The sequence below is a fragment of the Homo sapiens genome, chromosome 8, assembly GCF_000001405.40.
Source record: "Homo sapiens chromosome 8, GRCh38.p14 Primary Assembly".
Lineage (NCBI taxonomy): Eukaryota > Metazoa > Chordata > Mammalia > Primates > Hominidae > Homo > Homo sapiens.
This window is the reverse complement of record NC_000008.11, coordinates 25,602,151-26,129,523: the sequence shown is the minus strand read 5'-3', so window position 1 is coordinate 26,129,523 and position 527,373 is coordinate 25,602,151. Positions and strand designations below refer to the sequence as shown.

Below are 527,373 nucleotides of genomic sequence, written 5' to 3'. Positions count from 1 at the left end.
CTTGTTCTTTAGATGCACATTTAAAATCACTGAAGATGTTAAGACAGAGGCCTGTTACCCTTTGGAACTCACCTGTCAATTGGATCTGTTGAAAAAAAAAGTCATGCCTGTGTGATGTTGGTGAATGTAGGCTTTGAGCAGGTTTACGGGGATGAACATATAGAAAGATTGTTTGGGCTGGGCGCAGTGGCTCTCACCTGTAATCCCAGCACTTTAGGAGGCTGAGGTGGGCAGATCACTTGAGATCAGAAGTTCAAGACCAGCCTGGCCGACACGGTGAAACCTCGTCTCTACTAAAAATATAAAAAATTAGTTGGGTGTGGTGGCATGTGCCTGCAATTCCAGCTACTCGAAAGGCTGAGACAGGAGAATCGCTTGAACCTGGGAGGCAGTGGTTGCAGCAATGAGCTGTGATCATGCCACCGCACTCCAGCCTGGGTAACACAGCGAGACTCCATCTCAGACAAGAAAAAAAAAGAAAGATTGGTTTGCCCATTTCGAGTACCACCTTGTTATAAAAAAAAAATCAGTGAATGTAACACAAGTGTGAGGCATATCTCGGTTATTTCTTGGTCACAGGAAATGTTGCAAAAATGATCACTTGTGAGAGAGTTGTACTGAAAACATATTTAAAACTTGCAAAATTTTAGATTATGAGAAACAGTTCAATTAGAAAAAAACTGGTGTAGATTTCAAAAAGTGTGTAGAGGCGACACCCCCTTCTCCCAAACAGTTCATTCATAATGTTGGAGAGATGGCTGCAATTTTGCCATTTTGAAAATGGGGTCAACTATATTGTTAGTGTATTCTGGGAGGTTCCCTATCTTGGGAGCTAACATGGGGAAAGAATTTAAATGAGATTAGGGCTGAACAATTACAGAGGAAGCAGATATGACCTGTGCCTTTTTCCACTTTAGGTGATGGAGTGGTCCTAAAATGCAGCATCAGCATCTCCTTGGAGGTTAGAAACTCTTGGATTCCTGAGACATTTTGATTCTGCAGGTCTAATGGGGTCGGACTCTCTTTCTGTCTAAGCTCTGATGATAATCTCCCTTCTTTTTTGTTTTTTTGTTTTTTGAAACAGTCTCTCTCTGTCACCCAGGCTGATAATCTCCTTTCTTTTTCTTTCTCTTTCCTTCTTTCTTTCTTTCTTTCTTTCTTTCTTTCTTTCTTTCTTTCTTTCTTTCTTTCTTTCTTTCTTTCTTTCCTTCTTCCTTCCTTCCTTCCTTCCCTCCCTCCTTCCTCCTCCACCTCCTCCTCCCCCTTCCTTCCTTCCTTCCTTCTTCCCTCCCTCCCTCCCTGCCTCTCTCTCTCTCTTTCTTTCTTTCTCTCTCTCTCTTTCTTTCTTCCTTTCTTTTGAAACAGTCTCTCTCTGTCACCCAAGCTGGAGTGCAGTGGCACCATCTCAGTATTTCCTGGGTTCAAGCAATTCTTGTGCCTTAGCCTCCCGAGTGGCTGGGATTACAAGTGTGCGCCACTGGGCCTGGCCTGATGATAATCTCCCTCCTTTCTGAGATTATCTGGCCTCCTGGGTTCCTGGCCACAGCTGTGTCTTCATGGCTCTTGGCCACTTTGTGGGAGCTTTGCTTTGTTTCTATTCACTGTCTCTCACCTTCAGGCAGTGGAGTGTGGACATGGGCAGGACCCTTTTGGCTGCTGGGCCTCTAAACTCCCTTCCCTGCAACATATAAAAGCCTGGGTATGTTGAAAAATGTTTTTGGCTTATTTGTTTTTGCTTTTATTCTGAGGAAATAGAAGTTTATGCCCAGAACCCAAACAACTTTGTCTGGAATATTAGACACTGTGTACTCTTTGGCTCACTGTTGGGCCAAATTGCGTCCCTTCCTCCACCAAAGGAAAAAAAAGGTATGTGGAGTCCCAACCTCCTCAGAATGTGACCTTATAGGGTCTTTACAGTGGTAATCAAGTTAAAATGAGGTCATTTGGTGGGCTGTGGTCTGATATGACTGATGTCTTTATAAGAAGAGGAAGTTTGGACACAGGCAAGCACACGGGGAGAGTGCCATTTAAACGTGAAGACGGGCAACAACCCAAATGAGAGGTAACCTGTGTTTTGGGCTGAATTGTGCCCCCCTCCAGCTCCCCTCAACCTAAATTCATGTACTAAAGTCTAACTCCCATTACTTCAGAATGTGATTGTATTTGGAGATGGAGCCTTTGAAGATGTGATGGAGGTAAATTGAGCCACCAGGATGTGCCCTAATCCAATCTGACTGTGCTTACAAGAAGAGGAAATTTAGAAACATAGAGAAACACCAGGGATACAGGCACAGAGAAAGGACCGTGGGAGGACACAGCAAGAGGGCGGCCATCTGCAAACCAGGGAGCAAGGCCTTAGAGGAAACCAGCCCTGCAGGCACCTTGATCTTGGACTTCCAGCCTCCAGAACTGTGAGAAAACACATTTCTGTTGTTTAAGCTGCCCTGTCTGTAGTATTTTGCTATGAAAGCCCTAGACAACTAAGATAACAGCTGAGACCAAAGAGTTATGCTGAGGCAAAATGTAATTTTTTTAAAAGAATGAAAATGTTACAAAGGATTTTCACTTAGCAAGGGTAACAGGAATAATATTTTGAATTATTGAATGGATGCGTTTTTCATACCCCCGTAAATCCTGTTCTTCCACAGCCTTCCGCCATTAGGGCTAAGCCATAAACTGCAGGGTGGGTGAGGATGGGCAGTGCCTGGAATAAAAAGGTCATTGATGGCTTTGGTTTGCAAAGCTGACTTCATTGACTCCATATTGAAATAACAGTTTTGAAATGCAGACTTTATGGGGAGAGATAATGTTTATTTTCTGAATTTTAAAAGCTCCCTTTATAGGTGGAAAGTTAGGGCTGGAGTTTAGACATATAAGCCTTTGGTAGAGACAATGCAGATTATTTCATAAGGGAGGTGCTGACAGAATGGGAAGAGGAGACAAGAGGTAAAATAACCAGGTACCTGGTTTGTAGTGTACCTATTGTGCTGTTTGTAGCACAAAGACAAGAGTGCATGTGTGCACATGTGTGTGTGAGAGAGAGAGGAGAAGCTGACTTTGGGAGAGCGGAGGGGCTGTCTTTCCTTTCCTACAGGCACTCATCTAGTCTCTGTTTTGTTTCAGTTTGGAGGAATCCCAGAGCAGCGGCTTTGTTCCTTACTTTTTCAGGATAGACCGGGGAAATATCAAGTCCCAGAGAACTGCTGCATCCAGCACATGCCACCCAGGTGGTGGGTTAGAAAGGGCGGAATGAAGGGGGAAGACAGAGAGAATGGAGATGCCACTATCCTGCAGGTATTGCTGGGCTCCTAGTGGAGAATGCAGAAAGGAGCTGAGTGAGAGCCAGAACACTTGCTGTGGGGCTACCCGGGGCATCACCCAGGGCACCTGTGACCCTGTGGCAGAGGCTGTGGTTAGACACCAGGTCAGGGGAGGAGGGAGGACATTGCCAAGATTCAGAGCATTTGCAACACCAGTGGGAGTCAGACAGAGCCAAGATGGTGGAGTTGGGAGCAGGGCACGACCAGGTGGGACAAGAAACTTTGACTCCTGTGTAAGAGACCTGTCCTTGCATCTGAGAACTCCTGTCCTGTGGCTAAGCTCATGGAAGCTTTTCCCTACATGAATGGAAGGGCAGGTGAGGATGGGAGGGACACAGAAATCTTGAAAGATGATTTTACCAAAAAAAGACCACTAACTCAACTAAGACAGTGGTAAACTGGAAAAGACTGAATTATATTCACCTGGCAAGCTCGTAACCTCTTCCTCTCCGACCTCTTCCCTTTTCTCCTTCAAGCAACAGTGAGGTAAAAGTTATAGGAAACAAAGAAGTAACCTTTTCTGGTACCTCAATGCATTGGACATAGTTTTCAAATCACTACGACATGTGTGTGAATTCTTCTGAGTTCTGTAAGGCTTTGTCCCCAGCTTTTGCCACAGGAAAGCTTCTTTGCAGGTAAACAAAATCGAGAGAGGGTAATTATTTCTCAGATTATTTGTTTTCTTCTGTTTTGAGTCTGACTCTGTTGCCCAGGCTGGAGGGCAGTGGCCCGAACATGGCTTACTGCAGCCTTGACCTCTGGGCTCAAGGGATCTTCCCACCCCAGTCTCCTGAGTAGCTGGGACCACAGGCATGTGCCACCACATTCAGCTAATTTAAAAATATGTATTTTTTGTAGAGACAGGGTCTCACTATGTTGCCCAGGCTGGTCTTGAACTCATGGGTTTAAGCAATCCACCCACCTCAGCCTCCCAAAGTGCTGGGATTACGGGTGTGAGCCATTGTGCCCAGCCACTCAGATTCTTGATTTAAGATTGTTTATGCTCTGGGGCATGGTTACCTTGGTCACATGTATTCTACTAATATTATGCAAATAACATTTTGATTTTTGTTGTTGCTTATTTCAAAGGACTAACATAGGAGTTAGCAAACTTTTCCTGGAAAGAACTGGATGGTAAATATATTTGAGGTTTGTGGGCCACATAGTCTTTGTTGCAGCTATTCCATTGTGGCATTGTAGGGCAAAAGCAGCCATAGACAATATGTAAATGTATGGGCATAGCTGTGTTCCAACCAAACTTTATTTATGGACATTGAAATTTGAATTTTATATAATTTTGCATATGTCACAAAATCCTGTTTTGATTTTTTCCCCCAGCCATTTAAACATGTAAAAACTATTTTTAACTTAAAGGCTGTACCAAAACAGTCAGTGGAATGAATTTGGCCCACAGGCTATAGTTTGCCACTGCCTGGAGTAACATATAACATGCAAACATTTTATGTAGAAATGAATGCATTTATTACACACATAATATTTCAAAAATAAGATGAAAGGTGGGATTTTTCAGGGGAAAGGGGATACAAAAATCATGTTATTAGTTTTGGTCTAAACATGAATATTTGACTAAAAAGTAAATCAGATGTTGTTGGATTAGTGTGATTTTTTTTTAAGGCTATTTCTGCCCATGTTGTTGTTAGAACATTCTATTTTGATGAGAAAATAGTGAGATCATTGCAGTTATCACTGACACATCATGCCTATGATAACAACCTTTACCAGTGGCCAGGAGGATTGACTGGTTTCTTTTCTTTTCTTTTCTTTTCTTTTCTTTCTTGAGACGGAGTTTCGCTCTTGCTGCCCAGGCTGGAGTGCAATGAATGGCACAATCTCGGCTCACTGCAACCTCTGCCTCCCAGGTTCAATCGATTCTCCTGCCTCAGCTTCCCAAGTAGCTGGGATTACAGGTGTGTGCCACCACACCTGGCTAATTTTTTGTATTTAGTAGAAATGGGGTTTCACCATATTGGTCAGGCTGGTTTTGAACTCCTGACCTCAGGTGATCCACTCACCTCGGCCTCCCAAAGTGCTGGGATTACAGGCATGAGCCACTGCGCCTGGCCAACTGGTTTCTTTAATGCTATTTAACTCCGTATGCTGCTGTTTGTAGCACAAAGACAAGAGTGCATGTATGCACATGTTTGTGTGTGTGAGAGAGGAGAAGGTAGCTGTGGGAGAGTGGAGGGGCTGCCTTTCCTTTCCCACAGGCACTCACTCAGTTCTTCGTTATGCAACGTGCAAATCACCACCATTTATTACTCATGTCTAGCCTGTAGACTCCTCCATTAGAAGTCAAATGGACTTTCAGGGATCAGCCATTAAGGACCAAGGTAGACAGTAATATAGCCCCAGAGTCCCAAGAAATTACAGAGATAAAAACTGGGAGGACCCTCCTGCAATAGCCAGGAAGTAAGAAGAGAGAAAAACAGCTCAAGAAGGGTTGGGAAAATGCCATTTGACCAGGAAGCCTTAATACAGTTTCCAATTTCTCACTAAAATGCAGCCATCCATTGATATCTCAATCTAATTCTTTCCTGGGATTGTGCGAATAACAATCTTTTGGAGCCTGGGACCCTTATCTTTTTAAGTGGGAAAAATAATAGTGCTTTCTTGGCTGCCTAAAACCTCAACTATTTTTATTCTGAAAATTTAAAAAAAAACACTAAAACACTTTAAAACACCCATATAAAAGCCCACTAAGAATTTGTAAATAAAATAAAGCAATGTAAAGCATCAGTTACATAACAGTTAATGAACTCATCAGTGGGTCTCTTTGTAGGAAGTACACAACATTATTGAGAGATATCAGTTACAAATTACATTTTCTCTTGATACCAGGCAGTGAACATGTACAGCAATGAGTCAATAATAAAATAATAGGTTACAAGTATTCAAGATTCTATCTGTCCTGGGACCCAGATTGTTGGTGTCCCCAGGTGCCCAGGGGAGTGTAACATGGAAACTCTGAGGGGCTTAATCTCTAGGAGCGAGTAGAATCAGTGTAGCACACTCCATCCTGCAACCTGGGCTCAGGGCTACTTAATATGCTCAGTGTTCAGGCATGCATATGGCTAATCACAGATTTCAGATGTGAACAGTGAATTCTGCGTGAATATTTTTGCAAAAAGCAGCACATTCTCTGAGTAGCACAAGTATAGATAATGATACCTGTATGTATCTACATACACAGAATGAGACAAAAACTTACCAATCAGCGTAAACTGGTGTTGACAATCAGCCTAATGCCTGAAATTGGAAAGATTTTCTAAGAACAAGGCCAAGAGAATGACATGGAAAGTAAATGAATAAATCATTGACAAATATATCATCATGTCCCTCTTTTTCTTAATATTGTTAATACATTTAGTGACTATGCTATTATTTTATTTTTATTTTTTTGAGATGGAGTCTCACTCTGTCGCTCAGGCTGGGGTGCAGTGGCATGATTTTGACTCACTGCAACCTCCACCTCCCAGGTTCAAGTGATTCTCTAGCCTTAGCCTCCTGAGTAGCTGGGACTACAGGTGTATGCAACCACACCCGGATAATTTTTGTATTTTTAGTAGAGATGGGGTTTCGCCATGTTAGCCAGGCTGCTCTCGAACTCCTGACCTCAGGTGATCTGCCTGCCTTGGCCTCCCAAAGTGCTGGGATTACAGGTGTGAGACACTGCACCCAGCCACCATGCTATTGTTTTATACAAATAGCTGGTGTGCAGAGATATAAGATATGAATTTACTTTCCTCATCTACTCAGCCATAGGTCCCTACAGAGTTCATTCCTCCTATGCATCGAAATGCTTATTCTCCCTATGTGCCCTTCCCTCCATTGTCTCTGCAGTGACTCCATCCCCTATGCCCGTCCTTCTGGCATCCTCGCTCCATCCTATGGTTGCTGTGGAGACGGCTCCAGCCCCTCAGGTCCTGTGTGTGCTGGAGGGACATGGAGCCCTTCAGATTTTGTAGGGTGAAGTGCCCTGAAGCCAAGGGATTTTGCCCTGCCTGTCCTGCCCTCCTCTCTCTGCCAGCATCAGCCTTGCCAAACTCTTCACCTAAGGCTGGCTTCCAGACATGAGTAAGAAGAGATGAGATTTTGGGGCAAGGAAGACCCAGCTCGGAAACACACTTGTGAATCTGGATATCTGTGTCTTAAATAATTTTGTGGTTTTTTTTCTTACTACTAAATTCATATTCATTGTGGAAGATTTGGAAACTTTTGACAAGCCAAAAGAAGAAAGTAAAAATCACTAGATAATCCTACCACCAAGAGACAGCCGCTGTTCATATTTTAGTTTACCAACTCACATACGCATTTTCCTACACAACTAACTCCCTATTTATGTGATTGTCCACTTAGGACTTGTGAATCTTTCCATGTCATTCACTTAAAAACAAGTAAACGTTGTATTATTAAAATAGAGTTTAAGGCAATAAACCAAAATGTTAACAGTGATTAACTCTGGAGGGGGGCAGAACTCTTATGGTTTTTCTTTGCATTTTAAAGCTTTTCAAGCTTTTAAAATAGTAAATGTATATTACTTTTTTTTTTTTTTTTTGTGACGGAGTCTCTCTCTGTCCCCCAGGCTGGAGTGCAGTGGCACGATCTTGGCTCACTGCAAACTCCGCCTCCCAGGTTCACGCCATTCTCCTGCCTCAGCTTCCCGAGTAGCTGGGACTACAGGTGCCTGCCACCACGCCTGGCTAATTTTTTTGTATTTTTTAGTAGAGACAGGGTTTCACCGTGTTAGCCAGGACGGTCTCGATCTCCTGACCTCGTGATCCGCCTGTCTCTACCTCCCAAAGTGCTGGGATTACAGGCGTGAGCCACCGCGCCCGGCCTATTACTTTCACATTTAGAAAAATGGTGTTTAAAATGTAGGATGTATAATTTTATATACTGAATAATCTTTTTTAAATTTTAAGTTTTGTTTTTTTTTGACAAGGTCTCATTCTGTCTCCAACACTGGAGGGCAGTGGCACAATCATAGCTTACTGTAGCCTTGAACTCCTGGGCTCAAGTGATCCTTCTGCCTCAGCCTCCTGAGTAGCTGGGACTACAGGTGTGCACCACCACACCCAGGTAATTTTTTATTTTTGATTTTTGTAGAAACGGGTCTCACTATGTTGCCCTGGCCTCAAACTCCTGGGCTCAAGCAATCATCCCACCTCAGCCTCCTGAGTGGCTGGGACTACAGAGACATGTGCCACCATGTCCAGCTTCTGCACAATCTTAATGGCATTGAAATGCACCCACCAGAAAGAAGAGAAAGACAGAAATCTACTAGGAGGCTGTTTCCGGGTGATGAGATTCTGTATACATTTTTTTTCTTCTGCCTTTTTGTATTTTTTCAACGTTTATAATGAAACAAAAGTTATTTAAACATTTTAGATAGGAGCTTACTTTTGAGGGATGTTAGTTACCCGTAGAAGCAGCAGTTTTTACAGAGATGGGTCGACAGTTCTAGCATCATGCAAACTGACTTCAGCAGACACAGCCCGAGGGAAGCCTGTTAAGTCTCCTGTGGGACCCCAGGGAAGATAAGCTGCCACATCTGTGTTCATTTGAATGGAGGCTGCAGAGTTTTCACTGGTGGGCTTGGTTTGTGTCCTTGACCAGTGGGAGAAAAGCTGACACTCTCATTGCAGCCACAACTTCCTGCGCGTCTATCAGCAACTCCAGGGCAAGCAGAGCCCCAGATTCTGTGCATGGCCAGCACCTGACACCGCACCCCAATTCCCACATGCGACCTGCTATGGGTGACTCTGCACTCACTCCCCTGGCTGACAGCATTGGAAGGGGAAGTTCCTGCACTGCCCCAGCTTTGGGCAGGAGCTGTTTTCCTGCCTCTGTCACTGCCAGGTGACAAGGACTGGTGGAACTTCCTGAGGCGAGAGTAAGAGGCATGGAGGTAGTGGGTGGTTGAGAAGAATAAACAAGAAACATACTCAGACCAAGAACTGGAGAATACATTGGTGAACAGCTTGGAGACTGTGAAGCTGGTCTGAAATTGTGGGTGCAAGGTTCTTGGAGGAGAACAATCTTATCATCTTAATGAGCCACAAATGTGTAATTAGCACATGTTGTGTGTGGGACATTCTACCAGGACTTCGAGATGTAAGGAGGTGAAGGAAGAGTGTTAGAGCATGCAGCAGGTAATCGCCCGGAGGAGGAGACATGCAGATCCAGGGCTTAAAAACAGTATTAATAACAGGCCGGGTGCAGTGGCTCACACCTGTAATCCCAGCACTTTGGGAGGCCGAGGTGGGTGGATCATGTGAGGTCAGGAGTTTGAGGCCAGGCTGGCCAACATGGCGAAACCCCATCTCTACTTAAAAAAAAAAAAAAAAAAAAAAAATTAGCCAGGCGTGGTGGCATATGCCTGTATTCCCAGCTACTCGGGAGGCTGAGGCAGGAGAATTGCTTGAACCGGGGAGGTAGAAGTTGCAGTGAGCCGAGATCACATCACTGCACTCCAGCCTGGGCAACAAGAGTGAAACTCTGTCTCAAAAAAAAAAAAATAGCATTAATATTAACTGATCCTTGCCACACCCCGTGACAGAACCCTCCTTGCCTCTACCTGCCTCAGAGACCACTCACAAGGTCACCAGGAGGGAAACTGAGGCAGAGGCAGGGAGAATGGCTTGGTCAGAACCCAGAGAGTAGTGGCTGGCAGTAGAGCCAAGAACACACAGCCCGAGACTCTGTCCTCAGTGTTCTCCATTCATACATGCAGGCTTTTGTTGATTTGTTGATAGCAAGTGGTGGGCATTGTTGGATGGAAGGAAAGTTCAAGTAAAACAGGAACCAGCAAGAAAGGAAGAACTTAATTGTTCACCCATTCTGAGTTCATGATAATTGTTGCCACCTGGTATTACAAAGCACCCTGCAGAAAACCCCTCTAGTTGCTTGTGGAGTGAAGCACAATAGCAATTCACATTTCTGCCTTATCTCCCACTGCCACACTGCTCATTGGAAATGGCACCAGCTCCCCAAACAAGAAGGCCTGGCATACCTTTATTTATTTATTTTTTTTGCAGGTTTCTATTTCTCATTACAATGCCCATCCCAGCCCTCCAGGAAAACAGCACTGCCTACTGCCTTCGAGGGTGCACAGCCTGGGGCTGACATCCTGGAGAGCTTGGTGAGGCTCCAGCCACCTGTGGAAATACAGGGCCCCACTGACCTGGAGGGTCTGCCCTAGCTGCCCTTAGAAGGGAAAAGGGAAGAGACCGGGGATTAAAGCCCTCATCTCTGGTCGGTGTCCCATTCCTGGCATTTTTGTGAGGTGCCTCTCCCCAGTCATGCCCAATTGTCTGATGATTCAGCAACCATTTATTGAGCACCTACTATGTGCTAGGCATCAAGCTATGTGTTGGAGATAGAATAAATGAAAGGTCACAGCCTCTGCTCTCCATGAAGTTTTCTCTGGTCCTAATGTGAAATCTGTGTTCTTTGTGCGTAGCTGTTGCCCTCCTTGTTCTATCACCTCCTTCCACCCATATTCCAAGCCAATCCTGAAAAGTACAGGCAGAGAGGGCTTGCCTAGTATCAGCTGATGTCTACGGAGTACCTAGTATGTGCCAGGCATGATGCCGAGTGTTTTACAGGTCTTATTTCAATTCTCACAGAAACATGAGGTAGATGCTATGATCACTATCCCCATTTTACGGACAAGGAAATGAGGCACAGACAGATTAAGAGACCAGTCAAAGAACACAGAGTTGGGACCTGGTAGAACTTGAGAACTCTGTGCTGCTGTCTCCTGCCTGTGTTGTGGGGTTGGGAGCTCATAGGTCAACAGGCTGTGGGTTTGGCCAATGGGAGGGGCTCAGGCATGTGAATGACACAACCACTGCAGTCCACCTGGAGACAGAGCTAAAGGAGCTGGCCCAGTCGGTGTTAATCAAAGGAAGTCTAGTACCCACTTTTAGACTTAAGTGATGTCTGCTGGGCTGTGAAGCCAGCAACACTGTTAGGAAATCCAACCAGAGGTGACAGGGCAGGCATCAGGACAAGTGGATGTCACATGACAAAGGAACAGTCTAGACACAGGAAAGATGTGACAATCCAGTTGGGATACTGTTGGTGACCAGGTGGTCACCATCAGAGAGGCATGGGGCAGGTAATAACCCGTGAGTTAAGCAATTCCAGGAACACTGTGGCTACCAGGCTGATTATTACTGCAGGATCTCAGGTGTTAGGGATTCCGGGTCCTAATAAACAGTGCCTTCTCCACCTAAGTTTGAATTCAATTGACAGACAGGAATCAGGCAGCAGAGGCAAAACATCATCTTTCTTATTGATAATGCTCCTATTGAAGGATTTGGCTGGTGTCTGGAGGTGAGGGAGCTTCCTAATACTGAACCCCAAAATCAGGAGGACCTATCCCCATTCACAGCAACAGTGGGCCACGCTGGGCCTCCTGCATGGGCACCAGGTCTATTTCATCACAGGGAAGAAAGGGAAGCAGGGCTTGTGCTGTCTGCAGACAGGCTGGCCCCAAAGAAGAAGGCTGGGAAACTGAGTCAGACAGAGGCACCATTGGCAGAACTGAGATGCAAAGCAAAGGATAAGTTACAGAGACAAGGCAGAGGACCAGCTGCTTGAGCTGCAACAAAGGTCAGGAAGTCAATGAGTGTTGTAAGGTAAGTTTCCCAACACTGGGCCAAATTCCCAACCCGGAAAATTCGCCAGTTGCAACAACCTCATTGGTTGCTCCTGTTCACTTTTGCACCCCCGCAGACGACAGCATGCATTTCCTAAAATCCCTCCAATGGCTGCCCACTGCATGGCTACCAGGCTGCGGACCTCCATCCCGCTCAGCCTGCCCAGTTCACCTCCTACTCCTCTCCATCCTTTTATTAGCCTCAGCCACACTGGTCTTACTTTGATCCCTTGAATAATCTGAGACTCATTTCTGCTTTGGGACTTTTGCACAGTGGTTCCCCTGGACTGTGTCACAGTGTTCTGTTGATGCAGAACAGATCACCCCACAATATAGTGGCTTAAAATGACAACTATTTTATTATTTATCATGATGATTTTGAGGATCAGGAATTTGGGCAAGGATCAGCTGGGCAATACTTCTATTCCATGTGGCACGGACGTGAGTCGTGACTGGTACTGAGCAGGGGGTGGGGGTCTGGTCTGGAGGTTCTAAGACAGTTCCACTCACATCCCAGTCTCTCGATAGGGATGTCCGGAAGGTTCTGGAAGGTTGGACCCCTTTCCCTCTCCAGGCAGTCTTGGGTACTCTGTGTGTGTTCTCTCCAGCAGGAGAGTCAGACTTCTCATCTGGTGGCTCAGGGTTCCCAGATGTAGGGTCCCCAGAGACAGGAAGTTGAAGCTGCTGGTCTCTTATGGCCTAGAAACTGTCCCAGAGTCAATCCTGCCATATTCTATTGGTCAAGGCAGTTGAGCCCAGCTAGATTCAAGAGGCTGACCATAGGCCTACCTCTCCATGGGAAGAGACAAAGCATGTGTGGCAGTCCAGGCATGGGGGCTTATGGCTGTAATCCTGACATTTTGGGAGGCCAGACAGGAGGATTGCTTCAGTCCAGGAGTTTGAGACTGGCCTGGGCAGCATAGTGAGACCCTGCGTCTACAAGAAAAAAACAATTAGCTGGGTGTGACAGTGTGTGCCTGTGGTCTCAGCTACTCAGGGGGCTGAGGTGGGAGGATTGCTTGAGCCCAGGAGTCCAAGGCTGCAGTGAGCTGAGATCGCACTACTGCACTGAAGCCTAGCCCTTCAGTGACAGAGCGAGACCCTGAATCAAAAAATAAAAATAAAAAATAAAGACCGTGTGGCCCCCTTCAGTTAGCTGTCGTCTGAAATGCTCTTCTCCCAGGTCTCCACTTGCCTAGCTTCTTCATGCTGCAGGCCTCAGCTCACATGGCGCCCCTGCCCATTGTATGTAGGCAGGGTGCTGCTTGCCCCCTCTGCCCACTCATATGTGCCACCGTTTCTCCTCTTCGTCTTCAGTGCTGTCATCAACATTCAGAATTAATTTGGCTATTTGTCTTTCCTGCCTAAAATCTAACTGGTACATGAGCAGGGACCTCGTCTTGTTCACTGTTTCACCCAAGGGCTTAGAACAGTCTGTGACATGCAGTAGGGCCTCAACAACGTCTACTGAATGAATGAAGGGTTACAGAAGTGAGCAGAGGGCTGAGTGGATTAGGATGTTTGACCAGCAGCACTGTTTTCACGAAGATCTCCAAGGCTCTGGCATTCAGGCTAGTATTCTTGTTCCCCACGTGTCCCCTAGTGAGGAACAGGTGGCCTGCTGAGAGCAAGGGGGAAGCCACACCTGATGAGACTCAGAGCTGGCAGAAACTGAGACACAAGAGAGCATGAGGGCATTTCTCTGTGCCCTGTACCACCAAGGCCAAGCCCAAAGAGTCTAGGCCGAAGTTAGGTGGGAAAGTGGGGGGACGTCAGGGAGACGAACAGAGAAAGGTCTAAATACAAACAGCACTTACTGTATTAGTCCGTTCCCACATTGCTAGAGGGAACTACCTGAGATTGGGTAATTTAAGAAGAAAAGAGGTTTAATCAACTCACAGTTCCATAGGCTGTACAGGAAGCATGGCTGGGGAGGCCTCAGGAAACTTACAATCATGGGGAAGGCAACGGGGAAGCAGGCACATCCTACATGCCAGAGCAGGAGGAAGAGCGAGAAGGCGGAGGTGCTAAACATTTTTATTTATTAATTTATTCATTCATTCATTCATTCATTTGAGATGGAGTCTTGCTCTGTCACCCACGCTGGAGCGCAGTGGTACAATCTTGGCTCACTGCAACCTCCACCTCCTAGGTTCAAGTGATTCTCCTGTATCAGCCTTTTGAGTAGCTGGGATTACAGGTGTGTGCCACCACACCTGGCTAATTTTTGTATTTTTAGTACAGACGGGGTTTTGCCATGTTGGCCAGGCTGGTCTCGAACTCCTGACCTCAGGTGATCCACCCACCTCAGCCTCTGAAAGTGCTAGGATTACAGGTGTGAGCCACTGTGCCTGGCTGCTACACACTTTTAAACAACCAGATCTCGTGAGACCTCTCTATCATGAGAACAGCAAGGGGGACGTCTGGCCCCATGATTCAGTCATCTCCCACCAGGCCCCTCCTCCAACACTGGGGATTACAATTCCACATAAGATTTGGGTGGGAACACAGAAACAAACCATATCACTGACTAATTTCAGAATCAAATGAACATATTAAAATACCAGAGGCCACGTGGTCAGATCTCAGCCCACAATCACGCACTGAACTGGTGGACATTGATGCCATCTTGCTGAGCACAGGATCACAGAGCTTGGATCATTGATCTTGCTGGCACTGAACACCAACCAATGAGACCCCAGCAACTTCCCCCAGGGAGGCCTCCAGCTCTTCTTGCACCTCTGCATCACTAGCTCTTTTCAAAGTCTGGGGTGGTCTCCTATTACTGGCCAAGTCAAATGACGCACCCTTACCCTAGCAGCAAGGGAGTACCTGGCATTTTCAGCTACCAGCATTTCAGTCCTGACATTTTCAGGATTCACAAGTGTGGAGTTCCTGAAAGGAAAAGGCTTAGATTCTGTGCAGCCACATAAATGCCAAATGGCAGAGACCATGTGAGAAGTGACTGCAGAGCCTGGTCACTAGAAGAATTCCTTCAGAGCAGAATGCAGAGAAGCCTATCAGGACCATAGTCACTCAACTGTGTGCTGGCTTCAGGACTGGTGGAAGAGGTGATGTGATAGGACAAAGCAGGCTGCAGCTGACGGGGGAGATTAGGCAAATTTCTGCAATGACATCAACTCCTTGAGGGAGGATTGGCAAGGCCTGGAGAAGCCAGGAAGCCAGACAAAACGCCTGTTGTATACACACGAAAAGAATGTTGCCTGGACACTTCTATGCACCAGACAAATGCTACCAATTTCAAATCCCACTGGACTCTCGGAAGGGCAGGATGTATACTAGCCAGCGACTGTATCTGTGGCTCATAACCTAGCCTGCATATTGAAACCACCCAGACAGCTTTAAGATGTACTCATGCCTGGGCTCCACTCCAGAAATTCAGATTTAATGGGTCTGGGGTTCCACACTGGGATTTTTTTTTTTTTTTGAGACAGGGTCTCACTCTGTCACCCACACTGGAGTGTAGTAGCACAATCACTGCTCATGCAACCTCCGCCTCGCCGACTCAAGCGATCCTCCCATCTCAGCCTTCTGAGTAGCTAAGACTACAGGCATACACCAACATACCAGGCTAATTTTTGCATTTTTTGTAGGGACAGGGTCTCTCTATGTTGCTCAGGCTGGTCTTAAACTCCTGGGCTCAAGCAATCCTTCCTCCTCAGCCTCCCAAAGTCCTGGGATTCCAGGCGTGAGCTGCCATGTCAGGCCTGGGATTTTTTTTTTTTAATTGTAAAATTCACATAACAAAATGAACCATTTTAAAGTGAACGATTCAGTGGCATTTAATACATTCACAGTGTTGAGCAACCATCACCTCTCTCTAGTTCCATCGTTATGGGATGGGTAGTCTGTACCCCTTAAGAAGCCACTCTCCATCTCCACCCACAGCTTCTAGCAACAACAATTCTGCTTTCTGTTTCTATGAATTCACCTCTTCTGGATATTTCATATAAATGGAATAATACACAAAATGTGACTTTTTGTCTGCTGTCTCTCATAGCACGTTTTCAAGGTTTATCCATGTTGTAGCATCTATCAGCACTTCATTCCTTTCCATGGCTGAATAATACTCCACTGTATGGATATGCCACATTTTGCTTATCCCTTCATTTGCTGATGGACATTTGGATTGTATCCACTTTTTGGCTACTATGCAGAATGCTGCTATGAACATTCATGTACTTTTTTTTTTTTTTTTTTTTTTCCTGAGGCAGAGTCTCACTCTGTGACCCAGGTTGGAGTGCAGTGGCGTGATCTTGGCTCACTGCAGCCGCGACCTTCCTGGGCTTAGGTGATCCCTTGACCTCAACCTCCCAAGTAGCTGGGATTACAGGTGTGTGCCACTTGGCCTGGCTAATTTTTGTATTGGTATTTTTATTTTATTTTATTGAGACAGAGTCTCGCTCTGTTGCCCAGGCTGGAGTGCAGTGGTGCGATTTTGGCTCACTGCAACCTTCGCCTCCCAGATTCAAGCAATTCTCCTGCCTCAGCCTCCTGAGTAGCTGGGATTACAGGTACCCACCACCACGTCTGGCTTATTTTTTTGTATTTTTAGTAGAGACAGGGTTTCACCATGTTGGCCAGGCTGGTCTCAAACTCCTGACCTCAAGTGATTTGCCCGCCCCGCCCTCCCAAAGTGCTGGGATTACAGGTGTGAGCCACTGCTCCCAGCCTAGTTTTTGTATTTTGTAGTATAGACGGGGTTTCATCATGTTGGCCAGGCTGGTCTTGAACTCCTGACCTCAGGTGATCTGTCTGCTTCCGCTTGCCATGGTGCTAGAATTACAGATGTGAGCGACTGTGCCCAGCCTCATGTACAAATTTTTGTTTTAATGCCTGGTTTCAATTACTTTGGTTGTATACATAGGAGTAGAGTTGCTGGGTCATATGGTAACTCTATCTTTAACTTTTTGTGGCACTGCCAAGCTATTTTCTACAGTGGCTGCACCATTTTACAATCCTACCAGCAATGTTCCTGTTTCTCCACCTCCTTGCCAACAGTTGTGATTTTCCTTTTTTTTTTTTTTAAATATGGCATTCTAGTGGATGTAAGTTGGTATTTCATTGTGATTTTAATTTGCATATATATATATATATATATATATATACATATATATATATATATATTTTTTTTTTTTGAAACAGTGTCTTTCTCTGTCGCCCAGGCTGGAGTGCAGTGGCAGGATCTTGGCTCACTGCAACCTCTGCCTCCCAGGTTCAAGTGATTCTCATGCCTGTAGCTGGGACTATGGGTGTGAGCCACCATGCCCGGCTAATTTTTGTGTTTTTAGTAGAGATGGGGTTTCACCATGTTGGCCAGGCTGGTCTCGAACTCCTGACCTCAGGTGATCCACCCACCTTGGCCTCCCAAAGTACTGGGATTACATATGTGAGCCACTGTGCATGGCGATTTGCATTTTCTTAATGACTAATGTTGAACATCTTTTCATCTGCTTCTTGGCTATTTCTGTATCTTTGGGGAACTGTCTATTCAAGTCCTTTGCCCATTTTTAAATTGAGTTGCTTGTCATTTTTAATGAGTTGTAAGAGTTATATATTCTGGATACTAGACCTTTATACACTCAGATGTATAAGTTGCAAATATTTTCTCCCATTCTGTAGGTTGTCTTTTTGCTTTCTTGCTAGTATTCTTTGATACACAAAAGTTCTTAATTTTGATGAAGTCTGATTTATGTATTTTTAATTTTGTTGACTGTGCTTTTGGTCTCATATCTAAGAATCCATTGCTAAGTTCAACATACACCCTTGTTTTCTTCTAAGAGTTTTGTAATTTTCACTCTTACATTTAGGTCTTTGATATTTTGAGTTAATTTTTGTTTGTGTTGAGAGTTAGGCATTGATATTTTTAAAAGCTTCTGTAATGATTCTTTTTGTTGTTATTGTTGTTGGTAGACGGAGATTTGTTGGAGAATTTGTGGAAGCACAGTCTTTGGTGGCAGCAAGCCAGGTAGGTCTTCTTCTATAATGACTCTAATGGAAGCCAAGGTTGAGAATCACTGCTGTAAATGGCTGAGAAGGAGGGGCTGGAGTCTAGCTATAGATACCTATCTGAAGAAGGCGTGATGGAATTGAGCTAAAAGGCAAGAGTTGGTGCTTTCTGAGTTACCAGTTTGCTTTGGAGAGAATCAAGTTTGCTCCTGAAAGCCTTAGGAAGACATTTAAAGATATCAGGAGGGCTCATTCCTCTGACGGCTAGAGCTAGGGTACTCCTTTGAGGGTGTCTGGAGTCTGGTTGGGGAGGACACAGAACTGAACCAGCAGATGAGGTTAGTGGTTTCCGTGTGAGAGGAGAAACCAGAACCCACATGTTCTGAAACTTGCTCTGGATAGTCGGCAGGTAGACATTAGGCAATAGCAAGTCTCCCTACACCTGTTCCTAGTAACAGGTGCCTGTGGTAGGGCAGCAGAATCACCCTACATGCTTGGGGATTGAATTGTTTTCTTATAAAGTACACTGATTGCTAAGAGCTCTTATATGTGACTCATATAGGGATTACTAGCTTTGCAAACTTTAAAAGTCATCTGAAGATAAACAATTCCATTCTTCCTTAATGATTCAGAAGGAACTGTGGCACCTTGCAGAGACTTAAAGCATCTCTCTCAGCCTGTAAAGAAACCACACTCAATAGAATCACTTACTGTGCTTGTTAAAAGTGTATATTTTGGGGCCCTAATCCAGATGATTGAATTCAAATTCCTGCATTAGAAACAAGGAATTTGGATTTTAAAACAAACTCCCTTATTTAAAAATGTGGCCTTAAGTGCACTAGTTGAGAACCACTATGATTCATCCCTGTGAACAATTATAGAAGAACTATTATGAGGTTTTAACTTATAATTAGCACATTTGCCTTTAAAATAGGTGGTATAAAGTTCAATTATATACTGTCCTAACAAGTGCATTGGTGTCCGCCTGAAAATGTATTCATATATTTGTTCCAAAAAGGTACCAACATCATTTTTCCCAAATGATTTTGTATCTTCACCTTGTTTCCTGTTTTTTTTTTTTTTATGAGAGTAATTTGTTCTTGTGAAATCTCAAACATCTCTAATAACAGTAATGGATGTCATTCCATCCTCTCTGCATTTTATTTTTCTGCACCTCCATGGTAGGCAACTCATTTTCTGCCAGCTGGTGCTCTCTTGCCAATGCACTTGGCAAAATTGAAATTAAGTGTCACCCATCAGAAAAAAATACAGCACTATCAGTTGCATTTGTTTATTTTTCTGAAGATTTTTTTAATCCTCAGAAATGACTACTAAATTAGAAATAAACTGGACTTTTCAGATTGCTTTTTAAAAGTCATTTATTTTTAAAATTTATTTTTATTTATTTATTTTTTGAGATGGAGTCTTACTCTGTCACCCAGGCTGGAGTGCAGTGGCACAATCTCGGCTCACTGCAACCTCCACCTCCCGGGTTCAAGCAATTCTCATGCTTCAGCCTCCTCAGTAGCTGGGATTACAGGTGCCTACCACCGTGCTTGGCTAACTTTTGTATTTTTAGTAGAGACAGGGTTTTGTCATGTTGGCCAGGCTGGTCTCAAACTCCTGGCTTTGGGTGATTCACCCACCTCAGCCTCCCAAAGTGCTGGGATTATAGATGTGGGCCACTGCAACTGGCTAAAACCATTTGATTTCGATGTAACCTTGTTATCATAATTTGAGGGAGATCTAGAACAAAACTGGAACAGTATGGCAAGACCACAGAGGTGAGGGCGAGCTAGAGTAGAAGGTGCCCCATTTCCTCAGGTATAGCTTATAGGTCAGCAGGAGCACCTGCCCAGTTGTAGAGGCCATTCCACCAAACATAGACGCGGAGGTTAAGACGCCGGGTTTCAGATGCTTGGCATGCTCTGGCTTGATTCTGCTAAGAACCAAAAACTCAGATGTCTAATCCAGAGGGTGGTGTACAGCAGCAGCTGGAGGTTCCAGACAGCAGGCAACACCATGCCATTGGCTAGAACTGTGCCATGATTCTGGAATACACATACATTTATGACTGTATCCCATCCAAGGCTGGTGATGGCAGGAAATAGGCAGTGAGCTTTGGCACCCAGGGGAATGATGGGGGCTGACAAAGGCATTCGGAACGTGGCCAAGCTGGTGACATTCAGCACAGGACACAGACCTTGAGGGTGAGTGGGGTGAAAGTCACAGGAAATGAGAATTAAGTCCAAAGCCCAAACAAGTGGGCCAAGCAAACATCATGTTCCGGGACTCTGGTGGGTCACAGCATCTACTGTCACACTTTGCTGGACTGGAACTCCTACCAAAAACCCTAGAGATTCATTGCATTCAATGGCTGGGTAGACCTCTTGTAAGTAGTATTAATCCATGCTTCAGAGATTTGAAAAGAAAAGAGTATCAACCAATCAAGGCTTCACAATATTTCTCTTTTTTTCTTCTTTTTTAATTCAAAAAAAAATGGGATACACAATATTTCAAAGCACCACACTGAATCGTGCCCAAACCAACTGTGGCTTCAGGAGAGGGAGATTTTTAGTGTGTAAGAGAGCACCTTGGTCTCTTTTGATGTGTATTCTCCATTTCTTTCTCTTCTCCCATCACTTCTCTCTTCCTTTTCCTCTTCCTCCTTCTTTTCTTCTTCTCCATCATCTCCTCCTCTTTTCTTTCCTTTTCCCTCTCACTTTTCTCTTTCACTTCTCCTCTGTTTCCTCTCCTCTTTTTCAGTTAAAATTGCTGGGATAACTCTCTAGTCAGATTCCTCTTTTAGGATGCTGTGATTCCCCTCATTACTCACCCCTCCAGGACAATGAACACTCACAGGGAACATTTTCTTCTCATGGATATTCCCACTTCTCTTTTTGTTCATTTGTTTCTTTGTTTTTGAGACAGGGTGTATTAGTCCGTTTTCATGCTGCTGATAAAGACATACCTAAGACTGGGTAATTTATAAAGAAAAAGAGGTTTAATGGACTCACAGTTCCACGTGGCTGGGGAGGCCTCACAATCATGGTGAAAGGCACGTCTTACATGGCACCAGACAAGAGAGAATGAGAGCCTAGTGAAAGGGTTTCCCCTTTAAAACCATCAGACCGGCAGGGCACAGTGGCTCATGCCTGTAATCCCAGCAGTTTGGGAGGGTGAGGTGGGCAGATCACAAGCTCAAGAGATCGAGACCATCCTGGCCAACATGATGAAACCCCATCTCTACTAAAATACAAAAATTAGCTGAGTGTGGTGGCGCGCACCTGTAGTCCCAGCTACTTGGGAAGCTGAGGCAGGAGAATTGCTTGAACCAGGAGGTAGAGGTTGCAGTGAGCTGAGATCGCACCACTGCACTCCAGCCTGGTGACAGAGTGAGACTCCATCTCAAAAAACCATCAGATCTCATGAGACTGATTCACCACCATGAGAATAATATGGGGGAAACAGCCCCCATGATTCAATTATCTCCCACTGGGTCCCTCCCCTCCCACAAGATGTGGGAATTGAGGGAGCTACAATTCAAGATGAGATTTGGTGGGGACACAGCCAAACTATATCACAGGGTCTCACTCTGTCCCCTGAGGCTGGAGTGCAGTGGTATGATCATAGTTCACTGCAGCCTCAAACCCCTGGACTCAAGCAATCCTCCCACCTAAAACTTCTGAGTAGCTGGAACTACAGCCCCACACCCCACACCCAGCTAATTTTTTTAAATTTTTATTTTTAGTAGAGACAGGGTCTTGCTATGTTGCCCAGGCTTGTCTTGAACCCCTCCTCAAGCAATCCTCCCACCTTGGCCTCTCAAAGTGCTGGGATTACAGGTGTGAGCCACCTCGCCTGGCCTGCTTCCCTTTTACTCTTGTACCTCCTTCTGGAATGACATTTTCCTTCTCTTGAGGATTATCCTTGAGTCCATTATTTGTGTGTTTATCCAAGTGATGAGTGGTGTCATCACCTCAAAAAGTCCCCTTATGCTCTTTCCAGTCGATCCCCCAGTCCTGGTTCCAGGAAAAGGCTGATCTGATTTCTATCACTACATTGTAGATTTGCCTTTTCTAGAGTTTCTTATTAATAGCATCATATAGCATGTATTGTCTTGTGTCTGGCTTCTTTAACTCATAAATATTGTTGTGTGTATCATTCATTCCTTTTCATTGGTAAATAGTACTACATTGTAGAGATATATTACTTTTTTTATTCATTCACCAGTTGATGCAAATTTGGATCGTTTCCCTTTTTTTTTTTTTTGCCTGTTATAAACGAATCCACTGTGAACATTTATGTACAACTCTGTGTGTGCATATATGTTTTCATTTCTCTTGGGAAAATACTTAAGAGTAGAATTGCTGGCTTGTGTGTAAATTGTGCACTTACCTTTATAAGAAACTACCAGGCTGGGCATGGTGGCTCACGCCTGTAATCCTAGCATTTTGGGAGGTGGAGATGGGTGGATCATCTGAGGTCAGGCGTTCGAGACCAGCCTGGTCAACATGGCAAAACCCCATCTCTACTAAAAATACAAAAATTAGTCGGGTGTGGTGGTGGGCATCTGTAATCCCAGCTACTCGGGAGGCTGAGGCATGAGAATCGTTTGAACCCAGGAGGCAGAGGTTGCAGTGAGCCGAGATGGTGCCATTGCACTCCAGCTTGGGCCACAAGAGTGAAGCTGTGTCTCAAAACAAACAAACCAAAAACAAACACACAAAACAAAAAAGAAACAAAACAAAGCAAACAAACAAAAAAACCCCAAAACAACAAAAAAAGAAACTACCAAGCTGTTTTCCACAGTAGTTGACCCTTTTACATTTCCACCACTGATACATAGCAAATCCAGTTGTATCACCTCCTTGCCAACACTTGGCAGTTGTCAGACTTTTAGGTTTTAATCATTCTAATTTTATGTAACGCGAGCTCCCTGTGATTTAATAATGTTGAGCATCTTTCATGTGCATATTGATCTTTTATACTTTGTCTTTTGTTAAGTGCCTGTTAAAATCTTTTGTCCTTTAAAAAATGAGTTTTTTATTGAGCTGTTTGAGTATATTCTGGAAATAAAATTTAAAAAAAAATATAAATATCTCCCAGTTTGTGGCTTGTCTTTACCCTTTCTTAATAGTTTCCTTCAAAGAATAAGACATTCAATTTGAAAAAATCTGATTCAATCAGTTTTTTTCTTTCAAAGTATGTGAGTTCTTACTGTTGTTGGTAGGTTCTTCTACTTTAAGCAAAGTGATATAAAATGAAATCAGTTTTACCATAGGCTAATTGATATAAACAAGAGTTAAGCTCTCACAGCATATATCCAGCCAGGAAAACATCACTAAACTTCTAAATAAAGACACCAAACACTTCTAGTATTAAACATTGAAATAAATGTGAGCTATATATACATTTAAGAAAGATTAATAAAAACAAGGAAGATCATTATTTACCCAATTTCTCGTGAATCAGTGAGTGATAGCTGTCTTAGGTGGAGGGTTAAATTTAGAAATAAATGTTTCCAGAGTGAACATTGGAAGGAGCACCTCCTACTGCCACACAGTGCAGAAACAAACCAGAGCAAATCTCGAGGGTTTGCTGAGTGCTTTCAGACCTTGAAACCAGGAGGCAGAGGTTGCAGTGAGCTGAGATTGCACCACTTCCAGCCTGGGCAGCAGAGCGAGACCCTGACTCAAAACAAAACAAAACAAACAAAAAAACCAGAATAGACATAAAGACCAATGGACAGAATAAGAGAACAGAAATAGACCTATACACGTAGAGTCAATTGATTTTCTACAATTGTTTGTCATGCATTTGTATAACGATCACAGACTTCATGAATTTTTTTTTTTTTTTTTGAGATGGAGTCTTGTTCTGTTGCCCAGGCTGGAGTGCAGTGGTGCAATCTCGGTTCACTGAAACCTCTGCCTCAGCCTCCCTAGTAGCTGGGATTACAGGCACGTGCCACCGTGCCTGGCTAATTTTTGTATTTTTAGTAGAGAAGGGGTTTCCCCATGTTGGTCAGGCTGGTCAAACTCCTGACCTCAAGTGATCCGCCTGCATCGGTCTCCCAAAGTGCTGGGATTACAGGCGTGAACCACTGTGTGCGGCCTGAATTTTTGTTTTACAATAATTTGTATTCATTCCTTTATTTATTTTCCAACCCACTTATTCTAGCTCAGGGTCGTAGGTGGCTGGAGCCTATCCAGGCAGCTCAGGGTGGACAGACAGGATAGCATTCCATTGCAGGGTGCACTCACACACTCCCACCCACCCTCCTACGCTCACTCTCACTCACTCAGACTGGGACAATCTAGGCACAGCAGTGAACCCGAGTGCACTTCTCTGGGATGTGGGAGAAAACCGGCGTTTCCAGAGAAAATCCACACAGACAGGGGAAGAATGTGCAAACTTCACATAGGCAGTGGCCTTGGCCGGGAATCAGTTTTTTTTTTTTTTTCTCATCAATGTTATAACAAAGTGATGTTGAATGAAACAACATTATCTGAGGACTTGCTGTATGGATTTCTTGTGTCCTGTGTAAAATCTTTGCCAACTACCAGATCACGTTTTCTTCTAAAAGATTTATAGTTTTAGTTTTTATGTGTAGCGCTATGTTCCAGCTCAGGTTTTGTGCATGATGTAAAGTATGGGTCAAGATTATTTTATTTTTCTCGTACAGCTGTTTAGATGTTCCAGCACAATTTGTTGCAAAGACTATTTCTCCTGCATTGAATTATCTTGAGACGTCTGTAGAAAATCAATTGACTATACGTGTGTAGGTCTATTTCTGTTCTCTTGTTCTGTCCACTGGTCTTTATTCTTTTTTGTTTGTTTGTTTGTTTGTTTTGTTTTGTTTTGAGTCAGGGTCTTGCTCTGTTGCTCAGGCTGGAGTGCAGTGGTGCGATCTCAGCTCACTGCAACCTCTGCCTCCTGGGTTCAAGCGATTCTTGTGCCTCGGCTATCTGAGTAGCTGGGACAACAGGCATGTGCCACCATGCCTGGCTAATTTTTGTATTTTTAATAGAGACAGGGTTTTGCCATGTTGGCCAGGTTGGTCTCGAACTCCTGACCTCAAGTGATCCACCCTCCTTGGCCTCCCAAAGTGCTGGGATTATAGGCGTGAGCCACCGCGCCCAGCCTCTGTGTCTATCCTTATGCTCATAACACATTGTCTTGATTACTGAAGCTTATGGCAAGATTTAAAGTCAGTTATTGTAAACCTTCAAATTTTGTTCTTGTTTTTCAAAATAGTTTTGGCTATTCTAGTCTTTTCCATTTCCACATAAACTTTGGAATTAACTTATCAATTTTTACAAAAAAGTCTGCTGACATTTTTATTGGATTTGCATTATATCATGTAGATCATCTTGGGGATAATTTACATCATAGCAATATTTAGTTTTAAAATTTATGATATGGCATAACCCTCCAATTATTAGGTCCTTAATTTATCTCAGCAGTGTTTTAAGGTTTTCATTGTGTAGGTTTTATCCATATTTTGTGCATACTTATCTTCAAGTATTTCATGTTTTTTGAAGTGTACAATTTAGTGGCATTAAGTATATTCACAATGTTGTGTAACCATCACTACTATCTATACCTCACATTTTTATCTATAGCTATGAATTTGCCATTCTAGATACCTATTCTAAGTGGAGTAATACAGTATTTGTCTTTTTATATTTGGCTTAATTCAGTAAGCATAACGTTTTCGAGGTCCAATCCATCCATGTTATAGCATATATAAAAGTTTTGTCTTTTTATAGTTAAATATATGCCACTATACAAACATACTGTAATTAATACTGTATTTTGTTTATCCATTCATCTGTTGATGGATACTTAACACTGTTTCCACATTTTGTCTATTGTGATTAATGCTGCTGTGAACATTGCTGTGTAAATATCTGTTCAGGCCAGATGCAGTGGCTCATGCCTGTAATCCCAGCACTTTGGGAGGCTAAGGCAGGAGGATCACTTGAGGTTAGGAGTTCGAGACCAGCCTGGCCTACACAGTGAAACCCCATCTCTACTAAAAATACAAAAAGTAGCTGAACATGATTGCGGGCACCTGTAATCCCAGCTACTGGGGAAGCCGATGTGGGAGAATCACTTGAAGCAGGGAGATGGAGGTTGCAGTGAGCTGAGATTGCACCACTGCACTCCAGCCTGGGCAACAGAACAAGACTTCGTCTCAAAAAAAGAATCCTATATCATCTCTATCTCTATCTCTATCTCTATCTCTATCTCTATCTCTATCTCTATCTCTATCTCTATCTCACCTCTATCTATCTGTATATCTATATCTATAAATCTGTTCAGGTCTCTGCTTTCAATTCTTTGGATATATACCTAGGAGTAGAATTGCTGAGTCATATGATGATTCCATGTTTAACCTTTTGAGAAACCGCCCAGCTGTTTCCCACAGTGGCTGCACCATTTTTCTTTCCTACCAGAAATACAAGGTTTCCAATGTTATCTACATCTTCGCCAACACTTATTATTTTCTGTTTTTTTTCTTAAAATTTAAAAATTACAGCCACTCTAGTAGGTGTGAAATGTTATCTCATTGAGGTTTTGATTTGCATTTCTCTAACGACCAATGATGTTGAGTATCAGTTCATGTGTTTATTGGTCATTTGCACATCTTCTTTGGAGAAACGTCTATATGAATCCTTTGCCCATTTTTGAATTGGGTTATTTTTGTGGTTTTTGTTGAGTTGTTTATATAATTTGGAAATTAATACTTTATCTGATAAAACATTTTCCCCCATTCAGTAGATTGTCTTTTTTGCTTTCTTGATAGTATCTTTTGATGCACTAAACTTCTTAACTTAATTGAAGTACAGTTTATCTATTTTTTCTTTTATTGCCTGTGCTTTTGGTGTCATATCTAAGAATCCACTGCCAAATTCAAGGTCATGATGATTTACTCTGTGTTTTCTTCTAAGAGTCTTACAGTTTTAACTCTTAATTTTAGGTCTGTGATTCATTCTGGATCATTTTTTATATATGGTGTCTAGTAAGAATCCAATTTCATTCTTTTGCATACGGATATCTAGTTTTCCCAACACCCTTTGTTCAAAAGACTGTCTTACCCCATTAAATGTTTGGACACCCTTGTTGAACATCAATAAACATATATGTGAGGGTTTATTTCTGGGCTGTTTTATTCTGTTGGTCCCTATGTCTGTCCTTGTGCCACTGTTATATAGTTTTAATTATTGTAGCTTTGTAATAATTTTTGAACAGAAAGTGTGAGCTTTCCAACTTTATCTTCTTTTTTAGGATTGTTTCGGCTATTTGAGACTCCTTGCAACTTGACTCTTTTAAATCATTAAACCAACTTTGCATTCCTGAAATAAATGTCATTTACTCATAACATATTATTCTTGTAATATATTGCTGGCCTTGTTTTTTGGATTTTTTTGCATATTTTGTTGATGATTTTGCATCTAAGTTAATGAGGGATAGGTTGTAGTTTCCTGTTGTTATGAAATCTTTGTCAGATTTTGGTATATGGGTGATACTATCCTCATTGAATGATTAGGATATATCTGCTTCTCTTCTATTTCCCAGAAAAGCCTATGAAAGATTGGCATTATTTCTTCTGTAAATGTTTAACATAATTCACCTAGGAAGCCATGCAGGCCTGGAGTTTTCTTTGTAATTTTAAAATTTTGAATTCAATTTCTTTTATATATAGGGCTATACAGATACTCTATTTCCATTTGAAACTGTTTTGGTAATTTTTATCTTTTAAGAAATTTGTTCCATTTATCTAAGTTGTCGAATTTATTAAGTTATTATCCTTTCTATATTTTTAATTTTTGTACGTGATTTATCAACTTTATTAAGCTTATAAAAGAGAATCAGTTTTGCTGTTATTGATTTTTTTCTGTACTATTCTTCTGTTTCTATTTCATTGATTTCTGCTTTTTTATATTCTATTCCTTATACTTACTTTGGGTTGAATTTGTTCTTCTTTTTTCTAGCTTCTTAAGATGGAAGCTTAGACCGTTGATCATATACCCTTTTTTTTGTCTTCCAAAATAGCATTTAAAGTTTCAAAACTCCCTTGGAGCACTGCTTTAGATGCATCCCACAAGTTTTGTGCCTTGTGATTTCATTTTCATTTAGTTTATTAACTATGCATTTGAGATTTAAAAGATATCTTCCTGTTACTGATTTTCATTTTCTTTTCTGTTGTGGTTAGAGAATATATTCAGTATGGTTTTAATCTTTAAAATTTGTTGAAACTTGTATTATAGCCCAGCATATGTTCTATCTTTGTGAATGTTTCAGGTGCACTTAAACAAAAACGTATATTCTTTTGTGGTTGGGTGAAATGTTGTATAAATGTAAATTGATTAAATTGCTACATAGTGTTTTTCAAGTCTTTTATCTCTTCAATAATTTTTCCATGAAGTTGCTCTAGTAATGACTGAAGAAAAAATAATCAACTCTTTTTCTCTAATTGTGGATTTCTTCTTTCAATCTTTTGAGGGTTTTTATGTTGTTGTTGTTTTGTTTTTTGCTTCGTTTATTTTGAAATATCTCTTTGGTGCAAACACATTTAAGATTTTTTTACAACTGAATGATAAGTAGTTCTCTTTATTAATATGAATTTTTTTCCCTCTAGTAATAGTCCTTGTTCTGAAATCTACCATGTCTCATTTTAGTGTAGCCATTCCAAGTTTCTTTTGTTTCATGTTTGTATGATATCTCCTTTATCCTTATGTGAAGGAGTATATTAATTTTTGAATGTTAAACTTCTTTATATTCCTGGGATAAACCCCACTTGGTCATGAGGTATTATCCTTTTCTTATATTTCTGTCTTCTACTTGCTAATGTCTAAAAAATCCTGGTCTGTAATTTTATTTTCGTGGAATGTATGTTGGATATTAGCCTATGATTTTCTTTGCTTTCAATGACTTTTTTTTAGGTTTTAGTATCAGTGCTATGCTGGCCTCACCAAATGTGCGGTGAAGTGTTCCCTCTGGCTGAAAAAGCTGTTAAGACTAGCATTAATTGCTTAAGTTTACCAAATTATCTGGGCCTAGAGTTTTCTTTGTAGAAAGAATTTTCATCACAAATTCAATTTCAGTGATATCAAGCCATTCTTTCTATATCTTCTTGTGTCTGTTTTGGTGAGTCATATTTTTCAAGGAATTTGTCCACTTCCTATAAGTTGTCAAATTTGTTGTCATTTAGCCATTAATAACATTTTCTTATCACTTTATTATCTCTGAAATCTTATAGTGTCCTCTCTTTTTTCATTGCTGGTAGTAACTTGTGTCTTTTTTCTAATTTTCTTACTCAATCTCGATAGAGATTTATTAATCTTATTGATATTTCAAATAACCAAATTTTGGCTTCCTTTTTTTCCTACTTTTCATTTCATTAATTTCTGCTCTTTATTATTTCCCTATTTATACTTGTTGTATTCATCTGTTCTCATGCTGCTAATAAAGACATACCCAAGACCGATTAATTTATAAAGAAAAAGAGGTTTAATGGACTCACAGTTCCAGATGTTTAGGGAGGCCTCACAATCATGGTGGAAGACAAAGGAGGAGCAAAGTCATGTCTTACATGGTGGCAGGCAAATGAGCGTGTGCAGGGGAACTGAACTTTAAAAATCCATTAAATCTCATGAGACTTATTCACTTTAAGAACAGCACAGGAAAGACCCACCCTGATGATTCAATTACCTCCCACCAGGTCCCTACCACACGTGGGGATTATGTGAGCTACAATTCAAGATGAGATTTGGGTGGGAACACAGCCAAACCATATCACTTGTTTTGCATTTAATTTGCTCTTCTAGCTTCTGAGGATGGAAACATAGCTCATTAATTTTAAACTTTTCTTGTTTTCTAATATAAGTCTTCAAATTTCCCGGGAATCAGTGCTTTAGCTATATCTCACAAGTTTTTATATGTTGTGTTTTCATTATCATTTAGTTAAAAAATTTTAAAACTTATTTCATTATCTTATTTGGTCATTGAGAATATGCTGTTTAATTTCCAATACTTAGGAGTTTTCTAGATATCTCATTGTTATTTATTCTTAATTTTAATTTCATTGTGGTCATAGAACATGTTCTGTATTTCAATCTTTTGAAACTGTTGACACTTATTTTATGGCCCAGTAAGTGTTCTATCTGAACATTCCATATGCACTTGACAAATACACATATACGTTAAGTGGTTATAAGGTATACGCTTCTATAAAAGTCAATTAAGTCAAATTGGTTGATAGTGCTGTTCAAATCTAAATCCTTACTAAACTTTTGTCTGTTGCTTCTATTACTAGGAGATTGGTATTAAAATCTCCAACTATGATTATGGATTTGTCTGTTTCTTCCTTTGGTTCTGTAAGATGTATCTTATTTTAATATTTAAGATCCGATATAGATGCATACATATTTAGGATTGTTTGTAGTCTTGATGAATAGAATCTTTCATCATTACCAAATCACCTCCCTATCCCTGACAATATTCCTTATCTTAAAGCCTACTTTGTCTTGTAACAATATAGCCTCATCATCTTTTGCTTTCTGGGTACATGTTCCTTTTTCTCTATCTTTTTACTTTTAATTTGCTGTGTGGTGGCCTCATGGAGGGCAGGATTAACTTCGCTGCTCAAAATAGGTTTGGATGTCAAGACTGATGATGCCATTCTTATCAAGAGGGTATGAAAAAATTTATTACTCACATAATGGGACTTTTTCAGGAGAGCAGGGTAGGTACAAGGGAGTCAAGAATGGCTTCAGCCAAGAGGGTGACTGGGACAAGTGAATTTGGTTTATGTTGTGGCTGGGGGTGGGCCAGTGTAGGAGACTTGTGTGGTTTGAACTTTCAGTATCAAGGGGACAGAGGAGAGCCTGTGGGCTTTCTTACTGGTTTGCCTGTATGTGGGACAAAAGGGGCAAGGGTGGGGCTTGTAAGCTGTCGGCAGCCAAACATCAAGAATGGAGTCAAGGCTGAATGTGGTGGCTCACACCTGTAATCCCAGTACTTTGAGAGGCTGAGATGGGCGGATAAGTTGAGCCCAGGATTTTGAGACCAGCCTGGGCAACATGGAGAAACCCCACCTCTACAACAAAATACAAAAATTAGCCAGGCATGGTGGTGTGCACCTGTAGTCCCAGCTACTCAGAAGGCAGAGGTGGGAGGATTGATTGAGCCCAGGAGGTCGAGGTTGCAGTGAGACGTATGTGACCATGCCACTGCACTCCAGCCTGGGTGAGACAGTGAGACCATGTCTCAAAACACACACACACACACACACACACACACACACACACACACACACGGAGTAAAGACAGTTTATTGCAGGATCTAAGCATTCATATTTAAAAGCTTGTCTCTTGTAAAGAGTTTATAGTTGAGTTTTGATTTAAAAAAATTTTGTCTGGCAATCTCTGCCTTTTAATTATGTTGGTTATTTACAGTTAATAGAATTATTGATATGGTTGGATTGAAGTTTACCACATTGCTATTTCTTTTTTATTTTTTCAATCTATTATTGCTTCTTCTATTCTTCCCTTTCTGTCTGCTTTAGGTAAATAAAATTTTGTTTAGCATTCCATTTTACTTACTTGAATAGGTTTTGTTATATTTCTTTGTATTTTTTTAGTATTTACTCTAGGGATTAAATCATGCATCATTACTTATTGCAGTCTACTTAGAGCTACTATAATTCTCTTTAAAACTCTGTGGGCTTGCTATGAATTTTTTAGGGATCACATTGTTATATGAAAGTGATAATCCCAACTTTCCTCAAGATAAGACTCCACCTCTCTCTTTTGTATACAGGGATGTTGCTGTATTGCCCAGGCTAGTCTCAAACTCCTGGCTTCAAGTGATCTTCTTACCATGGCCCCGCATGGTGCTGGGATTATAGTTGTGAGCCACTGTGCTGGGCCAAGATAAGCCCTTCTCTATCATGAGATTTTTGGAAAGCTGTTGAGGGTCAAAACCCTTGCAATTCTTAGAACCTCTGTTGTCAGAGAAGAGGCTCTCTGTGACATGCTAAAATCCTCAAAGAGCTTTTGGTCTGACTGAACAGTTCTTGGAGGTGCCTGTTAAAATATTTCTGAGGTCTAAACAGATGACCATATAATCCCACAGTGGATTTGATCTTTGCTCTGAGGGTCTTTTTAGATTTGAGAGTTTTGGAAAGATTGGGAATAAGAAACAGATATTTTTAACCCAAGAATTTCTGGCTACTTGATATTTTCTATAAACTTTAAAATGGAATAATTTATTTTTTGGCTCATGTTTCTTCTTTTCCACTTTACTATCTGGAGCTAGAGAATCCAGGCAGTGACTTCAAAACTCTTACTTGGAATTCTCCTTAGATAAATCAGCCAGATTATTAGGTACAATTTATAATTCTACACATTATCAGAGATAACATTTTGCAAAATATTCTACCAATATGTAACAAAGCTTCTTTTCTTCAATTTCCAATAATATTTCCTTCACTTTTCCTTAAGCCCATACTGACAATTCCTCAAGTAACTTGGCTTGTGCTAACAGCTGTTTTAAAGCCTTTCACACTTTCATTATTAACACTTTTTTTTTTGAGACAGGGTCTTGCTGTGTTGCCCAGTCTAGAAGGCAGTGGCATGTCCATAGCTCACTGCAGCCTCCAATTCCTGGGCTCAAGCAATCTTCCGACCTTAATCTCCCAAGTACCTAGGACTACAAGCATGCACCACCACACCCAGCTAATTTTTTTGTTTTAATTTTTCATAGACATGGTGTCTCACTGTTTTGCCTGGGCTGGTCTCAAACTCTTGGCCTCAAGCGATCCTCCCAACTTGGCCTCCCAAAGTAGTGGGATTAACACTCTTTAAAAGGTTATTCCAACTTGTCTACGCACTTCCTGGTTCCAGAGTCATTCCCACATGTTTTAAGCTTTTTGTTGTTGTTGCTTTTGTTGTCACAAAAAACCCCACTCTCTGTTCCAGTCTGTATGGTTGCATAACAAGTTAGCCCAACATTTAGTAGCCTAAGCAACCATTTATTACGCTCATAAATTCTGTGGGTCAGGAACTTGGACAGAACACGGTAGAGACAGCTTGTTCTTGCTTTTGGTATTAGGGACTCAGCTGAAAGACTTCAAAGCAGGAGCTGGAAACATCCAAAAGATTGTTCATTCAAATGTCTTGCAGTAAATACTGGCTTTGGCTAAAATATTAACTGAGGCTGTTAGCTGGAATCTTTACATGTGTGCTCTCCAAGTTGCCTGGGTTTCTCTACAGCATGGTTTCAAGGGCTTAAGAATAAGCATCCTGAGGAGAGAGAGAGAGAGAGAGAACCAGGTGTAATTTCTACTGCACTTTATGATCTGGCATTGATTGGTTTGCAGCAAGTCTTTTGCCACATTCTACTCATTGAGGAAATCATAAAGGGCAAATCACAAGGGTTTCATCATAATTAGACTCCAACTTTTGAAGAAAGTACAATCTGTTATACCTATCCTTTTTGCTATTGTTGTTGAGTATTTTACATCTACATATATTATAAACTCCACACAATACTATGCTATTATTTTTGCTTTAAAGAGTCAGTTATCAGAAGTCTAGCTAGAGCAATCAGACAAGAGGAGAAATAAAGAGTATCCATATTGGAAAGGAAGAAGTCAAATTATCCTTGTTTGCAGATGATATAACCTTATAGTTGGAAAAACCTAAAGACTCCACCAAAACACTATTGGAACTGATAAACAAATGCAGTAAAGGATACAACACCAACAAATAAAAATCAGTAGCATTTCTGTGTGCCAACAGCAAAAAATCTGAAAAAAAATCAGACTCTTACTAGGTGTTTGGAGATCTAAATTAGGATCTTCTTTTCTGGACAAGACGATTTAAGAAATCCTTTTGATGGCAATAAAACAGAAGTTAATAAACACTGGAGATGTGCCTTTTACTCCTGTTGTATACCATGCCAGATACGAGCTACATTTCTTCTGGTTGCTTGTTTGTGAATGTCTACCCTCATTCAAATAGTTTCTGAGCCCTAGAACAGGTAGGAAACATTGATTTTGTGATTTGGAAAGCGGGTGAAGGGTTTTATCCCAAATCTTGACCTTTATATGTATGACAGGTGACTGTTCTGAGATCAGGAGAGATCTTGAAATATTTTTTAATTTCACTTATGGCAAAAATTAAAGACCTATTTATTAACCTAATTATGATCTCCTTTAATCTTATTTGAAATGCTGATAAAAACTTTTCTTCTAATCTCTCATATATAACTATATGTATATACCCAGTAATGTTTGATTTGTTCTATCACCCTTCCTTCCCTCCCTCCCTTCCTTCTTTCCTTCCTTCCTTTTCTCTTTCTTTCTTTCTTTCTCTTTCTTTCTTTCTTTTTCTTTCTTTCTTCCCTCCCTCCCTCCCTCCCTTCTTTCCTTCCTTCCTTCCTTCCATCTATCTATCTATCTATCTATCTATCTATCTATCTATCTATCTATCTACCTATCTATCTATCTATATATCCATCTAGAAAGGGCCCAAGGCCATCTTGGCTTTCTGGTTTAAGAACGAGGGCAATAACTTAGGTTACTGATTGCCTTACCTTGTTTCCTTCTCCCCTAAGAATTTGGGTTTCAAGATCTTAGTCCAAAAGCCCCGGAGAGCATGGACCTGGCTTTCTTATTATTTCCCATTTCACATCACATCATCATAAATGTATTTCTGCATCACTGTTAACAAAGTGAGTTGGTTTCTTGAAAATAATTATGCTCCTTTAAATAAAGAATGTGAGACAATAAATAGAGATATGGTGAACAAAAAAGACAATATTCAAAGTCTTATATCAATTTTGTTTGATTCTCATGAGAAGAAAAGATGCTTCTGTTTTGGAGTTGAGGTTGGGGGAAGATCATACTCTATGTGGAGGTAATTTTCCTGAGGGCTTCGCCAATTTCAGGTTATCAAAATCCTTTCTTAAACGTTATTTGAAGTGACCATATAGAATATCTATAGATGCACTAGAATTCATTTAATTCATCCATTAATAATGAACATTTAAGTAACTTGCTTTTTTTTGTTTATTTTGGATTTATATATATTGCTTAGATGAGCACCTTCTGGCAAGGGAGTCGGGAAAATATAGTTTCCAACATTCTAATCTCTGTCTACAGGGGGCACCGTGGGAGGTGGGAGACCATGCTGGGCTGTTAAACCTCGGTGTCTCCACCCTTGTGCATCTCCTTTGCCTGATTATCTGTTCTAGGCATGGAAGGCTTTGATCCTTTGATTACAGTCATTCTACCTTTGTCGTAATTGTTGTAAATCTATTTCCCAGTTTGCAACTTGCCTTTTAGATTTTTGAAAAGTCAAATGGTGAAGTTTTTTTTCACCATTTGACAAAATGAAATTGTGATTTCTTCTTACTTGCTTTTATGCTTAGAAAGTTCTTCCTCATTCAGAAAGAAGATATTCACTCACACACACACACACACACACACACACACACACACACACACACTCTGTCTCTCTGATTCTCTTTGTCTCTCTTTAGTTTTTAGAGGAGTTTTAGGTTCACAGCAAAATTAAGTGGAGGGTACAGACATTTTCCATATACTCTCCTACCCCCACATGGGTACGGCCTCCCCTACTATCAATATCTCCCACCAGAGTAATACATTCGTTATAATAAATGAACAATTAATTGACACATCATCGTTACCCAAAGCCCATAGTATACATTAGGGTTCACTCTTGGTGTTGTACGTTCTATAGATTGAGGAAAATGTATAATGACTTACATTCACCATTATAGTATCATACAGAGTAATTTCAATGTCCTTAAATTCCTCTGTGCTCTACCTGTTCATCCCTCCCTGCCCCGTAACCCCTGGCAACTGCTAATCTTTTTACTGTCTCCTTAATTCTGCATATAATTTTTTTCAGAATGTCATATAGTTGGGATCATACAGCTTTTCACATTGGCTTCTGCTGCTTAGTGATATGCATTTAAGTTTCCTCCATGTTTTTCCATTTACCTACTGAAGGACATCTTGGTTGCTTATAAGATTTGCAATTACAAATAAACATACATGTGCAGGTTTTTGTGTGAACATATGTTTTCAAGTAATTTTGGTAAAAGTCAAGGTGGATATAATTGCTGGATCATATGGTAAGAGTATGTTTAGTTTTTTAAGAAACTACCAAACTGTTTTCCAAAGTGGCTGTACCATTTTGCATTCCCACCAGCAATGGATGAGAGTTCCTGTTGCTCCACATCCTTGTCAGCATTTGGTGGGTCAGTGTTTGGGATTTTGGCCATTGTAGTGGTGCAGGTATAGTTGTGTAGTTGTGACTCACTATTGTTTTAATTTGCATTTTTCTAATGACACATGTAAAAGGAAAATAAATCTTGGGCCCCCCAAATCACTTAGCTCAAGGGAAAAGTCAAGCTGGGAACTGCTTAGAGCAAACCTGCCTCCCATTCTATTCAGTCACCCCTCTCCTCACTGAGGTAAATGCATTTCTGATTGCCTCCTCTGGAGAGGCGAATCAGAAACTCAAAAGAATGCAACCATTTGTCTTATTTCCCTATGACCTGGAAGCCCTCTCCCTGCTTCAAGTTGTCCCATTTTGCTTTGAGTTGTCCTGCCTTTCTGGACCAAACCAGTGTTCATCTTACATGTGTTGACTGATGTCTCATGTCTCCCTAAAATGTATAAAATCAAACTGTGCTCTGACTACCTCGGGCACAAGTTGTCAGGACCTCCTGAGGCTGTGTCACGGGCATGCATCCTCAACGTTGGCAAAATAGACCTTCTAAGTTAACTGAGACCTGTCTCAGATATTTGGGGTTTACATACATAATGTTGCACATCTTTTTATATGCTTATTTGCCTCTGTATATCTTCTTTGATGAGGTGTCTGTTCAAGTTGTTTGCTCATTTTAAAATCAGGTTATTTATTTTCTTATTTTTGGGTCTTAAGAGTTCTTTGTACATTTTGGATAAGTCCTTGATCAGATGTGTCTTTTGTAAATATTTCTGTCAGTCTGTGGCTTGTCTTCTCATTCTCTACACATTGTCTTTCATAGAGCAGAAGTTTTTAATTTTAATGAAATCCAGTGTCTCAATTTTTTTCTTTCATAAATAATGTCTTTAGTATTGTATCTAAAAAGTCATTGCCACACTTTTTGGAGTTGAGGATGGGGGAAGGTCATCTAGTTTTTCTTCTATGTTATCTTCTAGGAGTCTTATAGTTTTGCATTTTACATTTAGGTCTACGATCCACTTTGAGTTAATTTTTGTGAAGGGTGTAAGGTCTGTGTCTAGATTAACTGTTTGTGTGTGTGTGTGTGTGTGTGTGTGTGTCTGTCTGTCTGTTGATGTCTAGTCATTCCAGCCCCATTTGTTGAAGACACTATCTTTGCTGCATTACGTTGCCTTCGCTGCTTTGTCAAAAATTAGTTGACTGTTATTTATGTGGGTCTATTTCTGAACTTTCTATTCTATTCCATTGACCTATTTGTCTGTTTTCTCACCAATACCACACTATCTTGGTTACCATAGCTTTATACTAAGTCTTGAAGTTGGATAGTGTTTGTCAGTCATCCAACTTTGTTTTCTCCTTCAGTATTTTGTTGGCTGTTCTGGGATTTTTGCCTCTCCATATAAACCTTACAATCAGTTTGTTAATAGCCACAAAATAACTGACTTGGTTTTGGATTGGGAATATATTGAATCTACAGATCAAGTTGGGAAGAACTGATACCTTGACAATACTGAGACTTCCTATTCATATACATGGAATATCTGGATTTATTTATGTATTTATTGAGACAGAGTCTTTGGCTCACTTTCTTTCTCTCTTTCTCTCTTCCTTTCTCTTTCTTTCCTCTTTCATTCTAAAATATTTAACTCTTTAATCTTTCCAGAATTGATTCTGGTTTATGATATAAGAGAAAGGTTTATGTGAGTTTTTATTTTTGTTAACCAAACAATATCTTAGCAACTTTTATTGAATAATTAAAATCCTTAAAATATGAACTTTTTTCAAAGAGCAGATTCTGAGTTTCTGGTTCATGGCTCTTGACAACTGGTATTCTCAGGTTAAACCGAGTATTCAAAGATTAGTTTCAATTTTTCAAAAGACCTATCAGAAAACAGCGTATCCATTAAAAAAGTTTATTTATGATAAAACTCAAAGGAGTAACTACTTTTTTTGCTTTTAATTAGAATTTGATCAACTCAACTCCATGTAATAATCAAACATTTATTGAACACCTGCTATGTACCTGTTCTATGCAAAGTCCTGGATTCTTCATGGCAGTAACATTGGTTAGCTCTTGGAAAAATAAATAGAGATTAAGCAACAATTGAAGTTTCATGAGTAACTTCTTTCAAGACACAAGGTATATGGAGGAAAAGTAATAAAATGAGAGAACATTATGAGGTTTCTTGAAATCATGGACTATTGAAGCAGTATAGGGTCAATGAAGCAGTCTCCTCTTCTGAGGTGTTAACTGAGCTCTTTGTCTCATGACCAAGAAAATTAAGGAGCATGGACACCAAGGGTGAGGTTGGAGCGAAATTTTAATAAACAAAAAAGGAAAGCTCTCTGCAGCGGACAGGGGGCCTGAGAGGGTTGTCAGCTATGAGGCTGAGTTTGGGGTTTTTATGGACTCGAAGGGGAGGAGTGTGCTGACTGGTCTGCAGTCCATCTTGGAGAAAGCACCACTCAGAAAGAGGTATGATAGTGTAAAGAACCAATTGGAGGCAGAGGTGAAGTCTTGGCCCAGGACCTTGGCCCAGGACCAATCAGGGGCTAAAGTGATGATTCACCCTATGTAAATGAAGACTTAGCCCCAGACAATTACAGAAAGGTAGGCATATGTAAAATAGGTGAAAAGTAAGAGACCAAGATATGCCAAGGAGAGAGAAATGTGTCCAAAAAGGGATGGAATTTGTTCATCTGGGTTCACAGAGTAAGCATTTCCATTTAAGGATGGATGTGGGCTCTTGCTTTCTTTTTCTTTTTCTTTTTCTTTTCTTTTTTTTTTGAGATGGAGTTTTGCTCTTGTTGCCCAGGCTAGAGTGCAATGGCACAATGTTGGCTCACTGCAACTTCCACCTCCGAGGTTCAAGTGATTCTCCTGCCTCAGCCCCCCTGAGTAGCTGGGATTATGGGCGCCTACCATCATGCCTAGCTAATTTTTGTATTTTTAGTAAAGACGGGGTTCCACCATGTTGGTCAGGCTGGTCTTGAACTCCTGACCTCAGGTGATCCACCCGCCTCAGCCTCCCAAAGTGCTGGGATTGCAGGCATGAGCCACTGCACCTGGCCAGCAGGCTCTTTCTTATCTGGGGCCTGCAGTTTGATTGTCAGGCTCTTCTTTGTTGAAGGAATTTTGCCAAGGACCCACCCTAGTTGCCTGCCTGACTAGTTTCTTACTTTCTCCTCTCTCATTATGTCTATTTATTTTTGTGTACTCAGCACCTAACTCAGTGCCTGGCACCTGGCAAGCACTCCAGTGATTTAAGGAATAAAATTGAATTGAAAAGAAATTCTGTGTGATGAAAAGGCTATGAACCTCAGCATTACCTACATCCTTTTTCCAGTGATAGAGTTTTTAAGCTTTTTGGGGGAGAGAGTGAACCAAAATGTTGTATATTTGAGCATATTTTTCTAGAGGGAGGATCCATATTTTGTATCAGACTCACAGAAGATTCTAAAACCTGCACTCTTTCTAATGAAGAAACACTGCCTTTACTCAAATATACTCCTGTGAGTAGGATTTTGTAAAAAAAAAAAAAAAAAAAAAACGCACTTTATTGACTGAATTACTCCTGAAGACGTAGATTCAGGAAGGCAAGAGGGTATATTTTTCAGAGAAATATCACTTGGTTCTTTTCAGAAGTTCACAAAAGTGCTTCCTCCCTTCCCAAGTGCTTCAGAGGTTAGTGGTATGAAAAGTACCCCAGATGGAGAATCTGTGCTAATAAAATTCACCAGATTGATTAACCAGCCAGAGGTATCGCCTATTCCCCAGTGTTCTGAATGTTCACACTGTAATTCACAGTACTCTGTATTTGCTGCCGTTGTAGTCTAGAAATGTCCGGAGACTTCCCTCTGAGGTGACACATGTCTGTGAAAACAGTCTCTGGCAGTGCCACAACCACTGCAGGGGAGGCATGAGCCTATGAAAAGATCCAACTAGGTCCATGTCAGCACTGGCTTGAGAAAATGGAACACATCCCAGCATCCCAGCCCACACGCTCGGGTGGGACAGCCGCCATCCTGGGTGGGCTGTCTTAGGGTGGTCTGGTTTGCACGAGCTGCTCTGGGCGCCGTAGCCTCCTGGTCACGCTGCCATCTGTGCATATGCACACCGGGAGCTGCTTGGCAACTGCTGTACTAGGAACAATGGGCACTTCCTTTTTTTTTTGGGCACTTCTTGTAAAAAACACATAAAAACAAAACTCGGGAGTTGGAGCTCATAACTAAAGTTTTAAGGAAAGCAAATCCAAATGGTCTAGGTTATGCAGCTGCATCTTCAAAGTTATGAAAAGAAATACTGGAATGGGCTTTCCTATTAAAATCACTTTTTACCGCAAAAGCACCTCCTGGAAAAATAGAGACTGAGCAGGCCATCTTGCGTTCAGGGTCGGGCTGGGCTCTGTGGCGCGCGCACCGAGGATGTGGAAATGGCCACTAGATGGCGCCCCAATCCAGGCAAATTATCTCCAATCTTGGCAAAGAGACAGATTTTGGTATTAATGCCAATATCCTGGAGGCAAATTAACACAAGGCTTATTGATTCTTCACCTAGATATTTCCGTTTCTACTAGAATAATTCCCGTCTCTCTGAAACCCTCTACTAAGCTTTTTTTTTCCCCTCAAACAGGCAGCGGAAAATACCGACATTCCCTCATTTATTTCACGTTTAACTGTGTTCCTAAAAAGATGTGTATAAAGTCATTTAAATTAATTACAGCACATTTAGGGAAATTATTTTTACATTATTGGCAGTGATTCTTATCATGTTAGCTGTGGAGTAGAAACAGTCCTGAGTTAGGGTTGGGAAAAGCAGTTTGGGAACTTGGTTCTTCATGTACTCTAACATTAGCCAGGTCTTGGGAAGACTAAGCGAAGGTGGTCTCAGTTTCTTCACTGAAGTTAATAGTAACAGTATCTCATTAGCTGTAAAAAAAAAAAAAGAAAGAAAGAAAGAAACCATGCCAACAAAGAACTCTCATTAGCCAGTGACATATCCTGAAATATTGACTAGTGAAATAAGATGTGGAATTTATGTTTTAAAATTCCAGGAAAAAAAGGAGATAGAAGAAAAATTAGCAAAGTTTTGAAGATGAGTAAAGGTTGTTTATCTTATGGAGACTGCTTTTGTGTATGTTTAAAAGAGTCTATAATAAAAAGTTAAAACAAATACTTCTACTATAAGCTTGTTGTTTTAAGTATTAAACAATTATAAGTTACTGTTCATCTTCTCTGACTTCAGTAGTCTGCAAAATGAGGGGTTTGGACTAACTGAACTGTACGACCCTTTGGCCATGTAATTTTTGTGAATTTCTACTCTCAGCCTGTCTTGTAAGGGATGCACCAGCCAACACAGATCCTCCGGGTCAGGCCTGGGCTGTCCTTGGAGAGGGCTCATTTGACCACCCTATCTAAACACTAGTCCCATGACCTCACTCTTGATCTTGTATTTCTTTTATAATGTTTATCACTACTAGCCTTATGGACTGAGCTGTGTCATGCACCTTCCCCCCTCCAACCCCAGGTCATACATATGTTGAAGCCCTAACCTTCAATACCTTCAATGTGACTTGCATTTGGTAGTAGGGTTTTTTTTTTTTGTTTTTTTTTTTTGAGGTGGAGTCTTGCTCTACTGCCTAGGCTGGTGGAGTATAGTGGCACCATCTCAGCTCACTGCAACCCCCGCCTTCCAGGTTCAAGTGATTCTGCTGCCTCAGCCTCCAGAGTAGCTGTGATTACAGGCGTACGCCACAATGCCTGGCTACTTTTTGTATTGTTAGTAGAGATGTATTTTTAGTAGAGATGGGGTTCACCAGGCTGGTCTCAAACTCCTGACCTCAAGTGATCTGCCTGCTTCGGCCTCCCAAAGTGCTGGGATTACAGGCGTGAGCCACCGCACCTGGCCAGAAATAGTCTTTAAGGAAGTAATTAAGGGTACATGAGATTGTAATGGTATGGCCTAATCTTATAAGACCGGCACCGTTCTAAAAAGAGGGAGAAACTCCAGGGATACACACACAGAGGGAGGACCATGGGAGGACACAGCAAGAAGGTGACCATCTGCTAGCCAAAGAAAGACACCTTGAAAGAAGCCAACTCTGCTGGCATCTTGGTCTTGGACTTTCAGCCTCCAGACTATGAGAAAATAAGTTTATGTTGTTGAAGCTGCCTAGCCTGTGGTATGTTGTTCTGGGGGCCCTAGCAGACTAATATAACCAGAAATTATCTTCCTTGTTTATTTCTTTTAAATCCAACTCCCCCAACCAGAATGTAGAGGCTGTGTGTCAACGCCTGGCACATGGTAGAGTGCCAATGCACATATGCTAAATGCATACATGAATGAACTTTCGAATGCATCACAAGCACTCATTCTACACTTACTGATTTTGCAAAGAAAAGTCCTTCTGCCAATTAGAATGATCCCCCTTGAACTGTGATTTTATAAATGCTAAGTAGAGAGTCTTAAGTCAGAAGGCATATATATGGTAGGGGACAGTGCCACTACAGACATCCCCAGCCATCCCACTTATCAGCCTCTCCTCACGAGAGGCACCTGGAGTCCCTTAAACAGCTCAGCTCTGCTTTAGAAACCAGGATATTCTTCTCCGGCGATGATGCCAGGCTGCAAATATACGCTCTAGCAAGGCTGAGCTCCCGTCCTGTTTGTTATAACCTACTAGATACTGTCATCAAGAATTTACATTATCTGAAGTTAAAAATGAAACAACACAAAACCAGGACAATCCTGTTCACACTACTGCCAGGATGTTAGAGGAGAGAGTTCCCTAGGACCCCAGAATGGTCTCCTCTGAAAAAACAAAACAAAACAAAACAACCATTAATTACAAACAGTTGCCATTTTCAGAATTAAAAAAAAAAACAAAAAACACTTACCATCGCATTTTATTTATGTTTTCTTGTACATCTTGGTTTTTATTTCTATTTTTTATTACATATATATATATATATATCTTGTTTTTGTTTTTGTTTTTGTTTTTGTTTTTTTTGAGACAGAGTTTTGCTCTTGTCGCCCAGGCTGGAGTGCAGTGGCATAATCTTGGCTCACTGCAACCTCTGCCTCCTGGGTTCAAGTGATTCTCCTGCCTCAGCCTCCCGAGTAGCTGGGATTACAGGCACCAGCCACCACACCTGGCTAAGTTTTGTATTTTTAGTAGAGACGGGGTTTTACCATGTTGGCCAGGCTGGTCTCGAACTCCTGACCTCAGGTGATCCACCCACCTCGGCTTCCCAAAGTGCTGGGATTACAGTCGTGAGTCACTGTGCCTGGCCTATTTTATATATTTTTTGAGACAAGGTCTCTCTCTGTCGCCCAGGCTGGAGTGCAGTGACATGATCTCGGCTCACTGCAACCTCTGCCTCCCAGGCTCAAGCAATTCTTCTGCCTCAGCCTCCTGAGTAGCTGGGACTACAGGTGCACAGCACCATGCCCAGCTAATTTTTGTGGGTGTTTTTTTTGTAGAGATGGGGTTTCAACATGTTGGCCAGGCTGAGCTCAGGTGATCTGCCCGCCTTTGTCTCCCAAAGTGCTGGGATTACAGATGAATCATCATGCCTGGCTTATTTTTTTTTTTTTTTTTTTTTTTTGAAAATAGGGTCTCACTGTGTTTCCCAGGCTAGTCTTGAACTCCTGATCTCAAGCCATCCCTCCACCTCAGCCTCCTGAATAGCTGGGATTACAAGAATGAACCACCATGTCCAGTTATCTTGTTTTTTTAAATAAAGTTTTTATGTTGGATTAACCCGAGATTTACAGAAAAGCTACAATGATAGCAGAGAGTTCCCACATACCCTTTATCCATTTTCACTAATGTTGTCATCTTACGTGGCCACGATACCTTTGCCAAGATTAAGAAACCAACATTGGCATATTGCCATTAACTGAACTTCAGACTTTGGATTTCACTGGTTTTTCCATTTGTGTCCTCTTTCTGTTCCACGATTCAATCCAGGGTACCACCTTGCATTTACTCATCACGTCTCCTTGGTCTCCTTTGGGATGTGACAGCTTCTCAATCTTCCCTTGTTTTTCTTGACCTTGATGTTCTTGAGGACTAGTGGTCAGGCATTTTGTAGAATGTTCCCCTATCTGCATTGTTGGAGGCTTTTGTCATCATTCACCTGGGGTTATGGGATTTTGGAAAGGATACCGCTGAGGCGAAGCCCCATTCTCATCAGAGTACATTGGGGGTGTGTGATGGCCACACAACATCACAGATGATGCTAATAGGATCATTTGGTTAAGGTCACATTTGCAAGTTTCTCTCCTGTCAAGTTACTCTTTCCTCCTTTTCTTCAGAATTAAGTCACTAATTCCAGCCCATCCTCAAAATCATGAAGGGTTAAGCTCTACTTCCTAGAGGTGATGTCGTCCACATGTGTTATTTGGAATTCTTCTGTAAGGGAGACGTGCCCCTTCTTTCCCATGTACTTATGTATTGAATCATTTATTTATATCAGTACAGGCTTATGTAGAAAAGAACTATTTTAAACCATTGGCACGATCCTATCCACATGTAAACAGATGCTGATTTACTAAGTGGTTAAGAACTAAGCATTAACTGAAATGCTTCTTAAGGTGACAGCAGGACCAGTCTGGCTGTCCCAGCAGGTTCCAGGCCTCAGCAGGGCCACCCTCTGCACTCTGCTCCTGGGGTCTTGGGGCTGAGTTCTCAGTGGCTGCCTTCACTGCACATCCTGGCCCAGCTGATCTCACATCCTGTGATGTGATTTAACGCTGCCCTGCCCTCACTGGGGGTCCCCAATCTGCCCTCCTTTCTGTTTCTCTTAAGTTAAACTTTTTGGGGGGTCAATTTTAGATTTACAGAAAAGTTGCAAAGATAGTAGCGAGTTCCACTGTATTCCTCCCGCAATGCCAGTTTCTCCCATTGCTGTCATCTTACATTATTCTGCATATTTGTGAAAACTAAGAAATAAGAGATACAGACGCCCAAAGGATGGGCCCTACGTGAGTACCCCAACAAGTTTCATGTTCAGACAGGAGCTGGTCCCAAGAGACACCCATCACAAGAGGCTAACGATTGTGCCCCAGATGCTCTTTAGGTTTAAGGAAGCGCTTCCTAGTTTAATACTTTTTTCAATGAGGAAAAATTGATTTTAATAATTTAGATGCTTCAAAATATCAACCCTCTTAAATAGATATCTGCATTCTTGGATGACATTTACCTTTAATCCAGGACAAATTTCCATTCTCTAAGATCCCGACACTGCTTCCTTTTCTAGTTTTTAATACTTTAATGAACAAATATGTTCCTTTAAGTTATTGTTGCCCTTTTTGGTTTTATAGTCTATAATCATACAGTTATTAGCTTTCATTTTTCAGAATACAGTGATTAAAGATATTTTATTTCCCAAATTCAGTACTACAAACATTTATTAATTACTGCACCTGCTCTACCCTCCACATTAGGTCAAATATTATAGGGGCTAAAAAAGGGTGTAGACCCATGTACAAGAAAGTTAAAACCAAATAGGGGGATGTTTCAAGAGTGATAAACTGACCCTGCCACTTTTCGGTAAAGCCCTTTAGTGACTTCCGATTACTATCGAGATTAAAATAACTCCTTAGCATGCTTTCCAAAGTCCTTCGAACTCTGAGTTTTCTCATTATGGTCCCTCTCTTCTACTTCTTCTTCTTCTTCTTTTGTTTTTTGGAGGCAGAGTCTTGCTCTGTCACCCAGGCTGTAGTGCAGTGGCATGATCTCAGCTCACTGCAAGCTCCTCCCCCTGAGTTCAAGCGATTCTCCTGCCTCAGCCTCCCGAGTAGCTGGGATTACAGGCGCGCCACCACGACTGGCTAATTTTTTGTATTTTTAGTAGAGACGGGGTTTCACCATGTTAGCCAGGCTGGTCTCGAACTCTTGACCTCAGGTGATCCACCCACCTCGGCCTTCCGAAGTGCTAAGATTATAGGCATTAGCCACTGAGTCCTGCCTGGTCCCTTTCATCTTCTGTGTACCAGCCATGGAGAACTTCCTTCAGACCCTTGAACAATGACCCGCCTTATAACGTGTCATCTGGGTCTCAGGGTAGCCGCACTTCTTCAGGGAGCTGCTCCTAGACCTGGGCCAGGTTAGACTCCTCCTGCATGTCCTCTCGGATCTTCCTGGAATTCTCCTTTGCTAACTCAACCCATTTTTATGGTTCCCAGCATTGAGTGCCTACACTCTGGGTGTCTACAAGCTCCCTCCCCCTGGCAGGGGCTCCATGCCTTGTTCTCTGTGGTGTCTCTGGTGCCCAGCAGGGATCCTGGGCCAGTGTGTGGCTTCAAGAAATGTTGTGGGCTGACTGAATGAATGAATGAGTGAATGAATGGATAAATAGACTAAGGGATACGTGGATAAGGAGTATAAACAAAGTGGTTCTTGGAGGTTTCAAAAGAGAAGGAAGGGCATTTAGTTGGAGAGAATGGGCAAGTCCTCAGCGGAGCTCTGGCATCTGCACTGTCTGGCGGGAAGTAAAGGGCTGAGTTGAGAATCCAAGACACTGCTGATGAGAATCAGCACAAGTGTGAGTGTGGAAGCAGGAGGGGAGGGACGGTTTCAGGCAACAGTGTGGAACTATTGAGGCTGAAGTCCAGGAAAGATGTGAAGGAGAAGAGGAAAACCAGACCACATTACGCCAAGGGAGCCTGGTTTACAGGACCAGTGGGAGATGAACATAATAACCAGTTAATAACTATGTTAATTTAAAAAATAATTTAAATTTTTTAAATAGAGATGAGGTCTCACTATGTTGCCCAGGGTGGTCTCAAGCTCCTGAGCTCAAGTGATCCTCCCACCTCAGCCTTTCAGGCTGCTGGAATTACAGGTATGAGGCACCAGAACGGGCCCATTTAGTAGCTATTTTAAAATGGAACACGGCACCTCATGAAATAGTGAGCTTCCCATAACAGCAGACATGTAAGCAAAGACTTGATGACAGTCTGTCCAAAAATATTGTGATGGGCATTCCTACATTGGATCAGAGTTTCAACAAGATAAGAATCCTAAAGTCCTTCCAACTTCAGGTTCCCAGACTCTGCAATCCCATTCTGTTCTGTGGGTCGACAGGAAGAGCTGTAGGTCACTGAGCATGAGGGGAACGTGATGAAACTCAGCTGCAGGAAGGAGGCAGGGGTGTGGTGGCTTCGGGAAGGAAGGGGCTAGGCTACAGCTTGGGGCCGGGGACGGAAATCAGACAGGAGGTATGAGCAGGGCATCATCTTCCTAGGGAGAAGAGAGTGGAACCTATGGATTCCATGGAGAGGGGAAGAGGGTTGAGGGTGGGACGAGGAGGTGCTTCCCTGAAGGCACCTGTGGAGGAAGGAGAGGAGCAGGCTGGGAGAACGGAGGCATGTTAGAGGGGCACAGGGTGCCACGGCCACACGGGCAGCAGGGAGAGCTGCTAACCAAGGGATGTCATTCCCTGGGGTCAGGTCCTGGGGAGCAGGCAGGTGGGTTGCAATGAGATCACGTGCCTTTCTGAAAGCAGTTTCAGGAGAGCTATAGGGGAGAGGTCAGATTAAAGGCAATAAAAAGGAGGGGGCAGGGAGGGTGACTCATTTCTGGAAGCTGAATGGAAAAGAGCAGGAGCTGGAAGAAGCGCAGGAGAGGAAAGGGGAAGGCTACTCCTGTGTAGATGCACAGAGAAGCAGGTGGAATCCGGCGAGGGGAGGCACAGGAGGCAGCGCAGAAGAGTTAACAGCTCGCGAGGTCCCAGAGGAGGGGAAAGTGCTGGGTAAGGGTTGGCTTTGGCAAAGGAGATGCTGGCATCTTCGCTAAGTCTGCAAGGCTAGAAGAGGATGTGGGAATTGGAGGGTAAGGATTTGGGGACTGGAGGGAGGAGGGAGGAAAGCAAGACTCATCTATCTCAATGAAATAGAAGAGGAAGTTATTCTTAAGGGTGAGGCCAGGTGCCTCTGGAGGAGGGGACAGGGTCTGGAAGAGCTTAATAGTGAGCAAGAAATGAATGAAAGAACTACCGAGCATCACTGAGAGCTCGGCTGAAGTGAGCATGGCCTGGGAGTGGACGCAGCAGCAGGGTTTTGTGGCTTTTCCTTGACAGTGCAAGGCAACCAGGGAAGGAGGAGATGAAATAAGTCTCTGGAGGCTTTCCCTGGGTTGGGAGTCATCAGAAAGGAAGGGTGGGGTACAGACATGAATGAGTTCAGGAGACAAGTGATGGGATTGGAAGCTGCAAGAAGGAAGACAGTGCACTCACAGGGTGGAAAGCAGGAAAGGGCATGGCCATGGAGTGGCACCTGCAGCACTGAGTCTGCGGCGACGACAGCCACACAGGTGAGCACTCTCCATCCCAGCGCGGGGACTCCCCAACAGGCTCAGCAGTGGACAGGCACTAGGACTTGGGTGGTGGCAGGGAAGATGGTAAATGCCAAGAGGATGGTCTGCAGGGTGCAGGTAAGCCACATTTTGGGGGATCTCCGAACTATTTGGGGAAGGCGGAATCTGACATGGTCTGGGATTCGCAGTGAGGTTGAAGTCAGGGATGACAATCTTCTAAGAGTTTCATTGTGACTATTTTTATTGCCACGCTGGTGTGGCCTGAGGGATATAGAAAACAATGACCTTGTCGAGGAACTGCTGTGACAGTTAATGTGAGGACATGGGTAAAGCATTCGCCTGGTGTCGGATTCATGGTGGATGCTCTGTAAATATCAGTTTTCTTTCTGCCACGTGTTCAGCATCACACTAGATCTCACAGAGAAACAAAAGAAAGAATACAGCTGGTGCAGTGGCTCACACCTGTAGTCCCATCACTTTGGGAGGCCAAGGAAGGAGGATTGCTTGAGGCGGGGTTGTAGACCAGCCTGGGCAAGATAGCAAGACTCTGTCTCTACAAAACATTTTTAAAACAGCTGGGCCTAATGGTGCACATCTGTGGTCTTAGCTACTTGGGAGGCTAAGGTGGGAGGATCACTTGAGACCAGGTGTTTGAGGCTGCAGTGAGCTATGATGGCACCACTGCAGCCGGCCAACAGAGTGAGACCCTGTCTCTAAAAAAAAGTAATCAATTGTTTTTAAAAAAGAAAAGAACAAGTGGGCTCTGCTTCCATGGGATGCTCACATTCTAGGTGGGAAGAGAAAGCCCAGGTGGAACACCCAGGATGATCCCACAAAGCAGAGAAGGCTTTGCTGTGTCCAACTCGACAGCTGTGGGCAGCAGCCCCAGTCGGCGTGATTATATCACAGTTATATGCCACACCAGGTAAAACTAGGAAGCAGGGAAGGACGAGAGTTCGGCAGAGAGAGGTTGGCAAGGGCACAGTAATTCTCAAGGGCTGCTGGGGCGGATTGATCTGAGGTGGGCCCTGTGAGAGGAAGGTGGAACTTAGCTAAAGCAAATGATGATGTGTGTGCACAGCCAGAGGATTAGAACTGGTCAACATGCAGTTTGTTTTGATACATCGGCATGTATTTAACAGCAATAATCCTAATAATACTGAAGACAATGATGATGGGCAGGTACCGAGTGCTTCCCATGTATCAGATACTGTGCTAAGAGCTCTGTGTGTGCAATTGCACCTCCCAGCAATCCTGGGACATGAATCACTAGGGTTCTTTGGTTGCAAGTAACAGAAACCTTATTCAAGTCAGCTGGAAAATAAAGCTTTATTCTGGCTTGTAGGATAAAGACTTGCTGAAGAGTGGGATCCTCAGGCAGAAAGACCAGGAGGATGAGGAGGGGCAGTGTTTTAAGTAGGAAGACACCAAGGTCCCCCCATAGATGGCTCTCCCATTGACTCCTTTATGTGCTCATCCATAAGCCTGTGAATCTGGGGCCTGTCTATTCCTGGGAACCTCCAGAACTGGCAGGGGCCAGCTGCATTTGGCAAAGGCGCGTGCCTCTGGCAGCAGAAATTCACAAGCTCAGCGGCGCTCACCCAGGGCCGGGCTCCCTCCCAGGATGCCCCGTTACCGGCACACGCTTGCAGCCTTGCCAGTTGTCAGTCTCCCCGGGAGGGCCAGGCATAAACACAGGCTTTGGCTGAGGGGACCTGCTTTCTGAGCTGAGGTTTGTGGCCTTTGGTTTTTGTGTTTTCCCAGTTTGCGTGTCTGTAGTCTTAGCTTGGCCTTCTTCTTTCATTTCCTTTCCACAAGTAAGTACAAGCCTCTCCTGTGTGTCCAGCCACATACAAAGTGCTGGGAACTGGCAGAGAGGAGCCTAGAGTGGGCAGTGCAGCATCCCTCACCCCTCCCTCTCGGGGCAAGCGATTCAGCTGGGGAGACCTGTGTGTTCTGGTATCAGTTGGAAGAAAATCAAGATATGGATAATCCAGTTTCTTACTTGTTCTGCCTTTGGACTCTGGCTTATGGTTCCAGAAGCTCCCTGAAGCTGTTTTTTTTTTTAAATTTTATTTTTAGAGAGATGTTCTTGCTGTGTTGCCCAGGCTGGAGTGTAGTGGCACAATCATGATTCACTGCAGCCTCAAACTTGAGCTCCAGCCATCCTCCTGTTTCGCCTCCTGAGTAGCTGGGATTACAGGTGTAGGCCATTACACCTGGCTAATTTTTAAAATTTTTTGTAGAGAAAGGCTCTCACTATGTTGCCTAGGCTGGTCTTAAACTCCTGGCCTCAAGTGATCCTCCTACCCAGGCCTCCCAAAGTGCTGAAATTACACACATGAGCCACCAGCCCTGGCCAAACTACTGAAGTTTTTGATAAGCCACAACCTAGCTACATTTGAGCAGTTGATCTACTACCCTCACTCCAAAGTAGCTCTATTTGTCTTTTGTAGTTTTGCATTGTTGCATTGAGACATTCTCCAGAGCAAAAGGAAAGTAGGGGCTGGTGGCAGGAGGCGGGACAGAGCAGGGGGCAGGGTGTCACACAGCAGTGAAGACAGTGGGGGCTGTGACAGGAGGTGGGACAGGGCAGGGGGCAGGGTGTCACACAGCAGTGAAGACAGTGGGGGCTGTGACAGGAGGTGGGACAGGGCAGGGGGCAGGGTGTCACACAGCAGCAAAGGTGCTGGATGCTGCCCCCATGCCCATCTCTGGTTTCCTGAAGTCCAAGTTCCAGGATCATTAAGAGTGGCCTCCCCAGACCCCTGCATCGCACACCCTCCTTGTCCCTTGGCCCAACAGACAGGCTGGGGCTAATTACCTCTGCCCCACACATGCTGCATGACCTTGAGGGAAGCATTTGACCTCTCTGGGGCTCTTCCCCTCTCTGTAAAACAGGGTTAATAGCATTGACCCATCTCAGAGAGTTAGCACAGGAGGCATCACTAATAAAACTTGTCATAAAAGCCTTTGTTCCCTCAAGTCTCAGCAGTTCGGCAAAGAGCCTGGAGGCTTGAACAACAGCCCAGAGGAGAGGGGGCTGCTTGGAGAGCAGAGGTTCACTCGGAGCCACAGAGCAGGGAACGAAGTCCTCCACAGCCACACAGCCTGCACCGAGCGCTCCTCCCTTAGGGCTGCACAGAGAGGGACAGGGTGGCTCGGGCCTCTGACGGTGGCCATGCCAATGACCCACACTCAGTACATCTGCAGCATTCACAGGGGAGGTGATATGAGCTTCTCACACTTGCTGTCTGTCAAGTCCAAGAGTCTGTCCAACAACATTCAGTTGGAAGTTAAATGCATGAAAGAAAGGCCAAACTTGGCCGGGAGTTTGTTTTTGTAGGGAGCAATGGTCAGAGAGTACTGAGCTCTGCAGTGAGCGACTGAGCTGACCACAGCTCCCTATGGAAGGCTGGCCTGCACCAGAATTGTGTGTGTGTGCGTGCGTGCAAGTGTGTACATACGTATGCATGTTCATGTATGTGTGTAGGTGTTTTGTGTACTTGTCTGCATGTGGTTTGTATGTATGTGTGTGTGTAAGCATGTGTGTATGCATGTGTATGCATGTATGTATAAGTGTGTGTGTGCAAGGGGATGGCTAGAGGGTACATACATATCCGCATGCCTTATCTCAGGCCTTCGCAGGGTTGTGTCCAGGTCAGTAAAAGCTCCCACAACTCTCGCCCAGCAAACGTTGCTGACTCTGAGATGTGGGCAGTGGATATAGGGGTGTGTGTGCTGGGGTGGTGTGGAGAGAGGCTGCCACTGGTGGGTCAGAGCCCTGCGGTCCCTTCCCCGGAAAGCTGCTGGACAAGCCATTCCATGCTCATAAGCCAAAAATTGTCTATGCTGGTCATCTTTTGATGCTTAAGATTTTAGACATGCCACAAATGTGCCAGAACATGTCTTAGTTTGTGTTTTATATTAATGAAAGCTAGGAAAATCTTTCAAGTTGCATCTTATCAAGAAAGTTTTTCAAAATATGTATTTCAAAGTAGCCCTTTGAATCTTTTCTCACATTTCCAGCTAACACACATGTCGTCTTCCTTGCTACTTTTTCTAGTATTATTAATTGAAATTCACTGGATGAAGCCCAGGACTAAAAGTTGGCAGGCTTCGGAATGCGGTCCCTGAGCCAGACAGTTGTGTTTGAATCTAACAGAGTGCGTACATATCTGCATGCCTTATCTCAGGCTTTCACAGGGTTGTGTCCAAGTCAGTAAAAGCTCCCATGACGCGTGCCCAGCAAACGTTGCTGACTCTGTTTGGCCATGGGGAGGTTACTTGGCCATTCTAAGTCTTCATTTTCTCATCTGTAGAATGGGGGTGCCTCATAGGATTGTCATGAGGATTAAATGACATGTTGCAGAGCTTCCCAGCCTATGTGCTGATGTGCAGTTTACTGTGAAATATGCACCCCTCCAAGGGGACAGGGTCTGCTACAAGGCCCCAGCTACCAGTTTTAGGTGATGAGCAGTGCTGGGAGGGCCAGCTACATAACTTATGGGGCCAAGTGTGAAAAGTAAATGCAGGGTCTCTTGTTAAAAAGTCATTAGGAATTTCAAGTCGGTGACAACAGAGCATTAAACAACTGCAAGGCCCTTCTGAGCACATGGCTCTCTGCGGTCACATCGGTTGCATGCCCACAAAGCCAGCCCTACCTGCAGGTACTGAGCATGACAAGTGACGTAGGCACTGGCTTCGCTGCAGTGTGCTGAGGGGAGTCCTGCAGGCTGAGGTCCTGAAATCTATGACAGCAGCCAGGTGCTGAATGCTCCTCTGTCCCTCCTAGCCAAAGGGCCCAGGGACCACATGGCATTTATGCTCTAGGTGCCCAAGGTACAGGCAGGGGACACAGGTGTCCTGCAGGTAGCCTGGCAGGGGACACAGGTATCCCTGGTATGCCCAGTTCCAGGTGAGAGTCAAAAATTTCTGCCTTGGCTGGGCAATGATGACATACACTTGTAGTCCCAGCTTCTCAGAAGGCTGAGGCAGGCAGATTGCTTGAGCCCAGGAGTTGGAGGCTGTAGTGAGCTATGATTGCTCCACTGCACTCCAGCCTGGGTGACAGAGCGAGACCTTGACTCCAAAAACAAAACAAAACAAACAAACAAAACCTCTGGCTTTGTAAATCAGATGCTTGTCAGTCTGTGGTCCATGTGCCCTTTTAAAGTGTCATCTAAGCGAGCTGCAGGGTGACCACCCCCCCAAAATGCACATACACTCTACAAATTAGAGTTTCATCATGATTTTGAAGATTTTCTTTGAGAAAAGTTTGATGAGGTTCTGCTGCTCATAAGCCAAAAATCACCAACTCTGGTCGCCTTTTCATGCTTAATATTTTATAGATGCCATGAATGTGCCAGAACATGTTTTAGTTTGTACCTTATATTTATGAAAACTAGGAAAGTCTTTTGAGTTTCATCTTATCAAGATAGGTTTTCAAAATATATATTTCAGAGTAGCTCTTTGAATCTTTTCTTACCTTTCCAGCTGATAAATATGTTGCATGTGTAGACATGTCATTTGTATATGGTTTGTTTGGCCTCACCAAGTCTCATGTGGAAATTTGATCCCCAGTGTTGGAAGTGGAGTCAACAGGGAAGTGTTTGGGTCATAAGGGCAGATCTCTCATGAACTGCTCAATGCCATTCTCATGAGTTCTCATCATTTAGCTCCCACTTATAAGTGAGAACATGTGGTATTTGGTTTTCTGTTCCTGCATTAGTTTGCTTAGGATAATGGCCTCCAGCTCCATCCATATTTCTGCAAGGACATGATCTCATTCTTTTTTTTATGACTGTTTAGTATTCCATGGTATATATGTACCATATTTCGTTTATCCAGTCTACTGTTGATAGGCATTTAGGTTGATTCCATGTATTTGCTATTGTGAATAGTGCTGTGGCATAGGTCAGGGAATGAGTGAGTTCTCACCCTTTGTTGTTGAAAGGAGCCTGGCATCTCCCCCTCTCTCTTTTGCCTCCTGTCTTGCCACGTGGTCTGCACACACCTCCTCCCTTCACCTTCCGCCATGAGTGGAAGCAGCCTGAGGTCCTCACCAGGAGCAGAGGCAGGTGCTGTGCTTCTTGTACAGCTTGCAGAACTGTGAGCCAAATAAACCTCTTTTCTGTATAAATCACCCAGCCTTGGGTATTCCTTTATAGCAATGCAAACAGACAAACACAGCCAACATTATTACAAAAATTCCAAAGTTATATTTGCCAGTTAAAGACTTTATGGTTCTTTAGCTATAATTTATTTAGATTATTATTTCAAAGTGTACATTTCTGAATGGTTGTAAAAATGGTATAAAGATTGTGTTACCTATTTGAGTGAACAAAATTTCTCTCCAAGGGTGAACACCAAGAATTCAAGTGATTAACCTTAAGAACATTTGGGTCAGGGATTGTGCATAGCCATTTCTTTTTTCTTTTCTTTTCTTTTTTCTCTTTCTTTCTTTCTTTTTTTTCTTTTTTTTTTTTTTTCTGAGACAGAGACTCTCTCTGTCACCTAGGCTGGAGTGCAGTGGCACCATCTCAGCTTACTGCAACCTCCACCTCCCGGGTTCAAGTGATTCTTGTGTCTCACCCTCCTGAGTAGCTGGGATTACAGGCACCTGCCACAATGCCTGGCCAATTTTTGTACTTTTAGTAGAGATGAACTTTCACCATGTTGGCCAGGCTGGTCTCGAACTCCTGACATCAAGTGATCCACCTACCTTGGCCTCCCAAAGTGCTGGGGTTATAGGCATGAGCCACCGTGCCCGGCCATGCATAGCCATTTCCAGCGTAAAATGTAACATTAAAAAGATATGGTCAAAGAAGCAAGCTCTAGTTTGAAACATTTGGAAGTTTTATACAAGATCAACATTGAATATCTACCCTGTTACTCTGCATTTTATTTTTGTCTTAATTATAAAATGTAAATTGAGTGTAATGGATTGTTTCAGATGGCACACTGGAGGGGCATAGTTTACCCCAGCTTACCCTGGTGTGCCGTATCTCTGGTTTCATTTTCTTTGAGTGCCACAATGTGGAAACGGCTGGGAAGCACAGAACCACAGATGTAACGAGCTTCCTCATGTATAGCAAGCAGTCCATAATATTAATTATGCCATTAATGCATTATTGTCATCATTATTATACAGATAGCATGGATAAAGCTTGGAGCGGATTGTCAGAAATTGTGAGTTGGAGGCATGCTTTTCTCATAAACTACCTAATGACTATAAATGAATCCGTTTATCTTTTTTATGTCTGCTTAAAATGCAGATAATAGGCCGGGCGCGGTGGCTCACGCCTGTAATCCCAGCACTTTGGGAGGCCGAGGCGGGCGGATCACGAGGTCAGGAGATCGAGACCATCCTGGCTAACACGGTGAAACCCCGTCTCCACTAAAAATACAAAAAATTAGCCGGGCGTGGTAGCGGGCGCCTGTAGTCCCAGCTACTCGGGAGGCTGAGGCAGGAGAATGGCGTGAACCTGGGAGGCGGAGCTTGCAGTGAGCCGAGTTCGCGCCACTGCACTCCAGCCTGGGCGACAGAGCAAGACTCCGTCTCAAAAAAAAAAAAAAAAAAAAAAAAAAAAAAAAAAAAAAATGCAGATAATATTGCCCGCTCTTCCTGCCCAACATGTGATGTTATGAGACTCAAATGAGAAACTCTACATCAAAGATCTCTGAGAAATATGAACTATTTTGCTGGTTCTGTTATTTCTCTTTTTCAAACTCAATGCTATCCCATCACAGGTGTCTATTTAAATTTAAATTGATGAGAATGAAATAAGACTGAAATTCAGTTTCTCAGTTGTGTGAGCCACATGCCAAATGCTCAAAGCCGCATGTAGCTGATGGCTACCATGTTGGAAAGTGTGGCTTAACTACTCATTGCCCCTTAATGCACAGTGGTCACCCCCATGTTTCTACTTCCTGCCCCTCTTGTGGATCAGATAGGGAAGATTTAAGTTCTTATATAGTCTTAACCTACAATAGGTATAAAGCATTAAAGATCCTGACCTCTGTCACAGCACTATTCACAATTGCATAGACATGGAATCAACCTAAATGCTTATCAACAGTAGACTGGATAAAGGAAATGTGGTACATATACATCATGGAATACTAAACAGCCATAAAAAAGAATGAGATCCTGTCTTTTGCAGGAACATGGATGGAGCTGGAGGCCATTATCCTAAGCAAATTAATGCAGGAACAGAAAACCACCGCATGTTCTCACTTATAAGTGGGAGCTAAATGATGAGAACTCATGAACACGAAGAAGGGAACAACAGCCACTGGGTTCTACTTGAGGGTGGAGGGTGGGAGGTGGGGAGGATTGAAAAACTAACTATAAGTGGGACGTGGTGGCTTACACTTGTAATCCCAGCACTTTGGGAGGCCGAGGTGGGTGGATCGCTTGAGCTCAGGAGTTCAAGACCAGCCTGGCCAACATGGTGAAAACCCGTCTCTACAAAAACATACAAAAATTAGCCAGGTGTGATGGCATGCACCTGTGGTCCCACCTCCTTGGGAGGCTGAGGTGGGAGGATCACTTGAGCCTAGGAGGTGGAGGTTGCAGTGAGCCTAGATCGTGCCACTGCACTCCAGCCTGGGTGACAGAGTCAGACCTTTGTCTCAAAAAAAAAAAAAAAAAAACCCAAAAACAAAAATAACTAACTATTGAGTACTATGCTTATTACCTGGGTGATGAAGTAATCTGTACAGCAAACTCTCATGACACACAATTTACCTGTATAACAAATCAGCACATGCACCCCTGAACCAAAATAAAAGTTAAAAAATTCTGATCTCTGCTTCCTGTGGTATGGGAAGATGCCACTGCTAGCAGGGTGTGCACCTTGATGGGTTTGCTTTGACTTCCCTGGCCCCTCTTGCCCAGATACTTGGCATTTTCAGGTGGCAGAAGGGCTGGAGAGTTATCAGCAATATTGGTGGAAAAGAAAACTACCAGGTACAGCGAGGGTCAAATCCAGGACTGTGGGCTCCTTGCGTATGCTGTTTTAACCATCCTGACTGCCATCTGATCTTTACTATGACTAAATGTCATTGTCAAACTTTTTATTTAAATAACTCTAATTGACTCTGATTTTTTCACACTGGTTAAATAAATACCAAATGATGGTAGTTCAAAATGATTACCATCCATCCCCCTACCCACACCTAGAATTGGGCATCTGTTACCTAAACTATATGTGAGAACTACTTTGCTGAAGTTTCGGAACGTAATGTGGCTAGCCAATGGATTTTTGGAGTCTGCAAGAGTCATGACTGTTGCTACAAGGACACAGTGGAGAAGAAATATGGGACAAATACTGTGTAGTGCCTTCAACGGTGGTTAAAATATATTTGCGCCACTTCCCTATTTCCTCTAGGACATGTGATTGTGGGCCAGGGTGTATTTGCATGACTGCCTTGAGGGGAATCTTTTCCCTGATCCATTCTGGAACAAAATTGTGTTTCTTTTGGCTGTCAGTTATTAGTCAGTCAAATCTGCTGGGGCAGTTTGAAGAAATGCTGACTTTCTTCATTACCTTTGGAAAAGGCTCAAAATAGAATCATAGACTCCATGAACTCCCAATGACCACATTTTTCTGTTACATACACACAGCAGTTGCAAAGACAGAAGTGACACAGGGCAGGTTACTACATAACTGAAAGTTCTCTTGCTGCTTTTTAAAAATCATGGGTTAGCAATATTTGCTACAGACAAAAATTTGACACATAAGCTTTTTAAAACCTTACTAATGTTTAGAAATCGAAACTGACTTGGATATTATCTTTTAAACATCAAATATTCTTTTTGGTATACCTTTTGCTACAGACAAAATTTGACACATAAGCCTTTTAAAAGCTCAGTAATGTGGTTGGCGCAGTGGCTCACACCTGTAATCCCAACACTTTGGGAGGCCGAGGTGGGCAGATCACCTGAGGTCAGGAGTTTGAGACCAGCCTGACCAACATGGTGAAACCCCGTCTTTACTAAAAATACAAAATTAGCCAGGCATGGTGGCGGGTGCCTGTAATCCCAGTTACTTGGGAGGCTGAACCAGGAGAATCTCTTGAACCCGGGAGGCGGAGGTTGCAGTGAGCAGAGATCTTGCCACTGCACTCCAGCCTAGGTGACAAGAATAAAACTCTGTCTAAAAAAAAAAAAAAAAGCTCAGTAATGTTTAGAAATAAAAACTGCCTTGGATATATATGTTTTAAATGCCAAATATACCTTTAAGGAATCATAGATTTAGAAAAATTACCGATTCTCCTCTTATCTTTCTAACTGACATCAATTAGGTTGACAGAAAGCACAAACATTTTAACATGAATCCCGGAAGCCATTATTTCATAATACAATGTATCGTGACCCATTGTTGGGGTGTAGAATTGCTGATCTAAAAAACAGTTCAACTCTTTCAGCCTAGTTCTGCTAGTTGTTTAGGTCTGACATACCCTTTTAATTTCTTTATGATCCGGTTTTTCATTTGCTAAATGGGAATCATTCTTCCTTCTGTAACTTATGTGGCTATTGTGAAGTCAAGATGGGATAATAGATGAAAAAGTGAAGTGCTCTGCCAACATTAGAACCCACAACCCACACACAACTTAAGTTTATTCTCAATTTTCTGTGCTTTGCAATGTCACCCATTCTTCTTGGTTACTGAACAAATAAGGATCTAAGAAGTGGTTCTTTCTGTCACCGGTATGTGGCTGTGTCTGTGTTTTATCTGGAGAAGCTGGAGAGTGTGGAAAGAACAGTAGCTGAGGCGATGCCAGTACCTTCTCATTCCCATGATGAAAAGCTTGTACTGGCTCTTGACTTCATAGAGCCTCTACCCGCAACGTCACCCACTGAATGGTGGAGAGAGTTGAGGAACTTGGTGGGCAGGCAAACTCCACACTTAGTGCTGTCTGAGGACTCGGCTCTCCAAGGTAGTAACATGCTGGCAACAGATGTCTTGATAAGAAGGAGTTGGGTGCAATGGCCCATGGCTGTAATCCCAGCACTTTGGGAGGTTGAGGCAGGAGGATCACTTAAGCCCAGGAGTTCAAGACCAGTCTGGGCCACATAGTGAGATCCTGTCTTTACTTAAAAAAAAAAAAAAAAAAGTCTGGGTGTCGTGGCTTATGCCTGCAATTCCAGCACTTTGGGAGGCTAAGGCAGGTGGATCACTTGAGGTCAGGAGTTCGAGACCAGCCTGGCCAATGTTGTGAAACCCCATCTCTACTAAAATTATAAAAATTAGCTGGGTATGGTGATGTGACCCTGTAATCCCAGCTACTCGGGAGGCTGAGGCAGGAGACTTGCTTGAACCCGGGAAGTGGAGGTTGTAGTAAGCCGAGATCGCACTACTGCACTCTAGCCTAGGCAACAGTGCAAGACTCCTTTACAAAAAAAAAAAAAAAAAAGAGAGAGAGAGAGTTTTGGATGAGTGTGAAGGCCCTGCCCTGCCCTTCCTTTTCTGTCTTTTGCATAAATCTTTCCATTCTTGAGGGTCCCACAGCTCACACGGCACTCAGGAGCATGAGAATATCGCAGAGTGATGCCCCACAGACTCACTGGGGAGCCCACTCTATCAAACACACCCTGGGCACAGTTACCTATTACTCTGCATTTCAAACCAGATAAATAAAATTGAGGAAGTTGTGCTCCTCCCTCTGGTTTTGATAGAGCCACTCACTGGGGGAACATGCCAATCTGCTCCCCTCCTCACTCTCTACATTGACTTTATTTCCTTGCTACAATCTTGCTGTACTCATTTCCTGTGGGTGCCATAAAAAAAGTACCACACTGGTGGCTTATGCAGCAGAAATGTACTGTCTGGAACATATTGGCTGGAAGTCCAAGATCGAGAAATTGGCAGGGCTGGTTCCTTCTGAGGTCTGGGGGAGAATCTGTTCAGTGCCTCCTGCCTGGCTTCTGGCAGTTGCTGGCAGTCCTTGGTGTTTCTTGGCTTGCAGAAGCACCACTCTGCTCTTGCCCTCATCTTTGCATGGCATTCTCCCTGTGTTTGTGTGCTTCTCAGTGTCTACATTTCTTTCCTTTATTTGTAAGGACATCAGCCATATTGGATTGGGGCCCACCCCAATGATCTTACTTTCATTACATCTGCAAAGGCCATATTTTGAAATAAGGCCACATTCTGAGATACTAGGGATTTAGACATTCGCCACGTCAGGAAGTGGGGCAGGGGAGTCAAAATTCAACCCATAACACTTGTCTTTAACCAAATAATGTTTATTAGGAACAAGGGTATGAGAGGGTTAAAAAAAAAAAAGAAAAGGGAAGAGATGAGGAATAAGGCTGAGGCCGAGGAATATGTGGAAGAGAAGTGGTTATCTCCAAAGGAAGTTTGAAGAAAGAGATACAAACAGGATAACTGCCCAAGGGCAGGGTTAGGGCATTTTTTTTTTTTTTCCAGATAGGGCCTTGCCCTGTCACCCAGGCTAAAGTTCAGTGGCACAATCATAGCTCACTGCAGTCTAGAAACCCTGGGTTCAAGAGATCCTCTAGCCCAGGGGTGTGCAATCTTTTGGCTTCCCTGGGCCACACATAACATGCACTAATGGCAATGATAGCTAATAAGCTAAAAAAAATTGCAAAAAAAAAAAAAATCTCAAAAAGTTTTAAGAAAGCTTATGAATTTGTGTTGGGCTGCTTTCAAAGCTGTCCTGGGCTGCATGTGGCCTATGGGCCACTGGTTAGACAAGCTTGCTCTAGCCTTTACCTCTCTAGTAGCTGGGACTACGGGTATGCGCCACCATACCTTGGCTAATTTTAAAATATATTTGTAGAGATGAGGTCCAGCTATGTTGCCCAGGCTGGTCTTGAACACCTGGCCTCAAGCAATCTTCCTGCCTGGGCCTCCCAAAGTGCTGCTATTATAGGATTATAGGTGTGACAGGTGATTATATGTGTCCCTGCCATCCCCCTACTCCTGGCCTCTGGCGTGTTTTCTCTTAGAGGATATGCTAATAAACTTCCCCTGGCAATTCCCAGTAGAACAGGAGGAGGAAGAATTTGTGCTTTCTTGGCAGGGAAGCTGTGACCCAGGCTGCAGTTGATACTGTGGTGTGCCATCCTTCAAGCTCCCAAATGCTTGGAGTGTTGGCTGCTGGTAGCTCACAGCTATCCCCTTCTTAGTGAATTATGCTTGGTCAAAGGAAGCCACCTTACCCAAGTGTGTGCCTCCTCCCCTGCACCCCATGACTGGTTTATGTGAAACTACAAAGGCCAGGCCCCTTGTTTTAGTTCAGGACCTCTATGAAGGGTCATCCCAGCTCCAGCACTCCTTGAAGCAGTTCAACTTCTCTTGTCACCCAAGTCTACTTCTCTTGCTTCTTCACCAGCTTTGGTTTTGAGAGCACTTCCCAACGGAGTGCTTGTTCTCACCATTCTTAGAGTCCCAGGGTCTGTTTCTCTGGGAACCCAATGTGTAACATTTGGTACTGGGAGAGGTCCTAGGAAAAAACCCCTAAAAACAGGGCTTGAGAGGTAGGTAGATCACCTGCTGGAAGGCTGGCAGTGAGGACCATAATGTTTGTGGCAGGTGGAGTATGGAGAGTCCCCGTCCTATTGCAGTTATACAATTGCTAATTTTTCTGGTAGGAAAAATGGTGAGAGCAATGTTACTGGTGGGTGAACCAATGTCTTAGCAGGCTTCAGCTGCAATAACAAAATACCATAGACTGGGTGGTTTAAGCAACAAACAATTATTTCTCATGGTTCTGGAGGGTGGAAGTCTGAGATCAGGGTGCCAGCATGGTCCGTGTCTAGTGAGGGCTCCTTTTTTGGTTTACAGATGGCTGCCTTCTTGCTGTGTCCTCACATAGTGGTGGTGAGAGAAGCACTCTCTGGCTTCTTTTTATAAGAAAACTAATCCTACCACGAGGACTCCACTCACATGATTCCCTGTAAACCTCATTATCTCCCCAAAGCCCCATCTCCAAATACCATCGCATTGGGAATTAGGGCTTCAACATACGAATTTAGGAGTGGGTAGTGGGACACAAATATTCAGTCCATAACAGTGAGTCCATTACAAGGTCTGCAGAAGTGGATCACTGTTGCTGAGGGCAAAAGAGGCCTTAGAGAAGACCATGAAAGCCTGAGGGAAATTCATCACCAGCTAAAGGCTAAGTGCAGAAGCCAGAGGGCCTCTGGCAGCAAATCAAGAGACACTCATATCCTGCAGATGCCCAGGACAGATCCAGATGTCCAGGGCCCTGATTGGCTGAAATGACACCTTGAGAGATGGAATGACAATGTCTTCACTTGAATGTCTTGAATATCCAGAGCCCCTTGAACATTCTGGGCCTGAAGAAGTGGCCCACTCCTCCCTGTTAGAAGACAGCACTTTCCAATGGCTTGAAGATAATGCACAGGCCTCTAGACCCTTCAAGACAACCCATGCCCGTATTGGTCCACTTTCACACTGCTATAAAGAATACCTGAGACTGGGTAATTTATAAAGATGTTTAATTGACTTACAGATCCACATGACTGGGGAGGCCTCAGGAAACTTACAATCATGGCAGAAGTTGAAGAAGAAGCAGGCACCTTCTTCACAAGGCATCAGGAGAGAGAGGAAGGAGGAACTACCAAACACTTATAAAACCATCATATCTCATGAGAACTATCATGAGAACAGCATGAGAGAAACGGCCCCCATGATCCAATCACCTCCCACAAGGTTCCTCCCTTGACACATGGGATTACAATTCAAGATGAGATTTGGGTGGGGACACAGAGACGAACCATACCATGTCCCTTTCAGGCTCTGAGGCCACCTCCAGTTATGACCACCAGACTAATAACAAAGGTCAGGTCCCAACATTACCTGGCCAGGGAAGTGCTGGACCCACTAAGAGAGGAAGAGGACTGTGCCCCAAAGGACCCACTAAGATAGGAAGAGGACTGTTCCCCAAAGGGATTGATGGAACTTGCAAAAATGTTCTAGCAAGAGCCAGGAGAGACTGTAGGGGGATGGGTCCTGAGGATGCCAGATGTAGAGGGGGCAGAACATCAAGTTGGGTAAAGGGAGCCTGTGGATATGGGACATGCTGCATTACTAAACCTTAGCAAGGACCCTGGCACCTCAGGACTCTGGGATCCTAGGAGATGTTGCTAACACACTAAGGATGATTTGGAGAAACTTGTATACAAGCTTAGTGTCAGCCATTAGTGTCGCTTAGTGGCTGACACTAAATGAATTAGAAATATCAGAATTTTCATGAAAGACAGAAAAGAAGGGCTCAAAGATTTCAGTTAAGTGAGAATGCTACCTACAGCTGGGAAACACCAGCCAACTGTTTTCCTCAGGAGAACCCAGAGGACACTCTGTTCATGAGAGCAACAAGAAATGAGCTGGGCAGAGGGGCACCAACATCATTGAGAAATTCAGGAGTGGCTGTCCTGTGCAGGCCAGGGCAGATGGCAGGAGATGCTGTTGGGCGACTGGGCTTCCATAGCAATGGGGGTGATAGGATCCCTAAACAACAGATACCAAGTGGAAGCAGTTAGCCATTAGAGGCAATGTTGTGGCAATTACTATACCAAGGAGCTAAATCAGAGTGGCAGCCAGTGGCTTGATGAGGGAGAGCTACAGAGACAGCTAATAGAACATGATGTTATACAGAGGAGCCAAAGATGGCCCCTGTAGGTTGGCCCTACGTTGTTTGCTTCTTTGCACCAGGCTGGGACCATTAGCTCAAAAGCCTGCCAAACTCAAATTTTTTTAAATTCAAAGCATCCTGTTGCTTTAAATAGAGAACCAGTAAGTAGATTTTTAGCTATTTACAGGCTGTCTGCTTTGCCTACCTTGCAAAATATCTGTATCCAATGTTTGCTAGCCATAGATAAGACAAGCCCTGGGGTTATAAAAGACCCTAAGCCACTGCTGCCACTGGGAGCTCTCCAATCAGGACTCCCTGAGTGACATTGCCTAGACACATGAGGCTTCTCTGCCACTCCCCTTTCCCTCCTGAATTCTTTTGCCTTCTTCTCCTTCTGCATGGCCCCTTGTTTCTGGAAGGTTTCATTCTGGGAAGGGCTTCCCTTTGCACACAATCCTATCAAAGTGTTGCTGAAATCAAGTTCATTGTGTGCTACTATCACCTAGTGGTCATATCTCTGTCTCTTATCAGCCTCCAAATCCCTGAATTCACAGTGGGGATCCCTAGGGCCAAGATAGATGAGTAGCCAACAAGGGTACTGTTCAACCTGCAGAATAAACAGAAACCAAGGAGAGGAGATTGGAGGCTGAGAGCAGCCATCCAGATGGAAGTCATGCTCCTTGTCCAGTTTCTAGACCTGAGCCAATTTTCAGACCTACTGACTGAACCTGTTGAGGAAGGGAACCTACTGACTGAAACAGAGGAAGGGTCCTCAGAGGAAGAGACCCTGCAACTCTCTGACAAGTGTATAATTACGGCCAAAGTCCTCTAAGATCTATGGCCATTTACATGAGTGTTCCCTGGGGAAGGGTGACAATTCAGATATTTGGAGGATTGTTGGACACAGGTTCCAAGTTGGCATTGACTGGGTGCCCCAGGTGTCAGTATGGACCCCCTGTTAGCAAGAGGGGCCTGGTAATGTGTGGAGCCTGGTAATGTGTGGAGTTCTGTCCTAGGTGTGGCTCACAGTGGCTCACCATCATCCATCTGGTGTCACCTCCCTTGCCTCTGGATGTTTGATGAGAATGGACATATTTAGGAGCTGGAAGAACTCCCACACTGGTTCCCTGGCCTGTGGGGGAGAGGTATGGCAGTATGTATGCTTGGGAAAAAGCCAAACAGCAGCCTCTGAAGTCCCACATTTCCTCTGGCCAAGAGAGCAAATCTAAACAAAGATCACATCCTGGGTTGGGAGGAGAGAGTAATGCCATCCTTAAAGAGCTAAAGGATAAAAGGATGGTGGTCCCCATTGCATCCCTAGATAATTGCATCAGCCCAGCTCCTACAGAAACCAGACACCCTTTGGGATGAATATGGGCAATCACACACTAAAAGAGTAGCCCCAGTTCCAGCTGCTGCACTGGACAGAGTATAATGTCTTTGCTAGAGCACTTTAAGATAGCCTCAGCCCTAGTATGTAGCTATTAATCTGGCAAATACTCTTTTCTCCATTGCCATTAGAAAGGAGGATCAGGAACAATTCACATTCATATGGGACAAGCAGTATATCCATTAACAGTAGTGCTCCAGGGTTATGTTTCTCACTCTCTGTCATATGTAGGCTGAAGAGACCTGGACAATCTAGACATCCCTGCAAATATCACATTGGCCAACTATATTAATGACTTCACATTCATCAGACAGATGAACAAGATGTGGCAAGTGAGTTGAAGGCCTTCATGAGACACATGTTCTAGAGGGTGGGAGATAAACCCAACAAAGATTCAGAGACCTGCCACAATAGGTAAGTTTTTAAGGGTCCAGTGATCTGGAGCACAATGGAACATCTTCAAAGTAAAGCACAGATTGTTGCATCTTGCACCTCCTACCACTAAGAAGGAAGCACAATGCCTGGTGGGCCTCAAGGTCTGAAAGCAGCATATTCCACACTGGGGAATACCACTCTCCCACCAGCTGTAACTCTGGAGTACCCAGAACTGGAAAGAGCTCTATAGCAGGTCCAGGCTGAGGTTCAAGCTATGCTGATAATTGGGCTTTATAATCCAACAGACCCTATGGAATTAGAGGTGTCTGTGGAGTCAAAAGTTGCCACATGATGTTTATGGAATCTCAAATAAAAGAATCACAATACAGACCCTTAGAGTTTAGGAGTGAGGTCAATGCCATCTATAGCAGGGAATTATGTGTTTGAGAAACAATTTATAGAAAGTTTCTAGACCCTAGAGAGATGAAGCAACTGTCCATGACACATGAAGTGATCCTTCAGGCAGACTGCCTGTTATGAGCTTGGTTCTGTTAGACCAAATCATATATCTGGAGAGACCCGCAGCACCATATTTTGAGATGGAAGTAGTACATCCAGGGAGGCCCAAACAAAGTCAGAGCATCAGAAAGCTGCATGGGCCAATGGCCCAAATCTCCAAACCTCCACTGAACTCACCACTGTTTTTGTATCATTGCCTCTCCTGAACTCATGCCTCTGGCTGCATGAGGTTGGGTGATTCCTTATGACCAGTTGATTGGGGAGGAAAAAGGCCAGGTGTGGCTCACAGATGGATCAGCATGGCATGTGGTACAAGCCAAAAATGGACTGCAGCTTCCTTACAGCCCCACTCAGGATTGGCCCTAAATGACTGGCAGGAGAAATCCTCTCAACAGAAAATGCTGTGAGCAGTGCACCTGGGCATCCATTTCGTGTGTAGAAAAAAGGAGGTCCTTAAAAGAAGAATAGGCCAGGCATGGTGGCTCACGCCTGTAATCCCAGCACTTTGGGAGGCCAAGGCAGGTGGATCAAGAGGTCAGGAGATCGAGACCATCCTGGCTAACATGGTGAAACCCTGTCTCTACTAAAAATACAAAAAAATTAGCTGGGCATGGTGGCGGGTGCCTGTAGTCCCAGCTACTTGGGAGGCTGAGGTAGGAGAATGGTGTGAACCCGGGAGGCAGAGCTTTCAGTGAGCCAAGATCGCGCCACTGCACTCCAGCCTGGGCGACCAAGCAAGACTCCGTCTCAAAAAAAAAAAAAAGAATATATATGGACTTGTAGGCAGAAGGAACTGGCTGGTTTCTCAGAAGCTTGGGAGGAGAAAGATTGAGAACAAAGAGTGCTGGGAAAGAGGCCTGTGGTTGGACCTAATGGAGTGGGTATGAAAGGTGAAGATCCCTGGATCACACGTGAATGCACACCTGAGAAAATCTTCCTGGAAAGAGGGACTGAACAACCAAGCAGATGTGACGACTCAGCCAGTTGTCATCAACCAGCCTCTGTATTCAGCCCCCACAGGGCTTACACAATGGGTACATGAACTGTGTGGCCATTGTGGAAGAGATGCATGGGCCCAATAGCATAAGTGTCCACTCATGAAGGTTGACCTAGCCACTGCCACTGCCGGATGTCCCACCTGCCAGCAACAGACACCCACACTGAGCCTCCAGTACAGCAGCAGCCCTCAAGCAGACCAAACTGCCACTTGGTAGAAAATGGCCAGTGATTCATCTTGACTAGAAGGAACACATAATTGGGGTATGGATTTGCCTTTCCTGCCTGTACTGCTAAAACCAGCACAGCTCTCTGATTGTTTACAGAGTATTGATCCACCAACACAGGATCCTGCAAAACATCACATCTGACCAGGGACTTACTTTCCAATAAAGTAGGCATGGCAGTGGGTGCCTGAGCATGGAACCCACTGGCCCTGTTGCATATTCCACCATCCAGAGCTGCTGGCCTTATAGAGTGATTAAGGTGCCATCCTCCAGGACTCAGTATGCCCTCTAATCAATGACCATTATGTGGTGCTACGTTCCCAATAGATAGAACACATGGGGCTGGAAAACATGGCATGGAAGCAGGAGTGGCCCCATGGTCTTCATTCCCAGTGACCCCTGTGAGGAACTTAAGCTTCTTTTCTCTGAAACTCTAGGTGGGCCTAGAGGTCCTGGTTTCTAGAGAAGGAAATACTTCCACCAAGAGACATAGCAAGAATCCCTTTAAACTTTAAGCTATTGCTACTGTGAGACTATTCTAGGCTTCTTGTGCTAAGAGACCACCAGCCAAATAAAGGTGTCATCATCCTGACCTGCATGGTTGCCCCTGATCACTGGGAGCACGTGGGTTTGCTGTTATGTAACGGAGAAGGAGGAATGTATTGGCTCCCAGGTGATAAATGGGGGTGATTTCTTGGTACCTCCCTGCCCAATTCTGATGGCAACTGGAAAAGTGCAGCAGCCACAGTCTGAGAGCATGGTCTCCAGAGGCTCAAACTTCTCATGGATGACATTCTGAGTCACTCACTAGGTAAGTGGGCAACTCTGACCTGCAGAAATTTTTTTTCTTTTTTTTTTTTTGAGACGGAGTTTTGCTCTTGTTGCCCAGACTAGAGTGCAATGGTGCAATCTCGGCTCATTGCAATCTCTGCCTCCCAGGTTCAAGTGATTCTCCTGCCTCAGCCTCCCAAGAAGCTGGGATTACAAGCATGTGCCACCATGTCTGGCTAATTTTATATTTTTAGTAGAAATGGGGTTTCACCATGGTCAGGCTGGTCTCAAACTCCTGACCTCAAGTGATCCACCTGCCTTGGCCTCCCAAAGTGATGGGATTAGAAATGTTATTTGAGGGTGGAGGGAGCCTAGAATGGAGGGAGATGATGTGTGTCAGTTGTAGCCTTGAGACCAGCCATAGCAGCAGGCCTATCGTTTGACTCATTCCTCTTCTTTCTATGTTTCCCTTGAAAAGGAGACCATTCTGAATCCCAGAATTGGGGGGAACTTGCTCCATGAGAGAGGTAATTGAGCAGCACAAGGGGTGGACTGTAGTGGATACTTTAGTAGGCCCTCCCAATGCTCCTTTGGGACCCTAGCACTCATTGCTCCAGGTGCTGGGTGTGTTGGCTGTTGAAGGTCTGCAGCTGCCTCCCTAGGAGGGAACTGACCTCCATGAAAGGAGGCTGCCTCACCCAGGGTTAAGCTGCCTTCTCCTGGTCAGCTCACATCCTGTGACCAGTTGATGCAAGAGTACAAAGGCCTAGGCTTCTTGCCTTGATTTGGAATTTCACTGCAGGTCCATCCCCATTTCAGTTTTCTCTGGCCCATCACAGTTAACTTCTTCCTCTGCCCAACCTGACTTCTCTCATTCCCTCTTATTTACTGTTGACAAGAGCAGTCCACAGTAAACTTCCTGCATGCCAGTCTGTGGCTCTGAGTTGGTTTCCCAGGGAATCCAGGCATATTGTTATTATTCTTTTATTTTTATTTTTGAGACAGAGTCTCGCTCTGTTGTCCAGGCTGGAGTGCAGTAGTGTGATCTCGGATCACTGCAACCTCCACCTCCTAGGGTCAAGCAATTCTCCTGCCTCAGTCTCCCGAGTAGCTGGGATTACAGGTGTGCACCACCATGCCCAGCTAATTTTCGTATTTTTAGTAGAGACAGGGTTTCACCATGTGGGCCAGATTGGTCTTGAATTCCTGACCTCAAGTGATCCACCCACCTCGGCCTCCTGAATGCTGTGGTTACAGGCGTGAGCCACTGTGCCCAGCTGAGGCATATTTTTTCTCTATCATTCTTTCACCCCATCACTTCTCTTTCTTCTCTGTTTCCCTATGCATAGGGTGATCACATATCCTGGTTTTCTGGATATGTTTTCACATGTCCTGTTTTACTTCTGTTACTCTGTTGACCCACCTGGCCAATATCTCCTTTCATTCTCAAAAGGATCCTGATTTAGACTATAAATTATGTGACTATCCTACTAATTCATCTTTTCATCACAGATGTATTCTTTATACTTACTACATTTTACTAGGTGCTGGGAATACAGAGTTGAATATGAGATTCCAATCCTCTGAGACCATGCTGGAAATTCCTGTTGAAATTTCTAAAAGAATATAATTTCTAAAAGCCCATTATTGCTGGAAACTAGAGAAAGGTGCCATTCTCAAATCATAAACTTCAAGCAATTTCTCCAAGACATATTACAGGCACAAATCAATGAAGGGGAGGGTCTGCCTAGACAGGTGTTTCCTTTGCTTCATTTCATGCATTTTCTACAGATGAGGAGCTACCCAGGGACCAGTGGGAGTCACTCCACCAGCATGCCCTAACTCAGAGCAGACGGACCTGGAGATGGCATGGGGAGCTGAGTTCTACCTGTGCCTCCCAGCTGTGCACTGGGCACAGGGAGAGGCTCAGGGTGAGGGCCTACTCTGACACACATAATATTATCTGTTTGGGATGTATCCTAAACACGGTATGGGTGCTACAGAGATTGACCCTAAGGAGGGCAGAGGAACCCTAAATAAAATATCACTGTTGCAGTTAACATTAGGTTGTCCTAAGAAATATAAAGATAAAACTCTCAGACATGGGCTGGGCATGGTGGCTCATGCCCGTAATCCCAGCACTTTGGGAGGCTGAGGCGGGTGGATCACCTGAGGTCAGGAGTCCTAGACCAGCCTGGCTAACATGGTGACACCCTGTCTCTACTAAAAATACAAAAATTAGCTGGGCATGGTGGTGCACACCTGTAGTCCCAGCTACTCGGGAGGCTAAGGTATGAGAATCACTTGAACCTGAGAGGCAGAGGTTGCAGTGAGTAGAGATTGAGCCACTGCACTCCACTTTGGGCAACAGAGACTCCATCTCAAAAAAAAAAAACAAAACCCTCCGACATGAAGATGAAGCTCCCTGGTACGGCTGCTTGTAGTTGTAGCTGCCTTCCTGTTCTCCATAGCCCATTGGAGCTTAAATCTAGAGAAGTAAAATGCACAATAACCTAAAGCTTCTGATTCTTTTTTCATTAAGGCCTGGAGGATCTGAATAAAAATCCATCTGGGACTCAGTCTCAACTCCCATTACCTGAAAAACAATAAAAAATTTCTAAACTATATCATCATTATGTTTTATACATGAAAACAGTGAAGCATGCTGATGTTAAGTAGCTCACCCCAAATATTCAAATTCACTCCCCTCTGTAGGAAGAGCACTGAATATGTAAAGTCCTTAGACATAGAAAGAGAATTGGCAGTTTAAAGAAAGAGATCATTTATGAACCATTGTAGAACTACTGGGAAAATAACACTTTAAACAACTTAAATTGTCATTTCAATGAGAGTAAAAATACTGGGAATTAACACTTAAAGATTCTAAACAATTCTTGGGAAGTTTTACCAAACAGAACTGTAATGGAGGCAGTGATATTGTTGTAAAAAATGATAATATCCACATGTCATGTCCAAGAAACTTCTCAAATACTGAGAAATATAATTTTTAAAAGCCCATTATTGCTGGAAACTAGACAGAGGTGCTATTCTCATATAATAAACTTTAAGGAATTTCTCTAAGACATATTACAGGCGTGAGTGGATGGAGGGGAAGGTTCATCCATACAGTCTTCAGTTCTATCTAGAAGAGCTGAAGACTATGTAGGCTGTTGTTAAAGTACCCTTTCTGAAAAAATTCTTACAGGCTCATGTCAAAGCTTTATTTCAGATTTGCCCTGGGGAAAGAAGGTCCTGAGCCAGCCATTGCAGATTTTTTTCTTTGAAGAAGAGGTTGTAGAAAAATACAATAAGGCAGTGCCAGTTAATGTTATCAGACTCTTCTCAAGACTGATAGCTTCTCAGAAGATGCTCTTGAGCTCAATAAAGTCTACCAAAAAATCACACAAGGATGCTAATTATTTCCCAGAAGGAATTATAAATTATATCACATACATAAAGAAAATTGTGTCCCAGACCATATTTGGGACAATTTTCTTTCTTGCCATGCTACAAGGCATTTGGTGGTATAATAGTTCAGTTATAGCTCATTTAATGGAGAAAACAGAATCTGGACCACTATTTTAGACAATGTCACAAGTTAATCTCATATGCATGGGATTAAACATGTGGATGTAAAAGACGAAATTAGAAGTGTTGGATTTTTTTGTGTAATTTTGAGGTGTAGAAAGACTTCTTAAGTAGGACTCCAAAGCACAAAAGTGGACGGAATTGACCAGATAAAAATAAAGCATTGCTAATCAGCAGAGGACAACACTGACCAAGTTATAGACAAATGACAGATTAAGAGATAATATCTGTAACATCTAAAACTGACAATTAACATCTAAACATATAAAATCCTTCCGCCAATCATCAACATCAACAGCAGCAGAAGCAGCAGCAACAACCATCTCCAAGGCTGAAAATCCAGTGGAAAAATGCTATCAATAAGTGGTTAATTGGTGGGGGATCCAAATGGTTAAAAAACGTTTGAAGAGATGCTCAACTTCACCAGCAAGCAAAGAAATGCACATTAAAACAACAGCAAGATATATCTTTATACCCATCAGATTTGCCAAAATTACAAAGTCAGATAATACCAAGTTTCTGGTGCCCTGTTGATGGGAGTATAAATTAGAAAAGTCTGGAGGAATAAAAATAAAACAGGACATTTAGGTTGGTTCCAAGTCCATCGGGGGGTGGGTGGCTAGGGGAGGGATAACGTTAGGAGAAACACCTAATGTAGGTGGTGGGTTGATGGGTGCAGCAAACCACCATGGCACATGTATACCTATGTAACAAAACTGCACGTTTTGCACATATAACCCACAACTTAAAGTATTAAAAATAAATAAATAAAACAGGATGCAAAATGAAAATATTCAACTCTGGCAATGGGAAAAAATTGTTTCAGATACAGAAAATTAAAGTTATAGCAGAATACAAGGTACAGCTCTATGGTAATGTATTTAAAAATATTAATGATATAGATTATTTTATATGAGAATAAAAATTATCCAAATATACTCAGTAAGTGATAGAAAACCTGAATAAATCATTAACCATCAAATAAATTAGATAATTTATCAAAGCCTTTATGGGAAAGTTTTGTTAATTTTTTTTTAATAGAGAATGGGGCGGGGGGGGGCGGGGGGTTCTTGCTATGTTGACCAGGCTGGTCTCGAACTCTTGGTCTCAAGTGATCCTCCCATCTCGGCTTCCCAAAGTGCTAGGATTACAGGTGTGAGCCACTGTGCCTGGCCAAGTTCTGTTAATTTAAAGAAAATATAGATCCTATGCTATTTAAACTAAACTTGTATATTTAAAAAATCATAGAAATTATTTTTACAGAGCTTATATAACCCTGATACCAAAATCTGATGTGCTAGTTGGAGATTGGCATAAGAAATAGAAAATCTTCCAAACATCATAGAAAAAGAGATTTAAAAAAGGGGGTGTGGAGTTTGTAAAATTGTTGGAAGAGTTGGAGAGGCAAACTTCAAGCAGGGCCTTCTAAAATGATCCACAGAACACCAAAGAAGTAAATCTCCAGGACAGAAAGGCACAGAAGAGGAGGTGAGAATAAATGATGGATGTCAGGTGAGTAAATACACAACACACCTGCAAAGACAGAATTAACATGAGAAAATTGCAAATCAATCATCATCTTTTCCCTGGAGTATAAATTTCTCAGGGGTGTGGACTTGGTGTCATTTACCATGGTGTCCCTGGTAAGGTGAGTGTCTGATAAATTTGTAATGGATGCATAAATGATTAAATGACCATGTTGGGTTTACTATAGAAATTCAAAAATATGTCATTATTAGTAAATATATTAATTAATAACAATAATAGAAAGATGAGGAAAAGTCTATAATCACCCTAATAAGTGCTAACAATATATTTGATACAATTCAACATCTATTTATAATCAAAGTTCTCAGTAACCTGAGATAAATCTGTACTTTATAATATCAGACACCAATCATCAACTTAATAACACATTATAAAAATATCCATAATATTCAGACACAATATAAAGTGTATCTCTGATACTTCTACTCTTTGCCATTGTATTCTAATACAATGAAACTAAACAGGTAAACTAAACAGGTAAAATAAATCAGGTTTACTTTACTAGAAAGAAAAAGACCAAATTATCATTAAGTAGGTGATATAATTGTCTACTTGGAAAGTCTAACTGAATCAATTAAGAAACTAGGACAACTAATAAGAGCTAAGAAAGATATCTCTGTGTGTAATAAATGAACAAGTTCCCCATATTTCAGCAATAATCAGGAACTACAGTAGAAAAAAAATACAAACTACCTAGGAATAATTCAAACAAAATTTGTGGTGGACCTATATGAATAAACTACAGGCTTTTTTTTTAAATTTATTTTTATTTTTTTACTTGAGACATGCTTTCACGATGTTGTCCTGGCTGTTCTTGAACTCCTGGGCTCAAGCAATCCTCCTGCATTTGACCTCCCAAAGTGCTAGGATTACAGACATCAGCCACCAAGACCAGCCAATACTACAAGGTTTACTGCAGGACATAAAATAAACTGCATAAACTAAAAAGCATGTGGTTTTTCTAGTTTCTAAATGTCATAAATTTCCAGTTCTAATTTTAAAATCTCTCTCTCTCTCCATATATATATACACATGTATATATACGTACGTACGTATATATACGTGTATATATACGTACGTACGTATATATACGTGTATATATACGTACATGTGTATATGTATACATATATATATATACACATACCAATGTTTCACATTTTGGGAGAAATTAAGGATTATTTAATAAATGCTGTTGGTACAATTAAGAGTTTAGTGACAGAAGTTTGATTTCCACCTCTTAATATAAATGGAAATAAATTCCAGATGGACTATAGTTGATAAATAAACATCAAAATATTTTGAATAAAATGGGCGGGGTGTGGTGGCTCATGCCTGTAATCCCAGCACTTTGGGAGGCGAGCGCATCACTTGAGGCCAGGAGTTCAAGACCAGCCTGGCCAAAATGATGAAACCCAGTGTTTCTACTAAAAATAAAAAAAAATCAGCTGGGTGGTGGCACATGTCTGTAATCCCAGTCGTTCAGGAGGCTGAAGCACGAGAATTGCTTGAACCTGGGAGTTGGAGGCAGCAGTGAGCCAAGATTGGCAACAGAACAAGAACCTGTCTCAAAAAAAAAAAAAAAAAATTTTTGATATTTCAGTATCTATAGCTAATCTTCTGTTTAAATTGGCCTTCTAAAACTTAGTCTTTATTGTTGAAAAGGGAACCAAGACCATAATGAACAAATCTATTTACTTAGGGCAAAATTTTTAATGAAAATAGAGAAATAAGAAAATATACATCAATATTTATCTTGGAATGGGGAAGGATTACCTGCAAACAACACAAAATGAACATATTATGCTTTAAAAAGTTTTATTTTTAATTATGAGTACATAACAGGTGCTAAATTTTATTTTTAATTATACACAAAAGATATTATAAAGAAAAACATGGGTGAAGTTAACTACACACAAGTTAAAGACCTATTGCAGGACATAAAATAAAATGGGCTTGTCTAAGGCCAGGCGCAGTGGCTCATGCCTGTAATTCCAGCACTTTGGGAGTCTGAGGCGAGCGGATCACTTGAGGTCAGGAGTTCAAGACCAGCCTGGCCAACACGGTGAAACCTCATCTCTACTGAAAAAATGCAAAAATTAGCCAGGCATGGTGGCACACGCCTATAATCCCAGCTACTCAGGAGGCTGAGGCAGGAGAATCGCTTGAACCCGGAGGTGGAGGTTGCAGTGAGTCGAGATGGCGACATTGCACTCCAGCCTGGGTGACAGAGCAAGACTCTGTCAAAAAAAAAAAAAGGGGGGGGTTTGTGGGGAGGGGGGCTTGTCTAGCTGCCTAATCCAACTGCCATTCTCAACCCGCCCTGAAGTGCTTCACAATGGAGGCACTTGCTTTCCCAGATAAACGTCTAACTATGGATGGCCACGTGACTCAGTTATGGCAAAGGAGGCATAAGGGCTGTTTCTGGAAAAGCTTCTACTTTGCAATCCACTGGGCCAAACCTGCTGGTGGCTCTGTTCCTCTTGCTTCCTGCCTTGAATGTGCGCCACTATTGCCGCCGTATCCGCCACTAGGAGGCAGTAACGGTGAGATTGAAACTCAACATGCAAAGCAAATGAACCAGGGTTGTTTGTGGCAACCTAACTTGGGGCCATCTACCTCCCGGCTTCTTGGTATGTGAGATAATTAAATGATTTTATTGCTTAAATTAAATTGCTGTTAGTCGCTTATTTGGGTACTTGCAGACGAAAACATTGTAACTAAAATACATCTGTATTTCTGCCACCAAAAAATTATAAATAAAATTACCAGCAAGCAAAGATGGAAAAAATATTTTCAACATATATGATAAATTAAAATTCAACGTCCTTAATAAAATAATATTTAACTCCCCAAAGATGTACACTGGCCAAAAAGTGTATGAAAAACAATTTCCCCTTACTGGAAATTCACTAAATATAAATAAAGTACAAATACTAAAGGACATTTCCAATCTATCAAACTGGGAAATTTTAAAAATAAGACTATAACTTCAAAGATTCAGAAGGTTGAGGGGTGAGGGCCAGAAGGGGTAATATCAGGTATTGCTGGCAAAAGTGTACATTTAGTCTTTCGAGAGGCCAAATTGTCAATCTGTATTAAGGTGTAAAAACATGCAAAGCCTTTGATTTTGCAATTTTACTTCTAGGACTTTATCTTAAGGAAAGAATCATAGTTATTGAAAAACTAAGCTACAAAGATGTTCATCATAGTATTGTTTATAATAGTGAAGAATTAAGAGCAACTTAAATGTCCAATCCAATAGACTGGTCAAACAATTTATGGTATGGATAGGGAAATACTATGCAAATATTAAATGTTACTGTAGAAAAATATTTAATGGCATAGGAAAATATGCTATATTAAGTGAGCCAACAGGTTACAAATCAGCATATAGTCTATGCTCCCATTTAGAGTACTGTATATAGAAATATGCATAAAATAAAGGGAGAAAACCCATCCAAATGGTAGCAACAGTTATTTATGTTGATGCCATTGGAGGCGGTTACAAATTTCTTTTGTTTTTATTTGTATATATTTTTCTGCAATAAACATGCATTGCCTTTGCATAAAAGATGCTGCAAGTTTTAAAAGAGCTTCTAGTTCTGTGGAATGGAAAAGTCTGGAACCTCACCCCTTAACACCGCCTCCCCCCTCCCCCCGCCACCACTGCCGCACCCCGCAGCCTCCAGTCAGCCACCTCCTGGCTGACAGTGTCTCAGTTCTCCCTCCCAGCTTCGTTTAATGCGGGCTCTGGAAAGCACCACTCGGGGAGCTCGGCTCTGGCTCTCGGGAGACAGAGACCAGTAGTGTCAGGCGAGCCGCGTCTCTTCCTGAGGGCGCAGGGCGGGGAGGGGCTCCCCAAGCTCTCTGTGAACCACTCATCGACGGGGGTTTGTCGTAGAAACCGAAGATCCATTTCAGAGCTCCTCGAGATCTTCAATTATCTAGCGAGTTCCGCGATCCATCCCAGCACGCGGCCACGCAGCGAACCGCACTTGCATTCGGGGTGCGCCCTACTCACTGCCGCGCGCAGCGCGGAGCCCCCAGCACAGCCTCCTAGGAATGAAGTCGCATTCTCTCCCTGGGTGAGACCCCGCTCAGTGACCTACGGTGCCCTCTGACGCCCGCGTGCACCAAACAGCTTCCAAAGCGCTTTTCTCACATGCAATTCCATGCGGAACAAACAAAAAGCTTATCACCCACTGAGCGATCCAGTCCCTGTGCCAGGCAAAGGAGCTGCAAGGACAAGCGAGTCAGAATCCCTGCCTCAGGAGCGCATAGGTCGGGGGAAAGGAAACCCATCCCCATAGGAGACTCAGGACCCAGTGAATTCCATAAGCAGATGTGATCATCCTCATCTTACACCTGCAGATGCTGAAGGAAAGCAAGCGTTTATTGAACACCTACTGCGTGCCAGATACTTTCACCTAAGCTGTCTTATCCGTAAGGCAAGCAAAGCTCTGAGGAATAAATATCCCCATTTTACCAGTAAGGGAGCTGAAATTCAGAGGAATAACATTCCCATTTAACTGGCTAGGAAACCGAGGTTCAGAGGAGTAACAACAAATGCCAGAGACCTTATTAGTAAATGCCAGCCTCTAACCTGGGTCTGCGGACACCAAAGTTTCTCCTTCGAGTGAGGACAACAGAAACGACCGAACTTGCCCGGGTTCAGATCCACGGAAAGTGGACATCACGGGTTGTGAGGGTTTCTGGGCATTTAGTCCAGCGACCCCTACGCGGCGAGGCCAGCATTGCCCTATAAACGTTGCTCTAAGCACTTACCGCGCGGGGTGACTGTCTGAACGCAGTGACCCCCAAGCCCTGTGACCCCCATCTGCTCTCCTTTGGGAGAAAAGAGTAAGTGGAAGTTGTGTCCCCCTTCGAGGGTGGTATGGAGCTGCCCGGCCAGGAGAGCGATCTCTGTTTTCCCAGCTGGCTCTGAGGTTTTCCGTGGGTGCCATGTCCCGTGCGCCCTGGACCCACTGGCGCCCCGAAATGATTGCCCGGCTCGCGGCAGGTGAGGGGGTGGGGGTGGAAGGTTCCGTGAGCCAGAAATGGAATTTCTAGGCCTTGGGCTGTGTTTGGAGAGATCCCATGATTAGAAGTCCAGTTTGCACCGTCAAAGACTTCTTGAAATCCGTGCACTCTATGCAAGTGACTTTCCTGGATTTTCTCTCTTGCCACCTGAGTGAGGTGTGCCAGTGTAGGTGGAGGTGATCGTGATGGTGTGCGAGTGCGTGTGTGTGTTGGAGGAGGAGGTTGCCTAGTGCTAAATGGAATGAAATTCTAGATGGTGCCATATTTGCAGCTGACCCCCGCCGCCAAAGTCTCCCCCATCCTCAAATCCGGGAGGCGGGAGTCGCGGTGACTAGTATATTATGAGGAAGAAAGTTGGATCTGAAAGCCAAGGGTGTTTGTGGGGGCCTGGAGGAAAAGGCAGCCGGGTTGGGGGTGGGTAGGCAGCAGTGAGCGGGAGACTTTTGTCACCCCTCCCTTATCCGAGGAGGGCCCCGGGCGCGCGGGGCGCTGCTTGCGTGCGGGGCCGAGTGAGCGCTTGTGCATGTGGGTACGTCAGTGTACGTGTGAAATGTGGCGGCGCCGGCCGCAGCAGAGTATGCGCTCGGTAAAAATATGAATAATCAACACATCGCTCACACCTCCGCCGCGATCCGGGAAGGAGCTGGGAGGTCCCTCGGGCTTTCCCCTGCCGGCTGGCGGGCACCACCAGGAAAAGGGGGGCATTTCAGAGTAGCTCTTCGGTTATCACTGAGCTAAGAAGCCGGAAAAAAAGAAAAAAGAAAAATGTCATATTTAACTTTTTCTTTCTGAAGGCCTTCTGTTGCACCCTATTGTTGAGTATTAGAAGTGGAAGATCGGGGAGGATCCTTATTCCCCATTTAGCAGCTGGGATGCCACTTGTCATCTCCCACCCTCATTTTGTTCATCTGTAAAATGGGGGCAAACAAATCAATAAATTCCACTGGAAGTGTTGCTGTGAAGTTTAAGGGCGAGAAAGGGCCTGGGCAAGTCCTGCCTCTGATCGTTAGTACCTTCCTCTTGGTCTTCCGTTTCACGGAGACCAGCATGATTAGGCCTTTTAATGCGGGTCAACTTGCCCTGATCGCTGCACCGTAAATAGTGATGACAGATGCCACCGCCTTCGTGCACAGTTCCCTGAAAGGGGCTGTAATCGGCCAGCCGATTTACCCCAGCAAGGCCCCCAGCAGGGGCTTCACGTGAAAGTCACCCCTCCCACCTGGGAAATCGGGTCCCCAGGTTCGCGTGGAAGCTATCAATCACTTCCCTATACAGACAGCCTGTTCCGCAGCACACACACCTCCCGGGCCTCTATTTCCGCGTGGTCACCCGCGCTCCCCAAGCTGCTGCTGCGAGAATTTGTTCTCTTGACCTTTCCGCTTTGCTTCCTCGCTCGTTCTGCACCCGGAATAAGGAGATGGGAAAGAGGGATATTTCTGAAGGAGAATACCAGGGGGAGGAGGAGCAGAGGAGAGGAAGACGAGGAGGAAGACTTTCTGGAGTTGCCAAGTGTTAGGGTAGCGGTGAATCTGGCTCCTCCAGTCTATTTTGGGTAAACTTACTGCAGTGCCCCGACTGGCCTGGATACAACCGACATCAAGTGTCTCTAAAACGTTCCTCCACGACTCAGTATTTCTGCAGCTGTTGCCGCTGAATCTCCTTCACTATGCGAAAACAAAAGAAGCGAATCCACTTCTTACCCAAATTGTCCTATAAGGGAGCTGTTTGGTATTGACGGCGGAGTCCCCCTGAGATATTTGTCGTGCATTTATGATTAGTTTCTTTTCTCCCACCCTCTCTAGGGAATTTGCATTTATAGAACATACAAATCTAGTTTCCGGAAGAAAATGCCAAAGTTGCAATTTGGTGTGAGAGTTAATGGAGTTCGATATTTAAAAAAAGCATTTCATAAAGAATTGTGAGTTAAATATTCGGCAGGTCTCTGATATGCCAAGTAAAGCTATTTCTTTGTAGTCGGACAAAGAGTAAAAGTTCCAGCTTAAAAAATAAAAAACCCAAAATTGTAAAATTCACGTTCGAAGACAGGCCAGGGGGACAGCCACTTTTTCCATTTATAAAACCCAGACTGGCTCTCCCTGTGAATCGAATTCCCCGGCTACTGTCTGGCTCTGTGCTTCGGCGCAGGGGGTGTGTGTCTGGAAGAGGGGGTGAAGGTCGTATTTAGGGGTGTGTTCTGACATCTCTGAATTCACCCCAGTGTCCTGCCGGACAGGAACACAGCCAGGAGAGCAGTTTCTAAGTAAAATTTCCGAACCTCTGATCGGGAGGAGAGACTTGGCGCCCAGATGACTGGACCGGACGAGATTGAGCAAAGGGGCTTAAAACCAATTAAAAGGAAATCGAACATACCGCACTGGGTTGCAGACGTGAAACAGAAACATGAAAAAAACGGGGGTGAGGGTCATTTGGGAAGGGTAAATGAAGAAGGGGACAGGGTAAAAGACAGACACCCCCAGTTTTGTATAAATAGATTGTGAATAATTTTAATCATAGTGTTCATTTTGGATTTTTCTTGACCCGGGCTAGAGGCAGAACCGAGCTAGTTGGCCGGAGCCTGAGGAGCGCGTGGGCTCCGCAGTCCCGCGGGATTGGGCTTCCCGGGGCCGCAGCTGCGCTTGCCAGGCCCCCGCACAGCTCGGGGCAGGTTTTGTGTTGCACGAGATCGAAAAGGAGGTTTGTTTGGGGGTAGCTGGAGGCGACAGAGGTGGGAGCAACCCTCCAGGCGCAGCCGCCGCTGCTCATTCCCCCAACCAACGCATGTTTCGCGCGGGTGGCGGACTCCGCGAGCATTCCTACCCAAAACCTATACAGACGCAATTAACCCCAACTGGGTTGGCCGAAACGCCGCCACGCTGGGCCCAAGGCAGTCCTTGTCCCCTCACGCTCGCGCAGGCACTTCAGCCTGGCCAACAGGGAACTTCAACGCCCGCAGCGAGCCACACAGCCATCCCTGGAGCTCCCAGCAGCACTGCCGCGGGGGGCGCCCTTAGCGCAGCCGGCAAGTAGTGGGGAAGCCCCACTCTGTCAAAGTTCGGGACCACGGCTCCCCCAAATTGCCTCCCAGCGGGGCACCGAGGCCCCTGAGCGCGTCTCGGGGGGTTGGCTGGGAGGAGGGGCGCCCGCCGAGCGCGGCCCCGTCTGTTTTGGGGCGGGCAGCAGGGAGCTGGGAGAAAGGAACAATTCATTCGCTTCCTGAGGGGGCATAATTTGGGTGGCAGCTGTTACCGCCGAGAAAAGCTGGTGCCCTCGACCCTGACTTTGCCCTTTAACCCCAGCCAACCTGAGCCTGAGGGGTAAACTGTTGGGGCTTGGCCCAGGCCCACTGCTGACCAGAGGCCTCTCCGGGTGCCCTGCGCACCTTTCCGGGGCAACGTGGAGGTACAGCTGATCAAAGCCCCCTTGAAAAAAAAATCACCGGGCTCATAGGCATGTCTTGAAGGGCTCACGGCTGTTCCACACTCTCTGCCAAGGAACTCAAGGCTTTGGCCCCGCTGGGCGCAGACCCCAGACGAAGGGGGTGGGGGGGAGTTGCTTGAGGTTCGGAGAGATTTATAAAGAGAGACCGTAGAAGACTCCAGGTGATCAGTTTTTGCTGGGACCGAAATTCTCCGTAAAACCTGCATGTAACAGAGAATTGCCGAGTTGAAACAGGGCAGTGAATCTCATCCCTACAAATTTCCCTCCCTACCCCCTTCTTCCTTTGGACACTCCTGTCTTACTTGGCTTTTACTAGCCACCCGATCCATTTCCCAATCGCCCTGTATGGCTCTCCCGCCCCTTCCAGTCCAACAGGGAGGACCAAGCCAGAGCTCTGGGGTCGGGGTACCACAGTCAACACAACCCAGAGGCGGGGGGTTTACCTTCTCTACCTTCCCCCAAATCAATGACCCCAGTCCCTGGATCCCGGGGCCTGTGCAGAGACGGTCCGTGCACCCGCCCCGCAAACTCCCTAACCCCCTATCCGTTTTCAAGCGAATCTCCGCAGTTCGGACCAGCACTTCCTAGTCGCAATCCCGCGCACGCAGCGTGGTGCCGCGGTTTGTCCCTTGGGGAGGTGGAGGCGCGCACCGGTCCCTTTCTCGAGAGAGCCGAGTTTTCTTGAAGTGCAAGCTTCCTGTCAGCCTAGGCAAACCAGTTGCAAGGCGCTGTGTCCTCTAGCGGCAAACTCTAGCAGTTCATTTGCGAGCGCTCACCTACACCTAAGGGATCTGGTCTCTCAAATCTGAGACCCAAGAGGGGAGAAAGTGCCCTGAACGCAGTCCAGGCGCTCGCAAATGCCCTCCCCGTAATGAGACCGGGAGACTGGGGCGCAATCGCTCGAACTACGAACAGCTGATTGTCTCCTCCACGGCAGATGGTCTTTGAGCACAGATTTGCATTCATTGTCTTCAAATCTGTTTTCGCGCTGGTGTTCTAGATTTCAGCAGCAGCAGATCTATGCGCAGATCAGAATACAAAAGGAGAAGCAAGAAAATGACACCCAGCCAGGAGGATGTTTAATAGGCACCGCGAGCAGCCCCGCGCAGTTAAAAAACCGTCTAGGGTTTCAGCTGTTCGGTGAGGCTGCTGCCACCGCCTGCCGGCCACCAGCCCGCGGCCAGCACCGCGGCGACCGCGCGCGGTGGGCGAAGTTTCCACGACTCCCCCGTCCCTCCCCGCCCACTACCGGGGGCTTCGGGAACGGAGAGGTGGGGAGGGAACCGGAGGACCCGCGGGAATACTCCCCGGCCGCTCGCGCACTCAGCCCGCCTCGATCTGTCAGCAACCTCTCCTCCACACGGGTGCGACTGCCGCTCGCGCCCGCCCGCCCGCGGGTGTTTTCCTTAGGTCCTGGACCGTTTTCCCCAGCACTGTATTTGAGCAGCACTTGCCCCTCGCTTGTCCGCCCCACCCCATCCCCCGCCTTCTTTCATATGTTCTCCACTCTCAGCAACGTGCAAGCCGCACACAACATCTGATATCACCATGGAACTCCAGGAGACCTGGGGAGCCATTCAGGGAGCTGGGTGCTCTGGGGGACGTTTGCGCAAAACATAAGCACATGTGGCCACGCTCACAAGCATGCACACAGATCCGAACCCCGGGAACGAACGTGCCTCCCGGCAGGCTACAAAAGCCTACATCTAGAGGCAGGATCCAGGGAGGCTTCCCGCAGCCAGGCCGAACCCCTGCGTCCCCAGCCCGCAGAGACCTGCTACCCTAAGTCAGTGCAGGGTGTGGGGGCCCCCCAATCCTGCGCAAGCACACGGGGTTCGTGCTAGGACTCGACGCCCGCAGCTTTCTGTCCCCTTTCACCTCCCGGAGTCCCGGCAACGCAGAGCGTGGCGCGCGCCGCCGGAGGACGTCGGCCCGGCTTGCCAGGCGCCGGCCAATCCCGCGCGTCCATGCAAATGAGGCTCCTTATCGGGCCGCAGCTCCGCCTCCCGCAGCCAGGGCCGTAGTAACCCATTCATGGGGCCCGCGCGCGGCTGCAGCCGGGCTCCGTGGCGCTCGCAGCCACCGCCTCCTCTCGGCTCCAGGTCTTCCCCTTCTTTTTACAACTGATCCTGTTGGGGATTTTTTTTTTTTCTAAATTGGAACGGTGGGGAGGAGCAGGGAGGGGGGACCTGGAGGAAGGGGAGAGATTAGGCAGCCATCAATTTCCTCCAGTTTCTCCCAGAACAGGTGATGCTTCTAAATTGTGATCACTTTCAGGAGGCAGCACTGCAGCTGGAAGGATGCGAGCGACCTAGGGTGGAGTGGCTGAGGCGGCAGATCTGAACTTGCGGAGGATAAGAACCCAAACTTTGACTACATCAGTCCGCACCTCGCCAGTGAAGCAAAGGACGGGTTATCTTTTTTTTTTTTCTAAGACTCAAACTTGGGCACTTGATCCCTTTTCTTGGATTGCTTTGGAGGAGACGATTTGCTGGCAACGTTGGGAACAGTCAGGACTGTGTTGTAACTCTTACTTTTAAAGCGACAGTAGAGGATCAGACTTTTTAAATGTTTGGAATTCAAGATACTTTAGGAAGAGGACCAACTCTGAAAGAGAAATCGCTGGGCGCGGAGATGGATTCGGTCAGGTCCTGGGTCCGGAATGTCGGAGTGGTGGACGCTAATGTCGCCGCGCAGAGGTAACGACACGGCCGCGCAATTATTATGCTGTCTCTCGCTCTTACGGTCTGTCTCTCCGTGTGCACCCCCCCCGCGCACCCCGTGCCTTTCTCTCTCCCTGTCCCCCCATCTGTCGCCCAGGCCCTGCGCGCTGGGGCTCGCCCTCGGGCAAGCAGATCGCTGCAGTCAGGCGAACGCTCACCCGGCAGCCGGCACTCGAGTTCCTGAACTGCCTGGGTCGTAGGCGTTTCTCTCCCTCTCCTTTACCACAGTCCACTCTTTGCAAGGAAAAATAAAGTAGCCCCCAACATCTCCCAGCTCAGCCCCTAGTCCTGCAAGCCGAGCCGGCCTGGCCCCGAACGGAGCGTGAACACCGGCGCTGGCAGTGGCGGCGCGGGAGGAAAGCCGGCTTCCTGGCCACTCTTGGCTTCGCCACGCCGCCTGCGAGCGCCTACCTCCCGCATCTTGCTGGGCGATTCCTGGAGCCTGGGAGGCCGGCGGCCAGAGGGTGGCGGCGGCGAGGGGAGCGGGAAAAGCCGGAGCGGCTGCCCGGGAAGACGAGGCGGCCGGGAGCTCTGGGAGGGGGGACAGGCTGGAGGGTCCCGGCTCAAAGATAAAACAGTGAGCCAGACGAACGGAGCTAGGGAACTGGAGAAAAGAAGAGATTTAAAAGAAGAGAAAATACTGAGTCACAGTAGAAAGAGTTGCGGAAGAAGAAAGAGGCGAGAAAAGGCCACCAGCAGCTAGACTGGCTCAGGGATCGCCAGCCTCTGGTTTTGCGGATCCCTGAAGTTGACTTTGTGTTTAGGCGTCTGCGTGCTGGGATAGTAAATACCATGTCCGGGGTGCCACCCTACGAAGACATTACGGTCCCACTCTCTCATCACCACTACTGAGTTGGGATTTGTGGCCTCCAGGTCCTTGTCTGCGAGAGAGGCAGCCCTTCTACCCCCAAAGAGCCGATGAACTTCTTCCACTACCCTCGCTTCCCCTGCTGCCCTCCTGGCCACCCACATTTAAGTGCCAACATCACACGGAGAAATGATCCCTTTCCCAAACTGGCCAGGTGTCCCGGGTAGAGCGAACCGGCCTCTACCCTTGGAGCGGAGAAAGCAGAAGTTTTATCGCTCCGGGACTTGGGCCGGCGGCGGTTCCCTCCCTCCTGTGGCCCGGGGAGCGCGGATTTCCCTCCGGCAGACCGCACAGCGCGGCGGCCGCGGCTTTCCGCAGCGCTTCGGGACTGGCCCGCCTGCGAGCTAAGGGAAATAAGGCAGCACCGCAGAGCCAACTGTGCCGCGCATTTCCTTAGCTGGGCTCCTTAAAGACGCCTCCCTCGCTTTCCTTCCTTCCCGGGATCAAAAAGTTTGTTGAAGCTGGAAGGAGCAGACTTAGTGGGGGAGAGCTTAGCCAAAATGTTACCCCTTTCAAAAGAGTGAATGAAGGTGCTTGCGCACCGGGGTTCAACCTGGGAGACCCCAGCGCCGCAGGGCAGCTCCCGCAATCTGTGCGTTCACCTCAGCCCCAAGTCTTCGGTGAAATGGGATCTGATGGCCAGGTGGGCTGTGACTGCGACCGGTTGGCTGGGAAGCGTGTGCACACACTCAGCACGCTCGAGGGCGCCTTCCGGGTCCCCCAACTTGGGTTTCACAGTCACTGGGTTCGGCTGGCGCCGCCAGAAAACGCAGCATGAGTGGGGATCGCGTTGGCCCCAGGAAAGGAGGTTCTCGCCTTTTAACAGTTTGGCTTTTCCCCACCTAGCACCTCTGGGAGGGAGGGCCCCCTATGTCGGTCATCTCATTTGTGGTGGCCAGCGATCCCCGGGGCTGGTCGCGAGGATTCCGCCCTGTCTCTGTCCCAGGCACAACTTTTCGGAAGAGCGAGGCAAGCAGCCCAAGGACCCAGACCTGGACTCTGTGTTACTCTCCCGCCTGCCCCTTGGGGTTCTTACCCACTACCTTTCCCAGTCAGCATTTGGGCGTTGTGAGCAGTGGGTCCAGGACTGATAACTCGAATTAATACTAAATAAAAGGGTCGCTTCTTCCAAAGCAAAGGAGGCACTTATTCCCCTAACCCTGGGCCCCAGCTCTGCATCCTGATACACCCAGCAGTACCACCTGAGGGAGTGGATGGAGACAGCCCCACGGTATAGGACGCGGGCCACCTCCTTAGGGGACCACTCTGGGCCTCTGTCTGCAGCCGGGGTCTTTCGGTTTCGACTAAAGACGGGATGGTGAGTGGCCCAGCGGTGGGATGCCGGACCACTTGGTGGTGTCAGAGACCCCAGGTATCAACCCTGCCACCCAACCCCCGTGGCCACGGTGACTCCTTTAAGGAGTCTCCTCTTCCTTATCCGAATTGGAAAAAAGGCCCGAAGGGTTCAGAACTCTGGACCTGGGAAGTGGACCCCTTACCCCTCTGCAGTGTTGTGGGCGGTTAGTAACATCGCCTTTTTGTGCTTCCCCGTGTCTTGTGTTCCCCCGTTTTTCTCCCTGTGCAGCGGGGTCGCCCTGTCCCGGGCCCACTTTGAGAAACAGCCTCCTTCCAACTTGAGGAAATCCAACTTCTTTCACTTCGTCCTGGCGCTCTATGACAGGCAGGGCCAGCCGGTGGAGATCGAGCGGACGGCCTTCGTGGACTTTGTGGAGAATGACAAAGTAAGCGGAAAGTACCCCCCAAACCCCGCGGCCTAATAACTCCCTCTTGCGAAGCACTAAAGATTCCATCTGTCACTCTCGCGACACTTTTCCACTCTCACCATCAGGGATGATAAATCGAGGCTACTCACCCCCAGCCTCTAAATCAGTCGATTTCCCGAACCTCCTCCCACCCCGACTCCCCCAACCTGGAGCTGGAGGAGCGCTCCCGGCTCTGCGCACCGAGCCTGGAGGCCTTAGTAGCGCCTGGTTATGGACTGACGGCGGAGCAAACGCCCCTTGGACTAGTTAAAAAGTACACCCAAGGCCGCCGCTCCCCTTCTCTGGGTTAATTTTAATTATTTTGCACCTGCGAGAGCCAGGTGGCCTGAGTTGCGGCACTAAGTGGAAACCGGCAGCCCAGCCTTGGCCTGCCTTCTGGCCGTGTCTTCTCTCCTGTTCTGTTCTCCAAGGCAGCGCCTCCTCCAAACTCAAGCCTGGAATTGGGGGCTGGGTTCGGTCTCAAATGAAGGACAGTCCGCCGAAACCTATGTGTGACCAAAGGAAAATCCCTTGCCCTTTCCGGGTCTCCGTGTCCCCAGCTGTACAATGTGAGCTTTAGAGTAGGCACTTCCCAAAGTCCCTCCTGAACCTGGAACTCAGTCCCTGAGCTCGTGGCCCTGCGTGCGCAGTCCTCGCGGGATAGGCCCGAATGCTGCCTTTCCAAATGACAAGTCCCTTCACTTTTCTGCCAAGGGAAGCCTTGGGGCTTCCTAAGGACAGACAGAGCCCGATGGGTTGGGTGGTGCCTGTTTAAAGGCAGCTTTGGCAAGTGGTCCTGTTGTCGGAAGCTCAAGGGTCACACTTCTGAGGACATTTTTAAGGGAGACAGAGGGCTGGAAAGGGTCAAGTGGCTACGAGTCTTGGCAAGTTTCCGGGGGCGGCCAAGGACAGGCAGATGCTCATGCCCTTTGACCTAGGGCTGAACAGGGGGTTACTCAAAGCTGCCTTTTGATGGGGAGAAGGGATGTGAGGTGGGGATTCACTGTCTCCTCTTTCCCTCATTTTGGGGGGCTGAAAGGCAAGGGAATCGAACGCTGCCTGTCTTTTCAGGAACAAGGCAACGAGAAGACCAACAACGGCACTCACTACAAGTTACAGCTCCTCTACAGCAACGGTGAGCTCTTCTACAGCAACGGTGAGCCGGCGCCTAGCAGCCGGCTTCCGGGCCGCACGCGCTGACCTTGCCATGATCACTCTCAGGGATCGCATGGAGCCCAGGGCGGCGGGAGGCTTGCCTGGGACAGGGGATTGGGAGGTCACCGTCTCCAGGGCGGCTCAGCATGGAGAGGCTGCTTGGGCCTCAGACCCATGGCAGAGAAGGGTTTGGGGTGCCCGGAAGGGGCTCTACGGCCCTTGACTCGTGCCCCTCCGGTCCCCGCAGGTGTCCGCACGGAACAGGACCTCTATGTCAGGCTCATCGACTCGGTCACCAAGCAGGTGAGCCGGAGGCCACTTGGCTTCTCTTCGCCTGTCTCTGACCCCGACCCCCAAACCCCCCAGTTTGTTTCTGACCTGCCCCTCCTCCACGATTTCCTGGGTCAGACTCCACAGCCCCCTCCACGTCCCCCTCCCAGCACCTTGTCTGCTAGGGAAGATTTTTTTTTTTTTTTCTTCCCTGTCTCACCAAGTGACCTGTTTTGTCTGGCTCAGGGAAACCCTGGGGGCAGTAAGAGGCGAACAAAAAGGATGGAGAGGAAACAATTATTGGGAGATTCAGTTCCCGCAAACATTCCATTTTGCTAAGAATGATGTTCTCACTGGGGCAAACTTCTCTATGATTTCAGTCGAGTCCAAACTCGGCAACCGCGCAGAATGTGCTGCGGGCGGGAATTCCTAATGCGGTGGCAGGTAGTGGGAGGGAAAGCGATGTTGTGCTTGTTCTGAAGTCCCTTCTTTCCTTGCCCCCCACCCCTCTCCACATCTTCCTTTCCTGCCACTACCTCCTTCACAGCCCATCGCTTACGAGGGACAGAATAAGAATCCGGAAATGTGCCGAGTTCTCCTGACGCACGAAGTGATGTGTAGGTAAGAGCCGCCTTTTCCCAGGCCTTCCTGGAGAGCCCGCAGGTGCTCCAGCCCCGCCTTGGCGCGCCGCGTTCCCGGGACTAACTTTCAGGACTGAGCGCTCGCAGCTGGGAGGCCTCGCGGGCAGACGGGCGCAGAGTGTAGATCCACGGAAACCCCTTCATGCAAGTGTCTTAAAGCATAACCATTGGGACTCAGAACGACTCGGGATTCCACCTCTCTGATGTCGCAGGAGTTTCCTCCGGCTACGTGGAAAGTCTCCACTGTGCCCTTGTCAGTGGTAGTGGTGGAAGCGGGCTGGGCAACCCCGGGCCGGGTTTGGGATCGGCTGGAGTTCCCGCCGGGCCTCTTGTGGTAGATTTCCAGTAACTCCACTTGGAGTTACTGAGTGAAAGCCCTGGAACGACTCCTAGTCTGGGCGAGGGACCACCAGAGGGTCCAGCGGCTCATTTCCGGGGTGCTTCCTGGCACCCAGGCACCTGCTGTGATGCGTGGGCGTTTCTTCCTCCCGGGAGGTTGCTCTCTTAGGAGTTCTCGTGTCGGGGGAGTTTCTCAGGTCAGAAGGAACTACCTGGAAGAAAGATCAGTCCAGTTCCCACCAGCGTTAGGAGGGGCAGGGAGAGGACCCGCTGGGAGATCTGGAGTGTGGAGCAACAGCTGGATTCTGATATTCACGTCGTGAAAGGTTCAGTCTACTGGCGTTCCTGCACCTTTCCCATCTTCCTTTCAGAGATCAATCCATTCCACCTTGAGTCCTGTGCATTCCCCCCCCACCCTTTTTTTCTGCCTGACTAGAAGAAAGTTTAAAAAATCAGAAGAATTGCATCTACCCTTATTCTTTCAACAAATGTTTATTGAGTGCCTAACGTGTGCCCGGTATCGGTTGGGTGCTGGGGATCCCACCGCAGACAAGAAAGGATATAAATAGGAAACTCTGGGAAGAGTGTGGCTATTTTATTATGAAAATTTAAATGTCTGCTCCATACATGCTTTTCTTCCTCCAAAAATCTTTGATTGGAGGGAAAGTCTCAATTCTTCCTTACTTGGCTATTGCTTTAGTCAATGTCTCCTAACTCCAGACTTACTAGCTTTGGGTAATTGCAGATTATCTGATTTAGTGTGTACTGTTTTACGGGCAGCTCCCTGAAGCCCTGTCTCCCTCCCCAACCCAGTCAGGAAGAAACCATAACAATCAGACATGTTTGTTTTGGTTTTGACCAAGTACCAAAACAAACTTTCCAAATGCCAGTGGCTTCAGCTGAAAGCAATGGAGGCTTCCTTGCTGGAGTAGCTGGGGGGAAGGCATTGGGAGGAGTAAGAAGATAGATACTCCAATATCTCAGGGACGTTTGATAGATTTGTTCAGAAAGAAAATACAGTTCTGAGATGTAGTTCATATAATACCTAGATTTAAATAGAACGCTTTGATTAGGTTGGTTAGTTGAAGGGAGGTTTTTCTTTTTATGCCTTTGTTTGGAGAGATTACCTCCTGAAAAGGAAAGAAAACAAAAAATTGATCCATTGTCTAATGAATTATACCTATCATTTAAAATAATACTTGCATGCCCCATCCAGCTGTAGTTAAGACTGACATTTTTATTTTTAAGCCCAATCAAATCCTCCTCATTTTATGCTGTTTAAGTAGCAGCATCAATTTTTAAAGCCTCTAGTTTAGTCTGCATTAGTAACACAATATAAAAATTTAATGTACTGTAACTTCTCTGCATTGGAGACCTGGGAAGATGCTCTGCTGTTTTCTTCCCAAACTACAATTTAAAATAAATATTAATTATGTGTAAATAAATGATCCATTGGATGGATACTGTCTGCAGCATACATGTGTGTGTGTACATGTGTGCAGATGAGATGGGTAATGGCAAATATTAGATGCATCCAAAAGGGAAGTTCTCATTCAATCTGTCAGTTAGAGCTGGTTGATACTCCAGGAAGGGGGAAAAGTTCCTTCTCTTACATTTTAAGAGCCAGTTGTAGCAGTCAATGATTGAGAGATGAATCAGGTGCCCTGTTTCTCAAGGGTTATTGCATATACTTAGTTTCATTTGCATAGTGTTATTTGGCATACCTGGGCACTTCCCCGGATGGTTTTATGTTCCGTAATCTTTAGTAAAAGCCTCATAAATCTGTGTTTAGCTTTGAATGGGGGAACAAAGCAGAGACAAAATAAATCTCTTTAGGAATAACTTTTTTTTTCTCCCTTCCCCAATGGTCTCTGTTCCTCTCTTCCCTGCTTTGGTTCATTTTGCCAATTATTAGCAAGGAGAAATCTAGTTGTTATGTCGCTGCCAGCCACCCCTGAGCCCTCAATGCTCAGAGGGTTAAAAGATATTATAATTTGAACAGAAGTCGTCTCAAGGCCTACAGCTGGCTAATAACAGAGTTGTATTGAGCTTGAGCAAACCCCACAGCTGTGACTTTTCGCCACAAGGCGCAGGCTAGACAGGGCCCTAATCAGATGGGCCAGCCGGGCAGTGGGGCCAGTGTCTTTATCGGCCAGATGGTGTGAATTTAGACACTTTTGTTATGCAATCGCAGGGAGGAGTTGGGGAGAAGAAAACAAAACAAAAGCCACCATGCTGTGCGCTTATTTGAGTTTGAAATTAGAGACAGATTTTTGAAAGTTGAAGGTTGAATTTTAAAAACTATTTTGGAGGGGAAAGGGACACACTCGCTTGTCGTGAGCTGGAGTTTGGCTGACGGGACACTCTCTGTCCAAGGCTGGGGCTTTTTCCCCTTCCCCAGCCATCTTTTATTCCTCTTTTTCCCTTTCTAAAAAATGCAGGTATGATTCAGGATTGTGATAAGAGTTCTCATATTTCCCCACCTCCCACTTCCAACTTGTTTTATTTTTTCTCTCTCCTTCAAAGACTCCGGGTGGAGATGGGGAGAATAAATTGAGAGTGTTTCAAGTAAAAGATTCTCCAAATAAGTACTAGAATAAAATAAACCAAACCAAGCCAGAGAGAAACAGTGGAACAGCTTTCATTTTCATTCATTAGGAAAAAAGAGCACCTCTGAGTCTCTCTGGGGTTGTTACGAACACAGTCTTAACCTATTGCCAAGCTCAGTTTCCTCTTCTCTTTGTTTTATTTATTTTTTTATTACTTTTTTTTTTAATCTTAGAGTCATTTTTAGTTTTAGAAAACACTTATCAGGAACTTCAGACTTGCTTGTTGGAGAATAATCCTAAAAGCCTTTTAACTAAAGTAGCTGAACCTGAAGTTGGTCACTCAGGCTTTGTTTACACAGCAAAGGGAAGGCAGAATTGAGTTTATCATCTGAGTAATTCAGGGACCTGGTTTCTTAGCTGTTCCACACTGTTTGGGGAGTGTAGGTTCACAAACATCTCAGGTTCTCCACTTCCCATTGCTTGTGCTAATATTGCTGGCAGGAGGACTGAATGCCGTTAAAAACAAAGAACGACTAGAACATATTAGTGAGAACTTTTCTAAAAAAAAAAATAATAATTTGCTTTGGCCAACTTAACAGACCCAGAAAAAAATTTAAGATGGGCTCAAATGGGGCTAATTCAACCAAGTTCTATTATTTTTATACCTTTACTATTATAGTTCAATGGCCAAGTGAGTGTGTTCTATGTATGTTTTGTGCTGAATATCAGCATTAGAGATGATATTTAAATATGTTACTGTTGGAAAATGGAGGATTGGATCCTAAAGTTTATCTGCATTTTTCTTTGAATATCATTTCCTCCCAAGTTCTTTCCCTACATTATACTACACTGGCACCAGGCTTACATTTTTATCTGTTTTCTTTTCCTCCAGAGGAAATCCCCACGGAAGGCAGCTGAATTCAGCTGAACAATTTTGAAAACTTACTCAGCCCCCTCAGAATCATTCCTACCCAAACTAAACAGATTGGCACGTTCTGACAGTGTGTGCTCTTGTAATTAAATTGTACCCGGCATTGCACACATATTTGGGGTTAGGTTGACATGCTGGTGATGTCAAAAGGGAGAGTCTTGCTTGAAGGTCTGTAGGTAGCTGGCATGTATGGGTCTTTTGAAACTGTGTTGCTAAGAAAAATGGTTTGCCTGAGCTGCAAAGGTATTACGTTGACATAAGCAATATTCTAGAAACAGGAAAGGTGGGAGAAATGGGTGGGGGGTAGGGATTTGGGAAGAGAGACAAGGGCTTTAGGAGGTGGGAGAGCAGCTGGCCTGCATTTTTATTGGTGTTAATCTTGGGATGGATTGAAATTTTAAAAGTTAAGACCTAATATAATTTCAAAGGCCAAATATTATTTCAGAAAGTCCCAGTGGCAAACTCTGGTATTTAAGAAAGTTGAGACCATTTTTCTTTTCCTTCCTACTAATTTGATTAAATTTCTTAAAACCTCATTGTGCCCATTTGCTGCAAATGTTTAAGCATCTCTCAAGTATATTTTACTTTCTGAGGATGGTAGACTTACTCACTTGCGAATCCACACACCCATGAAAGAGGTGGGTTTAAAAAGTTTTAAGATATTTATTTGTTTGTGTTTAATTCTGTGGAGAACCAGAGAGGGCAAATGAGCTGCAGAGAGCCACAGAGCTAGGACTGGGGCTTGGCATGGTGGCATACACCTGTAATCCTAGCACTTTGGGAGGCCGATGTGGGCAGATGGCTTGAGCCTAGGAGTTCGAGATCAGCCTGGGCAACACAGCAAGACCCTATCTCTACCAAAATGAAAAATAAAAAATTAGCCAAGTGTGGTGGTGTGCACCTGTTGTCTCAGCTACATATGGGAGTCTGAGAAAGGAGGATCATTTAAACCTGGAAGGTTGAGACTGCAGTGAGTCATGATCATGTCACTGCATTCCAGCCTGAGCAACAAAGGGAGACCCTGTCTCAAAAAAAAAAAAAAAAATTCTAAGACTGGGTTGGTGCTAGGCCATTGGGTTCCTGCTGTCACATGACTTCCCTTTTTCCTTATGTTATCACCACTTTCAAAGGGTGCTCATGGAATCCCCTAGCCTCATGGACTTAGACCTAGAAGACACTCTAGAGAGAATCAAATCCAACACTTTCACTTTATTCATAAGAAAGAAAAAGCCCAGAGGGGTTAAAGACATTTGACTAAATTTGTGAAGCTGGTTGGTGACAGCTTGGACACCAGAACGCTGATTCCCAGTTCAGCAATCTTCCTAAGGTATCATGTCAAACTTATGCTACAGAAAAACTACCATGGGCAGGGCAGTGTTCACATAGAGTTTGGTTATTGTTAGTGTGCTTACTCCTTAGGCATATTCTCCAACCAGTATGGATGATAAAGATTTTTTAAAAAGCCATGTCAAGGCTACATCCTTAGCCAACTATAGTTGATAGTGGACCATGTACCTGAGATGAGCTGAGAGGTATTCAGAAGTCTGTAGCCCTGATAGGCAGCAGATGGGCTCCCTGGTGGTAAGGGAGTGAATTCCCAGTGCTTCTTACCAGCAAGCTTCCTTTGCCCTTCTCACATTTGTCTAGGTATTTTCGAACAGATACCTTTGGACTGGAGTGTTTTGCACCCCTCTCAGGTCCTAGGGAGTACTTTCTGTTTGTTGTAATTGCCCCAGGGGATCTTCTTTATCTCCCTCTCAGCTAATCCTATCAGCATTTATTGAGGTCTTTCTATCAGGTACCCAGCACAAGAGGGACGTCTTGGAAAGTGGAGTTTTCAGAGCTGGGACTTACAAACAGTGGGATACCATTTCTGTTTCAGACTTGGTAAAAATTATTGGAGCTACCATCCAACAGCTCCTTGCTTCATTTTCCTCGTATTTTAAAATGTATACCATAGTTCTGGTCTTCCTACATCATCTGAAAAATGATGGAAATAAGTGAATGAATAAATGTTTATAAAGTATAGCAAGATCTCTGGAGAAAGATGTTATGTAAATAAGGTTTATAGTAATCCTGGCAGCCACTTGCAGTCTATTTTACATATTTTCCTTCCTCTCGTTTCTTTAATTATTTACTGAGCCACAAATATCTAAAATATCATAAAATCATTGAATATCAATCTGGAAGTGACCTTATCCATCTTAATATCCAACCTTCCGTGGTTCCGATTACAAATATGACTCATGGGAAAGTTGTGATTTGCTGAGAATTAGCCAGCTTCTAAGTCACAGAGTGAGAATTTGAGTATATTTTGGCTTCAGGTTCAGTGTTTTTTATTTTTTATTTTATAAAACATGGTCATAAATCCTGCCCTCAAGTAGCTTATAGTTGGGAAGCTACCTTAGACAGATTCATTTTTTTTTCTTCAACTTTTATTTTAAGTTCAGGGGACCATGTGCAGGACGTATAGGTTTGTTACACAGGTAAACATGTGCCACGGTGGTTTGCTGCACAGATCAACCCATCATCTAGGTATTAAGCCCAGCATCCATTAGCTATTCTTCCTGAGGCTCTCCCTCCCTGCACCACCCCTCGGACAGGCCCCAGTGTGTGTTGTTTCCCTCCAAGACAGATTCACGAAGGTGAATGTTCTTGTGGCCAGGCACTACAGCTCATGCCAGTAATCCCAGCACTTTGGGAGGCCGAGGTGGGCAGATCACCTGAGGTCAGGAGTTCAAGACCAGCCTGGCCAACATGGTAACAACCCATCTTTAGTAAAAATACAGAAATTAGCTGGGCGCGGTGGCACACACCTGTAGTCCCAGTTAGTCAGGAGGCTGAGGCAGGAGAATTGCTTGAACCCAGGAGGCAGAGGTTGTGGTGAGCCAAGAAGGAGGCATCAAGCCATTGTACTACAGCCTGGTGACAGAGCCAGACTCTGTCTGGGGGGAAAAAATGTTCTTGTCATGTGCTCATTGCATTTTCTTGATTTAATAAATTTCTTTCACTCTTGGTTCCTTCCCAATCTACAGTCGATGCTGCGAAAAGAAAAGCTGTGGAAACCGAAATGAGACTCCATCGGACCCAGTCATAATTGACAGGTAGGGGGAAAAAGTGATTTTTCAATCATTTTTGGTTCCTTTTCTTCATGAACCTCAACTCTGAGTACTGATCCATGGAGCTTTGCTGTCAAGTTGGTTTCATGTTATTTCAAGTCACTAAGCTCATCCAACAAAGGCCTCCTCATGCTGGCCTTTCTTGGAAGAAGCCAGAATCTTCCTTTGGAACACGTGTCTCTAAATCTGTGGTGGAGTCTTTTCCAGGTGCACCAGCTTCAGCCTAATAAGTAGTATGTGTGGTGCAGGATATAAGCGATGGCACCTCTCCTTTCGGGCAGGGTATGGTCTCAATCAGTTTTCTAGAAGAAGCAATGTGCCCCAAGTTAAGTGGCACCCACTTTATTATTCTCGGTGATTGCTGCTTGGCTGGAAGATTATCAATTCAGATTACGGTTTAGGGGATTATGGCAAGCTCTCTGCTGTGTTCAGGGAGATTCCTTTCTACCATGGAGGATTGCATTCTGTGTTCTATGTTATATTCAGAATGGGAAAGATTCTTTGGGACAAGACACTAATTCACTGAAATGTGATTTAGGCATCCTCAGCTGTCTGTTTTTTGTGATTGGAAACAGAACTTACAAACCAATGAAGAAATACCAAATTAACTTCCAGAAATCATGTAATTTTTAAGAAACCCCATATTCCCATCCCTAATTTTTTTCTCTTTCGTTAAAAAACGGAATAATTCCCTATTGCTTCTTTCTTTGGGTTTTCACATTTCTAGCCAGGTCCTGAAATGGATTGGAGAGACCACAGTCTCCAAAGTTGTTATTCCAATATTCCAACGAATTCTCAGTTGGGAGAATGGAACCTCTGGCATTCTTCCCAGAAAGCCAGCTTGGTTTCTTCGTGGAAAGTATAGCATAGCCTAGGAACTGAGGAGGCTGGAATTCTGATCTTGTCCTAGCTTCTGACCTTGGACAAAGCACTCAGCATCTTTGTTCTTCAATAATATAATGATGGGTTAGGAGGTGCAGTCACTTCTGTAGGCTTCAAGAGGCTACTGAAATATCAATGGCAGCTTTGCAGTGTTCTCTGAGATGCTTGAAGAGGATGATGGGCAAATATAAAATGTTTGTTGGATGTGTATAGTGTCTTTGCCATTTTAGAAGGTTCCAGTGAGCTGCGTTTTAGGGAGCTATTGGGGTTGCTCTGGTCTTTTTTGAAAGTACAGAGAAGCTTAAATATATAGAGTTGCAAGGACTCTTTGGAGTCAGTCATTTTCCTCATCTAGCTGAAAAATCTGAACGCTGAGCGGTGGCATGACTTGCCCGTGGTTGTGCAGCTGGTTGGGCAGAGCTGGCATTAGAACACAGCTGTCCTTACTTCCAGGCTGGGTGCCGTAACTCACGCCTGTAATCCCAGCACTTAGGAAGACCGAGGTGGGCAGATCACTTGAGGTCGGGGGTTTGCGACCAGCCTGGTCAACATAGTGGACCCCAGACTTTACTAAAAATACAAAAATTAGTCAGGCATGGTGGCACATGCCTGTAATCCCAGCTACTTGGGAGGCTGAGGCAGGAAAATCGCTTGAACCCAGGAGGCACAGATTGCAGTGAGCCAAGATCACGCCACTGCACTCCAGCCTGGGTGACAGAGACAGTGAGACTCTGTCTCAAAAAAAAAAAAAAAAAAAAAAAGAAAAAGAAAAAAAGGAATACAGCAGAACTGTCCTTACTTCCAGACTGTGCTTCTCTCCATGGCCACAACCTCATTCTCCCAGCACTTTTTCTGTCCTAACTGATGAGTTGGATCTGTTCATTTCTGTGTTTCCCAGGGATTCTCTGGGAGACTGGATGCATATGAGAGCAGCCTAGACCCTGTCCTTTCCGGCCTGTGGATTGAGCTCACTAATCTTGATCTAGTCTTTTCCACTATCTTTAGCTTCTCTTTTAAGAAGGTACTCTAACCTCATGACTGTTACATCCTTTTTCGTAATAAACACCCTGTAAACCGGCTTTAGAAATGTTTGCAAATCTGTAAATACTCACCTGCACCTTGCTTCTCATAAGTACACACCTTAATGGCTCTGCACTAAGCAGGAGCTCTTACTTTAAAGAACTACATCTCACTGCATTCACCGATAAAGTTGAATATGCTCATGTTTTCTTCCTATGTAACACACATATTACATGTACAAAAGAAAGTATCTTTGTGTCTATAGAAAGAAAAGATTTTCATATTAGGCGCCTTCATAGTTTGTGCTAGCATGCTTTAAATTCTTCTGAGAAAGTGGAAATCGTATCTTGGCTGCAGATTATGAGTTTTATGTGACTGTGGCATTTATTTTTACTATCCTATGTGCAATAAAATAGCCCAGTGATGTCTCTGCCTCACTTGAAATGTGCGTTACTTCCGAAATGTTGCATGTCTACACATGGAAACATACATACCAAAGGGTACTGTAAATAGTCCAGTATCAGGTTTTAAGTGAGCCCACCTTACTATAAACAGATCCATTTGTTTGGCTTGCTTATTGTAGGGCTTTTTTTTTTTAATTGAAATTTTAGGGTACATGTGCACAACGTGCAGGTTTGTTACATATGTATACATGTGCCATGTTGGTGTGCTGCACCCATTAATTCATCATTTAACATTAGGTATATCTCCTAATGCTCTCCCTCCCCCCTTCCCCCACCCCACAACAGTCCCCGGTGTGTGATGTTCTCCTTCCTGTATGATGAGTTCATGTCCTTTGTAGGGACATGGATGAAGCTGGAAACCATCATTCTCAGCAAACTTTCGCAAGGACAAAAAACGAAACACTGCATGTTCTCCCTCATAGGTGGGAATTGAACAATGAGAACACATGGACACAAGAAGGGCTTTTGTTTTAAGATAAGAGTTCTCTCACTGAAACCTTGTCTCATCGCTCCTGAATGTCTTTCGGGTTTACCTTAGCCTTCTTGCCTTCATTTTCAGAAGTAAAATGGCATGAAGCAACCTGAGCACCATAGTGGGATCCCATCTCTACAAAAACTAAAAAAGCTAGCCAGGTGTGGTGGTGCACACCTGTGGCCCTAGATACTCAGGAGGCTGAGGTAGGAGGATCACTTGGGCCCAGGAGGTGGAGGCTGCAGAGAACTGTGATCGTGCCACCATATTCCAGCCTGGATGACAGAGGGAGACCTGTCTCAGAAAAGAAAAGAAAAAAAAGGGCATAAAGTCAGGTTTCCATTTGTTGAAGGTGGGAATGGTGCTTACGGTATCCAGGGGTTTGGATCAGCCTTGCGTCTGGTCTCTGCGTCCATCTGCCAACTCCGTGAGTTCCCTTACAAGCCCCAAATGGGTGCAATGTAGTCTATTTTGGATTTCCTCTGTGTAAATATAGAACTCTGTTCCTTGTCCTTGTTCCTATAATGCCAACTAATTATCTCCTCCCCCTTCTCACCTAACCTTACCAGATGCAGTTAATTTACACTGTCTGTCTTTGCGTTTTCTCACACAACAGGCACACTCCACTCTGGCTCAGAAGAAGTCTGTTTATTCCCTTGAAATGTGCATGTTCCAGGGAGAGGGAGAGGATGGTTCCCCAACTTTTCACCACCAAGGACCCCTTAAGCTTCTTCCTTGGTGAACACAGGGTTTTGCAGGACTTTGCCTTCCAAACTGCTATGGACAAATAATAATGCAGCTATAATTCCATTTTTATTAATCAAAAACGTATAACAAAATGGGAAGGTAAAACATCTCCTCTCAGAAATGCCCTTGATACCATCAATGGCCAATTAAGAGTTTTTGATTGGGATGAGATAATCAGTGTTACCACACTGACTTGGGAGACTTCCAGCTCAAACACAAAACAACTTGGCTTTCTGGTGAGTCCATGTGACCATATCCCAGCAGATCTTCTGTTTCTAATAGGCTGCTTGAAATACGAAAAATCGCTTTCACTACTTTGTGGCCCTTTAATTGAAAACCATTGGAGTTTACAATAGGGGATCCTCCATTAAGGACTTAGTTCTCCACTTCTCAAGACTTAGCCCCAGAGTTGGAGTTTTTTCCCCCAATACTAAATTACTCCCTGCCTTAATCTCTCTAGAAACATAAATTTATTTTCTATTTTCATTTTTCTGTTCAGTATGCTTTTGTGAATTCTTGGGCAACTATGCCCCTCTCCAAAAGCCTAGACCAAAACACAGCCTAGCAGGACTTGCTGCTGAATCAAGGGTCTCCTGATTAATTTTTAGTGTAGAAATCCAAAGTCCCCATCAGGGGAAAAAACCACAAAACAGAACAGAACAAAACAGAAACACTAATGAAACATCATTCTTACTGTGGCCTTCAGCTGAGCTCTTGTCTATAAAGGCCTGTGTGGTAAATAAAAATAAAAGGCTCAAATGGATTTGCATTTGTGTTTTAGAGGGAAGCTCTAATTCAAACTTGGTTGTTATGGGCTGTGTTCTTTTCAAACTCTCTTCTCTATCTGGCAGGTTCTCTGACGATCCAGTGAGCCTCTGGGGGGCTCAGGATAATCTGGTGATCTGTGAGAAGAGGACTTTAGGGACAGTCTGACTAATGTGGGAGAAGGAAGATGAGTCCCTATTGTTCCTGTCCTTGTCAGCCCCATAAAAAGTCAGATGGATAGAGAGGGCAATAATTTATTTTGAATCTTCGTAGGCTACCCATGTGCGTACTGGTAGGGTATTTTCTAGTAAATAAATAAAGAGGAGGTCCAACCTATTTCTCACACGCTAAATATCCCAGTCTTTTGTCCCTGGACATTGGTCTCATATATTTCTGAGCTCTGTTCCCAGGAGGACCATTTTAAGTGTTGATGTGTTTTTGTTTATTTTCTTTCTTGAGAAACCAAACAAACAACACAATGACCTTCATTCAAAAGGTTTATTCAAAAAGATCTGAATAAACTGAAGTTTATTTGCCCATGAAGGGTTCTCCTGACACCATTTTCTTTTTTAAAAAATTAATTGTGGTAAAATACATATAAAATTTACCATCTTAGCCATTTTAAGTGTGTAGTTTGGTGGCATGAAATACATCCACATTGTTGTGCAACTATCACCACCATTCATTTATATAACTCTTTTCATCTTGCAAAACTAAAACTCTGTACCCACTGAACAATTCCCCACTACCCGTCTCCTACCCCCGCAAGCACATGGAAACCACCATTGTATTTAATGTCTCTATGAAGTTGACTACTCTAGACACCTCACGTAAATGGAACCAGGTAGTGCTTATCTTTTTGTTTCTGGCTTATTTCACTTAGCATCACCTCAAGGACTCTCCATGTTGTAGCATGTGTCAGAATATCCTTTCTTTTAAAGGCCAAATGATATTCCGTTGTATGGATGAACCACATTTTGTTTGTATATTCGTCTGGCAATGGGTTGCTTTGACCTTTTGGCTACTGGAAATAATGTTGCTGTGGACATGAGTATATGAGTACCTGTTTGAGTCTCTGCTTTCAATTCTTTGGGGAACATACCCAGAAGTGGAATTGCTGGACTAGATGGTAATTACATTTTCATTTTTAAAAGGAACTTCCATATTGTGCATAAGCACAAGCAAGGCTTCCAACTTCTCCACATCCTTACCAATCCTTGTTTATATTTTATTTTATTTTATTTTTTTGATAGTAGTCATCCTGATGGGTGTGACTCTTGTTTTCTTCTTCCACCATCTTGGTGTGGGTATTGTCATCTGCTGGTTTCACCTTTGGTCCAGGCTTGTCATTGGCCCTTCTCCTGCTGTCTAACACAGTCTCTTCCTGCCTTTCTCTGCCTCATGAAGTAACTTGTTCTACTGAAGCATATGTTTGGATCTACTTTCCCCTGGGCCGTACTTGTTCTTCCTGTCTCTCAAGTGTGTTTCTTAACTCCAGTGAAGTGCGATTTGTGGGACGGAAACTTTTAGAGAATCATGGTAGAGATAGAATTTGGGTAGTAGTTGGAGTTGAGCTGCAGGTGAGATTTATATCTACAAGGTGACGTATGTCTGCAAGGTGACCATTACCTCCCATTCCTCGGAAATGGGTAAACCAGATATATCAGTAGTGTTATCTCCTGAGTGAAGATTTCTGGCTCTGAGAAGGATAGATAAAACCAATAATAACATTTATCTAACAATTAATTGGCACTTATTGTATGTTGGGCATTGTGCTATGACATTTGTGCTAGTAAAATCATCTTAATTCTCAATGGTTGATAAAAGTCTCAAGTTTGAAGGAGTTATGTAACTCAGCCAAGGTCACATAGCCAGTTTGCTTGTGAAACTGGAATTTAGTCAATAGGTAGAAATTACAGAGAGAAAGATTTTGGTGTAATAGGAAGAAAAACTGCAGAGTTAAGAGCTGTGAAGATGGAAGGGCCTGGTGGGTGTGATCTGGAAGAACTGATAGGAACACTGGAGGGGGAATCTGTTATTGTGGAAGGAGTGGGTGCTGTTGGCCCCTGAAGTAGCATTTAACTTGAGATTGTGTGAGTCACATTCAACTGTGTGACAGATTTGACAGAATGTCCATCCTCGGCGTGACTGAGGAGTGGATAGTGCAGTGCAGCAAAAGGGCCTCGGATTAGGACCAGAAGACCTGTGTTGGGCCCAAGAACATTTCACTAGTTAGCTATCTAATGTTACAGAGGTCAAGAGCCTCCTCTCTGTGACTCAGTTCCCCTATTTGTCAAATGAAGTGCTTTGGGTTCATGGGTGACTAATACACTACCTTCCAATTCTACTTTCTCTGATTCTTGCTGAGGCCTCAAGTTTGGGGGTCAGGTATGCTAATTCATCCCTGCTCCTCAATAATTTACCGGAGTTATTAATATATATGTCTTCTCTGTCCAGACTCTTCATCTCCAGTATGGGAGAACCCAGTACTGTGAAGAGCCCACAGAAACCTGGCCCCAGGCTATTAAAAAAAATTTCTTTTTGAGACAGGCTCTTGCTCTGTTGCCCAGGTTGGAATGCAGTGGTGCAATCATAGCCCACTGCAATCTCAAACTCCTGGGCTTAAGTGATCCTCCCTCCTCATCCTCCCAAGTATCTAGGACTACAGTTGTGCCACTATGCCGGGCTATCTTTTAAATTTTATTTTTTTGTAGAGACAGGGTCTCACTCTGGGCCCAGTTTGGTCTCAGGAATTCCTGGCCTCAAACTATCCTACTACCTCAGGCTTCCACAGTGTTGTGATTACTGGTGTGGGCTGCTGCACTCAATGTATTTTTTTTTTTAAGTGAAAATTTCATTCTCTCAGGGAGGGTTTAGATTTTCTCAATAAAAACCACAGATTATCTATCCAATGTGAATGCATCATTCTTTCATGATCTCATTCCGTTGTTTCCTAGCAAAACCTTTGTTAGTTTCTTGGCCATTTCAGGGAATTACAGGTAAGATAAAGGACTCTGTAGCTGGGAAAAAGTGTCCCTATGGATTGAAGCTCTTCATTGGAGGACACTGGAGCCAAGTGGTAAAAAAGAAACAAAATTTTGTTCGAGAAAATGACTCTCCTCCTCATGATTGCAGAGGTGGTGCTGGAAAGTTCACTCATGTAATTGGGTTAGTATTTAAGAATTACACTTATTCTGCTTGCCTGGCCAGCTTCCTGACACTGGAGTTTTAGGATTTGATGCAAATCAAATCCTTAGTCGTGTATAAATGGGCTCGTTCCATCATTCATTCACTTGCTAAGTCCTTATGTTATTCAGTCATCAAGCAAAAAATATTTGTGAATGGCAGTGAGAGATCAGCAGCGAATACAATAGGCATGGTTCCCGCTCTCATGGAGCATACAGCGTAAATAAGCACACAAAAAATACGTATTCACAAAATACAAAAAGCTCTCCGAAGACTAGGTCAATGGATGGTACCTAGGTCCCAACATTCGAATCCCATCCTTTCTTTCTCTGTGAATCCCCCTGTCCGGAACACAGATCTTGAATTTTTCCTCTTTTCTCCCTTTGTATACACTATTTCCACCTGGAATACCCACCACAAGCACTCTGCCAATATAAATCCTATCCCTTTTTCAAGACCTAGTTCAGATTCTACTTCCTCAAAGATATTAGTTCTTGTAGTGAAAATCTTTTCCCTTGACATTTATCACAAATTCTTACTCTTGTTCAGGGGTATGGGCATTATTTATTTATTTTACCTATTTCGTGCTTGCTTTACATTTCCAATTATATTATAATTCTTAGATATCAGACATCACATGGCATTTAAATCTTGATGCCAATATTTATTAGCTGTGTGATGGTGTTAATAATACCTCTCCCCTTAAGTTGTTGTGCTAAATACATTCATGTAAGGTGCCCACATAGTGCATGATACAACAGATGCTTTAAAAAAAGTCAGGGCAATTATCCTGTATCTCACATTGCATCTTTGTAGTGGCTTGGATGCTACAGACACTCCATAGATATTAATTCACAGATTAATCTCTGACTGCCAAGCATTGAAGAGTTTGGGTGATTGAGTCTACTGCCAGTTCATATAGGACAATTCCTGTGACTTCCTGCATTCTACAACCTCTTAGCGATCTTATGTCCAGTGGCAGATAGGTACAGAACAGGCCCAAGAACAGATATCTAGGGTTGTAAAGCAGAATAAAATTCTTACTTATATTTAGTAAGTATTTATCAAGGGCCTATTATGCCATGGACCTTGCAGTGGGGTCTTAGGGATAATAAGATTGAGTAAACAGAAAGCTTTCCCATTAAGAGCTTGGAGTTTATATGGAAAAACAAAGGATGTGTAGATATCCTTTGCATAGACTAGGATGCTATGCAAAATGCAAAAAGTACCATAAAAGAGATAAAAGGATAAGCACTCTGGAAGATCTGAAGTGCGGAGATAATTTCCATCATGGCAGAGATAGGTGGGGTGATGGCTATACCTCGAATATTTACAAATTGGGGCAGAATGGCCTTCTAGGAAGAAAGTGTGTTGGAAAAGGCACCTGGAAAGGAAAGAATTTCCTAAACCTGCACATAGTTTTAGAGGTACTTGGGTACATGTGACGAGAGACAGTAAGAGAAGTTGGAGAGATTATTTGGGCCCAGATTTTGGAGGACTTTATATGCCCATACAAAAGTATTTTGACATTACTTTGTTAGCGATGGAAGATGTAGAAGGATTTTGAGTTGTGCCATTTCATGATCAGGCTGGTATTTTGGAGACAGAACTTTGAGGATGGATTGGAACATGGAGAATGGAAGTAGGGGAACCTGCTAGAAAGTTTTTTCCCTGCCAGATACTCTGGTATCAGCCACTGGAGGGAAAGGTCTTTTTTCTCACCTCTTCACACCCTGCTTCCCCTCCCCCAGCACACTCACCACTCCAAAGCTTTTGTTGATGTTGCCGCTTGTCCCCATGAGTACGTGTCTTCTTTGTTCACTGGGAAGCTCAGATTCATTGCGGGGAACTGCTGTTATACCATCTGGCAATCTGTGAATTTTTTAGTAGCCTGGATGTTTGTGAGAAAGCAGAAACTCAGGCCAGAATCCAAACCATTTATAAGTAATTCTTTAGAAAAGAGGGAGAAAGACGAAAACCAACTCACCATGACTAGCATTCTCTCATTCAAAGTGCTTGCCCAAGACCTCTGGATCAATTCCCAGTGAAAATCAGAGGACCAACTGGATGGACGTGGTTATTAGAACAGATGATGCCATGCTTCAACTTCCAGCTTCTTCCTTATGAAATTGTGTGATGTGATTAAATAGCAGATTTGCTAGGAAGTGGATGGGTCAAGGAGCAGAAGAACAGTACTCTAAAATTGTGCTGTGCTGGAAATAAGAAGTAGGTATTTGTTTTTAGAAAAGACATCTCTTTGCAAACTTATCCAGCTGGCTTTAGGAGGAACAAAGGTCGTGGAGCCTGGGAAAGATTAGGATAAGACTATATATTTATCCAAAGAGGACCTCCCAAAACTGCCAGTTATTATCTTCTTCTATTGGAGTGAACAGGGCTGGATAAGTTCTTTGGGCCCATTTTTGACCCAGCTAAGAGAGTGGCATGCCAAATGGTTGGGAAATGAGACCTATATACCAAGGAGAGAAGGAAGTTATCCACAGATGATTCGCAGATTTAGGATTCTACCCACTAGGGATTGACTAGATGATTTGTTTGCGAATTAGAATCTTGTAAGAATTGTTCTTTGTTGCTGTCTTCTACACATTGACCTAGAGTTGCAGCTGGAGGGGACATTTGATCAGAAAGAGAAGTAGCTGAGTGATGAGAGGCTCCAAGCTTGTCAGCCAGCCTAGACCAAAGCCTATAAGGAGTCAGCATTTCATCAGTCTAGACTGGCTCATTGATGAAATGGTTGTCCTCCAAGAAGTTTTGTTGTAACCTCAAAATTTCCAGTGAAGGCAAACTTTCCTGGTCCCCTCGAGACCACCAAGGAGCTGGAGCTGGTGAGAAATGCAGCAGCTGCCCCCATTTAACAAGAGCTTTTGAGAGGGAAATAAGGGGAGAAATTCCTAACTCCACGGATGTGATGACAGAAATGGAGGAATTTGCAGAGATGGAACAAACACTTTGGGACTAGTACCTTAAAAAGCCCCTAAGTAGCCAGGACTTTTAAAACAGAGGACTCACAAGATGGCAGTGAGATGAGGGCTGGGGCTATTGTGTCTCTGAATGCTTCTATTTCCATGTAGCCCCTCCAAAAAAGCCCCAAGGTGTGGGTCTCTCTGGAGATAAATGGTGAGCTGTTTTGGTGCTTTATGCACAATTGTACAGGACATTTTTCTAATTAATTGAAAACGACGTGCACAACTCATTTTAGCTACAGACTGGAAATGTTATCCCACATTACAGAGCAGAAACCCAATTGAAGATCAACAATTTTGGGAGCTGTGTAGCTGGCCAAAGACTCAGTTGGGATAAGAGACAAGGTATCCAGCTCCCAGAACAAAATCGAGGTGGTCTCTGCAAGGAAAGGGACAAGAGAAACAGTGGGATTCACATAGAATAGATTGTGGCTGAATTACAAGGCTTCTAACTGTACTGAAGGCTTGGAGGATTTCCTGAAGGTCTGAGGATTCATTACCTTTCAAGCACATGGCTTGGGGCAAACTGATGGCATTTCACTTTACTATAATCAGTGATTTTGTGTGGAGCCTGTTTCTTACATGCAAAAAGTATTCTCTCACTTCAGAAGATACACATAGGAAATAGATTTCTGACACATGAGCTGAGGACTCAAAGTGGCTGCTGTTCTTGTAGTATGATAATAACCACAGTAAAATTTGGCATCAGCACGGGTTTGCTTACTCCTCTGTCATTCATTCATTCATCCATTCATTCAATTCTTCCCTCTCATTGAATCTAGAGTTGCCATATTTAGCAAGTAAAAACTAGGATGCTACTTAAATATAAATACCAGATAAACATGAATGATTTTTTTAGTATGTATATCCAAGTTAAATTTGCATTTCAGATAAACAATCATTTTTCAGCATAAGTTTGTCCCATGCAATATTTGGGATATACCTCCACAGAAAAATAATTCATTGTTATTTGAAATTTAAAATTAACTGAGCATCTTGTATTTTATCTGGCAAACCTATCTGAATCCTGGTTTCTTATGTGAGGAGTTGGAAAGCAGTGGCCCTTTCTCAGCCTGTGGAGGGGGAAGAGAGATGTTGTGTGGCCATAACTGACTTCAGACCCAATCAGCATATGCTATGGCTCCTTTATTTTAGTGATTTTTAAATCTTTACCTGGGGCTCATAACCTTTGCCTTCTGATCTATACAGAAGCTGATTCACACGTAGGAGATTCACTTAAAAGGCAGACAGGTGAGCAGAAAGCATTATTGGGATCCATCAGCATTTTCCCCTCTTCTTTGTCAGTTTCTCCTCACAGACTCCCTCCTCATGTTCAGTCTCTTCCCTCCTTTTTTGTCACCTCTCAATGCCTTGGTCTCATGGTCTGTCTAGACCCTGCTTTATGGACTTGTCACCTCCCCTGGATTGTTTTTGCTTAGTGTCCACTGTCCAGCCCCTGTGCACTTTAATTCTGACTTCCCTAAAACCCTTTGTTTAGCATTCTCCAAGTCTCCTTCTCCAGCACTTTAAACATGTGGGATTGTTTAGGCTCGAGTGATAAATTGCACAGAGTTAAAGGTGAAGGAGAAGCTCCACTCTCTCTTCTTGGTTGTGGCTGACGCTTGAACAAGAGCCAGACTTTACTTCGATTTAACGCTAACAGTCCGCTCGATACTTACCCAAGCAAATGTAGAGTGGCTAATGCATTTTATCCTCCAGCTGGCAAGGCACAGGATGAAGAGTAACCACCCTTTAGACCTGTATCTGGATAATGTAGAGAACTGGAGAAAAAAAAATCTGACTTTGAAAATGTGATGTCGTGTAGATTCAACCTACATAGCAAAAGGGACAGCAAAGTTAACCCCACCCCTGCTTCCTCTACTTGTCTTTAATCCACCACCATTGTCTCCATCCCCTTCTTTTTCCTTTGTTTACCTTTCCTCTTCCTGCCTTCAGTTTTTGGGCCTCCCTTGCTTTCTATCCATTGCCCTGCATTTCTAGTGGGTGTCTAACCTTGATTCCTACTCAGGCAATGAGAAACATTTCCCTTAGCGACTTGCACCCTGGTGCCTTTCTCCTAAAGACCTCCCTTTCTTCTTTTCATTCCCCGATGAAGAATAAAATGCTGGTTTCACTGTAGGTGTCCCATTTATAACTCTGGGCTGGCGGTTTTCACTTCAAGTGGCGTCCATTGAGCTTGTAAATTGTATTGGATCAGTGAGCCCATAATGAGACCTCCAAACCCAAACACTGGAAGTCTGCTGGGATTTTATTGTTCATAAAGCTCCTTCCCCGGGGAGGGATAGAGTCATTAGGTGTGCACTGTGTTTAATATTTGGTCATGACAGGAAGCAGTAATTTTCTATTTTTATGGTGGCTTCTGAGTTTTTAAAGCATTTGTCTAATTCCCATCACTGAGACTGGAAGCAAATTAACTAGACAGTGAGGAAAGCCTGAGTAAGGGTGGTTTGGGTTGGGGCACATCTTTCTTATCTTTCTCCATCCTGTGCCTGACCTGCTCCACCTTTGATGGTTGGCACCTGCCTACACATGGGCACACCTTATCCTTTGAGCCCCCTGAACTCTTCCTGTCAGGTAGAAACATTCCTTCTCTGCAGAGAAGGTGGAGCTGTGCCTCCCCACTTCTCAACCCCTGGGAAAGCAGGCAGTTTTGAGCATGATGTCCATTCTGAAGATTTTCAACTTAATCCAGCTTAAAGGTAGCTCCAAGTTGCAGTGTAAGTTCTCCCTGCCTCTTGGGGTGGGAGATGGCTTTGGCTTAGAAACTTCTGAAACAGAGACAGACAAGTTGCTCTCAGAAACCAAGCACCCAGAGACCAGGAGAGAAAGAGCTGTTGGTGAGTTTGCATGGTCACCATCAGTTGACCAGGCTGACCTGTGATGTCAGAACAAGAGGTGGGAATTTCTGAGTACATGGGCTCAGCTGCTGTCTAGTCACATCTGTACAGGGCCATAACCAGCAGATGATCCTATAGGTCCTGGGGCCAATGATCTGTTGGATTCTGGCTGCTGGCCTACCCTGACTGTGGGATTTGCAGTGCCATGGAACCAATATTCTATTATGTAATTCCAAGGACAAGGAGGAAGAAGCAGAAGTCCAATTGCTTGGATTGAGATCTATTCTGTCTGTGGAATATCTTGGTCTCTTCAGAGCGTTTTCCCTGGTAGAAAACTAACATTGAGGCTTCAGAGACCTGCTTCTTGGGGATGCCAAAGCCAACCTTTTTTTTTTTTTGAGTTTTACAGGCCCAGTGGGAACCAGCTGAGCAAAATTATCATGCTGGATCTGGCCCTTAAAGCTGTGGAACTAACTCTTAGCTGTTAATCAAATGGGATGACCTTGAGAAATACTTCCTAAAAGCTTCTTGGCATTTGATGCCTGAACTTGTTGCACATTGGATAATTCCAGGGAAAGTTAAGAAACCTTGGCCTGAAGGCAGAAAGCCTGACCCAGGGAGTAAATAAAAGCCTCTCCTTTCCAAAGTGAAAATCATGCATACCTATCCTCTGAAATAGTATGTTGCCTGCAAAGTGAGAGGATGCCTAATACCTTCCCAGTGTTTGGGGGTTCTTTGCCTTTTTTTTTTTTTTTTTTTTTTTATTGCCATGGATCCCACTGATGGTCCAGTGAATACAATGGACCCATAATACTAATGTGGCTTGTTTACATTTAAAATGGAAGGAAATGGTAAATGTTGGTTGGGGGTCAGTGAAAATAAGATGTAATGTTTATCCAAGCTCAGGGACCTCTTCACACTCCAAATGCATGAGAAGTGCTACCAACTACACATCAGCACACGGTGCTCTTTTTCTTCCTATTCCATCAGCAGCCCTTTGTTTCTCTCTCACTTCTTTTTTTTTGAGATGGAGTCTTGCTCAGTCACCCAGGCTGGAGTGCAGTGGCACAATCTCGGCTCACTGCAACCTCCGCCTCCCGGGTTCATGCCATTCTTCTGCCTCAGCCTCCTGAGTAGCTGGGACTATAGACGCCTGACACCACGCCCGGCTAATTTTTTTTTTTTTTTTTTTTTTTTTGTATTTTTAGTAGAGATGGGGTTTCACCATGTTAGCCAGGATGGTCTCGATCTCCTGACCTCGTGATCCACCTGCCTCGGCCTCCCAAAGTGCTGGGATTACAGACATGAGCCACCGCGTCCGGCCGTTTCTCTCTTACTTCTTTACAGTCTCTCTGCTCCCTTCTACTTGCAGCCTTTTCTCTTCTTCCTTTCCTCTCATTTTATGTCTGTCTTTTTTTTCTGTCTCTCCTCCCTCTGGCTCCCATCTTCCACTCCCTAAGTTATCCAGAGCTTCTAGGGAAGCCAACTGACAGCGTGCTTGTCAGTAACTTAGCCTTGGCTGTTCTGTGGCTCTCAATGGGCCATTTGTTTGCTCCTGCGAAGGGAGAGAAAAAAAAAAAAACTTTTCCAACCTATGAGGTCCGTTGTCTCCCTAGGGATCCTTGTTTGAATCTTTGCTGTAAGATTTTTTTTTTCCTTCTATGAAGTACCAAAGAAATAATTGCCTTATCGTTAACAAACAGAACCTGGCTCTTATCACCCCATACCCCAGAGCCTTGGTGCGAAAGTTGGGCTGCGCCAAGTGCATGCATTAACCTGATACGCGAAACCCCCTTTCAAAGCCAGTCCTTGGAGGATGCTCATTGAGGGCGTTTTTGTCGAGAGGTGGCACAGTGAAACCCCTTCTTATAGCTCTAGGTGCCAAAAGAGATTGGCTGGCGTTTACACCCCTGTTACAACAAAAAAGAGTGTATTTTTCTGGGAGGAACATTTTCAGATTGTTCTAATTGTCACTGGCAATGAGCAATACTTGGAACTTGAGTCTTGCAGTGGCCTTGCTGGAGTTTCCAAGCATCCTTTGGCACAGGAGATTTTTTGGTTGTATGGGTATGCTGTGGCCGGTAAAAGCAAGCGGACTATAAAAAGGATGAGGGCTGGCTGCCCACATGGCCCTGTGAGAGGACAGAACATGCCCTAGAACTCAGACCCAACTGTCAGCATGGTTCTGCGTTTGTTTTGGGACCCCAGAGACCTCCTGTGAGGGCTCATTTGCATCTAGGAACAGCCCCTTTGCTCTGACTTGTTCATGGTCTATTTTATCAAAAACAGAGATCTTCCTCTGGAAACTGGGTAGATTGTGGCATCTCACTTAAATCAATGGTATCATTTTCAGGCAAACCGACTGTAAGGCTGCTCTCTTTCTCTTACCATCTAGTCACAGAGCAACACAACTTCTGGGGTCTTTTGGGTATTTAGACAGGGTGGGCACATGAGGGACCTGGAAAATCTTCACTTTGAGGTCAACATGAATTGTGATCCTTTAAAAAATGTTTTCCCTTTGAGTCTTTTTTTTTTTTTTTAAATAAGGGGACTGCATGGCAAAACACACACGTAAAAGATATACAGTGTACAGGCATTAGATACTGACAATGAGTCTGGAAAGGTCCTTGGGGAAGGTTGTGTTTGGGGTGGGGGGAGAAATCCTTCTCTTCAGCGTTTCCCAGCATTCCTTCTAGACATCTGGTTCTCTCATTTTCTCTCTGACTTCTGCCTTTTAAAAAATATAACTCCACTATTGTCATTATTTTTTATTATTTTTAACCATTTAACTAAATGTGCTGAATGGTGATCCCACATGACATCTTGTCTAAAACTCATTTGACCTTCAAAAGTGATGACCTTAACCAATTTTTACTGGCAAGTGTCTTGACTTTATTACTCAGGAGACAGTTTATTTTTATTCCTTAAAGAGAGAGTGAGCAAGAGAAAGCGAGGTTTTCTTGAGATCAAAAGAAGGGAGGGAAAGAGTGAGGAGGTTCTACCCACCCATCTCTCTACTGGAGCAACATTTTTCTCTTTCCCATCCTGTTTTATTATTATTCTCAGTGTCCTTATAAAAGCATAAATAAATAAGGTGAAATCTCACCCATGCCTCCTGTAGCCACATTTCCCTCTTAAAGCATTCAGGCCCTCCTCTGCACTTTGAAATTGGATTGCTGAGTTGGAGTATTGTCTAATGTAACCATTGTATTATTTTCTTTGGCCCACTAAGTAGAGGCCAAGTTGGTTAAATTTTAAAAGACGAATGAATGTGTGAATAAATGAATGAATGAATGCAACTGGGTTGAGTAGTTCTGCAATCCAATTTTAGTAGACATAGGTCTGAGTTAGAAGAATTAACTTTGCTGATATCTGCCTCCTGCTGGTCTGTATCACTAAAATCAAATATGATGAGGCACAGTGGTGTGCAGTTGGTAGACTCTGGGTAGAGGCCCCAAGTGGAATGAGCACAATGAATGAATCGCTGCTCTATGCTCAGATGAAGTGGAGTGAGAAAAATCAGTAGAATAGAGTAAGACTGTGTTACCTCCTTCTCCCTGCACTAAAGAGCTGGTTTAGGTTTCTGGCATCATAAATCTCAAAGACCTCTGAACTACTGGTAGACAAGAACACTTAAACTTTAGCATCCTACCTGGGAATGAAATAATTTTAACCTTTCTAGGTTATTTGAGGTGATGTGTTGGGAAAAACATTAGGGCCTTGATCTAGAGCATTTTTCTTTTTTGGAGTGGAGCTTCTTTAGATGGCAGCAGGGGTGAGGGCATTGTGGTGCTGGGGAGGCACCACATCAGGTCAGGGCTAAGGAGCTGCTATCTGCTTAAAGCTGCTGCCCTCAGGGTCTCTTCTGTCTTGAGAATGTAGGCTTCATTGGCCTAGGCTTTGCCACATGTCAGGAAATGCAGTGATGGTTGGACAAAGGCTTGACCAAGTCACCAGGAGTTTGTGAAGAAGCAACCTTCATTATAGACCAGGCTAAAAAGAAAATCTCCTTTGTGTATGTAGATTAAAGTCTGGATTGCTGGAGCATTAATAAATATCATTTATACCATTTGCAACAAGAGTGACTGGCTTATAGCAGTTGGAGTCTCAGAGTTAATCTCCATGTCGCCCTATCCGAATGTTCTTACTCTCATACCATCCCAAGTTATTGAAGGCAAACAAGGCTGTTGATTCAGTTAATCAACTACTTGGTCAACCCACAAATGCATAGCGAGCACCTAGTTGCACTCAGCACTGTGGTAGTAATGTGGGGGTGGTGAGAGGATGTGAAAACTGCTGGTTAAAGATGAAAGGGCATGCCCTTGTGGCAGGGAAGAGGAGGATTTATGCATTCTTGATTCTATCCAGGCTTATTTGTGTGTCTATGAACTCGTAAGACACACTGCATGTCTCTGGGGCTCAAACTTAGCAGTGACTTCTGGAAGTCATGTTGATATTGTTGCTGGATTGTTTTTTCTTCTGTGGTCACTATTATTTTCTTGGCCTACCCATCACAAAACAGAGGTCACAGCACCATGACCTTTTCCTGGTGGAATGGACTGCTTAAGAAGTCACATGGCCAAGTTTCTATCGGGGGTCCACATTTGTTTCCTCCACTCTTTTAATCAGAATGCTCATTTAATTCTATTCCAGCACCTGTTCAGCAATTAACACCCTACGATTTGCATCTTACCCTGACATTTGCTATCTTTCCAATTAGTTTTTATATCAGTATAATTAGGTAGGGTTATTACAGTGCATCAAGCAGGGTCATGGTTATTCCCAAGCCTTTAAGCGCTTTCCCAGATTTGTTTAGGGAAGCCACTAAGGGCAAATGGTTGATTAGGATCACTGTTTTTCTTCTTCATTCAGATCAGGAGAAAACTGTTTCCCCATGTGGCTCATGAAAGATCAGGGAAATATGTCAACCTATAAGAATTAGTATTATGTAGTTCACGACTTTTGGGCAAATTTACAGAGGATTATAAATAAGGTGTACAAGGTGAATGTACTGCAGGCATTTTCTATGCTGGGATCATGACAAGGTCCTCTCCTTGCTTGCTTTGGGTGATCAGTGGCAAGGACAAAGAGAAAATGTTAAGCAAAATCGAAACCCTCAAAGTCAACTTTTCAGTATTCTTGTGTTTCTGAAAGAGAAATAAATGCTTTCTTCCTAATAGTGCAAAGGAGGAAAGAAAAGGCAAATTCACATTCAGCCAGTATTTGTATTTAAACTTAACTTTGATTTTGTAATTTTTACCCACCTTGGGAGTACCTGAAGAAACAAAACCAAAAAGTCTCCACCAAAATAATACTAATACTAATACTACTACTAATAATAAAAGTCAGAGGGCAGAAGCTTTGTGAGATCCATTGGCGTATCTCTTTATCATATCCTGGATACTTGGAACAATGCCTATATTTATAATATAAGCAGGAGGGAATTGTTGCCTGTTATTAAGTGGAGTGTCCAGAGTGAATCTTTGATAAGTTAAGATTTAAAATATATGCCATTCATTAATATTATATATTATAATGTGTATATATTATTTCTCCATATATGCCTTATCAAATTCATAGAGTTTTCTCATGTAGGTATAGGTTATTCATAAATGTAGAAGTCAAATTTCATTTCACCTAATACAAAAGTCCTGGAATTTTGAGAGTTGATAATTGTTGGAAACAGACGAGGGCTTTGGACTCTTTTGGAAGAGCTTGGGTTTTGGTGGGCCCAGTATTGTCTGTAGTGGTGTCTGACTTCCATGGTTTGAAGGAAAGAGCCTGATGGTTTGGGAAGGTGTTATAGCAATATCCGGATGCTGCCTCTGATACAGTTGTTGGAGAAACAATGCCATGATTGGTGGGGGATGTAATAATGCCAGATTCCTCAGGGAGAGAATTTTACACTGTCTGATTTCATATCGACAAGGTTTTCTTTTACCTGTGATACAAGATAGCATGGAGTCATCTTGTTGTGTCTTGCCTTGATTTTTTTTTTTTAATAGTGGGTGGAAATGTGATTTGAGAGTAGTGTGGATCAGAAAGCCAGGAAATCCACATTGTTATAACTGGAGCACCTCAATTTGCTATTTGGGGGTACCTGAAATGAAAAATTCCAAGTACTGAGTTGGGATGCTCTGAATGTTTCTGCCTTAATTAAGGAGAGAAGAGAGTTTTGCAGGATGGAGGGAAAAGACAGATGATTAGAACCGCCTGATATAGCAGAAGTGCTTCCACACTGCCTTGATATTCCTTCTTCAATGCACTCCACTTAGAGCAGGCACCCAGCAAGTATTAGTTAAAGGGATGATGGAGCCACTGGGAAGACCACAGGAACTCACGAGGGCAGTGTCAGTGGGAGAAGCAGGAGGAAAGAGTGTGGCAAGGTGTGATCTAGTCTCTTAAAGGAATATGGGAAGAAATAGAGCTGTTTTGCCCCTGGCTGTGATGGAAGTGATAAAAACTAATGGGGACGTCATCGTCATCAGTTAATTCACATCTATTAACTGGAACTGTATATTTCAGTGTGAAGTTTGGGGTCAGACGTCCTTTGGATTTTAATGTCCCTTTAGTGAGATACTCCTCCCAAAACCAGCACTTCTTAACCCCCTTCCAGACTTAATTTTCTTCCTAACACTCTTCATCAACTAGGATGCCATATATTTGACTCATTTACTTGTTGATTGTCTATATTTCCAATCCCCCACCAACTCCCACTACTCTGCTACAGGTGGGCAGGGATTTTTATCTTTGTTTATCCTTGGCATCTAGAATAATGCCTAACACCTAGTAGGTATCGATGAGTATTTGTTTAATGAATGGATAACAGAAGGCCTGCACCATGGAAGACTTTGTTTGATGCTTCACAGAAAAGGTCAACGGTATGGGGCTGCTGAGTGTACATGGCACATGCTGTGAGCAAGGAGACAGGGACAGCATTTTCTTCGTCTGTGTGCCTTGCTAGGATCACCTGTTTGAAATCTGGCAAACACCGCAAATATGGAAAATGTCTTAGAGGCAGAGAATGCATACATGCATAAAATGGTAACTCTGTCCATTAGTGGAAAAGCTAAGAACCTTATCTGCCCATCTCTGCACACACTTCATCTTTGTCTTAATAGATTTCATTTTCGAATGCAAATGCTCTTGGTATAAATGAAAGGGCCTGTTTTATATAGGAGATACCCACTCTAAGAAGAAGGCAAGAATGAGAATAGAGAAATAAATTTAGTATGTATCAGGAATTACTGAAATGATTTTCAATTTAGGGTTAAGGCATATTTCTCCAGCTATTTCAAGTTAGTTATTTTTGATTGCATTTTTCCTTGTGTAATATTCCTAAAAATCCCTATTTTCATATAAAGGACATTTATTTCGATGTTCCCTATGCTAGTATGATATGAACCTTAATATGTATATTTATATATACTAAGCAAAGGCAACCTTCCACAGAAAATCTCTCTCGTATGTTCTACCTGTGGCTTTTTCTCCCCCAACCCACCTTTGGACTTTAAGGACAAAAACAAAATCTCATTCCTTTAACAAAAATCTGTGACACAGGAACTCTAGGGAAATGATACACTTGCAAAGAAGTGAAAAAATAAACAGGGCATGATTCTTTCTTTCTGTCTTAGAATAGGAACAAATGGATTGGCTTCCTAAGGTGAAGAAGTTTCTCTCCCTGCTTCAGTTTTCTCAGACTTCGGGTCTTTCAAGGCTCCCTTTGTTAAGTTACCACAGTGAGGTGGGAAAAGGTTAACCCACTCAGGAGGAGGCATTCCAGGAGGGGACGCTTGCCCGGGCATCCATTTATGATTGATGTCACCATGCTCCTGGCTGTGCATGTGTCCTGGAAATATGATAACACATTGCTTTTTTTTTTTAAAAAAAAGTTCAAGTAAATTCTATTCTCCGTTAAGACTGCTGACAGTTGGAGAATCATAGCAGGGAGGGGCACCACAGAGCGGTAGCAGTGAATGAGGACTTGATTTTGCAAAGACACATTTCCAGGTCTTGCTCAGGGTCCTTTTAGTCAATGGTACCATCCCATGTTTACTTATGTGTCAGTTTACTAAAGACCTTCTGGGAAGCAGATCCGCATTTTAGCTGATGTCTCTCTGGCTTTGACATTGTGGCATGGTCCTGGTTGCAGCATCAGACCGAAGGAATACCTGGTCATTAGTATTTATTATTGGCAAACTTGAAAGTTGAGGCAGGGAGAAAAAAAAAAAAGCCACCTGAAGAGAAATGTTTATTGGGAATCCAATAGGTGAGGACAGCATTTAAAGCTATTTAAAATGAAATTTAAAGCCAGGCAACTAGAGGCATATTCCCCACACAGAAAATATGAAAGGAAAATGATTGGTCGCTGCTATCGCTTTCTTTTACTAGAACAGGTTAGTTGTTTCACAAACGCAACCTAAAAATAAGAAATCGTATCATGTATGAGTGAGAGCAAGATTAGCAACGTAATCAATATAAACAATATTTCCAACTCTATGCAATTTCCTTGGGAACAACCCCAAGTTACTGGGATGCAATTTCAATTGCTTTGATAAATGTGGTTTGCCTTTATCCATAAAGTGCTAAGCTGATCAACTGCTGAGCTATTGCTTAGAGTCCGAAGCAGTGGAGTTATTAACTTTTGCTGCAAAGATGTAGGTAAGACTACCTTAGAGATGTGTGTGTGTGTGTGTGTGTGTGTGTATGCACACATATGCAAGCATATAAAACAAAAGTTTATGCACTTTAAATAATAATGTTTATGGACTTTTTCTAGTGCAGGCAGGTAAATAGCTACACATCGGTGCCCATATTTGTCAATATCTTTCAAGTATCCATTCATGGAACGCTCGGTGATGAAGGACAGAAAGAGCCGCTCTTTGGGTCTGATGTATCTGCAGGCATCAGGGAATGTTCCCCTCAGCGCGGTGCCCTCGTATCGAGGGAAGAAGGCATTCCAAGATGTCATAAATAAATAAATAACATTTGCCGTTGTTTATAAATCAATTAATTTGTAAGTTGAAAGGTCATGCAAAATATTTAGAGCTTTCCGAGGCAGCTCTCAAGCTGCAGCACGGCGGCCCAGAAGCAGCTGTCACGATTGTGCTCCTCTCGGTGCTCAGCTGCGCGTCGCTGGGTATTTTCTGCCGGGAACGGGTGACCGCTTGATTAGCCGCTACTGGGTTTTGTTCAACGGAGAGCTCTGCATGGTTGCATTTTAACACCTTCTCCACTAAGCAGGAGGCCAGCACAGGGTGCTAAATTCCTGTCTGTGGCTGTCTGTGAAATAAATCTGTGTGTTGTGCCGTTCCAAGCTGTCAGCAGTGGTTCGCCCTGATGGGCCCCTGAAAGGAGTTTCCTTTCGGTCTGTGGAGCAGTGAGCAGCCACTAGGGAGCTGTCTTTAGCTCAGATTTCAGAGTTAGTTCATTAGACCAATAACAGCAGACACTCTCTTAAACATATTCACAAAGTTATATTATGAGAAGGGGGAAAAAATGCCACGGCCAGACAATGCTAATATTGGGTTTCCCCTTCCCTTTTGTACCAGCCCAGATAGGAGACAGGAGGACTCCATGACCTCAGGCTCCTTTTCTTTCTGTTCCCCCCGACTTTCCGTTCTGATGTGTGGCCTATCTCCATGACAGGTTTATTTATAAAAGCAAAGTTTCTTCCCTTCCTGGGTAGGCAGTATCTCTCATCCATTTTCTCTGTTCCTTCTTAATAGGAGTTCGAGCCAATGGTATCTGAAGTGGAGGGCGTCCAGTGAAATGATTATTCCATGTCCTGGCTTCTCTCCTTGTTCTTTAAATGCATGTTTTTCTTCTTGGCTTAGGATGTCAGCAGTCTCCTCAGATATTTATGTGAGATTCATGAAATGAAGCCAGTCACTGAATTTCTAACTGGGGTGTTTCCCTGCAAAACAGTTTTTTCTTCTACCCTCTATTTAACTTGTTCAGCTCTTCTGCTTTAAACATTCCAGAACTTCTCTGCCCAGCTGTTATTGGCATGCGATCGCTATAATGTAGTAGATACCACACGGATGCCGTTTGCCAAGAATCTCGGATACTTTTAATTTGCGGGCGGTATTTCTTAGAGAATCGTGGCTGGAAGAAGCAAAATAGAGTCAATACCCAAGTTGCCCACGTTTTGCAGCGTTTGCATTTCAGTAAAGGCTATCTACCTTTTGCATAATTATTCAAAATAATTTTATACATCAAATTCTTTTTGGCTGATGAGTACTAAGCACATGCTTGCTTTCTGATTCTTGCAGTTATTTGTCATTATGATGTGTGATCTGACTTGTGTCTGGTAATGCTAGTTTTACGGTTACACATAGATCTGCTTTAAGAATTCCCTGGTGCTCACTTGTATAGAACATGCTGAATACGTTTATACTTGGCTTTAGCACAAAGGTGATTCTCTTCTTTCTGGGGGAAAAAAAGAGAAAACTCAGGCAAAGTATGTTCAGCCATTGTGAAGTAATTCAAGGAAAAGGAAAGAAAGAGCAAAATAACTTTTTTCCTCTTTTATGACAAACTCAAACACCCACTCCCATGGTGGTTTTTTTTTTTTTTTTTTTTTTTCGCTTTTACTCATGGATAACTTAAAAATGGCTCAACTTGAAATTTTCCATGTGTCCACAAAAGCTCCTGGGACTTCTGAGGATATGTAGGCAGGAAACACTTCAGAATATATAAGCAATCAAAATTTTGTTTTCAGTTTGTGAGCATGCTGTATAAAATATCACAAACTTTTTGGCTTAACGACTTTTCCTACAATTTTACACACACATAGCATGTGTTGTTGTTTTTATTTCTGCTTTACTTTCGTGTTTTTTTTTTTTTTTTTTTGAGAGGTTGATAAATAGGGGTAAGAGTAGTTTGGTTATTCTAGGCATGGACAGTTAACTATGTATTTCTATGCAGAGTAACTTTTTTCCTCTTTTCTGTTTGGTTTCTAAGGAAACAAAGGCCTGGGATATAAAAAGCAAAGATGATAAAACGCTGCTAATTTAATATTGGCAGTAAAATTTCAGGCAAAAGGAAAAAATCAAATGGGAAGCCTTAATTCTTCTAACTGCACTTAGCACTTTGCAATCGAGAATTTTTCCCTATTAATTACAGTGATCTCAGTGAGTACTTTAGTGGTTAACGTAGTAGGTTGATGGGCTGAATACATCTTGGAGTCCTTGGGTTCCAACCACTGTGTGTCTCTGTGGCACCACTACACTAGGCTGACTTTTTGCTCTTAAACAGCCACTTAAACATTTATTTAATGGGCACGGAACATGACCTTACCAGGTCCTTCCCAGCTGAGGCTTCTCACAGTGATCAAGGCAGGACGTGTTTTGCAGTATTATTGGTCAAATGCAGAATAGAATAAATGTGAAGGGAACTGCAGGAAAAGGAGAAAATATGGGAATGCAGACATAATGCATATTATGATTTTTCCATAGACTTCCTGAGGACTAGCCTTGTACTTATAGCCGAGGAGAGGTTGTGTGCTGTAAATACTGCTTGGGAAACATAGACCCATACCCGTGTATCACTGAAGTCCATCTTGTATGCAGTTGGTGAAAACTATTATTGACCTGGAAGATCTCCCAGGCCCTGCTGGTCATGATGATTGCATTGGAACTGGGGACAGAGTCTCCCAAGTGGATTCAAATATTAGCCTCTGTGAACGGCCCAAATGTAGGACATTTAAAACTATTTCACTTGGAAACTATGCAGTGATGTCTTCTTTTTTCCGGGAAAAATGCTGAGATAAAATTATTATTTTTTTTTTTTTAGGGAAACCTGCTATACTTTTCAAGTTATATCAGGCTAGTTTATATCTGTAATTGGGAGCTGCTTTCTCTGTAGTGTGTGTGTGTGTATGTGTGTGTGTGTGTGCACATGTGCAAAAGTTGCAAGTGTACGGGAAAGTGATGGTTCTTTAGGGGTGAAAATCTGTGTCTGATCCGGGAATCCAGGGTGATCCCACTATTGCAGCCTGGCTCCAGCTCTGTGGTTTGAAGGCTTGGCGTGAGCCTAGGAGCTTCATGCAGGGGTGATGAGTGTTATTGTCTTTTAGACTTCTCCATATTCTCAGTGAAACCCTTCCCCAGCAACCTTGACTCGTGCTTTTGTTTTCTAAATGAGACTGTTTTAGTTTCCATCCATTTCTTTATCTAGCTGTTTGTTTGTTTTACATATGGACCCTGGATTAGATGATTAAAAAAAAACTCAAATGAAATAGAGGAGAACAAGCAGTAAATGACAATATTGGCAGGAGAACATGATGAAACAAATTGCATCTCTAGTTTCCCAGTGGGACCCGATACCAAAGTGATTCACGTTTCATGAATGGAGAATGTCAGAGGCCACAGGGGGTGTTCAGGGGCCCCCTCAAGGCTGTGGAGTGAGTCAGTGCCCAAGGCAGGACACACAGCCTGGCGTCCTGTCCACTCACCAAGAGGCCAGGCTCTCTCCCTGTTGATCCAATAATTTAAAACATCAGGGATGGAAATGATCAGATCGCAGAAGAAAACTTCACTGAAGCAACATGGCTCCAAAGAGCCAGGAGAAGCAACAGTTCTCTTTAAGTCATACTTCATCTCTCAGTGAGAATATTTCTTAAGGATTATGTGCATTACCTCCATCAATTCCTTTGCTTCTGTGGCTGTCTAGAAGGGCCTGCTCCTTCAGTAACCGAATAACTTATTTATCCCTTCTGTTGAGGTAGACTATGCTGTCATCTGACAAAAAGGTGAAAATGTAAATATGGTCAGAGGAGTGTTTTTGATAGTAGCTATATTGGATTATTGACCAAAAAGTATGAATCAAGTGGGTCCTGCTGTGTTCAAATTACTCAGTCCCACGGCCTTTAAAGGGAAAAGAAATTGCAGTGGTTCTGAAGAGGAATAACACAGAAGTTAAAATCCTATTTCCAGTCTCTTAAAAAGGAGGGATGGGGACTTGGCCGTGTGCCCTGTCTCACTATAGCCAACATCAGCCTAGCTAGTGGGCTTCTGATTTTTGCTTTGAAAAAATCCCTGCTGGGCACTGGCAAGGAGACAGTGTCATGGAAATGTAATTAATTGGACGACATAGTTTTCTCATCAGGAAGAATATAGAAGGTTGTTTATTTAAATATAGAGTCATAAGGAATAATGCCACAGAAAATTACAACCCTACATCCATGAAGATGTTCATTCCATTGCTTATTATCTAGAATAGCAAAGACCTGAGCAATCTATTTCGTAAGAGAAGAATGACTAAGCAAATGATGGCACAGAGATTTGATGCACTATTGCACAGTCATTGAAAAGAATTATAGAGGTTGTCTAGCAATGTGGAAAAATAAATGTTTGGTGAAAAAATAGAACACATGTTGATCTCTGTTGTAGATACTACTCTGTAAAATGTGCCTACATATGTGCATGCAGGAAGCAGAGAAAATGAAAGAGTCAATGGTGAGGGTGGTGTGATGATGTCCCTGGATCTGTTTGTTACTTTCTGTTTTTATTTTCTATCCCTAATGTAATTATAGGCAGTGTTTCAAAGGAAGATCACCTGGATCAGCTTTCTGAGGACCTGCCTTAGAGTATGTTTTAACTTTTTATTCCCACTCTGCATTTGTCTCTGTCCAAGGATGTTTGGCTCCTTGTGAAAATGGATGTTTGTTCTGCAGAAAGGGCATTTTTTTCTTGCGCTGGGGAGGGAGCAGAGTTCCAATGGAGACATGCTGCATGGAGGCCCTGACCATTTTAAAACCACAAATTAAACTGCGGCTACTTTGGGAAGGATTTGTGCTTTGAAGTCAGTGCTTCAAAGCATGAGTCTTTCTATCATTTTAAAATCTTTTTTTTTTTTTTTTGAGACTTGGTCTTGCTCTGTTGCTCATGCTGGAGTGCAGTGGTGCGATCTTGGCTCACTGCAGCCGCCACCTCCCAGGCTCAAGTGATCTTCCTACCTCAGCCTCCCAAACAGCTGGGACTGCATGCACACACCACCATGCCCAGCTTATTTTTAATTTTTTTTGTAGAGACAGAGTCTCACTATGTTGCCCAGGCTGGTCTTGAACTTCAGGGGGCTCAACCGAGCCTCCTGCCTTAGTTCCCAAAATACCTCTCTCTCTCTCTCTCTATATATATATATATATATAAAATATATATAATATATAATATATTTTATAATATATATTATATTTTATAATATATATTTTATAAATAATATTATATTTTATAATATATAATATATTTTATAATATAATATATATAATATATATTATAATATATATTATATTTTATAAAATATATTTATAATATATAATATATAATTATATATAATATATAATATATATTATATATAATATATAATTATATATAATATATAATATATAATTATATATAATTATATAATTATATAATTATATATATTATATATTATATATAATAAAATGTATATATATCACATATAGATATATTCTATATATATATATCTCCATCTCCCAGCTCTTCTTTTATATCTAACTAACTTCTTAGCAGTGTTCCATAGGTTTTCCCATGACCGGTAGGAAGCACAATAGACAAGAGAAAATTCTGCACTTTAATTTGATTTTTTTGCCATTGTACTTGTGTTTCTGGGCAAGTGGTTCTTCCCTTTGTACCTCAATGATCTTCTTTCTATTTCTTGTCTACCTCAAAAGAAGACTAGCCACTATGCGACTGTTGTATATGGATCCCACTGTTCTAGATAAATGAAGAAATTAAAGATAATTCTGTTCTATTCTTTAGGAATAGACTCTATTTTATGGAATGAGGTGGGGCTCAGTTTGAGCTATGGCACCCATCTCTCAGCCCTGGTTACGAAGTCACCATTTGGAAGTTGAAGGGTTTAGGTGCCTTTTAGTGGACTGTTATTTTTTTTAAATGATATGATTAATTTTGGTCACGGAATTGTTTTTATAGACAGCATTATGAAAGGGACCACTTTGTTTTAAACCTACTTTTTTTTTTTTTTTTTTTTTTTTTTGGAGACAGTCTTGCTATGTCACCCAGGCTGGAGTGCAGTGGGGTGATCTTGGCTCACTGCAACCTCTGCCTCCCTGGTTCCAACAATTCGTGTGCCTCAGCCTCTCAAGAAACTGGGACTACAGGCGTATGCCACCACGCCCAGCTAGTTTTTGTATTTTTAGTAGAGACGGGGTTTCACCATATTGGCCAGGCTGGTCTCGAACTCCTGACCTCATGTAATCCACCTGCCTTGGCCTCCCAAAATGTTGGAATTACAGGTGTGAGCCACTGTGCCAGACTTATTTAGTCCTATCTTAATAGTCAAAGTAAATTACACTTTGAGTACAATTTGGAAGTTGGGCATCAATGTAAATCATGATACATTCTACTCTGCTCATCTTTCTTGCAACTATTTTACCAAAATTTAGCCAGTTTAGAGACAGATCATTCACTGGGCTTGAAATTATGGTCCAAGAAAAGCCATTGTTTAAAAGATTTATAATATTGGAACCAATGGTGACAACAAACTCCACATGTAGATTTTATTTTGAGTAGTTTTAATCCTTTTTTTTTTTCTTTTTTTAACATGTCAGTCTTGTCCTAAGGTCTTTGGACATGGGGAAAATACCAATTCAATAATTAAACGACACCTAGAAGTGAAAGTCCTCCACAGAGTGGAAGGACAACGCCTCTCCTAATGAGACAGAAAACAAAGATGAGAGAGTTCCAGAGACAAAGAGCTTTGCTACAAACTACCCCTGGTCCCCCAGGAGCGCAAACTCTTGCTGGCAGGAGCGAGCACTTTGGTTAATCCCTAATTGTCCTCCTGGTGCTTCGCCAGAGAGGTGATTTTTCAGGAGAAGGATATAATGGTCCGGCTCAGAGGATGTGTGAATTTGGTGGGGTGGGTCAGTAACGATTGCCCCTTCTCAGTTCTCAATAATCCTGGCTGTCACCTCTTCCCCAGGGATCATGGCCAGGGTGGAGGATTGATGGCCCAATGTTCTAAGCATAATGACCTTGCAGCTCCTCAGTCAGTTTACCTGAACACCTTCCAGGTGGAGGTTGCCTCTTAGGGCATCAGATTTCAATCTGAGCTTGTCTCAAGTCAGGGAGAGGAGCCCCCACCCCACCAGTGCTCCCATAGGAACCATGGTACAAGCTCCATTGTCCTGAAGCCGGATCTGATTCCAGAAGTTCCAATACAGGAGACTACTTACCTGCTGCCTTACCTACATAAAAGTCATCGTAAACAACTTTCATCTCCTTCTTTTGGGGAGAGGGTTGGGAGTAACAAGAAAAGTTGAAGCTGTAAGAAACATTTCGAAAACTCTGGCTCACAGAAAATAATCTAGTAGCAATGATGGAATAGGGATGGGGAAGAAGCAGCAGCTCTCAGGGGGCATTCAGCTCCTTTCTAAAAGGGCCTAGAAGTTTTGGGCACTTTTTGCAAGTTTTTCCAGAGGCTCAGTTCCCAATACATAATTAGTTATCCATGGAACCCTCCCAGTCCAATGTTACCCAAAGCTCCCAGAGACTCCCAGAGTGGAAGCGGAGGAGCAACTCTGGATAGCCTCTTGGAGGACAAGTGACCCATTCTGGTTTCCACATGACCAGTCAGGAACTTCCTGTGTTCCTTGGGATCCTTGTCTGCAAAATGAGGCTGAGAACAGGGATGAGACCTTCCCCAGATGAGAGCTGTCTGGGAGCTGTCCAGGGCCACCTGCCTGCCTGCCTGCCTGCCCGCCCGCCTGCCTGCCTGCCTGCCCGCCTGCCCGCCTGCCCGCCTGCCCGCCTGCCTGCCCGCCTGCCCGCCTGCCCGCCTGCCCGCCTGCCCGCCTGCCTGCCTGCCTGCCTGCCTGCCTGTCCCGTTGGCTTTAACATCAAATCTGCAACCACAAGCAGCCACATTCTGACTTTAGAAGAGGCTTCACACCCAGGGGGAGAGACGCAGCCGGGAAGAATCGGGCCATTACTACCCTCATTATTTATTTCTCACCCAGCACTCCAAAGCCTGCAAGGAAAAGAAGTCTAATTCCCTCCGCATTTCCATCCTGCAGTATTTACTCCAAGCCCGAGCCTCTGCCTGTTAATGTTCTCTCTGAGGAACTCTACTTGCTTTGAGGAAGGGCCGTAGGGAGATAGAACACAAAGGGAAAAGGAGGCAGAGAAGTGCTCAGCCCCGGGCCCTTGCCGAAGAACTGGCGCTGTCATAATTTACACACCTTGTCTAATGCACAGCACATGTCTGGGCTACAAAAGGCGTTGGGTAGGCTCGGCGCTGGCTGCCTCGCAGTGAGCCTGCTGGGAATGTGTCAGCAATACTCTTAACGATGACAAAGTAGTTCATCAATAATTTTTTCCCTTACACCCTTATCCAAGAACGGAGCAACAAAATAAAATTCGTCTCCCATCTAGCCCTCCCCTCTGCATGGTCCTCACAGTCATCCCTCACCCCACCAGCAGACTTCATGTTGCCTTAGGCAAGATGACCACAAGCTCAGCCCCAGAAGTGGGATCCTGGCCCTGGGCTGGCACCTTTGATTCCACTTTCAGGCAAGCAAGTGGCCTGGGATCCTTATGTTCCTTTGCCTGAACTCCCGGTTCCCTTTGTCTGTGCTAAAGTCGGGTGATACTGAGGCCTTTCTGGCTATTGTGCCTCAGAAAAGGAAGCTCTCTTAGTTTTCATCACAATCCTAGTGAGTTTAATGCATTTCAGTTCCTTTTTATCTGTCATCCCCATTCTGGAGTTCCTATGTGAGCAGCATCATTAGGATCCAGAGGCTGTGTAGGAGTGGGCATGGGGGAGGAAACTTAGGTAGAGCAGTTCTTTTAAAAATGCAGGGCTGGGTGTGGTGGCTCACACCTGTAATCCTAGCACTTTGGGAGGCCGAGGCGGGCAGATCACTTGAGGTCAGGAGTTCGAGACCAGCCTGGCCAAAATGGTGAAACCCTGTCTCTACTAAAAATACCAAAATTAGCTGGGCATGGTGGCGCGTCCCTGTAATCCCAGCTACTCAGGAGGCTGAGGCAGGAGAATCGCTTGAACTCGGAGGTGGAGGTTGCAGTGAGCCAAGATCGCACAATTGCACTCCAGCCTGGGGACAAGAGCAGAACTCCATCTCAAAAACAAAAAAAAAAGCAAATAAACTTATTTTCCTTTATATGTATGCCATGTTTAATGGAGAGATTATTTAGAATTATAGATACTGTAAGAGAAAAGAAAGCACATCTGCTAAGACTAACTGCAAATAATATTTGGCAAATATGTAGATATCTGTTCAGCTAGATGTTGATAGATGTCTTCATAGATCTCTTCCAAGTATCCATTTAGTTAAATCTCTTTCCATCAACCTCTCTTTCTTCCTCTGTCTCATCCTTCCTCCTTTCTTCACTTTTTCACTTCCTCCTCTCTTAACTTTTTTTTGAAGGCAGGAGCTGGTCTTATAAGACACAGACTGTATGTCCCTTCCCTTCCCCTTCCAGTGCTGGATGAATGTCTTGTCAGAATGGTGCTCTTTGAGGGCCCAGTGAGCCATTGCCAAGCACAGTGCCTGCCACTTAGCATGCACTTGGTGCTCATTGGGTTACATTTTAGCACATCTTTTTAGGTACCCCAAAGACCATAAGATTGCTTCCCATGCTAGGAGTCATTTGCTAAAGACTGCATTGTATCTCAAGCTTATGTTAACATTTATGGCCCCTCGTTGAGGTAGGTTTGATTTTTGCGCCAACCTCCACTCTCTAATTTCAATTCCTTGCTCACTTCCTGCAGCATGACCATTGGCAGTCTATCCATAATACAACGATTTTCCTTTATTTATTGGGTTAGCTCTTCGGCTGGCATTTTTACGGTTATGTTGTGCCTGTTGATTGTTGTTGGCTAAAGAACAAACGCCTGGCTAATGTCCACAGGGAAGAACAATTTGCAAATTTATTTTATCCTTTTGTTGATATTTCAGTTCCAAAGGCTCAAGATTAGTTTGCTTAACTAATGCGTTATCCCTTGATCCCAGGTGTTTCCATATGACAGTGTCATCTGGGCTTGGCTCCCTCGTGTGACATTCAGGACTTGCGAGGATGCACACATCCTTATGAAATACTAACAATTCCATTTATTAGGGGTTACAGAACCAAGATATAGCCAGTTGATTAAAGGAACAAATGAATAGTGAGTTTATTTATGTGTCAACAGGGGCCAGTTATTGAATTTGTCTTATTTTTCTCATACAATATGGCCTCAGTACTGGTGATCATGGTTGCTGCTAGTTTCCAGGCTGTAAGTGCAGAGACAACAGGGACCATGTCTTCTCCATCTTCCCCAAGACTTACCACTGGACCCAAAATATGTTTGAGCTTCATAAAGGCCACTTAGCGATATTGATGATGATGGTGTAGCTAGCATTTGCACTGCTTTGTAATGGAGCAAGCCAAACTGTGGTGCCCAGTGACAAATATATACATCACCCTTTGTACCTGGACAACATAAAGCCAAACAGAAGGCTGGGTCTCTCCCAATTCCCCTGTGTGAGGAGGATTTGGGAGTAAGGACTCAAATGCCAGATTCTCATTCGACTGTAACTTAGGAAGTTCTAGGACTCCAGAAATATCCTGGGACAATAAAATTGTGATGTCTACAATTTTCATGGCCCGCTGTTATGAGTTTCTGGCTGCTCAGGAGTTTTCTGCCAGGGTAGTCAGGTCCCTTGTTTTTGAGTTGCTAGTGCTACTGCCTTGAGTTCTGAGGTCCCATGGACTGGGGCTAGATACATTTCAGAGACTTTTGATGTCTTGGTCCAAGTGGAGATGGGTTTTGAGCCACACGGCTGGTACTAGAGAAATTTAGTGGGAGGCAGGCAGCAAAGAAAACGATGAGGAAATAGAGAACTGCAGAAATGTGATGGTAGAAAGACTAAACAGAGAAGAGCTGAGTGGACAGACTGAACACGACGATAGAAAGAGAAAATGGAAGGGAGGAACTTTCACAGGAGAGGGCGTGTGTGGATATGGGGGACGGTTTGGGAAGATGGGAGGCAAAGACAAAAAAAAAAAAAGAGGAAAGACAAGATCCAGAGTAAAAACATGAAAGAAAGCAGAAGACATGTAGGGAAATGCAGAAGGAAATTAAAAACCCAGATGTAGAGAGACCAAGATTGCGGAGGGAAGAAAAGAAAAGGAATGGAAAATGAGTATAGGAAAAAAAATTGCAAGTTCTCTTTGAGGGAGGTAAACAGGGCATTCGTCAGATGAGAGTTTTCATGAGACATGCTACATTAGCAAATAACTCCAGAAAGAGAGGGCTGGAAAATTCAAATACATCTTCATCTGATGAGTTTTTAAAAATAATATTTATTTATATCTTCATTGGCCCCCAAATCCACAGAATGCGAACCAAATCATCATGAATGTGTGTCTTGAGGAGAAGAAAATAGACAAAAATGATGGTGGCAATAGATTGTTTTTCATTTTCCATTTCAGAGACAATTTAATAACAGTTTGGCTCTGATGGTTTTATTTATTTTGCTTTCTCTTCTCAAGGGCCTATTGGGTACATGTCTGTTTTTCTCTAAGCTTGTTTATAACTAAGAGGGAACCTAATCTTTCACTTCAGTAACATCAACCTGATTTTCTCTAGGATCCTGAGTTTCTCTCTTTCTTCTCCAGCTCTTCTACAAGAAATTGGCCACATGTCAATCTTTTCCTTTTCTTGAAAAGTTTTTTCTTTCCCTATACTAGTTACTCAGTGGCGCTGGCAAGTGGGACCCGAAATTTGTTTATTCAAAGAGAGACGGTGGTGACGAGTGTATTTCCTGTATTGTGAAATCTGAACTCATCTGTGCTCTTGTAACGAGATATCAATCTTTTGTGTAATGCCAGGTAGTGTGCTTAATTGCCCTCTTGTAATGTGTTATCCCTGAGATGATAATTTGAGTTATTTCTTTGTTAACCTTTACACAGCCAATAACAAATTAAACATCATTATCTGAGTTTAAAATAGGCTGTAAATCTCTAAGCCCTGGTAATACTCAGACACTTACAACCAGGGAGTCATAAAATGACATTAAATGACACTCTGAAACACAACCCAGAAAGTACTACAAATAAATGGGAAGAAAGCAGAACGTCACCACTGGAGTTTACATGGAAGGATCCATCTGAATCACCATGTGGAGATTATTCAAATTACAGCAGTTTTGCCCTAACAAAACCACCGAAAATGCACTTGCTTCATCTTTCTTCCTACGGCTGGTGTCCCTTTCAGAGTTGGACATTCCTTCTTCTTCTATGGCTTGAAATAGTGCGAGAAAGATTGAGTTTGCTTCTTTTGTGCCACCAGTTTCTCTCTTCTCCTGACACTGATATCCTTGTCTGTTTCCTTCACACCTATTGCTTGAACCACCCATCTGGTGACTTCTCTTGTTTTCCCTCCCACTGCCTGACATTGTAAGTCATCTCTCCTTCATGACACTGTGAGCTTGCTTGTAGAATTATGTCTTGCCCTTATTTTGTAGAGTAAGTGTGCCACGACCCAGGGATGGTGATGGCAGCTAGGAGGGATGGGGAAGAAGGCCTAAGAAGACCTAAAAAACAATTTCATTAATGTTATTCACATCTTCTCCAACTTTATTTTTTAGTCTATTTTGTTTGCCAAAGAGCAAGAGGGATAAGTTAAAAGTCTCTAGTTATAATTTTTTTTCTGCCAATTTATCCTTGGAATTCTAATACTTTTAAGATGTATATATTTTGATGTATATTTTTATTTATGATTACTGTGTATTATTATTAATGTTAGCTCTTTTTATTATTATAAAATTAGCTTTTTTACCCAGTTTCATGCAGAGGAAACTGCTATTTGAACCAACATTGCTGTTCTTTTTCTCAGATTTGTTTGAAAACTGGTTCTATGGGATTGCCCCATAGTCTAACTGAGCCTTGTATATCCACTAAGGGCCAGAGAGAGAAACTGCCTTCTCAAGATAGCACTGAAACTATAGTTAATGATAGAACAGGTCTAGAACTCTAGCTTCCAGCTCCCAATTTGAATGTTCTTTCTGTTATACTCCATGTCAGATGGAGATGGTTAGAATGGGTCTGTTTGATTACTTTTTTTTTTTTTTTTTGAGATAGGATCTGGTTCTGTTGCCCAGAGCCAGAGTGCAGTGGTACAATCTTGGCTCACTGCAGTCTCAACCTCCTGGGCTCAAGTGATCCTCCCACCTCAGCCTCCTGAATATCTGGGACTACAGGTGCACACCATCATGCTTGGTTAATTTTTGTATTGTTTATAGAGATGGGGTCTCGCTATGTTGCCCAGGCTTGTCTCAAATTCCCGAGCTCAAACCGTCTGCCTGCCTTGGCCTCCCAAAGTGCTAGGATTACAAGTGTGAGCCACAATGCCTGGCCTAATTTTTTCTTTTTCTTAACTATTGCATGAACAATGGTGATAATCTGAGAGAATGTGTCTTTGGGGCTTACCAACCTCAGTGGAATGAAACCATAGCATGAAATAGAGTGGATTTTAGCACAGAGTGGGCGGTAGGGAGTGGGTCACACCACACCACACCACCTGCAAGTTCTGCTCCAGCTGTGCTGTCTCCAGGATTGCATGGTGACCCATCTCCATGACCTCCTGTGCTTTTTGTTTTTTTGCTCATAGGCTGCTTAATAAAACTCTTTTAGTTTTATGAAAATTGTTGCAAGATCTTGAAAAAGTTTTATTCTGAAATTTAGTATTTCCCTAAAAATAGTGGATTTAGTCAACATTTTTATACTTATTAGCACATGATTATACGTAGTATTCTTCACAATTTAAAAAAATCTCCACTTTAACTGTAAATTCTGAATGTTTTTCATTACTAATGAGGTACTTGCCTTTGTGTTCTCTTTTTCTCTCATTCTCTTACCATCTTTCCTCTTATCCTTGGCAGAAGTTTTTCCAGTTTATATTTAAATTATTTAATTTTATTGTCAATTCTGCTTAATTATGGTCTACTTTAATCTTTGTTAATTCCATTATTCTGCTTTCTGTGGGTTTATTTCACTTTTAAGTTTCTTTGATTTAATTCTTAGTTTATTTTTTAGTTTTTCTTTTCTTATTTTTTTAAAACAAAGCACTTTGGGCTATGCATTTTCCTCTGTGTGCAGTTTTGGCCATGATTTTTCATGAGTTTCAGTAATTTTTTTTCTGATAATCATTTTTTGTAAGTACTCAATTTGCAGTTCTGATTTTTAAGTGACTGATTTGTTAATTTGTTAAAATTTAAGAGATTACCTTAAATTATTCAGTTTGGTTAGAAAAAGTGATTTGAACAATTTTTGCCTTTTGGGATGCTGGAAAAAATTTCATTAATGTTTTTCACATCTTCTTCAACCTTCTTCATTTTTTTTTTTTTTTTTGAGACAGGGTCTCACTCTGTTGCCCAGGCTTAGAGTACAGTGGCATGATCTTGGCTCACTGCAACCTTCACCTCCTGGGCTCAAGCCATCCTCCCACTGCAGCCTTCCCAGTAGATGACAGGCGTGGGACCATGCCTGGCCAATTGTTTTACTTTTTGGTAGAGATGGGGTTTTGCCATGTTGCCCAAACTGGTCTCGAACTCCTCAGCTCAAGTGATCTGCCAGTCTCAGGCTTTGGCTTCCCAAAGTGTTGGGATCACAGGCATGATCCATTGTACCTGGCCCTACCTTGTTTATTTTTTAGTCTATTTTATTTGCCAAACAGCAAGGAGGATACGTTAAAATCTCTAGCTATAATTATTTTTCTGCCAATTTTTCTTTGGAATTCTAATACTTTAAAATTTATATATTTTGATGTAATTTATTTATATTTATGATTACTATGTATTATTAATATAAATGTTAGCTCTTTTTATTATTATAAAATTAGCTTTTTTACACAGTTAATGCATTTTTTTACTTTTAACTTTATATCGCCTACTATTAGTTTTGTGACCTCTGCTTAATTTTGGTTTATGTTTTTCTCATAATCCCTTATACATCTTTTTACATATAATTTTTTATTTGGGTGTTTTTTAAAAACAGTTTATTGAGGTGTAGTTTACATACCATAAAATTCATTCATTTTCAGTGTGCACTTCAGTGATTTTTCATAAATTCATGGAGTTATGGAACATCTGAGTGTTCTTTTAAATAGCATACATATTTTCGATCTAACATGAATATTTTATTCAATTCCTTTTTAATGCGAGAGCTTAACTTATTTACGTTTATTATTATAGCAGATATTTTTGCTCATGGATCTGTCTTCCATTTTTTATTGTTTTTATTTCTTTCATCTGTTGTATTTTTGTATAAATATGTTTGCTTTAAATCTTTTAACATATGTTGGAATGTATATATCATTTTTATTTTTATTTCTATTTTTTGAGGCAGAGTTTCACTCTTGTTGCCCAGGCTCAAGTGCTGTGGTGCGATCTCAGCTCACTGCAACCTCCGTCTTCCAAATTCAAGCGATTCTCCTGCCTCAGCCTCCCAAGTAGCTGGGATTACAGGCATGCACCACCACGCCTGGCTAATGTTTGTATTTTTAGTAGAGATGGGGTTTCTCCATGTTGGTCAGGCTGGTCTCGAACTCCTGACCTCACGTGATCTGCCCACCTCAACCTCCCAAAGTGCTGGGATTACAGGTGTGAGCCACCACGCCTACTGTATATATCTTCTTTAAAAAAAATTTTTTTTTCATTACAAGGAATTGAAATTTTATTCCAGGTATTTATTTATTTAATTTTTTTCCTTCTAACTTTTATTTTAAGTTCAGAGGGTGCATGTGCACATTTGTTACATGGGTAAATTGCATATTGCTGGGGTTTGGTGTATAAATTATTCTGTCATCCAGGTAGTGAACATAGCACACATAGGTAGTTTTTTTTGCCTACCCTCCACCCTCAAGTAGTCCCAATGTCTGTTGTTCCCTTATTTGTGTCCATGTGTACTCAGTGTTTAGCTCCCACTTATAAGTGAGAACATGCAGCATTTGGTTTTCTGCTCCTGTGTTAATTCACTTAGAATAATGGCCTCCAGCTGTATCCACATTGTTGCAAAAGACATGATTTTGTTCTTTTTTCATGGCTGCATAGTATTCCATAGTGTATATGTACCACCTTTTCCTTATCCAGTTCACCATTTTGGGGCATCTAAGTTGATCTGATGTCTTTGCTATTGTGAATAGTGTTGCGGTGAACATACATGTCCAAGTGTCTTTACAGTAGAATAGAATGTATATCTTCTTTAATATTACTATTAAATTGTTTTCAAGAAGTTTTTTTAGCCTATATTTCTATTAGTGTCAGTCATAAGTGGAAGTCCTATTTCTGTTTGGCACAATAGTTTTATAAAATTTTGCCTTACATCATTCCTATTCTTTTCTTCTGTTGCCATTTCTTGGTCTTTTTAAATAATAAATTTGGCTACTATATCCAGACTAATATAATTGTATCAAGTTTTCGTGTATCTTCTATTTTGATCATTATTTTTAATATGTAAGTTTTATAGTCATATTTATGTTGATTATTAGGCTTACCTCTATTTTGATTGGTTTTAGTGTTCCTCACTAGTCCCCTTCATATTATGATATCTGCATTTTAAGCTTTTAATTTTTCTTTATTTTTCTAATGTTGGATTGCATCTTTAATAATCTTGTCAAGCAGGGTATATAGGTCCTATGTTTTCTGACACTTTGAATACCTTAGAGTCTTTCTCTGAGGTCTTCCTTTTCAAAATAGTGGCTGTAAAACTCTTAGGCCATATCCTTTTCTAACTATTTAGACATTGCCCAGTATATTCTAGCATTTAATGTTGAGATAGGAAAGTTTGGGTACACCTAGATTTTCATCGATTATTCCTGGAACATAATAAGCTTCCCCCACCCCCCCAAAAGACATAATGGACATTTAAAATTTGCATACATTTCTTCAGCTCAGAAAAATATTACTGTATTACATTTTTTAATGCTTCTTCTATTACATTCCTTTGTCTCACCCCTCTGTGTTCTAGGGAGCATCTCAAGCTTGCATTCCACACAGTGGTTGCAGTTTCCCCCGGTTGCTGCGTGAAGAATGAACTGGAAAGTAGCTTGAGACAGAGTGTAGCAGAAATGCAACTGGGAGAGCAGTCAAGGTGGCTCTTACAAAGACATAAAAAGGAAATGGGCATGGCTCAGACCAGGAGGGTGGCAGTATAGATGGAAAGCAGTGAATGAAATTGAGATGCATTTCAGAAGTAATTTTCAGTGTTGCTATGAACATCTTTCCTTTATGTTGCCTCTCTAGGTCTTGTAGTAAGAGGCAGGGGAAACTGCATAGGGGCTGTTAGCAGAAGGTCATTTTGAACTGGAAGTCTGCTAACAGATGTGGCCAATTTATAGGGAAGAGGAGTCCTAATAGCTGGGCATTTGCAAAGTGCTTAAAAATTTATTCAGTGATGTCTCATTTGCACCTCTTATCCAAAGGTGGTTGACAGTGCAGACAGAGCTAAGAAAACTAAGGTTCTGGGCACTTCATTGACTTGCTTGAGGCCACCACTTAGTGGAAGAATAATGACCTCATCTTCTGTTTTTCAGGGGAGTGGATTTTCCACTTTCCCAGTGTATTGAGAGCCTTTGGTGTCCGTAGGGACTTTGGAATTATTATGTCACTGAAGGAGGTGGGGGCAGGGAAAGGTGGTGGATCAACTCAGCACACAAAGCTGGGTCCCTTTCCACACATTGACCAGCACAGCTCCCCTTTTGCCTGTGATATTCTTTTAATTTCCAAATATGATTTTTTTTTTTTTTGAGACAAGGCCTCATTCTTGTCGCCTAGGCTGGAGTGCAGTGGGGTGATAGCTCACTGCAACCTCTGCTCCGTGGGCTCAAGCTATCCTCCCACCTCAGCCTCCTAAGTAGCTGGGACCACAGGCATGTGCCACCAAGCCCTGCTAATTTTTGTATTTTTTTGTAGCGATGAAGTCTCACCATGTTGCCCAGGCTGGTCTCGAACTCCTGAGCTCAAGCAATTTGCCTGCCTTGGCCTCCGAAAGTGCTGGGATTACAGGAGTGAGCCACCCACCATGCCTGGCCTTAAATATGAAATTTTTGATTTAAAGAAGTTCTGTTGCCTTTGGGCCTGATGGGTCTGTGGCTTTAATACAAACGACACTTGAATCCTCTCCACTCTCTTAATCTAGGTTCTGACCAAGCGCACCACCAAATGGAGGTGGCATGACAACCATGAGACACGTTGTGCAGTTCCTAGTTCAGCTCCACTGAGCTGGTGTTTGGAAAAGACTTTCTCCACTCCTGGCTTGCATCTGGTCTTGGCCTATACACTGCCTTTTGCTTTTTTTTTTTTTTTTTTTTTTTTGAGACAGAGTCTCACGCTGTTGCCCAGGCTGGAGTGCAATGGCGCGATCGTGGCTCATTGTAACCTCTGCCTCCCAGATTCAAGCAATTCTTCTGCCTCAGCTTCAGCTGGCATTACAGGCGCCTGCCACCATGCCCAGCTAATTTTCTGTATTTTTAGCAGAGACAGGGTTTCACCTGTCAGGCCAAGGTAGGAGAATCACTTGAACTCGGGAGGTGGAGGTTGCAGTGAGCCTAAATTGCACCACTGCACTCTAGCCTGAGTGACAGAGTGAGACTCTGTCTAAAAACAAAAAACAAACAAAAAAAGATTCATCATATTGATACCTGTATCCACAGTTGTTCCTTTTTCATTGCCAAGTGGTATTCTGTTGAATGACTCTGCCACAATTTGCTTAGCTAGTCTATTGCTGCTCAGTGTTTGTCATCATGAATGAAGTGGTTGTGAACTCTCCCTTTTGTTTTTGCTGTCCCTTACTTATTTTTTTGAGACAGAGTCTCACTCTTGTTGCTCAGGCTGGAGTGCAGTTGTGCGATCTCGGCTCACTACAACCTCTGCCTCCTGGGTACAAGCGATTCTCCTTCCTCAGCCTCCCAAGTAGCTGAGATTACAGGTGCCCGCCACCATGCGTGGCTAATTTTTCTATTTTTAGTAGAGATGGAGTTTCACCATGTTGGCCAGGCTGGTCTCAAACTCCTGACCTCAAGTGATCTGCCCGCCTCGACCTCCCAAAGTGCTGAGGTTACAGGCATGAGCCACTGCACCCGGCAGTCCTCTATTTTCTGCCCCCATTTCCAGACCCCTCCAGTCTTTGTTCCCAGAACACCTTCAGAATGCATGAGTAAAATGGAGGTGATAATTTCCAACTCACAGGATTGTGGTGGGAAGAAAGTGAGACCATCTATAAAAGTCTTCCAGTTCAGTTCCTGGCATACAATGGGCCTCAATAGGTGGTGGTTCTGATTAGACAGAATAGGCACAAAGGCTTCTCTCTGTGAGGCTTATTGTGATTGGATTTCTGTGATATATTCTTGCTCCTTGGCTTTTGCCAAATGAACCCCCACCTACGTGCCTTCATTTATTCCCCTAAAATCTCTCCCTCTCCCCATGAATTAAATAAGGATAAAAATACAAACTTTCCCAGTATTATTGGAAGAGAATGCTGAGGAAAAATGATGGCAGAAGAGTTTGCAAAAGAAACAGCATCTCCTTTTTTTTTATTTTTTTCACACTACTCGAGTTTTGCAAGAAATTGCTTCGAGATCCTTGGATGAGAAAACTGTATTCAAAAGCCAAGAGCTACAGTTTGAGGGATATCCTTTTCCCAGACCCATTAGCTGCCATTCAGCTAGGACTTAGCAGTTTCCACTGGAGCATAAAGAAGTTTATTTTACCATTTTAATTTGGTGCTGCTTTATTTACCCTGTTTGTGCTAACCCAAATTTGGCATCCACTCTGTACTCCAAGTGCTAATTTAAGTGACATATTTCCGTTCTGCCTGGGAAGAATACACAGAAGAGCTGAAAGACGTGTGTTTATAATTATAAGGTACTGAGTTGGCTCAAACAACATCGCGTAGCATATGGGAACTATGTGGGCTAGTTAGCAAAAGTTTATGCTGAAGCCTGATGCCATTTGGCTGAGTTTTGTAAACTCAGAGTTGTTAAGTTGTATCTAAGAAGACATGGGCTGAGTCAATTTAATATTTCCAGGCTGGTCCATTGTGGTGGTAAGGACTGCCCCTTTTCTTGGCTTGAAAGGACAGAGGACTTGGATTCTGTGCTGGAGCTAGTAGATTTTGTTGGGATAAGAGAGACAGGCTGTTTTCTTACAGCACAGTTGTAGAATCTGAACATGAGTGCTTGGCCCCAAGCTGGCTAAATCTGGCTTTTAATTTTTCATCCCAGATTGACATTGAGGAGGGTTCTTGGATTATACTGAACATTGCTCATTTTAAGCTTTCTGTTTAAAACAACGTTACATATGATCTTGTAAAGTTTTGACTTAACAGACCTTTCTTATTATTATGTAATATAACAATCCACATATAAATAGGGTATTTTAAACTCAGAGGAAGGATGTGCTGGTGTAGAAATGTGTCTATTGATTTTATGTGTGTGTGTGTGTGTGTGTGTGTGTGTGTGTATAACCCATAGCTCTGTATTATATACATGCAGATGTATAAGGACATTTTTTTATGTAACATGACTGGCTGTGTAAAACTGGAGTTTCAGTAAGATGTCTTTGTATACCTACTGCGTGCAGGCAAATTAGATCTTGCTTCCTGATCTCAGGTTTCCTTTTCTACTGCAACCTTCAAGGCTGGGAAGAGGAGATGACAGGAGAGAGCCACTAGGGACTGAATCCCCAAGCCAATCCTAATGCAGCTTTAGGCTCTAGAAGTTGACCCCTAGGCCAAGTGAACTGGTAGAGAGGAAAGCCATTAGCTCTCAGTGTAAGGCTTCCTGGTGAGGCTGCCTTGCTGCTGCTGTTGCTTCTGATGTTTACTCACTGGTGAGTATAGGAGCAAGGCCACCCATGGCTCTCTTATCCAGAAAGCCAAATCCACTTAGCTTACGGAACGGGAGACTCATGTGCCCATCTTCCTGTTATTTACATGGAATACACAATGTCTTTCAATTGCAGGCATACTGGAAAGAGACAGGGTCAGAAATTTAAACTACTTGTAAATGTGGGAGAGTTGTCTGCAAGCCATTTGCGTTGTCATGTATCTGAATCATGTTGATTCCCAAGCGCCTCCGGCATATGAGGACAAATGTAAAATGTCTATAGTCTCTGAAACCCCTTGTTTACATGGATATTTATTTAAAGAATCAGAGCTTCCTATGCCAAATAACATACTTTATAAATCATGTCTTTTTTCATCTTTAGAGGGGATTAGATGAGGTCTTGCCCTTTTACAAGTTTACTACGACACAGATCTTTATAATCCAGATTTGAATGTATTGCAAGCCAAAACCTTGCCTTAATGTCACATGGGAGATGGTGAAAGCTGCTGTGATGTGGCATTGGCCCATCCTATGAGTTTGTTATCTGTCAACACCCAGCAGAGAAGGGCCTCTTCCTACTATTTCACCACTCATTCCTGAAGAGTCACATTTAATTCATCCTTTTCTGTTTCTAAAGCATTCTCACATGCATTTATGCCTGTAATAACCTTCTAGGGAAGCTATCAGACTCATTTTATGGAACACTGAGGCCCAAAGAGGCTAAGGCATTTGTGCAAAGCCAAATATTTTGTCAGTAAGTGACAGAGCCTAGGTTGCCTGACTCTAAGACCAGTGTTCTTTCCTCTACACCGCAACTGTCCCTTGTGTTTGGATATCACATAATTAATTAAATATGATAGGATGATACAATGTTGCTAGTTTAGTTTTTGTGTATTAGTCTTGTTTTGCAGAACGAACATAGTTTTTTGGAAAGAGCTGTGGATTTGGAGTCTAAAGAACTGAGTAGAAGTTCTTGCTTTTCCACTATTTAGTTATGCGACTTGGGGCAAATCAATTCTGAGCCTTGGTTTTCCTTATCTGCAAAATGGTCCTAGTAGCAAATGTCTTGTGAATGCTGGAGGATGGTATCTGATAAAGCATTTCGTAAAATAGAAAATATTATGCAAAATGTAAAATGTTACCCTTATAATTCTCTCTTCAACTAGATTGTAGATTCCTGGCTGGATTAGATCACATTACTTTTCTATTTCTATAACTTAGCATAATGCCAGCTACATGGAAGTTATTCAATAAATATGAGCAGATGATTTATTCATTGACTGAAGCTGAGATCATATGAGCCTCCTAGTTCCCTTGTTTCTCATCCCCAGTGCATAATGTGGTAACACCCCAGAGATAAGTTTTGGCAGATTAAAATATGCTCCTTAATGCATGTATCAACATTCATATTTGCGTATATGGACTTATAAAACTCATTTAAATGTGTGCATGTGTGATCACCTAGAATATTTCTGCATGTGCATGGGGAATTCTCCATTAGTAGGGGCTCACTAATGGCTGGGACATAGGGACTAATGGAGCCTTGGGAAGATCAAAGCTTGTCTGCTTGTCTCTGGCTCAGTGTGGCTCTGTGGGCAGCTCTTTGATGAGCCCAGGGCTCTCAGAACTGTGTGAAGAGCCCCAGGGTGGGAGTATGTGCTCTACCCTCTTTATTTCTCTTCTATCTACACTCCCCAACCTGCTATCCAGTGAGTGGCCAAATGGATCCATGGACAAGAAGTGCTAGGCTGGGAGGAACCAGCAATCCTGAGGAATTAGGTCTTTTGAAAAACCCCTGGACACCACTAAGCTGTCCTTGGAATGCACCTATGTTATGAAAAAATTCAGTGAATTATGAGAGTCTCTATAAAAAACCTAGCAAATTGGTAGATCTCCTCAAGACATGACAATGAAGATGATTATGAGTTTTGTATATTACTGTAGTATATACCTGTGTGGTTGTGTGTCTGCAGACACACAGCTACTACCTGGAGCCCACATGAATGCTTGAAGCCCCTGAGGGCAGGGGCTTCTAGGGAGCACAATGAACACCTTTTGGAGGGCATTGGAATGGGGGTGGGTTCTTATGCAGTTTGTGTTCAAGAAGAGTAGCACGATACAGAAGCATTCAACCTGGAAGTTAGGAGACCTGGGTTCTGGTTTGATTGTATTATTCTTGATAAAACTTAATCTTTGTGTGCTTCAGTTTCCTCAGCTGAAAAGCCAAGGCAGTAATCCTCACTCATGATTGTTGAAGGGCATGGATATGATGCCACTCATAGAAGTTCTTAGAAATCTGTAAAGTGTCGAGCACATAAAAGGTGATACGATGGTTGTGTTTTGAAGGTGTAAATGACTTGGAGAGCCAGCCATAGAGTGATGAAGAGAAGGACTCTGGAGACTGCCTGGGGTCAGCTCCCATACTGCTTACCAACTGTGTGAACTTGAGCAAGCTACTGAGCCTCTCTGTGCCTCAGTTTCCTTATCTGCAAAATGGCGGGAAATAATAGTACCAACCAGTGTTTGAGCACACAGTTAAGGTCTCAATACATGTTTTATTTTATTTAATATAAAAACATTCCTATATCTGTGATGTTCATATATGTATCATATTATCCAAGTCATATAAAACTAATATCCAATAAATATGACTCTTTGCTAAGTCAGATTCCAATATTCTTGCTCTTTCTGTCCTTACCCTCACCTCTGCTTCTTTAGCCTTATCTTCCTCTTCTGCTTTTATGAGAAAGATGCAAATTATCAGTTTTTTTTTTTAATTCCAGGGTAAAATCTAGACCAGTGGCTTTGGGGTTGTGCTCAGCAGAGCCTCATGGGTTACAGAAAAGTGTCACAGAGCTGATGGGGGTGAGGGTGTCATGGCCAGGTGGAGGCCTGGGCTCCCCATGTTGCCTTTGGCAGAGCCTTTGTCCACACTGGGCTTCTTTATATGATTTTATTTAACAAGAGAGTTCAGTTGCTTACAAATCTTGGAACATGCTGGCTTACAATCAACTCTATTCTTATCCATTCAGCTTTTATCTTAGGAACCGTCTCCACCTATGTCTGTTACAACTGACAGAGTATTGTTAGTGACATTGATGAATCACAGAGTATTGTGCCATCCCCCTAAAAAGTCAGTTTTTTTTTAAAGTTGTTGTTATTGGTGTATCATATGAGGAAAGTAGAATAATCCAATTGAAAAAGATTTACAAAATAAAGGTTGACATAAAAATGAACTCTCAAATGACCAGTAAACAAGCCCACTGAGTTTAACCAAGATTTTCACACAGTCAAGCATCGAACAAGGTGTATATATTGAGAAACTGGTGAGTTTGGTGCCGTGGTGGACATGACAGAACTGCCCCTGTCTTTGGGAGTTTATAATCTAGGGAGGGTGACAGTTTGGGGGCACTTAACAGCAATTCGAAAGTCATGTGATTCCACATTCAACAATGCTTCTGTAAATACTACAGCCCAGTGAGAGAGAAGTTAGAGTAGACTGCATTAATAGTACAGGAAAGCTTCATGAAGGAGCTGGGAGTTGAATATGGTAGAATTTAAGCAGGTGGAGGGCATTCTAGGTGGGGGCTATTGCGTGAACAAAGGCAAGGAAAGTGGACCCAGCAGTCAGAGACAACTGTTATCTGAACCATAAGCTTCAAGAAGGCAAGAACCATGGTGTATACCCAGCATATAATAGTTGCTCAACAAATATGTGTTGTACAAATAAATGCATATCTTAAGTCTATGTCACATGTAATCATTAAGCTCATGAAACCTTCCCAACCCCTCATGTACTTTTTTTTTTTTTTTTTTTTTTTTGAGACAGAGTTTCACTCTGTCACCCGGGCTGGTGTGCAGTGGTGTGATCACAACTTACTGCGGCCTCAACTTTCTAGGATCAGGTGATCCTCCCACATCAGCCTCCCCAGTAGCTGGGACTACAGACGCATGCTACCATGCCCAGCTAATTTTTGTATTTTTTGTAGAGATGGGGGGTCTCTCTGTGTTGTCAAGGCTGGTCTTAAACTCCTGGGCTCAAGCGGTCGGCCTGCCTCAGCCTCCCAAAGTGTTGGGATTACAGGCATAAGCGACCGTGTCTGGCCTCACTTCCTTGCTTAAATAGCAAGATTCCCGTAATTCCTGTCCACCTCAATTTCTCCTCTCCTGGCTGGACCATGAATAATCTTTCAGTGAATGTCAGGGATTTGAGAATGACCTTTGTTATATATCTGGTCCAACACTTTGTTTTACAGAGGAGGAAACTGAAACCCAGAGAGGTTAAGTGACTTACCGAAGGCCACACAGCCATTTAGTGGCAGCACTATAGGGTTTTTTTCTGTTCAGAAAGTATGTTCTCAAGTATGTGCCTGGCATCGTCATTAGAGCGAGGCTGACTCTGGAAACCTCTCTACTTCCCCAGACCGTTGGTTCTGCCTTGCTGTCTGGAGGCCTCCCACCTGGGTTTACTGATGGGGAAATTTTATGTGGATATCATGTACAAGGAAATCTGCTGTGGCACTGTATATTTTATATGTAGCCACTGGGTATTTCAGAGAAGGCAGCAGCTAAATTCCCAGCCAATTCTAAAGGGCACTCTTACACTTGGTGTTGGCAGAGAAGTGAGGGGAGGTCTAGCTGCATGGAGCCCTGGAGGGCTTTGAGACGTTGGAGGCTTGAGTTATCCTGGTTAATTTCCAGTTTGGTAGGGTTCTTCCTGGTTGCAGCCCATGCCTTGCTCAGTTCTGTTTTATCACTTTTCAAATATAAAACAATCCCCCTGTCTCCCTTAAGAGCAGAGTTTACGGTCCCTAAGATCTTCTGGAGACAGAAGAAAGATACCTTTTCCTTTGCTTATTGTAGAGCCATAATTTTTTTTTTTTTTTTCAGAAGCTGAGTTTTTAAAGAAGTTTCTCAGTTTCAGGAGGTGGGTGGATAAAAATCTTTGAGAACACCCAGGAAGGGTGGCTGTGGATCTGAGCTGTGCAGATCTCACTCTGTAAAAATCTCAAGGCCTCCACTGGAAGCAAAAACCTTGGGCTGTTCCCAAAATGTAGATATCAAAGAATACTGGGCAAATTTCATTACCTAGAAGCAGGGGTTTCTGAGGTGCAATCAGGCAAATGGGTCTTTTTTTTTTTTGAGATGGAGTCTTGCTCTGTCGCCCAGGCTGGAGTGCAGTGGCACCCTGTCGGCTCATTGCAACCTCCGCCTCCCGGTTTCAAGCAATTCTCCTGTCTCAGCCTCCCGAGTCGCTGGAACTGCAGGCGTGCGCCACCAGGCCTGGCTAATTTTTAAATTTTTGGTAGAGACGGGGTTTCTCCACATTGACCAGCTGTTCTCGAACTCCTGACCTCAGGTCATCCACCCACCTCGGCTTCCCAAAGTGCTGGGGATTACAGGCGTGAGCCACCGCGCCCAGCCGCGAATGGGTCTTATGGATTTTTTTTCAGGCTCTGTGCCTTGTAAATGTTGGAAAACCTGGGTTTTGGGGGTATATTTACATATGCTCTTAATTATATAGTTGATGCAACTGTGTGCTAATCTGACACTCACATTAAGTCAGCCAATATTGTTTCAGTAAAACAGTGGTTCACAGTGCTCTGTGAAATGCCTGAGTTGTTACAATCTTCCCAAATTTGGGAGACCCAGCTCCTTCTCGGTTTCGCATTCCGGAAATAATTTATTTGGATTCTAGTTTACACACAAGTACACATGGAATCACACAAAGGTACACACCTTTTGGTTTACTCTTTCCTGTCTTTGACGTTGGTACCCGCAGCTATGTGCTGTTAAAGGAGAAAGCCCCGCACATGGCAGGGTGGCCAATGTTGAGGGAATGCTGCTATCCACTGCTAAAGAAATGCTTAGTTGTAATTTTTTGGGAAGCAGTCATTGAACAGTTATTTTGGGGTATCTTTTAAATAGCGCCCCACTGACGTGGAAGGATAAAGTTCGCAAAGCAAAGCTTTTGATTTTTAAATCGACATTGATACCAAGCGGTGAAGTCCTTTGTTATGTCTTCAGCACTCGGGTGTCAGCTGATCCATATGCACCGGTGGGCACACCCAGCGAGTTTTCATAATTCATAAGCAGCGAGGCCCCTGATGAGCAGAGGCTATACACAGCTAGAGCCCGGGGTTGTGCTGAGGAAGCTGGGGCCGGCTGGGGTGAATGCTGGGGATTGGAACTAGGGAGTCCTGGCTTTTCCTGTCATTCCAGCTTCCTGGGTAGTGTTAGGAACCCACAACCCAGTCCCAAATTAGTTCCCAGTAGACAGCTGGGGATGAGGGCAGGAGAGTGAATGACACTTTCTCATTGGAGGCAGCGCTGAGCCTGGAGTCAGAGAACTTCTGTTTAAGGTTTTCTTTTAAATTATAAAACGAAATAACAAAACAAAAAAGTCTGGAACATAGAAGAAGAAAAAAGTCGCTGTAACTTTCAGCCCTTTTGCATCATTACTTTCGCTTTTGTGTGTCCCCTTCCGTCTTTTTCACAGGCGCATTTTTACACGTTTGAGTCCACATGATTTTGTGGTGTTATTTTAACTTTCACACTCAATGATGCACATTTTCCATGCTTTCATAGATTCTTCATCTTTCTTAAATGGGAAATACTATTCCATTGGGTGGGTAGATATGACATAATGTATGCGACCATTTCTACACTATTTTTGATATATGGGAGTTCCGTCTTTAACTTGTAAAAATGCTGTGATTTGAACGTGCTCGTGCATGCGGAGGGGATGCGTTTGTGATTCCTGGTTCCACTGGAGGTTAGCTAAGTGATTTGTAGAAAGTCATTGGACCGCTTTGAATCTTATTTTTTACCAGAGAATTGAGATTATTGTACCTATTTTACTGACAAATATAAGCCTTATACATAGAAATTTATAAATTTAACATAATATATAAAGATATATTGATATGTAATTACACATTTGTATATACTATGTTTACATATGTTACAAAATAATAGAGCACAGATTTTTGCATAGGTCACTCTTTTGTGTTTCTGTTTAATTACATGGTGGGTTCTATAGTGTGAAAACCAAAATAATTTAAATCACCCTGAACTTTCCCCCAGCACCTCTCAGAGGTGGAGGGGAGACAAGGTGCTGGGAAAATCAGGCAGCACTGGTGTGTTACTATTCTTAAAAGGTTAGGGGCCACAGAGTAGCTTCAATGGCCTTGGAAGGTGGTATAAATGCAGATCAATGAAATCTGCATACAGTTCTCCAACCTCCTTTTAGATAGAAGTTTCTTTCAGTGTCCTGCCCATGGAGTCTTACATTAAAACTCTTCCCCTGGGAATGATCTGAGTTTCACCTTTCACTCCCCATGACCACTTACTTTTTGGTGGAGGTTCAAGGGGCAAGGAGTGAGGAGGAGGGTGAAGGGATGAGGGAGCGGGGCCACAGCTCCCTGGCTGGGGCCTGTGCTGTGGACTCCAGCTGACATAGTGTTCAGGCTCAGTCCCACCCAGCCAGCATTCTGGGAACTGGGAGAATCAGCAGTTCAGTGTGGGTGTTCTAGGCAGTTTTCTCACCACTTCCCATTTAGCAAATGTCTGAAGGAATAGCTCACAGAATTGGCAGTGGAGTTCAGAACATTGGTGTATGGGAAAAGAAGAACTTCAACTGTTTTTGAAGCATAAATGGGAACTGAAGCCCAGGTGTCTGAGAGCAGAGAACTAAAAATGCCCATCCCAATCCAAACTCTAATTGGGTCAACTTTATATATAATACGAGGGGCTGAAATCACAGGAAACCTCCCTCCGTGACAAATGCAGCTAGGTACCTTTTGTAAAACTTAGTCCACGAGCTATGTTAGACTCTACCAGATAGCCTTTGGTTTGCAAAAAATTTTATTCTATTATCCAATTGTGAAACCCTTAATTTGCATTTAACTGTCAGATTATTTTGAAAATTTACATCTAGATCTTTCCATTTAAGGAAAGGAGAACTGGGCATCTATTCCATATACTGTTTTGCTGGATGAATAACTACACAGATTTTTTTTTTTTTTTTTAAGATGGAGTCTCAATCTCACCCAGGCTGGAGTGCAGTGGTGCCATCTTAGCTCACTGCAACCTCTGCCTCCCAGGTTCAAGTGATTCTCCTGCCTCAGCCTCCCTAGTAGCTGGGATTACAGGTGCCTGCTACCACTCCTGGCTAATTTTTGAATTTTTAGTAGAGACGGGATTTTGCCACGTTGGCCAGGCTGGTCTCAAACTCCTGACCTCAGGTGATCCACCTCGGTTTCCCAAAGTACTGATAGGCGTGAGCCACCACATCGGGCCTTCCACAGGTTTTTACACTGGGAAATGCAGGTGCATGTTGTCTGACTGCATTGGTTCATGCTTTTCCTTCCCACTTCCATTGCCCTATCCATTTCATTTTGGAACCCAGATACTCCAGTTCCAAAATGAAATGGATAGGGCAATGGAAGTTTGCCTTGCAACAATTGACAGGAATCACAGAGCATCGACTTCGTACTCTTGATACAGTGCTAGGTGAGGGAAGATGGGATGGGGGCAGGAATCTGGCCAAGGTCTAGGCCACTCCTGTTGCTTAGAAGTTAGAAGCAAGGAGATGAAAAAAATGCATGTGTAAAGGGAGTGATGCAAGGCAGCAGAGCATTGAGACCTCACTGCGTGGTTGGCACAGGTGGTGGCAGCCAAATCAGGGGTCATCAGGGAGGGTGAAGAAGGAGGCTTCGGGGGCAGAGCAGGGAGGAGCAAGGCTTAGAGAGGAACAAACGAGATGTTCTTCAAGTTTCAGGCAGAAGCAAAGCCATTCCTGGAGCTGGGAACCAAAACTGTGTGGTAGTTGAAGTTCTCTGTTCATGGACTTTCTACCACTGAGCTGGTTACACCTTCCCCAGGACAGGTCACAGTTACTCCAGGGGTGAAGGGGGTCACCCCCCACCACAGTGCTGGGGTTGCAGTTTTCTCATGGGTTCCCAATGACACCCCTCCCCCACTGCTTTCCTCCAAGGCATTTGGCATCTTTTTTTTTTTTTTTTTTTTTTTTTTGTGGTGGCCTCCCAGTGTCATTAGGCAAGTCAAAGGTCATCGGTCTAGAAATTGACACACTTGACCCATTTCCTTTCTGCACTGGACCTGGAGTCTGGAGCAGCTCCCCCTGGGACCATGTGAAGGGCTTGAAGCTGAGTCTTCAGTGCTTTCTTCCCATGAGGTGTATAATTCGATATTTATTGCCTCTCTCCCCAGCAAGGTCTATGGTGCCACTGGGATCCATTCGGTAAAGAATGCTGATCCCCCTTATGAATTTTTGATGGTGGAGGAGGAGCATTGGAGGCCACTGGGGGACCTTGTGAAATGGAAATGTTTTTTCTTTTTGATCTTTCTTTTTTCTTTTCTTTCCTTCCTTCCTTTACAGCACGCTTACCATTGTTGCAATGTCTGGACTTCTCTGAATGTCAGTGTGTACTCTCTTTAAAAGAAGGAAGAATCATAGTTCTTTAAAGCAGCAGCCTCAACAGCTCCTTACACGTTTAACTGTGTTTACAACAGTGGAAACGTGTTGTATCTCTTCAGGAAGAGAGATATTCAGGTCAAGAAACAAAAATTCAAAATAAAACAGAGCAACAAATAAGGTTCACTCTGGAATGGGAGAGGGTAAAGGATGCCCCTCCCACCCCCGCTTTTCCGTTTTTTGGTGGTCTGAGGGGGTAGCACCCAAGGGAATGAGAGAGTCAGGATCTGTATTTCATTGCTGAGAATTTGACAGCTACAGTGCAAAGCAATACAGTCCTGCTTTTTATTAGCCTGTGTGAGTCCAGCACAGAATGAAGCTTTTTTTTTCCTTTTCATTTTTCAGAGGTAGAAGTTTTTGCCAAACTATGAGATGATTTAACCACAATTTCCTTCCTGAATTTTTTTTGCTAAAAGGGGGAGGGGATGGTTGGGTGGGTGTTATTGTTTAATAAGATTTAAACAGGGTCTCTATTTTGTGGCCGGAACAGCCTTTCATGCCCTTTATCTGTACTGGGATTTCAGCTGGGTTTTTATTTTGGTGACATATGGCCCATCGTATAATAAAAAGAGACGAACCATTCAGATTTAATTTGAGTGGCTAAGGACGTCAGAAGGGCTGCAAGGGGAGGCTGTACCTGAGCTTTCATTTGTTTAAAAAAAAAATTGTACAGAGAAGTTGAGAAGGTGACTTTTGGAATTAGTTTGGTTTGGAGGCATTAAGTCCCAGATCAAGAGAGAAGGTCAATTTGTAAGTTTGGGAGATATGCCAGCCCTGCTCTCTCTTTTATTGGAGAATTGCCTGTGGGGCCTTTCAGAGTATCTGCCCTTCAGGGGTCCTGTGTTCCACCTGCTTCCCCCTTAAACAGGGAAATGGGCTTTTAAAAATATTACGCAGCACGCCACAGCCATCTCCTGATCCGAATGCCGTGTGGCATGACACAATGTGACTCGAGGGCCGGGGGCAGGGCGAGGGTTTGCAGCTGCCACATGGTGCTCGTCCCGTGCAGGGACCGTTTCTTAGCCCAGCGTGCAGTTCCCTTGGAGGACACGGCCCACCTGGCCTCCACATACCCCTGGCAGCCTGCCCAAATCATTTTCTCTCCTTTCACCCTCAAACACTGTCGTGGAAGAAATGCTTTTTGCATCTGCGGGACACACAGCAACTTGGGATGGTTTTGTGGGCTTTGGGTGTGACAGTGACAGAGCCAGCAGAGAGATTCGTGCAGCCACACAGGAATCTCACCATCATTTTCTATGTGGATCCTTCACAAGGGTGTGTGTTCAGATGAGCTACGGTATTCGGAGAACCCTCCGTGTCACAAGATTAAGGGTGCTGCGTGGTTTGAGCAGCCCGTTTTCCAGCCTGAAGCCACTGCAAGCTGCAGAGTGAACCAACCCGCACCACTCCGCCCCCCGCCCAGCGTCAGACCCTTTATTTACCTTCCATGTCATAATGCACGTCTTTGGCATCGTCTTTTACAAGCTTTCATTACCGCATGGATTGTGTCCACTGTGCACCGAAGGGCCCCTTTGTGTTGCTTCTGATTAACTGCAATGACAGCATTTGATACTACTCCATGTGCCGGAGGAAGGCGCCTTGGTTATGTTTCCTTGGGCAAAGCACATGCCATGGCGGGGTTGAGTGTTGTGGGGGTCCCATTTCCTAGGTGTGCTCAGGTTCTGAACCTGCAGCCAGAGGGCGAAGCGCACCTTTCCGCTTTCATTCATGTGGGGCTCAGGAGGGCTGCACCTTGTTTTCTTTAGCTCCCAGAAACAGCTTGGTTTGGACCATTGCTGCGATGCCCCTCATCGCCATCATGGGATAACCAGGATGACCATCTCGGTCGCTCTCCCAGCCAGCTGCCAATAGCATTCCTGATTTATTTGCAGCAACTTGGAGATCCGCAGCTAACAGCCATCTTGATGGGAAACAGCACTATAATTGCTTGGGGAGAAAGGCAGGCATTTAGCAGTCGTAAAAGAAAATCTGCCCACCACCAAACCAAATGCCGCTGCTCTCCTTCCATGTGGCGCGGCCACGTTACCCCCAACCCGAGGCCCCTCAAGGTGGGCCTGGGGCTTCCCTGGCTTTTTAATCCTCTCCATTTTGAATCTGGGGTTTGCGTGATTCTTTCTTCTTCCTTTTGGGGTAGACGGAGCACATGGGGAGGGGGCTGCAGTATTCAATGCATAGTTTCTGGGGCTTCCAGTGTGACGAGGGTTCGGTGACAGGAGCTACTGATGGCCTCTGGGGCTGTCCAGCAGCCTGTGACCACAGTTGATCAGCTGGGGGTTTGTGGTGCTATCTCCCTCTTCAAAGTGACAACGGGATAGGGTCAAGAAAAAAAAATTGCAGTAAAGCTCAAGTCAAACCAAAAGTCAGGCTAGAGGGGAAAATAATGAAATAATAATGATCCCTAACTTATCCCCCTTCTGTGGGCATCACAGACGTTGCTTTCTTCCCTCAGGTACTCATGTTATCTTAGTCTCTGTCTGCAGTCCCCAACTCACCTTATATTTCTGTAGCCAGGAAAATGTGTCTTTGACACGTGTCATAGAAGAAACTGTCAGCCAATAGCATTTGTACATGTGCACTTCGGGCAAGGAAGTCAAAGCTGACTTGGAATGAACCCTGTTCATGCTAGGGGTGAGATCAGAGAGGACCACCACTTCCTTGTCCGGGAACAAAGGCATAACTAGCTTGTTTGAAGAAGGTGCTTTCTTCATGCTCCTGACTTCCTTTCTTTCTCTTCTTCTTCCTCTTCTTGCTCTTCTACTTACCTTCTTCTATCGTGGTCAGAACATAGCTGGGGGCGAGAGAGAAGATTGAGGGTTTTGTGGCTTGGAAAATCAATTATCACTCCTCATGCCTTTATCAAGCACCCCTCTGCATGTGGGGTGCTGTGTAGAAAATGTGCAAAATCACAGGCCCTACCCCCTTTAACTGGGGGAAGGAAGCTCGTGTTTGATAGAGGAATTGGGTTCAGCTGGGCTCAAGTGTCTACTGCTCTGTCCAGGATTAAATGAGATAAACTGTGGGGAAGTACCTGACCCGCTGGGAGCATGCGATGTGCACGTATTAAGGGGACAGCTCTGAAACCCCGCCCTGCCCTTCACTGTACCCCGAGCCACTTCTCCCTTGCACAGAGCTGCCTGATAGTCAGAGATCCGTGCCAGGGAATGAGGGCAGGCTCTGGGTTTGGAAATGCCTCTGCTGTATTCCCTAATCAGATCTCAGTCAGATAACAGCTCAGACCTGGGAACATGAGATTTTAATGTGAAATGAATAAGTACCCTGAGACTGAAGCTTGTCACTGCTGCACATCTGGAATCACTTACAGCTGGGTAAATTCACTGGGAGCTGCAACTCAAGAGAACATGGAGTTTAAAAGGAGGTGCACAGAGCGTTCCTTTTAATGTCTAAACAGTCTGATGTTGACAAGCCTTTCACATTAACCCCAAAGTGGCAAAGTTTAAACCCTTTATTATCCGATTCTGTTTGGCAAATCATTTAGAGGCTTAAGAGTCCATGTTTACCGGGAAAAGGCCAATCTTTATTTTTGTCTTCTTCCAACACAAGCAACCCTAATGTATACACATTTATGTTTACTTAGAAGGTTTAAAAGACCTTCAGCATTAAGTGAGAATCAGGCTAGAGAAAGAAGATTTTTGTTTTGTTTTGTTTTTAAGAAAGCCCCTCATCTCTTTAGAATACAAAAGGCATGAGCATTGCAAACTCTGGAAACTATATCAGATTAACAAATAAGTAAAGAAGAAATACAGGAAATCATTTCCAAATATTATTAGTCCTCAGTCGAAATATACTGTGTCTTGGCAGCTCAGCCCAACTCTGTGTCATTTTCCTAAGGATTTGCCCAGAATGTTATGAGTGACTCTAAAGACGGTGAATGGTAGTTTGGGTTCTATAGGGGACTACAAAATATTATGGAAGTTAGAAAGCTTAATAGTCGAGCAGTGCTTAATAACCATCTATTGGACCTGTTTCCAAATTGGCAAAATTTTACGGATCTCCATTACAGCATGTGAAAGAACATGGAAAAAGACTGCAAGTGGTTTCAAGACCTTGATTCAATAATAATTTAATAATTTCAACCACATCTATGAAAAGCGATGAAGACATTTTAATTCATCTTCATAAAAAGCATGATGCAAGAGAGTTGAATTTTTAATTTTCATTGGAGGAGGGTTTTCATAGTAATTGAATTTATTATTATTTTATTTTAAAGAAGACCCCAAACTAAGAACATGAGTAAATCTGACTCTACAGAAGGGATCTCTGTGGACGTTTCTGGCTTTGGTTTGAATCCTATCGAAGAAGTTCATAAAGATTAAGATTGCAGCATAGTTTGGACCACAGCTGTTCATCCTTTAGATGTAATTTTTAACTTTTCTTTGGCAGCTGCTCAAATTCAAATCTGAAATCACCAGTTATCAGCTTTGCTGAAACAGAATTTTCAGATTCTGGGATAATTTTCTGCCTATTAACCCTCCCCAGTAATCGTGTGCACTGTGTCAATTTTTACCTCTCAGGATACTGTAGAGTTACTGTAGAAATGAAAATAAAACTTTTTAAAATGTTGCTTGGGAACATAAATACTCATTTAACATAATCCTGCAGGTTTGGGTTAGGCAAGCAAAAGATGAAAGACTCTTAGAATCTTGTTTATACAAAAATATTTCCTATAGCACAGTTTTTAAAACTGAAAATGAAATCAGGCTCTGTACATTTCAAATATTTCATTTAATAAAGCCAGCGTATATGATCAGCATATTAATAACCTGCAAAGCATATTATTCAACTTATAAAGGCTTAGCTGTCTACTTAATCCTGTCGCACTATTTAACCGGGAAAAATGTACATCTGAATTTTATCCTGAAGAAGTGATAAGAAAGGAATCTGATATTGCTTTCAGTGTCTGTCTACATTACATTATGTGCCTGTGGTGTGTTTTACTGAGACAGTTGATTCTGTACCAACTAAACTTCATCGAGAATGAAACCTCCAAGGCCTTTTCAGTTTTGCATGATGTTAAACTGCTGTAAAATTTGAAACATGTATCGTTTCTTTCATTTTCCCCTGTAGTCCCTGCTCACCCGGGCTGAGCAGAGGATGTGATTTTCAGCGCAGTAGTTCCTGGGTTAACAGGCGCTTCTGAGGCCAGGATGTGAAGTTTCATTTTATTTTTTCTGACTTGGGTGTATGGTGTTTTAGGAGTGGGATTTCGAGCCGAGGTTGCAACTGCTTTAACTTTGTGGTCTCTGATTAATCTCTTTGCTTTGTTTCTCTGGTAGAAACACCACCACCACTGAAGGTAATGCTTATTTGAGAAATTGATGTCAGCTTAGTAACAAGAGGGGCGGGGCAGCCGGTAGCTTGATTGTTCTGGATGAGCTATCAGGGATCTGCTGGGAATACTGGTGCTTCGACCCTGATGGCCCTCAAAGTGCTGAGTGTGGAAAATGGGAAGTCTCCCCGGATCTCAAAATGCACAGGATGTCAGAAAAATGCAGTTCTTGGAAAACTGTATTTTTTTGGCTACAGTAGGATGGGGGGGCAGGGGGAGTTTGGCAGGAAGGAAAGCAGGGACTCATAATTATTTTGCCGTCCAAGTTCCAGTGTCTTTATTGTTACTATATTTGTATATTGTCAGAAATAGTTTTTAAAATACTAACTAAAATATATTTTAAATCACTTAATTGAAGAGCAAAATTCTAACTCAGTTTTTTGTTTAGTCCACACCACATTAAAAGTTCAAACTAAGATTTTATCAAGTTTTCTGGCTCTAGGCACTAATTGATAGCTAAATCAGCTTTTCCCAATCAGGTAAAAGGATAGAAGTTTTCACTTTGATAACTGGGATACTTCTCCAGCAATTGTTTCAGCTATAGTCAGCACAAGGAGATACAGTGTACTTGGATCAAATCTTTCATTTACTCTTACTTTCTGGAGATGGTCAGGCCAGCAGGATGAACTCACTCGTTGCTCAAATCAGCAGTGGGATGACAGGAAGTCAGTGGGAGATGCTGGCAAGAGCACCAGGTGAGGAGTCTTGGGTCCTGGAGCCTGGTCTGGTTTTGCCCACTCCATCTGTGACCTGTGCCACTTCCCCTTGGTGCTTAGTGAGCTCATCCGTAAAATCAGAGTCAGACAACATGATCTCACCTGCCTCTTCCTACTCTAAAATTTGCGTGTTTGGTAAGAACTGTAAAATCTTTTGCATTGTTTCCATTTGGAATTCTCATAGAGATGTGGTGCTCAGACCTCACATTTTCTGGAAATGAGCAGAAAGCCCTATAGGTTTTCTAATAGAAATGAAAAGCTTAGGCTGGGTGTGGTGGCTCACACCTGTAATCCCAGCACTTCGGGAGGCTGAGGTGGGTGAATTGCTTGCTCCCAGGAGTTTGTGAGATCAGCCTGGGCAACATAGTGAGACCCTGTCTTTATAAATAATACAAAAATTAGCCCTTTGTGGTGGTGCATACCTGTTGTCCCAGCTACTAGGGAGGCTGAGGTGGGAAGATCGTTTGAGCCCAGGAGGTGGAGGCTGCAGTGGGCCATGATCCTGTCACTGCATTCCACTTGGGCAACAGAGTGTGACCCTGTCTCAAAAAACTAAAAAGAAAAACAAAAGAAAAACAGACTAGCTTCAAGGGGGAAAAACAATCTAACAAAGCAGACAGATTTGAGGATGGAAATGTGATTTGAGAGTTGTTTGTTTTCTTTTAAGTTAACTTTTATTAAAATGTAGTTTGCATTTTTAAAAAGTTAAGTTTGCTTCATCGCTGGTTTTGCACACCTTTGGAAATATCACCTCCTCCTAAATTTTCAAAGGGAAGTCAAAAATATTGCTTAACTGTGCATTCAAGCCAGTCCAGTGTGGTAGGAAACAGAAGATCTGCCCTGTAAATATGATCCAGATTAGAACAGGATCAAAGGCACTGAAATGGCTTCAGTAATATTCTGTTTAGGGGAATGAGGCTGGGCAGGGGAAAGAAAGGTATCTAGCTAAAAGGATGGAATCAGAGTTTAAAAATCCCTCAATACATATCTTAATGTTAGCTTTTTATTTTTATTTTTTTAAGTCTGCCCAAGTTCATATTTACCTGAGAGACCAGTTGGCACCTAAGGACAGCCTGGTTCTCTCAGGTAAATAAAAAACACTTTGCAGGTCACCTAATTGTGTTCCATACCCTGGAAACTGCAGGCCTCCTGGGTAAATACTGTGCTTTGGAAACTCAATGAAAAAGGAATACAAAAATGTGCAGTCCAGCTAGAGCCCAGGGTAGAACCTGCAGAGGAAACCAAAGCTCCCGCTCTTGGAGTGGGACAAGGGTGGGTGGGAGTTGGGGAGAGAGGGACTTATTTTGAAATGTAAGGCAAGTTCAAATGTGCTTTATGAAAAAGGTGATTTTCAAAAAAAAAAAAAAAAAGCCAAACTGCATTGTATTGCATATTGTACCTGCTAGTTTTCATATGAAATATCGTCTCCCCTAGTCTTTGAAATACGGCTTATATTGCCTGTGATTTTACACATCGTGGCCCACTCGGCCACCATCGCCCTCATGTATACTTTGAGCTTGGGGCACAGTGCCCGGGAACATTGGGCGTGGGTCCCGGCTTCCTCATCTTCCTGTGTGACCCTCAGCAAATCACTTTTCCTCTCTGGACTCCCTTTTGTTGGTCTGTAAAATGAGGCAGGGGTTTCCATAGTCTCTTAAATCCTTTTTTTGCTCTGACAGTCTATGAAATAATCCAAGGATTTTGTGTCAGGCTTAAAAGCTGTTATGTGCCCATTAGAAGTAATCCTACGCTGCCCATCCAGATTCTAAACTTTGCTTCCACTGATGACAGGGGAGGGTCATTTGATCCTCCCAAGCCACACCCCATCCCCCTCCAAAATATACCACCCCAAAGCCACCCCCAAAGGAAGGTGCTGTTTGCTGAAGGAAGTCTGAGGCAGCTCTTCCCATCTCAGACCCAAGGTGAGGGATGGTGCCTCCCTCAATCCCTAGTCATGGGTGGACCAAGATTGTAATTGTTGGCTCCCTCGGGGTCTACGAAGGAGGGGACCTTGTGATCCGTGATTGCTGTTGTCAGGGAGAGCCTGTCTGACGTGAGGCCTGGAAAGCCCCGCTCCAGGTCAGCATGCTCCTCTCTGTTGATTTCTGCACCCTAGCTCTCTTCCCTTTGCATTCCGGGGAACAGCCACGTAGTCCCCACTCTCTGTCCAGGATGCTTGTCTCTTGTCAGCTGGAGCCAGCTCTGCCACCCCCTTGCAGAGCACTAACCTTTTGATTTAACTTTATTTGCCGCAGCAGGACTACCACCGAAAGGGGAACAATGCGCCCTGGCCATCTGGCCCTGGCCGCCTGAGGCGCCCAGCCTTGCAGCCCAGGGTTCTTGGAGGGGCCGCTCGAGCTGTAGAGCAGACTCCCACCAGCCTCCCTAGACGGGTGCCCTATTTTTGTTTTTTTGCAAATCAACCTTTTAAAATCCAGATGCAGGCTATAGCCAGTGACTCAGAAAACCATAAATAATACAGCAGGCTTAGCTCGAGGAAAAAAAAACACAAAAAGGTGTATCTATCATTATACTTAGCCAGTAACAAGCCAAAGATAAAGTTTTGTGTTTTTTTTTCTTCCCTGTGACCCTTAAGCAAGTGTGACAAGCATTAACCTATCAATATTAGTGAGTGATTTAAAATACCAACCAACATTTGCCTGCAATAATTTCTGTTGTAAACGACTCCTTCTGGGCCCTCCTACCAATAATTTAGCGCTCATAAATCAGAACCCAGAGCGCGGTGCTTGGCTCTTGCCCTGGGCAATTCTTGAGGTCTTTTTTTCGGGGGCGGGGTCTGGAATCCAGTCACACTGTAGTGTTTCCCTCTTGTTCCCGCTGCCACCTTCATACGGGGCATTAAAGAGAACACGGATCTGCAAAATGAGACTGAACTCTGTTGCCCACGATGTCTCTGAACTTTATTTTGGTGACAGGAGGTATTGGCTTATTTTTTCATCACTCTTTCTGGACACGCTGCCAAGGAGTTAAGCTGGCTTTTGGTGGGAGGAATTCCATCTAGATTTTTCCACATTAGCCAGGTGTGTTGGAAGGTCCACTCCAAGAAGGGAATTTTTGTTGAGGTGAAACTGCTAAGAGTGGTGGTTGCTGGGTGCAGTGGCTCATGCCTGTAATCCCAGCACTTTGGGAGGCTGAGGCAGGAGGATCTCTTGAGCCCAGGAGTTCAAGGCTAGCCTGGGCAACATAGTTAGACCCTTCTCTACAGAAAACATAAAAAATATTAGCCAGGCATGGTGGCATGTGCCTGTAGTCTCAGTTACTCAGGAGGCTGAAGTGGGAGGGTTGCTTGAGCCCAGGAGTTTAAAGCTGCAGTGAGCTGTGATCGCGCCACTGCACTCCAGCCTGGGTGACAGAGCAAAATCCTGTCTCTAAATAAATAAATGAAATAAATAAATAAAGTGGAGGTTGCAGATACCAGAACATAAAGGGAGAAGAACAGCAGCAGTGAGTGACCCAGCATGAGGGGAGCAGGCACAGGGAAGTAAGGGGTGATAGAAAGTTATGGACAAGCAATAATGCAAGCACCAACCTGGCCAGAACCAGCAGGCCTCATTTCTGCAGGCTGCATCCTTCTGACCCACATTCTGGCCCGCAGAGGCAGCTTGGGTACAGTCATGCAACCGAATAACATACCCACTTCAAGGAAGGTAATTTCTTTAGAGTTAAGAGATTTATTAGGGGAGCCTGAAGAGTGGGGAGGGGGTGTTGGGGAGGGACTGAGACCCATCTGGTTTGTTGTGGGTCTTTTTTTATTAGAAGAGGAAAAAAAATTGCTCTGTGGGTTCATATGTCTAAGGAGAGCTCAATTAAAGTTATTTGCTGGAGCTTAAAATATGCCCGCACCTGCTTCAGCGCCAGGCTCCGAGACCGACACATGCTCCCAGAAGGTGGAGCAGATGAAGGCTCCTGTCGAAGCGAATGGAAGAGCAGGGGACAGACTTTCACTTACGCTTTGGTACCAGCCTAGGATGGGGATGTCAGCAAGCAATCTGGAGCAGCATCCTGGTTCATCTGGAAACCAGAGCCTGTGGTCAGCCCTGCCTGGCTGCAGCCCTCTGCAACTGCCTCTCTGGGTCAGAAGGATGCTTCTCTTTCTAAGCAGACTAGAAAGAATAGATCCAGCAGAGGGAACGACATAGAGAGACTGCATTACCCTAACCAAGTCACTTGCTTCTCTGGGTGGCCCTTTCCTCTTGATAATATGAAGGTCATAAAATCTGTTCCAAAACTCTGTGGTGAGGATAGTAAATAATATTGGCTAACATTTGCCATGCATCAGGCACTGTGCTAAGCCTGCCTTACACATCGCCCCTTTGACTTTTCACCACAACCCCAAGAAACAGATATTGCTGTCAGGCACGGTGGCATGTGCCTGTAGTCTCAGTTACTCAGGAGGCTGAAGTGGGAGGGTTGCTTGAGCCCAGGAGTTCAAAGCTGCAGTGAGCTGTGATCGCGCCACTGCCCTCCAGCCTGGGTGATAAGGAAACTGGTGCCTGGATCCATCTGTCCCCAAACCTGAGCCTTGAACAACCCTGCCTCAAAGGAGACTCATGAGTGAGAAGGAAATTCCAAATAATACAACGATAAATTTACTATGCCCTAAGATGGGCTCTAGTGAAGTAAACACGCTCTCATTGAACACACTCTTTGCCCTGTTACCATCTCAGTTTAGAAAGTGTCCTCCCGGGATAGGTGCTCCATGGATGTGGGTACTGCACTTCCTGTCTCCCAGGAGGGAGTCCAGACCTGGAGGAACTCAGAAGCGTCAGCAGGCCTTTACTCCTGTTCTCAAAAGCACAGGAGAAACCTGGAGACAAGAGTCTCGATTATCTTCTATTTTCTGAAACAGGTGATTGATCTCAGCTTCCCTTTCTAGCTCTCAGGGCTTGATGAATTCTTTATTCCTGATTCCTAGGCTTTGCGCAAGAAATGGAGCCAGTTTTAGACACCAAGGAAGGAATTCATGAATGGGACAGAGAGGAATTTGTTAACTCTCATTGATGGAGTTTGTCATTACACAGAACTGAACCTAAATCTTCTTAGACAATTCCTCCTTCGGGGTTTCACTTTGAGATGTCTTAAGAAAAGGTGTCTCCAATATGGGGGAGAGAATCCAGAGATCAATTACCATTAATCTCCATTTGAAGGGGACTTTCTGATTGTGTGATTCACTGAGATTCTTTTTTTTTTCAATCAAAATTTTTTTTTACCATTTTAAGTTTTTTAAAAAAATTATTTGTGGTAAAATACACTTACCACCTTAACCATCTTTAAGTGTGCAGTTCAGTAGTGCTAAGTACATTATTGTGCAGCCATCACCATCATCCAGCCTCAGAACTTTCATCTTAGAAAACTGACACTCTGCGGGGCACGGTGGCTCGTGCCTGTCATCCCAACACTTGGGGAGGCCTAGGCGGGCATATCACTTGAGGTCAGGACTTCAAGACCAGCCTGGCCAACACAGTGAAACCCCGTCTCTACTAAAAATACAAAAATTAGGTGTGGTGGTGTATGCCTGTAATCCCAGCTGCTGGGAGGCTGAGGCAAGAAAATCACTTGAACCCAGGGGGGTGGAGGTTGCAGTGAGCTGAGATCATGCCACAGCACTCCATCCTGGGCAACAAAGTGAGAATCCATCTGAAGCAAACAAACAATCTGTACCCATTAAACAACAACTCCCATTTTCCCCTCCCCCCAGCTACTGGCAACCACCATTCTGCTTTCTGTGTCTATGAATTTGACTGCTCTATGAACCTCATGTGAGTGGGATTATACAATATTCGTTCATAACTGGTTTATTTCACTCAGCATAATGTCCTCAAGGCTTATCCATGTTGTAGCGTATGTCAGAATTTCCTTCATTTTTAAGGCTGAATACTATTCCAGTATATGGTTATACCATATTTTTCTATCCTTTCATCTGTTGATGGACACTTCAGGTTGCTTCTACCATTTGGCAATGGTGAATCGCACTGCTTTGAACATTGTACAAATTACTCTTCAAACCCTGCTTCCAGTTCTTCTGGGGAGATAGATATCCACAAATGGAATTGCTCGATCATGATTCACCGAGATTAAGTAGCTGTGAAGTGTCCTGTCCTTCATTAAATAGCCCACCTATGTGCAGAAAAAAATACTGACTACAGCCTATACTTTGGGGACATTTAAAAAGTTTTTCTGCTGATTCTTTCAGGTAAGCTGCATACTGTAAGTGCATATTGTATGCATCTACAAACTCTTGAGTACATATTGTGTGTATATATTCTGTAAGTATACATACTATAGTAAGTGCTTTACCTGGCTACTGGAAACCTCATTTAATCTTCTCAATGACACTCCTATTTGGCAGGTTCTATTCTTACCCTTGTTTTACGTGTGAGTGTCCTGAGGCTGAGAGATTAAGAAATTTGCCCCAGTTTTAAGTGGAGGAACATAAACTCAAACCTAGGCATCACAACTCCAGAGCTGCAGTCTGAATTGCTACTCTTTGCTGCATTCATGGAGACAGAGTAAGGAAACTAGTCCTTCAATGCATCCTCACCCTTGCCCCCAACACACATAGATTTATGATCTTTTGATTTGACAATGGTGTGAAAGTGATATGCATTCAATAGAAACTATACAAGTTCCCATACAACTTTGCTGTTTTTCACTTTCAGTACAGTATTCAATAAATGACATGAGCTTTTCAACACTTTATTATAACATAGGCTTTGTGTTAGATGATTTAGCCCAACTATAGGCTAATGTAAGTGTTCTGTACACATTCAAGGTAGTTTAGAGTAATAAGCTATGATGCTCACTAGGTTGGATGTATTAAATGCATTTTTGATTTGTGATATTTTCAATTTATATTGAATTTATTGGGATATAACCCCATTGTATGTTGAGGAGCATCTGTACATGGATCCAATTCTCTACCCAAAAAAGAGCTCCGTTTTTCTTTGTATCTTCTAAAACTTAGCTACAGATTTTCAAGCTCTTGCCTTAGCCTCTGTTCTTAGCAATGGTTTAATAAACACATTTCATCTTTTCCTTTCCTGCCTCTCCCGATGTTAGTTCCCCTGTAGCAACATGCTGTGTGCACCATTAGTTGGAGTTTTGATTTCCCAAATACATAGACCCATCTGCATTTCATTCCATCATCTCTGATGATGAATTTATTCATTAGCTTCCTTCTCTCCGTTTATTGTAGCAGCATCCATGGCAGCTTTTCCAGGGTTACTTCTATGCATTGTTGACATTGGCTCTAGGATTTATATATGTTCAGGGATGGTGTCTGGGCAGGCCCTCTAGTGACAGTCTATAGAAAAGAATCTCTGGCCAACCATGTGGCAGGAAGGGCACCACAGCTTGTTGTGGCTGTAGCTTTGTTACCTTAGTCTGGAGAATTTCTCCTTGCCTTCTCATACACCCCAGCATGCTGGCTATCTGGATTTGGAGAGAAAGGTATGCAGGCTGCCTGGCTTTACTGGCTCTCTTATCACCCAGATGGCAAGAAGGTTTGCAACAGAAGGCAGGAAGATCAGGCTCAGTCTTTTCTGAGGAACTCAAAGAGGAGATGGGCCAAGGCATTGTCTCATTAGGATTTTGAGAAAGAACTCGGGCTTGTTCATAAAGACAGTTCAGAAACCTCTGTCCTATACTTTATGTAATAGAATAAAGCCCCTTTGGAGTTAACAGCAAATCTCTCAGATTGCATTTACCTTCTTGCATCTACAGTTCCGTTTCTTTCTGCCTAAGTAGATATGCTATTGCTGTTTGCAAGGGTGTGGATGAGGGTAGAGTCCGGAAAGTGATTTCCTCTGAGTCCCAGGAGCTTCTAGGAACAGGCTTGGGATGGTGTGGGAAAAGAAGGGAAGAAAAGCAGTGCCCTGCAATACATTGCAACTGCACCCCTCCTTCCTTCAGGAGCAGGGTTGAGCGACTTATGCCAAATACACCTGTTCTTAAATTGCCAGGTGAATGAATCAAAATCTCCAAAAGCCTAGGCAGCCTCATCCCTGACTTGGAAAACCATGGATCATCTCTAAGCCTTTAGATGCTTTGTCTCTAAAGCCTCAGGCCTTGAGCAAAAGCCCTCTTGCCCTTTGAGAAGGAGCCAGCCTGGCCTGCAGTTGGGTCAAATGCATACCTCTGGCTGGATGGCTGAACGTTACCTGTCCTTTTTTTTCTTCAACTTCTCCCACCTTGCACTGTTGCAACCTATGCCCCAAATGATCAGTTGGGTGAGAGATTCCTTGTTCATAGAGTGCAGGGGCCAACTGCAGTCAGGATAACCGAGGGCAGGACGCACTTTGCTGATGCCCTGGCAGAGGAAATTGCAGCTTTGCTGCCCTCGGCCAGGTACACATTGTTGGGGTTCACTCTGCTCTACTTAATCTGCTGTTTACTGTTCTAGTAAATGCCCTCCCCATCTTTCACTGTGGGAGAGCTGTGGTGACTGCCTCAAGAGGTGACTCTAGGGCCCTACAGTGAGTTCATGGGTGAGGCATGTCTCCTTCAGCAAGGGACCCTAATGTCTTCTGGTGGCCTTCATAGCAGTTGTCCACCCTTTTGTCTTTAGTTGGAATGGCAGGGATCAGACTACCCACAGTCAGTCTGAGTTGGTACCATCTCTGCTGTCTGTCATCTCCTGCTGAAAGTTGACAGATAGGATTTCTCCCTGAGTGCATGCTTACGTTTGCTACATTCACTTTTCACTTCATATATTATTTTTGGCAACTGAGAAAATATAGAGGACTCTCAATCTCCAAAGTCGTTAGCATTTCCATGCACAGTGGATTTAGACTCAGCCTTGCCCTTGTTGGTGAGCTAGATGAGATCAAAAGCACCCCAAATCTGCATATAAGCAAAGCAGTCTAACCAAGATCTGTGAGTGAGCGCTTTTAATGTTGCTTAACAAAATATGTTACACAAAATCGTTATAGACTGAATAGGTACTTTGAGTTCCAACAAAGTAAAGCAAAGTAAACATTGCTCTTTTGGGAAATAAAGTTCTATGTGGTTAGGGGCAGGGCTGTGATTAATTCAGTGGCAATGAAAAGTCCATGAAAATATAGTAAGGTTACTGACTCTGCTTGAGAAACAATTTAATATCTGCTATGTATTAAATATATATGTGTATATATATGTTTTAATACCAAATAATGGGTGGTGGGAGAAGAACTGATATTTCTCATCTTTAATTATAAATTAATGTGCTGATGCTCTAGATATCATAGCTCCATCAATTATTGATATTGACCTCACTACAGAAATCAGTAAGGAAAACAGAGTGATGAAAGGCAGCATTGAAGAGATGAGGACTAAGCTTCTATGACAGTCCCTCTGTGTGTGCATGCATGCGCCTGTGTGCAAACATCCGCATGTGTAGGTACATATAGATAACTCAGTTTACCTTTACAACAATTATCTACTGAACTGGAGATTTCTCAGAGCTCTTGGACTGTAGCCTTGTCCAAAGTGCATGCCTTCATAATGTGCATTTTAATGTTAAATGATTTTTAATATTCTACATATGGTTTCATGGTTTTAACTCTCCTCTCTGGGAATGAACAGGGCTGTGGTATTATGATGAATAGTGGACCGTGTCCAGGACACCCACTTACTTCCCTACATATCAAACATGTGGCGCTCCCATTAAACATGGAACTGTCTCTAGAGATTACAGTTGTCCTATCTAATCCAGTCCTGTTTTGTTCCCTCGACCCAGATTGAGAAGGATACATTGTTCTCATACATTCTTTTTTTAATTAAATGTGGTGGATATGTCACGTCCATGAAATATTCCAGGTCTGTTTTCACATCTGTGGTCATTTTCTCCTCCTCTCCTTCCATTTGGCTTTTTGGAAAGAAAACCAATCCTAAACGTATACTTGGATTAATTGATTGGTTGTGTGCAATTTGCCAGGACAGTTTAGATATGATCTTAATTTTTTGTTTCTAATCCCAACAGAATGTTCTCTGTTGCTGCTCTTTGCAGACACTCACCGAAGCTCTCGTCATTCCTATCCAATGATTGTTTGAGTATGATATTCTTATTCAAATTGGTTCATCCAAATTCACTTCTCCCTCCCCTTGTACTGGGGTGTGCAAGAGAACCTTTAGGTGCGGGGTATGCCTGTGTGTGTTTTAAGTTTTAATTGCTAGGATCATTTGCTAATTGATCCTATTGATACAAAGTACTGTTAGGAGCCTTCTATATAGACAGTGCTTCATCAGCAGCAAGGAAACCTGATATCCCATAAAATTCTCCATTCAATTATAATTTTAAAATACTGGAGTAAACTCCTAGCAATTCACAAGAGGCTAAACTAGAGCCCCATTAGAAGGGTACTACAAGTAAACATTATTAATTATAAAAAATTGCCTAAATTAGATTTTTTTCACACCTGCTTCTTGCTTAATTAGCTAGCAATCCACATATTCCATTCAATTGAACTCTTACTATTTATTCAAGCATACTTGACATTAACATACTGTTTGATGTTTGATATCCTCAGTTTTAATTTAACCACATGACAACAAATGGTGTTTATGAAGTACCAGTGAGCTGGAAAAATATCCTGCATTGTAGTCGCACATGGGAGTGAATAGAGAATTTTTCTTTTGGAAGGGCTTGATGGCAGTAGGAAAATGAGACCCTCATTTTGTTTAATTTTTGAATGTTTTCATTCCTGTTCTCTATCACACCCCGTAAGAGGGCTTTGGAAGGTCCTACAAGGACAGCACCGGGGCTTTGTTGCAAAAATATCCTTGAGAGCATTAATGATGGAAAGAAGTATTGTGCACCTGCTGGCACTCGGGAAGAATTTTACAGAACTGCCTTTATGTTAAAAATGCCATGGCCATTCTTTAGGGATTAAAGAAGAGGGCAGGTACATGAAGATCTTGCAGCTAAATGGGGCTGTCTGGTATCAGGGAGGAGAAAAATGAGATGCAGAGGCCAAAGGCTAGAAGTTGGCCATTATCAATGAGTCATTTTCCCTGTGCCTTGGCTAAGCCAAGGTGACCAGGTAATTCCTGGGGTGGACCTGGCACTAAGGACCTCTTCACTGTGTTGCTTCCATATCTGAGAGTCCAAACTGATGCCCTTGAAAGGGATATCAACAACAGGAACGGGATACACAAGTTCAACATAAACCTGACAACAAAGGCCTTGGACTTGTTATTTGGAGACTCCCATGTCTAATTGGATTTATTCCTTAAACTTTTCCCCTGCCCCTCCAGAAGAGCACATGAGGGAGTTAGTGGTTGTGATTCCTGTCAGCCACTTTGTAATGCGAGGACCTTGCAATCTGGTGATGAAACTCAACTTGGAAAATTCCCTGGGCCAAGAGACAAAAGAGAAAATTGTCTCCATAATGTATTGATTCTGACTAATGACATAACTTGTTGTAGGGGATTTGGATTGATAGCCACTGGCTTGTCTCCAGTAAGACACCATGTCACATCTGACTCTGATCAAACTGTCTGTAAATCATTTTTAACTTGGGTCCTGTAGATTTTGTGTTCACACCACAACTATGGCTTGGGTTTGACATCATTATTCTTCGCTTGGACTGTCTTTGTTTAAGAGCCACTTAAAATTTTTGGCTGCTGGTGAATAGAGAAGCCTGTTAGCTGAGGAAAACATGTTGATGTCACACACTTGCAGGATTTTTTTTTTTTTTAATTTTGGTCAGGCTGTGTGGATCCAAGAAAGTGTGTGGTGTTACCCGTAATAGGGGGATGGCTTTAGGTTCAGAGGCTAGATTCAGATATGTCTGGATAATAGTTGGAAGTTGGAAGCCATCTCTTGGGACCCCGCATATTTACATCAGGGCTGATACTTCTTGCTTCTGGAGGGGCTTGTTATTCTGGGATGAACTTGTTTTCCAAGACAGCCCTCTTTGCAACTGGGGTCCACACAAAACCAGGTGTGTCAGAGAACCACAACTACCAACACCCTGCACTCATATTGCTTACAATCCTCAAGGAAATGGGTCTTGGACAGGATATGGAATCAAGATTTAGACCCCCTTTTTGCTTTTTTGTTTTACTCTTCATGCACAGGAACACATGAACTCAAAATACATGTTTGAATGGAGAAGAAAACAAGTAAGACGTGTACGTGGCATTCAGAATGCACGTTCCTCCCTGGCCCCCTCCTTGTTATTTGTGTTTAAATTAGGCTACTCTAATAAATATGTATTCCTTATGCCCAGGTCAGTTGGGCAAAGGGTAGAAGGACATGCTACAACTGTGGAAAATATGGTTTGGCTTACACATTTTTTAAGGACAGTTTGGAGAAGCTGTAATCTCCAGAAAGATAATTTTATTAACAATGAGCTTTTAACTTGATAAGAATAATGGGCAAATGAATTTTCCACCTGAAGGGGAATAGATACCTCTATTTGGTTCATTTTCTACTGTAGGTGCCCCTGGCGCTTGAGCCCCTTCCAAAACATATTTCATTTCTGTTAAAGAAAAATTCACAGTTTAGGAAAACCAGCATTATGAGGAGTCATCTCCAAGTTGGTGATTATTTGATTTTTTTCTTAACACCTCACATTAGGGCTGGGCGCGGTAGTTCATACCTGTAATCCCAGCACTTTGGGAGGCCGAGGTGGGTGGATCATAAGGTCAAGAGTTCAAGACCAGCCTGGCCAAGATGGTGAAACGCTATCCCTACTAAAAATACAAAAATTAGCAGGGCGTGGTGGCGGGTGCCTGTAGTCCCACCTACTCAGGAGAGTGAGGCAGGTAATTGCTTGAACTTGGGAGGCAGAGGTTGCAGTGAGCCAAGATCGCGCCACTGCACTCCAGTCTGGGCGACAGAGTGAGACTCCGTCTCAAAACAAAAAACAAAAAACCTCATATTTGAAGTGAGTGAGATTGGTTGAAATATCCCATAAATAGCAAATTGTAAAATTTATTTTAATTATACCAGGGAAATGGAATTCCTATCTTTTACATTTAAATTTTAAGCCTTCTGTTATAGAAAATTTTAAGACACATAAAAGTAGAAAGAATAATATAAATGATATGTACTATATCATTCTAGCTTGTTTCACACACTGTCTTTTTGGTTTTTACTTGTTACTTTCTGCGATTTTTCTTTTTCACGCATATGTGCAATGCAATATAGGGTACAATACACAGCTCTTCCCCACCATGTGCCATACATATAATGAAAGCAGAGCCTTGGGGTGTGTTTTTATATTGATCAATATAGGTACTTATGAATACACACATACTTAACACTTTTATGCACATATGGATAAACACATTTTTATATTTACGTGTGTGCATTTATATCAGTAGCATTATTCTCACCCACAGGTTTAACAGTCTAACACAGGGGAATTGAAAGAGATAAGGAAGATACCTTTAAGTGGACTTCATTAATTACATATTATAATCTGGTTTTCTAAAGAATTTAGCAGTGATTTGTCGCTGTGAGAAATAATTCTGACCACCCCAACAGCTCCATCTCTTGAGGCTTTTTGATGATGCTCTAGAGACGAAACAGCATCAAAGACCAAAGGCTCTTGAATATGCACAACAGTTTTGGTGGGCCATTTCATCTTTCATTAATTCATCTAGTGTGAGACGCATCTACATGTGCCCCCAGCAAAGCAGGAAATGTATAGTAACTGGAACATTTTCACTGGGGCCCATATTGATTGTTGATGTAACCAATGGCGCCTCTACAATTTTAATCCCTCATTCAATATCCCGAGGAGATCTGATAGATATTTATTCTGGCTATTTGTTCATGTGTACATAAAGGTTGTTTTCCAAGGCAGTGGTTTTGCTCTGCCTCCCATGGTTGGGATGATGGGCAGTACTACGTGTTTTACAAGCTTGCTTTTAGGGGCTCTGTGCTGAGCTCTGTGAAGAGAGCCACCGCTGGCCCTGAGGGCATAATTGGTTCTTCGATAGGAATCCCATTTCTTTAGAAATAGACTGCCCATCTGACAATAGACTTTCCTTCACTCAGGAACTCAAGTAAGGCCATGATGTTGAGGACTCTTTCATCTTTGAGCAAGGGTGGAGTCTGCCTATCCTGACTCAGAGATCCCTAAAACTGGAGTAACAAAGAGTGGGTGTTCATTTTCTCTGGGTGGCCAGTGAAGTTCTCCCTGCTCCTCCCTTCCTTAGATACATGAAGATCACTGCTTTAGGGAAATAGACACACTCAAAGTTCACCCGACCAGAACCCAGGAAAGGTGAATAGGCTGGGAATTGGGTTATTTGTGTTTATTCTGGTCTAGGTTTACCCTTGGATATGCCCCTGAGCTGTTGGTGTCTCATCCATAGAATGGGACCATACTACCTAGTCCTTTAAGTATTTGGGATGATTTTCTTTTCTTGCTGTTGGGTGCCATTTGCTTCTCAGACCTCCACATTCCTGACTGTAAGCCCTTCCATTTTGGATGCCATGTTTTGCATGAGACTCTGGAGTTGTAATTCTAGGCAATGAAACCCAGAGGGAAAGGGTAAGGAACAGAACTTGGGGGTAGACACATCAGGACCTGGGGCAAAGATGTTTGCGGCAAAATGGCTACAGTGCTGACACAGCTGGCTGCTGAGCTATGGATTTAGGAAAAAGAAAACCCAAATCAAAACCTCCCCCAAACAACAAATGAGAATCAGTCCCACTATGGGAAGAAAAATGGCCGTTACATTTTTACACCACAATTCATTTGCTTATAAAAAGATATCTTAGGCCAGGCCTTGTGGCTCATGCCTGTAATCCCAGCACTTTGGGAGGCTGAGGCAGGTGGATCACCTGAGGTCAGGAGTTCAAGACCAGCCTGACGAACTTGGTGAAATCCTATCTCTACAAAAAATACAAAAATTAGCCAGGCATGGTGGTGGGCGCCTGTAATCCCAGCTACTCAGGAGGCTGAGGCAGGAGAATCACTTGAAACTGGGAGGCAGAAGTTGCAGTGAGCTGAGATCACGCCACTGCACTCCAGCCTGGGTGACAGAGAGACAGTCTATCTCAAAAAAACTTTAAGCAAGCATTGTCTCTCCTTAGAAGCCAGAAAAACAACCTTATGTTTGCTCCTGGCTTTGTAGAACAACCCAACATATTGAAGAAATTCCTGAGCACCAGAAAAATGGAATGGCCATTCCTCCACTTTACGAAAAGTCCAGCCTCAGCTCATCCTCCCCTCGGGGTCTGCATCATTGTCCTTTGGCTCAGCCTAACCTTATGAGGTTCCCAAAGCCCTCGTCCTGACAGCAGCCGTTCAGCTTTGTCTGAGGCTGATGGTGGCACTTAGAGCTGGGTAAACAAAGCTTCCAGACTTGATTTTATTTTTCCTGTCAAAAAGAAATGGAAAGAGGCTACTTCAGATTCTACCAAAGTCATAATAAAACTAGACCTACTGGGTCACCATATGTGGGGAAAAGTTCTCCTGGGCCTTAGTGTAAACACTCAGGGAGGGAAATAAAGAAAGGGAAAGCCGCCGTTCTACTGGCAACTGTCGTTAGGTAGTATAAACAATGGCCCGTCACTGGCATGGAGTGGAGGCTCAGATTCCAATAGCACTCAACAGGGAACCTTCCTTAAAAAATTAGAAGAAGCTGGGCTGGAGTTGGTCCATGCTGGGAATGGCAGAAGAAGCAAAAACAAGAGTAAATGAATGGAAATTAAGCAGCAGGAAATGGGGATTTGGCACAAAGCTGGAATTTGAAACTGCAGAGAGGTGTCAGTGATAAGGTTGTATAAAGTTTCTGGCCAAAAAAAGAGAGAGAAGGAATGCAGATGTGTTCATTGAATAAAGTGCAGATGGAGAAAGGGGCAGGAAGAAAAAAAAAAATGCCGGGGAAATCATAATGAGTGGAGGTGCATTTATGTTTAGCAAAACTTTAAAAATTATTCTCCCTGCATGTCTGGATGAAATTACAGGTTGGTTCAGATTGTTCCAATCTATTGGAGAGATTAAGACCACGTTTATTTACTTTTACCTTTTCCTGCTCTGAGCAGACTGGGCTGTTTGTGTTGGGAGGCTCTGGGCAGGCAGAATCCAGGTATGAGTCTCTGTTTGGAATCTGCTCAGGAACTGCAGCCATCAGTTCCTCTTTAGATAGAAATAACCGGGATGCCTCTGGAGAGTTTAAATCTTTGTGCGGGTTTGTTATCTGTCTGGGAGGCTCATGAGAAGACATGCAGCAAAGAGATCTGACCCCTTGCACACATGAGCCCTCTCCCTTGGCTGTGCAAGGAAGCTTGCCTTTTGCGTTCTGCCTGCCTTCCTCACTCCCATCTGGCAGGGCTCAGTTACACTGCTCACTGGCTAAAGATGGTCTGTGCATCACAGGGCAATCCTATGTTTAAACACCATCTTATTTGGTAACTAACAGGCTGAAATTGGCCTCTCCAGTTGTACCTTGGTCATGCAATCATGGTTCACCACGATCTTGAACTCCTGGGCTCAAGTGATCCTTTCATCTCAACCTCCCAAGTAGCTGGGACTACAGGTGCGTGCCACCACACCCGGCTAATTTTTATTTTTATTTTTGTAGAGATAGGGTCTTGCTATGTTGCCTAGGCTGGTCTTGAACTCCTGGGTTCAAGCAATCCTCTCACCTTGGGCTCCCAGCTTGCTGGGATTACAGGCATGAGCCACTGCACCTGGCTGGTCCCCTCTATTTCTTGTCCAGCCTTGGATGTAGTTAAATAACTCAAGGGACCCATTCCAAACACTGTTGCTCCACAGGCAGTGGGGATGGGAGGCAGTGGGAAGTGGTGAAGAGGTGGCCTGCGGGGGAGGGGAAAAGGTCTGTAACCCTGAACTAGCAGATGGGATGCTGGCCCAAGTCACTTTACCATCCTTAGATGTCAATTTGTCATTTTCCCAATAAGACTAACACCTACCCAGTGTATTTTAGAGCCTTTGTTTGTTTGCTGAAACTCTTGTGAAGACATGTGTATGAAAGTACTTTGCAGAATACCCTGTATTATCATATGCAAAGCATCATGATCTTCATTATCTGTGGGAAAGAAAGATTTGCTCTTGGGGGGGAAATGGCAGTTTTAGCAAAGAGCTGAGGTGTCTCGAGGCTGGAAGGCAGTCTGGACATAAAATTTCCACAGCCATCCTTCTTTCAAACAGTAAAAGTGGGTGCTTTTGGATGTACACTTCTGACATTCTGGGGTTTTAAAAGCAATGTAAGGCACAGCAATAAATGTGGCCCTTGCCAGATATTCTCGATCTGTCAGTATGGATATTGGTAGATGCACAATGGTGGGTAATGCGTCAATCTGGCTTCCTTCCCTAGATGAGCGGTGTTTCCTTGGGGACAAGCACAAATGTCATGTTTTCTATATCAATGCTGTTGATATAATAGTCTGGATTACCTTCAGTTCTGATTGTGTGTCATCTTGGGAGAGAATACTGTTTAAATGTTAGCGCTGAATAATGAAAATTAGGTGAGGAGTGGATGGTGGGTGAATATTAAAATGTCGCCATCACAACGGCCCCACCTGCCCTGTAGGGCCCTGTCCCTGTCCATCTACTTTCTCTGCTGATTCTGGGTCAGAAATACAACATGTTCTCACTTATAAATGGGAGTTAAATAACTTGTACACATGGACATAGAGTATGTAATAATAGTCATTGGAGATTTGGGAGGGTGGGAGAGGGCGAGGGATGAGAAATTACTTAATGCATACAATGATACAAGGTACACTATTGAGATGATGGCTACACTAAAAGCCCAGACTTCCCACTCTGCAATATATCCATGTAACAAGAGTACTTGTGCACCTTAAATTTATACTTCATTATAATAATAATAATTTTTTTTTTTTTTGAGAAGGAGTTTCGCTCTTGTTGCCCAGGCTGGAGTACAATGATGCGATCTCGGCTCACTGCAACCTCCACCTCCCAGGTTCAAGGGATTCTCCAGAGTAGCTGGGATTACAGGCATGTGCCACCACACCCAGCTAATTTTGTATTTTTAGTAGAGACGGGGTTTCTCCATGTTGGTCAGGCTGGTCTCGAACTCCCGACCTCAGGTGATCTGCCCGCCTCAGCCTCCCAAAGTGCTGGGATTACAGGCATAAGCCACTGAACCCGGCCAGCAATTTTTTTAAAAAAGGAATAATGCTCTCCCTCCCCATCCCTGTGCAGACCTACACACCTGCCCATTTGGTACCACACATATTTGGGGGGACAAAAGGTACATTCATACTCCAATTCCTTTTTTTAAAAAATAAAGATGGGGTCTTGCTCCATTGCCCAGGCTGGTTTTGAACTCTTATCCTTAAGCTGGGCTTACAGGTGTGAGCCCCTGTACCTGACTAACACCTCAGTTCTTGGGAGAGCAGTGTTTCCTTGGGGACAAGCTATATTCCCAAACACAGAAGGTAGTCTCATCCAAAATATTAACTTATATTCACCAAACACAGAAGGTAGCACTTAAATGTAAGCCAGAATGAGACTTTCAAGGGGCAAACCTAGACACAACTGCAGTTAGGGACAAGTGCCCCTAAACATGGCTTGTGGCTCAAGCTATTGGGAGCATAAACATATGACTCCCCAAGCTCTCTCCTTTTTCCTTCCTTCAAATCCTTTATTTCTTCTCCTTTTAAAGACATCAATAAGCTATATAAAAGTATAGAAAATGTGTTAAAATAACAGTCTTTTAAGACTATCTTTAGAAAAATCCGTTTTCATTTTTTTTATGTGCCTGGACACAGGAGTATATACATTTTTTATAGTGGTAAAATCTCTATTAGGTTATTAATTTTTAGGCCCCTCTAAAATGCTTAGAGTCTCACAAAATACATAATGCTACCCACAAAATACCTCTGGAGCTTCTCCCTCTCCTCTAATTCTCAAGGCCCCCACCTGAATTTAGGGCCTTCCTCTCACCTTGGTGAATAGAATGGCTTCCAAGCTGGTTTCTTGCCTCTAGGCCCTTCTTATACCCCCAGAATTAACTTCCTAGAGCACAAACTTGACCCTCTGTTTAATGCCTGGCAGCAACTCCCAGCACCTTTGGAGGGAAGCCCCGTCCCCAAGGGTCCTTGTCTGTGGGCCCAGCCAGGCTCCGGGGAGTGTGGCGCTAGAGTGGTATGCTCTTGTCGCTGTGATCAGCCCTGGTTTCTTGTGTCTGCCGCAGCCCACACTGTTCTGGGGATGCGCTCCGTGCCCTCCTCGAACCCTCTGATCCTCCCAGAGCGTGCAGCCCCTGGGCGCCTTGTTTACAGCGGCTGCACAACCTGGCGCGCTGCGTCTGAGTCCTCGCAGCACAGACCCCAGGTCCCTAGCCAGCCGCAGTCACTGTGGTGAACAAATTAGGCACAGCTCCTACCTTCGCAGAGGCAGCAATCCATTCGGGGAAGCCAGCCATGGTATAATTAAAAGTGCACTGAGTATCCATGTCCTCCAGCACTGCGGGGTGCCATAGCAGCAAATAACCAGGGGACCCAAACAGGCTTGGGGAGCCGCGAGGGCTTTCTGTGCCAAGGGAGGGATGTCGATGAGAGTTCTGAAGGCTCCCTGGGGGAAGGGGCGGGGGCGGTGCTGGAAGTGAGTGGGGGCACTTTCCCTGAGAAGAGCCTTGAACGGTGAGTACAATCCAAATAAGCATGTGGGAAACGGTGGTGCAACACGACGTTTCCTCCGCATTGATTCCCTTCACTGAAGGCCCTCAAAATATGTGAATTTTGTTTTTCTTAGTGCCTCAGAGCTTGAGGCATTTGTGAAAGCCAAGACCCATTGCCCTTGACCTCTGGGGGTCTTTCTCTTTGGACCTGTGCTCTCTGCACCTGGCAGAGATGCACCCAACGAAGTAGGAATGGGCTCATCTCCCTGCGCGCGAAGGTGGGGCCGCTGAGCAGAGCGGCAAGGTGCCCTGTGGCTCTCCAGACTCAGGTGGTGCATTTAGCAGCAGGAAGCCACCAACGGGCAGCCCTCTGGGATGCTGTGGATGCCAGAATGGAGGCTCCAGGAAAGCAGTTTGGGTTTCCAGGTGGCCCGATATCACTCTTACTCCGCCTGAACTATTTTGAGACACTCCTGCCATCCTTCTCTCTCCCACACATACCCTTAATATGACTAGAATATAGCTAGTTCGAGCTAACATATGTTCTTATAATTATGTTGCTAGCATGATAGATTATTTATTCTACTCACTTTTTTTCCCGAGTCTCTGCACTGTGTAACCAAGACTAAGGAGCTTGTTTAAATAAAGAGATACTAACACACCTTGACAGCAGCCTATAAAAAAAAGGAAAGCCCAACCTTTAACAGGTCTCAAATCTGCATCCCATCTGTTTAATATGCAACCTAATGTGCTGCTGGGAGGCTCAGTTTCCTAGCAGCCGAAGGGAGAACCAGAGGCTCTGTCTACTAAGCCGCTGATCTCTGACGATGGAGGATTTGAGTGTCCAGCTCTGTGTGATGTTGCCCTAACTAGGGACTGTCATTCACCTGGAGGGGTGCTCAGTGAGTGGGCTTTGGAGCCAATAGGCACTGGAGCCAGAAGGAGTCTCCACAGCCTTTGGGGCCAGCCTTCTCTTATTGCTGATGGGGAATCTGAAGCCCTAAGCACAGTGTCTTAGGTGACACTGTCTCTGATGGTGACACAGAGACTCAGTGAAGGGTCAGATCCCGAATCAGCTGCCCTGACTGCATTCAGTGTCTTTTTTCCTCTGCGGTATGGGACTGGAAGATCAATGGAAATGGGTTCCACCACCCATTCTGGGAGGCAAAGCAGAAGCCAGGAATCAACCACTCCATCCATTTCCTATGACTTCTCTGAGGAGGAGCTTATTCTCTCTCTTCTTTAATTTAAATGCTTGGAAATGCAATTAAATGCAATAAAAGCCTATATGACCACCTTAAGGAAAATCATGTTTCCATTCATTCCTTTAATCGTTCATTCAACCAACATTTACTGAGTGTCTGTTGTGTGCCAGCCATTGAAGACATGGTGATCAATCCAGCAGAGCTCCTGTCCTCCAGGGCTTTCCAATATGGTGAATGAACAGCTAAGTAAACGAGGCATTACAGTCCACTCGCCATGGTCAAGAAATGCCACAGTGGTGTATGCAGAGCTGTGAAGCACACATGGTCTCATGGAGGCACAGAACAGGGGCCCCTACTCCAGGCTGTGTTAGAGCTATTGGTCTTAGGGAAGGCCCCTTTCTTTTGGAGATGAGCTTCTTGATCTGTAACTGGACCAAATGGTCTCTGTGAAGTTTGTTTGTTTTTCTGTTCTAACATCCTGAATAAGGTGTGATGGGAAAGAAGAGGATGGGAAAGAAGTACAAGAAATATCTCAGACTTTCATAAGTTTCAAGCCTAATTGGGAAAAGAACCCCCAATACTTATAGAATAAGTAGAGGAAAAAAAAACCCCAAAGCCTCATTCTATAGTTCAAAGCTATGTTATTTGATATGTACAATAGATACTAAGAAAATTCAGAAAGTGGGAAAAGTAGAATGATTTGGAGTTGGCAGAAAGAGCCCTGTGGGAGAGATGCACATTCACTTGGGTTTGAAATAGAGCATAAAACTTGCATAGATGAAGGGCTGATTGGGGAGGATATCTAGACATGAAGTGTAGGGGGGAGATTAGCAAAGTCTGTGAAAAGGAGTGAGCAGGGCAGGTTGGGCATGAGCCAGAAGGTGAAGTGATTTGTAATAGCTCCTTACCTAATGACTGCCTGGCCACTTCGCAAAATCCCCATGTAGACAGGGTGAGTACATGTTCCTGTTCACCCTGGACAGTTCTGGATCACATTTCTGTTGGCCTACTGTAATTATTTTATTTATACATTATTTTTATTTAAAATGCATACTATATAAATGAATAAATAATTTATAAATAGATAAAATAATAAAATAATTACAATAGGCCAACAAAAAATAAAAATGTGTAAATAATTACAGTAGGCCAACAGGCATGTGAACATACTAGAGTCTTGCTCTGTTACCCAGAGTGGAGCACAGTGGCCAATCATGGATCACTCTAGCCTCCAACTCGTGAGCTTAAGCGATCCTCTTGCCTCAGTCTCCTGAGTAGTTGGGACTGCAGTCACAAGCCACCATGCATGGCTAATTAAATAATTTTTTTTTGTAGATACACGGTCTCACTCTGTTGCCCAGGCTGGCCTGGAACTCCTGGCCTCAAGCAATCCTCCTGCCTTGGCCTTCCACAGGGTTGGAATTACAGGTGTGAGCCAGTGTACCTGGTCTTTTGTGTAATTTTTAACAGAGTCCCCTTTGAACACTTTTCAACATGTTCAAATTTAAAAATGATTAATATGATTGAAAATGATTAATAAAATATTAATCTTTAATAAATGATTAATGAAAAATGATTTCCGACGAATTCTGAATGTTCATCTTGACCTTGCTTGTTTCTCTTAGCATACAGTCTTGAAGTCACTGCTTTTCCTTTCTGTGCTTTTCCATACCTGTCTATAAAATAGGGGGAATGCTTGGTGCCTTCCCTTCTTCCTGGGAACATATGGAGCCAAAAGACATCTTCAACCTCATTCTTTCCTTGGTAGAATTTAACAATATACCCTTAGCTACAGAGAACTAAAAACTCTCTCATCTTTGCCCTAGCTAAGTGTGTGTATTCTCTCCCTTCCCAAGTGAATTTCCAGGTTCTCAGAGAGTCCTCTTTGTCTAAAAGGGTTGGAGCACTGAGTTGGATGACTTGGAAAGTATTTAAAAATTATTTGGACAGAGCCATCATGAAAATACCAGGTGGCCATTGGGAAGTGAGGGGGTGGATTCCATCCAGTGGTGCCACCATTTATCATGTTCAATTGGGTGGGCCAACTAGCATTCTGGAGCAGAGAAAAAAGGACTGTACGTTGTGGGACTTGGTTTTGCTCTCCCAGCTGGTAATCTCAGCTGGGACAGGCCTGGGCTCCAGCTCACATAACCACTCCTCAGGCTCCCGTCTAGCCAGCAGGGAAGATTCTAGTTGCTGGCACTGTCGATCCAACACCTATTTATGAGTACTAAATTTGCAAAAATAATACATGAAAATGAGGTTGTGTGTCATTTCAGCATGTGTTCTCTATAATGAAATAAGATGGTGATATCAAATTACTGGCTAATTTAATTGCCTGGAAAAATTAATTTCTAAAAATGCCAAATAATTTTCAAATCAGAAGGATTAGGGAAGCAGCATCTATTTTTGAGTTTCATTTGGGGAGAAAGCTATACAGAGATTTTATTTTTTATCCTTTAAAATCTATAAACATTACTTTGTCCTTGGCTGGGGTATCAGCTCATGAAAAAGGAGGAGGAGAAGCCCTTTTATCTTCATTTCATTTTGAATTGTACTTATTTTTAAAACTCTGCTTCCTTTTTTTTTAATATCAATTTGTGTTAAAACTGTAGAGGATTTAACTCATTAGTTAACAGCTTTACTGGCCTGTGAATTATGCATTTATGGTACAATTTGAAGCACCAAGGGATGAAAAGATGGTCTAAAGTTTGCCCAAACCCAAAGATCATGGTTCCATGCCTGAGACAGAACAACTAGGGGAAACCTTTGACCCTGGGTCAGTAGTTTAACAGACTTTAACCCATTCCTCCTTGAAGGAGACCCAATCTTTTTGTTTTTAGTCAGGCTCCAGTAAATCTTAGTCCTGTGCAACCACACTTAGGTGCAGCAATGGTTCCCTTTGTCCCCTCTTTGATGCGACTGGATGAGATTCTCAAGGCAGTGGCCAGTGGCGGCCTGGGTATCTGCCTCAGCAGCCAGGAACTTTCAGGAGCATGGAAGCATTTAGATTCTGAGGGCCCCTGCATTGCAGATGCGTTCTTTAAGCAAATACTTCACTTGTGCTTTCTAGCCTTTTACCGGAATTGAGAGACAAGTCCAATTTCATTGTACATTTCCATTACTTTTAATAAAAGTGTGTAAATCTAATATGAGGTAGGCATCAGTAATGGTAGCCATCTTGTTTTAGGAAAATATGGAATTTGAGAGCCTGCTGAAAGAGCTTAAAAGAAGAGAGGTCTTTGCAAAAGTAATGTAATCTAGCGAACATTCTGTTATTCATCAGTGAGTGATTAAAGGAGGAAACAGCTCAGTGGGGCACCTCGTTTCAGATGCTCTGATTAAGGTGGCCATGGTTTATAGAAGCTGGTCTTCGGATGATGTTCATTAATACGGTTCTAGACTGAGACTGACAAGCGCTGCCAGTGTTGTCTTCCTCAAGTAGAATCCCAGATCTCCTTGGCCTCGTGCTTGTTGGTACAGTTTTCATTTCTAAAGGTGATGAGGTTAATATTGCTAGAAATAACAATTTAGCCCTTACCTGATTTAAAACATTTCACCAAAACTGTCATCCTGTGTGGTACTGATGAATGCCTGCAGGCCAGCTCGAGGCAAAACTGTGAAGTAGGCCAAGTTTATTTTTGACTTTCCTGACTGCCTCCCCAAGTGGTCACCTTCCATTCTTTTCAGGGCACCTGTCTCTCCTTCTTTTCCTTCACTCCCATGACCACCCTCCCTCAACTTTCAATACTATTTTTTTCTCATGTCCTTACTTTGTTTTTTTCCTGATAATGAAGGAATGATTTGGAAACCTCATTCATACTAAGGTACTAATGTCTTCTTTTATTGCCCTTCTTAGGGACACTTGCATTTTAAAAGGACCTCATGGAGAGGACCAACTTCAAACTCATGGAAGGGATTTTTGGTGGGCGACTTTTGAGCATTGGTAGAAAGGATGTTTTATCAGGGCGCACCTCTTGTAAACTTTTTATCTAGCCCAATTAGTAGTTAATGAATGGTTAATCCTTGAGTGGTTTGGTTTTTTCCAAACCAAAAGAGGACCTATGTTAAATATAACAAAATTTTTAAAAAATGATCAAACTTCCAATGTGATTATGGGGGTACTTTTAGTAACCATTCGCTGAAAAGGGGAAGACAGCATGACGTAGCAGTTACAGAACGTGCTGAAGGCAGATTGCCTGGCTCGAATTGTAGCTCCACTTCTTTCTAGCTGTGTAACCTTGGGCAAGTTTACCTGACCTCTCTGCACCCCAATTTTCTCATCCATAAAATAGAAACAATAATGATTATGAACCTCATGGGGTAGTTACAAGGATTAAACAAGTTAATGTGTAGATAGTATTTGAGAAGTGCTTGGCATATGGTAGGCATTCAATAAATGGTATTGATGATGATGGTGGTGATGATGATGACTGCAAACATTTGAATAGTAGAAGAGTATATCTGTGCAAGACCTATTATTTTTTCAGCCCATGATTTTTGGCGTGTATTTGGATTCCTGGATGACTCACACGCAGTAACGCACAGCCGCCCAGGGGTCTGCAACCATAGTTAGAGTTTGGATTAAAGCCACACCCTTGCTGGCCTCATTTTGCAGAGATAAGGAAAAGCTGAGGCAGCCAGAGTCAACGTAGGATTAGACTGTGGAGCTCCCAGAGTTCCCAAACCCGGGAGTTCTGTGAGATATATTCATCTTTCAGTTAAGGCTCCATTTATTTCCCTTGTGTTCAGGGGCTCAAGGAGGGAACCACTGTTTCCTTTACTTTATGAGTCATGGTTCTGTTCTGTCATTTCGGGAAGGGCCTCAGGCCCCTCAACAGTGTCACCACTGTGCAATTATCTTGAGTGAAGGCACACAGCAAAGCGCATTTCCTTTTTAATGTAGTTATAAATGTCGCATCACTTGGAGATTTAGGAATCCGATCAGGAATTCCATTTCCTAGTCAAATAGGGTATAATTAGAGTGGGACTCTGGGCCCATCCCTCACCAGGCACTGTAACTGGGGAAGAGGAAGCAAGGAGCTATTCTGCTTCCTTTGGATCTGAGGGGCATCTGGAAAAGGAGAGGCATCACCTAAGCTCAAAGCCATAGAACTGGTTTGCTTCCCCAGAGAAATGAGGCCTGCTCTCCAGAGAAATAACAAGTTAGAGTTTTCATTCATCCACAGAGCCCTTGCGCTGGGGTGGAGGTATGCGGCAGGAAAGACGGTGCACCTTGTCATTTTTGGTTTCTTCAAGACAGGCCAAGGAACAACCAAGTCATTTTAGAAACTTGTTCCTTAGGGATTAGCCCCTGATGAGATCCTATGTCCAATGTACAGGAGGCCTATAGAATGACTCTATGAATGAATGAATGAATGAATGAATGCTTGGCCACCTAAGCCTTTTGGAGGAAACTTCTGGCATCGTGCGTGGCCTTAGGACACGTTTATTATGCATCTTCCATGTATCAAACCCTGCTCCAGGGATAAAGTTGTGTGTCATTGTCTTCTGCTCTGCAGCTAGGGAAACAGACAAGGAACCAAAAATGACAAAACAGAAGGTCATTGTTTATCAAGGTCTGCCCCGAATTTATAAGAAGGGCTTCTATTTCTGCCTGGGCAAAAAGTAGAATCCTGGGTAATTTTCCAGAGTGGTTGATGCCCAGACTGGGTGAAGATGAAGAAGGGTTACCTGGGCAGGGAAGAAAGGAACAGCAGCCCAGGGGGAAGGAACATATTCTCCTTGTGCATGTGCAAGAAAGAAGGGGAGTGTGTCGTGTTGCAACACTTCCAATAGGGTGCACTTAAGGGTATGCAGAACACTGAGGCTGCAGAGGCTGGCAGGGGCCAGACCATCAAGGGACTCCTAGGCCAAGCAAAGGTGTATGGATGCTGGTCTAAATGCAGTTGTGTTGGATGTGAGTGGTCAAGAACTGAAAGTCTGTACATGGAAGTGTGACCTGATTGAACTTCCCTTTGACTAGGGCTACAGCATGCGTGTATTAGTCTGTTCTCACACTGCTAATAAAGACATGCCTGAGACTGCGTAATTTGTAAAGGAAAGAGGTTTAATTGACTCACCGTTACACACGGCTAGGGAGGCCTCACAATCATGGCAGAAGACAAAGGAGGAGCAAAGTCACATCTTACATGTCAGCAGGGAAGAAAGCATGTGCAGGGGAACTCTCCTTTACAAAACCATCATGAGATTTACTCACTATCATGCGAACATCATGGGAAAAACCCACCCCCATAATTGAATTACCTCCCACCTGGTCCCTTCCATGACACATGAGGATTATGGAAGCTACAATTCAAGATGAGATTTGGGTGGAGACACAGCTAAACCATATCAGTGGGTCATGGGTTGAGCATCGGGGAGACAGCCTGGAGGCAGGACAAAAAAACTAGGGGACCATTATCAGTAATTCAGGCAAGAAGAGCTGTGTGAGGACTAAAGTGAATCAAATTGTATTATTGTATTAGGGATATTTGTTAAATAAGTAGAATTTAGCTGTGCTAGTCACAAAAAAACGTAACTCTGTGAGATGATAGACTAACCCTCTCCACTACAGTAACCATTTTACCATCTTAGTGTGTCCTATAATATCATGTTGTAAGCCTCAGATAGATGGAATACATTTATTGAAAAACAAAAAGAAATGATGGAGGCCTGAACAAAGACAGTAGCAGCAGGGGTTGAGACTAGGGGAGGATTTTGAAAGAGATTTTGAAGTTGAATCAGCAGGATTTGACTGGATATGAAAGGGAGGCAGAGGGAGTTGTCTGGGCTGCCGTCTAGGTTTCTCCCGTGATGCACAGGTGGTCAAAGAGGGTGTTGTCATTCAATGAGGATAGTTTAGGAGTAGGAGCTGGTTTGGGTAATGGAGATAAGGTGCAAGGAGGGAAGAGAAGGATAAACATGATGACATCTCTGCAGAGTCCAGAAGAATACATATTTTCCATTAGTGACAATTGCCCCTCACCTGCCACCCCAGATGACTGCTGGGAAAACTTGGAGGTCTTTGGTACTTTTCCATTTTCTTCTCAGTCACTTCACTCTCAGCAAGCATATTTAGGTCTGGGGTAAGATACCATGCTAGGCATTAGAGATACCGTTATGAAGAAGGTATAGGTCTTGCTCCCATGGTGTTTGCATGCTGGTCTCTTTCCCATGCACACTCCTTGGCCTGCTTATCTGTGTGCACAGTCCCATGCCCCACTCCCAAAGTGATTTTCTTCTTAGTTATTGCCTCATTCCACATACAGTGATTGATGAGAAAGGCATAGGAGATTTGGCTGTTCTAAGTGAGTTTAGAGCTTTAACGGGAGATTCTAGAAGTTGAAGAACTCATTATCAGAAATGATTACTTCTGACAGTGGCATTTCCCCATCACGCCAGGCAGTGAGAGAAGTGGCTGTAGTCTGGGATAACTTCCTGTTGCTCCGACAGGCAGACTGCCTAGGTGGTAGCTGTTCTGCCACCCTGGAGAGTCCTTCCAGTTCCAACTCCTTGCTCATTCTGAAACCAGACTTCAGCATTCTTTATTAATAGTAAAAAGTTCTCCCACCTTTAGAATGAAAGACCGTTTCAATAGGTTTAGGAGTCCTGAGTGCTTCTAAAGCTCCAAAAATATAAATTCTGTCTCTGCTGATCAATTTAGCCACCCTCCAGCAGCAGTAAAAATTTAACAGAGCTGGAATCAGAACCACCTTCCCTCCAACTCTGCATTTTCTTTTCATAATTTCAGTGACAGACCTATTATTCAGGGACATTCAAAGGATTGCATTATCAGAAACAAATTCCACAGGCTCTCATTGTACCCCCGAAACCAAACAGACCAAGCAGAAGAGGTCTACAGAAAGAGGAAGAAAGAAATAGTTGGTTCTGTGTGAATGATGCCATTCCTCCCATGTATCGGTACTTGGGACAAGAGACACCCTCAGTATTGAGCAAACCTAGGGAGGCTCTTTTTACTTCTCTAACCAGGTGATGCAAGATGCTTCATTCAGGCCAAGAGCCAGAGAAAAAAATATAGAAAAAATGCAGACAAGGGAGGCATCTTTGCCTGGGTTCCCTTAGCCCAGCTACCCACGGAGTTGCAGAGGGGAAGAAATGCTAGAAATTTTCTGGTCTGAACTATAGTACTATATAAATATAGAATGGGGGAGATATAGCTTAATAGAAACTCATGTGAAATAAAATACAGGTATTGAGTTCAACTTGGGGGATATAGCAGAAGAATACTGAAAAATTGGGGGAGCAGTTGGAATCATGCAGGCTATGAAGTCAGGTGACAGGAACTGTAGCTCAGGTCACAAGGCCTGAAGAAGCTTGGAACATAGGAGTCTGGGGTGGGGCGGGGGGGGCAACAGAACAATCTTTTCACGCTTGAATAATTGTCCCATGGAATAAGAGCAGGCATCAAACCCTTTGGCCTTAAAATCTAGTCCATTGCTTTGTTTTACTTTTGAAAAATCTAAAGCCCAGAGGGTTAAACAACTTTGTCAAGAGCAGTCCTGAACACTGGTATCCTGTCTTATCAGAGGCCACTTATCAGATACCACTGACTCCATAACTGTGTATACAACTGCATGTAATAATTAAATCACCATATGTGTATATATGTGTATGTCTATATAAGTGTGTATATAAATACATATACATGTATAATTATATACACAATATAATATATAATTATATATACAATATAATTGTTATTGTGTACATATAATCATATGTATATATAATTATACATAATATAATTTATATATTATATAATATACAATATGTAATTATATGTTAATATCATATATAATTATATAATGTATATTGTAGATTATATGCAATATAATTTATAGACTGTATTAATATTGTAATATATTCAATATATAAATAATTGTGTATATATTCTATAATATTATAGACTATACAATTTTCAAATATATATTTATTTGAATGCCTACCATGTAGAAAGTCCTGTGCTAGATGCCAAAGGGATTTCAAACCGTATACATTGACCTCTGCCTGCAAAAACTTCTAGTCTTATCAGGGGAGTGAAGACTGAGGCCCCCAAGGGATGAGCTGGCTCACCAGGCAAGACAATGGCCGTCTGAAGGGAGATGTAAGTAAGAGATGCTCTTACAAGTCTAGAGATGAGGGAGATCACTTTGGTGGAATGCTAGGTTATAAAGAGATGTTTATAAACTTTAGGATATGAGTTCATTTCTAGCTTGCTATCATCTATGTCTTTTCCTTCCATTAGCTCGTAGCTCCTTCCAGAGCTGGAACCCTGCCCTATGCTTTTTCTCTTATCTCCGTAGAGTACCAAATATCAGCCATACACAAGTGCTTAGCATAACTTAAATAGAAAACTATAAGGAGTTGACTTTTTGAAATGGAGATTTCCTCTTTCATAAAGCTCATCTGTTCAGATAAGAGCCCATTTCCGGGGATGGTTGGAGACCACGAGTCTGGGACACAACTGGGACCCTGTTCTCACCTAGGTTTTCTCCCTCTGGCTGAAAGCTGACAGACATTTGTGAGGCCTCAAGCTATCAGGGCAGTCTTGGGGATTATCTGGTATCTTATTCGGCTCTATGTATTTCCAACAAAAAAAATGGGAGGGAGGAAAATGACGTTCCAAATCAAAGTAAGCCCCTTTGATAGTGTTTTGATGTTTCAGCTGAGAATTATACTGGGGAGAACTGTATTTTTCTGGGGTTGTCAAGGCTCCCCAGCTAACCTCCACAGTTGCCGTTTTAAGGGACGAGGAGTTTTACCTAACCCATGGGGAAGGTCCCTGGAACTAAAGCAGTCACCATGTTTTCTGAGGGTGAACCAGGTACAAGATTCTGTGCTAGCAGGGTGGTATAGAGAAAAGGACATAGAACTAGGAGTCAGGAACCCTCAGGTTTTAAACATTTATTTAAAAAAATTTTTTTTTGAGAGACAGGGTCTAGCTCTGTTGTCCAGACTGGAGTGCAGTGGCATGATCATAACTTACTGTAGCCTCAAACTCCTGGGTTCAAGAGATTCTCCTGTCTCAGCCTCCCAAGTAGCTGGAACTACAGGTATGCATCAGCATGCCCGACTAAATTTTTTTCTTTCTCTTTCTTTCTTTCTTTTTTTTTTTTTTTTTTTTTTGTGTAGAGACAGGGGTTATGTCTTGCTATGTTGCCCAGGCTGGTCTCCAACTCTTGGCCTCAAGCAATCCTTCCACCTTGGCCTCCCAAAACCCTGAGATTACAGGCATGAGCCATCCCGCCTGGCCTTGTTTTAAATGAGATGTTTCAACTAGGTGGCCTCTGAAGTTTCTTCTAGTTTAACAATTTTGTTCCATAGGAGAAACAAGTATTTAACTATTCACTCAATTCAGACCCTGCAGAGTTGAGACAATGTGCTCAGGCTTGAAGGGAGAAGAGCCCTGGGAACTTTCGCATTAGAATAAGCTCTAGTTTTCACATAGGTTTCACGGAGGGAAATCCTGAGCTCCAGGAGGTTACCACTGCACTGAGGTAGACCATGCACCACGCACTCATCAGTGACATGTCCTGTAGTTCATTCCATGCAAAAATCTGCAAAGAGGCCTGTGAACAGCAGAAGAGCGTGGAAAATTCTCATTAAGCTCTATGGTGCCAAGGAAGGAGGAGGCCCTAGCTGGGGAGGTAGGCGAGCCCGCAGGAACGAAGGCTGTTCCGGTTTTCACAGCTGCTCTGCACCTTGGCCACTCCAAACTCCTCACTTTACTGTCAAGGAAACGAGATATGTGCAGAATCTCCAATTTAGGCTGAAGTCGAGTTAGACAAGCCTTTCAGTTTTTGTTGCCAGAATGACTTTGCCATATATGTCACTCTAAAGCCGCCTGAGGAGGGGGCTGGGGTTAGACTCTGCCCCAGTGACCTAAGACAGCAGTTAATCTCCATGGAGCCTCTCCATAAGGGGGATAGGCCCCAAGGGGACATTGTGTCCATTTACTAATGACTGTAAAAGGCTGTGAAAATCCCAAGTACTGGTGGAATGCTGCTCACAGCAAAGGGAGAAGGAAAACAATGTAGTTCCAGGACTCTGCAGCCTGAAGACTTTCTCTTTGCTGGGAGGAGCAGTGTGGACACTCTAAGTGCCCTAAATACACTGACTTGATCACTATGCATTATGTACATCTGATAGAATTGCACATGTACTCCATACATTTGTACCAATAAAAAACCTTAAAGAATACAGGTTGCTGGAGGTAGATTTTAAATGTCTAGTTTTCCAATGGGAAGGCATGTGAGAACCATTGCATGTTCCCAGATGGGGCTTGTGCTTCCCCCTGCGTGTTTCCGGTGCTCTCTGTGCTCACCTCTGTCTAGGGACTCAGTACATCATCCTCTTACAATTTTCCCCCAGTGTTCATGCTCACTGGACAGGGAGTTCCCTGAGGACGGGAACATGGTTTTCTATTTCCAGCCTCTAGCACAGTGCTTCAGGTAATAGATACTCAAGTAATTGTTTGTTGACTGAAGAAGTGATCCATTATTAAGCCACAGCATGGACTAAAATGGACGAGAACCCTGGGCCATCTTAGGAATGGGAATGGTTCCCTTTGAACATCCACATTGCATTTCCACGTGTTTATCAGGGTGTCATAAATAATGAATTAGCGAGAGCAGGAGGTTTTATATAGCAGGGGAGGAGGAGGAGCAGCACCTGTAGGGGCAGGTATGGGTGTGGGTCGGGCTCTCTGACAGCAGCCAGTGGTCCAGGACTGCTGAGGAACCCTTCTGGTCAGTCTGCGTGTCTTTCACACTCCTCCGTAGCTTAGGGCACAGACTAGGGGCTCAGATGGAGGAGGAGTCATGGTTCCCATTGCACCTTCTTTTCTGGACTCCTTTGCTAATCTGTGGTACTATCATCCCATTCCCCAAAAAGAGTCAGACGGGAAAGATGAGCAGAAAGGAGGGAGAGCACAGCTGGGCATAGTGGCTCACGCCTGTAATCGCAGCGCTTTGGGAGGCCGAGGTGGGCAGATCACTTGAGGCCAGGAGTTCGAGACCAGCCTGACGAACGTGGCAAAACCCTGTCTCTACTAAAAATACAAAAATTAGCCAGGCATGGTGGCAGGCACCTGTAATCCCAGCTACTCAGGAGGCTGAGGCAGGAGAATCACTTGAACCCGGGAGGCGGAGGTTGCAGTGAACCAAGATTGCTCCACTGCACTCCAGCCTGGGCAGCAGAGCAAGACCCTGTCTCGAAAAAAAAAAAAGATGGGGGAGCAGCAATCACTTTGGGGCTTGGGGGTGGGGAGGCCCCAGGGACTGCAGAGGAGTAGCCACTACTGCTGCCATTAGTTGCCTTCCACTCTCCATACTCATGAGATTTGATGTCATACTCCCAATGCATGAAAATATGTTTTAGACATAGAGTGCCCTATCAATAAAAAGGATCCTTATAATTGTTATTAAATCTTGCCAGAGTGAAATATTTCCTCTAGGATGAAGTTGTTTGGCACATGGGAAAAATAATCCCTGCTGTCAGCCTTGCAAATAGCTAGCAAACATTTACTAGTCTACCGTGTTTTGGGGGAAGGGGGAGGCACTGGTGGCTGGGGGTCTGTCTCTGTATATACATATTCCACATGCCTTCCCTCAAGAGGCACATGGAAAATGCAATGAATGAAATCATTCTTGCATTCACCTGGTTTAAATCATTATTTGCCAGATCAAGTGGGTGGGTTGCCTATTTAAGATCTTTGAGGAATCAAGCAGAAATCAAAGTTTTCATTTTGGATGGCCCACTAAGAAGATGACTGCTCCAAGCCTTGGTTTTGTGGTTTTTTTTTTATTTTTTTTTTTAATTTTTTCATTTTTATTTTTTGGTAAAATGAAGATGGAAGGAAATGATCACAGAGGTTGCTTTCTATCTCTGGTAACTGATGAACCTCTATGGCTAATAATGTTACATATCTCTGGGATGTGGCAGGAAATAACTAAGACTAAGTGAGAACTATTCAGAGATCCTGGAAAGAAAAGTGTCAAAGGAACAAGTCTCCTGCATGGGGTCTGCCCTGAGTTCCAGCCTTGACTCTTCCACTTGCTATCTATGGGGATATAGGCAAGTCACGTCAACTCCCTGTCCTTGGTTTCTGCATCAGTAAAATGCGCAGCTAGTAATTCCTACCTCAGAAGACTACTGTGAGGCTCAGAAGAGGTATATGAAAAACTGTTGTGTAAAATACTCTTCAAACATAAGTCATAGCAACCCTGGTTCTGCCACTAGCTTTAGTAGAATGTAGGGGCTGCCCGTATCTCTTTTTCCTTAAGGTCTCTTCCAGTTCTAATAGTCTATTCTTTCATCATGATATTGCCAAGTGTTTTTGTGAAATACCCTATTGGCTAGCTATGTGTTTATAATCAACAGGTGTATAATATATTGGAAGGGGCTTAGATATCATTTGCTCCAGCCTACTAAGTCATGCAAAAATTCTCTTTATGGCACCCTTGACAATGGGTTCTTTATCATGATGGGGAAATCATGCCTAACAAGGCAGTCTGTTTTGATTTTGAGCAGTATCATACTTTCACAGGTTTTTCTCATATTGAATCAGATCTGCTCCCTGGTAAATCCTACCTACTGGCCCTCATTTCTGTTCTCTGGAACTGTGAACACTCCAAAGCAATCAGTAATCAGCTTTATCTCAAACTCCTCTCTTTGTTAATTATTCTTTCCCTGATTCACAGATAAGGAGAAAGAACAAAAGTTAAGTGATTTGTCCCTGGTCACATAGAGGGACACATTAGAGTATGATGGGAACTTGGAGCTGTAGGGGTTTGAGGTTGTTTCTTAACCCTCCTGAGCCACACAGAAATAGTCTCTGAACTTATGCAGAGAAGCCCCTGTTCCATTTTACCAATAAGCACAATTCATTGCTTTGTTTTAGAGTCTTCTGTTTAGCCAAATGTTTTCATTACATTAATTGTAAAAGGTTTTTTGGGCTGACCCAGACTGACTCACAATCACACTAGTGCACACACAAACACACACGGACGCAAACACAAATGCAAAACACACACACATACACACGCACACGGAGACCCAATATGTAACCAGAGTGATGTGTCAGGAAACTCTAGGAAAAGCTGTCACATGTTAAGTTTTTTCCATTAAGCTTGAAACAATGTCAGGAAAATAGATTATATGTAAACATAGAAGAAATATCTCTAAGTTTTAAAGCAATGTTCTCAACTCAAGTAAATCTAGTGATGTAAAAGAAAGGAACTAAGAAAAGAAGATCACAGAATGGAAAAGTTTGCAGAATTTGAGCTTTGTTTGGATAGGATATGGAATATCATCCTTGGTTGCTGATTTTTTAGTTTTTGATTTTTGTCTTGAGCATGAAGTTACCACATAGAAAAATGCACAGTAGTGAAGTTTGTGTAGAACAACAGGGAAAAGGGAGAGACTGTCCCATTTCCTAACTGTCCATGGAGGGGTTCCCAGGTCTCTGGGAAGCTCAGCTGTAAGAGGAAGAAGAGCAACAGTCCTTGACTCCTTGACGTGAATGGTGAGCTTTGTGCTTTGGAAGATTTTGTAGCATCCTAGAGAGAGAGGTGTGCAGGTGACTTAGGAACCCCTGTCCTTCTCCCAATACCAGCCATATTTTCCAAGTAATGAAATTGAGGCCCCCCACATCACAGGGACTTGTGACCCACCATTCAGCAGAGCCAAGACTAGAATCCAGCCCTGGAGTCTTAGTCCAGGGTTCTTTTTACTGCATCCCTGAGCAGAGTATTTGACTTCCTTCTTACTGCCCGGAAGACGGACACCCTAAAAACAGTGGTCCCTTCCATCCTTATGAAAGCATGAAGAATTATGCCTTTCATTAAGGCACAAAGAAAATCTTATCATGATTTCTGTCAATGATCATAGCTCAAAGTCACGATTGTTTCAGATGTATTTCTCATATTTAGACTTAGTATCTTACACGGTTAAGGTATTTGTCTTCTATATTGGCTGTAAATGAAGGAAGAATTTTAACAGCTGTCCAACTAGAGCAAGAAAAAAACTGAAAGACAAAAAAAAAACTAGGCTTTTTTTTTTTCAAAGTAAGAGAGGAAAAATAACATTAACACAAAGGAACATTCTTACTAAGAATAGGTGGAGAAAGGCATCTGAAAAATAATACCTCAAGATGCATTGAAACATTTTAGGGAATTAGGGAATTCTGATCTCTTGAAAAAAAAGAAAATTAATATTAAAGACAAGCTGTGAGTTTCCATCTGGCCTTGCTGCTTTCCACTAACGCTTCCATGACGGAATTCATCTGTCCATCAACTGTCAAAAATTCTCCTGTCAGTAAATCCCACGACACCCCAGCGAGCCCACCCTGCTCAAAATATTCCATGCCACAAACTATTCCGAATTCTGAATCCTTTTTTTCAGATCTCTGTACTATAAGACATAAAAGTTACTGCTTTTTTTCTTCCTTTTTTTCTCTTTCTTTTCCCATCATCTTTTTCACCCCCACACTCTGTAGTATGGAGGTAAAGCGAACTTGGGTGGAAAATTTGGGGAGCCCTCAGCTATTTGAAGATTATGTTCCCACCAAGTCTCTTCTAAGCTTTTTCACTGGAGTCTGACAACAGACAGCCCACATCTGTTTTAAAACACCAAGTGCTTGTGAAGTGTGAACTCCCCACTGTTTAATGTAACTACATGACTATTTAATGTACACAGTGGTAGAGCCACTCAGAATGCCAAACTGTTGTGACATGCTTGAAGGACATATATAAACATAATATACTGTGGTTTATTGTGACAAAGAACATCTATGCCACAAATAGGAAGATCTGTTTGCTTACCAGTGTAGTCAAATGAGGAAGGAAAAACGTGTACAGTACCCTCTCCCCCGCCCCATCGCCCATGTCAATAGTGAAATTGATACCAGATTGATGAAACAATAAATCCAGAATAGGCATTTTATAATGTTCTATGGTAATAATTTTAAGCCTAGGATTTTGAAATGAGTCATTCATTAAATTAATCTGAATATATAATGCAGAGAGAATAGAGGGGAGATAGAAAGTCACTACAGGGAGGGCTGCTGAGAGTTTGGCCTCTTCTAGAAACTTTGTTCCCTTGTATGGGTGTCGGGGACATTTTTGGATGGTAGAGACTTGGGTAACATGTTGGTGCTGCTTTTGGCCAACTTGGAGATCGTAATTTTCTGTACATTGTTACCCATGGAAAAACATCCACGGTTGCTTCTTGTGTTAATAAATGAAGAGAAAAGACATCATGGCTTTGCAAACACATTTCATTTTTAATATTTCTCCCAAAGGTGGATTCTTATACCTTCTGACATCTCATTAATCAATCGATCAGAATGTGTTCTCTTACATCTCATTGTTACAATTCTAATTAACCTTTGCTAGTTAAATACTTACCAAAAATCAGCTCCAATTGTAATCCCGTTTCCTCTAACCCAAGCATTTCAATAAAAGCTTTTCTTTTTATCGGTCTTTAATAGGAATTAAGTGGAGAAGAACTATACTGTGTGTGGTATCTGTTGCTTTTTAAGGGATTTTGAAATTCTAGAATAAAATCTTTAGGCATGAAACACAGATGAAGATGATACTTTTAGTAAGCCTCCAGAGTGTAGACAAGGCTATTCTTATATATACTTTTAGGAAAGTATTAACCTTTTTTAAATTCACAGTTATCATTTCTCAGAAAATAACTACTTCCATGGAAGACATAACATCCCAAAACAAAACAACAACAACAACGAAACCCTCTTGTAAATGATACTAAGAAAGAGAACAGAGATCTAGTTCTATAATAAAATTTAAACTGCTATTGTTGTTGGCATTTAAGTTATACTGTTATGGTACAGACTAATACTCAACTTCATCCAATATTTCTAGATTGAAAATACCAGTGCAAAGTCCTGGTCATTAGAAAAACTTACTCCTGCCTCTGATTATTACAATTTGGGGTTCCCATGGTTTGGATATTGCTATATCCTGTGGCTCACATAATTTCCCATAATAATTTAGCAGTCACTAAGGGAACAAATCTGAGAAGGCCTTTATAAAAAGTGGTGCCTGCTTTCCTGTTTGCCTTAGAACTGCAGCCCACGTCCTGGAGCATCGGGGGTGCTAAGGACTTTTCTTATAATGGAAATTTTAAAAGGACAGTTTAAGGAAAGCTCAATAGAGGAGCCAAAGATAAATTCAGCAATACAGCAGTGAGGAGCAAAACCACTTTTGCAGAGCAGGGAGAGTTTTAGTATAATGTCTTTTGGGATCAGATTGTTGCTTTAAAAATGTGGTGAATTAGCCTGTTTTGCTTCCACATGATTTCATAGCATACTCTTCTCTACTCCTCTGCTGCCTCTAACCACACTGAACACTGCCATTCCTGAGCAACACTTCACATCGGCTCCTAATGCGCAGAAGTTTCTGGTTACACGGCTGCAATTTCTGTCTAACGTTACCACCCTTCCACAGCCGAGCGGACTTGAACGGGCTTTTATTTTAATTTCCTTTCTCCCACCGGTCGCAACTTTGGAAAGCCACGCAAGCCTTGCCACACAAACAGGGTTAGTGCCTCTTTAAGGAATATTTAAATTGCATTTCCTACTGTCAGTTAAATCTCATCAATCATGTTTTTAATTAAAAAGAAGGACATCTACATCCCACTTTCGACTCAAAGTGCATAATGAAATCATAGATTGGGGCAGGGCTGGAGAGTTTCAGCTTTGCTGGGTGCATTCAGCAGAGATGCGGGGAAGGTCAGGAACACTGGTGCATATGCAAGTGGCAAACAAATAACACTCCTGATAGGGCCGGGTGACATGTGTCAACCCTTGTCATTGAGAAACAAGAAAGGCAATGTGCCCAGACAAAGGGTAGGGTGGAATCCCTACACACTGGCAGAACCTGACCCACGCGCAAGGGCTTTGTGTAGCAGATGCCGTTTCTCATTGTTCTGTGCCTCCCTCCCCAGTACCCCTGACAACAGCCACTGCCGCTGGCATTCCACCCTGACATCTGTTCAGCTTTATTGATGCGGCCCTGGAGGAATTCCCAGTGTAAACAGGGAATTCTCTAAGGGAACCCCATGTTGTAAAGGGATGAGCTGCATAATGCAAAGATTTAACCACTATTTAAAGGTGTGACACTTGATTGAAAGTGACTTGCTTTTCCCCCCCTTTCCAATCCCACCTCCCTCTCCATCCTTAACTGTATTTGGCACCAACTGGCTGCAGCAACACCCCCACTTCCCCCTCCATCGCTTTGTTTTCCTGATGCATAACTGTTAGGAAGAATGAAGGATGGGGGGCCTTGGGTACCACCATCCAAAAAAGCCACTTAAAAAAAATTTCTGGGTTACAGTCAATTGAGTCTAGTTGTCGCGTTGGGATCCTGCCCGCTGCCCACCCACACTCCTGGCGAGAAACAGCTTGCAAGTCGCTTGGTCCTGTGGCTGAAGCTAATGGGGTGGGCTTGGTGCTCCTTGCTAGAAGCAACTGCGGCAGTTCGCAGTCCCTGAGCAAAGCCTGGTGGTACTAGTTCTGGCAGTGCTAGAACGTAGGGGATTTGCCTTTGGGATTTTGTGTTTTTGGCAATGGCGCCGTAGGATATTAATAAGGATTTTTTCAAAAAGCAGACCTGATGGGATACGGGATGCATACGTCATTGCCCCGGCAAACGTACGTGTGCTCTAAGGCACCTCTGAAGTGTCACACTCTCACTCAACTTCCTGGCCGATGTTCAAGTACAGGGAGTGTCGTGCGAGCTCCAGCCATGCACATTGTGTCACTTTGGTTGAGCATGCAGAGACCGGTGAATAGGGCCCTATGCAGCAGGACCGCCTCTATTAGCAGTAAACTCGACTTGTGATACGACATGGACAGAGTCTATTTTGTGAGTCCATGGGCTGAATTTGGATTCGTGTGCTTCCAACTCTCTTCCCTTCCAAATGACTGGTGGAGAGACAAAATTTGAAAACGGCAATGATGTCTTCCTGCAGTGTTTCAGAATAAATGAGGTTGTGGGTACCACAATAAGGGCAAAATAAAATAGCAGAATTATCAGAGGATGAAGTCAAAAGTCATAAAGGGAAATCCGTCTTTCTAAAGGCCTGAAGTATTGCTGACCTATGTTTTCAGAGAACAGATATCAAAAACAAGATTGGTGTGTGTGTGTGTGTGTGTGTGTGTGTGTGTGTGTGTGTGTGTGTGTGTGTATGCACATGAAGTCAACAATAAGCAGCAGCCTGGTCCTTCACCTGGAGTCCTAAGATTTGCTCTTAGCTGACCATTCTTTTTCCCTCAAAGGGAGGTGCACTTCCATCATGTAAGGCAGTGAAGCTTTAAGTCAAGAAGCCAGCACACCATTCAGGAATGCAGACTTTCCTTCCCATTGCCACAGATTGAATTTTTACTTAAAACAACCAAAACCCTCTAGAGAGATTTTATCTTTAAAATTAATTTATGTATTTTCTTCTGACCCAAACAATGTATGGTCATTTTAGAAAATTTAGAAAATATGGACAAATAAAATGAAAATGGCCCAGTAACTTACCGCTCAGAAATAATTGGTAATTATTCCAGTTTTGTCTCTTATCTCTCTCTGTATTTAAACAAAAATGTGATAATCTTATGTTTACTGTTTCGTATTTTTTTATACTAGACTATCTCTTGGTATTATTAGATGTTATTCTATAACATAATTTAAATAATTATGTAGTATTTCTTTGTATATCATAGTCAATTATCCATTTGGGGACAAATTTGTTTTCCACCATCGTATTTATTATAAACAATGCTGCAAGGAACATCTTTTGTAGATAAAGCTTTGGGTATATCCATGACTCTTTTTTTGGACAAATCCTTAAAATAGAATTGCGGGGTCAAAGGCTGTATGCATTTTTAAGACTTTTGATCTATATCGCCATACAGCCAGAAAGATTGAACTAATTTATACTCCCACCAGCTGTGGATCAGAGTTCCCAAAATGGAAGTCTTTAGGGCATATTCCTGTGTGTCCCCATAAGGTGGAAGTCTGTGTGGTGAAGCTACGGTCCCTTTTCCGTAGATTCGTGGCAGCATGTCTAATTAATATGTCCATTCTTAATGCTTTCCCATCTGTATTTCTCTGCATGCAGTGACTGAAAAATACCATCAACAGCTCAGCGCTGATAGATGGTTCAGAGTCCAGCAATGTCCTACTTTCCTTCCTGTCCACTTTAAAATGAAAAATAAGTTAACTTTGACATTTTTAGCAGTCACAGATTTAAAGCAAACTGGAAATAGAATCCAGGCCCAGTTCTAAAAAGGACACGCGAACGCTCCAGCATGCCTACGAGACCTGTTGGAAGGGGGAGAAAACAAAACAACTCACAACGTTTCCAGTGAATGCACTTCCATCAGAACGTGCTACTGATGGGCTGCCCCTTTAAGCACAGTTTGCCTTCACTGAGTTTGAATATACCTTTTGGTATTCAAATAATTTTGCAACAGTGGATACAGACCTTCTTTATGTGTTATTGGTCTGGGAACAGCAACAGATTAAAAAAAATATTACCAGGTCAAATAACAGCTGTTATTATTAAGTTCAGCTTTTATTATCAATTTTGCCAGTAGATTCTGGCAGTAAAAAAAAAAAGTCTGCTTCTGAGCTTTTTACTAATCAGTACTCTCATTTTGCTAATATTCTAACGACTGTCAATTTACTTCAGTGCTGCCATTTGCAGAATTTTCCAATTAGCGGCAAACCTGTTCCACCTTCTCCTGTAATTACGGGGGACTCAGTTCAGATCAGCTGCGGCCAGACAGCATATGATGTAGTTGCCAAAATCTGTGCAATGTTGTTTTTAACCTTTGCATGTGCTGGCACAGTTTTAACATCTCTGTTTGTAGGCAGGAGGCTTCTGCCGTAGTGGTAAGTGTCAAAATATCAAAATTATTTTTAATAAACACACAACGAGGATGAAAACACAAATAGGAGCATATTTGGGTTTTGGATCAATTTAATGTCTGCTCCAGATTCAGTAGCATCCCGTACGCTGCCCGTTCTTTTTTTTTTTTTTAATCAAGAGACTTTTGATGAGGAACAATTGAGAGTTGCTGAATTGCATCAATTTCAACCTGTTTCCTTTCCTAGTTAAAAAAATGGTTGAAGAGTCTGAAAATTTAGAATGGAGGGGTCCTAATGATCACTTATCATAAACCTCTCATTTTTATAAATGAGGAAACTAAGGCTTAGAATGGAGGAAGGACTTACCTAAGGTCGCACAGCTAGTTATGTGCAGTTCTGGGACTAGAACCCAGGTCTTCTGCCTCCAGTCCAAGGTTTGTTCCACTACATCATACATTTTCCCCCTTCTCCTGGTGGCTTCTCAATATGGCAGAAGACAGAGCAGGGAAGCCTCACCCAGATCCCTTGTTTCATAGAATGCCTTGCTAGCAAGATCAAAGCCAATCAAACTCTCTGAAAGCTGCCTAAACAGCTGACATTGCAGTAATAACAATAGTGCAGCAATAACTATTATTGCTACATGAAAAAAATATATTTAATAATAAGCTCATTGATTTTTAACAACATCTCTGTGTTGCCTAATTGATGGGAAGTTGTATGTTTGTGTAGCCGATGGGCGTTATGAATTAAATATGGCCGTCTTTCCTTGAGGCGTGCATGTCAATGGACGAAAGATGGAAGATCTACATTTCCCCCAAGCAAAATAGTCCCCTTGTACCAAAGCAGGGAAGACTGAAATGCGAACAAAAATAAAAACCATCCATCACTGTTTATTAAGTGCTGCTACTTGAAGGTAAAAGGGATATTGAACTGTTTTTAAATTGGAAGGAATGTAGCTGGACAAAATATTGATGGTAATATTAGCTAGGTGACAAATTTTATTCTTTTTGTCCACATTCATCAAAGGAGCAATTTGGAGTGAATTATTCTCTCTATGCCCATAAACCAATTTTTCTTCCCTTTTTATTTTTTAAGCACACATGTTTATTAAGGAACATGGCATAGGAAGGATGCTATCTTCTGGTTCAAGTCGTCCAAACCTTGCTGCTTGAGTCAAAGGCTCCACAATTGCTTTAGACCAGGCCATGCATTGATCTCCAAGGTGCTTATATTAATATTAAATTTTATATGTGCTTAAAGATTGAGGCAGACTGAGTCTGTTCCCACAATTTAAAAGAAAAGGGGTGGGTCAGATTTGATTTCATTTTTAGCTGTGGTTTTCAAGTGGAAGTTCTGAAGCATTTATTTATTTTTCCAAATTTATAGTGTGCCCCTTCAGTCCAGTGTTCACTGGCTGCTGTTCAATGAAAACATCCAAGTTTCTATGGCAAAATGGGCTGAGGCAGGGAAATGAACATTGAAAATATCGTCTGACAATGGGGAGAATTTCAATAAAAATTTAGTTTGAAGTTTCATTCGCTTCAACTCTGTTCAACTTCAAGTCATTTTTGTTTTTATGAGGCCATATAATCTCTGAGATGTTTCATGAAAATCTTACCAGGCAGTCCATCATACTCAGTGATAGAGGGGGATTGCTGGATTTAAGACTCAATCCAATCCTCAGTGTTGTTCTATATGCCTACTGTGTGTCCAGAGATGGCCTGGAGGTTGGCATCCCTAACTTCTTCATTTGGATTTCTGGAATCAAGCCTCTTTCATCCTCAAATGTACAGGTAGCCAAAATGACAGTCTCATTACTTCTGGCAGATCTCATCATCCCAACCAAAGCTAGTCATTGAGCAACAGAAAGAGGTTTGTTTGCAAGTACATTTATAAACCTAAAAGTCCCTTGAATGAGGCTGCTGTCAAGCCGAGTGGATTTTCTTGGATGTCATTGACTTCCATAGCTATCTCTTTCTCAACTAAATGAGGACACTTTTAAGGAAGCTGGCTGGAGTTAATTAATCAGTCGATCAATCAACAAGATTTTAATGAGTCCCTGCAAGGCACTAAGCGGTGGTAACATTTATGTAGCACTTAATGGTTGCCAATGCACTTTCCCATGTATTGTCTTATAGGTAGATATTCTTATAGATAGATATGAGTGAGGCTCAGAGAGGTTCAGTGACTTCCCTAAAGTCACACAGCTATGAAGTAACGAACTCTACTTCAGATCTTCCAGAACTGTTTTTCCTACACTACTTGAGACAGTGCAGGTGACCATAAGATTACCAGCCAGCTTCCTCAAGTGTCCTCATTTAGTTGCGAAGGAGATAGCTAAGTCCCAAATGAGTAGTATGGTCAAGAAGTATACCTGATTCTGGATGAGCCCTGGAGATGTAACCTGAATAAAGCCAGAAGTCCATGTGTCCCTGCCACAACGTGATGTCACACCCAAACATTTCAGCAGCTGAAAGTAATTGAAAGCGGTTCTAGTTTTTCTCTGCATTTTTCAAAGAACATTGAAGTAATTATAGAAAATTCACTTCATAAGATACTGCCTCATTATTTTGTTCTCCATTCGGCTCCCGCATCAGCCACCCTAAAGTCTATAACCCTCATTCTCCATTGTCCTTCCCCAGGTCTCCCCCTTACTTTTTCCCTTCTGTTTTTCCCCCTCTCTTGTGTGTAAACCTTAGCCCTTTCTACCCCATTTCCACCATTTTCCCACTGATACCCGGATCTGTGCCAGGCCGGCGAGCTCAGTGATGGGGAAGTAGGTGTGTGAAGAACAAGACTGTGAAGACTCAACCAGGATCAACATGACCTTACTCATGTGTGTTTAGACGTCCCAAGGAGGGAGTCATTGTGGACCAAAGGATCCTGACTTACAAGGGAGATAGCATTTGTGTGTGCTCTGAAAGAGGAATAGAACTTAGAAGATTTTTTTTAAGCACACATGTTTATTAAGGAAGATTTCAAAAGTGGAAAAAAAAAGTACCCGATAGGAAGAAATGAAGGCACATAGTGAAAAAATCTTGAAATAGAGAAGCTCCTTGCCTTAAAAACAGAGTAAGCCCACAATAAAAAGCCTCGTCGAGTGTCTGCTCTCAATAAGCATCGTACTAAGTGCTCTAAGTCACCATAGACCCTGACAAAATGTTTTCAGAAGGAAAAAATTTGCACTGATTACTTCTCTCTCTAACAGGAGTTGGATTAGGACAGTGTGTTTTAAACAAGCAAACTGTGGAGCCAGGATGCCCTGTTCACATCCCGTCTCCACCATCTGGTAGCTGTGTGACCTTGTGAAAGTTCCTTAACCTCAGTTTCCTTGTCTGTGTAAGACAGGGATATTGATGCGATAATATCTCACAGGACTGTCGTGAGTATTTAAATGAATCAACATGAGCAGATCACTGCTCAACACTGAGGAAGCATTAATTGTATTCTTCACTCTTATTAGTTGTAATATTACTTTCCATTGAAATCTGTCTGCATAGTTCTTTTTGAACTGATTATAATAATATAATACAACTCCTGGTTATTGAGTGTGGAGATAGAGGCATCTCACTGCGTCAGCACTTAATACATGAGATTTTGTTTAATCCTCGAAAGCATTCTGCATGTTAGAGCCCTCCTGTGTAGCAAGTAGGAACTCCTTGCTGGTCTGTTTGTAGTTTGGCCAAGCCTGGTCCACTTCCTGGTGGAAAGAGGTGTCCTCTAGTTCCTTTCTCCTCTCCATTTCCCTGGTTTTTTTTTTTTTTTTTTTCATTTAAAAATCATTTTATTATTAATCATTATCCCATGTAGCCTAGTGCCTGACATGTATAAGGAATGTTGGTAAATACTTCATTTAAAGCTTCTTTGTACATATTTCCATTGTTAAACTCTGAATTCACATAAAAAGTTAAACTTAATAACTCATATTTCCTTCTCTTGTAACAGGCACGTATTGGTAGAATATAAATATTCTTGGGCTCTGGCTTCGTTCTAAGTGAAGACAGTAATTGATCACATGGTACAGCTATTGACAATAAAACCAAGAAATTGTCAGCTGGTGTCCTGGCATGGACTAGTGCTGAGGTGGGAAATAGAAAATTCACATTTGGTTTCTGGGCCAAGTTGGGGCAGGAATGGTCGTGGGGAGAAGAGGACAGGGAATGAGTCAGATGGGAGCATATGAAAGATCTGCATGGGTTCTCTTGCTGTCTCTTGCAGCTAACCCAGATAAGCCTTAAGTTTATGAAGACCAGGTTTCTAAGAGGTTCTTCAATTCCTGCAGCATGTGGAAATCCAGCGTGTGCACCTTAGATGGCAACAGTCTAAAGAGAGTGGGTACATGTCTCAGGAATCCACACTAGCTGTACTTCTAATTTTTTTCAGTATGAATTCAACCTAAAAAAAACCTTTTACTCTTACCAGATTCTAATTTATTCCTTTTCCCTTTTAATTAGGGGAAACCCATTTCTGACAGATTCGCAAAGTTTTGGCTACCTTTGTGTGGAGGATAGGAGAGGAGACAAGCCGTGTTCCTTATCTGATGGACTTTTTTATAATATATATATTTCTATTTTAATCAAGTGGAGTAAATACATTCTGGGCTTTTCCTGAGGCAATGTGGGCCAGGTTTTATTCATGACAGGGCTTTCTTATTAGAGTTATGAAATCCTTGTAGAAAAGTCGGGGATTTCTCAGAGAAGATTTTTAAAAAATGCAAAACTTGACACACTTTAATTATTTCTGCACTATAATAACAATATTATATAAACCCCACACTGTTTAGGACTTAAGTTCCAACTGAGTACATTTTAGCATGATATATACAAATAAGAGTGTTCTAAGGCCATAGCCAAGCCAATCACAGGACTCCTCTGCCATCCTCTCCCCTGTCCCCTCTTCTAACACTCAGAGGGAAGCTCCTGTGAGGTTTAATGTGCACCAGGAACTCCAGCAGGAGTTGCCCACCCTAGCAGAAAGGACCACATTATTTGGTGGTTTTACGTTCTTTTGTGTTTTCAAGTTTCTATAGTGATAGAAGTTCTCTCTAGAGTGGAAATTTCCTGTTGGTCCTTGAATCAGCCAGGGTTCTCCAGAGAAAAGGACCAATAGGAAATGTATATATATCATGTATATTATATATGATATATAATATACATGATGTGTATATAATATATATAACATACACGATAGTATTATATATAAATATATATGATATCTAGATATATAAATACATGATATCTAGATATATACAAGATAAGGAATTGGCTTATTGTAGGGTGGGGTGGGGTGGGAGATGGCAAGTCTGAAATTCATAAGACAGGCCAGCAGGCTGGAAACCCTGGCAGAAGTCAATGCTCCAGTTTTGAGGCAGAATTTTTTTTTTCTCCAGGAAACTTCAGTTTTTGCCATTGAGGCCTTCAACTGATTGGATGAGACCCATCCACATTATCAAGGGTAATCCCTCTACTTAGAGTCAACCAGTTTGTAGATGTACCTTCAGTGTAACACCTAGATTAGTGTTGGATTAAGTAACTGGGTGCTAGAACCCAGCCATGTTGACAAGAACTAACCATCACAATCCTGAAACTCTCTTTCATCTACGGAATCCTTGGACTTCTGAATCCTCTTGCTGGCCCGGAAAAGATCATGTGGACCTCCTCCTTCATTCCAGGGGGATAATCTGATCTGTTGGAGATCCTTTGCTCAGATCTTCAGGGCAGTTTGGTGAATTTACGTTGCCTCAAAGGTGATGAATAGAACTCTCGAATGTACTTTCAAAGTCTTGCTGAGAAATCAACTCCTGTCTGTGTTGAATGGTAGTAAAATCTCTTAGGAAAGAGCCTGGGAATGTGGAGAGGACTCATGCTTCTGGGAGTTTTTATGCCTGGACTTTGACAAAGTGGAACATATGGAGGAATCAATGAGTGTCATAGAGATGGGATCAATATGCAGACTTTCTGGACTAAATGGACACCCTCAGTACTGCACACTGTGAGTCAGAGAAGGTGATGCATACAGACAAAGATACATCCACATTGTCGAAGTATAAAACCGATGTCCAGCTCACAGAGGCAAGAGTCTTCACCTTTCTGAGCTATTTCCTTAGAGACTTGATCATCATCTCATCTAAGCAATAGTTTATTATTTCTTAGCCAACTTGGGAAGATTATTAGAAAGGTGGGGGTGAGAGGAGACACATCCCAGGCCCGACACAATGTTTCCAAAATACTCTCTTTTCCCAATGGCACCAGTGAAAGTGGGGGAGCCAGCCTGCCTTGGATTCAGGGCCAGAGAATACACAGAAACCCTCGACTTCTCAACCAGGCCACCATACGGCGAGAGCAACGAGATCTCCCTCCCATGTTGTATTGTGGCCCACTGGTACCTGGGGACACAGAGCCCTCACCTGGTGGTCTTGCTTCCCGGTAGAAGGACTCATAGTTCTCTAGTTCCCTTAAGCCCTTCGAGCTGACCACGTGTTTGAGGCAAGACTCTTTAGAACACCTATTGGGACTTGGGGGCTGAGGGATAGCAAAGAAATAGACAAAAGAGGGCATATCAAGGAATTGGCTGGTACCTGCACATATCAGTCGCACTTCAGCAATATTTATAATCAGAGTCTGTGAATTTCCAAACCCAAATATAGGGACAGTCACATTTGACCTTTAAAAAGCATTCCCCCACACGGGCTATAAGGGCTCTGCAAAAAATCTTCCTATTATGAAAATGAAAAAGCTGAATGCTTTTTCCTTTGCCCCAGATCGGCTGTGAAGGGATTTGAGGCCCCACAGCCCATCGTGACTCACAGGCAGCTGCTCTGACCCGAAGTTTGCACAGACCTCCGAAGAAGACTGTCCAGAGGCTCGGCTGCCCAGTGATGAGGCCCCAAAGAGTGATTCTGTGTTCCTGGCTTTGACACACACACATGCGTAGACACACATGCACGCACACACTGCACAAAGGCAGCCGAAGTGCATTCATGACGATTGGCTGAAGTAATGTGATGGTGGGTTGGGGGGTGAGAGCATACACTCAGGAATTAGAGAAACAAAGGCTGACAAATGATAATTTCCTCGGAGCCCCCTCTGCAAGGTTTCAGGTGCTCTGTTCACACCTTGCTGTATGTCTGCATGATACACTTACTGTAAGGCACCTCAGGTTCTTGGTGGAGCCCAAGACTCTTGACCCATTGCCCTGTTTTTGTCCTCACAAGTCACTCTGATGACCCCTCTCAGCTCCTTCTGTGCACCCCGGGTTTTCTGAAGTTCTCAGGACTATTTAGGGATAAAATATGTCATGAGTATAACTCTTCAAAATTGCAAGAGTTACAAGGGAAAAGATGTCAGAATTTCCAAAAAAAGGAGAAAAATATTCTCGGGACTGAGGTGAAAATACCACCAGGCTCCTGAGTGTAGTGCCCCGCTTGGTTCTGTAATCCCAACAATAGGAAAATGACCAGGGTCACAGAGCTGCTGGGGAGCTGTGAGAACAGCACTGGCTTTTGAAACTCCTGTTAAGACTGTCTCCCCAGGACCAAAGCAGGTGATTCCAAAGCCCCCAAAAACAGGTCTGGGAAAAGGCTCAGTCCTGTGTTAGAGTGATTTCCTTATTTTCTGTGCATCTGGTGTGTTTCTGGGCACCAGTGGGTACAGTTGTAGCTATATAGGCACTTTAAGTGTCACCTGGCTTCTCTGATATTCAGCATGTATGTTAAAGGTACAGAAATAGCTGGACTTGCAATGTCTTGTGCCAAATCATATATTTGCAAGAATCAAAATTCAGGTTTAGACGTCTGATCATCAAACCACAGAACTTCGGGATTAGTCATGCTAATGAAAGCCATTTGGCCCTGTTTTCTCTGCGAACAAAGCTATCTGTGTTGGTTCATTTAATCTAGCATATATCTGGCAATTATTGATATTAAATTGATTTAGTGTTTCCAAAGATGTTTCAGACACCAAACACAAAACTCCCAGTTTATTTTACAGCTGAATACAGAACATGGATTCCTTCCTGATGTAATCAGCTTTTCGTTTAACCTCTAAAGTGTAAGCATTGATCCCTCCCTAACTTGGTGACTTAATTACCATCCATCGCGCCCTCCTTCCGTGTAATTTATTTTCTGGAAATAAACAGAACCCTGTGGGTGGAGGGTCACTTGCCTGAGCTCTGGGGAGGATCACTTTTACTGAGTAGGAAGACAATTGCTAAGTGTGTCATGGTTACTTACCAGAGGCTGATTTTACGGTAGGAACATTAACAATATCTGCTATTTCACAAGAAAGTTCTAAAAGGTGTTTTAAGCTGTTTCCCAAAGCACCTAAGTAATTCTCCCAGCATCTCTCAGAGGCATTACCCAATTTTACAGGGAAGATATGTGAGGGGACTTGTATGAGGGACGAGAGTAGGCAAGTGAGACACAGAGAGATGAAAATATTGTCAGTAATATAAACTGTAATTGAACATGAGTGCCTTCCTCTTAAGTTTTATCCTCTAGGTCACACTGCCTCCTACATTACATTATCGGTATTAACATAAGCATGGGAGATTAATTTTATAGATCACATGAAAAGTAGATGACATTTATCTTCACTTTTCAATGCATCATCTCATTAGGAGAAGCATAAACATTCAGCCCAGGTTAAAAGAGCTAAGAACAAAATTAATCTGCTAACTGCTTTATCATTAAAAAAATGATCAAAGTCAATTGGCCTAGCTTTGCCTACTAAAAAAGGCTTTGTTATTGTTGTCTTGGGTTAGAAAATATTCCTAACAGAATAATAAACTTCCAGATGAGGACAAATTGTGAAAAACCATGACCTGGCCCTCACTAGGCCCTTTGGTTGAATTCTATCAAACTTGAATAAAAAATGCTCCTGTACCCACAACCCTGGCTAACAAAGCAGGGAGATAGGAACACCTTTTGATCAGTTTAGAACTTGTATTGCAAAACAAACAACAACAAAAAAAACAAAACTTGAAGCAGGCTTATCACTAGGAGTGACGAAATCTGCTTTTTTATAGACATATATGTGTATACATTTACAATAGAATCATTGCCTGGTTGTGTGTTCTGCATGATTTTGATGTGATCACCCTGGCAAGCTGAGAGATGGTAAAGAAAACAAAAATACCGGGCCTGATTTTTCAGGTTCTGTCTTAATTCAAGGCAGAGTTCTACCAGGAGGAATGGTGGAATTGTAGCTTCAATTTGGGTTGAATGAGGAGCTCATAAATTCTGACTCATGTATGAAACTAGATGATTTCCTTATCATGGTGTTGGGCCACAGGACTCTCTGGGCCATTTCTGGGAGTGGTTATCCTGCCTATGGGCTTGCCAGGGAGAGCCTGATGTCAGATCCCTGCACAGAGTGGCCTTTCTCCCAGCGTGGCTGGGGCGACTCCACGGTGCGCCTTCCCGAGGGACCTGTGGCTGTCTCTTTCCCATGCTTCCGGACCCTGTCCTGCTGCTCACTTGAGTCCTGGCAACTCCCTGAGAAAGCAGAACAGGCTCTGTGGCCTCTGAGTGAAGGGCTGAGATGTTTTACTTCCAGGTCAGCTGCTGATTCTCCAACGGATGAATTTTTTTTTTTTTTTCCTTTAGTAGTTGTATTCCATTATTCACTGTGTAGGGAGAAACCACAAACCCAACTCTAAACTCCAGGGTCAGAAAGAATCATGTCAGTAAAATGGTCTCTGGCTTTTGCAGATTATTGGATACTGAGCGTGTCAATTAGGCCTTTCCCCCACCACTGATGTTAAAACATTTTGTCATTTATTTAATTCTCTGCCTCATTCCAAAAAGAGCTTGAGAGGGCTCATTTGGTTTATCAGCACTCCTTTCAAAGGCAGTAGAAGGTGACAGAGCCAGTGACACTGAAAGTTTCAACTTTTGGGGACTAGATGCAACTTTTACATTTTTTGTTACCCTGCCTTTTATGAAATATATGGATGTGAGTGTGTTGACTTAATAATGATATCTGTTCTGGCAGAGGAAATGGGTGGCTGAACTATTTTAAAGTTTAGGATCTATGTAGATATCTAAAAGCCCCACATTCTTTTTCTCAAGAAAGCTTTTCTTATTTGACTCATCCTTATTATATGATCTTAAGTAAACGTACTGTGTAGAAACACATTTCTACCACACCAGGCTTTGAGAATCAATGTCATTTGATGAAAGGTAGGAATAAGTACCTAAAATAAATGCTAATTTTTAGAAATTATGCAGATTTATAAATGCAGATTTATAAAACATTGTGAAACATAAAACCAGGTGTTTTTTTTGTTTGTTTTTTTTTTTTAAGCAAAAACAGCCTCATCAGTTTGGAAGTTATTTGGAAAGTTGAAGTTTGGGCTGGGCTCAGCCAAGCACTTTTGAAACTTCAACATAAACTCAGGTTCTGGTTTTCAGCAAAGTGGGGCTGATTTATGGGAGTCCCATGAATCTGCCCCATTTACATTGAGCCTTTCTTTGAACCTGGAGTGAGAAATCCTAGTGACTCCAAATGAGATGGGAGATTTCATGCCTAGCCTCCATTTTTGAAACAAGGTGGCTCAGTTTCACCTTGTTCCAAGAATCCAGCATATTTCTGAGCAATAATGTGATATGGCATGGGAAGAAAGATTAGAAATTCCAGGTGCACAGAAGCAGTGCCCAGGGGCTGCGCCTGTTCTCAATGGGAGCGTGCTCAGGTCTGGTGTAAGCTCTGGTTCTCCCATGAGACGTTTCGTTTGAGGAGCAATTTTTTAAAGAGAAAATGAAAGAAGAGATTCTGGACATCTACTTAGGAGCAAAGTAAAAATTAATTAGGTAGTGTCCTCTGCAAGATGACCAGAGTTAGCACAAAATGCAATGGGGTTACAGAGAATAAAGAAACGTGAAACAGATAACATTCTCTTGTGGTATATTTAAAAGAAAGATTTCATTTTTGGTACTAAGATGTGGAAACCTCCAAAAAGTTGATAATTCCCATAGAGTTAATAGAGGCTTTAGGCTCAATAAAGTTTGAATGACAAAAAGAACAAATAACTGATTCCTGATTCCTGGAATCTTGTACAGATATAGGGGTTGGGTAGAGCTTAGACCGATGTGATCATTGTCTGCTCTGTTGACTACACTCGGGAATATTATTAGCCTTATCTGAATGCCTTTTGTATCAAATTCTTGACCTGATTTTTGTCCCAGTTTCTCTTTTATATCATCTAGGTTTAGTTCTTCTTTAAGGAAAAAAAAAGAAAGTTAAAAAAATTCTAATGAAAGTCGGCTGACTCTACTATGAGTAATATAAGAAAATCTGTTTTGCTTAGGGAATGACAGAATATTGAAATACCTGGTTTTATATTTTTACATGGGTTTGGCAAATGCATCTGAAAGTGGCTAATATGATACCTGACCCAGTGTTAATAGCCAATGATAATTCCATAGGTACCAACTGCTACCTGTTAGCCTACAGGTGCTTTCTTTTTTCCTTTTTTTGGCACAAAGGTTATATGTACTGTAAATGTGGATCTTCATGGCTGAAATGGAGGCAAGCCACCATAGTTTTCAGATAAAATTGAGCCTAGCTGTAATTACCATCTCGGTTTCTCTATTTCAGTCATCCCTTCTTCCCAATTTACTGCTCCCCACCCCCACCAACTTTTAGGTAGCACATAAAAAAAGCACACTACATCATTCAGAATTTGGAAACTTGGGAGAGAGCAAAGATAGGTGAGAAAGGAGGAGGCAGAGAGACTGAATCACAAGAATAAACTAGAAGTGAGGTGAATGGAGGAAAATCCTCCTGCCAAAATATAAAATTAGAGAAATTTCCTGGAATGTGTATATTAGGTGAAAAAAAAAAATCCATTAGCCAAAGTGCAGCTTTGTTAACTAACTGCTTTACACCTTATTGCTTAAATGCCACCAAATTTCTTTCTCCCTCATAGCTGATTAGGAATTACTCAAAAGCTAACTAACTCTGCGTGGGTCACAATCGCTTTCTCTCCACCTGCTCTCACTAGTACATAGTTTGAAATTGGGTAGGCAAAGCTGAAGAAAATAGCCAAACAAAACACAACCCCAAACCCAACTTCAGCAAAACCTCTTGCCTGTCAATAGGTGGGACTTGCTTGAAGGACCTGCCTAGCTTTTTCTGACTCTCAATTCTGCTCTAGTCTCAGGCCAGTGCTTTATGGAGGAAGTGGCGAAAGCCTCCATTTCACCCTGTGAGTTTAGCCATTAAGCACTTTCTTGCTTTATAAAAACAGACGTGCACATGTTCCTGACTACAGAGAAACCAGGCCTCCTATTATAACCACTCAAAACGGGATATGAGGAATCTGAAAGAAAAGCATAATACTTTCAAATGATTTTTCCTGAAAGGTGAGGACATTATTAAAGATTTCCATGACCCTTTGTGTATTCTTTTGAGAGAAAATAATTTTGGCCTCTTATTAGTCTTATTATTCCAGCTGCTGTCATGTTCCTTCAAGAAACTACTAGAAACACAGAAAGCTCTTTTTCCTTGAGGCTTAAAAAAAAAAATTCCTGAACCATTTAATCTCTTTAGATGGGTACTGATGCAAAAGCTATGGTTTGGCATATAAAAACTCTCCAAAAGTGTTATGTTTCCAAACTACCCAAGTAATAGCATTGCTTAACTCTGAAAACCTGTGACAGCCTTTTCCAGGTGCTTTCAAAATATTTTTTGCACTTGAGTTAGTTGTTGCAATAGATAGCCCCAGGAGGTTGCTGGGTTCTCCTTCCAGATAAGGAGAAGAGAAGGCAGCTCACATGAACATCTTTCAGGGAAGAAGCAGAAACAGTACCCCTGGCATCTGCTCCCGGCTTTGGCCAACAGCCTCCGAGGTGCTGGTGTACTTTTCAACTTTCTCAACTCCCAAGCTAGCTTATCTTGTAGCTTTGTTTAAAAAAAAATTTTTTTTTGGCTGCCTGGTATTGAGAAGGTGTATTTAAGACAGTAATGAGCCTGGGAAAATGGTTTCCATTCTTCAGAAATTTCTTTTTATAGACTCACTATAAAAAACTGAATTAATAGAAAGCTAAACACATTTCAAATGGCTTCATCTTTTTGACTTAATCTTTTGGCCACTGATAGTATAGTGACTTTGCTGAGTGGAAGGGCCAGGGAGCTCTCTATTTGCTCTAAAATTATATTTCTCCTCTCTTTGAAGGTTGACTGACTTCTCCTTGCCAGAACATGCATTTCCTACTTTCTTTCTGGAGTCTTCCTCAACTTGCATGACCACTAAGCTTCCCTTGCCCTTCCAGATTCCCACCCTGCTCTGAATTTTCTAACAAGTGACCTACCCAAACCTTGAGCTCTGCTGATCCTGGTTTATTTTTGGGAGTCAAAATGAAGCTTGATGCTTGGTTGGAAAACTCTATAGTTTTCACATTTTTCAGTGCACAGATGCATACTTTTCTTTGAGACTCCACTCTCCAGCATGAAAGAGGGACCCTTCATTGTAATAATTACCGAATGGATACAGTCCTAATGGAACTTAATTGTTTCCACTAGATGGATCTCGGGTGTTTTTGGCAGCCAAAATGAAAATGATTCCAAATACCATCAAAGGAGCTTATAAGCACCCAGCATGCACAGAGTGTTTTGATATACAGTGGAGTGTTAATATCATTATCTCTCCTAATACAACATACGGTTACTTTAATCCTTTCCCGCCTCTGTGATCTTGGAAGATCCGACGGATAGAAGGCAAAGAATAAAACGTTATATACAAGGAGACAAAGGGAGAATTAGACCCCATCCTCTGGATATGATTTTTTTTTGATTGTTTGAATGTTGGCTTCAAATATGTACCTTTATCAATACTGACTTCTGTATCTTCCACGCTAGTTTGAGTTTGTATGCGACATCAAACATACCTTTTCACACATGTTCTTTCCAGATTTTTTTTAACACTTACTTAGCAGTTTATAGAAGGAAGTGAATGATCTCCTCAAGCTGCTTACAAATTAAAAAAAAATCTGTGCTTATTAATTATGCAGGATTAGTCTAATTATAATTCAGCAAATTAATTAGCGACAGAAGGTGTTCTGAAACATTGGAGTACATTTGCATGTTAAATGGAGAGGCTAGTCTGTAATATATGTAAATTTATGCATGGCTTCATAGTTTAATTTAGAAATTTGCAGCTGCATATGGTATGGGAGCAGGTGAAAAGTCAGTTTTAGTTTAATGATGCTAACAAACATTGGATGGTGTCCTGTCTTAGCAAGAGAATGCACTCATATCTGCTAATCTATGAATCTGTCATAAGAATATAACATTACATAGATGCACAATCTCAAGGTCATTGGAGAGTGAACCCATAGTTGCGATAGGTAGAAAGCTGAAAACTGCAGAGAGAAAATGATGCCAGGAGAAGCCCACACTCTGAACTTTGTCCGCCACTTTCTCCAACATTGCATGATGCGTCATTCTGCCTTAGTTCAGGGAAAGTAATGCTCCAGCCTGGGTAAATAAGGGTTTCTTTTTGTCTCACTGGTATCTGTTCTGGCAGGTGTGAAATAGTTGTCCAACCTTGATTCCCTTTCCAAATCTCCACATTTGCACTCCATTTCAATTTCCTGGAGTCGTGGGAAAGTTATTACCGAGTTATGAATTAATGGTAGGGTAGAGAGTTTTACACATTGGCCTCAACCATCTGGCAAAACAGTAAAACCAGCGGACCAGGCAGCAGCAAAGGGCTCTGGGTGTAATTGGTGTTCACTGCTCAGCCTAGCATAGATGAGCTCTGCCGGGAGGGCAGAGAATGGGAGGGGGAGGGGAAGGATGGGGAAGGGGTGCTGAGGAAATGGGACGGTGAGGACCCATTAAGCTGATGGCTGACTAATAACTTCATTTCTCTCCTTCACCCGAGAGTCATGGTACTGGCAAGGGAAATAGATTTGTATTCTGATTCTGAAGTCTCACGGAAAGATTTTTTTCTCAAGGAAGTCCATAATATGATTCAGTTTTGCTGAGTTCTTTTTTCTTTTCTGGATGAGAAGACAGAGGAAAGGATAAGGGCAAAGAAGAGGACATGGGTTGTTTCTTTTACCAAAAAGGAAAGGATGGAAACTTGTGCTTTGCAAAGAGCCCTCCAAAGACATTTTGTGAGAACAATTAGAATTACAAACATGCTCTTAGTGTGTGTCTCATTCCAATTCAAGCCCAAAGAGTTCAATTATTATTTTCATTAATGGTGTCAGATTTTTATCTGAGTACAAAAACAAGGACTTTTCCTCAGAGATTTTTTTCCCTGTGAGCCTCATGGTGTCGAGGAATAGAATTCAGCAGAATGAAGATGCGTCTGAATATAGAAGGGGGGATAAAAAAAAAAAAAACCCCAAACCACAAACACACAAAAACCTCACAACATCTAACCCCAGGTCCTCAGAAACTGTAGTTACCAATCAGAAATAAGTGGAGAATCAAATTGGCCCCTTGTTTTTGCACTTCAGCAGCCGTTTACAGTCAACTGCTTGCCACTTGGGCTATGGGAGACATTCCCTTCAGAGGAAATAATGAAATTCCTTTGAAATGAAGTCTATCGGTATGGAGTCAGGGAGTCAGATTTACATAGTGGGGGAAGTAGCTCCTTCCTGATGTCTAAATGAATGCAGCAGATTCTACTCAGAAGGCAGTGTGTTGAGTGATGAAGGAGCTCTTGCCAAACTGAAATGCCACTTCCAGGGACTTGAGCATGGAATAGAAAGTGACTCGATGGGGCCTGTTGCCAGTCAGAAGCCAGCATATTGTGTGGGTAGCTCTGAATTTTTTGCTGGCCAGAGTTTACTGAAAACAGGAATGAGGACTCCCATCGACCATTTTTTGTGTTTTTGATGTTGTTTTCTCCCCTACTATCTGTGAGAGTGGATTAATGACATGTGTGGTTTTTTTTTCTTTTACTATCTCTCTCTTAAAAATTAAGGGAAGTTCTTCCAGTGTAGTATATATTAATATTGGAGAGATAAGCAGGGCAGAGAGGACCAGATTTAAATTCGTGACAGCTCCTTCTGGAATAATTTTGTCTGGAAAATGGGCTGTTTTAAAATGTGGTGGGGGAGAAAGGGGCAATACATGGGAAGGGATCATACGTATGTGTAGCAAAAGGTGAAGAAGCAGACTTACTTTGTACCAGGCATTTACCCAAACACTTTGCATGAATAACTAGTCCTCACTATTGGCCTTGAAAAGTGTTTTTTTGTTGTTGTTGTTTTTTGTTTTTTTTGGGTTTTTTGCTTTTTTTTTTTTTTTTGAGATAGAGTCTCACTCTGTAGCCCAGGCTGGAGTGCAGTGGCACAATCTTGGCTCACTACAAACTCCGCCTCCCAGATTCAAGTGATTCTCGTGTCTCAGCCTCCCAAGTCGCTAGGATTACAGGTGTGCACCACCACACCTGGCTAATTTTTGTATATGTAGTAGAGACTGGGTTTTACCATGTTGACTAGGCTGGTCTCAAGCTCCTGATCTCAAGTGATCAGACTGCCTCGGCCCCCAAAGTGCTAGGATTACAGATGTGAGCCACTGCGTCTGGCCATAAGGTCTTTAATTGTTACTGAAAGTCCCTAATTTTTACAGTAAAAATTGAATCATCATCATCATTGCCACTGTAGAAGCTATGAAATCACGTGGGCTTGGTATGGACACCCCAGTTAGCTGCCGCATATTGGACTGAAATTATCTGCTACCAAAGGCATTAGCTTGCTGGTCTATTTAAAAATCTCCATTATGGAGATCCTGCTCTGTCCCTTGGGTAAATGCTTCCAAAATTTAGCCTTGGTGACTTGATTCCCAAAAAATGTTTTCCAAGATTTAATTCAACTTCTTTCATTCCACGTTTGATTTTCAGCTTTTTCCCTCCCATCGTCTTCATAGACAAATGGTCCTGAATCTTCCTCATGCACTTGAGTAACCTTTTTTTTTTTTTTTTTTCCAAAAGGCTGAAGCTATTTGGGCTATGCCATCTCTTTGGACAATTTGGGTTCTTGAGAAGTTTTGTTTTCTGAATATCTGATAGATTTATTTATCTTTTCCTTTGCGTCCTCTAAAATAGTCACAGAACTTCTAGAGAGTGCACTCCCTGATAGGAATGGTAGACATTTTTATTTGTTTGCTTGTTTTATTTTGCAACATGAAGGACTCCACTCTTATTCCAGCAGAAGAGGAAGACAATGACAGGATCCCCCATGTGGATCAGTAAGGCAGTTGTCCTGTGAAACAGTGCCGCGTGGCAACATGTTCAGCCTTTTTTTTTTTTTCCAAAGCTTGGCCAAGCTCCCAACAGACCAGCATTTTGCTAAGAGTCAGACAGACTACTTCCACTCTTATTTTTTCTGCTTACTAGCTGTTTTGACTTGGGCAAGTCATTTAACCTTTCTGAATCTTGTTTATCTCCTCTGTAAGGTGGAGATGTTAATTTTCCTCCTCCCAAAGTTGAGAAGATTACATGAAATCATACCTGGCAAATAATATAAGCTCAATGAATATAGGCTATTATTAATTATAATTACTGTTTCATCATAGTCTTTTAGGCAAGAGGAATTTGAGAAGTTGAGTGTAGTTGGAAATAAGAAAATTTATTGCTTAAAACATTTCTGTAAAGTTAAATTTTTCAGATCTTAAATGGGCTTTTATTGAAATAATCTGGGTGAACAAGCCTTAATGGTAATAAGTCCCTGCCTTAGGAATGTCTGTGGAGATTAAAGATTCTATACCTCTTCTGTTCATGTGTTTATTTTTACAGTTTGAGGGATTGTTTAACTAAATGGATTCGGTAGAACATCAGCTTACAAAAATGAGTTTAAACTTCATTTCGTTTAAGCCTAAAGAAGCCAGTAAGTCAAAACTATTAAGTCATCTTTCCTTTCCTTGAATCTTCTTGGGCTTTTGTGCTAGCCACCATCTTGCCAAGCAGATCTCAAATACTAAGCCAAGTGTTCTCAGATGCGTCATCACCAAGTTACTGTAGGGTGTAACAAGAGCCCATTGGGAGCTTGACCTCCTGGAGTCTTTTCATTCTTGTGGACTTTAGTCAGAGTCTTCACAAGATCTTAAAAGCTTCAGGGCCCTTTGTAGCCTGGGCTAACACCTCAACAACCAATAGATGTATCCAGGGCACTTCATCTCCAGGCCAAGGCTGGGTCCCACTGCTAACCTTCACCTTCCCTAGGGCTGCCTGGGTGTAGACTCTGCTGGGGGATCTTGAAGGAGGAAAGAATATTCTCTGTTGTTGGAAGGGTCAAAGAAGATATTCCAGTTAAGATCTAGATTACAACTGGAACACCACCGTTAAGATTTTCTCTGGTCTCAAGTGGAAAGCAATCACTTGCGAGTTTTCTTACCATACGAAGCAGAGTGAGTTGCTATGAGGGCCATTCTCAGAGTGAGAAAATGAACTCATGGGTGTGGCCACCCAGTAGGCTTCTCAGTCTGGTGTGAGAGCTTGGATTGCCTAATCGCCCAAAGGATGTAAACTTGTGGAGAGGATCCTGGAAGAAGAGAGGCAACTGCCCATTCCTTTCAAATGTGATTCTATGACCCAGCCTGTCCCTGTATTGCATAGTTCTCAGAAATGGTATGAGAGTGTTTTAAGGGAAATGGGCCATCTCCTTTTCAGAGGCATGCACAAACAATGAAACTCAATTGTATTTTAATTTATTGGGCTAAAAACAAGGAGGTTTAACAGCTAATCCAGACAGAAAGTGTCTTCTGCAAAATCAATGAACACACGTGTTTAAGTCCCTATGTGGTCTGTGAGGCCATATCAACTGTACGTTTGACTCAGCCTTTAGTGACCTAGCCTGCTTATGTGACCATCATGGCAGAGAAAGAGAACCAGATACAGCATCCCCTCTCTTGGTCTTTGGAGAGCCTGGGGTGTTCTCATCCCTGTGATGTATAAAATGTGGCCATTATCATAGCAGAAGTTGTTTCCAGGGTAGGCAGAATTAGATTCTTTTTTAAGGGAGTAAGGAACTAAGTTTTCAGAGTGAAAGGCATTTTGCATATTATTTTGTATACAGACAGGTTCTGTATAATGGTAGCTGTTAACTACTACTAAGTTCACATTCCTTCTATGTGAATTCCCATTTATTTTTTTTTCTGACGGGGTCTCACTTTGTCACCAGGTTGGAGTGCAGTGGCGTGATCTCGGCTCACTGCAACCTCCACCTCCCAGGTTCAAGCGATTCTCCTGCCTCAGCTTCCTGAGTAGCTGGGACTACAGGTGCATGCCACCACGCCCAGCTGATTTTTGTATTTTTAGTAGAGATGGGGCTTCACCACGTTGGTCAGGATGGTCTCGATCTCTTGATCTCGTGATACTCCTACCTCAGCCTCCCAAAGTGCTGGGATTACAGGAGTGAGCCACCGCACCTGGCCTTATGGACTTCTTTTGTATTAAAAATTTTAAGGAGGAACTAGATCTTGTATTCCAATTTGGAGGTAAATTGAATGGCCTCTTCCATAAATCCTGGAGAAATATTGTGCTGGGTTTTGTGCTAGACCATTGATGAGAATTCCAGAGTCTGGCAAGAATATTAAGTAGTTACCTTTCCTGTGATTTCAAGCCTCCTGTCCCCACCACGGAACCTTAACTCTGCACTGTATTTGTGCATCTCGTTTGAGATGGGTGGGATGGCGGAAGACATGTGGAAGCCACCTACACACTTTTACTGTATTCCTGAATAGTACAGGATATTCCAGTATGTTAGAGATTGGAAAGGAGGGTATTCAGTAATAGATTCAGGGGTCTCCAGACTCATTTCAGAATCTGGAGAAACGTATTTGAATAGTTTGGTCGGGGGATCCTTGGGGCCAAGGACTTTGCTTGCCACTGTGCCTGAACTTTCTGGCACACAGAGCACAATACATATTGATCAAATGAGTAAATAAATGAATTCAGCAGTTTTCAATATTAAGCATTTAGTTCCATGTTTCCATATGTCTATCTTTGACTACTGATTTCAACTTGGGACACTGCAGTCTCTTCAAGAAGCAAGAATCTTTCACTTTTTTTTTTTCTCCTGATTTATTCTTCCTGTTGTGTGTGTGTGTGTGTGTGTGTGTGTGTGTGCCATTTTTAGACCATTTTGAAGTGTTTTTTTAATAACAGGTGTATTGAGATATAACTTACATATTACAAAGGAAACCCATTCAAAGTGTATAATGCGATGGTTTCTAGTATATTCACCCAGCTGTGCAGCAATCTTCACAGTGTCATTGGTGCAGGAAACATGCAACACCACATGGAGCTTGTTGCCACAAAGATCCAGGCTCCAATCCTTGTGTTCACCACTTACAAGCTTATGATCTTTGGCAAGTTTCTTAAATTCTTGAGGCCTTCGTTTTTCCCAGCCGTAGGATGATTCGTCACCCATGGGGTTGTTGTGAGAATGAAATACAGTGTTGTGTATTGGGCAGAGTGGCTACTCAGCAAACTGTGTTTCCCTCCACTCCGTGACCCCTGTACCCTTCAGCTGCTGGACCGTGCAGGATTGTTAGAGGTTATGTAGGTGGCTCTGATCTGTGATATTCCTGAAGCACCCTCCCTGCCTCAGAAGCAGAGAGAAAGGGTCCTAAAGGGACAGTGCAACTCACCCAACAATCTGCCCATCAGCCTCAGGGCACCGCCCACTCTGGGCACGGCGTCACCCTGGATGTCCTATTTCCCACCAGTCAGCTGTCCCCACTTATTTATTTTTCACAGTTTTATCTCAGTGGGTTTCACCTACGTCTCAGAAACCCTCACTCCCACCTCTGCCACACCCACTCAGGTTTCAATAAGTCATGGTCTCTTGTTTTCAGTGGTTTCTTTCCCCACTGTAACCCTTTTTGGAAGGAAGGTTCTCAACTCTGTACATTTTTCTTTGCAGTCATAAAATATTAATGTTAGAAAGAACCCTACAGATCCCATTCAACTCCTTCGTTAAGAGAGAATGAATGTGAGGTAACTTGGTCCTGTGGTCAGTTGGTAGCCACAGGTCAAGGCTAACCCTTGGGGCATTTCCAATGGATCTGTAGAGTAAAGGAATGCTCTGGTACATTCTCCTGCCCCACTGACCTAGGGACCGGATTGCCATCTGAAGGTTTGAGTTGCCATGTTGACTCCTCTTTCCGATCCTCTTCATCCTGTAACATGAGGATAAACCTGTGATTGTTAGTGTTCGCTCTTAAGGAATGGGATCAGAAGCTTTGTCGTGTGTAGCATGCACCGTGGTTATGATATTCACGTTGTCAACATTGTTTGGAGAAAGTGGAAATAGATTTCATCCTGATAATCTGCACATTTGGTCTGAATCTCATAATTTATCTGGGTTTCCCGTTTCTTAGTGGAGAGTGCCGACATTTTCCAGGCAGCTCTGGCTTCAGGAGGGATCTAGACCCAGGGGATTTGGAGAGAATTTGTTCCCTGTAAGTTACCCCGTGGCTAAATGGATGGTATGATTAGTGAAGGTTTTGTATCAAGACCCTGAGCATGGTGGATGGAGAGGGTGGAGGGCGGAGAACCAGAAGACACCAGTTAAAGTAAGAGGAAAAAAAAATGGAGATGTCAGTAAGCCCCAGAATTTCTTTTAATTAATTTTTAGATCCATATATTAAAAAATCCAGGCCATAATTTCTGGTGCAAGCCATTTAGAAGTAGCAATACCTTCTTTTAGAAGATACTATGTAATGCAAGAGAACTTTCTGTCTCTGTCTTCTCTCACTCACCTCCCTCTTCCTCCTCCCACTTAACCTCCCCTTCTCCTTCGTGAACCCAGTGCTAAGTCCTCAGAGTGCACGGGGCTGTGTAGGTTACAAATTCAGCCCCCCAGACAAGCAAAGAGTCAAACTAGGTGTTTTCCATCCAAATCACTGTTAAGGGTCCTAATTTAAAATGAATAAAGCCTTTCAGCAGGCTCCATGTTTCCCTAAATCAATTTGATTTTATGTAAACATTTATCTCTTTTGCACTTTTCCACCTACCACACCATTCATATAATAATGCCTTCATGAACATTAATGTTTTCACCAGATACATTTTGGAGCGGGGAGTGGGGGTAGTCTAACACACACAGAACACATTACAAGGAGCACAGTTGTGGCAAAACTTTCCAGAAATCAAGGACTAAATGAGAAAAAGCCCTCCATTTGGGTTTAGCAGGGGAAAAATGTAAGTCGTAAATTGCCGCTGGGAGTGGTTGAGGGCCAGTGTGGGGTGCAGCGGGGGCTATTGTTCAGAAACACACACAAGTGGGAAAAGGCAATATTTGCAAGCATTGTGAGTGTCCGTGGCTGACTCTGCTACGAGTGTACAAACGGAGGGGATGTTTACCCTTCAAGAAATAAAATGTTTGAATTCTGATCAGTCTTTACTTACATAAAAGCAATTCTCCTTTCTAACGCACTCTGACGACCCGGGCAGAGATGCTACTGCCGTTCAGAAAGCAGCGGCAGGTTGTGAATTTGAACACTGAGGTCGGACAGCCACGCACAACATTTTCTCTGCCTTATCCTTCCGCAGGTCTCTTCCATAAAGACCCCAACACCTCCGGGGCACAGGAAGCAAAGCCCAACCTCCCACCCACCCTATAAAAGATTGAAAGAGAGAAGTGAAAAGCAGATGTTATAAAATCATGAAAAAAATATTTAGCTGTTGCTTTCAAATTCACACTCAACCTTATTCATGGGAGCATGTGGCCAAATATTTCCAGCAAACAGAGTAAAAGAGCCTCAAACACAGAAAATACTCTGAAAAGCCAATTCCCCTTCTCTCCTCCTTTATCATTTACTGTTTATCTACTCATCAGTTTTTTAAAGTGATAAATACATTTAATTGGAGAGCTATCTAATTCTTTTGTGTGATTGTTAAACAAAAAATAAAAATCAGAACGTCGCAATGAGAACATTTCACCAACCATTGCTTTAGAATAGAATTTTTGGAAGCATTGTTGATTTCTACTTATTTTTGTTTGTAAATCCTGAGGAAAATGTATATCTTTTCCTTTAAAGTTCTAATTCAAGACATGGATGTGAGAGTTCTGAAGGGACTTTGGGACTGCGGTAAAATTTCGTTGTCATAGTAACAGAAAGGGAAATAGGCCTAGCTCACCTGGGACTTTAACACTGCAAAAGCTGGATTTTTTTTTTTTTTAAGGGAAAGGACTCTGCAAGTGAAATAAATGAAAAACTTACTGTATTTTGAAACAAATTTTCAAACATTAACTAGGTGAGTTGCTGAAAAGGCCACTTCTGCCATTTTTCTTGGTTAACGTAGTTGCCTGATGAAAGATGCCCAATTTTAAAATTGCACAGATAGGCCATTTAAGAGAGAATATTGGCTTCAAGAAATATATATGACAAATGCTAACCTCAGACCATGATTCTGTGCTTTCATGTTTCTCTGAATAATCTATACATGAACTGAGAGGATATTCACACTTCTTATTAATCATAAAAACTCTGGCATATACCTGCACAGATGGACTTTGTCTTTGGAAGATAACATATCATTTTCTGATTTTGTAAACATTAGTTGAATATATCAGGCCACCTTCACGTATGAGCATGAAGGTGTCTGGGGCCAGTGGAGAGCCACACAGACGAGACGCCCTGGGATTCTGGGGCCGGGTCCTGCCATTTTTAACCCTGGAGCAAGACTTTCTGTACAGCAGGGGTCACTGCTGCATTTGAAGCCTTTTTAAAAAAATTTTCCAGAACGAGTGCTCTACAAACTCCGGGGGCCAGTGTACAAACCAAAGCCCACCTTGTGAACCACTTAACAATCCCCCACAGTGATGGGGAAGCGGGTGCTGGGCTTGAGATTGAAAACATCCAAATTTGCAAATTGCAGAGGGTCAGCAGTGTTCCTTCACAGGCAGGGCAGGTTGAAATTCCCCAGATCTGAAATAGAATCGCTGTCAAATCAAATCTAATGGAATGCAGCTATATTCTCCCTTTAAAAATGTTTACTGAAAAATGTAACACATCGCTTTCTCTTCACAGATTCTTTTTAAAATTTTTCCTCAAGTGCAATCAGAATTGTTTGAAAACAGCAGGAAACCCAAGGGACATGAGACGGTTTCAGGTAAGGGGCCCTGCAGATCTTTCCTGTTAAATAAGTCATCCTGTTTTCTCTCTCCTTCTCACTCTTTTTATTTTCTTTTTCTTTAAAAATTACTATTCACTGCTACTCCTAACAATAAAAAAGACAATGGTAAACGATGACCCTCAGCCACTAGCATTGAGAGTTTCTTCATCTTGTAGTGTTTAAGCTTTCTGCCCCCATTGCCAAAGCCCTATGGGGAGAGGCACCAACCGGTGCTGGAGATTTGATTTTCAGCCCTCGGGCTGCCCACTGCACACACAGCTGCCCACAGCAGGAACCATGTTCTTGATATTCAGCCACCTTGGGATTTTTCAGAGCAGCTTCTCTGTATTTTCTGCAAGCAACAGCTCCTGTCTTCCCTTTTCCACCGATTAACTATTCAGTGGTCGCTCTCTGAGCCTTCTGGAAGGCAGCAGCCCAAGCAGCGTGGTCACTTTAAGATCGCAGCGTGACAACAAGACCCACGGGACGGTGACCCAGCTGCCTGGCAGTTAAATCTGCCACCGGTTTCATCACCCTTGCCACTGATGTACTGAGGAGACGAGCTAATAAAAACAGAGCGAGGCAAAGTGTATCAGGCTGGAGACGAAAGCAAGAGCAGCTCCTCTCGGCCCCCTTCCTTGAGCTTTGAAGGACCCATATTTAATTCACCAAATGGCTTTCCTGCCACTCACACCCCGTTCTAGATGTGGCACCTCCTTTTCCATAGAAAAATTAAAAACATGTTAAACGATAGTATGCAAGCTTGAGACTTCAAAAAGTAAATCCTTGCAGCCATGAGAGAGATGGGGAACCTTAGCCTCATGTTTCGCCTGAGACAAGCGAGGTTCTGGAAGGTTAAATAACTTGCCCCTAATCACAGTAAGTAGGTGGTAAAGCCCGGAGCCAGGAGCCGGGAGGAGTTGTTTGATCAAACTCTTTCCAGCACACTGTGGGCATGCGACACGTTGCAGCTGCTAGGTTTATCTTTTGCTGTTGTCTTCTTGAAATTCTGAATAATTTTTTTTTTTTTTTTTTTTTTTTTTTTTTTTTTGAGGCAGGGTCTCACTCTGTCACCTAGGCTGGAGAGCAGTGGTGTGATCTTGGCTCACTGCAAACTCCGCCTCCTGGGCTCAAGGGATTCTCATGCCTCACCCTCCTGAGTAGCTAGGACTACAGGTGTGCACCATCATGCCCTGCTAATTTTTGTATTTTTTGGTAGAGATGGGGTTTTGCCATGTTGCCCAGGTTGGTCTCAAACCCCTGACCTCAGGTGATTCACCCACCTAGGCCTCTCAAAGTGCTGGGGTTACAGGTGTGAGCTACCACATCGGACCCTGAATAATTTTTGAACAAGGAATGTGACATTCATTTTTTATTGAACCCTACAAATTATGTAGCTGGTCCTGCTGGAGAGCTTCTGTGGTTAGGCCACAATCAGACAGATGTTTAGGAGCAGAGCCATTCAAGAGTTAACAGGAAGATGGCCATACACAAGGGCTACTGAGAGTTACTTTGAAAAAAAAACTAGTAGTAGTATTTTTTAACCCCATCATGGCTATCAATCTTGCTGTGACAGGAACATTTTTCATTACAATACTTAACACTATTACCAGCCTCCCTTTAAAAAGTTGGAGACTTTTTCTCTCTTGGGCAGGCTGTTTCCCTGCCTTTTTTTGTTTGTTTGTTTGTTTGTTTGTTTGTTTTGAGATGGAGTCTCGCTCTGTCACCCAGGCTGGAGTGCAATGGTATGATCTTGGCTCACTGCAACCTCCTCCTCCTGGGTTCAAGCAATTCTCCTGCCTCACCCTCCTGAGTAGCTGGGACTACAGGCACATGCCACCACGCCTGGCTAATTTTTGTATTTTTAGTAGAGATGAGGTTTTGACATGTTGGCCAGGCTGGTCTGAAACTCCAGACCTCAAGTGATCCACCCGACTCAGCCTTCTAAATTGCTGGGATTACAGGTGTGAGCCACCGCTTCTGGGCCTACTTTCTTGTATGAAGAAAAACAGAAATAAAACCAGCCTTCTTGGGGGATCAAACAGGAACTTCGTGCATGGTGGAAATTCACTGTGCTCAATATTCCAAATAAAAATGTAAATAATTTCAGTCCAAAGAAGAGTAAAATTCAAAAGAATTCCAAAGTGCCTCCATGACCAAAGCTTAGCTTTATTTCTAGAAGATACAGAGGCAGAGAAAAGAGAGTTGGCAGTTTGGATTTTTATTCCATCCTACTTTCTACCAGCACTTTCAAAGAGTTTTAAATTTGAGAATTTGAGGATACTCTTGTAAATGTGAAGAGGCTTCCATTGTAGGAGAATGCCTTGTCATTTTCTTTCTCCCAAAGTTTAGGAATATATTCACAAAGCAAATGCATGCTAATATTTCCTCTACTTCTTTAGTTATTTACTTAAATGGGGTTTTCATGGTGCCTGAGTTTTTCATTGGCATAGAATAAATATTGTTGATCTCAAAATGATATAGAATTCTCATCCTATGTGAAAGTATTTGACTTTTGCAAAGACAAGGGCAAAAAGAATTGTTTAGACTTTGTGGATTCTCTGATTGTCTTATTTCAAGGGTAGAGCTAAAGTCAACTGGCAATTTGTTTGCATTTTTTACTGAGATAAAATTCATATAACATACAATTCACCATTTTAACCATTTAAAAGTGCAGGGTCCAGTGGTTTTTAGTACATTCAAAGTGTTGTACAACCAGCACCACTATCTAATTCCAGAACTTTTCTATTATCCCAAGAAGAAATCTCATGTCTCCCAGTTCCTGTTTCTCCCCATTCACTGGCAACCACTAATCTACTTTCTGTCTCTATAGGTTTGTCTATTCTGGGAATTTAACATAAATAGAATCATACAATATGTGGCTTTTGTGTCTGTTTTTGTCTGTTAGCATAATGTTTTTAAAGTTCCTCTATGTGATAGCATGTATCAATACTTCATTCCTTTTTACAGCTTGACTATTCCATTGTATGGATATATCACATTTTAAAATTCATTAGTCAGTTAGTGGACGTTTGGATTGTCTCACTTTTTGGCTATTACAAACAATGACACTGTTAGTATTTGTGCACAGTTTCACTGTGTGACATATGTTTTTAATTCTCTTGGGTATACAACTAAGAACAGAATTTCTGGGTCATATGGTAATTGTTTCTTTAAGTTTTTGAGGAACTGCCAAACTGTTTTCCATAGTGGTTGCACCATTTTACATTTCCACTGGTAATCTGTGAAGGTGTCAATTCCTCGCCAACACTTGGGATTTTCTGTTTTAAAAAAATTCTAGTCATCCTATGGGTGTGAAGAGGTATCTCATTGTGGTTTTGATTTGCATTTCCTTAATGATTAGTGATTTTGAGCATCTTTTCATGTGCTTATTGCTCATTTGTATATCTTCTTTGAGGAAGTGTCTATTTAAATCCTTTGCCCATTTTTTAGTTGCATTATTTGTCATTTTATTGTTGAGCTGTAAGAGTTCTTTATATATTCAGGATACTGGCTCCTTCTCAAACATGTGATTTGAAAATATTTTCTCCTATTCCATGAGTTGTCATTCACTTTCTTGATAGTGTCCTTTGGTGCACAAAAGAATTGGCAATTTTTATACTGTACTTAGATTCTACTAAGAATATAACCTTCAATGAAAGCTCTCTCATAGAGAAGGTTATTATGAAGACAGGCTTAGCAATATGCTATCATAGTCAAGTAAGAAACTTAGTTCAGGTTCCAAATATGAAACAAAACCAGAGAGAGTGCATACTCATGGTGGTAGGACAGTCATCTGAATGGATGGTGACTTTCAGAAATTCCTAGAGTATGTATCTCACTCAGAAGGACAAAGACAATCATTTAGAGCCATATACACAATTCCTTCAATTCTCTACTTTTGTGATATGATCAAACATAAATTTAATATGAAGGATTCTTTCGTGAGGATTTGATCTGAATGGAATAGAAATATGAAAAATTTCTACCCAAATCCTGAACTCTATAAAACTCTCCCCCCTCCTTCCCTTACCCCCAAACACTGGTGGAACCTGGATTCTTTTTACAAAAATCATCCAATCAGACCAAAATTGTTACATCAAGGTTATTTTCAAGCTTGAACCAATCCTCTCTTTAATTTCATTCAAGTCCTAAGTATTATAGGACATAAAAAATACTGAAACACAAAGGGTTTTAACCCTTTTAACCCTTTTTAACCTTTTTTTTTTTTTTTTGGCCCAGACCCCTTTAAGAATCTGGTAAAAGCTATAGTCTGTATCCCATTGAAATACTACGTTTAAAGTTTTAATTAAAATTTCAGGGGTCTCCAGACCACTTGAAATATCTCAAGCTTCCATGGACCTCTAGTCTAAAGAAATGGAATTCATTTAAAGCCCAATAGGCATCCTTCATGTAAGGTAACCTTTAACAGTGGGGATCTGTCCACTTAGGACTTTTCCTGGTGATCTCTCATCCACTCTCTTGGCTTCAAATGCTCTCTGTTCCTGGATGATTTCTGTATCCATATTCTCAGACTTCTTTAGAGCTGCAGGCATATAATGCTAGCTTCCTTCTGGGCATCTTCCCTGGATGACTAATGAGCACGTGTTCAAAACAGAACTCACTGCTTGTTCCCTGATTCATTCCCTCCTCTTTCATTGTCAAAGTGTCGCTGCCTCCTCCTAAGTATCTATTAAATCCACCTCTCTCCTCAAAAGCTGCCACAGCCCCTGTCTTTTTTTTTCTGTTTTTGTTTGTTTGTTTGTTTGTTTTTGAGACGGAGTCTCGCTCTGTCGCCCAGGCTGGAGTGCAGTGGCGCGATCTCGGCTCACTGCAAACTCCGCCTCCCGGATTCACGCCATTCTCCTGCCTCAGCCTCCAGAGTAGCTGGGATTACAGGCACTTGCCACCACGCCTGGCTATTTTTTTTTGTATTTTTAGTAGAAACGGGGTTTCACCGTGTTAGCCAGGATGGTCTCGATTTCCTGACCTCGTGATCCACCCGCCTGGGCCTCCCAAAGTGCTGGGATTACAGGCGTGAGCCACCGCGCCCGGCTGTAGCCCCTGTCTTTATTCCTCCCCTGTCTAACCCGTCCTCAGCATGAATGCCAGAGTTACCTCTTAAAATATGTCAGGGTGCTAGGCACAGTGGCTCATGCCTGTAATCCCAGCTCTTAGGAAGGCAGAGGCAGGAGGACAACTTGAGCCCAGGAGTTTGAGACCTGCTTGGGGAATGTAGTGAGACCTTGTTCTCCACAAAAAGGAAAAAAAAAAAAAAAAAAACCCAGACAAAATGTCATGAGGATGCCGCATTTACCCTGATGTGATTACTGTGCATTGTATGCCTGTGTCAGAATATCTCATGAACCCTATAAATATATATGTCTGCTACGTATCCATAAAAATTAAATACATACACCTACTAAAATGGGTATCAACTGTCCATGGACACAAAGCCTGGATTTAAAAAGGCATGGCTGAGAAGGCCACTCAGCCTCTGCCTACCAGGAAAACCTGCCATGCCTGTCCCAGAAGTTCTCATCTGCCTGCTGCTCACCACACACCCATCTCTGATTTCTGTTCCATCTAGGAAGCTTTCCATATGTTCACCCCTCTGCCTGGGAACCCTTCACCCCTCTCCAACTTGTGACTCCTTTTCATGCTTTAAGGCTACAGCTGAATGTCACCACCTTAGTGATGCATTTTCTGACTCTTCCAAATGGAGCTGTTGGTTCCTGGGTCTGTGCTGACACACCCTTCTCTGCAGGCCCCTACCCTGCCAGTTATCACATCATCTTGCAGTTCTTGTTTGTCTGTCCAATAGACTGTGTGCTGCTTGAAGGCAATCGATATGTTTTATTTATTTTTGTATGTATTGCCAATGTCTAGCATAATGGCAGGCATTCTGTAGATTATTATTAAATAAATAGATTAATTATTAAAATAATTGATTAAAATAATGGATTATTATTAAATAAATTTTTAAGAGAGCAAAAGAAAAAAGGAAAAAAGAGAAAACAAACTTAAGATTTCCAGGGCTCCTCAAAGTATCTAAATCCATGGGTCATGCATGCGGAAAATCACTTCTGCCCTCCTTGAAATGGAACAATTAGGTGAAACACCCAGATTAACAGCTCAATGAAGGAAAAGAAAAGAAATGTATGTCTAGTTTAAGCTGACAGGCCTGTTAAGACATAATGAATCCCATTCTTTATTTCTTTCTGCTTGTGTGGGTGGAGTGAAGGCAGTTGTAAAATCCAAAAGAAAATCAAGCTAGGAAGAGGAAGTCAGGCACACGGTCATTTCCCACATTCACATTCTAAAAATCACTAGGAATTGACAATAATTTAGAGCTTATTGTTGCTAATTCACTGTCATAGATAGGATGGCTGGGTCTATTCCAAGTCATAGTGAAAACATAGAGGTACTCATTCATTTATTCATGCACCCAGCCAATATTACTGATGAAATTCTGTGTGCCAGGCACTATCCTAGGTGCTGGAGATACAGCAGAGAGCAAATCATAAAATTCCTGCCCTTGAGGGGCTTGCATCCTAGTGGAAGGATATAAAAAATAAATGAGTGGTTTGCATAGCTCAAGTCTGCTTCTCTGTGACATTCAGGTGACTTTCCTGGAAGCAGTGGGCTTCCGTACAGTGCCAGCTGTGTTTGTGGTGCTTGCTGGAACTCAGCAGCTTGGTCAAGTATAGATGTTTGTGGAGCTAAATGATACTCACCATTATAGTAACAGTAAGTGTGGATGCTCTTATGAATAGTTTTCTGAGCTTTCCACAGCATCACCTATTATAGGACACAAATGTCAGCAGATCTACTTGAGACTGGGAAGCTTAGAGGCCTGAATGCTGAGTTTTTACCCTCTGCCTCAAAAGGACTTCATTTTAAAAATACATGATCATTGGGGTGTTCTCTATCCTGTGGGCAGCACAAGCGTGTATATTAGGTCGTTTCAGATGTAGTAGCATTCTGGAATTGAGATCCTTGACACAGTCCAACCTCAAAAATCATTAACTTTTTTTTTTTTTTTTTTTGAGACAAGATGTCACTCTTTTGCTCAAGCTGGAGTGCAGTGGTACAATCTTGGCTCACTGCAACCTCTGCCTCTCCAGCTCAAGCCATCTCCCCACCTCAGCCCCTTAAGTAGCTAGGACTACGGGTGTGTGCCATCAGGCCTGGCTAATTTTTGTATTTTTTATCGAGACGGGGTTTTGCCACATTGCCCAGGCTGGTCTTGAACTCCTGAGATCAAGTGATTCACCCACCCGTCTCAACCTCTCAAAATGCTGAGATTGCAAATGTGAACCACCACACCCAGCCTAAATTTTTTTTATTGATATATAATGTTTGCAATCTTTATGGGGTACATGCAATATTTTGTTGCATGCATTGAATGTGTAATAATCAAGTCAGAGTAGTTAGGGTATCCATAGTCATCCATCATCATGAGAATTGATCATTTCTCTACGTTGGGAATATTGCAAGTTCTCTCTTTTAGCTGGTTTGAAATGTACAATACATGGTTGTTAACTGTAGTCACCCCACTCTATCAAATATTAGACGTTACACCTTCTAACTGTATGTTTGTACCCATTAACCAACCTCTCTTCATCCTGCCTAATCATTTTTTTTTTAGTTTTCTCACTTTTTTTATTTTTTATTTTATTATTATTATACTTTAAGTTTTAGGGTACATGTGCACAATGTGCAGGTTAGTTTTTAATGAACTTCACTCTAATCGACAGCTTACTTGTAATTAAGATAAAGATGCTTACCTCAATTTGCTGAACTTTCATGAGAGACCCTTGGGTGTCTCAAATTTACCCCCTAAATTACTCCCTTTTTAGATTAGGTCCACCAGAATAATCATTTTTAATTTACAGAGTCATGCTAGGGAGAAGACTGAGATATATGTGCAGGTCGTGTCATCCTTGGCCTCAAGAGATATGTCAGTAGATATGGAAAGACAGATATATTTCTTTTTCTTTCTTTTTTTACAGACAGGGTCTTACTCTGTCACTGAGGCTGGAGTGCAGTGGTGCAATATTGGTTCACTACAGCCTTGGTCTTTTGGGCATAAGTGATCCTCCTGCTTCAATCTCCCAAGTAGCTGGGACTACAGGTGCATGCAACACAAAAAACCAGCTAATTTTTGTGTTTTTTGTAGAGACAGGGTTTTGCTATGTTGCCCAGGCTGGTCTCGAACCCCTGGGCTCAAGTGATTCACTCGCCTTGGCTTCGCAAATTGTTGGGATTACAGGTGTGAGCCACCACACCTGGCCAGACAGACACATTTCTAATGAAAGAAAAATCATTCCAGGAGTCAGGCTGGGGAAGCCTTCAGTGCTGAGTTGGTTCCAGGTTGCATGCAAGCCCAGGATGGGCCTGCTGGAAGGGCATCTTGATGGGGATTTGAAGGGTTCGAGGGAAGGGGTTGGAGCTTTTTGAAAACACACCTGGCGCATCTGCCAGGCCTGTGAGAAAGCAAGAAGAAGCGCCCGGTGTGGGAGAGAAGGGAACCAAGGGCAGAAAGATCTGCCGGATGGGAATGGAGAAAGGAAGTGAGGCCCCGTTGGGACTGACTGGCGTCCACAGGGTGGTTGGATCATGTGAGAGGCCTCGTGCCTGTTGCTGCAACATGCTGGATGCGACAACTGCAGAAGAACGATGGGGCAAATGAATGGCTCTGACAAAGACACCTCGTACACACAGCTGGGCACGAGCCATTAGTCGGGTTTACTAAACGACGTGAGAGCAAAGGGCACGGCTACTCATGTCTTGGAAAAGAGCCAAGCTCCATCCAGCAACCCCTTATGATTTTTAAACCCCCAGCTCTTATATAAAACTTTTTAATGGCACCACCATCTATTTTCCTTAAATAAAAAATGTTGAATGTTTCTCTCACACCCGTTGGAGAGGGAAACGAGAGTTTAAATTAACTCCAAATGGTAAAAATTTAATACAGCTCCAGCTGCCTGCAGGTTTCTTCAGTTCACATCTTTCAGTGTGAGAGCTGCTCCAGCTGCTCTGTGATCTCATCTACCATTTGAAATCCGGAGTGCTACTGAGCAGCAGTTTTAAAGCACATAATGGAAATCACTTGACTTATGGCCTCTCTGATCAGCAGGTGAGTCCATTATCTGATGATAAAACAAACCAGATAGTCCTAGTTAAGAAATCATAATTATCTATTTGGAGTCAGAAAAAAAAAAAAAAACTGTGGAGGGTCGGAGGATCTTTCTCTTAGTCCAATGATGTAAGCTTGGGGAAGGCTCTCTGGAGTGACTTCAGGCTTTTCTCTGCTGTTAGAACCTTCTGCTGCCTCCACCCCTAAATTTTGGTGTCTTGAATGGGGACAAGAATCAGGATGACAGAAATCTTGACTGACTCACCCAGGAAATGAGTTTTGAGCTCTTTGTAAAAGTATAAGGTGAGAAATGAAAACCAGTAGTTGCCTGGGAAACTTTTGGGAGAGGATATGTCAGACTGCAGTTAGCTGGAAACACAATCTAAATGCTCAAATATTTTAAGGGACTCTAATTTGGACACAAACCTGCCGCTGAACCCATTCCAGGACTATCGAATGCAGAACTTCCTGGAAAGCAAAGTGTTCTTAGTCCTGCAATAAGAGTGCATAGTTCCTCAGCTGCTTCCAGGGCCTGTGTGCTCCTGATTTTTGATAGGCCACAGGTGATTCAGGTTGTCCCTGGGGCTAGAGCTTCCTAGACAAGAATGCCCAAGCCAAACAAAGAACTGCATCAAATATGTTATGGCTCCCCTGTGGCTCTCAAAACTTTTGCTAGTAAAATATTGCCCTTGACCGTAACCATCCCACTTGGCACAAATTTTAGTTGGGAAAAGTAATGGGTTCAATGGAATAAAATGAGCTAGGGTGGGAGTAGCAAGTATCTGTGGCCTTTAAGATGAAGAGACATTCAGTATTGCAAAGCAGATGAATGATCTTCACACTCCTCAATGACATGAAAAGCTGGTTTTTTTTTTTTTAATTGCCACTGGATTTCTCAATTGGGTTTTTAAAAGTAAGCTCTAGAAGGTGTTTACTCTAAAGCCAAATTAGCCAAAATACACCAACGGAGAGCTCTTGGGCATACTACTTCCTTTATGCCAATTAGAATTCTTCTTAGGTGCCAGAATAATCATCTCAGTAATCTCAAGTTGTGTAACTCCCCCAGTTCTTCAAGGTCTGTTCTTAAATCTCACTTTCTTGATGAAAATGGCTGTGATAGCCTTCAATTTATGCTGATTCTTCCCAGCGTTGGGCCCCTAGAGTACACAGTGGCCACAGTTTAATCCTCAATGACAGATTACCGTGCAATAATATTTTCTGATTATGTCTAGTGTTTGCTATGCTTTGTCCACCGTAGGGTGAGCTCCTTAAGGCTGCGACAATGTTTCCTATAAACTTCCATTGCATGTAGCAGAGCGCCTAGGGGTCTCAATAAATACCCAGTGACTGATGGAAACACAGTGCTGTCTGGTTCCTTAAGAAAGTATCTTCTCTAGTTAAAATGAAAAAAATAAAATCAAACTATCATTTGACCCAGCAATCCCATTGCTGGGTATATACTCAAAGGAAAGGAAATTGTTCTACCCGAAAGACATGCACATTTGTATGTTCATTGCTGCATTATTCACAATAACAAAGACATGGAATCAACCTAGATGCTCATCAATGGTGGATCAGATAAAATGTGGTACATAGACACCATGGAATACTTCACAACCACAAAAAAGAATGAAATCATGTCCTTTGCAGCACCATGGACACAGCTGGAGGCCATGATCCTAAACAAATAAATGTAGGAACAGAAAACCAAATACTGCATGTTCTCACTTGTAAGTGGATGCTAAGCATTGGGTACCAATGGACATAAAGATGGGGGTAATAGACACTAGGGATTACTAGCAGGGAAAGAAAGGGAAGGAGGAGAGGGCTGAAAAACTACCTATTAGGAATTATGCTCACTACCTGGGTGACAGGATCATTCATATCTCAAACTGCAGTGTCACACAACATACTCGTGTAATAAACCTGCATGTATACTCCTTGAATCTAAAATAAAAGTTGAAATTACACAAGAAAAAAAAAAGTAAAATAGTTAAAAGAAATTTTTTAAACTGAGTAAATTGACCAGTGTTGGTTTAGTTTATATTCTTGTCATCAAGTATATCAGTTTAAACTTGACAGAATTAAAAATATGTATTTTTTTTTAAAAAAAAAGAAAAGAGCACGTCTTCTCAGGAGTAATGCCATTGATGCCCAGTCCCTTCTCTCTGCTGGAGCAACCCAGAACCTCCCACATCTGTCTCTATGGCAGTCAACTCTGTGTTCTCCTGTCTGGGACTTGATTCTTCACTGAACAGAAAATTTAGCCTTCGGGAATATGAAACAGCCATTGCTGAGAATTCTGGGAATTCCTTTTAAAGAAAATGACAAAATCCATGCTTGTGGGGTAGGTGTTTAAAGGTAATTTTGGAGACTCTGGAGTCCCATAACAAAGAAGAATCTGGGCCTTAAATCTGGCTTGAAAATATGTGTGCCAAGAATAAAGTGGTAGGGCAGAACAAACTGCAGTAGCCCATTTGTTAGTTGTTAGCCTGGATTGAATTAATGGAGGCTTAGACAAAACTGTGTCATTAGATTCACCTTGTCCATGATGAGAATTCGGGATTGTGTAAAAACCCGACGTGTATTTCTCCTTGCAATATGGAACTGCAGCTTGGTCGCTCGCCATAGCCAGAAGTCTGTCTTGATTTTCTCTGTCCCTTTAATGGTTTCTCTGTCCCTTTCCTCCTTCCACAGGTGGAAAATAAAATCCCACATAACAGTTATGCTTTGGGAAAGCTGAAATAACATATATGGCAACCGAACAGTTATAAGGGAAAAGCACTTCATGAATTTAATTCCATTTCCAGATGTAAAATGTCATAAAGAATTTTTTTTCCCACTCTTGGCAAAATAACAGGAATTTTCGAGACCATTTTATTTAGCTGAGTGTATGCACATTCATAAGTAGGGTATCAGAGTCTTCAATGTGGAGTGTGCTATAAATGCGATGTGTTATAGCTTTACTGAGATTAAACTACCAAAGGCCCCACATTCAGCTAGGAGGTGCATGACCCTCATTGAAAGGGTGGGGAACTGTGTCTGACTAATGGTAGAACTTGGTGTGTTTTCAAAGCAAAGACTCTGGCCCATACGGGGAGGTTTCTGACCAGTGTAATTATTCTCTAGTGACTGCAGACATTGGAATTGTCGTCTGTTTCAAAGAGCAGATCATTTGGTGATTCCACACATTTTTCATTTTGACTTCTCTTTTTCTTTCAGCCTCTTTGTATGAGACTTAGGGTCTTTGTAGAAACACCTGGGTAGGAGCTGAAAAAGCCTAGCTGGGAGTAGGGCCCAACTGGCCATTCCTTTGGCTTATGTAATTCAACTAAATCATACAGTTAGAGTTTTGAGAAGGATAAGTACTTAAAACACACACACACACACACACACACACACACATACACACACGGTGTTCCAAAAAGCCAAGGACATTTTAGAGAAGGGCTATAAAAATAACCAAAGGGTAGGAATAAGTCAGTTTGGTAAAAGTCTCCATGGCACATGCTATCATTCTGATAACTAAAGAAATAACTCCTCTATTGGAAAATTAGCTGTTCAGGCAGATTAACGGATGTGTCCACCTGAAGGGTGACCCCCACTGTGGCCTTTTACTAGCAGGAAAGGGCTCCTTTACAACTCAGCTCCTGCTTTGTATAAATTATTGGAGTGAGGGACATGGGAGAACTTTTGGGGAATGAAAAGAAAAATAGAATTTGAGAAAGCCGATCGGTTTTCTTGAGAACTGGTAGAAGACTGCTAACGTACTTGTAGATTCCGTTCTTAAAACTTTCTTGTATTTTTCATGGGAAGATACAGACTTTTTATTCATGTTTCTATTTCTGTATAACCAACTAACATTGCCATATAATTAAATGATTTAAAATGGAACCTACCACCGTCACTCTCCAATTGGTCTGTTTGTTGAGTTGGTGTTACTAAAAATGAGAGATCACATCAAAGCAAAATAGGGAATGGCAGAAGGCGAAAACCACTTTTATTTAGAAAAAAATGCAAGCAATTTCAATTGATCCTGATTTCTCTCTCAGAAACTTGGGTTAAAGGTACTTTGTCCTAAATAAATTGGTTGTTGCTTTTGCATTGCAATATATCAGTTGAGGAGAGCTGTCATTTACCATGACTTAGTTTTCAGATCTGCAGGCTTTGAGCTGTAATACAGATGTATCAACTCTAAGAAATAAATGAAAACTGTCACCAGTGTCAGCAGCAGAAACTGGGGGTCCATCCCACACAAATTATGGACATCTGTATTCCTAATTGGCATTCTTTAGGGCCATGCCAGCAGAATGGCAGTGCCAATAGAGTGACAGCCTTAGAAAAGACACGTTATCAGGTCTAGGTGACAGGAGACGATGAGGCATAGAAGTTCCTTTGTATGGATTACTATCCGTATGTTTGCTAATATAATGCTGGCGATTTTCAGTTTCAGGCACCTCCGAATGGCACCTTTTATCCATACTACATTTGCTTCTTTTAAAGCAGATCAGTTGATCTTAGGTGAATAAGTGGTATTGATGGTTATATGATCAGAAGACCCTTGGCAGAGATGCATACAAATAGTTAACAAGGTAATGGTAAGAAATGTTGACCTTGATTTGTTTAGCTAAGATGTAAAGATTTTTGAAGGTCAAAGGTGTCCTTGTGTAGTGTTTTGGAGTCTAACTGTGCCTGACCCTCTAACATTAAGCTGCTGTGGCCTGCAGTTTTGAAGAGTGAAGCAAACCAGGGGGAAAACGAGAAGGGGGAGAGAACAGGAAATGGAGTGAGGTGTTTCAGGAAGTTGTCAGGGGTTGACTGATTGATTCCAGATGGGAAGGGTCAGCCTTCGTGACCCAGGAAATACTCACTAGGGGAAAGAAGTTGGCTTGTGGAAGGGGAAGGCCTGGGAGTAAGATGATGTTGGAATGCGCATTCCACTTCCTTTGGTCCTAAAACGTTCAGAAATCTTAACTTCTCCAAATAGACGAATATCAGTGTTGTCACTGTTCATCAGTAAACAGTGAAGGAACTTAAATTTGAAGTTTTGACTGTACCAAATATATCTTCACCTGTATAATGTAGTTCATTCTTCCAGAAGTAAAGCAAATGTATGTAAAAGTCAGTATTTAAGTGTGTGTCTCTATGTATAGAAATAACCACCAAACAGGTCTGGTTTCCTGTTGTGGAGTTTATGAATTAAATCCATCACATTTTGAAAATTCAGTTGAATTGGCAGGCTCTTCCAGCTACCTCACCATCTGAGATATTTGGAATATTAAAACCTGGAACTTGCCTCATATCTATACGTACACATGCACACACACATACATTTGGACATAATTTAAAATCTTGTAATAAATTTTATGGACACTGACATAATTCAGGTTAATTCCCTAGCTGTCATGAGAGGCCAGCGTGAGCCAGCAAGAGATTAAAATTTATTTCTATTGTTAATAGAAAATAATGAAGTGCATCTGAACCATCAGGGTATGTCATTCGGGAAATGTTCACTTTGGAACTAAGTCTCACTCCACCCAAATGGACAATGATGAAATCAGCTGGCTTGTGAAAGCCCCATATTTTGTGGCAGGAATGTGTGGGGAGTATTAATGGACAGTATGACAAGGAGCTTGTGGAGTGAATTAAAGCAGCCTCAGAGAGAAGGCTCTTTACCTCCACGTAATCCTCAGACAGGGCCCAGGTTCCCCTTAGTGTGCCTAGGACAGCTCATTAAGAATTAATGCCCATGGCTGGGTGCGGTGGCTCATGCCTGTAATCCCAGCACTTTGGGAGGCTGAGGCGGGAGGATCACTTAAGGTAAGAAGCTCTAGACCAGCCTGGCCAACATGGTAAAACCCCAAAAATACAAAAATTAGCTGGGTGTGGTGGCAGGTACCTGTAATCTCAGCCACTCGGGAGGCTGAGGCAGGAGAATCGCTTGAACCTGGGAGGCAGAGGTTGTGGTAAGCTGAGATCAGGCCACTGCACTGCACTTCAGCCTGGGTGATAGAGCAAGACGCTGTCTCAAAAAAAAAAAAAAAAAAAAAAAAAAAATGGAAGAATTAAAGCCCAAAGCACCCTCTCCTTGTTTTCTGTTTTGTTTTTTCCAGAGATGACAGTTATGTCTTTGAAAATGCATTCACACACACAATTTATAAGAGTGGTTTGATTCTTTCTTCTCTCTCTTCTCCTATTATTTTCGGGGGGTAGGCAATACAATCTTCATGTTCATCTTAACCTTGCGACCATGAGGCTCTGCCTCTCCCTTCGACTGTAACATGACCTTGTGTTTTGCTGAGATCACTTTGATAAGAACGTGAGCACTTACGGGGAGTGATAGATGCCGCCATCTTAATGTTTGCCACTATGATAGGAACTTTCTGGAAGGAATTTCCCCAGATTCTAACATGTTAACATGGACACAATTGAAAACAGACACAGCGCTAGACAGGCTGTACCCCTGAATTGTGAGCAATTATATTGATAATTTTCTGAATGACAACTGAGGTTCCTTTAAGTTTATTCTTTGAATCTCTGGGCCCTGTCACATATTAGAAACACAGTGAATTATCTGTTGGGTTGGATGACTGACACTTATTCATGTAAAATTTTGCATATGTTACCACCATGTTCAAGATGTGACACTATATGAGATGATTTGTGGACTCATGGGTTTTAGGGATTTTCCCAAACCTATTATGCTAAAAATATAACTTAAAAAGATGTCATCAAAAAACTCTTCAGGGCAAAGAAAAAAATCAGAAGAGTATTGCTTTGCTGGTGGTGGGGGTAGGATGGACTGGGAGGGAACACAAGATGACTTTTTGGGAAGATGGAAATAGTCTACTTCTTGATCACAGTGTAAATTGGACAGCTAAGATTTGTGCATTTCAATGTATGTAAATTTTACCTACAAAAAAACCCAAACCTGTGATTATTATCATTGTTGAGTAGGGGGTTGGGAGTGGGTGGTGGTAAACAGTAGTTCCCCCGTCCACTTTGGAGGCTTCACTTTCTGTGGTTTCAGTTACCCAAGGTACAGTACAATAAGACATTTTGAGAGAAAAAAAGAGAAGCCACATTTATATACTTTTATTTCAATATCTTTTTATAATTGTTCTATTTCAAATATTATTGTCATTAATGTCTTACTGTGCCTAACTTATAAATTACACTTTATCATAGGTATGTATAGGAAAAAGCATAATATAGGGTTTGATATTCTCTGAGGTTTCAGACATCCACTGGGGTCTTAGAGCATAGACCTCTTGGATAAGGGGTCTACTGTAGCTGAGATGAGAATGGCGATATTTTGACAATTCTTGAAGCTGAATGGTAAGTACTGGGGATTCATTATGCTATCCTGTTTCTTTTGTTTGCTTGAAATTATTCATAATAAAAGGTTTTTAAAATGCTGCCTCATTCCTTCATATTCAGAGGTAAGGTAGGGCTGGGAGCTGTGGCTCACTTCGGTAATCCCAGCACTTTGGGCGGCCGAGGCAGGTGGATCACTTGAGGTCAGGAGTTCAAGACCAGCCTGGCCAACATGGTGAAACCCTGTCTCTACTGAAAATACAAAAATTAGCTGAGCATGGTGGCAGGCATCTGTAATCCCAGCTACTTGGGAAGCTGAGGCAGGAGAATTGTTTTAACCCTGGAGGTGGGGGTTGCAGTAAGCTAAGATGGTGCCACTGCACTCTAGCCTATGCAACAAAGTGAGACTCTATCTCAAAAAAAAAAAAAAATACGACAGGATCAAGCCCCCTGCCCTCCATTTAATAAGTAAGGAAGGACAATTACAAGTAGAATATCAACTGTTTTAATTTGGGAGTAGACAGGAAGAGTCATTTTTAAACACGACTCTTCATTTTGTACCTATTTAGTGCCCTTCCTCAAAAGGTCTACACATGTTTGTGAGTATGTATATAATAAGTTCTTTTTTTTTCTCAATAATAATGGCCATGCGTAACTGATGTGAACTGAGAAATAGACCCATGTCTAGGGTGGTTCGTCTTCTGGGTCAAGTGATTCGGTGGGAGCTCCACCCAGGTCCACTCCCTTCTGCTATGCTTGGCCAGCCTTTGCTGATATCCACCTCTTTGAGCTTCTCCCCCACCCCTGATCTGCAGTACATATGCTGGAGCTCGATTTGATACCAGTCTTTGTGCTACTTGTTTCCTGTGTTAACTATGATTCTCCAGCCAGAAAATAAACTCTTTTAGGTTAGGGACCATGCCTTATAACTGTTGGTACCTATTTCCTATCTGCCTCCTCCTAGGACCTCCCCCCGAGCTTAGACCATGGGAGAACCTCTGTGTGTGAGTAATGTCATCTGTCTTATGGTCTGGTCAAGCCCAGCATGGGCAAAGCAGTTAGGACGCAAACTCATCCCAGTTTGGCACACACCAAGCACTGTGCTGAATCCTTTATATGTATTACAGGTTGAGTATTCCTTATCCAAAATGCTTGCATCTAGAAGTGCTTCTGATTTCGGGTTTTGGAATATTTGCATTCTGTACTTACTTACTGGTTGAGCATCCCTAATCTGAAAAATCCAAAATCCAAAATGATCCAATGAACATTTCCTTTAAGCATCATGTCAGTGCTCAGAAAGGTTTAGATTTTGGAGAATTTTGGATTTCAGATTCTTGGACTAGGGATGTGTGCCTATATCTCATTATACCTCATTTCAGCACTGTGAGATACACATTGTTATTTATATCTTACAGATAAGAAAAACTGAGATTAGAAAAGGTGAAGTAATTTGATCATGGTTGCAAGTTAGGGGACAGAAGCCTGGGATTTGAATTCAGCTCTCCCTGACTCCAAACCCATGTTCTGCCACTGTTCCACACCACCTCTCCCCTCACCCTCATTAGATGCTACACATCCTCTATTTTCAACACTGAATTATGGCAACCTTATCTTCTCAGCAAAAGTCGAGGCATCGCTGCCACCACTCTCTACTGGGCAGCAACACCACAGACAATTCACCAGCCAGCATCCCAATGCTGGGCATGATGTCAGGACCTGTCTGAAGTGCAAGAACCCATTCCTGAGCTTGAAGAAGTGACTTTCCAGCTGGCGTATAGATCTCAGCTTCCACATGGCACACCAGCTTTCTGTGGTGGAGGCTCCACTGGCGGTGGCGGTCCAGGTCTTTTGATAGAGAACCAGGTTTCTGGAACCAGCAGGCAGATGGTCATTTTCTCCACTTCATTACATGGGTGTGCTTTGAGCAAAGGTTCTTGACAATGCATGGATGAAGGGCAGCCACTTTTTCTGTAAAGTTTTGACATAATTACAGAAGGAGAAAACTCTGTTGAGTCCCAAGTTCTGTCCCATCTCCCCTTTGCCAAATGGAAGTGTGGCAAAACAGAATTTTGGTGCATTTGCTACTTCATGTGAAACTAATTCCACTGCACCCCCTTTCTCCTTTTTACTTTAAATATGCAGGTTGTGTTGTCAACAACGGTGAATGTGGATGGACACGTCCTGGCTGTTTCTGACAACATGTTTGTTCATAACAACTCCAAGCATGGACGGAGAGCAAGAAGACTCGATCCATCGGAAGGTAGGGCTGCCTGCGCTCAGCATAGCAGACACATGAAATTCTCCACGAATTTCCTTGTTCGAACTTCAAATTTATGTCTTGGAGTCAGAGCAGAGAAAGTACACAGAACAATGTGGGTTTTTTTTTTTTTAAACGAAGTTGTAAACACAGACTCCAGCCTGCTCCACTGTAAGGCCCACACGTCTACCAGCCCGTGCCAAGTCCTCATGCCTCCCACTCTCTTCCATCCTGTTCTGTGTTTTCCTTTTTGTGAGACGGGCATTTCAGGCAAACATAGGCCTATGACATCTTAGTTAAACAGGAACATTGCAGTGCCAGACATGTATGAATAAGTGTCACATGTGCCCTTAAACAGATTGTAGGCAAAACAAAACAATGCTCAGAATGAAACTGACACTAATTGATTTTTGTTTGCTTGGACAAGAAGAAATCATGGTCTGTTCTGGGTAGTTTTCCAAGTGCATTAAAGTAATTAGAAATACCGGTAACTGTTAAATTTCAAGTTGTCCAAAAAATTAAAGTATATCGATGAAGATAACTGACAAATCTAAGTAAATTCCATTTTAATTATTCCCCTTCTGTCTGCACTCCCCAACTCACTGGTATAGAAAGACCTTATAATACAGAATGTTGGTCAAACTAGGCTACTATTTTAGTGTGATGTTTTGTTATATACTACCACCCAACCCCCACCTCCCACCCTAACTCAGCCCTGAAAATGTATCTTGTATCATTGTAAACAGGAATTAATGAACTGAAAGAAAATGATTGAATCAGTAAAGAATTTGGAGTGGTGTTAATTCTCCCACAGTGGGCACTGAAAGGGGAGAAGAAAATCCCAGAGTTCAGGACTAGGAACCCATCCAGTTTCTTTTGACTGATTGGATGTGATTGACTGGCTGTTCAAAGGGGGCTCATGTTTTTGGAGTCCTGCCAAAGTTCTCCTCTACCTTTGACCCTGTCAACTTTGGAAATGGAGTGATGGATTGACTTTAGTTATGGCCTGAAAACCATATTGGGTTCCTGTTGGGATATAAAGTCCAGAGGCCTGGAGCATATGGAAGAAGTGGGGAAAATCCTTCCTACAAAGTTAGTAGAGTGATTAGAAATTGTCTCTTGATAGAGCTGAAAAAAGCCTTCAACTATGATAGATTTTGCTTTCTCCCCCTCTCTCTCTCTGGCCCATTAACAGGCCTTGTAAATCTTAACATCTTAGGGCAGAGGAGGTGGGGAGAGAAAGGGGATTTACACATTTCCAGTGTGATCAACTTATAAAAATATGGGCAAAAACAACAGAGTTTTTCAAACACCCTTTGCACAATTACCTAAGTGTTTTACTTTTTCATACATAATGGTCAACTCATTAGGCTTTAATGACTCGGTGAAAACCAACAGCCAGTTAGGGAATGATGGCAAGTCAACAAATCTCAGCTTGAACTTCTTGGAATGACCAGCAGCTTTCAAAAGCAGCCCATCCGCAGAATTCTAGGCTTCAACCAAATACGGGTGTCCAGCCCTTTGAATGCAAGGACTTTTTATTTGTGGTGTGTCCAATCCTTTGAAGGCAAGGATTTGTTTTCTTATCTGTGGTGGGGGATATCACAAAAATTATACATGGACCTTTTTTGTTTGTTGTTTGTTAGCTCATCAGTTATCGTTAGCATTAGTGTATTTTATACGTGGCCCAAGACAATTCTTCTTCCAATGTGGGCCTGGGAAGCCAAAAAGTTGGACACCCATGAAAGAACAAACCTGACTTTTTCTTTCCTGTCTTCTTAGCTACCCCCTGCATCAAAGCCATTAGCCCGAGTGAAGGCTGGACCACAGGAGGAGCCATGGTCATCATCATCGGGGACAACTTCTTTGATGGTCTCCAAGTGGTGTTTGGGACTATGCTTGTATGGAGCGAGGTAAGCAGAGGCAACAGGCTTACTCTGATTTCCTTTTGCCCAAAGATTGTTTTGATCTGGGAAACTAGCACAAACACCAAGGGTAAAAAAGCATAAAAGTCATAGTAAATCAGGCATGGGTTTCTTAAGAAGATAAGTATCCACTGCAGTATTATTTAAAATGGTGAAAACTTAGAAATCTAGAATTGTAAAGTGATGGAATGTCACTCCACCGTTAAAAAATGTTTTGAAAAAATTCGAATGATACAGGAAAAAGGATATGCTCACACTGTAATACTAAGCAGAAAAAAAACAAGGACAACACTGCCTATGGATGTAAAATCTAGTTATATAACACACATTTATACAAAGGTACTGGAAACATACCAGATGTTAATATTGATTGTCTTTATGATGTTAATTTTTAAAAAATATTTTTCTGTAATTTCAAAATGTTCTAAATTGGATGTGTTTGACTTTCATCATCATATAAAACATGACAAAAAGATAAGTGACAGTGTTAAGTTGGGGTTGGCACTTGCCAGATCAATATTTGAAATCACAAGCAGGATAGGAGTTCAGCAGAGGAAAGGATTCCAGGGGTGAGGGTGGGGTTGGCAGCAGGAGGTGGGAGGGACTTGGCCTGGGCTTGTAGGAAATAAAGGACCTACATTGGTTGAGTTGAGAGGAAATTCCAAGGTGGGGGTCAGAGAGAGAGAGACAGACAGAGAGAGAGAGAGAGAGACAGAGACATACACACAGAGAGAGGGACAGACAGACAGAGACAGACAGATACACAGAGACAGACAGAGACAGGACAGGGATGTTCAGAGTGCATTTGGAGCTAGGAGTACTCCAGTTAGAGTAGAGCAGAGAGAAAGAAGCCCCTGGGGAGCAATAGTGGGAGATGTTGTACACCTTATGTCCTTGGTGATGGCTTGTCTAATGGGTATTTTATTTCCCTGCCTGTTCATTCCTCAGCTAATAACCCCTCATGCCATCAGAGTACAGACTCCTCCCCGGCACATCCCAGGCGTGGTAGAGGTGACATTATCTTATAAATCTAAACAGTTCTGCAAAGGAGCCCCAGGAAGGTTCATTTACACAGGTAGGTGAGAAAACGATTCCAAGAGAGGCTGGCTTCTGGTTTGCCTTTGCGCTAGTTCCCAGTATCTGCACTTTGTAATCGTCCTGATTTTTCTAGGTCTTTTTACTAGTGTGGAAAGAGTGAGCTGAGTGATAGATGTTGAATGGTGATGTGAAGGTTCACTTCTCAATTAGTGTTTTACTTAAGCAACTTCTGCATGATCTGGGAGATCACAGCAGCTCATTTCAGGAACACATCTCTGAAAATTTAACTCTGTTGGAACCATGCTGTAACCATCTTTTATCCACATGGTCAGATTAAAAAATAGACAGTTATTGGCTGTAACTACATTTTCTTGAAAAGATTCAAGAGAGTTGCCTAGTGATGTTGGAGAGCAATTCAAAGTATTTTAAAACTTCAAGAAGGTAAACATCATATATTAGTCAATATTTGTTAAATTTCTACTTTGTATCAACTGCTTTTTCTAAGAGAAGGGTATGGATGACACGTAAGACATGATCCCTTCCCCACTTGGAAGTTTAGAAACTTTTGAAGGAGACAACGGTATATTGCAAAGAACAACTGGTGAATTCATAAATTTGAAATGTTTGGTAATTCCGATGAATGGAATATGAGTTTCAGGAAGAGAGGGCTTAGTGTGGACAAGAGTAATGGGGTGAGGTGCCAAGGAAGAGATGGAAATTGAAGACCATATTTACGGACAGGGAAAATTTGGATGGGCAAAGAGAGAAAGGGAGAATGTTCTCACTATGGGAATCCCATAGGCAAAGGCCACAGGGTGAGGTGAGCACATTCCTGCAGGACCAAAAGCTTGTCTGACAGCTGTGGCAATGCATTTTGTATTTAAACTAGAACTTACCCTACATGTGCTAGGCATGTGTATTAGTCCGTTTTCATGCTGCTGATAAAGACATACCCGAGACTGGGTAATTTTTAAAGAAAAAGAGTTTCAATGGACTCATAGTTCCAAGTGGCTGGGGAGGCCTCATATTCATGGCAGAAGGCGAAAGGCACATCTTACATGGTGACAGACGAGAGAATGAGAACCAAGTGAAGGGGAACCCACTATAAAATCATCAGATCTCGTGAGACTTACTCACTACCATGAGAACAGTATAGGAGAAACTGCCCTCATGATTCAACTATCTCCCACCAGGTCCCTCCCACAACACATGGGAATTATGGGAGCTACAATTCAAGATGAGATTTGGGTGGGGACACAGCCAAACCATATCAGCATGGGAGGGAAAGAAAGCATAAAACAGCTTAAAAACCTTATGTAGTACATACAGTAGTCAAATTCATAGAGATGGAAAGTCTAATGGTGGGTACCAAGGGTTAAGGGAGGAGAAATTGGGGATTCATTTAATGGGTCCAGAGATTCAGTTTTGCAAGACAAAAAGAGTTCTGGATATGGATGGTGATGATGGTTGTACAACAATGTGAACTACTTAGCCCAAATGAGCTGCACACTTAAAAATGATTAAGATGGTAAATTGTATGTTATGAGTATTTTACCACATTTTTTTAAAGTTAAAAAAAAAAGGAGCCTGGTAAGGGAGTTTAGACTTGACTTGTCAGAAAATAAGAAGGCATTGAGGGTTTCTGTGCAACGAAGAGTAACTCAAAGGTATTGTCTTCAAAAAAAGAAATGGTGTTAATATAAAGACTGAGTTAACTGAGGAACAACCAGAAGCAGGAAGATCAATGAGGTATTATACTTTGACAGAGAAAATAAAGAGTATAGAGAAAGAAATATATAAACCAAGAAAATATAGCAGGCATATTATAAATTTTTAATAATATTATTTTATAGATAGTGTAGTCTCTCATTTGCGCTCTGATTCCTACTCTTGTTAAAGTGTCAATGTCTGGCTAGCTATCAATTAGCAGTAGATGGAAAGAGGTAATTTTTGGGTCTATTTATTCAAAATTTAGCCTTTGAATTTTCTGTCCTGAGATAAGCACATCTCAGGTGTTATTTTCTGTGGTTCTATGGGAGATTCTATTGCAGTCACAATAAAAAAGTTACTGTTCCAGCTCCAAAGGGATATAGTTCATTCATTCATTCAAACTAGTATTTATGACCTGCCTGCCATGGGCTGGCACAGCTCTAAGCTCACGGGTATAGAAGGGAGGAAGGTAAAGTCCCCCAACTTCATAAAGCTTGTATTATAGAGGGGAAGACAGACAAGAGAGAAAATAAGTGATATAATTTCAGATAGTGAGAAGTAAGGGAAGGAGAGTGAGGGAGGGTTGGGCAGGCTGGTTAGGGAGGCCTCTCTGAAGAGGGGACATGGAGCGAAGACCTGAATCCCAGGATGGCGCCAGCTGTGGAGATCCATCCCCTCTTCTCTCCTTCTTTCTCCATCCTCCTCTCCTCTCCATCCACATTCCCTCCTCCATCGCAGGAGCTCCCTTGGGCTGGGTTTTCTGTTTGGTTCACTGGTGTTCACTGGAGCAGTGCCTGGCAGTCCATGAATCTGGGGGTGGGGGAGGTGGTTGTCCCAGGTAGAGGGTACAGCAAGATTACAAGTGGGAGGGAGCCTGGTGCTGTTGGGGAAGAGCAAGAATGCCAGTATGGCTGGAGTGGAGTCAGTGGGGAAGAGAGTGATGGGAGATGAGGTTGGAAAGTCAGGCAGGGCAAGGACTTTGGATGGGAAGACGTGGAAGATGTTGAGCAGAGGAGCAACCAGCATCTAGACAGGATTTAAAGCCACAGGACCAGAGGAGATCACCATGATATGGTGGAGAAGTCCAAATATGGTGCCTTGGGAACACCAGCATGCAGGATTAAAGATGACAGGAGGAACCTGGGAAGGATCCTGAGAAGGAGTGGTCAGGGTAAGAAGAAGCCAGAAGCGTGTGCTGTCCCTGAGGTCAGTTGGATAGCGGGTCTTGTTCCAGGACACTGTTTACATGTAGAGCTTCTGGTATCTCTGTTGTTTCAAAGACACCCCTGGATGTGGGTGATGGAGCTGGCCTATAAGGAGATGAGTAGGTATCATAACAAACACATTGCAGCCAATCCTGAACTCTCTATTGAAGTAAAGAACAATCTCAATCAGTAGCGCAATTGATGTAGACATTTGGAACCAGGTGTTGTGTACGTGTGTGTGCATGTGTAAAAGAGGTCCTCACCCTTGGCCACACTTTAAATTATCAGTGCCTAGGTCAAACCCCAGACCAATTAGATATGGATTTCTGAAGGTAGAAGTGTCACCCATTTATTTACTCAACAAACACGTGCTCTAAACACACAAAATCAATAATATCAGTACACCTCTATCAGCTTACAGTTCTAGAATGGGAGATGACAGAAGTTAAAAAAAAAAAAAAGGGAGATGGCTACAGTTACATTACAATAACTAGATTCAGCCCCTAAAATAAAAAAGGGTTATAGGGGCACTATGCAGGGAGTGACTAGCTTTGGGGAATCAGGGAAGGCTTCCCAGAGGAGGTAGCAATAGCTGACATTTTTGAAGCGAAATAGGAATTTGCCAGACAGAATGAGGAGGCTGTGGTTGACAGATCTTGGAAACACAGTACCTAGCAAAAGGGGAGCCTATACACCTGTGAAAATAACAGATGTTATGTTACATGTAAATTCAAATAATTTTAGAGATTAAGGGAATATGAAGATTAACTAGTCAAAGTCCTCCTTTTCCAGAAGAGAAAACTGAAACCTAAGCAGAAGTGATTTGCTAGTAATTGCCTGTTGAATTAAAGATGGCATTAGAACAAAGATGCAGGCCTCTGGCCATCCTGCCTGGTGTCTTTCTGATGCTCCTTTAGCAAGTCGTAAAATATCTCTGTTTTCTTCATGTGCTGAGACATTAACGACTTTTGCATGACGTGTGTATTTATTGAGCAGTGCACTCTGTGCTCAACATTGAGCTCTATGCTCAGGCTATTGGAGACAAGTCAAACCAGTGTCTCCCACCTTCCTGACATTACAATGCACTGACATAAACACTAACTGCTCATGCTCTGGAATTAGATACCTGGACTCATAGTGTGGCTTGCCTTCTGAATTGTTCTTGAATCTTGGGGAAGTGACTTAACCTCCTTTTCCCCCATCTATAAAATGGGCTACCTACAGAGCTGAGGACTAAATGATACAGTGCCTGGCAACTGTGGTGGGCTGGCAAAGGTTTAACAACTGGCTCTTCAGGAAGAAGCAGATTTTCTTTTTTAAATCATGGGTTTATACCATTTACTGATTTCCACGGTCAAATACTCTCACCATGGCAGATTTCAAGCTACCACTCAAGTAGCTCACAACGTTCCTGAAAACTTCACCACCTGCCTTCACAAGCTGGTACAGCCAGGTCTCTTCATGGAAAGCACCTGGGATAGAGAGTGGATAGAATGGCCCATATCTTATTAGTCAAAAAGTGGTTTATTATTTATATTATTCTTATTATTACTGAAATGGGAAAAGTCCCCTTGTTCCCCTCGCAGGGCATGCGACGGGGCTGTGGCTCGCTTCTTCAGTGCCTCACTGTTCAGACCTCTAGGGGAGCATGCAGACGGGCAGGCTGTGGGGCTCTGACCCCATAGCAGTGTCTAGGGGTAAATTTTACAGCTGAAGCCCCAGTGGGTGTGTGTTACAGGTGCTCTTTTAGTTTAGCCTTCCGTAGGCGGCTTGTGTTACTCAGCTCAATTAGACCCCTGCCTTATCACAAGGACAGAGGGCTTTCATATTCCAGGGTTCTTGCTTTGGTGTACCAGAAGAATTGGATCACACCTGGGCTTGGAGAATGAGTGCAAGGTTTTATCGAGAGGAGGTAGTTCTCAGCAGATAAGGGAGCCAGAAGGGAGATGGTTTTCCCCGGGCCTCTCGGCAGCCCAGGTTCTCCTCCAACTGCCCCAGCCACATTCTGTGTCGTTCTGCCGGTCAGTGGCCCGCCGGTGCCTGTCGGTGCGTTCCTCTGGATGTCCAGCCACCCAGGTGTTCCTCCGCTGATGTGTGTCTGCCTTCCAGGGTCTCGGGGTTTTTATAGGCACAGGATGGGGGCATGACAGGCCAGGGTGGTCTTGGGAAATGCAACATTTGGGCAGGTAAACAAAAATGCCTGTCCTAACTTAGGTCCATGGGCACAGGCCAAGGGGTGGAGCCCTAGCCAGGGACCAGGCCTTCCTCTACCCAGCACTTCCCTTCCCCACTTCCATATCATTTAAAGGTACCACGCCCTTCCCTTCCCAGCACTTCTGTGTCATTACCATTAGCCTTATCAGTATGGAGACTGACTTAAACAAGGAATTGCAAACCTGATGAGGACTAAAAGGAGTTGTTTAGGATGCTGGGAACATATGCCAGGGGAATTGAACCTCCTTAAACTGAGTTGATGGGGAGGATTTAGAATAGACAAAACAGTATGTGCAAAGACCCTGGGGTAGACAAGAACATGGGATATATTTTATGAACAGAGCAGAAGGAATGAGTTTAAGAGAGGCTGTGTTCAAGCTGCAAAGGTGGGCAGGGGCCAGGTCACATTAAGGCTTGTTTTTTTTCAGCTCTTCCTCAAGCGCCATGGGAAGCTTTGGGAATATTGCCACCATCAGATTTGCCTTTTAAAAGATCATTCTGGCTACAATGCAGAGGATGGCTTGGAAGCCAGGTTGGATGCAGGGAGGTCACTTGGAGGCCAGTGGGGTGGCCCAGGCCAGAAATGATGGTAGCTTGGAGCAGAGTGCTGGTGGTGGGGACAGGCAGAAGTGGATAAAATTTAGGAGGTAACATTGACACAACTTGATGATTGATTGGATGGGGTGAAGGTTGGGGAGGGGAAGGAGGGGACGACACTCATGTTTCAGAGTTGAAAAATTGGGTGGGTATAGTTTAGAAAGTGATTTTTTTTTAAGATATAACGTGCTAAGGGAGTTCAGAGGAAGGACAAAATACTTCCAGCTGGTGGAGAGGTGGGAAGATTTAATATTGTAAAGATGTCGATTAATGAATACATTTAACACAGTGCCAATCAAAATAGCAACAAAATGTTTGGGAAAACTTTACAAAAGTTCACCTGGGAAGGAAAGGTGCTAAAAGAGGATTTTGAAAAATGAGAGGCCCTTGCCCTGCCAGACATTAAAACCTATTTTAAGTTTCAATAATTAAAAGAATATGGGGCTTTGTAGGAACATATAGAAATGTCATGCAACAGAAGAGAACATTTAAAAAACAAACACTTTGCACACATTAAGGGTATAAATACTTAGGTATTAGTAGGTGAGGGAAGCCAGGTCAGGTCAACGCAGAAAAGATGGAATGCTTAACAAATGTGTTGGGCCAACTAGTTAGGCATTAAAAGAAAAAGTTAGATTTTAAATTTCATAGCATATAAACTAAACTGTATTCAAATTAAATATTTTTATTAAAAATGTAGACATTTCAGAAGATTACAGGTTTAAAGAATAATTATCATTTTGAGACTTGTGAACATTGAGGCCAAAGACAGGCACCATCAAGCAAAAGATGTGATTACGTAAAAGGAAAATGTTTGTGTGTCAATATGCCAGGCATTAAAGGGAAAAGGACAAACTGAGACCACATATTTGCTCTACGTGGCCTATTATCTTAAGTATAAAAAGACTTATTCCTTTATTCAGCAAAAATTTATTTTGTGCCTACTGTTTGTTAACTGCTATGTTATACATTGTGGAAAAAGAGGAGAACGTTAGGTATCTTAGAAATTGAAGAGGAAAAGACAAATATCCAAATAGAAAGCTAGCAATGAACATCAAGAGTTAAATTCAGGAAGGAAGACTAGTAAACAAAGAAACCTATTATAATAAAAAGTCCCAACTGCACTAATAAATAAATGCAAATTAAGGCAACAAGATCACCTTTTTTTCCCTATCAAGTTGACAGAGATTTTCTTTTAAACAAATGAAAATACTCAGGTTGGCAAGATTCAAAGACAATGGAGACTTTCTAAGATACTACTGCAGGATACTCTAGACAGGATTTAAAGCCATAGGACCAGATGAGATCGCCATGAAAGAGTGGAGATATGGCACCTTGGGAACACCAGCATGCAGGATTAAAGTTGACAGAAGGAACCTGGGAAGGAGTCTGAGAAGGAGTGGTCAGGGTAGGAGGAAACCAGGAGAGTGGGCTGTCCCTGAAGTCAGTTGGAGAGTGGGTCTTTTTCCAGGACACTTTCTGCATGTAGAGCTTCTGGTATCTCTAGTGTTTCAAAGACACCCCTGGACATGGGTGATGGAGCTATAAGGAGATGGGTAGGTGTCATAACTATCTAAGATACTACTGCAGGAATGTAAATTTGATAAGAGAACACCTGAAGATGTATGTGCCCTTTGACCCAGCAATTCTACTTCTAGAAATGTCTGCCTAGGAAATAATTGAGTTTGCTGGAAGACCGTTCATGGGAGTTTATTATAGTGAAAAATTGAAAATATCCTCATTGTACATTAGGGGATTCATTAAACAAATAATGGAACATCTTCTACACTTTTTTAGAGACATTAAAAATAATGCCATGGATGGATATTTATTTACATGAAAGGCATCTGTGATATGGGTTTTAAAGGAGCTTTAAAATAGTCTGCATGATATGACCCAATGTTTAGATATATGAAAAATGAGTAGTTTTACAAACAACCCTAGTAGGGTACAGAATCCTGCATGCCAAGGTATTAACAATGGTGGTTTCTCAGTGTTGTTGTTATTTAAATTTTTTTCATGTTGCTTACTTGTATCTAATAAAATTAAATAATTTAAAATTTAAAATTTAAAGAATAAAGTATGGCACAATATAGCATCACACGTTTAAATACTGAAACAGTGCACATTAGTAAACTTGATTTTTCAGGTACAAAGTATTTCCAGCCTGATAGTTGGTGGTGCTTCTTCCAGAAACTGCCTTTGAGAAGGAAGGGCCTTCGGGGGCAGTCGGAGTGAGGAGGGGAGGGACTCAGGAGTTTGTTCATTCACAAATAAAGAAGAAATGCTATCAAGGATGGCTGGATCATCCTTGTTCATTCACAAATAAAGAAGAAATGCTATCAAGGATAGCATCATCCAAAATTACAAATGCTATCAAGGATGGCTCAGGAGTCTGGCCACTTTCTAGAAAAACTTCCACCCCGAGGTTACTGAGCGAAGTACCACTTGGGTTGGTGGAGACAGGAAGCTGATGTCATCCATGGAGGGTTCTAGAGCCCACAGGAAATAGGTTGGTGGCCTCCTGTCTTTCCCATTGAATTGGCAGCTACTGACATGAAAAGCCAATTTCGTCTTCATCCACTATCAGTGGCTTCCACAGGCACCTGCTGATGGGCTGTTCCACCTCAGAGCTGAGTCCTCACTCTGGTCACCTGGAGAGCCATGGCCTCTTCCCTAGGAGGAGAAAGACAAAGCCCTCCTGTCTTTCCAGCCACCCTGAAGCACTGACCCACGCACTCTGGACGCCTGGAGTGCTTCACTGCAGGACAGTGCTCCTAGGCTGCTATAGGCCTAGACAAACCACTCACCTCCAATGGCAAGGTGGACAAAAAGTCATTCTGGTTCTGGAGGAAAAGGCAAAACTTGAAACCTAGAGGGTTTTAAAAGGTGCAGAGTGAGTGCTGTGAGCAGGACGGGTCCCGAGAGGAGGACCAGCCGGAAGCACTGCCTTTGGGGGCTGGCCGTGTGGTCCACTGCTTGTGTGTACTTTCATCCGGTCACTGACCTCTCTGAGCCTCATTTCCATCATCTGTAAAGCTCTGGTGCCAATTATGCTGTTACCCAAAGGTGTTTCCCTAATTTGGCTGATCATAAGAATTATGCTTGGCACCATTCCAGACAATGCCAAATCATGCTCTTCGGACAGGGTCTGGGAATCTGTATTTTAAACAAAGAAATGAGTTTGAGAAACCTGAGTTCTGCTCCTGAGGCTGTTGGAGAGGCTTTCTGGCCTATAAAGCACTCCACCCGTGGGAGGGTTCTTACGAGACTGGGTCCGTTCACCAGGAACACAATAGTAGTGTTTACTCTTATGTAGAACTTTCTAGAAGGAGAGTCCTGCGGGAGACTCCAGAGAACCTTTCCTCCTTCCACCCCTGTCCCACTGCACACACTCTGTGGTCCATAGTCCAACTGTTGACATTTTCTGTATCCAAGGATGCACCACCATGACAGAGCCAAGCCCATTATTAGGTGTACCTGGTTAATTAGCCAGACCCCCATGGTTGCCACTGCCAACCACAGCACAAACAACATCGGGGCTCTGAAAAATAACACATTTTCTTTGCACATGTGACTTTGCAGGTCAATTTTCCACCAACCGTGGTTTGCTAACGTGCAACTTGCTTCTGCGCAATTGAGAGAGCCACGTGAGAACAGGGCTCATTAGGGAAAGTCCAGTTGCCTCTTACTGGTTTGAGACCTGGAGGAGGTATGCTAGCCTAGGCGGAGAGGAGAGGAGAAGAGATCCTCTGTCTTCCGCGCAGACTTCCAGAGAGAACTGGCAATGCAGAAAAATAATCCTAGTAGGGGCACCCAACAGAACCACAGTGACTGGTTGTTCAGGGACTTCTTGGCTGTCTTGACTTCAGGTGGCAGTGAGTATGCAGGGAGAGGATATCAGAGCATGGTATTTAGGGGTGGAATTGTCATTGTCTCTAATTGTAAAATCTGCACCAACCACAGAATCCAGGGCAAAACACAGTGTGTGAGGACATGGGGGTAAATGAGCACAGCTTTTCACTATTGTTCCTGTGGTTCTTTGCAGAACCTGGACTACACATTAGACAGCTGGTTAAGAAGTCTTTTATAAGTTCTATCATAAGACAGAATAACAAGCAAAAATGACAGCAGTTCAGTAATCACATCTGTCATCTATTAAGCACGTAAGGCAAGGCTCTGTCCTACAGGCTCCGAGTATCACCACCTTTATCTGTGATGACAGTTCTATGAGGATCTCAACTTCATAGCTGAGATCCTGCTACTTAGAGAAATTAAGTCACTTGCCTAAGGTCACCAAGGTATGATGAATCCTAGATGTCTTATTCCAAAGTTCTGCTCTTAACACCTAACCTGTACTACTTCCCAGTACTGTACAGTTTATTACAAAACACGATACCAAGGCCATCTGTTTGGTCTTGTCTTGTTTTACTTGGCAGATGATGCCTTGGCTCTTGGGCTGTTACTCTGGAGAGGTGCACAGGAAATAGGCCGTGGCTGGTGAGCATGAAGGGGGTCTCAGAAGACGCCTTACCTGGGCCCTGGTTTTCAGATTGCAATATGGGAATATTTCTTGCTACTCTCCTGAGAGGGTCTGAGAATGTGTATTTTATTTTATTTTTTATTTTTATATTTTAAGTTTTATTTTACTTTAAGTTCTGGGATACACGTGCAGGACGTGCAGATTTGTTACATAGGTATACATGTGCCATGATGGTTTGCAGCACAGATCGACCCATCACCTAGCTATTAAGCCCTGCATGCATTAGCTATTTGTCCTGATGCTCTTCCTCTCCCTGCCCCCAACCCACCGACAGTGTGTGTTGTTCCCCTCCCTGTGTCCATGTGTTCTCATTGTTCAGCTCCCACTTATGAGTGAGAACATGCGGTGTTTGGTTTTGTGTTCCCATGTTAGTTCGCTGAGCATAATGGCTTCCAGCTTCATCCATGTCCCTGCAAATATGACATGCTCTCATTCCTTTTTATGGCTGCATAGTATTCCACAGTGTATATATACCACATTTTTATTATCCAGTCTATCATTGATGGGTATTTGGGTTGGTTCCAAGTCTTTGCTTTTGTGAACATGCTTCAACAAACATACGCGTGCATGTATCTTTATAATAGAATGATTTATATTCCTTTGGGTATATACCTAGTCATGGAATTCCTAAGTCAAATGGCAGTTCTGGTTCTAGATCCTTGAAGAATCACCACACTGTCTTCCACAGTGGTTGAACTAATTTAGGGAATGTATATTTTAAACAAAGAAATGAGTTTGTGAGGCCTAAGTTCTGCTTATGAGGCTGTTGCAGAGACTTTTTGGCTTATAAAGCACTCTACCCTTGGGAAGGTTCTTATGAGACTGGGTCCTTTCACTGTGAACACAATAGTAATGCTTGCTCTTAGGTGGAACTTTCTAGAAGACTCAAAAAGCAGGAGTTATGAAGGGGAGGCTCCAGTCAGTATGATGTGCTACACTCAGAGCCTGTGAAGTTCCTTGAATTCTTTAGAAATCATAGAAATTATCCTCTCTACAAATAACTGAAGTTGCAGGAGGCAAAGAAATATGAACTCCACATTTTTATTAAGCTTGAGAGAACCTGGCGCTGGGGCAGTCTGTTGTATAGAAGAGAGCTGATGACAGAGTGAAGAGGCAGGGATTTGCATTCCAACTTTCAGGAAAAGCAACTTTTCTTTGTGCCATTTTTCTAACCTAAAAATGAGGATATACTTACCCCATTAGAAAGATAAAATTACATACATATGCAAAGGTATTTATGTATATAAATATAAAAGCACAAGCACAATTCACTGTTGTAAGCATCTGGTGGGAGGATACATGCAGCTCTGGGGAGCGTCCTCCCTCTTTGCTGTTGGACCAGCACAGGGCTTCTTTGTCTGTCTTCTGGAAAATGTGGATTCATCTTGAAAGACCTACCACATCATGCCCTGAATATCTCGATCTAGATTAGAAATCAGGTTTTTGCAGGAGACAGAGAAGGCCAAGGGAGCCCAAGAACATGGCCTTTGCAGGAGAGGGACAGGGGGTCACAAGGAAGCAGGTATTAAAAGGTAGAAGCCAGGCACCATGGTTCCCCCCTGAAATTCCAGTACTTTGGGAGGCTGAGGCCAGAGGATCACTTGAGGCCAGGAGTTTGAGACCAACCCAGGCAAGATCCCATCTCCAAAAAAAAAAAAAAAAAAAAAAAGTTAGCCAGGCTGGTGGGGCATGGGCTTGTAGTCCCAGCTCTTGGGAGCCCAAGGTGGGAGAAACGCTTGAGCCCAGGAGATCGAGGCTGCAGTGAGCTATGATTGCACTACTGTACTCCAGCCTGGGCGACAGAGGGAAACCTTGTTTCTTAAATAAATAAATAAATAATTTTTTAAAAGAACCCAGAAGTTCTTGTAAGAAAAAAATAAATAAATAAAAAATAAAAGGTGGACCAAAGGAGCAGAAGAGATTGACTGTGTCCCAGCTGGCCCAGGTACATGCAGAGTAGGTGCTTGACAAGGTGTGCAAGAGAACTTAGAGGTCTACATAGACAACCTGCTAGTTGAGATGCACCAAGAAACCAGATAATTCATGCTAACTAACCCCCTCTCCCAGAATACTTCTTATCTTCTACTTTGGCAAAAAAACAATTTTTTTTTTCTGTTCATTATTTGGGAGAAAGTATTCATCGACAGGATTAAGGCAAGAACAGGCAGCAGCTGGGAGGAAAAATCAGAGGCCGAGGTTTTTCCACACACCCCCAAATCATACCCTGAACAGCCTCCTCCCCAAGGCTGTGTGTGAATTGTGGGGCCTGCCTTCATAAAGCTGTGCTGCACAGATGTGCAAACTGGATTTCAAATGTTAATAGCTCATCCACTTCGCATTTTTTTTCCCCATATAGCGTTATCCTGGAAAAAAAAATTCCCATTGAAGAAATGAATCTGATTTTTAGTTAAAAATACCCAATTCAGACATCAGAAACTGGCCCAAGTACAACTATTCCTTGTTCAAACTGGAGACAGGTTGAGTCAATAGCCCCCCTGGTAGCCTGCACTTTTACTGAAGTTGTCTCCACTCCCACCTCTTGTGAAATTCAGATACATCATTCAGCTGAGTCTGAGAAATGATGTCTCCGTTGTTAGCCCCAGAATAGGGGGCTGCTGTTTCACTAGAGACATCCCAGCCCCTTAATGGATTGGCACACTCGGCTATAATATTCTAAATACACATTACAGAGAGCAAGAGTGTATTTATAACTGCTCCATTGTGGCATTTAGATTTACCCTTGAAATTTATCTTTAATTTTTACAGTTGTCTCCTTAACCATGTATATTATTCCCTTCTTCAAACAATCTGTCTTGCTGCTGCAGTTTTTCTGGAAACCAAAGTGTAATTAAATATTAAATTAATATTTCATTTAAAATTAAATATCAGAGGCTTCAGTCTAATCTTTCACTTGTGCACTGTTGGTTCTCTCCTCGTATTCTTGTTCCTGTGTCCACAAAGGCAGGTACCGCCTCTTAATAATGTGTTCCTATATTATCTTTGTTCCTTTTTGTTTTTAAATTGGTGACACTGAACTTTTGCTACATTAAAACAAATGGATGTGGGGAGAGATTTCAATGTAGCCAAGGTTAAAGACAACTTAATTCAACAGCCTTGACTTCAGCTCCACCCTCTACTCCTCAGAGAAGAAAGCCACTGCTCCAAATCAGTGATAGCCTTAGAATCATAAAATGTAAGAGCTTGAAAGGGGTCTTAGAAGCCATTTACCCCAATCCTTTGTCTTCACAGAGAAATAAACCAAAGCCTCACCTGGCCAAGTGACCTGATGAAGGTTGTGTCATTTGTTAGTGTTGGGAACTAAGGCAGCTCCCAAGCTAGGACCAGCTTTATCCCATCACACCATCATATGCAATGAAAAACTTAGCATTTAAGTGTGAATTTAACGTAGCCTTTGCATGTTGGACACATGAGGAATAGGGCAGAAGGGAGACAAATAGACAAGGAAATTGGAAGGGGAAGGACGAGGGAGAGAGAAGGGAACCCAAATCCTAGCACATGGAAGACAGACTTTGTGGGAATGAACATGTGGGAAGAAAGTACTATGTAAGGAAAGAGGACAGAGACGTCCTAAAGTGGCACGAGGGCAGGAGCTCGTCTGTGTTATCTAAATTCCTCCCAAAGCCAGATTGTGTTTCATGCCTTCCTACGCTGTCAACAGAGAGTAATTCTCCTTGGCCAAAGCCACGTGGCAGGTATTGTTAAAGCATGTTTTCTCTTCCATTGCCAGTCAGTGTCTGTCTTCTGGTCTTGTGTTTATATGGCAGTCACATTATATAGATTTAAGGGTTTGTTGTTGTTGTTGTTGTTGTTGTTGTTGTTGTTTGCTTTCTTACAATGCAAAGAAAACCTTTCAGTGGTTTTCCTTATTCTTGAAGAAAGTTGGAATTTAGAGTTAGGACTGTAGTGATCCTCTAGTTCTGTGGGCTGTCACCCTTAGGAGACCATGGGCTGTGTGCACATCTGATGAAGTGAAGCTCCCTTTCTGCAGATAATGCACAGATGCACAAACACATGGCTAGGCTTAGAATTTCTACTTTTATTGGCCTCCTGATGACCATTTACAGATTCCATGGTAATCCTAGGATCCAAGGGAAGACTCACTGGTGAGTAAAGCTGCAACCGAGGCCAGCAGTGTGATCCGCCAACATCCCCAGAGTGGCAGCCAATTGAGAACTCAGATCTTGCCTCACTCATCATCATCTTCTCTCACATTTTTTTTAAAAAAAGCAACCAGGCCTTGATGTTGCCATCTTTGCAATCAGTGCTCCTGCTGGTCAAGAGCATAAATGACCTCCAGCCTGCAGTGTCAAGGCTGTAATTGTTAAGGGCTGAACAGGGTTCTAACAAAGAGCCCCCTTTCCATGTTAGCCAGTGTCCCCTTCATTTTTGTGAAACAGAAGTAGAAGTATAAGATGGGGTAAGCATTATCTGCTCCCTGTGCCTCCTCTTAAGGAAAGAAAATTAAAACCATATAGAATTTTATATCGCACTAATCCTTTGGGAAAATTAATATTGAGCACCAGCCAGCTTTTTTTTTTTTAAAGAGTGGTTCCCAGTAGATATTTTTAGTTAAATACTATTTACTTTAAAAAAGAAACCATTCACATATTGCTTATAGTTTATATTTATTTATTGGGTCCAAGATATATGTAAGTAATCTCATATATTATACCCGCAATCAAAATGAGAAATGGCACATGAGATCCAGGCTCTCAAGAGAAATATTATGAAATCTCAAGGTATTGATGAAAGTTTTTCAAGGCTGATCCAAATGGGATTTAGATTCTGTGGCAGTTGAAATGTGTATTATTAAACTCCTTAAGCAAACCCGAATGACTCCCAGTGGAGGATTAAGACATTCTATGTATAGCAAAGACGAAATTCTCATGTCTGAGTTTTCTCTCTTGAATTCCCTCTTGATTAGCTTCTGTAATATTTAACTTCATGCCATGCCATAATTATTTAATAAAAGGTAAATATAAATTATATTTCAGTGGGGCTATGACCTTTTACCTTAATGTTATATTACTAAAGAAAGACATAGATAAATAGAGCCTATAGATTGAAGCATATTTTTAATTTACTCTGTTTTTGCCTTGCCAGCACTTCTCTGTATCCCTGTCAGCCAAAAGGTTGGCAGAACTTCACAGCATCCCCGCACTCCATGTGGTAGGCAAGGTTGTAAATTAACACTGATGATGGCAGTTAATGGCCTGGTTGGCCCTTGGAGACAGTCTTGGTGCTGGTCTTGGGCACCTCATTAGCTAATTGAGCTTTGCTTGGCTCATACCAGGACTGAAAAGCCAGAGAACGCCCAGGGAAGTAGGGAGGGGGAGGGAGGAAGTTGGGATTCAAGGTGAAGCTGAATCTAAGAGACGCAAAAGCAACTGGTCAGTTGGGAAGTCAGTCTGGAACCAAAGAGTTGTCAAACCCGGCCATGTGTTAAAGGCTGAGGTCCCTCTTATGGTTTAGTGTTGGCTAAACAGAGCTGGAGTACTTTCAGCTTCATGCTTTCTACTTCCAATGTGCACTTGATTAAATGAAATTCTGTCGGTGTGTATGTGTGAGTGTGATTTTCCCTGTCTGTGTAGGTAACTGTGTTTTACTGTCCTCTCTCTCACTTGGATGCACACGAGATGTATCCCATAGTTTATGCCTATGAAGTCTGGCAGGGACCTGCCAAAAAACAACATAAAAATAGACAATTCTGCCTTATCTACTTATTCAGTGTAAAACATGAATTGCCAGCCCAGTGTAGTAAAGATACTCTGCCATGTCTAATTTGGGAGCTGGGGAGGGGAGGGCAGGCAAGAGAAACTAGACATGACCCTGTATCCTAGTGGTTTGCAATCTGGTTGGGAGAACAATGGGTGCAAATGCGTGATAAATTATATTTTAAAAAAACTCATCTCCATCCCACCTCTGTGCACTGATTAGAGCCCAGCTCCAGAAAATTCCTCTCTGAGCAGCAGGAAGGACTAAGGGATAAGGAAGGTGGTGCTACCTGGCTGGACCCCCAAAAATGCTCTTGGGAGAGGCAGAGCACTTGCCAGGGTGGGGGACAGCCATGCAGATGGAAAGGGACAAAGGCAGAAATGGAGTCGGGGAGGGGTTATATTTTCTGCCTTATGGGTTATCTGTTTAGTTTGTATTTAGCACGTTGTGAGTGTACCCATATCAATAATTTTCCTGTTTTCTCTACGAAAATCTGCACTTTGGCTAACAAAATGGTGCATATTTCTAAAAAAAAAAAAAATTAGGCAATGATGAATTTTGAGAATTTCATCATCAAGTCTGTTTGCCCTGCAGCACCAGGCAGCTGTTTGTGTTTGCTAGTTGATTCCGCATGGGGTCTCCTTCTGGTCTCAGTGACAAAGTCAGGCAACACAGGCAGGACTTCATTCATGCTTTTGCATCTGTAGCTCTTGAAGCTGAGGAGGATGCCCATCATGCTCTTGCATCTGTAGCTCTTGAAGCTGAGGAGGATGCCCAGAGGGGGATGGAAGGATCATCATCTCTGGTTCTGCAGCAGGAAAGGTTAAGAGCACAGGCTTTGGAGTTAGAGAAGCAGGACACAGATCCCACCTTTACCACTTGGGACTGCATTGAAAATGGGGATAAAACCCACATTGTAGGGTTACAATCAGAATCGAACGAGCTAATGTGCCTAAAAGGCTTAGCAGAGTGCCCTTAACATAGTAAGGCTTCAGTACGTCCTAATGGTGGTAATAATGATTTTCACTATTGCATATTACCACCACTAAAAATCACATTATTTAAGAAAAAGTCTTCCCAAATTGCTGACATTATAAAGCTAAGTGGAAGAAAAAAGTTTACAGAATAATTCTACTTAAACATACGGCTATTCTTACATGTGTTTCTAGGTAAGATGGCCTTGTGAGTGCAAGTGTTTAATCGGCCCCCACCCCCAAAATATATTAGAGGATACTTTCAGGAAAACATAAAAATAAAGGAAATCTGGTAATAATGCTTGAAGCTAGGCTAAAGTCATTAGTATCCCAGAAATTTTGCATCATTGTGCTGGCATGTGCACACAGGGTCGTACTGGTGGACATGCGAATTCCAGCTGGCCTCCTCATTCCCCCTTAGGAAAGAGCAGCAGGGCAAGGAAGTGATGGGGGAGACACCAACAACCACCCTGAGGCTCCCCTGTCTCCAACTTGAGGAGTGAGAACCAGTGGCACAAGCAGAAAGTTGATCTTGAATGGGAGAGTGTACTTAACTATTCTATATCCAGAGCAGTTGTCATTTATGTGTGAGAAAGACAAAAAGATACTCTCTTATTTCAGTGGCCCAGACAGAATTTAACTCTTATTCTTATTGATAGCACCTGACTGCAGGAGAATTGAATCAATGAAGAATGCAAGATGGGAAAAGTTGTGCTATTGCAGGATTGGTGGTTGGCCGAGAAAGCAGTTAAATATAGAGTGTCTAAAAAATTCTTGTTAATATGGTGATGAGACTTAGTGGAAACATGAAAATTAGTTTCTAAAAATATAGAACATAGAAAATCTAAGAATAGTAAATCAGCTTGAAATGATAAACTGCCAACAAAAATGTATAAGTGGAGAGAAAGAGGTGGGAAGATAGAAGGCAAGCAAAATTCCTTATATATGGAGCGACTCAACACCTCAAATAATTAGGAAAAATAAAATATTTTCAGAGAAGTCTAAAGACACTTCTGTAAATTAAAATAGTATGTACAGACCAGGAGCTGTGACTCATGCCTATAGTCCCAGCAATTTGGGAGGCTAAGGCGGGCGGATTGCTTGAGCTCAGGAGTTCAAGATCAGCCTGGGCAAGATGGTGAAAACCCATCTCTACCAAAAATACAAAAATTAGGCATGTGGTGCATGTCTGTAGCCCAAGTTAGTCAGGAGGCTGAGGCAGGAGGATTGCTTGAGCCCAGGAGGTGGAGGTTGCAGTGAGCTGTGATCGTGCACTGCACTCCAGCCTGGGTGGCAGAACCAGACTTTGTGTCCCTGTCTCAACAACAACAACAAAAAGTGTGTATATCTCTCAAATCACTAGAAAAGTATATATATTTAAAACTATTAGAAATGAGAATGTGGGAAGACAAATTTATAGAAGCAAAAATGGATGTGTTAAAGTGATCAAAAAGATAGATGAAATAAGACATTAAAGCATTGCCCATAAAATGCAGACAAAACTAATATGTATTAATTCACAAAAATGCAATAAATTCCAAAAGGCACATACTGTGCAGGACACCTTTTAAAATCCAGGGCAGTTGGCTACAATAAGCAATTAACAGTTTAGTACTCAATTACCTAGAAATTTTAAGATACTCTTCCTGGAGCTAAAGGAAGTCAAAATTATAAATAGGACTAATCAGAAAATTACAACAAAATTGTGAAATACAGTAAGTTGTGGCAAAGATAAGTACTTAATGTTACACAACGAAATAAAATCCAGATAGGTTAAATAATTTAAATGTCTACATATATTTGTGTACATTTCAGTGGGCAGAGGGGGAGGGGAACTCTAGATCGGTTAGAAATTTTAAACAAATACAATATAGATTCTATGCTAAAACATTAACAATCTTGATGAAATGGATGATTTTTTCTAGAAAAAATACAATGATATTGAGAAACAATGAATTCAAGGTTTCTGATTGGCAGTCAATCATTTGGATGATGGTACAATTCACAGAAAATCTCATGAGCTTGGGTATCTTGGGTAGGGGGAATCTATGGACCATCTAAGTGGAATTTTCTAGCCAACAGTTGGATATTTAAAGCTGAATCTCAGGCCAGGTATCTAGTCTAGAGATCAAGATTTATGACGATTAGCATGTAGCTGCATGTGGAAATCATGGAGAATTGATGAAGTTGCCCAGGGGAACGTACAGCAAAGCTGAGGACTGCCTGGCAACCATCTTGAGGAGCATCATTTACAAGACAGGCAGAGAAAGAACAGTCCGCAAAGTAGTCTGACATGGCCAAAGAGGTAGGAAGGAAGCCGGGCAGTGTAAGTTCAGGAAGCCAGTGGGTGGGAGGGTTTCTAGAAGTGGAGAATATGAGCGGTCTCAAATGTTAACTCGGGGTTAAGAATGGAAAAGTTCCTGTTGGCTTGGCTAAAATGCTATTGGTGACCTTAGTGTGAGCAATGTTAACTAGGGTTCTTTCAAGTGTTTAGCAAGAGCTACTGTCCATGCTATGTAAGATTTATAGAGCATAGGATAAAATAAAGAAAACTTCTCAATATAGTTTTCAAAGCTCATATGAAATAAAAATCATTAGTTGGACAGAGCCATGCACACAATCCTAGTTATTAATATGGACACATAAATTCCTGACAGCAATAACAATAACTGATACCTGCGTGCTCACCAAGTGCCAGGCACTGTTCTTAGTAACTTGATTTAATCCTTGTGCCAGTTGTGTTAAGGAAATGTTAATCTGGTATTAATGGTTGAATCTGGTATTAATGGTTATATCTGAATTTAGATATATACCAAGAAAATGATACATTACTTCCATGAATTAATGTTTAATTTTGAAATATTAGAAAATATAAAATATAGGCCAGGCGCGGTAGCTCATGTCTGTAATCCCAGCGCTTTGGGAGGCCGAGATGGGTGGATCACTTGAGGTCAGGAGTTCGTGACCAGCGTGGCCAATATGGTGAAACCCCATCTCTACTAAAAATACAAAAATTAGCCAGGCATGGTGGTGCATGCCTGTAATTCCAGCTACTAGGGAGGCTGAGACAGGAGAATCGCTTGAACCTGGGAGGCAGAGGTTGCAGTGAGCCAAGATCATGCCATTGCACTCCAGCCGGGGTGACACAGCAAGACTTTGTCTCAAAAAAAAAAAAAATATATATATATATATAATATAATATAAACATTATATTATATTATATAAAAATTATTATATATATAAATTATATAATACATAAAAATTACATATAATATATATTATATATTTTTATATTATATATGTCCTATATATTATATATATTATATATTTTTATATTATATATCCTATATATTATATATATATATATATTATATATATAAATAAAAAATCTGGCCAAAAGAGAAAATTCATGTGACTGTGATTTTCTAAAACTCCAAGAAGTCCTGATAACCCTTATTGAACCCTTATTGAACCATGATAAATAATATCTATCTCAAATAGCCAACACCATATTTGGTGGTATAATATGTCATTCCCATTCAGAGAAAAACAAGAATATCCAACTTTATTGTCATTTTGGGGCATTGTTTGGGAAGTTTTAGCCAATACAAGAATAGGATTAAGAGAACTAAATGGGATTAATGCATCTATCAAAAGGAGACAAAATGATCACTGTAAGTAGATGATATGAATGTACAGGCCTAAGTAATAGAAAAAAAATAATGATATCTGTCAGGGGTTTTGGCTACAAAATAACAGTTACTTTCAGTTAAGATTTTTTTTTTTTTGAGACGGAGTCTTGCTCTGTCACCCAGGCTGGGGTGCAGCGGCGTGATCTTGGCTCACTGCAAGCTCCACCTCCTGGGTTCACGCCATTCTCCTGCCTCAGCCTCCCGAGTAGCTGGGACTACAGGCACCCGCCACCACGCCCGGCTAATTTTTTGTATTTTCAGTAGAGATGGGGTTTCACCGTGTTAGCCAGGATAGTCTCGATCTCCTGACCTCATGATCTGCCCGCCTCAGCCTCCCAAAGTGCTGGGATTACAGGCATGAGTCACTGCGCCTGGCCTGGTTAAGATCTTTTATAGGCCAGGTGCAGTGGCTCAGGTCTGTAATCCCAGCACTCTGGGAGGCCAAGGCGGACGATTGCTTGAGCCTAGGAGTTTGAGACCAGCCTGGGCAACAGGGTGAAACCCTGTCTCAAAAGAAAAAAGAAAAAGATATTTTATATGCCAAGCACCGTGCTGAGGACATTATAGAAATAGTTTTGATTTTGACAGCCAACCTATAAAATGGATTTTAAACAGCTCACGTTCACATACATTGTGGAGCTGGAATTCAGACCCTAGATCTACTCAACTCTAAAGCTGATTGTCTTCATCTGTATGCCATAGACTTCCTGCACAGATGTGTAAAACACAGAAGTGTTTCTAGACTCTAATAAAACTCTTGGACAATATGATTAATGAATAGCCATATTCACAGTAAAAACAAAAAGTGAAATACCAAAAAATTAAAATGGTAAACAAAAAATTTAGCACCTATATGATGAGCAGCACAGTTTACTGAGGGATCTAAAGAAGAAGGTGGAGTGTTGCTATTGCAAAGCCATCCATTTTCTCTCTAGCTGTAGGTTTAATGCAACTGAAATTTTTTTTGAAATTTCCCTAAGGTTAAACTGGAAAGAATAAATGGATAAGAATAATTGAGAAGGCCGGGTGCGGTGGCTCACACCTGTAATCCCAGCACTTTGTGAGGCCGAGGCAGGCGGATCACGAGGTCAGGAGTTCGGGACCAACCTGATCAACATGGTGAAACCCTGCCTCTACTAAAAATGCAAAAAAAAATTTAGCCAGGCATGGTGGCGCGCGCCTGTAAGCCCAGCTACTCAAGAGGCTGAAGCAGGAGAATCGCTTGAACCCGGGCAGTGGAGGTTGCTGTGAGCTGAGATTGCACCACTGCACTCCAGCCTGGGTGACAGAGTGAGACTCTGTCTCAAAAAAAAAAAAAAAATAGTTGAGAAAATGTAGTTTTAAAAGATTGTGTGTTTCTGGAAGGACACTTACCCTATCAAATATTAAATATGTATTACAACCTCAATAGGGTGACTTTTACCCAGAATAGATCAATAAAACAGAATATATGTATAGAAACCATTCAATAAATTGTGAAATACAGTTAAGTTGTGGCAAAGGTAAATTCTTAATGTTACATTACAAAGTAAAATCCAGATAAGTTAAATAATAAACATTCATATATGTATACATAGGTGTGTACATATACATTTGTGTGTGTGTGTGTGTGTGTGTGTTTGTGTGTATCTACCAGTTCTTGGAATAGAGGTGGTTTTTCTATACATAAAATACTTAAGGTCAAATTGGGATGTGATATTGCAACATGATACCACAGTATTAAAAATCTCAACATATAAAGTATTTTTACAAGTGAAAGAAGAGTGCAGAAAGTATTAACACGCAGTTTATAAAAGAAGAAATTAACATCAGCAAATATAAGAAAAAATTCTTCAACCTCACTGGTGAGTAAAAAAATGTAAGTTAAAATGAGCACACGCATTGCTGGAGGGAGAATAAACTCATACATTCTCCTGAGGAGTGATTTGACCGTATGTCTGAAAGGCCTGAAATATAAATCATAATTTTTGGTCCAGTAATTCCAATTCTTAGAATTTTCCAATTGAAATAATTAAAGTTATGCACAAAGGATAATTATTGCTCGATATTTATAATAGTGAGAAATTAGGATCACATTAATTGCCTGATATTAGGAAGCCATTTAAATAAATTATAGAACATGTCATAGAAAAATATGCAGGAATTTAAAATAATGTTATAAAAGAATAGTTAATGATCTTGGGGAAGTTTATGATATATTGTTAAGTGGATGAAAAGTAGGTTATGTAACAGTGTGAACGGTATGTCTCTGAATAATTTTAAGTATGTGTATAGGTTTCAATCTGGAAAGACATATGCAAAAAATGTTAATCCAGCTCATGTCTTAAGTGGGTTTATGGTAATTTTTTACTTCTATATTTAATGTTTGTAATAGTTTTTTACAAGAGGCATTGTTATGATAGAATAATAGCAACATATATATAAAAAATAAGATTAAAGAGGAAATAGACATTACTGTGTTTATTGCTGCATAACAGCAGTGCAGGTGATTATTTCATTCTTTGTATCTTTTTCTTTAATCATGTATTAATTTTAAAACCATGACATTTAAACAAGAAACTTTTAAAGAATAAATGAAAGGGAAGAAGGAGAAAGAATAAAAGCAGCATGCAGAAAACTCTTTAGAATAGTGGAAATGCTAAAGTATGCCATTCATTAATTCACTCATTCACTCACTCGTTTTATAATTACTGACACTAAGTGCCTTCTATGTGCCAGGCCCTGTCTTAACGGGAACATAGTGGTGAAATAAAATTTGTAGTATTCGTGGGGTGGGGGGCTGATAGTTACCAGACGTGGGTGTAATTAAATATAATTGAAAATTGTGGAAGCGTATTATGCATAAAGTGGGTTTTATGAGAATAAGCTCATAGAAGGTTTATATATGTATAAATATACATAAGAGACTGGTTAAGAAAAATATTTAGAAGAATATTTCATAGATATTTAGAAGAATAGACAGTGCAGTCCTACTTAAGAAAGAGATAAGAGAAAGGAAAATAATATAAAAGTAGTTTATTATCTTCATAAGAAATTGAGATATGGTTGCTTAATTTTTTATTTGATAGCAGAGAAGTTTATGTATACTTAAAGCAGAAATGATAATTATAATCTGAAATTTTGAAATGTTATTCTAATAGGAAACTATAAAAGTACTATAAATTCCAAATTTATATGTGAATTAACCAATGTCGATAGCAAAAACCCTAACTGATTACATCCATTATGCATCCAGAACCTTCTTATTACCTGTGGAAGAATTAATTAGAAGGTTTGCTTTATAGCCAGGATACCAACTCAGAAAGAGGACTTTTCTCTTTCAGCATTAAATGAACCCACCATAGACTATGGCTTCCAGAGACTGCAGAAGGTCATCCCTAGGCATCCTGGAGATCCTGAGAGATTAGCTAAGGTAATGTGCTTTGGAAATTGACATGTGAAGCCATTTGTGTAGAATTTCAGGAAACTTAGACAAATGCAGGCATTTACATCCCATTAAAATTAATTAGGCCTTGAAATTTGGCTAAGCTTTAGATACGAGATGCACATAAAATATCTGCTATGAAATATATTATGGTCTTATTTATTAATCTCTGAGGAAATATGAACATTTGAGCTGATTAAACAGATACACGACAGGAGTATTCAGTTTAAAAAACATGGCCAACTTTATGAAAATAAATAACTGCATAATTGGTTAAAAGTATAAGCTTCCACTCCTTTGTATTTAAATGTTTCTATTTAACCATAATTGCAAGGACTCATTAATCCACAATTAGTATTAATTATTGAGGGCCTACTATGTACGTAGGTATCTAATGAGGAGAAAAATGCTTCTGTATAAAATTTCTATGAAATACATCACTTTCAAGTGAACTTCCTTATGAAAATTACTTTATGAATTTGGCCCATGTTGTTAGCTTTCTTTAAAAAGTACATCAATTTATTAGTTGTCATTCAGCTGATGAGAAACTATTAAATTTTCACATTTATATTTGCACTTTAAACACACAAATTATAAAATGCCATATTCTCTTTTGCATACTGTGAATAAAATTTATGCACCAGAGTTGCTTCTACATCACACCTTTATTTTCCTCCTGGAAAAATCCCTAGCCCCACCATTAAATTAGATGATATCTGGAAAGTAGGTTAATAGCAATTTAAAAGGCTGTGTAAAACAGGAGGTGGAAAAGGCAAAATGAGAGGAAAGGGATTCGTGATTACTAATTCTCTGTGGTTAAAGTGTACAGGGGGAAATATTATTGAAAGAATTCATCTTTATTAGAATAAAATTTTGCAGCAGACGTTGCCAAGATAATTTCAGTACTCTGGACAACTCCTTGGCAAGCAGCTAAACTCAAATCCATCAATCATTTTAAGAATATTTGGTTAATTAGAGAACCAGATTTTTAAAACAGAATGGGCTGAAAGTAGCATTTAATAGAACTTCCATGACCTTAATAATTTTAATAAACTATACTCTCAATTGGGTTGTTTTTTGTTTTGGTAACACAATCATTTATAGAGCCATTTTATAGAGGTGAATTTCAGATAGATACGTATTTACAGAGAGATGTACATGTACAATTGTATTCTACCTGTCAAACCAAATATAGGACCTCTTGGCTAATTACTTACATTTTGGGAGGGATGTGTGGATTTCTCATTTTTGCCTATAATTTTCTTTTGTTTGCCATCTTGGATTTTGCCTTTGACAATATCCCATCCTCGCTTATTTTCCAGGAGATGCTGTTGAAAAGAGCTGCAGATCTAGTGGAAGCTCTTTATGGCACACCACACAATAACCAGGTGAGATACTGACATCCTATCCTTTATTGAGTTTTGCACTTTATGCTGGATAGAATGCTCACATTAACCTGTTGTTTTGTAGGACATCATTTTGAAGCGAGCCGCAGACATTGCTGAAGCTCTCTACAGCGTCCCCAGGAATCCCAGCCAGCTTCCAGCCCTCTCTAGCTCCCCAGCGCACAGTGGCATGATGGGAATCAACTCCTATGGCAGCCAGCTTGGGGTCAGCATCTCAGAGTCAACACAAGGAAATAATCAAGGTACCACCTTTCTTAGAGTCAAAATCCAAATATGTCTAATTTAAAAAGTTCTGCTGGAGTGGACAGAGTCAGAGGTTGGGTCATAATGGTCCAACAGAGTGTGTCCACAGATAGGCAATACAATCATAGATTGGGTTATTTCAAGATTATAGATGGTACTTTATTAGAGTTTGAGCTTCTTAGGTACCAGGTAGAATGTCTGGAAATATTTAAGGGGAAGATTGAGTATTACTACCAGGTTTGGTGGCTCACACCTGTAATCCCTGCACTTTGGGAGGCTGAGGCAGGTAGATTGCTTGAGCCCTGGAGTTTGAGACCAGCCTGGGCAACATGGTGAAAACCCATCTCTATAAAAAAATAGCCAGGTGTGGTGGGCAGATGTAGTCCCAACTACTTGGGAGGCTGAGGTGGGAGGATCACATGAGCCTGGGAAGTCGAGGCTGCAGTGAGCAGTGGGGTGCGCTGGCACACTGCAAATGAGCCGAGGCTGCCTGTGCAGTGTGACAGTGCACTCCAGCCTGGGCAACAGAGCGAGAACCTGTCTCAAAAAAAAAAAAAAAAGGATTGGGTATTATCAATTTAGAAGGGTTTGGGCTTATAGAAAATAGGTTTACAGGTATTAATTTAAAAGAAATTTATGCTTCTGTTATTGTGATTATCAGATTGAATACTGGAAAGAAACTGATTATTGCCATTATCATTTATGATACCCAAATTTCTCTTCCTGGTAGCCAAGAGTGAATGGCTTGGTTTTATTTGGTAACTTCTATTTTGTATTATTTCATATATATAACAACAAACAAATATAAAGACAACTGTGCTTTTACATGTGAAGCAGACCGTGTAAAGACATTTGCATTGAGATTGATTATTGAAGTGCTAAGTCGAAATCTGTCACGAATCATTTTTAAAAGGAGTAAATGTTCCTAATGAGGTCCTTAACAATGGGATAGTTTTTTCTAATTTTATTTGTTGGAAGAGAATTCCTCATTTTTTTTTTGCCCAGGGAGAGTTCTTACAAAAGAGTAGGTGAGCCGGGTGTGGTGGCTCACGCTTGTAATCCCAGCACTTCAGGAGGCTGAGGTGGGCAGATTGCTTGAGCTCAGGAGTTTGAGACCAGCCTGGGCAGCATGGTGAAACCCTGTGTCTACAAAAAATACAAAAATTAGCCAGGTGTGGTAGTGCTCATCTGTAGTCCCTGCTATTTGGGAGGTTGAGGTGGGAGGATAGATTGAGTCCAGGAGGTTGAAGCTGCAGTGAGCCATGACTGTGCCACTGTACTCCAGCCAGGGCAACAGAGTGAGATCTTGTCTCAAAAAAAAAAAAAGACTAGACAGGACATATTATTATTTTTGTTTCTGTAGACATGAGGCCCATAGAACAAATATCAAATTCTTTTTCATTTGGTGACAAATTTGGGTTGTTTCCTATATAGTTTTAGAGACAGTAATCCAAAGTGTTTTATTCCAGGACATATGATACGATGTTTCTGAGCTGTGGTTTCTCACTCCTTCCCCCGTCCCAGGCATAGACTGGGTCCCCCATGCTCACTGCTGATGCCCCAAAGTCCTAGGTCAGAGAATAGCACATTTTAGGGGAACTCATCCACACTTTTTGAATGAAATTGATCCCCACTTGCACCTAGGGTGTGGCAACAACTTGGAACTGACGTTTCTAAAACTGTGTTCCATAGAATACAAGTGGCCCCAGAGAGGTGAAGATACCGTTCCCCTCCAGGCCCCGCCAAAAGATGCTATGGCATGTTAAATTTGGCAAACACTAGGCTAGCAAAGTTAAACCAGTTTATTTATTCTCTAGGCCTTCTGTATATGAATCAAGAAATGGCTACAGTGCATAACATCTGCCCAGCCTAACTTGACCACAGAATGTTTTCTCAGTGACACCAATCATATCTCACTGGACTCCAGTGTCATATGAAATATGATTTGGGAGAGGGAACTCCACACTGCTATTAGCCATTCGCTCCTTGGTGTAAGCTGGAGGTGCTGAGTGCAGGTTTGAATGGAGTATCAAGGGCATGGCCTTACATAGATGGGGAAGAGAGAGAAAGGTATAAAAGGCTGAAGATGGGCTGGGCGCACTGGCTCACACCTGTAATCCCAGCACTTTGAGAGGCTGAGGCTGGTGGATCATGGGGTCAGGAGTTCAAGAGCAGCTTGGCCAACATGGTGAATTCCCGTCTCCACTAAAAGTACAAAAATTAGCCGGGCGCAATGGCAGGGTGCCTGTAATCCCAGCTACTCAGGAGGCTGAGGCAGAAGAATCACGTGAACCCGGGCAGCAGAGGTTGCAGTGAGCCAAGATCGTGCCACTGTACTCCAGCCTGAGCGACAGAGTAAGACTCTATCTCAAAAAAAAAAAAAAAAAAAAAAAAAAGCTAAAGATGGACTGCACACTTCCTACAACTGCCCGGGGCAGCTGGTGACATTCTGCAGTCTGGGGCCAATGAGGACCTGTGCTAGCCACATGTGGCCTGACTGTGCACGCCTGTTGATTTACCTGGGCTTTTTCTTTGTTGCCAAGGGTACATCCGCAACACAAGCAGCATCTCTCCGCGGGGATACTCTTCCAGCTCCACGCCTCAACAGTCTAATTACAGTACCTCCAGCAACAGTATGAATGGCTACAGCAATGTCCCCATGGCCAACTTGGGTGTTCCAGGTTCACCAGGATTTCTAAATGGCTCACCCACCGGCTCTCCTTATGGAAGTAAGTGACCTCTCCATCACTTGGCTCTCCATGCTTTTTTGTCTCTGGGTTTTACTATTGGGCCTTTTGGGAGAAAGTTGCATTTGTAAATCTTCCTAAGTTGTCGGGGAGCAGCCTAGTTTCCTGATTAAGCATCCTTCCTGCCTTTCGTTCTTTTCCCTTAGCTGGACTTTGGCTCACGTGGTTACTCAAGGCCTTTTGGGGAAAGAAAAGGATTGAAACAATTCCGTTTTTATAGAGAAAGAGCATGTGTGGCCTGTGTAAGTGGAAGCAAGGAATTAAGATTCCATTTCTGTTAACAATATGTGTGCTCTTAGGCACTTTCAGATGTAATATTTTATTTAATCTCCATAAGAACTTTTCGATAAGAACTTTTTCTTCATGTTATAGACAAGGAAGTTTGGCTTTGCTGCAGTTTTCTGACTTAATCAAGATCACATAGCTAGAATAGAGCAGGGTAATAATTTAGGCACAGTCCTGATGACTTTGAGTTATTTTGTGTATCACACCATGCTGCTTTTTGACTTTGCAACCTGGTTTTCCCCTCCTTTCAGTACCTCCAGAGAGGTGGAAGTTGACTGTGTGCAATCATGTGATATATTGAGACAGAACCTCTTCATCTTAATCTGTGGTCTAGCAGCAAAGTCCCTGCTCTGGGAAGTTGTGAAAACCCCATTTGGGTTGCTTTGGGAGGTATGCCGGGAAGTTACACAATGCTCCCAGGAGCCTGAGAGAGTGCATTTTTCAAACCTACCTAGGGAATATTTTAGGCCAGGGGACAAGCTGACATGGAGAGGCTGAAGTGATTGAGTAGAGTGTTCTCGAAATGCTGGGTCTTGTTGCAATTCTCTGCACCTTGCCCTCTTTTTACCCAGTGTGGTTCCCTTGTGCCAAGAGCAAGGACATGTCAAGGGCAGCATGCAGCCACGTCCACCATAGCTTCAGAATTGACATGTCACAGAAGCTGCCTTTCACAGTCTTTGGACTTTTGGTTCCCTGGGGAGACACACCTATGAGCTATTTCTGGATTATCAGTTCAATGCATACACTCTACACTACACGGTGAGATAAAGATATAGCACCAAGCAGCGAAGGGTAGTAGAGGTCAGTTCTTCTAGTGCAATGAAAATCTTCTTACTGCAAAGACAAGAGTTCTATGTTGTGTCTTGTCAGGTGGCCTAAGTTAATTAGATAACAGTCTAGAGAAATAAATGATTGCTTGATTTGTTTCTACCCCATAGTAGGTAGAAACAAATTCCCCCAAATTTTTGGAAATTCTTGTTCCAAAAAGTGTTTGGGGGAATTATTGCAGTCAAATAGATAGTATGAAAATATAAAACAGAGTCTAACAAGAAACTGAGCTAAAAGAAACAAATATGGTTCAGGAAATTAGAAAATGCCAGGGCCAGCATGAATATCATTTGGTCTATTCAAGGGAGTCATTTACTTTGCTCTGAGTTTACAAGAGGCTAAAGCAAAGAGAGAAACACTATTTGTTATAAGATTTTATGTCCACACATTATTTTTTAAAGTAGCTCAGAAGAAAGGTGGCTATTTCTGTTACTGAGATGTTGGAGAGGTCTTTCCCATGCTTCCTCCTGGAGGTGGTGTCTGGTGTGGTAAAGAGACCACATCTTTAACAACCCCTAAACATGATGCAGTGGCAAGAGATCCATTGTGTAAACAATGATATAACAGTGACAACAATAAGATGAATTAACAATTACATTCCACTTTACAGCTTACAAAGCATGTTGACATCTAGAGTCCAGTCAGAGCCTCACAACAACCTTGTGACATGGATACAATCATTTTTATCATTATCCGTTGTAAGAGATGAAGAGTTATTGAATGACTTAAGAGTTCATAGCCAATAAATAGTAAAAAAGGGACTAGAACACATCATCACACTCAGAATACCACGTTTTTAAATTATTAAGGAATATTTAATGTATTTATAGTGTAATATTAGGCTAAACCATAGGAAATTCCCTCTATTTGACCATTTTGATCTACAAAAGTGGCAATTTCATATCATTCAATCATAATCTATGTAGGTATGAATGAAGTTGAATCATAATAGTTGTTTTTGTACATAAAAATGATCAATTTTATAATACAGTATGTAGTGTGGTAGTGAAGAGGATGGAGAAGAAAGGAGAGGAAAAAAAGATGAATGAAAATGCACAGTTAGGTGTGAATTTCTTAATATTTCTTCCTAAATAATTCATTTGGTAGAGAGAAATCCTTCCCACTCCCACCAGTGACGACTTCCTTCTACTGTTCTTTCATGATCACCCAAACCCACTGCCACAAGAAAACTAATAACACCCCAAATCTTCAAATTACCCATTAAAATGAGATGGTAGACACAGAATAGGAAAAAGAGGAAGGCAACCTGCCCAACTGGGAGACAGAAAGAGAGACGGGAGAAAACCTCCTCCCTGTACCTATTGAATCTGGTGTGGTGGTTTGCACCTTCACTTTTGGAGGGAGGGTCTGAACGAGTTGCAGCCTAGGAATGAAATTCCAAACAGTGCATTCATTACAATCAAATTCACTTACTCCAAAAATACTGAATACCCAGTGGAGTTCATTACAATAGCACCTGACCTGTATTTCTAGCCAGCCAAGTCTTTACTTCTCTGGGAAATACAAAAAAAGAAAAGCCCGGGGGAAAACATTTTGTCAATTCAGTTGCTTGTGTCTGAAAACACAATTCTATGATTTTTTTTAAAATGCATCTGATGTGGCTGGACCATGCCACGGAGCAAATACTTGCCAGAGACACTAAGTAAGAAAGAGCCAAGCTTCTTAGTCAAGTTTGACTTGCATGACAGCCAACGTAGAGTATCAGAAACCCGCATCTTTACTGTTTTTGCTCTCGCACTACTTCAAAAATGGCCAAACAGATGTTTTTTCAATTTTACATACAAACTTCACTTCCTGGCAGTAGCAGTGTGCCAAGTTCCAGCTCAGTGCAAGTTTTTATGGCTGAATTCTAAACCCCTGACAATAGGGGATTATAATGAAATGCTGACAGACCCCTTAGCTCCAAAAAATGCACTGGCTTGATGCAAAGGAGGATATGTGCCCGGTGAGTTCCAGCTGAGACTATGCAAGCCAATCAATCCTCCTACAAAGAAAAGTGGTTTTTCCTTAACTCCCCATGTTCACAGAGATTTCTGGGCCAGACGTACTTTTCTTTACTTTGGCCTCTATCCATAGAGAGATAGATGTCCAGAGAAATTCTTGATTGGAAGTACATGCAATCAACTTTCCTAAAATGGTTCTCTCTGCAGTCCCAAAAGATTGTCTATTTAACAAGCCTGTAACACCCATAGGGACCACTTCTTCCAAAGCAGAATAGCCACCAAGCCTACGCAGAGTTTGGGACAGAATCCATACAGGCAGGAAGCCAACTTGTCCTCATAGATTCCTACATCATGTTCAGAGCCTTAGACCATGCTCTGGGGTTCAATTGTTTTATAGTTTCAAAAATAAATACTAAGACATTCTCTATTGTAAAATATTAAATTATTATTACAGAAAATGTAGAATGTATAAAAATAATTTTTAAAAGAAAGCGTACTCCCACCATAAGAATAACCTCTTTGAATTCTGATATATTTCTACTTCTTCAGAAAAGAAAAAAAAAGCCTATTAAAATAGTAGTATTCTCATTACAGACAACTTGAAAAGCACGTATAGGTAAAAAGGAGGAAAGAAAAATGGCACACTCTGTGTCTGTGCAGAGGTAACCATTGTTAATTTTTAAAGGATAGCCTTTCAGTCATGGATAGATACATTTTGAAAATTGCAGTGTCTGCTCTGATGCACAACTAATGAGATTCTGCCATAAGATCAATGAAAGAGAGGGTGGAAGGAAAGCAGTAAAATTACCAAAGTCACAGATATGAAGCTGGGCTGCATAAAATCCTTCAGTGATGCAGACCCAGGTCATAAGAATGGGGAACAGAGATATGAGGAGTGGTGTTTGCTTTCAAAAGTTGACTACAATCACCAAGTGTTTCCCAGGAATGTGAGGATTTATTCATCTCTTGCTTTTTTTTTTTTTTTGGAGGTGGGGGTTGGTATTAGAGTAATAGACAACTTTGTTTATAAGTAGTACAGCCTTAAATGAAAGAGGAAAGTTAAAATTATTTTTAAACACTATTATGTCTATTGCTAAGGATTGTATTATTTCTTCCCAAAGAAATCGAGATTTTCCATTTTTAAAATGTAATAGCCTTTACTGGTTTCTCCTACCATGTATTAAAAGTAATACAAGTTTGTTGTAGAAAACTTTGAAGATACGGACAAGTGAAAGCAATACATTTAAGGGTATTCATAATCCCATCAGCCAGAGATACCATTGCTAAAATTTTGGGCATATATCACATCCTTCTAGAGTTTTGCTATTTGTATTTTTAAAAATTAAAGGGGGCTTAGTATGTGTTATGTAATCTGTTTTTTTTTCATCTGAAGAGGTGTATATTTCCATGTGATTATTCTACAACGTTAGTTTTAATATTGGCATAGCCTTCTATTGTATAGGCTAAATATAATGTACCCTACTGTGGGACACTTAAGTTATTTTCCAATTTTTCATTATTATAAAAATGCCCTTGAACCTATTATTTTTGGCACAGTCGTGACTACCTCCTTGGGATTAATTTCTAGAGATTGAATTAGTGGGTCAAGGGATGTACACATTTTAAAATACTTTTATATATATTGCCAAAGACCCTCCAGAGAGGTTAATTCTTCCCTTAGAAAAGAAAGATTATTATATGTTTCCCCGCCCTGTTAAGTTTTTCTATTTAGTGAGTGGAAAATAAGATCTTTTTACCGTTTTAATTAGCATTTTATTATGAATCAGTTTGAGTGTTTCTATATGGATCTCTCTTGGTCATTTTTATTCCTGATTTTCTTTTTTTGTGTCCTTTGCTTATTTTTCTCTTGGGGCGTTTTTCTTTTTCCAATTAACTTATGAGCTATTGAGGATATGAACATATCTAAATAAGTATTACAAATATTTTTCTTAATCTGTCATTTGCCTTTTTGTGTTTGTTGCAGAAGTTTTTCATTATGTGGCAAATCTATCTTGTGAACCTCTAACCATCCTAACAGCTCTACTAGCACTTTTACAATTTTGCTTTTAAAAATGTCTTTAATCTACTTAGATTTATTTTGGTGTTTAGCAGGAGAAAGTACTCTAAACTTAGTCTTCAAATGGTTAGTGTATTTTTCCATGCATTTATTTTCCTACTAATATGAAATGTCACCTTTATTAAGTATTAATTCCCATCTATACCCAGGTCTGTTTCTGAACTCTATTTTGCTCTAAAGATTTGTCTGCCTATTTCTGTGCTAGCACAATGCTGATTTCACTGATGAAGATAAGTGCCTTCTTACTACTTAAAAAAAGTTTTTAAACAAAACTTCCTGTCTCTTACGGTGTTGTTTTATGAAACAGATAAACATAGTAATTGTGTTTGCCGAAATGCACAAATTAAAATTCCTTTCAGCATTTTTATTATAGTTGCATCGAATTTTAAATTCAGTTGAATGCATTTTGGCATTTTTACAAAATTGTTGTAAGAAATATTTAAAACGGGCATGTACTTGCTCAACTCTGCAACAATTCCTTCACGTCACTTAGTAAAGCTTGAGGTGTTTCCTCTCCCACTGCAAGGGAACCATTTTTGATCTAATGGGCCCTGCTTTCCGTTGAAATCTGTTATTAGAAAATAATTATCTGTACTAGTGAGTCATTTGCTGAATATAAATGGAATGGAGTGTGTGTGAATGCCTCATTCACATTGTAAAAACCTCTTCAATGATGATGTCTGAGAGGAGGTTCTGCTGTTGTAGACAGGGAAACCAAGGCGCCATTTGGGGGACCATGGTAGAATCAGGGCCTCCTAAGTCCCAGCTTTTCTTTGGCTTCTAATTCTGTACCGTAGAGAAAATGAAAAGTTGGGGATTTTTTGCTTTTGGATTTTTTCTATTTCACTAATGCCAAACCCAAGGCTAGAAGAGATTTTGCTCAGAACCATGAATAAGACCCACTCCTCATGCTTAACCCTGTGTCCTTATTATGTGAATTAGCCCAACAGTGTTTTTATTCATTTACATATTCAAGTATTACATGAGATTCTTCCAGAACTTTGTTCTCCTTTCCAATTTTTTTCTTTTTATCCATATATGAGGAAAGACAGATGTACTCAGATGCATAGCTCCTTAAATCAAGACTACTTTAAGGATAAGATGTTTTTAGAGAAAGCTCTTCTTTTGAAGTCTTTGGATTTTAGTTTGGCTATAAAAGACATCATATGGGAAGTATGCTATATAAGTGCTTTATACAGGCAATTGGGTGGACGTGGCCCAAAATATATTTTTATAGGGAAGGAGGGGAAATGAGGGTGGAGTTGTCCATGGACATCAGAACATTTGACCTTCAGTTCACCTTGTACTTGGTTGGTCAGTCATAAGTGTCGCCCTTGTCCTCACTTTCGAATTTACTTTGAAGGACAGGTGGTCCATTGAAAATACAAAGCAAGAAATAGCACTGCTGGGCTTGGTCATTAGGCTCCAACAACACTTTTGTCAAGTCATGTGACTTGGACAGTTCAGAATTCTGGGAATTATGCTAACACAAGTGCCTAAAACTATACTATAAGGTGCTATATTTAAGAGTTTTGCCCTTGTGTACTCTAGTTTACTCCTTTCTTAAGTTGAACATAGAAGATAAAATTATCATCTTGCATGATATAACTTGGTGGAGTATCTGACATTAAGAGGTGGGGTACTTCATTATGTAAATTGCTTTTATTTTTTCTTGGAAATTATAATGCTTGGCTTTTGTCTTCCCTTAAGTCATTTTAATGTTAATATCACTAATATTGGTGTTTTTTCTAAACATTATGTCAGGGGAGGCCGACTTGCAGCTATATTTCCCAAGAGCACTTGAAATTACGGGAGAGGAAGACGGTTTTCTGAATGTTAATACACTTTTACATTTAATGAGGAAGTGGCCCATAGAGATGGCACTCTCAGAGAAGATGTTAACCCTACAGACCAAACCCCTGGAGCCTTAGGAGTTATGGGGGAGGCACATAGCTCCCAAATAGGACTTTTTTTGTAGGGTGTGAAAGCGATTTCCATTGCTGGGTAGATTTGATGATTTTTCAGGCATGTTTGATCTCAGTCTTCTCTCTTGCCAAGCTTCTGCTTGTGAATGAAGACCTGTGCTAACATCACTTCCTGAAGCTGCCTTCCTGACTCTCCCAAGCACAAGTGCCCTTTGCTGTCTGCATCTCTTGGGCATTGGGTACCTTCCTCTAATAGCGTCATTACCATATTAGTTGTTTTATGTGTCTGTTCCTCCCACTGGACATGGTGGGAATGTTGTCACATTCAACTTTTTTTTTTTAATCCCTGCAATCTGGAACAATGCATGGAAATTAACAATTTCTCAATAAATGTGTGCCAAATGTGTGAACTGAAGGAAGATCTTAATTTCTAAATGAGGATTGTGCATTTGCTTTCCAGTCATGTCATCAAGTCCCACCGTTGGGTCTTCCAGCACATCCTCCATCCTCCCATTTTCCTCTTCAGTTTTTCCTGCTGTCAAACAGAAGAGTGCCTTTGCCCCTGTCATCAGGCCCCAAGGCTCCCCTTCACCTGCCTGCTCCAGCGGCAATGGAAATGGATTCAGAGGTAAGCAAGGGTTCTATTTTGGGGATACACAATGTACCATAGGGTTGGCAAAGTAAGAGCAAACAGCACATCATTGTATAGCTCCAGCCATTTACCTGCAAAGAGATGCTTTGCTGTTCTTATCATGGGACATGAATGGCTTCTACAGCTAGGCAAGTGCTCCATCTAAAAGCAAGATGGGGCCAGGCATGGTGGCTCATGCCTGTAATCCCAGCACTTCGGGAGGCCAAGGCAGGTGGATCACTTGGAGGTCAGGAGTTTGAGACCAGCCTGGCCAACATGGTAAAACCCTGTGTCTACTTAAAATACAAAAATTAGCTGGGTGTGTTTGTGGGTGCCTGTAATCCTAGCTACTCGAGAGGCTGAGGGAGAAGAATCGCTTGAACCTAGGAGGCAGAGGTTGCAGTAAGCTGAGATCGCGCCATTGCACTCCAGCCTGGGCAACAAGAGCAAAACTCCATCTCAAAAAATAATCAAATTTTTTTAAAAAGTAAGATCAGGGAAAACAGACATCAGCAAACTCTGCAGGTAATGGAATTAACCATGGTTAATACAACTGAGGAGTGTCTGGACTTCCCAGCCCTATGCTGTCCACAAGGCCATTCTGCTATCTCTCAGAAAATGCCCAGTCACCCCAGGGGATACCACATGGTGCTTTCTGCTTACCTAATCCGCTTGCCATCATGTCCTCTTGGCATACATGGACAGGAGCCAGCAGGAGCAACCAACAAGTTCTGAGAATTCTGGTTACATGCAAGTCAAATTGATAGCAGGTGCCTGATTAGGGGGTTGTGGAGAATAGAAAAGTCATAGTTTCTAAGAACAAAAGTTATCCATCAAACCCATTTTTGAGCAATGTTCTAAAATATAATATGGCATGACATAACACAAATGTGATGAGTATATGAAAAATCATCTCATTGTGGATGGAGGGCAGCAGACAGCAAAAGAGCACATTGGAAACTGCTGAGGACTGGGGCTCACTGGCAACCCACATTATTTTTAGGCTGCTCCTCTCATGTTCTTGACAAGAAAATATTTACAACAAGCAGGGTTGGGTAAAACTAAAAAGGGAAGAGGTTTCATTAACCCTCATGGATCAAAGGCTGTAAGGTCAGCAGTGCTTGATGGGGAACCTTGGATGGGCTGCATTGTCCTGGGGATGGCATCTGCCTGGTGGTTTGATGATAGAGTGTGGGTTCTTAATTCTTTTGGGACACGTGTGAGAGGTCAGTCTCCTCTTGTGGCTGAGCAGAGCTCTGGGAGGTACGTTAGGTTCCTGAGCCATCCCAACACTGGAGATGATGGTGTCTTCTGGAAGTCAAGTGACTCTACAGAGAAACTGTCAAAACCAGAATGGAAAACCCAGTACTCAGAAACATTGTTGAAAATTATTTTACTTCTCACTAGAGAAAGCAGCGGGGTCTATATACCACCCAATGTATGGGTAGTTGGAAACATCTGGAAACTTCATGGATTTTTTGGCAGGGATTTTCACCCAGATGTCTAATTCCTAGAGAAATAGGCTGAGCCTGTAGCTAAGTGTCTCCACTTGCCCATCTTTCATCAAAGACCAGTGGTTTCCATCCCATCCTTAGGGAATGTGCCCAGAGCTTTTTCCATGAGACAGGGAAATGAAAACGATTGCTGAATATTTACCGTACTTTCCTTCCTCTTCCCCATGACCTCTTCAGTGTTGATGTTTCCTCTTTTTAAGTTCTCTGGTTTTATTCATCGACCTTAACCCGAGTGGAGGCCCAGCAAGTCTTACTGGCAAAATGCAGATTGAGACAGACCAAGGAGGGGTGCAGGCTTTCCTCTGCATTGGACGGGAGGCAGACAGGATGGATGCAGCCCTTTCCTCATTCCTGGCCACTTAGCACATATGTTACTTAAAGGAAAAAAGGATACTTGACTTCCACTGATCACCCCTTCCCCACCTCCTCTCTCACGGGAAAGTGGAGCTGGTTGTCTCAGATCTTCTCTATTTTACCTGGCTCTGAGCCTACAATGGGGCCAGGACAAGTTTCTTACAGACTCCCAGGGCCTGTCATCCCCACCCCACTTCCTGCTGCATGCCCAAGACTCCCGTGCTGTTACTGAAGTCAGGTTTGAGCCAGCCCAAAGAGCTGGAAGGAAACCTTGCTTGGTCTTAGTAAGGTTCCCTGTGAGGGCAGCTGCAGCAGAAACAGAAGACCCTCTCCAGGGTCCCCAGCCACACAAAATTCTGGTCACCACCCCTCAGGATGCTCGGGCTGAGCAGCACATTCCTGATAGGTTTATAGGAGCAATGACTTGGTGAGTTGCATGTAGGCACAGGCTCTAGGCTCTAGCTTCATTTCTAGAGTCACTGTAAGGTCCCAAACCTCATTTGAATCCTTCAGTTCCCTCCACATTCCTCTGGTGATTTGAACCTTTAAAAGAAGAAGGGGCCAGGCGTGGTGGCACACACCTATAGTCCCAGATACTTGGGAGGCTGAGGCAGGAGGATCACTTGAGCCTAGCCTGTGCAACATAGCAAGACCTCATCTCTAAAAGATAAAAGTTTTTATAGGTTTTTTTTTAAAAGAAAATTTCATTAATTTTGGGGGTACAGGTGGTTTTTGATTACATGGATAAGTTCTCTAGTGGTGATTTGAGATTTCGGCGCACGAGTTACCTTAGCAGTATCCACTGTACCCCATATGTAGTCTCTCTAAAAGATAAAATGTTTGGAGTAGGTCGGGGAGGAAAAAAATAGAACTACCTGTCGATTTAGGGCAGTAGCCTAAAAAGAAATTGCAAAAAATCTATGAAAATATCAAGTGACGTGTGGAGAAATCCTTAAAGAGTATTAGCCACTGGAAGAGTGCTGGCCATGATGTCACCAGTCCTGTGCTGAGTTCTAGTTCAGCTCTTTCCGGGCCTTGTCAATCTGTGCATGCCATTATCTCAGAGCCTCAGTTTCCTAGTCTGTTAAATAGAAAATCGACAGCTATCCCCAAAGGTGGTTGTTGACTAATTTGTGTGAAGAACTAGGCAAGGTAACAGATATTTCCTACAGCCTGGCTGGGAGGAGGCGAGGGTTGACAAAGGATGCCCTCAGTGACCTTACCTTATGCTCTTCCTCGTTTTAGACCAGGTGCATGGAAGCTCAGTGTCCAACATTGTGAAGTTCCCTTGAGTACAGAGAGAGAGGAAACCAAGCTGACATTTAATGCACAGTCACTGAACAAAACAAACAAACAAAAAATCCTGGGATCTCAGACACCAGCTGGACAGGGAGCTCCATCTTTTTAGAGATACACAGTGGGAGGGTGACAATGTGGGCTGAGTGCCTGGGTGATCGCAGGCTGGGGAGGGGCCCTTCTCTAGACTTCATTGTCTGCAAAGGCATATGCTGCCCACACTCTTTGAGGCTTGCTAACTATCCTGAGCACTATAGGCAAGGTGCCGAACTGAGTGCCTTAAGAGAATTATCTCCAAGTCATGCCATTATCACCATTCTTAGTTAAGCAGTTTACCCAAGGCCACACAGGAAAAGTCTGATGACTTGAACCCAGACATGCAGATTCCAGAGCTTGTGCTCTGGCAGCCCACTGTGTCTTCAGGGACAATGAGAGTGAAATTCTTCTCTTTACCCTATACCCCCTACCCCCATACCTACTTTCCACCTGGTTCAAAGGGAGATTATTACTTTCTGTCTGTTGCCTATGGTTTCTACAAGCAAAAAGTCAGTTTCCACCTAGCAGAGATCAGGCCTACCCAGTCTGGATGTAGGACTAGGAGGAAGGGATATATCTCAAATCTGTTCTTTTCTGTCATTCAGGGGATCTTGATCTTTGAGCACCTCTGCTGTTACATGAGCCCCTTTGGTATCTCTCTGAGCACCCAGAAAAAGGAAGGGACTGAAGATTTTTCTTTTTGAGACAGGGTCTCACTCTGTCACACAGGTTGTAGTATAGTGGTGCAATCATGGCTCACTGCAGCCTTGACCTCCTGGGCTCAATAAGAGATTCTCTTACCTCAGCTTCCTGAGTAGCTAAGACTATAGGCATGTACCACCATGCTGGGCTGTTTTGTATTTTTTGTAGAGATGGGTTTTCATCATGTTGCTCAGGCTGGTCTTGAACTCCTGGGCTCAAGCGATCCTCCCACCTCAGCCTCCTAAACAGCTGGGATTACAGGTGTTAGCCACCGTGCCCAGCCAGGAGTTTGTGAGTCAGAATTCCACTGCCAGAGAGCTCCACATACAGCATGGTTCCACCTTCTACCTCATTTATCAGCTGCTTCCAGTTGATGAGTATAGATTGTTGAGATAATATTACACACTATGTGTCTGATTCATTTTCCAGCTCCCTCCAGGAAAAAAAAAATAAAATAAAAAAACCTCCTACACTCTGGGATAATTACTAGGGTTGCTATATCTCTAAGTCATCAGGGAGTGTCCAGAATTGAACCGCCTTTATTGAAAAGTTACATTGATTCAATATATAGTAATACAGGCAAAAATAATTAAGGCTTTGCTAGCTGTGTAAGACCTTAATCCAGATCTCACAAACATTCAATAAAGGCTATATGGGCAGGGAAATAGACAGCTGACAATTTTACCCGAGAGGACTAGCTGATGTGGAAAAAAGGGGCAGAGAGAGTAAGAGAGGAGAGAGAGATGGAAGGGTTGAGAAAAGCAGAGAGAATTTCAGCCATTTGCTTGGAAGCTTAGTAAGCAACACTCAGCAAAATGCTTCTATTATATTGAATAATTCCTTAGATGCATTGTAGATAGTAAAATGCAAAGGATCAAATTCTAGATATGATTTTAAAGGTTCTGATGCATGGAAACTATTCTGCCATTTTCTAAGAATGTGAAAATCCCACGGGCTTATCCTCTGAAAGCCAAGGCAGGAGGAATACATTTTGCTGTGGGATTTTTCCACATTGTGCTGGTGCTGCTTTATTTGCCACATCTAGGGAAACCCTGGGAAGTGATTCTGCCCAGACAGGCATTGTCCGAATCCTTTTGACCCGATGAAGGGAGAAAGAATTAGATTACTCCATTCATATAGGGTGATGAAGAGTAGGAATTGGAGGCTGAGTACAGTGGCTCATGCCTGTAATCCCAACATTTTGGGAGGCTGAGGTGGGTGGATCACCTGAGGCCAGGAGTTCAAGACCAGCCTGGCCAACATGGCGAAACCCCATTCAATACAAAAATTCACCAGGCATGGTGGCATGCACCTGTAGTCCCAGCTACTCAGGAGGCAGAGGCTGAGGCAGGAGAATCACTTGAACCCAGGAGGTTGCAGTGAGCTGAGATGGCCCCACTGCACTCCAGCCTGGGTGACAGAACAAGATTCCACCTCAACAAAGAAGAGTGGGAACTGAGGGACTAAATGAAGTCTTCTATTCCAGTGATCAGTGTTCATTTGCAATGAGCATCAGACATGAACAGTGAGCACCAAAGGAAGATGAGCTAATTAAAAAAAAAATGCACTCACCAAAGAAGTGAAGGATAGATAAAAAGCTTGATTTGTTATCAACGATGCCCTAGTAAATCAACAGGCTCAGCACCTGGAATTTCCTTTCCTGTTCCAACTAAGTGATTTGGAGCAGTATAATCTGGAAATTATCTTAGTTGAATAAAAAAATATGCATATATTACAGTTTAGTTTACATGTTTACATCTGTTGTCTCATTTATACAACCCATATAAAACAAAACATAACTCCTGGCCTCCCAGGCAAAACTTCATCAAGGTTTCCTTGTACTTCAGTGATTCCATAAGGCTTCAGTGCCTTTAATGGGCTGTCTGCTAGACCAAACCTGGAGAACAGGTCCTCATATCAGCTGAGGGCACCATCTCCTTGAATAGCATCAGACTCTATCATTCCCATCCCCTGCCCCTCATTCTGTGTCATAGCCTTGAACATAAAAAGTCCCCAAGTCTCATTCCTGTGCCACTCTTTCCTTGCAGCCATGACCGGACTTGTTGTACCCCCGATGTAAAGAAGAACTGCTTTCTTATAGCACAAAACTACTTACTCTGATGGACCAATAATGAAGAAAGCACTAGGAGCTCTTTTGGGGGTGTAGTGGTGCCCCCACATGAACATGATGGACACCCTTGGGTCTGCAAGGAGCCAGCATCTTACTTGGTCCCACGTCCTCCTATAGCTCTGATGGTGGCTACACAAACTGACCCTCTTGGGACAAGGACAAAAGATGTCATTGACGTAGTCAGTGCTAAGAGCAGAAATGCAATTCTTTGTTATGAACATTATGAAAACCACCTTCCTATGTTTGTAAAATATTTAAGAAAAAATTGGCAAACAATTAATGCTTAATATTTTGGATACTATTTGTTTTTCTTTGTAGGAAAAAAAAGTTGAAAGTTTCTATTTTCTATGAAGCCTTTCAGATACCAATTTAGTTTATGCAGAAAAAAATTGAACAAAACAGGGTACCAGCACGGAAGACTTTCTTAAAACGCAACCTGAATTGAATGATGAAATGTTGTATGTGTGTTTGCTTATAGCTTAATCTCTTTAAAAAATGAACAAAAAAAGGGAAAAATTTTAAAATGTTTTACAATTATTTAAATAAATAAATGTGTAACTTATTGTAAGTAGAGGTAGAAATTAAGACCTTTTTTTGGAAGAGAGAGGGATTTCTCTTCCTGATGTAAAATGAAAATGATGCAAACATGTAGTAACAAGTTTTAAAGGTGTGTGATTATTACTGCAGTTACTTACTAGATTCTTATCCCCTGTCCTGCACCCCCTCCTTTTCCATCACTTTATTGACCCAAGGGCAAGAACATGTAGATTCCCACAGAACACCCTAATGCAGAAACAGACACTCTAGCACATGCACAAATACTCCAACCCATCAATTCATTCCCAGCTCCGTCTGATTTCTAAATAGTCCACACTCTTGTGAATACTTTTTAAAATTCCTATTATTAGCTTTCAACGTTCTCCCCTGAGCAGTCCAGAGAATTCCCATGTTTGAGTCTGTCTCAGGCTTTCAGCATCCCAAGGAAAGAAGCACCTCACCTTCTAGCAGAGCCAAAACCACAGACTTTCTTAACCAAGGGACCCCTTGGGAATTCCTCCTCACCAGAACCCCACCACTCCCTCCGCTTTGGGTGCCTGGTTCAGTACAGAGGTACACAGCCCCATAGAACTTCAGCAACACGGTTTGGAGAAGATAACTCTGTTTGATGGACTCTTTAGAGTCAGTCTTAGAACATCCAAGTCCTTTCCTCTCCCTGTCAATTTCCCCTTTTATGGCATTAAACTCTCTTGAAAAACATAGCTATGCCACTCGACAGTTTCTAGTCAAGAATGAGACGGAATGTGGGAGAGGGATATTAAAAGCCCTAATCCCCTCTTCTGATGTTCGAAGAAAGGCAAGACCAGATTCTTGGGAGATCCAGAGATTAGGGGCATCTGCGTTCTATGCAGCACAGTTACCCAGCCCTTTGATGGGCTCTTCATCGTTTTGTGACTAGCTCTTAGAGGGGAAGAACCTTGCCTTAGCTGCTAACAGTGGTTGATTCTTGAAAGCTTATGTAATCCTAGAGACATATCCAGGCATATTGGGATTGCCAATAAAGATGTCACTTGTTTCCACGTTGGGGTTCTCCTTATTGACTCATGAGCACCACAATAGAGTCTATACACAGACTTAGTTTGGGGTTCTTGGTTGGGATTTCAGCATTAGAAATAGATGCAGCACTCATGGAAAAACATCATGAGTGCATCTGAGCCAATTTTAGATGATTTCATTAATTCTGCATACCTTCTCTTTGACCCATTGATGCAGGCCCACATCTATCCAGCCCCAACTGTCTTATTTGCCTTTAACCCATTCTGGAATTACCCAGTATGACTTATATTATTTCTATGCACATGAGAATCCAAGGTTTTAGAAACCTGGCATGCTTATAACTACTGCTGACAGTCCCTCATAGTCAGGGCTTAAAGCGCCAAAATACACGGAAACATAAGAGAAAAAGTCCCCCAGTGAGAAACCTGATTGATGGAAGGGGAAGAATGTGTGGAATATGAATGTTACCTTCCAAAAGTGAAGGCAGAGCAAAATTAAGCATGTTTAGCCCTGGATTTGAGCCAATCCAACATAAGGAAATTTTGTTTTTTTTAAGTAGCATTGCTTTTAGAACCTGTGAATTTTCCTTTTGCATGAAGATGAGTGCAGTACTGTCTTCAAAATGATTGTAGAATTTCTTGGTAGCTTTACACCGAAAAATGCGTGTAACTAAATACCAGACATCTTGACCATTCAGCTAGAACCCTGGCAGCAACAGAGCTATTTAATTGTACAAATGTGTGTAAGGATTATTTTTAGTGTACTAATAAATTAAAAACAAAGCTACCCTGTCCTCGTTAGTCATTGCTATTCAATCATTCCAGTCCCAAGTTATTTTTGTGCCACTTGGAATATGAGTATTTCTATTGGTAACTACAAACTCTATCCTGTGTTTGTAAGAGGAGCTGTGTAAGATTTTTTTCATTTAAAGGGACAATTTACTTCATTATTTATCTTTCTTTTGTTATAGCGTTGTAATTCTTCTCAGTTTTTCTTTGCACATTTCAATATGCATGGTTTAAAAACCATTAACTTCTCTACCTTTTGTACAGTAAGGTTTCATTTTCACACTGTATAGTTTCATTTTATTGTTTTGCTTTGTCAGTTATATACAGTATAAAGTTGCTATGCACAGAGCTTTTTGTAAAGACAGCTTTTTTGTTTACTGTTTTTAATGGTCTTACTTAAAGAATATCTTGTTTGTAAAATGAATATGTCTACTTCAGTTTTAAACTTTAAATTATCCTAACAAAAAAATAAAATTTTTGTACTGTAAAAATGAGTGGACCTTTGCTTTTTATTTTTTATTTTTTTGGAGTGGTAGTTTGGAATTTGTTCTTAATGTTGGCAATTTTCTCATAACTGCTGGTCCCTGAGTTCTATTTGAGGAAATCTTACTATAGATTTTGTTTACATGGAATGTGTACTAAGTTACTCCCTTAAAGGAGAGCATGACTTTTGTTCATTTTTCTGTATATATTCATCTATATATCCATCTGTTCAAATTCATTCATAAAAAAACCCCTCAAAACTGAAAGAATCCTGTTTGCTCTGTTGGATTTTGGCTATATAGTATTCCTGAGGTAGGTGGGCAGTCTCCCCTGATTTGAAATTGCTTGTTGAGCAAATGTTACATCTTGAGCCGTCAGACACTGGGTGAAGAATCGCAGGCTAGAACACAAAGACTTGATGTCTCTCCTTAAATCGTAGGAAAGGAGTGAGACGTGTACTCATGGAAGAAAATAATACGCAGACGATAGCTCACTCAGGAAGATAGAGAGGGTGCAGAAGCTCGGAGAAGACACCCAGACAGAGGATTGGAGCTGTCAGAGAGGGTTCCTTTGAGGGAGGCAGGGCTGGACCAGGGCTCCAAAGAGCAGCAGGAATTTTGCAGTAGAGGAGGTTAGTAGCGAGCAGTCCAGATGGGAAGGATAACATAAAGACATGCAAAGGGAAATTCACAAAGCACACTTAGGAGAACGGGATCCTACATGTGATTTTTCAACCAGAGTATTCACAAGTGTAATTAAAATTGGATTATTTCATTTCTCTCTAGGAGGGTACAGATATCTTCAAACCACACGCATTGCCCTCCTCACATAAGTGGATGCAATCCTGCTTCTAAACACTGAAAAAGTCACTGTGTTTTTGCTTTTCTCAATGAAAACTAGCTCTCTGCCTAGTAGGATATTCTCCCCTTTGATCTGTGCATAGCTGTTGCCTTCTCATCCTTCAGGCCGCAGTTTAAATATCACCTACTGAGGGAGGCCTCTGGTGACCACCTAAGATGCAGATTCCCCTTCTTATTCTCCGTAATTAAACTCTGTTTGTGCCCTTTTCACACTTTGCATTCATTTGTTTGTTTCCTGCTGGCTGTCTCCCTCCACTTTAGACAGAAAGCTCATAAGGACAGGGACCATATCGGTCTCAACCCCATAAGTGACCGAGGTTCTCAACATGCTTGTTGGATGAGTGAACCAGCAGACTCAGTTCGGACTCCCAGAGGTGGCCCTGCCTTGTCATGTGGGAGAGGCCACTGATTTGTTACAAACGACAGAAAATGGCATCACTGGCAGAATCCACTCCTTAGGGACTCTCTTGTCAGTCAACTAATCAAAAAAATTATGAAGTGTGTCTATAATGTAATGTGGCTGGATGTTTAACAGAGAAAACTCAAAATGGGAAGGAAATGAGGAGGAAGCAACCTCTGGCTGGTCGCCTGTTGGAGAGGTTGCTCAGCCCTGGAACTTATCCCATGTGGATTCTCTCACTCGGATGTGATTCTAGAACCAGAATCTGGATCTTTTAGAGAAATGTACATTCCATTCCTGCTCCAGGTAGGACAATGTTAACCACACACTTGAATCTCAAAGAGTCTTTGGTGCATTTACCAAATGGCAAGAAGTCCAGAGTGGCTGTTGGGCACTGAATGTGAGAGTGTTTAGATTTGAAACTTTAAGAATTAGGTGGGGACTATGTCCTAAAAGACTGTTCTCAATGCCAAAGACTTTAGACTTCATACACTGATCTATACTGCAGGTAATGGAACTCAAAGAAACTTACAGAATGACATGATCAACTTTAGACTTTAGATAAATCATAATAACTACAATGTGATGGATTGGAGAATGTAGATATTAGAAGCAAGGAGACCAATTAGGCAAAGACCAAAGACAGCTGATGAGCACCAGTGTTCTGGGCTATTGTTTATGACTGGTGTCCTTTCTAATTGCTCAGCATCTGTGTGGCACCAGTTGTGAAATGTTTTAAAATTGCTCCTGCAATTAAGATACTATTGAAATAGTCTAAACACAAATGACTCATATTTGAACAAGGCATGACAATAGAGATGGAAAGCGGAGGAAAGATTTTAGAGAACGTTTTACAGTTTGACAGGAGTTATCGACTAGTGAAGTGTTGGAATGAAGAGAATGAGGTGACTAGGATAAATCCCAGTTTGCCAGTTAGACAATCAGATTTCGGGATATCATTAACTGAAGTAGGGAGTGCAGAGGGGGGATATCTTGGGAAGGTTGGAAGGAAATTATTTTAAATTGGGACACACCTGGCACACATCCTCCTCTTCCTTCTTGGTTCACTGAAGGTTGTTTTCTAGCAGTTTAATCAAGAAGGACTTAGGAGAATTATGCTCCTTGGTTCATGCACACCAAAAAGAGATTATTTCTATTTGAGTGGCTATTGGTTAAGTATTAAATCTAAAATTGGGGGGGTTATACTTTGAGGATTCATAGGAGTTTTTGTTTATTTGCTGTGTTGCTGTGGCGATGTCTAAAGCCATGACTTTCTTCTCCTCTATTATTTTACTTATTTAAGCAAGGCAATCCTATAATTTTTTTGTGTAAGTCATGACACTTTTGAGAGTGAGGGAAACACAATACATAATTATGGCTGGAAAACAGATGCAAATTGAGACTAGCTCATGGTCTCTTTATTTACAAGTGACTTGATCTTTTTGTCTGTCAGCCCCAGAGGCTTTCTATGGGAAGCCAGTCCCTTTACCAGGATATAGCTGGATGTTGATTGTCCTGAGTCATTTTTTTCCCAGTGTTCCCTTTCAATGTGTAGATTCAAGTAGTCTTTTATTTCTGGAAACTTTAATTACGATGTTAAAATATATTCTCTGTTCCTTCATTCTGGTCCTTCTGGTCCCCTTTTCTGGTCTTTCTAAAGACACAAGTGAGACTCTCTAGTCTCCATCATTTGTGTCCGTCACATCCTCTCTAAATGCATGCTGTTTGCTTGCCTTTCTCACTCTTGTCTGCCTTTGTGTTCCTTCTAATTTCTCAGTGGCTTTTATTTTTTCTTTCACTATTTTCATGAGTTGTGCCAGGTTATATTTCATCGGTTTTATTGTGTTGCCCATTTTCATAGAACTGCTGCATCTCTGCATTGAGCTATTGTTTCATAGAAATATTGGTTTTTAAAATGATTAAGGCAATGAGCTTGATCAGAATTACCACCAGCTCCATGAGAACCTTTTTCTTTCTGGTGACTATCCATCAACTATCCATTGTTTTCCTTTCCTTTTTCTTTCCCCTCTCCCATAGTGTATGCATATATATCATATTCTGATACCTTTTTGACAGCATTTATCTTTGATTGAAGTGAATTTTTCCTGGACCAGCTATTTGCCAGAAGTTTGGGAGGGGAGGGTCAGGGCTATGTATTAGATAACAAAAATTCTTATTTCAGAATTCTTACGTGTGTACATGCATGTGTGTGTGTGTGTGTGTGTGTATGTGAGAGAGAGAGAGAGAGAGAGAGAGAGAGAGAGAGAGAGAGAGAGAGAGAGAGCGTGCGTGTTTTTTTTTTTTTTTGAGAAGGAGTCTTGTTCTGTCACCCAGGCTGGAGTGCAGTGGTGTGATCTCGGGCCACTGCAACCTCTACCTCCTGGGTTCAAGTGAGTCTCATGCCTCAGCCTCTCAGGTAGCTGGGATTACAGGCATGCATCACCACATCTGCCTAATTTTTATATTTTTTAATAGGGACAGGGTTTGCCATGTTGGCCAGGCTGGTCTCGAACTCCTGGCCTCAAGTGATCCTCCTCGGCCTCCCAGAGTGCTGAGATTATAGGTGTGAGCCACCGCACCTGCCAGACCACTCTTCCTTGCCAACTGGCCGCTTCTTACATCTATGGCTTGTTTGGGTGATTTCCTCATTCAGTTCTGCCTACTGAGCTTCATCTCTCTGCCAGATGAGGTCCAGAGATAACGTCTGCAGTCAGATTCCATGCTCATCCCAGTCGTTACAAACAAGAGGCTGCTGGTTTGGGCCTTCGAGATAGTCCTACTCTTTCCCCCCAGCTTTCTCTGACGTCAGCAGCTGAAGCAGCCTTTCTCAGTCTCTCCACATTCCTGTTTAATTTTCACAGCCATTGCCACCCCTTTCTCATACATTGTGATTTGGGGTAACCTGTTTTCCTAGTTTCATCAAAAAATAAATTCACGCCTCTCTTTCTCATTTCTCTATTTTCTTTTGAGTGATTCTGAGAGGGAACTGGTAGAAAGGTCATAGAATAGCACTTTAGTCTGGATGTCAGCCCCACGGTAATTCAAGAAAAAGGGACAACTACACAGCACCGTGAACTTCATTCTACCACCATGTGTCAAGCTTACCTCTGACTTCGTAGACTACCCTTGATAACCAGCTCTGCGGCCCAGCTCAGTGACACTTTCTCCATTGGATCCTTTCCATTGGATCACTTTCTCCATTGGATCCTGCCAAATACAGATAATAAAACACAGGCAATTTCCCAAATAACAAATAAAAGTGATCATCCAGCTGAAGTTTATTATGATGAATAATACACAGAAAGGAATTCATTGCCTGACTCTTGGAAATCTGTTGAAGGGCACACGAACTGTCACACCATTGGGAGTATTGAAGGAGATGGTTTTTTGGTTATTTCCCTAAAACTGAGCCCACCTTTTACAGCAAAACCCTATTTTCCATTCATTTCATGAACAGAAGACAGTGTCATAATGTGGAAATATCTAGGATTCAGAGATCTGGATTCAAATTCAAGTTCTACAATCCTTAGCTATGCAATCCTGAATAAATCACTGCATTATTCTTCTCAAGTGTAAAACAAGGACAAGGACAACTACACAGGCATATATGTATACGTAGATACATGCATATGTGTGTATACATATAACTACATGCATACACACAAATAGTTATTAGGATTAAATTTAAAAATATATGTACTTTAAAGACTGTAAGCTCAATGAAGTTTGAATGTATTTTTCTGGCTGTTTCATTCACTACTATATTCCTAGCACCTAGCATAGTATAATACTTGAGAAAAGCAGGCACTCCATAAAAAATTAACAATTTATTGAAAATGTAAAATACCTACATGTGTTAGAGGTTCATTAAATTCAGCAACAAGAACAGCTTCAACATGGACTTTTGGAGACACAGACTTGGATTTGAATCCCAGCTTTCCCACTTGCCAGTACCAGCACAGGAATGGAACAAGCAGTGACACAGTATTCTCTGGTTCATCATCTTTGAAAGAGCAGGACTTCAGCACCTGGTCCTGCCTTGGGGGTCAGTTAACATCGTCCTCTCAACAGCCCGGGTTGCTTATCTGATGGGTGCTAAAAAGGAAAGCAGTCAAGATACGGGTTTCACTCCAGTTCATTTGTGGACAAAAGAGTGACTAGCAATAGGACCATTATTTGGCCATGGATATACTTTGATCCAACAGTAAAAATTAGGTTAGAACAATGGGCCGCATACCCAGGAATTAGTTCCCAAGGTCTCAGTGTGCTTGGAAGTGAGTGGTACAGCCAGGAGAAACCATAGTCCCAGGTCTTTGTAAGTGATAATAGGAAAAAAAAAAAAAAAAAAAAAAAAGAGTAAAGGATGTGTCCTAACCGCCAGTCCATTTTCTTCCATTAAAATTTAACAAGAATTTTCTTATCAGAGATTAGAACATCTGGTATGTCATGGCTACTACTTTTGAGGACAAAGCAAACATTGTTTTCAATCCCAGATTTTCACAAGTCCAAGAGTTTGAACCCATGAAAAATTGCTCTTAAAACAAGAATGAGACCAAAATGACTTCTAATACAAAATCCAAATATTACCACTTTTGAACTGAGCAAGAGCAGAATAGTTGCATAGAACTCTAAGTGTCTCAAAGATTAGGGCTACATAAATTTGAAGTATTATGGTCATTAAACATTAATAATACTTGTTTATAATAATGATAATGACTAATACATTGGAAATGCTAAACTTCCACTCTTTGCCCTGTGGAGTAGCAGAATGAGTGTTAGCATTGGAAACCACCAGACATGAGTTCAAATCCTGCCTCCATCCCTCACTATAATTATCCTTACAAGCTGCAGTTTCACCATCTGTAAAAATGGTGATAAGAAGACCTTTATGCCAAGATTCTTTGCCTGCCAAGATTGTTGTGAGGTTTAAATACAATAATCAATGTCATAGTGGCAGACACAGTAAGTGTTTGGCTCTATATGTTTGTTTCTTTCCCCTTAGCCTGAGATAAAAATTAACATGTGTTTATCTGGAAAGCCACCCATCATTCTTTCCTTACAACTCCTCCCTGGCAGCACAGAAAAGAGGACTATTAATTAGCAGTGTTTGTGAAACACTTAGAAGATGAAAGTGCTGAGTGCAGAACAGCACCATTTACATCACAATACATGAGTTGGCTGCTCCTTCAAGTGGATCCACTTACAATGTAAGGCAGGCCTAATGGATGTGTTCGTGTCATTCAAAAATCAATGTGGGAGTCTCTGGAAAAGGCATGTGTCTGCCTGCTGTGCTATAGCCAGTCCAATGCAGTAGGAGGGCAATCCTGAAGAGGCAATTGATGGATAATGCTCTAACACAGTGATCCCTAACCTTTATGGCACCAAGGACCAGTTTTGTGGAAGGCAGTTTTTCCACGGACCAGAAGAGGGGGATGGTTTTGGATGATTCAAGCGCATTACACTTATTGTGCACTTTATTTCTATTATTATTACATTGTATTAATAGTATATAATGAAATAATTATACAACTCACCATAATATAGAATCAGTAGGAGCTCTGAGCTTGTTTCCCTGCAACCAGATGGTCCCATCTGGGGGTGATGGAGACAGGGACAGATCATCAGGCATTAGATTCTCATAAGGAACACCCAAACTAGATCCCTCACATTTGCAGTTCACAATAAGGTTTGTGCTCCTTTGAGAATCTAATGTTGTCGCTGATCTGACAGGAGACGGAGCTCAGGCAGCAATGCAAGAGATGGGAGCGGCTGTAAATACAGGTGAAGCTTTACTTGCTCACCTGCCGCTCACCTCCAGCTGTGTGGCCCTGTTCCTAACAGGCCATGGATTGGTACCAGTCCATGGCCTAGGGATTGGGGACCACTGCTCTAATAGCCATGGTAATGAGAAACCAGAAAGGAGGTCAAAACTTTATCTAATTGAAACCTACAAACAGCCCTAAATTCCCTTTAGCAACAACAAGGGTATCTGGTGGATTTTGGTTTCACATTGTCTTCTTTCCCTGGCAGATCTTAGAAGAAGAAAATCAATTCTACATAAATGGCAAAAGCAGTGTTCCCCAAGCTGGGGCTGACAGACCCCTGAGAAAAAAGCATTACGTGCTAGTGGAGGAGCTGGAAGTTGTGGATCTCCAACACTGATTTCCAATATTTGGTTCTCCTCTGCTCCTGATCACATGCGAAAATTACACTTTCCCATGTTGTTTCAGCAAAACATCATCCATCACTGTAAATTAATGTTGTTAATATTGAACTTACTGATTTTGTGGTTTTGATGGTTTTTACTTTGTGAATTATTTTTATTAAAACAAGCATATATAAAAGCATATGAATCGAATCTTAAATTTTAGCTTTGTGCAAATTTTAATATAATTCCAAATAATTTACAAATAATTTAAGAAACACCACAGCCTTTTAAAGGTTTAAAATTTTTTTTCTTAATTCTAAATTCTTAATTTGGAAATATATTACTCAAATTTGAGGATCACTGAACTGTGAGAATAGGAAAAGGGAGGAAAAGTCTTAGTAATCGACAAATTGGGTCATCATTCCTTGAATACTCAAGACTTGGCTGCATGTTGATTCCTGTATTCTGTAGTTCTGCACCAATAGAAGAAATCTCCATGTATTATTCTGGTATTTCACTTTTACCTCTGAATTATGTTCATATCCACAAATCCCAGCCAAGGGCCTATAGAATAATTGTCCCCACATGTAACATTTTCCTGGTGATGTTTTCCTTTCCTTGGTCCTATGAAATATAGAAATGTGTTTCTAATTATTAGCAGAACCACCTGGTAACTGCACTGTATCATCTCAATAATATGACTCATTTAGTATACACTTTGGTAGAACTCAGTCATGTTTGACGCCATCCAAGAAAAATTAGTTATGACAATAACCTCACATAACACAGGCTCACCTGTAACCAAGGTGATCATATTTTGTTAGCCAATAATAAGAAATTATGACTTGACAAGTATAAATATAGCTGAAATTGGAGTTGTCCTAGAAAATCCAGGACATACAGATTTCTATGGCATAAGGCACAAAAACCGCCTATGAAGCGATGCTGTGGTGTCTTCATTTTCTTATTTTTAAGAACTTAAAGCAACTGGTTCTTCTATCCATTGTCCTTATACCTGTATGTGTGGGCGGAGGCCCAAGAATCTATCACTTCATGGAATTCACTGAGTGTGCAGGAGGTGAGCAAAGAAATTAACTAGCTCTTCTGGGAAACTTACCTCTGCCTTTGCAGGGAAACTGAATAGAAATGTCTTCCTGTATAATAAGGTTTTTACAAAACTGACCCCTTCTTTAGACTCGGCAGGGTTGGCTTGTTGATGAGGGAAGAGGTTGTCCAGACGCCTAAGGAAACGCTTATGTGTCAGGCTAAATTTTTCTTCTATGTTGAATCATGGCCCAAGGCCCCCCAAGTTTGTGAGCCTGTGCTAATTTGCATGGATAGCTTCCCTACTCTTTCTTAATTCTTTGTTTTTGTTTTTACTGTTTTAAGTAGGAATGTCAGAGAGTGGAAGAAGAGATCAAATGAAGAGAGGGCATGGCATAGATTTGATCTTCCAACAGAGAACAGAAGAAAGGTTTCCTAGTATGGCAGTCCATTCTGGCATGGAACTGAGTACCATGGAAAGGTCAGTTAAGGAATTCTGAGAGGCCTTGGGCACAGGAAGGAACAGTCAAAGAGAAATCAGAAGTAGCACCAAAATTCTAACCTGTAGGACATATTTTGATGTTGGGAGTGGTTGGGGGCTATAGGTTCATTAGAACACAGAAGACAAGATTGATGGCATCCACCCATGAGAAATGACAGCAGAAAGTGGAACTGCACCTTGTTGTTCATCAGAGCGGCAGAGGAGAAGGCGCCTGTGGCACAGGCAGCAGCTGGAGGAGGTGGGAAGGAGCTAAGAAGATGCAAAGCCTCAGGCAAAGTTCTCCAGGTCCCTCACAGAAGCACCAGGTTGCTTCTGCCTGTTGGAGGACTGTGTTGGCAAGAGAAAGACAAGAGGGATAGGCCTGGGAAGGATGCTTTCCCCAGCATGTTCCAACCTGGTTTTCCAAAAACCAATGACTCCAACAATGGTAACAAGGAAAACGACATAAACTACTTGAGTACTAACAGCCAAGCCAGATTGGCACACAAAACCAACATAGAGTACACAATTTAATAGTTGTAGTCTACTTAACTAAAGTTGTGCCACCACTATCCCAACCTAACTTTAGAACAGCTCCATCACCCCAAGGCCTTAAATGCTTTTTCCCTTGGATCTATCTTTCCATGTTTCTTTAAGAAGTGCCCTTTTTTAGCATCCTGTCTCAAGCATGGGTAGAAATGCCAGGTGAGCCTGCCTGTTTGTGCCAACCTCCATGCAGTAGAGACCTCCACAAGGTATCCTTTCCCACAGCAAGGCTTAGTCATGTGCATCGATGCTGTATGGGGCTCTTTTAAGCACATAGGGTAGCTTATGTCTGAAGCAGGCAGCTGGGCTGCAATGGAAGGACTTAGAATCAGAAGGGCTACTTTCAAATCTCAGTTGAACTCTTGATTGTGTCAGCTCTTGGCCTCTCTGAGACTCCATTCCTTATTCTGCAAAAATGGGTCAACTCTTCCTTATCTCGTGAGGTTAAAAATAAAATGGGGTGACTCTTGTGAACACAAGTAACACAGAGAAGGGATCAACACACATCAGTAGAATTCAATATTCTTGACTGTAAATGAAGAAATCAAAGTTTGTTAAAAAGTGATTGTTTTTCAATTCTACCACACAGATAAGTAATAAATAATCAGTAGACAATTATGGAAAAGTCTTACTAAAATGAGATTACGGTGGGGGCAGGGCCAAGATGGCCGACCAGAAGCAGCTACGTTCGGAGGCTCCCAGTGAAAAAAAAAAAACATAATAAGTGTGTGAATCCTTCACCAGCAACCAAGGTATCCATGTTTTCTCATCAAAATTGACTACGGGGCTCTCTCAACAAAAAAATTGACCACGGAGAGAAGGAACAACAGTGTGCTGCAGTGGCACACCTGAGAGCCACACGGGCAAGGGGAACCTCCTCCCCCAGCCAAGGGAGGTGGTAAGTGTGCTACCCTGCCAGGGAGACTATGCTTTTGCCATGGAACTGTGCAACCCATGGATCAGAAGATCCCATTCGCGAATCCACGCCACCAGGGTCTAGCGTCCCAACCACAGAATGCACAGATGCTTACAGCCTCTCAGCTTGAATCTGCTTAAGCCTAATGGAAATCCCTGGGGGAAGGGCGACCAGCATCAGCTATGGCTGCCTGCTGTCTAAGCCGGTTGAGCTCCTTGGGGGAGGGACAGCAGCCAGCACTATGACTCACAACTGCCTAACATGCTAAGCTCCCTGGGTGGGGGGAAGGGCGGCACCCATTTCTATAGCTCCAAGCTATGCTTTTCCCCTGCTGGAGCCAGGGAGACTGGACAGCTTGGCCCCAAGACTTGTCCCCACAGCCCAACACACCGGCTGTGGCAGTCAGCGGCCAGAGTGCCTCTTCAGACCTAACGCTGACCCATCTTTCCTCATTGGGTGGGGCTTCCTTGCAGGATTTCCAGTAACTCCAGCCAGAGGATCAGGGACAGAATTTGGATCTCCCTGGGCATGAGCCCCTAGTGGGAGAGGTGGCCACAGTCTCTGCGGACTAGCAGACTTAACCTCTCCTCCTGGTAGTTCTGAGGAATGCAGGCAACCTGGATGAGTGGGTTTCCCCACAGTGAAGCACACTCTCTCCACCAAGAAACAAAGTGCTTCATTAAATGGGTCCTGCTCCCCATGCCACCCAACTGGGTGAGACCCTCCAACAGGGGTTGTCAAACACCCTATATAGGAGAGATCCTACTGGCATCACGTTGGTGCCCCTCGAGGTCAGACGTCCCAGAAGAAAGAGCAAGCACCCATTTTTGCTCTTCTCCAGCCTCTGTGAATGACATCTCCAGGCATGGGAATGAATTGGGTAAATAGGGCCTAAAGTGAACCCCCAGCAAACTGCAGCAGCCTTACAGAAGAGGGACCTGACTACTGAAAGAAAAACAAACCAACAGAAGGCAACAACAAAAAAAAGGCCCCCACAAAAACCACATCCAAAGGTCAGCGGACTCAAAGACCAAAACTAGACAAACTCACGAAGATGAGAAAGAATCAACGAAAAACTGCTGAAAACCCAAAAGGCCAGAGTGCCTCTTTTCCTCCAAATGATCGAAACGTCTCTCCATCAAGGGTACAGAACTGGACAGAGGATCAGATGGATGAATTGACGGAAGTAGGCTTCAGAAGATGGGTAGTAACTACAATGAGCTAAAGGAGCATGTTCTAACCCAATGCAAAGAAGCTAAGAACCTTGATAAAAGGTTAGAGGAATTGCTAACTAAAATAACCAGTTTAGAAAGGAACATAAACAACCTGATGGAACTGAAAAACACAGCGCTAGAACTTTGTGAAGTATACACAAGTATCAACAGCCGAATTGACCAAGCAGAAGAAAGGATATCAGAGTTTGAAGACCACCTTACTGAAATAAGACATGCAGACAAGAATAGAGAAAAAAGAATGAAAAGGAATGAACAAAGCCTCCAAGAAATATGGGACTTCATAAAAAGACCGAACCTACAATTGATTTGAGTACGAGAAGGAGGTAGAGAGAATGGAAACAAGCTGGAAAACACACTGCAGGATATTATCCAGGAGAACTTCCCCAACCTAGCAAGACAGGCCAACATGCAAGTTCAGGGAATACAGAGAGCACCATTAAGATACTCCACGAGAAGATCAACCCCAAGATACATAATCATCAGGTTCTCCAAGGTTGAAATGAAGGAAAAACTCTTAAGGGCAGCCAGAGAGAAAGGCCAGGTCTCCTACAAAGGGAAGCCCATCAGACTAACAGCAGACCTCTCAGCAGAAACTCTACAAGCCAGAAGAGATTGGGGACCAATATTCAACTCAAGAATTTTCAACCCAGAATTTCATATCCAGCCAAACTAAGCTTCATATGCAAAGGAGAAATAAAATCCTTTCCAGACAAGCAAATACTGAGATATTTCATTACCAGTCCTGCCCTGCAAGAGCTCCTGAAGGAAGCACTAAATATGGAAAGGAAAAACTGGTACCAGCCACTGCAAAAACAGACCAAAATATAAAGACCAATGACATTATGAAGAAACTACATCAGCTAGTGTGCAAAATAACCAAATAGTATCATGAAGACAGGATCAAATTCACACATAACAATACTAACCTTAAATGTAAATAAATGTAAATAGGCTAAATGCCCCAATTAAAAGACACAGACTGGCAAATTGGATAAGGAACACCCATTGGTGTGCTGTATTCCAGAGACCCATATTATATGCAGAGACACACAGAGGCTCAAAATAAAGGAATGGAGAAAAATTTATCAAGCAAATGGAGAGCAAAAAAAAAGCAGGGGTTGCATCCTAGTCTCTAACAAAACAGACTACAAACCAGAAAAAAGGGCATTACATAATGGTAAAGGGAACAATTCAACAAGAAGAGCTATTATAAATATATATGCACCTAATACAGGAGTGCCCAGATTTGTAAAGAAAGTTCTTAGAGACCTACAAAGAGACTTAGACTCCCACACAATAATAGTGGGAGACTTTAACACCTCACTGTCAATATTAGACAGATCAATGAGACAGAAAATTAACAAGGATATTCAGGACTTGAACTCCGCTCTGGACCAAGGCAGACCTAATAGACATCTACAGAACTCTCTACCCCAAATCAACAGAATATACATTCTTCTCAGTGCCACATGGCACTTATTATAAAATCAACCGCATAATTGGAAGTAATACACTCCTCAACAAATGAAAAAGTACTGAAATCATAACAAACAGTCTCTTAGACCATAGTGCAATCAAATTAGAACTCAGGATTAAGAAACTCACTCAAAAGCACACAACTTCATGGAAATTGAACAACCTGCTCCTGAATGACTCCTGGGTAAAGAATGAAATTAAGGCTTAAATCAAGAAGTTCTTTGAAACCAATGAGAACGAAGAGACAATGTACCAGAATCTCTGGGACACAGCTAAAGTAGTGTTAAGAGGGAAATTTACGGCACTAAATTTCCACAGCGGAAAGCTAGAAAGATCTCAAATCAACACTCTAACATCACAATTAAAAGAGCTAGAGAGACAAGAGCAAACTAATCCAAAAGCTAGAAGACACGAAATAACTAAGATCAGAGAAAAATTGAAGGCGATGGAGACATTAAAAACACTCCAAAAAATCTACAAATCCAGGAGCTTAAAAAATTAGCAAAATAGGTAGACTGCTAGCTAGACTAATAAAGAAGAAGGAGAGAAAATCAAATAGACGCGACACCATAAACAATAATAAGGGGGATTATCACCACTGACAAAAATACAAACTACCATCAGAGAATACTATAAACACCTCTATGCAAATAAAGTGGAAAATCTAGAAGAAATGAATAAATTTCTGGATGCATACACCCTACCAAGACTACACCAGGAAGAAGTTGAATCCCTAAATAGACCAATAACAAGTTCTGAAATTGACAAAATAATTAATAGCCTACCAACCAAAAAAAGCCCAGGACCAGACAGATTCACAGCTGAATTCTACCAGAAATACAAAGAGGGGCTGGTACCATTCTTTCTGAAACTATTCCAAACAATTGAAAAGGAAGGACTCCTCCCTAACTCATTTCATGCAGCCAGAATCATCCTGATACCCAAACTGGGAAGAGACACAACAAAAAAAGAAAACTTCAGGCCAGTATCTCTGATGAACATCAATGCGAAAATCCTCAATAAAATACTGGCAAATCGAATCCAGCAGCACATCAAAAAACTTATCCAGCAAGATCAATTCGGCTGCATCCCTGGGATGCAAGGCTGGTTCAACATATGCAAATCAATAAACATAATCCATCACATAAACAGAACCAAAGACAAAAACCACATGATTATCTCAATAGAGGCAGAAAAGGCCTTTGACAAAAATTCAACATCCCTTCATGTTAAAAACTCTCAATAAACTAGGTATTGATGGAACATATCTCAAAATAATAAGAGCTTTTTATGACAAAACCACAGCCAATATCATATTGAATGGGCAAGAGCTGGAAGCATTCCCTTTGAAAACCAGTACAAGACAAAGATGCCCTCTCTCACCACTCCTATTCAACACAGTATTGGAAGTTCTGGCCAGGGCAATCAGGCAAGAGAAAGAAATAAAGTGTATTCAAATAGGAAGACAGGAAGTCAAGTTGTCTCTGATTGCAAATGACATGATTTTATATTTAGAAAACCCCATCATCTCAACCCAAAAACTCCTTAAACTGATAAGCAACTTCAGCAAAGTCTCAGGATACAAAATCAATGTGCAAAAATCACAAGCATTCCTTTATATCAACAATAAGCAAGCAGAGAGCCAAATCATGAATGAACTCCCATTCATAATTGCTACAAAGAGAATAAAATACTTAGGAATACAGCTAACAAGGGATGTGAAGGACCCCTTCAAGGAGAACTACAAACCACTGCTCAAGGAAATAAGAGAGGACACAAACAAATGGAAAAACATTCCATCCTCATGGATAGGAAGAATCAATATCATGAAAACGACCATACTGCCCAAAGTGTTTTATAGATTCAATGCTATTCCCATCAAACAAACTATTCTAATTCTTCACAGAATTAGAATAAAAAACTATTTTAAATTTCAAATGGAATCAAAGAAGGCCCTGTGTAGCCAAGACAATCCTAAGCAAAAAGAACAAAGCTGGAGGCATCATGCCACCTGACTTCAAACTATACTACAAGGCTACAGTAACCAAAACAGCATGGTACTGGTACTAAAACAGACATATAGGCCAGTGGAGCAGAACGGAGACCTCAGAAATAAGGCCACATATCTACAACCATCTGATCTTTGACAAACCTGACAAAAACAAGCAATGGGGAAAGGATTTCCTATTCAGTAAATGGTGCTGGGAAAACTGGCTAGCCATATGCAGAAAACTGAGACTGGACCCCTTTCCTTACACCTTATACAAAAATTAACTCAAGATGGATTAAAGACTTAACTATAAAATCCAAAGCCATAAAAACCCTTGAAGAAAACATAGGCAATACCATTCAGGACATAGGCATGGGCAAAAACTTCATGACAAAAACACCAAAAGCAACTGCAACAAAAGCCAAAATTGACAAATGGGATCTAATTAAACAAAAGAGCTTCTGCACTGCTTAAAAGGAACTATCATCAGAGTGAACAGGCAACCTACAGAATGGGAGAAAATTTTTGCAATCTACCCATCTGACAAAGGTCTAATATCCAGAATTTATAAGGGACTTAAACATATTTACAAGAAAAAAAACAATTCCATCAAAAAGTTGTCAAAGGATAGGAATACTACTAAAAAGAAGACATTTACACAGCCAACAAATATATGAAAAAAAGCTCAACATCACTGACCAGAGAAATGCAAATCAAAACCACCATGAGATACCATCTCATGCCAGTAAGAATGGTGATTATTAAAAAGTCATGAATCAATAGATGCTGGTGAGGCTGTGGAGAAATAGGAACGCTTTACACTGGTGGTGGGAATGTAAACTATTTCAACCATTGTGGAAGACAGTATGGTGATTCCTCAAGGATCTAGAACCAGAAATACCATTTGATCCAGCAATCCCATTACTGGGTATATACCCAAAGGAATATAAATCATTCTACCATAAAGACACATGCACATGTATGTTTATTGCGGCATTATTTACAATAGCAAAGACATGGAACCAACACAAATGCCCATCAATGATAGACTGGATAAAGAAAATGTGGTACATATACACCATGGAATACTATGCAGCCATTAAAAATGAGATCATGTCCTTTGCAGGGACATGGATGAAGCTGGAAGCCATCATCCTCAGTAAACTAACACAAGAACAGAAAACGAAACACCACATGTTCTCACTCATAAGTGGGAATTGAACATTGAGACTACATGGACGCAGAGAAGGGAGCAACACACACCTGGGCCTGTTGGGGGATGGGGGCGAGGGGAGGGAACTTAGAGTATGGGTCAATAGGTACAGCAAACCACCATGGCACATGTATACCTATATAACAAACCTGCACATTCTGCACATGTATCCCATTTTGTTAGAGGAAATAAAGGAAAAAAATGAGATTAGAAGAGCTGAAGAATTAGACTAGAGGTGTCTAGTTCCTTTTGTACTGATGACCTTAATGGTAAAAAAGAAACACAGAAAGATAAATCCAAAGGAAAAAGTGTTTAAGGCTTCAGGGTGATGGGACTGTTCTAAAATTAGATTGCGATGATGGTGGCACAATTTTAAATAAAAAGATTACCCTTAATAATCTGGGTGGGCCTCACCCAATCAGTTAAAGGTCTTCGGAGCAAAATCTGAGGTCTCCAAGAAAAGAAATTCTATCTCAAGACTGTAACATCTCCTCCTGCCTGAGTTTTCAGCCTGCTGGCCTGCCCTACAAATTTCAGACCCCACAATTTTGTGAGCTAATTCCTTTACAAAACTGAATATTTTCTTCCCTCTCTCTCTCTCTCTCCCCCCACACACACAAACACACAATTCATTATGTTTCTCTGGAGAGTCCTTACAAATATATATATTTAAAACAAGTGAATTTTATTGTATGTAAATTACATATCAATTTTTTAAACACTAGATACTATATGATTCTATTTATATAAAATTCTAGAAACTGCAAACTGATCTATAATGGGCTTGGGGAAACTTTTGAGGGTGAAGAATATATTCCCGATCTTGATTATGGTGATGGTTTCATGGGTGTTTACATAAGCCCAAACTTACCAACGTGTACACTTTACATAGGTGCAGATTATTATAGTTGATTCTACCTTAATAAGTGTTATCTTCAACAGACACAGAAAGACAAAGCCAAAGGGGAAACTGTCTGAGCCTCAGTACAGATGTGGCCTATGTTGCCTCCATGGTTCCTCTTCCTCCTGCCCCCACCCTGGTGTCCTTAGGCTGCCCAAAGATCGGCAGATGGAAAGGAACACCCTGCCCCCAGTGGACACAGGCCCACCCTCGAGGACTCTGGGGGCATCCTGTTCCTCCTCTACTTCAGGTGAAGATGCCGGCAAGAAACTGTTTCCTGGACACACAGTGAGCCCGTGCATCACTGGAGACAAAGTCGGAAAACAGTGAAAGTCCAGTCTTCTATCAGCAGAAAGAACACTGATAGAGACAGTGTTGTGGTGTCCTTGCTTGCGAGCACCCGGGAATCAATTTATCTTGGAACCAATATTTTGTCCTAAAGGAGTGGGACACAGAGCATCTGTCCTCTCCCTATAGCACAAGCACAGCTGGTCAGAGAACACAAGCTTCCAGTGTCAACCAACATGTAAAACTATAGGGTCAAGAGTCAACAGAAAGAGCTGTTTCCCTCTGAGAGACCGGTAAGCAGAAAGAATTTCTTAGCACAGGGATGCCAACCATGCTTCTCTAAGAACTCAGGCAGGAAGCTTCTGCTCACACAGAACCTTGAGCAAGTCTGTCCATCAGCAAAGGCTTGGGAAAAGCACCCAGGTATGTCCCAGGATAGATAAGGAGGACAACACAGACGCACAGCGGAGAAGAGGTGAGTGTACAAAAAAGCTGTGGTCCAGGTGAGCATGAAGACCAGCTTGTTATGTGCACTTGCTAAGAGTCTTGGGGAAGAGGAAGTGTGATGTCATGTCAGGAGCCACCACAAGGATTTATTCAGGGCCATGGACCAAGAGTCTGCTCCACTGAGTGGCTTCAGCCATTCTTAGCTATACTTTTCTCATCTATATAATGTTTGGGAGTATAAGACCACTCAAGATGTTTCTATAGCTACCACAGAATTATTTCAGACAAGGTTCTGGTGCCCAGAGTTAGCCAAGAAGAGAGGCTGGCCAGGTTCCCAGGGCCAACCTGGCACTCTGTGGGCAGGTCATGGTCTTGTACCCTGATTCCTTCCATCAGAGCTGGCAGCAATGTTAATGGCACTCCAAGAATTCACAAACCTGGGGATTACTGGAGCTTCCAGGTTACCTGGAGATGACGGTTTTTTTGAGGCTAAAACTACAGAAATTTATTTTCTCATAGTTCCGGTGCCTGGAAGTTCAAGATCAAGGTGTCAGTAGAGTTAGTTTCTTCTGAGGCCTCTCTCCTTGACTTGCAGACAGCCGCCGCTTCACTCTATCCTCACGTGGTCTTCCCTCGTGCCATCTCAGTCCTACCTGGGGATGATTTAAGTTCCTGGCTACAGAGGAGGGTGTTGAGTTTGTGTGTGTAAAAGAGATAGTGCCAGATGTAGGAAACAGAGAACCCTAGGACTGTGGGGCTGAGAGGTGACAGAAACACAAAATTCACCTTAAGAAAAAAAAAAAAAAAAGCTGAGATTCACATTCAAGTGACTTAGTTCATGGGCTTTTTGACCATGGAACAATGGCTTGGTTTTTCTGAGCTCATTCTATCATCTGTAAAATGGGCCTAAGGAACTAGCTCATGGCATTGCTGTAAGACTGAAATAATAATGTCACAGTGCCTGTGAACATGCTTTATTTTTTAATTTGTACAAATGTATGGGGTACAAGGGCAATTTTGTTGCGTGCATAGATTTTGTAGTGATCAAGACAGGGCTTTTGGGGTATCTATCACCAGAATAATGTACATTGTACCCACTAATCAATTTCTCATCATTCTGCCCCCTTCATCCCCTCACCCTTCTCTGTCTCCGTTATCTTATCATACCACTCTCTACAGCCATATGAATGCACTTCATAAGCGGCAAGGCCAGCACACAAGTGCGCAGATGAGTGGACGGCTCGACATTGCTTGGAGAGCCTCACTATGCATGGAAGAGGCAGGTTTATCAACACTCGGCTACAACATGGCCCCTCCTGGGGAACAGGCATGAGCCAGGGGCTGTGGGAGCTGGAAGGACAGACTCAGCCCTGCCTAGGAAGGGCTGAGAAATTAACAGTCGCAGCACTGAGTACACTACTGCTGTTCATGAAAACCATGGGCCTGTGCATTTTAATTCATAAAAAGACAATAGGATTCAGATTTTATAATTTTCTATTTTAAAAAAAGAAATCAGTAAGTGCAAGGAGCCTCCCACACTTAGCCTCTAATGCTCCTACCAAGCCCGTAATCGGCTGTTGCTATCCACATTTTACCAGCAACTGAGGCTGAGACAAATTAGGGTTGTCGGCAGAAGTCCCAGAGCCGGGTGGTGACACAGCCAGAATCTAGCCCTGCCACCAATGCTCTTGTTTCCCACTGTAATTTTAAAATAACATAAGCAAGATGTTATAGTTTTTGAATTTAAACATCTTTTAAAATAAGATTATTGTTTTTCTGTGCTAGATTCAAACTGAGCTTTGGAAATGAAGAATTGAGAGAACTTGGAAAGGTTTGGGAAGGACATGGCCAAAATGAGCAACAGCTTGGGGGAGAAAAAAGACACCTTTTCCTGCTGGAGGAAAAATGGAAGAAATTATTCACTGGATGGCACGTTCCAACGAGGCCAGGGGCTGCATCTTCCATCCTCCCTCAGTGGCCTCCTCCTCTTTCTTTCTGCTCCCCAGCTGGGAACACAGTGTATTCTTCTCAGTCTGTTGCTCATTTTAGTCTGAAAAGGAAAAAGCCAAGGGAGTGGAACCAATGACAACCTCCAAGAATCCTGCATGAGGAATCAGAGGAAAGTGGAGATGAAAAGAGGTTTCACGCTCCACAATATCAGAACAAGAAGAAAAATTCTAGAATGCACTTGAAAAATAACTGTCTTTGTCTGAAACAGGTGTGAGACACTTGAACATGCTACCAAAAATGCGAAGCCTCTTTCTTTGGAGACCTCAAAAAGAAGGCTCAGGCTCCAACATTTTGAAAGGGTAGATTGCACCCCTATAGTCCCGGGGCGACATCTCAATGTAACTGAAAAGCCAGTGACGCCTGTGACTTTGCTGATGTCAAAAGGCTAATTCCAACATGACTTCACGAGCTAAAACGGCTTCTCCATCCATGGCAAGTTTTGCGAGCACCCCGAGGATTCCAGCGACGTGGTTAAGCCGCCGGGAAGACCACGAAGAGCTTTTCCAATATCATCCGAGGCTTTGTGGGAGAGCGAATGTCGAGCCCGTAATAGATGCTTTCTGATCCTCCTCACACTGCATCTGGCTCTCCTAAGTATTGGTCCTATTACGTTTTTAAAAATAGCTCAGAAGTAATTTGAGTGCTGAACTGGCTACAGGATAAAAAAACCCCACCTGAATACATTCTAACTTCTTCCTATCAGCCAGAGACCAAGAACCACAGTCGCAGTTTCCTCGGAGCTAATTTTCAGCATTAGGGTTTATCAGAACCTAAATTCTGTTCTAATAAACGATGGAACAGCAGCCACTCTTTCAGCCACTTATTTGGGCAACCAGGGAATTGGCAGACGAGTTAAAAATTTTCATTGGTGACAACACACAGCTGTTGAGGTGCAAAGATCTGAGACTCTAATCAGACCAGGTTATATACGTAGCACTGTCTCATTATCTCTGCTTGTGGGATAGGGTTCACAGGCAGCTGGGGCTGTACGGGGGTGTCAACAGAATAGCTAATGGCAAGTTGACACACAGAGATATCAACTTGCAAGAGACAAAGTGGGTAACCCTATGCCCCCATCCAACCTTGAAGAAGAACACAGAGTAGGAGTAGCCCCTGCCTACAACTCTCCTTGCGTAAGGCAATAGCCATAATAAACGTGACCCCTTTTTTGGATTTATGAAAAATGGTTAAAAATGACACACCCAGGGCCTCCTGTTGGCCTCCATTTCAATGTCCTCTCAGGAACTTCATATTCTTCCCAACATTTTGAGAAAAGTTGTGATGTTGTCAATAAAGCAAGAAACGCACAGAGTGAGAATTATCTTGAGTGCCCAGCGCAGAACAGGAAGTCAAGAAGTGGGAGCTATTCACACTATGACTACACTGCAGTGAGCAGTGTCATTTTAAATTCTCATTTGCAAAGGAGATGACGGTTATCTTAGAACTAATACAAGTAACAACAAGAATTGACCAAACTAAGGAATGATAAGCAATTTACAAAGTATTTTTACATCCATTATCTGCTTAACCTTTAAATACAGCTGCGTATGATGGGAGTAGTGGTGGGGCTTATTATTCAGACTTTAAAGATGAGCGTTACTGGGGGCTCTATAGAGTAAACAAACTAATATGCTTGTTCTTGCCCAAGTTCAGAACCTACCACAGGGTAGAACAGGAGTCAGGCAAATGAAGAGGAAAATGCTGACTTTATTACTAATACACGTTATTGGGGAGCATGGCTGAGGTATGCCATGAGCCTGTTAACATTCCCTACCCAACCCACTCCCCACAGGCACACACGACACACACTAGTGTAGACCCTGGGGTGGCCGTCCAAGTGAAAGTTTGGGACCACAGCAGATGCATTAACTAAAACTAGAAGACAGGAGGGATGAGAGCAAATCCCTCATGCTGACAGTCTTTTGATGGATGAACTCTACCCAACAGATCACATATGCCAAAGGCTACAACTCCCTCCTTCTCATGGGGATGTGAGGGATAGGGGCCAGGGCGCCAGGAGTGTTACTCATGAAGGCATACGGAAAGGATAAAAAGTGATTTCTCTTAAAGCATCCCAGTTCTTTGTTCTCCTAGCCAACTGGGTTTAACCATTAAGCTTATGGTCACCCAAGGTTGTGGCTATTTTCTCTGGGGGAGCTCTCTGTCCTAACAGTGCCACTCCCATCTTTCTGAGGCCAGTCCCCTCACACTAGCCACAGTTCCTTTGGAGAATCCTTCTGGGATTGAAGGTGGACAGTTGAGAAATGACTCTCAGAAGACTCTGGATGGATCCAAAGAGCATATTAATTTAACTAACGTAAGGGCAAATTCACTTCCTAGTCTTTTTCTCACTCCCTGCCGCCAAAATGTTCAGCTACATTGTCTAATATAATGTTTTTTGGAGGTTCTGCAATGTAATTAAATAACAATATAAAATACTCAATAATTGAATTCCGGCAACACAGAGGAGACCAAATTTGAATACAAACTCCCTTTCATCTGGAAATTCCAAGTGAGATCTTGAAGTCCAAAAATCAAATCTTCTTCTAAGGAAAGTCCAAAGTTTAGGTTCCAAAGAATTAAAGCCCAAAGTTAAATTTCCTTAATGTACAATTAAAATTCCAAAGAACGTCAAGTCCAACACAAATTTTTATTTTTTTTCCCATGACTTGATATGCAAAAAAGTGTTCAAAATTTCATTTCATTTCCAATTTTTTTTTTTTTTTGAGATGCAGTCTCACTCTGTTGGCTGAAGTGCGATGGCGTGATCTTGGCTCACTACAACCTCTGCCTCCCGAGTTCAAGCAATTCTTGTGCCTCAGCCTCCTGAGTAGCTGGGATTACAGGTGCCCGCCACCACGCCTGGGTAATTTTTGTATTTTTAATAGACAGGGTTTCACCATGTTGGCCAGGCAGGTCTTAAACTCCTGACCCCAAGTGATCCATCCACCTAGGCCTCCAAAAGTGCTGGGATTACAGGTGTGAGCCACCATGCCCAGCCCAATTTCCAGTTCTGATGAGTCTCTACCAGAGGGCCTGGGTCTGATGTCTGTAGCAGCCCCAGCCTGGGCTGCCTTCTGTGGGAATGGGTGTGGCTCCTTCATGACCTCTCATGAGCCACATTTTTTAAAGAGTTCAAAGAGTTAATAGGACACATCAGATTATTATAGCCTCAGTCTCATATTCCACATAATTCAGAACCACAAGTAATCCCCAGCCATCAGAACAGGTTTTTGAGCAGACTGTTTTTTCAGAATCCAGTAATGAGTATTGTCAGAGGGCCTGCAATATTTGAAGGAAGGAGAAAGATCTATGGGGTAAGCCACAATTTGGGTCCTGATATCTAAAATTTCGGTCAGTGCTGACATATTTAACAAACTGAGAACCAAATTTGGGATGAATTCTTGAATGTGCCAACAAGCCATGTGAATCCAACCACATTTTTCACCCTTCCAGACAAGATGCAAAGCAACAGGAAGGGGAACAGCACCAGGATACCTGAGCCCACCCTGCCAGCCCAAGGCAGGCATGACACCTCTACGCTCTGTAGATCATGCGCTGTCTATGCCATTTACACTCTTGGCATGCAGTCCTGGCTAAGATCCACATTGCTGCAAGCACACTTCTGCTTACTGATGCTTAAAGACAACAATGCCGCACTGTGCCTGGTTAGTTCCAGGCAAAGCTTATGGTAGCCATCATGAAGTGGGTTTAACTAAGACCCCAACAGCCTGTTTGCTCACTGTAGCAGTTAGAGTTTGCTAAAGTCCACGTTTGTTTAAAACTGCCTAAAAACAGCCATTTTTTTTTCTCATGAACAAAGCTGCCGTGAGTGGGGTGACCACATCAATGCATTGCTTAAAACTAGGAGACTTTGGAGAGTGAAAAGGGAAGAGATGAATAAATATGATGTGACAAAAAGCATTAACTGTCCTGGGCAAATTGTGCTGCCTGGTTGGTAGACCCATAAGCTGCAGGTGACACAAGGTGAAAGTCCTATTTCTCCATGGAAGCCCCTTAATGTGGGAGACATGAAGAATGGGTAGTAGGGGTCTTCCCCAAAGGAAACTGGGGCTACCAGAGTCAAATGACTTGCCTGGAATTATCACATTTATAAGCGATGCCACCAGTGATGGAACTCCAGTCTTCTGCTTCCAAAGCCATGGTTCTTTCAATATATCCCAAGCACATATTATCCCCTTTGGATTCTTCTTCCAACTCCCCACCAGCCATTTCTGCTACAATTTGAACACCTTTCTTCCCCTTATTTATCTTTGGCTTTTGAAAAATAATGTGTATTTTTCTACTACATAACTAATAAATGTTCACTGTAGAAAATTTGGAAATTGTAGAAAAGCATAAAGAAAAAAAAAATTGGAATCTTACCATTAAGAAATAAGTCTTGTTAACTTTTTGAGATAGAGTCTTGCTCTGTTGCCCAGGCTGGAGTGTAGGTGTGCAATCTTGGCTCACTGCAGCCTACGCCTCCCAGGTTCAAGTGATTCTCCTGCCTCAGCCTCCTGAGTAGCTGGGATCACAGGTGCCCACCACCATGCCCAGCTAATTTTTGTATTTTTAGTAGAGACGAAGTTTTGCCATGTTGGTCAGGTTGGTCTCGAACTCCTGACTTCAAGTGATCCTCCTACCTGGGCCTCCCAAAGTGCTCGGATTACAGGCATGAGCCACCGCACCTGGCCATTGTTAATATTTTAATGTCTATTCTGCAGATATTTGTGTGTGTGTGTCTATATGTGCATGTATTTTGTATATAACGCACCTCCCTTTTCTTCCTCTCCCTCCTTCAAGCAAATAATAGGTAGTGTCTCATTGCCTCAGGGATGAAATAATACCAGGCAAAAAGCAGAAAATAAGGAGAGTTTGGTTTCCAAAAATTCAAACTAATCAAAGATATTGTCTTTGTCATCTGAGGCAAATAACAATTTTTCTCTTCTTTCCAATATTTATACTTCATGTTTCTTTTTGTTGACTTATTGTTGACTAAGAGTGCCAGGAAAATATTAAAAAGTAGTAATAATGATGGCAAGCTCATATGGTGAGGTCTGATTTTAATGTCCAGGTTTCCCCATTGAACATGATATTGGCCAATTTGACATAAATATTCTTAATCTGGTTAAGGAAGTCTTCTATTCTTTGTGGCTAGCAGGTATCTTTTTAAATTTTTTTATTAAAAGTCAGGAATGATATTGAAACTTGCCAAATGTATTTTGGCATCTAGTAAGAATCATGATTCATTCTCCTTTGATTTTATAGAGATGATGAATTATATCAATAGATTTTTTCACCATCAAGCTATTTTTACATTCCTGATTATGCTGTATTATTTGTTTAAATAAGCTGCTAGATATGATTTGCTAGTCAAAAGTAAGATTGGTTTATATTTTTCATTTTTCAAAGTACCAAGCTTGTGTTCTTGAGAGACCTGCAGAATCATAAGATAAATTGGAATAATTTTGTTATTTTCAAGCTTACATAACAGGAGAGAATTATTTTTCTTGAAAAAAATGTAAAGCTTGCTCAGAAAAACTTCTGGGCTAGGAGCCCTTTTGGAGATAATTTACTGACAGCTGTTTCCTTTTTACCCATTTTTATTGAATAATTAAGAATTTTTATTTTATCCTGTGTCAATATTATCACTTTAAACTTTTCTGCATAAATTGAAATTTTAAAATTGAATAGCGTAGAATTATATATGGTCCGTATTGTTTTTGTCTTGTGGTCTAATTTATTAATATCATGCTTTTTTGTTAGGCTTTTAGTAATTTGGTACCAATTTATACTTCCCACTAGCAGTGTGTGAGTGGTCCCATTTCTTCACATCCTTGCCAGCATTTGGTCTTGTCACTATTTTTTAAATTTAGTCATTGTGATTGGTATGTAGTGATAGTCATTTTGGTTCTAATTTGCATTTCCCCAATTGCTAGTGAGGTTGAATATCTTTTCAGGTGCTTATTTGCCATCTTCAGTGAAATATCTCATGTTTTTAGCTCATTTTCTTTCTTTTTTCTTTGCTTTTTTTTTTTTTTTTTTTTGAGACGGAGTCTCTCTGTCGCCCAGGCTGGAGTGCAGTGGCGCGATCTCGGCTCACTGTAAGCTCCAACTCCCAGGTTCACGCCATTCTCCTGCCTCAGCCTCACTACAGGCACCTGCCACCACGCCCTGCTTTTTTTTTTTTTTTTTTTTTTTTGTATTTTTACTAAAGACGGGGTTTCACTGTGTTAGCCAGGATGGTCTCAATCCCCTGACCTCATGATCGGCCCGCCTCCACCCCCCAAAGTGCTGGGAATACAGGCGTGAGCCACCCGCGCCTGGCCTTAGCTCATTTTCTAATTGGAGTTTTGGGTTTATTTATTTTATTTTCTTTTTACTTTTGAGTTTTGAGAGTTCTGTATGTATTCAAAATAGTAGTTCTTTGTTGGATATGTGGTTTGCAATATTTCTTTCCAGTGGGTAGCTTGTCTTTTCATCCTTTTAACAGGATCTTTAGCAGAACAAATTTTTAAATTTTAATAAGGTCAATTTATCCATTTTCCCTTTTACAGATTATACTTTTGGTATCAAGAACCCTTCGCCTAACCCTAGATCCTGAAGATTTTCTCCTAAGTTTTCTTCTGAAACTTGTAAAGTTTTATGTTTTGTCTTTAAATCTGTGATCCATTTTGAGTTAATTTTTATGAAAGCATGAGGTTTAGGACTAGGGTCATTTTTTTTCTATATATATCTATTTGAAATGTCTTTGGAAGAGGTGACATTTCAAATTTTGGTAAAGTCTCATTTGTCAATCTTTTAAATTTTATGAATAGTACTTTATGCATCCTAAGAAATATTTTTGTACCACAATGTTTAAAATTTTTTATTAAAAGTCAGGAATGATATTGAAAATTATCAAATGTATCCTAGTTATCAAATGTATCCAATGCTGTAATGATTTTTTCATTTTATTCTGGAACTTTTGAAGTTTTAGATTTTATGTTTAAATTATGATTTCAAGTGACTTTCTTTTGGATTCAAATATGGATGGAACTACTCCTCCTTCCCTTCGTCCTCCTTTTTTCTTATAAAGATATTCATTATTCCAGCACAGCTTATTAAAAAGAATATTCTTTTCTCATTGAGTTACCTTGGCACATTTTTCAAAACCAATTGAGAATATATTTGGTGTGGGCCTATTTCTTTTTTCTTTTCTTTCAATTATCTATATATGTACCTTCATGACAATACCACACTGGTCTTAGCTTTATAGTAAGTCTTGAAATCAGTCTTCCAACTTTGTCCTTTTTCAAAATTGTTTTGGCTACTTTAAAACTTTGCATTTATATACACATTTTAGAATTAACTCATCAATTCTATCAAAACACCTTCTGAGATTTGGATTGTGTTGAATCTATAGAATAATTTGAGAAAATGAGCATTTTGATAAACATTGTATATCCCTAACTTATTTAAATACTTTAAAAACTTTCTCAGTAATGTTTTGCAGTTTTCAGAAACTCTTAATTACATGATCATTTGATGGTGTCCTACAAGTCACTTAGTTCTGTCCACTTTTTTCAGTTTTTTCTATGTTTCAGTTTGAAGAGTTTCTATTGCTCTGTCTTCAAGGTCACTGATACTTTCTTGTACTGTGTATATAATATGATACTGAGGCTCAGTTAATGTTTTCATTTCAGATCACACATTTTCAAGTTCTAAAATTGATCATTTTAACATCTTCCTTTCCCTATTTGTTCATGATTTCCTCTAAATCCTTCAACATATTTAGAATAGCGGTTTTAAAGTTGTTTTTTTTTTGCAAATCTCATTATCTCTATAATGTGTGATCTCTTTCTGCTGACTGATCTTTCTCCTGGTTATCGATCATATAGTCCTGCTTCTGTGTATGTCTAGTAATTTTCTACTGGATCCTGGATACCTTGAATATAACATTGCCAAGTGTTTGAATTTTGTTGTCTTTCTTTAGAGTATTGGTTTTTGTTTTGAAAGACAGTTAAATGACTTGCTGATTAGTGTAATCCTTTGTGGATTTCCTTAAGCTCTGTAAGGGAAAATCTAGAATAGTCTTGATTCTAGAGTATATTTAGTCCTATCACTAAGATGTGACCTTTATGGGATCTCTACTGAATGTTCAGGTGTTCAATGCCTCTCTACTTTGGATGGCTAGAACTTGAATCTCTCTCAAGGTCTTTGTGAGCTCTGCCAATTGTTCATTTTTACGGCTCTCCGGTAGTAGATTTTGTGTGGCCTCGTGGACTTGCACCCTATATATGTGTGGCTTAATATTCAGCATCAGACTCAAAAAAGCCCTGATACAGATTTCTGGATATATCTCTCTGTGTCTCTGTCTCCGTCTGTCACTACCTCTCTTTCTCCAGCTTATGTCCAATAGTCTCTCACAACTCTTAGCCACCTTAGACCATCTAAACATCAGTCTGTTTCCTCAACTCATCAACTTGCTATGTTCTGCTTGGATTCCTCCATCCTGCACTAAAAAGTGCCTCTAGACAGAAAGCCACAGCAATTGTGGGCTTGCCACTTTTGTTTCCTTTCTCTCATTGTGATAGTCCTTCTGTGCTTGTTTCTAATGTCTAAAAAAGAGATATTTCATATATTTTTGTCTAGTTTTCTTGTTGTTAAAGGAGGAAGAACTAGCCTGGTACCAGTCATTCCATCTTGGCTGAAACTTTTTACAGCTTTTAATTTTGATTTTCAATTTGCGGTTGTTTGTGTGTATGTATGTGTTTCTTCTTATTCTTATATACCACTCTTTTTATTTAATTTCAGACTAACCCTTTAGTAGGATTTTTTCTAAATTATTTATATATTGTTTCATTGAGACTGACTTTTTATGAAGTTTTGAGATTATAATGAAGATACCATGTAAAATTTGTTTTTATTTAGAAAATCCTTCTTTCAACATGACATGCTCTTTCAATGACTCTTGGGCTCTATGTCCTTAATCTCTGTGTTTGCAGAACATTTTTATAGACCCATGTAGTCATTTCCTGGTCACTCATCCATGAGCAGGAAGGAATCTCTCCCCTTCTAGTTTCTGCTGGCTTTGCTGGTTGTCACCATCCATCTGGATGCTAAGATATCCCTTTCCTGGGTATTAAGCGGAAAGGCTGGTCGACGATATTTTGCCATCTTTCATTTAGTGTCACTCTGTTCATCTGGGATTAGGTATCTTGGTTATCATACATGAAAGTGGAGACTATTTCTGCATAATGTAATGTATTTGTAGTTCTTACTTTGTAAGAAGTATAAAATACTGCGAGTCCCATAATACATTTTTTTTCCCTACAGATTGCTAAGGTTTAGCTTGATTTTTTTTATTGATTTTCAATTTTAAACGAATGGTTTTTTTCTTGAAGTAATATTTTAACATGATTAAAAATTCAAAATAGTCCAAAGGGTAAAATGAAAAATTTCCTCCTGACAACTGTCCATAGCCATCTAATTTCCTTCCTTGGAGGCAATCAATATTACCAATTTCTTGTGTTTTTTCCCAGAAGTAGTCTATATGTTACAAATTTTAATATATATTTTAATATATATTATATATTTTAATGTAAATATTTTATTTGGCCATTCCTCTACTTATTGACATTTAAGTTGTTTCTATTTTTCTACTATTAATATAATATTTAATAAATGTGTCATTTTGCACATATGAGTATATTTGTAGGATAAGTTCCCAGAAGTGGGTGAATGCATTTGTGCATTTGTAATTTTCAGGTCTTGCCAGATTACCTTCTATAAAGAGAATGTCCAACTGCTCTAATTTGCTGAAGACATTGTCTCAACATAGTTAATAATAACAACACCTTTTCTCTTAAAAGTGTCTGGTTTGGATAAAGTATATGGTTGCCCCTCTCTACAGAGGTTGTGCCAGTTTATACTCTCACCCTGAGCCTGGTTTTTAATACTCATTTATATGCTGACATCTCTCAAATTTCTATTTCTTCTTCTGAGGTTGAGACAGCTGCTGACTTGGATATTTCCCAGAAAGCTCAATTTAACATGTCCAACATAAAGTTTGGAATTCTCCCCCAAAACCTTCCAACCTGAGTTTTTTGCATCAACAAATTACAATGCTGTACACCCATCTGTTCAAGCCAGAAAGCAGGGCTCCTCTACTTTCCTCCACTTTCTTCACTAGCCAAGTAACCATAGTAAGCCCTTGTCCTCCTCAGCCTTAGTCTTCTCACCGGCAAAACTGGAACAGTATTACCTGCCTCATGGTGGGTTCATGGAGATTAAAGGAGGTAACAGAGGTGAAAGCAACCCCTTTCATTTTCTGGCATATATAAGGAATCAAAAATATTAGTTCTTTCTCCTTTTGATCTTCAAAATACTGCCCCCTGTGGATCCATGATCTTTTATACCACATGATTGGAATACATGTGATTTTGGGGAATGAGTTGTACTAAATGCCTTTGATGAGGCCCTTTGCAGAAAACAGAGTTTATTTCTGTAACATCTACACTGTAGACTTTCTTCAAAGCCCCCAAAGCCAGCCCGAATACTGAAGAATAAACTACACACTTGTTTGAAGTGAAATTATCTGTAATGCTATCAAAAGTCAGAACGGTGACCATCATATCTTAGTTACTTCTTTTCAAACATCTTCCTGGTCAAACAGTGCTGTATTGAGTCACTTTTCAAAATGACTTACTCATCTCTAACCTTTAATTTTAGGAGTCTTGGGAATTATTGAATAATAGGATTTTAGCTTTTTGTTTTGTGCATGTATCTTTTAAGAACATCAACTTTGGAACAGGACTGCTGCAATGTACTGGGAAGAGCATCTGGTCTTGGAGCCATGATACTAGGGTTGAAATAATAATTAGAACTCTTCTGAGCAGGATGACTGTATTAGTCTGTTTTTACACTGCTGATAAAGACATACCTGAGACCCGGCAATTTATACAGGACAAAGATTTAATGGACTTGCAGTTCCACGTGGCTGGGGAGGCTTCACAATCATGGCATAAGGCAACGGGGAGCAAAGTCATCTCTTAAATGGATGGTGGCAGGCAAAGAAAGAGCTTGTGCAGGGGAACTCCTTTTAGTAAAACCATCAAATATCATGAGACTTATTCACTGTCACAAGAACAGCATGGGAAAGACCTGACCCCATGATTTAATCACCTGCTACCAGGTCTCTCCCACAACACGTGGGAATTCAAGATGATATTTGGGTGGGGACAGAACCAAACCATATCAGTGACTTTAAGTAAAAAGTGTGAGTCTGTGAGATTTGGTGTCCTCATTCTTTGTTAGACGCTATTGTGAATATTATCTCATTTTATCCCTATAAAGTTGTTTGGAAGATGAGTTTCCATGAAAAAATTAAAAAGGTGTGTGAAAATACCAAGCACCTATCAGGATTTATTCCAAGAGTCATCAAACCTCTGATTCATATGAGCAAAAAAAATTGTAGTTGTCAACCATGATATTTCTGTATGAGAAATACAAAAGCTGAAATTGAAACTCAGTAAAGACTGTCCAGGACAAAAGGTGACCTGTTCTCGGAGCTTTTCCATGGAACTAAAAGGAACGAATATTCTTTCCTAGTACAGTTGAGAAAAGTAAGGTCTCATGAGTTCACTGACCAGCCCTGGGTTACAGAGCTTATTGGTAGTAGAGTCTAGACTGGAATTCATTGAAACTCTGGATGCAAATCCTGTGTGCTTCTTCGAGAAGGCCTCTTGCTCACAGAAATTATCTTGACTCACAAACTATAAGCAATCTCTCCACTGCACCTCCTGATATCTCCCAGCTCCCATGCTAGAATTTTAGGTAAAAGTTGATCCAAAACAGAAAGTGTTGAAAGTGTTGAAAAGGGGAGGAAGCAGTGAAAACGGTGTTGCCATTTATGAAATCTGTCTCAGGGGCCTGGTGGAAGCTACTTCGGAACAGATCAAGAAGTGAAATGCCAGGGCAGAAATCCACACGCTTCTTTCTCTCCCCTAAAAGAAGAGCAGGCTGGGAGCAGTGGCTCACCCCTGTAATCACAGCACTTTGGGAGGCCAAGGCAGGCAGGTCACTTTGAGGTCAGGAGTTTGAGACTAGGCTGGCCAACAAAGTGAAACCCCATCTCTACTAAAAATACAAAAAAAAATTTAGCTGAGCATAGTGGCGTGTGCCTGTAAATCTCAGCTACTTGGGAGGCTGAGGAGGGAAGATCTCTTGAGCCCAGGAAGTGGAGGTTGCAGTGAGCCAAGATCATCCACTGCACTCCAGCCTGGACAACAGAGTGAGACCCTGTCTTAATCAATGAATAAAAATAAAAATAAATATAAAAATAAAATAAAGAAGAGCAGACCTGAAGGCAACAGTAGACTGTCTACTGGGCCATCTTATTATCTTACTTTCAGCTCATGGCTTATTCCTAAAACCAGTGGAAATGGAGAATGTGTGGACAGGGAGAATCAAAAGAGCTGCTGCTGATGCAACCCCATTCCCTATCCCCAACCCCTTCCCCTCACTGTGGCCAACAGGCTGCTCCATCTTCCTCCATCAGGTGATGAGGAAACCGTGAGCCGGCTCCTTGGGATGACTCCTTGGAATAGGCATCTGCAGCCAGCCCACCCTTCAGGATGGAGCCACCCACTGGAAAGGGCTGAATGACAAAAGCAAGAGAGAGAGCAACAGAGGACAGAGAAGTGACAAGGGTCAAAGGCACTGTGGGCAGTCCTTGTACTTCTCCCTTTCCACTGAAATCCTAAACAAAATCCCCCAGTGGCCATCCTCAGGATGCCATGGTAATGCTCAGACCACTCTGGCTTTAGTCCTTGCATTTATATAACATGGAAAATTGATTGTCCTCTCATTTCCCTCCCCTGCCCAGGTGGGACCCTCAAAGGAACAGGGATGCCCTGAGTTCTCTGAGTACTTCCCGTTGCACATGGATAAGAAATACAGAGGTGAGTACCTCTCAAAAAATTCGAAAATGTGGCCTAACACAGGTTTATTGATTGATTGATTGAGATGGAGCCTCTCTCTGTTGCCCAGGCTGGAGTGCAATGGCATAATCTCGGCTCACTGCAACCTCTGCCTCCCAGGTTGAAGCTATCTTCATGCCTCAGTCTCCCGAATAGCTGGGATTACAGGCATGCGCCACCATGCCCGGCTAATTTTTGTATTTTTGTGGTAGAGATGGGGTTTCACTATGTTAGCCAGGCTGGTCTCGAACTCATGACCTCAAGGGATCCACCCACCTCAGCCTCCCAAAATGCCGGGATTACAGGCATGAGACACCGCCCCCGCCCTGACACAGGTTTTTATTCTCATGAACATATTTGGAGAAAAGTCTTGCAGAGGCTTAATAATTGCAGGAGACTTAGTTAGGAATTTAACAAATCACCTTTGCAGTGAAGACTAGAACTATGTGAAATCTGCACCATCCTGGAAAATGTAGGCCATATGGTCACCGTAGGTATAGGTGACAGGCTACACAAGAAAGCACTTTATAGATTTGCCAATCTGCCACCTAATTTTAATCAAACACTTGGGTGATATTGAAGGGGAAAGGCTTTCCCATGTAATGGTAATCATAACAACATGCAATATCTTGGATAGCTCTCTAAAAATTTCAAAGTGCTTTTGCATAAATTATCTCATTTGATCCAATCCATATGTGTAACAACAATCACACATACCGAGGCAGAAATGTCAGGACTGATAAAGTTCAAATTCTCCCACATCCAACGCACCGCCCCAGCCAGGCCCTGTTTTCCTCACATACGTGCTTTCAGTAAACAGAGGAAGCTGACCCAGGGCTATGGGGAGGGGAGAGGTCAGGAGGACCTCTCACACTCTCCCACCGTCTGGGGAGCTTCTCCAGTTTCAGGTCACCAGGCCGGGGTCCCAGGGACCAGCATCTGCTGCTCTGTCTCCTCACTTTACCCCATCCCCTCCATTCTAGCAAGCAGTAGGCCAGTGGCCAGGGCACCATGATGGTATACAGGGGCCTGGTGCTGTTTCTTGAAGGTTGGAACTAAACCAGGGCAGCGTCTCTGAGGCCATGAGGCTGGCTCAGCTAGGGAAGAAGAAATAACCCATAAACCTGAACCAGTGAGGGCCAGGGACAGGGAGCCAGGGGCTGCTGGAGAGGAATGCAATCAGCTTCAAGTTTGTGGAGCTATTTCATACAGAAAGTAAGGTGAGCGATTAGAAAGATGCAGGGAAATTAAGTGGGCATGAGGCTTTGAACAAGTTTAGGGAATGAGGGAGACATTCTAATGTAGTCCAGCTGAGGAGGGCAGGATGGGTTGACCCCTTAATGGGCACAGGGCTTGTGGGATACAACAGAGTCCCCAGCTGGTTAGGTGTGCAGGTAGATGTGGAATTCTGGTGTTTATTCACCAGGCTGATGGATTTAGAAGTTACCAGAGCTGAAAGGACTTTAGAAATATTTTGTTTACTGCTTCCCATGGCCTCTAACACCATGTCTATACACACAGTATCTAAACTCACACCTCTAACCAAGATTTCTCTTCTGATCACCATGTCTATGTGTCGACATTTGACTCATCACTTGAAGTTTCCAGGACAATTCCAATTTCACATGCTGATAAGGAATTCTTAGTTCCTCCACCCTCACCTATGCCTCTTTTCGTTTTTTGTTGTTTTTTTTTTTCTTTTTGAGACAGAGTCTCGGTCTGTTGCCCAGGCTGGAGTGCAGTGGCACCATCTTGGCTCACTGCAAGATCCGCCTCCTGGGTTCACGTCATTCTCCTGCCTCAGCCTCCCGAGTAGCCGGGACTACAGGCGCCCGCCACAGTGCCCGGCTACTTTTTTGTATTTTCAGTAGAGACGGGGTTTCACCGTGTTAGCCAGGATGGTCTTGATCTCCTGACCTCGTGATCCGCCTGCCTTGGCCTCCCAAAGTGCTGGGAGTACAGGCGTGAGCCACTGCACCCGGCCGATCCCCTTTCGTTTTTTAATTTCAGTAAATATTACCACATTAGTCCATTCTCACACTGCTATAAAGATACTCCCTGAGACTGAGTAATTTATAAAGGAAAGAAGTTTAATTGACTCACAGTTCTGCTTGGCTGGGGAGGCCTCAGGAAACTTACAATCATGGGAGAAGGTGAAGGGAAGCAAGGCACATCTTCCCATGGTGACAGGAGAGAGAGCACGTGCAGGGGAAACTGCCACTTATCAACCGTAAGGACTCCCTCACTATCACAAGAACAGCATGGGGGAAACCGCCCCCATGATCCAATCACCTCCCACCAGGTCCCTCCCTCAACACGTGGGGTTTGCAATTCGAGATGAGATTTGGGTGGGGACACAGAGCCAAACCATATCAATTACCTATGGAAATTGAAAGTTATCCTTGAAGCCTCCTTTTCCCTGCCTCCACAAAATTACTCATCATCAAGGTGTGTCAATTCGATCCCAATACATATCCCAAGTCTGTCCTTTCTCCATTTTCTTGGCCAGTCATCAAGACAAGCCGCTGTCATCCTCCCATCTAAGCTGATGGACCGCTGAGTTATCTTCCTTTTCCAATTCTCACCCCATCATACCTGTCTCCCACAGACTAGCTTGAGTTGCTTTTTTAAAGTGTAAATTGGATCATATCTCTTTCCCTCTCAAAATCTTCGAAGGCTTCGCATTGCACTTAGAATAAAATCTAAAATCCATATCATTCCAAAGTATGGAAAATCTGTTACTGCCCCACCTCTCCATCCTCATCCTATGTCATTTTCTGTCACTGCACAAACTCCAGCTAGACAGGCTTTTCATGTCTCAAACACTACAAGCTTTTTCTACCTCAAGCCCTTTGCATAAGTGGCTTCTTTTGCCCTAAAAATAATTTTCTCCACTCTTTGTCTGATTAACTCCAACTTATGCTCTACTTATCAGCAAAAATACCACTTCTTCACAGAGGCCTTCTCTAAACCTCATAACCTAAATTATACCCCTGTATCAGTTAGGGTTATTTGGCTGCAAGCACAGAACCAACTGGTTAACCCAAGAAGAAAGGAAATTAATTGGAACAATTTGAGGTCATGGAGAGATTCAAAGGGAAAGCTAAAAATAGGCTCAAGAGGACAGGAACTGAGATCCAGGGATCCAAATGACAAGAATTGACAGTCTGTCTGTAGCACTTTGATAGCAGTGAATCAGATCCAACTTTTTTGTGTCTTTGTGTTGTTCCAGTTAAGGTTACGGTCCAAGGAGAGAATCTAATTGGTCTTAATCATACCACATGCCCATGTCTGATGAGAGTGGGGTGAGGTGGAGAGGAACCTTAAATGACAGCCCCACAAAAACTACAGACAATGAAGGAGAGTCATTTCCCTAAGGCAATATGGGCAGTTTTAGCAGAAGGGGGAACGAGTGCTGGATGCAAAATTAGTGGGTTGTCCCATTGCATGCTCTCACTGTACTACCTACACTTCCCTTACAGCACGGGTCACCATTTATAATTATGCAGTACAGCCAGCACTGAGTAAATGCTCATTTCTCCTTTTCCTCTACATTTTCCAGCCTTTTATGCAGCAAAGAAGCAGCCCTGTGACCAATTTTAGCCATGGAATGTAGGAAAAATTATGTATGCCCCTTCTAGATCTAGTCTCTAAAGCCCCCACAAGATCCTTGACTGGCTCTTCTGTCCACACAGCTGGAAACTAAGGAGCTCAGAATAACAGAAAGATTCCACACCATGGATGGACCCTTGAGTCACCATTTGGAAAGAGCTGCCTAGGGTGTGAGCAAGAAATACAATTTTATTGTAGTGAACTCCAGATATTTCTGGGGTTGTGTTTTTACAGCAGCTAACAAGCATTTCCCTGACTGTTGCAGACATTTGAGTATTTGTTGCTTAATGTCTTTATCCTTCAAAAGATGATAAACTTCATGAAGTCATATTCCTAGCACCTGAGGTAGTTGCATTCAATAAATATTTGTTTGATAAGTAAATTTTCTTATCCAACTTTTCTCTGCTTTTATTTTTAATAGAGAAATAAAATGAGGCTGAGAGAGTTAAAGAGATTTTATCCACATTGTCTCTGCCTAGACGATGGGCTTACCACTGAGCAGGGAGTTCATAGGTAGGAAATCTTAGGCCATTTCTTCAAGTTCGTGTCACAAGATCCACTAGAACTTGTTTCTGCACATCATGGGGACATTAGGCATGTGACTGAAATCTAACAGCAGGTTACCTGTGACACTGCAATTGCTTCAGTCATTTCTTTGTCTTTAAAATGCCATATAATTGCTAATGTAATTAGTAATGTATACAGAGGAGGCTTGTGCAATTACTGAGTCCTAAGATCAAGTAATTAATGTTCTGTCAACAAAACAGCAACTGTTTCATTAACAACTGCTTGGATCTGGAAACGAGATAATCAGATGCAGACGGACCAACCTCAACATGATCAACTAAAATGTCAACCTCACAACAGTAAACACAATGTGACTTTCAGACTCTCTCCTCCTAGTTCAAACAAATACATAGTTGGATGGACAGACGGAGGATTGGTGGGTGGGTGGGTAGGTAGGTAGGTAGGTGGGTAGGTAGATAGATATGATAGATATGATAGAGATAGATGATAGAAATAGATATAGATAAGTTAGAGATTGATAGATGATGGATTTAGATTAGATATAAATTAGATGATAGAGATAGATTCATAGATGATAGAGATAGATAGAGATAATAGGTACAGACATAGAAAACAGATGACTGATTGATTGACAGAGATGACACAGGCAAAACTAAATTGCTTAGTTCTTTCTCTAACCTCAAAGACAATGACAGCCTCATGCTTAAATAACACAGGAAACTAAATTCTGAAAGTCAGGAAGCATACACGGATTCTAGCTAACAGGATGCCTCTATGTTTTCCTAAGATGACCTTATAAAGAGCATTTAATCTGACTGGGATGCAATCTTCTCATCTGGAAAACAAAGTGACAATCTGAACTTGTGCACTGCAGTGTGAAAAGTGAGGGTAAGACAGAAATAGCTAAGGTCAGGCCTCCTTGAGTATCTTTGCTTTTGCTGTGATAATGCTGTATAATAAGCACCCTCCCCTCATCCCTCCCTACCTGCTCACCCACTGAAAATCTCTCAATAGCAAACCTATATCCTTGCCCTTGAGTCTGTAGATCAGCCCTTCAGCAGCACTACTCCAGGCTAGGTCCAGCACTGTGTTGTGTCTTTCCATTTTAGGCCCTAGGAAGCTGGAGCCTGTTCTCATGGTGAAGGGAAGGAGCACAGCTCTGGTCAGGAGTGGTACTTTAACATCTGCTCCCATTTCATTGGCCAAGCATGTTACATTGCCACACTCATGGATGGTGTGGGGAAGAGCACTCCTTCCCTGGTGCCAGGAAGCAGAGGAGGGTGAATGTTTCAACAATAATGCCCCAATGGGCCAGGTACAGTGGCTCACACCTATAATCCCAGCACTTTGGGAAACCAAGGTGGGTGGATCACTTGAGGTCAGGAGTTCGAGATCAGCATGGCCAACATGGTGAAACCCCATCTCTATAAAAAATACTAAAATCCAGAGGAGCTTTTAAACACAGATCCTAAAACCCACATAATTCAAGAAATGCCTTTGGAAGCACCCCAACTGGAAGAAAGGTGAAGAGGTAGTTTGGTCTTCACAGTACACATTCTTTGGGCTGCCCAAAATCTGAAAACTATTCTTACCAGAAGGCAGAGAAGTTTGCAGGGGTTCCCTTTCCTTTCACTCATCCTTATAACTCTATGGAAGCCAAATTTGGTCCCATTTCACATCTTAGGGGAGGTTAGAGATTGTATGTGGTACAGGGAGGGCAAGGTCTGGGGTGAGGTTCACTATGGAGATGCCGGTGGCCACAGGCATGATGTCTGGGGATATGATTCTCATGAGACTGTTCCCATGGCACGTCTTTGGCTGTTTTTCACTTCCCTTATCTCCGTAAAGTCTGTGCTCCAGTTTTCCAATCAATTCCAGAAAACTCTTTCTGCCTTTAAAAAATTACAAAAATACAAAAATTAGCTGGACTTGGTGGTGGGTGCCTGTAGTCCCAGCTACTTGAGAGGCTGAGATAGGAGAGTTGCTTGAACCTGGGAAGTGGAGGTTGCAGTGAGCCGAGATCGCATCACTGCAGCCCAGCCTAGACAACAGTGAGACTCCATCTCAAAACATAAATAATAATGCCCCAATGAGTGAGAAATCACTTTCAGCTTTTCAGTTTGTATCATATGTCGTGAGCTCCCTGTTTTCAGAGAAAAGCGTCCAAATGGGCCAAAATCTTTTATTATTATTATGATTCCTTTTTAAAATTCTGCCATGGTTGCCTGGAAAAGATGGTGTGATATTTGGAACAACAGACAGAGCACTAAACTGGGAGTCAGGAGACCTCTGTCCTACTTCAGTTTTACCATTTGACCTTAAGCAAGTCACTTCACCACTCTGGGCCGCAGCTTCTTCACTATTAAAGTAGGAGGGCTTGAACGAGTGATGATCAAAGTGCATTGTAAACCATAAAATTCTAATCTATGGTAGATTACCTATTAGAGTCAATATTTAACAGTGTCTGTGGTATGATGTGATAGTCAACTAATACTTGTCTATTAGAGAACTCATCAGCGCAAAGGCAGCAGATGTCAAAGGAATCCTGCTCTACCGGAGAAACGTCTATTGGTACCTTTCAGGGTATCCCACCCACACCCAGCATCAGTGGAAGAATCATCGAGTCTCCTTCACTGCCATATAAATAGAGCCCTGCCTCACACGGTAGAGCTGCCTGTGCAAGAAGCAGCTCCACAGCAAATCAGCTCGGAGCACCTGCCTTGAGGCCTCTAATTCTGGAATCATATTTGAAACCTTTTTCTCTTTCCATGGGTGTCATCATGAAACAGAAAAGTTCCTCTGTCCCCCTCACAGGGCTCACAATGTGATGGGGATATGGATCACTTCTTCAGTGCCCTGCTGCTCAAAACCCCTAGGGAGAACAGGGGCATCACACTGCCCTTATACAAAATAAGCCGTCTCCTCACCCACATATCCTAGCACACTTTCACCCAACACAGGATGGTGCTTCAAGGTTTCTGTCTGTTTGGTGATAAAGTCATTCTGGTCATTCCTAACTTTCGAGTGTAGAGGCAGCTACAACTTACTGACATTGATAACTTGATAACTTGCTCATTATAAGTCCTTTTATGTGCTTTTCCTTACCAAAGACTTGGGATGAAAAACTATTAGGGCAGGATCAACGGCTATTGAATGTGTTTCCCCTGAGGCTCCGCATACACAATTGCATCCTCAGCCCTATTCAACACCGGGCAGGACACAAAATATAAAGGGCCAACTTCATTGGCTATTATCCAGTGAACAAGCATCTGTCCACAGTTCTAAGCACTATCCATCCTGACTTGCAACATGCAATCCAGCGAGGGATCAGATAAAAAACATTGTAATAACATACTTATATACAGCTTGTATTGCAGTATCCAGAGGCATGCCACGTGGGAGTGCAGAGGGAGAAACATTCATAGATCCTTGGCTGATCCTCACTAGATAATAAGCTTCATGCGAGCAGACACGCATATTCATGTTGTTGTTCACCATCTATCCCCTAATCCTGGGAAATAGGACGAATTCAACAAAGATGTGTTAAATAAATGCATGGATGAATATATTTTACAAATGAGGAAATGAAGGCCCAAGAAGGAAAGTGACTCGACTTGACCAACATCCCAGGGCTAGCTAGAGAAATCTGAACTGGGATCTCCAAACACCTAATCCAATGCATATCACAGTAGATCAACCACCAAACCTTCAGGAAAATTTTCCAAGAACCTTGGGCTCACTGCTTCATAACTAGGCTGGATAAACTTATAACAACATGCATCCTGGCATTGGACATGGCTGACTGTATAATTAGCTTATTTCGTACCCATATGGAGCAGCTCAGCTCCTGTGCCTCAGTGGGGAATTCCTCGTATGTTGCTAGGGTCGCCTTCTGGGATTACATCTTCAGGGGTGTGCAGGAGGAGGAGTCGGCTGTGCTGATAAATGAATCAGAGAGACAGGAGGAGAGCTGGCAGAGTCCCCCAGGTGAGATGGATGGGGGCTGGATTGTGCTCAGGGCTGCTCTCTTCCCTTGGCCTCTTCTCCCTCTGACCTGAGGTGGACCCAGTGGGAAAATAGTGCCTGCTTCTCCAGGACTTATTGCTTAGTCATAAATCTCCATCTCGGGGCTTTGTATGGGAAGCGGGGGGGTGGGGGGGGGTTGGGCATTGGAGAGGGGAGACCAGGTGAGGGAGGGAGACTGAGCAGAAGGAATATGGGAGGAGGAAAGAAAAAGAGACAAAGATATCTGATAAAAGTTGAAGGGTCAGCAAAACCTCTTTAACTCAGGTTTCATAAGTTGAGAAATATTTTATCACCCTTGCGAGTCAAACCTCTGAAAATCAATAGGGCTTGAGAGTTGCATATATTGATCTGAATGCCCGAGATGTATTGAAATATTCATGGCTGGATGTATGTGTTCAGAGAAGATGCTGGGGGTGGGGCCTGGTGCAGAGAGAGGGAGATGGGTAGGTAGATTTCTAAGTAAAAGCCAGTCTCCTTTTCATTAAAAATAGATTAATTCTATTAGTTGGACTAAAACCTTACACTTAAAAGGAAATGAGCTTGTTTGTCAGACAAATAAGCCACTGGCAAACCCAGGAAAAAAAAACATTTATTTATTGCTATTTAATAGCAGAAGAGCCAGGGAGAGTTGATAAAATTAGCACAGTATCCCCAAGCGGGGGAGCAAGGGCTGCTTTGTTTGCAAAGCCAATTTGGACACCGCAGCTTTGATCTTCACTTTGAGCATTTGAGCAGGCATGTTAGTATCACTCATTTCACAGGAGAATTGGGATTCAAGTTTCCCCAACAATCTAAAAAGCAGTACATTAGAAGGGGATTGTCTGCCTGTAGTCTCAGAGTCTCAATACCCTTGATACTAATTTGATGTGATGCATTTCACCAGATGTGTCTACCTGAACGATATCTGATGCCCAGGAGACTGTGGTCCTGCCTGAGAGTATTAGACTTGGATTTTTTTCCCCTTTTGAAAATGATTGGATGAAGGCATCCATAATTTAAAATCTGCATATAGATATGACATATGTTACAAATATTTGAGAAAATTCATGCAAGGAATTGAACAACAACAACATATGGAAAACCAGTTCCAAATAACAAGGCAGAATTAAAAATAATCTGTTACCTGTAACCACCCTCCTCTTACATTCCAGAGCAACTGACAGAGATGGTGAGAAACCTGTCTCTTGAAAAAAACTCAAGCCCAACAAGGCATCCCTCTGTGGAGCAAGCCTGTGGGAGTCTGAAGAGAACGTCAGGTTGGTTTACATTCCAACAGGGCTCATCATTTCCACATTATTCAGGTGTAAGAATGATCCTAAAGAAAAGGCAGCAGGCGTGGAATTGGATGGATGGGCGTATCAGTAAACCACAATGTAAGTTTGGGGAACCTAAGCCATTCTGAGCAGCTCCTGCCCACTTTATGGGTGGACAGCGAGTGCTAATGGCTCTCTGGGTTTAGTGAAATTCAATTAAATTGAAACATTTAAAAAATATCTACAATGTAGCCAGCCCTGGCTTGCACAGGCAGCTATTTCCAGAGGTGGTGGGGCTGGCTCAACCCTCTGATCCCTTCCCACTGTTTCTCCCCATTTTCCCCTCTCTGACTTTCACAACATCCATAGCTGCAGCAGACAAGAGAGAGATGCAGAGCGCCCTCTTCTCAGAGCTTCTGGGAGGGTCTTTTCTGATGGGAGAAATCAAAAGTCTGCCAGAGAGTCGAGGATGGCTGTAATTCTGCTGTTTCTTTCAGTGAACGCCGCCATCCATCACTGCTGCATCACCTTCATACGGTATTTACAGAGTGCTTTATAATCCCCTCCTCGTTACTCCTTCCAGAGCAGGTTAGCATTTTTATTGTTATTCCCATTTAATAGATGCAGGAAGAATAGCACAGAGACCCTTTCCCAGGGTCTCACAGGAAGAGCAGGGATTGAGTTCAGATCCCTAAATCCCTACTCGGTTGCTAAACTAATGCACGCTTCCCTCTCCACATCCCTGCCCCCGCTTCTACATGCAGAAGAACCAGGAGGGCTCTATGAAGCCCTATGACTGGAATACTTCCTCTTTTCCAAGCGAGATCCACTGTGTTTATTAGAGGCAGACAAGGTGTTCCAGAAACATTCTCACAGATAAATTTCCAAGGTATCAACGATCTGTCCCCAGGGGTTGGCAGTGCCACCTGGAGATAATAGCTTCTCTTACTGCCCTTCTCTTGCCTTCCCTTCTGGCTGCGGTTAAGGACCAGGATACCTTTGCCAGAAAGGATGGGGGTAGGGCTGAAAATGCTCTAAGTTCAACAAGTGGGTTTTGCATCTTTTCCATCACCTAACGAAAGCTTTGGAGATGGAGGAGTTTGAACAAAACCATGGTTTGGTCTAAACCTTTGCAACAGACTTCTAACTGTGGCCCCATCTTCCTTGCCTACAGGCTGCACTTCTTCCAATCTGTCATCCTTGTTCCTGTTTCAGTGGTTATTGGTCCTGTGATCCCATAGACATAGCCCTGCTCAACTTAAAATCTTTCACTGATCTCTCCTACTGCTAGTGGGGGATTTTAAATTTAGGAAACATACATAATGGGTACCAGAGGGTCTACAGCACTTCCTGAAGTTCAATGTAAAATGTAAAAATATATGTGTGTGCATCACTGTACATTTTTTTCCAGAGAAAAGGACCACAAATTCTACTCTACTCTATGTTCCAGAAAAGGTTAAGAATTACTTGTGTACTGCACAAAGCTTAAGCTTCTTATTGTGGCATTTGGGGCCCTCGTAACCCAGCCTCTCCTTGTTTGAGCTCATATCTCAGTCTCATGCTCCTTCTCTTCACTTCCTGGAGCAAACCATGAGCCTCCAGGCTGGCACACGAGCTTCTCCCTCCTCCTGCAATGCCCTCCCATCCTTCTGTTCCTCCTCTGGGAGGTGGTTCAAAGTCCCCTCCTGTGTCTCCCTCGAAGCCCCAGAGCATTCCTTGCTTCCCTCCTTGGCAGCTCTGGTCACGCCATGTTTTACTAGTTTATTTGACTATCTCCCTGTTCAACCATGAGATCCTGGAAGGTGGGGACTGTGTTTATTATTTTGTTTCGGAATCCCTAGTCCTTCATGTATTTCCCTAAATAGATATTCAGCACATATTTAAAAACCCATAATAACATAAGTGGTGTCCAAAAAATTCAGTCATGTACCATGGAGTCTCTCATTAGCCCAAGGTTAATGAAATGACAGGTAGACTCTGCCCATGTCACCTGGAGGCACTCCAGGAGGGGTCTGGCTATGCAGTCCACATCTTTTCTGGTCTGAGCTGTGGTTTGGTGCCACCTGATGGTTCATTCACTCTGGGCTTAAATGTAGATTGAGACAATTCTGCATCTGTAGACCCTGAAATTTCTAGAATAGAGGAAATGATTCCAAGAATCTCCCAATGAGTTGGTGTCTGTTTCATTGCCCCATATGGATAGTTTGGGCTGGGAGAACACTGGGTTCTAGGCATCCACCTTCCACCATCAATGTGCGGTTGCTTACTCTGTGACCTTCCCCAAGAAGGTAATACTTCAACCTTACTTGACACTATGAGCTTGGGACAGGACATGAGTGAATCACTCACGCTGTGAAAGCTAAATTTGTGTATGCTATAGAGGTATTTGCGGAAAGCATAAAAGATTTGAGGAAGCAGCTTAAAGTCTCGTTTTTCTCATTTTCCTAAGCCATATCTTTTTTTTTTTTTTTTTTTTTTTGAGACAGAGTCTCGCTCTGTTGCCCAGGCTGGAGTGCAGTGGCGCAATCTCGGTTCACTGCAAGCTCCGCCTCCCGGGTTCATGCCATTCTCCTGCCTCAGCCTCCCGAGCAGCTGGGACTACAGGCGCCTGCCACCACGCCCAGCTAATTTTTTTGTATTTTTTTTAGTAGAGACGGGGTTTCACTGTGTTAGCCAGGATGGTCTCAATCTCCTGACCTCATGATCCACCCACCTCTGCCTCCCAAAGTGCTGGGATTACAGGCGTGAGCCACCGTGCCCGGCCCATATCTTCTTAATGAGAACATACAGAGGCAGGGGAACAATCACATTAGTCCCTGACTCTGAGCATTCACACGCCCCTCCGTGATATCACTGGGACCTCAGCCTCGTGGGATACACATTCTCACAGACACCTGCCCAGAAACCAGGCTCATGCCTCACACATCATGTCTCATTCCTAAAACCTGAAGCCTCTGGTTTGAGGATTCCTAAAGCAAGGATGATCTAGGTGTGGGGAAATTATTTACCTACTCTATGTACTGCCCCAGGAATGTTGTATGCACTCATTCACTTAATCCACACAAAAAACCCCGTGAGTTAAATACTGTAATTCCTATTCAGTCGATGACAAAACAGAGGCTCAGAAACATTAAATAACGTGTCCTGTGTCAAGGGTCAATGGTCAAGATGTGCATGTAGACTGGTCTGGTTCCAAAGCCCATGTTCTTTCCACTGTAGAGACAGCACAGGATAGGGCTGGACAGCCTGGGCTCTGGAGTTAGGTTGTGTGGGTAGAATAGACTCCACCACCCACTAGTTATGTGACCTTGGGCATATTTCCTAACTGCTTGGTGACTCCATTTCCTGAGTAAAATGAGGGAAATATTAGTACCTACCTCAAAGTGTTATAGGAAGAAATAAGTGACATACTTGGAACACCCTATCAAGGCTTAGGATTGTATTGATACAATATTTTCTAAACAAAAATTTGGACAAATAGTCTGACAAATAAAAATACATTTAGGGCTTCAGCTAGGTGATAGCCTAGAATATTGGCCTCCATCATGACTCTAAAAATTATGACCACACCTCTAGTTTAGACACCAGTGATTGGCACTTTCCTTCCACTTGTGGCACATTTCATATATTCACTTTTTAAGCCACATAAAAGCATCAGGATAATAACTTGAAGATTTCTTCCCCCCCTACAATAACCTCCAAATCCCTTTCCTCATCAGTATGCTGGTAGGCACATCTATTTAATATGGATTCTTTCTCATTTCTCCTCCCAGTGCTTCTCCTCCACGCTCGGACTGATTATTCTGTGTTTTCATTAAGAACATTTTCCATTTGCCAGCCCAAAAAAACAACTCCTCAATGTGATGGCATCATTTCCTACAGAGAGAATCCCTCCCACTTGTGGCCAATCGCAAGGCCAGATTCAAACAAGAATTAACTTCCAACCTCTTTTCCTCAAACACAAATGGCAAGGTCAAAAGCTAACCCTAGAGACAGCCGCCTGCCCACTTCTGCATGTAAATTCCAAAGATCTTTATAGTGTCTAGCTGGAGAATTTCCCCTCTGTTTTTGTTTTATTCCTCTCATGCTCTAGTTCAATAAAAATAATTCTAGCAGCTGAATAAATGTCTCTTGGATGTCTTGCAAGGATGCCATTGGAGGCTGGGTCTGGGAAAGCATGGTGTGATGACTGGTTTTATTAGGATGTATTATTTTGGTATAGAGAGGTCTAAAACTTATCTAATAGACTTTTATTAAGTATCAACAATGAGCCATGGATTAGAATAGGGTGTGAGTAAGGCTAGGTCTATGCCTTTGAGAAGCTCAAATGGAGACATTCAGGGGTAAGTAGATATTTTCAATGACCTTGAAGAGCACTGCGTGAGATATAGAGACTGAAAGCTGTAGGAGACAAAAGAGAGCCACTCACCATGCCAGGAAAAGAAGAATGGTTTCACAAAAGAGGCAGTCTTTTTTGACAAGCTGATCTGGAAACACAAGCAGAAGTTTGCTGTAGTAGATGTAGGGCACACTGGTGGGGGCGGGGTAGGGAACAGAGCAAATGCAGGAACAGCGAAAGTCTAATTACACTAAGAATATAGAATAAACTATATTTATGTAAACAAGATGGTTGAGTTTTCTTTGGGAAGACTATGGAGTTCCAACACTGAGACATAATCGTAAAACAGAAGAAGATCATTTCTTTAAATGAGAGTAATGGACCAGATTAGTGTTGCTCCGGGGTAAGTTATAGACAGACTTTTAATGGGAAAATTTTTTGGCAGATCCATAATGTTGACTTAACACATTTTTATGTTTTGTACAAATATAAAACTGGGTATAACTTCTTATAAGTATCGAACAGCTATAAAGTCTTTTCACTAAGTGAATAGAAAATAGAAATGAAACTCAAAAGATAATAAAATGCATTAATTTAAAATAACAAATAATGTTGTTTGGCAGAAACTAAGCTGCTATTCCCAACATGAATAGAGCATTGAAGGCTATACCCCGATTACTTTCAGATTTGGTATGGCTACACATCTGTGTGTTATGCGATCACTAACTTCTCCATGACTCTTCTCTTTTAAAATTACTGCAAACTTTCAAACATGTAGCACACCTGATAATATTTAATCTTAACTTTACAAAATGTGTAATTTATCTATTAAACCTGATTCTTTCAGTCATCTGTTACAGGACATCATTTTCATGACATCGAAGTGTTTATTAATTTAAAAACTTTAGAAACAAACAGCATAGCCTATGAAAGTGTCTCTTAATGGAAAATTATCAATGGAAAGTAAGTCTGGCAAAGAATTTAGTGTGAGTACAAAGAGGACCAGGTTGGAAGCCATCATGGTGACATCAGGTCCTGTTAACCTACTCGCAGTCAGACAAGCCAAAGTACAAGTTCCCTTTGGGTGATCCCTTCGACCAACATAAACACAGTCCCAGAATCACATGGCCCCAGGTCCTCATTCAGAGGTCCTCAATATTATAATACAATACTCATCAACAAAATGAGAATATAGAATTTAAAATTTCACAAAGAACTTGTAGACTCTTAAGATTATGTTTGTAGACCCCAAGAGTTGACTGAACCCAGTTAAAGGAAAGCTGGACCAAATAATCTTTTTTTTATTATTATTATTATACTTTAAGTTTTAGGGTACATGTACACATTGTGCAGGTTAGTTACATATGTATACATGTGCCATGCTGGTGTGCTGCACCCACTAACTCGTCATCTAGCATTAGGTATATCTCCCAATGCTATCCCTCCCGCCTCCCCCAACCCCACAACAGTCCCCAGAGTGTGATGTTCCCCTTCCTGTGTCCATGTGTTCTCATTGTTCATTTCCCACCTATGAGTGAGAATATGCGGTGTTTGGTTTTTTGTTCTTGCGATAGTTTACTGAGAATGATGATTTCCAATTTCATCCATGTCCCTACAAAGGACACGAACTCATCATTTTTTATGGCTGCATAGTATTCCATGGTGTATATGTGCCACATTTTCTTAATCCAGTCTATCATTGTTGGACATTTGGGTTGGTTCCAAGTCTTTGCTATCGTGAATAATGCCGCAATAAACATACGTGTGCATGTGTCTTTATAGCAGCATGATTTATAGTCCTTTGGGTATATACCCAGTAATGAGATGGCTGGGTCAAATGGTATTTCCAGTTCTAGATCCCTGAGGAATCGCCACACTGACTTCCACAATGGTTGAACCCAACTCTGAAGTTCTCCCATTATTCCAAAGGTTGGAAATGAAAAAAACAAACCCAGACAACTGAGTCTTGATGAAAACCATCAGGTTATCCAAATTTGTCTCCTCTGCTCCCCTCCTCTCTTTCATGCCCATATCTTGCTCATTCCCCCAAAAGCCCAAAATTCTGTTCTCATAAAAATCTGCTCTTGCGAAAAAATAAGATCTTGGCCCCCCATTTCTGAGTGCAGATTTAATCATCATCACTTCTTCCAAAGATAATGCACATTAAGCTTGAGCTCTGGATTTAAGAGTTTCTTTTTTCCCTTTTATTTTTAAGCCCCCATGCAGGCATTTTGTATATAAAGAAATAAGTACAGGGGAAAAATGTTTGGTGGGGGAAAAAAGGGAGGCTCGGGGACATACCAGGGAGGTGGCAAGCCCTGGGGACATTTCAACCCTGAACATCTGGACCCTGAGTCACATGAGTGATGACAGCAAAAGTTGCACAATTATAAACTGGGCAGATTTGAAAATTGATCCTGAATCAGACAACCACTAATTTTCCTGGTCTCCTCTGGCAATCATTTTTTCAAACTGTTCAGGGCTTTAAAATATGAAAATAATGAACCTGTGGCAACTCCTCTCCCTTCCTCTCTTCACTCCATCAGTTTCCCACCCCCTCTTTGTAGAAATCTTCTTGTTGGCTATCTATATTCAAATTACACTTTTCAAGCTGTTTTCTCAATAAGTTCAAGAGGAGTTGATTTCCCCCCACAATTGCTGCTAAACTATAATTGCCTGCTATATCTTTTGCCCCCTTTTTGAATAAGTGGTGTTAGATTTGCCACTTTGGCTAATCCTCAGGAATCTGACCTGTCATTACACAAACTTCTAAAAATATCAGCTTGCACTTCACAGTTTCCGTTTTGGTTTTAAGTAATTCCTCTCCAATGTGTTTTATTTGAACCTGCTAACCTGCTTTGAAGAAAAAAAATTGCTAGCTGGCATTGCCTATCATCTGCTGTGTTCCTTCTCAAAAGGCTTCAAATGAGAATACTGGTCTCTGGGTAGGTGAATTTTTATGAGAAGAATGAAATAAAGGAAAAACTTATTGACACACACATTTCCCTTTGGTCTCCTACAGTCTCAGCAGAGAACACATTTCTTCTCTATCTTCTCTCAGCGAAGGCACTCTGAAGGGCCACAATAATAGAATCCAGCATTCAGCACCTATCAATCAAACACCTGCTAAGTGCCAAAAGCTGCATGAATTGTGGGTGATGAGAAAAGTTGTCTAATGAGGAGGCTAAGGGATATTCTTGGTTGTTTAGGGGTAGGTGGGAATGAAAGTGCTGAAAATAGGGATCTGAAATCATGCTGGGCAAGTAGAAGGACATCTCTTATGTGAAAATAACAGACTAATTTTGCTGTCCATAGTGGGGAGTAAGGCATGCCTTTTCCAATTGTGAATTTGCTTCTGTGAGAACAGGGTCATAACTGGAGGAGGAAGGCTACATGAGACAAAAGTTGGCCATCTCCCTTCTGCATATATACTACTCATGGTTCTCCATAGCCTTTTCCTGGTCACTACTATGATAGGGCAGGAAATGGGAATACCTCCATTCTGTCCTGAAGAAGCTCACTGAGGGACCCCCAGCCTAGACTCTGCTTCTTCAAGAGCACAATGAGGGCCAGGCTTCAGCCCTGTAAGACAAGTCCCCCTGTATATTAATACACTACACCTCTGCTGAGCTCCACATCTGCCAGAACTGGGCTCTAAATATGCATGTGGGACCCTCAGACCCCCTTGGCCTGGTTTAAGTTCACACTGTAGGCTCTGGGCTGCCTTGATGAGTGGGACCACTGTGCCTCTGTGACCCATGCCATGCCTGAAGACACTGCTACATCTCACCGAGTGTCCTCATTCAACATTCAGGGTCAGCCCTCAGAGCCCAGCCCTGGTGGCCAAAGTTCCCAACCTGTTGGCCTTGCCTTTGCTGCCTCCTTCTCCAGGTCCATCTTTTTCAGTGAACGTGCCCAGGTTTGGTTTTCCACATGATGGAAGGGGTCCAGTGCTTTTCTATTTTATGTTCAGTTCAATAAAGGGTTTCTGATGCACTCACTTTGGGAAGGGAAAAATGTTTCTAAATATCTCAACATGGACAAGGACTGAACAGCCTGAATATAAAAATATGGTGAATAATTGACATTACAACCAATTTTACAGAAATATGGATTATCAGAGAGTACTATAAACTGTTGTATACCAACAAAATGGATAATGTATCTTAAATGGACAAATTCCTAGAAACATCCAACCCAGAAAGACCGAATCATGAAGAAAAAAAAATATGAATAAACCTATAGCCAGGAAAGAGATTGAATCAGTAACCAAAAACCTCCCAAAAAAGAAAAGACCAGGACTAAATGGCTTCATTGATGAATTCTACTAGGCATTTAAAGAAGAATTAACACCAACCCTCCTCAAACTCTTCCAAAGAGGAGGAAACACTTTCAAACCCATTCCATGAACCCAATATTACACTGATACCAAAGCCAGACAAAGACCATCCAAAAAGAGGAAACAACAGAACAATATTCCTAAATATTGATGCAAAAATTCTCAACAAAATACGAGTGAACAGAATTCAACACTACATTAAAAGTATTATATACAATAAGCAAGTGAGATTTATTCCTAGAATGCAAGGATGGTTCAACACACAAAAATCAACCCATGTAATATACCACATTAACAAAATGAAGCAAAAAAAAAAGCCATGATTATCTCAATTGATGCAGACAAAGCATTTGATGAAATTCAATACCCTTTTATGATAAAAACACTCAACAACCAGAAATAGAGGAAAACTACTTCAACATAATAAAGATCATATATCAAAAGTCCACAGTTAACATTATACCCAATGGTGAAACCCTGTAAGTTTTCCTTCTAAGAATGGGAACAAGGCAAGTATGCTCATTTTTGCCACTTCAACTAAACATAATACTAGAAGCCCTAGTCCAAGCAATTAGGCAAGAAGATGAAATTAAAAACATCAAAATTGGAAAGAAATAAGTAAAATTATTTCTATTCTCAGACAAAGTGATCCTATACATAGAAAACAATAAGGATTCCATACTAAAACAAAACAACAATAAAATCTGTTAATAAATTCAGTAAAGTTGTAGAATTAAGTCAGCATCAGCCCACAAAACTCAGCGTGTTTCTATACACTAACAATGAACAATCTGGAAAGGAAATCAGGGAAACAATTCCATTTACAATATCATCAAAAATAGTAAAACACTTAGGAATAAATTGAACCAAGAAAGAGAAAGACTTGTTAAGTAGAAAGTATAAAACATTTGTGAAAAAATTAAAGGCACAAATAAATGGAAAGATACTGTGTGTTCATGAACTGCAAGACTTAATATTGTTAAGGCATCAATACTACCCAAAGAGAGCTATAGATTCAATGCAATCTCTATCAAAATTTCTGCATTATTTGCAGAAATAGAAAGATCCATTCTAAAGTTCATATAGAATCTCAAGAGATCCTGAATAGCCAAACAATCTTGAAAAAGAAGAACAAAGTTGGAAGTCTCATACTTCCTGATTTCGAATTTTATTATAAAGCTATAGAAATCAAAACAGTTTGGTACTGGCATAAAGACAAACATATAGAAAAAACGGAATAGAATAGACAGCTCAGAAATAAACCCTCCTATATCTGATCAAATGATTTTCAACAAGGTTGCCCAGACCACTTAATACAGGGAAATAACATTTTCAACAAATGGTGTTGGGAAAACTGGATACCCACATGCAAAAGAATGAAGTTGGAAACTTTGCCTTATGCCATATATAAAAATTAATTCAAATGGGTCAAAGACCTAAGTGTAAGAGCTAAAACTATAAAACTCTTAGAATAAAACAAAAGGAATAGTTTTATGACATTGGATTTGGCAATGACTTCTTGGATATGATATTAGAAGCAAAGGCCAATAAAAGAAAAAATAGATAAGTTGGACTACATCAAAATAAAAAACCTCTGTGCATCAAAGGATACAATCAACTGAGTGACTGAGAGAAATGGAATGGGAGAAAATATTTGCAAATCATGTCTGATAAGGGGTTTATATACAGAATACATACCCAACTCATAACCTCAACAATAAAGACAACAATAGCAAAAGCACAGTGAGATATCACCTCACACTCATCAAGATGGCCCTGATTAAAAAAAAAAAAAAACCAACAACAACAGAAAATAACATGTTGGTGGATAAACTGAAACCCTTGTGCACTGTTGGTGGGGATGTAAAATGACAAAGGAGTCCTGCTTCTTGCATCTCATCTGGGTGAGTGCTGTGCTGAGGGACCCATGAGTCTTCTCTGGAGCTGTCTGATTAGTGGATCATGGACTTTTCTTACTCAAGAGAGTTGTATCTGGGCTCCCTAAAGTTGAGGGCATATGAAAATATATGGAGTGCTGTCTGCTTTTTGTCCTGAGATTTTTAAGGCAGTAAGTTCTTGCGAGCCATCAGTGCATGAAGGCAATGTGGTGTTGTATGCCCAGGAAGAACATGGGGCAAATTCCTCCTCTTCCTAGTTTTCAGAGGGCCTTGGAGAGTGAGGAAGGGCACGGAGTGGTACCTGTGTCTCCAGGTGAAGAACATTCCCCACCCCCCAAAAAATGTTGCTGTTCACCAACACAGAGACCACAGTTTCAGCAGAAGCCCATCACAGGAGACAGAGTAGGGTGAGGTAAGGGACCCCACTCCATGTGGCTGAGGGCAGGCACTTCTGCTCCCTCCATCCTCCTCCCATCCTCAGCTTCAGACGAAATGTAACAAATGCATTTCTGGGACATTCAAACACAGTATTTGAGAGCATAATGCAGGGAAAAAATAGAATCATTTTTCTGTCTCTCCTTGGGGGGTTGAATTTACATAGTGCACCAGTTACCCTAAGATGCACAGGGTACTATGGGACTCATTGGAAGGTGACTTGGGGGCTTTGAGGGGATTGGATGGAAGGCATTGTAGGCAGATGGTGACTGAGCTCCAGGAGGACTTGGCTCAGGCCATCTGGATGGGTCTATCAAATGACCATTTTTGTTTCTGTTCATCTGAACCCTCTTTGTTCAGACCCTGATGCCTTGAGCTGGTGGGTTGGGAGCTGGACATATGGGTTGCACCCCTCATTCTCTCTGCATGGGACTTCTCTATACCCTGTGCTGAGGCATAAAGCTGATCATCCCCACCCCACGACCGTGGCTCCTTAGTCTTAAGCACTCTGCAGTAAGCAGAATTTTCCCCTCTCACAATTTCTCTCTGTTGGTTCCTTGCCATGTCCCAGAAACCAGGGTTACACAGGAGTCATAACCCCTCCATACCCTCTCCTCTCTTCCAGCCCAAGCTAATTTTCTTCACTATGTTCACGAATACACATAAATCTTAACTCTTGAACCAGTAAAAGGGGCTCTCTTAAAATGCTTGTGGATCCTTTTCAGCTCTTGGGACATGCACATATATAATAAAATATAGCGTCTTGTGATAATTGACCAAATTATTTATTGCAACTGGGGAGAGTGTGAGCTCATTTGAATGAGATCTCGAAGGATAGTAGTAGCAGTCATCATAGCAGTAGTAATAGTAATACTGATAGCTCTTCTTTATTGAGAGCTTAAATGTGGCAGTCATGGTGCTAAGTATTTTCAATATATCACCTCTTATTTCTCAGAACAATTCGCTCCCTAACAGACACACCTAGGCAAATGACTACCAGGTATTTGTTCACAACACTCACATATATTCTTTCCTAGCCTAATATTAAGTATTTTTAGTAACCTCTTTTTATTGATGGGGAAATTTAGACTTAAAGTGACTGAATAACTTGGCCAGATTATCCAATTGAATTAAGTGACTTCTCTTCAATTACAAGGCATTCATGTATCACAGCATTTTGGCTGAAAAATGAAGTAATTTATGTCCTAAAATTTAAATTTTACCATCTAAACCCCAAATTTAATAGCATTAATTGAGGAAGACATTTTCACTTATTTGCATAACCAAAAATCCTACAAAGTTTTCTAACAGATTCTCTGGGAAATGAATTTGCAACCCTTTGCTTTAATTTTGAATGAACATACAGTAGAATGCATGTGTCTTATCAATCTGCATTATTCTTATAATTTTTTAAGCATCCATGTGTATTAAATCTTTTTTCAGGAATGGTCTGATAAGAAAAAAGTAAGAAATAACAATGGGCTTTACAAATTCCTATTTAGTCACAGTGTTCTAAAACTGAGAGTGTATTGTTCACTAGAGTAACTGAAAAGAAAAACAGATATTGTTATAATCTAGCTTGTGTACAGGGAGTTTTAGAAAGTTTTAAACTCTGACTCTTTATTTTTCGCGCATTTTCACATCTCAATCAAGATCGTTGTGCCAATCAAATAAAATTGAGATTGAGAATATCTGCCCTGCTATGTTATAGTGTGATTGGGTAATCACAATGGACATTTTTTTAGTGCTTACTATGTGCAATGTATATATCTTAAATTCATTTGATACTCAAAAAATCCTTTGAGGTAAGTACTATTGTTATTTCCATTTCACAAAGAAGAAAATTGAAGTTCTAAAAGGTTAATTTGAGCTATGTAATTGATGGAGGCAAGATTGAAACCCAGGTAGGCTGGCTCCCCAGCCGAGGTTTCTAACCACTTCACCATAAAATATGATAGTATGTATTTTAAAAGTTAAGTTTTCATCCAATCAGAGGATCAAACGTTAGTTTAAGTCCCTTTCTTTATACCCAAAGGGGTTAAACATCTTTGTGATCAAATATTGCCTCATTGGAACTTGGTAACCACTAAATACGGGTTCCAAAGGCCCTCTGAAAAGTTAAAAGTATTGCACAAATGTTACTATTACTAATTTTATTGACTTGAAATACCATGTTTTTAACAGTCCCTGAATAGATGATATTGATACTCCAAATTCAGGACTGAGTTTAGATTGTCCAAATGGCATTCAGCATGAAGTTCTTTTGGAATGCCTTTCATTATTTCTCCAAATGTTTCCAAAACTGAAAATCTTAGACTCTGTGATGTCAGTCAGAAAGATGATGTTAGAAGAGAAAAAAAGGTTTTATAATTATTTCTACCCAAAACAATAATTCTCTGCCAAATTACCTATCATTCTAGATTGAGGTTATTATGAAGTTTGGCTCTTCCTCAAATCAAATACGTCCTTCAAGAATGAAGACTCACTATTGATGGCATGCAAAGGAATGTAGCAAGTCCCCCAAGACCATTTCCAAACATGAGCTCCAGCAGTGTGCTCAGTGTTAGGATCAAGATGGTACCAGTATACAGCTTGCTTCAGTAAGTACCTTGAAGTATTCATACAGAAGTGTTATCCTTCTGGCATGTTTTCTTAAAAAAGAATTCATAGTACTTACATTGCTCATATATTTTCCCCCAAGTAGCCCCATTCTATGTTAATATTTCAGAGTGGTGCCATCTTCTTGCACAGAACTTCAAACAATTAACAGAGAATGCTATATAGGACTCAGAGTCAGAGCAGCAGGCTGACCTGGTGAACTCTCACGCCACCCCCACTCCCCGACATTTTATATCCTATGCTACAGGACAGCTAATGGTGCTTGTGTTAGAAACAGCCAGGACAAAGGTCAGCAGTGAGGAATGTCTCTAGGACCCTACTTAGCCAGCTCCGTGAGGCTGATGCAGGAGGGCGTGATGATGAGAAAGTAAGACCGCAACTGTTTGAGCCCTGTTATCTGAGCCAATGTAAACATCGAACCACAAATACTTCCCCTTCCTCCTCCAGGATCCAAATGTCAATTGCTTCCAGCTTCAAAGTTCTGAGCCTGTACCACACCTCCCTTTGATTCCAGCTTGCTTGGAAAGAGAACAACATGCCTGACTCCATCTGTGCGGTAAAATTGAGTCTCTTTAGCTAAGTCATTAGGAGATACTGGGTGTGCCCCAAACCTGGATCCCAAAAATTTAATTCACCCTAGAGAAAATTCTGGCCCTCTATCAAACGACCACACAAACAACAGGTCAAACTCTGAAAAGGCCATCCTCTAGGTGGGTGGGACCCAGGACAAATCAGCTCCAGTTCTGGAGCCTGAGTAGGAGGGCTGAAGGGGCCACAAAGGATGCCACAGTGCTGAACCTAGGAATCATTCCACCTGGGAACTGGGACAGAGGGACAAAACAGATTACCAGTTCCCCTTCCCAAGCCTCACATTCTTTTGACCAACAATATCAGACAGTATTATACTTGCCATCCCTTTTCATTAGTAAACTTATCCCCAGCCCTTTAGCTTAAAAGCAGTTGAGCTTATGATCCATTATAACTAGTTTGCCAAATATTCAACCCCCTCTGAGTGCTTTCCTACATTGGTGTGGGTGTTCCGAAAAAGTATTTTGGCCTTTTTTTTTTTTTTTTTTTTTTGCCATTTTATGGACTCTCTGTTATCAGTGCTATAATGCTGAAGTCTAGCACTTGAGTTTGTTTTCAGGCTACGGTATCTCTTTTCCTATCCTACTCCAGAAAATGTTGCCCTGTTCCCAGGCCCAGCAGGTGGAAGACAACCATGATCCTCTTTAGGCAGGTGCTAGGTTTGGACAGTTCCTCCTGGTTTTTTAGCAGCTTGCTACATAGTGGTGATGGAGGAGGAGGAAGGAGGTGGGAGGTAGAGGTGGCAGCAGAGCCATTTAAATGAGCAGCGTTGGGCCAACTCTTGATTCTTCCTGGGGGCACCTGCCACGTGGAGACTGAGCTGCTCACCTTGCTCATCTCTCCACCACCCCAGTCCCAGTACAGTCTGTCTCCAACCCTGCCTTTCCTTCTACTATTCTCATTCTCCTTTCCATAACAGGACTTTTTTTTTTTTGGTTCCACTTCCCAGGCCATATTTTCATGATACATAATTTCCCTTGGGTTCATAGGTTGGAATTTGACCTCTGGTTTCATAGGGCTCTGGTTCCTGGCAAGTAAGAGAATGCTGCTTGTGAGAGCAACTTAGTGAGAACTAGCGGCTGCCATGGTCAACGTTTCCCAGCCCCCCTACTGATCTGCATGTTAGCTCCATACACACTCAGTTTTGTTCATTTTCAGAAGTGAGAAACTGACTACAGCCGACTTCTATAGGATTCTTAAGCAAATGGAGAGTAACATGAGAGGAATGGTATAGGTTTTAGAGTCTGATAGGCTGGGCTCCCTGTTCTGTTTTAACCACCAATAGGGTGTATGTCGTTGGGAAAAGCACTACCTCTCAGGGTCTTGATTTCCTCATCTGTAAAATGGGAATCATAACAGTCCTTTCAGGAGCTCTTAAAGAAAGAGCTTTCATGTGAAGAAAGAGTGATGGATATAAGATACTGGACTTGCTAATGTTTTTGCAATGCAATCTTTTGTTTTTTGCCTGTGGGTCCTCCCACATACCACTCATTGCCTACAGCATTCTTCAGCTTGCTCCTATTATACGTGATACTTTAGATAGCGTGGTTGGAGGAAACATCTTTGAGGATGTCATATTTGTGTCAAAACCTTACAGAGAGCCAGGCAAGGGAAAGCTTTACCAAATAGAACAGTGCTTATGTGCAGTTACTATGGCTTTAGTCTTCCAGTCTCCATTCATTTCCAAAGTTACTTAGGTCAGTACCTCCCCAACCCCAACCCTATCACTTCCTTCAGTGAGGTTATCATATACATTTATAACACATTAAGTTCTTTTGTTGTAGCCTATATTCCATCCTGGGATCCCCTGACCTCCTAAGTGATTTTTTAAAAGTTGTATATAAGAAGTTCACTGTTTGCAAAGTTCTATGGATTTTAACAAATGCAAGATGTCATGAATTCACCATGACAGCATCACATAGGTGAGTTTCACTGTCCTAAAGAATCCCCCATGCTTCACCTATTCAACTCTTTCCCTTCCCCAAGCCCTGGCAATCACTGATCTGTTTACCATTGCTATAGTTTTGTCTTCACTACAATCTCTTATAAACAGAATCATACAGTAGTCATCCTTTTCATACTGGCTTCCTTCACTTAGCAGCATGTGATTCTGTAACTGTTTTTAACAGTTCATTATTGAGGGCTAACTAGATGTCAGCTTATGCTCTAGGCAGCTTGACTGTAAATCCGCATTTTCCTGGTGTAGTCTGTGCTTACACCTATTATCCTTGCATCTCACTCATCATGGTATTTTAGCACAAACAAAAGTGTCCCAATTTGGAAAATAAATTATATTGTCATCCTAGTTCTAGGTTATGAGACTATATCCACGAACAAGATGAAGTCTCAGCCATTAGGGAACTTACATTCTAATGGATAGAGATAGAGAGTAAAGAAACAAACGAGAAAGTTCCATGTACTAGTATAAAGGGAAAAAAGAAAATATTAACTGAACTAAATAATCCAGGAGATACTTTAGATAGTGTGGTCGGAGGAAAAGTCTTTGAGGATGTCATGTTTATGTCAAAACCTTGCAGAGAGACAGGCAAGGAATCTCCCAGGCAGAGGGAAAAGAAAATACCAAATATCTAAGGCACAGAAACTTGCCATGTTTTCGAAGAGAAAGAACTAAAGGGAGAATAGAATAAGGTGAGTTTGCTGCAACAAGCCAGGTTAAGAAAATCTAGACCTTTTCTAAATTCACTGGGAAATCACTGAGGGTCTTTAGCTAGGGAATAACATGACACGATTCATATTCTAAAAAGATTAGTTGGCCATGCAAAGAAGACACTGGAGTGAGGCATGCATAAAAGCAGAGAGACCAATGGGAATCAATTGCTGTGGTCCAGACAAGAGGTGATGGTGGCTTAAACTTTCATAGTGGTGATGGGAATGGAGAGACATGGTAGAGTCAACATGTATATTGTAGGTGATCTGATGGATTGGATGTTGGGGTTAAAGAAACAGTGATAAGAGATTTCTAGATTTTTGGCTTAGCAACTGTCTGGTAGGATCATTTACTGAGGTTCAGTGCTGGGGGGAATTGGGAAGGAACCATTGGATGGGTGACAATTCCTGGTTTGTTTCAGACATGTTAAGTTTGAAACGTTTGTTACACATCCATGTGGTGATATCAAACAGGAAATCAGTCCTATGAGTTAGTTTGCAATTTGGAAGAGGGTTTAGAGCTGAAAATTAACTAAGAATCCTCATTATGCATTATTTAAAGCTATGGGACTGGTTAAGGTTTCATAAGGAGAGAGTATTGATAGAAAATAAGACTCAGGAATAAGCCCTGGGAACTCTAATATTTATCGGTCAAAAAGTCAAGGAGCAGCCAGAAAAACAGGAGGAAAAATAGGAGTTGGTTTCATCAAAACTAAGAGGGAAAAGTGTCTTAAGAAAGATGGGCAGTCAACTCTCATGAATGTTGCCAAAAAGTCAAGTACAGTGAGGTCTATTAGGTTTGGCAACATGGAGATCATGAGCATCCTTGACCAGGGCAGCTTTAGTGCAGCCATGGAGATGGAAGACAGATGAAACGTGTTGAAGGTGAACTTGAAGAGGAAGCACAAATGGCTCACAGTTTGTTTAACTGTGATAAATTCCGTGATAGTGTAGACCATCTAGCTTTTAGTTTTTGCTGTAACTCCAGCAATTACTTGCCATTTAAATACCTCCACACTCTCATGAATATTTCCAATGCCTATTGTGTAACCTATTTATAACCAGGACATAAGCTAAAAGCTGCACTGAAACAAAGATAACTATTAGAAAGACCTACGAAGATTGCCTGTTTTAGTCAGGCCACTTTTATGTTTCACTTTTTACAATTATCACCTAGGTGAAAGGAAATTGGCAGTCCCCCAAAATTTCTTCATCTTCTTTATGATCACTAGTGCTTCATTTATGGAAGTTTAGAGAATCATGGGTGTTCCTATTATATTACACTGAAGCATTCCCTGTTTAAGAGGGAAGCTGGCCTTTTAAAACAATAAATTTAGAGCAGTAATTCTGATTTAAAATCCCAAATCATATTAGCAAAACCAAGAAGGAGGAGAGAAGGGGGAATTTACATGTTAAATTACTCATCTAAAGTGGGAGGAGGCAAGGGATAATGTTTTACACTTGATATTAACAATTAAGAAACTACAGAATAAAATGTATTTTTGGGTTGACTTCTGGGCCTCCTAAAAGTTATTGCCAAATGCTTCAGCAAAATAAAGCAGACAGAGCCTTAAGATCCGGAAAGGAATCAAACCACCAGCCAGCCAAAGCTATACCATGCCCAGTTTCACTGCAGAGCCTGAGTCCTAGACCACCAATAAAAAGCATGGTTCTGTGGGGCCTACGGACAGTCATTTCAAAACCATTAACTGGAGAGTAAATTAAATTAAAATAAGGAAAGAGTGAAAGAAAAATATCCACCCATTTAAAATGAGCCTAAAAATATAAGTTCCAAATAAAGCAAGAAATAGGAAAAAAGCCAACAAAATTAACGATCAAAATATGAGTTCACTACAGATAGAAATAAAATAAGAAAACAATCTGAAATAGGCCTCAAAATAAATATGTTTAGGATCTACAAAGAGATAAATGAAGGAATCATATCTACAAATAACAATAAAATTATGAAATAGAAACGTAAAAAGAACAAGTGAGTATTTTTTAAAATTACAACCATTAAGTTGAAAAATATAGTTGATCTAATAAACTCAACAGGATAATAGGACAATAACTTGACTGGGATTAATTAAAGAGAGAATTGGGGAATTTGAAGAAAATACAAAAATGTTTTCTCTATAGTGTACACAGAGAAATAGAGATTTTTTTTTAAAGAAGAGCTGTTAAAAGACGAGTAATATATTGAGAATTTCTAATATCCATTAAGTAGGAGTTCTGGAAAAAGAGAATAAAGGTAAAAATGGAAAGGCAATATTAAAAAAAAAAAAAGCTAAGAATTGCCCAGTATTGAAGAAAGTCCTTTTAAGTATGCATCAATATTGAACGAAATTAAAAAAAAAAAACAGTGAAACTAGAAAGCACAAAATAATTAAAATAAAAATGTCAAAAGTAGACCTTTGGAAGTCTTAAGCCAGAGTAATTAGGCAAAAGAAAAAACTAAAGGGCATCCAAATTGGAACAGAAGAAGTCAAATTGTCCCTATTTGCAGATGACACGATCTTACACATAGAAAACCCTAAGAGTGCCATCAAACTTTTAGAACTGATTTTTAAAAATCAGTAAAGCTGCAGGATACAAAATCAACACATAAAAATCTATAGCGTTTTTTATAGACTATCAATAAACTAGCTGAAAAAGAAGTCAAGAAAGTAACCACAGTTGTAATAGCAACAAAAATAAAATAAAATAAAATACCTAAAAATAAATGTAATCATGGAGGTAAAAGATCTCATCAATGAAAACTATAAAACACTGATGAAATAAAGAGGACAAAAAAAATGAAAAGACCTTCCATGTTCATGAACTGGTAGAATGATATTGTGAAAATGAGCATACTACCAAAAGCAATCTGCATATTCAATGCAATCGCTATCAAAAGATCAACGACATTCTTCACAGGAATAGAAAAACAATCCTAAAATTCATACGGAACCACAAAAGACCTCAAATAGCTAAAGCAATCCTGAGCAAAGAGAACAAAACTGGAGGCATCACACTGTCTGACTGAAAATATACTACAAAATTATAGTAACCCAAACAGCATAGTACTGGCATAAAAACAGTCATGTAGACCAATGGACCAGAATAGAGGACCCAGAAATAAATCCACACAGTTACAGCCTACTGATTTTTGACAAAGATCTTAAGAACATTTACTGGGGAAAAGACAGTCTATTCAATGAATGGTGATGGGGAAACTGCTTATCTGATATGGTTTGGCTGTGTCCCCACCTATGTCTCATCTTGAACTGTAGTTCCCATCATTCCCAAAGGTTGTGGGAGGGACCTAATGGGAGGTAACTGAATCATGGGGGCGGTTACTTCATGCCATTCTCATGATACTGAGTGAGTTCTCATGAGATCTGATGGCTTTATAAGGGGCTTTGCCCCTTTGCTCTGTACTTCTCCTTGCTGTCACCATGTGATGAAGGATGTCTTTGCTTTACCTTCCACCATGACTGTAAGTTTCCTGACGCCTAACCAGCCATGCTGAACTGAGAGTCAATTAAACCTCTTTCATTTATAAATTATCCTGTCTTGGATGTGTCTTTATTAGCAGCATGAGAACAGACTAATACAATATCCATACACGGAAGAATGAAACTAAACCCTATCTCTCGCTATATATAAAAAAAAGTAAAATGAATTAGACTTAAATATAAGATCCCAAACTATGAAACTGTTAGAAGAAATCATAGCAGAAATGCTTCAGGACATTGGAACAGGCAAAGATTTTATGGATAGGCCTGCAAAAGCACCTGCAACAAAAGCAAAAATAGACAAATGGGATTATATCAAACTAAAAGGCTCCTCCATGGCAAATGAAGCAATCAACAGAGTGAAGAGACAACCTAAAGAATGGGAGAAAATATGTGCAAACCATTCATCCAACAAGGAATTAGTATCCAGAATATACAGGGAACTTAACAGCAAAAAATAATCATAATAATCTGATTTTAAAATGGGCAAATGAACTAAATACACATCTCTCAGAAAAAAAAAATATACAACTGGCCAACCAGTACATGAAAAAATGCTCAACATCACTAATCATCAGGGAAATGCAAATCAAAACCACAAGATATCATTTCACCCATTAGAAAGGCTATTATCAAAAAGACAAAAAAAGGCTAGCAAAGATATGGAGAAAGGGGAATTCTTATACACTGTTAATAGGGATGCAAATTAGTACAGGCATGGTGGAAAGCAGTATTGTGGTCCCTCAAAAAACTAAAAATAGAACTACCTTATGATCTAGCTATACCCAAGGAAGGGAAATCAGTATGTTGAAGAGATTATCCACACCTCCATGTTTATTGCAGCACTATATGCAATAACCAAGATATGGAACCAAACTAAGTGCCCATTAAGAAATAAATGGATAAAGAAAATGTGGCCTATATACACAATGGAATACTATTCAGCCATAAAGAGAATGAAATCCTGGTATTTACAGCAACATGGATGAGCTTGGAGAACATTATGTTCAGTGAAATAAGCCAGGGACAGAAAAATAAATACTGCTTGTTCTTACCCTTATGTGGAAGCTAAAACAGCTGATCTCATAGAAGCACAAAGTAGAAATATGGTTACTAGAGGGAAGGAGAAAATAGGGAGAAGTTGGTTAATGGATGCACAACTACAGCTAGATAGGAGGTACAAGTTCTAGTGTTCTGCAGCACTGTAGGGTGACTATAAACAACAACTTATTGTATATTTTCAGATAGCTAGATGATTTTGAATATTCCCAAAGAAGTGAAAAATGTTTGAGATGATGGATATGCTAATTACTCTGATTTGATCACTACACATTGTATACATGTATCAAGATGTACCCCATAAATATGCACAATTATGTGTCAATTAAAAATAATAAAAGAAAAAAGTTAAAAATAAAAGAGGAAGAGCTGATGATCAAAACTTGTCCCTCAAACGGCAAATCCCTAAGCTGGGATTTACCAACATAGACTGAAAATAAAAATGAGGCTTGTCTTAATCCATTCGGGTTGCTACAACAAAATACCATAAACTGGGTAGCTTATAAACAACAGAAGTTTATTTCTTCCAGTTCTTCAGGCTGGGAAACCTGGTGAGATCCTGATTTCTGGTTCATAGATGGAGCCCTCTTGCTGGGTCCTCCACGGTGGAAAAGGCTCACTAGCTCTCTGGGGCCTCTTTTACAAGAGCACCAATCTGAATCATGCTGTCTCTGTTCTCATTAATCGCCTTTCAAAGGCCCCACCTCCTAATACCATCACCATGTGGGTTAGGCTTTCAGCATATTAATCTGGGGGCGACACAAACACTTAGATCATATATCTGATAGCCTGCACGTATGGACAGACACAGAAAAAGGTTCAATTTTTTTCTGTAGGGTATTTAAATGATGCCTATTTTGTGAATGACATGCAATGTGAAACTGTAGGAAATAAAATGGAAGTAGAGGACATAGGCCCCATCCTTAAAGTGTTTACAGTCTAGTTGGGGGAGAAAGACATTCATCCAATGAACAGCTAGAGACACAAACACCTATCTGATCACAGAGAACTACCTGACTGCATTCAACAGGTATATCATCTTTACCTTTCCAAAACACTTACATAAATAATCTTTTCTCACGACAGTTCTGTCAAGTGAGAAGACTAGATAATGTCCTCATTTCTTAAGTGGGGAAAGTTGGATGGCTGGTCTATGTTATTCAGCAGGTTAATGAAGAGTCATAGTTGCAACCAGCTATTCTGAGTCCTAGATGCATTGAGGTAAAACATCAACCCAGAGACCCCAGAGGATGAATCTTCCAGCAGCTTCTCTTCTGTTCCTTAGCAAGGGCTCCCCAGAACTCATTTTTAAAACAATATGGATTTTTGCTTCTGGTTATGCTTAAGTAGTTTGCAGCAGACCACTCTCTAGCCCAAAACAACTGGAAAAGCTAAATAAAACAAAGCAAGATAAAAGAATTAGTTTCAAGGCATTGGAGAGCTGACAAAACAACCAAAACTGGGGAGAGGAGAATATTCTAAAAAGGAGGACAGCTCAGAGATTTCAACCAATAAATTGCATTTGTTTTTGTTTTTCCTGGGGTCATTACTGATTCTGAGCATAGGGAAAGAGGCTGATAATCTGGAATTTGCCTCCCAGAGGGAAGGCTGCTGCTGGGGGACAGAAAAACCAACAGAGACATTTGCGTGGGGAGAGGGGCTGGTGAGATGACTGAGAAAGAGTGGGCAAGAATACCGAGCTGGACACAGAGCCAATATATAGAGCTCAGTACATTGGCTGAAAATCTAAAGCTGTGACTCAGAAGGTTAAAAAATTAAGCTGGAAGCCTACAGAAGAAAACAAAACAACACAAAAAACAGGGAAAAGTTGTCCGGAGTCATACCATGCTACAACACAAGGATTAGAGTTTAGGATCTATCTAGGAGCCAAGTAAACCAGACACAGACTTCACCATACCAAAATCGCAACTGGCCTTGAATCAGTTTGTTTCCTAATGTGATTAGTTGATCAGTTCCCACTCTGTCTAGCAGAGGAAAGACGAACTCTTTCAGGATGAAGTTAACATTACATGGAACCTCTACTGTGTGTGTATGTGTATATGTGTACCCATACAGTCTAGTATTCTATTTAAAAAGTTACTGGGTATGCCAAGAAACAGGATGACTAGTAATAAGAGAAAAAATAGATAATAGAAACATACCTACAGGGGATACAGACGTTAGTGTTAGTACACAAGGATCTTAAATATGATTATGATGCTAAAGACAATAAAGAAAAGGTAGAGAAAATAGAAGATTAAATGTTTCACCAAAGAGTTGGACTCAATTACAGATTTTTTGAAAAGTAGACCTTTAAAACTTTTAGAAAAAAAAGTATAGGTAAATGTCTTTCTGGCCTTGTAGTAGGGAAAAATTTCTTAATACACTAAAAGCACTAACCTCAAAAAGAAAATGTTGACAGATTCAACTGCATTAAGAGTTTTTAAACTTCTGCTCAAAAAGACACTTTAAAAAAGTAAATAATCAAAATATGCATATAATGAAGAAACTGTCCAAATTGAAAATATATTCTTAAATTTCTATACAATAATAAGAAACAATCTAGTTATGGAAAAAAGATTTTCTGAATTATATACCATATGGCTAATAAAGTGAAGATATGTCCAACTGCACTAGTAATCAGGGAAATTCAAATCAAACGGAGATGTCATTTTTTTGCTAATTTGATTTATAAAAATTGAAGACTTTTTTTAGGTCTGGCTATCAGTGGGCACTCCATCCCTGCATTTTATTTTTATTTTTATTTATTATTTTTCCATAAGTTACTGAGGTACAGGTGGTATTTGGTTACATGAGTAAGTTCTTTAGAGGTGATTTGTGAGATTTTAGTGCACCCATGAACTGAGCAGTATACACTGCACCATATTTGTAGTCTTTTATCCCTCACCACCCCCCCAACTTTTCCCCCCAAGTGTCCAAAGTCCTTTGTATCATTCTTATGCCTTTGCATCCTCATAGCTTAGCTCCCACATATCACTGAGAACATACGATGTTTGGTTTTCCATTCCTGAGTTACTTCACTTAAAATAATAGTCTCCAATCTCATCCAGGTCACTGCAAATGCTGTTAATTCATTCTTTTTTATGGCTGCATAGTATTCCATCGTGTGTGTGTGTGTGTGTGTGTGTATCAATCACAGTTTATCCACTTGTTGATTGATGGGCATTTGGGTTAGTTCCACAATTTTGCTATTGTGAATTGTGCCACTTTAAACATGCATGTGCAAGTATATTTTTTGAATAATGATTTATTCATCTCTGGGTAGATACCCAGTAGTGGGATTGCTGGATCAAATGGTAGTTCTACTTTTAGTTCTTTAAAGAATCTCCACTGGTGGCTGTACATTCCCACCAGCAGTGTAGAAGTGTTCCCTGTTCACCACATCCACACCAATATTGACTGTTTTTTGATTTTTTGATTATGGCCATTCTTGCAGGAATAAGGTGGTATCACATTGTGGTTTTGATTTGCATTTCCCTGATCACTAGTGATGTTGAGCATTTTTTCATATATTTGTTGGCCATTTGTATATATTCTTTTGAGAACTGTCTATTCATGTCCTTAGCCCACTTTTTGATGGGATTGTTTGGCTTTTTTCTTACTGATTTGTTAGAGATAGTTGTAGATTCTGGATATTAGTCCTTTGTCCGATGTATAGATTGTGAAGATTTTCTCCCACTCTGTGGGTTGTCTGTTTACTCTGCTGACTGTTCCTTTTGCTGTGCAAAAGCTCTTTAGTTTAATTAGGCCCCAGCTATTTATCTTTGTTTTTAATGCACTTGCTTTTGGGTTCCTGGTCATGAAATCCTTGCCTAAGCCAATGTCTAGAAGGGTTTTTCCAGTGTTATCTTCTAGAATTTTTATGGTTTCAGGTCTTAGGTTTAAGTCCTTAATCATGCGTTGATTTTTATACAAAGTGGGAGATGAGGATCCAGTTTAAGTCTCCTACATGTTGCTAGGCAATTATCCCAGCACCATTTGTTGAAACGGATATCCTTTCCCCACTTTATGTTTTTGTTTGCTTAGTCAAAGATCAGTTGGCTGTAAGTATTTGGGTTTATTTCTGGGTTCTCTATTCTGTTCCATTGGTCTATGTGCCTATTTTTATACTAGTGCCATACTGTTTTGATGACTATAGCCTTATAGTATAGCTTGAAATCAGGTAGTGTGATGCCTCCAGATTTATTCTTTTTGCTTAGTCTTACTTTGGCTATGCAGGTCTTTCTGGTTCCATATGATTTTTAAAATTATTTTTTCTAATTCTGTGAAGAGTGATGGTGGTATTTTAATGGAGACTGCACTGAATTTGTAGATGTTTTTGGCAGTATGGTCATTTTCACAATATTGTTTCTACCCATCCATGAGCATGAGATGTATTTCCATTATGTCATGTCATCCATGATTTCTTTCAGCAGTGTCTTGTAGTTTTCCTTGTAGAGGTCTTTCAACTCCTTGGTTAGATATATTCCTAAGTTTTTTTTTTTCAGCTTGTGAAAGGGGTTGAGTTCTTGAATTGATTCTCCACTTGATCGCTGTTGGTGTATAGAAGAGCTACCAATTTGTGTACATTAATCTTGTATCTGGAAACTTTGCTAAATTATTTTCCAGTTCTAGGAGCTTTCTGGAGGAGTCCTTAGGGTTTTCAAAATAAATGAACATATTAGCAAACAAACGAACATATGAGCAAACAGTGACAGTTTGACTTCTTCTTTCCCAATTTGGATGCCCTTTATTTCTTTCTCTTGTCTGATTACTCTGACTATGACTTCCAGTACTATGTTGAAGAGGAGTGGTGAGAGTAGGCATCCTTGTCTTGTTCCAGTTCTCAGAAGGAATGTTTTCAACTTTTCCCCACTAAGTATTATGTTGGCTGTGGGTTTGTCATCGATGGTTTTTATTACGTTACGTCCCTTGTATGCTGAATTTGCTGAGAGTTTTAATCATAAAGAGATGCTGGATTTTGTTGAAACTTTTTTCTGCACCTATTGAGATCATCATATGATTTTTCTTTTTAATTCTGTTGATGTGGTATATCACATTTATTGGCTACGTATGTTAAACCATACCTGCATCCCTGGTATGAAACCCACTTGATCATAGTGGATTATCTTTTTGACATGTTGTTGGATTCGGTTAGCTAATATTTTGTTAAGGATTTTAGCATCAATGTTCATCAAGGATATCAGTCTTTAGTTTTTCTTTTGGTTATGTCCTTTCCTGGTTTTGGTAATCAGGTCATGCTGACTTCATAAAATAGATTAGGGAGGGTTCCTTCTTGCTCTATCTTGTGGAATAGTGTCAAAAGGATTTGTACCGATTCATCTTTGAACGTCTGGTAGAATTCTGCTGTGAATCTGCCTGATCTTGGACTTTTTGTTGGTAATTTTTAAATTGCCATTTCAATCTCCCTGCCTGTTATTGGTCTGTTCAGGGTATCTAATTCTTTCTGATTTAAGCTAGGATGGTTGTATTTTTCCAGGAATTTATCCATCTCTTCTAGGTTTTCTAGTTTATGTGGATAAAGGTGTTCATAGTAGCCTTGAATGGTATTTTGTATTTCAGTGGTGTCAGTTGTAATATATCCTGTTTCGTTTCTTAGTGAGGTTATTTGGATTTTCTCTTTTCTTTTCTTGGTTAACCTTGCTAATGGTCTATCAATTTTATTTATCTTTTCAAAGAACCAGCTTTTTGTTTCATTTATCTTTTGTATTTTTTGTTTCAATTTCATTTAGTTCTGCTCTGATCTTGGTAATTTCCTTTCTTCTGCTGGATTTGGGTTTGCTTTGTTCCTGTGTTTCTCTAGTTCCTTAAGGTGTGACCTTAGAATACCAGTTTGTACTCTTTATCTTTTTGATGTAGGTGCTTAGGGCTATGAACTTTCCTCTTAACATTGCCTTTGCTGTATCCAGAGGTTTTGAAAGGTTGTGTCATTATTGTATTCAGTTCAAAGAACTTTTAAATTTCCATCTTGATTTCATTTTTGACCCAATGCTCATTCAAGAGTAGGTTATTTAATTACCATGTATTTGCATGGTTCTGAAGGTTTCTTTTGGAGTTGATTTCCAGTTTTATTCCACTGTGGTCAAAGATAGTGCTTGATATAATTGCAATTTTCTTAAATTTATTGAGGCACGTTTTATGGCCTATCATATGGTCTATCTTGGAGAAATTTCCATGCACTGTTGAATAGAATGTGTATTATGCTGTTGTTGGATTAAATGTTCTGTATATATCTGTTAAGTCCATTTGTTCCAAAGTATAGTTTACATCCATTGTTTCTTTGTTGACTTTCTGTCTTGATGATCTGTCTAGTGCTGTCAGTGGAGTATTGAAGTCCCCCACTATTACTGTGTTGCTGTCTATCTCCTTTCTTAGGTCTATTAGTAATTGTTTTATAAATTTGGGAACTCCAGTGTCCGGTGCATATATGTTTAGGATTGTGATATTTTCCTGTTGGACAAGGCCTTTTATCATTATATAATGTCCCTCTTTGTCTTTTAACTGCTGTTATTTTAAAATTCATTTTATCTGATATAAGAATAGCTACCCCTGCTTGCTTTTAGTGCATTTGCATGAAATGCCTTTTTCCACCCCTTTAAGTATATGAATCCTTATGTGTTAAGTGAGTCTCCTGAAGGCAGCAGAGGGTAGGTGAGTACTGATCCATTCTGTGATTCTGTATCTTTTAAGTGGAGCATTCAGGCTATTTACATTCAATATTAGTATTGAAATGTGAGATACCATTGCATTCATCGTGCTCTTTGTTTCCTGTGTACTTTGGTTTTTTTGTTTTTGCTTTTTAACATGTATTTTTGTTTTATAGGTCTTGTGTGATTTATGCTTTAAAGAAGTTCTGTTTTGATGTGTTTCCAAGTTTTGTTTCAAGATTTAAAGCTCCTTTTTACCAGTTCTTATAGTGGTGGCTTGGTAATGGCGAATTCTCTCAGCATTTGTTTGTCTGAAAACGACTGTATCTTTCCTTCATATATGATGCTCAGTTTCACTGGATACAGAATTCTTGGCTGATAATTGTTTTGTTTGAGGAAGCTGAAGATAAGGCTCCAATCCTTTCTAGCTTGTAGGGTTTCTGCTGAGAAATCTGCTGTTAATCTGCTAGGCTTTCCTTTATAAGTTACCTGATGCTTCTGTCACAGAGCTCTTAAGATTCTTTCCTTTGTCTTAACTTTGGATAACCTGATGACAACGTGCCTAGGCAAAGATCTTTTTGTGATGAATTTTCCAGGTGTTCTTTGTGCTTCTTGTATTTGGATGTCTAGGTCTCTAGCAAGGCCAGGGAAGTTTTCCTTGATTATTCCCCTGAACATGTTTTCTAAGCTTTGAGAATTCTCTTCTTCCTCAGGAATGCTGATAATTCTGAAGTTTGGTCATTTCACATAATCCCAGAATTCCTGGAGGCTTTGTTCATATTTTCTTATTCTTTTTTGTCTTTGCTGGACTGGGTTAATTCAAAGACCTTGTCTTTGAGCTCTGAATTTCTTTCTTCTACTTGTTCCATTATATTGCTGAGACGTTCCAGAGCATTTTGCACTTCTAAAAGTATATCCAAAGTTTCCTGAATTTTTGATTGTTTAAGCTATCTATTTCCTTGAATATTTCTCCCTTCACTTCTTGTATCATTTTTTGGATTTCCTTGCATTAGGCTTCACCTTTCTCTGGTCCCTCCCTGATTAGCTTAGTAACTAACCTTCTGAATTCTTTTTCGGGTAAATCAGGGATTTCTTCTTGGTTTGGATCCATTGCTAGGGAAAGAGTGATTTTGTGGGGGTGTTGAAGAGCCTTGTTTTGTTATTATTACCAGGGTTGGTTTTGTGTTTCCCTCTCATTTGGGTAGGCTCTGTCAGAAGGAAGGTCTAGGGCTGAAGGCTGTTGTTCAGATTCTTTTGACCCACAGGGTGTTCTCTTGATGTAGTACTCTTCCTCTTTTTCTATGGATGTGGCTTCCTGTGAGCTGAACTACTATGATTGTTGTCTCTCTTCTGAGTCTAGCCACCCAGCGAGTCTATCTGGCTACCAGCTAGTACTGGGGGTTGTCTCTACAGAGTCCTGTAATGTGAGCTGTTCTCTCAGCCGTGGATACCAGCACCTGTTCTGGTAGAGGTGGCGGGGGTGTGCAATGGATTCCATGAGGGTTCTTAGCTTTGGTGGTTTAATGTTCTATTTTTGTGCTGGTTGGCCCCCTGCCAGGAGGTGGCACTTTCCAGAAAGCATCAGCTGTAGTAGTATAGAGAGGGACTGGCAGTGGGCAGGGCTCTAGAGCCCCCCAGATTATATGTCCTTTGTCTTCTGCTACCAGGGTGGATAGGGAAAGGACCATCAGGTAGGGATGGGGCTAGGTGTGTCTGAGCTCAGACTCTCCTTGGGCGGGTCTTGCTGCAGCTGCTGTGAGGGATGAGGGTGAGAGTCCCAGGTCACTGGAGTTGTGTTCCTAGGAGGATTATGGCTGCCTCTGCTGAGTCATGCATGTTGTCAGGGAAGCAAGGGAAAGCCGGCAGTCACAAGTCTCACCCAGCTCCCACACAAACCAAAAGGCCAGTCTCACTCCCACCGTGCCCCCACCAAGAGCCCAAGTCCGTTTCCAGGTGCAGAGCATGACAGGCTTGAAAACTTGCCCCAGGCTACCTGCCTCTCCAGCTGAGAAAGAAAAGGGCTTGGTTCTTTCCCCACCTGTGGAGTCTGCACACCGGATTTGTGCCCTCACCCAGGTTCTGGCCAGGGGCCTTCTCACCCCGTTCAAATTCTTACAAAGTTCGGCTACAGAATTCCTTCTCCTGGTGGAGTTTCACCCCCTGCTCCTCTCATCATCCTCCCTATGGATCCCTGTGGTGCCAGCAGGAATGGCCTGCTAGGGGACACAGTGAGCTCCCAGGGCCTTTCTGATGCTTCGTCAACACCTGTATTTTGTTCAGTTCTCTAAATTGACTCAGCTCCAGGTAGTCAGAAACTTCTCCTGCAAATGGACATTTAGCTTCTCCTGTGGGTGTGTGTGTTGGGGAGAGGAGGGTCTCCCTTTTCCACCTCCACAGTTGGGGCTCTCACAGTATTCGGGGTGTCTCCTGGGTCCCGCAGGAGCAGTCTGTTTCCTTCGGACGGTCTGTGGGTCCTCTCGGGTTTGCTGGTTTGTACTTGCCAGTTGATCTGGAGCTAAAATTCACAATGCGAGCTTCCGCAAGCTGCTGTGTCTGGAGCTGCAATCTAGCCCTGACTCCCATTGGCCATGACGATCAAATTGAAGACATTTTTTGCCAAACATACTGTTTTGGCAAAAATATGTGTCAGTAGGATCCCCATGTGTAACTGCTGAGAGTGCAAACTGATAGTCATTTTATAAAACAATACAGCATTATCGTATAAAACAAAGTTCTTATACCCCACAACTCAGTAATTCTACTCCCAGACACATATCCAAGAAAAACTTTAGTATGTGTGTCTCAAGAGATAAGTACAAAAATGTCATAGCAGCACTATTCATAATATCAAAAAACTAGAAATAGCCTAAATGTCAGGGGGAAAAAAATTGACAGGGAAAAGTTAAATGGGTATATTCTCACAATGGAATATTTCAGAGAAATGAAAATGAAAAATTAAAACTACATAAATGACCTGGATGAATCTTAAAATGTCACATGAAAAAGAAAATCACAGAGAATTACATATAGTAAGATACTCCTTTTATATAGTTCAAAATCAAGCAAGACTGATTCATGTATTATAGAGACATACATATGTATATGCAATAAAATACTTTTTAAAGCAGGAGAATGCTAAACAAGATTCAAGTTAGAGATGATTCCTCAGAAGCAGGGAGACACGCAAATGCGATTAGAAAGGAGTCCAGAAAAGAATGCATGTTTTTGGTAATAATTTAGTTAAGTTCTTAAATCTTCATTGGATATTATATATTAAGGGCCATGTCTCTATCTGTATAGATCTAGATATCTGTCAACATATATCTATCCAGATATATATAGTATTTTATATATATAGTATTCATGAACCATGAATTATAATATATACATCACATATATTATGAATATATAATGACCAAAAAATCCTAAGTGAAGTTTAACAACGTATAAAGAGGCATAACCATATATGTAATAGAGTTTTTTCTTTAATCATGAGAACATTAGGAACAACCTTAAGCCAATAAATTTTGAAGCTTAAATGAAATGGGTAATTTTCTAGAAAAACCTAAATTCTAAAAATTATCTCAAGAAGAGAATTTAAGGAGTTTCACCCCTTAAATATGTCTATATCCTTTAAATGCCTGAGCATAGTGGCTCACGCCTGTAATCCCAACACTTTGGGAGGCCAAGGCGGGTGGATCACTTGAGGTCAGGAGTTTGAGATAAGCCTGGCCAACATGGCGAAACCCCATCTCTACTAAAAATACAAAAATTAGCTGGGTGTGGTGGTGGGTGCCTGTAGTCCCAGCTACTCGGGAGGCTGAAGCAGGAGAATCGCTTGAACCTGGGAGGTGGAGGTTGCAGTGAGCCGAGATTGCACCACTGCACTCCATCCTGGGCAACAGAGTGACACTCTCTCAAAACAAAAAATCCTTTACAATAATTTAACTGATAATAAAATATTTCTTTACCCTCACAAAAACATTACCATTCTAAGTGGTTTCACAGCTTAGTTTTTTTAGACGTTCAAGAAATATTCTCTTATGTAAACAGGTTTAGTCGGTGGGGAGAAGTTATACAACTCACTCTATAGGTTTGATATAAAATTGTCCCACACTGAACAAAAATAAGATCATATAACTCAAACTCATTTATAAGCATATGTACAAAAATTTTAAGCTATTAGCCAATAAAATTCAATATATATTCCAAGAATGCAAGGATGTTTCAGCATCAGAAAATCTATTTATATATTCCTACCATATTAACAAATTATAGAAGGAAAACCATATAATCATCACAATAAATGCAGAAAAGAGATTTGACAAAATTCAACAGCATTCATAATTTAAAGAAAAAGAAATTCCCAGTAAACCAAGAATAGAAGGAAATTTCTTTAAGAACTGTATCCAAAACCAAAAGCAAATATTATTCTAATTAAAGCCAAGAACAGCACAATGATTCTCAATATCAAATCTACTATTAATATTGCACTAGATATTCTAATTACAAGAAAATTTTAAGAATTGTAAAGGAAGATACATCACTCACATTATCTGTAGAAAATACAGTTTTCTACATTGAATATCAAATCTGCAGGCAAACTAATAAAGATTCATCAAGAACACTGGATAAGAGATCAACATATAAAATTCATAACAAGCAGAGTACAATGGCTTAATCTCAGCTACTCAGGAAGCTGAGTTGAGAGGATCCCTTGAGTCCAGGGGTTTGAGGCTATAGCGAGCAGTGAGCTATGATGAGGTCACTGCACTCTAGCCTGGGCAACAGAGCAAGAACCCTCATCTCTAAAATTAAAATAATAAAAAATAAAATTCATAACAGACAGGATAGCAGCACTAACAAATGTTGTTGGCCTCCTCTTATGAATACATGTCCCATAGAAGCTAGGGAGAAATTAGTGAATCAGAGTGGTTAAACAAACAAATAAAATGCTAGCAACTCCAGAGCAACAGTGTGCGATTGGGGTCCTGGTGAGGCTGTGAGTCAGCATGAACCGGCATGACAAGTATAAAAGTCAACATGAAAAGCGGGCTGCATAGCACAGGTAGGACGAGGGAAAGTTTGTGTGTTTTTTGTTTTTTTGAGACAGGGTCTCACCTGTTGCCCAGACTGGAGTGCAGTGGTGCAATGACAGCTCATTGCAGCCTCAATGTCCCGAGCTCAAGTGATCCTACCCCCTCAGCCTCCTGATTAGCTGGGACCATAGGCAAATGCCACCACACGTGCTAATTTTTTGTAATTGAGACGAGGTTTCACCATGTTGCCCAGACTGGATGGAAATTTTTTTTTAATGTGCCTTTTATCTCTCCAGGGCTAGTGTCTTCATTGCTGCAGGCAGAACCTCATATGTAACATCAAATACAGCAGCAGTGTGGAGTCCCAGCCCAGCAATAAAGGGAGAGTGAAAAATCAGGGTGGTGCATCAGCCTCTCCAGAAAGGACTGCAGCTAACCACTCAGGATTCCCCCAACACCCAACCACCCACATCTCAGTACCTACAGGATTACAGCTCCTGAAAAGGCACAGCCAGGGCAAAGAGAGAGACAAGCAACAGAGCTAAAGTGTTTCTCCTCTGGAGAGCACACACGCTGGGACCTGATCTCTAACTCCTTTCCTGGGGTTTGCTTCATGAACCAAGAAGATCAAACTTCCCCAGGAGACTGTGAGTTTGCTAGAAACAATCACAAGACATCTTCATGGCAGTTATAAGAAAGAAGGCAACCTGGACAAATGAAACCAACAGAAAGCGTCAGAACAGAGCAAGAATTTAAAATACTTATCATCAGTGAGACAAGAGAGGTTGTTCAAAACATGAAAGAGGAACATAAAAGAGGACACTTTCAACACTGAAGGAGGAAGAAGTCATGAAGAATCATCTGCACGTATTACGCATGAGAAATACAATGGAAATAATTCAGTTAATAGCATGAATGGAGACATAATCATTTTAAGATCATATTAAAGAACTCTTCCTAGAAGGCACCAAGAAAGTATTAACAAAAAATATGCATATATTGAAATGCCAGGGGAAGAAAAAAAGATATATATATATATATATATATATATATAAAAAACACAGTTGAGAAGAAATAACTGGATTTTCCAGATTTCAAAAAATATCACTTTCAGATTAAAAATAAATGCAGAGTAAATATAAAGCTCTCCTGCACTAAATAAAATTATAAAACTTCAGAACATTAAAGCCAAAGAGGTATTTCCAAAAGATTCCAGAAAAAAGCAGTGGCTCACCTACTGAAAAGCAAGAATCACTTTGACATCAGACTAATTACAAGACCAAAGGCAGGCAGCAATAGAGAAATATTTTCAAAATGTTGGAAGAAATTATCTTAAAGCCTAGAATTTTATATCCACAGAAACCACCATTTAGATATAAGCATGTAATAAAGATTTTTTTTTTGGCATAAAATGGTTTGCTACAAATACCTCTTCGGAAATACTCCTAGAGAAAGTATTCCAGTAAGAAAAGTAAGAAGTTGAGGAGAATAGTTATAATATAAACGAAGGATTGACTGTAATAAATTTATCATATATCCATTACAACTCAGAATTAAAATTCTAGATAACAACAACAAAATGAAGAGAGGAATGAGTATAAGGAAAGAGATAAATAAATTATAAACCATTTCACATGCACCTAGATACACACATTTTAAATAAAATATTAGCTAACTAAAGCCAACATATGGATCTTGATCAATAGATTTTATCCTAATTTGTAAGGGTGATTTAACATTAGAAAATCTATCAGTACAATTTACCATATCAAAGGTAGATGCAGAGAAAGCACTTCATAAATTAAATTAAAATACTTATTTATCCAGCCTGAGCAACAAAGCAAGACCCTGTCTCTACAAAATTTTTTTAAATAAACTTAGCCAGGCATGGTGGCATGCACCTGTAGTCCCAGCTACTCAGAAGACTGAGGCAGAAGGATCACTGGAGCGATCCTCACTGAGAATTCACTAAACTGGCCAACTGACATTCCAGCAGGATTTTTTTTTAGGAGCTTAATAATTTATTTTAAATTTTATATGTAAGAATGAAAGGTCGTGAAAAGCTAAATCAACTTTACACTGTGTATATATTGGTGGTTTATCAAGGAGGTGGTATAAATTGATGTAGAAAGAATGGATTGTCTAATTGATGGTGTTGGTAAAACTGGCTCACAGGAGGAAGAAAGCTTACCTTGTACTATTTGCAAAAATCTATACCAAATGGATTAAAAATCAAGATAAGAATGTGAAACTATAAAGCTGGTAAAGATGTTGAAGTAAATCTTACCTAGGGGTGGAGCCGGATACTTTTAAATGAGACTCCACAACCACAAATTTTAAGGTGAAATTTTAGTGAAATTGACTACACCAAAATGAAAGAATTCTGTTCAATGAAGTATACCATGCATGCAGTTAGTTGCTGGATGACAACTAGGAGGAAAAATATATATATATATATCTATATATGTGAGTGTGTGTATCTTATACATGATATATATATGGTATAGGATCATATATATATATATATATGGTATAGGATCTAGATGGTTAAAAGCCAATGAAAGATCAATATTGAGAATTTAAAAAGACTCTCACAAAATCATAAAGAAAAAGATGGCACAACTAAAAGACAAATATTTGTAGGTGATATTCCTAAGAATGTGAGAAGGAAGTGAGCTTCCTAGGTCTTACAAGATAATTCACTAAATTGGCCAGTTATAAAATAAATATGCATTATACTAGCAATACTCTGTTAGAAATATAATGAAATAAGACTCCATTCACGACAGGAACAACAACAAAATGAGATTCCCAGACATAAATATGATGTTTAAAAATTGCTTAATGCATAAGAAAACTTTACGGACTAAAGAAAAGATGGATCAAAATCATGTTTCTGGATGGGTAGATATGATTTTGCAAGTTGTCAGTCAGCAGTTATTTAATGAATGAATCAATGAGATTCTAACAAATCCTAAAAGGACCTTTCTGGAACCTGAGTTAATCATTTTTAAAGTTTATCTAGAAAAATAAATGGAAGAGTCAATAAATCTTCTAAAAAAGAAGAAGGGTGGAATGACATTAGTAAATATTTAGACACATTGAAATTCTACAATAATGAAAAAGTGTCCTTTCAGATAAACAGATAATTGAAACAAAAGACAAAGTCTAGAGTGGAGAATAGTATGTGTGAGAGTTTGATACCAATAAAGGTGATGTTTAAAATCATTCAAAGAAAGGAATTATTCAGTAATAGCACTAGGAGAATTACCTAATTATTTAGGGAAAAAATAAAGTAGTATTAATTCTATCTCACAACATCTCAGTATAAACCATAAGTTGAAACGTTAAAGTATTTGAAATAAAGTAACATGAAAAAGCATATTAATCTTGTATACACGTAAAGGCAGAATTTATCAAAAAAAGAATGTATTTCACAACATTAAATGAAAGAATTCTATATGTAAAAAATCAACAAAAATGAAGTTCACAGGCAGATGAAAACTGGGGAAATATTATTGTAATATATGGCAAAAAGTTAATAACTGCAATAAATAAATAGTTCTTACAAATATAAATACAAAGGAGACAAAAGATATAAGCTGTCAAGTGACAAAAGAAGAAATATAAAGGGTTTATGAGATGGAAGGAAATTTAACAAAGTACTCAGGTAAATGTAAATTAAACAACCGTGAGGTGTAATTTTTATACATACTTTGAGTTCTGGGATACATGTGTATAACGTGCAGGTTTGTTACATAGGTATACACATGCCATGGTGGTTTGCTGCACCTATCAAGCCATCATCTACATTAGGTATTTCTACTAATGCTATCCCTCCCCTAGCCTCCCAACCCTCAACAGGCCCCAGTGTACGATGTTCCCCTCCCTGCATCCAAGTGTTCTCATTGTTCAACTCCCTCTTATGAGTGAGAATATGCGGTGTGTGGTGTTCTGTTCCTGTGTTAGTTTGCTGAGAATGATGGTTTCTAGCTTCATCCATGTCCCTGCAAAGGACATGAACTCATCTTTTTTTATGGCTGCATAGTATTCCATGGTGTATACGTGCCATATTTTCTTTAACCAGTCTATCATTGATGGGCACTTAAGTTGGTTCCAAGTCTTTGTTATTGTGAATAGTGCTGTAATAAACATACGTGTGCATGTGTCTTTATAGCAGCATTATTTATAATCCTTTGGGTATATACCCAGTAATGGGATTGCTGGGTCAAATGGTATTTCTAGTTCAAGATCCCTGAGGAATTGCCACACTGACTTCCACAATGGTTGAACTAGTTTACAGTCCCACCAACAGTGTAAAAGTGTTCCTGGCCGGGCGCGGTGGCTCACGCCTGTAATCCCAGCACTTTGGGAGGCCGAGGCGGGCGGATCACGAGGTCAGGAGATCGAGACCATCCCGGCTAAAAAACGGTGAAACCCCGTCTCTACTAAAAATACAAAAAATTAGCCGTGCGTAGTGGCGGGCGCCTGTAGTCCCAGCTACTTGGGAGGCTGAGGCAGGAGAATGGCGTGAACCCGGAAGGCGGAGCTTGCAGTGAGCCGAGATCCCGCCACTGCACTCCAGCCTGGGCGACAGAGCGAGACTCCGTCTCAAAAAAAAAAAAAAAAAAAAAAAGTGTTCCTATTTCTCCACATCCTCTCCAGCACCTGTTGTTTCCTGACTTTTTAGTGATCACCATTTTAACTGGTGTGAGATGTTATCTCATTGTGGTTTTGATTTGCATTTCTCTAACCACCACTGATGATGAGCTTTTTTTTCATATGTTTGTTGTTCACATAAATGCCTTCTTTTGAGAAGTGTCTGTTCATATCCTTTTGATGGGGTTGTTTTTCTCTTGTAAATTTGTTTAAGTTCCTTGTATATTCTGGATATTAGCCTTCTGTCAGATGGATAGATTGCAAAAATTTTCTCCCATTCTGTAGGTTGCCTGTTCACTCTCATGATAGTTTCTTTTGCTGTGCAGAAGCTCTTTAGTTTAATTAGATCCCAATTGTCAATTTTGGCTTTTGTTGCCATTGCTTTTAATGTTTAGTCATGAAGTCTTTGCCCATGCCTATGTCCTGAATGGTATTGCCCAGGTTTTTTTTCTAGGGTTTGTATGGTTTTAGGTCTTACATTTAAGTCTTTAATCCATCTTGAGTTAATTTTTGTATAAGGTGTAAAGAAGGGATCCAATTTCAGTTTTCGGCATATGGCTAGCCAGTTTTCCCAACACCATTTATTAAATAGGGAATCCTTTCCCCATTGCTTGTTTGTGTCAGGTTTGTCAAAGATTAGATGGTTGTAGATGTGCGGCATTATTTCTAAGGCCTCTGTCCTGTTCCATTGGTCTATATATCTGTTTTGGTACCAGTACCATGCTGTTTTGGTTACTGTGGCCTTGTAGTACAGTTTGAAGTCAGATAGCATGATACCTCCAGATTTATTCTTTTTGCTTAGGAATGTCTTGGCTATATGGACTCCTTTTTGGTTCCATATGAAATTTAAAGTAGTTTTTTCTAATTCTGTGAAGAAAGTCAATGGCAGCAGGATAGGGATCACATTGTATCTATAAATTACTTTGGGCAGTATGGCCATTTTCATGATATTGATTCTTCCTATCCATGAGCATGGAATGTTTTTCCGGTTGTTTGTGTCCTCTATTATTTCCCTGAGGAGTTGTTTGTAGTTCTCCTTGAAGAGGTCCTTCACATCCCTTGTAAGTTGTATTCCTAGGTATTTTATTCTCCTTGTAGCAATTGTGAATGGGAGTTCACTCATGATTTGGCTCTCTGTCTGTTATTGATATATAGAAATGCTTGTGATTTTTGAGGTACAATTTTTTACCTATAAAACTGGTGAAGGGGATATGGGGAAATAGGAAATTTCACATAATATGGATTGGAATGTAAATTGATTAAAAACAAAACAAAACAAAAATCTTTCTGCCAAGCTATATGTGTGAAAAAACCATAACACTGTGCACACTATTTGACTCAGTGATTCCATAACTACAACTTATAAAAATATAATAAGAGGTGCTAAGGCTTTGGGTCCAGGGATGTCTATCAGTTATGTATAATCATGAAATGTTCAAAACAAGCTAAGTGGTCAATAACAAATTGACTGCATGACCTATTGAGAAGCTAGAGCATACAGCAAACATTGAAAGTTACATTCTATGAAGAATTCTTGATTACAGAGAAAATATTCTAAATGTATTAAGAAAACAAAGTTAGAAGATGCTTGTATTTCATACAACATTAAAAAAAAAAACCCTAAAAGTATATATGCCAATATATTAACAAATTTATATTACAGAGGGGACCTTATCAATGATTTTCATTTCATCTTTATGATTCTATACACTTTGCAAATTTTCTACAAGGAACACATTTATTTTGTAATCAGAAATATATAATAAATGTTAGTTTTATAAATTACATTGGAGTGATGGAAACAAATTTATTTTCTGCTTCTACCAATGTATTCACATTTAAATATATTCAAGGCAAATGTAGTATGAGGAAGCATTAATAATTTATATATAGTGAGCCTGGAGAAGAATAAGCATTTCACTTGGCTTCTATTTTCACTCTGTCTAGTCTATTAATTGGCACAAGAACTCTAGCTGGGACCAACAGCTACAAACTCCAAGCCATGGATCAATTAGCTCAAACTTTGATAGTCATACAGGCAAGCTGAATTTTTTTGGCCTCATTTTCTAGTGAACACGTGCTTATTTCAGTGTAGGCACATTCTGCACAGTTATTAAGAAATTGCTGCAGGCAAGTATGTAAAAACAGCCAGGGAACCATTATTCTCAACTACTTCAACTATTCCTTCCTTCATGCCTTCAATTATTCATTCATTTCTATTGTAGTCTTTTATTTTATTATTTATTAAACACTTATTATATGTCACATGATGGGCTAGTTACTTGGAGGGATTGAAAATATAAATGAAACACATTCTGTACCTTAAAGCTCTACTTAAGGCTTAAAAGCTTTAAGTCTTGGAGGAGTAATAAAAACATACACAAATAGCTACACACAAGTAAGAAGGAATGTTATGTGGTCAATACATGTGACAAAATTGATATGTCCTCAGTAATAGGAGTATTTCTGTCTGGTAATTGGAGAAAACTATTCTAATCGTATAAATGCTGTCTGAGTTGAGTCTTAAAGGATGGATAGGAATTTGGTCGATTGGAGAGAGGGTGCTCTCCAGAAGGAAGGTGTTACTCAGTAGGTGGCACTGTCTGATACACACGTGGGTGAGGAGGGCGGGAAGAGCAGATCTGTTAGAAGGGAAGGATCTGAGATTGTGTGAGAAAGTCAGGTGGTAGCCAGAGATGGTGGAAAATCTTAAATTCTAGGGTAGGGAGTTTGATATGGACTTGATCAACAGTGGGAAATCATTGAAGGTTTTTGAAGAAGGAAGACATGTCATGATCAAACTGTACTTTAGGAGTTTACTCTGACATCAGTATGCATTTGAGATCTCAAATTCAACATGCTCAAAATTGCACTTAATTCTTCTCTTATTTTCCTTCTTTGCTTCTATGGCCTCTTATTTCCTTATTCCCTGTCTCAGTTAACAACCATCATCTCTGCAGTTATCCAAATAATAAATTAGGGGTCATCCTTCATACTTACCACCTAACCACTCCTAATATCCAATAAACCCATGAATTCTACATCAAACTATAAGTCGGATACCATGCTTGACACCGTGTGAGACTCTGGAGATACAATGGTATCTGAAGTCCAGAATTTGCCATAAACGAGTTGGGCTTCAAAGGGCAGCTAAAATAGTAGAACTAGAGTTCTGAAATAAGGGCAGGGAGTGAAGCTATAGATTTAAATTTCCATATAGAAATGATAGTTAAAGTCATGGGATTAATATCAGATTACCCAGAAAATGAATATAGAGGGAGAAGAGAAGATGGCCTACAACTATATTCAGTGAGCAAGAGAAAGAAGAACCTCAAAGATATCAGAGAAGAATTGACTGGAGAAACAGAAGAAAATGTAGGTTTGTGTGGTATCAGACCAAGAAAAGAGTTTCAAGAAAAAGGAAGTAAGTAACAATGTGAAATGCTCCCAAAAGTTTAAAGGGAACAAAGAATAAACAGCCCATTAAATATGCAATTAGGAGGACATTGACAGACACTCATTAAGAGAGCAGTTTCTGTAAAGTACAAGCTGCTTTAGAGGAAACAAAATAATGCAAAGAAATAGAAGTACCCTGCATCTGTAAATATTCTTTTTATAAATCAATTTAAGATCAGACGAATATAATTTAAGAGTACTGCTTTAATGAGTTTTGAAAATATATTCACCCACATAGTCATTACCCCAATTAAGATACAGAACACATCATTCACAGAAAGTTCCTGGGGGCTCTTTTGAAGTCAAACTCTCAGAAGTTTTGGGTACCCAGTGATCCAATTTCTATTGCCATAGCTTAAATGTACTAGTCCTAGACCTTCAGGTAAATGGAATGATGTACTTATGTACTCTTTTGTGTCAAGTTTTTTCATGCAACTTAACTTTTTGAGATTAACTCCAGTGAAGAAAGCCTTTTCTTCATTTTTATTACTGAGTAATAACTTATTGTATGGCTATACCATAATACATGGTATTCCAAAAAGATTATTTGAAAATCAATGTTTCAATGTTTCCTATTTCCATTTACCTCTTGATGAACATTTGAGTTTTTTCGAGTCTGGGGCTATTATAAATAAAGCTGCTGTGAAAATTTGTACACAAGATTTTATGCATGTATGTTTTTATTTGTCTTCAGAAAATAGCTAGGCTTAGAATTTCCAAGTCATTAAGTGGATGTGTATATAATTCTTTTCCAAAGTAGATGTATTATATTACAATCCCACAAGGAATATATGAGAGTTCCAGTTGCTCCACATCATCCACAACACTTGGTATTTTCAGCTTTAAGACTTCAATCTAGTGAGTATGAACTGGTATCCCATTTTGCTTTTATTTGCATTTTTCTGATGAGTGGTGGCATGCATCCTTCATGTACTTATTGGTCATTTGTAAATCTTCCCTGAGGTTTCTGTTTAAGTTTTTTGCATATTTGTTTCATTAGGTTGTCTGGTTTATTACTGAATTATGAGAGTGCCTTATATATTCTGGATACAAGTCTTTTGTCAGATATATTACTAAAGATATTTTCTCCTGGTATGTGGTTGCCTTTTCATTTCCTTAACAGTGTTATTTGAAAAGAAGTTATTAATTTTAATAAAGACCAACAAATAACTATTAATATTTTAATAGTTTGCTTTTTGACTCCTGTTTAAGAAATTTTCACCTACCTTAAAGTCACAAAGGCTTTTTCGTATATTTTCTTCTAAAAGTTTTATAATATCTGCTTTTATGTTTAGATATCTAATCAATTTCTTTATATGCACATCCAATTCATCTAGCATCATTTGTTGAAAAGATTGTATTTCTTTGATGAATTATCGTCATATCTTCATTGCAAATAAATTGACTATAAACATGTAGGTGTATTTTTGGACTATTTTGTTTCATTGATATGCTTTTTCTTTATCATTATTTTAATAATATAATTTCTTTAATAATTTAATAATATAATTTCTTGATTACTGTAGCTTATAGTGAGTGTTAAGGTCACATAGCAAAAGCCCTTGATTTTGTTTACAAATTTGTGTTGTATATTCTAACTCCTTTATATCTTCATACAGATTTTAGAATCAGTTTATCAATGGCTACAAAAAAAACCTGCTGGGAGTTTGGTGAGTATTATGCTAAATCTTTAGATAAATTTGGGAACAGGTGATACTTAATGTTGAGTCTTCTAGTCCATGAATATGGTATAATTGATTGAGTCTTTTAAAATTACTCTCAAAAATGTTTTAAAGTATGTATTATATTTTTCATCTCTTATTAATTTTATTCCAAAGTATTTAATGCTTGGAATACTATTTTAAAGGGGAATATTTTAAAATTTTATTTTCCAGTTATGGGTTGCTTATTTATAGGAATGTAACTAAATTTTTATAGATTCCTGTTATCTGTGAATAAAGAGTTTTACTTCTTCTTTTCCACAAAGACAGTTGTATGTCTTATTACACTGGCCAAACTCCAGTACAATGTTGAATAAAAGTGGTAAGATAATGTATTCTGGCCTTTTTTCTGCTGTTAGGGGAAACATATTTAATATATCATCATAAAGTATAATGCTAGCTATAGTTTTTCAATGGATGCTCTTTATCAGATTGAGGAAATTCCATTCTACTACTACTTTGCTGTTAACTTTTTAAAATCATAAATGGGTTTTGAATTTTGTGGAATGCTTTTTAGGTATATGGTAGGCTGCATCTACAGTCGCCTCTGATGGCCTCTGCATATTCACACCCTTTGTGTAACCCTCTCCTTTGTGTATGAGCTGAACCACGTGACTTGCTTCTAAAGAACAGGATATGGCAAACAGGATGAAGATGTCATTTTTGAGATAAGGTAATCAAGGACTGACTTTCCACTTGCTTGCACTCTCTCTCTTGCCCTCATTTGTTCCCTCCAATGAAGCAAGAGGCCATGTTGTGAACTGCCTTAAGGAGAGGTCTCTGTGACAAGGAACTGAGGCTGACCTCCAAACAAGAGTCAGCAAGGAACCAAGGCCCTCAGTTCAACCACCCAAAGAACTAGATCTTTGCAAAAGCCATATGAATGAGCTGAGAAGTGGAACCATCCTCAGTAATGCCAAAAGATGACTGCAGCATCAGTTGGTATCTTGTTTGTGGCCTTGTGAGAGACCGAGCTAGAGGCATCCAGCCAAGCTACGTAATGGATTCACAGGAACTGCGATATAATACATCCTCATTGCTTTGAGCCACTAGGTTTTGGGGTGATTTGTTATGCAGGAATAGAAAACTAATACATGTATCTATTGAGATGATCACACGATTCTTCATTTCAAGATGAATTATATTGATTTCTTTTTTTTTTTTTTTTTGAGATGAAGTCTCACTCTTGTCCCCCAGGCTGGAGTGCAATGGCGCGATCTCAGCTCACTGCTACCTCCGCCTCCCAGGTTCATGCGATTCTCCTGCCTTGGCCTCCTGAGTAGCTGGGATTACAGGTGCCTGCAACCACGCCCAGCTAATTTTTGTATTTTTAGTAGAGATGGGGTTTCACCATATTGGCCAGCCTGGTCTCGAACTCCAGATGTCAGGTGATCTGCCCGCCTCGGCCTCCCAAAGTGCTGGGATTACAGGCGTGAGCCACCGTGCCTGGCCCTGATTTCTTTAAAAAAGTGAACCAACCTTGCACTCCTGTTTATTTGTTTTCTTTTCAATATATTTATGGTTTTTTATTTGCTAACTTTCAAAAAAGATTTGTGTCTATGTTCATGAGGCTGTTGGTCTGTAAGTTTATTTTATTTTAATATCTTTGTGAGGTTTGGTATCAGATTTATGCTAGCCTTGCAAAATGAGTTGGAAGGTATTCCCTCTGGAAAAAGAATTATGTGGCATCGGCAATATTTCTTCTCAAATATTCGACTGAATTCATCCATGAAACCATATTGGCCTGCAGTTTTCTTTGTGGGAAGATGCTTAAGTACAAATTCATCTTCTTTCATAGATACAAGGCTTTTCAGAGTTTCTAATTATCCTTGTGTTAGTTTTGTAATGTGTCTCTTTTAAGAAATTTACCAATTTTATCTACATTGTCAAAGTTGTTGACATATGACAAAAGTTACTGGTCACAATATGCCCTTATTATCCTTTTAATGTCTATTCAATCTGTAGTGATATTATTCTCTTCACTCCTGATAAAGCAAATTTAAATTTTCTCTATTTGCTTATTAGCTTTGCTAGGTGGTTATCAATTTCATTAATCTTTTCAAAGAAATATCTTTTTAGTGCTGTCAATTTTCTGTTGTTTTCTATTTCATTAATTTCTAATCTTATATTTATTATTTACTTCCTTATACTTTGCATTTAATTTGGTCTTGTTTCTAGCTTATGGTGGAATTTTAGATCATTGATTTTAAATCTTTTTTTATATAAGCATTAAGTCTATAAATTATCCTCTGAGCACTCAGTTACACCCAACTTAATTTTAGAACATGTCTTTTTTCATTCAATTTGAAATATTCAATTTGAATATCCTTCTTAGATTCATAAGTTATTGATATGTGGATTATTTATTTTACAAATACTTGGCAATTTTCTAGGTATCTTATTGTGAATTTCTCACTGAATTTTACTATGGTTAAACACTTCAGTCTTTTGAAATTATGGTCTCTCTTGCCAAATGTTTCAAATGCACATGGTAGCATTGGGATATTATGTAAATATCAATTAGGTCAAGTTGGTTGATTGTATTATTTATATCTTCTGTATTCTTACTCATTGCTTATCCAGTAATTCTATAAATTCCTAAGACTGCTAAAAATCTCTAACTATAATCGTAGATTTGTTTTTAGTTCTGTCAGTTTTTACTTTATGTATTTTGAAGTTTTATTTTTAGCAGCATATACACTTAGAATTCTTACTTCTGAATTGACGCTTTTATCTTAACATAATATGTTGATATTCATATATCCATACCAACTTCCCCTTGCTTACTGTTCAAATGGCACGTATTTCTCATCCTTTTACTCTTAGCTAATCTGTATCCTACTATTTACTCTCATGTAGACAACATATGAGTTTTGCTTTTACAAACAGGCTGATCATTTCTGCCATTCCATTGGAGTTCTAAGCCCATATACAACTAAGGAAATTGTCAATATGGGTTGGGTTTATGTTACCACTTTGATGTTTGTTTACTCTTTGTGCCATTTGCTTTTGTTTCTCTGCTCTTCTCTTCCTGCTTTCTTTTGGGTTATATTTTATGTTCTTTTATTCTATTGGCTCTTTAGCTATAAGTGTGTATGTGTGTGTGTGTGCGCGCACGCATGTGAGAAAGAGAGAACTTTAGAGATTGAAATACTTACTCTGAAGTCTGCAGAGACTTTTGTAAGTTCTCTCCTCTCCAGCATCCTACCCTGAAATTTCCAGGTCTTGCAGCAGACCCTAACACTGATCTCATCCTCCCCAGCTCAGCAGGATTGCTATACTCTATGTGGGCTCCACTTCCTTGTGCCCTGTTTAGCAAATTGCCCTAGGTAGAAAAACAGTATGAAAGTGCGGTTCCTCTTCTGCGCTTTTCCTTTCTCAAGGGTCACAGCTCTGTGCTGCTTCTTGTCTAATGACTGAAAAGAGTTGCCTATTTCTTTTTCAGTTTATCATTATTTATGACAGGAGGACATGTCTAATACTCTGTACCTTATAATCCAAGCTGGTAGTGTTTCTTCTAATACAACCCTTTAAAAAATGTGGCTTTCCTATGAATTTGATTGGGAATCATTAAATGCCCCCCGCCAAAGATACATCCGTAATTCTTTTTGAGAAAGGCCTTTCTCTATTTGTGACCTTGCATGGAGCTGCTTTAGAATATGACCCTGTGGTTCCTAGAAGTCCTTTGTGAAGAGAAGAGGATCTTCCTGGAACTACATTAAATAGTTCCAAACTAAATGATCTTATACCCACACCCTTAATTTGATCTTTACCCTGATACTGTTTCCTACTTTAAGAATCTTTTCTGGGAGAAAATATTTGCTGGGAAGAAAAAATAGTTTTAGGGCCAAGTGCGGTGGCTCGTGCCTGTAATCCCAGCACTTTGGAAGGTTGGTTACTTAGTATGCCCTGAACCTAATGCATGTCCTGAACCTAGTGCATGTCTTTTAATTTTTCCTTGCAAGCTAAACAGTTCCTTCATGAGTTCATGTATCTCTTCGTGTATCAGTACAGCTAAAAAATGACAGCTGATATTTCTAACTTTATGCCAAGAAATTTCCTTATTCACATCCACACATTAAACACATAGTCTAGCTTCCAAATTGCTACAGATAACAATCTTGCTCATCTTTTCACCATTGCATAACTTGGGTCTTTCTCCAGTGTCCACAAGAACTTTCTTGTGATCATTTCGTCTTCACTCCCTTTTTCTTCACACACCCTTCCCACCTCCATCTGCCACCTGATCCCAAACGCAGTGGCATATGTTTTAGGATTTTGCTATACATCATCCTACTTCCAGGTAGCAATTTCTCTTTCCTTTAGCCACTGCTGTGTAACAAAGCACTGAAGAACTCTATGGCTTAAAACAACTTTGTCTTATTTGTCAGAATTCTGAAGTTTGAGCATCTCCTTTGCTGGTTTAGGCTGGGATAATACATGAAGCTTGATTCAGCTTGATTCAGTGATTCTTTGCATTTATCCTACTTGGGGTTTATTACTGGTTGACTGGGCTGGAGGCACAATATGTCCTCACTCACATGTATGGAAGCTGGCACAAGCTATTACTTAGGGCACATGATTCTCTTCCACATAGCTTATCTCCAGCAGGCTTGACCAACCTTCTTCCATGGCAGCCTCAGTTCAGTGTTGAAGACAACAAAGGTAGGAGCTTCAATCCTTCTTGAGGCTGAGGCTCTGAAACTTACAAAGTGTCACTTCTGCCACATGCTCTTAGTCCAAGCAAGTCAAGAGACCAGCCATTATTCAAGAGAGCAAGAAATAGGCCTCATCTCTGGATGTGAGGAGTGGCAAAGTCATATTGCAAAGAGATGGGCATATTAGGATAAGAAAAAGTTGTAGCCTTTAAGCAGTTCCTTCTATGTTAAGAATTTTAAAAATTAAACAACATTACAAATGACACAATGTAAAAGTAGATATGTTTTGTTATACCTTAAACATATTGTAAAGGTGAGCAGAAAATAGCTATTTTAAATGGCATACATAGTATGTGAACAAAGCTACTTTAAACAGGATACATCATATAGCCTAGGTAAATAAATGAATTAATAAATGAATAGCTGAATAGACACTTAACAACAGCATGGTTATCTCTTAAGGACTGATACCTCTAGAGATAAATATTTTACCATATATAAGCTTTTGACCAATTTAATACGTTACATGACTAAAGCTGAAAAAATTATGAACCAGTGGAAGAGTGAGATCATATTAGTCAATGAGAGTCATTTCAATCAACTTCCAGACCGCCTTTCTTCTTAACAGCTTTGAAATATAAATTATAGACTATGTCATTCACTCATTTAAAATACACAATTTAAATGTGTACAACTTAAAGTATATAGTTCAGTGGTTTTTGTTAATATTCAAGTAGTTGTATAAGGATTATGTCCTTTCTCTTTATAAAAATTACCCGCTTTACCCCTGGTAATACTCCTTGTCTTTAAGTCTATTTTATCTGATATTCATAGAGCCAAATCAACTTTCTTATTTTTAGTCTTTACGTGGTCTGTAGTTTTTTCAACAGTTTATTTTCAATTTGTCTGTGTCTTTCTATTTAAAGGGCCTCTCATGTAAACAAGATACAGTTGGGCTTTACTTCTTTAAGCAGGCTGACAATATTTTCCTTTTACTTGGAGAGTTTTATTTAATGTAATTATCAATATTGTTAGGCTTTAGTCTACAATTGTTTTAATTTGTTTTACTTGTCCCTTTTGTTCATTTTCTTATCCTTTTCTGTCTTCTTTTGGATTAATTAGGTATGTTTTAATATTCCCTTCTCTCTCTTCTACTGGCTTTTTAGCTACCCCTTTTTATCTGGGTTGTTTGTTGTTCTTGTTGTTTTGACAGAGTCTCGCTCTGTTCCCAGGCTGGAGTGCTGTGGTGCGATCACGGTTCACTGCTGCCTTGAACTCCTGGGCTCAAGTGATCCTCTCACCTCAGTCTTTGGAGTAGCTGGAACTACAGGCGTGTGCCACCATGTCTGGCTATAATATGCATCCTTAACATGCCACAATTTACTTTGAACTAATGATATTCCACTTCCTTTATAATAAAATACAGAAATTTTACAACATAATAACTTAAATTGTACACTCTCATCCTTTTTGATAATGTTGTATTTTTCTCTTTTCATACTTTACAAGCCCATAACATATTAATATTTCCCTTAAATAGTAAACTGTATTTTAAAGAATTTTTATTTATTTATTTATTACTCTGTGGTGCGATCTCAGCTCACTGTAACCTCCGCCTCCGGGGTTCAAGAGATTCTCTTCCCTCAGCTTCCTGAATACCTGGGATTACAGGCACCTATCACCATGCCTGGCTAATATTTGTATTTTTACTAGAGACAGGGTTTCACCACACTGGTCAGGCTCATCTCAAACTCCTGACCTCATGATCTGCCCGCCTTGGCCTCCCAAAGCACTGGGATTATAGGCGTGACCCACTGTGCCTGGCCTAAAGGAAAAAAATTTGTCTTTCATATTCAGCCATATATTTACCGTTCCCGGTATTCTTCATATCTTCGTATCTTTGTCTACATACAAGTTTCCATCTGGTATAATTTTGCAGCAGCCTGAAAAGCATCCCTTAGCATTTCTTTCAGTCTAGGTCTGCATCTTGGATCATTCCACTGTTTTCCATGAGAAGTCAGCCGTCATTGTCCCCTATACGTAATGTGCCTTTTTTCCTCTGGCTGTTCTGTGATTTTTCTCTTTGGTTTTCAGTTGTTTGACCACGATGTGCCTACTGGTGGTTTTCTTTGCATTTATCCTACTTGGGGTTTATTGAACTGTCTAGAATTATGAATTGCCATTTTTTATTCAACTTTGGAAAAATTTTAGCTGACAATCTTCAATAACCTTTTCTGCCTTATTTTGTCTTTTATCTTCTTCTTATACTTCAAATACACATATATTTGATATTGTGTCATGGTTGCTGAGTTCCTGTTATTTTTTATTTTATTCTTTTTTTCTCTCTGTACTTTAGTTTGAATAATTTAAATTCATCTTTCTTTAAATTCATCATCTCTTTCTTCTGTTTTGTCCAATCTGCTATTAATCTCTTCCAGTAAAATTTTCATTTCAGATTCATTTCTCAATCTTAGGATTTTCATTTGGCCCCTTTTTCACTGTTTCTAAATCTCTCCATAAATTCCCCCATCTCTTCATCCATTTAATCCATCTTTTTCTGTGAATTGTTTAACATATGTCTTTAATATAAATTATTTTTCCTTTAAATTTTTTTAAATACAATTTACTACTTAAAGGAGAAATCATCAACAATATATGAGGATTATAAAGTCTGGAGGAATAAAGTATCTTACAACATATCAAAAAAGAGTATTAATATATTTAATAGCTATTTTAAGGACCGTGTCTGATAATTCCAACATCTGCGTTGTCGGGTTTGTTACTATTCATTGATTTTCTCTTAATCTGTGTCACATTCCCCTGCTGTTGCCTGAATCATAGTATTTTATTGTGTGTTGGACATTGGGTCTAAAAGAACAGTAGAGACTAAAGAAAATGGGCATGTGCAACTTGGGTGACTGCTGATGAATTTGATCCAATCAGGAGTTGAACTGTTTGGGGGCAGCATTGCAGATTTAGTTCCTCCAGCAGGGAGGTGGAATTTAGTATGAGGGATCTAAAGAAATTAGTCTCTGCTTTTCAGCCCAGCCCCTAACTCATGTATTGTGCTGGTGCTGAAATCTTTGAACACATCAGATGTTAAATAGAATAGGTGTTTGGTTGTGGCTTTGGTTAGACTAAGTTTTTACACCTCTGTCTTCAAACACTTTGAAAGGAAGTTCAGCCCTCTTTCTCTGGGAAAGTCCAAAGACCAAACCCTATAAGATGGCTAGGCCTCAGAACCAAGAGATGGTGAGAGTGGACGATCATGAGACTTTAAAACCACCAGTCTTCATGACCTCAAATTTTCAAGAGTTCAACAGAGCAAGCCCATGAGATAAGATTTGGAGGTAAAGAGTGTTTGGAACCATGAGACTTAGAGATCACAAGATTTCAAAAACTGTGAGATGGCTAGATTTGAGAACTCTTTCTGCTTTTCACCTTCTCTTCCAGCCTCTGTTTACTTAGCAACATTAGTGAGTTATTTGGAAGAGAGAATTATTTCTGCACTGGGGGCTCCTCCAGGATCAAATCTGATGATACCAGCCTCCAAGTTTGTCAATAGTTTAGAGAGTTTCTCCCCACCCAAGTAAAAACTGTCCTTCCCTGAAGCCTCACTCCCCTGTCATTTTACCCCCAAACTCAGCAACTCAATCTAGGTATGCAACCTCCTCTATTCCTTGCTGCTCACCTTCGAAGAGCTCATTCCTCTAGAATTTGGTTCTTTTAGATTTGTGTCCAAAGCTCTGTAATGACACTAAATAAAAAGTATGCTTTTTGTTTTCTCTGGTGATTTCTTCTTCTTTTGGCAGGAGCAAAGTCTTTCACATGCTCCTACTTGCTAACCAGCAGCAGAACTCTGGATGTTCTTTTAAATATTGTTATTCATGGCTGCATAGTTTACACCTTTGTAGAGAGATTTTTTTTTTTCAAGTTGGGAAAGTCTTGCCAAGCCAAATTTTGTGAAAAAGATAAAACGTCAGGCTAGCTAATGTCGTGCTTGAACTATACATATATAAAATTCCTTTCTGGAACACCCTTAGCAATGTTTGTTTTTCTTCTTTCAAGGAATTTCAATTGCTTAGAAATAGCAACGGAGAACTAGCTCTTGAGGCAGCTCCAAAAAGAAGTAATTCCTAAAAAGTATTGAGCAAAGCAGCATCGTTGAAGTGAACACTTGGCTTCACAAAGAAAGGACACCAAAGAACAAAGCCAATGGCAATTTGTGAGTGCTGCTATATTTGCTTTTTAAAAAGCCTCAGGTCTCTATAGTAACTCCTTATGATAGTGCAATCAAATTTTACAAAAAGAAGACAACTCTGGAGGAGGCAATAAGAATTGATAGGTATGAGATGATCCTGCAGGTAATGAATTGAAAGGTGAAGACATTTCCTTATTCTCAAGAATGCTTATACACTGTTGACAGGAATGTGAATTAGTTTAGCCACTGTGGAAAACAGTTTGGAGATTTCTCAAAGAACTTAAAACAGAACTACCATTTGACCCAGGAATCCCGTGACTGGGTGTATACCCAAAGAAAATCCTTCTACCAAAAAGACACAAGGACTCATATGTTCATTGTAGCACTATTCACAATTGCAAAGATATGGAATTAACCCAGGTGCCCAATAATGGTGGACTGCATAAAGAAAATGTGGTACATATATACCACGGAATACTATGCAGCCATAAAAAAAGAACAAAATCATGTCCTTGGCAGCAACATAGATGCAGCTGGAAGCCATTATCCTAGGCGAATTAACACAGGAACAGAAAACCATATACTGTATGTTCTCGCTTGTAAGTGGGAGCTAAACACGGGGTCCACATGAAGACAAAGATGGGAACAACAGACACTGGGAATTACTAGATGGAGGAGAGGGGAGAGGGTTGAAAAACTACCTATTGGGTACTATGCTCACTACTTGGGCAATGGGATCATTCATACCCCAAACCTTGGTGTCATGCAATGTACCCATGTAACAAACCTGCACATGTACCCCCTGAACTTAAAAACTGAAAAAGAAAACATTTCCTTATTCTAACATAGAGGTGGGCAATGTCCTTTCTCAGCCACCAATCTGAGCAGTGTGCGGTGGGCTGTCCCACTACCATGGCTACCAAAGGGCAGGAACAAGCCAGTTAATGGGATGGATATGGGTGTGAAGGCAGAGCTGAGTGGGTAAGGGGAGTGCAGGCCAAGATCAGATAGAGTCAATCACCATGAGATGCCAAGTACACACCGGAGCAACTAGGAGAAACAGATTCTAAGACCCAACCCAAAATCTGAACTGCTAGAAAGAGGCAAGGAAACAAGACTTCAACATTCAGGCTGTTGCCTGGCTGACCCTTTGTTCCCATTGAGAGAGAACATCCTGACCCAGCATCCCACTCACCCTGGGAGCTAAACTATTAGCAGTTGATTTATTTCCAGTCTTAATGTAAAGTATATGGAAATGGAGCTGGAGTAGGAGTTGAGAAAGAATATTGTTTATTAAGCAATGACCCAACACCATGCATTGAAAGAGCAGTGACTATTTAAAAATTACCCCAAGGCTTGCCTATGTTGGTGTGTTTTCCCTTTGCATTCCTGGGGCCTTGCAAAAAAGAGTAGAAGAAATGTAAACAATTACAGGTGCTTTATGAATATTGAAGCAAAACAAAATCAGCTAGAGGTGGGGTGAGGGAGGAAGGACTTTAAATTTAAGACACTGTTATTTAGAAAGTTTTTGAAATAAAAAATTTAACTTCTTCCAGGTTCATAAGTCTGTCTATCAGAAGCAAAGGTATTTTGAGCTTCCAAAGTCTCACTGAGGGTCCTTCCTGGAGCCCTGGGTGGGTACCCTTTGTACTTTGAGCTTTCCCACCATTTCCCTTATTTCTTGTCTAGAGGAATTTGAAGTGGTAACATAAAACCCAGAGAAAGAAACCAGTTTTTAATATGCAAACCACCGAGACTAAATCTGGGCCTATGAGCCTCTGAGGCTTCATAAAAGGGAGGATAACGTCAGCTTAGGCCTTACCTCAAACCACAAGACATTTACTTTCTGATTTATGGTCTAGGCTGGACCAGTATAAGTTATCAAGAAGGATCATGTTCCATCGCTATTTTTTAAAATGTAAAATAAAAGTAAGAGGACTGAACTTGCTCAGTTCCTTCCTTTTTGGTTAATGGAATTGCTCATGGAGGTGGGGAGGCAGTTAGACGCCAAAGCAATCCTTTAGAACAACCTGGGTTTCCTTCTCAGATTTGCCATAAGTTGACCAAAGGATCACAGTCAGGTTTCTCTTACTCTCTGGGAGTCTCACCTTCAGCCTCAGTCACGAGGTGACTGTGCCCTGTACTCTGCACTTGGCGGAGTCCTTTCTGGCCCTTGTCCTGTGGAGGAGTCCCCAGAGCCAAGGTGACATGCCTACTCTCCATGGGAATTCCTTTCCCAAATGGCCCCTCATTCACTTCCAGGGCATGTACAGCCTCTGACCCATGACTGTCCTCCCAAGTGGTAACTGACTCACCAATGCCCTTATCCTTTCCCCAAGGGGTGGTCAAAGGGCAGTTATTTGCAGAGCATGTGAATGGAGCTTGGCCATGTGGCTATCATGTTAATGTGTCTGTATATGTGCAAACAGGGTGCCACAAAGACCAGAAATATCTGGGGGAAGGTAAGGAGATAAGAGAGCCAAGTTGGTGGCTGAGGGTTGGTTCTTCCAGGGCTGCCAAGAAATCCCAGAACTCTAAAATGCAACCTAGCCTTCCAAATCTGCTAGGGCAAATTTTGTTTAATATTTTTAAAGCTTGGGTTATAAATTGTAACTATTTAGACATATGTGGGCCACCACTTTTATCTTTGTTTTGGGCACCACAAATATGGAAATAGGGCATGTCTCCAGAACACTTCCCTTTTTCCTTGATCATAAACATCCTGACTGTCACAAACAATGGGGTTTTGAAGGTATTTAGAAACCTCCAGAACCTCAAACCATTTTTATTTCTCTCCTTTCAAGTTTCAAGTGGTTACAAAAGGCAGTTCAGAATTTGTTCCTGTTGATGACTAACTCATGGATTACAAAAAGCTACAGAATGTATAGCAAACTGTGAATTCTCTGTAGTGGTATGTTTTAAAAATTCAATATAATTTATTAATTTTTCACATTCATATTACATATTTTGCTTCTATGCCCATGCAGGCAGAAGATCATAAGTAATTGTTTTTCATTTATACAACAGAACTCCATTGGGTTTCCATAATGGGGCCTGTAATGCTATATGGTATAGATATACACAACTAACTAAAAAACAATGTCATAACAGCTGTTAAAAGAAGTGTGTCTTCAGTATCATGGAAGAAGAACGTTAAACTACTCAGTTAAAAGTAGCTACCAAGAGGTGGCTCACTGAATCTCAGGACTGGAGAATATGTTTAATCCCAGCACTAGCACAATAAATAAAACATTTATTTTTGTGATCACACCACCGTGAAGTTTTAGAACACTGGGAAAAACAGAAGATCTTAAAAGCTTCTAAAAAGAAAAATCAGGAGTATTCACGGGCCAGAATGGCCCTGGACATTTTAACACTAAGACTGGAGGAATGCCATCAAAATAATAAGGAAAAATTTTTTCCAACCTAAACTCTATAACTGATCAAACTATTAACTCAGGATAAAGATAAGCTGAATATGTTTTCAGATATGTAAGTTCTCAACATATACACGTTTACTGAAGGGTACTAGAAAAGTTGCTCCGTTTTTAAAACAAGAAGATCAGCTAATAAAGATGTAGACACTGGGCTTACGTAATGAGGAATTCAATATGAGAGAGGTGTTATATAATAAAAGAAACCCCTAGAATACAACAAAGAATAGCCCCAGGAAGGCAGCTAACAATAGGCTTGCAACCAACGGTCAGGAACTAACTAAATAGAGAAGAAGGTTTCTGCAGTAATGTTTCCAAGTAGATACAATTGCTAAAAATACTTAATGCATTGAGACATATTGAAAGAGAATTTGAGGCTGAATCAGAGATAAGACCATAGAAAACGCAGTACATCAACAAAACAAAACACTTAGTAAATCTAGGGAAAACAAATGCTTGTTCAAGAAAGGAAAAAATAATAGTATTCTATGTGGCTCAGCTGTGAACAGTATTTATGTACTCAATTTAAGCACTGATGATAGATCTAGCCAAAATATATATTTATTTTGGGAGAATGGAAACATGAATAACTGTGCATGCTTTTGCTACTAGTAGAGTGATGGGGATGAAATGGCTAAGATCTCATCTTCCTTAATGGGTAGGTCATATAATGCCTAAAACTAAGAAGTCAAGAAATGGCACTATGGGTAGCTATTTAGATATATGGAGCTAAATATCACAAAAAATAAAAATTCAGTTGTAAGTGGTTGCCTCTGGGGAAGAGGACATCAGTGACAAAAGGAAGCAGATGTATGGACTATGTGTTGTACAATAAGTCTGTAGAGGAGGAAATTATTATCCTAATTTTGTAGAGGAAGACATTCAGGCTTAGGGATGACAAGAATGTGGCTGAAGTGAAACTTGAGTCCAGCTCTCCTAACTCAAGGTCCTTTCCTTGTGTCATGGCTGATTTCTAAAACGGCTCTCTGAGCCTGAGAATATTTTATAAATTCAAGATTGCCTTACTCCTAGGATGTCGGTAGAAGTGCTGTTATTTGGTGGTAGGGTTGGGAAGGAAGTTAGTGATAATCTGGCTCAATCTCATTCTACATATAAAAAACATGGGTCTCAAGAAAGATTTTTCAGGTCACCAACATATTATTAAGTGCACAGAAGGGTACCAGTGGGAAATCACTGACTAAATTTCTTTTGAGTTGCTAATTGCCTTTGTAACATTCCAACAAGGTAGGGCTTATTTTTATTTCACAGATGATGGAACCAAGGTGCATAAAGACAAAATGCATAGCCGGGATTCTACAAACAGATGGGGGTTTTCCTTGAGCAATCACTTCTAGTGTACTCCCTTGAGATAGGATCCTCGTGGACTGTATCACGTCAAGGGAGCTAAAATTTTACTGTACAAGCCTCGTCCCTTTGTGTCACTTTGCCCCTCTGGAGCACAGATGCAGTAGAGTCTTTCCATGGTAATCAATCCAAGTCAATTTCTGGAATGAGCAAGCCAAGTAAAAGGAAATCCTCACCACATTTTATACTTTCTCTCATTATCAAAATGGCCTCGTGGACTGTTGCTTCCAAAGCATTTACAATGTGGTGACCTGACAGATTTCTACTGTCAGAAGTGATCATGTAAAACAGTCCAGCAACACCCCCATACATGGCAGGAACTGAGGAAGTTTTATTTTGCTGGCAGTACACACACCTTTCCAAACAAGTACGTTTCTTTTTCAGGTCAATTAAACCTGTGTTCAATAAAATCACATGGAAGACAAGAGGGCCGGGTACAGTTATTGATTACATCTTGCTTACACCTGAAGAGAGGTTCTCCTGGCTGACTTGATTAAAAATCATCTCAAAATCTACATTTCCACAACATCACATCATTTTCCATTATTCCCATCCACCTTCTCGCTTCTCTATCCACCCACCCCCGCCAACTCTGAGTGTGTGGAGTGAGGGCTCTGCTGAAGATGTTCTGGCTGTGTGCTCCTCAATTTGTACATTACTTAATTGAAAGACAGCCTGACCCTGAGATGGGCCAAGACACCACTAGGAAAAATGATGAATGCTTTCCTTGTCAAGATAAGTAAGAAATTAGAGCAAAGAGCTGCAACACTTCATTTATGAGCATCATCATGGAATGAGCTCTTCAGTATGATTGTATTTTCTGGGGCTCCAAACCTAGCTGTACTTCTTACCTTACATAAGTTACTTAACCTTTCAAAGCCTCCATTTCTCCACTATAAAATAGAGATGATAATGTTTGTCTCACCCATTGTTGTATTAAATGAGAGGATGAATTTTATGCTTCTATTTGTATTAATAGTTTTGGTTACATTCCAGGTATACTTTGAAGGTTAGTTCACTTCCCTTTGAGAGTATCAAAACTCTAAAAGAAGAAAGCATATCTCCTACTTCCCTGACTTGTCAGTAAATACATAGTCTTGACGCCTCAGTCACTGGCTGGCCTCATTTGTTAGAATGACTCTTTCTTACATCCAGTGGTAGGACACTGATCACTGATCTAGATAAACTTAATGAAACTGACTTACACATGGAAACTGGATAGAAATAAAATTACCTTACCCCAAGATTGTTGATGTTTTCCAGGGAATATATGAAAATTATACATATATACATATATATATATATTTTTTTTTAAGACAGAATCTTACTCTGTTGCCCAGGCTGTAGTGCAGTTTTGCAATCATGGCTTACTGCAGCCTCTATTTCCCCTGGTTCAGGTGATCCTCCCACCTCAGTCTCATGAGTAGCTGGGACTACAGATGTGTACCATCATGCCTGGCTAATTTTTGCTTTTGTAGAGACAGGGTTTCTCTATGCTGCCCAGGCTGGTCTCAAGCTCCTGGGCTCAAGCAATCCTCCCACCTCGGCCTCTCAAAGTGCTGGGAATACAGGCATGAGCCACTGTACTGAGCCAAGAATTTTCTTAAGTGTTATACTGGATTCAATTATATTGTGAGACAAATAATGTACATGTTGGGAGTAATGGTCTGTCTCTGTTGTCATGCAGTACAAAACCTCACACACCAAAAGAAACGGTGTATATTCAAATTCTGATTCTTCTTCTCATTAGCTGTGTAACCTTGAGAACGTCTCTTCTCTGCCCTGAGCCTTAGTTTCCTCATCTGTCCAATATACATAATATCTTCCTTAAAAGGCAAGCACCTGGTTCACACTAAGTCCACAAATGGTAGCAGTTATTTTTAATCAATAATCATAACCAGGTGGGATTCTTATTTTCCTCATCAAAATTAAAATCAAGTTATGCCATGTATTAAAACAATTCTGTCATTTCTGCTCCTCTCAAGAGCAGATGCTTCTTCAAATTGATTTATACTAGTGAAAATGAGATTAATTTCACTGATACATTCTTCCATCAGGTCCCATTATTTACTCGTATTGATCATCTATGATAATCAAGTTCACACTACTGGATAGGCCTCCAGGAAAAAGAGATGGAGCACTAACATTTATTATCTATTCCATGCAATGAATTGTGCTAATTGCTACAGCATACATCAATTACATTATTTGCTCCTGCTAAAAACTATATGAAGAAAAAACTAGGCTGCCCTTTTTTAAATGCCTACAGAAACTGAGGCATGCAGAGGTTTAATGCATTGTTGATAGTAAATGGCAGAGCTTGGATTCAAATCAAGGCATGTCAGATTTAAAATAGCCCACACCCACAACTTTAAAATAGCTCATCAGATATGGAAGCATTCCTGCAGGATTACAAAGGATGGGATGAAATTCACATTCCAAGATCATTTCTTCTTCAGAGCCCTGTGAGGAGCAAAGAATCTTTGTTTATATTCTAGTGTAAGCAATAGTTTCCCCAATTTTCTGCTTCCCTTTTACTGAGCATTTTCCAAATCCTTGAAAAAATGATTAAGGTTAAAAATTTTTCTTCTAGCAAACTGTGAAAAATGAGCTCATCAAGCTGCATACATGTTTCCTGATTATAATGAGATTGCCTATGACTCTCTTGTTTTCTGCAATATCTGAAAGTGTCCCCTTCAGTAAGTTGTCCATTTCTTTCTCTTGCTTTCTTTCTTCCATTTTTCTTTTTCTCTTCTCCTTCCTTTTTGAATGATACCCTGAGGTTAAAGGATATACACAGCCATGCAGAAAGAAAAAATCAGAAATAAAATGTTTATGAAAACATTTCTGTTGATCAGAAGGAACAAATGAGTACTGCTTACCCGAGATATCAAAACAAGGACTCTACTGAGCTAAAGCAAAGCCTTCAGGCTAGTGTGATACCTACTGAAAGCTTTATTCTGTTAAAAAAAAAAAGAAAAAAAGAAAAAGAAAAAAGAAAAGGCATGTCAGGTAAAGCTCAGATGTGTCCAGCAGGGCATGTCTTTGTTCAGAAGGCATAAGAGAGCACTTTTTTTTTTTTTTTTTTTTTGGAGACAGAGTCTCTCTCTGTCACTCAGGCTGGAGTGCAGTGGCACGATCTACACTCACTGCAACCTCCACCTCCTGGGTTCAAGTGATTCTCATGCCTCAGTCCACCAAGTAGCTGTGATTACAGGCACCCACCACCATGCCCAGCTAATTTTTGTACTTTTGGTTGAGATAGGGTTTCACCATGTTGGCCAGGCTGGTCTTGAACTCCTGACCTCAAGTGATCTGCCACCCCTCAGCCTCCCAAAGTGCTGGGATTATAGGCGTGAGCCACCGTGCCCATCCAAGAGAGCAATTTTCAACGAGAGCATGTACCACTGCCTTATACCATGCCAGAAGCTATAGTCTTCCTAGGAATGCTATAAGATATGGACTTTTTTCCCCCCCATTTTACAGATAAGAAAATTGAGACTCAAAAAGTGGTAAACTTAAGGGAAAAAAAGTTATAGTTAGTGGAAGAACTTGGATTTGAATCTCATCTTTGAGTGGCTCAAAAGTAATTTTCTTTTACTGTACACCTATCACACACCAGGTAATTTGCAGAATGACCTCTAATCCTCACAATAATCTCACAAGGTAGCTGTTATTCTCTCCATTTTTAAACATCAGGAACCTGAGATTTAGGCAGGCTGAGTAATGTTTTCAAAACTACACAGCCAGCAAGAAGTAGAGCCAAGGTTTTAACCTTGACCTATAGGCTCCAAAGCCATCATGTTCCTTGGCCCCACAGATAACGACCACACTGGCCTTAATTAATACAAATTGACAGTGGATGTGGAAACAAGGAGAGTCTACAGGAGAATACTGCAGTGTTCTTGGAATTCATGCCCACTGGGAAGAGAATGGGTGCAAGGTTAGTATGGGCTATGCAATTCAAGAAACAAATTTTTGGAAATATATTAAAGAAAAAGTAAAAAGAGGAGTCAACCCATGGACAGAGAAAAATAAGAACCAGAAATTACCAAAGTAAAATTACGACAATACAATCATGGCTGATGTCAAATAGAAAGACAAGTGCAGTCATCTAAAGAAATACACAACCCAAGAAGGCCACTGATATGAAAAGAATAGGACTAAGAGAAAGGGCCCCTCGGACAACCTAGAGCAGACTCTGATAAAGTAAAGTGCTCAAGATAACAAAAAGGTGTTCTTTGTAGGTCACTTTGAGAAAATATTTTAAGAAACAAATGAAGAGTCTGGGCCTGGTGGCTCACACTTGTAATCCCAGCACGTTGGGAGGCCAAGTCAAGAAGATCATTTGAGCCCAGGAGTTCAAGATTGGCCTGGGCAACACAGTGAGATCCCTTCTCTACAAAAAAATTTAAAATGAGCCAGGCATGGTGGTCCCAGCTACTCGGGAGACTAGGGTGGGAGGATTGCTTGGGCTCAGGAGACAGGCTACAGTGAGCCATGATAACACCACTGCACTCTACCCTGGGTGACAAAGCAAGAATCTGCCTCAAAAAACAAACAAACAAAAAAAAACAAACAAACAAAAAATCAAATAATGAAAAAATACTAAAAGTAAATAATAACACAACAGAGTCAGCAGGCTATGCAACACCTGCCTCCACTGCATCTGTATTTGTTTATTTTCATTCCAGAAAGAAAGAGATTCTGAGTTTTAATCCCAACTTTAGTGATGGTTCCTGACAGCCCCATGTAGTAGTGTAGGAGAACATGCAGGATCCCAAAAGTTGTCAGCCTTGAAGTTTCAAGTTAATATTAAAATTTTTTTGTGGAAGGAAATTGAAGAATAGAATAAAAAGGATGCAGGAGTTGTGGATGGGTGGCAAAAGCATGTAAGAATGACGTGGCAAAGGAGGAAAAGTATAAACTGCATCTGTATATACATATGGTTGAAATTGGAGTTAGACTGGAAAATACTCAGAGCCTAATTAGTGCTTAGAGAAAATCCCTTTGTCATTGGCTTGATCTAACTACTTCATCTCCGGGAACAATGGGGGATGGGCTGTGCTGCCTAAGGGTAGCAAGTAATGGTCTGCACCATCTGTGGCTGTTCTCTTGCACCTGAACCCAAAGAGGAGCCACCCTGTGTAGGAACTGTTACACCCTGGATACTGAATGTGCACCTATCTCCACTGCCTGCCCCCAAGCCCTTGCAAGAGGAATTAGCCCTGATCTTGGAATAAAGAAGAAAATTGTCACTGGGAATAACCTGAAATCAGTGTCTTGGAAAGATTTTCTTCCCTCACCTTTTCTTTCCTTTTTTTTCCTCTTCTTTTCTTCCTTCCTTTTCTATTATATTACTATGTGAACATAATAGATGTTGCACTACTGGTCTTTGAAGAAGGAAAAGGAGAAAGCAATGCAGAGTGAAACTGCTTACAATAAAGATGAAAGAATATGAGCAAAAGTGGCCATGGATGAAGAATATGGAAGAGGAGGAGGAAGAGTAGGAAGAGGAGGATGAAGGATAGGAAGAGGAAGAGAAAGAGGAGGGAGAAGAAAGAGGAGGAAGATGAGAGAAGGAGAAGGAGGAGGAAGGAAGAAAAGAAGAGAAGGAAGAAGAAAAAGAAATTGGGTTTCAAAAATAAAGAAATTACAGAAAAATGATTTTCAAAACATTAAAAGTATGAGAGACAATGTATTACTGTTAGGTATTGATGTTATACCCAAGAATCACATTTTCTCTTCTGTAAAGTAGATAATTGTACATGCCTCATAGGATTTTACTAGGACAATAATACCAACTATTTCACACAGTTAAAGAACTAAATTAGATAATGCATGTAAAGCACCTAAAACATGTTTAGCACGTAGAAAATGTTCAATATTGTTTAGCAATTGTTGCTATGTTGTTGCTGGAGTAGTAGTAATATTAGTATTATTGAAAAGCATGTAATGTGCCTAATACATCTCCAGGTACATGCAAGTTTCTAATAAACGGCTATTATGATCATATTAATTCATAATTATTATTGCTATTACTATTTAAATAAAAATGTGACATAAAACACTAGAAAAATAAAAATAAAGAAAACGTACCATAAACCAAAAGACTAAAAACAAAATAATGGGAAATCACAAGATCAAAGTAATAATAAATAAAAGTTCAACTTTCATATACCATAAAAGCAGAAAGGAAAGGAAGAAAAAAGAAAATTAGTCGTATATTAAAAAAAGAAAATACCATAATTTGCAGATATTATGGTTGTATAAAAGAAAAAGAATAACAACTGAAATATTAAAACTGATAAATTCAGAAAAGTGTTGCTTTAAAAAATAAGATGGCAAAAGTTAAGATTGTTCCTATATACAAATAGATGTAAAGAAAATATTAAAGGGGGGAGGAGCCAAGATGGCCGAATAGGAACAGCTCCGGTCTACAGCTCCCAGCGTGAGCGACGCAGAAGACGGGTGATTTCTGCATTTCCATCTGAGGTACCGGGTTCATCTCACTAGGGAGTGCCAGACAGTGGGCGCATGCCAGTGGGTGTGCGCACCATGCGCGAGCCGAAGCAGGGCGAGGCATTGCCTCACCTGGGAAGCGCAAGGGGTCAGGGAGTTCCCTTTCCGAGTCAAAGAAAGGGGTGACGGACGCACCTGGAAAATCGGGTCACTCCCACCCGAATATTGCACTTTTCAGACCGGCTTAAAAAACGGCGCACCCACACCTGGCTCGGAGGGTCCTACGCCCACGGAATCTCGCTGATTGCTAGCACAGCAGTCTGAGATCAAACTGCAAGGCGGCAGCGAGGCTGGGGGAGGGGTGCCCACCATTGCCCAGGCTTGCTTAGGTAAACAAAGCAGCCGGGAAGCTCAAACTGGGTGGAGCCCACCACAGCTCAAGGAGGCCTGCCTGCCTCTGTAGGCTCCACCTCTGGGGGCAGGGCACAGACAAACAAAAAGACAGCAGTAACCTCTGCAGACTTAAATGTCCCTGTCTGACAGATTTGAAGAGAGCAGTGGTTCTCCCAGCACACAGCTGGAGATCTGAGAATGGGCAGACTGCCTCCTCAAGTGGGTCCCTGACCCCTGACCCCCGAGCAGCCTAACTGGGAGGCACCCCCCAGCAGGGGCACACTGACACCTCACACGGCAGGGTATTCCAACAGACCTGCAGCCGAGGGTCCTGTCTGTTAGAAGGAAAACTAACAAACAGAAAGGACATCCACACTGAAAACCCATCTGTACATCACCATCATCAAAGACCAAAAGTAGATAAAACCACAAAGATGGGGAAAAAACAGAACAGAAAAACTGGAAACTCTAAAACGCAGAGCACCTCTCCTCCTCCAAAGGAACGCAGTTCCTCACCAGCAACGGAACAAAGCTGGATGGAGAATGATTTTGACGAGCTGAGAGAGGAAGGCTTCAGACAATCAAATTACTCTGAGCTACGGGAGGACATTCAAACCAAAGGCAAAGAAGTTGAAAACTTTGAAAAAAATTTAGAAGAATGTATAACTAGAATAACCAATACAGAGAAGTGCTTAAAGGAGCTGATGGAGCTGAAAACCAAGGCTCGAGAACTACGTGAAGAATGCAGAAGCCTCAGGAACCGATGCGATCAACTGGAAGAAAGGGTATCAGCAATGGAAGATGAAATGAATGAAATGAAGCAAGAAGGGAAGTTTAGAGAAAAAAGAATAAAAAGAAATGAGCAAAGCCTCCAAGAAATATGGGACTATGTGAAAAGACCAAATCTACGTCTGATTGGTGTACCTGAAAGTGATGCGGAGAATGGAACCACGTTGGAAAACACTCTGCAGGATATTATCCAGGAGAACTTCCCCAATCTAGCAAGGCAGGCCAACATTCAGATTCAGGAAATACAGAGAACGCCACAAAGATACTCCTCGAGAAGAGCAACTCCAAGACACATAATTGTCAGATTCACCAAAGTTGAAATGAAGGAAAAAATGTTAAGGACAGCCAGAGAGAAAGGTCGGGTTACCCTCAAAGGGAAGCCCATCAGACTAACAGCGGATCTCTTGGCAGAAACCCTACAAGCCAGAAGAGACTGGGGGCCAATATTCAACATTCTTAAAGAAAAGAATTGTCAACCCAGAATTTCATATCCAGCCAAACTAAGCTTCATAAGTGAAGGAGAAATAAAATACTTTACAGACAAGCAAATGCTGAGAGATTTTGTCACCACCAGGCCTGCCCTAAAAGAGCTCCTGAAGGAAGCGCTAAACATGGAAAGGAACAACAGGTACCAGCCGCTGCAAAATCATGCCAAAATGTAAAGACCATCGAGACTAGGAAGAAACCGCATCAACTAATGAGCAAAATAACCAGCTAACATCATAATGACAGGATCAAATTCACACATAACAATATTAACTTTAAATGTAAATGGACTAAATTCTCTAATTAAAAGACACAGACTGGCAAGTTGGATAAAGAGTCAAGACCCATCAGTGTGCTGTATTCAGGAAACCCATCTCACGTGCAGAGACACACATAGGCTCAAAATAAAAGGATGGAGGAAGATCTACCAAGCAAATGGAAAACAAAAAAAGGCAGGGGTTGCAATCCTAGTCTCTGATAAAACAGACTTTAAACCAACAAACATCAAAAGAGACAAAGAAGGCCATTACATAATGGTAAAGGGATCAATTCAACAAGAGGAGCTAACTATCCTAAATATATATGCACCCAATACAGGAGCACCCAGATTCATAAAGCAAGTCCTGAGTGACCTACAAAGAGACTTAGACTCCCACACATTAATAATGGGAGACTTTAACACCCCACTGTCAACATTAGACAGATCAACGAGACAGAAAGTCAACAAGGATACCTAGGAATTGAACTCAGCTCTGCACCAAGCAGACCTAATAGACATCTACAGAACTCTCCAACCCAAATCAACAGAATATACATTTTTTTCAGCACCACACCACACCTATTCCAAAACTGACCACATACTTGGAAGTAAAGCTCTCCTCAGCAAATGTAAAAGAACAGAAATTATAACAAACTGTCTCTCAGACCACAGTGCAATCAAACTAGAACTCAGGATTAAGAATCTCACTCAAAGCCGCTCAACTACATGGAAACTGAACAACCTGCTCCTGAATGACTACTGGGTACATAACGAAATGAAGGCAGAAATAAAGATGTTCTTTGAAACCAACGAGAACAAAGACACAACATACCAGAATCCCTGGGATGCATTCAAAGCAGTGTGTAGAGGGAAATTTATAGCACTAAATGCCCACAAGAGAAAGCAGAAAAGATCCAAAATTGACACCCTAACATCACAATTAAAAGAACTAGAAAAGCAAGAGCAAACACATTCAAAAGCTAGCAGAAGGCAAGAAATAACTAAAATCAGAGCAGAACTGAAGGAAATAGAGACACAAAAAACCCTTCAAAAAATCAATGAATCCAGGGGCTGGTTTTTTGAAAGGATCAGCAAAAGTGATAGACTGCTAGCAAGACTAATAAAGAAAAAAAGAGAGAAGAATCAAATAGACACAATAAAAAATGATAAAGGGGATATCACCACCGATCCCAAAGAAATACAAACTACCATCAGAGAATACTACAAACACCTCTATGCAAATAAACTAGAAAATCTAGAAGAAATGGATACATTCCTTGACACATACACTCTCCCAAGACTAAACCAGGAAGAAGTTCAATCTCTGAATAGACCAATAACAGGAGCTGAAATTGTGGCAATAATCAATAGTTTACCAACCAAAAAGAGTCCAGGACCAGATGGATTCACAGCCGAATTCTACCAGAGGTACAAGGAGGAACTGGTACCATTCCTTCTGAAACTATTCCAATCAATAGAAAAAGAGGGAATCCTAACTCATTTTATGAGGCCAGCATCATTCTGATACCAAAGCCGGGCAGAGACACAACCAAAAAAGAGAATTTTAGACCAATATCCTTGATGAACATTGATGCAAAAATCCTCAATAAAATACTGGCAAACCAAATCCAGCAGCACATCAAAAAGCTTATCCACCATGATCAAGTGGGCTTCATCCCTGGGATGCAAGGCTGGTTCAATATACGCAAATCAATAAATGTAATCCAGCATATAAACAGAGCCAAAGACAAAAACCACATGATTATCTCAATAGATGCAGAAAAAGCCTTTGACAAAATTCAACAACACTTCATGCTAAAAACTCTCAATAAATTAGGTATTGATGGGACGTATTTCAAAATAATAAGAGCTATCTATGACAAACCCACAGCCAATATCATACTGAATGGGCAAAAACTGGAAGCATTCCCTTTGAAAACTGGCACAACACAGGGATGCCCTCTCTCACCGCTCCTATTCAACATAGTGTTGGAAGTTCTGGCCAGGGCAATGAGGCAGGAGAAGGAAATAAAGGGTATTCAATTAGGAAAAGAGGAAGTCAAATTGTCCCTGTTTGCAGACGACATGATTGTTTATCTAGAAAACCCCAGCGTCTCAGCCCAAAATCTCCTTCAGCTGATAAGCAACTTCAGCAAAGTCTCAGGATACAAAATCAATGTACAAAAATCACAAGCATTCCTATACACCAACAAGAGACAAACAGAGAGCCAAATCATGAGTGAACTCCCATTCACAATTGCTTCAAAGAGAATAAAATACCTAGGAATCCAACTTACAAGGGATGTGAAGGACCTCTTCAAGGAGAACTACAAACCACTGCTCAAGGAAATAAAAGAGGATACAAACAAATGGAAGAACATTCCATGCTCATGGGTAGGAAGAATCAATATCGTGAAAATGGCCATACTGCCCAAGGTAATTTACAGATTCAATGCCATCCCCATCAAGCTACCAATGACTTTCTTTACAGAATTGGAAAAAACTACTTTAAAGTTCATATGGAACCAAAAAAGAGCCCGCATCGCCAAGTCAATCCTAAGCCAAAAGAACAAAGCTGGAGGCATCACACTACCTGACTTCAAACTATACTACAAGGCTACAGTAACCAAAACAGCATGGTACTGGTACCAAAACAGAGATATAGATCAATGGAACAGAACAGAGCCCTCCGAAATAACGCCGCTTACCTACAACTATCTGATCTTTGACAAACCTGAGAAAAACAAGCAATGGGGAAAGGATTCCCTATTTAATAAATGGTGCTGGGAAAACTGGCTAGCCATATGTAGAAAGCTGAAGCTGGATCCCTTCCTTACACCTTATACAAAAATCAATTCAAGATGGATTAAAGATTTAAACGTTAGACCTAAAACCATAAAAACCCTAGAAGAAAACCTAGGCATTACCATTCAGGACATAGGCGTGGGCAAGGACTTCATGTCCAAAACACCAAAAGCAATGGCAACCTAAGCCAAAATTGACAAATGGGATCTAATTAAACTAAAGAGCTTCTGCACAGCAAAAGAAACTACCATCAGAGTGAACAGGCAACCTACAACATGGGAGAAAATTTTCGCAACCTACATATCTGACAAAGGGCTAATATCCAGAATCTACAATGAACTCAAACAAATTTACAAGAAAAAAACAAACAACCCCATCAAAAAGTGGGCGAGGGACATGAACAGACACTTCTCAAAAGAAGACATTTATGCAGCCAAAAAACACATGAAAAAAATGCTCATCATCACTGGCCATCAGAGAAATGCAAATCAAACCCACTATGAGATATCATCTCACACCAGTTAGAATGGCAATCATTAAAAAGTCAGGAAACAACAGGTGCTGGAGAGGATGTGGAGAAATAGGAACACTTTTACACTGTTGGTGGGACTGTAAACTAGTTCAACCATTGTGGAAGTCAGTGTGGCGATTCCTCAGGGATCTAGAACTAGAAATACCATTTGACCCAGCCATCCCATTACTGGGTATATACCCAAATGACTATAAATCATGCTGCTATAAAGACACATGCACACGTATGTTTATTGCGGCATTATTCACAATAGCAAAGACTTGGAACCAACCCAAATGTCCAACAATGATAGACTGGATTAAGAAAATGTGGCACATATACACCATGGAATACTATGCAGCCATAAAAAATGATGAGTTCATGTCCTTTGTAGGGACATGGATGAAATTGGAAACCATCATTCTCAGTAAACTATCGCAAGAACAAAAAAACAAACACCGCATATTCTCACTCATAGGTGGGAACTGAACAATGAGATCACATGGACACAGGAAGGGGAATATCACACTCTGGGGACTGTGGTGGGGAGGGGGGCGGAGGGAGGGATAGCATTGGGAGGTATACCTAATGCTAGATGACGAGTTAGTGGGTGCAGCACACCAGCATGGCACATGTATACATATGTAACTAACCTGCACAATGTGCACATGTACCCTAAAACTTAAAGTATAATTAAAAAAAATAATAATAATAGTAATAATAATAAAAAATAAAATAAAATAAAATAAAATAAATATGTATCCCCCAAAAAAATAAAATCTTAAAAATAAGATCTCATATGCAAGGCTGCATAAATATAAAACTAGACCTAGAACTTTATTTAATAAGAGAAAGAGATTTAGAGACCCAAATACACTCACAATCCTATAAATAAATTTAACGAGAAATGTGCAGACTTTGATAAAGAAAGCCATAGTCATTCCCCCTGGACATAAAAGAAAACTTGAATAAATGTAGAGATAAAATATATTTGTTGGGGAAGAGAAAATGATTCTTAAGTTTATTTAGAAGAAAAAAATCATGGAATTTAGCAAAAAAAAAAGGAAGTAGAATTTAGCAAACAAAGGAAATTAGTATGGCTTTATATTGTATTTAATACAAACATTTGTATTACAAATTAAATACAATATAAAGTCATACTAATTAGGCCATTATAGGAACTACTGCTGGAATAAGATAGTAATAGCCAGCATTTAACAGTTGCTTTCTTTGTTCCATGCACTAAGTGTTTTACATGCATTTACTAACTTTATCTCATTGCAATGCTGTGAGGTGGGTACTATTTTTATCTTCACCTTAGAAGAAGGAATCAGAAGCAGTCAGATTAAGTAACAGTCATCCACAGACATACAGCTGTTATGTGTGGAACTATATTCAAACCTAGGCTTCCTATCCACAAATTTTGTCAAAGATGTTTTAGAAGAACTTAATATATGGAAAAGTTTTAATCTTATATTTAATTTTTAACCATATAATTAGAAATTTCTAGTAAAACCTTAATACTTCAAATGAAACCTGATGTTTCACCCTTGCTCATACCCCCAATTCCCATGTCCTAGAGGCAACCACTTTAAATTATTTTAGGTATTGCCATTATTATCTGATCTTATACTTCTAAATTAAAAGCTTACATCTTTATTCTTTGGTTTTTAAATTTTAAACATTATCTACTGACTTCTAACTCTAAAACGTGAGGATTTATTTAAGCACAATTATCTCTATCCTTATCATATAGCAATTAAACAATCTCTGGTTAAGTCAATATTTTCTATTTATATTAATATAAATATTATTCACAAAGTTATGTAGTAGACTAAGATTATATTGTCCTTCCAGTACCAACTCAGCAACTCCCTGGACAGAGCCTCTACGGGCAACTGAAAGCCTCTGTGCCACTCCCTCTGCAGTGGAATTGCCCTTAACACCCTCAGACTAACAAAAGAGTAAAGACCCTAAGTGCCTCATTCACGCCGCCAACAAACTGCAGTTAACCCAAGGAGAGAAGGCCAGTCCTTCTTCCATGGGACCTTCACATCCCCCGCATCTTAGCACCAGACAGGGAACCCCTGGCTTGGGAACACAGCACAAACCCTCCCTCTTGGGCTGACTGCACTGAGTGATTGCTAACCTGCGTCTCTCTGGAGTGCAGTCCCCAGGAGTCAAGCAAATGACCCTTGGACACTTGATCTCTTGCTTGGACTACTAAGATCTCTTCCTCTGCTGCCTCTAAGCTGGGGAAGGACATAAACACTGAGATAACTTCAGAGGTGCAGTCGGCAGCCCAGGAATGCCAAGTCATGAACTACAGCCTGGACTTAAGGGGGAGAGAAACCCACACTTTCAGAGCACTGAGAGGGAACATGGCTGCAACTGTGAGGCAACAGGGGAGCCACACAACTGGGCAAGAGTCTACCAACTGACTAATAAGCCTAAGTATCACCTGCTGGATCACACCCCAAAGCTTCAACACCAAAAAAAAAAAAAAAAAATACCTCACTAACATACCCCACTCTGAAACAAGACACAAGAAGTCAGCTTCAAATAAAGACCCTACACAAAGCCTCAGCCTGGTGAAAATAACCAGAAAAGAAGTATATTAACTGTACTCAGTCTCTATTGCAGTTAAATGAACACTCACATGCAAAGATGAGAAAGGATCAATGCAAGAACTCTGGTAACTCAAATGGCCAGAGTGTCATATGTCCTCCAAACAACCACACCAGTTCTCCAACAAGAGTTTTTAACAAGGCCAAACTGGCTGGAATGACAGAAATAGAATTCAGACTATGGAATAGGAACAAAGATCATCAAGATTAAGGAGAATGGCAAAACCCAACCCAAGGAAAATAAGAACCACAATAAAGTGATACAGGAGCTGAAGGACAAAATAGCCAGTATAAAAAAGAACTTAATGGGTCTGACAGAGCTGAATAACAAAATACAAGAATTTCACAATGCAATCACAGGTATTAACAGCAGAATAAACCAAGCTGAGGAAAGAAATAAACCAGTCTTCAGAACTGGAAGACTGGTTCTCTGTAATAAGTCAGACAAAAATAAAAAAAAAAATAAAAAGGTATGAACAAAACCGCTGAGAAGTATGAGATTATGTAAAGAGGCCAAATCTATGAATCACTGGCATCCCTTAAAGGGATGGGGAGAAAGCAAGCGATTTGAAAAATATATTTTAGGATATCATCCATGAAAACTTCCCCAACCTTGCTAAAGAGGCCAACAGCCAAATTCAGGAAATACAGAGAACTCCTGCAAGAGTCTACACAAGATCATCCCCAAGACACATAATCATCGGATTTTCCAAGGTCAAAATGAAAGAAAGAATGTTAAAAGAAGCTAGAGAGAAAGGGCAGGTCACCTACAAAGGGATCCCCATTCAGCTAACAGCAGATCTCTCAGCAGAAACCCGACCAGCCAGGAGGGATTGGGAACCTATATTCAACATTCTTAAAGAAAAAAATCTTCAACCAAGAATTTTGCATCCACCCAAACTAAGATTCCTAAGTGAAGGAGAAATAAGATCCTTTTCAGATAAGCAAATGTTAAGGGACTTTATTACCACCAGACCTGCCTTACAAAATATCTTGAGAGGAGCACTAAATACAGAAAGGAAAGACTGCTACCAGCTAATCAAAAACACACTTAAACACGCACAACAGTGTCATTGTAAAGCAACCACACAAACAAGCCAACACAATAATCAGCTAACAGCACAATGACAAGATCAAATTCACACATTACCAATATTAATCTTGAATATAAACAGGCTAAATGCCCCAGTTAAAAGGCACAGAGTAGCAAGCTGGATAAAAAATAAAGACCCAATGGTATGCTGCCTTCAAGACACCCATCTCACATGTAATGACACTCATAGGCTCAGAATAAAGGAATGGAGAAAAACCTACCAAGTAAATGGAAAACAGAAAAAAGCAGGAGTTGCAATCCTAATCTCAGACAAAACAGATTTCAAACCAACAAAGATCAAAAAAGACAAGGAAGGGTATTACATAATAGTAAAGGGTTCAATTCAACAAGAAGACCTAATTATCCTAAATATATATGCACCCATCACAGGAGCACCCTGATTCATAAAGCAAGTTCTTAGAGACCTACAAACAGACATAGACTCTCACATGATAATAGTAGGAGACTTCAACACTCCACTGACAGTATTAGACAGATCTTCAAGGCAGAAGATTAACAAAGATATTCAGGGCCTAAACTCAGCATTGGACCAAATGGATCTGATAGACCTTTACAAAAGTCTCTACACAAAAACAACAGAATATACATTCTACTCATCACCACATGGCACGTACTCTAAAACTGACCACATAATTGGACACAAAACAATCTTAAACAAATGTCAAAGAACCAATCATAGCAAACACACTCTTGGACCACTGTGTAATAAAAACAGAAGTCAACACAATGAAAATCCCTCAAAACCATACAATTACATGGCAATCAAACAACATGCTCCTGAATGACTTTTGGGCAAATAATGAAATCAAGGCAGAAATCAAGAAGTTCTTTGAAAATAGTGAGATACAAAGATACAACATACCAGAATCTCTGGGACACAGCTAAAGCAGTGTTAAGAGAGAAAATCATAGCACTAAATGCCCACATCAAAAAGTTAGAAAGATCTCAAATTAACATCCTGACTTCACAATGGAAAGAATTAGAGAAGTAAGAACAAATCAACCCCAACACTAGCAGAGACAACAAATAACAAAAATCAGAGATGAACTGAAGAAAATAGAGACACAAAAAAAACATTCAACAGATCAACAAACCCAGGAGTTGGTTTTTTGAAAAAATGAATAGGACACTAGACTAAGAAGAAAAAAGTTCCAAATAAACACAATTAGAAATGATGAAGGGAGTGTTACTACGGACCCCACAGAAATAAAAACAACCATCAGAAACTACTATGAACACCTCTACACACACAAACTAGAAAACCTAGAAAAGATGGATAAATTTCTGGACATATACACCCTACCAAGACTAAGCCAGGAAGAAATTGATTCCCTGAACAGACCAATAATGAGCTCCAAAACTGAATCAGTAATAAATAGCCTACCAACTAAAAAAAGCCCAGGACTGGATGGATTCACAGCTGAATTCTACCAGATGTACAAAGAAGAGCTGGTAACATTCCTAAAGACACTATTCCAAAAAATTGAGAAGGGACTTCTCCCCAACTCATTTTATGAGGCCAGCATCAACTTGATACCAAAACCTGGCAGAGACACGATAAAAAAAGAAAACTTTGCCGGGTGCAGTGGCTCATGCCTGTAATCCCAGCACTTTGGGAGGCTGAGGTGGGCAGATCACGAGGTCAGGAGATTGAGACCATCCTGGCTAACACAGTGAAATGCTGTCTCTACTAAAAATACAAAAAGTTAGCCAGATGTGATGGCAGGCACCTGTAGTCCCAGCTACTGGGGAGGCTGAGGCAAGAGAATGGTGTGAACCTGGGAGGCAGAGCTTGCAGTGAGCCAAGATCACGCCACTGCACTCCAGCCTGGGTGACAGAGCAAGACTCCATCTCAAAAAAAAGCAAACTTCAAATAAATATCCTTGATGAACACTGATGTAAAAATCCTCAACATAATACTTGCAAACCAAATACAGCAGCACATTAAAAAGCTAATCTACCATGATGAAGCAGGCTTTATCCCCAGGATGCAAGGTTGGTTCAAACATGAAAATCAATAAATGTGATTCATTACATAAACAGAACTAAAGACAAAACCCAAATGATTATCTCAGTAGATGCAGAAAAGGCTTTTGATAAAATTCAACACCCCTTTATGGGATGTGCTTTCAGCCAACAAGCACATGAAAAAAGGGCCAGTATCACTGATCAATAGAGAAATACAAAGAAACATATGTCAAAATAATAAGAGCCATCTATGACAAACCCACAGCCAACATTATACTGAATGGGCAAAAGCTGGAAGCATTTCCCTTGAAAACCAGCACAAGACAAGAATGCCCTCTCTACCACTTCCATTCAACATAGTATTGGAAGTCTTAGCCAGAGCCACCAGGCAAGAGAAAGAAACAAATAAACCCAAAAAGAAAGAGAGGAAGTCAAACTATCTCTATGTGCAGACGTTATGATTCTATATCTACACAACCCCACAATCTCAGCCCAAAAGTTCTTTCAGCTGATAAACAACTTCAGCAAAGTTGCAGGATACAAAATCAATGTACAAAAATCACTAGCATTCCTACACACCAACACAACCAAACTGAGAGCTAAATCAGAAAGGCAATCCCATTCACAATTGCCACAAAATAAATAAATAAATAAATACGATACCTAGGAATACAGATAGCCAAGGAGGTGAAAGATCTCTACAATGAGAATTACAAAACACTGCTCAAAGAAATCAGAGAAAACACAAATGGAAATACATCCCATGCTCATGGATAGAAAGAATCAATATCAGTGAAATGGTTATACTACTCAAAGCAATTTACAGATTCAATGCTATTCCTATGAAACTACCAATGACATTCTTCAAAGAACTAGAAAAAATTATTTTAAAATTTCTATGGAACAAAAAACAAAGAGCCTGAATAGTCAGAGCAATCCTAAGCCAAAAGAACAAAGCCGAAGGAATTACTTTACCCGATTTCAAACTATATTACAAGGCTACAGTGGCCAAAACAGCATGGTACTGGTACAAAAACATAGACCAACGGAACACAATAGAGAGCCCAAAGATAAGGCTGCACATCTATGACTATCTGATCTTTGACAAAGCTGACAAAAGGAAACAATGGTGAAAAGACTCCCTATTCAATAAATGGTGCTGGGATAACTGGCTGGCCATATGCAGAAGATTGAAACTGGACCCTTTCCTTACACTGTATACAAAAATTCACCCAAGATGAATTAAAGACTTAAGTGTAAAACCCAAAACTATAAAAACCCTGGAAGACAACCAAGGCAATACCGTCATGGGCATAGGAAAGGGCAAAGATCTTTATGACAAAACACTAAAAGAAATAGCAACAAAAGCAAAAATTCACAAATAGAATCTAATTAAATTTAAGAGCTTCTGCACAGCAAAAGAATTAACAGAGTAAACAGACAACCTACAGAATGAGAGAAAAAATTTGCAATTTACTCATCTGACAAAGGTCTAATATCCAGCACCTATAAGTAACTTAAACACATTTACAAGAGAAAAACAAATAACCCCATTAAAAAGTGGGCAAAGGACATAAACAGACACTTCTCAAAAGAAGACATACATGCAGCCAACAAGCACATGAAAAAAAGGTCAATATCACTGATCATTAAAGAAATACAAATCAAAACCACAATAAGATACCATCTCACACCAGTCAGAATGGCTATTACTAAATAGTCAAAAAATAACAGATGCTGGTGAGGTGGTGGATAAGAGAGAACCCTTATACGCTGTTGGTGGGAGTGCAAATTAGTTCAACCATTGTGGAAAGCAGTATGGCAATTCCTCAAAGAGCTAAAAGCAGAACTATAATTTGACCCAGCAATCCCATTACTTGGTATATACCCAGAGGAATATGAAGCATTCTATCATAAAAACACATGCACACGAATGTTCATGGCAGCACTGTTCACAATAGCAAAGACATGGAATCAACCTAAATGCCCATCAATGACAGACTGAATAAAGAAAACGTGGTACATTTATACCATGGAATATTATTCAGCCATAAAAAAGAATGAGATAATGTCTTTTGCAGAAACAAAGAGTTGGAAGCTATCATCCTTAGCAAACTAATGCAGGAACAGAAAACTAAATACCATATATTCTTACTTGTAAGTGGCAGCTACATGGTAAGAATTTATGAACACAAGAAAGGAAACAACAGACACTGGGGTCTACTTGAGGGAGGAGCAAGAGGAGCAGAAAAATTATTCAGTACTGAGCTTAATACCTAAATGATGTAACAACATAAACAACAAACTCCTGTGACACATATTCATCTATATAACAAATCTTCACATGTACCCCCAAACCAAAAATAGAATTTTTTAAAAAAGATTCTTTTCAGACAAAAATTGAGAAAATAGATCACAAGCAGGCAAAGTCAAAAACTGTTAAAGGAAGTTCTTCAGGGAGAACTTTTATAAGAACAAAAATAAAATACAAGAAAGAAAACTTCTTTCTGAACAAAAAAAGGAAGATCTCCAGAAATAGTATTTTTTTTAAGTAATGCAAGAAAGGACATTTCCTATTTGTAATTGCTCTAAAAGAAATTGCTTATCTTCAGCAAAAAAAAAAAAAATCAAGATGATAGATTTTAATTCAAACATATAATTACATTGAATGTAAATGACCTAAACACACTAATTAAAAGACAAATTGTTGAAATGGATTTTTCAAAAAGCAAGATGCTTTCTAAAGAAAACACACTATAGTTATATAGACATTAAAAGGAAGGGAAAAGATATATCAGGAAAATTCTAATTTTACAGGAGAAGGAAATAAAGGGTATTCAATTAGGAAAACAGGAAGTCAATCATGTCATGTTTGCAGATGACATAATTGTATATCTAGAAAACCCCATTTTCTCAGCCCAAAATCTCCTTAAGCTGATAGGCAACTTCAGCAAAGTCTCAGGATACAAAATCAATGTGCAAAAATCACAAGCATTCTTATATACCAATAACAGACAAACAGAGAGCCAAATCATGAGTGAACTACCATTCACGATTGCTTCAAAGAGAATAAAATACCTAGGAATCCAACTTTCAAGGGACGTGAAGGACCTCTTCAAGGAGAACTACAAACCACTGTTCAATGACATAAAAGAGGATACAAACAAATGGAAGAACATTCCATGCTCATGGGTAGGAAGAATCAATATCATGAAAATGCCCATACTGCCCAAGGTAATTTATACATTCAATGCCATCCCCATCAAGCTACCAATGACTTTCTTTACAGAATTGGAAAAAACTACTTTAAAGTTCATATGGAACCAAAAAAGAGCCCACATCACCAAGTCAATCCTAAGCCAAAAGAACAAAGCTGGAGGCATCACGCTACCTGACTTCAAACTATACTACAAGGCTACAGTAACCAAAACAGCATGGTACTGGTACCAAAACAGAGATATAGACCAATGGAACAAAACAGAGCCCTCAGAAACAATGCCGCATATCTACAACTATCTGATCTTTGACAAACCTGACAAAAACAAGAAATGGGGAAAGGATTCCCTATTTAATAAATGGTGCTGGGAAAACTGGCTAGCCATATGTAGAAAGCTGAAACTGGATCCCTTCCTCACACCTTATACAAAAATTAATTCAAGATGGATTTAAGACTTAAATGTTAGACCTAAAACCATAAAAACCCTAGAAGAAAACCTAGGCATTACCATTCAGGACATAGGCACGGGCAAGGACTTCATGTCCAAGACACCAAAAGCAATGGCAACAAAAGCAAAAATTGACAAATGGGATCTAATTAAACTAAAGAGCTTCTGCACAGCAAAAGAAACTACCATCAGAGTGAACAAGCAACCTACAGAATGGGAGAAAATTTTTGCAACCTACTCGTCTGACAAAGGGCTAATATCCGGAATCTACAATGAACTCAAACAAATTTATAAGAAAAAAACAAACAACCCCATCAAAAAGTGGGCAAAGGATATGAACAGACACTTCTCAAAAGAAGACATTTATGCAGCCAAAAGACACATGAAAAAATGCTCACCATCACTGGCCATCAGAGAAATGCAAATCAAAACCACAATGAGATACCATCTCACACCAGTTAGAATGGCAATCATTAAAAGTCAGGAAACAACAGGTGCTGGAGAGGATGTGGAGAAATAGGAACAGTTTTACTGTGTTGGTGGGACTGTAAACTAGTTCAACCATTGTGGAAGTCAGTGTGGCAATTCCTCAGGGATCTAGAACTAGAAATACCATTTGACCCAGCCATCCCAATAATGGGGATATACCTAAAGGATTATAAGTCATGCTGCTATAAAGACACATGCACACATATGTTTATTGCAGCACTATTCACAATAGCAAAGACTTGGAACCAACCCAAATGTCCAACAATGATGGACTGCATTAAGAAAATGTGGCACATATACACCATGGAATACTATGCAGCCATAAAAAAGGATGAGTTCATGTCCTTTGTAGGGACATGGATGAAGCTGGAAACCATCATTCTCAGCAAACTATCGCAAGGACAAAAAACCAAACACTGCATGTTCTCACTCATAGGTGGGAACTGAACAATGAGAACACATGGACACAGGAAGGGGAACATCACACACCAGGGCCTGTTGTGGGGTGAGAGGAGGGGGAAGGGATAGCATTAAGAGATATACCTAATGTTAAATGACGAGTTACTGGGTGCAGCACACCAACATGGCACATGTATACATATGTAACAAACCTGCATGTTGTGCACATGTACCCTAAAACTTAAAGTATAATAAAAAAAATTCTAATTTTAAAATACTAGGTTGGCTATTTTAACATCAAAATAAATTTTATAACAAGAAACATTACATAGAATTTTTTAAAATTACATAAAAAGAAGGGGTAAATTCTCCAGTAGTACATGACAAATATAATTGTGTATGTGCTTAAAATAGAGCTTCCTAATATATGAAACAAAAACTGATAGAACTATAGAAAAGAGAAAGTAGACAAATCCATAATTACAGTTGGAGACTTCAACATTGCTCTATCTATAACAGAACAGATTAGATAGAAGCATCACTAAGAATATAGAATATCTGAACAACACTTATAATAATGGGTTTACTTCTGAACCAGTTAAAGAAATCAAGACCTAACTTAATAGAGAGATATAACATCAGTCATTGATTGGAAGACTCAATTTGTTAAAATGTCAGTTTTCTCAACATTTATATGTAGACTCAATGCAATCTCAAAAAAATCCCAGCAGGATTTTTTGGGTAGAAATTAGCAAGCTAATTCTAACATTTATGTGGAAGTTCAAAAGAACCGAGATAATCTAAAATAATTTTGAGGAAAAAAAGAATAAATTTGAAGGACTCAAACTACTTGACTTTGAGACTTATTATAAGTCTACAAAAATTAGCACAATGTATTAGAGAAAAAACAAATGTATAGATAAAAAGAATGTAATAGAGTCCTGAAATAATCCCACACACACATATGTGTGGTCAATTTTCAACCAAAGCGCAAAAACAAGCCAATGGAGAAAGGATAGTCTTTTTTCAACAAATGATGCTGGAACAATTAGAAATTCAAGTGCCAAAAAAAAAAAAAAAAAAAAAAAAAAAAAGAACCTCATCCCCTACCTCACACCAATACAAATATTAACTTTAAAAACAATCATAAACTTAAGTGTAAAACATAAAACTATTAAACTTCTAGAACAAAATAAAAAAAATCTTTGTAATTTTGAGTTAGACGAAGATTTCTTAGATATGACACCAACAGCCTAATCCCAAAATTAAACAGGGATAAATTGGACTTCATAAAAATTAAAAGCTTTTGCTTTTTGAAAAGCACTGAGAAATGAAAAGACAAGCAATAGACTGAGATAAAATATTTGCAAATACCTATCTATGTCTTGTATACAGCAAATATGAAAGAAAAAATACCTTTCAAAACTGAATGAGAAAAACAACACAATTTTTGAAATAGGTAAAAGTTTTGAGCAGGCACTCACCAAAGAAGATATATGTATTACAAATAAGCACTTGAAAGATGCTCAACATCATTATGTCATCAGGGAAATGCAAATTAAACCACAATGAGATATCACTAAATAATTATTAGAGTGGCTTTGTAAAAAAAGTTGTTGAGGATGCAGAATAACTGCAACTATCTCTGCTCTAAAGAGCAACTGGAAAAGCAAATGCGAAATATTTCCTCTTTGGAAAACAGCTTGATAGCTTTAGCTTTAACATAAATATGGCATATAACATAGCAATCCCACTCCAAGAAAAAGAAAAGTATTTTCATTTACATTCACATAAAAATTTGTATACAATGTTTATAGTTGCTTTATTTACAATTGTCAAAAATGGGGAAAAACATGAATGTCCTTCAACTGGTAAATGGATAAAAATAACTGTAGTGTATTTGTACATTGAGATTCTACTTTACACTAAAAAGGTAAGAACTGATATTGAGATACCCAACAACATGGGTGAATGTCAAAGAAGCCACAATCAAAGATCTACTTTCTAAACTATTATACATACATTTATAAAAAGGCAAAAATTTAGAGATGAAACAAATCAGTGGTTGCCAGGGATTAGGAATTTGCTACACTGAGTCACCTAGTAATTTGGGGGCTTCATTGAACTATTTTTGTATCTTGATTGTGATGGTAGTTGCATAAATGTATTTTTAAAATGCATAAAACCACATACTAAAAAGAGCATATTTTATAGCATACACATTATACTTCAATGAACCTGACTTTTTCAGTAATGCTAATTGGAAGCTTTGTGTACCTGTGTAAATTATAAACTTCTCTGCAGAATAATAAAGCTTTAAACCAGCTTTTTCATTGAGAGGTCCCCAAATGTCAGCATCTTAAGGTCTTCTTCCCATGGGCATTTCCCTAGAGAGAAATCCTCCTCCTTTCTTCTTAGGTTATTTGAGATTGGTTTTCACCCATCTGGGAGCTGAAGTGGGAAAGGGACTAGGTGTCTCACAAATCAATACACAAATTTTCATTTAGAACTTCTCTTTTCACTACTGTGCCTCAGTTCTGCCCTCAATTGTACTTGGTGATGCCAAACCTAGAGACAACTGGTTAAACCACCCTGCAAAAAGTGCATTTCCATCTCCTCTCAAGCTACTGAAGGGCAGTCGCCTAGCTGTACTGAGTAAGGAGAGGAATTTGTTGCTTCTGATCCAAATATTCAACCAATTCTCTGTCCACCGTTTTTTCATTAGAGGCATCTGCTGCCTCTAATTCTTAGGTCTTTTCAGGGTCTGTAGTAGGAATCCTTGAACCTTCTTGCTTCATGCTGGCTTCCCTCTTGTAGGCTGGCATTCATCTCACATCTGCTAAGTGGGTTCCCACTCATCCACCAGCTTTCTAGTTTCAAAAATGCTGGCTAATATCCCGCTACTCCTGTAATCTCTTCCCCCAATTTCTTTGTACTGTGGGTTTCACTTTTTTATGTTTTTATTGCCATTGCAATTGGGCTTTCAGGAGGAAGCAGAGACAAATGTGTGTGTGTTCAATTTGCCATGTTTAATCAAGAGTTCGGGGGTAGGGGGTGTATTTAAAATCAGTGAGGAAAGCCTGGACTATTCAATAAGTGATATTGGGGCAATTTGATAACAAACTTGGATTCCTACATACCGTTTCCTAAATACATATTTAAATTTTAAAAATGAAAAGAAAATTCACATATTAATACAATCTTGTGATAGGGAAGGTTTTATGGACATGGAACATCATACAAAGACCATGAAGGAAAAATTAATAGATCTGAACAGCTAAAAGTGTAAGTAAAAGCGTCATCTCTAAAGTAAAATAAAGTTACATATAAAATACTAGAAATATGTTTCTAATATACATGATAAATATAGGATTCAAGTCCTTATAGCATAAAAATGCCTCAATAAAAGAGAAAAAGATAAAAACCTAATTTAAAAATAGGCAAAAGACATGAAGAGTCGTTCACAAAAATGAAATATAAATAAATAAAATGATTACAAATTGTCAACCCTCTCTGTAACAATAAATACTAACTAAACTACAGGCACTGGTAAACTTTTTTTTGTTTAAGCACAATATCCAATACCTGACAATGGCACAGAGAACTGATTATTCTCATGCAAATGTAAATTTGGCCTTCTGTAGAGCAATTTAGCAACCTGTCTATTAATGATAATTTAGCAAGACAGTATATTAAGCCTTAAATGAATAATATACCCTACAGACAGCAATTCAATTTCTAGGATTTTTTCCTCAGGAAATTATTTTAAATGTATGCAAAGACTTCTGTTATGAAAATATCAATATTGTTTATAATAGCAAACATTAAAAACCATGAATAATTGCAAGTTGATAAAATAAAACACGGTCTTTAGTCTTCTAAGAATAATGTTGTAGTTAGAAAAATTTTTTGCCGTGGAAAAATACTGGTTATGTATTTCAAGCTAAACCAACAGAATTACACAATTTCCTGTAGAGCATGAAACCATTCTGTGAAGAATACAAGAGTGTGTCCATGTGCACATAGGGAATGAGCTGGGAAAAAGCCCATGTGGGAATTCCACAGGGGTTATCTATGAGTGTTAAGATTAAGTGTTTTCATTTATTTTATTTTTATTTAACTTATCACTGTTTTAGATTTTCAGTGATGAATATGTATTCTTAATTAGCAGAAAAACAAAGTTTTTAAAAAGTAGACTCAATATAGAGTAGTAACAAAAATGTAAAATACTTAGGAATAAATTTAAGAAGAAATGTAAAGACTCTACATGAACAAACTGTAAGTGGAGGATAAATAAAAGAAGACTTTTACTATCCATCTGACAAGATTCACAACCAGAACATATAAGCAGCTCAAAGAACTTAATAACAAAAAAAAAAAAATCTGATTTTTAAATGGTAAGAGATCTAAATGGACATTTCTCAAAAGACGACATACAAATGGCCAACAGGTATTGAAAAAAATGCTCAACATCACTAATCATCAGGGAAATGCAAATCAAAACTAAAGTGAGATATCTCGCCCCAGTTAGAAAGGCTATTATCAAAAAGAAGATAACAGATGCTGATGATCAGGACTCAGAGAAAGAGGAATGCTCATATACTGTTGGTGGAAATGGAAATTAATACAGCTACTATGGAAAACAGTATGGAAGTTCCTTAAGAAACCAAAAATAGAACTACCACATGATTCAGCAATCCTACCAGTGGTTATATATCAAAAGTAAAAAGGAAAACAGTGTATCAAAGAGATATCTGCACTCCCATGTTTATTGCAGCACTATTCACAATAGCCAAGAGATAAAAGCAACCTAAGTGTCCATCAATGGATAAAATTTTTAAAAATGTGATATACACACAATGGAGTATTGTTCACCATAAGAAGGATGGAAATCTTGTCATTTGCAGCAATATAAATAGAACTGGAGGTTATTATGTTAATTGACATAAGCCAAGCACAGAAAGAGAAATATCACATGTTCTCACTCACATGTTCATATGTAGGAGCTTTAAAAAAGTGGATCTTCTAAAGATTGAGAGCAGATTCATAGTTTCTAAAGAACAGGAAGGGAAAAAGGAAGAGGGGGATGAAGATAGGTTGATTAATGGGTATAAACATACACATTGACAGAAGAAGTGAGGACTGTGTTTGATAGCACAGTACGGTAACTATAGTTAACAATAATTTCTTGTATATATCAAAATAGTTAAAAGAGAAGATTATGTTGCCAACATAAGAAATGAAATGATAAATGTTTGAGGTAATTCATATCCCAAATACTCTGATTTGATCATTGTATATTGTATGCACATATAAAAATATCACATGTACTTCATAAATATGTACAACTATTATGCATAAATTTTAAAAAGCAAGACTTTTAGGTAGAAATTACATAGGGAAATATGTAACTGGTTGGGAAGTCACACGATTTTAAAGATAATTCATCAAAACACAATCTTTTGGCCATTCACAATGAAATAGTTTTAATTTTTTGTTTTTAAATGAAAATCATTGGGATTAATAAGAATATAGAAAAACGGAATTTACACACTTTAGTAGTGAAATTGTATGTTTATACTGCATTTTTGTAGGACAATTTTACAATACTTAATAAAAATCTTAACCTTTAAATCAAGAATTAAGGGGAAGAAAACTAGCCATGTCCACTTACTTTGCATTACACAGCTTTTATGCAGAAATGATTTCCAGTGTCTATCAGAGGAAAAAAACAATCCTAGAATGTGATAAACCTCAACAGGAATGAAGGAAATAAGGAGTGAGGGAGGGAAAAAGGGAGGGAGAAAGGAACAGGGGAGGAAGGGGGGAGAAAGGGAGGGAGTAGAGGAGAAAGGGAGGGAGCAGAGGAGGAAGGAAGGGAGGGGAGGAAAGGAGGAGGAAGGAAGGGAGGGGAGGAAAGGGGGAGGAAGGAAGGAGAGGAAGGAACGGGGGGGGAGGAAGGAAGAGAGGGAAGGAAAGGGAAGGAGGAGGAAGGAAGGGAGGGGAGGAAGGAAGGAAGGAGGAAGGAAGGGAGGAGAGGAAGGAAGGGATGGGTGAGGAAGGAAGAGAAGTAGGGAGAGAAAAAAGTAGTTCATTGATTTACTATGTGCTAGAAACTGATATCAGCTTCATGTTGGTTAACTGACATTTAAATTTTACAAAACCCTGAAATGTAGCTTTTTTCTATTCTATTTTGAAGATGAAAAATGACATGTTATGCAGAAAGTCAAACAGCTATTATGTGGCAGAGCTGGGGTTTAACCTGGATCTATGTGACTTCAAACCTGTGTTTATTCCACTTTATTACAATATAGAGTTGTGAAACTAAATCTATGGCCACAAACTAGCATGGTCAGGGAAGCACAACTTCATAAAGGAAGTAAAATTTCACCTGAGTCTTGAAGGGAATTCAATGTAATTAGACTACAACAAGCAAGAAATCCATCAAAACTAGTGCTTCAAGAGAACTGTATAGTCTTAAGTAATTTTCATGGAAATGAAGAAAGCTTCAAAATTAATGACATAAGTGTCCATCTTCAGAAGTTATATAAACGAACAACAGAATAAGCTCAAAGGAAGTAGAAAGTGATAAAGTAGGAGTAGAAATGAAATAGACATCCACACACACAAAAAAATCAGAGCTAGTCAACCAAGTCAAAAGTTAATCTTTGAAACTAAAAGCAAGACAAATAATCTTTAGTAAAACTTAGCAAGAAAGTAAGAGAGAGAATTCAAATAAACAATATTGCCTATTGCAAGCATGTATAACCACGGATATGGTAAGGATGCTATTAACTACTATGTGCCAACATTTTGAAACTTACATAAAATGGACAAATTCATAGAAGAACCTAACTTACCAGAATTGACTCAATAGAAAATAAAAAATTTAAAAATTCTATATTTATTGAAAGGATTAGATGATGGTTAAAAATTACCCATAATAAAAGTACTAGGCTTAGATAATTTTGTATGTCAATTCCATGAAACTTTCAAGTAACAGCTCATCCCAATAAACACAAACTTGTTCTAACAGTAAAAGGATAATAAAGTGAAGTATTTCTCATATTATGCTATGAAAACAGCATAATTCTTATTCCAAACTCAGACTAATGCATTGAGAAAGGAATATTACTAGCCTGCCTCACCTTTGAATACAAATGCAGAAAATCCTAACCAAGATATTTGCAAATTGAATTCAACAGTATATGTAAAAGATTATAGAACATAACCAAGTGGGGTTTAATCACACCAAAGCAGGTGGTTTTAATAACAGAAAATCAAATATAATTCATCACATTTGCAGCTTAAAAAAGTATGTGATAGATGCTATAAAAGTGTTTGCTGAAATTCAATACTGATATATAATAAAGACTCTTAATAACTTAGAAATAGGAGGGAATTTCTTTAAGCAGATAAAGATATGTTTTTTAAATGCCCTAGAGCAAACATCACCCTAAATTTCGAAACACTAGAATTATTTTCTTTCAAATCAGGAGTAATTTTATTATACCTCTATGAAATATTGAATAGACTATATTAGCCAATATAGTAAGACATGAAAAAGAAATTATAGTCATAAGGATTAAAAAAGAGGAAATAAAATTTTCATTATTTACAAATTATGTGATAATTTACAATTTCCGGGTTGGATTTGCATCCTAATCTTAGTCTTAAAAAATTAGAAAGCTGTTTCCACATGAGCTGTATAATGTTTTACTTTTTTACTACAATTGCTGTAATACTTCAGTCCTTAAGCATAGAAAATAATGCCCATTATTATATTGGGTGAAAAGAAAGCTTTTTAAGAGTAAAACATGTGAAATTATAGTCATAAGTATTAAAAAAGAGAAAATAAAATTTTCATTATTTACAAATTATGTGATAATTTACAAAGAAAACTCAAAATAACTTACAGAAAAGTTATTTAAAATAATGGAAGGGCTGAAAATTGGCTGGTAAATAAATAAATAAATAAATATATATATATATATATATATATATATATATATATATATATGTATGTTTTCATTTTGTTTGTATATATGCTTATGTTTTTTTTTTTTTTAATTGAGACAGAGTTTCACTCTTGTTGCCCAGGCTGGAGTGCAATGGCGTGATCTCGGCTCACTGCAACCTCCACCTCCCAAGTTCAAGCAATTCTCCTGTCTCAGCCTCCTGAGTAGCTGGGATTACAGATGTCTACCACTACGCCTGGCTAATTTTTTGGTATTTTTAGTAGAGACAGGGTTTCACCATGTTGGCCAGGCTGGTCTCAAATGGCGTCAGCCAACATGCCCGGCCACTTATGTATTTTTATATATTCAAAGTTTAGTTCTATTTCTAAACATTAGCAAACAACTAGAAAATATAATTAAAGAGAAGATAGCATTTACAATAGCCTCAGAGAATATCAAGAATTGAGACTTGGCACGGTGGCTCAATGCCTGTAATCCCAGCACTTTGGGAGGCCAAGGTGGGAGGACCACCTGAGGTCAGGAGTTTGAGATGAGCCTGGCCAATGTGGTGAAACCCCATCTCTAATAAAAATACAAAAATTAGCTGGGTGTGGTGGTGTGCGCCTGTAGTCCCAGCTACTCAAGAGGCTGAGGCAGGAGAATTGCTTGAACCTGGGAGGGGGAGACTGCAGTGAGCCAAGATCATGCCACTACACTCCAGCCTGGGAAACAGAGTAAAAAAAAAAAAAAAAAAAAAAAATCAAGGACTGATATACTGATACAGTTTGAATATTTGTCCCCTCCAAATCTCATGTTGAAATCTGATCTCCAGTCCTGGTGTGGTGGCTCATGGCTGCAATCCTAGCACTTTGGAAGGCTGAGGTGGGTGGATTGCTTAAGCCCAGGAGTTTGAGACCAGCCTGGTCAACATAGCAAGACCTTGTCTCTATTAAAAAAATAAAAGTAAAGAAATAAAGAAATATGACCTCCAATATTGGACGTGGGGCCTAGTAGCAGGTATTTGGGTCATGGGGGCAGATCCCTCATGAATGACTTGGTGCCTGTCCTGCATAAGTGAGTTCTTGCTCTATTAGTTCACATAAGATCTGGCTGTTTAAAAGAACATGGCACTGCTGCCTCTCTTGCTCCCTGTCTTGCCATATGACATGCCTGTTCCCACTTCACCTATCTACTATTGTTGAAAGCTTCCTGAGACCCTTACTAGAAGCAGATGCCGGTACCACTCTTCTTATACAGCTTGCAAACAATGAACCAAATAAACCTCTTTTCTTTATAAATTACCCAATCTCAGGTATTCCTTCATAACAATGCAAAACATACTAATACAAGGACTAATGAAGAAAAATATGTGCAAGATGAGAGATATTGCAGAAAACAGAGAGAGAGAGAACATGTTCTTACACAGGGAGATTTACCATAGAAATGACTACTCCCAAATTGAACTGTGGATTCAATGCATTTCCAATTTAAATGACCACTGTGTTGGGTGAGGAGTGGGTTTTTTAAAAGTAGAATTTGGTAATATTATAACATGTATATTAAAAAGTAGAAAGCCACAAATAGCCAGGACACATCTGAGTAAGAAGTATAAGAAGTATAAGGAATGAGCAAATGCTTTATTTAACTATTAGGACCTACTATGAAAGTCTGGCAATTAAAAGACTATGGTATTAGGGCAGAGACAGACAAATTGATTAATGAAACAGACTTAAAGAACCAGAAATCAACCAATTAACAGAACTTTGGGTTAGGACAAAGGTGTAATGTCTGATCAATGAAGAAAACTAAGTCTTGTTCAATAAGTGGAACTGGGGGGAAAAGGGGTTACCTATGTGGAAAAAAATTCAAATGTAACCCTATCTCACTTCATGGCCAAATACCAACTCCAGATGAATGAAGGATTTAAATGAAAAAAAAAATTTAAATTTCTTAGCAAAAAAACAAGAGGAAGAGCTTTTGAGATGAAAAAATTATTTTTGGAAAAGACATTAAAAAAGCATGACTATAGGCTGGGCGCAGTGGCTCACACCTGTAATCCCAGCACTTTGGGAGGCTGAGGCGGGTGGATCACGACGTCAGGAGATTGAGACACCAACCTGGCTAACACAGTGAAACCCCATCTCTACTAAAAATACAAAAAATTAGCTGGATGTGGTAGTGGGCACCTGTAGTCCCAGCTATTCAGGAGGCCGAGGCAGGAGAATGGCGTGAACCCAGGAGACGGAGCTTGCAGTGAGCTGAGATCACGCCACTGCACTCCAGCCTGGGAAACAGAGCAAGACTGCATCTCAAAAAAAAAAAAGAAAAAGAAAAAAAGGATGACTATAAAGAAAAGAGTGATAAATTTGACTATACTAAAACTAAAAACGCTTGTTCTTCCAAAACCTCATAAAAAATAAGTTGAAAATCGAGAAGATATTTGCAATGCACACAATGGATTAGTACCAAGATGATATAAAGAACTCATATCAATTTAAAAAGCACAAACAATTCAATATAAAAATGGGCAAAAGTCATGAACAGGCATTTCAGAATTGGATGTAACTGATAAACATTTGAAGATATGTTCAACCCTATTAGTGACCTAGGAAGTTCAAATCAAGGCCACCAGGAGATACCATTTTACACCTATTTAACTGGCTAAAAATGACAAACCAGTGCTGGAAAGAATGGGGATCCATAAGATCTTTTTTACATTGCTTGAGGAGTAAACTAGCAAATTCCCTATGGAAAACAGTTTGTCATTATCTCCTGAAGTTAAGCCTTCATATATCTTATAACCAGTAATTCTATTCTTTGATAAATACCCAAGAGAAACTCTTGCACATCTACAACAGGAAATATGTATTAGAACACTCATGAGAGCACTGTTCACAATAACAAAAACCTGATGTAATCCAAAAACCTATCAACGAGAGGGTAGAGAAACAAACCGTGGTATGTTCACACAATGTGTACCATATTACATATCTGAAAAAAACAACTGCAACATATAATGATAGTATGCTAAATTTCAAAGTCCTCCCAAATTACATTTAGCATATTATTTTTATAAAGTTAAAAACAAAAATTATATGTGTAGGAATACATTCACACATATATGCATATATGCACATGAACTGTTATGAATATACATGAAAAGAAAAGCAAGGGCATGAATCAACATTGGAACCATGATGATGGTTAAGTAATCTCAGGAGGGGGAATAGCAGAATGGGATGTGGATACATGACTAGATGTACATTATTTTTAAGGTCCTGACTACTTCTGAGTTGTGGCTTTATGGATGTTTTTATAGGATGAAAACTAATGAATAAATAAATATTGAGACATGTATCAATCAATGATAGGAATGCGTCATGAACTAAAGATCACGACTAGTCCATTTAATCATAATTGTGGAAGAACAAGAAACACTTTATAGGTCTCTGGAGCAGCTCCACGCACAGGACTCTGAGATGATGGAAATGTCTGTTTATGTACCAGCCTATGTGGTAGACACCACCTTACATGGAGCCCTCAAAATGTGGTTAGTACAAAAGAGGAACTAAATTTTCAATTGTATTTAATTTGAAATTATCTCTATTTAAATTTAAGTAGTCACATAGTATGAATAACTTTTGGTGGTGGAAGAAAATAAGCAATGTTCAGGGATCAGTGCCCAAGCCATTTACCTGGCTTAAATAAATAGTCCTCCATGGAAAGTAGCCTAAAGTAAGGTTGACCAAAGTTACTTACCTTGTGGAAAATCTGGTTCACTATTTCCAAAGGGTAGAATATTTACTTTTCTTTCCTCTTTTTATCATTCTACAAAGAGGGGTGTGAGACACCTTTTCATATCACCAAACCAAACTGCCTGCTTAAAATACTCACTCATTCATTCAACATTTCTTTTTTCTTTCTCCCTCTCCCAAGTACACCCATTTCTGTAAACAAGCAGGAGTGCTGAAGACACAAGCTAGTTATTATTAAAGTCTAAGACAGCACGTTTAGATGTATTTACCTCCTTCTTGCTAATGGCATCATTCAATCACAGTTTAGTAGCTTCCAAGTGAGAAGATTAGAAGTATCAGGGGAATTGCTCACTGAAACCAGGAAATGTGGGGTTTTTAGTTCAAACAGTATTTAAAGGAAGCTGGTGAGCAACAGCTGAGAAGATGAAAGATCAGATCAACGCCTCCCTTTGAAGTAAAGACTACTCAGACTGTGAGTATAACAATGTTCATTACTGCCAGAACTCCAAGTGGCTGTTCCTGATGCATGCTTTAGAATGTATCATAAAATCTATAAAAATATCAACAAGATGCTTTCAAGTGACACAAAACAGCCAGAGTGCCCTATTTGCAGGGACAGTGCTGTTTAAAGGCAATCTGCTGGATTGCTTTCCATCTGGGACCAAGGCAAGTGCCTTCCAATCTCTTTCTTCCCTGCTTTCCTTTCCTCCTCCCTTCCCCCCATCCCCAGCCCGGACTAGAAACTAAGATTTTTAATGTTTCATTTCTGCTTCCTTTGAGGGCCAGGAGGAGAAAATGAAGCTTTTCTTGGCTTGCTTCTCAACTCTCCTAAGAGATTCAGAGACAAAAAGATTGCTTTGGGAAAATAATAATGCCAAATGAGCATTAAAATAATAAATGGATTTTCTGGAAATTAGGTTCTCAGAGGTCATGCAATTAAAAGTTAGGAGGAAAACACACCTCAGGCTTGATTGGAGGAGACATCGAGAGCCAGGGCAAATACTTCCACCATCCTTAAAGTTCCATTCAAGGTTTTCAGCGTAGGAGCTGCTTGATTAATCTATTTGCATACTTCCAGGACTCGATAACAAGCCAGAGAGTAGTAAAATTTCATAGGCACTGATTATTAATAACATGGAACGTGATTAGGGCCATGAATATCTAGGTGGTCACAGTGGGGCACAAGACAAACATGAGTCAGCAGCACAACATTATTTGAAAAATAACAAACAAAGGCCTTGAACTGCCTGCAGAGATGCTGGGATGCCTTTCATAATACTGGGTGTTGATCTATTAGACTTTGGCCCTGCACAGTTAAAATCAAGCAACGTATTTCCTATATACTGTCCTAAGAATTTAGGGAAACCCAGGAACCCTTGGCAGTGTGTGTTTAAGGAAACGTGTTCTCTTTGTGATAAGTTTTACTCCTGGGTCTCTCAGGAAGCAGGATACATTGTCACTCTTCACTTCTGTCCAGTGACCTTGCTCACACAGTCTTTGATCCCGAGAATTGGGAAGAACCTTCTAGCACTTCTCCAGAAACCTATTTGCCTCACTGATGCAGGTAGGAGATAGTCAAGGCTAAGCCTCAGATCAGAACCTTGGTCTCCCAACTACTTATTCAGTACTCTTTAAATAAATAATCCACTAAAAAAAAAAAATTGCACTTCATTTTTGCCCTGAGCTAGAAAGCCAGATCCATGCAAGAGGACAGAGTTACATATCTTCCTAGTGCAAAATCTTGGGGATCTGACAAACCAGCTTAGAAAGTGCTGTCTTACATTAGACAAACAAGCCATGTTTGAAATATTATGTTTTGCACTAAAGAGTGTTTGGTGAGGAATAGCAGATAGATACTTTAGAAGCTGATATATTTGGATGAATTAAACTGCAGTTGATGTCTTCCTTTGAGGAAACTGTTTTCACTTGTTCTCCCTCCCTCCAAGAGAGGATAACCAGAGAAAGACTGTTACACTACGGAATGTGACTGTCTAGGTAGACACAAATGTCCCACTGAAATACTCTCCATCCCCTAGCTGTGGGTTCTCTCACAAACCTTTCTGGCAAGAGTAGATTCTGCTCCTGTTATTGAAACACCAGGGATTTGGTCTACATCCTGCTGTTCACCACACAGAAAGCCAATCACTGAGATGAGTATTGCCAGGGAAGAAGGCTTTAATCCGGTGCCACAGCCAAGGATATGGGAGATAGGTCTCAAATCCATCTCCCTGACCAACTAAAATTAGGAGTTTATATAGCAGAGAAGAAATGTAACCATATATGGAAAAACAGGAATTTGGTGGGGGGTGGGGGTGGTGGGGGTGGGCAGGAAAGGAAGAGAAGCTGTTCAATGGGAAGCAGGTGGTCGGTTAGGCAATCATGAAGGGTGAGAAGTCTGGTGTCTTATTGTCCAGATGCAGTGATTTCAGTAAGTTTCAGCTCCTTGATACTATCTGAAAGCCCTGATGGTTGGTTTCCTGAGAAAGGAACTCAGATAAGGCAAATGTAGCTTTCTCAAGTTTTAAGACTGGGAGGGCCAATTTCTACGTTTATTCAAAGAAACCGTAAACATTAGTTCTATGGGACAACTGGGCCAGTTTCACCTCCAATGATTACACAAAGGCCTGCATCAGAGGGTCTCTGAGGTCCTTTCAGATCTAAGGTCTCTGGTTCCATTATTTAACCAGATCTCCTCGCTCTTCTGTTAAACTTTAAAAGGCAGTAGTCATCTGCTTCTACATTTAATCAAATTTGATCCTTATTAATGGAATGGCATGGCAGAGTTCCTTTTAAATGTATAGAGCTTTGCTATTTAATCCCTCAATCACTTTTTTAAAAGAATATGTCTTTGACTCTACCTCTGCTTCCTGATGGTAGGCTTTCTCTAAGTTTATTTTTTTATTCCATTACATGGTAGATGAAAGATGGCCACAAATCCTCCCTACTGAGAGGTGAGGTCCATGTCCTCCTCCTGTGGATCTGGGTGGGCTTGTGACTGATTGGCCAATAAAATATGGCAGCAGTAATCCTGCACCAGTTTCTGGTTGTTGGCCTTAAAATTTGACAGCTTCTACTTCCTATCTTTAGAATCCTCATCCCCATCATGCCATAGGGAAGCAAAAGCAGGCTCATGGAGGGACCCACATACGAAGGAACTTAGGACCCCAGCCAAGCACCCACCCAAATCCAGCACTAACTTGCCAGTCGTGGAAGTGAATCCTCCAGTCCCTTTTCAGCCATGTGGGCTGACATCATGGAACAGGAATGAGTCATTCCTACCAACCCCTGACCAAATTGCAGATTCATGAATAAGTAAATAGTTGCACTGAGGCAGTTTTTTATGCAGCAATATATACTACTAACAGTAATGATGATAATAAAGATAATAAAGCTAACATTCTGTAAGCAGTTATCAAATTATAGATATGGTACAAAGTACTTCACATGAGTTATATCATTTAATTTTTGCAACAAAGCAAGGAGGTAGCCACTTTTTTTCCCCTTTATGAAGGAAGAAATTGAAGCTTCACATCACAAATAACAAGCCCAAATTCACATAGCCAGCAAGTGGCAGAAATAAAGCCACCAACCTAAATCTGCCTTCACTTTTGCTCTGTTCCACTCCCACTGCATCTTGTCACTCTTGGAGATTCATCTCTTGCATGGCAGTATCTATTGCTACTCTGCAAATGAGGTCCACGTGGGTTTTGACAGTCCTGGCTTCTCACAAGCTCCCATCTGATCTCGATAAGAACATGGATAAATGTCTCCTTGGATCTCTCACCCCTGTGCTGCCTCTACACCTTGCTGTTCTAATCACTGTATTGCAATTCATTTGTTTGCCACTACTTCCCTTCTAGGCTTTGGGAGTCTCACAGGAAATGGACTAGGTCTTATTCTTCTCAAAATCTTTAGTACCTCCCACATAGTAGACTCCACATAGTATGTTTAAACTTGTTATGTCCCAGAGCAAATCATAATCTTCATTCTCAACTGACTCCTCCTTTCTTCTTCCCTATCCTACCAGACCTCACCATTCTCACAGTCCTGCCAACTCTCTTGCCTTTGAAGCCTCCTCTCCTCCTCCAGGCACTGAGTCCTATCATTCTTCAGAATGTCCCTCACTTCTCCCCTGTCCATTGCATTCCCTACTGGGCTCCCACTGCACTCTATGTGGATTGGTGCCATTTTTCTAGGACTGGCCTTCCTGCTTTCTTCTTATCTCTTCCCATCCATTGTGAACCTTTCTTCACAAAAGCCAGATGTACCTTTTGCTATGGCCTGAATGTTTGCATCTCCCCAAAATTCATATGTTGAAATCCTTACCACCAAGGTGGTAGTATTATGAGGTGGGGCCTTTGGGAGTTTATAAGGTCATGGGGACAGAGCCCTTGTGAATGGGATTAATGCCCTTATAAAAGAGATTCCTCACTCTTCCTACCATGTGAGGACACAGCTAGACAGCACCATCTATGAACCAGAAAATGGGCCCTCATCAGACACCAAATCAGCTGCTTTGATCTTGGACTTCTCAGCCTCCAGAACTATGAGAAATACATTTCTGTTGTTTGACATACCCGGTTTATAATATTGTGTGATAGCAGCCCTAACAGACCAAAACAGCTTTTTAATTCATTGCTTGTATCTTATTACTACCTTATCAAAACCCTTCAGTGACCTGTAACCCCAAAATTACATCTAGCTGTTTCATTTTGTGAATTAATTGGGATGGTTTCAACAACAAGTAATAGAAAATCCAACTCACGTTGGTTTAAAAAAAGAAATACAGGATTCATATAAGAGCCATCCAGAAGTAGGATCAATGGCTCAGGGCTGTGAAAGATCTAACTTCTTTCCATCTCTCCAGCATTGGCTTCATGCTAAGGCTGGTCTTTCCCATGATTTAAGTTGCCTAACAGTGAAATCAAGGGCTTCATGCTTCCCCAGTAACTTCCAGTGAAAGATGTAGTCCCCGTGTGTAGGTGGGTGGGTGGACGGGTGTGTGTGTTTTCAAAGATAAAAAAAAAAAAACTTTCCCCAAATCATCTAGTAGACCTTTCCTTTCAATTCTTTATTGGGCTAAAGTTGCTGTCACTTACAATAAGGGTTTGGCTCTTGCTTGTTGCGCATGTCTGACGTGAATTGGCTGCAGTTCTGTTTCCTATCTTCTAATTCTAGGGCCCATATTGAAGGAAAACTCTTATCTAGGACATTGCCAGACCCATCCCTGGGCTCATTTTCATTAGCCAAAGTAAGTCCACAGCAAGATTGGCATCAATGGGGTCCACGGGAAGGACTTTAAATATTATGAAGACTCACAGATCTACCTACATTGGGGTCATGGACCCATTCCTGAACTTGCTATCAGCAGTGGGTGGATATTATCCCTACGCCAATCAGGCATACCCCTTAAGCTAAAGTCTGGTCTCCAAGAAGGTTTTCTGTAACCCATTTGGAAAAAGGAAGCTGAAGACTTAATCACTTAACCACTTAACCAAGAGTCCAATATACTTGGCATTCAAGGTCTTTCATGTTTTTTTTCCCAACCCAAAGATCCAGTCTTCTCTCTTTCTGCTCTCTGACTCATCCATGAATACCTTCTTCTAGAGACAAACATTCCTGACCTTTGCTGACATTGGTTCTCACAGCCTGGACTTCCATCCTGGCTACACCCTCTTTCTAGAAAGCTCTCCCCTATTACTCCCATCCACTGACATTACTTTTCCTGACTTCAAACACCACTTATTCACATAGACTCATAAAATGTGATACATTCAAGGACCTTAAAATAACTTAATTCAGGCCGGGCACAGTGGCTCATGCCTGTAATCCCAGCACTTTGGGAGCCGAGGTGGGCAGATCACCTGAGGTCAGGAGTTCGAGACCAGCCTGGCCAATATAGTGAAAGCCCGTCTGTAACAAAAAACACAAAAATTAGCCCAGTGTGATGGTGCATACCTGTAGTCCCAGGTACTAGGGAGGCTGAGGTGGGAGGATCACTTGAGCCCAGGAGGCAGAAGTTGCAGTGAGCCGAGATTTCACCACTGCACTCCAGCCTGGGCAACAGAGTGAGGCCCTGACTCAAAATAAATAAATAGCTTAGTTCAGCATTCCCTAAACAGGAGACACATCAATCCTTTAAGATGGTTTGTGTCTCCCTGCTAAAAAAAAAAAAAAAAAGTGGTAGGAAAAAGTAGATCAGACACTCCCTATAAGTGTTACAGTCTCTTAATTATTAACAATGTCCATTAGCATACTAGAATTTCTGGAAAGTTTTTAGGAAATTATTATGATTAAGAAATAATTATCATAGTTACTAAATACATTTATTTTATAATAAATACACTTAATATATAATATATAATATGTAATATAAAATATATCATAAAATTATGATTAAGAAATTAATAGTTAAAAAATTAAACTTTAAATTGACATTTTGCCAATATATTTGTCACTGATTAATGTCCTGCACAACTAGTAAGTATTCCCTGTTACTTCGGAAAATGCTGATGTAGGCCAAAGCCTTCATTTCATAAATTACATTCCTGAGATACAGATAGGTCTAGTGACTTGTGTCAGGTCACACAGCACCTGTGGTGGAAGATCCAGGTTTGGAGGTAAAACTCAGTTTGAGGACTATCTTTTAAGTAGGTATTTTAAGGTAGATTAACTACAAAACATTAGAAATATTGATGTCCTTGGCTGGGCATGGTGGCTCACGCCTGTAATCCCAGCACTTTGGGAGGCCGAGATGGGTGGATCACAAGGTCAGGAGATCGAGACCATCCTGGCTAACACAGTGAAACCCTGTCTCTACTAAATATACAACAACAAAAAAAAATTAGCCAGGCATGGTGGCGGGCACCTGTAGTCCCAGCTACTCAGGAGGCTGAGGCAAGATAATTACTTGAACCCAGGAGGCGGAGCTTGCAGTGAGCCAAGATAGCGCCACTGCACTCCAGACTGGGCGACAGAGCAAGACTCCATCTCAAAAAAAAAAAAAAAAAGAAATATTGTTGTCATGTTAAATGAGGATCATAATAATATCCACTTCTCAGTGTTGTTATGAGGATTAAATAAGATAATGTGTAAAAGCATTTTATTTGATTTATAATTCAATACAAATACACTGTTATTGCATTTGGAGAGTTAAAACTACAACTCAAATCTCCAGGCTCCCTGTCCAGTACTCCCTGCCCTACACCATCCTGGCTCTCAACCTTTCTCATTCTGTTGGTCATTTAATTATTTTGCTACCTTTTAGTCATTTGGCCATTTCAGGTCTGTGTGCCTGTCGGCATCAAGACTAGGTGGGCATGGTAGCTCTCGCCTGTAATGCCAGCACTTTGGGAGGCCAAAGCAGGTGGATCACTTGAGATCAGGAGTTCAAGACCAGCCTGGCCAACACGGCGAAACTCCGTCTCTACTGAAAATATAAAAGTTAGCCAGGTGTGGTGGCACATGCCTGTGATCCCAGCTACTTGGGAGGCTGAGGCAGAAGAATTGCTTGAACCCGGGAGGCGGAGGTTGCAATGAGCCAAGGTCACGCGACTGCACTCCAGCCTGAGCAACAGAGCAAGACTCCGTCTCAATTTAAAAAAAAAAAGAAGAATATAAGTTCTTTCAAGACAGTAATACATCTTCTACATCCACTGTTTCTTCACAGCACCAAGCACAATATTGAATATAAAGTAAGTATTTGAAAAACACTCAATAAATTAAATTTTCCTCTAAAGCCAACTGGAAAATAGTATTCAGTATACAGTAAAAAATTTTTCAGAAATGTACTAATTTCTTAGTCTCTACCTGAATACTAAGAAAGAATTGAAGACAATTCAGTGCCCTAAAAGAAGTATACTATTTACTGAAAAGTTACAAGATCTCTAAATTTGGAAAGGACAGCTTTATTTCTGAATTTCTGAGAAGAGCTGCAATCTGCATGCTGGGAAGCAGAGCCACTGGCTGAGATAGAAAAGGGAAGGGTGGGACAGGAGTTTTATGCTAAACAGGCTGGCTAAACATACATAAAGGGGGTTACCTACATGCGTGATAAGCAAATTTACATGTTACATAAATCCCATGTTCACACGGAGTGAAGACTTAACATTAAAATGCAGCAAAATTAGGCTCTATAGGCTCTGTACATTAGAAGGTGACACTCAGGACACAAAGGCACTACGTGTGCAGCTTCTGTAAACCAGTCAGAACCAGTTCATGGTCAATGGCCATTTGTAAGGGAAGAATGCTTTGTGAAACTGGTTATTTGCCATGTCAAAACCACAAAAAGGGATGGGAGTTGGGCTACAGTATCAGGTGGTGTGCTGAAGTCTGTGGAGGAGTGAGTCTTGTTTCTTTTCCAGGGCTGGTTTCTATTTAACTCTCAGGAAGAAAAAAAAAAAAAAAAAGAAAAGTATAGCAAAGAAGGGGGGTGTACTGAGGTGTGACCAACTTGCCATCCTGTCACTGCCTGGAAATATAGTTTTTAAAGTTTTTCTGGAGTCCCCTTGGCCAAGAGGGGTCTGTTCCATCAGTCCAGGGGGCACTTAGGATTTTATTTTAATTTCAAAATATTCATGCACCAGGGAGTTTCAAAGAAAATGAGATAGATAATTTAAAAGTTTAACCTGTGAAAGGAACGTTTAGGAATATGAGAGTTTTTTAAATTCTCATTATGAAAAATTCTAATTGTGTTTCATAATGACAAGTCCTTGCAAAGTTAAGTTTCTATGCACAGCTTCAAAACACTTTAAACAAATATACATGGACACATATATGTTCCATTTAAACAAATATACATGGGCACATATATGTTCCATTTAAACAAATATACATGGGCACATACATGTTCCATTACTAGTGCTAACAATTACAAATTCTGGGGAGACTAAAAAATTGGCCTTTATGATTTTTTAAATGGGTGGAACATTTAGATTATCTGTAGTCCTAGAACATCTTGTGTTTAAATCATCAGTTTCCAAAATAAGTGGAAAATGTTTCAAAATCTATAGAGAAGAGCCCTCACAATCCCAAGATTTTTTCCTTAATAGTCTATTATTAATACTTGTAAGAGCAAATAATTTATTGCCATTACTATTACAGAATTAAAATTCTACCTGCTTGTATCCCTCAACAGACACTAATTGATAAATTGCTTTGTTTCAGTTTTTGTTTGTTTTTGAGACAGGGTCTTACTCTGTCACCCAGGCTGGAGTGCTGTGGCACAATCTCTGCTCACTACAACTTCTACCTCCCAGGCTCAAGCAATCCTCCCATGTAGCTGGGACCACAGGTGTGCACCACCATGCCAAGCTAATTTTTGTATTTTTTTGTAGAGTGAGGTTTCACCATATTGCCCAGGTTGGTCTTGAACTCCTAAGCTCAGGCAATCCACCTGCCTCAGCTTCCCAAAGTGCTGGGATTACAGGCATGAGCCACCATGCCCAGCTCTGAAATTCTTTTTTGAAGCTAACTTTAAAAATTACCTTTATTCTACTTCTTTGTTTGATATCTCCCTTTATGCAATTCATTAATATATCCAGGTAAATGGATTCATGGAACATTAATGAATGGCATGTTTCCCACAGCCTTTAAAAATTCTGAAAATATTTTAAATATAAGACATGAATTTTTGCCAAAGTTATATTTAAAAGTTTAATTAGTTGAAATACAATTTAATCACATGTATCAGTCAGGATAAGCTAAGTTATGCTACAGTAACAAACCTCTCCTAAATCTCATAAAGCAGCCATTCATTTCTTGCTCTCACTGTGTGTCCAACATGGGTGGTAGGTGGCTCTGTTCATCTTAATCACTCAGGACTCAATCTGATGGAGGCTCCATTTCAACATGTGCTTCCACACTCACCATATGAGTGAATGGGCAAGCTCTAGTGACTTATACTGGCAATTAAATGCTTCCGCCCTTGGCAAAAATGCACATCAGTTCTACTTCCATTTCATTGACTAAAAACAATCTAATCATGTCCAAGTAAATCCTATCAAATTTTTGTTGTTGTTGTTGTTTGATTCTTTCTGGCTTAAACTCTACTCTTGCATAGTCCAATACATCAGTCACTAGCCACATGTGGCTAATGAACTCTTGAAATGTGCTAGTCCCAATTGCTGTAAGTAGAAAACACACACTGTATTTCTAAGACTTACTACAAACAGGAATGCAAAATATTTCATTAATCATTTTTTCTTATTGATTACACATTGAAATAATATTTTAGACATACTGGGACAAATAAAATATATTATTAAAATTAATTTCACATGTTTCATTTTACTTTCATGTCACTCTCAGGAAATGTAAAATGTACCTCACATTGTCTTTCTATTGGAGAGTTTTCTGGCTTATTCAGGATTTTGACGGTCAATTCAAGGGTCTGCTCTTCCCCTTCTCTCATGGACTAACTCCAAGTAGACTAAGTCTACAAGGCATTCAGAGTGAGGGGCTTATCGGGCACAGGCTGTCCTCTGTTCTCCTCTGTTATCTGTGGAGATGTACTTCATCCCACCTAGTCTTTCATGGGCAGCCTCTAGACTCAATGCATCCTCAGCTGAGGTCAGTACTTCTAGCAAGATTTTCAACTTAAGAGTCCATGCCTGAGCACTGACAAGATCATCTCAATGAGACAGAGGGGCTCTGTGAGTCTTCTGTCCACTTCAGGTCCATTTGCCTTTCTCAACAATTGATGGCCCATTGTTCTCTTACTGTAGTGGACACAGCACTTCTTTACAACATTGACAATCTCCTGGAGCCACTCCCTCAAACCTATGTGCATTTTATTTATTGCAATAAAATATATATATAATTTACTATTTTAGCCATTTTTAAGTGAACAGTTCTGTGGCATTAGATACATTTACACTGTTGTACAACCACCACCACCACACACCCCCAGAACTCTTTCATCATGCCAAACTGAAACTCTGTACTCATTAACTATGTGCATTTGTTGCCTTTTGGAGACAGGGTCTCACTGTGTCGCCCAGGCTGGAGTGCAGTGATACAATCTTGGCTCACTGCAACCTCTGCCTCCAGGGCTCAAGCAATCCTTCCATCTCAGTCTCCTGAGCAGCTGGGACTACAGATGCACACCACCGCACCTGCCTAACTTTTGTATGTTTTGTAGAGATGGGGTTTCACCATGTTGCCTAGGCTGGCTTGAACTCCTGAGCTCAAGCGATCTGCCTGCCTCAGCCTCCAAAAGTGCTGGGATTACAGGCATGAGCCACCATACCCAACCAACAATGGGCATTTTATTTTTTTATTTTTTTATTTTTTGAGACAGAGTCTCACTCTGTCGCCCAGGCTGGAGTGCAGTGGCATGATCTTGGCTCACTGCAACCTCCTCCTCCTGGGTTCAAGTGATTCTCCTGCCTCAACCTCCCAAGTAACTAGGACTACAGGCATGTGCCACCATGCCTGGCTACTTTTTTTTATTTTTAGTAAAGACAGGGTTTCACCATGTTGGCCAGGCTGGTCTCGAACTCCTGACCCCAGGTGATCTGCCCGCCTCAGCCTCCCAAAGTGCTGGGATTACAGGGTGAGCTGCCATACCCAGCCATAATGTACATTTTAAAAATCATCTCTTCCTCGCCCCAGTGGAACTCAATTCAGGGCTAGGCCATTGGCTTTTTCTTTCAGAAGGCACACCAGGGATTCAATCTACTCTCAGTTCTTCTCTAAAAACTTCTCTTCCTCAAGATCTGTGAAGGAAAACTGGCTAAGCCAATACTTTTGGCCTGTAGTTTGTAAATAGTGTGTCCATATAATTTTTATTCAAACTTTTAAGAGTAAAGAGGGATGCTTGTAATAACTATATTAGTAGGGACAGCAAACAAACTTGGGCTATCCTAGGCAAATTGAGATATATGAGAATGCTATTTATTAATAAGCAGTCCTCAAAGTGCAGACTGGGGACTCCCAGGGGTTCCTGAGGCTCCCTTGGGAGGTCCATGCTATGGTTCAAATGTTTGTCCTACCCAAAACTGATGTTGAAATTTAATTGCCATTGTAACAGTATTTAAGACATGGGACCTTGGAGAGGTGATTAGTCCATGAGGACTCTACCCTCATAAGAACGATTAATACCTTTATAAAGAAGCAAGTTCAGTTCAGTCCCCTTTGCCTCTTTGCTTGTTGGCCTTCCACCATGGGACAATACATCAAGAAGGCCCTCAGCAGATACCTGCACCTTGACCTTGGACTTAACAGCCTCAAGAACGGTAAGAAAATAAATTTCTGTTTATTATAAATTACCCAGTCTCAGGTATTCTGCTATAGTAGCACAACATGTACTGTAATAGTCCACAATGTCAAAACTACTTTTATAATACAAAGATAATATTTGCCTTTTTCACTCTCATTTTCTCAGAAGTATGCAATAGATGTTTCCAGAGACCACATGACATATGAGGTCATTACTCTGGTACCTAAAAGAATGTATGTTTTGTTTTCTTGAGTTTTTTAGAATGTTTCAAGGTCGTAGGTTTACTGTATGAACAAATATGTTTTCAGACATTAACTCTTTTTCTCAGGGCTTCAAATGAACTTTTACCAGCTACCTTTGGCTATATCTGTTATAATCTCTCATTATTGTCCAATAAATCATTATTTTGAAATTCCAAAATCATTATTTTGAAATGCTCATGTGAAAATTTAAGAAAATATATTTTGTTGTCCTTTGCAATTTTATTTTTTAAGTTCATCACTTTTAATTTCTAATAAAGTAAGTACCTATATATAACCTACCCCACCACCTCCTCCACCCCAAAAAATCGTGGGGTCCTCAATAGTTTTTAAAAGCATAAACGAGTCTTGAAACCAAAAAGTTTTAAAACTGCTGTTAGATATATTTTATGCGTAGTTCTCGGTATACAAAAAGACTTTAATTCTCTCAAAAAAACATACCTCTTACAGTGAAACAAACCTTAGCTTTCAAGACCATCTGCTCTTCTAGGGGCTTTAAGAGTTTATCTTGCATGGCAAAGACCAAGAGTTTGATTCTGTTTTCAGCAGTTCACTTTCCCTAGTGATGCCTTTTTAATAGTAAAGGGGCTGAGGGAATAAATTGACTTGGAGAGAATTAAAAATCATTGTTTAATAGTTCAAAATATTATCCTTACACATCTATAAATCACATTGTGATAGAAAGATGGTATTTGACCAGGACCCGCAGTTCAGAACACCCAAAGTCTGCATTGTCACTCTCAGCATTTTGAAATGGTCAAAAGATATGTGAATTCAGAATACAGCCTGAGAAATGAACGCTTCTAACTGGAAACTTGCCTTCAAACCTCCATAAAGAACCCTAGCCCTGGTAAAGTGAGTTAAGTCACATGCTGCCTGACTGCTATAAGGATTCCTTAACTACAAGACAGCAACTGCTTAACCCTATTCTCTTTAGAGGCAAATAAATATGAGGATCCTCACTTTGTGATCCACATATCTCAGTGGTAGAGAAGCTGAAAGTTTTCTGAGATGGTTACATTTCTGGTATATACACTTCATTATTTCTAGGTTAAAAAAAATAATTCCAAGATAAAGTTAATTTTAAGAAAAAGAAAGGAGGTGGGGAGTAAGGGGGAGCATCATTTGCTCAAGTAAAGTTTACGTTGCCCCAACTAATGTTCCTTTCCACAGTAATCTTGCCCAACATTAATACTGGGGTAACCCAACCTTGCCATTGTAGTGGTGGTGGAGGTGCTTTACCTCTCCAGGTCAAGAGGCTAGCAAAGTTCTCCATTCACTCCTAGACAGTAGCCAACTCAGCCTACTCAGTCCCCGAGACAGTAAGTACCAAGCCTGCCAGGATCTCAGCACCTCCTAATAGCCGATAGGATCTGGAATCAGCTAGCAAGCCTATTAGTAACATGTCCCAGGAGGGCTGTAAGGACCCTATTGGATCTTGCTTTAACCAATCAACCAATCCAAATGGGCTTCAGTGAGACCAACTGACTCCCAACCTCCTGACAGTGAATCATGCCAGTGCCAGGAGATAGTCTGAAAGATCCTTTTAAATAACAAAAGTGAGACCAGTCAGTCCTCACAATTCCACTGCTATTGGAACATTATCATTTGAAAGACTGGGATATCCTTAGAATGAGCTAAAATTAAGTCAGCTTCCTTAGTCCAAGCCACATTTGATCTTGGTTAATTCCCTTCCCCTCCCAGACCACCATTTTGGACCCCAAATTCCTCACTGCATAAGTGCATGTGATCTAGTCTTTTGCTTCCTCATATTCACTCAGCCTCCAGTATTCCCCAGTCCTTGATCCTGCAGAGAGACCTCACTGCAGTTACTGTTGCCTCTTCTCTTGGCACCGCTGGCTGCCTCAGCCCCTCAGCATCAGCATTGGCTATAGTATGACCTCCATCACACCTGCCACACATGACAACAACCATAAAAACTCCAGTCCCCAGGTTCAACCTGTCTAGACACACAGAGACTCTGTCTCCCCATCCCATCTACTTCCAGATTCAGAAGTAGCACTGCACCACTGGACATCAGTCTGCCTCCCCAGAAGTCAGTTCAGGGGTCAGTCAACAAAACACTGAGACAGGGATGAACCTTCAACAAGAGTCAGGATGAGGAGAGGATCCAGTGAATGAGTTTCCCTCCCCTTTTCCCAATAACAAAAAATGTTCTGAGACACAGTACTTGGGATAGCCTGTACTATCCCAAAGGGGGCCATATAACTAAGTAGCTTGCTTCCTTTCCTCTTTTCCTGCCTTACCTCCCTATTTTCCTCACTCTTACAGCCCTGGGATTGCACACCTCTTTGCCCACTTCCCAAGTAAGGCATTACTGCATAAGCTTTGCTTCGAGTTCTGTTTTCTGGGAAGTCTAGGCTAAGATATTAGAATCATGATATAATTTAGATGTGGATAGATTTCAATCAATTGTTCTTCTCAAGGGCTAGATAGAAGATGTTGATGGGAAGGTGTTTGAAGCCACACTTGGTGCACCTAGAGCAAGAAGAGGTCAAAGAACAATGAGAAGTCTTGGAATAGCGTTCATCTGTCTGGCAGCTGTTGGTCTGGCCTCTTGTAAATGCAAATATGCTGGGACTCCTCTTATTTCCACTGTTCAGTCCCACATTTTTTCTGGTCTTTGACTGCTCTCCGACTGCTCTCCTGCCTCTTGACTCATGCGGTTTGTCTCACCTTTACTGGCTCCTGCCATCTCCAGATTTGCCTTGCACCTGTGCCCTATGTTGCTCAGATTGACTTTCTTGGGCTTCTGGCTTCTCTTCCTCACCTGTGGCCCCATGTTCTGGCATGGGACAGCCTTGACCCACTCTAGATGCTCAGCCAGCCAGTTCCATACATCTCAGCATGTGGCCATAATATCCTGTGCCCTTGAGTAGAAAACAAATCTCTAGCCTGTGTCATAATGTGGAGAAAATTTCAATGAGATGATATTATAGGGAATGCAACTACTCCCCTGTGCACATATTAGTTTCATACTGCAATAGGAGGGCCAGGTTAGAAAAATTAAACCCTTAAATTAATGCCAATTGGATACTAGGTTCTCGGTTAAAATTCTGTCAATACACATGAACTATTTGGAAGGGAGAAGAGACTCAATCTTGTGAATCAATAGAATTTTTGTAACATTTGTGCCTACATAGTTTTTCACCAAAAATTTATCAAACAGGCACATTTTAGATGAAATGCAATAATTGCAGTAGGTTTCAGGTTAATCGACTAAAGATAGCAGTATATTTGGGGAACAAATTGCTAGGTGGAAATTGATCTGACTTAGAATATCAAAGCTGGGGGAAAGATTTTTTTTTTTTTTTTTAAGACAGAGTCTCACTCTGTCACCCAGGCTGGAGTGCAGTGGCACAATCTCGGCTCACTACAACCTCCACCTCCCGGGTTCAAGAGATTTTCCTGCCTCAGCCTCCTCAGTAGCTGGGATTACAGGCGTGTGCCACCACACCCAGCTAATTTTTGTATTTTTAATAGAGACAGGTTTTAGCTATGTTGGTCAGGTTGGTCTCAAACTGCTGACCTCATGATCTGCCTGCCTCGGTCTCCCAAAGTGCTGGGATTACAGGCGTGAGCCACTGCATCTGGCCAAAAGATTTTTTTTTTTAAGGGTACAGGAAGTGAAGGTGAAAAGACTGAAGTATAGTGACTGCTGAGTGACCAAACCTGGCCTTGACCCAGGCCTCATGCCTCCCAGGGTAGAGGGTGGGGTTGGTGAAGCCAAAGCCAGGTTAATTTTTTGGGTCAAAGGACATTTGTGTTGTCCCTGGGCTTCTGGGCCATCTCAGCCTATGATGTTCTGTCAGCCACCAAACATGGGACATGAAAATGGATTTGTTCAAGTGATTCCAAGCCTTGGCACCTTTTTAAATGAGCAAGTGACACAGTACCAGGCAAGACGCAACCTCTGCAAATGAATTAATTAGACTTTCAAAAAGAGCAAGCAGGCTTGCAGTGGTGTTTTATTACACAGTTTTCTAAGTGGTAATTGAAAAAGAAGCACTTGCTTTTAAATTCCCTCCTTGAGGTGTTAATTGTAGCAGGGAGGGACTGGGGAGACAGAGAACCCTCTGTAAAGTGAATCGCTTCCTCACTCAGGACCTGATGGGTACAGAGCCTTTTATGCTTGTTTTGGGAAACTGAAGGAGAAGAGCACGTCACAAGGCTGGCCGTGGGAGCTCCAGCCATTGCTGTAATAGAGAAATTTTAAACATGCTCCTACAGTGCTCTGCTTCCAAACTACTATAGACCAGAAGGTTAATATGAATCAAATTTTTAAAAAGCACTGGACTTGATCCTACCATTGCCTTCTACGTAGCCTGCCACCTGTCTTCCAGTTCTCTCCCTTCTCCCTTTTCTTCCATCAAGAAAACCTAGTCTCTGGGCTACTATTCAATCTAATGTTTCAAGTTCCTTAAGATTTGCTGAGTAGCTACAACATATGAGCCATTCAAGAGCTACAGCAGTGAATAGGATAGTCTGTCCTCCTAGAAGATGTAATAAGGGGAAGACAGGCATATGTTATACCACAGCCCCCGTGGTATAAGAAATGAGAAAATGCAGTGGAAGTGATAAACCACAGAAGATGAAAGAGTTATACATGGCACTTTTGACCCACCTAGGGTTAGGGTCAGAGTTGAAAGTTATGAAGAAATCATCCAATCAAATCCCTTCACTAATGCTGGCCAGACACAGTGGCTCACGCCTGTAATCCCAGCACTTTGGGAGGCTGAGGCAGATGGATCACCTTAGGTCAGGAGTTTGAGACCAGCCTGGCCAACATGGCAAAATCCTGTCCTACTAAAAATACAAAAAATAACCAGGCATGGTGGCTGGCGCCTGTAATCCCAGCTACTTGGAAGGCTGAGGCAGGAGAATCACTTGAACTTGGGAGGCAGAGGTTGCAGTGAGCTGAGATTTCATGCCATTGCACTCCAGCTTGGGCAAGACTCTGTCTCAAAAAAAAAAAAAAAAAAAAAAAAAAAGGCAGGGCGCACTGGCTCACGCCTGTAATCCCAGAACTTTGGGAGGCCGAGGCGGGTGGATCACCTGAGGTCAGGAGTTTGAGACCAGCCTGGCCAGCATGGTGAAACTCATCTCTACTAAAAGTACAAACATTAGCCGGGCATGGTGGCAGGCGCCTGTAATCCCAGCTACTCAGGAGGCTGAGACAGGAGAATGCTTGAACCCGAGAGGCGGAGGTTGCAGTGAGCCGAGATCACGCCATTGCACTCCAGCCTGGGGGACAAGAACGAGACTTTGTCTCAAAAAAAAAAAAAAAATCCCAAATCCCTTCACTATTGCTGTGGTGTCCCTGGACACCTGGGATTGCAATTATGTAAGATCAGTAAGAGCGTAGGTCCTGGTGCCAGGTGACATTTTGAGTCATGGCTCTACCACGTGACCCTGAGCAAATTACTTACCCCTTTTCTGTGTCCCAGGGTCCTCATCTGTAAAATGGGATGATAATAACACCCACCTCTTAGGTTTTTCATGAGAACGGGATACATTTATACATGTAAAGCACTTATAATGCAGCCTGGCACATGGGAAATGCTATCTCTATTCAAACTGGCTGAAGGACTGGTGGTAGAGCCTCACAGAGGAGAGGGATGATGGAGAGGGACTCACGGGAGCCTCTGAGGGGTGGCAGAGGACTTTAGGAGACCCAGCATAGGACCAAGCCATGCAGGTGTCCAGCACAACAGGCACACACACATTACCCTGACAATAAGCCCACTCACCACCCAACCTCACTTTTGTACAAGGGAAAAAGAAGAGAAGAAAAAGGAGCTGGGATCAAATGAGAATTTCTATCAAAGGCATAGAGGAAAAAAAATCTGGTAATGACCATTTATCTGAAAGTAACTAAGTTTTTTTGCTATGGACACAAGAGAGCTTAAGAGCTAAGTCCAGCTCAGTTGCAGAGAAAAAATTCTATTTTGCACAACTGAGTTGGTGGCTGAAATTCATACCCAAGAATCAGATCAATGAAATTGCCCCATGCCTTGCTCACTACATTCCTGCTTTCTGTTTCCGCAGCTGCTTCCTCTGGTCATTGATGTGTCAGCTCCCGCTGTGCATCAGCCCTGCTGCTCCCCGGAAGCCCCGCCTTGCAAATCACAAAATGTACCCAGCACTCCCTCACCCAGCCTGGATTGGCAATGGCCCCACAGGACACATGGGAATGATGATCTTTAAGTCTCAGATGCCTCATGAATAAAGTGGATGTGATGGTGCCAAATCTGACTGAAAAGTGGGGAATCAGCTGACCTTTCCCAGGGATTAAAGCATCACCTGCTGTGCAGGGGTTTTGTGATACATGAAGGCGGTAGTGCATGTACGGTACCAGGAGTAACATTATGTTATTTTAAATAACAAGATAAGTGCTCAGGAGACAAAGTATGTTGTAATTATTATTTTGTTCCTTTGGTTCTAAGATCTCTGATGTTGCAAAATACATATACGCGTGGGTTTCTATGAGGGCACTTCCATGGAAATGAATGTAGAGTTGTACATAGGAAAGCTGGGAGAGATGGGGGCAGCTAGAAAGTATTCTAGCTAAACATAAGAACAGCCTGGAAGACCAGACATGGTGGCTCATGCCTGTAATCCCAGTGTTTCAGGGGTCTGAGGAAGGAGGATTGCTTAAGCCCAGGAGTTTGAGGCTGCAGTGAGCCATAATCATGCCACTGCACTCCAGCCTGAGCAACAAAGCAAGAACCTAAAAGTAAAAATAACAAATAAAAAAACTGCCTGCATGAAGTTTCAAAAACTCCCATTGTCCAGGGCACTCCACGACAATTACATCAGAATTTCTAGGGATAGACTCCAAACATGAGTAATTTTTTAAACCCCCAGGTAATTCCAATGTGCTGACAAGGTTAGGACCCAGCTCTGCAGTTTAGACCTTTGCTTCTCAAAATGTGATTGTGGACAAGCAGCATCGGCAGCCCATGGAGGGTGTTTGTTAGAAATGTGAAGTCTAATTTACATTCTCACCAACTACCTATTGGGTACTATGCTTACTACCTGGGTGACGGATCCATAGCCCAAACCTCAGCATCACACAATATACCCATGTAGCAAACCTGCACATGTACCCCGTGTATCTAAAAGTTGAAATTATTTTAAAAATAAATAAATAAGAAATGCAAAAATCTCGGGTGTCAACCCAGATCTACTAAATCAGATCTGCATGGGAACAAGTTCTCATCCTCCTAGGTTTTCGTGAGAACTAAATGAGCCTATGCATGTCAAGGACTGTTGCAGACATGACCCTGCTGGGACATGGGAGCTGTACTCTCTGTGGCTGGCTAAGCTTTGGTGATCCCTGGGCCTCGGTTTCCTCTCTGATAAAACAGGATGCTGAGCTAGACGATCACAGCCCTGGCATCTGATCAGTCTGTGGCCTTCTGCCCAAAGCAGCCCCTGATAAGCCATGGTCCCTCCCCCACCCCCGGCCCTGGCCGGGATCCCCAGGGTGTCCTACTGAGGAGTCCAACCCAGGAGCAACTGAATCTGGCAAGAGCTAAAAATTAATTCCCTTCAAATCAATAATTTGCAATTAAGCACAGAAGACACTAAAGCCAAGGGGGGCCGGCTTCTGGAGAGAGGACAGCTGAGCACTTCAAGCCTTTGGAAATGAGAAGGGGGGGATGCCCAACCAGTTCCAAGCAAACAAATGAACATTCGGTTCCATTGTTTGTGAGGAAGCAAGCAGAGGGACTTAAGTGGTACTTGGAGAGTGGGGAAAAAAAAAAATCAAGAGATTATATCAGCAGGACTCAAAGCCAGGAGCTAATTTACTCTCAGCAGCCCTCTTTGCTCACACACTTCCCGTGGCTCGGTGCCCCCACCCCGCCATGCTGGGGCCCTCTGAAGCCTTTACAACAGGGCTTCACAGTTCACTGGCTTCAGGCAGCACCCAGCTCATGAAAGAATTGGAAGCCTGCCTGGGTCCCCGCCCCATCCTCAGCAGCAAGTGTCAGACCAGACTGGGTGAGCGCCAGGCGGGCAGTGCCAATGGGGAGCGCAGATATGACAGAAGCAGAAGCTCAATGGAGCCAGGATGGAGAGATGGTTGCTGCTCCACAGTGATCGCTGCAATCTGGAGCCCAGAGCCATCCCATAGATCTCCAGAGATGCAGAAATTCTTGAAACAAAATGGAAATGTGTTTAATTTTAGAAGTAAATGGATGCCATGCAGCCCTGGGAGGTGGAAGAGGCAAAAATACAGTATAAAGAACCACAGTTCTGAAAAGACAGGAAATTCAATTTATAGAGATTGTAAAACCGAACGCTGCTTTTTTTTGAGTTTCCACAAACCACAGTAAAACAAGGAAGGCAATGCCATTTTTTCCTCCCATAACAATTAAAAAATGACTTGCCTATGAGTCCTTAATAAGTCAAAGCTAAACTCCTTGCCAGAAAGGACAGGGAAGGGAATGATACCTATTGAAGACCTACTGTGTGCTGGGGTCTCGGGGCTTTAAAACAGCATCTCATCTGGTCCTCACAGTCCCATCTGGAGGTAGATTTTAGTATTGCCTTCATTTTACCTGGGAAGAAATTGCCCAGCATTGATGGCTCAAATCTGAAATAGGAATTGAGCTCCACTCTATGGAAAACACTCATCTGAAACATGAAGAAAGACACAAAGTACTACAAGACACCACTCCTACTTGTGCTGTAGTTGGGAAAGCAAAATTCCCAAAGCAAAAAAGGTAACATCATCTGGCAAGCGCCACATGGGTAGAGCTGAAAAGAATAGTGGCATAAGTGTGAATAGGGAGAGATCAGCCAGGACTTGAGTGGACAGAAAGACACAGTGCACATTAGGGTTGAGGGGACCTTGAAAGAAAACATGGTTTGAAGGGTGAAGGGGAGGAGAAATATGCCAAGTGAAGGTAGCAGCCAGAACAAAGCCACAGGAATGAGGGTAAACTGGATCTGTTAGATGGTATGAAGACCATTCATGATGCATTTTTCTTTGAGGATGTTGTGATAACCTGGAATAAAAAGAATTGGCCCTATAAAGTTGTTGTCCAAATCTTTTTAATTGTGAAAGGAATTCTAAACCTAAGATTTAATAAGGAAACAGAACTATTCAGTCATCTGACAATTATTTGCTTGTCTTAGGCCAAGACTCTAGGGCACAGCTGCTGGCTTGGCACATTGTTAAGAGCTCAACCTCCTGCAGAAAACATGGGACCAGGTTCCAGTCTCTTAATAGGTGATATAGAACTACAGACTGAGACTCCCACCCACCTATACCTATATCAGATCATGGTGCGCTGTGCTGTTCTCCTAAATGCAGAGCTAGGCTCGGGGGAAGGTTTCAAGCATCTCATTCTAGTCCACTGTAGTTATTTCTGTGAGCACCCCTGGAGAAGAGCCAGAGGTACCACAAGTCAACTTTACATACTGGCCAAACCCAAGTCATTATCCCAAGAGAAAAGAAGCAAGAGGAACGAGGAAGAAGCTGAAACACTCTATGGGAGAAGTTTTGCATCTCTATTCTCTGTGTGGGGTAGAGAGGAGGCTGGTTGAGACTTCTCTTTTCTCTTCTTCCTCCTCCCTCTGGAGCAAGACATTCCATCTCCAAGGAGGAAAAATTCTGGTCTGGATTGTTTAAATTCCAGAAAATTGCATTGGATGGAGCACTGTTCTACTGGGTGTAGCACCTAATAGAACAAAACATTCCAGGGCACATGAATGCTGTATCTTAATACCAATGTAGCAGTCACATGAGCGATATCCCAGGTTCAAGGTCCGTTCATCTTTTCTCTTCTCCTCCTTCTTCCTTCCATGTCAGAGTAGTAAAGATCCCTGAACTGCTCTGAATGGTTCTATTTTCCCTATTTATATTCTATTTTCACTCCCCTTTGGATGCACACTCTCTCTTTCTCTTGGGTAAAGGAGTCCTGGGAGGGACAGCATAGGCCAACTCTACTCTCATCACGGAAGCACTTAACTCTGTCTCTTCAGGGCTCCTTTTTGCTGAGTTTGACTTGTTTTTCCATTGCAGATGTAACGTTAAGACTTATATTTGGCTGTGGAGAGGAAAATACAGGAGTTCACATGATTTATTTATTTATTTTTATTTATTTAGAGACAGAGTCTTGCTCTGTTACCCAGGCTGGAGTGCAGTGGTGTGATCTTGGCTCACTGCAACTTCCGCCTCCAGGGTTCAAGCAATTCTCCTGCCTCAGACTCTCCAGTAGCTAGGATTACAGGCATGTGACACCATGCCCAGCTAATTTTTGTATTTTTCGTAGAGACGGGGTTTCACCATGTTGGCCAGGCTGGTCTCGAACTCCTGACCTCAAGTGATCCACCCACCTCCACCTCCCAATTATTTCTTTTTGAGGCCATGTTGCCCTTCCTGGTATAGGGGAAACTGTGGAGGGGACTCAGCCCAGTTCCTGGAGTCCTACACCGGGGTAGGAAATGCTAAGCGGAGTCTTACTCACTGCCATGCTTTGTCTCCCCATGCACCTCCCTCCTCTGAGGAAGACCTAGTGAGAAGGAGAATTACCTAGACCAAGGCAGGATTCAAGTATTTCGGAGTACCCTAGGCAAATATAATGGTCACTGCTTCCTAACCCAAGCCCTTAATAAGACTCAGTGTCTGACATGCAATACTCACCTGAAATCATCAACTCCCTAGGAAATAAGGAAAATTGGAGGTTCTATGCAAATCCCCTCTTCCCACTTCTCACCCCCTTCTGTGACTGAAGCACACACACAGACGTGCACACACGCAACGCGACTCTACACAAATTAGATTGAGACGTTTTCTGGAAAAACAATCCATGGTTCTGTTTCCATGGAAGCAGTCGCAGGTCCCCAGTGGCAGCAAATGGCAGGCAGACGGCGGTGAGGGAGCTCGCGGTGCCGCTCTGGGCCAGCTCCTCGCCGCCCAGCTGAGCAGAATGCGCGGCAGGAAAGAGGGAGGCAGCCTTGAGCTGCACCAGAAAAACCAGCCCTCCAGGGAGACAGTGAACCCCAGCTGTGCCCCCTCTTTTGGGGCAAATGTACATCTGGGCACTCTGGGCACGGCTCCAGCCAATCAGCCAGGCTTACCCTCCCACAGCTTCTCACAAAAGCCTGCTCGCTCAGAGCAGATGGCAGTGCCAAGACGGAGGCTCCACCGAGATGGAGGCCACCCATGGGGCTGGCGCTGCGAGAACGTTGCTGCTCCTTGCAAACGCCCTTTGTCCCACCCCCATCTGTAAGGTACCCTGCTCGCCTCAGCTCCTAAAGCGAGTACCCCAAATGTGGTTCGTGTCCTATGAGTGGTCCCCAAGGTGATGTGAGGTGGGGCATTCATGAATATTCTCTAAAAATTTTAAGTGACATATTTATTGTAATGTGTGCTCGAGGAAAAAAAAAAAAAGGGAGACTGGGCATGATGGCTCATGCCTAGTCCCAGCACTTGGGGAGGCCGAGGTGAGAGGACCTCTTGAGGCCAGGAGTTCAAGTCCAGTCTGGGCAACACAGGGAGACCTCATCTCTACAAAAAAAAAATAATAATTTTTTAAAAATGAAGATAAACACAGACTCTAATTTCGTTAATAGTATTGCTTAACATAAAACTAAAGTATATGTTTAAATAAAATGAGTCCATTTTGAGGCATTATGAAATAAATGATAGGATGGACATTTCACAGATACAACAACTAAAGAATGTGACAATTGGGTGTGAACAAATAAAGATTGGGAAACCTGTGTTAAGGAAAAGATTACAACATCCAATGTCCTCTTTTAGAACTGCACAACCTTCCAAGCAAGAGGAAAAAATGCTTGAGGTGACAGGTACAAGATCAGGGCTCTGGAAAGGGGACACCACAAAATTCTCCCTTGGGGCCAATATATTGGGGGTTCCCTTTGCCTCCCCTAGTTGACACCCAATGCCAATGCCCAGCACACTTTGCTGGGGCTCCCAAGAGTGGTGTCAGATAGGACACTCAGCTTGTGGAATTCTGTTTCATACTGACTCCAAGCCTACCCTAAATCAATTTTCTGGTAAGCAAGACCAGACAATGCAGAAGGCCCACTTAGAACCATGACCTTGGAGCCAGCTCTAAGCAGCCAGCAGTGTGCTCCTTTCTCCCCAGCCACACCCTGGCTGCTCTCAGCATTTAAGACTCAAATGCAACTTCTACAAAGAGGGTACCCCCACCCCACCCTGCCCAAACTGCACTTCCCAAGGTCTCACCACCCCAAAATGTAGTCACAAAAGAAGCAATAAAAGTAGACAAGAAGTAGAAGCTTCTAACTCCCTGTTCAAACCCAGGTCTATATTAGCTCCGGCTGCCATAACAAAATTCAACAGACTGAGTGCTTAAACAACAAGCATTCATATTCTCACAGTTCTGGAGGCTGGAAGGCTGAGATCAGGACACCAGCATGGCTGGGTTCTGCTGAGGGCTCTTTTTCTGGCTTTCAGACAGCAGCCTTCTCTCTGTCTTCCCATGACACTAATTCTTCAAGGCCACAAATCCCCTCATGAGTGCCCCACCCTCATCACCTCAGGAAACCTAACTATCTCTTAAGGCCCCACCTGCAAATACCACCACACTGGGGAATACTGTGATATTCCTCAAAACAGGAATTTTGAGGCCACACAGTTCAGTTTATAGCAACTGCTTTGACACTTCAGGAGAAAAAAGTAAGAACTGGACCATCAAGTCCCCATTGTAAGCTACAGTTGGCCCTCCATATCCATGGGTTCCACATTCAAGAATACAACCAACCTCAGAAAATAGTGGCCAGGCATGCTGGCTAACGCCTGTGATCCCAGTGCTTTGGGGGGCTGAGGTAGGAGGATCGCTTGAGCCCAGGAATTCAAGACTAGCTTAGGCAACATAGCAAGAATCCATCTCTACAAAAAAATAAAAATAAAGAAATTAGCCAGGCATGGTAGCACGTTCCAGTAATTCCAGCTACTAGAAAGGCTGAGGCAAAAGGATGATTTGAGCTCAGGAGTTTGAGTCTGCAGTGAGCTATGATTGCACCACTGCACTCCAGCCTAGGTGACAGAGTGAGAGAGACCCTGTCTCTAAAAAAATTTTAAAAATAAAAAATAAATTAAAAAAAATATTCGGCCGGGTGTGGTGGCTCATGCCTGTAATCCGAGTACTTTGGGAGGCCAGGGCAGATGGATTACCTGAGGTCAGGAGTTTGAGACCAGCCTGGCCAACATGGTGAAAACCCATCTCTAGTAAAAATACAAAAATTAGCCGGGAATGGTGATGCACGCCTATAATTCCAGCTGCCCAGGAGGCTGAGGTGGGAGAATTGCTTGAACCTGGGAGGTGGTGGTTGCAGTGACCAGAGATTACACCACTCACTCTAGCCTGGGTGGCAGAGCGAAACCCCATCTCAAAAAAACAAACAAACAAAGAAACAGTAGGACAATAAAAAAATAACAAATAAAAAACAATAACAATTTATATAGCATTTACATTGTATTAGGTATTATAAGTAATCTAGAGATGACAAGGTATACAGGAAGATATGCATAGATCATGTGTAAATACTACATCATTTTATACAAGGGACTTGAGCATTCTCAGATTTGGGCATCCTGATGGGGAGGCCTGGAACCAATCCCTCATGGATACAAAAGTAATCATACTTGTGACTGAATCTATCTAAATTCACTATAATTCTATAAGGCAAGTATCATTTTTCCCATTGTATAGAAAACCATTTTAAGACTCAGATAGGTTAAGTGATTTGGCCAGGACTCTACCCAAGTCTATGTGACTCCAAATCTTGTTCTAGTTCATCACTCAGCCACCCCCTTTTCCTGGTCTTCCTCAAACTCCATGGTGTCCTTCTGTGCCTCTTCAGGCCCCTCCCTACTTCCTCTGCGCATGTAGTCAGAAGGGGTCCCTAGAGAGCCCATCAATCTGAACCCCTGTAAAAGGCCATTTCCTCATAACACACCCTGAACATCTGTAAAAACAATTTCTCCTCAAGCTCACAACTCAACCTCATAATAAAAACTCAACATCCAATAGAACCTTAAAAAAAAAAAAAAAAAAAAAAAAGTCCTGATGGCATTTTAACTCCTAGAAGGACTTAGTGATGTTTATTTCCCAGTTATTCTGGGAAGATGCTTGTCTCTTTGGGATAGGGTTATCTATGAGGCACTGGGATTTTTCTTTTTTTACACTGGGAAGAGTTTGTTGGTGTTCAACTGTATAAACTAGATCATGCTGCTGTAACAATCTCCAGATATCAGGCATTTTAATTTATTTCTCACTCACTCAAAGTTGGCTCCAGGTTTAGGCAACTTTCCAGGCAGCTAGCCTCCTGGTGTTAGTTGACATTCCAGCAGCTTCCATCCCTTTCTCTTCCAAAATAGCCCAGACAGTAGAAGACAAGACTGTGAAGAACTGCACATCAGCTCATGCTGCATTGTCCAAAGCAAGTCAGATGGTCATGCCTAACCCAAGGGCATGGCAATATACAACCCTCCAGGTTCCAGGAGGGAGCAGAGAACCAGAAATATGGGGGAGATGCACTGTTTATCTGCCACACTGCTGAAAGGCTGTCCTCTCATCCACAAGTGCAGGGAGAAGCCTCATTGTCGACCGGACTGTTCATCTAAGAGTCAAGATGAGAGTCTGAGGCCCTTCTTGGCCATTTCTTAGCTATGTGGCATCATGGAAGTTGCTTGGCCTTGCTGAGGCTGCGTTTGCTTATCAATGGAATGAGAAAAAAGCTGATTCTGCCAACCTCACAGGGTCATTGTGGTGGAAAATTCAAAGTAGGCAATGAATGGGAGTGTTTCTCCACAAAAATGTGTTACTCTTAAGTGGTAGTTTTTCAAGTCATGTTTTCCCTCGTGTGGAAGGCAACGAATAAAAACAAACAACAAAATCCTAACCAGTTTCAGGCATCCTGAGTTCATATCCTCGGTCTCCCCTCTCTAATAAAGTCATTTGATCTCTGTGAGCCTCAGTTTACCCATCTATCAAATGGGTGGTGATGTTGGTCCCACATATCCCTATATGAGACATTGAATGCAAAAGCACTGTATAAACTGTAACAATCTCTACAAATGCAGAGAATCTTTATCCTCCCTTCCTTCTTGTACCCGGGATCTCTCCCCTTCTATTCACCTTGCAGTCTTTCAACTTCTCAACAAGGTCTCCAACCCTTCAAAGGGCCTTTATTCAGGCTTAATCCCTCTCCCTCACACATGTGCTTAACTTTCCACAGCATCTCTTCTTTGTTGACCATCAGACGTGCTGAAAATAAGGCTACACCCATGCCTGGTCTCCATTCCTACCTTCCACTGACTCTCCAGACACTTCCTATTTAGCTTCTGCCCTATTTGTGAAGAGTGCTTTCTAAAGGTTGCAGAATCTCTCCATTAAGTTTCTGTGAGTTTTACATGTCCTTGACCTATCTGCAACATTTGACAGCAGGGACCACCATCAAGCCCCACCTAATCTGACTCATTCTACATCCTATCAGCTCTATTCAGGTCCTGCTGGTTGTCTCTACAACACGTCTCTGTCTTATTAATTCATTCACTGAGACTTTGCTCATGCCCATCTTGGACTTTCCTCACTAGCCCACTTGATGTTTTAATGTTTCCATTTGTTATTGGCTTTATTCCTGAAACAGCTGTCATCCATCTCTTCCTCTCCATCCTCATTGCTCCTGCCCTGCCCAAGCCCCCAGTCATTTCTGGTGTGAACTTGCTCCCGTAGTTACCTGACTGGTTGTTCTTCATTCTGCTATGAAATGAGAGTGTAATATTTTATCTATCTACCATCAAGGCTTATTGTAAGAAGAAAATTGATCTGTGAATTTAAAGAAAATAAACTATATTTATTAAATATAGTTCCTTTCCTTCTCCCTGATTAAAACACTGTCTAGTTTCCTTTCCAGGATTTGATTGGTTACCATTCACCTGTGAAAAAAAAAAAAAAAAAAAAAAAAAAAACCCTTTCAAGCTTCTCTGTTTTCTTCAAACTCTGGTCCAAATATCTCTTTCCAGCCTCATATTTAGGGACTCTCACACCACTTCCTCATGTCTCTATCTATAAGAGACTATGCAGTGCTCCCCAAAAATGCCACCCACCTGTATCTAGATTGCACTCTTTCCTCCCTCTGGAATTTATTTCTTCTGTTCTCTGAGGGAAAAAAAAAAAAATCCTTTTGTCCCCTCCGCATCTCGATGTAAACATTAAATCCCGTACAAAGCTTTCTCCAACCCAAAGCTCCTACTCCCAGGAGCAAATCATTCCTCCTTAGCTGTATTTTCCTGCACTTGATCCCAATTTCTGTGGAAATGTAGCATTGGTCCCTTCTTACTAGAGTTACTGTGTGACTTGGAGAGTGAGAATAGAGCCAGGCTACCAATAAGGAGACAATTCACTAAAATGCATCACAGGAGGCAAGGGGGCCTGGAAACAGAAGAGCAAGGTAAATGAGATAAGAAGGCCACATTGAAGAGGAGCAGAAGAAAACAGGTCGACAGCTCAGGGGTAAATGGAGTATTTTCTGCTAGAAGGCTGGGGTCACGGGGGGAGCAAAATGGAAAGCGGAAAGGGATTAGTGAGAAAGGAATCTGCCAGTTGTGAATGAAGTGGTATTCATCCCTGATTTCTTGTCTGCCTATTAAATAATGTCATATGTGATTTTTGCTGTTAATTAAAGATCCTCTTATAACTAGAGTTTGCCAGCCCATGCCTGCGGGGAGGGGGTTAGACTGTCCATTGTAATGTAGATCATGCTAGATGGGCTTCATGAGCTAATGTAAGTGAAGTAAGATCCCTCCAGCCAAGGCTCCTGTGAGAGGGCAGATATGTGAGTTGAGACTGCTTTAGCCTGCAAGCTCCCATAAACAAACAGCAGCTGAAATGATAAGGGGTTTATTTCTCTCACAAAGCAATATCAGCATAGCAGTCCAGGGCTGGAGTGTGCACCGAGGAACCAAGCTCTCCCCTCTCTTTCTCTTCCAGCCTTGGAGAGGGCTGCCAAGCTCAAGCCCCACACTCACAACAGGGAGGAGGAAGAAAGAAGAAAAGAGGCCTCACTTCTGTGATGTTTCACCGACAACAACTGCAGCCAGAACACAGTCACTCCAGACTGCTGGGGAATTTGGAAGGCGTGTTCGGATCTTTCCAGACTTTATATCAGAGAAAAGCAAATGAAGAATACACTGGAAGTGTAAGCTACCCTACATCACTGCCACAGCTGGCTTGAGACAAATTCTAGGATTGCCTGTCTTTCCTCTATGTTCTGCATCCCCTGAATACAGGGGTACTGGTTTAGTAATCACAAAACAAAATAAGCAACACCAGAGACCCAGTGGTATGTATTAATGTTCAATTAAGTATTTGTTGAGTTAACATCTCCTTGAAGGAAGTTATGGGAATTAGTGCTCTATAGGTAAAAGTTCATGGCCAAGATGAGTCCCGCTGAACAGAGAATGTTCCTAAAAGCCACTGAGCAAAGCTACAGTGGAATCACTATTTCAGTGGGGATTTATTTCTACCTAAGCCTACTTCTAAAGAGATTGAGATCATATTGCATGATTAAAACAATCTATGAGCCATGCCAAGTAGAAAGACAAGTATCAAAGAGGGGGTATGTGTAGCTGCAGATTCTGGACATTAAAATAAATGTGATCATGGGAGAAGATGAAAAAAGTCAAATGCATACCAAGAAGTCATGTAATGGAGCTTGATGTGGGCATTAAGATTCTTTGACGGACTGTGGCCCAACTGAGGCCAAGCTGCTGGAGTCTCCCCATTAAAAACCTCCAGAGCCATAGGAAGTTACTGAACACCTAATTCTTTTTTGTGCATCTTCCCATTGGACCTTCCTCAGGGATTTAAGCAAGCATAAACAGCTACTATGCAGAAGGCATGGGAATAGGCAATTCCATGTGTCTCATCTCATCTGATTTCTGAACCAAGAGAGGGATTGGTAAAATTAATTTTAGTTCTGCAACTGGCCTGCCTGGATATTATACCAGGAACAGGCCTGGAGTAAGAAAGCAAGAAAGGCTGCCTTGAAAGAACACAACAAAATATTATCTTGTGATTATGATAATTTTATAAAGTACTTAACTTTATACAGTACTTTCCCTCACACTGTCATATTTGTCATTCAAAATAAGTACTGAGCAGTTTTCTGGTGATTGATGAAAAAGAAAGGAAAAAGTTCATTCCTACCAATAATGAGCTCAGAGATGAAAGAAAGAAAGGAAAGAGGGAGAGAGAGAGAAGGAAAGGAAAGGAGAGAAAGAAAAGAGGGGAGAGGGGAGGGGAGAGGGGAGACGAGGGGGGAGACGAGAGAAGAGAGACGAGAAGAGAAGAGAGACGAGAAGAGAAGAGAGATGAGAAGACAGACGAGAAGAGAAGAGAGACGAGAAGAGAAGAGAGACAAGAGGAGAAGAGAGACGAGAGGAGAAGTGAGACGAGAAGCAAGAAGAGAGAAGACAGAAGAGAAAAGAAAAGAGAAGAGAAGAGAGAAAAGAAGAGAGAGGAGAAGAGAGAAGAGAAGAGAGAAGAGAAGAGAAGAGAGAAGAGAAGAGAGATGAGAGAGAAAGAGAGAAAACTGCAGCACAGTGGAATGTGCTATGGAAGCTCAGGGTAGGAGAGGCTGGCTCTCCCTGCTGTTATCAAGGAGGGAGCTTTGGAGTTCACACAGACATCTGAGCTGCAGAAAGAAGTAAGGAGAGGCCACCCAGATCCAGAGACAGAGTAGCAGGCCGTAGTTATACAGTTAGGGGTCAATGTGATGTCCCTGTATCCTTTTATGGAGCCTTCTTTGTAAACTTTAAGCTTGAAGGAATTTCTGTCCTTGCAACCAAATGACTCCTGATTACAACAGCAATGTAGGCATCTCCTGTTTCTTGGCAATCAGACAGAAAGCCCCGTTCTCTATCAGGATCTGTGAACCCTGGATTCGCCTGCTTGGCTCCTTTATCTGGCCCTTTAACCTTTCTAATTGGTGCTCTCTTCTCTCGTCTCATTGATGTCACCCCCTGCTTGCTATACAACAACAGTCTGGCCCTTATGCAGCCATATTATCATTGCTCTAACACTCCTCTTTTAAAGGCCAAGAAGATAAACAAGATATTTAACTAATCAGATAGGCTAAATCTTACAAATCCACTAATCCACACAAGTCCAAACAGCCCTCTTGTCCTGATAACTCATGCATAATCAATTATACAAGCAAAAAGCAGAAAATAAAATGCACTTATAATCCCATTCCCCAAATATAACCATTGTTATCATTTTTAGGGTATACACTTCCAGGCTTTGTTTTATAGACATTTACACACAATTTTCTTTCACAAAAATAGGGTCATATTAAAGTAACTACTTTGTAACTTGCTATTTTCACAACTGTATTAGTAATGGTCATTTAATTACAAGTACCTAGTAGAAATCAACTTCAAGATGGCTAAAGCAAAAAATGAAATTAAAGCATCAGATGGAATTCAAGGAAGAATTGACCAGACAGGCAGCAGGAGGGACAAGCCTGGCTTCCTCCTCCTCCTCCTCCCATTCCCTCACTTTTCCTTCATATCTCTCTGAACATCTGCCTCATCTTTCCCCAATAATTTAAAAGTTTCTTCATTTGTGTCTATAGGTTTTAGCTCAGGCCTGATGTTAAATGTTTTCTTAATTCAATTCTTTTTCAAAGTTTACATTTCTCCCCCTTTCAAAGAACCATGTATGGTTTTAAATCAATTCTACCATATTTCTGTGTTACAGTTTGTTAATTGTTTGAAACACATTTATTCCTTTCTTCTAGTTTCCTTGGGTTCATTTATTGTTTTTCTAGTCTCTGTTATTTTAAATCTCCCTTTTAAAAACTCATAAAAGCAACTGTGACTTCCCCAAGCCTCCTTCTCTACATGATGCTCATCCTTTCTTACTCAAAGGTGTGGAATTGATGAGGCACATTAGAGAGATGGCTACTGAGAAGACTTATTGCCCCTGGAGCAGCACTTCTGGAAACACAGGCACAGAGTCCTTTGGACTCTGCCAATGCTTTATGATTTTAGAGGGTCCTGAATTTAAAACCAAGAAATGGCCAGCTGTGGTGGCACACCTATAATCCCAACACTTTGGGAGGCCGAAGCAGGTGGATCACTTGAGGCCAGGAGATCGGGACCAGCCATGGCCAACATGATGAAACCCTGTCTCTACTAAAAATACAAAAAATTAGCCGGGTGTGGTGGCACGTTCCTGTAATCCCAGCTACTCTGGAGGCTGAGGCAGGAGAATTGTTTAAACCCGGGAGGCAGAGGTTGCAGTGAGCCGAGATCGCACCGCTGCACTCCAGCCTGGGTGACAAAGTAGGACCCTGTCTCAAAAAATAAAATATAAAATAAAGAAATGGTTGCAGGTCTACTATTTGCCAAACATTGAGCTAGCCACGCTGACATATATCCAGAAAGGAAGAAAGTATTATCTTCATCTTACCAATAACGTAACATATGGGCAGAGAACTCACATGATCTACCCACTTACACAGCTAGTCTGTGACAGAGCTCAAAGGTGGGCCTAGATTTAACTAATCCCAAATTGCGTGCTCTTTCCATGACTAAATATGTTTCCCAAACAATTCTGAAAAGAACCAAAATCATAAAGAAAAGCCTCCCTGAAGTAGCACTATCTAAACCCAACAAAACTTTTTAGGATGCTTATATTCAAGATCTCTGGCATCACAGAAGTGGGTATTTTATCTTTATCCATATCCATTTATAGATATATAGATAGTATCTCTATCTATAATAGCCAGGTATTTTTCCATCATCTGTCAAGGTATTTTTCTTGATTTTCTGAGAGATGAGCTATGAGGATGCAGCAGAAGCAGCTGTTTTGGAAATACTGCCTTTTCTTTGTTCTGAATGCTATTTAAACATTGGCAGGGGGCCTCATTAAAGATGAATCGTTGAATTAGCAAGTAGTGTTGTAGCTAGAAGAGACAGCATGTGCTCCTGTGGCGAAAACAGATTTGCACAAAGGAGGGAAGGTTCGGGGGTAGGTGGGGGCGGGAGGTGGACGGAGGATGAAAAGACCCAAGACATGGCAAAGTCGTGTGTTTTACCGTGTTCTCTAACCTACCCACTACCAGAAGAAAGCACAAAGAGGCCAAAAAGGGGCCCATGAGCAGCTCCATCTTTCGAATATATGAATATGAAAAGGAAGCCCTTCACTCTAGGGCAATTCTGGTTATTAATAATCCTGACTCCCTTCCCTTTATGGTAAATGAGTGACCTGCAGTCTCAGACGACCTAAACACTTGGACACCTAACCCGGTGCAGTAGCTCACACCTGTAATCCCAGCACTTTGGGAGGCCAAGGTGGGAGGATCACCTGAGCTCAGGAGTTCAAGACAAGCCTGGACAACATAGCGAGACCCCAATCTCTACTAAAAATAAAAAAATTGGCCAGGTGTGGTGTTGTGCACCTATAGTCTCAGCTATTCGGGAGGCTGAGCCAGGAGTATTGCTTGAGTCTGACAGGTTGAGGCTGCAGTGAACTATGATCATGCCACTACACTCCGGCCTGGGCAACAGAGTGAGACTGTGTCTCAAAAAAAAAAAAAAAAAAAAAAAAAAGACTTGAGTGCCAACACTGCTTTTCAGTTTGAAGTGCCAGGAGTGCTATTTAACAACAATAGCAACAAGAGGTGAATGATTCTAAGATATCCCCTCTCCCCACTCTCTTCCCCATGAGCCCTCTCTGATATTGGAGGTGGCGAAGAGGTATTGGTAGTTTTATTTCTTCGAATATTTGTTGCAATTTCTACATTATCTCTCATACTTATGATGGCTTCAATTTGCCTCTGGGTTTAGAAATGCAATAGACAAGCCAAGGGGATCTCCTGTGGGGTGAGTGATCCCACCCCAGAAGTTGAGACTCATCCCTCAAGCAATGTTTCACTGGTGTGTCATTTCCCTTGGCCCTCTTCTTCTTTCCCCTGAATTTCTGATGCCTTGTAATTTGGGGAGGGAAAAGTCGAGAGTGGGAAACTGATGGAGAAAGAAGAGGTGAAAGAAACTGGTATTGAGTCTCTACTAAGTTCCATCTATTATTTGTTATTAATAGGAACCCCAAAGGAGAGAGTTTTATTCTCATTTCTCAGGAAAAACAAAAAACAAACAAACAAAAAAAAACTGAGTGTCAGAGAGAATAACTTGCCCAAAGTTGCGCAGCTGAGAAATAGCCCAATTGGAACTCAAAGTCACATGTTTGACTCCAATGCCTACACTCTCAATTTGCTAATTCTCATAAATAATCATGGCTATGTTAAGAGAAAGGATTTGTGTATGAGTCAGTAGCCTAAACTGGGGATCCTAGAAGGCCTTGTCTCCAATGACCTCTCCCCCACGGGGACCTGAAGAAATTCCTGGCATGAGTCACCAACAGGAACTCATCTTGCTCCCTTTCCTTAACTCCTGCCATCCCAGCTCCCGGGGCCACTGACCATTTGGGCAGAAAGTACAAAAGAGTCAAGATCCAAACAGCCAGGGCCTGGAGAGCAGCTGCATCCCAAACTGTTCTGGTTGCAAAGGTCAAGCTTCCTGCCTTGCTGAACTTCTGTGCTCCAGACCTTCAGCCCAGACTAGGCCCTAACATAGGCCCCTCCCTCCCCAGGGAGGCTTCCTCCTTTATTTGTCCTCCAGAAGCCTGTGCTCTTGAAGTACAGATGGGGATTGATTTACAAAGGACCAAGTGGGTAAGCTACACTAATATGTGAGTTGAGAGGATGCTGGACGAAGTCCCCTGTCCCCAGACTTCCATCACATTGTCTATCATGCAACCTTCTCTCTCCAAAGGTTTGAGACGTCTTTGAAGCCTTTTTTTTTTTTTTTTTTTTTTTTTGAGATGTTGTCTCACTCTGTCACCCAGGCTGGAGTGCAGTGGCGTGATCTTGGCTCACTGCAACCTCCATCCCCAGGGTTCAAGTGATTCTCCTGCCTCAGCCTCCCAAGTAGCTGTGACTACACGCATGCTCCACCATGCCCAGCTAATATTTTTTTTAGTAGAAACGGGGTTTCACCATGTTGAGCAGACTGGTTGTGAACTCCTCACCTCAGGTGATCCACACACCTTGGCCTCCCAAAGTGCTGGGATTACAGGCGTGAGCCACCATGCCCGGCCCTTTGAAGCCTTTTATACCAATGAGAATACAGCCGCGAGATGGATCACACCATAGGTTATCATCCAGGCTCTTGGGTCACTAGGATTCAGCTGAGGTCGCTGAAGTGGAGGCAAACAGAGATACAGACCAAAAGACAAATTCCAATTTCCTACCAACGTGCACAGAGATGGTCTTGCTGATTACTCTCTTTTAAGGTTCAAGCACGAGCCCTAATAAGCAGTAAGTATCCTGCACCTTTCTCAAAAGCAGCAGAAATTACACAGTATTGGAGCCAGCCGCCGTGGGAGGCTCAGAGTAAATAGTCTGTGGCCGCCGCTGATAAGGCCTTTATATACCTGTAGTCCTTACCCTGAGTCTGCTAACACAGCCTCTTTAAATTAGCAGCGTCAGGGATGTCATGGCCCCCACTCCACCCAGAACAAACCAAAAAGCCAGTTAACATAGCTGAAATATCCGGAATAACCCTGCGTACCGGAAATCTGAACACCTCCAACAGATGTAACTCCATTCATCCCCTCAGACTTCTGGCCTTGAGCTCTCTACTTCTCAGGCCAATGTCTTCACTTTTGCTCATGCATTGAAAACATCTGCCTGTCCTCTAATTCCCTCTTTTCAGGTGGCCTAATAGCTAACTGCTGCCTTCACTGGGCCCCAGGTGCAGACCAGCCTGGCGTCTGCTGCCCCTAGAATCGGTTTCCCTGGGGAGTCACCAAAGACTCCTCTGGCACTGTGTTTCTTTGTCCATACGTTGTGATGTGATGTCCTCACCAAAAGACATTTTGTAAAGGCATCTCCGAGGGCCTCCCTGCTCTGAGCTTCCCACTCCCTTTAAACTCACTGGCTTGGCCATACCATTCGAATGGTAAAATGAAACAATACACCCTTCTGTCCAAAGTCGACAGAGCTGAGTGGAGTCTTTGCTCTTCCATCTTTATCAGCTGTGTGACCTTGGCCGAGTTCACCTGTTTGAGTCTCAGTTTTTTCATATTTAAAATAGGAGGATACTACAAAGTGCACAGAAGCAGTATGAGTCTTAAATGACTAATGTACAGAAATGCATCTATCCATTTATGCCTGGCACACGGTAAATAATCAGTCAGAGTGTCCTTCCCCTAAGCCCCAAGCAAAAATTGGCTGCCATTTCTACTGAACAATGGACCCAATTAAATTGGTTTATTAGCCCAGCTGAATTAATGCACATTGTCAAATCAGAACATCAGCACAACCTGAAAACAATGAAGAAGCATTTTTAAGAGCAAACTACATAAGAACTTGGCTATGGTTATGGAGTAGAAATAGGTAACCATTTGTCACCTTCTGTAGTTAGCATAGAGATGCAAACACCAAAATGGTCTCCTTTTGAAAACAAGTTATAGTATTAAACTTATACTTTGACTTTTTTTTTTTTTTTTAACACAAAAACCATTTACTTCGCTGTGTGGCATCACTGACTGTTGCTTTAAATTTCTCAGTGTTTCAACTGATGCTTGGTCTTATTTTTTAAAACGCAACCAACTCATTTTCTGTCCATAGGGAGAAAGGAGCAGAAAAGGGCCAAATGCCTGGAAAGAAATGCCTGGATATTAATCTCCTCTCTTTAGAGATTTAATACTGCACAACTTTATAGCCAATAATTAGTCAAGGTGCTGCCTTAATCAGGAAATACGGGGAGAAGGACCAGTTCATGCTTTAAACAAAAAGGCTTTACCTATGACCGAAAGCACTCCAGGACCAAGACCTCGCTCCAGCTGCCCGGTTGTGTGGCTCAGATAAAGAACGCGTCTCTCCTAAACTGACGTTGCATGACATGTCTAAATAGGCCTTCGGTTAAGGAGGTTTTGTTTCCTACTGTTCTGTACCTCTGCCTTCCCTGTACTTTCTCAGGTTAGGTCATTAAAAAAAAATTGTACCAAAAAATGTACTAGAAACTATTGATTTCTGTTGTGCTAAAGCCCCTGACATTCTGGCGCGATGAAGATATTGCTGTGGACCTTGTGAGCTTTCTCATACTTCTCTTCTGCTTATGAGGGTCTCTGAGGATGGTATTAAAGATATTGTAGTTCCCACTTTCTGACTGTGGGATATCAGCAGGGTCTCTCCTGTGTAAAGAATAATTATCAGCACTGCTGTTACCTCTAGTAAGTGTGTAATTACATGCTCGGTTTTGTGGGCTCTAGGCTGTGCAATTTTAAATTATACAATGTCAAATTCTCTCTCCCTCCCTCTCCCTCTCTTTTTTTATTTGAAAGGGGAGGTGGGTGATTTTTTTTTTTAAGAGACAGAAGGAGGAGTGAGTGTGGGAGCCTTTCCATCCACACCAGCCGAATCGACAGTGTGGTAACCAAGGAAGGTCAAACGCTGCCTCTTCATGCTAGGATGTCAACCTAGAGGACGCCTCTTTAAAATCAGAATGTACTTGGCAGTGGATGGGGTGACATTAAGAGGGGGAAGTGTTGCCCCCCCTCCCCCGCAAAATGGTGGAGATGGGGAGATCAGGGGGCTGAGGGGAGTAATGTAGGAAAAGGAGGTGTTTGTTGGGTGTGTGGTGATCGACAGCAACATCTACAGGAAAGGGGCATGGGGGCAGCACAGCCTCCTCTCTAATTCCCAGCCAGAAATTAAAGTGGCTGGAGCCTGACTGCGTGTGAGGCTTAGGGCTGATCAGCATTAGCTCTCAGAGTGGGAAATTAGCCTGAGCGTGATGAACAACCTGAGGTGAGGCAGGCAGCCACGCAGGCGGCCACCCGTTGGGATCCCGAGGTGCCAGACCGCACCTGCCTGCACGGATGGCCAATCAGCGAGCGCCGAAGAAGCCCCGCCTCCACCCCGCCCACCTGGGGCCAGCCCCCGTGCGGCAGGTGCAGCCCCCAGCCCAGTGGATTTGGGTTGTCCTGGGCTTCCTTGCTCACTGCAGAGCTGCTGTCCTCCTCCCACTACCCCTCCAGGGGTTAGGGGAGGCTAACTCTTGTACCTACCTCCACCCTTGAAACCATCCAGACTCCTCCCGCTGCAGACCCTGGCTTACATGTCTATTTTATGATCAACTCGGCCATCCAGGTGTTAACTTATTCAACAGTGTTGGGACTCAGAAAACACAACATCCCCAAACAAAGCCTTCAGAGGCAGCCTCAGAAGCAAGTTTTTCTCTCACCTCCTGCACTCCTCTCTCTCCCCTCAAGGTTAGCCATGGAAACTAGAATCCCTTTTCCCCGAGGCCAGTCATAGAAACCAGAACCCCTTCTTCCAAGTCAGCCATAAAACCTAAAAATATTACTCTAAACTTCCTCTGCCTTTCTGTGTAAAAATAGGCCATAAAGAAATTATCTGACCTACCTTATTTGACTGTAGGTCATAGGACCCTCATTCCAGAGAGGGCCTGCCCCACACCCAGAAGGAAGGAATGCACACTCAGAGAGGCCAGGAAGGAGCTAGACAGATAGGCCTCGCTGGGTTTCCTAACTCAGTCTGTTAGCATTAGAACACATCCATTTTGTCCAATCGTATTTCTACATGGCTATCCATACTTTGTTGCACCTAAGCATAAAAATAAACAATTTTCCCTGTATATTTGGGTATTCATTCTGAAGGCTCCTGTGCATACATGTTAAATCAATTTGTATGCCTTTTCTCCAATTAATCTGTCTATTATAAGTTGATTTTTCAGTGAAACTTCAGAGTTCACTGAAGTTCCCCTTAGCCCCTACACCTGCATTCTCCATTTCCTCCTACACCCTGGAAGAGGGTACCTACAAACTCTCAGTCCTGCCCCCTCACTGGGGTTTCGCATGTGGACTCCCCTATCTCTGCCAATCCCCACCAACCCCCTTTTCCACATTGGCCATCACTTCTGCAGCTGCCACTTCTTCGAGTCATTCACATGTCTTGAACATCCAGGGTGTTCAATAGGTATTTGTTGACAACGTGCAACCCTCTTTTTTTTTTTTTTTGAGGCAGAGTTTCACTCTTATTGCCCAGGCTGGAGTGCAATGGTGCGATCTTGGCTCACTGCAACCTCTGCCTCCTGCGTTCAAGAGATTCTCCTGCCTCAGCCTCCCAAGTAGCTAGGATTACAGGGGTGCCCGCCACCAGGCCCAGCTAACTTTTTGTACTTTTTATTTTTTAGTAGAGATGGGGTTTCACCATATTGACCAGGCTGGTCTCGAACTCCTGACCTCAGGTGATCCACCCGCCTTGGCCTACCAAAGTGCTAGCATAACAAGCATGAGCCACTGCGCCTGGCCTGCAACCTTTTTTACTGTCCAGGAAAACAAGGCTGGAAAAGTTAAGTAACTTGCCCAAGGTCACAGAGCTGTTACTGGCACATCCAACAGAACCCTATTCTTTATGGAATCTACTCCCAGTTCACCATGCTGCTTCTGAGAACTCTGAGATTAGAAAGTGCCAATGACTTCAAACAACTAAAAGGCTTGAACTAATAATACAGAAGATGTTGTGCCCATAGTAATAAAAAGAAACTAACATTTATTGAATGCCCATATATCATCACAATAATCATTGGAGATAGGGACTTCATCTTCCCACGCAGATAGGAAACTAAGGCACAGAGAGGAAGAGTAACTTACCCTGGGCTCCTGGGTAGAGGCAAAATTTGAACTCAAACCTGCCTGACTACAAATCCTACATGTTTAACTCCTCTGCTTAGGGCTTCTGGTAAGATACATCAACAAGACTGTTGCACTGATGCTTAAGAATGAGCTCATGGTCTTTGGTGAGCATTTCTCTCCCCGTCTATCTTATTCTTTCCTGTCCTGCAAAATACAGTTCACCATTTCTCCCCTGCACAGTCCCAGATCAATTTTTGGTTTGGGGCAATTGAAGTGCAGGGTCACTAAATCCTCTGAAACTGACAAGGAATCCATCTGCAGGCCTAACCAAAGCTAGGCCCCCCTTTCTGAAGGCACACACTCCCACCAGCTCACCTGGACTTCCTCCTTATGGTCCATCTATAAAGCTTCCTCAGTCCTAAGCAAGAAAACGGCACAGAGAGATTGCCAACCCAAAGAGATCAGGTCAGATTGAGTTTCTGAATTTAATCATCACTTTATGTGGTTTTTGTAGTTTCCACAGTTTCTGTGGGATGTGTTAAAAGTAAACAACCAGAGCTGGGCAAATATCATTTAAAGACTGTAAATAACAACCTCTTGAATTTAAATAGATGTTTTCATTTCATGGTGTTTTCACATTTATTATCCCAGTTGATGCTTCATCAACTCTGCAGAGAGAAGGCAGTTATTTCTATTCACCTCTACCCCATCGCAGCATCATCTTTTGCAAAAAGAAAAAAAAAAGAGACAGATCTAATTACTTGGTCCAAATTGCAAAAAGAAATGGAAGCCTGCATCCAGAACCCTGGCAAGTGTTGAATATTATTGGATTCCTTGAAATGATCATCTTCTACCCATGTATTGTGCCATAGCTCACCGGGCACTACCCCATCTATTGCATTGTGTGGAAGGAAAAGGACCAAAGCCTGGGGAGGTTGCGTAGCCTCCACGGAATGCAGACAGTGTGGACTCAGGCCTAAAACCCCAAGACCAACCCTTCTCCCGTGAGCTTCCTCATCCCGATGCTGTCCCTAGACAGTGTCCTGTTGTGAGAACCTCCTGTGGCCTTAAGCCAGGGTGAATGTTTCCTTTTCATTTCTCTTCCCACATCTATCTACAACTCTGATGTTCAATAATAACTTCCCTTCTATATGGGAAGTTTGAGATGCAGCAAGGACCCCCTCTTAGGGACCTAACAGGCCCTCCCAAACATGGAAATAAAGGAAAATCGTGAGTTCCCTGAAGGGAAATTACAGGCACCTAGCTAGCCCTGAGAAGTAAATGAGCAACTTGGTAAGCAAGAAAGTAATAGTAGCTTAAAACAATAGCCAAGGAAATTAGTCACAAGATATTTGGCTCCCTATGGAAACTAAAGAGAACATCTTAACATATGCCTCTGAAGTGTTTTTCAGAAAGCTAGGCCCCCACTAAATGAATCCCCTGGCACATAGACCTCAAGGGGAAACTGAGGACTGAACTCTGCCATTCTTTGTTCTGTATTTCTTCCTGAGGGGCCTGGAGGAAGGCACATCCATAGGCCAGAACTCAACATTTCTTTCTGCTGACCGAAGTTTTTAGACAGAGCTTCCATTCCTTAACCAATCACAAATCAGAATCTCTGAATCCACCTGTGGCCTGTAAGCCTCCATTTCCAGATATCCCACCTAAACCCACCTTTTTAGGTGGGATAAACTAATGTTTAACAAATATTAAACTAATGTTTAACATCCACGTATTAATTTACAGTTTTGCCTGTAACTTCTGCTTTCCTGAAATTTACCCCTGCCCTTAAAAGCCTTCGCTTGTAAGTCATCGGGGAGGTCGGGTCTTAAGCATGAGTGGCCCAATTCTCCTTGCTTGGTGCCCTGCAAATAAACGCTTTCCTTTCTTTCCCTGCAAAATCTTGGTGTGGGTGTTTAGCCTTGCTGGGCCTGCAAGCGGATCCCAGTTCAGTTCAGTAAAATGTTCAGGAAGAAGTCTCCTTCACAGTTCATATGGTGTAAATTCAGACTAATGATCAAATAATGTCTCCTACAACTGAAACACCAAATTGACGTATATTTATTCAGAACAGTGCTGGACTGTGAAGGAACAACAGAAAGATGGAACTGCCTTCAAGGAGGATGCAAATCAGCTCAAGAGAAAAGATCTTTAGGCAAGTAATCAGTGTTTACATAAATGTTCAAGAGAGTAAACAAGGTTCAAGAGAGTATATGGGTGTTACCTTACTGGACCTTGGAGAATACAGTAGTGAGTGGAAGAGACCAGATTCTGTCCTCATGGGAGAGTGTTGGGAATCAATTCTTCATTCAAATAAACATTTAATTAACAACCTACTAATTGGAATTAAAGAAAAGTAACAGGGGTTCATGAGCATCTAAACAGAGGGATCTGGCCTGTTTGTGTAGCCAGGGAGGGCTTCCTGGAGGAAGAGTGATTTTTGGTTGAGATCTGAAGAAATGGGAATTAATTGGGCTATGTGTAGAGTGGGGAGGCTACAGATAGTATGTGGCATGCCATTTCAGAGGAGGGGAGACCACTTAGTCTTGTGACCTGAGCCGATAAGGCTTGACATGGCTCTCAGAGGATGGGTAGATGAAGAATGGGAAAGGGGGGTGTGGAAGACATCTCTGGTGCCAGTGGAGTGCAGAGGCAGTAAAGCGTAAGTCCTGTTAAAGCCTGCCAAAGTGTACTAGTATCCTGGGAGAGCTAGACAACATTAATAAGACAACAGAGTCTGCTTCATCTCCATTTCCTCCTCCCTGTGTAGCTATTCCTTACCACCCTAATTTATATAGGCCACCCAAGGCAACCTCAACTTTTGTCAAAACAGTGGCTCAAACTAAGTAACTCAGGAAGCTGGTTAGATGGGATGGGTAAAAAGAGCCAGGACCCAGGAGCAACCAGTGGAGGAAAGTCTAATCAGGCAAGCAGAGGATATGTGATGTGATGACTAGGCCTTTAACCAGGAAAGAACATGGCCACAGAAATCTGCATGCAACAGGATCTGGAGTTCCAGGCAAACCATGCTGGAGGGTGTAGACCCCCTGATGCAGACTTTGGGTAGGACTCTACTCCCCAAGAGAGGAAGGGGTTAGCAAAAGCAAGGAGGGACTGGAGCCAGGCCAAAAGTCCAAGCCATGCCTAGGAGCAGTCCCCCTCCCACAAAAGGGACATATGCTAACATGGATAATGCATATGCAAATAGACCCTTGGCAGGTGCTTGTGATCATAGTAAAGATAAAAATACACATTCTAGACATGTTTATGAGTTCTGTTAAAGAGCTCATTAGCTAGCTGGGCATGGTGGTTCATGCCTGTAGTCTGAGCATTTTGGGAGGCTGAGGCGGGAGGATCGCTTGAGCCCAGGAGTTTGATACTAGCCTGGACAACACAGTGTCACTCCATGACTACAGAAAATGAAGAAAAAAAAATAGCCAGACATCGTGGTGCCTGTGGTCTCAGTTACTTAGGAGGCTGAGGTGGGAGGATCACTTGAAGGCACCCTGAGCTATGATCACACCGCTGCACTCCCATCTGGGTGACAGACTGAGACCCTTTCTCAAAGAAAAAAAAAAAAAGCTTATTACAATATTTTGGCACTGAAAAGGACATTAGAGATTATCTGATGTACCCATTCTTTTTTCAAATGAAGAAACAAAGATTCAAAGACTGAGTCACTTCGAAGTGTCACACAGCTCATTAGCCACAGAGCAAGGATGAAAACCCAGGTCTCTTAGCTCTTAATCTACTTCTCTTTCCACACATACTTCTAATTTTTAATTTTAAAGAGTTAGGTTTAAATTAGGAAAGAAGCAGTCTACGATCAATCCCATAATGAGCAGTGAATTTTCTCCTGACAAGGGCTTTTATTCTGAGACTAGTTCATTTTTTGTCTATGATCATTACATGTCATCTTACAAAGTCATATAGATAATTTGTTTCAATTGTTAACAGAATTGCTTTCACATGTCATTATGAGCTGTTCCTTTATCTACAACCATATTTATTAAAGCTTTCATTTTTCCATGACTTTGGGAGGGTGGAGTGTGGACATCTATATATGTGCATATTCACCTTGTGCATATCAGGTTAGAGACACAGCTGTGAATAGACAGTTACCCGAAGAGTTCAATTGATCCACAGCCAGGAGATCTGTCTTTGAAACCCAGGTTTGCCTTTTTACCAACTGAGTAAGCTTAGGTAGCTAATTTAAGTCCTCACTACTAAATGGTGATAGGAGACCCTGCCCTGCCTAGCTCGCAGGATCGTAACTTGACATAACCCTTCTCCTTTTTTTACATAACATTCTGTGGACACCGATGGAGAAGAGCTGTCCTAGACTCCATCTTTGTTGTCACACTTGACTTTCCAAGGAAAAAGGCATTTTGCCAACAGAAGTTGCCCCTGGACTGCTGCAAGTACATGACGGGAGAAGCAAGAAGGGAGAGATAGGGACATAGGTGATAGAAAAGGGAGAAAGCCTATCCATGTCTACTTCTAATCCCATTAGTCCTATGTGATGCAGCCAATGCCACAGTCCCCTTCCTCCTGTGCACCCTTCAGTGGGCTCCTAACCCCGGATCCCATTTCTTACCACTAGCAAAGGCCTCGCCCTCTGCCTGGGGGCCCTGCTCTTTCTGTCCTACCCAGCCCTTCACCATGGACCTGTGTCTAGCTGTCAGCCTCCTCCCTGGGTCTTGATGTTCCACTCTTCTCTGGGGCTCCCTATCCAGGATGCATATCCCATTTCCTCTGATACTAAACGTGGTAGCTAAAGGACCCCTGGGACCCACTGGTGTGGGAAAGCCCAGCCTGGCTCTAATCTCCCAGGGCACCCTGTGGTATGGCCCCATTATCCAGCTTTGGCCAATTTGCATGTAGCTACAAACTCAAACTCTCGCTTTCACCCTACTTGTCTCCTATTTGGTCCCTGAGGGAGGATCTCAAACACAGGCCTGGGATATTCATGTTCACCTTCCAGCATTCCATGGTGGCTACGGATGGACATGACAACTGGCAACAGACCCCTGTCCTTTGTCCATAATCCTCTCCCTTGGCCTAACAGCACTTCCACTCACAGGCAATACAGCCATAGCCACAGAGCTGCCATTTGAACCTAGAGCCAACATATCGTGGTCCAGCAGCCCCCACTTCTTCCCTGTAGACCTTCCTGTCCTCCTACAGACTCACTTTTATCTGGAAGTTCACAATACACAGGTGGCTTTCCAGGGTTCACATTTCTTGGAGGTAGGCAGATCTTCTCCCCTAGCCCCATTTCTGATGTCCCACAGCATGGTCAAGATGCTTTTGCAAATATATACTATTCACTCCTGAAAACAGTCTTGCAAAGTGGATATTATTAACCCTGTCTTATAGGTAAGAAAAGTGAAGGCATGGCAATTTTCAAAAGACACACAGGTGGTTAGGGGTAGAAGTGTGGGTCAAGCCCAGACCCCGACTCCAAATGCCGTGCTCACTCCACCATGCCAAGCTACAGGAAGCCTGTGATCAGTCCTCGTCAGCCAGGGCCCCCACATGCCAATCACATCACAGATTCAGAATGCCATCCCCATGTTCCCTATTCCTAAGCTAATTCTAAACAGAGGGAGCTACTGTCTGCTGATCATGAGAGACCTTCCAGCTGTCAGAATGACTTCCCAAGAGAAATCCAGGGAAGTCCCACTGACTTGTGCATTTAAAGTGGGGTGAGATAAACCTTCCAGAAACATTCCAAAGGAACAAATCTGTAATTGAGAAGGAAAGGAACAACCAAAATGGTCTTTCCAAATTCACATGTCTGTCATTAAGTGTCTCCTGGGGAAAGGGGGCAGAGAAACCAGGACAGTTCTAAGGAAAGGTTAGTCTAATTCTTTTATTTCCTCATTATAGGAGTTATCAAGTTCTGAGTCAGTGGAGAGATAGCAGTGTTAACTGCCAGAAGAGGAGCTGGTTCACCACTGTGCTGTCCCTTCCACATGTCAATTTCTGAGAGGAAATTCAAGGTGAGGATGACTTTGCAACCCCAGAGAATGGAAAGGGGGTTAGTCTCCTGGCGTGGATCTGTAGTCTCAAATATGGCCTTAGGATACTGGTCTACTGTGGTCCACCATGGTATATGAGGAGAGTAATTTGTTATTGTTAATGTATACCAAGTTTTGCAAATGGTTTTTTCCTATAAATAACAGAAATTTCAAAAAGCATTGGCCAGGCACAGTAGCTCATGCCTGTAATCCCAGCACTTTGGGAGGCCGAGGCGGGTGGATCATGAGGTCAGGAGATCGAGACCATCCCGGCTAACATGGTGAAACCCCGTCTCTACTAAAAAAAAAAAAAGAAAAAAAAAATTAGCCAGGTGTGGTGGCAGGCGCCTGTAGTCCCAGCTACTCAGGAGGCTGAGGCAGGAGAATGGCATGAACCCGGGAGGCGGAGCTTGCAGTGAGCCAAGGTCACGCCACTGCACTCCAGCCTGGGCGACTGAGCAAGACCCCGTCTCAGGAAAAAAAAAAAAGAAAAAATGAAAAACACACACACACACACACACACACACACACACACACACACGAAAGTGTCCCATCATTCTCACTATAACATGCTTTCAAGAGTAGGATAGAGAGGAGTCGAGAAAAGGTCAATGATACGGAGACACCCAAAGCTTTGTCCTGGATGCTTAGATGTGACTATATCTTTTTTGTTCAGATGGGAAAACATTTGCCACTGCATATTCTTAAAACTACCTCTTTCCCCAATACCATTATAGTAGCCCCTCTTTAGATTTTTGAGATTGAATAGAATTTATTTTTTAGTTAGCTTCATTTCTGAATAAATAAAAACCAAGAATAAGGGTTTCCATCAAGGCAATAGTTTAGAGCCGCTGCCTATACTGATTCATTGGGTGACTTTGGGCAACTCATTTAACACCTCTGACTGTAGTTATTTCATGTAAAAGATGTGGATAATTTATTATCCTGCTCTGTGTCTCTTATAAGGATTTTTCTGATGTTCAGATGCAAAATAATAAGAACTGGTGTTATTAAGCACCTACTGCATGCAAAACATACAACATCTCAGTTAATTCACACAATGGTGCCATGAAACAGGGTTTATTATCCAATTTTACAGAGGGAAACTAAAGAAAGAGGTGACCTGTGCAGAAGTGCTTTTAAAGGTATAGGGAATAATTTGCTGTGCATGGTAGCATGCACCTGTAGTCACAGCCACTCAGGAGGTGAGACGAGCACCTAAGCATGGGGAGATTGAGCCTGCAGTGAGCCATGATCACACCACTGCACTCCAACCTGGGTGACAGATTGAGACCTCGTCTCAAAAGAAAAATAAAAGAAAAGATACACGGAGCTGTAATCAATCATAAAAATTTAAAATGTTTTACTGTTAGAACTGTCAACTACAGACACTTTAAAAACAAGAATTAAATATAGATAGTTTTAAAACACAAACCAGTCTGAGAAACCAGTAAGACACACAATCTTTGGAAAAATATTTGCAGGGGTGAGAGGGTTCCTGTATTCTTTCCTTTATTCTTGGCACAGGGACACAATAGTGAACAAAAGGCCGCAAACTCTCTGCTCTTATGAAGCTTATATTCTTGTGGTAGACACAGATGATGAACAAATACATTAGTAAAAAACAGAGTACAGTCATCCCTAAGTATCAGTGGAGGATCAGTTCCAGGAACCCCATGGATACCAAAGTCTGAAGATGCTCAAGTCCCTGATATAAAATGGCATAATTACACCTGAAATCCCCACACTTTGGGAGGCTGAGGCAGGCAGATCAGTTGAGCTCAGGAGTTCAAGACCAGTCTAAGCAACATGGCGAAACCCCGTCTGTACAAAAAATAATTTTAAAAATGGCATAGTGAGGCAGCCAAGATGGCTGAATAGGAAGAGCTCCAGTCTACAGCTCCCAGTGTGAGTGACGCAGAAGACGGGTGATTTCTGCATTTCCATCTGAGGTACCGGGTTCATCTCACTAGGGAGTGCCAGACAGTGGGTGCAGGACAGTGGGTGTAGTGTACCATGCGCGAGTCGAAGCAGGGTGAGGCACTGTCTCACTCAGGAAGCACAAGGGGTCAGGGAGTTCCCTTTCCTAGTCAAAGAAAGCAGTGACAGACGGCACCTGGAAAATCGGGTCACTCCCACCCTAATACTGCACTTTTCCGATGGGCTTAATAAATGCTGCACAAGGAGATTATATCCCGCACCTGGCTCAGAGGGTCCTACACCCACGGAGTCTCACTGATTGCTAGCACAGCAGTCTGAGATCAAACTGCAAGGCGGCAGCGAGGCTGGGGGAGGGGCACACGCCATTGCCCAGGCTTGCTTAGGTAAACAAAGCAGCCAGGAAGCTCAAACTGGGTGGAGCCAACCACAGCTCAAGGAGGCCTGCCTGTCTCTGTAGGCTCCACCTCTTGGGGAAGGGCACAGACAAACAAAAAGAAAGCAGTAACCTCTGCAGACTTAAATGTCCCTGTCTGACAGATTTGAAGAGAGCAGTGGTTCTCCCAGCATGCAGCTGGAGATCTGAGAACAGGCAGACTGCCTCTGCAAATGGGTTCCTGACCCCTGACCCCCGAGGAGCCTAACTGGGAGGCACCCCCCAGTAGGGGCAGACTGACACCTCACACGGCAGGGTATTCCAACAGTCCTGTAGCTGAGGGTCCTGTCCATTAGAAGGAAAACTAACAAACAGAAAGGACATCCACACCAAAAACCCATCTGTACATCACCATCATCAAAGACCAAAAGTAGATAAAACCACAAAGATGGGGAAAAAACAGAGCAGAAAAACTGGAAACTCTAAAAAGCAGAGCGCCTCTCCTCCTCCAAAGGAATGCAGTTCCTCACCAGCAATGGAACAAAGCTGGACGGAGAATGACTTTGATGAGGTGAGAGAAGAAGGCTTCAAACGATCAAACTACTCCAAGCTACAGGAGGAAATTCAAACCAAAGGCAAAGAAGTTAAAAACTTTGAAAAAAATTTAGATGAATATAACTAGAATAACCAATATAGAGAAGTGCTTAAAGGAGCTGATGGAGCTGAAAGCCAAGGCTCGAGAAGTACGTGAAGAATGCAGAAGCCTCAGGAGCCGATGTGATCAATTGGAAGAATGGGTATCTGTGATGGAAGATGAAATGAATCAAATGAAACAAGAAGGGAAGTTTAGAGAAAAAAGAATAAAAAGAAATGAACAAAGCCTCCAGGAATTATGGGACTATGTGAAAAGACCAAATCTACGTCTGATTGGTGTACCTGAAAGTGATGGGGAGAATGGAACCAAGTTGGAAAACACTCTGCAGGATATTACCAGGAGAACTTCCCCAATCTAGCAAGGCAGGCCAACATTCAGATTCAGGAAATACAGAGAATGCCACAAAGATACTCCTCAAGAAGAGCAACTCCAAGATACATAATTGTCAGATTCACCAAAGTTGAAATGAAGGAAAAAATGTTAAGGGCAGCCAGAGAGAAAGGTTGGGTTACCCACAAAGGGAAGCCCATCAGATTAACAGCGGATCTCTTGGCAGAAACTCTACAAGCCAGAAGAGAGTGGGGGCCAATATTCAACGTTCTTAAAGAAAAGGATTTTCAACCCAGAATTTCATATCCAGCCAAACTAAGCTTCATAAGTGAAGGAGAAATAAAATACTTTACAGACAAGCAAATGCTGAGAGATTTTGTCACCACCAGGCCTGCCCTAAAAGAGCTCCTGAAGGAAGCACTAAACATGGAAAGGAACAACAGGTACCAGCCACTGCAAAATCGTGCCAAATTGTAAAGACCATCGAGGCTAGGAAGAAACTGCATCAACTAACCAGCAAAATAACCAGCTAACATCATAATGACAGGATCAAATTCACACATAACAATATTAACCTTAAATGTAAATGGACTAAATGCTCCAATTAAAAGACACAGACTGACAAATTGGATAAAGAGTCAAGACCCATCAGTGTGCTGTATTCAGGAAACCCATCTCACGTGCAGAGACACACATAGGCTCAAAATAAAAGGATGGAGGAAGATCTACCAAGCAAATGGAAAACAAAAAAAGGCAGGGGTTGCAATCTTAGTCTCTGATAAAATAGACTTTAAACCAACAAAGATCAAAAGAGACAAAGAAGGCCACTGCATAATGATAAAGGGATCAATTCAACAAGAAGAGCTAACTATCCTAAATGTATAGGCACCCAATACAGGAGCACCCAGATTCATAAAGCAAGTCCTGAGTGACTTACAAAGAGACTTAGACTCCCACACAATAATAATGGGAGACTTTAACACCCCACTGTCAACATTAGACAGATCAATGAGACAGACCCAGGAATTGAACTCAGCTCTGCACCAAGTGGACCTAATAGACATCTACAGAACTCTCCACCCCAAATCAACAGAATACACATTTTTTTCAGCACCACACCACATCTATTCCAAAATTGACCACATAGTTGGAAGTAAAGCTCTCCTCAGCAAATGTAAAAGAACAGAAATTATAACAAACTGTCTCTCAGACCACAGTGCAATCAAACTGGAACTCAGGATTAAGCAACTCACTCAAAACCGCTCAACTACATGGAAACTGAACAACCTGCTCCTGAATGACTACTGGGTACATAACAAAATGAAGGCAGAAATAAAGATGTTCTTTGAAACCAACGAGAACAAAGACACAACATACCAGAATCTCTGGGACACATTCAAAGCAGTGTGTGGAGGGAAATTTATAGCACTAAATGCCCACAAGAGAAAGCAGGAAAGATCTAAAATTGACACCCTAACATCACAATTAAAAGAACTAGAAAAGCAAGAGCAAACACATTCAAAAGCTAGCAGAAGACAAGAAATAACTAAAATCAGAGCAGAAATGAAGGAAATAGAGACACAAAAAACCCTTCAAAAAATTAATGAATCCAGGAGCTGGTTTTTTGAAAGGATCAGCAAAAGTGATAGACCACTAGCAAGACTAATAAAGAAGAAAAGAGAGAAGAATCAAATAGACACAATAAAAAATGATAAAGGGGATATCACCACCGATCCCACAGAAATACAAACTACCATCAGAGAATACTACAAACACCTCTATGCAAATAAACTAGAAAATCTAGAAGAAATGGATAAATTCCTCGACACATACACCCCCCCACCCAAGACTAAACCAGGAAGAAGTTGAATCTCTGAATAGACCAATAACAGGAGCTGAAATTGTGGCAATAATCAATAGCTTACCAACCAAAAAGAGTCCAGGACCAGATGGATTCACAGCCGAATTCTACCAGAAGTACAAGGAGGAATTGGTACCATTCCTTCTGAAACTATTCTAATCAATAGAAAAAGAGGGAATCCTCCCTAACTCATTTGATGAGGCCAGAATCATCCTGATACCAAAGCTGGGCAGAGACACAACCGAAAAAGAGAATTTTAGACCAATATCCTTGATGAACATTGATGCAAAAATCCTCAATAAAATACTGGCAAACCAAATCCAGAAGCACATCAAAAAGCTTATCCACCATGATCAAGTGGGCTTCATCCCTGGGATGCAAGGCTGGTTCAATATACACAAATCAATAAATGTAATCCAGCATATAAACAGAACCAAAGACAAAAACTACATGATTATCTCAATAGATGCAGAAAAGGCCTTTGACAAAATTCAACAACCCTTCAAGCTAAAAACTCTCAATAAATCAGGTATTGATGGGACATATCTCAAAATAATAAGAGCTATCTATGACAAACCCACAGCCAATATCATACTGAATGGGCAAAAACTAGAAGCATTCCCTTTGAAAACTGGCACAACACAGGGATGCCCTCTCTCACCACTCCTATTCAACATAGTGTTGGAAGTTCTGGCCAGGGCAATCAGGCAGGAGAAGGAAATAAAGGGTATTCAATTAGGAAAAGAGGAAGTCAAATTGTCCCTGTTTGCAGACGACATGATTGTATATCTAGAAAACCCCAGCGTCTCAGCCCAAAATCTCCTTAAGCTGATAAGCAACTTCAGCAAAGTCTCAGGATACAAAATCAATGTGCAAAAATCACAAGCATTCTTATACACCAATAACAGACAAACAGAGAGCCAAATCATGAGTGAACTCCCATTCACAATTGCTTCAAAGAGAATAAAATACCTAGGAATCCAACTTACAAGGGACATGAAGGACCTCTTCAAGGAGAACTACAAACCACTGCTCAATGAAATAAAAGAGGACACAAACAAATGGAAGAACATTCCATGCTCATGGGTAGGAAGAATCAATATCGTGAAAATGGCCATACTGCCCAAGGTAATTTACAGATTCAATGCCATCCCCATCAAGCTACCAATGACTTTCTTCACAGAATTGGAAAAAACTACTTTAAAGTTCATATGGAACCAAAAAAGAGCCCACATCGCCAAGTCAATCCTAAGCCAAAAGAACAAAGCTGGAGGCATCACACTACCTGACTTCAAACTATACTACAAGGCTACAGTAACCAAAACAGCATGGTACTGGTACCAAAACAGAGATATAGATCAATGGAACAGAACAGAGCCCTCAGAAATAACGCTGCATATCTACAACTATGTGATCTTTGACAAACCTGAGAAAAACAAGAAATGGGGAAAGGATTCCCTATTTAATAAATGGTGCTGGGAAAACTGGCTAGCCATATGTAGAAAGCTGAAACTGGATCCCTTCCTTACACCTTATACAAAAATCAATTCAAGATGGATTAAAGACTTAAACGTTAGACCTAAAACCATAAAAACCCTAGAAGAAAACCTAGGCATTACCATTCAGGACATAGGCATGGGCAAGGACTTCATGTCTAAAACACCAAAAGCAATGGAAACAGAAGCAAAAATTGACAAATGGGATCTAATTAAACTAAAGAGCTTCTGCACAGCAAAAGAAACTACCATCAGAGTGAACAGGCAACCTACAAAATGGGAGAAAATTTTCACAACCTACTCATCTGACAAAGGGCTAATATCCAGAATCTACAATGAACTCAAACAAATTTACAAGAAAAAAACAACCCCATCAAAAAGTGGACGAAGGATATGAACAGACACTTCACAAAAGAAGACATTTATGCAGCCAAAAGACACATGAAAAAATGCTCACCATCACTGGCCATCAGAGAAATGCAAATCAAAACCACAATGAGATACCATCTCACACCAGTTAAAATGGCAATCATTAAAAAGTCAGGAAACAACAGGTGCTGGAGAGCATGTGGAGAAATAGGAACAACTTTTACACTGTTGGTGGGACTGTAAACTAGGTCAACCATTGTGGAAGTCAGTGTGGCGATTCCTCAGGGATCTAGAACTAGAAATACCATTTGACCCAGCCATCCCATTATTGGGTATATACCCAAAGGACTATAAATCATGCTGCTATAAAGACACATGCACACGTATGTTTATTGCGGCATTATTCACGATAGCAAAGACTTGGAACCAACCCAAATGTCCAACAATGATAGACTGGATTAAGAAAATGTGGCACATATACACCATGGAATACTATGCAGCCATAAAAAAGGATGAGTTCATGTCCTTTGTAGGGACATGGATGAAATTGGAAATCATCATTCTCAGTAAACTATCGCAAGGACAAAAAACCAAACACTGCATGTTCTCACTCATAGGTGGGAACTGAACAATGAGAACACATGGACACAGGAAGGGGAACATCACACTCTGGGGACTGTTGTGGGGTGGGGGGAGAGGGGATAGCATTAGGAGATATACCTAATGCTAAATGACGAGTTAATGTGTGCAGCACACCAGCATGACACATGTATACATATGTAACTAACCTGCACATTGTGCACATGTACCCTAAAACTTAAAGTATAATAATAATAAAATTTTTTAAAAAATGGCATAGTATTTGCATATAATTGATGAACATCCTCCTGTATAGTTTAAGTCATCTCCAGATTACTGACAATGCTATATAAATTGTGGTTACACTATATATTTTAAATTTGTATTTTAAAAGTATTAAATTGTTATTTTTTATTTTTCAAATATTTTCAATCAGCAGTCAGTGGAATCCCTAGATGTGGAAACTACAGATACAGAAAGCTGTCTCTATGTCAGATGGCGATGAAAGCTAAAGAGAAAAATAAAACCAGAAAGGGGAAAGGGGAGCTGCAAGTTGAATACGTGGTCAAGGAAGGCCTTGCTAAGAAGGTGCCACTTGAGCAAAGACCAGAAGGAGTTGAGGGGTGATCTATGCTGGTATTGGAGGAAGAACCTTCCAGAGAATGCAATAGACCAGGGGATGAAATCCCAAATCCTTTGATGTTCTTGTGGACATTCCCAAAGGTGAGACCATACTGCTGAGGTGTTCTAAGAGTCCTGAGATTGAGAACAGAAAGAAAGGAAGCCCCTCAATATGACTGACTAGAGGCGTCTGGTACTCGCCTCCTCCATAAAGAACCACTGAAGTATTGAGAAGATAATCACACTTCAAATATACCATCTAAGAGAGAACGCTGGAATTCAACAGAGAAGTGACAGGAAACACCTAAAGCAAAGAAAGAGAGGGAAGTGAGGCAGCCTGCTCAGCTGCCTCACCAGACTTGGCTGCCTTGGGCCTGAGGATCAGCCCACCCCTTCCTACCACAGCCAACACATGCATGCACCACCAGGGAGCCTGAGGATAGAGCCACCTGGCCTGGCTCTGCACTGCCAGTGCCTGAGCACATTGTCTGGGGACCTGGGGACCACCCAGCTCAATCCACCACCATTGACACTTGAGCACTCCTCCCAGGGGCCTGAAGTTGGGCCCACCAAACCTGCTGCTACCACCACAGCAGGCACCCACCCATGGGCCTGGGGGTTGAACTACCCGGTCTGTCACAGCCACCACTAACACCAGCATGGAACACTTGGAACCCAGAGGTTAGTCCCACAACTACTCTGCCATTGTCCATGCCACACCTGCTGCCCAGGAGCCTGAGAACCTGTTCATCTGCTTAGCCTACCACTGGCACTACCTATACCTGAGCAAGCCACCTGGAGGTCCACGAATTGACCCACTTGAACTCAGTAGCACTGGTGCCAGCATATGCTACCCTGTGGCGCAAGGATAGGCATACTTGGCCCACCACTGCCACCACTAGGGTCCAAAGACAGCCCCCCGCACCCAGTATTCCCATATCCAGCAAAACTTTGCCGCAGGCTTCATTAACAACTGCACTCTAAGTCATTGAGGAAATCAGAAACCACCAACATTATTTACAGCAAAAGAAATCATACAGAGACTATACTACTACACGCACGCAGAATCAAAGCCAATGTGTCCTATCCAACCAACACTATATCAATATCTTCAGGAAAAAAAGTGCTCCCCTACAAAAGCAAATTCAAAATATCAAAAGAAGCAACTCTTACATCAGATGCATAGACAGCAATGTAAGGTCACATGAAACATGAAGGAAGCTATCATACAAAAGCATGACACCTCTAAAAGAACACAATGATTCACCAGCAACAGACTTCAATCAAGAAATTTATGAAACCTCAAAAAGAGAATTCAAAATAATGATATTAAGAAGCTTAAGAAAATACAGAAGAACAATATAAAGAAATTAGAAAAACAATTTGGGATATGAATGAGAAATTTTCCAAAAAGATAAATGTCATTTAAAAAATGAAACAAATTCTAGAACTGAAGGATTAAATGAAATACAAAATACATGCAAAAGCTTCAAAAATAGATTAGAGCAAGCAGAAGGAAGACTTTCAGAGCTCTAAGTTCTTTTGAAATAACCCAGGCAGACAAAAATACAGAGAAAAGAATTTTTTTAAATGAAAAAAGCCTACATGACATATGAGATACCATAAAGCAACCAAATATTCAAATTTTTGGTATCACAGAAGGTGAAGAGAAAATGAAGGGGTTAGAAAACCTATTTAATGAAATAATAGCTGAAAACCTCCCAAGACTAAAAACAAATTTAGACATCAAGATGCAGGAAGCTCAGAGATTCCCAAACAGATACAATGCAAAAAGGTCTTCTCTACTGTACATTATAGCCAAGGTGTTAACAGTCAAAGATAAAGAGACAATTCTAAAAACAGCAAGAGAAAGGCATCTAGTCACTTAGAACTCCCAACAGACTAACAGTGGATTTCTCAGCAGAAATGTTACAAGCTAGGAAAGAATGAGATGATATATTCCAAGTGCTGAAAGAAAAAAATGTCAGCCAAAGATACCATATTTAGCTAAGTTATGCTTCATAAATGATGGTCAAATAAAGTCTTTCCTAGACAAGCAAAAGGTGACAGAATTCATCACCATTAGACTGGTCCTACAAGAAATGCTTAAGGGAGTTCTATACCTAGAAGCAAAGGGATAATATCTACCATCATGAAAACACATGAAACTATAAAACCCACCGGTGGAGCAAACACATAAATAAGCAAGAAAATGGAATCAAATGCTACCACTACCAAAGAAAACTACCAAACCACAATGATACACAATGAGAGAAAGAAAGGAACAAAGGACATACAAAACAACAAGAAATCAATTAACAAAATGATAGGAATAAATCTTCACATACCAATAACGACCTTGAATGTAAACAGATTAAACTTTCCACTTAAAAGATATAGACTGGATGAATGGATGAAAATACAAGACCCAACTCTAGACTGCCTACAAGAAACTCATCCCACCTGTAAACATACACATAGACTGAAAGAAAAAGGATGGAAAGAGATATTCTATGCAAATGAAAACCAAAAGTAAGCAGGAGTAGCTATACTTAGATTGAAAGACAAAACAGTACAAAGAGATAAAGGTCATTATATAATAATAACGGGATTAATTCAGCAAAATGATATAACAGTTCTAAACAAATATGCACCCAGCAGTGAAGCACCTAGATATATAAAGCAAATATTAGATTTAAAGGAAGAGAGATACTTCAATACAATAATTGGGAACTTCAACACCCTACTCACAGCATTAGACAGATCATCTACCAGGGGTGTCCAACCTTTTGGCTTCTGTGGGCCACATTGGAATAATTGTCTTGGACCATCCATAAAATACACTAATGATAGCTGATGAACTTAAAAAAAAAAATCACAAAAAAAATCTCAATTTTTTATTTTTATTTTTTTTAATTAAGTCTTGCTCTGTCACCCAGGCTAGGCTAGAGTAGAGTGGCGCGATCTTGGATCACTGCAACTTCTGCCTTCCGGGTTCAAGCAATTCTCCTGCCTCAGCCTCTTGAGTAGCTGAGACTACAGGTGTGGGCCACCACGCCTGGCTAATTTTTGTATTTTTAGTAGAGATGGGGTTTCACCATGTTGCTCAGGCTGGTCTTGACCGCTTGACCTTGTGATCCGCCTGCCTCTGCCTCCCAAAGTGCTGGGATTACAGGCGTGAGCCACCACGCCCAGCCAAAAATCTCAATGTTTTCATAAAGTTTATGAATTTATGTTGGGCCACATTCAAAGCTGTCCTGGGCTGCACACAGCCCTTGAGTTGGACAAGCTTGATTGGTCTAGACAGGAAATTCAAAAAAAAACACTGGAATTCAACTGCACATTAGACCAAATGGACCTAACAGACATTTACAGTACATTTCACCCAGCTACACAACACACACTCCTCTCATTAGTACTTGGAACATTCTCCAGGATCAACCATATGTCAGAACACAAAAACAAGTTTTAACAAAATTTTAAAGTCAAAATTATGTCAAGTACCTTCTCAGACCACAGTGGAATAAAACTAAAAATTAACAACAAGAGGAACTTGAGTAATTGCACAAATACATGGAATTTAAACAACATGCTCCTAAATGACAATTGGGTCAAGGAAGAAATTAAGGAGGAAATAGAAACATTTCTTAAAACAAATGAAAATTGAAACACAATATACTAAAACCTATGGGATACAGCAAAAGCAGTGCTAAGAGGAAAGTTTATAGCAGTAAATGTCTACATCAAAAAAGTAAAAATATTTCAAATGAACAATCTAACAATGTACCTTGAGGAACTAGGAAAATAAGAATAAAGCAAACTCAAAATTAGTAAAAGGAAAGAAATAATAAAGATCAGAACAGAACTAGATAAAATTTAGACTTAAAAAAATACAAAGGATCAGCAGGGAGCGGTGGCTCACGCCTGTAATCCCAGCACTTTGGGAGGCCAAGGCGGGTGGATCACAAGGTCAGGCATTTGAGACCAGCCTGGCCAACATGGCAAAATTCTGTCCCTACTAAAAATACAAAAAATTAGCCAGGCGTCGTGGCAGGTGCCTGTAGTCGCAGCTACTCAGGAGGCTGAGGCAGGAGAATCACTTGAATCCGGGAGGCAGAGGTTGCAGTGAGCCGACATCATGCCACTGCACTCCAGCCTGGGTGACAGAGTAACACGCCATCTCAAAGCAAACAAACCAAAAAAAACAAACAAAAACAAAACAAAAAACAAAAATACAAACGATCAATAAAACAAAAAGTTGTTTTTTTAAAAAAAGATAAACAAAACCAACAAACAGGGATTACTTTGAATCTGTAGATTGCTTTAGACAGCTAGGCTAACCAAGAAAAAAAGAGAGAAGACCCAAATAAAATCAGATATGAAAATGGAAACATTAAAAACTGACACCACAGAGATACAAAAAGTTACAGACCATTATGAACAACTATACACTAATAAAATAGAAAATCTACAGGCAATGGATAAATTCCTGGATACATACAATCACCAAGAGTGAATCAGGAAGAAACAGAAAACCACAGCAGACCAATAATGAATAATGAGATTGAATCAGTAATAAAAAGTCTCCCAACAAAGCAAAGTTCAGGACTGGATGACTTCAGTGTGAAATTCAACCAAACTTTCATCAAGAACTAATACCAATTCTCCTCAAACTATTCTAAAAAGTTAAAGAGGAGGGAATTTTCCATAACTCATTCTATGAGGCTGGCATTACCCTGATACCAAAACCAGACAATGATGCAACAACAAAAAAAAAACTGCAGACCAATATCCCTGATAAACATAGACACAAAAATCCTCAACAAAATAACAGCAAAAAAAATCCAACAACACATCAAAAAGATAAGACACCATGATCAAGTCCTCAGGAGGCAAGGATGGGTCAAAAAAAGCAAATCAATAAACGTGATACATCACATCAACAGAATGAAGGACAAAAACCATATGGTCATCTCAACAGTTGCAGAGAAAGCATTTGATAAAATTCAACATCCTTTTATGATGAAAAGTCTCAACAACTAGTTATTGAGGGAACATAACACAACATAATAAAGACCACAGATGACAAACCCACAGCTAACATGATACTGAATGGAGAAAAACTGAAAGCCTTTCCTCTAAGAACTGGAACAAGACAAGGATGCCCACTTTAGCCACTCCTATTCAACAGAGTGCTGGAAGTCCTAGCCAGAGCAGTCAAGCAAGAGAAAGAAATAACAGGCATCCAAATTGTAAAGGAGGAAGTCAAATTTTCCCTCTTTGCAGATGATATAATGGTACATATTTTTAATTTTTGGATCTCATATTGAAGGAATGATATTATATATAGAAAAACCTAAAGATTATACCAGAAAACTCTTAGATATGATAAATTCAGTAAAGCTGCAGGATACAAAATTAACATACACTATTCTATACACCAATAGTGTACTGGCTGAGAAAGAAATCAAGAAGCCAATTCCATTTACAATGCCTACCAATAAATTAAAATATCTAAATATAAATTTAACCAAAAAGATGAAAGACCTCTATAAGAAAAACTGCAAAACACTGATAAAAGAAATTGAAGAGGACACAAATGGAAAGATATCCCATGCTCATGGATTAGAAGAATTAATATTGTTAAATACCCATACTGCCCAAAGCAATCTACAGATTCAAAGTAATCTGTATGAAAGTACCAACATAATTTTTCACAGAAATAGAAAAAACAATCTTACAATTCATATGGAACCAAAGAGAGCCAGAATAGACACAGCAATCCTGAGCAAAAAGAACAAAGTTGGAGACATCCCACTACCTGGAATCAAAACATATTACAAGGCTATAGTAAGCAAAACAGCATGGTATTGGTATTAAAAACAGACACATACACCAATGGAATAGAGAACCCAGAAATAAATCCATATATTTACAGCTAGCTGATTTTCAACAAAGGGGCCAAGAACAAACATTGGGGAAAGGACATCATGTTCAATAAATGGTGCTGGGAAAATTGAATATTCATACACAGAAGCATAAAACTGGACCCCTATCTCTCATCATATAGAAAAATCAACTCAAGTTAGATAAAAGACTTAAATCTAAGACGAAACTATAAAACTACTAGAAGAAAACACAGGGGAAACACTTCAGGACATTGGTCTGGGCAAAAATTTTATGCCTAAGACCTCGAAAGCACAGGCAACGAAAACACAAATGGGACTATATTAAAGTAAAAAGCTTCTACACAGCAAAGAAAATAATCAACAGAGCGAAGAGACAACTTGTTGAACGGGTGAAAATATTTGCCAACTATTCATCTGAGAAGGTACTAATATCCGGAATATACAAAAACTCATACAACTCAATAGCAAAAACAAAAACAAATAATGCCTAAAAAGTGGGGAAAGGACAGGAATAGATATTTCTCAAAAGAAGACATACAAATGGCCAACAGATATACAACAAAATGTTCCCCATCACTAAACATCAGAGAAATGCAAATCAAAACCACAATGAGGCTGGGCACAGTGGCTCACGCATGTAATCCCAGCACTTTAGTAGGCCAAGGTGGGTGGATTACCTGAGGTCAGGAGTTCGAGACCAGCCTGACCAATATGGTGAAACCCCATCTCTCCTAAAAATACAAAAAGTTAGCCTGTGCCTGTAGTCTCAGCTACTCAGGAGGCTGGGACAGGAGAATTGCTTGAAACCAGGAGGCAGAGGTTGCAGTGAGCTGAGATCATAACACTGAACTCCAGCCTAAACGATAGAGTGAGACTCCGTCTCAAAAAAACAAACAAAACACAATGAAATATCATTTTACCCCCAGTTAGAATGGCTGTTATTAAAAAGATAAAAAGTAACAGATGCTGGTGAGGATATGGAGAAAAGTGAACTCTTACACACTGTGAGTGGGAATGTAAATTAGTACAACCACGGAAAATAGTATGGAGATTTCTCAGAAAACTAAAAATGGAACTACCATATGATCCTGCCACCTTGCTACTCTGTGTTTATCTACGAAAGAAATCAGTATGTCAAAGAGATATCTGCGCTTTCATGTTCACTGCAGCACTACTCACAATAGTTAAGATATGGAAACAATGTACAATCCACTAATGAATGAAGAAAATGTGAGATGTATAAACACACACTATGAAATACTGTTCACACATTAAAAAGGATGAAATAATGTAATTTGAAGCAACATGGATGGAACTGCACATCATTATATTAAGTGAGATGATGCCCAGGCTCAGAAAGACAAATACCATATGTTCTCGCTCACATGTGGGAGCTAAAAATATTGATATCACAGAGGTAGAGAATAGAATAATAGATACCAGAGGCTGGGAATGGTGTGGATCTGTAGAGGGGAGGGAATACAGACAGACTGGCTAACAGGTACAAAGAGACAAACATACACTTAGAAGAAATAAATTATAATGTTCAACAGCAGAGTTGCGTGACTAAAGTTAACAGTATTGTATTGTATATTTCAAAACAGCTAGGAGGGGACTTGAAATATTCTCAACACATAGAAATAATAAATACTAGAGGTGGGCCGGGCACGGTGGCTCACGCCTGTAATCCCAGCACTTTGGGAGGCCAAGGCGGGTGGATCACAAGGTCAGGCATTTGAGACCAGCCTGGCCAACATGGCAAAATTCCATCCCTACTAAAAATACAAAAAAAAAATTAGCTGGGCATGGTGGCGGACGCCTGTAGTCCCAGCTACTCAGAAGGCTGAGGCAGGAGAATGGCGTGAACCTGGGAGGCAGAGCTTGCAGTGAGCCTAGATCGTGACACTGTACTCCAGCCTGGGTGACAGAGCAAGACTCCGTCTCAAAAAAAAAAAATAAATAATAAATATTAGAGGTGGTAGATATCTCAAATACCCTGACTTGATCATCACAGTCTATGCATGTAACAAAATATCACATGTACCCCACAAATATGTATGAATGTTGATATCAATAAAAAATGCAAACCAAATAATAATAATCATAGGAAGAAACATGACTTACCCACTACATATTCTTGACCATCCCTGAAAAGTCTCGTTCTTGCCTTAGTATTTTTTATACAGGTATCAACCCATCGTGTTACACTGAGATGCTAATAATCCTTGTTTGAAAAGCCCCCAGCACCAGGCTCGGTGGCTCATGCCTGTAATCCCAACACTTTGGGAAGCCAAGGCAGGCAGATCACCTGAGGTCGGGAGTTTGAGACCAGTCTGGCCAACATGGAGAAACCCCATCTCTACTAAAAATACAAAATTAGCCGGGTGTGGTGGTGCATGCCTGTAATCCCACCTACTAGGGAGGCTGACGCAGGAGAATCATTTGAACCCGGGAGGCAGAGGTTGAGGTGAGCCTAGATGGCGCCATTGCACTCCAGCCTGGGCAACAAGAAGGAAACTCTGTCTCCAAAGAAAAAAAAAAAAAGAAAAAGAAAAGCCCCCAAATGCAAGTGACTCATGTTGAAATCCCACTTCAGAGGCCCGTGCAAGAAATTATCATCACTTTAAGAATACACAGAAACTACTAAGTTTTTCCTGCAGCTCTCTCATGTCTACAAAACTGAGTAGAAGAGTGTGCCCTTTGGGGCCAACAAAGCGACCCCTTCAAGATTCTGTTGCCAAGCAGGGTAACGTGCTTTCAAACCCAAAGCATTTTAGTCCTCAAAGGAAAGCCCAGCCCCTCCACAGCTTGGGTGTCCCGCTGGCCACAGAGCCACTGTCCCGGGCTGCTACCCTCTGCGCTCAGCCCCTCCCCTCCACCGCCCCTGCCCTCATTCCATTATTAGGTATGCATTTCAGATTTTGAATGGATCTCCTTGTCTGGCGTTAATTGACAGTGAAAGCCCGGTTTTCAAAGCCAAGGTACAAGCACTGAAGGTAAGTGATCAGAGGACTGCCCTCGCAATAAATCACTGCAGCGCAGGTCACTGTTTGGAGTGTGAATGCAGTGTTCAATAAAGAAACACACTCCACCTTTCAGCTTCAAGCCGACCCTAGCTAATTGACCTCATTGTAGTCCCCCCATTAATCATTCTGGCACATGGGGCAAGAGGCAGTTTCACTGCTTAGGTTTGCAGGGAGGAGGGGGACCGCGTCCATGTAGGGGTGGTTGAGGGTTGAGGGGGCAGTTATAATGTAAAAGGAAATCATAGACAATTCTGTCTTAATTAACTCATTGGATTTCCAGGTTGACCAGATATGGTTAACTTTGCTAAAGGAATGTGGGGAATAGTGCAAGGGCCTTCATTAACTTCATGCCAGGTCGCAGGAGTTTGAGGCTGTAACAAAAGCAGATGTGAGCATCTGTAGCCCATCCAGAGAGCAGCATTGCCAAAGGAGCGGGGCGTTCGCCTAATGCTACATAATCATTCAGTGTCATCGATCTCCCCAGACCCTGATTAATAAATTGCAGCAGAAGTCTTTTACGGTGGTGACTACAATTTTATTTCACCTATTAGAAGCCCGTCACAGTGCACACCAGTCATGCAGGACGAGCTTACACACCCCTCCCTCCCACCCCTCCAGGCCTCTCCATTGCTCTGAATTTGCTTTGCTTGTGCACCTCCATGGGCCTGTTTTGGTTGAGAAACATGGGGTGCCTTTTGCAGGTCCCTCCATCATGCCAAGCTAACCCCAAGCTGACCACAGGGAACAGAAAGGGAGCGTCAACAAAGGGGTCAGTTCAAACAGCAGCTTGAGGTTTGTTTTTTTTAATGCAACACAGCAAACATAATTTAGGCAGCCATGGTGTGCCAAGCACCAGAAAGAAACACACGCGTGCACACACACATGATTTGCGTGCACACACACAACATGATTTGGTTATGGAACTTGGAATCTGCATTGATCCATTTATATTTTCAAAATGCGAGATCTGCCTTTTTGTACCAAGCTGCTTTAAAAGGTCTGTTTCCCCATGATTAGTCACAATTATTCAAGAATGCAATAGTTTCACAGTTCACAGGGGTAAACAAAGCCCCACAGGTCAGCAACTTTCATTTTGAGAGGAAGAAAATGAAAAAGAGAGGAGGGTGAAGGGAGAGCCAATGCTCATTTTATACTGAGTATCTCTCGCTGCTGCTGTCTTCCCTGTGTTTCATTACTGTTAATGAACTTAATTGTTTGGTTTCAAAACCCCAGCCTGAAGGCATCACTCTCCATCCCCCTCAGTGCTGAGATTCAGTCTTGCTGATCTCCAAATTGACTTGTAAGCAAATATTTCAAGTCTGTGACCTTCCCTGACATGCACCTGGGGGAGAAAATTCAGGCCAAGACTCCAGGACAAATTCAGATGGAGCGTCAAGAAAGACAGAGAGGGTGCATTCAGATCCCCACTTGGTACTGTGTGTAATTCAATTCCACTTAACTATATTTACGGCGTATCTACTATATGGTCCAGTAATCATGCCAGTCTTTGGGTTTAGAAAGTTGATAAAACACAGTCACTGACCTCCAGGAGGGCATGGTTTCTTACCAGCCCAGCAAACATATCACATTTCCTTGGCTCTATTATCAACAACACAACCACACCTACGGGACCTGCGAGCTAAAGCAGCTCTACTCAGGGAGAAGCTCACAGGCTTTGGAATCACAGATGTAGGTAGACTTTGAAGTTTGTCTATTTGCAAGCTATGCAGGCTTGTCCACATCATTTAACCTCATCAAGATGCAGTCATATCTACCCCTCTTGCATTACTATAATATGTGCAAAGTGCTGGTTCTGCCCCACTGTAAAGGCTAGGCTTTCTATAAGAAAATTCTGATGAATTATTGCAAATACTAAAGATATAGTTTGGATATCTTGTCCTCACCCAAATCTCATGTTGAATTGTAATCCCCAATGCTGGAGGTGGGGCCTGGTGGGAGGTGTTTGGATCATGAGGTTGGATACCTCATGAATGGCATGAGCCAGCCCCTTCATGATAAGTGAGCTCTTGCTCTGAGTTCACACAGGTTAGGGTGGTTTAAAAGTGTGTGGCACCTCCCCCGCCCAATATCCAATATTCTTTCTTTCTCTCTCTCTCTCGCTCCTGCTTGCGCCATGTCCTATGCCTGCTCTCCCTTACCTTTTGCCATGAATGGAAGCTTCCTGAGGCCTCCCAAACAGATGCTGGCACCATGCTTCCTGTACAGCTTGCAGAACTGTGAGCCAATTAAACCTTTCTTATAAAATACCCAGTCTCTGTTTTTTGTTTATATAGCAGTGCAAAAACAGTCTACTACAACTACTCACAAAGATTATAATACATCAGACTAAAATAAAAACAAATCCATTCTAGTATGTCCTTTTTTTACTCCTTCTTCTAGAAACAAAACATTGTGTCAACCTTAGCACACAAACCAGGAACAGCAACCCCCCACCTTCAACAGGAAGCCCTTGGAGGCTTCACTGCCCTCTCCATTCAAATCTGATTTTCTTCCAAGCCCATCACACACTCCACCTGCTTCAAGTCAATCTTCGACTGCACTCAGAGCCCACACCATTCATTTTTACATATGGAATGATCAAAACCAAAAATGTCAGATAGTCTCAAGAACTATAGATCTTTCTTGACCTTTTCACGTAGGTGCGTTAGTCAGGGTTCCCCAGAGAAACAAAACCACCAGGAAAATCTGTCTTATAGATACAGAAGAGGGTATGTATTATTGGAATTGGCTCACAAAATTATGGAGGTCAAGTCCCATGATCTTCCAACTGCAAGAGGAATAACCTTAAGGACCAGTGGTATAATTCAGTCTAAGTCTGAAGGCTTGAGAACTAGAGGAGCCAGCAATGTAACTCTCAGTCTAAGGCTTAAGGCTCAAGAACTGGGAGCACCAGTGTCTGAGTGCAGGATAAGACAACTGTCCAGTTCAAGGAGAGAGCGAGGAAATTCACTCTTCTGCCTTTTTGTTCTATCTGGGCCCTTAGTTGGATGACTCTCATCCACGCTGATGAAGGCAGATCCACACTACTCAGTCCACCAATTCAGATACAAATCTCTCCTGGAAACACCCTCATGGACACATCCAGAAAGCATGTTTACCAGCTGTCTGGGCATCCCCTAGACCAGTCATGTTGACATCTTGGTTTAACTGTGATTAATTTCAGATTTAAAGAAGTTAAAAGAGTTGTTCAAGTTTGCACAGCTGGTTAATGTTAGTTAGAGCTAAAGCTCAGTGCTTTTGATAGCAAGCCCAGTGATCTTTCTATTACATGAGATTGGTTATATCCAATGACATTCAGATTAGTACCTTATTTTATGCTGCATTAACATGTCCTCCAGGCTGGGTGTGGTGGCTCATGTCGATAATCCCAGCATTTTGGGAGGCCAAGGCAGGTGGATTGCTTGAGCCCAGGAGTTTGAGACCAGCCTGGGCCACACGGTAAAACCTCATCTCTACTAAAAATACCAAAATTGGCTGAGTGTGGTGGCAAATGCCTGTAGTCCCAGCTACTCAGGAGGCTAAGGTGGGAGGAACACCTAAGCCTGGGGAGGTCGAGGCTGCAGTGAGCTGTGATTGTGTCACTGCCCTCCAGCCTGGGTGACAGAGTGAGACCTTGTCTCAAAAAAAAGAAAAGTGTCCTCCAACAATTTAATGTGCTATCATAGCTTCCCTTACTGGTCTCTAGGCTTCCTCTCTTATCTTCATTTTAGTCCAGATCTGCACATCACTCTCCTGATTAAAATAGTATTAGGCTTCTGGTTTAAAATAGTATCTGAATCTAAGCCTTAATTCAATCTTTTCCAACATCCCGCTAAAATATCCTTTTTTTTTTTTTTTTTTTTTTTGAGATGGAGTCTCACTCTGTCACCAAGGCTAGAGTGCAGCAGTGCAATCTAGGCTCACTGCATCCTCCACCTCCCGGGTTTAAGCAATTCTCTGCCTCAGCCTCCCGAGTAGCTGGAATTACAGGTGCCCACCACCATGCCCAGCTAATTTTTTTTTTTTTTGTATTTTTAGTAGACACCAGGTTTCACCATCTTGGCCACGCTGATCTTGAACTTCTGACCTCGTGATCCACCTGCCTTGGCCTCCCAAAGTGCTGGGATTACAGGTGTGAGCCACCGTGCCTGGCCTAAAATATATTTTAAAAAACTTTTAAAAAGTTAAAACCCAACTCAATTAAAAGATTAAAAACCACCAGAGGAAAAGAAAATCTTCCAGACAACATAATGCCAAACCCAGAAGGAATCCCCAGAATCTACAGAAAAACAGAGTTTTGTTAAATAAAATCTGGCCAATTATTGCCTCATGAATCTCAGTCTGTGCTTCATAAAATGGAGATCATTTAAAAAGAAAGGAAGACAGGAGAGAAAGAAAACAAAGAGAAAAAGAGAGAAAAGAGAAAGGAAGATAAGTCATCCCTTCCTTACCGTTGTCTCCTGACTCAGACCCGGAAGCTGTAAGACCCAGAAACCTGGGGTGCAGGTGCCACCTTTTAGTCTCGGCAGGTACTATTCCCCTCTGTCACATGTTCTCACCCAACATTTGTTTTACAACCAATCAGATATAGCAATGCCCAGAAACATCTAAACAGGAAATGTGGGGAAACAGTAGTAACACATCACAGCCTAGGCCAAACCCCAGCAAAAAGTCTCTTTAGATAGGAGCAGAGGTAGAAATAAACAAGGTGGCTGTATCTTTTAGGAGCAGAGCAGCTATGTACTCCATCAGTCCAGAGAGTCATCTGTCCAAGCGGAGGGGAAGAACACATAACCATTAGAAAGCAGCTCTAACCCATGGTTTCAATGCTAGCAAATATCCACTAATATGCCTCAAGGTAGCTTTTGGGCAAAGCAGATAAGGATGTCATAAATGTCAGCATCCATTGATAATTCAACATACATTTTACGAAATGTGTTAGTGAAATGAATAGGAAATACATTCGTAATTCGATTTCTATGAAAAATCATCTGTGCTTACTTCAGGAAAATATATACTAAAATTTCAAAAGACACAGGCATGGATAAAATGTAACCTCTTCAGATGATCCCTACTTTTATATCTTGCTCAAGAAATGCACAGTAAGAAAAAGAAAATCTCTTTGAAAACAGCATCTAATATACCTAAAGCAAAAGCATTCTTTTAAAATCAAGAACAAAACAAAGATGTATTTAGCATTGTTGAGGAAATTTTGGTCAATGCGATAAGTCCAAAACACATTAACGAGGTGTAAATATAGAAAAGAATAGAAAATGATTCTTTGCAGATGATATTATTTGTCTAAAACATCCATGTGCATCAACTAAACAATGATTGAGTCTAATACCTTTGTCAACCTTTACTTCATTTTACAATCACCTGGAAAGCTTTTAAAAACTATCAATACCTGGGGCTCACCCCAGAAATTCTGATATAATTGTTCTTGACTGAGGCCTGGCTCCATGTCTGTTTTAAAAGCTGCCAGATGCCTTTAATATGCATCCAAGCTTGAGAACCACTAATAAAAAACACAGGAAATACACAAAATCCAATAGATTTTTCTTTATGCCACCAAGGACCAATTACAAAATATCATGCAGAGAAAATTCCACTAATAACTGTATAAAACATTCATAATAATAGAATTACCATGTGATCCAGCACTTCTACTTCTATATATATACCCCAAATAATTTAAATCAGGATCTCAAAGAGATATTTTTACACTCAAGTTTATATCAGTATTATTCATGATACCGAGTTGGCAGCCAAATAAGCATTCATGGATGAATGAATGGATAAACAAAATGTGATATACACATATGATAGAATATTACTCAATCTTTAAAAGGAAAGAAATTCTGACTCACACTACAACATGAATGAACCTTAAGGATTTTAAGTGAAATAAGCCAGTCACAAAAAGAAAAATACTTTATATAATTCCATAAAGAAAAGTACTTTATGTGAAGTACCTAGGGTAGTCAAATTCACAGAAATAGAAAGTAGAATGGCGGCTGCCAGAGGCTGGAGTAAGTGGGAATGAGGAGTTGTTCAATGAGTACAGAGTTTTCCTTTTGCAACATGAAAAGAGTCCTGAACATGGGTTATATTAAAATATGAATGAGCTGAAAATGAGCTTTACTGCTGAACTATATGCTTAAAAATAGTTAGGATGGTAAATTTTATGTTATGTCTATTTTACCACAACTTAAAGCATTTTAAAGTCATTTAAAAGAAAAAAACAAAAAAATAAGTTTTAAAACAAATGCTATATGAAGAAATATCATATGAGGAAATACTTCTTCATGAGATGGCTCAATGTCATAAAGATGCCCATTATTTTTAAATTAATTTATAAATGTGTTTCATTTCAATCAAATCTTAAACATGTTTTGTGTAGCTGAACAAAATAATTCTTCAGCTTGTTAAAAAGAATAAACATCTGCTACCAGACAAGAAAAAACAGGACTTCAAGGTGGCCTGAATTTCCCAATATTAAAATGTATTAGAAAGATACACTACTTAAAAGAATATGATAATAGCACAGGGAATGACAGACAGACCATTAAAGTGAAACAGAAAGCTCTGAAATTCACCCCATATGCATAAGAATTCGTGATAAAGGTGAACAGAGAGTAACAACGAATTACTTAATAAGATATGTTTAGACAACTGTTTAGCCATTTGGGAGAAAAGTAAAGTTAGATATCTACCTTACACCATGTACCAAAATAAATTTCACATGACCTATAACTTTCAATGTAAAAAAAAATAAGTAATTTTTTAAAACCTAGAAAAAGTACAGATGGAGATTTTTTAATCTCAAGGCAAGAAAAAACTTTCTAAGCAGTCTCTGGAAGACAAAGATAAAGCAAGGAGCTTGAAAGCTGATTCCTCAGGGCTGAGGATGGTGGAAGGCTGGGAGAGAGAGGACTCAAAGAATACACAGCTAAGAGTGAAGGGTGGGGCTTCACACATACTATGACTCCTGTAGGGACCCTGAAGGACCCTGCAGTTCACCCAGGGACCCTGAAAAGGCTGCACTGTCAGTAAAGAGTGAACTTTAAAACTCCATTTAACACCTCAGTGAAGAAAAAAGTGTCATTATCTCTGACTAGGTTTCTGGGGAGCAAAAAAGGAAATAAAAACCTACTGGAAGAAGGTGAAAACTCAAGTCTATGCCTTATGCGGGCACAAAGTACAAATTAGCACTGTTTTTTTTTGGTGTTGTTTTTTGTTTTTGTTTTTTTTGGTAAAAGAAGTCCCAAGCCAATGATTTTTTTTGAAAGAGCACATGTGGCTCTAACAAGAATACTTTTTTAATGCTCACTGTGGCTGAGCTTCCAAAAATATTATAAATCACAAGAGAAAATAATCTGTGAGCAACAGTCATAAGTTTTAAAAAGGTGGCAGTTACCAGCCGGGCGTGGTGGTGTCTCACGCCTGTAATCCCAGCACTTTGGGAGGCCGAGGCGGGAGGATCATGAAGTCAGGAGATCGAGACCATCCTGGCTAACATGGTGAAACCCCATCTCTACTAAAAATACAAAAAATTGCAGGGTGTGGTGGCGGGCACCTGTAGTTCCAGCTACTCAGGAGGCTGAGGCAGGAGAATGGAGTGAACCCGGGAGGCGGAGCTTGCAGTGAGCTGAGATCATGCCACTGCACTCCAGCCTGGGCAACAGAGCGAGACTCCCATCTCAAAAAAAAAAAAAAGTGGCAGTTACCATCTCCCAAAACGTCAGATAATATTCTTCCAACAGAAAAACATAAACTAAATATGTTTTAATTTGTCAAAATGATAAAGGATGGTATAAAAAAACATACTGAAGAAAAGCACATTCTGAAAATAGGCACATTTGAAAAAAGAGTAGAATAGAATTTAAAGAAATAAAACATATAGTCATTGGAATAAAACCTAAAAAAAATATATCCACAATGAAGAATTTGGGGATTTAAAGAAATGGAAAATATAAAAGAGTGGTTAAGAGAGAATGAGAAAGTCCAACATACATCTAATAGGAGTTCCAGGAAAAGGCAATAGAGAAAAAGAGGAGAGGCAATATTTAAAGGGAAAATGACTAAGAATTTTCTAGCATATATTAATTAATACCATATATATTTATGAAGCTCTACCATGTACCCCACACTATTTTAGGTATGAAAAAGAAAGCAATGAATGAAGACAAAAATCCCTGCTTTCACAGCATTTACTTTCTAAAAGAAAGAGATAATTTTGTGGTTGTTGTTTTTCTTCTTCTTTTTTTTAAATGGTCCACTTGCTAGAGAAAGACAAGAGAGATAGTTTTTTAAGTAAAATTTGATATATTACTAAGTGTTTGCTGCGGTAACCAGACAATCCTCACATCTCAATGATTTATAATGATAATTGTTTTTCATGTCAAATGAGGGTTGCAGGTTCCCTGTGGCTCTACTCCAGGCTGGGGGTTGACTATGGGTCTAATCTGTGAGTTCCAGGAGGCAGACTGAAGAACAAGTCCCCATCTGGGACATGCTCTTATAGCGGCAGAGGGCAAAAATGCAAGACATCAAGCCAATCATACTGTTGTACTGAAAGCTTTCGCTTAGAAGCGACCTGTGTCATGCTTGCTCACATTCTATTAATATAAACAAATCACATACCCAAAGTTGCCAATGGTATGCACTAGAGACAAGCACGGCAAGAGTGCGTATGCATAATCCTCCTACAGAGAAGGGAATAAGTAATCGTGAATGAAAAATAAAACCTACCATAATATAGTCAGTGGTGGTAATTGCTATGGAGAAAACCAAAGCAGGGAATGGGGTAGGAATTATTAGGGAGCATGCCATTTTAAATAGGCAGGCTAGGGCAGGCACAAAGTAATCTGTGATTAAGACCTGAAGGATATCATGCGGAAATAAATCTTGGAGAAGAATGTTTTGAGAAGATGAACAACAAATGTAAAAGCTCCAAGTCAAGGGCCGGCCTGATGGGTTTGAGGAGCAGCAAGGAGGCCCTTGTGGCTGTCAGGAGGTGAGAGAGGGAGTATGGCAGGGAAACAGACCAGGCAGACCTCAGAGGCCAGACTGTGGCTCTGCGAGGCCACTGTGGGGCTTAGTTTCACCAGGGGTGAGATGAAAAACCGTGTGAGGGTTTTGAGCAAAGGAATGACATAATCTAATTTATATTTTAACTCAGAGATATGCAGAGAATGAGCTGAAGGCAGACCAGAAAGACCGGTAGGGGGCCTTCATGATAAACAGATGAGAGACTATAAACAGGAGGCTCCACCACATAGTGAAAGTGGTTAGAATCTGGATGTATTTTGAACATGATTTGCTGAAATGGAATGTGGGGTACAAATGAGAAAAGAATCTGCCATGATGCTTGGGTTTGGGGGCAAGTATTGCAAAGATGGTGTTCCCACTGACTATGATGAGACTGTGGCACGAGCAGGTAGGCAGAACTCAAAAGCTCTGTTTGGGTCATGTCAAGTTTGAGGTGCATAGAAGACATTCATGTGGAGATATCCAGTGAACAGTTGAATAAATTCATCTGGAATTCAGCGGAGGGGTTTGAACCACCACCTTGCGTAGTGAGGTAGGAGGATCACTTGAGCTGGGGAGGCAGAGGTTGCAGTGAGCCAAGACTGTACCACTGCACTCCAGCCTGGGCAACAAAGGGAGACACTGTCTTAAGAAAAAAAAGAAAAAAGCAGCCAACTAAACCAAGAAGGAAAAAGTGAGAAGCAAAAGCACTGGTGAGCAAAGACACCCAGGAAGTATTAACATCACATATGTATGAAGTGTAATGTCATTAAGAATGCTGGGGGCCTCAAAAAGAGGATAGAAGTAAAATACTAGGCCTCAATACCATGAAAGAGGTCAGGATGATCAGAATTAAAGTGGTATATGAGTCCTGATCATTCTGAAGTTTATTTTAAAAACCTAAGTTGTCCTTAAGTAACATATGCATGTTACTAATTCGAGGCTAGAACAATTGGACATCCACATGGCAAAAAATGAATTTTGACCCTGCCTTATACCATACACAAAAATTAATTCAAATGGACAACAGATATAAATGTTATGAGCTGAATCTACTAAACTCTTAGAAGAAAACGTAGGAGTAAATTTAGTGAACTTGGGTTAGACATGACACCAAAAGCACAAGTGACAAAGGAAAAAAAAAAATAGAGAAATTGGACTTCACCAAAATTGAAAACTTCAGTGCTATAAATGATACCATCAAGAAAGCAAAACACAACATATAGAAGGGGAAAAAACATTTACAAATCATATATCTGATATGCAACCTGTATCCCAAAGCTATAAAGAACTATTACAACCCCGTAATAAAAAGATAAATAACCCAACTTACAAATAGTCGAAGAACCTGAGTAGACCTTTCTCCAAGGAAGATATAGGAATGACCAACCAGCACATGAAGGGCGGGGGCAGTGGCTCATGTCTGTGGTCCCAGCACTTTGGGAGGTTGAGGCAGGCGGATCACGAGGTCAGGAGATTGAGACCATCCTGGCCAACATGGTGAAACCCCATCTTTACTAAAATACAAAAAATTAGCCGGACGTGGTGGTACACGCCTGTAGTCCCAGCTACTCAGGAGGCTGAGGCAGGGTAATCGTTTGAACCGGGTAGGCAGAGGTTGCAGTGAGCCAAGATAGCGCCACTGCACTCCAGCCTGGCAACAGAGCAAGACTCTGTCTCATTAAAAAAAAAAAAAAAAGGCACATGAAAAGATGCTCAACATCATTAGTCATTAGGGAAATGTAAAGTCAAACCACAATAAATACCACTTCACATCTACAAGGATCATTCTTAAAAAAAAAAAAAAAAAAAGACTATTACAGTGTTAGTGAGGATGTGGAGAAACAGGAACTTCATACATTCCTGGTGGGAATGTAAAATGGGGCAGCCACTTTGGAAAGCAGTTTTGCAGTTCCTTTAAAAGCTAACTATTGATTTATCACATTATCTACCAATTTCATTTCTCTGTATCTATCCAGAGAACTTGAAAACATATGTCCACATAAAAACTCATACATGACTGTTCTTTATATCATCACTCATAATGTCAAAAAGTGGAAACACCCAAATGTTCATCAGCTGATGAATGGATATGACTTATGCATATAATTATTATTTGGCCATAAAAAGTAATGAAGTATGGATCCATGGTACGACATCAATGAATCTTGAAAACATTACATTAAGTGAAAGAAGCCAGTCACAACACTTACTGAATGATTCCATTTATGTGAAATGTCTAGAATAGACAAATCCACAGAGACAGAAAATAGATTAGTGGTTTCCAAGGGCAGAGGGGAAGGGAGAATGGGGAGTGACTGATAATGGCTCTGAGGTTTCTTTTGGGGATGATAAAAATATTAACATAAATTGTGGTGATGGTTGCCGCACCCTGTGAATACATTAAAATCCATTGACTTGTACACATCACATGGGTGAACTGTATAGTATGAAAATTATATCCCAATAAAGCTGTTTAAAATATTTTAAGGATAACTCCTAAAAGAGTAGAAATAAATTATCTGTATAACTTCTAAACCAATAGAGGTGAAGGAGGGACTAACAAAAGCTGTTCAGTCCAAGGAATGGTAGGAGAGAGAGGCGGGAGAAGCAAAGGAAAAGCAAAGCAAATAAAACATTTTAGAAGAAAGTAAAAATCAATGTTTAAAGAAAATTACAGCCGGGCACGGTAGCTCACGCCTATAATCCCGGCACTTTGGGAGGCTGACGTGGGCAGATCACTTGAGGTCCGGAGTTCGAGACCAGCCTAGCCAACATGGCAAAACCCCATCTCTACTAAAAATACAAAAATTAGCTGGGCATGGTGTGGGCGCCTGTAATCCCAGCTACGCAGGAGGCTGAGGCATGAGAATCACTTGAACCTAGGAGGCAGAGGTTGCAGTGAGCCGAGATCACACCACTGCACTCCAGCCTGGTGACAGAGCAAGAGACTCTGTCTCAGAAAAAAGAAAATTACAATAACTATGCTCAGTATGATAGCTATTTTAAGAAGTACATTATTATATATTGTTGGAGACATCTGTGAGTGGTAAAAGTATGAAAATATCCACTTAAAAACCCTTGGGGGCCAATCCCCGGTAGTATAGTGATTAGGAAAAACATATATATTGGGGGCCAGGCACAGTGGCACACTCCTATAATCCCAGCACTTTGGGAGGCCAAAGCTGGAGGATTGTTTGAGCCCAGGAGTTCAAGACCAGCCTGGGCAACATCGTGAGACCCTTTCTCTACAAAAGGAAGGAAAGAAAAGGAAAAAATGTTGGGTATTGGGGGAGGGAAGGAGATGAATGAGATGGGAAGGAAAGAGTGGGCTTCTGCTGTCCCTATCACACACACTTTATTTCTTTATTAAGATATGAAAAACACTATGGCAAATTGTCATATATATTAAATATAGGTAAATAAGCTCATAGGCATCTATTTTCTGTATCAATTTATATTTAAAATATTTCTTAATTAAAAGGCAATACAAATAGCATTGGCAAGAGTTCAGGGAAATGGTACTCCACCTCTGTTGGTAATAAGCCTGTATAAATTTGGAGAGGGAATTTTGACAATATGTACCCAAAGGTTTTTAAAGTGTTCACATACTTTGATGACGCAATAACGTTTCTAAAATTTAAAAAGAAAACACGTGCACAAAGATTTAACTACATAAATGTTTGCTATAGTTCCACACATATAGAAGCAAATATATACACATAGAAACGAAAATAGAATGTCTATTATTTGGACATCAGTAAAATATTCAGAAGTATTGCACAGTTAACATAAATCATTAATTAGGGATAGAAAAGGTCTTAGGCCTCTAAGAATCTGATAAGTTATGTGTCCCCTCCGGAGAAAGGCAGATGTACATAACGTAACATAACACAACATAACATAACATAACACACCAATTTGCAGACAATTTCAGTGGGTCCCAGAGTACTTAAATCTCACACCTTTTATTGTGGAAGGAAAACCAGCTAACTCACTCCTAATTCTCCTTCAGGAACCCCATCCTCTAGGCAGATTTTCCATACCCTGCCTTCTCCATCTTCCTCAGCCTGGGACAGGTACCCCTTCCTTAAGAACCTATGCAAATCTGTACCCTGAACGGCATATATCTTGTATCATGATTTTCTATTTATTTTCTGTCTTCATCAGTGTCTTTGAGAACCAGGTACACAACTCAATTGGCTTCACGTCCCAGGACAGCACAGATATAAATATTTGTTGGCCAGATTGAGGCAGGAGGTAGGACTTGACTCCAGAGGCAGAGCTCGGACACCTGACCAAATTGAGGATTAGCTAAAACAGGGATAAGGTGGAAGTGGTTTTCCATAAGACACACCTACCAGTGTGCCATGTGAGTTTACCATTGTCATGGCAACATCTGAGAGTTACTGCCCCTTTCCATGGCAATGACTTGACATCTAAAAGTTATTACCCCTTCCCTAAAAATTTCTGCATGTACTGCCCCTTAATCTGCATGTAACTAAAAGTAGGTATAAATATAACTGCAAAACTACCCTGAGCTGCTACCGTCAACACACTGCCAACGGGGCAGCCCTGCTGTGCAGGAAACAGTCATGGACTTGTAACGCTGCCACTTGAATAAAACTGTTTTCTTCTACCCTACCACTAGCTCACCCTTAAATTCTTTCCTGGGTGAAGCCAAGAAACCTCGTGGGCTAAGCCCCACTTTGGGGCTCACCTGCCCTGCATCAAGATGATCAAATGAATGTTCCTTAAGGAGAGCGACACGGCCATGTATTGCTTCTAGATAATGCTTCACATAGGGAAACATTTCTCATCTATTTCTTGATCCACAATCAGTATCAACCACCTCTCTAACCAGGTCATACACACACCCCAGCCTCTGCAGCTTGTCTTTTGAAACACACTGGATTCTAAATGCAGCCTTATCTGAAAGAATGAGACGTAACATTGGCTGCATATAAATTGCAAAGAGGAGCCAGAAAAGCAGGGCTGCAGCTTCCTGCACGGCTCAGCTGCCGCTCAGCTCGCACCCAGACTCAGCAGTAACTTAGTCAAATTAGCAGCAGCTTGTTTTCATTCCAGAGGACAAGCTTTCCAATCCTTTCTGAAGTTATTTCCCTTCCTCTCCCTTCCCGTTATTCCCTATTTTCATCAAGCAGAGCCCTTGAATGCGTTTCCCCGCCAGCTATTCAAGAGGCCGTTCCCCCTGGAGCTGGCGACACAGAACTTATTAACAAGCAAACAGAATGAACTGGCTCGCTCTCCTCATAGTGAAATTCCTCTGCCACCGATTTCTCAGACACTTCCCTTTAGGGTTTTCCTGCGGAGTCCCATTCATTTAGAGGAAATGTGGAAAACTGTTTAATGTTTCTTGTTGTAAGCAAATGCTGGTAAATGCCGATTACATGTGGAGAGTGAAATGCCTCTCTCTGACTTGGCTTCCAAGCCCATCTGGTGGGCCTGGCAAAGCGTGTTTGTCGCTCCCCACACATGCAACTGTCATCATCATCGTGTGGGGAACAGCGAGGACTTTAAGATGGAAACCTTTAGCTCTGTTAGCATGCCTAGCCTTTATTTTGCACGTCAGTGAAGTCACTTTCCCATTCCTTGCCTTGGTTTCCCCAAATGTAAGGTGGTGACAAGTATCTTGGTTTTTTTACCTATATGATTCAACACGAGTCAATGGAACACACTTTTTTGCATCTATTTTGGGCTGCAAAACATTGTGCAGACTACAGAGTAAGCACGGAAGAATTCCTATCATTATAGATTCCAAAGAGAGACTGGGAAATAACAGTGGTAGAAAACTCTGAGCTTGAAATGATGAGATAAGAGAAGTATAAAATACTTGGGTCTGCTGTCCCCATGTAGGGGAGAGACAAGTTAATTACTCAGAGGAGAAAAGGGTAAGTCTATCCCATCCTGGGTTTTGTTTTTATTTTTTAATAAAAATACCAAAAGGATCTTATGTTTACACTTCCTTCTCTAATATACTTCAGAGAATAGGGCTTTAGAGAGCCTTCGTCCTGAGAAGGGGCTATTATTCCGAGGGTAAAAGAAAAATGGGAAAGGACCCTTTCCCAAGCCTCTCCTTTCAGTAAACGAAGCAAAGAGAGTCATATAACCAAGTATTTTTGACATCTTAACAGGCATGAAAACACAATGAGAGAGCCACCCAGCTGAATCCTTTCAGTCTATGGATGCACAAATTGAAGCCCAGAGAGTTGGAATGACTTACCCAGGGTCACACAGCTGATGGGGGCGCCAAGGCAAGGGTGAGATCACGAGTTTCTTATTCCAAAGCTCCTTCCACTGTAGGAATTCTCAGCATCTAGGACCGTAATCCAAACATTAACACCAACACCCCGTTCTCACACCAGTCTTCTTACTCCACTAAATGTCCCATCTGTGGCAGTCAAACAAGGCCTTCTTCCTGTATTACAAAGACAATTTGCTCATTCCTGCCCATGTGGTTTCCCCTGCTGGCAGGGCTGCTCTCTATGACCACACAGGTTGTGCACTGCACAACTCTAAAGACACATACACACAAACACACCTCATTCACACTGTACCAGCCCAAGATGAACCATGTACCATTCCATGTACCAGCCCAAGATGTTCTTCTCATCTTCATCTTACTCAAGATATTTTTCAAGTCACATTTTCACAAAGCCTTCCTTGAGTGGCTTAGACCACACTGGTTTCTCCTGTCTCTAAGTTCCCAAGATTCTTATTCTTTACCACTTATAAGCTGTGAATCCTTCAGCAAGGCAATGATTCTGAGTCTCTGTTTTCCACTAAGTAAAATCTGTAATGTGCTTTTTCGAGATGTTGAAAAGATGAAACATACCTGGGTACACGGAGGAACTCTATGAAGTACCACGTGCTCTGTGATGCTTGTTCTTATCACTCCAGCTCATCAATACTGCTTTATGATGTTTGCTAATAGTTTCTTACTCTTAGCCTAGTTTTCACCAAAAAGAAGTTTGTTTCTGGAGAGCAGGCAGACACCTCTGCTAATACCACGTCCCTCGTAACAGGTGATCAAAATAATGATAACGGCTCACGCGCCACCAGGTGGTCTTCTGAGTCCTTTATCATGCCTACTCATTTCACCTTTATAACAAATTATAATGCAGTACCAATAGTACATTGGTTTTAGATGAGGCAATTGAACACAGAGGAAAATAATTTACTCAAGAGGCAAAAAGCTTATATATGCTGGAGCCAGGATTCACGCTGAGACAACCTGGCCCCAAAGTCTGTACTCCTACCATCCCGCCACCCCACTCCTCTTTTGTATATATACAGTGGGGCAGAGAGTGGGAGCTCCACGTATTTTTGATAATCGATTATTTGATCTTTGGGGTTACACTTCCTTTAGACAGGGTTAGGCCTTAGAAAGGAAAACTTGTTTTGTTTTTTTTTGGAGAGACAAGGAGACAAGGTCTTACTCTGCCACACAGACTGAAGTGCAGTGGTGCAATCACAGCTCCCTGCAGCCTCTAACTCCGAGGCTCAAGCAATCTCCCCATCTCAGCCTCCCGAGTGGTTGGGATTACAGGCATAGGCTACCACACCCAGCTAATTTTTAAATTTTTTGTAGAGACGAGGTCTCGCCATGTTGCCCAGGCTGGTCTTGAAGTCTTAACCTCAAGCAATCCTGCTTTGACCTCCCAAAGAGCCGAAATTACAAGGCATGAGCCACCATGCCTAGCCAGACAGAAAAACTTAAGTCTGTGTTTTACCAATTGGTAAATGATCTGCGGACATATTCAACTCAGGCTAGCTCCCTAGCCTACCTTCTCAAACCACAGCTTACTGGAGCCTCAACTGGTTTGCAACAAAGAAAGGCATAAAAATTTTTTCAGTTTTAAAAATTGTAGTGAAATACGCACAATTTAAAATTTATCAATTTAATATTTTTACGGATACAATTCGTTAAGTACATTCACATTGATGTACAACCATTACCACTATCCTTTTTAGAGCTTGTTTTATTTATCACCCCAAACAGAAACTTTGGACCCATTTAACTGTAATTCTCCTCTCCATCCTCCTTCCAGCCCCTAGAAACCTCTGTTCTTTCCATCTCTATGAATTTGCCTGTTCTAGGTACCTCATGTAAGGGGAATTATTCAATATATGTCCTTTATGTCTGGTTTATTTCACTTAGCACGATGTTTTGAGGTCTATCCATGTTGTAGCATGTACCAGTATGTTTCTTTCTTTTTTTTTTTTTTTATTGAGACAGAGTCTCGCTCTGTCTCCCAGGCTGGAGTGCAGTGGTGCAATCTCGGCTCACTGCAACCTCCACCTCCCAGGTTCAAGCCATTCTCCTACCTCAGCCTCCTGAGTAGCTGTGACTACAGGTGCGCACCACTATGCCCAGCTAATTTTTCTATTTTTTTCGTAGAGATGGGGGTTTCACCATGTTGGCCAGGCTGGCCTCGAACTCCTTAACTCGTGATCCACCCGCCTTGGCCTCCCAAAGTGCTGGGATTACAGGCATGAGCCACTGTGCCCAGCCATCTTTCCTTTTTAACACTGAATAATATTCCATATATACACCATGTTTTGTTCATCTGTTGATGGATATTGGGTTATTTCCACATTTTGACTACTGTGGATAATGCTATGACAACTGGTGTACAAGAAGAAAAAGAAATGTTAATACCAGCCCATAATAAGCAGAACTGGACACAGATAAATCAACATCCAAACAACAATCCCATGATGTTTCTCAAAGGCAAACTTGGTGGCCACTCAGGACAGTAGAGAGGGCTTTCGGGGGTCGGATCAGGACCCTCCTCTAATCAGCTTTGTGATCTTTGGGATTGAGTTTCTTGACCTGTAAAATAAGGGAATAAGAGTAGACGACTTGTGAGGTTCTTTCTAGCACAAATGTTCCAGGATTCTATATCTCAAATCAGTTTCCTTAGTGCCTGCAGGTGAATGTGTTCTGTTCACTCACTTTCCTGGAGTTTTAGCATTTGTATGCATGAGCAGGTGGCTTTCTGGGTCTGTTTTTCTTGGATGCAGAATGGCTTCTCAAACAGGCTACCATTTCCCCAGATCTTCAAAAAAACTAGGCCGGGCGCAGTGGCTCATACCTGTAATCCCAGCACTTTGGGAGGCCGAGGAGGGTGGATCACAAGGTCAGGAGATCGAGACCATCCTGGCTAACATAGTGAAACCCCGTCTCTACTAAAAATACAAAAAAATTAGCCAGGCATGGTGGCACATGCCTGTAGTCCCAGCTCCTCGGGAGGCTGAGGCAGGAGAATGGCGTGAACCCAGAAGGCAGAGCTTGCAGTGAGCTGACATTGTGCCACTGCACTCCAGCCTGGGCGACTGAGCGAGACTCCATCTCAAAAAAAAAAAAAAAAACCAAAAAAACAAAAACAAAACAAAACTAGAGTAGAGATACTAAACCATTACCTCTTTGCCACCTGTATTACTTCCTTCGTTTCCACACACATTCAGCTAGCAAGGCCGACTGCACTGGCTCCCTCCTGGGAGACCCTCATTTCTCACAGAAACCAAGCCACTCCCATCTCTGGGCCTCTGTTTTCTCATTTTGCTCATTTGCAACCTGAGAATGCTGGGCCACTTGTGTTCCTTAAGCTCCAGCCTCTGTGATTCCAAGGAGAGAACTAGGGAAAGGAGGCTTTTGTTTGAAAGAAAGAGGAAGCCTAAGACCCAGGGCAAGGAACCTGGAAACCAGCTGCCGGTGGGGTAAGTGGATAGGACGGGTGGAGATTGGGACATCCTGTGCTCTTGTAACAACCCAATGAATACATCAGCATCACAAAGAAAAAATTAATTTGTAGTTTTCGTAAATATAAGGGAAATGAAACTATATAATTGCAAAATAAAAGTCATGGCTCTATTCCACAACAGTATGAAACTACACATTTGATCAAGAAAACAAAACAAGACTAAAATACCATGGCGTTAAGAAAAACAAACAAATAAAAACAGTCCCAACTTCTGAGCCCCCTCAGCCATTTTTTTCACACTGCCTTTGTTTTCTTACCCACAGTTTCCGCCTAGCTGAGCTCCTGACTCGTGGATAATGGGGTCCCTTTAGCTAATGTGTAACACACAAACTTACCCACAGTTCAGCCTTCAAGACTTTATTCAGTAGGGTAAAGCCGATTCAGGATGGAACATTGAGAAAAATCTTACCTTTTAGATTGCAAGTACAACACAGAGTTTCCCTGTCCTTTTCTTTATCTACCTCTGGGTATTTTATCTGGTTTACTTTCTGGCTGAATTGTTATCCCGAAGCAAATTTCTCACTTGAGCCCATGTGGACTTACCGTGTTTCACATTTGGCTTTGTAGCTTAGGAGTGTGTGTGTGTGTGTGTGTGTGTGTGTGTGTGTATTTTACCTCCCATGACTTGATGCTTCTCTTGGTTCTCCCTATACCAAAGGTGTGTATATACACATATACACACACACACATTATATACACACACACACATATATATATATGAAAACTCTTGAAATACAAGAAAACTCAAGGCTTTTTTTCTTATGTTGGCAAAAACAAAGTGTCTCCCTGTTACCTTCCCACCTCTTCCCCCAATCCATTATTGCCACATACGTGCTAATTTCTTATCCTGATGAACTCATTTTGCCCAAATTTCAACCTCATCATTTATGTATGGACTGACATCTATGACATCTCCCCTGAAAATATGGCTGTGGTATGTTTTGGCAATAAGAATAGAGAAGTGATAGATTTTTTTTTCTGATTATTTTTCAGGAATCATCCATTAAGCAATATCTGGAATTCTTTGCAATGCCAGTTATCAATAATGACCTTTGCTGGCTGGACACAGTGGTTCATGCCTGTAATCCCAGTACTTTGGGAGGCTGAGGCAGGTAGATCGCTTGAGCTCAGGGGTTTAAGACCAGCCTAGGCAACATGGCAAAACCCTGTCTGTACAAAAAATTCAAAACACTAGCCAAGCATGATGGCGTATGCCTGTAGTCCCAGCTACTCTGGAGGCTGAAGTAGGAGGAAGACTTGACCCCAGGAGGTGGAGGTTGCAGTGAGCCGGGATCACGCCACTACACTCCAGACTGGGGGACAGAGCCAGATCCTGTCTCAAAAAAAAAAAAAAAAAAAAAAAGAAGTTACTTTTTCTGCACATCCTTTAGAATCAACTCTGAAGCTTAAAAACAAATACATATGTCTGGGCCCCACCTCAAACTTACTGAATTGGAATCTTGGGGATAGCTCCAGGACATCTGTATACTTTTCATGTTTCAGAAAAGATTTCTGATATGCATTGGGTTGGGGACCAGTAGCAGAGCAAGGGAGGTGTGTGTAATCAGAGAAGGGTAACTTCAAAGATGTAGAACACTATGAATACCATGACCTAATTCCTCACCAAAGAAGCAAGCAGACATCCTGTTTTGGAGGTGGCACACTCTCACTCCCTCATTTGCCAACGATTTATTCAATGCAACTTTCCTAAGCATGTGCTGAGAAAGATGCGGAAGTGGATAAGGACATTACGCAGCCTGTCTCTTAGTAAAGAAGAAAAGACACAGAGACAATTAACCATAATATAAGAGCTGTGCAGACGAGATGCTATAGGAATTCAGAAGAGTGAAAGTCCTTTCACGGCTGGAGACTTCATAAAGGCTTCATGGAGATGTTCTTTGAGATTTCTCAACAGGCAGATATGGGAGGAGGTAGTCATGGGAGAGAACCACTTGAGCAAAGATTCAGAACTGGGAAAGCCCAGGTACATTCAACTGATTTCCTACAAGAGAGAGAAGTGAGACAGAGATGGAAAGATGAATGGAGGGGGCCTATGAGTGGTCATGAATGCCAGACCAGGAAGCCCACGCTCTTAGTCTGTTTTGTGATGCTGTAGCAGAATACCTGAATCCAGATAATTTATAAAGAAAAGAGATTTATTTTACTCACAGTTCTGCAGGCTGGGAATTTCCAGGGCATGGCCCTGGCTTTTGTTAAGGGCTTCCATGCTGTGTCATCATATGGTGGGGAAGGTCAAAGGGGAAGCAGACATGTGTGAAGAGACGAAAATCCAAGGGGCATCCTGGCTTTATAACAACCCACTCTTGAGGGAATTAATCAAATCTTGCCAGAACAAGAACTCACTACTGCACTAACAACACCAAGCCATTCATGACAGATCTGTGCCTATGCCCCAAATACCTTCCACTAGGCCACATCTCAACACCATCACATTGGAGATAACATTTCACATGAGCTTTGGTGGGAACAAGCAAACCATATTCAAACCATAGCACTCTTTATGATGAAGCCCTCCAGCCCACAGCTGCTTTGACACAATTCAAGCCCAGACATCTCTGTGTAGGACTCCTGGAGCCTTTCTATAATTTTTGTCTTGCCATACTTGGCCTCTCATCTCAAACAAATGTGAATCCCTGAATTTTAACCTTCAATTCTTTTTGCTAATAACCAGGCATATCTCTTTAGTAACAGGTAACACTTACTGAGTGCTCATTATGTGCCCAGAATTAACTTGTTTAGTTCTCATAACAGTTTGGGTACTATCTTTATTATTGCCATTTGCAGATGAAGAAACTGACATAAAGGGAGGATAAATAGCTTACCCAAGATTGTGCATGATGAGCAGGAGAGCAGGGGCTGGAACTCAGGTACCCTGCTTCCAAAGCCCACAGTCAGCCTTCACATTATACTGCCTTCATGTAAGATAACCATGGTCTTTTTGTTTGCTTTTGGTATTGAACCACCTTGAAACCATCTACCATTTTTTCAGTTAGTCACCTCTCACCACCAGATTGATTGAAAGCATAAAGAGTGAAGCACAGGGGGAAAATGAAACAAACACACAGCAATCCTTAAGGGGATCAGGACCACATTCTATATCTAAATCAGGACCACATTCTAGATCCAATCTAACTTTGAATATGAATCAGTAATCCACTGTAGTGGGCAGAACCATGGTCCCCAATGATGTTCATGTGCTGATCCCCAGAACCTGTAACTATGTTAGGCTACATGGCAAAGGGGCATTAAGGCAGCGGATGGGATAAAGATTCCTAATGCTGACTTAAAATAAAGAGATTATCCTAGATTATCTCGGTAGGTCAAAGGTCATCACAGGGGTCTTTAAAACTGAAAAATGGAGGCAGAAGAGAAGGTCAGAGAGGGAGATGTAACTACAGAACAGATCAGAATGATGCAATGTGAGGATGCAATCTGCCATTGCTAGTTCTGAAAATGGTGAAGGGGCCATGAGCCAAGGGATGCAGGAGGCCTCTAGAAGCTGGAAAAGGGAAGGGAATAAACTCACTCTTATTCCAGAAGGAACACAGCTCCAACAACACCTTCATTTTAATGCAGTGAGATCAGGGCCAGACTTCTGGTCTACAGACTGTAATACAGATAGTAAATTTGTGCCATTTAAGCCACTAAGGCTGTCTGATAGTTTGTTATAGCAATAAAGCAGAAAAATACAGCCACTGTGTTAGCCCACTCAGCTGTGAGTGCTTGCATACGGCTTTGTGGGACTAATGATGCTTTTGCTGATGATAACAAGTTAACATTGCTGAGTCCCTTTTTAGTAGAGACCATCCTGTTGTCCAGATGAGCCCCTGAGGTAGGGGCAGAAGACGGAAGTCTAATATTTATGGGAAGACTGTAGACTTTGGAGGCCAGGAGATGTATGTTCAAATCGCAGTTGTGCTGCAAACTCACTGTGAGAACCTGAAAATTTTACTTAATTTGGCTTAATTTAACTTTCATTATAAGTGAAACAGGAATAACTGGAAAAAAATATGGAATAAGATGGAATAAAAACTGGAATAATAACATGTATCAGACATGGCGGTTAAGAGTCAAGCTAATGTGTATAGAGTAACTGGCACATAGGCTAATGTGTGTAGAGTAACTGGCACATAGTAGGTGCTCAGTGCAAAGTAAGTGTTGTTTTGTTACTGAAGTGCCAGAAAACTTTACCAATTATGATACTGAGTGGTTCGATGCATATGTGAGATAGTCACTGGTAGAAATGTATGATATTTTTTAAAAGCCAATACAAAATTCTGGCCATCACTTTGGGAGGCTGAGGCAAGAGGATCACTTGAGGCCAGGAGTTTGAGACCAGCCTGGGCAACATAGCTGAGACCCCCATCTCTTGAAATGGAAGCATTTTCATATCCATTTTTCTCAGCTGGTAAAGATGTCTAACTTCTGCCTTTTTAAAGACCTAAGTGTGACCCAGATATCCACACATTCCCCAGTCTTCATGGATTTCCCGTCACATGATGCCAAGTCACAACACAGCAGAACTCCATTCCCTGGACTGGGAATTCCATTCTTCTTACAAGTACCCTCCCCATATAAATTATTGACAGATTGATTGATTGATTGATTTGAGATGGAGTCTCGCTCTGTCGCCCAGGCTGGAGTGCAGTGGCACGGTCTCAGCTCACTGCAAGCTCCGCCTCCCAGGTTCACACCATTCTCCTGCCTCAGCCTCCCCAGTAGCTGGGACTACAGGTGCCCGCCACCACACCCGGCTAATTTTTTGTATTTTTATTAGAGACAGGGTTTCACTGTGTTAGTCAGGATGGTCTCGATTTCCGGACCTCGTGATCTGCCCGCCTCGGCCTCCCAAAATGCTGGGATTACAGGAGTGAGCCACCATACCCAGCCCCCTCCGCACATAATTTCTGCAAAAATTGGAGAAATTTACCCTGTCGTCACTGTAGTCTTTTTATTTTTCCTGACTTCTGCCACTGCCTCTCTAAATTTAGCCTGCTGCATGGAGTCAGAACCCTTCCTTAAATCCTAGAAGCACAAACAAGCCTGGTTGCAGTGTTATCAGAACATCACAGAAGAAAATTAGAACACAAAAAGTAAGCCTTAAAACTGGTTGTTACCTGTCACTGCTTCTAGTTGTGGGCTCTGGTTTTCACGGGATCTTCTCCAGGACCTGAACACCTTTTTCTCATTTTCTTCTGACCTACTGCCATGTTATAAGGGCCAGACCTTCTTCAAATGTCCCCCTATCCAAATTCCCAGTTCAATCACTCCTGGTCCAGTGGAAAGATACAGATCTCCCACCCCCAGCCCAAGGCTTACCTCCTTCCTCCTCCAGATGATTAACAATGGAGTTGTCTGGACCATGTAGCCCATTGATAGTTAACACTAAATTTCGACAAAGTTTGATTTAGTCAACAAGAAAACACCTCATGGAGTACTTGAGATCAAGTAGCTTTTAGCTTTTTCATCGAGTCCTTTTCGGGTCCTACTGCCAAATGGGGAAAATATACAGCCTTGTCTTCCCTATTCTCAATTTCCTGCACACACACACACACACACACACACACACACATACACACTCCGCCCTATAAGAACAAAGAATAAATTTTTCAGATATGATACTTCCTATTCCCCTTATAAACAACATGTGGTAGATATTACCAGTGGTCCCCAATATCGAGTTCTTTCTTTCCCGGGAATATTTTTTTTATCTTTTCAAAAACCTAACTCTTAGTTTTATTTTTTATCTACTATTTTTCTATTTTCTACTTAATAGTACTAATCTCTTCTCTAGTCCTTATTATTTTCTTCTTTCTAGTAGCTATAGTTTAGTTTGTTCTTCTTTTCCTAGTTCCTTGAAGTATAAAGTTAAATAGTTAAGCTATTTTTGCTTTTTTGCCTGTGGTTTTGGTATGATAGCCAAGAAATCATTGCCAAATCCCATGTCATGAATCTTTAACCCTATGATAACTTCTAGGAGTTTTATAACTTTGGATCTTACTTTTAGGTCCTTAATCTATTTCGAGTTAATATTTTGTGTATGATTTAAGAATCCAGTTTTATTCTTTTACATGTAGATATACTGTTTTCTCAACACCATTTGTTGAAGAGACTGTCTTTTCTCCCAATGAGTGGTCTTGGCACCTTTTTCAAAAATTATTTGACCATATATGTGAGCATTTATTTCTAGACTCCCTATTCTATTCCATTGGTCTATCTGTCTTTATGCCAGTACCACATTGTTTGATCACTGTAGCTTTGTTATATGCTTTGAATTCAGAAAGTGTGGGTCCTCCATTTATAATTTGTTCTTCTTTTTCAAAAAAATGTTTGGCTACTTGAAGTCCCTTGAAATTCCACATAAATTTTAGGATTTTTCTTATTTCTGCAAAATATGCTGTTGAGATTTTGATAGGTATTGTGGTTAAACTGTAAATCACTTTGGTAGCATTTACATCTCATAAATATAGTCTTCCAATCCATAAATATGGGATATCTTTCTATTTATTTGTATCTTATTAAATTTCTTTTGGCAATGGCTTATAGTTTTCAGTATATGAATTTTTCACCTCCTTGGTTAGACTTATTGCTAAGAATTATATTTGTTTTGATGCTATTGTAAATCAAATTGTTTTCTTAATTTTGTAATTCTTCATTGTAAGTGTATAGAAATATGTATTGATTTTGTATCCCACAACTTTGCTAAATTTATTAGTTCTAATAGCTTTTCATGGAATCTCTAGGGTTTTCTACATATAAGATCATAGGTTTGTGAGGAGAGATAATTGTAGGGTTTTTTTCCTATTTGATGCTTTTAATTTATTTTTCTTGCCTAACTGCTCTGGCTAGGATTTCCAATACTATGTTGAATAGAAGCAGCAAAGAACAGGCAACCTGCCTTTTTCTTGATCTTAGAGGAAAAGTGTTAGTCTTTCACCGTTGAGTATGATGTTAGCTGTGGATTTGTTATATATGGCTTTTATTATGCTGTGAAAGCTTCCTTCTATTCCTACTTTGTTAAGTGTTTTTAATGATGAAGTGGTATTGAATCTTATCAAATGCTTTTCTGCATCAATTGAGATGATCATGTGATTTTTGTCCTTCATTCTGTTAACATGAAGTTTACATTAATTGAGTTTCATATGTTGAATCATCCTTCCATCCCAGGAATAAATTCCACTTTGTCATGGTGGATAATCTTTTCAATGTGCTGCTGAATTCAGTTTGCTAGTATTTTGTTGAGGATTTTTCATCACTATTCATCAGTATTGGTATGTAGTTTTCTTTTCTTTTAGTGTTCTTGTCTGGCTTTGATATTGAGGTAATGCTGGCCTTGTAAAATGACCTTGGATATATTCCCTCCTCTTCAATTTTTTGGAAGAGCTTGACATGGATTGGTGTTAATTCTGCTTTAAATATTTGGTAGAATTCTCCAGCGAAGCTCTATGGTCCTATACTTCTCTTTGTTAAGAACTTTTTAATTACTGATTTAATCTCCTTACTGGTTATTGATCTATTCATATTTCCTATTTCTCATGATTCAGTCTTGGTAGGTTGTGTTGGATTGTATACATTTCTTCTAGGTTATCCAATTTGTTAGCATACAATTAATCTCTTTTCATCATTTCTATTTCTGTGGCATTTGTTGTAATATCCCCTCTTTTGTTTCTGATTTTATTTAATTCAGTCTTCTTTTTATTTCAATTAGTTTAGCTAAGAGTTTGTCAATTTTCTTTATCTTTTCAAAAACCTAACTCTTAGTTTTATTTTTTATCTACTATTTTTCTATTTTCTACTTAATAGTACTAATCTCTTCTCTAGTCCTTATTATTTTCTTCTTTCTAGTAGCTATAGTTTAGTTTGTTCTTCTTTTCCTAGTTCCTTGAAGTATAAAGTTAAATAGTTAAGTTTTTATCTCTCTTCTTTTTTAATGTATGAACTTATAACTACATACTTCTCTCATAGCACTGCTTTCACTGTATCCCATCAATTTAAATATGGGATTTTTTTCATTTTCATTTTTCTCAAAGTGTTTTCTCAATTTCCCTTTGACTTCCTCTTTGACCTATTGGTTGTTAAATAGTGTGTTGTTCAATTTCCACATACTTGTGGATTTTCCAGTTTTCCTTCTGCTATGGATTTCTAGTTTCATTCCATTGTGATTGGAAAATATACTTTGAATAATTTCAATCTTTTAAAATTTGTTAGGATTTGTTCCATGATCTAATATGTGATCTGTTCTGGAGAATGTTTCACATGCACGTGAAAATAATGTATATTCTGTTATTGTTGGGTAGACTTTTCTGTATGTCTTTTAGGTCCAAGTGATCTATACTTTTGTTCAAGTCTTCTATTTTTAAAGGTAATTTCTGTTTGGTTATTCTATTCATTATTGAAAGAGGGGTATTGAAATCTACTTTTATTGTGTTGCTGTGTGTTTCTCCCTTTAATTCTGTCAAAGTTTGCTTCATATACTGAGGATCTCTGATGTTTCATGCATAAATATTTAGAATTATATCTTCTTGGTGAATTAATCTTTTTATCCTTACATAATGTCCTTCTTTGTCATTTATAAACAAAAATTTTTGACTTAGAGTAAATGTTTTCTGATTTTAGTATAGCCTATCCTGTTGTCTTTTGGTTACCATTTGCAACACTTTTTCCATCCTTTCATTTTCAACCTATATGTATCCTCAAATCAAAAGTGAGTTTCTGATATACAGTATATTGATGAATCCTGGGTTTTGTTTGTACTTATTTATTTATTTTTATTGAGACAGAGTCTTGCTCTGTTGCCCAGGCTGGAGTGCAGTGCTGTGATCTTGGGTCACTGCAACCTCCGCCTCCTGGGTTCAAGCAATTTTCCCACCTCAACCTCTTGAGTAGCTAGGATTACAGGCATGTGCCACCATGCCTGGCTAATTTTTTAATTTTTAGTAGAGATGGGGTTTTGCCATGTTGGCCAGGCTGGTCTCAAACTCCTGACTTCAAGTGATCCACCTACCTTCGTATCCCAAAGTGCTAGGATTACAGGCGTGAGCCACCATACCCAGCTGAATCCTGTTTTTTAAAACCAAATTTTCGAATATATCTTTGACCGGGGAATTTAATCCATTTACATTCAAAGTAATTGTCTATATGGAAGGACTTACCATTGCCATTTTGTTAATTGTTTTCCATATGTCTTACAGCTTTTTGTTCTTTTTCTCTCTTATTGCTTTCCTTTTATGTTTTGTTGATTTTTCTGTATTGGCATGCTTTGATTTCCTTCTCATTTCCTTTTGTGTATATTCTATAAATTTTTTTTATAGTTACCACTGTAATAACATATAACATCTTAGAGTTATAACACTCTATTTTAAACTAATAAATTAATTTCAATGTCATACAAAAACTCTAGTACTACATGCTCAATCTCCCACTTGTTATTGCTATCATAAATTACCTCTTCATAGGTTGTATACCGATTAACATAGATTTATAGTTTTTTAATGTTTTGTAATTTAAATTCTATACAATAATTAAAAGTGAAGGTGTGCAATAAAATTACAGTAATAAAGTTTACTATGTCTATGAATTTACCTTTATCAGAGAACTTTATATTTTTTAGTGGCTTTGTGCTACTGTCTACCATCCTTTCCCTTCACCTTGAGGAACTTCCCATTAGCATTTCTTGCCAAGCAGATCTAGTGATAATGAACTCCCTTTGTTTTTGTTCACCTGAATAAATCTTAATTTCTTTTTTAGTTTTAAAGAACAGTTTGCTGGACACGATATTCTCAGTTGACAGGTTTATTGGAGTGTATTTTTGCTTTTCCTTTTTTCTTTCAGCACCCTGAGTATAACATCCTACTTCCTCTAGCCGTCAAAGTTTCTGCTGAGAAATTCACTAGTAATCTTATCAAAGTTCTCTTTGATGTGATGGGTTGCTTTTCTTTTGCTGGTTTCAAGATTGTCTCTTTGTCTTTGATGTTTCACAGTTTGATTATATCTAGGTGTGGGTCTTTTGGGATTTATCCTTGTTGGAATCTTTGAGCTTCTTAAATTTGTATGTCCATTTTATCCTTCAATTTGGGAGACATTTGGCCATTATTTCTTCAGCTAAGAGCTCTGGCCTTTTCTTTCTCTTCTCCTTCTGGAAATTCTGTAATAAGTATATTGAGCTGCTTGATACTTCCCCATAAGTTCCTTGGGTTCTCTTCACTTTCTTCATTCTTTTTACTTTTTGTTCCTCTAACTTGAGGATTTCAAATAACCTGTCTTCAAGTTCAGTGATTTCTTCTTCTGCGTTATCAAGTCTGTTGTTGAACCTTTTTGGTGATATTCTGAGGTCACTTATTATGGTTTTTAGCACCAGAATTTCTGTTTGGTGTTCTTAAAATAGTTTCTCTTTGTTGATAGTCTCAATTTATACATGTGTCATTTACTGGATTTCATTTAGTCATCTATCTGTATTCTCTTTTAGCTCATTGAGCATATTTATGACAGTTATTTTAAATTCTTTGTCAGCAAGCCCATATGTTTTCATTTCTTTAGGGTTGGCTTCTGAAGTTTTGTTTTGGCCCTCTGATTGGACCATAAATCTTTGTTTCTTTGTGTGCCTTGTGATTTTTGTTGTGCTGATGATGCTGTTAAGACATGGACATTCAAAACAACAACCACTTTTCATAAACTTTATGGTCTGGCTTCACGCAAAAGACTTCACTGATCAGCGCAGCTAGAGTCTATTTTAGGATCTTTCAAACTCTGAGAATGTGTCTTCTCTGGGCATGTACATAAGCTTTTTAGTCCTGTGAAATTCCCATTGCAGCTTGTCCTTGCTTCTTTTCAGAAGCCTGAAATCTCTTGCTCCCTCTGGCACCTGCCTGTGGAACTGCAGCTCAAATGTGCCACTATTATTGAACCTGTTTTCAGCAGCTTGCAAACAAGGTCACAAACTCAATCAGCCCTCTGAGCCAATTGAGATGGATACCAATTCTTGAGGCAGCTCCCAGACTAGCCAGACTGCTGTACACATGGTCCTTTCCTTCGTTTTCATTCAAAGAGAGGATCCCTGGCATGGGAAGTTTCCTTCCAGTTGTGTTGCATTAGGTCAAATGGGGGCAGAGCACAGATGAGCATACAAAGTGCTATGAACTTCCTTAACCCTTTATCTGAAATCCCTTCCTGTTGTATGTAGCTCAGGGTGCTTAGACTTCTCAAGTAGTCTCCAGAGTTCTCACAAAAATATTTTGGCCCACATATTTTTACTAACTTCTTGTCTCTGTGAAGCTTCCTAGTCTGCATCTCTAAATGTGTGTTATTTTAATAGTAAGAATAAACTATTAGAGGTTCCAAGATGGCCGAATAGGGACAGCTCCAGTATGCAGCTCCCAGTGTGAGTGATGCAGAAGATGGGTGATTTCTGCATTTCCAACTGAGGTACCAGGTTCATCTCACTGGGGCTTGTCAGACAGTGGGTGCAGCCCATGGAGCAGGGTGGGGCATTGCCTCACCCAGGAAGCACAAGAGGTCAGGGAATTCCCTTTCCTAGCAAAGGGAAGCCGTGACAGACACCACCTGGAAAATCGGGGAACTCCCACCCTAATACTGCGCTTTTCCAATGGCCTTAGCAAATGGCACACTGGGAGATTATATCCCACACCTGGCTCAGAGGGGCCCATGCCCACGGAGCCTCACTCACTGCTAGCACAGCAGTCTGAGATCAAACTGCAAGGTGGCAGCGAGGCTCGGGGAGGGGTGTCCGCCATTGCTGAGGCTTGAGTAGGTAAACAAAGCAGCCCATAAGCTCGAACTGGGTGGAGCCCACTGCAGCTCAAGGAGGTCTGCCTGCATCTGTAGACTCCACCTCTGGGGGCAGGGCACAGCTAAACAAAAGGCAGCAGAAACTTCTGCAGACTTAAACGTCCCTGTCTGGCAGGTTTGAAGAGAGCAGTGGTTCTCCCAGCACGGAGTTTGAGATCTGTGAGCAGACAGACTGCCTCCTGAAGTGGATCGCTGACCCCTGAGTAGCCTAACTTGGAGACACCTCCCAGTAGGGGCCGACTGACACCTCATACAGCTGGGTGCCCCACTGAGATAAAGCTTCCAAAGAAAGGATCAGGCAGCAGCATCTGCCCTTCTGCAATATTTGCTGTTCTGCAGCCTCCGCTGGTGACACTCAGGCAAACAGGGTCTGGAGTGGACCTCCAGCAAACACCAACAGACCTGCAGCTGAGGATCCTGACTGTTAGAAGGAAAACTAACAAACAGAAAGGACATCCACACCAAAACCCCATCTGGGTGTCACCATCATCAAAGACCAAAGGAAGATAAAACCACAAATATGGGGAGAAACCAGAGTAGAAAAGCTGAAAATTCTAAAAATCAGGGCACCTCTTCTCCTCCAAAGGAATGCAGCTCCTCGCCAGCAGTGGAACAAAGCTGGATGGAGAATGACTTTGAGCAGCTGAGAGAAGAAAGCTTCAGACAATCACTAATAAGAAACTTCTCTGAGCTAAAGGAGGATGTTCAAACCCATCGCAAAGAAGCTAAAAACCTTGAAAAAAGATTAGACGGATGGCTAACTGGAATAAACAGTGTAGAGAAGTCCTTAAATGACCTTATGGAGCTGAAAACCATGGCACGAGAACTAAGTGATGCATGCACAAGCTTCAATAGCTGACTTGATCAAGTGGAAGAAAGGGTATCAGTGATTGAAGATCAAATGAATGAAATGCAGCGAGAAGAGAAGTTTAGAGAAAAAAGACTAAAAAGAAACGAACAAAGACTCCAAGAAATATGGGACTATGTGAAAAGACCAAATCTACGTCTGATTGATGTACCTGAAAGTGATGGAGAGAATGGAACCAAGTTGGCAAACACTCTTCAGGATATTATCCAGGAGAACTTCCCCATCCTAGTGAGGCAGGCCAACATTCAAATTCAGGAAACACAGAGAATGCCACAAAGATACTCCTTGAGAAGAGCAACTCCAAGACACATAATTGTCAGATTCACCAAAGTTGAAATGGAGGAAAAAATGTTAAGGGCAGCCAGAGAGAAAGGTTGGTTACCTGCAAACAGAAGCTCATCAGACTAACAGCAGATCTCTTGGCAGAAACTCTACAAGCCAGTAGAGAGTGGGGGCCAATATTCAACATTCTTAAAGGAAAGAATTTTCAACACAGAATTTCATATCCAGCCAAATTAACCTTCATAAGTGAAGGAGAAATAAAATCCTTTATAGACAAACAAATGCTGAGAGATTTTGTCACCACCAGGCCTGCCCTAAAAGAGCTCCTGAAGGAAGCACTAAACATGGAAAGGAACAACCAGTACCAGCCACTGCAAAAATATGCCAAATTGTAAAGATCATTGAGGCTAGGAAGAAACCGCATCAACTAACGAGCAAAATAACCAGCTAACATCATAATGACAGGATCAAATTCACACATAACAATATTAACCTTAAATGTAAATGGGCTAAATCCTCCGATTAAAAGACACAGACTGGCAAATTGGATAAAGAGTCAAGACCTATCAGTGTGCTGTATTCAGGAGACCCATCTCACATGCAGAGACACACATAGTTTCAAAATAAAGGGATGGAGGAAGATCTACAAAGCAAATGGAAAAGAAAAAAAAAAGCAGGGGTTGCAATCCTAGTCTCTGATAAAACAGACTTTAAACCAACAAAGAACAAAGAGACAAAGAAGGCCATTACATAATGGTAAAGGGATTGATTCAACAAGGAGAGCTAACTATCCTAAATATATATGCACCCAATACAGGAGCACCCAGATTCAAAAACCAAGTCCTTAGAGACCTACAAAGAGACTTAGATGCCCACACAATAATAATGTGTGGGTTTAACACCCCACTGTCAACATTAGACAGATCAACGAGACAGAAAGTTAACAAGGATATCCAGGAATTGAACTCAGCTCTGCACCAAGTGGACCTAATAGACATCTACAGAACTCTCCACCCCAAATCAACAGAATATACATTCTTCTCAGCACCACATCACACCTATTCCAAAATTGACCACATAGTTGGAAGTAAAGCACTCCTCAGCAAATGTAAAAGAACAGAAATCATAACAAACTGTTTCTCAGACCGCAGTGCAATCAAACTAGAACTCAGGATTAAGAAACTCACTCACAACCACTCAACTACATAGAACTGAACAACTCGCTCCTGAATGACTGCTGGGTACATAACGAAATGAAGGCAGAAATAAAGATGTTCTTTGAAACCAACAAGAACAAAGACACAACATACCAGAATCTCTGGGACACATTTAAAGCAGTGTGTAGAGGGAAATTTATAGCACTAAATGCCCACAAGAGAAAGCAGGAAAGGTCTAAAATTGACACCCTAACATCACAATGAAAAGAACTAGAGAAGCAAGAGCAAACACATTCAAAAGCTAGCAGAAGCCAAGAAATAACTAAGATCAGAGCAGAACTGAAGGAGATAGAGACACAAAAAACCCTTCAAAAAATCTATGAATCCAGGAGCTGTTTTTTTGAAAAGATCAACAAAATTGATACACTGCTAGCAAGACTAATAAAGAAGAAGAGAGAGAAGAATCAAATAGATGCAATAAAAAATGATAAAGGGGATATCACCACCGATCCCACGGAAATACAAACTACCATCAGAGAATACTATAAACACCTCTATGCAAATAAACTAGAAAATCTAGAAGAAATGGATAAATTCCTGGATGCATACACCCTCCCAAAACTAAACCAGGAATAGACCAATAACAGGTTCTGAAATTGAGGCAATAATTAATAGCCTACCAACCAAAAACTGTCCAGGACCAGGCAGATTTACAGTTGAATTCTACCACAGGTACAAAGAGGAGCTGGTACCATTCCTTCTGAAACTATTCCAATCAATAGAAAAAGAGGGAATCCTCCCTAATTTACTTTCTGAGGCCAACATCATCCTGATACCAAAGCCTGGCAGAGACACAACAAAAAAAGAGAATTTTAGACCAATATCCCTGATGAACATCGATGCAAAAATCCTCAATACTGGCAAACCGAATCCAGCAGCACATCAAAAAGCTTATCCACCACGATAAAGTTGGCTTCATCCCTGGGATGCAAGGCTGGTTCAACATATGCAAATCAATAAATGTAATCCAGCATATAAACAGAACCAAAGACAAAAACCAAATGATTATCTCAATAGATGCAGAAAAGGCCTTTGACAAAATTCAACAGCCCTTCATGCTAAAAACTCTCAAAAAACTAGGTATTGATGGGACGTATCACAAAATAATAAGAGCTATTTATGACAAACCCACAGCCGATATCATACTGAATGGGCAAAAACTGGAAGCATTCCTTTGAAAACTGGCACAAGACAGGGATGCCCTCTCTCATCACTCCTATTCAACATAGTGTTGGAAGTTCTGGCCAGGGCAATCAGGCAAGAGAAAGAAATAAAGGGTATTCAATTAGGAAAAGAAAAAGTCAAATTGTCCTTGTTTGCAGATGACATGATTATATATTTAGAAAACCCAATCTTCTCACCCCAAAATCTCCGTAAGCTAATAAGCAACTTAAGCAAAGTCTCAGGACACAAAATCAATGTGCAAAAATCACAACCATTCATATACACCAATAACAGGCAAACAGAGAGCCAAATCATAAGTGAATTCCAATTCACAATTGCTTCAAAGAGAATAAAATACCCAGGAATCAAACTTACAAGGGATGTGAAGGACCTCTTCAAGGAGAACTACAAACCACTGCTCAACAAAACAAAAGAGGACACAAACAAATGGAAGAAGATTCCATGCTCGTGGATAGGAAGAATTAATATTGTGAAAATGGCCATACTGCCCAAGGTAATTTATAGATTCACTGCCATCCCCATCAAGCTACCAATGACTTTCTTCACAGAATTGGAAAAAACTACTTTAAAGTTCATATGGAACCAAAAAAGAGCCTGCATTGCCAAGACAATCCTAAGCCAAAAGAACAAAGCTGGAGGCATCACGCTACCTGACTTCAAACTATGCTACAAGGCTACAGTAACCAAAACAGCATGGTACTTGTACCAAAACAGAGATATAGACCAATGGAACAGAATAGAGCCCTCGGAAATAATACCATACATCTACAAACATCTGATCTTTGACAAACCTGACAAAAACAAGAAATGGGGAAAGGGTTCCCTATTTAATAAATGGTGCTGGGAAAACTGGCTAGCCATATGTAGAAAGCTGAAACTGGATCCCTGCCTTATACCTTATACAAAAATTAATTCAAGATGGATTTAAGAATTAAATGTTAGACCTAAAACCATAAAAACCCTAGAGGAATAGCTAGGAAATACCATTCAGGCCATAGGCATGTGCAAGGACTTCATGACTAAAACACCAAAAGCAATGGCAACAAAAGCCAATATTGACAAATGGGATCTAATTAAACTAAAGAGCTTCTGCACAGCAGAAGAAACTACCATCAGAGTGAACAGGCAACCTACAGAATGGGAGAACATTTTTGCAACCTACTCATCTGACAAAGGGCTAATATCCAGAATCTACAATGAACACAAACAAATTTACAAGAAAAAAACAAACAACCCCATCAAAAAGTGGACGAAGGATATGAACAGACACTTCTCAAAAGAAGACATTTATGCAGCCAGAAAACACATGAAAAAATGCTCATCATCACTGGCCATCAGAGAAATGCAAATCAAAACCACAATGAGATACCATCTCACACCAGTTAGAATGGCGATCATTAAAAAGTCAGGAAAGAACAGGTACTGGAGAGGATGTGGAGAAACAGGAATACTTTTACACTATTGGTGGGACTGTAAACTAGTTCAACCATTGTGGAAGACAGTGTGGCGATTCCTCAGGGATCTAGAACTAGAAATACCATTTGACACAGCCATCCCATTACTGGGCATATACACAAATGATTATAAATCATGTTGCTATAAAGACATATGCACACGTATATTTATTGTGGCACTATTTACGATAGCAAAGACTTGGAACCAACCCAAATGTCCATCAATGATAGACTGGATTCAGAAAATGTGGCACATACACACCATGGAATACTATGCAGCCATAAAAAGGATGAGTTCATGTCCTTTGTAGGGACATGGATGAAGCTAGAAACCATCATTCTGAGCAAACTAACACAAGGACAGGAGACCAGACACCACATGTTCTCACTCATAGGTGGGAACTGAACAATGAGAACACTTGGACACAGGGTGGGGAACATCACACACTGGGGCCTGTTGTGGGGCGGGGGGCAGGGGGAGGGATAGCATTAGGAGATATAACTAATGTAAATGACGAGTTAACGGGTGCAGCACATCAACATGGCACATGTATAGATGTGTAACTAACCTGCACATTGTGCACATGTACCCTAGAACTTACAGTATAATAATAAAACAAAATAAAATAAAAACAAAGAAATCGGTGACCAAGGGGATTATCATTATTAAAAACATTTGAATACCTTGAAAAAAAAAAGAATAAACTATTACATTTTCTAAAAGAGATGATTCTTCATTTAATGGGTATCTCTCCCCTTTTCACTCCCAAAGCACTTGGCTTTAATCTTTCTCATATTTATCACATTCTGCCTTTATAGTCACCCTTGACATGTGTTGAATCTCTCCTCTAGGGTGTCAGGCACCCTGAACTGTGTGTGTATTGTAGGCTGGTGTCTTTTAAGTGAAAAATAAAATAAAACAAAGTGAAGGGACTTCAAATAACAAGTCAAGGAAGGTAGTGGATTGAGGAAAAATATGTGTTCCAGGCACAGAATATGATAAATTAAAGAATGAAAGAGTTGGTGATCAAGAGTAGATAAATCTGAAGGAGCTAAGGGAAGGTGATAGAGGACCCAGAGTAGTCTGGCAGAGACCAGCAAAGGAGTAGGGGGAAAAAAATCACCATTTTAGTTTGCAACTGTCAAAGACCTATGAGTGTTGGGATGCTCATAAATGTCCTCTACACATTTTAGCTTTAATTGACACAGAGACATGAGGACTGCAGCTCCACTGTGCTTTAAAAATCAAGTCTAGGCTGGATGCAGTGGCTCAAACCTGTAATCCCAGCACTTTGGGAGGCCGAGGCAGGCGGATCACGAGGTTAGCAGATCGAGACCATCCTGGCTAACATGGTCAAACCCCATCTCTACTAAAAATACAAAAAATTAGCTGGGCATGGTGGCGGGCACCTGTAATCCTGCTACTCAGGAAGCTGAGGCAGGAGAATGGTGTGAACCCGGGAGGTGGAGCCAACAGTGAGCAGAGACTGCACCACTGCACTCCAGCCTGGATAACAGAGCAAGACTTTATCTCAAAAAAAAAAAAAAAAAAAAAAAAAAAAAAAAATCAAGTCTATACCCGAGTGCGGTGGCTCATGCCTGTAATCCCAGCACTTTGGGAGGCCAAGGCGAGCAGATCACCTGACGTCAGGAGTTCAAGACTAGCCTGACCAACATGGAGAAACCCCGTCTCTACTAAAAATACAAAAATTAGCTGGATGTGGTGGCACGTGCCTGTAGTCCCAGCTACTCGGGAGGCTGAGGCAGGAGAATCGCTTGAACCCAGGAGGCAGAGGTTGCAGTGAGCCGAGATCGCATCACTGCACTCCAGCCTGGGCAACAGAGCAAGACTCCATCCCAGAAAAAAAAATTGCTCACATGGGAAATGTTAAGACACCTTGACATAAAAAAAAAAAAGTATTGGACTTTCACAGTTTTACACAAACAATTGCGTGCTGACTACCAGTCCATTGAACAGGAGCCCTGTTTTATTTTCTGTTTCCTGGTGTTGAGTACTGAAACTCATTTAAAAAATAATACAAGTAAAGAGGGAAGACAAAGAGAAATAACCCAGTATGAAACTTGCTTGGTTTTCAGGCCTCAGTGAAGGAATTGTGTCTCAGGTTCAGGGCCACCAAGATCACCTGCAGAGCCATTTGACTCAGTAGAGTTAGAGGGAGAGCCATCCTTGTTTTTTTTTATCAAGTAGGGATACAGAAGTAATAGTTACTAACCATCCTGCTGCCTGAGAAACACATTAACACATATACTAACATGGGCACCTCTGATTTATAAGGGTTCAAGTCCTAATTAACTGACAATGAGCAAAGTTAACTGATAGGCCAATTATTTGAACATTTACTTTAACTACCCCAGTGTACCGTACTAAGTCTCAAAAGGCTGATTTTCAAATTGATGGGAAAAACTCTGTTTGGAGGTTTTGGTAGTGGTGGTGGTAATTTGGTTTGTCTTAACAATGGCATGTTTTAACCTCAATGGCCAGCCCTACCCAAAGGGAAATGGATCATGGCATTGCTCTTAAAAATGACCTGAGCTATTAGCCTAATGATTGAGGAGGGCAATGCACTAGACATGATGAATCAAAAACAACCACGTGAATGCTGACAACACAGTCAGGAAACAAAAGAACGCAGCTGTAAACATGAACCATAAGGCTTCCTAACTAACAACACCTTTAAATATCTGTATTGTTGCTGTTGGTTTAAATCTGGCTAACATTTGGCCTCTCTTATTATAACTGAAATGTTATCTATAGATGCAATCTCTCTTGTATTTCAAAATGTTGTTTTTAAAGCCAGCTATGAATACATCAGAGACTCTTTCATATCTTGCGGAGGGAAAGTTCAAATGCACGAGTCTCTGAAATAAAGCCTACCCAGATATAATAAATGGGGCTGTCAGATTGATTCTCACTTGAGACACCAACTGTAGCTAATATTACTCGATATGCAGATGTTTTCTGTCTCTTTCTCTCAGACAAAAAAAAAGAGCATTTAAATGGAATAATGATAAATTAGTATTAATATGAAAAGACTCTGCTATAGTGTGGCAAAGGGCTCAACAGGTCAAGGCTTGGGGACCCATGTGAGCAACGGAGCTCTCACCTCTGTGCTAAAGGGTCTGAGGAATTTATTAGCTGAACTATTCACTCTGCTCAGGACCACACAATACTATTTAAAAAGAAAAGAAAAGAAAAGAAAGCCCTGAATTATACTACAACTTCTGGTGGGAGACAGACAAGGTCCCCCGCAGTGCCTGAAACATTGCACTGCATTGCACACAGATAGAAATGAACGGCTTAGTCGCAAACAAAAGTACTCACAAGTCCATCAAAAGGGTGAAAAATAGAAAAGGAAATCCTGACAATTCTTTATCCCAGTGCCAGAGCTGGTACTTTTTCTCAATGATTCTGCTGTCCCTGGATGCACCGCCAGGCTGCCTTCTGGAATTTCATTCCACAGCACCAGCAAATAGTCACCTTCACATTTGTTTCCACTTAAGTTTCCCCCACCTCTCTCGCCTTCTTGCCAACTTGTGTGCAGGTACACAGCATTGCAGAGGAATGTGGGAAAATGTCACTTCGCTGCTTTTCAAAAAAGGAAGAAAAGCTAATGATAGGAGCAAAGGGCAAAGGTTCTAATGGGGCATCTCCCTAAATGATGAGGCATTTCTTCCTGGAGAACATTTGGGAAGCTCTTACGAAGCGTCTCTTGGTGGTAATCAAATGCTCTCTGAAGTCCTTAGGACCTGGAGTCTGTAAACCTGGAGCACAGCCTTTTATTATGCTTCTGAGAGTTTACTTTGGACAAATAAATGAACTCCATGGGGGGAGGGAGACTTAAGTCACCTGAAAACATAGTGATATAAGACACAGTCTGCAAATGAATAACCTGAGTGGGCAGTGGTTTAGGTATTCATTTATTTACATATATGTTATTAGTGGAAGTCAGAAACTAGAAGATAACCATAGAAAGTGAACCAAATATTTATTCTATTCATCAGGACTCTCTAAATGGCTACACACTCAACTTCTAATTTTCCATGGAAATAGTCTGGAATTCATATTATATTATATTATATATATAATATATTTTATATATATTATATATGATATGTATAATATATAATATATTATATATTATATATGATATGTATCATATATAATATATTATATATATTATATATCATATATAATATATTATATATATTATATATCATATATAATATATTATATATATTATATATCATATATAATATATTATATATATTATATATCATATATAATATATGATATAATATATCATATATATAATATATATGATATAATATAATATATAATATATAATATATCATATATAATATATTATATATATTATATCATATATATATCATATATGATATATATATCATATATAATATATATAATATATTATATATATTATATATATTATACATATCATATATAATATATTATATATTATACATATAATATATTATAGAATTCATCACAAAACAACTATTCCTCCTTCTCTGTCTCAAAGTTTATCTCCTTAATTAAATTGAGTTAGACTAATATTAAAGATTGCCAAATCTCAGCACCCACCAAATTCTCAGTTGAGAAAGGCAACGGAGAGCGTTACCATGATGGAGAGACCAAGCTGATTCAGGGAATTGCCAGAGAGGATTCGTTAGGTAGGAGGATCTGACCTACTAGATTTGCAGGTTCAAGTTCTACAGCTTCTAAGAATTGAGAAGAGTAAAGAACTTGGAATTGGTGCTTCTGCACTCTCTTCCCCTCCTCATTTCCTGCAAACTCAGGAGTAGTCACTCAATGTGCTTATGGACTTCAAAGTTCTGGAGTCGAGCTTGCTGCTAACACAATGCGCTGCAGAGCTCTTTCTCTCATTCATTGATCAGCCAAGGGGAGGAAGGGGAGCTATGCCCAACTAAACTAAGCCCAAGAAGTGGAATTAAACAGGTGATGACATGTCCTCCCTCCATGCTTCTCCTTGAGTGCACTGTCACCCATTTCCAGGCACATCCTCTCTGCTGTGCAGCCCTGGCCAGCCTTACTTTGCCCTCTTCATTGTGGATCTGTGATGCTCCAACTGCAAATGCACAGCCTGTTCTGCTCCTTTCCATTCCAGGACCTTCCCTCTACATTTCCCCTTCCAAGGGACCTCAGATTGATTTCCTTTACACAGGGCAGTTGGTAGCTTTACAGAAAACAAAAGGCACATGTGTCATCCTGTGCAAAGGGTCAGCAGGGCAACGGGAGTCCTTTTCTAATGTAAGGGCCTGAGTCTGGCCCTTCTGTAACAGTCAGGGTTTCCTGATGGGCCCCAGGTATGCAGGGGTTCCTCTGCTGTAAAATAGAAGTGGTAACAATACCTCCTCCCAGTTGTAGATGGTTCCAGCACCATTGTGATTGGATTCAACTCCTGGCTGCCACATTTAATAACTGTGTGACCTTGCGCACATTACTTGGGCTTTCCGGCCTTAGCTTGCTCATATGTAAAATGGGTTGGTAATAGTACCTACCTCATCAGGTTATTGTGAGGATTAAATTACCTGGTTCAAGTAAAGCACCTAGAATGGAACTTGTCACAGAGCAAATGTTGGTAAGTATTGGCTGATGGAATTTTTCCTCGGATTTGTATAACGTTCTAAGAAGATAACGTGAATGAAATTGCTTTATGAGCCCCGTACAAGTATAGGCCCTCATACTCTCTACTCCTTGAAGCTGAATTTGAGAAAAGTCCACAGGTTTTTGAAAATGCAGGAAGACCCTCATTGTCACTGTTTTCAACAGTGACTTGCATCTCACAAACGGATCCCAAGGCTACTTTGAGGAGAGGTTTTCCCTGGAGCTGAGAACAGAAAACAAAGGTTCCTGCTGTCATGTAGCATTGACCACAAGTTCCACAGGCCTACCACCTATGTCATTTCTTACTTGAACAAGAACTTTATTACTCTCATCTTATAGATAAGAGTTGAGGCATAGTGAGTATAGGCCTAAGGTAACCTACTCACAGGTAAAATAATGATGCAAGTCAAGCATGTCTTCATCGCTCTCTTATTTTCTTCCTCTCTATGTTAAAAACATCTTCTTCCATGTTCCCGTTCCCTTCCACATCTCAGTGCATCCTCATAGGCCAGAGTCTAACTTGTAAGTAATTTAGACTTCAGATAAGCTGATTTATACTAAGAAGTGGGTGGCTAACGGCATCATGTTCTTCCCACAGGATTTACATTCTAAGAGAGGTCCATTGACAGAGCAGGACAATGTCTAACCAAACAACCCTTGACACTCAGAAAGCCAATTCATTAAAATGAATCAGAGGGTACTTTTAAGATGACCAACTTCCCAGTTTGCATGGGGCTGAGGAAGGTGCCCATGATGTGGGATTTTCAATCTGAAAACAGGGACAAGTTGGCCACCCTGCTTCCCAGGCACATCCTCTGCTTCCAGATGAAGCCAACTTCTCTTTGGTGGCCAGTAGTGATAACAACTGCTTCTTTGCAATTTGGCTTGCACAGCTACTGTTTGATCTGCTGAAACCATCTCTACACCCCCTTCTCCACACCACCTTGGCCTATGAGCTGCTCGTCATTCTTCAGAATATAGCTCAGTGGTAATGGCACTGGGGAAACCTTTCGCGCCCACTCCACCTCAGATCCACTGGAGTTTCCCGATTATATGTTTTTGTGGCACCCTGGACATTTTCTCCCTAACACCTGAACTGTGATAACAGCTTAGAAAAATCTATTTATTTGCTTGCCATTGTTTCAGGAATGGCTTCCCCATGAGTCTCTAGGCTTCATAAGAATAAGGACAAACAGAATAACCAAGTCATCCATTGATTATGGTGTGAGGCAGTTGAAGGAATCAGATTCTCCTGGTGACCAAACCAAAGTAACAGAAGGAGTGACGCTCGATGTCTTTATAGGCAGGAGCTCTCAAGGTTAGATATTTAAAATCTCCCAATCAAACCTCCACCAGTCAGGGTGGCCCGGGCCCTTCTCAGCTCGGCTCATAAGCACTCCCGAGTGGCTCTCACGAAGGCAAGCTGAATTTCCAGGGTGAGTGACTCCAATCCAGATCTGCAGGTGTGGAGCTCCTCTGGCTGAGCCACCCGTTCCAGCCACTGCTCCGGGTTATGCACCTCAAGGCTCTCCAAAGGTGTTACTGTGAGGTGGTTGCCTGAAACCATGCATGGGCGAAATAACTGATAAACTAAATGAAGGGGAGGTGGCTCAAAAGGAAACACTTCCCTGCACCCTCACCCTCACTTAAATTTATCTCTCCTCTAAAATATACCCTTTGAACCCGTAACATCCTTCCTATGAACCTATTCCAAGACAGGCAACCAGATTTATGCATTAAGAGCATGGAGAGAAAGGACTTTATTTCTTTATCTTGTTTGCAACTCTTCTCAACAGATACAGGCATCTAACAGCAATTTACTCAATTACTTACACGGTATGATTGCCACGTATGAAATCTCTCAGTATCCATGCCTAGAAAAAAACCTGAGAACTAAAAGTGTTTACAGACAGTTGCTTGGGGTGAGTGAGGCTTGCATAAATGTTTTCTTCTTTCTGCTCTTTCCAAATTTTATATTATGTGCATGATACGTTCTATTAAACAATAAATGAATGAATATGGAACGGGTAGAACCCTTGGTGATAGCTGGTTTAAAGCTATGGCAGTAGATGGATGTCTAGGGTAGCCAGACAAGGGGATGCTAATTAGAGTCTCACACAGCCCCTTGCTGTTGCTGACCCAAGCCCAGCCTCCTGGGGTCCTGCTGCCCAGACA

General features: G+C 41.4%; 1 protein-coding gene and 7 long non-coding RNA genes across 9 annotated transcripts, besides 21 other annotated features; 3 read left to right on the top strand and 5 right to left on the bottom strand.

Annotated features, from left to right (window-relative positions):
* Positions 1–1,478: 1,478 nt before the first annotated feature.
* Positions 1,479–7,801, top strand: LOC105379335 (uncharacterized). 2 transcript variants are annotated; one of them, XR_949599.2, is made up of 5 exons: positions 1,479–2,062; positions 2,151–2,411; positions 3,169–3,294; positions 3,797–3,955; positions 7,182–7,801. It is a non-coding gene; the product is annotated as an uncharacterized LOC105379335 (long non-coding RNA). The 2 variants fall into 2 exon arrangements; XR_949598.2 differs by having other exon boundaries at positions 3,124–3,294.
* Positions 50,663–51,409: an enhancer, noted in NCBI's record as "H3K4me1 hESC enhancer chr8:25935631-25936377 (GRCh37/hg19 assembly coordinates)". NCBI's record gives its function as "activates a minimal SCP1, AML or CMV promoter by ChIP-STARR-seq in naive and primed H9 embryonic stem cells {active_cell/tissue: H9 hESC(naive and primed)}" and the evidence as "EXISTENCE:reporter gene assay evidence [ECO:0000049][PMID:30033119]".
* Positions 76,888–77,765: an enhancer, noted in NCBI's record as "H3K4me1 hESC enhancer chr8:25909275-25910152 (GRCh37/hg19 assembly coordinates)". NCBI's record gives its function as "activates a minimal SCP1, AML or CMV promoter by ChIP-STARR-seq in naive and primed H9 embryonic stem cells {active_cell/tissue: H9 hESC(naive and primed)}" and the evidence as "EXISTENCE:reporter gene assay evidence [ECO:0000049][PMID:30033119]".
* Positions 77,766–78,645: an enhancer, noted in NCBI's record as "H3K4me1 hESC enhancer chr8:25908395-25909274 (GRCh37/hg19 assembly coordinates)". NCBI's record gives its function as "activates a minimal SCP1, AML or CMV promoter by ChIP-STARR-seq in naive H9 embryonic stem cells {active_cell/tissue: H9 hESC(naive)}" and the evidence as "EXISTENCE:reporter gene assay evidence [ECO:0000049][PMID:30033119]".
* Positions 79,525–80,404: an enhancer, noted in NCBI's record as "H3K27ac-H3K4me1 hESC enhancer chr8:25906636-25907515 (GRCh37/hg19 assembly coordinates)". NCBI's record gives its function as "activates a minimal SCP1, AML or CMV promoter by ChIP-STARR-seq in primed H9 embryonic stem cells {active_cell/tissue: H9 hESC(primed)}" and the evidence as "EXISTENCE:reporter gene assay evidence [ECO:0000049][PMID:30033119]".
* Positions 80,803–81,595: an enhancer, noted in NCBI's record as "H3K27ac-H3K4me1 hESC enhancer chr8:25905445-25906237 (GRCh37/hg19 assembly coordinates)". NCBI's record gives its function as "activates a minimal SCP1, AML or CMV promoter by ChIP-STARR-seq in primed H9 embryonic stem cells {active_cell/tissue: H9 hESC(primed)}" and the evidence as "EXISTENCE:reporter gene assay evidence [ECO:0000049][PMID:30033119]".
* On the top strand, positions 84,111–287,799 carry EBF2 (EBF transcription factor 2). Its single transcript, NM_022659.4, has 16 exons — positions 84,111–84,795; positions 87,273–87,429; positions 88,522–88,585; positions 88,853–88,908; positions 89,423–89,496; positions 96,371–96,439; positions 220,969–221,050; positions 239,655–239,772; positions 241,552–241,682; positions 242,643–242,769; positions 266,727–266,815; positions 268,150–268,215; positions 268,298–268,475; positions 271,020–271,205; positions 278,763–278,930; positions 284,884–287,799. The coding sequence occupies exons 1-16, from the start codon at positions 84,665–84,667 to the stop codon at positions 284,913–284,915; spliced, it is 1,728 nt and encodes a 575-aa protein (NP_073150.2). The 5' UTR covers positions 84,111–84,664; the 3' UTR covers positions 284,916–287,799.
* Positions 85,897–86,191: a silencer, noted in NCBI's record as "tiled region #188; HepG2 Repressive non-DNase unmatched - State 22:ReprW". NCBI's record gives its function as "represses a minimal TATA promoter and a strong SV40 promoter by Sharpr-MPRA in HepG2 cells {active_cell/tissue: HepG2}" and the evidence as "EXISTENCE:reporter gene assay evidence [ECO:0000049][PMID:27701403]".
* Positions 91,741–92,324: an enhancer, noted in NCBI's record as "OCT4-NANOG hESC enhancer chr8:25894716-25895299 (GRCh37/hg19 assembly coordinates)". NCBI's record gives its function as "activates a minimal SCP1, AML or CMV promoter by ChIP-STARR-seq in primed H9 embryonic stem cells {active_cell/tissue: H9 hESC(primed)}" and the evidence as "EXISTENCE:reporter gene assay evidence [ECO:0000049][PMID:30033119]".
* Positions 139,024–139,602: an enhancer, noted in NCBI's record as "OCT4-NANOG-H3K27ac hESC enhancer chr8:25847438-25848016 (GRCh37/hg19 assembly coordinates)". NCBI's record gives its function as "activates a minimal SCP1, AML or CMV promoter by ChIP-STARR-seq in naive H9 embryonic stem cells {active_cell/tissue: H9 hESC(naive)}" and the evidence as "EXISTENCE:reporter gene assay evidence [ECO:0000049][PMID:30033119]".
* Positions 139,603–140,180: an enhancer, noted in NCBI's record as "OCT4-NANOG-H3K27ac hESC enhancer chr8:25846860-25847437 (GRCh37/hg19 assembly coordinates)". NCBI's record gives its function as "activates a minimal SCP1, AML or CMV promoter by ChIP-STARR-seq in naive and primed H9 embryonic stem cells {active_cell/tissue: H9 hESC(naive and primed)}" and the evidence as "EXISTENCE:reporter gene assay evidence [ECO:0000049][PMID:30033119]".
* Positions 140,181–140,759: an enhancer, noted in NCBI's record as "NANOG-H3K27ac hESC enhancer chr8:25846281-25846859 (GRCh37/hg19 assembly coordinates)". NCBI's record gives its function as "activates a minimal SCP1, AML or CMV promoter by ChIP-STARR-seq in naive H9 embryonic stem cells {active_cell/tissue: H9 hESC(naive)}" and the evidence as "EXISTENCE:reporter gene assay evidence [ECO:0000049][PMID:30033119]".
* Positions 149,648–150,163: an enhancer, noted in NCBI's record as "H3K4me1 hESC enhancer chr8:25836877-25837392 (GRCh37/hg19 assembly coordinates)". NCBI's record gives its function as "activates a minimal SCP1, AML or CMV promoter by ChIP-STARR-seq in primed H9 embryonic stem cells {active_cell/tissue: H9 hESC(primed)}" and the evidence as "EXISTENCE:reporter gene assay evidence [ECO:0000049][PMID:30033119]".
* Positions 150,164–150,681: an enhancer, noted in NCBI's record as "H3K4me1 hESC enhancer chr8:25836359-25836876 (GRCh37/hg19 assembly coordinates)". NCBI's record gives its function as "activates a minimal SCP1, AML or CMV promoter by ChIP-STARR-seq in primed H9 embryonic stem cells {active_cell/tissue: H9 hESC(primed)}" and the evidence as "EXISTENCE:reporter gene assay evidence [ECO:0000049][PMID:30033119]".
* Positions 162,397–162,898: an enhancer, noted in NCBI's record as "NANOG hESC enhancer chr8:25824142-25824643 (GRCh37/hg19 assembly coordinates)". NCBI's record gives its function as "activates a minimal SCP1, AML or CMV promoter by ChIP-STARR-seq in naive H9 embryonic stem cells {active_cell/tissue: H9 hESC(naive)}" and the evidence as "EXISTENCE:reporter gene assay evidence [ECO:0000049][PMID:30033119]".
* Positions 186,792–187,302: an enhancer, noted in NCBI's record as "NANOG hESC enhancer chr8:25799738-25800248 (GRCh37/hg19 assembly coordinates)". NCBI's record gives its function as "activates a minimal SCP1, AML or CMV promoter by ChIP-STARR-seq in naive H9 embryonic stem cells {active_cell/tissue: H9 hESC(naive)}" and the evidence as "EXISTENCE:reporter gene assay evidence [ECO:0000049][PMID:30033119]".
* Positions 229,122–229,621: an enhancer, noted in NCBI's record as "H3K4me1 hESC enhancer chr8:25757419-25757918 (GRCh37/hg19 assembly coordinates)". NCBI's record gives its function as "activates a minimal SCP1, AML or CMV promoter by ChIP-STARR-seq in naive H9 embryonic stem cells {active_cell/tissue: H9 hESC(naive)}" and the evidence as "EXISTENCE:reporter gene assay evidence [ECO:0000049][PMID:30033119]".
* Positions 229,622–230,123: an enhancer, noted in NCBI's record as "H3K4me1 hESC enhancer chr8:25756917-25757418 (GRCh37/hg19 assembly coordinates)". NCBI's record gives its function as "activates a minimal SCP1, AML or CMV promoter by ChIP-STARR-seq in naive H9 embryonic stem cells {active_cell/tissue: H9 hESC(naive)}" and the evidence as "EXISTENCE:reporter gene assay evidence [ECO:0000049][PMID:30033119]".
* On the bottom strand, positions 251,073–251,766 carry LOC124901914 (uncharacterized). The gene is made up of 3 exons (XR_007060863.1): positions 251,652–251,766; positions 251,269–251,330; positions 251,073–251,134 (listed from the first exon to the last, which is right to left on the bottom strand). It is a non-coding gene; the product is annotated as an uncharacterized LOC124901914 (long non-coding RNA).
* Positions 259,465–280,691, bottom strand: LOC102723395 (uncharacterized). Its single transcript, XR_001745848.2, has 3 exons — positions 280,590–280,691; positions 279,597–279,707; positions 259,465–259,545 (listed from the first exon to the last, which is right to left on the bottom strand). It is a non-coding gene; the product is annotated as an uncharacterized LOC102723395 (long non-coding RNA).
* On the top strand, positions 289,502–295,398 carry LOC124901915 (uncharacterized). Its single transcript, XR_007060864.1, has 2 exons — positions 289,502–289,559; positions 295,082–295,398. It is a non-coding gene; the product is annotated as an uncharacterized LOC124901915 (long non-coding RNA).
* Positions 292,155–499,392, bottom strand: LOC107986933 (uncharacterized). The gene is made up of 3 exons (XR_001745849.2): positions 499,155–499,392; positions 292,903–293,146; positions 292,155–292,258 (listed from the first exon to the last, which is right to left on the bottom strand). It is a non-coding gene; the product is annotated as an uncharacterized LOC107986933 (long non-coding RNA).
* Positions 298,468–299,268: an enhancer, noted in NCBI's record as "NANOG-H3K27ac-H3K4me1 hESC enhancer chr8:25687772-25688572 (GRCh37/hg19 assembly coordinates)". NCBI's record gives its function as "activates a minimal SCP1, AML or CMV promoter by ChIP-STARR-seq in naive and primed H9 embryonic stem cells {active_cell/tissue: H9 hESC(naive and primed)}" and the evidence as "EXISTENCE:reporter gene assay evidence [ECO:0000049][PMID:30033119]".
* Positions 440,701–443,698, bottom strand: LOC105379332 (uncharacterized). Its single transcript, XR_949594.3, has 3 exons — positions 443,612–443,698; positions 441,430–443,015; positions 440,701–441,115 (listed from the first exon to the last, which is right to left on the bottom strand). It is a non-coding gene; the product is annotated as an uncharacterized LOC105379332 (long non-coding RNA).
* Positions 444,440–458,916, bottom strand: LOC105379333 (uncharacterized). The gene is made up of 3 exons (XR_949596.1): positions 458,840–458,916; positions 457,838–458,228; positions 444,440–444,478 (listed from the first exon to the last, which is right to left on the bottom strand). It is a non-coding gene; the product is annotated as an uncharacterized LOC105379333 (long non-coding RNA).
* Positions 449,417–449,990: an enhancer, noted in NCBI's record as "NANOG hESC enhancer chr8:25537050-25537623 (GRCh37/hg19 assembly coordinates)". NCBI's record gives its function as "activates a minimal SCP1, AML or CMV promoter by ChIP-STARR-seq in primed H9 embryonic stem cells {active_cell/tissue: H9 hESC(primed)}" and the evidence as "EXISTENCE:reporter gene assay evidence [ECO:0000049][PMID:30033119]".
* Positions 453,591–454,194: an enhancer, noted in NCBI's record as "OCT4-NANOG hESC enhancer chr8:25532846-25533449 (GRCh37/hg19 assembly coordinates)". NCBI's record gives its function as "activates a minimal SCP1, AML or CMV promoter by ChIP-STARR-seq in naive H9 embryonic stem cells {active_cell/tissue: H9 hESC(naive)}" and the evidence as "EXISTENCE:reporter gene assay evidence [ECO:0000049][PMID:30033119]".
* Positions 468,840–469,526: an enhancer, noted in NCBI's record as "NANOG-H3K27ac-H3K4me1 hESC enhancer chr8:25517514-25518200 (GRCh37/hg19 assembly coordinates)". NCBI's record gives its function as "activates a minimal SCP1, AML or CMV promoter by ChIP-STARR-seq in primed H9 embryonic stem cells {active_cell/tissue: H9 hESC(primed)}" and the evidence as "EXISTENCE:reporter gene assay evidence [ECO:0000049][PMID:30033119]".
* Positions 514,443–514,944: an enhancer, noted in NCBI's record as "NANOG-H3K4me1 hESC enhancer chr8:25472096-25472597 (GRCh37/hg19 assembly coordinates)". NCBI's record gives its function as "activates a minimal SCP1, AML or CMV promoter by ChIP-STARR-seq in naive H9 embryonic stem cells {active_cell/tissue: H9 hESC(naive)}" and the evidence as "EXISTENCE:reporter gene assay evidence [ECO:0000049][PMID:30033119]".

Coding starts and splice junctions, on each gene's coding strand:
- EBF2 (NM_022659.4), top strand. CDS start 84,665: ATGTTTGGAATTCAAGATACTTTAGGAAGAGGACCAACTCTGAAAGAG. Junction 242,770..266,726: donor AGGAAGGTTCATTTACACAG/GTAGGTGAGAAA, acceptor TTTCTCTTTCAG/CATTAAATGAACCCACCATA. Junction 271,206..278,762: donor CACCGGCTCTCCTTATGGAA/GTAAGTGACCTC, acceptor TTTGCTTTCCAG/TCATGTCATCAAGTCCCACC.